This window comes from Topomyia yanbarensis, chromosome 2, assembly GCF_030247195.1.
Source record: "Topomyia yanbarensis strain Yona2022 chromosome 2, ASM3024719v1, whole genome shotgun sequence".
Lineage (NCBI taxonomy): Eukaryota > Metazoa > Arthropoda > Insecta > Diptera > Culicidae > Topomyia > Topomyia yanbarensis.
The window spans coordinates 422,749,233-423,236,819 of record NC_080671.1 but is presented as its reverse complement, the minus strand read 5'-3'; the positions used below and the strand labels follow the sequence as shown (position 1 = coordinate 423,236,819).

Below are 487,587 nucleotides of genomic sequence, written 5' to 3'. Positions count from 1 at the left end.
TTCTGAATGGATTCATTATGAGTTCCAGCTCAAAGGCAACAACCGATTCCGACTCAATCGTTTGTTGCATTTGAGCGAGAATCCATAAGGGATTCCAAACCTGTTCCGGAGTAGGTTTGCTTGGAATGAAATGAAATTTTATTACATGCAGCGCATACGATTCCAATCACCGTCCCTTTATGTAGTACCTTTGGCCGTGCGAGTGATTTATTCCAGATATGCGCTATAATGTAGTGCTTCAGAGTCTCGGCTTTTCCAAAAAGATTGCAGAAGGCGCACGAATACGCTGTGTCTTCCTGTTGGACCAGAGATGATGAAGTACAGGAAACTGCCCTCTCGAACGGGTATTATTTATCTCTGGTGCGGTGACGTGGTTTCAGTTCTGCGATTGTCGTTTTTAAGCCACACAGGGTGTTTTGTTGGTGAGTTCTGGAATAGAGGAAGGCACCATAAAACGCACCGTGTGCATTCGACTTAATTTATTCACTAACCTTTGTGCGACATCATGATTATTTTCAAGCTGCACTTGCGCCCTTCGAGTCCGGAAAATCTGAGCACTATAAGAATTTACCTAAATCTGATTTAAAAATAGCGAATTTCTCCAGCATTGACGCACGTGGAAAAAGTTTTCTTCTTCGTAGCAACTTTTATTTTTTATTTGTTTCAATTCAACAAGGACTGTTGATGTAATGCATTCAGTCCTTTTGAATCAATCAGCTGCATGCTTTTGTTAGAACCACTGATTTGTTTGGAACAAATAATAATTGTGTCGATCTTCGCAAAAGCACAGATAACAAAACTTGTAAGATTGATTCAAAATATATTTTGGTTGATCTAACCAAAAAAATAAATTTGGTTTAATAAATTCCTTGGTTCACAATAAAGAATTTTTATCGATTAAAAATGAAGAAATAATTTATAGAATCAAACATGCACAATTCTTTTGCGTGTATGCGGAAAATACCAACATTGTAAGATTCTTTACTTTTGCCAATCTTTTTGACAGCGTCGATAAAGTAGTTTTTGTACGCTTCTGCTAAATTGATCACTTTAACCTAAATTTGTTTTCACAATAAGTCGTTTTGTTGCATTATAGTAACGTATGGTGGACATGGCCAGTATAATAACAAAAAAACAAACTATAACTATTTCCAATGTTGTTCGTCAAAATCCTACCGTTGATTTATACGTTTTTTTATTTGTACAGTATTTCGCTAGAAAACTATGTTTGAACTATACGAGAAATAGTAGAAACTCGGAACTAAGCGACTATTTGTGATATTGTACACAGAGCCTAAAATTCTCATACCTATTCAATGAACGACGAAATTCAGAGAATTCATCTTCGTCCTTTCCTTGCCTCTTTCGTCGCTAAATGCATGAAAAAATAAAACAATAAAGGCGATGTCCCCTCCTCTCTCGATTCTACGAAAACGAGTAGCAGCAGCAGCGACTTTCGTTTTCCTTTGACAATCCGAAATTTCAATTTCGTTTTGATGCATGCTCAGTAATTTGCGATTCTTATTAATTAAATGAAATTAATGCAATGTGCATCTAATAATGCAACTAGAACATAGTTAAAATGAGAAATATGCACACCGATCAGGCTTCCACCTTACAATACCATCATTAGCTCGCAAATCTACAGAATCGAGCATCGACAAATAAATATCATTGCTAGTGTATTTTCGTTTCCCCACCAGTAAGGTCAATATTGAAGTTACCAATATCATTCTGAATCTCAAAGCGAAAACGAGCGTGCGGAGAGAATAATGAAAACGCTCTGCTACATGCTTGCTTTGTCCTAGCCCGTTGTCTCATTTTCGATTTCGCAAAGTGCTAGTGGTATGGATTGAAGCTTCGTTCTTTCGTCAATTTCGCCTGATTTTGGCAAATGAAAAAAAAACATTTTCCGACTCTGATTGTACATGTATAGTCCACGAAAAAAAAAATGTTCGAAAAAAATCGTCGTTTTTGTATTGTAACATAACCTAACGCCATATTCCCCAAATTGTTATCCGGCTGAAAACAATACCCCAAATGACGGAAACAATTTACGGTGTGGCGTGTTTATTGTCGAATCAATATGTCAAATTGTAAAAAAAAACTATAGTACAAATTATCCATTTATTTATCTCGTTTATGCGGGATGTTGTCAACTTTATTTGATACTTAGTTGCGTTTCGGCTTCGCCTCATCAGAAACCGACACTAACTTATTGTCGGAATAGATTAGTGAGAAATTTTGGTTTTTACCCTAGTGAGAAATTTTGGTTTTTACCAAATTTTCCTCCTTAGGGTGAAATATAGCGTAGAAATTTATTTGGTTTTTTTAGTATTACATTTCAGCACAAAATTAATTGGTGACACACCCCCCGACCCTACATTCGGCAACATATCGAATTCCTACCCCACACGAAAATAAATAACAAAACATTGAGGCGCAAATGTCAACGATTTATTTTGAACAGCGTTTACCATACGAGCCGCATGCTCTTGTTTTGGTGTGAATCGTACCAGAGGAATCCGTGATCATTGATTTATTACGATTGTGATCATTTTTTGCAGTGGCAAGTCAGTGTTCTCATTATAGTACAGGTCTGCAAAACAATACCATGGCCAAAACCAATAAAGAGAAACAGAACTCCGCTGGTCATGAATCAGCCAAGTCGCCCAGCACAAAACAGACGGTCGGTAGCGGGCAACCGTCACAGATCTGGAACGATGAACGATTTGTTCACTTGGTCAACGATCCTCGATTCAAGGGGATCCCACGGGAGGAGAAGAAGGTTAAAATCGACAAACGCTTCCAGTCTATGTTCGATGATGAACGCTTCAACGTGAAGCATACGGTGGATAAGTATGGTCGAAAAGTGAAGCAGAACGCAAGTGACGAACTGCGAAAATATTACGAGCTGGGATCATCCGGAAGTGAGGATGAAGGGGAAGTTTCCGAATCCTTAGTCAAGAAGCGGAAGTCTGTAAAGTTGAGCGCCAGTTTGATTTCAAAGGAAAATGCTAGTAGTGAATCGGAGGAAGGGCCAAGCGGTTCCGATTCAGATGCTCCCGAGCTGGACGAAGAAGAAAAGGCTATGGCCATGACGGACAAGGTAAAATCCCGATTGGAAGATTTGGAAATTGATTACGCAAGAGGAGAGGGAGCAATTACCTCAGATAGTTCTTCGGATGATGATTCTGACGGCGAGGAAATTGCAGATGATGAAGTTTTCATAGATCATGTTTGGGGTGAACTGGACGGAGATGCTGAGCGTACCGATGATTCTACAAAACGATTAGCGCTTTGTAATGTAGACTGGGATAGAATCCGAGCAGTGGACATAATGGTTATGTTGAGCTCGTTTCTTCCGCGTGGATCTACTATTTTAAGTGTTACCGTATGTAGCTCTCATCTATACAATAGCATGTTTGATTACTTTCGACTATAATTTCAGATTTACCCGTCCGAGTTTGGCAAGCAACGCATGAAGGAAGAAGAAGAACAGGGACCACAGGAATTAACCGGTGATAGAATTGCTGAGTCTGATGATTCGGACGAGGAAGAGTTAGATGAAGAAGAGAGGAAGGAAAAGGAAATTGAACGCCTGCGTGAGTATCAATTGAACCGGCTTAAGTACTACTATGCAGTTGTTGAGTGTGATAGTGTCGAATCGGCGGATAAGCTGTACAAAGAGTGCGATGGAGTCGAATACGAGAGTACTGCCAACAAAATCGATCTACGATTTATTCCGGACGAAATGGAATTTGACGATGAACCAAAAGATAGTTGTAGCGAACTTCCGGAAGTTGGCAAATATGAGCCGAGGGTTTTCACTACAACAGCTCTAAACCAGGCGAAGGTAGAGTTGACATGGGATGAAAATGATGTCGAACGAAAGGAGTTCAACGAGAAAGTTCGAAGCGGTAAGTTGAACGAACTATCCAATGCCGATTTGCAGAAGTATGTCGCCTGCAGCAGCAGTGAAGATGAAGATCAAGATGAAAACCAATCCGAAGAACAGTCGGATGAAAATGAGAATGAGAATTCCAAAAAATCGAAAAAACAAGATATGATTGCCAAATACAAAGCTCTGTTAGGTGATATTAAAGAACAGGACGAAATTGCGAGGAACGGAAAGGTAGAGATGGAATTCACTTGGAAAGTGAATGGAGATGTTGAGCAAGTAACCAATTCCGACGAAGAATCCGGATCTGAATCAGGAAAAAAGAAATCCGACAACGTAAATCCATTTGAAAAAATATTGGAGAAGTCGAAAGAGAAAAAGAAACGTCGAAAGGAATTGAAAAAGAAGAAAAAACGAGGCGAACTGAACAGCGATGGGGAAGCGAAAGATGAGAGTTCCGATGAAGATCTACCGTACGGTGTAGATCTAAATGACCCATTTTTTGCCAGCGCATTTGACGAGAAAGAGTTCGACTTGAAGAAACCGAGCAAGAAGGATAAGAAAAAGAACCACCAACAGGAGGAGCAAAGTGACGAGGAAGTTGTCCGCAAGCGAGCTGAATTGGAACTGATTCTGGATGACGCAGAAGATGATAAAAGCCATTTCAATCTTAAGCGGATTCAGGAGAATGAAATTGACCTAAAAACCATTTCGAAATCCAAGCGAAAACGCATCCTCAAAAAGACGAAGAAACAAATCGAAGAACAACGCCAGCATAGCTTGGCCGCTGATGATTTCGAATTGGATCTGGATGATGATCGTTTCAAGGCCGTTTATGAGAAGGCAGAGTACAACATTGATCCTACGAATCCTGCGTTCAAGAAAACAAAGGCGATGGAAAAACTGATACAGGAAAAACTGAAGAAGAGGCCGCTGAAGGATAACGATGTGCCGGATTCCGGTGATTCGAGGGAGTCGAAAAAGGCGAAAAAGGATGTGAGCACAAGTTTGCTGGTTAAAAGCATAAAACGAAAGATTGGGAAATAAGGGAGGCTTGTTATGTAAAAGAATTAAAATAAAGTTGTACATGCGTATTATTGTTTCATAATTCGTGAAAACGTCCATGGTGAATTTTTTTTCAATTCGTTCATTTTGATGTAGCCTTATGTGTGAGCTTAGCGGAGCCGCTAGTTGTTTGTATTTTACATCTAAATTGGTATACGTGTTCGCTTCTTTTTGCTTTGCGTCTTTTGAGAATCGACGACATCTCGTACTACGCAAGCGGGGATCGAACTGAACAATCTGCATACCATTACGAATGACAACGACCAACGTGTTATGTAACGCTTTCGATAAGGGCCATTCATAAATTACGTAACGCTTTTAGGGAGGGAGAGGTTACGACAAGTTGTGACATACACTGAGCGAAAAGCATCTGAGAATTTCATAAGTTTCGGCATATGAACCAGCCTTCTGACGATGTCATTGAACGCTTTCGAATGTCATAGACAGGCTTATGAATTCATTTATCCTGCACTCCATAGACGCACAAATAATGTATTTCATAAAACAGTCTTATGATTTCGCTCCAATATATGCGTTTAAGAATTTCATAAGTTTTTCTCATGAAACCCATATGAGATCTGTTATTGATTCTATAAAATTATATTTTGTTTTTCATAAACGTCTCTTTTGTGAAAAGTTCATAATTGTTTCTTATGAATTCAGTACTGGCTTGGACGGTCAACCAGGAGCTAATAGTTTCAGTCCAGCACTTTTCGGTTACCGCTGTTTGAAACCAAAGAAGTGAGATTTTTAGTCAAATTGCAACAAAATTTTAAATAATTGCTTTTTATGTTATTCAATAAATTACTGTGAACATTAAATCAGTTTACGTTGCTATGATTTTTACAGAAGATATCCGATTATTTGAAATGAAATAAGTTGTGCATATAATTAGTGTCTGGCGCGTATTTATCCTTCAGTTGTCTAAGCCCAGTTTCCCAGGAAATATTGACGAAGCGTTGCAAATTCACAAATTTTAATATTTCATGAGAGTTTTCTCTTCAATCTTCTGAAGGGATCTACACTTGGCGGTTCATTTGTTCCGAATTGAGTTCTACAAGATGAGCACACTAATGAACTCATGATGAATGACGTTCATGTTTGACAATTCTTGGTGGTTTGTTTACTTTGTCAGTTGCGTGAGTTCGAGTGCAACTAGTGGCCATCTGTTACATTCAAACTCACGTAACTCCCATGTAAGCAAACCACCGAGAATTGTCAAACGAAGTTCACCCGGCTCATTTTGTGGGGTTATGTCGGTTGGTGTAAAACCTAATATCCTCTCAAGGTTGTTTTTACTGTTGATTTTTTGTCTACTAAAAACGATCGAGAAATGTACTATTTTTTCTATGAAAATCATTATTTCTACTATATTTTCTGCTTATAAATGTCAGTAATTTTCATAAATGGGCACCTATGGCGTTCAACCGGACATTTTCATAAATTTCATAAGACTGTCTTATGAAAATAATAAGAGATGGATTTGGAAAATTTCCCCTCCAAATCATAAGACAGACTTATAAAATCCATTTAAAATCCTTATGTCTGAAACTCATAAGACGTTTTTATGGAAATTCAATGTAAATTTTGCTCGGTGTAGGGAAAGGGGGAGTTAGCTAGATCGTTACGTCACACATTTTTAACCGAAGAAAAAAAATTCTTGGAATTTGTTACGTAATAGGGGAGGGGGGATGGAAAAATTTGTTACATGGGGGAGGCAATTTTGGGCAATTTTTGCGTTACGTAATTTATGAATGGTTCCTAATTATATACCTCCAAGAGGTTAAGAGCATGTTCAGGAGTGTTTCAGTTTTAGATTCATAATGTTGACAGTTCTATTATATAAAACTGAAAGTTTTAAAACTAGAACTTGCTTCCCCAGCAGCAGTTTTAGCGGATGTTCTATTCAGTTTAAAATTCATATCTCGCCATTCGTTCAACGTTACTGCATTCAAATTTATTTTTCCCCAGTCTATCGGATCTAAGTGTCTGTGCTGAAAACTTTGCATGTATTTAAAACACAGTCCTAAACATGTTTTAAAATCAGCAACAAATAGAATATTATACACTAAATACTACGACATACATAGAGCAGGTCTTTTTTGACAGTTAACCATCGACAAGTGAAGTTGATTATCCGAAATCCAGTTAGGGACAAGTTTTTCCTTTTGTTGTGAGTAGGGAAGTATTTAAGATTGCCCAATAGTTCGTTCAGTGAGATAAAATACAACGATGCGTGAATTTCGCAGCTTTTTGAAAACTGGTAATCCTCACCCTAGTAACAATTCTGGTTTTATGATAGTGTTATAGCCACTCATAAAACTTAGCTTGCATTTTTAGCGTGCTATAAAACTTCAATTGTTACTTGGGAAGCGCCTTTCCCCATAACCTGATCAACAAACTGAGAACCAAATCGACCAAGTTCTAATCAACGCACAATTCTCCCAAATCACACATGTTCGCACCGACCGCAGTATGAAGATAGATTCGGACCATTACCTGGTAGCGGTCTGCATGCGCACAAAACTGTCGAAGGTGTACAACACTCGCCGAATACGGACGCCAAGGCTCAACATCGAGCACGATCGCGCTGTCGAGAGATGCACGCAGCAACTAGACAGCGCTACCAACGGATGAGCAGCTAGGTTCCGCTACTCGTGAGGATGGCAAGAGCAACATATGAACCACCTTAGGTAGCACAGTAGCACTGCCGAGGCTGTACTAGGTACTAGATGAATCGAGGACTGGTTTAGCGGTGAATGCCAGCAATTAGTTGATGAGAAGAATGCAGAAGAATGGTGAGGACGCACCGTAGGAGTAACGACACAAAAACACGTTGCGATAGACAAAACTCGCATAAGCGAAGATCGGGATAATGAGGCGATGGAGTGCCTGTTTCGCGGCAATTGTAACGATGTGTAAAATAGCAATACTGGCAACGCAAAGATTATAAAGAACTATCAGTCACAGGGAGGATAGCAGATGACAGTTATTCGGTAAACTGGTATTCAACGGGTTCGACAGCAGAACGACACGAAGCAAGGGGGATTCTTAGGTAGACCGTCGAGGAGAACGGCGGTATCACCCGAGCGAGAAACAACGTGGGAAGTAAACGATACAATGGCGATGAGGAATAAAATTGGTAAGTTGAGAAGTTACAGGTTTTCTCCGAAACACACAGATTCATTTGGCTTATTGGGAGTTCGGCAAACAAAGCAGGAAGCAGGGATTTGGCACAGTCCGAAAGGAGCGGAGCCGTAAATACGCTGTAGGGGAAAAGGTGTGTTTCAATATAATGGTGTTATGGACAGCCCCCTGTCAAGGACGACGTCTCTGTACAGCCAGCATCACTGCCATGAAAATCAAAACATAAATTTTGAATCGAATGTTTAAAAGCTGTAATTAGTTACTAAATGTTGATTTTCTGCATAAGATGATATTATATCATCCCACAAGATGCAAAACGTCGTGTGGAATGCTTGAATATCGTGTATAGTGCTGAACATAATTCTTTGTTTGGGGCTTTATAGCTATAACGCCCCATATATGTTGGTCGCTCTCAAACTCCATATGATGGTATAGGGTGCCAGGAGGCTGATTATGGACATTAGCGTTTTTTTCGTGGAAGGAGTATTTTGGGAGAGGTTGTTTTGTGCAGTGGGAGATCTCACAACTCATTTCGTTGAGTATTATAATAATGTTTCGATTTATTAATAGATAGGGTACAGCAAGGAGGTGACTCATGGCTAGAGATGCTGCGTGTAATGTCGATATTTCGTGCAAATGATGCTACGTACAATGTGTTTATGCTAAGTGCAAATGATGCTACGTGCAAGGTCAGGCTATGTGCCGAAGATACTAGTTGCAAAGTTAGTATCAGGTGAAGCGGCAAACGATGATTGGGCTCAAAGTTAGTGATGCTACGTGCAATTTTCAGGCACAGTGCCGAGATGCTACGTGCAATTATGGGCGTGATTATTTGTAAAAGTCCGAAAAGTAAACCATGAAGGCTCTGTGTTGTTTGTAATACTGAAGGGGTTTTTGCAAGATACACGTTAATTTATGAAAAAATTAAATTGTTCTCTGGAAACCAACGAATTGTTTTAGATACATCCGCGATGCCTCCATTTAAAATGGGAGCCGATCCGCGAAATGATTGGATGAAATGGCGGAAAGCTTTTGATCGATTCTTACGGGCGAGTAAGATTGAAAACGACGAAGAAAATTCGGAAGAAGTAATAGTTTTACAATATGAATCGGCTGTAACCTCACTAGAAAACTACTTCGCACCACAACTGAACAAAAGATTTGAGAGACATTTGTTTGCGATGAAACAGGAAGAAAATGAACATTTCCACGAGTTCGTTTTCAGATTGCAAGACTAGGCAAATCGCAGTGATTTTATTGATGTGGACTATATGGTGTTCGATCAAGTCGTCCATGGTTGCAAGGCAACCGAATTACGCAAGAAACTGTTGACGGAAGACTTGACATTAAATGATGTTATAATGCTCGGAAAGACGATCGAAGAAGTTCAAAAGCAATCTAAACAGTATGAAAAATCAGCTTCATCAAATTTTGAAAGATCCGTGATACAACGCATAGTAGAGACAAATACAAATTAAATACGCCAAGGTCCCATACAAAAGGCTCATCATTTTTTGGTTCACCGAAAACTAGATTTAAAGAACCCTATGTACGAATTTTGCTTGACAAGTAACAAATACTGCAAAATAATATGAAATGGCAACGCGATTAGATAGAACCGATCAAAGCATGTCGTGCATAGATCTGATGTTTGACATTTGTTTATGTTTTGCCGTTAATTTTTTTCCATTCGACGGAAACCGCCAGCATCCGGGATAGATCGTATTGTAGGCCTTGTATTACAAGGTAAGGTACTGTTTCTGCACTTGGGAACTTCAACCTCGCTTTCCGGAAATATATTTTATTTCATGGAATGAAAAATATTAAAAAACTTTTTCGTCCTTATTTCAGGAAATTCAACTAAAGTGCTTCGCATAGAATCAGTTGAAGGAGGTTCACCACGATAGCTGCTATCATGTCGTAGCATTTGCAACTAAGTACTGCCCAAAGTAATAGTTTCCATCACTTAACACAGTTTTTCTACCACTAGTAGTTTGTATTTATGATAGATAATATAATGATCTAGAAGATAATAATACGGTTCAGATACTGCAGGATCATCGCAGCTACGTACGTCAGCTGGGATCTAGAAGGTGAATACCTCGCATCTTGTGGGATGATCACATGTGAATCATGTCGAAATACAAGAAAAATTATTCGAAGGACTCAACTATTTTCTTCGGGTCGGCAGTAGTGTCCACCGAAAACGAAAAAATGCTCTTACTTGATATCAGGTGGTGTTTTTTTTACAAATGAAGAAATAATAATAAATAATTGAAGAGAGTTGAACTCATTAAATTTATTTATTCTAACCATATGTTTTCGACCAATGAGCGTTCTTCCATTTATCTCCAAAGTTCTAAAAAAATATTAACCGAATAATCCATTGTACGCAAATAATCAATCAAGGTACAGAAACGAATACGGTACTACAACAGCACCCGTAAAAGTCGTACGTATTTTAATAACAATCTCCTTACTACCGAGGTTCTGGTTACTTTTCTCTGGCGCTCAATAGCATTTAACATGGGAGACTCGGAATCAAACTGAGTGAAAGTTTTGGTTTCTCAAACTTAGAACGCTGTAAAGATAAATAATGTGAAATACTTTACGCTCGTCCAGGACATGCCGCAGACTCAGGGCCCAGATAAGCTGAAATTCCGTTCCGATTCCGTTCCGTTTTGACGTTGTGGATCGCAGTGGAACTTATGTTCAACCCTGTGCATATGTCTAAACCAGAGCAAAACAAATCGATCATCTCTTTTTCTCCTATCAATTTTTCTTTCGTGTGTCATCATGCGTTGCGTTACCAGTCAGAAAGAGATAAAAAACTTTGTTTACATATAGTATTAAAAGCAGCAAACGAAAATTTCAATCACATTTTAAATCTTTCTGCAATTAAAAATATATATTAGCAAAAGTTTTTCACTACAATCGGAGCATAAAAAAGTTCCGGAAGTGCTTGTGGAGTTTTGTTATTGTTTTTCCGAATAGTAAGCTAGCGAGAGTGGATATTTTTTTACACCATGTCAACAAAAATGACAAATTGTTGATGAGCGATGTACGGTTGAAATAATGCCTGATGATAAATTCTATTCTATTGCGAACAATAAATCACCTTTGTGTATTGGTATTATGATGTGTAATTATGATGTGTAATTCGATTAATCCAAATCAGATTAGAAACTAGTGTAGGAAGATCTTATGTAGTGTTTTAAGGAGCCAATAAGAAGATCATGTAGTGAGAAGACTTCACCCCGGAAGCTTAAACAAGGTTCCCACTGATAGTGATTCCATTGTACTGAAGATATAATACTTTTTCATTTGTAAACTCATTCATGTCGTTTTTCATTGAAAAACACCGAGGCGGTGGATTGCCTTGGTGTTTCACTTTCTAGCAGAAGTGGGAATGAAACACGTCCAGTGGCCTGCTCTTCTGCTAGAAAGTGCAACTCGAGAGCAATCCACCGCCCCGGGGTTTTTCAATAAATTCAGTTTGATATTTGTTTCTTTTCTGTACTCTTTCAGTTGAAGGCTCTTTTGTATGGCAATACAAATTACGAAATTACAACGAGTGAAACGTGTTAGCATCTTTGATACACAGCTGCTATTTGGACCAGCGATCATGCAGTTTTGAAGGCTACACGTGGAAATGGATACCCTCGATACGAGATTTCAACGTGCCATAATGCGATTTGGAGCTGGCTGATAACTATTCGACTAAAACTATATAAGGAATAGACAAACGAATGAAATATCACCACACGCTGTTTTTACTAAAGATTATGAATGAAAGAAAGCCAAATTCCTTTCTTTTCTCTATAGAATGTCATTACGATTCAGTTTATTCTTCGTATATCGCTTTTGGCTCCCAGAGTGTGCACGTCTAATTTTAAGAGAGTTTTAAACTGCTGAATTGTTCCAAAGCAAGAGGGCAAACTTTTATAACTTAACTGGATATTTTCTTTCGATACATAAAGCAATTTACTTTAGAAACATAATTTATTCATTCGCAATATATTTGTCCATGTTTCTGTAAGAGTTATAATTCACTTCGATCGGGTGAAGTTGCATAAATATTCTATCTTAGACTCTCGAGAATCGTGCCTCCCACTGAGAGGGTTACATCTCTTTATATCATCGTAGCCTATCTATTGTACCTAACCGAACACATCGTCTGCTGTTCAAATTATGGGATAAAAAATTGGTATCCCTACTTCGCACAAAATCTCTACCTCTTCCAGTATATTCATCGGAACATAGTGTAGCACCCTAATAGTTTGAGAAAAATTAAATCATCTACCCTATATGTTTAACTGTTTCAATCTGGAGCCCTTTTATTCGGTTTGCCTTCGAGTCACCAACATCGGCAGGAAGCACCACATTTCCACCAAGAATCCACTAAATAATGTTACGACGTTGCACCGATTATTTAAAGCGGCTGTCTGCCAATAGAAGATTGGGAACATGAGAAAAACTATACGCAGTGAATCATTCGATTAGTTATTTTGTCTCATTGACTATATTATTCTACATCGCATGGTGCAAACCCCAACGATTCATAGAACGGTGGTGTGTTGCTCTAAATCATAATGTCCCGCTGTTCTGTTTAGTCACCCAGTTGTTATGGTTGTCCTCAAGGCTCCTAATGGCACCTGTGAAATATCAAAGAAAATATTTATTGAAAGCTATTCAAATTGACTTGAAATAATCGTACATTGTACTTCCATCGCGTGGCGACACATACTTTTTCACGAAAATTCAGCCAACGGTTATAAAAAAACATCCACACCCCTAGGGGGAAATCGCTCTAAACGTTGGACTAAAATAAATTAGTGAACTTTTTTATTCCCAAAATAATCTCGACTAGTTTTAGCTAATCTTGAATAATCCTACCTATAGTTTTCAATAGTCTTGGTTTAGATAGCAGCTGTCACTTCGACCCATTACGCACTGCTGTTGTAAGGAATTCTCTTTCCGGAAGAAGCTGCCCTGGGGTTAATATTTTCTTCGGACCGAAGCAACATTGCTAACATCAATCTGATCAGTCTAATTCAAAATTGGAATCGATTTATCCTACACCAGATGCACTAAGAACTGTTGGAGGCTATGAAGAAGGAATGTTTTATCCCCCACGATACGGTTAGTGGTATACGAAGAATCTACTATCCGTTTCACCCCGACCGTTCGTTCCGGGGGGCGTAGATGCACATACAACACCCGGAAGAATGTCAGGAATGCTTGGACAGCGAAGTTCAACAGTATGACGCTAACTATGAAAAGTTTCAATTCTTAGTGGTAAGTTGGGTGGTTTCTTTAAGATAAAATTTTTTTGAATTTATAATCTCTTCTCGTTAGATTACCATCCGACGTTGGCAGCCGAAACTGATATCTATGCTGAGATGGTAAAAGAAGCATAACCTACTCGTAGTAACAAGAATGAAACGGAAATCAATCCCCTGTTCGGCACTCAACAAACGTTGCCGGAAAGTGAACGGCCGCTGAAATTCAACCAACGGTGATGGATAATAATAATTGAATATTGATCCAATTTTTCTCACCACCTCCAGGCGATCTCTACACCTTGGAAAAGCGTGGCGATGACGAGTTCGGTGATGGAACAGCGGAAAAACCCTTCAAAACAATCCTACAAGCCATGAAGCACGCCGGCAAGGAACCTTTCCCAAGAATTTATGTAAACGCTAAGGATGCAAAATCGGAATCACCCTGTAGCCAAATCTCAGCTCAAGAAAATTCTTGAAAAGCGTTCTCAGCGATACCTTGTGTCAGAGGTTCCAGAAGGTAAGTCCGCTCCCGGTGGACATGAGCTGCACGTTGATTATTGGTAGCTAATTGGATTAGCTCCGGCCGGTGGGGCAGATTCTATTTTGAACGAGGATGCTTATCCTGATGTCTAGCTCGATAACAGACACATTATGATTAGAGGCGAAAATACTTCTAAGATTCTCAAGATGAGAGATGTCATTATGATGGCATTTAGGGAGCATTATCATGAACGTGGTTACACGGAGGTAACGCCGCCGACGCTGGTGCAAACACAAGTTGAAGGAGGGTCGACTCTGTTCAAACTGGACTATTTTAGGTAAATAAAAAATGTTCGCATTAGAAGTATTTGCTCAAACAATAAATACATTTTAGGGCGGAAGCATTCCTGACGCAAAGCTCACAAAAATATATGGAAACCTGTTTGCCGGCATTGGGCGACTATTGCATTTCTCAAAGTTACCGTGCAGAGCAGAGTCTTGCTCGCCGTGATTTAGCAGAATACAGTTATATTGAGGGTGAATGTCCCGTTATTACTTTCAAAGAGCTACTTGATCGGCTGGAAGATTTGATAGTAGATGTTGTCGATCGAGTATTGAAATCTCCGTGGGGTCATCTTAACCCGAATTTTATGCCACCGAACTATGTCGATCCTATTGACTGGCTAAAAGAGAACAACGTCACCAAGAATGATGGAACTTTTTATGAGTTTGGCGATGATATTCCGGAGGGTCCGGAACGAAAAATGACGGAGCAAATAAACGAACCAATAATGCTGTGCCGGTTTCCCGCGAAAATTAAATCATTTTACATGTCTAGATGTGAAGACGATCGCCGATTAATTGTCGGAGGTCAATTTCTCTGAACAGTATTACTAAAAAGCTAGAAATTGACACTTTTACTTTAAGAAAATAAAATATTGTCATTCTATATCAATATATTTGTATTATATCTAATAAAGCAACATACAGAGAGATGAGGGAATTTTATTAGGCACCTAAAAGCCCGTTGACATGAACGCGTATTTTCAGTTGCAGGCAATACTCTTATCACATATCCTTCGGGGTCGTTCCCATTAACCAAAGTACGGCACTCTCTGATTGAATTTGAACTTCCTGGCTAGAGTGAGTGTTCGAAGTGCTTACCAAACAGCCCGGTTGTCGAGGTTCCAGTGCAATCCACTAGTGCTACATACGGCCCGTTGTCCAATAGGAACAAGCGAACACCAGATACGTTCGTGTACCAACCGAGGGGAAATTTGAATTAAGTGGGTTCCCGCCGGTAGCAGCCAACTGAGAGTTACTGGATCGCAAGAATACAAATGCATTCGGTAGAATGTCACGGGCCAGGGACAAAGTATTAATGTTGGCCATGATTTGGTACAACCGGCCAGAACTTTCACACAACACCAGAATTCGACTTATTTCGCTATCGTAACTGGTGCTCTAAATCGCTTTGAGAGATTTTGTAAAATCTGTAGCATTTGGGTGTTTTGATTATCTGTTAAATAGACATCAGTAACGAGTGAAATTTTTTTTTTTTAATTTGTAATGTTCTTACCTTGCAATTCAACCGCTTTCCTTAAGTCATAGATTAATCGGTGCAGGAATCGAAATTCCCCGTCACCGAACTGTTCTTCTGTGCCAATATTTTCCTTAAGAAAGTCAACCCATCGATTCGTACCCCCGTCGACGGCAATGCGGATTTTTGCTGGAATTTGACAAGCTCATCCCATATTCTATTATTCACACACCAATTAAACTAAAACAGTTGATAGTCTCTCCCAAAACAAGATATTAAATAAAAGATATTATCCAGTAGATCCAAAATCACGATAATGCATTTGACTTGATATATTGTTGTTGCCAACGAAAATTGTGTTTTTTGGCTTACACATTTTTCAAAAAAGCGCTCCAAAACAACATTCGCCCCCAGCGCACGCATACGAAAACTGAGAACCGCAAAATTTTGTGATATAAAACAGAGCTACATGACAGCCATGACAATGATATATACGCTTTTCATAATATTACCATAGCTGAGAAACAGCTGGGGGTCCGAATTGGCCAGCGGTCCGAATTGGGCCACTTCCCCCTAGATGTGCACACATGCACACACAGACATTGACCGATCTCGACGAACTGAATCGAATGGATTATGACATTCGGCCCCCGAGTCTCAGTTGAAAAGTTGATTTGTGGAGTGATTGCATAGTATTTCTTTATATGCAAAAAGCACAAAGGTTTAGATAATTTCATGTGCGATCGCACTTTCCAACTCATAACTCCAGAACCAGATCCAAATAAAATTCAATAGCAGCCTATGGCTATGTTGCACCTTTCATTTGAGTATAACATTGTTTAAATCGGTCCAACCATCTCTGAGAAAAGTGATATTATTTGATACTCACATACATACACAAACTCAGCTGAGAGCCATCGAGCGCGTCCACGGGTGGCGGATGCAGGAACGACCTGTATCCAGTGTAGGTTAGTTGCGAATAGCCAAAATAAGCAACTCTGGATGAGCAACGCGTTCAGAGAGCAAATCAGGTGACATTTCGGGCGGTCTGGGTCGCTTTTAAACGTAATATGGTGTTGAGCAAATTCACCTGCTACAAGCAGCTGCGGCCGTGGTGTATCCGGCGAGCTGAAATCTCATTGCCGCACACTGGAAGCAGATGGACATTGACTCTTACCGTTTCGGTACGATTAAAATTCCCATGCAAGCGTAGAACCGGTGTAGCATTTCGTTCCGGAGCACGATCAGCGCGGAGTATAGCGGTTCGTGGTAACACACAAACGATAGATTTCAGCGGAATTGGTGTCGCTTCCGGTAGCGACTCAGTATCCCGTTTGGTACTTGATCCAGCGAGTCCGGTCGACTTTTCAGACAGCAGGAACAATTACACGTTGGTCGGTAGCCCAGTGGGGACGATACTGCAATGAACGGAAGTCAGTAATGATTTTTCATATTTATTCGCCATCGAACTTACCCGCACCGTTTGATGCATCTTCCCCCTCATTCGGTTTCGGTATGTTACAATTTCCCGTGCAAGCGTAGATCCGGTATAGCATCTTGTGCCGGACCACGATCAGCCCGGAGTATAGCGATCGATCAGCAGAATTTGCGTTTGTTCCGGTAGCGATTCGCTATCCTCCGTTTGTTGCCTTTGAACGAGCGAATTGTTGGACAGCAGGAACAAATACACGTTGGTCACAAACTGTAAACAGAAATAAACAACATCAATTTTCTTCTTTAGTAGGTGAGGCAAAACAATGATTTTACTAAAGCACATGAGGCAACATGATATATTTACTAGCAGGTGATGCAAAACGATATATCGATATTTCAGCATGAGAAACAGATACAGATTAGAATATCGCGAATGTTTATATTGTTATATCCCTCAACTACTCACTGATACTATGCAGATCAAATTAACCAACAGAATGCACGATTGTTTGCTAGGAACGACTTTAATTTTACTATCTACAATTGGGAAAACTGCGACACAATAAGCCAATGATTAGAGTTTTAATATCTAATAAAAAGGTTTCAGATGAACTTGTCCATTGCAAGTTATTCACAATGGTAGCCAATGAATAAATTTTGATACACATAAAAGCAGTCTATAATGCAATGAAACTTGACCACCACAAGAACTAGGTCATAACTGGAACACTACGCACTCGTTTTCAAAACAACTTATTTTCGTCGTCATTTTAATTACACATATATGTTGTCTTCAAATTGCATGTCTGTCCTTATACCAACTGAATAAACTTTTTTTTTCCTAAGATTTGGAACAACAGTGGTACAAAAAAGATTTAACATTAACTTTTTGTTTGTAACTATTTGAAATCTATCTAATAGCAATAATATAATATCAAATGTTTATATTCAGAGTAACAACAGTCAAAACAATGTTGACAGCTCTATGTGGAAGCTGTGGAACGAAATGTCAAATATTTGTGGAACGGAAGATTTTCTTCGAGTTTAACACAACCCTGATCACGAAACGGAATAGTTTTCATTCCGTTTTAGAGAGAGATAAAAATAGAAAAAAGGGCAGCCGGAAAAGGGATGCAAGAAAACGGAATTCCGTTTCTGAGCTTATCTGCACCCTCAGGTGATTTCATTTCATTTTTTGGCATTTCAAATGTCAAAAAATCCTGACCCTTGAGGTAGAAGACAAAAGTTTAAAGTCGTCGGGAAACCCTCTGCTTGCTCATATGACCCTCTTCCACGCTTTTCTAAACTTTCTTTTTGTAAATTTATATATTTGGAGGAAATTGATTGGTTGATCAATGTGGATGGATGGATGGAAACACAAGCGATCATATTTTGCAAGTCTGGAGTGATACTGGCTCAGTCGTAGATCAGTTGTGTTGGTGAGGAGGGCCCAATAACCGAAAGAATGTTATATCTTGGCCTTCGAATGGACAACAATCTTACTTGAAGTAGTCATGTTAACGACGCCACTCGGAAAGTTTTTGCCACCCTACGCACTTTTCGTAGACTTTTAGTTTTAGTGACAACAGTTCATCAAACTGCTTGCCTTTATATATGCCCATGGTAATTCAAGAAAAGTAGGTAATTGGTATTATGTCAAAATATTGGAATCTAATGACACACAGTGATATTAACATGTTATTAGGCAGAGGTATATTTTGAGTTCTTGCGTCATAAAGTCCATATTTAAATTACCTACCCAAGTTTAAGATATTTTTATATTAAGTTTCAATCGGCCCATTCAAAATTACAAAAGTGATGTTAACCGTCTCGTTGAAACATCACTATTGAAGCATCGAGATTGGTAATTAGTAACATTACCCTTTCAACGGCTGTGATACGCACACGCTCATTTGCAATGATATCTGGAAGTGTAAATATTAATTTTAAATATTAATTTTGGAAGAGGAAGCAATGATTTCATACTTGAAATTTTTAATTTTTTAATCACATTTTCTGAAAACCATTGTGGACAATTGAAAGAAATAAGCTTGTTATAATTATTTCATCGCGTTTAAGTAACTGCGTCTTAAAACCTAGCCTTTTACCATTTTTAGTATCTCGTGATTGGAAAAATAAATTTCAAGAACTAGTCTTCTAATAGAATTGAAGCTAAAAATACTAGTTAATTATAATCCCAACTGCATAGTTAATTATTTGGTTATCGTGAAAACCAAACACAACTTATCATTTATCTTACCAAAATGACCACCATCAATGTGAAAAAGTTGCTACACTCCATGCAATTGGCCACGAAGACGAACCTCCTGCATCAACATCGTTTCAGGTGCATGGATTGAGACCACATATAGCAGCACTGGCATATCGTTGCATGTGATGTCGAATGCTGGAGTTATTGATGCGTTGGTTCCAAAATACTTGGTCAGGAGACTTGTTATAAATTTAAATCCTATTCATAGTAAAATGATTACTAGAATCCAATAGCCGCCCGTAGCATATTCGGAACTGTTCCGCTAAATCCTACCTAATCCGAGACGTCATTAATGTCTACAAAAACAGTTCCGGAGGATTGGAGCAAGTAACATGTTTAAAGGATTCCATTAAAAAAATAAATAAACTAGCTTCGCATTTCCACACAATTTTGGGATTAACGAAAAACATGAACATTCTGGTGAGTCTTGATGCCTGAAAATAATGTTATAATCAGTAAATTGAACAACACGTAAAAAGCAAAAAATTCTCTTATTCGTTTTCAAATTTCTTTAATAATAAACAGTAGCTATAGAAACGCGAATTTTTGATTTTTCGGTTTTCAGTGCTGCCATTTAAAATTTAAATTTGCCGATTTTAAAACCGAAAACAGCATAAGATAAGTTCATCAAGGTACACTTTCAGTTTGACACTGTACCTTTTTCAGGTACAGGGTAGCTTAAAACGTGTCCTCGAAAAGTCATCAGAGCATTCCGTATTAACATATTTGTATTTGGTAGAGAAGCGACCCGAGAAGTTTCACAATCCTGTATCTGGTAGACGATGCTACAATTGCAATCGCGCGGGACATCTAGTAAAGGAGACAGATAAGTGTGCAGCTAAGCATGCAATATGTCAGCTGTGGGAATAAAGGACACTAAAGCATGCTGCCGTCGACGGCAACGAGAAGACTCCGAGCAACGACTGATACGTGTCTCCGTGCATTGTATTCTCGAGGAAACAGCAACCACGAAGGAATCTTTACACTCTATGATAAGAGACAATTGAACGAAGTGTTGAAGTTGGAAATTGGTGGAGTGATCATGGACATATTGATGGACTCGGGATCCCCAGCCAACATTATCAATAGCAGAAGCAAAATACCTGGTGACGAGTCAGAAGTTTGGGCACACGTATTGGTAGCACCGGATGGGCAAACAAATATCCTGAGCAAAAGTACAGCATTCGCATTGGGAGTATTGAGAATTGGATACAAAATCCACCAAATATCACCATTCAAATAAACAAAACCATTCCCATTGTTCAAGTGGCCCGACACCTACCTGTGTCCATGGAAGCGGATGTCGAAGTAGCCATCCAAGATTTATTAAAGAAAAATATTATAGACAATTCTAAAGGACCGTTGACCTGGGTATCACCCTTGGTAGCTGTTCGAAAGGTGGATGTGGGTCGACATGCGTGCTGCAAACCAGGCGATCAAGCGCGAGAATTACCCTATGCCCAACAGCGACGCAGCTATGACATCCATTAGGAAGGTGTTTTATTGAAATTTTTGAAGATTGATCTAGAGGCAGCATACTATCACTTCGAATTAGAGGAAAACAGCCGAACTATAACCACTTTTGTTGCACGAAGCGGGGTCTATAAGTTCCGCAGGTTGATGATCGGCATCCTTACCGGAACTGTTCCAAAGAGAGATGGAGAATTTGTTCAGGAGGATTAAAGGTGTTATCATGCACATGGACGATATTTTAGTCCATGGCGCAACAGAAGAAGAGCACGACACTACACTAGAGCGTGTATCACAAATCTTGAAAGATAGAAATATGCGGATCAATGAATAGAAGTCCGTTTATTCTGCAACAGAGGTCGTGTTTTTGGGACATAATGTGACAAACGAGGAAATTCGTCCCACAGACGAAAGGGTAAACGCAATCCTTGGCTCCAATCCTTGACAATATCGTCGAAGAGTTGTGTCACGAAGAGCATATTTGGGATTCTGTCAACAGAGTGCTTACGAATATACTCTACGAGCGGTAGAGAAAGTAGCGAAGGGAACCACAAAGTAGCGCCGTATGCTAGGAAGCCGTCGAGTTTCGGAAAAAAATTTCGGCGCCGGGTAACTCTTCGCTGGTGTAGACTATTTCCACCGCCAGGGACCAGTAGAATAGTACGCGACGTAGCACCGGGCTCGGGTCGTCGGGACGTCAATGAACCGACGTCCGGTTCACCGGAATCGCCGAACCGACCTCGCACCCTATCGGGTAGCTCGTGAATAGGCTAAATACACCGCCGGGAGTAGAGCCAGTAGATCATGTCGAATAGCTAGCAGTGGGTCGTTGGGGCGCTAGTAAACCGGAACCTACGCTCTACCCGGAATCGCTGGACAGACCTTAGCACCTACTGGTTGTCTCGTTGAGAAGGCTAGGTTCACCGCCGGGGACTAGATCGAATAGATCGGAACGAAGCGTGGAGCTAAATGGCCTACGGAAACGAACATCGGTATCAGGGGAAATCTACGGCCGGGGTATTCACATAGGGTAGATTCACCACCGTGGACTATCCGACTATATCATGACAAAAATAGGAGTTAATTGGCTAACAAACCAAACATCGGTACCGAGAGAAATTCCGTTGCCGGGGAACTCTCAGTCAGAGTAGGGTAGTTCACCGCCGGATAATATCCGAGTAGATCTCGATAAAGCATGGATTAAATGGCTCAAGGAAGCAGGTATCGTTGTCGGGAGAAATTCCTCCGTCGGGGAACTCTCAGTCGGAGTTGAGTGAGTTAACCACCATATTCGAGTATGTCGGTATAAGGCTGGGAGCCGGAAGACTTACGGAAACAGGAGCTAAATGGCTCATGGAACCAGCATCTAAACGGCTCACGGAGACGAGAGCTTAAAAGGCGACGTAATAGATCATGACAAGAAGTAAGAGAAGAGTTAAATCAAAGCTCAAATGTCGAGCCATATCATGGGCCAAGTGAGTCTCCGAGATAGACCAGAATAAAGATGTGCGACGAAACTACAACGAGACCCTCACGAAGTGCGAAACCCTCACGAAGTGATACCTTGATATAGTTCCGTGGGAAAGAAGGGCGACAAAAAAGTAAAGAGTGTTTTAGTGGTCCAAAGCAAATGTTAGTTTCTGTCCATGAAATCCGTTGCAACAACTGCTTTATTGACCTTTGTCTCTTGGAGTGCCCAACTATGCATACATTGTGTCCCGCGACTAATTGTTTCAGATCGTCGATGTTCGTTAGCAGTCCATGCAAATTTCACCGCGGCGCAAAACATCAATCATTAGACAATATTTCCAAGGTCATGTCATCATAATCGTAATGAGTTTATCAATCTATTTTCCGACAAATTTATTCGACGCTCTCATCGTATTTACTGTATACATTCTATATATATTATCAATTTTCCATCCGTCCGTTTCATAATGAGGGTACAATCGATGGTTGGTTGGCATTTGTTTCTCACTTTCGAGAAACAACTCCAACCTCGAATCTTTACTCATTTGGTAATCAGTTCGCCTAACTCTTTCGTCTACGTTTAAAATGAACGATTAACAGATCTAACCTGTGTGAGTTTTGGATACCGTTAAGCAACATCTATATAGATTATTTTGCATTGAGTTGGGGGTCCGTTATCGTAAAAAAAATCCTTGATGTGCTCTTGAAAAGTGTTATGAATGTGTATGTCACATCGGATTTTATAAAAAAAACGAGCTCAAAATCTTGTGTCGCTTTTCTCAGGCCCTTGTTTATCTTGAGTAATAAAATTTGTGATTGATGTTATTTGTGAGATTCGCTAGTTGTGCAATCCATTATATCCTTTCGTCTTTTTCTTATCATGACTAAAATGGTTACGTGATATTATCGATCGACTTATTGCCATTTTTTGGGTCAGTAACAAAGAAAAGTTCGAAACAGGAGACAGCTACTTATACTTTGATTTTTAGTTTTAAAATCGGGGAAGCTGGTATGATTTTGGGTCACAGATTGATGCACGGTGCTTATATTGTGTTGGTTAAAACAATGATTTCGCTCGTACTCGTAAGTTTTAAACCGGGGAAAACATTACTATCATATTTGGAAAATTTCAACGGGTTTTTTATTCTTTTTTGTTGAGATTATTTTTATCGATTATCGATTACCAATTTCTAGATTATATACAGAGAATCCCTAGGTTAGGGAGCAACTGAGACCTTGCCAGTAAAGGAAGAGATATGCGTATATAAATGTCACTAGAAAGAATACTTGAGTTAAGGGTAAGGTTAAATAAATACATAAGAAATTCTTTTTTTAATTAAGACAACAATCGCCGGTTGCGAGTAGGGCGGCGGAACAGATGCAAGTGATACGTATTTTACACAGTCTCCTAGACGTAACTAATACCGTGGTTATAGGAAGCATTGCTTGCGCGAAGGATAAATCATTGGTAACTAAAACGATTGCTTCTGGCTGCTTGAAGGTTCGGTAAAACTGTACGATGCATTAAGTTTTCTACGAATGATGATTCTCTTAACTACATATATATGTCTATCGAGATGAGTTTCGCTTATGTTTACTGGTAGGCTATTTCCTTCTGCCGGGGGTGTATATAATGCGTCAGTTGCAAAGTGGCTGATCTGATCGTAAAACATGTTCAAAAATTTGTTGTATGCGTTTATATATTTTCTTCGGTGTGTTTAAAACAGTCTCTAATGGAATAACCAGAACATTTCGTATTATCTACGGTTTCTATTGTAGTTTCCTATTATTACAACGTTTTTGAGCTTCACTCACAATTTTTGGTCTCTTTCACTTTTACAAATTTACACAAAAAACACAAAGTTCCGAATAAAGACGAACCGAAATATGCTACACAAATCATGTTTCCTTCGAAACAAAAGTCCAAACAAAGTTACTACACATTCTAGATTATCTTTCATCTATTGTCGTCTGTTGACAACGCCCGTCCGTTCGCGGCTGTCTTCCCGCCCGGCGCTGTTCCGACTTCGTGGCGGTGATGTATTATTACTGCCATTGCTCGGCCCAAGACGAGTTTTGCGCGATCGCTTGAATTTGGCCATATCCTCGCCAAATACGTCCCCGGTTCGAAGAGCAGATATGAGGTCGTCAAACTCGCCCTTGTTATTCGGGTCGGCCACCGGACTGCCTCCGTTCGAGGCCCCGTTTGTGGATGGTTTCGATACTTTCAAACCGAGATTCTTTGCCACCGAGTTCAGCAGACCTTCCTTCGATTTACGCTCGATGGTGCGTTTTTTGAGCTGCGGAAAAAAATTAGTTTGAAAATTGTTTCACTCCGATTCATTGGAGTCGGTCGCAACAAAAATCACCATGTGTCTCCTTTCAAATATAGGCTACATAAGAGGCTTAGCTCCGCTCGATTAGACTCTACTTACCTCAGCTTCTTGTTTGGCTCGCTTTTCCTCTTCCTCCTGTCGCCTCCGGAAGTTTTCATTATCCTGTTTGGCTTCCATCAGCGCTGACAAAAATCCATCAAAGATACCGAAGAATTCATCCGGTTGAACAACTGAACCATCTTCCCCGAACAATCTAACCGCACGGTCAAATCTGCAAAAGCAACCAACGTTAATGACTAATTCTATCTCCAAAGCCCCACCGGAACCCATACATACCTCGTCTTCATATCCTGGAATTGATCCTCCAGTTCTGCAAATCGCACCGATGCCTGCGCATGGAATTCCCGCATTACCGGCAAAAACCGATCGCCAGACTGCGGAACACCACTGCTCCGATGGAATTCAATTTCCCGATTCACCTCAGCCAGTCCAGCTCGCAGCATCGATATGTCCTTGTCCATTTCACCGAGCGATACCTTCGAAGCTTCCTTAACGTGGGGCAGATCCTCCTCCAGCAGCAGAATATCCTTAAACTTCTTCTCAATGATCTGCACCAGATAGTGCAACAGAGTAGTACCCTTGGCTGCACTGCTCTTGGTGTCCGCCAGCCGGTTGAGTGAAGCTAATCGGAAACCGGAAGCATTGCCACGGGCACCCCGGTTCATGTAGTTACCCAGAGCGAGAACCAGTTCAAGCAGCTTGCGTAGCCGTCGCGAACGAGCTACCTCCCGTGATGCTTCCATTACGTTGGCGATTCGTGGCGAGAGGTCGCTCACCGTCAGCTGGAAGCGTTTCTTGTAGTGCAGACTACGCAGACGTTGCTCGTAGTGAGGTATTCTGAAACGGTTTTACAGTAGCTGAGTTAGTTGATATCATTGCGAAAAACTAGCATTCGAACGTACTTCGAAATTTCGTACAGGAATCGATCCGCTCGGGCGAGCGAGTCAATATCCTCGGAATGTTCGTCCAGCAGGGCGCGCTCCTCGGCCGACGGGGTGAACTTGAGCAGCTGTTCGACCATGTCGATCGGTAGCTGTTCGTTGGAGTCCATCGATAGAATGGCCCTGTTAAGAAAAGGTTATTTTATTATTGACTACATTTCTGCGACTATGCTGCATACTTTGAGATCTCCTCGTCGCTCATCTTCAGCTTGCTAAGCAGAATCGTGCAGTTCTGCGCCCGCCGTCCGTCGATAACCGAAAGAATTTTCGTCTTGTTCTTTCCAATCAGGCGCAGATCCTCGATGGAACCGTCGTTCTGGAATGGGAAATTATACTAGGGTTCTCGCCAGCTTTAGATTGAAATTGAACTCAAAATGTACGGACAAACTTAAGATTAAAAGAAAGCTTCGGTACGTTAAATGGTCGGTGTTAAGTCAGACCGGACTAAGTCGCAAAACATCAAAAAATGAAATAATTATAGCAATGGATACAGAATTTCGTCAGCTACATTCGACTCTTGCCAGATTTGAAATATGTAACAATAAACAAGAATTACGGCAAAAATTAATTTCCAATCATAATGTAAAGGATGCTGCGATTCAAACTTTAAACTCGTTTTTCTCGAAATCAATATTTTGTCATTTAGTCCGGTCTGACTTAACACCGACCAAATAATAATCTAATTCCTAATCAATGACCTATGGAACTGACATATTTTATTATATTGATTAGAATATTATTCTTTAGGCAGAAATCAATTTCCAAATCAAAAAAAGTAAGACAATTCGGTTTTACTCCAGTATCAAACAAATAACCTTTGCGCTTCCATCGGTTGGGATATTCGTCACAAAATAACGCAGCGAGCCTAAATATTATAACTAGAAAAAGCCGATATTTGTAGCATGCCAGGATTAGTGTGACATGTTGAAACGAACAGTTTAAACTTGACCATTGACTATGTTACGTCTGCGATTCCAAGCTTTTCTACATAAATTTTTGAGTCGAACAAATTCGGTATTCCACTAAGGAGTTCCTCTAGAAGCACGCATAACTCGAAGCGGACAAGCCTCTAGGCATGCTACTACTACTAGTGAGTTTATTTTTTCAACGACCTCATCCAAGTCCTTTGGAGCTTCAATCGTCGGAAGATACCAATGAAAGCTAGCCGCCCAAGATTACGGTTACATCGCCACACCTCTTCTCTGCCCGTTCGTGCATATGTTGGCCGATTTCCTACATGAAGTATGTGCAGATTTGTACTACTTAAGTATTCGGAGCCTCTCAAATTGATATCTGAACGGCCCCAAATTATGTGGTGGGCATTTGCATCACCGACGAGTATGAGGAGAAGCCCATTTCGGCCAGAGTGTGATACAACCCTTTTGAAATAGTCAGAAGGTGATGGTTCATTATGTGGCAAGTATTTCTTGTTTATTTTATTTTTATTTTATAATTAATATCAACAGACACAGTGTGGTCCTAATGATAATTTCTTAATCTATTTAAAAAGTCAAATTGTAATCTGCTACGTGGAATGTGAAGATCGAACTCGGATGAAACTCTGTTGAAAGTCCGCTGCAAACCAATGATGGCACCGTTCACTCCATAGTTAGTCCGGCGAAGAGGTAATCGGAGGAATAAATTATTGCGAAGGGCGCGAGGGCGAACGTTCATGTTTATCGCACTGAGAAGCTCGGGGCAGTCAATTCGATCTTGCAAAATATCCGAAATCGTCATAGCACGGAATAGATCCCGTCGCACTTGCAATGTATCGAGTCCAATAAGCAAACCCCGGCTTTCATAACTTGGCAGCTGGTGAGGGTTGCTCCAAGGCAATCGACGAAGGGCAAACCGAACAAATCTGCGCTGTACTGTCTCAATTCGATGGACACCGTTGAGATAATGAGGGTTCCACACAACTGAACAATATTCCAGAGTTGATCGAACGAGTGAGCAGTAGAGAGATTTCAAGCAGTAAATATCTGAAAAGTGCTTAGATATTCTCATTATGAACCCCAAACAGCGTGATGCCTTTGCGACAATATAGCTGATATGCTGTTTAAACGTCAGTTGTTCATCGAGAAAAACTCCGAGATCTTTGACGCAATTCGCTCTGTCAATTGTGGATTCAGCTAGACAGTAATCGAATCGAATTGGCGTTTTTTTCCTCGAGAACGTAATGACCGTACATTTCTTGGGGTTTAGGGTCATTCGGTTGATCTCGCACCATTCCGCAAAGGTTTCCAGTTGGCGTTGAAGGAAAGCTGCATCATGAGTATTCCGGATTCTATGGTATAACTTGAGGTCGTCGGCGAAAGACAACCGTGGTCCTTCTAAACAAAAGTTAACGTCGTTGAAATACAGAAGAAAAATCAATGGACCGAGATGGCTGCCTTGCGGAATACCAGATGAAGCACAGAACTCTTCGGATACACAATCACCTATCTTGACTGCTAGACGACGATCACTGAGATACGATTGCATCCAACGGAGAATATTAGTACCAAAGCCAAGTCTATCCAATTTTGCCACTGCAATAGCGTGATTTATCTTGTCAAAAGCAGCTGAAAGATCCGTGTAAATAACGTCAGTTTGAAGGCCGTCCGACATAGCATCTGTAACATATGTTGTGAACGACAGAAGATTCGTAGATGTTGAACGTTTCGGCATAAATCCATGCTGAGTCTCGGAGATATACTGTTTGCAGTGGCTGGAGATGGGTTCCAACACAGCCATTTCAAACAGCTTAGGAACTGCGCTTAGCGTTGTAATACCACGGTAGTTGTCAACTACCTTTTTATCACCTTTTTTGTGAACTGGAAACATGAAGGAGGATTTCCAGAGTTCGGGAAATACTCCGGTTGTTAGCGACAATTGAAACAGATGACAAAGAGGTTCAATTAGACCGGCAGAGCATTTTTTTAGAATAATAGTTGGTATACCATCTGGGCCTGCCGAGGTTGAAGCCTTCATTTTCCTAACCGCCAGTTGTACCATATTATTGTCGATATTGATAGAGTTCAAAGACTGGTATGATTGAGGTATATTGAGAGCCGCGCGTGAAGCCTGGGTCGGTGTCAACTTCTCGTTGGAGAAAACACTCGCGAACTTTTCAGAGAATAGTTGGCAGATCTCCTGTAAACTAGAGCTCATACGTCCTCCATAGCTCATCGTTGAAGGCAACCCGGATTCCTTTCTTTGCTCGTTTACATGCTTCCAGAATGTTTTAGGTTCGGACTTCAACTTACGTTGCACGTTTCCCAAGTAATCGGCATGGCAACGCTTCGATGTCTTTTTATAGACTTGGTTAACATGAACGTAGTGATGTCGCAGCACGTAGCCCCCAAACTTGGAGTACTTCTTCAGAGCGGCTCTTTTAGTCGCTTTTAACCGTCTCAGCTCGGCAGTGTGCCACGCTGGGTGCTTAGATTGAAGGCCACTTCTTTTGGGTACATAGCGATCGATAGCATAGCTCATAACATTGGAGAAGGTCTGCACTGCAACGTTGACATCATCATTGTCGAGAATTTCAGTCCAGTGGATATTCGACAGGAAGTCAATAATGCTATTATAGTTGGCTTTTCTAAAATTATAGCTGACGGTGTCAGAAGCATTGCAGTCATGCTTCACTCGAATGGCTTCAAGCAATATATGCAGGGGAGGGTGGTGTCTAACAGTCTTTACCAGGGGGAACGGTGCTGCGGTAACTTTTGGCGCGTAGTCAGATTTGCTCGAAAAACAGAGATCAAGGATTCTGTTGTTCTCGTTCACCACATTATTCGTTTGGCGCAGCAGATTTAGACTGTAGCAGTCAAGCAAACTGGTGATACCAGCATGAAAAGATGACATTTCGGGATCAGCGAACATAAATCCGTCAGAAGCAGAGCGCCATTTTAATCCGGAGAAATTGAAATCACCAACAATCAGGATCTCATCAACCGGGCTTGCTTGAGCGGAAATCCGTTCCAGTGACTCAGTATGTGAATCAATCAATGTCGAATCGCGAGTGCGATCCGGTGGAAGATAAACCACGCAAAGATAAAGTGCGTAGCCAGCCAGTTTGATTCGCACCCACACCTGCTCGACACAGACCCCCAAAGTATCGTCAATCAGTTGCGCTTTCAATCGACGATGGATAGCCACAAGTACCCCGCCGCCGGTAGCCTTGAGACTGTTGCGTGAGCTGCGATCAGTTCGGAAAACATCGTAGTTGGCACCAAATGCTTGCACTGACAGAGTGCTATCGCTAAGCCACGTCTCTGTGAGGGCGATTATGTCGAAGCATTCATCTGAACTTGCTACCAGATAATCTTCGATTACTGAATTCATACCACCGGCATTCTGGTAATATATTTGTAGGTTTGAATGCCGCGATTGATTGTCGTTGGTATCGATTTGGAAGACCCCTTCACCACTCCTGCACACAGGACCGTGACGACTGGTGAACGCTGGCTGCAATGGCTCGACTGTGGCAGGGGGATCAAGGGCTTCCATAGTGCTAGCTGCAGTGCGTCCCAGGGTGCGATGAGTCATACCAGCATAGCATAGAGTGCTTAGTCCTTCTGTGATCGTTGTAGAGCCGAGTGTGCTGTGAAGAGACGAGCTCGTTACGATGGGATTCAAATTTTGTTTTTGACATTGAAGATTCACAGCGGCGGTAGAGTTGTGTTCATCAGCAGACTGTAAGTGAAATTTACATTTATGTTATCAATGGTCATATCGACCGTGACAGCACAAATATCGCGTGTTGTGAGACCACAAGTATACAAGCACGAGGCATTTAACGTGGATTTGTCATGCTATTTTTGTTGAATGATACTAAGACGGCGTTAAGTAGCTTTCCAACGTAGAAGTTTCGCTGTAGTAGTTGTTGTACGTTTATGCTGAAGATTAATTTGTGCTACTCTAACCGCGATCGATCAGAGCATTGCACTTTTCATCACCAACACTTACAGTACAGCCACTAGAGTTTACCAAACACGTTGGGAAAAAAGTATCAAAAACGCGAGTTGATTCAATGGCGTGAAAGAACGCTAAATGTGGTTATTAGTGGTTCAATTTTTGCCTTCTAGCTCCACCAGGCTCTACTGATTCCTTATGTGGCCCTGAGTAATTGTGCAAATTTTGGTACCGATCGGTTGTGTCTACGGACCCTCCAAAAATTTCAAAGTTTATATGGAAAATCGGTTAACATTGAAAATAATTCTTAAAAAATCACCTCATCAATCAATTAATCAGAACTCTATTTATTTCTAAAGGTATTCTTCTACTGAGCTCATTCGGGGAACATTTTAGGTTTATGAAAATTCATTGGAAAAAGTTATTAACTAAAAAAGCAGCATGACTTCAAAACAAGTGGATTTTATTATGAATCACAGCAAATTGAATAGCTCCATCGTTATACAAGTGTAAACTAGACTTGCCATCTACCAGCTCACGTAAGGCAGATGCAGCTATTGAAACAGGGTTGCTATGATTAATAATAAAATCCACTTGTTTTGAAGTCATGCTGTTTCTTTAGTTAATAACTTTTCTCAGCGAATTTTTATAAACTTACAATGTTCCCCGAATGTGTTCAGTAGAAGAATACCTTTAGAAATAACTAGTGTTCTGAGTAATTGATTGATGAGGTGATTTTTTAAGAATTTATTTTCAATGTTAACGGATTTTCCATATAAACTTTGAAATTTTTGAGGGTCCGTAGACACAACCGATCGGTACCAAAATTTGCACAATGGCTAAGGGCCATAAAAGGAATCAGTAGAGCCTGGTGGAGCTAGAAGTCAAAAATTGAACCAGTCTAGTGGTTATTTAACATATGCACTCCGTATGTAAAAATGTCTCGGAAATCGATTGTATGTATTTAAAATGACCGCAAAGTATGCTATCATGCTTGTTTCGCCATAATTCCCCTTTTTGTTAATGTTTATTTTTTATTTTATTACTGGCTATTCAGCTTGGAATAAAACTGAATGCGAGTTACCATAGTTAGTGTTTCTTATGCAAAAAAGTTAAAAGAGATTCGAGTGTATATCTTCGTCGCGAGCGGTTGACTCTCGTAGTGCTCCCTTCGAGTCGGTTAATTTTCATCATTTTCGGCACAGTTTACTGCCTCCCGGTTATCAAAAGCGTGAATAACAGTGCAATTCAATGATTATACAAAGTGAAGTGGCTTATAAAAGCATTTTCGGCATATTTTCGACAGACGCGAGTGGTGACAGTTTGTGAAAATCGAATTCCGGCAAATGGAAAAAAATCTGTTCCTCGCATTACGGGCCGTCGATTCCCGATGCAAGGACAATAAAAGTGCACATAAAACATCTAGAAACACAGTGTACATTGTAAAAATAGTGCAAAATGGTTTTTTAGAGAAAAAAAATCGATCCGAAAAGTGAAAAAATATGGCAATAAGAAAAAATGACATTCAAATAATTGGCGTTTCACCAGCGACTAGCGACTACCAGGTGTCGCCCCAAAATTCTTCGTCCGAAAAATAGGTGGCAAACCAGCCGGTCGGTGCTCAGCTAATTTCGTCCGCCTCCATTGTCACCTATTTTTTTTTATTGGGTGTTTCATCGGCGGTGCTATCTTTGAAAATGAGCCGTCTTGGATATTCAACTGTTTTTTTTTACTTTCTTATTTTATTGCAAATGAGTAGAGGTTTTGATTCTTTTATATTCAGGATTACAGATATTTTGTCGCATGTAAATTTTGGGTGTTCGTTGATGTGATGGCGCTGTAAGGGAACACGTCTCTGCCGGTCGGCCAACTTTTCTTTGGACTGAGCAAGCTAATTTCTATGTTTGTTTAGGCTTTGCTTTACCAACGGGGGAACTGATCCACAGATCATTCAATGTGCTTAGGGAAAACACATGGCCTTATTTGAGTGACTTCAATCATATATGTATTGACAATTCGCGAGAGGGATCGGGGACCGGTTGGCAATTACCTTCAGTTATGTCAGCACGAAGAATAAGCGTTTTGCTGTCATTTTCGTTGGTTAGCTTTCAATTCTATCTCATGCCTCCACGCGAGTCTGTCTATTGATGACATTTGGTCCTTAGACCGGCGACGACTGGGAGCTATCAGCCTTCTACCGATAGTAGCCGAATGAGAGTGTGCGAACAGATCTAGCCGAGAAAACGATACCGTAAAAGTTCAAAAAGGAAATCAGCTCCATTAAGACTTTAATTTGACTAGTATCGATGATCGCGGGTCAATACGTACTGAAAATTCGCCGCGTCTGTTTTAATGAATCTAATTTCAAGTTCCGTTATTGGTAACAAACCCGTGCATCAGGTTAACGATCCTCTGTATTTTTCTTCAATGTTCGATATAATCGTACGTATACGTGTATTTCACAAACAATCCGATATTAGAAATAGGAAATACTTTCGTTGATTTATAACATCTAGAGCTATCATAACTCTTTGTATAACGTGTTATTACTCGGTAGTGTTCAACCCAATAAATATATCGTCGAGAAGGAATAGTGAAATTTGTCACAATACTGTCACAATAAATACTGATCCGGCCCATTATGCAGATAAGATTGGCTTTTCTAGGCAATATTCCCACGATCGGCTGTGTGGATGTGAAATTGCTTTTGTTTAGAAAACATAAGATACTCTCGGTAGCCGGCTACCCAGAGTTTAAAAAAAACCAAAAACTAAAGCGATTGTTTTCTCGAAAACTAAACTACTACCTAATAAACTATGCTTTACAGGTCGCATCATTTGCTTGGAGCGAATCCTAGACCTTATTCCCTTCCAAACCACCAACTCCGCGATACCTATGGATGAGTCTGATGAACATTCTGTATAAGATTCCTCATTTTATTCAAACGATCGCCGGGTAAAATCAGCACTGACACGAAAGAAACCACGAAAAATTCGTCGCGTGATTGAATATTATTAAAAAATATAAGCAGTGCTCCTTATAGCCGCTATCCGGAATTCAAGTTGCTTATTTTGCTAATCGTATTAATAAAACAAATGATAAATTTCCCGAATTCTCGGCAGCCGGCTGCCCAGAGCAATTATTACATGATAATGCTATTGGCACACTTACTAACAACTCTCCCCTTCCCGTGATACATGTGGAGATGCAGAGGATTCCTCGGTCTCTAGTAGCAACATGTATCGGACTAACATTCCTTCCTTTCCCAGAAGATCTGCATTCGGACGTGGCCGGCGTCGGTATTGATCAGCATGCAGGGATCAGAATAGATTGTACAATGTGGCTCATCATGTTATTCCCAAGCATGTTGTTCCAATGAACATTTTGCAACCTAATTTGGTTCTGGTCAATAACGGAGTAGCAACTACGGGCGATCTCTTATGCTTATGCTTATGCTTATGCTTATGCTTATGCAAAAAAGTTAAAAGATTGTATAGAAGATAGTAGAATTGTCTGCATAAAACATTTTAATCCGTTTTATCCCTATTCGCACCAAATGTTGGCTTTTTAGTTTAACTTCACTCAACATCTCAGAAGCATGTGCAATGTCGCTGATCAAAAGTAGTATTTTTTAAGCACAAAGTCCAAGAAAACGAGTAAAGATAGATAGAATGACAGCACGGAACGTGTGAGCCCGTTTTACCCTATTTTTTCCGAACTCAAGAGAAAAATTAAACAAGGCAATATATTTCGGAAGGAGTCTACATGCAGTTGATCAGTAGTTGTATTGCTTACGTAAAATGGTCCTGGGAATCTATTGCAGATAGTCAGAATGGCCGCATGAAATGTGTAAACCTGTTTTACCCCGTATTCTTCCTATAATTCAAGATTAAAGTTAAACCAGGTTTAACATTTAGGGAAGAGGACGAATGCGGCTCATTCAAAGTAGTTATTACTATTTTAACAAATCCGGGGAATAAATTGAAGATAGTGGAAAGGACTGCACGAAATTTGTGTAGCCGTTTTACCCCTTTTCTTCTCATAACTCAAGTGTGAAAGGGAAATCTGGCCATTTATTTTAGAAAGAGGCTACATGCGACTGATCCAATTGTGTTATTATATAAAATAGCCCGAGCTATCGCTGAAGATAAATAAAACGACCGCACGAAACATGTGTACCCGTTATACCCCAGTTCCCAGAAGTCAAGTTTGAAGTTAATCCTTATTCCAAAAGTAATATTAAAACCCGAGAAATTGCTTACAGATGGTTAGAATGACCGTACGATACGTGCAAACCCGTTTTACCCTACTCCTTCTCATATTTTGTGTTTTCAGTTAAACCTGACTACATTTCGGACACAAGCTGTTTGTGCATAAGAATTACTACTTTTCATCAGCTGCATTCAACCTCTTTCCGAGAAGCATAGCCTGGTTTAAGGGGTTACACCACTGTAGAATTTAAAAAAATCGAATGTTCAAATTTTCAATTCTGCCGCAACGCCTCTTATGTAATATTACAGTAGCGTATTGAAAACATCAACCGCGTTTTTCTGGAAACCACATTTTTAGAGCTGGCCGGAAACGTAACTCGAACAAATGATTTTTGATCATTTTGAAATTTTTACAGTATATTCAAAATTCTCCAACGACGTTCGTGGGATTTTACTTTTTTTTATTCGTTAATTTTTTTTTTTAATAAGCGATTTGGTGTTGATTTTTGTGACATTTTCAGCGTTTTTTTTTTCACTAAAAAGAGCGCCATTTCGCGAAAAAAACAAGATATCGAAAAAATCTTACGTACGTCGCTTGCTATTGTTATAAGTTATCGAAAAAACTTTAGTTTTAGGCTCAAGGTTAAAAATTGCGGGATATAGGTTTCCATTCATGGACTCTTTCCAAAAAGAGGCGTCTATGGGAAAAGGCTGTACGGCCGCCATCTTGTGACAAAATTATTCAAAAAATATTTTTTGTGCTTCATAAGTGTTATTATGAGTTTTCGGAGGAATGTAAGGTGAAACGGGTACACATGTTTTGTCCGGTCATTCCAACTATCTTCAATCGCCTCTTTCTCTGAAATTTCTGCATAAGAAATACTTCTTTTGATCAGCCGCATTCAGTTTATTTCTAAAATGTAGAACCAGATCCTACTTTATACTTGTGTTATGAGAGGAATTGAGGTAAAACGAGTACACACGTCTTGGGCGGTCAGCCTATATTCAAACTAGAGGTGTGCGCCGATGCATTTTTAATCGGCGGCGGCGTAAGCGACATATTTGGCCGGCGGCGGCGGCGGCGTCACGCCGTTGGACCCCGCGGGCGGCGGCGCGCCGGCGTGTGTCGGCGTGACGAATATTGACGCCTATGTAACTAAAAAAATTCTTGGCAGTACAATTTCTTTCCCAAATTTTCGGTTTCTATTGTATCAGGCACATACAAACAGACGTTACAGCTTGAAAAAAATTCTAAAAAAAAATCATCGCCCAGAATGTACTAGCGACATCTGTTGATCTGTTGTTGTTACACAAAATGTAATTCTCGCTACCACATCAATTTTTTTTTAACTGAAGGTCTAATAGTGCCTACCCTGCTTGCGAAATGCAAGATAATAAATGAAAGGTGGAACTATTTTTACAGTTGTGAAATTTGAAGAACGAAATAGAAAAATTGTCGATGTCGCATACTACGACTTCGCATAAAATAATGATTGCAATCGACAAATTTGAAGAATGCAGAGTAACGACTGTATTTCAATGACCCATAATAATTATTTATTGTTCTATATTTGGGAAATTAAGCAACGGTAAAACAGTTTTTGTTTTGTTTGAGGAAATTAATTCTTGTTTCATTATCTTTTGTTTCTATTTAGTCTTCTTTACTGTCGCTCTTTTAGAATCCCGCAGATATCAGGTGCCATAACCCGAGACGTTATTAATGGCATTACTGTGCAGAAATATCACCTTTAATGATCGTGTAAGGACACCTTTCAAGGTAGACACATCCCAGTTAAGCTCAGCCGGAAATGAGCCGGAATTCTGGCTGGTTCCAGTTCGTATTCCTACTCCCGTGTACGAACTGGAACCAGCCAGATTTCCAGTTCAATTCCGCCTGAACTTTACTGGGATTACTTCATTTTCCAGGCTGGCGTTTACTTTTACTTCTTGTAAGTACAAAATCGCCGCGATAATAAAGCATATACGATGCCATGGCACTACATTTTCTTTCAACGTAAGATTTTCTTCTATGTTGAATGCAAAGTATGCTAGATGTGCTGAAATCATACAGATCTACACTCTGACGAAACCTAAATATACAGAAACTATCATTCATAATAATTCCACGACTTGATGTTTTAGCTCCTGTTGGGTTGGAACTGATCACTAAACAAGTCTGATTGAAAATGGTCTGAGCGTATCTCTAATTTTCGTTGCACCTGCACACCGCCAATTTCTCCAGCAGTTCCGGGGATCAACAAATTCTAATCCATTGCATACATCTAGTTAGATTCGATACACCGAATCAATTAATTTACTAACATCCTATTATGCGCTTACTCACAGATCGGCATCGTGTTGTAACTTAAGAAATGGTTGTGAACAACTCCCGCCTTGGGCACTTCGACAAGAATGAGTTTAACATTTCCAGTCCATTTTGTTTGTTTTGGTTACGTCCTATTTGTCTGTGATACCGGGTAGATGCAACTGACACTGAAAATCTTTCCTGAGTGGGTCTAGTTCACACGATGAATAATTTATGAGACCAGAAATCTTACCCTCTGCATCGCCACATCAGTGCACCAACGTCGCGAAAAGTCAAGATCACTCTGCCCAACTATTCTTCAAGAAAAAATTTCAAAATAAGTCACGATTCAATTAATGATAAATAAACCTCGTATTGAAAATATTTTTTGTGTTTTTACAAAACTAGTTCACGCAAAAAAAAGATTCCATTCCACTCAAATGTTTAGTAGGTGGTTGTATCTGAATATGTTTAATATTTTTATGATTTTAGTTCATAACTTGATGATACATTGATTTATATTAACTTTATTGACTAAAAAAGTCAAGAATTGAACGATGTGCACTAGGGGCAGATCACTTGTGATGCATTTTTAAAAATCAGCTAAATTAAATACATTTATTTCCATCAAAATAGAAATTCGCAATGTATTTTGCGTTGCGTGTAAGACGTCAAAACCGTACAAAAAATTAGCCCTGCATTCAACAAAATGTCTAACAAAGTTAATCAGCGTAAGACGTTTGTTGAACAAACTTTTCTGCGAGGGAGTGCAAAGTTGATGCAAAAATGGAAATTAAATGCATATTTTCTAATTTGATGCAAATTTGTTATACATTTCTAGAGTGATCTGCCCCTAGGATGTGCAACGGTTTTCGTAACTTCTCGGCGTGTTATCGTGATATTTTAGTCTTGAGCTTCGGATTTTTTAGACAGAGTCACTTGTCTTATAGTTTTCTTAATTATTTCACGGACATGAATTGTGGCTAGGTAATGTATTTTTGGTGCTCAGCGCAGTTTCATTTAATTTCGAAAATTACACTGAATCTTAACAAAAGCATAACAGGGTTACAGGCCCTATTAATTTCCTTGTATCAAATGCTCGCACCTATGAGACTGGTTGCTACACAATAGCTCACATAGAAATTTCAAAACCAAAGAGTAGAGCGAATAATCCATGAATAATAGTCTGAGTTCTTTGTAATTGTTTACGTAAGTATATTAAGATTATGTGAAAGATTTATTACTTTATGAACTATATCATGAACAGTTTCACGAATTCGACTTGTGAATCGTTTCGAACATATTATGTATCAACTATATCTTGAAAGTGGAAGTGTTTTTTTGAATTTGTGGACTATTCCACGAATGGTCAATTGTAACTTATATGCTCGCAATCATAACCAGTTGACGAAGCAAGAATGGATCCATGAATTATATCCCGAGTGTCGTGTAATGATTTTCGAGAAAATATCAAGACTTTGTTAATTTTGTGATCTAATTCACAACCACTAATACCAAATAAAGATCAATATGTGATAAATCATGAATCAGTTAATGTCGTATATTCGGACCATAGACAATAGATTTGTTGATAAAATTATGAGCCAATGGTTTTCGAGTTCGCGAATTGTCGGCGTGAGAAAAAGGGTCGGCGGCGCGCCGCCGGTCTACCTTTCGGTGTCAGCGTTTGTTGAAATTTACCGGCGGCGGCGGCGTGGCGCGGCGGCGCACATGTCTAATTCAAACGATACCCTAGACTTTTATACATAAAAATCACACCTTTTGATTAGCCGCATATAGCCTTCTACCGAAGTATAAAACCAAGACTAACTTAAAACTTTATTTGTGCGAAGAGTTGAGGTAAAATGGGTATATTCGCTTTGTGAGATTATTCTTATTATCTTCAATCGATTCTCTGGGCTTTTTACACAGGAAATACTAATTTTGGTCAGCCGTTTTCATTATATATTCAATCTTGAACAAAAAAAACTCGAACGAAAGGGGGAATTGGGGCAAAAAGGGCATAATAGCATACCGTGCGGTCATAATAAATACTAGCATTTTATTTTTTCAGTCCATTTTACATAAAAACACATCTCCTGGTAAACGTCATCTAGCCATCTTGCATTTATCCATTGGAGAAGCACTTCAACTCGAGGACTCCTGCTTTTAGTCGCCTCTTACGACATGGGAGCAGGAGCCCAGCGTAGCAATTTTTGACAAATCCAATGAAGATACCAACTCTCTAACTGCAGCTGTTTCGGTGTTATAGGATGTTTTCGTTAGCACCATTTAAAAATCAGTTTTTTAAATAACTTTTGTCATATTCATTTCTTTACAACAATGTTCTCTGCAATGTTTCAGATATTATAAAAACCCAGTCAAATTTCTGAAAAAATATTGAAAAAATTCTTCGACTCCTACACTAAAAAAATCGATTTTAAAAATTTAAAGTCGATATACAAAAAAACCATCTTTGATTTGGATGAAATTTTGTTCCAAGATAAATACTTTCAAAGAAAAAAAGTTATTTGAAAAAAACTTTTCCTTGTCCAAACTGAATTTCTTTTTCAGTGTGTTTTTATTCAGAGTCCATAGCCCAGGGACCAGAACCCAGAATCCCGAGAAGAGAACCCAGACTCCAGATTCCATAGCCCAGAGCACCAAGGAGAGTGACCAGAATCCAGAGTCGCTAGTCCTTAACCCAAAATGCTGAGCCCAGAGTCCAAAGTCCAGAGCCCCTAACCTAAAATAGTGAGACCAGAGTTTAGAGTCCAGATTCTAGAGCTTAGAGTTTAGAATTCAGAGTTCAGATTCGATAATCCAGAGTTTAGATTCCATAGCCCAGCGACCAGAACCCAGAGACCCGAGGAGCGAACCCAGAGCCAGGAGTCCAGAATTCAGAGTACAGAGTGCATAGTCCAGAGTTTAGAGTCCAGAGTCCACAGTTCAGAGTCCAAAGTCCAGAATCAAGACCCAGAGCCCATAGCTCAGAGACCACAGTCTACAGTCCAGAGTCCATAGAACAAAATCTCGAAGCGATAGCTCAGAATCCAGAGTTAAGAATGCAGAGTCCAGAGTTCAGAGTACGGAGAACTAAGTTGTGAATCCTGGGTCCAGAGCCCTCAACCCAAATTACTGTGGCTAGAGTCCAGAGCTCTGAGACTAGAATCCAGAGCCCGCAGTACTTAACCCAAAATATTGGGGCAAGAGTTTAGACTCCGGAGCACAGAGCCCAGAGGCCGGAATCCAGAGTTATGTACTCTCACAGAATCTCGAGGCGAGAGTCCAAAGTCCAGAGCACAGTGTGAAGAGGGCAGCATCTAGAATTCAAAGTCCAGAATCTAGAGGTCAGAGTCCAGAGACGACAATCCTGAGACCAGAGTTCAGAGTCCAGGGACCAGAATCCTCAACCCAAAATACTGAGCTCAGTATCCCTCGATCACATCCCAGAGTCCAGAGCCCAGAGTGCAGAACCCAAAGGCCAGAATCCAGAGTCCAGAAACCAGAGTCCTCAACCCAAAAATACTGAGGCCTGAGTTCAGAGCCCACGGTGCAGAGCCTAGAGTCCAGAGCACAAAATCCATAGTATAGAGTCCCGAGGAGTGAGCCCACAGTCCAGAATCCAGAGACCCGAGTGCAGAGCCTAATGTTTAAAGTCCAGAGTCTAGAGTTCAGATTCCAGAGCCCATGGTTCAAAGTCCAGAGTGCATAGTACAGAAATTCGAGGCCAGCGCCAAGTATCCATCATCCAGCGATGAGACTGAAGTGCCCAGAATCTAAAGTTCAGCGTACATAGTCCAGAGACCATGTAACCCGTCAGGGTAACAATTTAGCACTAGGTGGAAATATACTCTTTTTTGTGTATACACTCCGTAGAGTGTATTTGTTTGCGTAATATTTTGCTCGTGCTATTCGGTACCGTTCACATTTATACGATTTTCGATTGTTTGACACCGGTGTAGTGGAGTGCACTGGAACTGCACCATTTTTGCACTTTCTAGCAGATGTCAGAAAACTGGGTAAGTTCCATTGGCACTTCTGCTAGAAAGTGCAAAACCAGTGCACTACACTACACCGGTGTCAATCAATCGAAAAGCCTATTAGAGTTTTTTTTAGTAAGTTGATAACGGACCACGGCAACGAGAAGACTTCGACGATAATTTTCGCGATAGTTTACCGCCACAAGAACAGTATTGAAGTGCGCGTGCCCGTGGTTCGGGTGCTCGTTTGTTTAGTGGTGCTGGATCGCCGTTGGGGGAAGCTAATTACCTAACCGCAAAGACGCACCAAACCGCCCTCGCTGAGAAGGATAAACCGAACGAGTCTTGCTCTCCTTCCCAGCTAATAACAAAGGAAGGCGAAGCCGGGTGTACAGCGGCTCCCCCTAGGCAGAACACTGCGGTGTCTTCCGGGGATTCTTTGCGGGCAGCAAAGAGTCCGGTAATTCGTCACCACTGTTTAACTTTGATTTATACAATTGTTCCATAATGATAATTTTACTAGAACTGTTCACTAGGGTCGGACAAAAAATAGATTCCAGCTCCGAGCAACTTTTTGGGTACCATTTGGGTCCTAGAACATCTGTGCAAATTCTTAGCTTGATCCCTGAAACTATATTTTTGCGCCCACTATTTAAAGTTTACATGGGATTTTATATGGGAAAATTAACTTTCACAAAATAATTCCTCCAGGAGTCGCCCATTGCTTCTTAAAAATAAACCGTTATATGGCTTTTGTAGGAAATTTAACACAGAAACAAAGTCTCATAAACTACGAAACGATCTGACGCTTGAGAAAAAAGTTATTAAGCTGAAACCAATTGATGCTCTGACGATTGATAAAATATTCATTTTTTCTAGCACCACTGGTTTGGTTGTCCAATTATACGCAATTTTGTTTTGATCTTCTCTTAATGTCTCCAAATCATTTTTCTATACTGTCTGGACACTTCGCAAGAGTTTTCAGGGATAAATTGAGTCTTCTTTTGTACATAATAAGAGAAAATTAAAGATTTTGTATATAATTCGACCGTCAGCAGCAGTGATGCTATGAAAAGTAAATTTTTCATCAATCTTCAAGGCATCAATCGGTTTTTGCTTAATAACTTTTTCCACAAGCATCAGATCGTTTCGTGGTCTTCTCGACTTTGTTTCCTTGACAAATTTCCTATAAAAATCTATTTATTTTTGGGAGGTAACGGGTGACTCTTGGAAGAATTAATTTGCAAAAGACGGTTTCCCCATACGAAATCCCATGTAAACTTTAAACAGTGGGCGCAAAAATATAGTTTGATCGAACTAAAAATTTGCAGAGTTGTTCTGGGAGCTAAATGGGACCCAAAAAGTTACTCGGAGCGAAATTTTATTTTTTTCATATAACCATGTCCCACTCTACTGTTCACACCTGTTGTTACTAGAGTGCTTTAAGGCCTTAGTTTTATAGTACTGCTATTTGGTAAAATGAGTATTGATGTAGGTAAGGTACAGGTAAACAGGGTAATATGCTAAACGAATACCAAATTCGTTACTGATACTTTTTTGCATGTATCAGGCAACTAGCAGGTGAGAAATTGGATTCTGAGCTGATTATGACTTTCATTGGTTTAGTTTTCGATAACAATACACTAACTAATTTTGTGAAAATCTACTACAACATTTTTGTAGGATTTGTTATTTTTAATTGTAATTCTTTATTTGGGGTTTTAACCTGACGGTCATTCACCCATTTGTCATTTTTATACTATAGCCATTTGAAAAAATGGTATAAAAAATTTGACCCTTTTCTAAAGACAGTCTAGATCATTTTTGGAAAACAAGGCATGTAAAGTGGCTTTTTGTGACAAAAACTATCGTGAAAGTATTATCAATCTACAGTGTGCGGCACCCGAAGTGTAACCAACGTCAGACCGTTCGCGCAGCTGTCGGACTGGCATCAACTGTCTATAAATTAGTTGAATGACAGTTTGGAGTATTGTTTAGAAACGTACAAAGGTGTTTTGCCAAAAGTGAACGCAACAACAAGTGATCAGCGTTAGAATTTAAAAGAAATAGTGTGAATGCATTATTTATATTAGCTGGAAAATCACAACCAGAGATTGTTCGTGAGCTAAAACACCTTAATATTACTAATGTTTTTGTTGATTGCACCATAACTCGCTATAATACTGGTGGCATCGCAAAACGCCATGGAGGTGGACATCAAAAGACTGCAACGTCACGTGAGATATTTCGTAAAGTGAAACAGCGACTTGAGCGAAATCCACGATGAATTGCTAATCAAATGGCTAAAGAACTGAAAATATCCTACCGCACCATTCGACGCATATTGAAAAATAGTCCCAAGGGCAAGAATTACAAGTTCTAAAAGGCCCATGACACCGAAACAGCAACAAATTAGACTTGAGAGAGTATAGCATTGGCTTCGCTTGATCGAAAGAGATCAAATTTCAAACATCAAATTTTTCAAATTGAACAATTCGCAAACACTCAGAACGATAGGACTATAGGAGTCATCGGTTGGCCACCAGGAGGCAGTACCCGCCACAAATGTGTTGGGTCTCTGTAACCGTGGATAGGCACTCTCCAATCGTTTTCATCGAGGCTGGCATCAAAGCAAATGCGACATATTAATGAAAAAGTGTTCTGAAGCCTACTTTGAAGCCGTGGACAAACATTGCGGTCGCAGACGTTTCAAATAAGACTCGGCACCGTCTTACAAAGCTTGAGTGAACCAGGAATGGGTGAGACCACACAATGCTTCTCGTATTTATCATACACGAATCCAATGAATTATTCTTTCTGGGCCGGTTCGGAGAGCTACCAGCCTCGAGACGCTAAAGAAGGTGATTGTCCGTGAATGGGCCAAAATATCAGTAGGGTAAAAGGGTATAATACGCCCCACCGGGGCTAAATGCCCCTCTTCGATTTCCAGGATTCCTGAATTATCTAAAAAGTAAAAATGACTGATAACAGTATCGTTTCATGAAATCAACGTACTAAGTTAGTTTGGTATTTTTAATATGTTGCAAAACAAAACATGTGTATATTACACAAAAGTTTCAAAAGAGCTACTTTTATGTAAGCTTCCACTTTTTCCAATAGCATTAAAACCAATTAGAAATAGTCGGATTCGATAAAACTATTTCAAGTAGCTTACTAGAATGTTATAGTTACTATCTTTGTTTATAGCTTGGCTTAAAACTATGTGTGTGTAGAATTATTCATGTATTCACAACAGCTCATCACCGGCCAAAACGCCCCACCCATTGTTTGTGGGGCATACTCACCGATTGCTGTGGGGCGTCCTCTTGTTGTGGGGCATATTACACTTTCACCGGGGGCATTTTGCCCTGGGTGAAAGAAAAAACTAGAATTTAGGCATTTTTGAAAAATGTTGAATTGTACTTGTATCAGGATGTTTTTAATAAAAAATGAAACAGGCACTAATTTATAACTAATATAACAATAAATTAGAGTAGCTAGTGAGAAGATCATAGTGTCGAATGGAGAAATGTAGCTATTTTTGCTTAAGGGGGGCGTATTAGACCTGTTTACCCTAAGTTGCATTCGGGCAGCTTGCGATTCTTGTTTTGACCATTGCAAGGCCATAGTCAAGGTAAAAGGTGGTCATATCGAAGAAAAGTGAATTGATTCTGATTTTTTGAAATGTGTTAAAATATTTTTAACTTTGAAGTAAATAAAAATAATATTCCAAACCGAATTTATGACTTTTTTAATTGGTTACACTTCGAGTGCTGTACCCTGTATTTTGCAATGAAATGTTGAGAAAGTATTGTTCAATGGTGGCATTATTATATGGAAATTAGATCAATATACTAACACTCTCTGTATCACCACAATGATTTCTACAAAATGGGTACCGAAGTAACCTTAACACAACCCCCTGCCCCCCTAACCACTTGTACAATGTACTTTTCGTGGTATCAGGGTAACTCAAAACATGTTTTCAAATAATCGTAAGAGTATCTATATTAACATATTTGCATTTAGTCTGACGACTGCTAGGAAACCAGGATCGAGAGGAAATCGATATCAAATTTTCGCAGAATGCGGAAAAAGTGGCCAACGCATTCAAACGTAATCCTATCCTTTTCATGTCGGAGATGTCGGTAATATAGTTGTGATATCCCACGCAACCGTTCAAAGAGCCAAGAAACGAGCCGGACAAGATTACAATGGTACTCAATCGAAATGACAAGTAAAATAGCATGGCTGAAGCAAGAGCGTGAAATTTGAACACAAAATTGTTGACCAAGATTAGTTGCGTCGCAATGGACGATGAAACATCCGTCAAGGCACATTTCAAGCAACTTTCAGGTCAAGAGTGTTACACGGCTACCGGAAAAGGAAAGGTCCAAGATAAGTTTAGGAAGAATTTTTTTTTTAGTTTCCGAAAAAATACTTGCTTTGGCAGACGATTTGCACATGTGTTTTGATTAGCTAAATTTTCGTGACAACTGGCACTGTCAGTAAAAGTATTTATGTCAAGGTATGCTGGGGTACAGCTATGAATATAGTTATTCCGTGATTGTTGGCTTCACGTAGCTTCCCATCACTACGGGAAATGGCTTAGGAATGGTACGCATCAAACAACAAAAGGACAAAAACCCTCCTAACTCGCTAGAGCTGTGGCTAATTAAAAAATATTAGGTTAAGCGGAGCTCCAAGAAAATTGAGAAACAATTCAAAGCAAACTGCAGTACAGAACCTTTTTAGCATTTTGGAGTTAATGTGCGTCGACTAAAAGACTCAACGCAAAGTAAAGCGACGAACCCACAACAGGTGATTATTGCATACAAATTCACTGCTAAAGTTTAACATCTAGGTATATAATACTAAAAAAATCGTCCGTTGATGTTTGTTTTTGTTCAATTTACACAAATAGATTACAAACATTGCCCAGAACATTAATCACCCTTTGTACATCAGTGTTTGATTAAGATCCAATATTTATCGTTTCTCAGTTAAAAACCAAAAATTAACATAGGGACATTAATAGCAATAGCGAAAAAGAAACAAAGTCTTCTGAAATAGTCGAATACATACCGCCACGCCATTCTTCTGATAAGCCGAAAACAGTTTATCGATAGACTCCAGTTCGATGCTGTTGTACCACTTGGTGTCGTCCAGCTCACTCCACACGGTGCCCTGCAGTTTACTGTCCGGCAGCTTGGACCAGTTAAAACTCTTCAGAGGATTGGCCGGCTGGGGAACATTCTTCTTCGGAGCTTCCATCTTGGGTGGTGCCGGCATGCTGGATAGGTTCTGGTTGGAGATCTTTGGCATGCCACCGGGTGCTGGGGGAGGCGGTGGTGCTGCCATCATTGGCGGAGGCGGAGGAGGAAGCTTGCATGGCGGTGGTGGTGGCGGAGGTGAAACCGGTCCGTTGCATCCCTGCAGACCGGCGACCTTCTGATCGTCCGGGATGCTTCCCTCAGTGACTAGTCGCTCCAGGCGAACTCGTTCCTGCTGCTCGCTGACGAATCGGTGCTGCAAATCTTCGACACGCATTTCTGCATTCAGCGCTCGCTGAACGGCCTGCGAGTGGTTAGAGCTTTCCTTTTCCAGGCGTTCGCGCATGCGTGCTAACGATGTTTCCAGGTCTTCCTTCTCCTGCGTTCGCAGATCTAGTTCTTGCTCTTTTTTGGCTAGTTTCCCATTGATTTCCGAGTTTTCCTTCTCAAGATCTTCGGCTCGACTTCTGGCGGCAACCAATTCTTCTTCTTTGACTAAAAGTTTGACTATTTTTCTCACATCGATATGAAGTGGTGCGATGTCAGGATCCTGAACCTTGAAAGAAGATTCGGAAAACTTGTCCTGATCTGGATCAATTTCACTAGAAGGTCGTTCCTCCTGCTGCAGTACGATTTGCTGAACCACTCGATCAAACATCAACCAGTGTTGTGCATTAGATCCTGCTTGCGGAAGCATCAGCATGTGCTGCAGAAGACTCAACAGATGAGGATAAGCAGTTGAATGACTAAGCTTCCGTCTCAGCAGGTCGAACATTGCGTTTGCACTTTTCGTATCTACATGTTCGTGGCCAAACTTTCTGGCCAGTTCCTTCTCGTCTTCGTTTCTAACCATCTCGAAGAAGTCCAAATGCCGATTCAATGTATCATTTTCGTGCTTTCGCAGCTTATCAATCACTGGTTGAATACCGAGCATCAGAAACTCGTACCTCAGGTGCAACCTGAACTCGAGATTCTCCTGTCCAGGACCGTAGTTCAGTACTGCGTTGATGAATGACATGATGGCTGTCTTGAGATTCACGTCGTCCCGGTAGGCACCGGTCGATCGGTCCAGATCGTTTACGATGCCCTGGAAGCGAGCCCGCTCGGCGGCATACTCCTGATAGTTGAGCATTGCCGTGAGCACTTTCTTGTGGCCACCTGGGACCAAACAGACGGCACCGAGAATTTCCAGTGCGGCGATTTTGGTCTTGATGTTATCTGCCGCCAGCGAACGAGCGATCGTGTCGATCCCGGTGGGATGGGCTAGCACGTGCGAACGACCGGTCTGTGAGGGGATTGTAATTAGAAAAAGAATGTGGATTATTTAAGTTTAAGTATATTCAGGGCATTTGGAACGATTGCTAGACAACCAATACCAACTTACCGAGTTGTTCATCAGCGCCTTGATGCACCCGATCAGACTAGTGTGTAGTGGACTGTTGGCCACTCGGATATCCAGCGCCTGGAGCAGTTCGAGTAGCGCCGGCAGTCCCTGAAGTTCGATGAACCGAATCACGAAACTATGCGCCGATGTGCGCAGAGCCGTCTTCAGCGCATCGAACAGGGCCGTGTGCGACTCGATCTTCGGGCTGTACTCGTGCAAGGGAGATTCGTCCGGTGAGGAGGTTTTTAGCTGCACCGCCATATCCTTCAGTCGTTCGATGTAGTGCTCGGGTGTGGGAGGGAGTGTGGCACCCGGCAGTGGGGCTCCGTTCGGACCGGTCGCGTCCAGCGGGCTCTTGCGAGAGCAGTAGATTTGCCACTTCTTCTGCGGTGGCAAACTGAGCATCGCGGCCTTGTTCGGTGCGGTGAGATCGAGTTCCTCGACAAGTTCGGCAAATTTGCTGTCCAGCTCGTCGATGGCCGGCATCGGCTGGGTGGGGGTGAGTGTTTGCAGGGAGAAAACACCCTCGACCACGCAGATTTCGGGTGGTTCGTCATCCTGGAAAATTGAAAAAGAGTGCGTTCATTATATTTGACGACTGAGGGATGAAATTTAAGAGCGTACATTGAAGAAATGGTTTTCCAATAGCGTTTTTATTGCTCTAAGCATTTCAAATTTTTCTAGAAACAAGCAATTTTGATTTGTTGATTGATTAACAGAACTGAGGTTGATGGACTACTTTGATATTACGGTAGGGTAATTTCGGGAGAGATGCCGCGTCGGATGAGATGCCGCATTTTCTATATCTCGTATATAGGGTCACTTTTATACGGTAATATGATGTTGTGAGATTGTCTTTCGAAGAATTACAATACTGGAGATGTAAAATAATCCTTATTATTAACTCACGACAATTTTATTAACGTTTGTGTGCGTCCAGTTGCATCACGAAGTGCCGAAAGTTTTTCAGTAGCACATTAAAATTTCGTTTTTTGAATTGTTTGACTTTTTTTGTAAATCATGTATCGGTTGAATAGCTGGGACCTTTTAGAAGGCATTCTGATTATGAGCACGGTCATCCATAATTTCAGAGGAAATTATCGTCGTGCGGCATCTCTCCCATACAATTGGGAGAGATGTCGCCACCAAATTTCGGGTGAGATGCCGCACTCGATGGCGGAGGATACCTTTTCAAACTCATCACCAAAAGAACGAGCGCTGTGGCAAGAAGAAGCAAATAATACGATAGACAGTGCTAGCTGCTACGAGACTGTAAAAATGAGTTGTAATAAGTGTGCCGGTTTGTTTGCTCCAGGAGAGATTATTGTCGTTTGCGAAGGTTTTTGTTTCGATCAGTACCATACAGAATGCGTTGCACTAACCGTTCCGGAGGCACTAAGCTGCAATAAACATCGAAACATTTTTTGGATTTGTACTCCATGCGCAAATATAATGAGTGATGCTAGGCAATTCAGAGCGTTTCGTGATAAAAGGCAGGCTTTATCCGATGCCGATTCTTTTCTCCCCATCCGTGCTCCTTCTGTCGCTGTTCACACGGAATCGCAAACAAATGAAAATAGTTTAAACTACCACGATGAGTTAGGCAAACTGAAGCAACAGATTGCAGTTATACAAGAGTCTGTCGCCGAGATTTCTCGAGTCCGTCACGATAGTACATCGGTACTAGAAAATTCACCAGATCTGTCATCGACAAGAATATTGCAAGACACTGGTACCACATCGTGATTTGCGCACTCTTCAATGAGAAGAAATTCTGCATCATCACTTTGCTGGCTGTTCTTTACAATAATAAAAAACACGGTGAGCGAGAACGAAATCGCCTCTATGGTAGCGGAGTCTTTAGGCAGTGATGCTGTCAACGTCAAAAAGTTGGTACCCGAATGGAAGGATGCTGCATCAATGCCGTTCATCTCGTTCAAGGTGGGCGTCGACTTGAAACTAAAACGTAGAGCATTGTCTCCAACCACTTGGCCTCGCGGAATTTGTTTTCGAGAGATCCATGATCACTTCAGCGTTTGGGAACCTTAAGGATTTGTTGGCATTGATTTTTTTTAATATTCCAGTTGGTTAATGTTGGCAGTGTTAAATTAAGCGTTTGTTTTGTTTATAATTGTATGATGTGTAATTAAATGTATGTATTGCTACTGTAACAATTTTAGGTTAAGGAATAGTCTGTGTGGTGCCTCGCACCAAAGATGGAACAACAATAAATATACGTAGCTAAAATGTATTTTTTTCACCTCGGAATGTCATTAAATGAGCATTTGCGTCAGGTATAGGTTGTTAATACGGTAACGAATTGATGCTTTCATGAATCTTTCAAGAACAAACTTAAGTTGTATAAATTCATTGTTGGGAGAAATAACCAAAAACAGCTTTTAAGGACCCCCTACCACACATAGATGTATATCGCTCGTACAAACACATAAATAAATAGCACCCCTAATAAAGGTACTCCAACTTAACCGTTGCACAAGGTTGCACAAGGTTGCAAAAGAAAAATATTTTTTAAATGCTGAATTAAAAAATGTTTCTAGAAATGGTATTGCCTCCTTAAGAAAAATGAAGGTGCTGGCCGATTTATAGGTGTAATCAAACTACATGAAACTCAACTGAAGATCCCTAATCACAAAAACATCAACGAGAGCTAAAAAATACTTTTTTTTCACCATTTTTCAGTTTGTGACCAGGGCGCGGCGTCTCACCCGCACATGTGGCATCTTTCCCGCAATGGCCTTTTTTTAAATGTTCAAGGACATTTGATGAATTTGAAAAAAACCATTTCACAGTATTTCAGAAACTTGTCGCAATAGATAAAAATGATTTCATCAAATATTGAATGGTTTGTTTTGATGCAGGATCGATTTTAAGGAATGTGCGGCATCTCTCCCAAAATTACCCTATTTCTTTTTTTATTTTGTATTTTGAATCTGAGTCAGATTGCAACCCCGACCAAGATGTCAATTTTAAGATCAATATATTCTTACAATGTTCCAAAAGTTCATCCCTGAGACCCCCTGGCTACACTACTGGCTATAAACAATAACTGAAAACTACACGGAAAATAAAACAACCCGCAGAATAAGTTCTTTTAACTTAAATTTAGGAAGTTTAAAGTCTTGCGTCGCTTTCGCACTTATTAGTGTTGTCAAAAACAAAGAGAGAGATTCGACTAAGTCGAGGCCTTCCATGGAATAAGGTACTTTTGAGTTGTTTGAGGTATACTCAAAATTAGGTAGATTCAACTTAAATTTAGGCATATTTAACTCAAGGTTGAGTATAAAAAAACCTGTCAATGAGTTGTGGTTTTTGCCGTGGTTAAAGGGAAACTACCTTCAACACGGTTTACTTAATTTTACCTTATTTCACGATACCCCGAGATTGAGTCAAAAGAGCTCAACTTTTGGTAGTTTTTCATATCCGTGTATCTAAATCAGTGTTTTTCAACCGGGGGTGAATTTCACCGCCAGGGGTACGTCAGATTATAAATTATTTCGGGTAAATTGCGACTTATTATCCTAATATTCTCATCGAATTATTGTCTCTATATTATAGAGTCAATAATTCGATGGAAATATTAGGATACCAAGTTTAAATTTACTTGGAATAATTCATAATCTGTCGTACCCCTGGGGGTGAATTTACCCCCGGTTGAATAACATGGATCTAAATGATAGTGAAGCCCCCCCGGTTTTGGGCCATCCGTCATTTTTGACGAACGCGTTTCGTTAGCGCTGTGAAATTTTGTACAACGTCGATTCTTAATATAAGCTAGTTTTTTAGTGCACTTTGATTGTGGACCACGTTTATAGCCACACGAATCGGTCGTGGTTTTTTTTCGCATTTTATTCGTTCACTACAGTTATTTGTTTCGGATTCGTATATGCCGCGCGTGTTTTGAGTAATAGCTGGCTGCTAGGCTGGGTCTGTGCGCTCTTGGTATCAGGATTCAGTAGCTTAGTACCGTTTTTTCATTCTCTTCTTCCTATATTCTGTAAATACACCAGTCAGTTATTGCCTCCTTTCTCTGAGTATCGTTTAATTCGTGAAAACCCCAGATTTAAACGATGCCTGGAGCTTTTAACCGGTCCATTGGTGGTCTTCTTTTGGCCCCAAAACTAAGCCTTTGAATTTATTACAAATCTCTAAAGCGTTGATGGAACACTTTCCGGTTGTGAACTAAATTTCAGAGGTCAGCTCGGCCAAGGTTAGCGTTGTGTTAGCAAGTTCTAAGCAGGTAAACGTTATTGCTTGCTGTGAACTCTTTACGAAGCACTATTATATTTATGTATACCTGCTCATGGAGTGAAAATAGATGGCGTGGTTGCAGGGCCGCCGAGAGGGGGGGGGGGTGTTTCCCCCCGGGCCCGGAGTTTTGAAGGGGGCCCGAATTTTTAACAGAAACTAAAATTTTGGCAAATACTTTTTCGACAAAAAATTATTTGAGAATACAATTAAAAAATCAATATCTTGTGTATGAGGTAACTACAATAGCGAAAATTTTAAACTACTGCATATTTGATATCAACTATGTTTATACCAACCTAATTCTCGCATCGAAACAAGATCAGGCTCGAGCGGGCATCGCGGGATTTGTACATTGAATGTCATGTACCGTAAACCGGAGTGACTTTGATCATCGGGGTGACTTTGATCACTCGAAACTTTTTTCGTAGATCGCTTATTAAACCAGAATAGTCTACCGAATCATTTTAATTTGAATTGATTTTTACTCTAAACTTATAAAATACTGATTTGTTATACTTTTTGAGAATATTGTTCGGTTTTTGGGTACAAAAACTACAAAAAACCGAAATTTGACTTTACCTGATTTTTACGAAGCTTCGTAAAGTGTCTATTTTTTATAAAACAAATAATTCTCAGATTTGAGCAAGAGTAATAAATTACAAGTTTTTATTTTCCTTTAGATTGGGATATGCTAAATTTAGTTTTAAGAGTTTGTTTATTTTTAATACATTTTTTGTGAAAGTAGGTGGAAATTTTTTAAAATCTTTTAAGCTAAAATTCTCAACATTTTCTTATTGTTCAATATTCCAACGTGTTAAAATGGATGAAACTTTTTGTGCATTGATAAAAGACTGAAGCAAAACAATTTTAGCAGTTCTAAAGATTTTCAGAATCTTTTATTCTAGTTGGGCACAAATTATACGAATTTTGGTTACTCGAATTTTAAAGTAGATCTGAGGAGGAATACCGAACGTCCTACTACGTGCTGTCTTCGCAGTCCGACGCTGTCGTTGATCTACAATTTTCCACAGTGGTGTTGCCGGAAATTTAATTTGGGGGGGGGGGGGTGTTGTTAAAAATCGTTGATTTTTCCAAAATGCTATTACTTCTGTTATAATATGTCAATCAAGTCAAAGTATGAAAATACAAAGTGCACTATTAAGTGGAACAAATGTTCGAAAACTTCAACTTTGGAGTTTTGATAACCTCGAGGAAGCTTTCCAAAATAAAAAGCGCCTCTTTCGATGTAACAATTTTGGTGATTAAATCTCCTATAAGAAATTATGGAAATTTAACTCTTCAAAAATATTAAGGGACTTGGTGTCATCAGCAAAGTTGTTCATATTGTCATTTTAAACAATTTGTTGAGAATATAAAGGCTACAGGAATGCACTGTATCGAGATACAAAACGATATTTAAGAAACTTTTTAAAGCCTGTTCTTTTCAATTTTTTTTATTATAAGATTCAGAGACTACCTTGAAAAGCATGTGATTTATATTGTTTATACACAACATATGTAATTTATCAATTACAGTAATATCAGAATAACTTTAAAAGTTTTCATTCACATACAGTCTAATATATTTCAATCAGGGTTGTTAATACGATACATTTTTCACGATAATTTATCAGCGTTACTCGTTAACGATAATGTATCGTCATCATCGGAAACTCCGTTAACGATAATGTATCGTCGTATTCATCGTCATCGTCGGTTCATCGGTTATCGCGACACGTTTTGCGTTACTTTCCCGTTTATTGGAGTTGAAGTTGATGCGGTTAACTTTCAATTGTTTAGAAGTAAATAGTTATTGAAGGACATGTTGCTGGCAGTTGAAAATCAATAGTTTTGGACATTTTCTATGCACAGTGGGGTCCGACGATGCGTCAAAATGAAACTTTTTCAACTTTTCGGGAAAGTGTATTATATTGAAGGGAAAGTTGTTGGTAGTTGAAAATCAATAATTTTGAACATTTTCAATACGCAGAAGGGTGCGACGATGTGTCAAAATGATTTTTTTTCAACTTTTCGAGTAAGTTGGTGCACAAAAGAGTCCTAGGTGCACAGTGTTTCCAAGCGGCAAAAAGGTGATCAAAATTGTTTTGACCATGAAGAAAACAAATTTTGAGCTATTGTGTAATTATTAATTTTTAGCACGCAAAAATTTATTTTGACAAAACTACTAAACCACTATTATTAGGCCATTCACAAATTACATTACACATTTAAGTGGTGATTAACAGGTTTTATTATAATTTTAATTTAAACTAGAAAATTTTGGATTTAAAAATGGACAATATACACATTTCTAATGTTTGATTTCCTTTTCTAGTTGGGAAGCTTTTAGCCCCCTCCTCCGTTTATTCTCTCCACTATGTAACAAGATACTTCATGCTTCCTTCTTTTACCCTTCTTTTAAATATATAGTGTAATTTACACGGCATCATAATAGAGTTTTAGTCGTTTTTTGAATACAGACCCATTTTTATCAGCCCCTTGGTGAATTTTAGGCTGATAAAACGATAACATTGACAAAATCGGCACATATTTTCAAACATATTTTTTTTCTTTCTTTTTAATAAACCGCAGCGGTTAAAATATTCTTCTGTAGTCCCTCGACAAAGCCTCATAACCCGTTCTGATTATTTAGTAAAAATTTTCCTTAAGGCGGTCTTACAGTACAGTATTTTTATTTTTGTATATTTTGCATCTCTAAGATAAGAAAAACATGCTAAAGAAGGAGTTTACTCGAATTTGACTTGAACGTAGAGGCTAGAGCCCACCAAACGGTTTTGATAGTATTTGTTTTACAGTTTCGTATTGGTATAGCTTCGTCTACGGAAATTTGCTGCTTCCATACAAAAATATTGCTTTTTGGACACTAACATTCGATAACTTCTAAGTTGTAAGAGATACAAATAAACTTACAATACAAAATTTCTGTAATTTCTTATGCAGAACAAAATCTTGGAAAATTTTGAAATTCTACAAAAATACCAGGAAAAGTATTTTGAAGAAAGAAATTTTCAGGGGTATATAAAAGAAATCTCCACATGTGTCTTTTAAAATCGACAGATAGACACATAGTCTCTTCAGCGAAGGTTATACTAAAGATATTCTCAACAACTTTGCTAAATTAAGATTTTTTCTTAAATGACCAAACAAAAACTTGCTTTTCAGCTTTAGAGGGATTAATCACACAACTAATACTTTTTAAATGCAAAAAATATAACTAAACTTTGCTGAAAACACTATAGCTAAAAATGTTTTTTCGTGGTTCAAAGAAACTTTGGAAACACTGTGCACTGGTAAATCCTCTTGTGAATTGAAAATGTCCAAAATCATCGATTTTCAACTGTCAACAACCTGCCCTTCAATATAAAAAGTTCACGAAAAGTTGAAAAAATTTCTATTTTGACGCACCGACGGTACATTGAAAATGCCCAAAACTATTGATTTTCACTTACCAATAGCTTCTTCAATATAATAAATTTTCCCCAAAAGTTGAACAAAATCCATTTTGACACATCATCGGATCCCATCTGTTCATAGAAAATGTCCAAAACTATTGATTTTCAACTGCCAACAACATGTCCGTCAATAGTTATTTATTTCTAAACAATTGAAAGTTGACCGCATCAACTTCAACTCCAATAAACGGAAAAGTAACGCACAATGTATCGCGATAACCACCGATGAATTATCGACGATGACGATGAATCCGACGATACATTATCGTTAACGGAGTTTCCGATGACGTTGACGGGTGGTTAACGTTATCGACGATGACGATTAATTATCGATTAACAACCCTGAATGTTCTAAATACATGAAGTATCCATGTCTTCGACAAAATTAGTTATGGAATGTCTTCAACAAAGTTTTTTTCCGTTTTGATTGTAGACCTTAGGGTCTTTCGGCTCTACGGGGGTTGGGAATCGAACCCAGATGAGCTCCGTACAAGCCAATCGACTGACCAATTACACAATGCCCGCTTCATTCAATAAAATGGTTCGAAATAGCATTTTCGAAAACTTTGCTGAAGACATTAAATCTCGAGATAAATTTGTTTGAAGAGTAATTTTTTCATAATTACTTCTAGGAAGATTGACCGCCAAAATTATTTTATTAGATGAGATGCTGCTTTACGTTGCAATATTCTTCAAAGATTCTAAACATCCAGAGTTGACTGTTTCGAAATAATGTGATCATGACAGCAAAAAATGTTTTTGAGCATTAATTTTACTTTCCTTTGTTATTAAAGCAACACTATTAATAGACACCAACTTGAAATATTGTGAAATTTATATTTTTCTAATCCTGCTTATAGGAAAACGTCATTTTGCATTATTTTCCTTCTACCTTCCAAAATATTATTGTCGTTGTTAATCGCACTGAGCTTTTGCCTCAGCCCTACACATTCTCAAAAAAAAAATTAGCAAATATTGGATTGTATGCAATTTTTCGGTGAGCAAGTTAATGTTTATAAACATCAAACTGCGCTTCCCATTCAAAGCATTGTTCATATTTCGGGGCATTCAAAAAAGAGCTCATGATAATTTGACAACTATGGAACCTCGGTTAACCTTCCGGCAGCCGCACTAGTGCACTGAGTGCACGCTACTCTGAAAAAGCTAGCGAAATCGTCTTAGAGCACCAGCGGCTGCTCGTTCAGCGGACCATATGCGCGACTTCCGGAGGGTTAAGAGTTACAAGATCTGTTGTGACCGATTCCATAGACGATTATATCCGATACGACCCTAAACTGTCTTCTGGCGATCCTAGCCTTTATTTAACGAGTTAGCTTCTTTTGAGAACACCTTTACCTCGACTGACCCTTTTTTCGACTAACTCCGAGCATGACAGCGAACGTACCAACTGGACCGTGTTGCCAGAGTGGCTGAGATAATTGGGCTATTTCTGCATACTAGCACCAACCACAATATGAAGCATCGCGTACGCTGCTTTGTACACTGTAACAATTCATCAAGATCCAATGCCTACAATTTTCCAAAAGTCTCCATGATACTAAAAATTATTCTCAATGTAGTGATGTGTCACTATACTTCAAAAATTATTAGTGTCCAATATTTACACTAAAGTTTTTTTTATGCGGGGATACGTACCGCATAACTTTGAAAATCCGTATAAAAACACATAAGTTTGAAAATCGACATAACAAAATCCACATAACAAATCCGCAAAAAACGCATAACTTTGGAAATCTACACAAAAAACACATAACTTTGCTTTGTAAATCCACATTAAAAGATAATCTTTAGAGAGGCAAAGTTACTTAGGAGATCAGAAACTAGCAGTAGATAATGTGAGGGACATATCCGTAGTATTGGTCGTTGGTATGACCATTAGAGTGGCTCGCGATTGTATGGGAAAACTTCAAAATGATTTAAACTAGCGGGTACAGCACTTTTTGAGTTCCTTTTGTGGTCCCAAATGCCTGTGCAAAATTTGGTAGCGATTGGTTGCTTCCAGGATTTGCGCATTGCGTTCAAATTTTGCATGGGATTTTATATGGGGAAATTAATTATTTTGCATTTACGTTAATAAAGATCGCTATTTCACTGAATATGAAAAACAAGCTTTATAAACCGATAATTCAAACCTTGATTAACAACTTTGTCGAAGACGGTAACTAGCAACGAGTTTTCAAACAATAGTTATAACGATTTTAAAACTGATGGTTCAAATCGTTATAATTATTTGCAATCCTATTAAAAACAGTATTATGTCGAGTTCACCCATATATGTGCTGCAACATAACATTTACCGATGGCGAATCTACTTTTTCTTAAAACCTTGGAAAACAAACCTGAAAACTGGAATTTCCATAAGACATAATGTGGGATCAGCCCCTTTTGGACGCCATCTAGTGCTGGGCTTACCTCCACGCTCAACTTTAACTGCTAGTAGCAAAAAATCCAAAAATTATTTTCAAATTTCTCAAATGACGGTCCACGTGGATTACTTAGAACTCCTAAAAATGCAAAAATGTTAATTTCGGAAAGAATTTTGGACGCCAGCCATTCATATAAAACAAAGAAATTGGCACCCTTAAGCTAACGCAAACGCGTCTTAGCAAATAAACTGATTGAATAAAAAATGATTAAATATTGACCACTTCATACTGGAAAGTAAGTGTCAAAGATGTTTGATTTTTTCCGCTATTAGGTTATTTAGTCGCGAGACAAATTAACTATACTGAACACGATCCAACCGTTGAACGATTTGAATAGCTCTAAACCAATTCATATAAAGCTTGCTGCATAATCTAAAGGCTCAAGAACCATAAAATCAAGGAAGTTCGTGCATCTACATATGCAAATGCCTCAAGCAGTATTTCAGAGAACGGTTCGTGAATAGTCACAGTTCTTTGTACACCACAGACCAAATAGACATACAACTCGTAATATCAAACCTGAAAATACATGAGAAGATAGAATTTCAGAAGAAAACATTAATCAATTAACTCGCTCGGTATATGTTTCTGTTGATCGACAACATGTCTGCTTGCCGGAAGCTATGCATTACTACCATAACTTCAAACTAATCGTTTTCCAACTATTGGCGTCATTGCGGGATGTTCTGCAGCGTCTGTTCATTCGCTGAGAGAACTGCATCATTAGCAGCTTTTGCATCGTAACACCACCATTCGCGAGCCAATGTCCAATTCTCACTGCCAGACGTGCGACAGTTGACAGCGAAGAAGTAGCTGCTTCTAGTCTAGGTAGTGGCGCATGAATAAAATTGATTCATCATTGGTTATGTCACACTGGTACCGGCATACCCCCGGGGCTCACAGTTTCGAACTAAAATATGATCGTAACTGACCCGTGCAGGCAAATTAGCAACGCATAAACGTTGAGCATTACCTTAAATTTGCATACCTACATGCCAGTTTGTTTTATTGAGTGACATGCCCGCGATCTACCTTGGGATCGGTGAAATGCGAAGGCTTTTGCGTCTTGTCTTAATGTTGTGGACAACGTTTGGCGTTAAGAGCTTCATTCCTTATTGGTACAACCGAAGGACTGATTGGCCGGCGATGCATTACACAATCAGGCGGGATTATGGGCTAAGTCTGGTGTTCGTTTGGTTCATACTCGAAGAGGAGACGATCTTTTGTCCTGCACCGTGATGTCAGAGGGTTGCAAATCTTGAACTTGAAAGTTTTTCAGCACAGTAGGCCATACGATCGCCGCATGCTGTATCTGCATGGAAGTGCTACATGTTTCCCTTGCCCATAAAGGTATTTAATGCGACGGTCATAATTTACGGTCATTATTCATTATATTGGATGAATTTAAGAGCACAGGGCTCCGACCAGAAGCATTCCTCACCTTGGCCATGGACAACCGCTGGTGGCAATTATCGGGTTGATTGTTCGTGCCTAATGTCCTCCGCAGGCCGTAAGAAGATTAAATCGTGTTGCAATCAACGTTTATGATATCGATAAGTGTTACTGTAATCCGTCAATTCGGATTGAATTTCTGCAGTGAAAAAATTCATTATATCGTTTCATTCGTGAATCATGCCTTTTTTGCATTATGGACCAAGTTTAGTTATTACATTACAAGATGGGAGTTTGGTGATTGCTGAGGCAAAATACCCTTGTCCATATTCCTACACACGAAATCTCCTGTCAATTCCGCAAAATGGATGACGGCCTAGCTTATAAGGATTCTTCAACTTAGATAAAAACGAGAAACCGGCGAATTACAAGGAGAATGGTGAGAGTTGGAACTGATGAACTAAAAATTTTCAATACCCCAGGTTATTCCATCCCTATAACAAGGATGATGACAAAGTTTTCTCTAAATTTAACCTTGCTCTTAGTGATATAAAAAAATAATTTGTAGAGACACTCACCTGCAAACACCCGCACCAGCCTCTCCGTCCCCGAAATGCCGGCATCTTTTTGTGCGCCTTGTAGAACTTGTGCAAACTGGTCTGGTGCTGCTGCTGCTGCTGTGCAAGCTGATGAAAGTGCTGTTGCGGAAGTGGCTGCTGGGTTGTCGCTGTCCCCAGGGCTGATCCACAACTGGTGACGGTCGTCGATGCCGTCACGGTGGATAGAGCCCCCAGCGACTGGGGCTGATAGAAGGCGTCCGACGCCGCCGTCGTAAGGTTGGTACTGTAGTTTCCGGTGGTTCCTCCTTCAAGGCCGCTTCCAGCTGTTGTGTCGTTGTTGTTATTGTTGTTATTATTATTATTACTGGTTACAGCTTCCTTACATACGTGGGGTAATCGCCAGCTGCCAATATCTGGCAACCGAGTGCGTAACGTGTCCAAATTGATCGGACACGTTGGTATACCCTGTAATGGAGAAATTGAAAAAAACATGGTTAGGGAATGCTTGATGTAGATACTAATCGTAGGTAGCTACGCTTAAAAACTCAGGTTTTAATGTTCTGAAAACCATGGTTATTACAGTAAGGCTTACGACTGTCAAAATATTATTAATCTCGTTCAATTTGTTCTGCTTTCTATGTGGTCTCGCATTGGTTATTACTGGTATCAGAATAAGTCAAGAAATCGCTCCAGTAAAGGATTTATCCGACAAGGAAGCTTTCCTAGCTAGCGAATCATTGCTAGCCATTATTTTGGGATGTGTCGTTTTTACGGTAGCCTCCATCGGATTTTGTGGGACAATTAAACAATCCTATGTAATAATGCTAATTTACGCTATTCTGATGGTAGCCCTGATTGCCGCTCATGTCGCAACAGCATTACAACTTTTCACAAACGATGCGCGTACATCCCGGAACGTCGAAGAGTGGTTCTCGAAACAATTCGACAGTCGTATGTGGCAGTCCCGACGCTCCAGTAGGTTTGATCCTGATATGGAGCGGTTGCAGCGTTCCTTCAAATGTTGCGGTAATACATCGTTTCGTGATTGGGGTTCACTCGAGCAACTGCCGCGGTCTTGTTGTTCCGACGGACCGGTTCCGTCCACTTGCCGGATAATTGACGAAGGTTGCCAGATAATACTTGAGCGGTATATCAAGAAGGTTAAGAAAACACTGGCCTGGGCACTGCTGGGAATGGCTATATTTGAGTTTGTGGCGTTCTCGCTGAATTGCTGCTTGGCCAAAGGGTTCCAAAACCAATCGGATGTGTTACATTTAACCTAGCTAAGAGGGAAATCAATACATTCTATCATTCTATCCAGCAAACTTCGAAGGAGAAAATTACATAGAAAGGCATAACATATTTCGTTTGCTATTGAATTCTTTAAATTCCGAACTCCTCACATCCCCGTTCCCATATGATACTCTAGACTAAATATTTCAACAAAGCGCGGATTCCGACGAAATAATTTAAATTCACAAATAGCATATGATTGCATTGACAGCATAATAACAGGTAAGTTTACACCAAAACTGACCTTCTTTTTTTAGATCCTTACCGAAAAACACAAACATGAAGGACTGCTATTTTGGTCTTTCAACTGTACAAGAAGAAATCAAACCGTAAAATGCGGTGAATCTACTACAAAATATCTTGACGAAAGCTTACTAGTTTTTTGAAGACTTTGCATAAAATACAATGTACTTTCTTCATTCTTTTACTATTAATTTTGGTGGTAAACCTGCATAAATTTTGGCATTTGGGATGGCATTTATATTCCCGGTTCTGTACGTACTGTCCGGACAATTAAATAACAATGCAATGTTGAATAAAATGCATATAGACTCGACAAACATACGATTACGGCGTAAAAATCAACTGTCAAAATCCACTTTGCAGGGAAATTCCGGACAAACCGTTACTCGACAATCACAGATGTTGGAAGTAAGCAAAAGCGAAAAGTTTTCTCTTTTATAAAGTGCTGTGAATTGTGTTCGGCCAATAACGGTTTGTCTGGAATTATCCTTCAAAAAAAAAAAAATTTGACAGTTGTCTTTCACGCCGCAATCATATGTTTGCCGAGAAGTATTCACCCCATGAGCTCTTGGCATTCCTCACGAAGTTTCGGTCTTATATAATTATCCAATTACAAAATAGAGCTAGAAGTTTGCAAATTTGTATTGCTTTTACAAAAAGAACCTTGTGGTCAATTATAATTATCAGCTATTTTACCATAGTTTATATACAACGAGATACGTCCATTATCTGTGATAAGACTACTAAATGATAAGTCAACATGAATTTTCAATGAAGATTTCTTTTACAGTAATGTTCAACAGTACTTGAAAACATATCATATTCGCCACCTTTTACGATAAGTTTATTTCTGGCCTGCACTGGCCGATTATGCGGTACGCCCAATCCATCCTTAAATTGCGGATATGATATGTGATGTAATGCTTTCACGATGAAGGTTGAAAGGTTTGCGCTAATGCGCGTCTGGAGAATGAGCTAATCGCTCCGAAGCTTTTAAGGCGTAGAAAAGTGCCTGTCACAGGTCATTAGTTGGAATTTTTTGTTTGCCACCCTCCCCCTGTTCATACATATAATTCGCAATCGAAAAGTTTGAATGACCACGCTAAATGACGCCGCCCTTTCAAAATTTTTTTTTGAGTCTGTTCGCTGAATGGTTTTTATGCATATCATAAAGGGAATTATGTCATTCAATGCTCTGATTGAATCGTCCTAGCAGGGATTTTATATGTCTAACGTTCCGATGGACGTGGTGCTGTTTTACCACTAAACCAATTTTTACTATAGATATTATATATGTACAATTGTACGACTTAGAAATCGTTCATATACCACGTGGAAAGCATAAATCGGTTATTGTAACCATATTTTTTCTGATCTTATTTTCAGTTGCACAACTCTACATCAGCTTAGTTGGAAGATTGCCTATTCGTCTAGCTTTATGTTTCAATTTAAGCCTTTGCGATCTATAATAGAAAAATGATCCGGTTATTTGGGAATATTAGGTCAAAAAGATGGCTCCGTACGCCGAATGACATTGTTCCTTGGGGATCTTGATTACTGTTAATCCTTCTTGTCGACATAATCATCAGGTTACGCTGTTGCTTCACTCAACATATTAAATGGATCCCTTGCTTAACCATAATCCATCGATTTGGCCGTCGACATCAAAGCGGCACAACACAACTTAAAATGTATCTATTGAATGTAGATGGTTTTATACATGCGCATTTTAAATTAAAATAGTACTGAAGTATGTTGTTGGTGTCATAAAGTCAGTTCCAGTCAAAATTCGGAAACTTTTAGTTTTGTTTTGACAATTAATCTTGCACACCGACATCGTAAAATCCGACGCGATCCTTCCTGAAAATAACAACAAAATTTTGTCGAAGCTACTGTGTACAGCAGAAGGGCGGGAACGGGTATTTTACCTGATTCCAAACCCAAACCCGTACCCGTGGGAATCGGGTTTTTTTTTATATCACCGATTACGGGTTGGATCTAGGGTTCGCAGTACCGACCCTTTTTGGCGAGAACTGGTACTACGGTACTGAAGCCCTCAGCGGTACTCGAATATTTAAAAAAAATCGAAAAAAGCTTCAAAGTGAAATTGAATGCTCAAACTGATGACCTTATTCTCAGATGATTGATTTGTGCTGATCAAATAAACATGTTAATTGTTTTCAATTGCTTCGGCATGGCATTACTCATTTCAGCAGAAGATATTTTTCTTTTATTTCGAAATCTAGGCCACTTTGAAATCAATAATTGCTAAGCGGTGCGATTTTCTTCGATTTCACAGATTGTAAATGTAAGAAACCCTATTAACAACAGTAAACCAAAGCGATCTCCGAGCAGGCTGCTCGCATTTCCCCTCTTGCTTTTCTGTAAATTAGTTTCGACCTTTATGTCGTTTGCCTACTATTCTCTAATGTATACCAACGCTCCTTGCTTTCCTGTAAACTATGGAGTTTTGCTGAATTTTCCTATCATCAATAATTACAAATCGCCCCTTTCGAAGCAGTTCACCAAGTCTAAAATTGTTAGCTACTAAATCGCTGTTCGTTCTTTTATAGATAAAGGTTTAAAAGCAAACCAAATACAGACATGACTTAGACCATAGTCTTATTACGCGCCACCCAGTGAATAATGGAAACCAATTACAATGTCGCTGATAAAAAAATCATAGCAAATTTTATGGCTATGTGTGAATATTTGAAGATTTAGTACAAGATCGTTAAAATTTAATTTCTCAGCGTATTCGCGAATAGTTTTTTTCTTCTTGTGTTGCCTTTCTTGTCGCTGAGAACTGATGTGTCCACTATCAGGGGGCTCTCTGTGCGAGCCTTTTGGTGTGGGGGTGAGAAACGGGCCTATTTAAAAAAAGATCGTTAGAATTTAATTTCGACAAAATAGTGCCGGAATTTAAACATTCCGTTCAGTACAACAAGAGCTAGTAATGTTTAACTTCTAGAATTATTATGATGATGACCTCACCTCATTTCCCCACAAAGGTGTTAGCTCAACGATTTATCTAGAATGTAATTAATATAATTAAAAGTCATCTTGAAGACCAATATTTTGGCTTTTGTTCAGTACCGGTATTACGGTACCAAAAATGGGTCGGTATTCCCGGTACCACAGCCCTAGTTGGATCGGGTAATATAAATTTCGAGTACGGGTCGGATAGGGTTCGTTTGAAACATTTCTTGCCCATAAAAATGTTTTTAGTGTTGGGATATCCCCTTTCAGTAAATATTAGAATGGGGATAGGTTATCCTTGTAGAAAAATATTAAAACAAGCATAATTTTCCGATTTTTACATTTCTTACAAAAGAATTGTATAGGATTCGCTCAAACATTGAAAACTTTTTCCGAGGCCCGGAAGGCCGAGTCTCATATACCAATCTACTCAACGCGACAAATTGGAACAATGTGTGTGTTTTTTTTATAGTACGGTTAAAAAAGCTTCAAAAGTCTGACCTATAGTGTATTGGCACTGTGTGGGACTCACGACTCACGTTCGTGCCTAACCACTAAAAACATTCCTGACTTTTTACGCCCTTCTTCCCCACGGAACTACGTCATCGTATTACTTCGTGGGGGGGCTTCGTTGTACTTTCGTCGCACCTTTTTCTTCTGCTCTATCTCGGAGCCTCGCTCAACCTATAAGCTTTGAATTAACTCTCGACTCTTCTCTTGCTTCTTGTCTTCATCTATTACATCGCCGTTTAGCTCTTATCCCCGTGAGCAGTTTAGGTGCTGATTCATTGAGCCATTTAGCTCATGTTTCCGTGAGTCATTCAGCTCCCGGCCTTATCACGATCTACCTTTATAGTCCCCAACGATGAACTCACCCTCCTCCGACCGATAGTTTCCCGACGGAGAAATTTCCCCCGACACCGACACCCGATTCCTTGAGCCATTTAGCTCCCAGCTTTATCGAGATCAACTTGGATATTATCCTATTCCGACTTAGAGGTCCCCGGCAACGGAATTTCTCTCTGTACCGGTGTTTGTCTCGTGAGCCCATTAGCTCCCCTTTTCGTCACGGACTTCCTCGAATCTAGGGAATTTGAATACCACATGTTCCGGTGTCTCTTGCACGTTCACACAATCCGGGCAAAGGGGTGACCAAACCGATGCAGGTACTTCTGGAAGCATCCGTGCCCTGACAGAAACTGCGTCAAATGGAAGTTCACCTCTCCATGTTTCCTATGTACCCAAGCACCCACATTTGGGATGACTCGATGGGTCCACCTTCCTTTCTCCACGTTGTCCCACTCTTGCTGCCATTTAGCCAACGAGTCCGCTCGGACCAGTCTCCTTGCATTACGTTCATTTCTCCGCTGGTAGCATTCCATGTCCTCAGCCAGCGTGATGCAAATGGGAAACATCCCGGCAATTACACATACCGCCTCCGACGATATCGTTCTGTACGCACTCGCGACACGAACAGCCATTAGGCGAAACGTGCTTGTCAACTTCGTCCGGTTCCGCTTTGAGTTCAGCGCAGCAGCCCAGGCCGGTACTCTATACCTCAGTATTAAAGGATGAGACACCCTCCAGGAGACGTCTCGGGCTGCTTCTTGCTCCTCCGTGATTCGGCATGATCCTTGCTAATGCGTTAGTTGTCCTCGAAGCCTTCTCACGTACATAGTCGACATGGGTGTTGTAATTTAACCGATCGTCGAGCATCACACCCAGGTGCTTCAGCGCACGCATCGATGGGATGGATGTCCCCCGACGCTGATCTAGGCACGCTGGATTTTTTACAGTTCTGACCAGCACTACCTCAGTCTTATGGTCAGCCAGCAGTGAGCAAATTTTCTGGCAGAGACCGCTCTGCAAGATTGCTGTAAGTCTTGGTTTGGCAGCCCTGTAAAATTTCTTCGCGTATTCTGTCGGGTTAGTTGAGCTAGGGCGAACTCGGTTTCGCTCGCGTTTTCTGGCAAATTTTTACAGGAACCGAGCAAAACCCTGGCATAACTCGGACATACACTGTGCAAAGATCCTGGCAATCCCTACCTGGTAGAATTTAGCGCGAATCGAGCAAAACATCTGACAAAGATGTGGCAGGAAGCGTGCAGAGATCTTGGCCGTACATTTCTGACTGCATTCTGAATAAAAGTAAGCAGCATTGGTTGGTTTAACCGCTTCTGCCAGAAACGGTTGTTGCATTTGAGCGAATTCGTTGCCAGAATTCTCGCACAAATCGCGCAAAATGCTCGCAGAAACTCTGCCAGCATCAATTTCGCTTTGCTCAACTTTTGCTAACTTTATGCTTGCCACGCTGACCGGGAACTTGTCTCTGCCTATTGTCTCTGTCGTCAATATCTCCACTTCCTCAAGGGTCTCGCCGGTTATCGTCAGGACAACATCATTTGCAAAGCCGACGATCTCGACTCCTCTGGGCAGTTCCAGTGTTAACACTCCGTTGTACATTATATTCCAGAGCGTTGGGCCGGGTACCTCGGGGCTCCTCCCGCCGTTACCCTAATCGATCTCTTCCCGATGTTCGTTTCGTAGACCAGTACTCGGTGCTGGAAGAAACTTTTCAGAACCTTGCACAGATAGTCCGGAATCCGCATTCTGTGTAGCGCTGCGGCGATGGCCCCCCAGCTAGCACTGTTGAACACGTCGATCGTAACCACGGCGCAGTAGCGGTTTCCCCTTCTCTTTTGCTTCGACACTTTCGCCGCGCTCTCAATGACTGTGCGGATGGCGTCCACCGTCGATATCCCTTTCCGGAACCCGAACTGCCTCTGCGATAGTCCGTTCTCTCTTTCAGCGTAGGTCGTTAGCCTGTTGAGAATGACCCTTTCCAGAAGTCTATCAAGAGTATCCAGCAGGCATATAGGCCGCTACGCTGCTGGTTCTCCTGGTGGTTTCCCTGGTTTTGGCAGCAACACCAGCTTCTGGACCTTCCATCTATCAGGGAAGAAGCCTTCATCCAGGCATTTCTGTAGGACTATCCTGAATATGTCCGGAAACGCCAGGATCGCAGTCTTCAGTGCCGCGTTGGGGATACCATCAGGTCTGAGAGCTTTTTTCGCTTTCAGCCCTTTTGTCACGATAAGGAGCTCATCGTTGGAAACTTGATTGTCACCAGCATTTCCACCGTCTGCATCAACGTACGGTGTAGGCGGCCATGCGGTTGGGTCGTGCTTCGGGAAAAGACCCTCCACGATAATTTTCAGTTTGTCAGCGCACATTTCGACTGGCGTCATTGGACCCTTGATCCTGGCTATAACGACACGGTAAGTTTTGCCCCAGGTGTTAGCGTCTACTTTTCTGCACAGCTCCTTAGCACTATCTCACGTTTAAAAGCAGCCCTGGCCGCCCGAAATGTTACTCTCTTCTCTGACTGTTTCTTAGATCTTGCTCTTTGAACACGTCTTCTGGCTTTTAGGCAAGAAGGAGGATGCTGAGCCTTTCGTTCCACCAGTAGAACTGACGACGGTAGTTCCTCGGCTCCATTTTCCTCGGCATTGTTACATCGCATACCCTCGCTACTGTTTCCGACAGCTCATCGGCGCTCGAAATTAGAGTGACGCTGTCAGCACGAAGTGCTTCCACAAAAAGGTCCTTGTCGAAGTCCTTTATTTTCCATTTCTGTTCGCCAGTCCTCACTCTCCGCGTTACAGTACAAATCCGCCGACCAATGGTGTAGTGGATCGCCTGGTGGTTGCTATGTGTATACAGCTCGCCAATTCATGTGTTCTTCAGCGACGCGCTGCAGAATGTTACGTCTATGGTGGATTCCCGGCTGTCTTTGCGGAATGTGCTAGCGGAACCTTCGTTGCACAGCCTTACGTCCAGCTTTGCCAGTGATTCCAATAGGCTGTAACCTCTTGCGTTGGTCAGCCTGCTACCCCAATCTACGGCCCAAGCGTTAAAGTCTCCTCCTATAGCAATCGGAGTTCGTCCGACTAACGATTCACTTAGTGCGTCCAGCATCCGATTGTACTGCTCTGATGTCCACCTTGGGGGAGCGTAGCAGCTACAGACGAATACGCCGTTGATCTTGGCGATCACGAAGCGAAGGCGAAGTGTGCGTTATCCACCACCTCTTGGACGGGGAAACCGCCCATCACTTACATTGCAGCCTTCCCTGCACTATCCACCACCCAGTTACCGTTATCGGGAGGAACACGATACGGCTCTGCAATAATTGCAACGTCGCACTTCGTTTCTGTTGTCGACTGCCACAACAGTTGCTGTGCAATGTCGCAATGATTGAGATTAAGCTGGGTTATCTCCATCATCATCATTGGCCTGCCTTCGCCTTTATGTACGCATGGCATTTGAAGCCTCCCGTCATGTGGTTGTTTCCGTCTTCCGGTTTGCAGATCAAGCACCTTGGATGCTTCGTGCAGACTCTAGCAACGTGCCCCTTTTCTTCGCACTTTCTGCACAACGCAGACCTGCCCGGGCCCTTGCAGTTCCTCGCCAGGTGTTCGAGGTCAAAGCATCTGAAGCATCGCTCCATCTGCTTGGAAACTCGCGGAGTGACTGACATCGAACATACCGACCAACCTTGCACTCGACTACGGCTTCTCACTTTCGCTTCGCTTCCCAAGGATTTAGCAACGAGCTCGCGGTAAGTCGAGCTCTTGACGGAAGGATCCTTCTTCAGCTCGAAGATCATCTCGCCCTACTGAGTGCGGCTCGTTCTAACGACGTTCTCTCCCAACTCCTTCAGCTCTTGGTCCTCTCTCACTTTCTTGAGAAGAGCGGCGCCGGACTTCGTATCGTTCGCTTCGACGATCAGTGCATCTCCTTTTGAAGCCTTCTGATGGGCCGAAGGTTTTCCCTCCTTCTCCCTTTTTTGCTCTTCCTTCTTCTTCTGCTGTTTCCCGTGCTTCTCCTTCCGACCTACAACGGTACTCCAGCTTTCTCCCTGTTGGGTGTCGTCTTCTTCTTCGGTTACAGCCACAGTATCCTCAAGCGTCTGCTTTTTGGGCCCGCCTGGTCTTCCGTCTCCTGGCGAGGATCTTGTCCTCTTTGGAGTCACAGAAACTGGTGTGTTTCTCCTTACCCTGCTTCGGAGGGGATAGGAAGATAGTAGCATTAGCCGATGCCAATGCTCGCTCAGCTACATCAGCCCTCCGCGTTGCCGTGTCGTACTCATTTACGGCAGACAGTAGCACCTTTCGGATTCTGATGACCGTTTCTTTAATGTCCTTATGGACATTGTTTTTCGCATCCGCAAACTTGTGGAGCTTCTCCACCAAGTGCTTTGCTGCCACTACTTTTGGCTTCTGTGGGGTGTAGTTCATCCCGCTCTGCCCTGGCTGTTGTTGCTGCTGCTTCTCCACCTTCTGATCTTGCTGAATAAGTTCAGTTGATGCTGGTGGTGGTGACCACACTAACCCACGTCTGGCAAACGGATTCGCCGTGCCTGCTCCGTTTATGTTAGTTTATTATTTATTCTCCATTTTATTGGGTCCCCACTCCGGGTCGCTATCTTCACTCGCTGCACAAAGTCGCCTCTCGTGATCCCATGATTATCTATACTGCCAAAAGGCAGCAGGGAGGTCATGCAAGGGTTGACACTATCCTTCATGGGGAGTAATGTTCAGAGCCGGATCGGCGTAAAATCGGGAATTCAAACCCCACCATATCCTAGCAAAACTCCGCAACTCGCAGTAGGGCCGTGTGTGTATGTGTGTATTGTGTGTGTGTGAAGAACCACATTCTACATGTTGATACAGAATAAGTAGAGGGTTTTGTAGTCAACGACTGCTGCAAAACAACGCTCCAACGTCAACTTATGGAACAAAACGCACTGAGTCAATTGAGTTCTACAAAATGAGGACACGAATGAACTCATGATGAATGAAGTTCAAGTTTGACAATTCTCGGTGGTTTGTTTACTTTGGCAATTGCGTGAGTGCAAGTGCAACGGGTGCCCATCTGTTACATTCAAACTCACGTAACTCCCTTGTAAACAAACCACCGAGAATTGTCAAACGAAGTTCATCGTCAAACGAAGTTCATTCATTTTGTGGGGTTATGCCAATTGGTGTAAAACCTAATGTTTATTTTTCAACTTTTGTATCTGTTTGCTTCGAATCCCTTCGATATTTCATCGGTGACTGGAAGCAAACAAATTTTGGTCACTTACAATGAAAACCTACAAGTTTCTCATCGATGGTTACTCGTGTGTTACTCGAAGTGACTGAGAGTCGTTAGGATGCAAGTGAGAGGCTGCAAAAGTGGATCGATGAGCCCCAATATAGTCAGTAAAAATTTGACAGGCTTCAAGCTCCAACCAAGCATGTCAATCTAAGATGTTGCTAGAACATCCAAGATATCTGTTATATCAGGATACCACGAAATATTGTGGACTACATTTTTACAAGTTGCAGAAGGCACTAAATTGGAATGAGAAGCAAAATATCGCATAAACCAGTGCCCAATAACTTTACATGTTCCCAAAACGTGTTGCATTACGATGTAAGATGAAACTTTTGACAAGGTTATTGTCCATCAAGATCCTTGGACAGAGTTTCTTTTTCTTAAAGTCCAAGTTTGCCGTTTCAGAGAATGTTTGAACGAAAAATTTGTGTCCATGTTTAAAGTTACGATCGCTACATTACTTCTGAAACAATAAATGTGTGGGAATGGTAGGATGGCAACAACGTGAATTTTGTTCCCAACTAGGTAAACCCACCGAACTCATCAGATATTCGTCCAAACATATCAAAAATAAGCTGGAGTTGAAAAGAATGAATACGATAATAAATAAAGAAATCCATTAAACAAAATATATGTGAAAAGTAACCACTTACGTGTACATATTTTCACGGTAATAAAAATAAAATCGGAAAACCACGTGAAAACACAGCCAATATTTTTGTAAATTTTACGTCGTCAACTGATAAGTATCTATTACAAAGAACTGAGTTCCCCCAAAATTTATGGCTGATTTCCTTATCGACGAGATTTATTAGTTGTCTTTTGAACAAGAAGGACAAATAATTTTCAATGTCTATATTGTAAGCCCTAAGAAGGCGTCTGCATTGGAGTTCACAGACAGTCCATCCGGTTCACCCCACTTAAATACTTAAACACTTAAATACATAACCTCGATGCTACAATTAGTAAGGTAGTTGGCCGCTTCAATATATGTATGGGCGTGCAACCTCCACATGGTATCCGAACAGAAGTAAAAGTGACCCAGAAACCAACCTTTTCTAACCGCCGCCGGTCACGTGGACGACAGTCGGTCTGCCTGGGCAAAACCGTTCCGCCGATGTCCGTGGTGCCTTTTGGTGCAGAGAGCAAACAACACGAGACTGAACGATCGTGTAAAATGATAATGACATAGAAGCTCGTGGTGCCCATAATAATCACTGTTTACCAAGCTCGGCGCTCGTCAGCGCGCGTTTACTAGAGTAAACAAAAAAAAACGAAATACAGACAGGTGGTAACTTTCGACGGCAATGACGACGCTGGCGATGCGTCTGCTTGACTTTCCACAGTTTGGTATGCAAAGTAAACCTTCTGCCGTTTATGCTGCACTACTCGAAGGAGTGAAACGGAATTATTCCGGTAGTGTAATGTGCTAACCACTGTCAAGTACAACGGCGTGGAGCCCTTGAGGTGAATAGTCGTTCGCATTGCATTTGTAATCCGTGCTTTCCCCTTGTTAGTTAGTGCTGGAAGTTTGATTCGAATGAGGCCTTACATATATTCTTGGGCCGTGTTCAATAGAAGCAGGAGAGGCGATAAAAACTGATTCTCGGATCCCGGCAACGGTTTTTATATTAGAAGACTTCGTGTCGAACACACAATTTAATTGAATACGAATACGATACGCCTAACATGCAGAATTCATCCAACGCTGACAAAGGTAGTTTACATACGCCAACGTGTGCTCGATACATTTTATTCGTTATTACCAACTAAGTGAACTACTACTAGGAGTGCTATGCGTTGAACTACTTTGTTGCTACTCGCATCACAAAATGAGGATCCAACCTCTGCTGGCAAGCAGCAGTACAACGAGACGAATGGAATTCGCTAATGAGCTGTCGTCCCCATGTGCGCCGATCTCTTTTTCCAGTCGATTGTGCACTGTTGCAGATGACCTCATGAGCTCTTACGCTTTGGGTGAGAGTCTGCTGTGAAGCAAGTCGACACTATAATCAGTTCACCGCTCACCGCACTTTGCATCGGCACGATGATTAATTAGTAACTTTTAGCGCACGGTATGTGTAATGTATGTAAGTGTCATGCTTGACTGCACTACCGTGGCGGGCCCAGTTGGTACAATAAGGACGGAGAGGTACACTTGATTGCTGCTGGCAATCGGCGGAATTTCAAATTGAAGGTGCCAGCCGAGAAATGTACAGACTGTCACTCACCTTCACCGCGCATCATATGAACTGTGAACCTTCTAATGGACTTGTTGTGTATATTTTAATGTGTGGTTTCATGATGAAAATGGAAGGTAGCAAACATGGCAAAGACAAGTCGTTTTAAATTTTGCAAGTCGTCGACCTCGAAATGGTATCCCAAGTTCAGGCAAGGCCCAGAATGCATGGAATATTAGAAAAGGAATGCAAGGTTGGTGTTCTTCCGGTGTATTTAAAATGTGATCTTCTTATTTATTTAGGTTGAGACTGTTTAAATTTTTCATTTTTTATGTGTTTAGTCATAAATGTTGATTTTTCAATACAATTATTTATTTCTGAGTAATTTTGCATTGAAGTTAAAAAGGACTACAAAGTTGTGGTAAAAAGTGAGCTAAGTTCGTAATTTTTCAAAGTGTTTTAAGCAAATTTTATTTGAAAAAACAGAAGGTGGCACTATCGATGATAGAAAAAACAAGTTGAATTAAAAAAAATATTCAAGGTTGTCGGAGTTATGGCCCATCCCCTAAAGCGTGATTTTTGGCAGAGGTTTGCGGTGAACGCTCTCCAAGCCGAACCGCTCAGCTGAAATCCAAAAACTTAAAAGATTATTGAAGAAAAATATATTGTGGTGTACTTGAACGGATCGGTTTCCCTATAATTTTTTTTCTTACGAAGAAACATGTTGACCAAAAAACTGAGTTTTGTGGTGTTCAAAATTTTAAGCAAAAATCAAATCTGTCTATGCCAAAACACATGTTGGTGAACTCGGGTGATTCGTAGTTATGCTGCCTAAGCTCGACCCTCATCAGCAGAAGACAAAAGTTAAGCCCGTGCGATATTAAGCCTGTTCTAATGACCCTGCCACTTCTAGTTTTCCGATCTGTTTACTTCATCTCCTTGCTCTCACTTGAGTACTATGGCTCTACTTTCCCTACTCAATAATCTCTAGCTAATTGAATGTCGTTAAAATATAAAAAAGAAAATGTGACAAACATAGTCGAAATAAAAACAAGAAAAAATGTGTAAATACCCGCTACTGAAATTCCAACAAAAACTCGTTTGGCAAACGTTTGTAGGTGGCGCAGTGATAGATGTATTTGAAATTTGTAATTTTAAAGTTCGCACAGGTTTTTAAGGAATTTTTTTCCTAGCCTAAATGTCTATTATCTGGGGTAGTATTTTAGATGGGAGTGTAATTTGAACATTCTTAGCAGAACTTATTGATTTATTATTTCAAACACTTGTTTCGTACTGCATAAAAATGAAAATTTTAAAACAAGAACTTACTCTCCCAACAGCAGTTTAAGCGGGTGTTCTTTTTAGATTAAAATTCATGCCATGTTTTAAGCGTTTCTGGACTTAAAATCGTTTTCCCCGTTTATCCAGTCAAGTATCTGCCCTGCCCTGTATATTTAAAACAGTTCTAAACGCGTTTTAAATTAAACAACAAATAGAACGGTTGTGTATACCAATTTAAATTTTAAAATACATCTGTTTTAAATTATGAAACAAACCACTGTACTGGAGATGTAATTGTGTCAGTTCTAGTTCCACATATTAAAATACTTAACATAAAACGCTGCAGAACCGAATTAATAATACTACGTTTAGACTACAGACTTATAACACATTATAATAATTAGCAACAAAAGAAATGTCACCAAGATAGCGTCAAAATCCGTTTTAACTGGTAGTGCAAACGATGTATAACAATGTAATTTATCAAATAATTTTATTTGTTGGGCTATTAATCGATCAAGATATACTTAACCGAAAGATTGTTTACCTAAGCTCATTAGCACATTATTGAAATTTTTAATGGAAAATGAAATTTCCTCTTTTGTGGAGAAACTGTACATTTCTGGGCGTGGGCTTACTCATCACAGTTCTAAATATGGAGCTTTTCTATTGAATATATTTTCTGGACAGACCAGCCGATTTTTACTAGATGCATCAGCTAAATAATGCCAATCAACTAGTGCCATACTTGATTAATTGAAGTAATAGGCTACCGTTAAATGACCTTCAATAAATTATGTTTTAATGGGGAGGGTGTATAGCAAATTGTAACAACTGAAGTGAACTAGAGCGTGAGTCGATAGTTGAAATAGATACAATTTATTACCAGGCTCTTGAAATTTTTTTTATTCAGTTTTCTGTGGTTCATCGATAGGCTGTACATATTGTGCATTCTCATAAAAAAATCAAATCAATTCGTTGATTAGTTTTTGAGTTATCGTGTTCGCCAATTTCAAAAACGCGGTTTCGAGAAAAAACGCTTTTAAAGGGTGTCTCACATCAAATTGCATCACGGAAAAACGCTGTAGAAAATATCCCATTGGGTATTTTCTCTTGAAAATTTGGGTAGAAGCAGTTTAGAGTGTATTGTTTACATTGTATTTTTATCGCTGTCAGTTTTTTGAAAATTGTTGCCGATAGATTGAAATCTGCGTGTGTTACAGCAGATACGCGCGAGGATTGCATGGCTGTTTAAAACAAAAGAAGTTTAATGGCCACCGATATTGCGAGAGATTATTCTAGAGGTTCAATACTAACATTTAAGTGGATAAAAAGCAATCGATTTTTTCACCACTACACCAGACGCCCTCTTTAAGCAAGCTTGTCCATCATATCATCATCATAATATTCGAAATGTATCTGGTTACGTTCTTTTGAAGGAAAGGCTAGATCTGTAATTTGAAACAGTTCGTTTTTTTTGTTAACTGGTTTTGTCATGAGTTGAAACATTAATTATCTTCTAGGTAAATCGTTCAGCTCACACCTTTGTGGGGGTATGAGGTTGGCATGATTATCATCAACTGTCTTGACGCATGATAATCAATAAATCACGAACTACTAAACTGTCATGGATTATCAGAGTGTGTGCAACGCAAATGACAACTGTCATACACGGAACTATACCTAACAATACAAAGATTAGAGAGATCATTCGTTAGTTTAGAATAACACTGACGGATACCTATTGTTTCTGATTTCATAGTTGTCGTCACTCTCCTTACTCTGTGAATTATGTAAACAAAGAAATGAGCCTGCTCTGACTTGAATGCTAGAAAAAACAGCACCGTATCAGTAACCACATTCCCCTTGGAAACCTGTTATAACTATGAAAAATAATCAGTGTCAGATGGCATACTCTTTGGGTTGAATACCAAGAATAGCCTACAGATAAGCTTCACAACTTTTTGAAACAAAATGAAACCGCTTTAACATTGCTCAATCTCCTCGCCAAGCAAAATCTCTAACCAGCATCAGTAGGCACAAATCCAGTCCACCCACAGAAGCATGTTGTCAGACGCATCAGTGATAAAAAAGCATCACGCATATTCGAAATATGAAACGTGTGTGTCAATAAACTGATCACCGTACGCTGAAAATATGTTGGCGTGAGCATTTCACGCACACACAAGCAGAAACATAAATTTATTTATCCCAACGAATCTCGCAAGCAGCACACACGTCGCACCGTGCAGTGTTGAACTCGATTCACAGAATCATCGCGTTTACACGACCCGAACCTATCGAATTTCTATACTTCGTGTACAAAGCCACTATTTTTCAAGCAAATCTGGCAGTACACTGAAGTCTTTTTTTATGCGGTTTTTTTTTATGCGGATTTTTTTTATGCGACTTTTTTTATGCGGATTTTCAAAGTTATGCGGTTTTTTTTATGCGGATTTTCAAAGTTATGCGGTTTTTTTTATGCGGATTTTCAAAGTTATGTGGTTTTTTTAATGCGGATTTTCAAAGTTATGCGGTTTTTTGTGCGAATTTTCAAAGTTATGCGATTCTTTTTATGCAGCTTCCTTTTAATTTCTAGGGCATCACCTGAAGCGACTTTTATCGAAAGATAGATCCTCGTGAATGCACATGCTTAAACAAAAGACATAAAATATTCATATTTTTATTTTAGGTTATAAATTACTAGTCTTTGGGTTAAGGATATGAGAAGTATTCTTGATGCAGTGAAAATAAAAACAGAAAATGACTGAATACCTTTTTACCTTTCTCATAATAAAACTTATGCAATCGGTCGGAATTTACACTTTTTAACCGAGGCCCGCAGAGCCGAATCTCTTATACCATTCGACTCAGTTCGGCGAGATCGGAAAAAAAGTCTCTGAGCGTGTATCTTTTTTTTACTTGGTGATAAAGCTTTTACGCCGACCCGGCACACGTTCAGTAGTTAGACCATACGACCGATTTCGTCCATCATGTGCCAGAGTGAGGGACTCTGAACAGAGAAGATAACTCTCTATTCCTCTAAACTCCACCAAGAAGTCCGACATTTGCCTGATCCCCCGGATTCCATTTGAAATGACTACTTTGGGGGGAGGCGTGTTAATGCACTTCACTTGATTCCAGGTCTAGCTGGTCGTGCTAGATTTCCCTTGTCTCGTAACCGCCATATCAGTCCTGCACGGCATGATATTCTACATGCCTTCCTCTCTACGTTGACCAGTTGGATGCCGTGGTCGATCTGGCGATTCCGGTTGGAGGGTGGCTTCCGGTTCACTGGTGCCCCAACGACCAGGGTCTGTCGCGTTCGGTGCTACTCGGCGTAGCTCCCGACGGTGGAGCTAGCCTACCTCGGCGGAGAGTTCCCCGACGAAAGAATGTCTCCTGCAACCGTTGATGGACACGTTATTCTTCCTTAGATGCAGTCCGGCAGAATGCCGAGGTTAGTCCAGCGATTCCCGGTGGAGGATTGCGTCCGGTTCACTGGCGCCCCGATGATTCAAGCCGGCGATTCGCTACGGACTACTCGGAATAGTCCCCGACGGTGGATCTTTCCTACTCCGACGAAAAGTTCCCCGGCAGTGGAAGATCTTCCGAAACCGATACGAACTGCGATTCGGGGTGGAGTGACTTCCAGTTGTCAGGCGCCTCGACGAGCATCTGCCGGCGCTACTTCCCGATCTATTCGAATTAGTCCCCGGCGGGGGCCTAGTCTACTCCGACGGAGAAATTTCCCGACGTTGAAATTTCTCTCGAAATCGTTATCTCGATGCTGGTCGGTTAGGTGCCGAGGTCAGTCTTGCGATTCCAAGAAGTCAAGGTTCCGACAGCATAAGTCATTAAGTGACTTTACGCTTGTCTGGACATGCCGCAGACTCAGGTGATTCGCATTTAATGCTGACTCCTGCGTTGCAGAAGAAAAAGAGCTAAGTAGCCGGAAAACTCTAAGCTTGCTCATATGACCCTACTCCGCGCTTTTTTCTAAACTTTTTTACTTCAAATCCTTGCTTTTCCTTGAGTACTATGGCTCTTAATATTGAAAAATATTTCACACCTTATGTGTTTTTTTTATGCGGATTTTCAAAGTTATGCGGTTTTATTTTATGCGGATTTTCAAAGTTACGCGGTTTTTTTTTATGCGGATTCTCAAAGTTATGCGGTTTTTTTTATGCGGATTTTCAAAGTTATGCGGTTTTTTTTTATGCGGATTTTTTTTATGCGGTACGTATCCCCCGCATAAAAAAAAACTTCAGTGTATGTTTTTTTGTGTTTCGGATTCTCCTCGTCAGTAACTAACACCAACTTAATGCTAGTTAGATAAGTTCAAACCACTAAAATCCAAAAAGTCTCACGTCTTGCGTGAACACTAAATAACTGGCTTATACCGAGTGATGTCTCGATAGTAAGCATAGAGATTCTGTTTGCTGACGAGGAATGTGAACCGAAACTGTTTTTGGTATAAGAACCAAACGCCTGCTATTATGCAAATTTTCCAAATGGGAAAAATTTTGGATAAGACCAAATTTTTGTGCATAAGGACACAAGATCTAACATAAAGTATAGACATCACTCGGTATAAGCCAGTTGTTAACACGCAAGACGTGTTACTTTTTGAATTTTAGTGTCCAACTAGTGCCAATTTGGTGCTGGTTTGAACTTATATAACTAGCATTAAGTTGGTGTTAGTAACTGACGAGGAGAATCTGAAACACTAAAAAAACAAGCTTTGGTCTTATCTTAATTTTTTCCCATTTTGGAAATTTTGCAAAACTGCAATATAGGCAAATCCCCTTCTTCTTTCGATTCTACGGCAACGAAAAGCAGCCGTAGCGACTTTCGTTCTCCTATGACAATACGAATATTCATATTCGTTTTCATTTATCATCAGTAATTTTCAATTCCCACTTAAATTTTCATAAAATTTTGCATTTTTGCAGCAATGTTCATCACAAATTGCTACTACTACGCAGAAAGCACGGAAAATATGCACTTTTGTCTTTCAATATCATCGCTTGCTTGTAAATCCACGGAATCGAACAACGACAAGTAAATATCGTTACTAGTGTATTTTCGTACCCCCAGCACGATGTTCAATATCGAAGGTAATAATAACGTTGCAAATATCAAAGCGAGTGTGGAGTGTGTGGAAGAAAATAATGAAATTGAATTAACACGCATGCTTTATCGTAGACCGTTGTCTTATTTTCGTTTTCGCAAAGTTCTGGTGGTTTAAAAAGTAGCGTTGCTCCTTCGTCATTTTCGCCCTAGTTTTATAAAAAGAAAAAGACGGTTTTGACTCCTGTATAAATAACTTTCCCGTATGTGATGAAACGCTTAGACGCTCTCGTTTGACGGCTCTGCTTGAATCAATTGTTAATTTCGCATTTTCCTCGTCGTTTTCGAAAGATTTTCGCTTTTGCTTTATTTATAGTAGTCTTACATATTTCCGATCAGATAGTGCAAAAATACTGCGATTTCATTCAGTACAATGGAAGTTATACGCATTTAAAAACTGCGAAAATGTCTCAGCAGACATTTTTGAACGGGCCCCAGTATTGAAACGTTAGAAGTATTCTACTTCAAAATAGGCCTATTTTGGAAAACTTTTCTTGACGCGATGAAGACATGAATCGAGATCCTGTGAAATGATACTGATTGTGAGAATAATTAACGAATGGGGCCTGGAGACCGTGTATACCTCTGCATCTCCACGTCACGGGAAGAAGTTTTTGTTAATAGGATGGGATAAAGAAATACACAAATCTGGATTCACCTTGATAAGTGATACGATCTATGCAACTCTCAGAAGTCTTATTATGTGATGATTGCTCTGCGCAGCTGGCTGCTGAGAACTTGTGATAGATTTATCGTTGGTTTAATTAATTTGAAAACGCTCGGTTTGTAAAATAAGCAAGTTTAGCTCCGGACAGGAAAACAGTCGAGAGTGTTGCTTGTGTTTAGTTGAATTAACCGGTATGTGAACGATTTTACTATGTCTTGTTTCTTGATTCCTGTAAAACACGACATTTCAAGAACAATATTATAAAACGGGGTATCTTTGATCACCGGGGTAAGTTTGATCAAATGAGACTTTTTTCAGTAACGTGCGATAAGTTGATTCCCTCTAACAAAGTCATCGAAACAAAATACAAAACATATTCTAAACATGTTCAGTATCTATCGGCTACCATTATTTTGTCATATAATGTACCTTTTATGAACATAAATTCAAATTGAAAATGATACAACATTCATGCATCGTTTCAATCTGTTCAAGCAATTCCTTGTATATTAATGAAATCAATCAACTTCAACTGAACTAATCACTTTTTTAGAAACCGTAAATATTTTTGTCCAATAATTTATCTAAAAAATCCGAGATTTTTACTGCTAACCATTTAATTTCGACTATTTTCCCGAAAAAGTTCGATAAAAGTCGGCCGTATCCTTCCAGGCCATTTTGTTTTCTTACGAGACGACACAATATTGGGCCATAAAATCGCCTGCAGATATGCAATTTATACAACATTTGGAGTGTTATTCCTTATTTTGATACACATATTTTGCCGATCAAAGTTACCCCGAAAACAACGATTGAAAATTTACAACAAAATTATTTTATTTTTATAGTATAACCAAATAAATTACCAAACAATTTGGACATTTTTAATTTATGGGTACCAGTAATTGTTTTGAAAATGCAGTTATGTTTACCTGTTTTGAAGAAAGTGATTCGAAAAACTGTAAAAAAATTGATCAATGTTCTCTGTTTTACGGTACCTATGTAATTGAAGAGTTCGTAATACAAGTATTATTCATTTAAACTTTGGTACTATTAAAAGAAATGATGTGACATTTATGTATTGGTTTCTTTCTCCGCAAACAATTCAATAAAATGCCGATTCTTATGTTATCATTATTCGCGTGCGTTGTCATGCTAATTGAAGTGCATATCAACGGTATAAATTAAGCAATACCAAAGCATTACTAGAACAAGATTGAAGGCAATATGAACGAAAAGATACTAATTTAATTTGTGCCCAGAAAATACAGAAGATGCAAAAAATGAAGAAGGGACTTCTGGTTTTGTCAGCTTTTACGTCAAAAATCAAGCTATAATATTTTATATTAATTAAGTAATATGGCTAGCATAGTGCACATACTCTTCCAAAATATATCCAAGTACTCAATACAATGAAAACAATTAATATAATTGATTGATGATTTCATGGACTAAAAGGTGAAAATGACAACAAAACATTTGTTCTTTGTGCTGATAGAACTGCCGCAAATTAGTAACTAGTTTTCGATTCTTCTCGTGACTTATTTTCTCAATCCTCAGATGTAATTCAAGTCACCATTCCACTTGGATAAGACCATGCATAATCCGCACACACATTAAATTAGTTTAATGAAATGCGTACAAATTGACTTCAACAGCTTTGCTTCATTGTTAAGAATCAAGATAATAACACAAATGCCCTGAAAACAGTGAAATGCTCGTGTTTAATCGCAATGAAAACTCGAATCGGAGAGCCGCTACCATTTGACGCAATGCATTGAACAAAGATGGCAGACGCTGCTCTAACCAAGGGCTTCAAATGGTGATAATAGAAACACGTCGACAACAGGCTCATCACCTTATTATTCGGAGTTAAGCTTTGATACTTTGCGATAATAGGGGGATGATTATTAAATACATAAGAAAAATAGATATTTTTGGAAAGATTTGGATTGTTTTGTCCCCTTAATCGAAAAAGGTAATTTGGATTAACTAGTTATCTTGGGAATATTTAAATTTGTTCTCGAAAAGTGAATTGGTACTAATCGATTTGAGCAATCGTAGCAAAAAACCAATGTGAACAGCCGTATTGATCGATGTTTGTTTTTGTCTTTGATATTTGGAAAGTTTGAAATAAATCTGAACGCCTCACGTTAAATTTTTGTTTGAACATTTAAATGTGTTTTTCTAATTTTCAATTTTTTTTTCGAGAGTTGTCCTACTGGAGCTGTAGAGCTAGGTTCTCGAAAGGGCTCCCCGTCAGAATCACATACTACAATTTGCAAACGAGACAGGCAATGTCGCCCACTAAAACACTGCTTTAGGCCAATTGTAGCGGGCCGTGATTCTGAATGTGATATTCATTGTACAGTTCAGGTATGTGCGGGCGTAGGGACTCGCGATCGCGTGTATCATCGCGAAGAGCTCGAGCATTTGTACGTTAACGTGTTCGATCGCGTGTGCCTTTGTATGTCGCGTGTGCTAATGTGTATGTAACTTCGCGTGTATAAATTCTATATAAATGCCGTTTGCTTTCGCATATTCGCGTATATTCTAGAATGATCGCGCGCGGACCGTGAATCTGATACTTAATTTTTCGTGTGCGGTTCAGATTCTAGAAAAAAGTGGGTTCTTACATATCACTAGAGTTCTCAGTCATGTCGCCAAGGAACGCGTTACCTTGTGGATATGAGCTTTATTTTTCGATTGGTATAACTGAATGTATGGACCTAAGTTACTAGAATGGAGGATAAAGATTTCCGGACGTGACCGATTCACGATCGCGCGCGTTTGCGGGTTCACGTTTGAGACCGCGTTTGAAACTTCGTAAGTACTAAAACGTTCACGTTTTTACCGGAGTGTTGCGATCGCGCATGTAGGTGTGCGTAGATGATCGCGAAGAGCTGAAGTATCGTTTGTTGACGTGTTTGTCGCATGTGCTCGTGTGTATATGCCACGCGGACCGTCATTCTGATATTTAGTTTTCGGTGTACGGATCACATTCTGACAGGGAGTGAGTTACTCCATATATTAGATTTCCCGGTCATGTCGCCATGGACCGTGTTGTCCAGTGTATATAAGAGCTTTCTTTTTAATTGATTCAATTGACTTCTGGAATCGAGGATAGAGACTTCCGGACGTGAACGACTCATGAATGCGCGAGTACGGGGGACTGTAGGTTCACGCTTGAGACTGCGTTTGAGTGATTACAAGTGCTGAGACGTTCATATTATCACCGGGATGTTATAATGTCTGAAAGAGCGCGAGTATAGGTTGCGTGGATGGTCGCGAAGGGCTCAAGCATTTTTATATTTGTTTGTCGCGTGTATGTGACTTTGTGTGTATACATTCGATTTTTATGTAGTTTAGTGGATATGAGCATTATATTTTTGATTGGTCCACCTGAAGGCATTGGATTTATGCTACTAGGGCCGAGAATAGGGGATTCCGGACGAAACCGATTCATGATCGCGCGAACACGGGCATTTGGAGGTTCACTCTCGAGGCCGGGATTGTTAATTTATAAGTGCTAAACCATTCACTTAGTCACCGGGGTGTTATACTTTTTACGAGATCATGGGTGTGGTCGTGCGTGGATGATCGCGAAGGACTCGAGCTTTTGTATGTGGACGTTTTTGTCGCGTGTGCTAGTATGTATGTAACTTCGCGTGGACACATTATTTTTATAAGCGTGTGGCTATTCGCATGTTCGCGTATTCTTCAATGATCGCGCGTGGACGTCTTGTCTAGTTTTTATTTCTATTGGTCCAACTAAAGGCTTGAATTTGGGCTGCTAGGATCAAGAGCGGAGACTTCCGGACGTGACCGATTCATGATTGCGCGAGCTTAGGTTCTTAGGTTCCAACGCTCACCTAATCAATCGGGGTGTTTGAATATTGGCGAGATCGCGGGCGTTCGTATTTGTGACCAGGTCTGTGTTATCGCGTAGGCCACGTTTGTACGTTTGGAATGAGGGATTGTTAGTGTATATGAGAGAATAAGCAATTTGTGTTAGTGAGTGTTAGCATGGATCTAATTGAAAGTATAACAACATAAGAAGGGTGCCTGCAGAGAGAATTGGGCCCTAAACCCACATTGTATATTATTTGACCATGGCAGTGGATAATAAAGGTCGCCAAGTTAAGTACTAAAATTGATCACAATGTAGCTTAACTAGAAAATAGTCGTATCCCAAGTTTCTGTGATATAATCCCTGTAATACTGCTTTGGTGGAAAAGCCCCCGGACCACATCAAGGTACAGTATCATACCGAAGGCTTTTTCTAATTTTCAATTTCCACAAATAAAAAAAAATCGAAAAGTCTACGTAGACTTTGGAGGAGGTTTGTTAAAAGTCTACTTATGTCTTATGTCTATGGGGGAGGGGGAATCTAAATAGGGTGCCCTCCCCTATTACGTAACAAATTCTTCGAATTTTTTTTTGTTCAGTAACGATCTAGCCTATTCTCCTCCCCAATATGTCACAGTATGTCACAACTTGTCGTACCCCCCCCTAAACGCGTTACGTAATTTATGAATGGTCGCTTATGGCTGGTCTATGTTCTCATGGCAAAGTGCAAGATTTCATTATAAGCATAGACATACGATTAATAATACAGGATAGGATGCACAGTCCGTGATATTCCAGCTTACCTGAAAATAAACGAAAATAGAAAAGGAAAATTAGAATATTTTGCCTTCATTATTTTTCAAAAGAAAAGAAATGGATGTACTAATTTGCGCTTAAGGGCACAAAACCTATCTTGGAGAAGTAGGGTTAGAATGTTTCGTGTTCCAATCGTCAGCAACTACCAGTTAGACTATATATCTCAACTTACACTAAATTGGCGCCAGTTAGACATTAAATCAAAACAGTTCACACAACGTGTGTGAACGCCAACTGGGTGGTCGGTTAGCCAAGCACGTAAGCTCTGGGTCGCTAACGAGTACAGGATACCGAACTCTTGTCTTTTGGCATTAGAGCCAAACGCCTGTGAGTCTGCAACCTTTATTTTTTCCCAAAGGACAAAAAAAATGGTTGTACTAATTTGCGCTTAAGGGTACAAAACCTAACTTAGAGAAGTTGGATTTGAATGTTTTGTGTCCACTCGTCAGCGCAAAGTGTGAAGTAATATTCTAGCAAGAATCGAGTGAACGCCATCACCGATCAATATCGCGACCTATTCATATGTCTGGCACTGCCCGGAACGGGAGTGTCAGTATGATTTCTAATTCGTACAATATTTTCATAACACACACCTTACTCAAATTTTCGCTGCGGGTTAACCGGTAAATTGATACCGATTGGATAATAACGAATAAATGCCGGTGACGCGTCCGATAACGTGCACTTTCATCCGACCGGCGCAGTCATATAACACCAATCTATCCAACAGTCAAATGCACTCAAGTGGAAAATTGAAATTACTCGACTACGCACCGCTTGCCGGTAACTGCATCAGATCCCGGTATATCTTCGCCGCTTGGCGAACTAACTGTATAGCAAAAGCCACCCTTTTTCTCACCACACTAACTGGTAAAATTTAAAACGGACACCATAAAAAGGGGGCTGATGCGTGAAATTTTTTCCCATCGATCCGAATTTCTCACCTCCTAGAATTATGTAAGTAATGTAATAGACACATTGGGCTAAGCATAACTGACATCAGCGGAGCCACGTTGATCGTAAAAGTATAAAAAAGATCATCTATTAACCCCCCATAACCATCATCTTCATCACTTTCGTCCAGTAAAAAGCTCTGTCAAATTAAGGTAGGAAATTCGTGGATAACAACGCGCTCGTGTGCGTGCGTATCCAATTTGCTCATCGAACGATGAAATCGATTTGCTCGGGAGCTTTGGCCACTGGAGCCGGCGTGAAATTGGACACACTTTTGCTGGTGCCTGCTGATCGCGAACTAGCCATCGTCGGTAATTGTAGGGCAACCACTTCTAATTGCCAAATTGAAGAGAAAGATCAATAACAAAAAATTGACCGACATAAATCGTTTTGATATGGATTTTGAAAAGCGTGCGAAATTTCGATTCGTTGTTTGTTTGTTTTTTTTTGCCCCAACATTAGTTTCAGGTTACTGTAAACAGTAAGTATACCCAGTTAGTGCGAGTACTGTTGCTTTTTTTGACGCCGTTTAACCCGTAAGTGCAAATGCCAACTGTCATAGTACCTGTCCATAGCTTTGCTTATTGTCAGTTTATGTAAGGCTATCGCCGATCAGCACAAAATCAGCTACGAGACTAGACACCATTTTCGGAATAGCCCTAAAACTTAATGAGCATCTCCAAAAACAAACAAAAGTTCCCCGCACAATAGGATGCTTTATTCGCTGATTGGTCGATTGGCTTTGGTTGCGTTATTTCGTCATCGAGATGCACTTTTGTCCGTGGACCACGGACACCCGCCAGTAAGCTAACAAAACTGAACGAAAGCACAATCGGGCCCAAGACCGAACGGTGGTAAAATTTATTGAATGTACCCATAGGTCAGCGATGGCGGCTAGCGGCCTTGCGAGCACGAGTAACCGCCGATCTACCTGAAATAGAGGAACTATAAATTTTAATCTAGGTGTGAATTGCAGGATAGATTTAGGCTTTGGGACGGAAAATTGGATTATCTAAACATTCCTTTTAATTTCTGTTTGCGGCATTACGTTATAAATTATGTATTCAGAGCAGGTTCCTCAATGCAGAGGTGTTGTTATGTAGATGGTTACCCGTTTTATATTATAAAATAATTTAATTTACTGTTTTACAGGTATAAGGTATAAAATCTATCAAATCGAGCCCTAACTTTATTTACTATTTAATGCTTAGTTATCGAGTAGTGTGTGGACAGAAGAGTGACAAAAATACCCCTGCCGGTCTACCTTAGAGTTGATTCTGTAACCCGTCATTTAGCACTGGGTGCAGATCTATGCGGTAACAGGTGGAACAAATATTTTCTAACGTCTATAAATTTATAAATGCCAAAATATTCACTTTATCACCGGTGTGTTTTTATGTTTGCGAGTTTAGGTGTGCGAGGATGACCGCGAGCGCTTGTATGTTAACGTGTTTCATCGCACGGGCGTTTGTATATAGTGTGTGCTAGTGTGTATGTAACTTCGCGTCTATAAATTCGATTGCATTTGCGCATTCGCGTTAATTCTTGAATATTCGTGCAGACCGCGGGTCTGCTTTTGAGTGAACGGTTCAGATGGTAGAACTGAAGGCATGGGGTGCTAGAGCCATTGGTAGGGGATTCCGGACGTGACCGATTCATGATCACGTGGAAACGCGCGTTTATATAATTGCAGCTGAGACCGCGTTTATAAATTGTAGCTCTTAAAACGCTCACTTGAACATGATGGCGTTTACATATTTGCCAGGTCGTTGCAGTTTGTGGCCAGCGCTGTATTGTCGCGAAAGCCTCGAGCGTTTGTATGTCAACGGGTTTGACCACTTGGGCATATGTGTCGCATGTTTAACTTTGAACCGCAAATTTGAGGGTACGCTTCAGATCTAGAAATAAATAAATGAGTACGTGCATATCACTAGAGTATTCGGCCTTGGAGCCCTAAGACTTCTAGTGTACATGAGTTTGTTTTTTTCTGAGATCAAGATTGAATGCATGCAGGTTGCCAGTACCAAAAGTTTTGGTACAATCGTACTTTAGACGTTGTTTATAAATTCGTGAGCGTTAACATATTAACGAGATCACGTTTCCATGTATGCGAGATCATATGGGTAAGTTAACGTAGATGGCCGTGATTACAGGATCGCATGCGTGATCTGACTTGTATTATCGCGAGGGATACGAACGTTTCTATGTTAATGTGTTTGATCACGTAGGCGTTTTTATGTTACGTATGCTAGCGTGCTTATGTGTGGTCTTTCAAGTGTTCGCGCGAGTCGCCACTCTAATATTTAATTTTGAGTGCACGGTAGGGCATTGCAATTTTTTTTTTAATTCTCAAAGGCCCCCCTCATATTGTGACAAATGTCAAAGTAAGGTCAGATGCCAAATTTCACATCATTTGGACAATTTTAGACCCCCGCCCACCTCGCTTGAAATTTTTGAAATTGGTACTATGGGAAAATATGGAGGAAAAATATATTAGATGCTATAACTTTTGAAGTAGCAATCAGAAAATTACAATTTATACCTCTTTTGGAAGGAAATAATCTTAGTATTTCAATGGAGATATTTTTGTTTCTAGGAAAATACGGGAAAGTGGGGTACTGGGTCATTTTGGCCCCAAAATCTCCCATTTTTAATGATTTTTCTGCTCCGTGATGCAAATCATGCATATTTTGTAGTTTTTCTAATGTGAAAAAATCTCAGAAATCGATCGGACCCTTTTGACCTTAGTCCGAATACGAGAAGTTGGGATTAAGGGCTTTTTGTCATTCATATTAAATTTTATCATTTTCTCATGCATATATCTCTATTATTCTTCAATCAATTTTCATAAAATGTAACTTGTTGAACGTGTATAATTCTGAGGAATAAAACAAAAATAAAAACGTTAAAGGTAAAGTTTAGAAACATCAAACTTTTTGATATTTACTCTACAAATCTAATTTTTTTCATTATTTGTCCTAATACCTCAACTTCTCCTATTTTTCCAGGAATGAAACTTTTCTCATGTGATCCCTAAGCATATTTTACACTAAAAGTAGTAAATTTAATAAGAATTTTGTTGTTAAATGGAGTTAATATGTGCGATTTTATGATAAAAATGTGAAATCGACACTATATGTCAGATAATTTGATGTTGATGAATTTTACCGGTAACGAATCTATTTTTGTTATAATGTTCAACAAGGTATAGTTTATGAAAATTGAGTGAAGAATAATAGAGATATATTCACGAGAAAATGATGAAGTTTAATATGAATGACAAAAGGCCATGTAACCCCAACTTCTCGTATTCGGACAAAGGTCAAAAAGGTCCGATCGATTTTTGAGATTTTTTCACATTAGAAAAACTACAAAATATGTATGATTTGCATCACGGAGCAGAAAAATCATTAAAAATAGGAGATTTTGGGGCCAAAATGACCCAGTACCCATCTTTCCCGTATTTTCCTAGAAACAAAAATATCTCCATTGAAATACTAAGATTATTTCCTTCCAAAAGAGGTATAAATTGTAATCTTCTGATTGCTACTTCAAAAGTTATAGCATTTATTGTATTTTTCCTCCATATTTTCCCATAGTACCAATTTCAAAAAATTTCAAGCGAAGTGGGCGGGGGTCTAAAATTGTCCAAATGATGTGAAATTTGGCATCTGAGCTTACTTTGACATTTGTCACAAAATGAGAGGGGGGGCCTTCGAGAATTCAAAAAAAATTTTTTTTTGCGATGCCCTAGTGCACGGTTTAAATAAAGGAAGAAAGGCGCCCTGACACTTGTTGCCTAGTGTATATAATAGACTGCCCAGAAAAATAATGAAATTTTGAAAACTCAATCGGCCCACCCTGATTCGATTCCTAGTCCCACCAGGAGTTCTAGCACCAAATTTGAAGCAAATCGGACAAGTCTTGCTACCGGACCAACGTGCCTGAAGTTTGTATGAGATTTTTCGACAATTTACATGGAGAAAACCCACTAACTAGCATTTTTGCCGCTAGATGGCACTGTGTGCATCGTATTATCACTGTAAGTGAAAATAAGAAAGATAATTTAATTGTCTACAACTTTGTCGAAGACTACTAGTCAATCCGGCTTTGTTTAAAGAAGTTATTAAAATTCTAACGAAGTGATGTCTGCGTCAGTTTTCCATGGGGCCTAGCAATGCATGGTTGTGTATCAGTACTCGATTCCCACGAACTATACATGTTTGTGAAATAACCGTTAGATTTAGCTCAATAGTATGTTCAAGAGAATTATACCACATAATACGAGTTATGTTTTGGTTGGAAAATTTTAGTTCCACATGTGACCGCATAGAGGGCGCCAACACTAACTTTTCATAGAAAAGAGATAGAATATCGAGATGTTCGGAAGAATTATTGCAAAATGCCTGCTCTACAACTTTGTGGAAGACACCTAATTTTTCTCTCTCCGTTGAAAAGTTAGTGTTGGCGCCCTCTATGCGGTACAATGCGGAACCAAATTTTTTTAACCGAAACATGACTCCTATTACTTACTACAATTCTTCTGAACATACTATTGAGCTAAATCTAACGGTTATTTCACAAAAATATTTAGTTCGTGCGAATCGAGTACTGATACACAACCATGCACTGCTAGGCCCCATGTAAAACTGACTCAGACATCACTTCGCTAAAAATTTAATAACTTCTTTTAACAAATCCGGATTCACTAGCAGCTTTCGACAAAGTTGTAGACAATTAAATTATCTTTCTTATTTTCACTTACAGTGATAATACGATGCATACAGTGCCACCTAGCGGCAAAAATGCGAGTTAGTGGGTTTTCTCCATGTAAATTGTCGAAAAATCTCATACAAACTTCAGGCACGTTGGTCCGGTAGCTAGACTTATCCGATTTGCTTCAAATTTGGTGCAAGAACTCCTGGTGGGACTAGGAATCGAATCAGGGGTGGGTCGATAGGGGTCATTTTTTTCCTGTCACTCTAGTATATAAGTTCCGTATTTTAGTGTAGTATAGTGTATAGTATAGTATAGTGGGAGCTCCCAGACGAGTATATTTCATGATCGCGAGAGAGCGAACGGTTGTATGTTGGCACATGAGACCGCGTTTATAAATTCGTAAGTGCTACCACGTCGTCTTAATCACCAAAACGATGATATGATTGCGAGATCGCGGGCGTAGGCATGCGTGAGAGATTGCGTTTGCAATCAGGTTTATCGCGAAAAGTTCGAGCGTTTGTATGGTATTGTGTGTGTTCTTTTAATCGCGTGAGCATTTGTATTATATACCGTTTGCATATTCCCGTGTTCTATTGAGTATCGCCGAGAAAGAAACAACAAAAGATTCTTTTGATTAGACAATCATTTAATAAAAGTTAGACAGGCTTACGACTCGCATTAGAGGCGGATCCAGAAAAAAAATTGCGGGAGGGAAAAAATTTCGATTTTAAAATAAGCATTGTACAATTTGTAATACATAACCTTATTTAATGATTACAGTCTTCCCAAGTGAACATCGAACGCCATGTTCGCTCTAGTTCTGTGCTCATCCTACACCATCATTTCGTGTGCAAAATCGAACGCGCTAATGCGTACCAAAACACGAGCACATGTTCGTCTGCACAACCGAACCTCATGTACGTACGCGGTGTTCGCACACATAGGTTCTTGATACTAGTTTTCTCTTTCTCTCACCCATCATCACTAGCATTGACTCATTCTGTTTTGTGTGTGCCATTCTTATGTACGCACACGGTTTACGTACACGGTGTTTAAACCTAAGTTTGCACATCGTTCGCTTGGGTTCGGTGTTCGATGCGAACCTGTACACAAAGGCAAAGCATGTTTGAGGTTGAACGCGTGCACGAAATTTTGTACACGGGTGCAAACTTGTTGATGTTCATGGGAAGACTGAATGATTATATGTTTTGTTGGTCAAATTTCGCTTGGAATGATTTTGAGTTTGGAGCAAATATAAAATATTAACTAATTGAAAATTTAAATCTAAAAGTAAAAAAAAATCGGAGGGGTTCCAGACCCCCAGGATCCTCCCCCTGGATCCGCCACTGACTCGTAACCTGAAATATATCAGAAAGAGACATAAGATATTGTGACAATCGTGTACAGAACAGTAAAAAACCAATCGAAATGCTATGCGAGAAAGGCCAAAACATATAACATAAAAAGAAACGGACATTAGTACTTCGAACACCTCATATATATAGTAGAAATATTAACTAATGTCTGAACTTTGGTTTGGACAGATGACAGTAGGAAAAAGCACACAACATAAAAAAGGTATAACTATCGAGGCGTATTACAATCAACGTCTGGAAGCAACTTTCTGCTAGAGGTCAATACGAAAAGCTACAATTAAGTTCAATGTAATAAGAAGGTTATTTTCCTAGGTGACATTTTAATCTGAGATTTGGGAATAAACTAGTATTAATTATTGATAATTGATGCACTAAGTTTATTCAAAGTTAAACATGCGATATTGCTTGAAGATGTTTGCAATACCGCCAATACAATCAGCTTAAAGGAGCTTTTAGGAAAATTGCGGAAATTATATGAATGTTGATCATGCCACTGTCAAACAGAATACCTGAAAACACTCAACTAGGAACAAATCCCGAAACCAGATACTAATTACAATAATCGAACTTCCAGATGTTTTGAGCTCACTTTTGAAAGATTATCTTGCTGAATTTCGACAAGAGAAAATGCTCTTATAAAACAAAAAGCTACTCCGCAGAAAAATAGATTTTTTGTAACGTGCAAAGTTCTAATTTCAAAATGCGTCGAATTGAGAACAAAACAGTAATTTACAGAATGGGCGCGTGGCATACTGATTTACATAAGTACAAATCGTGGTTTTACCATAGGCATTGACAAAGGTCTGGGTTATGAAAGATGGTATAGTTCGGGAAATCCAGCTTTTCACACACGAACTCTGTTGTCCATATACTGGAAGTATCAGTATTACAAATTAACGTTGCAATAGAATCTTCGGCAGCAATCAATGATAGATCGTGTTGTCTTACCTCAATTGTGTTATTGATCAAATAAATAGGGATTTTGATTTGAACAACTTCGTGCTCCTTGTAATGTTATGACAAATGAAGAAATCTGCGATAATGCGGATCCTGAATCGCATTTCATACATGATGAAACCGAATACTGATTCAGGAACACTGTTGAAAAATGTTTTTTTCATATACCAAAATTCAGGCGAAAATGACGAGAGAGCGACGCTACTTTTTAAACCACCGAAAACGAAAATGTTTCAACGGTCTACGACTGTTGCGTGTAGACTCGCTAAACGCGCACCTACCGTCCATCTACCTTGGGCGACAGACATTCTTGGCAGCTGTGACGAGTGACAGTCGGAAGCACAGAAAGATAGAAGTAAATGAGTAGTGAGTGGATGACGCAGCAGGTTTTTTGACATCTTAAAATATAAATTTATTATTTGCCTAACTTAGTTTAAACTTACTGCTAACTTATCTAAGGAAAGTATAGATATCTAAAATTATCAAATTATCTTAAATTACATTAACCTAATTATATATACAGTGGATTGAACCTTAGTCTAAATCTAAACCGAGTGTTAACACGGCATGAGCACATGCTCAATTAATTTGCTTATAGTTACATTTGGTAAGATGTTTGATGCTCTAAAATGCTACCTAAATACGTTAATACTAAATATTATAGACAACACTGGGACCGATTGACCGATAAGCTACTGGAAACTATTAACGGTTAACAAGGGATGCAAAACGTGAGTTCCTAACCTCAATTATCACTTATTGCGCTATATTATTAGAATTAGTTATTAGATGGTTAAAATATTGTATTTCTTCATTTCTTTCCTTATGCAGGAGAATTATAATCTCTCTTCGTTAAACCCAACAACACGATCCGACTTTCACTTGATTGGGAAACAAGCCGGAGATTATAATCGCGGACGAACCCTTTACGACCTGTTGGCTAATTTCCAACAATTTATAATTCTCGTTCTTACGAGCAACTAGCAACTCGGCCATGCCAAATCGAAATTTACGGTCAAAACGGTCGGGCAAATCTGGTACAGTGGCCAGTAAACAAAAAACAAATAAGGGTGTGCGAAAGATGGTCACGGAAGATCCGGAGGAGTCCCATCCCGGACGAACATGTCAGGTGTGTCGCGAGGAAGATACTGACGAGATGGTGAGGTGTGACGATTGTTTGAAATGGCATCATTTCCAATGCGTCGGTGTCACGCAGGAGGTCGAGAATTTTCCCTGGAGTTGTACCAAATGCGAAACAGCAAAAGGAGTCCAGGATACAAGTTCGATTAACAGCGTTCATCTTCACATAAACGACTCGTCAAAGCAATCATTCGTGCCCATGATAAAAGGGTGCCCTCAAGCAATACTTCCCGAGCAGCAGCAGCAGCACCCTTCGGAGGAAGGTAAATTAATAAAAGCTGCATCAGTTCGTCCAGCCGCGACAGTCGAACAGGACCATAAGAACAACATGAACTCAGCTGCGTCCGTAACAACTGTTCAGTGGGTGGTGTCCAGGAATAATGCCCGTTGTAAAAACACAGCAAAGGCGCCATCCACCGCGTCCAACAGTTCATCACAAGCTCTTGCAAGACTGCAGTTACAAAGATTGGAGGATTTAAGAAAAGTTGAACGACGTGAGGCTGAGCAGCAACGAGCGATCGCAGCGGAAGAAGCGAGGAAGGAAAGGGCATTTCTGGAACAAAAATATCAACTGCTTGAGCAAGCCATAAGCGAAAGCGGTTCAGTCGAAAGTGTTTCGGAAAACAGGGTGAAGAATTGGTTGGCAAATCCGAGCGAGTATCAAGCGTACTCTTTAGATCCGGAAGTTGATGTTCGATCCGATGCTAACAGACGTTCTACCAGTGTACAACAGAGAGGTTCACTAAGTGCGCAGATTGACAGCAACCATTCGACACTGTCAGAACCTAATCCTCCGGAACCGTTCCCAGAGCCAGGTTCCTTATCAACGTTGTCTGTAGACCAAGATGGTGCGTCAAATCAGACATTCAAAGTAAATCGCGGTCTGATTCCAAATGATACACAAAGGAATTCTAGCTTAGGACCTCCACGCAGGGTTTCTATTACACAACTTCCACGATCGTATGCAAATACAAAATCTTTACCACCTGCTCAGGGGTTGAACTCAACGCAACCGAGATTGAGTCTACGGTGCGACCAGCCTACATTAGATTTTGTACCACGGCATTCCGTACCTATTCCAGATCGTCGGTCACGATTCGCTCCCAACCAGGAGTATTTAAGTGGATTAAATTATCCGCAAGCTAAGCAACGAAACCAACCACATTCTTCAACTATGCGGGCCAGTGGCATTTACGATCACGAGCAAGATGATTGGGATCCATTTTCGATTTCCCGAAATCACCTAGCCGCTCGTCAAGCTATTTCGAAGGATCTGCCAACGTTCTCTGGGAACCCCGAAGAATGGCCTCTCTTTTTGTCAACCTTTAACAGTACGACAGCAATGTGTGGTTTCACTAATGAAGAAAACATCGTCCGTTTGCAACGGAGTCTGAAGGGCCGTGCTTTTGAGGCAGTCAAGTGCAGACTAATGCACCCGTCCAACGTAAACGGGGTGCTCTCAACACTCAAGATGTTGTTTGGACAACCGGAAGTGATTGTAAATTCGATGATATCAAAGATTGCCACTCTACCTGCGTTGAAAGAGGATAAATTAGAAACTCTTGTGGACTTCGCCGTCAGTGTAGAAAATTTTTGTGCGACAGTGGATGCGTGCGGGCTTGAAGAATACTTTTATAACGTAACTTTTCTTCATCAACTCGTCAGTAAGCTGCCATCGTCAATAAAGCTCAACTGGGCACAATACAGGCAATCACTTCCGACGGTCAATCTGCCATCCTTCAGCAACTGGCTGTACTCTTTGGCAGAAGCCGCTAGCGCTGTCACCTTCCCAAGCATCGCTTTCGAAGACAAGCCAGCTCGAAGTGAGTCACGTACTACTAGGAAAGGGAATTCATACGTTAACGCACATTCTCAGGAACCCCCTGTGTATCATCGGTCGACAGGGCCATCCAACGCGAAGGTGGTAGCCGACTGCTGCCCAGTATGCAAGGGAAACTGCAAATCGATCGCCAAATGTAAGCGTTTCTTAGAGTTTTCTCGTGATTCACGCTGGGCAACCGTTCGAGACTTAGGGCTTTGTCGCAGATGTCTACGTCAACACAAAGGAGGATGTCAAGCCAAGTTATGCGGAAGAAATGGTTGCCAGCTCAAACACCACGAAATGCTGCACAATGACCAGAAGTGTGCACCATCGACTTCGACCGCCACTGCGAGTGTCATAAACACAACTTTATCAACTCCACGCAACGATTCTTCTCCACCAAAATCTAGTTCATCTGAGCACGGATGCCATGCACATCAGGTCCCCTCTAGTAAGGTTTTGTTCCGATACATACCAGTCGTGCTTCATGGGAAGCATAGGTCGATTCAGACGTTCGCCTTCCTGGATGACGGATCGGAACTCACATTACTCGACAGCGAATTGGCAGATGAGTTGCAGCTTGAAGGGGAAACAATGCCGTTATGCTTACTTTGGACGAGCGGAACGAAACGTCGTGAAGAATGTTCGAGGAACGTTAGGCTAGAAGTGGCCGCAGAACGCAACCGTTCTAGGAAGTACAGTCTGAATGGGGTACGTACTGTGAAGGAGCTGCTTCTTCCACCACAAACACTAAACATGGAAGAACTATGTGAACAGTATCCACATCTCAGGGATCTGCCGATCACATCATATCAAAATGTTCGCCCAAGGATTATGATCGGAATCAAGGATCAACACCTGAGTTTAGTTCAGAAGAGTCGCGAAGGAGCCCTACACCAGCCCGTCGCTGTGAAAACTCGTCTGGGATGGACAGTGTGCGGAGGAAATCTAGAAAATACTGCAGACCTCGTTCACCCAGTTTTCCACGTATGCGATCACGAATCTTCGTCAGAATTGGACCTACACAAAGCAATGAAGGAGTATTTTACAATAGAAAGCTTTGGCGCATCACAGCCAAAGAAAATGCTTCTCTCCACTGAAGAAGAGCGCGCTCAGTCCCTGCTTCAAACCCACACGGTTTTCAAGGGAAACCGATACGAAACCGGCCTCTTGTGGCGCTACGAGAATGTTCGTCTGCCAGATAGCCACTTCATGGCTTTGCGACGTCTGCAGTGCCTCAAAAAGCGAATGGACAAGGACCCAAGACTTGCTGAAGCTCTGAACCAGAAAATCACAGATCTTGCTACAAAGGGATACGCTAGGAAGCTCACAAATGAAGAGCTGAATCAATCGTTTTCACGTGTTTGGTATTTGCCGATATTTCCGGTTACAAATATCAACAAACCTGGAAAAATTCGGATGGTATGGGATGCGGCCGCATTTGCCCACGGAGTATCCCTTAATTCAGTCTTGTTGAAGGGCCCTGATCAACTTTGTGATCTGTTCAACATACTGGTTCGATTCCGTGAAGGCCGGATCGCCCTCACTGGTGACGTTCGGGATATGTTCCTGCAAATACGCATGCGATCCGAAGATCAACAATGCCAACGTTTCCTCTGGTACGATGAAAGTGGAAACATCGTCGTCTACGTTCTTCAGGTGATGACGTTTGGAGCTTGCTGCTCTCCTAGCAGTGCTCAGTTTGTGAAAAATCTCAATGCTGAACGCTTCAAAGCAGAATACCCAGCGGCAGTCGAAGTGATCCAGAAGCGCCACTACGTCGACGATATGTTGGTCAGCGTTGCGACACCACAAGAGGCGATCAAGCTTGCGCGTCAAGTGAAACAAGTACATGCTGAGGGCGGATTCGAGATCCGCAATTGGATAAGCAACTCAAAACAGGTCATGCAGGCATTGAAAGAGGAACGAACAGAGGAAAAGAACCTTGATCTGTCGCCAGAACTATCTACAGAAAAAGTGCTTGGGATGTGGTGGTGCACTAGCTCGGACACATTCACCTACAAAGTCGGATGGAATCGCTACGGTCGAGCGTTGTTAGGAGGTCAACTGCGTCCGACGAAAAGACAAATGCTGCGCGTTCTGATGTCCATGTTTGATCCGCTTGGATTGATAGCCCATTTTCTCATGTACCTGAAAGTTCTTCTTCAAGATGTTTGGCGCTCAGGGATCGACTGGGACGACCAAATAAATGATGCTCTCTTCGAGAAATGGCAAACGTGGCTTCAAGTTCTCCCAGAAGTCGAACGAATCAGCATTCCGCGGTGCTTTTTAAGCCAGACCACTTCTGCTGGTTATGATGTCCAGCTGCAAACGTTCGTAGACGCAGGAGATAACGGAATTGCTGCAGCCTGCTACCTACGTTTTGCTCAACACGGCTTCGTTGAATGCAGATTAGTTGCCGCAAAGACTAGAGTTGCACCATTGAAATACCTTTCAACTCCTAAACTAGAGCTTCAAGCAGCATTAGTAGGTGCTCGACTCGCCCGGACGGTTGCCGAAACCCTCGCGTTCAAAATCTCTCGAAAAGTTTTCTGGTCAGATTCACAGGACGTGCTTTGCTGGATCCAATCAGACCATCGCCGTTATTCGCCGTTTGTTGCAGTTCGAGTAAGCGAGATCCTTGAAACGACTGAGATGAGTGAATGGAGGTACGTCCCCACTGAATTGAACGTGGCAGATGATGGGACAAAATGGAACGGAGTTCCGGATCTGACGGATCAATCAAGGTGGTTCAACAGTCCAAAATTTGTGTATCTGTCGGAGGAATACTGGCCACATCCATTTAAGAGGCTGAAAACTACAGAGCTAGAACTGCGCCCGAGCGTGTTAGCACATTTCGTCGCAGGTGAGCCACCGATACAAGTGAAAGATTTCTCTACCTGGAATCGGTTAGTTAAGGTCGTCGCTTTGGTTAAACGATTTCCGAATAACTGCAAACTGAAGCACCAGAAGAAACCGATCGTCAGTGGACCTCTCTCTAATAAAGAATTATTATCTGCCACATCTTACATAATTCGCCAAGCACAACAGGAATCATATCCTGATGAAATGGCGTTGCTTCAACATACGCAGAAGAATCCGGAACAATTTCCAACACCGATTCCTAAGACAAGTCCAATTCATCAAAAATCACCATGGCTGGACCAGTACGCGATATTGAGGATGCGCGGGCGCATCGCTGCCTGTGACTACGCTACCGAAGATGCAAAGCACCCGATAATACTTTCCCGTGACCACCATACCACCAAATTGATTATTGCACACTACCACCAAAAGTACCACCATCAGAATCATGAGACCGTAATCAACGAAATTCGACAGAAATACAGCATTCCAAAACTTCGCATGGCCTACGCCAAGGTAAGAAAAGAATGCCAGCACTGTATGAATGACCGAATCGCTCCACGAGTGCCAATCATGGCCGATCTGCCAGCCGCACGACTGGATGCCTTCACACGCCCCTTTACGCACGTCGGCGTTGATTATTTCGGGCCGTACGAGATTGTTATTGGTCGACGGACAGAGAAGCGTTGGGGAATGCTCGCCACCTGCCTCACAGTTCGTGCGATCCACATCGAGGTTGTCAGCTCGCTCAACACAGATTCGTGCATCATGGCTCTCCAAAATTTTGTCTCACGGAGGGGTAAGCCAAGAGTTTTCTACAGCGACCGCGGGACCAATTTTATCGGCGCAAGGCGTGTTATCAAGGAAGCAGAGGATATTATTAACCAAGAAGACCTGATGAAAGAGTTTTGCGATGTCGAAACCAGTTGGGTGTTCTTGCCACCCTCTGCACCGCATATGGGTGGTAGCTGGGAGCGCTTGATCGGATGCGTCAAGAAAAACTTGATGATGACCTTACATGCACGCAAGTTGACGGACGAGGTTCTACGAAACCTATTGACAGAGGTCGAAAACACTGTCAACTCTCGACCTTTGACTCATGTTCCAGTTGACGATGATTCAGCTCCTGCCTTAACGCCGAACCACTTCCTGCTCGGGTCATCTAATGGGGTGAAACCATTGAGCGCTATGGACGATACCGGCAGTGTACTTCGCCAGAGCTGGCGACTATCCCAGGTCCAAGCCAATCGATTCTGGAACCGCTGGGTTACTGACTACCTGCCCGAGATTACCCGCCGCACAAAGTGGTTTAGCCATACGAAACCGATCGAGATCGACGATGTGGTGGTGATTGTGGACCCAAAATCACCAAGGAATTGCTGGCCGAGAGGCAGAATAATTGGTACGCAACCAGGACGAGACGGCCGACCGAGATCAGCGACTGTGAAAACTACGACTAGTATTTACGAGCGACCGGTAGCCAAGTTAGCCGTGCTAGACGTGCGGTGCGGTGACGGGTAAGCTGACCGGAAGCCAGCGTACCTGGGGGGAGTGTTGCGTGTAGACTCGCTAAACGCGCACCTACCGTCCATCTACCTTGGGCGACAGACATTCTTGGCAGCTGTGACGAGTGACAGTCGGAAGCACAGAAAGATAGAAGTAAATGAGTAGTGAGTGGATGACGCAGCAGGTTTTTTGACATCTTAAAATATAAATTTATTATTTGCCTAACTTAGTTTAAACTTACTGCTAACTTATCTAAGGAAAGTATAGATATCTAAAATTATCAAATTATCTTAAATTACATTAACCTAATTATATATACAGTGGATTGAACCTTAGTCTAAATCTAAACCGAGTGTTAACACGGCATGAGCACATGCTCAATTAATTTGCTTATAGTTACATTTGGTAAGATGTTTGATGCTCTAAAATGCTACCTAAATACGTTAATACTAAATATTATAGACAACACTGGGACCGATTGACCGATAAGCTACTGGAAACTATTAACGGTTAACAAGGGATGCAAAACGTGAGTTCCTAACCTCAATTATCACTTATTGCGCTATATTATTAGAATTAGTTATTAGATGGTTAAAATATTGTATTTCTTCATTTCTTTCCTTATGCAGGAGAATTATAATCTCTCTTCGTTAAACCCAACAACACGATCCGACTTTCACTTGATTGGGAAACAAGCCGGAGATTATAATCGCGGACGAACCCTTTACGACCTGTTGGCTAATTTCCAACAACGACAAAGCATTTATGCGCAAATTAAATTTTCTTGTTGTCACCGCACACTCGTTTTCGCTTCGAGATTGAAAACGACATTAGTCCCTTCGATATTAAATATTGTGCTGGGCAAACAAAAATACACTGGTAACGATATTTACTTGTCGTTGTTGGATTTCGTGGGCTGCGACTGATGCACTATTGGTGTGAATATTTCCTATAATTGCTCTAAGTTCATTTAAGGAAAATCAATATGAGAATCAAAATTACTAATTTTAAATCAAAATGAGTTTGAATGTTCGTATTGCCATAGGAAAACGAAAGTCGTTACTCCTGCTACTCGCTTCCATAAAATCGAAGGAAGAAGGGGATTTGTCTTTAATTTTTTTTATTTCGATTATAGAGGTTGTAACCTTAAGGACATTCGCCTCTTCGGGTTAGATAAATCTCTTATGAAAAATTTCTAACCCTATGTGCGGAGTCGGGACTCGAACCCAGGCGCGCTGCGTACAAGGCAATCGATTTACCAACTACGCTACGCCCATTCCTATTTGTCTTTATAGTTTTCCTTTGTATTAGTAACAAAGGCGATGTCGCGAAAGAACGAAGGTGAAATCAGCGGGATTCATCGTTTCATCATGAGAATTTCAGGCCCTGTTTAGGATAAAATAATCCACGTCTTTTCTTCTAATGAATATGGACTATTCATATTGGCCGTAAACAATATCGTGACGAATTATTTTGTCTGATTATAGAAATCGCACGGAACAACAATAAAAACCCGTTTCTGGAATTGTAATGATTCTTCCACTTCACGAAAAGGCTACTGTGTTTTGTCGACGGTAACGCCGGTTCAAGTTACATACGAACCAACGAAGGAGTCTCTAACAAAACATGTTATCAAATAATTGAAAAAAATAGCAGAACGTATTCAAAATGGAACCTTTCGTACTATTGCTAGCCCGCGAAGGAAAAGTTTCGTGAATAACGATAAATTACGAACATTAAGCTGATTTTTTAAATTTTGATACAAGAATGATTTTTTTTTAATTTTGAATATAGAGGCTTTAAACTTAGGATCATTCGCCTCTTTGTAGGATTAGAGAAATCTCTTCAGAAAAATCTCTAACCCTATGTGCGGGGTTGGGAATCGAACCCAGGTGAGCTGCGTACAAGGCAACTGATTTACCAACTACGCAATGCTCGCCCCTGTAAGAATGTTTTTGTGCATACTAAATACAAATTTCTATTTGGATTGAAACGGATTTGAAATATATTTTGATTGGATTTGGATTGGATTTGGATTGGATTTGGATTGGATTTGGATTGGATTTGGATTGGATTTGGATTGGATTTGGATTGGATTTGGATTGGATTTGGATTGGATTTGGATTGGATTTGGATTGGATTTGGATTGGATTTGGATTGGATTTGGATTGGATTTGGATTGGATTTGGATTGGATTTGGATTGGATTTGGATTGGATTTGGATTGGATTTGGATTGGATTTGGATTGGATTTGGATTGGATTTGGATTGGATTTGGATTGGATTTGGATTGGATTTGGATTGGATTTGGATTGGATTTGGATTGGATTTGGATTGGATTTGGATTGGATTTGGATTGGATTTGGATTGGATTTGGATTGGATTTGGATTGGATTTGGATTGGATTTGGATTGGATTTGGATTGGATTTGGATTGGATTTGGATTGGATTTGGATTGGATTTGGATTGGATTTGGATTGGATTTGGATTGGATTTGGATTGGATTTGGATTGGATTTGGATTGGATTTGGATTGGATTTGGATTGGATTTGGATTGGATTTGGATTGGATTTGGATTGGATTTGGATTGGATTTGGATTGGATTTGGATTGGATTTGGATTGGATTTGGATTGGATTTGGATTGGATTTGGATTGGATTTGGATTGGATTTGGATTGGATTTGGATTGGATTTGGATTGGATTTGGATTGGATTTGGATTGGATTTGGATTGGATTTGGATTGGATTTGGATTGGATTTGGATTGGATTTGGATTGGATTTGGATTGGATTTGGATTGGATTTGGATTGGATTTGGATTGGATTTGGATTGGATTTGGATTGGATTTGGATTGGATTTGGATTGGATTTGGATTGGATTTGGATTGGATTTGGATTGGATTTGGATTGGATTTGGATTGGATTTGGATTGGATTTGGATTGGATTTGGATTGGATTTGGATTGGATTTGGATTGGATTTGGATTGGATTTGGATTGGATTTGGATTGGATTTGGATTGGATTTGGATTGGATTTGGATTGGATTTGGATTGGATTTGGATTGGATTTGGATTGGATTTGGATTGGATTTGGATTGCATTTGGATTGCATTTGGATTGGATTTGGATTGGATTTGGATTGGATTTGGATTGGATTTGGATTGGATTTGGATTGGATTTGGATTGGATTTGGATTGGATTTGGATTGGATTTGGATTGGATTTGGATTGGATTTGGATTGGATTTGGATTGGATTTGGATTGGATTTGGATTGGATTTGGATTGGATTTGGATTGGATTTGGATTGGATTTGGATTGGATTTGGATTGAATTTGGATTGGATTTGGATTGGATTTGGATTGGATTTGGATTGGATTTGGATTGGATTTGGATTAGATTTGGATTGGATTTGGATTGGATTTGGATTGGATTTGGATTGGATTTGGATTGGATTTGGATTGGATTTGGATTGGATTTGGATTGGATTTGGATAGGATTTGGATTGGATTTAAATTGGATTTGGCCACTAAACCTCTGCTTAACTGATCCTAGTGTAGAAAATTGTAAATAACTTCACAAATATGGTAATGCATACCACAGCCCCTCTAACAATCTCTTAGCTCCTACGCGCATCGATTACAACATGACCTTCGGTGAGATCCATTAGTTCGGGTGTGAAAGAATGTAGAGTATTTGGACGTATAGGCGGGAAACCTCACCGATACCCACTCAATAAGTCCGGCAGTGGATACTTTTACTTTCATACATGTAGGTATGTACACCAGCAACTAGAATCTCTAATTACTAGCAACGCAGCGGCGCCGCGCTGCATCGCTGTCCATTAGGGTGATAGTGAAAGATGCTTGACTTGAACTACGACATTGTTCTTCGGTAATATGTATTCTCATTTTTGACATTTGAGGCAATAATACATAAACATTTAGGGAATACCATGGAACATAGGACAACTAAGCTTATAACGGCAGTACTTTTTCGGTCAATTTATGATGCTTCAAAATGAGCCACCCTACCGTGCATGCCACAACCTACACTGCAATACTTACTCTATGAGTCTGGTCCTACGTTCGCTCTGACCGTGGCTGCTAATGAAAACATTAACTGGTCCTGTTTGATGTTATTTTTTTCATTATTTTGCTCTCCAGTGATCACTACCCAGCTACGATATTACCATCCACACTTGTTGATTGTTAATGAATTATTATAATTAGACCGCATATATCGATAGAATCGGATAGGTTAGATCGCTAGAATGGCTCGGTAGACGGAAGAAAGGGGCGAAATCAAGTCGCGTGGCGAGTCTAGTGAAAACAGGTCCGTCCGTCCGCACTGCGCGAATGTGAGTTTGAAGGTGGTTCACTACCGGTCAGATGATGATAATGCGAGAGCTTTGCCTTGTAGATATGCCATAACTTGCAACAGGGAAATTGAATCGAAGAAATAATTTTGACTACCGCGTTAGATAAATTACACGTTTTTATGTATCATCAAAGCCATTTCTGGCAAATCGATTAATATTTTAATGAAGATAGATATCTAACTCGTAAACAGTAGCTTAGATCATATCTTCCAAGATTTACAACTTATCAACGTATTGGTGTGTCAATGTTATCAATGCATTGAGAGATATTATTAAAAAGAGATTGGAATCGAAATCACTTGTATTAATTTCTCTGGGCAATCGGCTGCCGGGAGAATTTTGATCGAGGGAATAATTTTACTGTTCTTGTATCTTTTATCCAGCAACAAACGACTGGTTGGGTAGTAGAATAGACTGTACAGCGCGACGGTTATCTTAACCAACTTAGAATTTTCATCATAGTAGATAATTTGATACCAAAATTCAAAAAGTTGATAAATTTATCAATGAAAAGCCGTCCGCGTCCGATTTTTTTAAAATATTGATATTATAAATATTGTATTAATATGTGCAAGGTTACATTAAATAATGCCTTCTCATACTAATTCGAAATAAAGTAAACTTCAAGGGGAAAAGATATGGTAGCAGGAACAGCAGTGATTGCAATTTTTACATCAATCACTTGATGTTATATACGATGTTTGGGTTGGTTTAATCCGGAAAATAAAAAAACGTTATTAACTTCCTAGTGGCCTTACCTATACTAACGAGGCAGTAAAAATGAGAAGATAATGTTTGGATAACTAAAATATGCATATGAGTAAGCTAAATGTTTTCCAGATCAACTTTAGCTCCACAACTTTTTTTCCAGCATAAGCACTATCTACTTAAACTTATAAAAATTAATAAATATATGACCACCATCAAATAAAAAATAGCCGATATCTGACTTTTGTCGCGCTCTTTTCGATTGCCATTTGAAAGGCGAAACTTTCTTTCGCTCCGCGTAGACTGTCTAATGCACGTGACACGTGACAAATATGACAGCGTTTGTAAAAACCTGTCAAGCAGTTAATCACACCAAACACTTCAACGAAGAGGGGCGAGGGGTTTGTGAGGTGAGCAATTCCAAACATTTTGAAGTGTTTTATTTTGCTGCTTTTCAATTCGTTGACGGGTTCGAGCAGTGATATAGTTGCACAGATAACGATGCCGCCCAATAAGATTGGCAACTGGAGCGCAATCGTTCCAAACTTCGGCTGTCAAATGTGACGGTTTGCTGCAAAACATTAGTCCAGATTGTGTGTAGCTGACCGCGGTAATCCATCAGTGTAATCCTTTCACCATGCAAAATGATGTGTGTAGGTTGGCAGGTTGCGTGAAATGGGGACACTCGTATATTTTCATAAGCCGATTGATATCACCTGTCAGGATGGTAAAGTAAGCTGTGCATTAATCGAAATGAATAGCATATTTTAGGCCATTTCAATTATGGTTTATACCAACCTAACATAACCTCACAAAATAAGTCGTGTAAACTTCGTTTGATAAGTCTCGATGGTTTGTTTACATGGGAGTTGCGTGAGTTTGAATATAACAGATGAATACCCGTTGCATTCAAACTTATGTAACTGACATAGTAAACAAACCGTTGAGAATTGTCAAAGATGAACTTCATTCATCATTGGTTTATTCGTATTCTTATCTTGTAAAATTTAATTGAGATTTGTAGCATGCCGTCCCCAATAAACCCTCGATGAATGAAGTTCATCTTTGAAGGTCTCGATGATTAGTTTATTTTGTCAATTATGTGGATTTTAGTGCAACGATTGAACTTCTTACATGTAAACAAACCCCCGCGAGGAGTCAATTGAAATTCATTTGTTAGGTTTGATTGAGTAAATCGGAATTAAAATTATGTAAACAAACAAGAGTGAAAAAAATGCAAACCAGCTTCGCTCCATCCGGAGTCAAAAGAAGCCAAGTTCATTACCATAATTTTGTTGCGAAGCGCAGTATTCATTATATACAACGTCGAATAGCGTCTGTCGCGAAGTTTTACTTGTTTGCTACGTTACTACCAATTAGTGACCATCGGTATGCAAAATATGCTTATGGAGAAGGAAAATATTGTCACTTAGTTTCGCTCTTTCTTCTGCGCAGGCGGGTAGCTGTATTAATTCAGACGGCTAAAAACCCAAACTGAATGCTCCGTAACTGACGGAGTGTTAAAGCTCGGTTTGTTTTTTTGCATTTAGCAGAATTGTTATATTTATCCAGCGTCTGATTTTGTCCGGATTTGGTCGGCATTTAAGTTCGTTCGGCATCCGAAAATGCCCAACGTTTATCATTTGTTCAATATCACACGCACCCAACTGCTGTTCACCAAACTCGATGGCAGTGATTACTATTAGTTCAAATCTATTAGATTTTATTCTAAGTTAATACTAAGTTTATTACAGCTATTCGTAGCCCGCTCTTTCAGGAACACTCGAAGGAGGCGGTCGACGTTCCAAATGTGGGATCATCTTCTCGCTGAAACGCCTGTATCATGATTTTATTTTATTCAAAACACCTTTCGTGGCGACCACCGGATCACAGGAACCATTTCACCAATTCAACTGCATTTTGAATAGTTGCTTCTAATTGAAATGAATTGAATTATTCGTGAAAGAAAACGTTTTGCCTTTATCCTACAGAAAGGCTATGCAATCGCTCTTAAAATCGACTATGGGACCATTCATAAATTACGTAACGCTTTTAGGGGGGGGGGGGGGGGGGGTACGACAAGTTGTGACATAGGGGGGAGGGGGTGTTAACTAGATCGTTACGTAACATGTTTTCATCGAAGAAAACAATTTTTTTTCTTGGAATTTGTTACGTAACAGGGGAGGGGGGATGGAAAAATTTGTGACAATTTGTTACATAGGGGGAGGGGGGGGGGTCAATTTTGGGCAATTTTGCGTTACGTAATTTATGAATGGTCCCTATCTGGAGACTAGAGATATCGACCCATCAACTCATGGAGCGGGAACCACCGGCTTTACTTTCCTTATGAAGAAACACGTGACTACAGATTTTTTCATCTCATAAAAATCTCAACGACCTCGAGACTGGGATTGAACTCAAACTAACAGGGATAGGTGGCAGTCTCGCTTGCCACCCAACCACCGGCGCCGTCTTCAAAATTGTCCCAGTGAGCCGTTTAAATAGATGCCGATTCCATGAGCCATTCAGCTCCTGTATCTACTGCCCATAAAAGCATGGATTTTTGTCGAAAATGAGTTATCTGTTGGATTGTATTCTGAATCACATTACACGTATAAGATTCCCCGATTTGTTTAGTAAATATAAAAACGCTTTTAATCCACCTAACAGTGTGATGAGACATTTCTTATAACTCTTATCACTCTCTTCGGATATTATATCGTTTGAGAACATTTAGAGCTTGATGCTTCGTGATGTTTTTGATAACACATACTACATGGGATAGTGGCAGGGACTCAGAGAATCGCTAAAATCAGCATAGGACAACATCAGTGCTAGAAATCTCAAATCAAAGCAATGGGAAAGCGAAAAAATGGGCCATAAAATAGACATACAAACGAATTATTGCTAATGCTCTGTTAATAAAATATCTAAATTCCTCAATCAATGCATTGTGGTGGGAAAACTGAATTTTCCTAAAGGGGTTATATATTGTACTGAGCCAAAAAATCGATTTTTTTATTGTTTTGAAGTTTATACTTTACTCAAATTTCCAACGCGACTGAGAACTAAGAAATCTACGCTTTTTCTTGAAAAGGGCGATACTAGCAGTGATACCATTCAAAGAAAATTAACAGTGAATATTTCCAGACTTGGTTTTATTTCCTATTTAGGAGCTATTGTGTTTTTTTTACATTCTTGATTGCATGATTCAGTGATCGAAACCCAAAACTTTATAAAGTATTTGAAATTATTAAATTAAAATTTGTTTTTGCTATTCAAATTGACAAAATGATAGTATCGCCCCTTTGGCGATTGTTTACCTTTTCAGTCCCACCTATCAGCATTGAAGTATCGCCCTTACGTTTTTTTACAATAACTAACGTTTTACACCACCGATTTCGTCCGGGTTTTTTCAATAGCGATCATTGTTACTATTTACAGCCGGTATCAGCTTAATATTCCTAAAAATACGAAAAAAACAGTTTCGCCTCAAAACTGCTAGCAAAAAAAGTATCGCCCTGTTTGTTTGCATGGAGCGTGGAGGGCGAAACTTTAAATAAACAAACAAAATACAGTTTCGCCCGTTGTATTTTTTGCTGTAGTTTAAGAAAGCAATATCGTAGAATCCAAATTTTTAGGTTAATTTGTTGCGTTTCAAAGCCCCCATTCGCATGTATGAAAAAAGCCTTATGTTTACAATTGTAAGTATAGCCCTTTTCACAAAAAAGCGTTGAAATGAAATCGCAGCTTCTGATATCACGCTATCTCTGAAGTGCATGCGTGCATAGTTCCAAATTTTAATTCGACATCGACTTTTTCTAAAGGTGACTTCCTTGATTTGGTCATTATTTATTAAAAAATCGCGGTTAAATAAAAAAATAAAACTATTAAAAAATTTCAAATAGTTTATAATTTTCACAAACTTATTAGGTAAAATTGCTTTCGTAATATTGTGTAGGAAAAAAGCTGAAAATTTCAGTTTTTTCTCTATCTGCAACATATAAACCCTTAAGTATACCAATTAATTGGTATACGAATTGGAATAGGTTCGCCAAATTTTGGAAGAAGTCTATAGTCCCTTGAAAACTACCTAAAAATTGTTGTAGTTCGAAACAATAAAAAATCCCCAAAAATTAAATGTATCTATTAATGTGAAACACAGTGAATAATACATACAATAAAGACCCATTTTCATCAGTCTCGTGGTGCATTTTAGGCTGACAAAATAGTGACATTGACTAAATCGGGCAATTTTTTTCTTTATAATAAACTGAAACTGTTAAAATATTCTTCCCGTCCCTTGATGTGGTCTGATAACTATTTCTGATTATGATGAACTTTTTATTTTTGCATATTTCCATCTTCATGATAAGGAAACATGCTCAAGAAAGGATTTACTCGAATTCAGTCTTGTTCGTCTGCTAGAGCCCATCAAACATGTATTCATATTTGGCTGATAAAATCGGGGTTTCAATTTATTACAACAAAAATGAAATGCTCATCAAAATAGATCAGGACCTGCTAGAGTCGCATGGAAATCGTCATTTTTCATAAATTTCTCTCTACATTCGGAAAGTGTTATCCTCGTTATTAATCATATTACGTTTTCGTCTCAACTCGACGCATTCCCAAAATAAAAACCTGTTTTAATCCACCTAGTGGTGCAATTGTGCTTTTCTCATTTGTCCAGACTACGATTCCATGGCTGGTTATGTTCAATACAATGGTGGAAATGACTAGTACATGTTCAGTACGATTTGCACATACATACAATGGATCAACAGCCACGATCTTGAGATACTATGTGATACTGAAACATCGCTTGAAACCAGCGGCGGATCATGGAGAAAGATCCGGGAGGTCCGGGTCCTGCCGAAAAATTTTAACATGTTAAGAAATTTTAAACTAGTTTTAATTTTAAAGTAGCAACCCCTCACTGCATACTCCCTCCGGGCCGGTATGATTGTCGATTTTTAGAGTGATTGCATAACCTTTCTATATGAGAAAAGCAAAAATGTGCAAAAGTCCAAAAAAGTCAATTTTTGTCAAACATTATTTTTTTCGAGTTTACATCAAATCTCAATGTTTCATGCATTTTAAAGTCATTTGGCATCAAAAATACAAATTTGATTTTGCAAATGTTTCATTTCAGTTTATATGGGAATTTGATGTGTGATTGCACTCTTCAACTCGTAACTCTGGAACCGGAAGTCCAATCAATAAAAAAATCAATTGCAGCCGATGGGAAGGTTGTACCTTTCATTTGAGACTAACTTTGTGCAAATCGGTCCAGCCATCTCTGAGAAATTTTCCGATCTCGACGAACTGAGTCGATTGGCATATAACACTTGGCCCTCCAGGTCGGGATTAGATTGACGAATTTTAGAGTGTATGAGAAAGGCAAAAACATTTTTAGCAAATGTTGAAAGTTATGCATTTTTTAAATCAATTTTAACTTCGCTTCCTATTAAATAAAGACCTTTATTACAGTACATCTCTACAAAAGCGAGCTCAATTTGAAAAGAAATCTGAGGATTATGATTGATTACAGAACTCTGGAATTTTCTATTGGAATGTTTTTAGGCAGGAATTTGATATTGATGCTATTAGACAACTGTGAAATCAAGACCAATAGATCAGTTACATATCAGGACCCCATTCCGACAATTTATCAAAAGTCCTCATGATGTTTAAAACAACAGGTTATCAATCTACGGATCAGATAATTGTTATTGTAATATTGAATTAAATCAGTCTGCATCAATAAATTTTCAACTTCAATCCAATATTTTTTTTTGGTTGTGGTGGAGGTGGGGGGGTTGTATGGTGTTAAACCTCAAAACCTTCTCTTGGATACGCCGTTGCTTGGAGTTATTTATTTCGCTTCTCATTTTCCGATATGTTTCAGATCGATTTGATGGTCATAAGTTAGAGAAATTGCAGTCAGAAGGTTCGCACAAATGAACATTTTTGCACTGATAAGTTATCAAGTTCCTTCCAGACAAGTGTTCGGTGATTATTTCTAGCGGTTGTAGATAGAAAAATGAAACACAAAATTCGTTTTATCGATATAATGTTTGGCTTATTTCAATGGATTATTACTATATTGAACAATAAATAGGCGACAAAAGGTAATCCACAAACAACAAGCCATAACTTTTAAAGTATTCAAAATAGATAATTGAAGTCTTCAGTAAAGTTATTCGCAAAAGTAAGAGCTACAAATTTGCTGAAGGCATCATTTCGATATAATCACTTACAAGAAAATTTATGAAAATATCTCACTCATAGGGAGATTAATCAGCAAAAGCACTATACCAAAAGAAAGGGCATATTACCTCCATTAAATTCTCCGAAGATACTATTGACCTAAAATAAGCCGTTTTGGCGTTAATAATAGATTACATGTTTTTGGTCATATTTCTGGCAATGGGAAATGATAAAAATCTTTCGTCCGCATTTAATGTTAAATATCTCTTTTTATAATAGTCCGATTTCAACAATCTATAGCTTGTTCGAAAGGTATTCGTTAAAGCTGTCTAAAAACATATAAATTGTTAATCTTTATTGTCAATTTCGGCAGATAATTCAAAAAAACTGCAAAAAACGCCGTTTTTACGCATTCAAACATTCATATCTTGGAAACTAAACATCAGAATCAAAAACAAATTAATAGCGTTCATACTGTTTTTTAGTTCTTTCATTTAAAATTGGTTTGGATAAGATCGGTTCAGCCATTGCTGAGAAACACGAATGAGAATTTGTCCGTTACATACACACACACAGACACACACACACACACACAGACATTGTCCCAAATCGTCGAGCTGAGTCGATTGGTATATAAGACTCAGCCCTCCGGGCCTCGGAAAAAATCTTGAAAGTTTGAGCGAATTCTATACATTTCTTTTATAAGAAATGTAAAAATACCCAAACATGGTTGTCCCATCCATTAGGCTCAATGAAAATGTAAATCTTGAACAGCGTTTTTCTCGGATTGCTGTTTTTCAATATGGGACTTTTATGCTTTTATGTCCCCTTCTTATGTCTTTTATGTCTTATGGATAGTCCCCGGTGGTGAGCTTACTCTATTTCGACTGAGAGCTCCCCGACCGGAGGAATTTCTGCGACACCGATACCTCCTTCCTTAAGGCTTTTGGCTTCCAGCTTAATCGATATCTGCTCGGATCAGAGTTAAAAATAATCGAAGCTCTTTGCTGACGGCTGAAAATGAACCTGTTGCGTCTCGCGGTGAATAGAAAAAAATATTCATTCAACTATCCATTTAATTCATTCAGTTGAATATCGAACAATATATTCATTAAACTAATTATCTAGGAAAATGTTTTCAAATGTCGATAAAGCATATGAAACAACAATCATCATCGCTTACATTGTGCCAGGGCCTACTTTGATGCGTTTGATTCGTTCCTGTACGGTCGCTTCGTATAATAATCGGAGCAGAATGAAAATCTGCATGGATGAATGGGCGGTTTGTTCGTTTGACATTTTCAGCTGCGTCACTGAATATTGAAAATGAAAATGCAGCTGAATATGATCAATTTTCATTCAATGAATTTGAATATTTTTAACTCTGGCTCGGATATTATCCAGCGGTGAACTACTCTACTCCGTCTAAGAGTTCTTTGGCAGCGAAATCTTCTCTTGCATATGTGTGTATGTGTGTCTGTGTGTATAGATGTGTGTATATGATCAACAATTGCATATCGGTTACTCGGAGATGGCCGAACCGATATTATCAAATTTAGTCTCAAATGGTCGGTGTTAAGTCAGACCGGACTAAGTCACAAAATATTGATATCGAGAAAAATGGGTTTAAAGTTTTAATCGCATCATCCTTTACGTTGCAATTGAAAATATTTTTTTGCCATAATTCTTGTTTATGGTTACATATTTAAAATTTGGCAAAAGTCGAATATAGCTGAAGAAATTCTCTATTCAGTTTTATCATTATCTCATTTTTTGATGTTTTGCGACTTAGTCCGGTCTGACTTAACACCGACCAAATGAAAAGTACAACCTTTCCACAGGCTGATATTGAATTTTATAAAATTCTGACTTCTGGTTCCGGAGTTATTGGTTGAAGTATGTGATCACGCACGGGATTCTCATATAAATCGAATTCAGCAGTAGTATTTAAAAGATGCAAAACTTCATAATATGTGTCCTAAATTGCTTCATATAGTTTCAGCTCGCTGATGCCCAATCAAACCCATATTGATCACTTTGGACACCTTCGGCGGATCCAGAAGCATCGGGAAAGTGGCTATGTTCCTGAATTGAATTCACATCTGCTTTTTAGAAATGTCTGACTCGACACTCTCAAATTTAGTCTTAAATGAAAGCTAGAGCATTCCTATTGACCGCGATTTAATTCTATTGGAATCGGAGTTCTGGTTTATTTATTTCTTATTTATTTATTTCTTATCTTCGGTATACACCGTACAGACACATTTTAAAACTATATATTTCTTATTAATAACTTATATCTATGCTTGGAAATGTTGAAATCAAACACTGAAGAAGCTTCGTTAAATCTGCGGCAGCATCTTTCCAGTGGATTATTTTGTCCATATGAAGAACGGTGTCTAGAGATCCACAACAGAGCAAGGTTACGAAGAGCACGAGGAGGCGCATACAGATTAACGCCCGAGAGAAGATTGGGACTATAGATATTACCTGACAGCAAGTCGAAAACAAAAACTCTTTGCAGAAAGATACGGCGAGTCACCAGAGTCTGCAGACCGAGTAGCATACATCTATCGGCATAAGGAGTCAACACAACTGGATCATTTCATGGAGGTTTCCTGACGGCGAATCGCACAAAACATTTTTGTATACGTTCTAGTCGGTCGCTTCGAACGGCATGGTACGGTGCCCACACTTGCACAGCATACTCCAGAACACTTCTGATCAGGGTTCAGTAAAATGCTTTTAGTGCGTAGAAATCATCGAAGTTCGCCGTGTTCCACTTTAAGAAGCCCAGTATTCCGAAAGCCTTAGCAGTTGTCGCGGTGATATGGTCAGAAAAGCTTATCTTCCTATCGAAGAGCACTCCCAAGTCACGGATCGCGTCGACACTTTCAATTGTTCTTCCTTTTAGGCTGTATTCACAACATCCTGGAGTAAGCAAGCGTCCGAAACTAATTACTTTGCATTTATTAGCGTTGACTTCCATTTTGTTCTTGCTGTACCCCCTCCCCCCCCCCCCCCCCCCCTAAACGCGTTACGTAATTTATGAATGGTCCCTAAGCGTACACCATTCTTGAATAGTACAGATATCTTCTTGAAGCACTAGCACGGAAGATTTTGAGATAATTCGCGTATAGCAATTTCCCAGACTTGATCCGATTACAGATATCGTTGATAAACAAAATAAAAATAAGCGGGCCCAGATGACTGCCTTGCGGGACACCTGTGGGTGTCTGAATGTGCTTGAGCGCGTGTTTTTTATACACACGAATGCCGAGCGATCGGAAAGATACGACTGCGACCAGTTAGTCAGCCAGATGAGAAATCCCAAACGCTTTAATTTCAGGATTGCGATGTTGTGCGGTACTTTGTCGAAAGCTTTTGAAAAGTCGATATAAATTGCGTCCACCTACTAACGTTTCTGGACAGCGGGAAACAACTTAGAAGTGTAAACTATCAGGTTAGCAATTGTTTCGCGAAAAACCCGTGTTGATACTCCGAGATAATGTGGGATGCATCTGCATACGTGACATTGTAGGCCAGCTTTTCGAGAACTTTGGAGAGACAGTTTAACAATGAGATACCTCTGTAATTTTCGACGTTGTGAATATTTCCAGCCTTATGGATGGAAATGATTGCAGCTTCTTTGCAGGCGATAGGAAAAATGCCTTCAATCGATAGGAAAAATGCCTTCAATCGCTCGAAAATGATGCACAATGGAAGAGACAGCACGTGGGCGTATCTTTTTGGAAATTGGAGCGAGAGATGGTCGGGGCCAGGCCCTTTCGACGAATCAACAGCAGTCAGAGCCTTCAAGACGTCAGCTCGACTTATAGTGGGACGGGGGAGATTTATGTTGTACGATGGTAATGTTTCCAAAAACTCTTCCGAAGGGACGGTATAGTCGCTTCTAAATACTCCGCGAAAGAAATCAGCAAACAAATTTACGGCATCAGCTGGAAATTGCGCGCTTGCGTTTCCAAGGAAAACGTCAATAGGAGTACTAACGGATCGTTTTCTGCTGGTAACGAATTTCGAAAATGTTACTGATCACGGAGGCTTTTTTTCACATGATTCAAATACTCACGAAAAGCGGAATTCCGGGCAGTTTCGTAATGCAGTTCTATCCGTCGAACAGTAACTTTGTTTTCGTCTGATTTATGGCGGAAATAACGCTTGGTGAGGATCGACTTTGATAATAGCGGAGGTTCAAGCAGCTCTGCGATATCCGTGTTGTTTACACATGTAAGATCGGGGATCCTCCCGTTCACATTCGTCAGTGAGCAGATCTGGTACAGACCGTCTGCAAGCTTTGACTCCATTATAGCTATTTCTTGTTCCGAAGAGATATTAGTAGGTAGGTAACATTTTAGATCGCGACCATTGAAGGCTTGGAAGATTGTAGTCTCCAAAGACGAGAACAATGTCGGTGCTGCCAGCACACAGTGGTCGGAAACGACAAAAACGTGAACTTAATTCAATATAGGCCAAACCATCGAATATATTCACAGGGTGTCTTTGGAGGAATTGTTCGTATGAATATTCCCTACAATCTGATAACAATTGAAATTAGGCAAGGCTTACTATAATCGAACTAAAAAAATTAACTTTTTATGCTGACGAGGTAGAAAGTTGGTGTCTTCGACAAAGTTTTAGGAATGCTCATAGTGAAGAATTTTGTTGAAGAACTTGGCTTGTAGGACTAAAGGTTATCGATTTATAAGGCGTTTCCTATGGCAATCCTCTTAAATCTATTTTTTCATATAACTTTTTTCATTGTGACTTTTCGTGCAAGCTATGTTCAAGACAAATGTGTAGGTATCAAAACTACGCAATATTGTCGAAGACTGCATGTAAAAATACTTATTCGTTTCAAAGTTATTGAAGATTTTTACATTGTTTCACACCAACTTCAACTACGTATAAGAAAGAAGGATACAAACCAAAATGCACGAACAGGCACTTTATTCACTGTCTAAAGTATGCACAATAAAGGTTCCCCCACACTGACGCGATTATGTCGCAGCGACTGCGAAAATTTCGCTTAGCGATTTCGTCGCGCTTCCTGCGACAGTGCGATTCGCATGTGCGCCCACACCGGCGCGAATTTCGCATTACAAGTGACACAAAGTGACATTTGCAAACTATAGTAGCTAGATGGGACAACCTCAATTTTAATCTCATGGTAATACGACGTATGTTGTCCTAAAATTAAAAAAAAATATTTTTCGATTGTTTTATCAGCCATTCAGTGAGAATAGTGTATTTGTCCGCGTGTCTTTATATTGTGCCTTGCAGGATAATCGCTCGATATGCGATTATATGAAAGCTCAATTGAGATAGGCGCGTGACAGCCGCCTATATAAATTTATAGGCAGCTTTTTCCTTGAAGCTTTCGAAAAGCACACAGCTGGCAGAAAAATAAAGCTCCACTGAAATCTATTTGCGGAGCAACTGCGGCTATATTTGATGCGCCTTTCAGACGCCCGCAATGTGAGATTTTATTATAAGCGCGACAATATTTAAAACATCTTTGCGTGAAGCAGGTCGTTTGCTCGACACAGTCTAGACACAGTAAGAAAACAAACAAGAAGAGAGGATAGTAAATCAGTTGACTATAAATATTGCATTATTCAACAATCTGTTTTCAACTATAGCGCAGTGCTAGTTCAGCAACACAGAAATATACCTCAGATGAATCAACTTTCACCGCTGACCAGGTTCGTGTTCTTGTCTGCGAATGTGACATTCGAGATCGTAAACTACTGTTTGATTCCAGTGCGGTCGAGAAAATTTCCGGCGAATCCAATGCAGCAACAACGTCCACTTGCAGTACCGCAATACAAAGCCACAAAGCGGGAAATTTTATCATCGCAAAATTTTATATCAGCACAACAGCTATACCAAAAGCGATACCACGTCGATGGCCGAAATGATTTTTGGTTCTGCACCTATAGTCTTCCAGGACAGCAGTTTGAAGGTACATTGATTAAAAACTCGAAAAACCATTAAGTATGCTTACGTGTTTCAGTAGCCAACAGTAGCAGCATCAGCAGTAAAAAAGTATCCACTTCCACCTACTTGGGCTATGAACTGCCAAGTATCGGTCAGAATGCACTATACAACGGCCGACATACGTCGGAAAGTGATCGTAGCTCCATAGGTACAACGTCACTACGGTCGTTTACTGTTACTTCGTCCACTTTGACGTAATATGATACTTCGTACAACCACAGACAAAGGCCACCACCGCCAATCGAGTTTGCGCATTTGGAGCATCTGGCAGATCCGAGACTTTCAACCAAAAGTGGCCTTAACTCAGGGTATGGTGGAACGGAACCTTGGGCGTTTTCATCAAGTCAACCACGCCATCGCACCGAAACAGTCTAGCATCAATTTCTAGTGATTTCGAGTGTTTTCGAAGACTTAGTTTAGATACCAGTATTGATATTCCACAGCCTCTGAATTGCACAAGTTTAGACGACTATAGTCAGTATGGCAGCTTTCATCGAGGTCAATACGACCGGTTCGGTGAACATTAGCAGTCAAGTGACAGCGAGCGATGGTTGCGCCGGTGGTAAAAATCGACGGAATAGTGAAACCATAGTACTGACTAGACAAAAATCGTTTAGCGGGGAAGTTCTTTCCACTGCAACCAATTATCACGGGAGACCTTTGCACAAAAAGGCACGTCTAGGAATTGTGCTGTGCGTTCAACTAAACGATGACATGCTGCAGGAAATTGAAGCATTCAGCTCGGAACACATGAGTATATTTGAATCAATGCTGTGTGGTTTAAGAATGGCGGCGGAAAACGCAAGCTACAGGTAGCCGCAGTTACTCCAGGTAGGCTTGATAGAAACCCTTCATTTACCTGTTCAAACAGTTGTGTTAATTTATTGCTACAGATAATGCTGGCTGCCGGCATAACGCAGCAGTGCCCAGTGGATTTTTTTACTGTACCCAAACTGGTAAATCCCATGTGGCTAACGCTAAGCAGTGGTGCGTGCACTCTTGGAACTCAAAGCAGTACATGTTCTAATCGGGCTGCGCTTAAAATTGATAATAATTTTATGAACGATCTTTGTTACCTGCTATTGCTGGCCGACATTAAGGATACACATTTTTTCATCAGCGCACTACTAACGGCGATATTAAAGTACTACCTGGGCTGGGTGAGTACCATTGCCCCTGTGAGTGGTTCCGTTTACGAAGCAGATACAGATTGTGCTACAATACAGCGATAGAAGGAGAAGCGGTGCAAACTAACTACCAATCACCCGTACATCGTACTGTGGGTCCAATGTAGCTATTTGTATGGAACCGTCGGACACCCGGTGAAACTGTCGAGAACAATGATCTGCAGAAGCCCCCAATTGAGCAATACCATGGATAAAATTCTAAATGAGCTATCTTACTTCGTAAGATGTAGCGAGATCAAGCGGATTGTCCTCGTAGAGGCTTTCGACGAGTATAAAGCTGAGCAGGCATTCGCAGCGCAAAAGATTATAAATAATTATTCGCTCCTTATGTTAATTGTTAACTTTAACCAAAAATGCTTTTCCTTGACCTGATGTACAGTGTAAACTAACAGATTTTCGTACGTAATAAAACTGCAAAATTACGAAAAATACAAATTATAGCAACAGTGTCATAAGGTTTGGTGGAAATAACTGTGAAGAAAATAGAGGATTACACAAATCCCCCAGATTCTTGCGATCCGGATCTGCGATGGTTCGTTCGGCAACCACGACCAAAGACTAAACTTCGATGGCTGGTAATGAATAAGTCTTGCTGAGAGCGAACTGGTCGGAGTTACGTCAAACCGGGCTAAGTGACAATATATTGATTTCGAGAAAAGCAAGTTTAAATTGTAGCATACTTTATATTGTATATACTATTGAAGAAAGGATAACAGTTGACTGAACAGTTCCAGATTGCCATTCGTATTAGTTTCCAGACTAGTGTCCGACTGAAAGTTGGGAAGGGCGTATGCAAGTTGGTTACTTATATGGCTGAAACTAGAATATAGTTATTGCGTTTTTTGCTATAGCATACCATCCGAGAATACACAATTGATAGCTTCATAAACTAACCGGTTCCATGTAATTTTACGGTGCGTTCTCCAAATTGCAATCTTCTTAACAATCTTTTTTTCAATAGTTTTTTACAAATCTCGTACATTCAGTGCATTTTTGTACAAGTAAATTCCATCGTGAATACAACCGGTGGGAGCTTCATGAGATCGATTGAATAGCGGTCTTCAGTAGGCTGATTTGTTCACATCTAGCTGCGTCAGGAACACCCGGTTCTCTTTTTGAATATTTCCCTAGGCGTTGTCCTGATTGACAAAGTAGTAAATTCTACTTAAAGGACAGTACGTATCGGAGCTGGAGTATTTTTTACCGCTGGTTGGATCTACAAAGTAGAAATCGTTGTTCTCTCGTATAATGACAAAAGTACTATCGCCTGTTAGGAGACTTTGTCCTCAGATAAGATACACATCGTACTCCAAAAAGATGTAAAACAAGGTAATAAAACACCTTAATCCTTCGGCGAAGCTTGGCTTCATAAATATTGTCTATCTTTGGAACCGAAAATTACTCGGTTATTGGACCGAATTCCGCCAATTTGTGAACATGCGTCCATGTTGTAGTGAATAGGAATTGGCGAAACATATCGCCTATATATCATTAGCTCCACGTTTTCATCGATCACAAAGGGAACGTTGATCGGACCAAGCAGCCTTGTAACGCAGACCCTTTCGCCACTGATCAACATTGCTAGCGGTAGCATCCCCTCCTGGGAAACTCGCTGCGGTACTCCTCTCCTCACAGATAAATACGCACCAGTCTGCTGCAACACCACACACTCCAGCCCGTTGGTGCCGAACTTGGGAGTCTCCACATTCGGTACCAGTATTATAAACAAGGAGATGTAAGTTAACTCTCGCATATACGGCAGATTAGATCCGGTTAGCATAGAGGCGAAGACTACATATTAAGAAGACTGATATCTCTTTCCTTCCCCCATACAAACGAGAAGCGACAGAGGTTACAGCACCTCTATTGTCTGAAGGTAGGAAGCTTAATGTAAAAGTGTATATGTGTGTGTGCATCACTATGGGAAGTACCCGCAAGTGGCGTTGCTGTTACTGTCTCCAGATTCTGGACAGTTAGCAGTCTTCTTGATATGCAGTCTTCGATAGAGGTGTATTCAGATGATTCGTCGTTGCTGCGCGTATATCCGACCAGAAGCAGTGGGGTTTTGATTTCGAATGTTCTCTTACTCTAGGCGGACAGATACATGTACATATACTCGTGAGAAATTGAGCAGCTATCAGTAGGTCTGTTCCAGGAGAAACTGGAAGTACTCCGGAGAAAATCGTTCCTTTACTCTCTTCTTCTGGTAGCAAACCGGAGTAAAAAGGAGCAAGAATTTTTTGCTCCTGTTTACTCCGGAGTGATTTCCTTGTACTGGAACAAATCTAGTGTGAGTATATTTTGATTTGATGTGCACTTGCTCTATTGGGTTATACCGTTAACCAACATACAGAACTTGCTCGACGAGAGGTTGCTATTTATTCGTCCAGCTGAAGAAACATGATTATCATCTGATCGCATGGGAATTCCGATCGAGCCCGTACCCAAGATTTCATCGATTATCTTTATGTTGTGGGGAACTTCAATCTCCCGCTCGATTTGCGGTATGAACTTTATATTCTTATATTTCAGATTGTTATGGAATCTTTGGCATAACATGTTCAACCGTTCATTGGCGTTAATTTCTTCCCTCAAACAAAATGCTAAAACATCTTCGTTGAACAAGAAATGATCGTCCTTTTCCGGGAGGCCTTTCTCATGATCCGTATTATTACCGACGTTTCGTTTTTCCAATGCTTTCACTAATTCTTCCACGTCGGAATCGTTAGGTTCGTCGAACTATTTTTCGATCAGCTCTTTGGAAAGATGAGTCCGCTTTGGAATATTTTTTATTCTCGAAGGACTTGAAGCACTGGATTATAGTAAATAGCTCCAACCACCCTACTTTCAATTCAATTTTACCGCTCCAGTATTTATTCGATTTACCTGGCTTTCATACGGTATGTAATCTTCGTTTTCAAATAGTTTTGTTGGACTTGGTAGTGGTATAGAAGCGTCCATCAGTTTGGTTTTGAAATTTAGGCGATTTTTTTCGTATAACTATTTTCATTTTTTTCGGAGTTCTGGTCAACTTATGTAAAGTTGAGATGCGCCAAATGACAATAGTTGATTAGTCTGCGCCATCTTGAATATCTGGCGAACACCCAGCGACTGCGACGCAATCCTCGCACGCAGCGATTGTTAAAAAATCGCTGCAATTTCGCAACAGCCGACGCGAAAAGTTCGCGTCAGTATGGGAGCGCACATCTGTCGCCATGAGCAGAGTTGCTAGCGACAAGTCGCTTCGCGAAATTTTCGCAATCGCTGCGACAAAATCGCGTCAGTGTGGGGGAACCTTAAAGCTAAGAAGGTTTGGTGCGTGGCACTCTAGAACCCTATGAATAGGGTAAGCTTACTTTATCATGTTTTTTGACTTTTTCCATACCAAAATCAGCAAAAAAGATGTTTTCGATTTTTTTCTGAAAAATTTAGTAATTAACGGTATGACATCCTTTTGTGAGCTTTAAATTCATTATGTCATGTCTATTTAATATATTTAGTTTGGGATCTCAAATGATATTAAAAACTTCAAGTAACTAACTTTTTACTCCCACGTTTATAAAATCTGAAATATTCAGGCATAAGTGAAAATAATACTTGTAATTGAATATCAAACCAAGAATTCCAAAAATTGGGATAAAAAAACTTAAAAAACATTTTTTGCTGATTTTTGTATGAAAAAAGTCAAAAAACTTGATAAAGTAAGCTTACCCTATACATAGGGTTCCAGAGTGCCACGCACCAGACCTTCTTAGCTTTATTACGCATAGTTTAGACAGTGCAAAAAGTGCCTGTTCGTGCATTTTGGTTTGCACCTTTCTTTCTTATACGTAGTTGAAGTTGGTGTAAAAAAATGTAAAATTCTTCAATAACTTCGAAACGAATAAGTATTTTACATACAGTCTTCGACAATATTGTGTAATTTTGATACCTACACATTTGTCTTGAACATACTTTGCACGAAAAGTCACAATGGAAAAAGTTACATCAAAACATTTTTTTTAGAGGGGTTGCCATAGAAAACGCCTTATAAATCGATAACCTTTAGCCCTACAAGCTCAATTTCTTCAACAAAATTCTTCACTATGAGCATTCCTAAAACTTTGTCGAAGACACCAATTATCTACCTTAGCAGTATAAAAAGTTAATTTTTTTAGTTCGATTATAGTAAGCAATGCCGTTTCAAATTGTTTTCAATTGTTATCAGATTGTGGGGAACATTCATACGAACAATTCCTCCAAAGACTGTGAATATATTCGATGGTTTGGCCTCTACACCCAAAACGAATCATTGAGAGCGGAAAGGCGTCTGTTTTTTCGCTCTCGAACTGTGAGCAAAAAGCTCCCAAACGATGCGTTAGTGTTCAATTAACCTCATACTTGTGCAATACAATATCGTTCCCCATAGCTACACGCTGTTGGCTCATGCAGTGCAGAGATAACTTGAATAACACATAACATCGTGTCCATGCTGTCCCATTTGTGATCGCTGCAGCAATGATGAAAAGTTTATATAGCTCATGTGAATGACTACTTATTGTGTTTCGTTATGGCCTAAGGTGTAAAGTAGGCGTTCTAGCGAGTAGATGGTTGTCGGTTCCAGTCCTGATGCTACCCGTTAATATTTTTTTCTAGTAAGGGTTTGTTCTCAACGCATACATATTAACGAAATATTAGTAACAGCGGGGAAATGGTACAAAGCAAAATGCGCCAATGACGATGCTGAAATACCGATGCGGCGGTGGGGAAGCAAACGATATTATCTCACTCATCATTAGTGTGAAGCTTATATATGCCATTATACTACTCCACCAGTGTGTCGTCATGGTACGGGTAGTAAATAGGTGTTTTTACCGATTAGAAGTTTGTCGGCTCTAATCTTGAATCTGAGGTCAGAATTTTTTTACTAGAAGTTTCAGGTCACCAGCTATTTATAGCAGCGAAGAAAAGAATGAAACAAAACAAAATGCAATGCAGCAGCAATGGTGATGAGATTGCTTGTGCTGGTTGGGTGGGGGGGAATGTAAGGTGTAGAAGAAAGATACGAAACCAAATATTAACCAAGTTTCCTTGTGTGCGTGTGTCACCGTTTTTTTCGTGAGCGTTGCGCTCATCTCGAATTGTGCGCGAACAGCTCAATGTTCAAAAAAGAGTGCTTTTGGGAATAAGATTGTGAGCCCAAAAACAGAAAATCTGAGCGCGCCGTTTTGGGTGTAGTGAATTAAGTTCACGTTTTTGGCCTGATGACTATTTGGCTTTAGATAAACACAGCTAATATATACAGATGTCTTTCGTTATTAGCAAAGCAAAGCCTTGGTACTACATTTTATTGCATAATTTATCAACTATATCAACAAACCGATTCTTAGTCTACAGCATAATTAGCTGGGCTAGTGCTACTGATTACTTAGAATTCTTCCTGGATGAAATTAAACAAAAGATATCCTTCCTAAAATGATTAACTCTACAGACAATAAAACCGTAACAGATTTGTCCAATCGAACTACACAAATTTATCTCAAGCCGAGAAATTCTGGAATCTCCGCACGATTAGCTTTAGTTTCTTTATTAAATATTCGGCTTTTGCCTAATGTTCATTCAGCCTACTGTCCCAGTCACCTTGGACTGGACGTTTTTCTGGCTTCGCTACCGCTTCTTAGGAATCTATATGTGATAATCCGGGCACATGCACCAACAATCACAGTTCTGTGAAAATTTGAAGAAGGGAAAAATATAATTGATTTTTCCAGACTATCAATAAACACATCAATCATATGCTAAACTTTAACATTCATTCATCAAGTCCCGATATGGTTTCATCTGATGCTTCTAACTGCTACTGGCCGCTATATTAGAGGCCGTAAGTTAGGTTAAATGAAGGCAAAAGATTGCTTTTGTCTCAGTGTCAAACTAGCTTAGATGTTTTATATCTCATGGCACTCGGCCTAATAAGCATTTGGCCGGATGATCCATTCGGTCTAATTACCCTTTCGGCCTAATGACGTATTCGATCTAATGGCGTCCAGTTAACGGCTTTCGAACTAAGGGCCCGATACCGCTCAATACCCCGCTTCAATTCACGACAATACTACAAACCGCAAAACTGAACCTATTCATTCGATTGTCTTGAAAATGAAAATCACAATCCACTCAGCGAAACATACTTCACCTAATTGACTTGTCGGCAGTCGTAGGCACTGTAGTGTCTAGTGCAACTCGAGAGCCCCTAGCACTTGAATGTTTCGTGTTGTGGTTTGCATTGTTTGCACTTTCCCAACCAAATCACTTCGCGAAAGCAAGTTTATGTGGGTACGATACTTGTGCCCGAAAAAAAGCGTGTCATCTGTCATCTTCAGTGGAAGGAGAGTGCCTGTTGCACAGGGCATATGACCGAATAGCGAACCAAGGCAGCTTCGATTCATTCGCACAATTAATTTGAAGAACTCCCCGGCACGGTTTTATAGTGATTATTCGCGAAAAGCTCAACACCGCGTCTGTCAGCTGACGGGTGTCAAGTTTCGACTGAGTGTAGTAAATAGCAAACATTGTTGCGCCCTGAGTAGATTTGCAACGACGTGCTATGCCTATTTTTGTTCGATGCGTAGTGCCAAGCTTCATTTATTGGGTACTTGTACTAGTAAAACTAATTATATTTTAATACACGCTCAACTTTTGTAACTAAGAAGCTATCATTAAACTACGAAGTAGCGAGAGTTACGTGATGGTAACTTGCTAAGATACCACGGTGGCTAACATTGTTGCAACAGGGGGCTCGTGTTGTTCTATGTTTAACACTACTTGATTACAACCGCATTAGTGTTTCAATTTGAACCTCAATAAATGACTCGCTGGTGTAAGCTGCTGTAAAATTAATCAAGAAAAGCGTGGCTATCGAACATTGAAAACGAAATTAAGCAGTAATAAACAACGGTCAAACACACACACACCGTGGAAGAAATTGAAGAACTTTCACTCTCGGTGGATCAATTTCACACCCAGCTTTGAACTGACTTAGGAGCGACGGAGTACGTGCTTTGCATCTGGAATATTGATTTGTTGTAGCCGGAGCTACTATGCATTGGAAATCGATATCCTCTACGGGCAATCACGTCTTCAAAGCTATTCAGGGCGTCACCGTTTGTGTGTTGAACCGGAAGTCAAGGCTTTCAACTATTGCAAATTCAACAATTTTAATTTTAATAGTTTCTATGGAAGGTTCATGTCCAGATTTTGCAATCAACGAAATAGGCAGTGAGATGATTTAGCAAATTTGAAAAAAGTGCTAAGTAATGTGCAATTTCAAATAGTCGAAAAATTCAGAATAAATCACCTATCGAACGTCTCAGACATCCAAATTCTGTTGTTCAAATTCAAAATTCCATGTGTGTTTGATTCGCTCATATTTCTTCTACTCGATTACAAGATCCGATTCGGTGCCATAGCTGAACTGAGAAGTGGGTACTGTTGTTACCCTCGTAATTTGTTACACCAAACAATCTAGAAAGGTACGTCAAGGTTTTGAAGTACTTGAATCAAACTGGGCAAATATATCTCCAATTGGTTTGAATCGATTACTGAGAATTTCTTTTCTCGTACATGATCTTTTGTACGCATACGGCAATAAAAATTTAAGCTAAAAAACCTTAATCTCACCATATAGTTCATCCTCAGCTACAATTTTGATGACCTCTAATGCTCAGGCAACGTTGGTTACATATGAGTGACAGATTGCAAAATGCCAATAGATTAAATATGCACCCGTTTAGGGAATAAAATTACAGAGATTTTCATTAACTGTACACCAAAAATTAATATTACCAACGCGCTTAGTGGACGGAGCACACTTTAACGAAAAAATATATTATTTACTACGCTATATTTCTCTTTGATGGAGGAAACTTTAGGTAAAAACTTTTTTCCCCACTAAGGAGAAAACTATTTTAAACCACTTATGCGCGTTAAGGGCACAAAACCTATAACTAAGTTAGTTATGGAATTTACATTTCGATTTCGTCTCATCAGAATCCAACACTAACTTAGTGACAGGACTGGGACAGAATTTTGCGCTAGCTTATTCCTGTTACTAAATTAATGTCGGATTCTGATGAGATGAAGTCGATACGCAAATTCCATAGCTAACTTATATTATTTATTTTTTGAATTTTTAATCAATATTTCCTGCATAAAATTCAAATCAATAAATCTGAAATGTATCAAAAGATTAAAATGACGCTTTGTGATTTTAAAATAATTTCAATTGAAGTGGTATACATAACTTGAAAAATTTCATTGCAGGTCACATTTGTACTGTACACTTAATTTAATGACCACTCAATAATCTCGCTGATGGCATTCCTTAAGCCGGAATCAACTGCTGTCATCGTCATTCAAGGAAGTTTTATGCATTTTCGTAATCCGACTGCGTACAGCTAGCAACCACGCTACACACGCTTTCCGCTTTTAATTGCACTGCCCAAACGCACAACATTGCAATCGTTCTCGTTAACTATCCTGTAGTTCAATGCCAAACATCCTACCGGTAGTAGGCAGTAAAAGACAGTAAACACACGCCCAGCCAGTTTGAAATAAAACTAGTTCAGCTTTGGCGTGTAATTCAATTAGACATACTACCACCGTCGTTGGCAATAAAACGAACGCCATGCATGAAGCGACAGTAGCTTTCACGTGCATAAAACTTACCTACCTATGGGACTATCGATAATTGAACAGTCTGTCACAGCCTCTTAAAAACGCCAACAGCGACTACGCGGTGACCGCCCATTCATCGTGATTAGCTGAGCAAGCGTGCTGTCAAGTATTTATTGGTGGTACGTCGGGTAGGGGAGAGAGGGTAACGGTGGATCAGCAGGAACTATGAAACAATCGCAATAAAATCATAATGCATGAACATAATCGTCTCATTCCCTCATATTTCATGGTTTCTAATTCTGTACACGTGTTACTATATTTTGGAAGATTTCTGATAACTCTATCTCTTTTAATGGATATTTGTTTGTTTTATAACAGTCAGAGTAAATTTGCCATAAAAATCATTATTTCATTTTTATGAGTTACCGTTCACCAGAAAAATATTTATTCTACTGTTATTTGTAGCAAATTTTGTGCTCAACATTTGCCGCGAACAAAGTTTTTTGGTAACTTGTCATGGTTCTGTGCAATTTGACAATCTTCATAAATAGACCCATTGGGTAGCTGTGAAACGATGATATATGGGGAACAGTGAAAATTTCTTGTCTTTGTGATCTATATTAAAATGTGAATGGGTTCCGATTTTCCACGATAAATACATTTCATTAAATGGAAAGTTTGTCAATTTGGGCAAGTTTTGTAGAAATTATCGCCTCTTTCAGGATTGCATCTTATATGCATATACGGTGGTCCGATGTTACGCGATGATATAGTGATATCTTGCGGAAACAAACAATTTGCGTCTCAAAATAACTTTAATAGGAAGCTTTAGGATCTTTATTCGTCAAAACAAAAGAATGAAATTCGCAAGTAGAATATTTCACTGTAGACGACGTCGTGTTTCATAGTTCCTACCCATGGGGCTCACTGGTACATTTTACCACCGACTGTTGATTACCCAAAAAAAGTTATTTCCCGTGAATTTTACCAGCTGGAAAAAATATATGCATTAGTTAACAACAGAGTGAAACTATGTATCACTTTTAGCTACACAAATAACATGTATTATCATCAAAATGAAATCGTATAAAAAATGTGTTTCATTGTTACCCCCTCTCCCCTACTTGTATAACTGTCCATGTTCAAAGCATGGGAGGTTTGTGACTTTGAGGTTGTTTTATTGGTGCCTTTCTATTTTGAAGAGCGATGGAGAAATGTTATTACTTATAGTCAAACCATCTGATGTAATAACTAGCATATCGAAAAGATACAATAAAATGTTTGATAGATGTATTAACTTTTGACCCGGAAAGGTTCAGCAGGTGGACAATATAAATTCCTACCGGATCTGCTGGGTTATCTAATTGAAGTCGTTGTACTCATTGACAACATTGATATCACGATCGACAGATATCCGTTATGAGCAATGATTGAAGTTTAATGATACACTAAATACACTTAATGTCATGAAAAACATTTGTTGTCACAAAACACTTAAAAATACTTACTCGATTGTCAGGTTTCTCCTGTATTACGAAATAAATTACACGGAAAAAAATCCGTTCATAAATTCATAAACAAGAAATCACGATTTCATGAACTGAACGATTGACGAAAAACGTGACCAAGTTCATGTAGTTATGAAAAATAAACCTCGTTTTCATGAAACTATTTATGTTATCAAAAACCAGTTCGCGTTAAAAATACGCTTAGCGTTACATTACACCTTTTGATGGGGTTATTGTGGTTGTTTTCTGGACACGTTTAGTTTCTGTTATGACTTTTGTTATTAATTTGGGGATACCTAGAGGAAGATCACTTGTGATGTATTTTTAAAAATCAGCAAAATTCAATGCATTTCTTGCCATCAAAATAGAAATTTACAATGTATTTTGCGTTGCGTGTAAGACGTCAAAACGCTACAAAAAACTAGCCCTACATTCAACAAAACTTAGAACAAAGTGCTTCAGCGTAGGACGTTTGTTGAACAAACTTTTCTGCGAGGGAGTACAAAGTTGAAACTAAAATAAAAATTAAATGTATTTTACTTAATTTGATGCAAACTTGTTATACATTATTCCTAGAGCGATCTGCCCCTAGGGGGATACACTCTGGTTTGTATAAAGTCTAGCAACGAAAAGAACCGACATTTTAACGATGTTCACGATTTCAGGAGCTTTGTCGTAATTTTCGTAATTTTTCATCACGTTACTGAGATATTTTATTCATAAGTTTACTATCGAATTTTTAGGCAGTGTAGCGCGATTTATATACATGTTTTCAGGATCTTAGTCATGATTCTCGTAATTTATATTCACGCTATTGTGATATTTTATTCAAGAGTTTGTATCGGATTTTTCTGGCAGAATAGTGTGATTTATGTTGACGATTTCAGCATCAGTCACGATTTCTGTAAATTCTTTTCACGTTATCGTGATATTTTAGTCACATGTAGAGTGATTTGTGTTGAGGATTTCAGTCAGAATTTTTAATATTTTGGTCACTAGTAGTGTGATTTATGTTAATGCTTTCAGGGCCTTAGTCACGATTTTTCTAATTTATATTCACGTTATCATGATATTTTATTCATGATTTTTGCATCGAATTTTTCTTGCACAGTAGCGTGATTTATGTTCATGATTTAAAGATCTTAGTCATGATTTTCGTAATTTCTATTTCTATGTTCTAATTCACGTCATCGCGATATTTTAGCCACAAGTAAAGTGATTGGTGTTCATGATTTCATGATTTTTTAATATTTTAGTCACGAGTAGTGTGATTTATATTCATGATTTCCGGATCTTAGTCACGATTTTCGTAATTTATATGCACTTTATCGTGATATTTTATTTTTGAGCTCACTTCCGTATTTGACTCATGTTCATGCTTAATAACTATAAAATTTTTTACTCGGAGTAACGTGACAATATGAACTGGATCATTCACGGTAGCTCGTTTTGTGAACTGTATCACGAACACGATTTGCGGCTTTTCTGTCCGGACATCACATTGAACCTTATCATATGAATAACGATGTTCGAGGTTTCAATAGCTTTTTTATATCTGCTGCTCACACTTATTACTAGTCTAGGACACAACTATATGATGTTTCATGAAAAACCTGTGAAATAGCTCACGTGAAAATTTAATGACCATATGCAGTGGCATAAAATTGAAAATGACTAGGGATATCTTTTTTTCTGTGAACCAGTTTACAAATACATTAACATTTTATGATTTTGTGAACTATTTCACGAGCACGTGTGGTTTATATTCACGTGATTATTATACTATGAATCATGAACCAGTTCACATTTCCATGAATATGATTTCATGATTTTGTGAACTATTTTATGAGCACGAATTGTCAGTCGTGACTAATTCGCTAGGAATCATGAATCAGTTCACGTATACATGAATATTTTCCGATATTGTGAACTATTTCACAAGTTGTAAATATTATGCTACGAATAATGAACCATTTCACAAATACATGAATAATATTTTATGAAATTGTCAACTATTTCGCGAGCACGGATATTTTTTCGTGACTAATATATTAGGAATCATAAACTAGTTTTTGAAAGGATTCATGAATAATGCTCCGGATTTTGTGAAATAATTCACGAGAAAACATCTTTTGATCTTGTGAAATATTTCACAATACGAAAACCAGATCACGTTCAAGATGTAATAAAGCATGAGTCAATCCACGTCATATAGTCGGACTCTGAATAATGTTCCTAAATCTATTAATAAAATCGTGAGTCAACCATTGTGCATAAAGTTGTGAACTAGTTGACGTACAGAAAATCGATTTTGTAATGACATGGCGGAAACCATGACAGAAGTTCAAAAACAAAAACAAATATCTTCACTAGTAAAAGCGTTATGTAGACGTTACTGAAGGGAAATTGAACACAATTATAAATTACATGATTTTTGTTCATGGTCCTGTTTTCGTAACGTAAAAACGTGATTGTTCCAAAATTCATGGCACTTTATTCATGATTATGGGATTCGATATTTTCATTCATTCTTAAGCGAGTTTATGATTTAATAATAGTGCTTCGTTCAGCTCAGTAACACTTTCCAGAACATGTTCCGTTATTGTATGCTTTAAAATTTGGAGATTTGAACGATGTTCATGTTTTTAGAAGTTTTGATACGATATTTATAATTCAAAGAGCTGATATTCGATTTTTGTAATTTCTCTTTCAATTACCGTGATATTTTATTCTATGAAAATTTTTATTATGATGCATTATGTTCATCATACCCAGAGCTTAGTCATTTTCGTACAGTGGTAACTTAATTTCAAACTCGAATATCTCGAAATGTTGTTTTTCCAAACCTTGTTCGTAATAAATTTTTATCGTACCTTAACGATTCCTTTTTTGTGTTTATATGTTTTGCAGATAAGAATTTTTAATGCAATTTTTAAAACTCAAAGCGTCGATTTTTTGGGAAAAACCTTTCCAGATGCAGGAAAAAATATTATTTATTCGACTAATCGTTAAGGTACGAGAAATACTCCTTAATCTTCCGGCAGTCGCGCTTGTGATATGAGTGCACGATGCTTTGAAAATCAGCGAAATCGTCTTAGAGCACTAGCGGGTGCTCGTTCAGCGAGCCATTTGCGCGACTTCCGGAGGGGAGTAAAGCCATGTCAAGTGATCCTCGAATTTTTCGCAAAATCACCGATCTTCATGAGGTATATTTTATTGTATAGGGATTATGGTGAATAGCTTTTGGTATAAATATTTCGTTAAAATTCCTTTTTTTCTTTAAGATATTAACCCTTAAACTTTATTGCATGATAAAATTGAAAATTTTATATCTCAAAAACTACTGAAGATAATTCAATGAATTTTTGCACACTTGTAGTATGATATTTGCACTATCTTATAAAAATATTTTTATTTTATAATTGCGTGAATAACGGTACTTTGCATCTATTTAAAATTTTCAATTGTATTTTTTCTTATGTTCTTCACGCTAATTTTTTTCGAAACGTATGTTAAGTTATGCGGCAATCTTTCACCTTCAATAATCTGTATTGATAATTTTTCATTTTTGTTCCTATCGAGAGTTATGGAGGATTTTGTAACAGTGCGCTGTTTCAACGCACGGCCCACTTTGATGCAGCCCGCGAGAACGTTCATATTGGCAACGTCGCACGTAGCTACATCAGAAAGCGCATCGTGTGGGAAGTGCGCATCGCATGACTAAAAGAAACCATATCTCTCGATTAGCGCAAAAGGGCAAACTTTTCAATACGAATTATCGAAGGTGATTTTTTTCCGGATATTTTGAGATGCGTTAAATTTTTTTGACTGAAGAGCACAACAAAAATTATAGTTGTTTCATATATTTTTTTATTATTATAATTTGACGCTACTAACAATTAACATCTTTAAAAACACTTTTGTTAGTCAAAATACATCTACGTTATATCCAAATTCTTTTTTAGTCTACAACATACTATATGAAAGTGGAAAATCTTATGCCAACAGCATTTTATTTCACGTTTTTATTTTCACCGAGTGATATTACCTTTAAACAACGATGTGTCTTTTGAAAAAATTTACATAAAATCTGTTGTTCGATCGCATCGTTGTTGGGGTTGTTTATCAATATTGCTTCTGTTAATTCTGTTGATTGGTGGTTCTCCAAGTTCTGGTACGATATTATTTATTTTTGTCGAATTTCAATTAATCATCAACGATCTTTATTTCAAAATCATCGTTACAGTTTTCCGCATGTACCTGTTGAGTCATCGAATATTCCAGTTCCATTACTTTGGCAAACAATATAAGAAGAAAAATAAAACGTGTACATTTTCCTATATTTTAAACGCGTTATAGAGGAACCCATTACTATAAACACGGGATGTAAATTTGAAAATTTAAGGAAAATTATGTTTTGTTCATGTCCATATTTATTTTCGTTGTATTTTTTGCGCCCATTACGACATATGCTACACATGTGTTTATCACTCCACATGGATGCAATAAAAACAAGATACGACGAACATATTTATGATTTTTTTTAACGGAATACATCATTCGTGTGATCGACCCATATTTAAAACATAAATCAATCGAATGTTTTTTTGAGCAAATATTGTATATCTTGAGATAATATAGCATTTCGTCGAGTTCTCTCTATATGGGGGACTTGGGTGTTGTGCGATCGAAACAAAAACAAACGTCAAAACGTTTTCTCACTCGCACTGATGCAAATTAAATGAGCGCGTAATTTAACGCACGACCAGATGACGCGTGGCTGAAAAGTCGCTATGTGGATTTAAGAAAAAATTCACAATATACCGTGCTACCTCTTAGACAGAACCAACTGAAAATAAAACGTGGTGAAGTATGTCAATTTGCGAAAAATATGCCAACGCAGATTAAAACATGCCCACTGCTCAACTGTGCTCATCGACTGGTAACAACCGAGCGCACTTGTCCGAGGTATTGAGTGACAGTAAATTAAATAACTCTTGAACAATATAATAACGCTAAAGAGCATGCAAAGTTACTCAGAAAACATCACTTTCAATTATCCATAAAGAAAAGCTTGTCTTTTTGCTTTAATCGCAGAGATGCCAATTTTGAACATGAGATACGCTCCTTCAAAGCGATGCGCATTAGGACGTTGCGACGTGCGGCGTTGCCAATATGTACGTTCTCGCGGGTTGCATCGAAGTGGGCCGTGCGTTGAAACAGCGCACTGTTACAAAATCCTCTATAACTCTCGATAGGAACAAAAATGAAAAATTATCAATACAGATTATTGAAGGTGAAAGATTTTCGCATAATTTGATATAAGTTTTGAAATTTTTTAGCGTGAAGAACATAAGAAAAAATACAATTGAAAATTTTAAATAGATGCAAAGTACCGTTATTCACGCAATTATAAAGTAAAGATATTTTTATAAGATAGTGCAAATATCATTCCATAAGTGTGCAAAAATTCATTGAATTATCTTAAGTAGTTTTTGAGATATAAAATTTTCAATTTTATCATGCAATAAAGTTTAAGGGTTAATATCTTAAAGAAAAAAAGGAATTTTAACGAAATATTTATACCACAAGCTAATCACCATAATCCCTATACAATAAATTATACCTCATGAAGATCGGTGATTTTGCGAAAAAATCGAGGATCACTTGACATGGCTTTACTCAGGGTAAAATTAAAAAGGGTTACGGGAAACACCATAACTCCACCAATTATCAACATTTTTTTTAAAGCTAATTCTTGTTGTTTTCACCGCAACATGTGCTACCAAAAAAAACAAATTAATGGCGTTCTGTTTGGGTATTGGGCCTTGCATTTGAAATTGGTTTAGATAAGATCGGTTTAGTCGTTGCTGAGAAACGCGAATGGGAATTTGTCCGTTATATATACACACACATTGTCCCAAATCGTCGAGCTCAGTCGATTGGTATATAAGACTTTGCCCTCCGGTCCTCAGAAAAAATCTTGAAATTTTGAGCGAATTCTATACATTTCTTTAATAAGAAACTAGCTAATACCCATCGCGCGTTGCTGCGACTTTCAACGAAAAAGGAGGAAAACACTTGTTTGATCCGAAACGCTATCTCAAATGCACACTATGTATGAATTTTTACGACAATCGGTTAAGCCGGATTCATAATTTGTTCTTCAGCATCATATTTCTATCTCTTCTCGTTTCTTTGTAATTTCATTACTAAACTTTTTCTATAATCGACTTATAAGTGCTTGAAAGTCTCTAAACTAAAAATATACTTTATATCGTTATTTCCAAGATTTTATTGGAAAGCTGAGTAAATTTCCTTTCGATGTATGTACAAATATCTCTTAGTTAAGTGTACTAAATAACTTTTTACTAGTAAAACAACTCAAAATTAGCGTTTTTTGGAGAGTTTTGTAATTACTCTAATTATTAATCAACTAAATTCATCGTAATTATTGTTCGTTTAGTGCCCCTGAACATTATCTATAACTTGTTATTTGAAAGTTTATCCCTATGGCTTTTTATTTCGCTGCAATTTAATAGTTAACACAGCATGACTTTACCACAAATGTAATGAGTTCGAAATCGTTGTTTTTGCATATGAAACGATGTGATAAAAGTGATTTTGCGTCGAAACAAAAAGAAATAAATGAATAGAGTTAAAGAATGAATTGTAAAACTTGCTGAGATGCATCAATTCCATGATAATAATGGTGATGTTTATTATTAGGAAAATAAAAAAATGCTAATAATAACACTAACTTTAAACTAATTTACTTCCAACAGAATGCTAAAGTTACTTAACTGAAAGGTACTAATACATTTTTCTCTGCAAAATGTTCCTGGCTTTCGAATGGAAAGAAGAAAAGGTACAATAAGTGCCATGCTTTTTCAATTAGAGCTAGTATGAGATAATAATATCCAACTTCAATAACACAAACACATAAAAACAACAAAAGATAAATGTAAAGTAAGTGTCAAAGAACGAATTATGCAACTCTTCAAGACTAACAATCTGAATTATTAAAATGATGATGATAACTATTGAGATTTTAAAATAAATAATAAATATAATAAATAATAATAAATAAATTATAAAAATTAGGTTTTGTTAGTAGTTAAAATAACAGAAGTTTAAAACAAATAACAATGCGAGATATTATTTTGAAATATTTCTGTTATGTGTTTCTGTAAATGTATAGAATGTATAGATAGATGTAAAACTATAACTTTAATATAAAAAAATCAAAATGCTTGCTTTTAAAAATTTAAACTTTCCTCATTTTTTTCTCACAAAAAGGTGTGTAACCCATCAAGAACAATCGTTTATTTAGAAGCCGAAAGCATCTCTCCTGCTAAATGCACAAGAACAATTCTCTTTCTTCATATGTAGAGTTATTAACCGGTACAAATAAACTCTAAGCACTTATACGACGAAGTGAATGTTTTAGAAAAGCGACACTATAGAAAATGAACAACGCAAAAAATAACTAAGATATGTAAAATCCAATCCTGTGTTTGTTTTCGATATTCGATCTAGCCAAAAGATAGGCTACGATTTATCTTTTTAAGAGAAGGCCTCCAGTAAAAAATTTTACTTGTCTACCGGTCGGGATGATGTCCCCGGTATGTACATATTTGCTTGTTGTAATCACTAAAAATTTATGATACGGCAAAAGATCCTCAGCTGTGGAATTCAATTTAGGGCTAGCATGACATTATCTATTGACATTGAAAATCTACATACATGTTTTGGCCCGTTATAACATATTATCACTACTTGAAACCTGTGCCAGAGATGTATATAGTTGATTTCATGCGTCTTCTTTTACTGACGTTAGGTGAGTCAGACAATGTTTATATGGTGCAAAAACATGAGATTAGCAATGAACTGGTAGATATGAAACGTTTTATTATAAATAATCGTAGTACTACAGGTAGAGTAAAGGAGCGATGAAAAATGTACACGTAAGCATGGAATAGGGTCATATAAGTAAACTTTGAGTTCTTCGATGACTTAATTCTTTGTCTTTTACCGCAGGAGTCTGGATGTTTTGGCGTTTTTATCAAATGCGAATCACCAGAGTCTGCGGCTTGTCAGGAAAGTTTGAAACAACGCCACCGGAACAAATTTTATCCTGAAAGAGTTCAATCCTCTGATTCACATATGAGAAAATCGGAGTTTTTCCCTTTAAAACGGTATATCTCAGGATGCGCGCATATTATATTGGGATGATAAGTGTTTTTTATGTAAAAATGTCTGAGGAACGCGATGGCATTAAAATTTTCAAAATTAAAATATATGTATTGAGAGAAAAAAATTAACTTTTAATATTTAACTGAAAAAATCGCATAGTTGGCAGCACTTCCGGCAAAAAATATTTTCTCTAGATTCCTTGAATAATGCTCTTCAAAAGCCATCTTGTGGTTTGATTCTAGAGTAAATAGAACCGGAGATATGATCAAAAGAAAATCAAGGGTTTTGGCAAATTGCCAAAACGGGGGGTGCTCCCATGACCCGAGGGGTGGTTCAATTGACACAAAAATTTGGGTTTTTATATATTGGCCCTAGATGAACAATTCCTCCAAATTTGGTTCAAATCCGTGAAGGTCGATTTCAAGTTTGCATCTTTTTTTGATCACTTCGTGACCCATATCAGATAAGTTAATGGGAGTTGACTGATTCGATTCTCAAAATTTTTGCTTCACGCCGTTCATAAAAACTTTTACAGTCATACCTGAACTATTTTCTCATTATTATGTCATTTTTATCTTTTTCTTGCTCCCTGATTTTCCTAAGCTCCAAATTCATCATGGCCGAATAGATTACAATTCGAAGTAATTCAAAGTAGTTCAGTGACCTCATGTCGGTGGGGAAAAATGCATTTAGTAGCCTCATACCATTCCAGCACGAGCTCAGAATAGTCACAAAATCCAACCAAAATGGTGCTTTTTCATTGTGCTTCTCTAAGAAAAACGATTCTGAAAGTATTCAGTGTTGCAAATATGACCGCTGACGAAAAATGCGCTTCATTTCCCACAGGTACAGATTGCGTGCCAAATAAGATGTTTCGATATCATGATGGAATGTCAATCTAACCTTAGATCTATTTAGTACTTTTGAGACGGTCGAATTTGGGATTTGCAGCATTTTTATCTAAATGCGTTGTGGGAGGTTCCGAATTTTCCATGCGAGTGAACTTTTTTTTCAATACGGCTCTTATTGATTTGCTCCCATCTTTGCCGTAACAAAGCATAGAGTAACGGTGATCGCAGACTATGAATAATAAAGTTCCAAGAAAAAATATGATATACTTGATTTATTCCTTTTTAGCGGTAAAAAAGTTACAGTCGATTGTAAATGTAGTAATAACTTCGTGTTCGTCCTTTACCTCAAATTAGTTAATTTGTTAGTAAATAGAGACTGGACAGTTTCACAGGGTCCAAATTTGTGGGAGGACAATGCAATTATTACGGCAAAATTCTTACTCTTTCAGTGTCAGCGTGGTCGTGCCTTGTATATAATCGCTTTATGTTTGTAGTAGTTAATGACATATGAGTGTTTGCAAATCAAATTAGTTAACGAAAATGCATTGATCTCGACATTATTCATATATGTTGGCTAATTTTCCAACGAGAAACTTTTCATCATATCCTGCGCTTAATGTTGAGATACACCATGGATACATTGTTGAGCGTTTCTTCGCCGTCAATCTTAAGCTTAGTAAAGAAGGCACTTAATAATCGTAAACACTAATTAGCCCCACTATGAGAACTTCTTTCGTAGCCACCTCCGCAGCCATAAAGTGGCTTACCACACAATTAACCCAAACAAAACTCATCAACCTTCATAGAGACGTCATTTCACAACTCCAAACGAGTGTTAGATTTCAGTCTTTTTTATAAAAAGATAAAATATAAATTGCACCTACTTCTTACCGGTAACAATTACAGTTTGTCGTGAAGTTTAAGCCGACCTTTTGAATCTATAAAATAATAGACAACGCCCGGCATTGATCGATAGTTTAGGAAGTCAAAAACAAATAGTTTGTAATAGTAGAGAACGTAAGCGTGGAAAAACCAATGGTGTGGAAAAAGTTCTAACATCAGAGAACCATCTCGGACCACCAATTTTTAAATTTACCATCAAAGATTGTTAATCTTTTAATCAACTCAACCATTTCAGCAGATTCGACAGAATGATACTAGTCTGATTATATCGCAACAGAAATTCCGTCAATTCGGGGCCTGTTCACGTCGATTTTCCAACCAGTAGATATCCACCTAGTGGCTGCATACTTTGACTATCTTGACCCACACTGCTGCATCCGAACTAGACAATCTTAACGAATTGCGAAATCGGCTCTGACTAATTACTTAACCCGATCGGTACGCATTCCAAACTTTCCAAGTAGCCACCTCCAAGTGCAGCCTCAATCACAAAAGCAATACCGCTGATGAGCTACCCAAGCTACCGCAATTGATACCGACATGCTGCTGGCGCTGGCAAACTATCTGACCGCTCTGAGATCAGAAGAAAAGCGGGTGGAACTGGTTGGGTGGCATTTTTTTTCGCATGATTGCACCAGCTATTATTGCAAAAATGGGCGAAATACAGCGATTGAAGGCCGCGACGGCGTCGTCGGCTGTGCTTTCATTCGATAGTGCATTTCATAGTGCGAACTGGATCAAACGTAATAGGCATCGTAAAAGATTACCGCACATTGGTTTCAAGGTTGGTTTGATATTGGCCTGATTCAGGTTATTTGAATTTTATTGACGATAATTTGTGCTGTGTTTTAATACCGCAACAATATCCGCCTTATCATTCAACGATCGATCAGTGGGAACCGGTTGGCTGCTTGACTGCATTTTGTGTTGCTTTTTCTAACGAACACAAAATGATTTGCCGCAACACAAACCCTCCCGTCAATGTTTTGAAAATGATGTCAAGCGATAGTGTAAATCATGTAACGTCTATTTTATTCCCAGGTTTAAAATCATAGCTATAAAATAGATACATAATGATTACAATGGATGTTGCAGCTAAAATTATATATTTAATCCCGTATTAGACCGACCTTTACTAATATAAGAACCAGGCTCTAAACCTAGGATAGAAAGACAACTTTTCGAGTGAACCGTCTCCTCACACGATTTTGTGAATTGACAGCTTTTCTACTATTAAAGGGGGACTTTCACTTTGCGGTATGAAAAAATTGATTTTCTTTAATTTTAATCTTTTAATCTTAGATTGTTAAATTCAATAAGAGAACAATAGAATACAAAAAGTTTCGTTCCAATATTTTTTTCATCTTCTCAGAGTAAATTTTCGTTTGTGTGTTTGTTTGTTTATTTTGGACTTTAACCTTAAAGCTTATTCGCTCACAAATTTTTAAAAATGCTGTCAAAAAAGCATACAACATATACCACATATTTCAAAGAACAATTCAAAGTATTTTCGAAAAAGTGGAAGAGAATGCAACTCGCCTATCCACTCTTATAACACAGAGCTTCTGTACTTGCGCGAGATGTCACTCGTGACCAGTGATAGGGTTAGAAATAGAACTAGCATTTTCATTTTTGGATATAGGGTTGAGCCTATCTCGCGGCCAAGTTGGTTTGCTATGATACTGATGAGATGAAGTCCGGACGCAAATCTCTCGTTTTACCAAACCAATACAACCCAATCTAGAATAATCATTATGTAGGTCATTTTGAATTGTCCCTCTGATCAACTGCCCATTCGGTCGAACACAGTAGCGCACCTATTGACAAGTGCTGAAGAGTACATGTATCTAAAGCATTAATTTTTATACAAATCAAACACTTAAAAATGACGCCTGTACCTTTAAGGAGGTGTTCTCTTTTTTTTAGACGAAAATAAAACATGTTGCCTTTTGTGAAATAATGAAAGGTGTAAGAACTTCCGGTGTTGATCGTTTATTATTTAAGGTTTCGTAAAATTAGGTATCTGGGTAAAACTCAAAATAGCGGCTTCAAAAAGGCGATTTTCGTCTGCTGCCTCTGCGGTGCGAAACATGCTCCAAAAACTACGAGCCTGCTGCCTCTTGTAGTCAAGCCCGTAGCCAGGATTTTGTTTCGCGAGGGGCTTAAAACTTGTTGCATAAATGTGTTAAGGCACTTGAAACTAAATGTAATTTTGAGAATTTCTTAGTGAAAACAGTTCCAAAACTAAGGCAATAGACAATGTTGTCTGAGACAAGAAATGGTATAGTCATCGACGAATCCTTTCTTTTGAATTTGGTTTTTAATATTAATTTATAAGCTACCATTTTCACCGTTGGAATTTGAATTTGTGGTCTGTTGGGTACCCCCATCATAAAAATTGAAGCCAACGAAGTGAGGCTGTCCAGCGCAGATGTATACGATATGCGTTACGTCAATTGCCTTGGAACGATCCGCTGAATCTGAACCGTACGAAGATCGTTGTCGATTATTAGGATTACACACTTTAGAAGATCGTAGACCCGCGTCGTAAACTACCTTCGTGTCTAAGCTTCTTATGGCTGAATATGATGTTCCCGATCTTCTATCACAAATTAACCTCTACGCACCAACCCGTGTCATTTGTAATCGAACACTGCTGCACTCTGAAATGCTCAACACTAACAACGCTGCCAACAACCGATATTAGATATGACCCGTCGCTTCAACGATTATAACGACATCTTCGATTTCGTCATTAGTTCCGCGCATGCCACTTTAGGTCATTTCTTTTTAGTATAATACATTACGACTCAATTATTTAAATACAAATACAAATACAAATACAAATACAAATACAAATACAAATACAAATACAAATACAAATACAAATACAAATACAAATACAAATACAAATACAAATACAAATACAAATACAAATACAAATACAAATACAAATACAAATACAAATACAAATACAAATACAAATACAAATACAAATACAAATACAAATACAAATACAAATACAAATACAAATACAAATACAAATACAAATACAAATACAAATACAAATACAAATACAAATACAAATACAAATACAAATACAAATACAAATACAAATACAAATACAAATACAAATACAAATACAAATACAAATACAAATACAAATACAAATACAAATACAAATACAAATACAAATACAAATACAAATACAAATACAAATACAAATACAAATACAAATACAAATACAAATACAAATACAAATACAAATACAAATACAAATACAAATACAAATACAAATACAAATACAAATACAAATACAAATACAAATACAAATACAAATACAAATACAAATACAAATACAAATACAAATACAAATACAAATACAAATACAAATACAAATACAAATACAAATACAAATACAAATACAAATACAAATACAAATACAAATACAAATACAAATACAAATACAAATACAAATACAAATACAAATACAAATACAAATACAAATACAAATACAAATACAAATACAAATACAAATACAAATACAAATACAAATACAAATACAAATACAAATACAAATACAAATACAAATACAAATACAAATACAAATACAAATACAAATACAAATACAAATACAAATACAAATACAAATACAAATACAAATACAAATACAAATACAAATACAAATACAAATACAAATACAAATACAAATACAAATACAAATACAAATACAAATACAAATACAAATACAAATACAAATACAAATACAAATACAAATACAAATACAAATACAAATACAAATACAAATACAAATACAAATACAAATACAAATACAAATACAAATACAAATACAAATACAAATACAAATACAAATACAAATACAAATACAAATACAAATACAAATACAAATACAAATACAAATACAAATACAAATACAAATACAAATACAAATACAAATACAAATACAAATACAAATACAAATACAAATACAAATACAAATACAAATACAAATACAAATACAAATACAAATACAAATACAAATACAAATACAAATACAAATACAAATACAAATACAAATACAAATACAAATACAAATACAAATACAAATACAAATACAAATACAAATACAAATACAAATACAAATACAAATACAAATACAAATACAAATACAAATACAAATACAAATACAAATACAAATACAAATACAAATACAAATACAAATACAAATACAAATACAAATACAAATACAAATACAAATACAAATACAAATACAAATACAAATACAAATACAAATACAAATACAAATACAAATACAAATACAAATACAAATACAAATACAAATACAAATACAAATACAAATACAAATACAAATACAAATACAAATACAAATACAAATACAAATACAAATACAAATACAAATACAAATACAAATACAAATACAAATACAAATACAAATACAAATACAAATACAAATACAAATACAAATACAAATACAAATACAAATACAAATACAAATACAAATACAAATACAAATACAAATACAAATACAAATACAAATACAAATACAAATACAAATACAAATACAAATACAAATACAAATACAAATACAAATACAAATACAAATACAAATACAAATACAAATACAAATACAAATACAAATACAAATACAAATACAAATACAAATACAAATACAAATACAAATACAAATACAAATACAAATACAAATACAAATACAAATACAAATACAAATACAAATACAAATACAAATACAAATACAAATACAAATACAAATACAAATACAAATACAAATACAAATACAAATACAAATACAAATACAAATACAAATACAAATACAAATACAAATACAAATACAAATACAAATACAAATACAAATACAAATACAAATACAAATACAAATACAAATACAAATACAAATACAAATACAAATACAAATACAAATACAAATACAAATACAAATACAAATACAAATACAAATACAAATACAAATACAAATACAAATACAAATACAAATACAAATACAAATACAAATACAAATACAAATACAAATACAAATACAAATACAAATACAAATACAAATACAAATACAAATACAAATACAAATACAAATACAAATACAAATACAAATACAAATACAAATACAAATACAAATACAAATACAAATACAAATACAAATACAAATACAAATACAAATACAAATACAAATACAAATACAAATACAAATACAAATACAAATACAAATACAAATACAAATACAAATACAAATACAAATACAAATACAAATACAAATACAAATACAAATACAAATACAAATACAAATACAAATACAAATACAAATACAAATACAAATACAAATACAAATACAAATACAAATACAAATACAAATACAAATACAAATACAAATACAAATACAAATACAAATACAAATACAAATACAAATACAAATACAAATACAAATACAAATACAAATACAAATACAAATACAAATACAAATACAAATACAAATACAAATACAAATACAAATACAAATACAAATACAAATACAAATACAAATACAAATACAAATACAAATACAAATACAAATACAAATACAAATACAAATACAAATACAAATACAAATACAAATACAAATACAAATACAAATACAAATACAAATACAAATACAAATACAAATACAAATACAAATACAAATACAAATACAAATACAAATACAAATACAAATACAAATACAAATACAAATACAAATACAAATACAAATACAAATACAAATACAAATACAAATACAAATACAAATACAAATACAAATACAAATACAAATACAAATACAAATACAAATACAAATACAAATACAAATACAAATACAAATACAAATACAAATACAAATACAAATACAAATACAAATACAAATACAAATACAAATACAAATACAAATACAAATACAAATACAAATACAAATACAAATACAAATACAAATACAAATACAAATACAAATACAAATACAAATACAAATACAAATACAAATACAAATACAAATACAAATACAAATACAAATACAAATACAAATACAAATACAAATACAAATACAAATACAAATACAAATACAAATACAAATACAAATACAAATACAAATACAAATACAAATACAAATACAAATACAAATACAAATACAAATACAAATACAAATACAAATACAAATACAAATACAAATACAAATACAAATACAAATACAAATACAAATACAAATACAAATACAAATACAAATACAAATACAAATACAAATACAAATACAAATACAAATACAAATACAAATACAAATACAAATACAAATACAAATACAAATACAAATACAAATACAAATACAAATACAAATACAAATACAAATACAAATACAAATACAAATACAAATACAAATACAAATACAAATACAAATACAAATACAAATACAAATACAAATACAAATACAAATACAAATACAAATACAAATACAAATACAAATACAAATACAAATACAAATACAAATACAAATACAAATACAAATACAAATACAAATACAAATACAAATACAAATACAAATACAAATACAAATACAAATACAAATACAAATACAAATACAAATACAAATACAAATACAAATACAAATACAAATACAAATACAAATACAAATACAAATACAAATACAAATACAAATACAAATACAAATACAAATACAAATACAAATACAAATACAAATACAAATACAAATACAAATACAAATACAAATACAAATACAAATACAAATACAAATACAAATACAAATACAAATACAAATACAAATACAAATACAAATACAAATACAAATACAAATACAAATACAAATACAAATACAAATACAAATACAAATACAAATACAAATACAAATACAAATACAAATACAAATACAAATACAAATACAAATACAAATACAAATACAAATACAAATACAAATACAAATACAAATACAAATACAAATACAAATACAAATACAAATACAAATACAAATACAAATACAAATACAAATACAAATACAAATACAAATACAAATACAAATACAAATACAAATACAAATACAAATACAAATACAAATACAAATACAAATACAAATACAAATACAAATACAAATACAAATACAAATACAAATACAAATACAAATACAAATACAAATACAAATACAAATACAAATACAAATACAAATACAAATACAAATACAAATACAAATACAAATACAAATACAAATACAAATACAAATACAAATACAAATACAAATACAAATACAAATACAAATACAAATACAAATACAAATACAAATACAAATACAAATACAAATACAAATACAAATACAAATACAAATACAAATACAAATACAAATACAAATACAAATACAAATACAAATACAAATACAAATACAAATACAAATACAAATACAAATACAAATACAAATACAAATACAAATACAAATACAAATACAAATACAAATACAAATACAAATACAAATACAAATACAAATACAAATACAAATACAAATACAAATACAAATACAAATACAAATACAAATACAAATACAAATACAAATACAAATACAAATACAAATACAAGAGAATGTCGAAATTCGCTCCAAATCTTCTGATTAGGCTGGCGATTTGTAGATGCGCAGAAACGCTTCAACTCATATTCAACTCAAATTTATAATTTTCAATTTAAATGATGATACATTAAAGACTATTTTCAGACAAGTGAGAACAACTAATTATATATCTATTTAAGTATTCAGATTTTTCACAGATCATATTCTTTTATGAAATTGATACTTTTTATATTATTAGACAGGCTTATTTTTCTACACAATTAATCTACTAGATCCTTGAAACTATGGCAAAGGACAGATCAGTAATTTTGTTTGTTGACAGGTAAGGGTGTACAAAAAATACTACTGATTTCTCTACAAAGCATAAATAAGAACTATAGCTATATTTACCTAGAATAAGCAACTATTATATTTGAGCACACGAAGCATACAGGTTTCATTTCGGAATTCATGGATTTTTGGACAATACAAAAGAGCAATGAATTAATTTACTAAGCTAGCCGGAATTTTATCTACTATAGGACTGTTCACTAATCGAAAAGAAATCCCCTGATTACTCCTATTTTGCAATTAACGTAAATTTTGTTAAATGTAACTAGAGCTTAAAAATTGACATCCCTGCGTGAACTTGAAAGAGAACCGAAATTCAATTCCTGCCCCCCCGCGATGAATGAAATGTTTGGTTCATTTCCCTCGTCATTCATTCTCCTGACAGCGCATTCGGATTCGCATATGTTCGGTTCCAGAAGCAAACTGAATGTTGTTTCTATGCTGGCTCTGAGAGGGATTATTGAGCGAAAATGCACTAGATATAGATTACGCAGCTCACCAATGCTCGAACTGTCCACATAATAACAAATGAATGCTTTGGTTGGTGAAGGAATTTATATTTCCTCTGCACTCAAACATTCGATTCTGCATGAAATTTCAGTCAGTTTGTAAAGTTAATGAATTTCGAAGCACTGAATGTAACATTGATGACACCACTAGAATTACTCGAAGATATAAATATGGCTGAGCTAAATAATTTTAGCATCACACTTGCTTCCGACAAATCAAAGAAAACACATCGCACTTGCTTCTCCTGTGCCGAAGAGACTTTCTTTCAGATTTCTATTTTTAAATTATTGTAATTTATCCGATTTCTGTGAATCTTTTGCAAAATTTTTTGTCAGCGGCTGTATTCGTGATGCGAAGATGCTTTCAGTTACACTTTCTAAGTCAATTCAAACAATCTGCTCAGTAATTGGTTCGTTTTTAATTAGCTCAAGTTTTTTTTACAATCATCAAGATTGGAAAACATACATGACTTCTCGAAGAAAGATGTAATGCTTTTTGATTACAGGTTTGCTTTACCAAAAGTTAGGAAAAAATTTCAATCAACGTTGTTCCACCTACCGTTGAATGTTGTGCGGATAAGGAAGACGTAATGTGTTTTCGAAAATGCCGTTTTATTCAAACCGAATTGAGAGGATCAGAGCGAAATTCCGAAAGCACTTGTTCTGAGTGCATAGAAAAGATAGAAGAAGTGCTTTTGAGGCTTCTTAGATTAGCTGATTTCTGATCATCTTTCATTTTAGTCCAAAACTAATAAAAAATCTGTTTTAATCCACCTAGAGGTGCAATTGTGCCTTTCTCATTTATCCAAACTATGATTTAATAGCTGGTTCGTACAAGATAACATTATGGAAATGTCTATTACATTCTTATTACACTTGGTAAGCATATATAAGAGTACCTTTTTGCATTCATCGCGGTATCGGTTTGAATCGGAGTTTTCTATGTGATCGCACTCCACAACCCGTAACTCCGGAGCCGGAAGTCGGATGGAGATGGAATTTAATATCAGTTTCCGAGGACGCAACACCTTTCATTTGAGACTAAGTTGATCAAATCGGTCTAGCCATTTTTGAGAAACCGACATAACCGTTATTCTGAATTTGGATGCTTCCGCCGGGGCTTCCGGAACCGTCGATGGTGGCCAGTGTGGCCAAAGAGACTTTGAATGACTGTTTGTGACCTAGATCTACAAATTCAAGCAGTTATGGTTACATTATGGAAAAAATTTCACCTTTTGACATTCATCGCAGAATTCGTTAGAATCGGGATTTGCTGCGTGATCGTACGTATCACCCTGTAATCAAGGAACCAGAACTCGGATCCACACAAAATCCATTAGCAGCTGATGGAAACGTTGTACCTTTCATTTAAAATCAAGTTTGTCAAAATCGGTTCAGAAAATTCCGAGAAACCGATGTGGACAATACATAACAATTTTTTTTGTAACCATACTCTTCAACTCGTAATCCGGAACGAGATGTCGGATCAAAATGAAATTCAATAGCAACCCATGGGAATATTATACCTTTCATTTGAATCTTAGTTTGTAAAAATCGGTTCAGCCATCTTCGAGAAACCGATGTGGACATTTTGTTAATAAATCCGCACATACATACATACATACATACACACATACATACACATATACATACACACATACATACACACAGACATTTTGCGATCTCGGCGAACTGAGTCGAATGTTATATGAGACTCGGCCCTCCGGGCCTCGGTTAGAAAGTCGGTTTTTGGAGCAATTGCATAACCTTTCTGTATGAGAAAGGCAAAAGAATAATATTTAATTAGCTTAATCAGCATGAGTTCAATGTTATCTTCATGTGATTATATTTTGAAATGTTGGTGGAATGGGTTTGAAAGTGGAAGGAATGGGGGGTTAGTAGAGTGGGAGTGGAGGATGCGTCAGAAATCCTTCATCTTATTTCGGTATACGTGGTGGATGAAGGAAATGCGGGCGTGAGGGTGGTCCAAGGGGAGGGGAGTGATGAAGGAGGGAGGTGTAAGGGCAAGGCGGGGGGGGGGGGTCTAGGGGCAGCGACGCAATACTCAACTGCATATTTTGCCTTCCATTTGAGACTTGGTTTGAGAAAATCGGTTCAGTCATCACCGAAGAACCGATATGACTTTAATTGTGGAATATGCCCGGAATTCCGGACTTCCGGAATCGTCGATAGTGGACAATATATTCAAAGAATGTTTGATTGGCAATCAGTGATCTAGATCTGCGATTAGAAGTAATTTGGTGATCATTTCATTAGTTTTTAGCCTCTGAGGTATTACGATTGTACCGATTTATATGGGAAATTCCAGTGTATCCTTACTAACACCCCTGTAACTCCGGAAGCAAGAGTCCGAACCGAATGAAATTCAGCAGCAGTCAATGGTATTACTGTATCTTTCATTTGAAATCAAGTTTGTAAAAATCGGTAGAGAATTCGTTGGGGAATGGGTGTGATATTAGCTTAGGAACTTGGCGGGTTCCCCGGGGGCGTCATGAGCCGTCATAGGTGGCCAATGTGGTCAAAGCTGCTTTGATTGATCATTAGTGATCCAGACCCGCAAACTAGAGTAATGTTACATCTATTTTAATATGTTTTACATCATTTGAACATCATGGTGGTACCAGTTTATATGGGAATTTGCTGTGTGACCGCACTCTTCAACCCGTAACTCTGGAACCGGAAATCGGATCAACTAAAAATTCAATAGCAGCTTATGGGAGCGTTATACCTTTCAGATGAAACTAAGTTTGCGAAAATCGGTTCAGCCATCTCTGAGAAAATTGTGTGAGTTTAAATGACACACACATACACACACGCACACACACACATACATACACACACAGACATTTGCCGATCTCGACGAACTGAATCGAATGGTGTATGACACTCGGCCCTCCGGGCCTCGGTTAAAAAGTCGATTTTTACAGTGATTGCATAGCCTTTCTTTATATGAGAAAGGCAAAACAGATCGTGCGACTGCTAATACTGAAGCCATAAAATCGAAATTATTGGACTAATAGATTCAACCAGTCACAACATTTTAGTGGCAACAGTGTTGCAAACTCGCATGAACGGAACGAATTCCTCGCATGAAAGTGAAATTAGGTGCCAATGAAAACGATGATGCGTTAAAATGACACGAAAGCGAAAACTGTCACCTCAGCTAAATCGTTCTCAGTAAATTGAAATATTTTTTTGCCTAGTACGCTTGAATGTGATGTCTAGTATTTATACTAAGAGCACAGAGTGCACAGACCTAATACAGTAATTCAAATTGTGTACAATTCAAAAACCTGTCATTTAAATTTACCAATATCGAGTATTACATCTGAGTTTTGTTAAACGGGACAATCACTTGCGATGATGCGTTCACTTTTGGGGAGTTTTAGTACTCAGTCGTACATTAAACTTCTTCTACTATTTTTTTTAAATAATTCATAAGTGAACTCGGTTCAATGCTTTAGCCAATCGAAACAGTGATTCTGTTATCTAGTTATATCTATTTCCAACAATAAAAATAATAAAATGAGTTTTACTGGTTGCCCAACAGATCTCACGCAAGCTCTTAACCATTGCACGTAGATACCTGTTTACGAAGAAGGGAAATATTTTTTCTTCACCAACTGCGTATGGGTCGTTCATATCTATCTCGCTATTGAACACTTCCGTGTCATAATCATGGTTGCTGCCTTTATGTTCGCAAACATGCTTGCTTGTTGCCTTTATGATTGTGAATTTCCTCAATGATTGTGCTGGCTGTAGATTTTGAGATATTGACGCAGCTTTTGCCGTTGTCAATATTACCTGAATATGTGCCACATATTTGGTAATTGTTTGTGTTCAGCGGGAAATAAATCGTAATGTGACGTTTTTTCACAGACCTGGAACGTACTAGTTTGCCTTTGATATGTGCAAAGAATATTATGTGTAATAGTACTATCGCATTATGTTTTATACTGCATTTCTCCCATATGTGATATGTATCTGCAAGTAAGCTGTATCCGATCTTGTAACCGAACATTGATTCTCTCACCGTCCATTTATATGAAGATCTTAACTATAGCATTGTCACACAGAACTATTAAAATTTAATGGCTTTAAATCATCCAAAATCAATGATTTCGCCTGATCCAATTTGTTGAACGCTATAAACGCAGACTACCTGAGCGGGTAGAACTCAGTAAAGGTGGATATCGAAAGTATTGCCTCCATTTTCACCTTCAGAAAATGTTCCTCATCACAAATATTCGGTCTTATGCGAATCACCACTAATCACAGTATTTGGCCGGTGCACCAGTTCTTGCTTCTGCGACTCACTCATCTCGACAGATTACTAGGACATAGTATAGTAGAAGTTTCCTTTGTTCTTCAGACAAGGAACACAATATAAAAGTATCTTTATTTGTCGTTCGCTTCACACCGGCTGGGACAGAAGCATAAACCACATTTAATTTCGTGACCATTGATGTTGGTTGTTGGAAACAGCAATCTTTTAACTTTATCTCAAACCAAACCACAAGTTTGCTACAAGCTAAAGTCGCTGATAATAATGTTTTTGAAATTCATTTACAAAAAGTTTTCGGGGGGGGGGGGGGGGCTTTAGCCCCCTAGCCCCCCTCTAGCTACGTGCCTGCTTGTAGTAAACTAAAATAAAAAATCATTATAATTTCTTAAAGGTAATGAAATTCTGTATGTTCTGTACAGGTACTAAGTCTCCTTCTGATACAAGAGACTTCGCAACCGGTTGTTAAAGTACAGGATATTGATTCGCAGTGGAATGAGCACTACGAGATAACACAATTTCGATGAACTTTATGAAAACTCGCCTTAAACCTTCTGGAGGTGGAATAGCTAGTAAAAATGTCTCAAGAAGAGTCCTACATACAGCTACATTACGTGAGAAACTGTGTTTTGATAAGATTTCGAAGTTTAGTCCAAGCAAAAAACTTCGTTGTGGACAGTAACATGTAAGTTACAATGACTGACATCTAATGACACTTTGATAATGATCTGGTATTCGTGGTTGTGAATTAGTTGACAAAATCAAAACGCAAATAATGTTCATGGATCCATTTCTGCCTCGTGAACTGGTTCAATGTTCATTCATGCACTTGAAATATTTACCCAAACCATGAGATAGATTTCCACTTTCATGATATGCTACATTTTGGACATGGTTAAATTATTTTCATTTTAATACTACATTTATCACGTATTTCACGACCATGGTGTTGCCAATTTCACGTGTACTATTGAAAAAATGCGAAATAATATTGATGGATCAAATTTTGCTGCGGGACCTGGTTCACGATTCATAGTATATTTTATTCGTTCCCGAGAAATAGTTCTTAAAACCATGGTACCGCTAATCAATTCCACCTTCCTGATCTAGATCATATATTTTGTACTTTTGTACATGTTAGTTGTACTGGCATTCAAACTAATTACAGAATATAATTTATGCAACCATTCATGTTTCGTGAAATTATTGTTGATTCCTTGTAAATAAGTCACGATTCATCATTCGTACTTGTTTATAAGTTCACAAAATTAAAAGATATCTTGTTCATTTTAATTTCGAAACAACTCTTCTCATAGTCTTGAAACTTTTGCATGAATTATTTAATTAAATGCGGAACATGATCCATGGATTCTTAAGCTGGTTCAAGAAGTACAGAATAGTAGTGCCAAACTGTTAGCGATTAGTCACAGGTTCGATCAGCAGACATTTAAGTTCTAGAGAAAATTTTCAATAGGACGTAAGTAACATTGAGAGCCTTTCTTTGTTTACTTTCTCTTTCGTTTATTACGACGTCATTACAACACTTTGTACTGATTTTCCAGTACATATCGAAAGCCGACGGTTTTTACTACAATATTATGCAAAGAGTGGAGTAGTAAATGTTGAAATGGCCGAGTAATGAACAGAAGAGAAAGACCTCAAAGAGAATCTCTCATTGTTACTTACGTCCTATTGCAAATTTTCTCTAGAGTTATTCTTTTTATAAGGCTCAGTGTGATGTCCGGAAAGACAACGAAAATTGCGTTGAGTGCCAAAAGACATTACGGAGTCTCAATTCGCCAGAAGATACCGCCGATTGGTTACACTTTCACGAGCCAGTCCATATTAGCAAGTTATCTGCATAGAAAATCCATTAGTAAACTTAAGAATAACAAACCACGGTAACGCGAAGGAAAAATAACGGAAACCATGATAAAGTTATGGATATCATAAACATGATACATAGTGTTAAATTTGATAGTCACCTCATATAATATAAATATATAAATAAAAAATATAAGAAACTACGAAAATCGTGATTAAACTCTTGAAATCATAAACATGAATACATTACTCCGCGTCATCCGTGAACTTTGAAATGAGCTTATGAGTGAAATATCTTGATAACTCAACGAAAAATTACGAGAACAGTGAAGAAGATCCCAAAATCATAAACATGAAACACATAACATTGCCAGAAAAATCCGATAGTAAACTTAATTTTATGACAATCGTCCGACCGGAGCTGTAGAATTTAGTTCTCGGAAGGCCTCTCTGCCAGCATCACTCACTACACTACAGACTAGACGGGAAATATCACCCACTAAAATACTGCTCAAAGCCACATGCAACGAGCCGTGACTGATTGTGTTATTGAGTGTACGGTATAGATGTGTGAGCGTGAAAGCTTCATGATCACGTGGGTACAAGCGTTTGTATTTTCGCGTGAGAGACCACGTCTAATAAAGTTGTAAGTGCTAAAACGATCACTTAATCACCGAACAGTGTTTCAAAACGCCGTTTTTCACGATTAAAATTCAATAACTCCTGAACCATTGGTTTGGGAGATTAGACTTCTACGAAGAAGTTTCTGGATATATCCGCATCTTTTGATATAATGAGTTGAGTTATTAATTCACCTAAAAGTGAGATAGAAAATTTATTTCCCCAAATCATTTAGCTAGAAGCTTGCTATCTTCAGTAAAGTTCTAGGAAATGTTGTCGTGAAGAGCTTTGCTGAAGATACTAAAGCTCTATATAGCAAGGGTAGCGAGATATGGAGAATTACTTGCGATAGACCCCTTAAAAACAGTTTTTCTAATATAACTTCTTACGATTATTTTTTATATTAAAAGGGCCTTCTACAAAGTTGTTCAAGGCGATAAAATACACATTTTTGGTGAAGACGATGAATCTGTAGCTCTTGAAACAAAATAGTTACTGTCAATTTTTGATTATTTTTTGTCAACTTACACACACCTTAATCAACTTCCTTAATCGTAAAAAAATCGCAATGTGCACCGGGGGGTTTTCATGTTTGCGAGATCGCAGGCGTGTGTATGCGTTTGTATGTTACCGAATTGATCGCGTGGGCGTTTGCATGTCTCTTATGCTAGCTCATGTGGAACTTCGCGTTTATAAATACGATTTTAAAACCGTGTTTTCATTTTCAGATTAAAATGGGTTCATTTGTGTTCGCATGGACGATGTTCAATTTTGAGTGCACAGTTTAGATGCTACAAGAGAGTGAGTTCCCTCAAATTACGGGGGTTTCCGACAAATGTCGCTCAGAAACTCGCTTTCTAGTGTATATGAGCATATTTTTTGAGAATGATCCAAATTAAAACATAGACCTAGGCTACAGGTTCTCGAGTTTGTATAATTACATTTGAGACAACGTTTTTAAATCCGTATGTGTTGAAAAGTTCACTTAATCACATGGGCGTTTTAATTTTTAATCGCGGGCGTATGTTTGTATGGTTGAACGTTTTTGTAATCAAAGTTGTATTATGGCGCAGAAGCAAAAAAACAGATTTATGCTAAAAATGAATAATAATAATAATAATATAAATAATAATTTTGTGAAAGCTCCCGTATTTCAGGACGATTGGTCCAGCAAGTACCTCCTGAAGATTCACTGTCGTTCACCCAATTTCCAAGATTTCGCAATGAAAATTTAGGAAAACGTTATTCAAATGTTGCTTTATTGGAAATGGAAATTAGCTGAATAAACAAACACTTTCTGCATTTTTTTCGTTAACGATATTTTTCACCAAAAATACCTTACCACCCCTTATTGCCACCACGTCGAGTTGAACGCCGCGACGTTTATATGAATGCGAGATCGTGGGCGTAGAGATGCGTGAATGAACGCGTTTGCAATCAGGATTGTATTGTTGCGAAAAGCTCAAGCGTTTTTTTATGTTATTGTGCGCATTCTTTTCATCACGCGTTTGTTTCATGAAATGAAACGACTACCGTGTGCTGCTTGAGCGTTTTTGACCCAAAAGTGGTGAAATGAATAATAACACGATCCTACAAAATAAAAAAAAAATGAATGTAGTTTTAAAGTGGTCTAGTAAAGGTGGTAGATCTCGTCAAATACAACGCAAAACCACGTTTGATCAATTCAATATACCCTCAAAATCTTGATTTATAGCAAAAAACCATTTTCGAGAGCTTCCAGCTCGAAATTTTTTTCTGCGTGGTCGTTTTTCAACATACTTGAAATTTTCCAAATGTTTTGCAAAGAAGAAGAAATGACCTTTCCAACGGTATGCTATGTTATGTACTTTTGTCAAAAGTACTATGCGGTTTTGGAATAACAATATGAAAGTACCCATTTTTTCATTAAATTAGGAAATTTGTTGTACATTTTTATTAGGAAACGTTTTTGTTCAAATAGAAATTTAGGAAAAACATTTAATTCCGCATCCAACGACCCATTTATGAACAAAAACGTTTGAAAAATGGAAGAGTTATTATTTTTCTTAAAAAATTAAAACTTGCTCGCATGAACTTTTAAGGGCACAGTATCATGTAAAATTTTCAAAAAATAGATTTTTATTGCTGGATTACGTCTAGATTCAAAAGTATGTGCATGAAATTTGAGCTTGAAATTGGAAAAAAAATAACGCAAGCAATCTTATACTGCGAGACAATACCTAACTAACCACTTAAGATTTCATGCGAACAAGTTCCTAAATTTGGAAAGAAAATAATAATTCTACCATTTTTCATCCGATTTTGGTGATAAATAGGTCATTGGATACGCAATTGAATGCTCTCTCTAATATTTTGTTAAAAAAACAAAAACACTTCTTTAGAAGAATGTTGAGAACTTTTCAATATTTTCATGGAAAAATCGTTAAAAATATGGTTGATTTCATATTGTTGACCCAAAACCGCAAAGTATCTTTGACAAAAGAACATAACATAGCATACCGTTGGAAAAGTTCTTTGTTCTTCTTTCCACTCAAAAAACTAAAAATCGGTTGAAAAATGACAGCGCAGAAGTTTTTGAGGGTATACAACATTTTTCAAACATTGTCTTGTGTTGTATTTGGCAAGATCTACAACCTATATTAGGTCACCTGAAAAGTACAAAATCACTGTAGCACCGTGCAATTTAATATTAAATGTAGTTCATATGTGCCATTTCATAAACAAATGTGGTTTTTCGACCAAATTTAAAAAAATAGCTGTGGAATTTTTGTTTCGACTTTGTCTTATCAGAGTCCGACAGTAACTTAGTGTCAGAACTGAGCTAGTATCAGATTGTCGCTAACACCGAATACACGATTTGTGTTCCTGAGTGAACACCTAAATGCTTCTGAATGTAACCGATGATGAATCTACTTCCATTTTGTTACTGAGGATTTCCCATATACAACAAGGTACATTTAATAAAAAATGATTGAAGGAGAATAGAGATATATGCAAGAAAAAATGCGAAAAATTGATATGGATGTTAAAATGCTCTAAAACCCCAACTCGTATTCATAACAGATAAACTACAAAAAGTGTATTATATAAAGTATAGAGCAGAAATGTTATTAGCAATCGAGGATTTTGGGGGAAAATGTCCCAAAACCTTAACTTTACCTTGACTTTCCCTATTTTTCAGAAAATGTATATACTTCCAATCAAGTACTAAGATTAGTTCCTTAAACAAGATATACACTTAATTTTCCAATAGCTGCCTTAATAGTTATTGCATTTAATGTGTTTTCTTTATATTTTCCAGTAGTGCCGATGGCAAGAACTTCAATCGAAGTGGGTGGGAGTCAACAATTGTCTAAATAATGTGAAATTGGGCATCTGAGCTCAATTTGAGAATTTATGAAGAAGGCTTTAAGGACAATATGAAGGCGGCTTTAAGATGGATTTCAAAGGACAAAAGTTGTATCTGACCACTCTGCATGGGGCGATGCTGCCAGAGAATTCAAGTTTGTTTTCGCCGGGGATTCTCCTTTGAAACTGATGATCTGGCAAGTAATTTGCAGCTGCGGAGTCAAACTTCAAACTTTTTATCACAAACATAATGAGAGACTCGAAGCTGTATGAGCAAGAGTGTCTGGATTTTCTTTCGGTGGATCACTTAAAATATTTCAGGTGAAAAGATCAGGTCCATTGCGTTTCTACCTCATTAAGGGGAGCGTCCGGTGTAAAGTGCTCAAACCGAAAGTTATTTTGTTTTACGATTTTGAAGGCAATGCAACAATGGTTCTTTTTTGTAATAGGAAGATCTATTTATACATTCATAGTGTATGAAAAAGAATATTTTCAGTCGCGCAGAGTCACCCATACGAGCGTTCCAAGAGTAGACGTCCAAACGATGAGTGCCGCGGCGAACACGATAGCTTTTGATAAAAATGTCCGACACAAGAAATTCAATAAGATTTGTAAAGCTTAGACTTGTAGTTAGTCGATGAACCAAAAAAAAAATGGAAAAAAAATCGAGTTTCCGAAAATGGTATCATGAAAACCGAAAAATCTCATACACATTGTGCATTATCGTAAAAAATCAAGTCAATTCGTTGATTAGTTTTTGAGTTATCGTGTTCGCTAGTTTGAAAACGCGGTTAAAAAACGCTATTAAAGGGTGTCCCACTTCAAATTGCATCTCGGAAAAAGGCTGTAGAAAATTACCCATTGGGTATTTTCTCTAGAAAATGGGGGTAGAATTAGTTTAGAGTGTATTGTTTACACTGTATTTTTATCGCTGTCAGTTTTTCGAAAATTATTGCCGATCGATTTAAATCTGCGTGTGATATAGTAAATAAGCGCGATGAATGTATGGCTGTTTAAAACAAAAGAAGTTCAGCGTGGCCACCGAAATTACGGGAGATTATTCTAGAAGTTCAATACTAACAATTAAGCGGCTAAAAAAGAAGTAATTTTTTTTTGCTCACTACACCAGACGCCCCCCTTAATAGTGCCAAAGCACTATGAACTGTTTGTCATTAAGTTCGAGCTTTGGCTTGACCAGTTTCGTGATGGCCCTTGAATGGGTACCATTAGCCCAAAATTGGTTCAATTCAACATTAAAAATGAGTTCAAATGCACGGCAAGGGCCCTTCGTTATAGTACATTTTCGTAACCGAGTTTATAGGCTAAAAACCAAGTACCAGGATGAAATGGATCAATAATAGGTGATATGAATAAACCGAGAAAATGCTCATGCTATTTCTTGTTTGAGCAAAGTAAACTTGTTGAGCATTTGTTCAAATCGGTACGCTAAATCGTTTACTTTGATCAAAGTAGGTTCGAATTTCGAACATAGCATTTACTCGATCATATTTCTGTCAAACAAGTTGCTGCTCAACAAGCACGTTACTAACCATGTATTTTGTTTACGTTGAAGTCAACTTTGATGATGCATACGAGCTTAGCTTTCGTGAAAGACGAGCCGTTAACCGTTGTGTCCAACAAAAAAACACCTTTAACCTTTGCGCCCTCGTGATACTTTTCAGTCATCAATTTAAGTGCTTAATTCGCTCTAGTTTTAACAATTGTCAACCGATTTTAACCAAACTTGCAAATAATCGGGAATTCATTCAAGTTTCTTAGGCTGTATATGTTGGTCAGGTCAGATAACCGGTTCCGGATTTATATGAAAATTCCATTGGGTTTGTCCGAGGGTCATTTATGCTATTTTCATTAATTTTTCAACGTCTAGCTTTAAGTCTGCTATTAGGTGATATGAATAAAAATCAAACTCGAGCTTACTTTGCTAAAACTAACATGTTGACGTTGTTTTTGAGCATTTACTTAAATTGGTATGATAAAAAAATCTCACGAGTAAAAACTTTTCGAACATCAAACATCTATCAAATTGGTATGAATAAAAGTTCAAAATTTGAGCATATGCTCAAAACATGTTGAGCATGGCATTCAGCGTGCTCAGGTAGCATTTACTTTTTAAATGTGAATTGTGACTGTAATCAAAATGTATTCGTTAAATTTTCTGCCACTTCCACTTCCATTAATTGCTGGAATAAACAATTGGGAATGTGATCCCATCCGTGCTGTGAAAATTTACACATCTCGACGTTTCGGGGATGACAGAAATTTTAAAGATTTGTATAGATTTTCTCGACAAAACGTGGACCGTTTGGTAGAACTTTTTTTGGCCGATTATGATGAAACGCGAGGAGGTGCTTTAAGCAATACACACAAAATGAAGTGTTTTTTGAGATACGTTGGTGACCCAGGTTTTCAGGGAAGTAGAAATATTAAATAAATAGCGCATATTTTATTAAATATTGCAACAACAAAATTAAATTTTTGATAGTTTAACTAGTGATATTCACCTGATGATTCGATTTGTGATAATTCTCTATAAAACGATTGCATGTTACATGTAACCCAATTGATTGTTTAATCGACAGATTTGATGTTTTTAGCATCACACTTCAAAATGGTGTTTGAGATTAGCTTGCTTCCAAATTTCAGGTTGGAGTTGGCGAGGACCTCGGTGTTCACCAAACAACAGTTTGTAAAACTGTATGGAATGTATGTCAAGCAATCGTAGGCAAGGCTCACGAATGGATAAAGTTCCCTTTAAACATTGCTGATTTAGAACAGGATAAGAAAATTTGGCAATCAAAATATTCGTTTCCTAGCGCAATAGGAGCAATTGATTGTACTCATATATTGATCAAAAGTCCACATTCCTTTAAAGATGAATTCATCAACCGCAAAGGTTTATATTCCTTCAACGTGCAAGCAACATGCAATGCGAGCGAATTATTTACCAGTGTTGATTGTAGATGGGCTGGATCGGTACATGATGCACGCATATGGCGCAACTCAGATATTTACAATACAATCCATGAAAACGAAAGTGGAGCAATTTTATTAGGCGACGAGGCGTACCCATTAACCCCATGGCTTATGACACCATACAGAAACCCAGTTTCTGATCCGCATAAGAAATACAACATACTTCACACGAAGGAGCGAGTTATAATTGAGCGCTTATTTGGTCAAGTTAAACAAAGATTTCCTATTCTTCAATCCAAGATTCGAATTAAAACAGATCGAGTTCCATCAATGATTATTGCATGCTTCGTACTACACAACGTAGCTAAAATCCTAAATGATGGTGACTTCGAAGTGCCAGAAGGATCTACAACAAGCATTCCTGTTCCAGTTCTTCTAGACAGAAATGTAACTGTGACTATGCGAGGTAAAAATCGTCGAGATGCTATAGCGGCCTTCGTTGACAACAACAATCTATTGCGAATAAGATGAATCATGTATAATAACTGAAAAAAATATATTCCAGTTCAAAATTTTATTAAGAATCGTTTTTCAATATTTGAAGCTTATGTTCTGCAATCTCCTTTTTAATTGCAATCAGTTGCATTTCTTCCATATGCCTCTCCCTCTGCATCTGAAGCATTTGGCTTTGTTGTTCTTGAATGAATTTATCCTGTGATTGAATAAGCTTGAGTTGTTCCTCAAGAACCATTCTTTGCAGTTGTTTGATATTTGGTTTACGTTTCACAGCTTCCCCCTATAAAAATAATATCCATGAAGAAGATACAATAACATTGCTAGTAGCACTATTTCATAGAAAAAAGAATAAGTTAAAATAAAATGGAAACATGCGCGAGAAACTTATATGAACGAATCCATTACTTCGATGTAATTCAAGCAAATATAAGCCAACAAGCGTGTTCTTTTGACTATGTTAACGGAAAAAAATTTAGGTGTTGAAAATAAATACCACGTTTACAGTTCGCGATATGTCGGGATACGACGAAACTGTGGAAACGATATCAACATCTTGCTGATCAACAACATTTAGATCGCCCTCTTCTCTGGGGTGCAAAGCCTCATCCGACATTAAGCTGTGTAAGTTCAAACTTTCTAGAACAGATGTTGGGTCGTTTCTTGTTTTCCCGATTGACAAGCCATCTTAAATAATTGGGCAACATGTTATTACATTGGAAACGTATCGATTATACTAAACCTACAATTCCGTGCTGTTACACTCGGATTGTCGACGCCCCCTAAAAGCTCGAACAACTTTTTCTCAGCAGCATTCAATACCATTTTCCGGTTACCTGTTTGTTTTAAATCAGTTTTGCTTTTCAATCTGGCTTTCATGTTGTCTATCTTAAAATCTTTAGTCATCGATATTCCGTATCTGATCATCATTTCGTTGCACATATTTTGCGCTGCTGTGGCTTTTTGGCTCTTTACTACAGGCGACTGAGATTTCTCCAATAAAATAAAACCCATCTGTTCCAGCACTGCAACGAAATGAAAATCATCTTCACATTTATTTCCACGCTTGCGTTTTTTTGATTCAGCGGTGCTGGTATTCGGTACAACGTTTTCATCGTAATCTGCTAAAAATACACAAATACCGTACATTTTTTGCAGATAAATCAAGAAAAAAATGGTACTTACCATCAGCATCGCTGTTCAAAAATTCCTCCTCGTATAACATTACTGGAATCGGATAAGCAAAAAATTCGCAATGCGGAAAAATCTAAAAAAATGTAAACAAGTTACACGACCAACCGGTGGCATATGTTTGTTTGACAGAGCAAATGCTTTGTTCGAAATACGAGCCTACTTTGATCAAAGTAAATGCTTCATCATACCGATTTGAGCAAATGCTTAATAAGTTTACTTTGCTAAAACAAGAATTAGCATAAGCGTTTTCTCGTTTTATTCATATCATTCATAGCCCGTACATGATTAAAACTTATATGCAGCCCCTTCGAAGTCAGGGCCACCGTCGTATAAAAACAGCAAGTAATCGAAGAGGAACTGGTAGAAAATTAAACGAATGCGGTTTCATTACAGGAATCAGGTCACACTTAAAAAGTGGATGCTATCTGAGCATGCTCAACATTTTTTAAACATATGCTCCAATTGTTAATTTTTATTCATACTAATTTGATAGATGTTTGATGTTCGAAAAGTATTTGCTCATCTTATTTTTTTATCATATCGATCTGAGTAAATGCTCGGCAAACAGCATCATCGTGTCAATTTTAGCAAAGTAAGCTGGATTCTTGTTTTTATTCATATCACCTAATAGCTCCACTTAACGTGAGTAGCCACTTTACATCCCATCAAGTTTAAGTCATTTTACGTAATACCGACTCGGACCGATTAGCGAAATTCCATTTAACTCCAGTGAGAGAAATTGGTGCTCCGCCACCAACATGGTAAACCTGGTAAACTTTTACCCTACTCTGCCCAATTCAGCAAGGGGCTAAACATAAACTGAGATTTTGCTTTGTCGAAATGAACAATCAATTCCTATTATATCGACGATACATTTAGGACCTTTGCTTTTCTGATGCCAGCCGGGCGCTGGTTGCTCCTCGGAAGAGATGAAAACCGCTTCAAGTTTGCGAATGACCGTGGTCGGTGCTTCTTTCGATTTGGTTTGATGCGCATTTTTTGCAGAGTGTGTTGTGTTGGTTTGAATAGAGCTGTGCGCTCTCCCTCTTGTCATACCAACCGTAGCTTGTTTTTCGATGACGACCGATGTTATGTGTGACCCGGAACTGGATGGATCAGTAGTCGCATTCGTCAGTAAGGGGGAAAGATTTATGGAGTTTTGTTGCCAATTTCCAATTCAAGATGAACAGTTTGGGGATGTCTTTCCGATGCTTACCTGTAAGGGTTAGAGAAAAAGAAAAAAACAAACAATATTAGATGAAGGAATTAATAAGTTCTCCAGATTTTATCCGAACGAGTATAGTTAAATGATCTTAGTTCAAGTTTCGACAAACTGACAATGAATCAATACTTCAAGGCAAATACCTTTCCCAAAAGCACCCGCTGATTTCGTTCCGGGTCATTAGCCGACCTGACCGCAATAACATATCGACTACTTGGCGAAACTAGACACGATTATAAATAGCATATTTAGTTCCTCCTTACTCACGTCACCTGCACTGAAAGCAAATTATATTGAATAAATAATTTATCGGCCTTAGGGTGACCGTTCCGTTCCGAACCTTTTCCCCCGCTCGACTGCACTGTGCGATAGACTAGCTAAACGTCTGACTTCGCTCGCGGAGCAACGGAGGCTTTTGTGCGAAACCGCTAGACTGTCAAGATAGCTAAGATTACGGTGCAGCTCCACTATTTTAGGTTACCTCTATGTGTATGTAAGTAGACAGATACAAATCTAGCAAAGGGGTTGATTTGCACGAGTTTCGCTTGTACCGTGACGTGACTCGACAAACGAGACCAGAAAAGGTGATTAATTAAAAATCGATTACGGTATCCCATTGCGAACGGGACCCCGTACGAGCCCGATGGTGCACGGGCGCCAAAAGAGCATAATTTCCGGAGAATGGATAGAGATAAAATAACAGAGAAGCCTTCAGTGTGAAAGTGCGCACACTGGGGCTCTAGGGGTTGAGTTGAGGAGTTCACTAGTTCCCTACTCACGCTCTGTGGTCATGTCGCCGGATCGTTTGAGGTGTGATAATGACATTGTTGATGGCTCTATTTGACGTTGAGATTGCTGGCTGGTGGCTAATTGAAAGAGTGAAGTGCCCGTAGAAAAATCATAGGGAAAGTACTGATGGTAGCTAGGGATGGTTGGTTTGAGGTTAGGGATCGAATAACAGAATAAATAAAAGTTTGTTTTATTTTGACTAGAAATCGATTGAGTTTTTCCACGATTTTTTTACAAAAAATGGCACTAAAAATAACCCAAAACTTATTTCCGTCGTTTAATCGATAATTTAAAAAACCCTGGCTCCGAGATTGGCAGAAGATTAAATAACCCTCGACTAAAAATAAAGAATTTAATGTCAATTCACGATTCTAGAAGTACGATTTCCAGTTCTGCTGTCGTGAAATGATGTTAGGACTAGATTTAGGCTTGACCGAGTTGAAGTTCCCTAACTCAAATCGCCGCTATTAACCGAGGTGCCCGCTGTGATTGAAATAAAAAGTGTTGAAAAAATCCAATTCAACGTAAGATGCTCACGATTGAAATTTCAAATGTCAGTACTAGGTTCAAGACCTACCAAGTAGTGCTCAAGTACCTTCCCCCTCCCATCAGCGAACCGAAACCAGGGTACAATGTGATCAAATTAGCACTACAAGTCGCTAGAATCGCCGAACAACGTCGCAAATTTGAATAAATTATCAACCACTGCAATTTGTGACAGCCGTTGCCGCACTGAGTGCAAGCACAAGCGGTGTGTGGCCGGCCAGCTATAGCTAGCTAGCTGGTAAGCAAATCGAACGTTTGCGCGGAAAAAGTCAATCACCGGAACGGCCGACGGCGGTGGACGAAATCGATCGACATCGAAATCGTGATCGACGGTGGACACCTTACTGCGCAGACTGACCATAATTTCTCAGCATCAACGCGCAATTAATTGGTTGCAGATCCAAGGCACGGTATCGAAAATGATGGTTTGTTTGTTTTCAGCTTTGTCGAACAAGGCGTTGTGGAATGTTCGCTGCTTGTAGGTACATATTTTTTTATTGTTTCTTGAAAAGATTTGCTAATTGTTACAATTGGGATGTTGAAATTTGCTGGAATGTATAGCTAGATGTTGGTCGAAATTAGTTCATTTTACTCGATGTTGGTTTCAATGTTGCAACAACTTCTAATCCGATGCAATTTATTTTGATCAAAAGTAGGTAACGTCCAATTTAGACCATTTTTCTTACCCTGTCAGTACCCAGAGCCGGATTTTATAAAACCTGCCCCCGAACACCACTGACATAATCCAAAAGTTATTTTCCACTTTTGTTACCAGTACTTTCACTTTCAAAATCGCTCCTGAAACCTCTGGCACCCACCATACTCTGCTGGCTGGTGTGGAATTCCTTAACCATATATAATATCGGACAGGGCAGCTTCAGTGGGTGCCGTTGTTTGCGCGGTAATTGCGTTAACATTCTTTTCCTCCGCGGTAAATCCAACAAACCGCGCACCGGACGCGTATGACTATAAATCAACCGATTATTGAACGATTTATTCGAGCAACGGTCACCGGTGATCTAGGACAAAATGCCCGGAAGCTTTTCATTGCACGCGATTTTCATGCAAGGAAATTAGTGCTGAACATTATTGGTGCGGATCTGGGATGTAGGGAAGTCACGAAAAATTGCTTGATTGTGTACGGGTGTTTTTCGACTCGAACATGTGCATGAATCTTGCTCACACTAATGGGACTCGATGGAAACTTACCTGTAATTAGGTACTTCGGTACATAACGAATGACGGAGCTGTTGTGGCTGTACAGTTTAGCTTAAAACCGAGTTCTCTTTTGTTGAATCGGCTCACAAATTACTCTTTTAATAACTGTTCGTCGCCAGCCTATCAGGAACGATGACTTCTTGGATTTTCTCCGAAGTATCCAGTTTAGATGTTTTAAAACTTAGATCGGCGTGTAAGGGAACGATTCAGATATCTCGAGCGCAGATTGTACACGGGACATGGTAATAGATCATGTGAGCTCTCCAACTTTTTAGCATTCCAAATGCAAGAGTCAACTTTATGATTCTCTGCGCAACTGTCACACCGAGCCTTATTGTTATATTTGTTTGTAATTAGTGCAATGCTGGACCATTCATGACGCGCGGTACAAACAGTCGAACAGGGAAACAATCCTTGTCGAAGAAGACTCACTTAAACGCATCCCACCAAATGTCATGCGACACGAGGTTCAAGGGGCACATAATTTTGTTCCGTCCAGTGAGAATGCCGTTCGCTCACTGGAGCAAGGTGTACTTGAAACGGCTCCGTGCTTTAGTAGACCCCCCACACATAACAAGCTCGAATTGATGACTACATCATCGATTTGGCTGTTCGGCCATCTATGGGAGCTGTCCATAAATATCAGCTTCTTTCTCCGAGCAGCCTAGATAAGCCGTGTAGTGTCGGTAGTGGTTGTTTCAACCGGCTAAGAATTACACTACGGACTACCTGTTCCGGTGGTAACACCAAACAGGGAACCCCAATTCCATAGTGTCACGCGACCCGTGCTATGGGTAAAATTGTTGAGGGGGTTTAAAATATTCTCAATGGCGAACGGAGCCTGGGAAGAGCCGGGCGAACTCCCCAGTAACTGGCTGTGGTCCACTAGGAGGTTGATAACTCTATTATCTTTTTCCGAAAAAAACCAGCCTACACAGTAAACTGGATGTACCTAGAGAATTGGTACTAGCGCTGTACCCAAACAGAAGGTACGATTTACCCACTAATAGGTGGAAATCTCTATAATATTTATTCTTTTTCATGTACAAGGTATTTATAATTGATTCGAAATCACGTAGTTTAGGTAGAGTGAATATACCCACTTCTAAGTTCGTGCACTTTTCTGGATGCCTAAGTAAATAGTACCTAAATTCCACAAAACTGCACATACTCACCAGTAGGTAACTTGAAACCACCTAAAATTAGGTAATTGGTAATCAAATCTGAGCGGATATTACCTAGAAATGGGTAAATATTATAGGGATTGGAACCTATTAGCAGGTAATTTGTACCCCTTTTTTGGGTACTACGCCTCTACTAATTTTCTAGGTATATCCAGTTTACCGTGTAGAGGCCGCGTGGCATCCGGCGGGTTTGAAGTATGTCAGTTATGGAAATAACTGTCAAATTCATTCGCAAAGGTGGCCGCGTCACTTATGAGGAGGCAAAGAGCTTTAGACCGATCAGTCTGACCTCCTTCCTTCTCAAATCAGTGGAACGTTTAATTGACCACTACATTCGGGATGGTAGCTTGGGCGAGCACCCGCTGCATGCAATGCAACATGCATATCAGCGGGAGAAGTCTACTACCACCCTGTTACACAATGTTGTCTACAACATTGAAAAAGCTTTTTCACAATAGCAATCAAGTTTAGGAGTTTTTCTCGATATTGAAGGTGCTTTTGACAAGGTGTCTTTCGAATCCATTTTGGAAGTAGCACGAGATCATGGAGTACCTTCATATATTACGAACTGGATACACGCAATGCTTAGCAACCGACATCTGTGCTCATCGTTAAGACAAGTAGAGATGAGGCAACTGAGTGTCTGCGGATGTCCTCAAGGTGGTGTGCTGTCACCACTTCTATGGAACCTTGTCGCCGATAGCTTGTTGAGAAAACTAAATGAGCTTGGGTTTCCGACGTATGGTTTCGCCGATGATTATCATATAATGATCACCGGTATTTGCATTAACACACTTTTTGATTTGATGCAACAAGCCTTATGTGTTGTTGAGCGGTGGTGTCTTCATGTTGGACTATCAGTTAATCCAAATAAAACCTCAATGGTGCTTTTCACGCAACGAAGGATTACAACCGGAGCTCGTCCATTGCAATTTTTTGACTCTGAAATTATTGTCGAAGATCAAGTTAAGTACGTTGGGGTAATTCTCGACTCAAAACTTAATTGGACAGCTCACATCGATTTCAGGATCAAGAAATCTTGCATGGCCTTTGGCCAATGTAGACGGGCTTTCGGCAAATCTTGGAGACACAAACCCAAGTACATTCAGTGGATCTACACAATAATTGTTAGACCAATACTGGCATACGGGTGCCTTGTTTGGTGGCAGAAGGGAGAAGTCATGACAATCCAATCAAAGTTAAACCATCTTCAGAGGATGGTCTTGATGGTGATGACTGGTGCGTTCTCGACAACACCTACTGCTGCTCTCGAGGCACTCTTGAACATAAAACCACTACATGTGTTTCTGAAACAAGAAGCACTTTCTTGTGCATACCGTCTTAAGGTTACTGGGGTCTGGAACAGTAACCCAATAGATCGTGTAACTAGCCACACAAGACTGTGGCCCCAAATGGTTACTTGGGATGAATATACACTTGCTCCCAGTGACCTTACACTCACATGTAGTTTTCCTTCTAAAACTTTCAATGTGAGAATTCCTCTTCGTGAGGAATGGCTGTCTGGCTGGATGGAGCGACAACTTGAAGAATACGTAGTTTGTTATACGGAAGGTTCTTTGTTGGAGGGCCGAGCCGGTGCTGGTGTCTATTGTCATGAGATGAGATTAAACCAATCTCATTCGCTTGGTAGATACTGTACCGTATTCCAAGCAGAAATCTTTGCGATTCTGTGTGGCGTACAATCCGCACTTCAACAGGGAATTTGCGGTAAAAGACTCTTTGCTCTGACAGTCAGGCTGCCCTGAAAGCACTTAGTTCGGCAGATTCGAGATCGAAATTAGTAATCGCATGTCGAACTCAAATCGAAGAACTTAGCATTTCAAATGCTATCTACCTTCTATGGGTGCCCGGTCATTCCGGTATTACTGGAAATGAATGGGCGGACGAATTGGCTAGAGCTGGCGCTGCGACTGATTTCGTTGGTCCAGAACCAGTTCTACCACTGTCAATAAGTTGGATAAAGCACAAGATTCGCTCTTGGGCTGCATTCGAACATGCCAACCATTGGCGTAGCTTGCAAACTTGCGTTCAAACAAAGGCTTTTCTGCCGGATGTGAGTCCGAAAATGTCAAGAAATTTGTTGCATTTTTCCAAGCACAACTGCAGTATTCTGGTCAGGGCACTGACTGGACATTGCAAACTCAATTATCACATGGCTACTATTCAGCGCGCTGAGTATTATTCATGTGATCTTTGTGAATCCGATCACGGAACATCATATCATTTGATATGCAATTGCCCTGTATTAATGCAATTGCGCATCCGGTTTTTTTGGTTCTCCATACATAGATAAACCTATGTACAGAGAGCTGAAATTTAAGGATATGCTTTTGTTCCTACCCCAGTGTGGTAAAGAGCTATAGTTTTTTAACCGTATTTGAATGACAATATCTCTTCGGGGGTGTTGTCGTTCTGTTATCTCAATATCCCCTCGGGGGTGTTGATATATCCGCTCACTGTTTGAGTATAGGTTCTAAATCCCTCCGGGGGTTGGAAGTTTTATTCCTGCTGTTGTAGCACCTGCAGATTGTTCAGCATCGCTCCGGGGGTGCAGAATGCTCTGTTTTAATTGTTCTGTGTCGTTGTTTTCCTTACCCCTAACCTTACCACTTCCCCAATCCTTCCCATCAGGAAAATGATGAAAAGACGATTCTTGGCAAGGCACAAATCTCCGATCAACATGGGGAACGTGCCATTTGAGCCAGACGCTACTGATTCCTGAGAATGCCGTTCGCTCACTGGAGCAAGGTGTACTTGAAACGGCTCCGTGCTTTAGTAGACCCCCCACACATAACAAGCTCGAATTGATGACTACACCATCGATCTTAACTTTGTGGGCAGGCATGTAGACACGGTAGTTCTTCATTAAAAGTTTGTCGCCAGTAACATCGCTTTAGACCGAATATCACAATTCTGAGCTGATCTGGGCGAAATTTCGAGATATCTGTCTCAGCTGAATATTTCTGCGTCAACTCTTTAGAAATGTACAGAATACTCGTGTACTCGAAGGTCGGATTTAAAATCGAGAAGTCGGAGTCTTTGATGACGCATCTTTGACATCCATTTTAGCATCACTTCGTTTTGTATAGGAGACTTTATTTATGCCTTTAATTTGAAAATTAGGGAAAAATATTATAATACATTGAAAGACAGGAGAGGAATTCCACGAAGGTCCGTCCGAAAATCTATAAAACCCTGGCCGACCATCTTCGATTCCGATGAAACTTTACACGTTTCACCGGAAAGGACGGCTAAACATTTTCTACTGTCAGTGAGATTATTTTGAGCAAGAGCAGTTTTTTAAAAGGGCATCGAAGTTTTTACATGTAGCTCTATCGAAAAAAAAGTTCGGTTACCGTACTTTATATAGCAAAACTATCTGAGAACGAGGTACAGGAAATGAATACTTCTGCTTGAAAAATATACATACTGAAAAAATTTTGGTTGTTAAAAATTTAAATTGCCAAAACCCATTTCTCTTATTTTTTATATTTTGAGCTTAAGCTTGTGCGGCCACCCCTGGCTGCTACTCCGCTATCGATCTGGACTAGCTGAAGTTACACAGGGAATCTGTAGATAATTATGCTTAGAAGTAGCGAAACATCTTTCAATGTGCAACTCCTGGTAATCGTAAAGTGTTTATTAATCAATACCGGCGCTAGGCCCGAACGAAGATCGCCGAAGGAAAGGGAAGGAATGTTAGTATGATACTTCATACGACCACTAGCAAACTACTGAGCACTCCAGAAGTATCACGGGAGGAGGATATTTGTTAGTTATTATAGCACCGACTCGACCCATGAACCAGAGACCAACGGCTTTACTTCTGAAGGCAGACGTGACCACAGAGTTTTTCAGCTCACAAAAATCTTAACAACCTCGGCTGAGATTGAATCCAGCCCAACTGGGATGAATGGCGGTCGCGCTTACCACTCAACCACCGGCGCCATTTTTGCAAATTTTTATATTTTGTCAACAAAAACCTAACGAGAAAAGAAATATTTTGAACTAATAATTCATTTTCTTTTTGGTTTTTGACTTAAGTGCGAATACCTTATTTAGGACTGGTGGTATCCAACGGGGAAAACCGAACGCAAATGGTGAGTGAAGCTAAGCAATCATGTGAAAAAATTCCCCAAAAGCGAGATTCGAACTCGCAACCTTTGCGACTCCGGCCAAATGCACTAACCCTTATGCTGGGTATGATGACATCCCAGAAAGAACATATGATAATCGCACTGGCGACGATGATCGTACCCTGCCTGCAGTGCGATAATCGTATGTTCTTTCTGGGATGTCATCATACCCAAGGATAGCATGAGGGTTAGTGCATTGGGCCGGAATCTCAAAGGTTGCGAGTTCGAATTTCGCCTCTGGGGGATTTTTTTTTCACATAATTGCTTAGCTTCACTCACCATTTGCGATCGTTTTCCCTCGTTGGATACCCCCAGTCCTAAATATTTTAAATGTGATTGCATGATGGAGAACTTCTCAACTTTTAGGTTAGGTGTATGGCTTTGCAGCCTAATTTTTAAGCAAAAACAAACTATTTTGTCTTCATCCGACGTTTCGGTCCGTTTGGGACCTTTTTCAAGGATTCTAAAAGTTTATTAATGTGAACATTACTGTATAATATTGTGGTATAAATTTTACCGATAATTGTTGTTTTGTTGTCAGATCTGTTGTTGTACAACAATGGATTGTCATATGGTTTTTCAGCTGTTCAAATAAAAGATAATCACCATATAATTCTTATTTTCGCCAGAACGAATTTTCTCCGTGTACTTACGATCATCTGTTCCGATCGTGTAATGTTTTATCAGGATCGAAATGCTCGTCTTTTTCCTCTGAATTCGGTTCAGTCAATATCTTTCGACTAACTGCTAACTTTTGCTAATGTCAATTTTTTTTGAGTGTGTTGTGTTTTGCTACATGATGGTGTGTGTGTGATGATACCCTGTGTGTGATTACCTTAGGTTATTACTCTCAATCCCTCTCTCTCTCTCGGCAGCAAGACTAGTGTTTGTGTCCAAAACAAACCAGACACACAAACACTAGTCTTGCTGCCGAGAGAGAGAGAGAGAGAGAGAGAGAGAGAAAGAGAGAGGGATTGAGAGAAATAACCTAAGGTAATCACACACAGGGTATCATCAGGGGTAGTTTGTTTTTGCTTAAAAATTAGACTGCAAAGCCATACACCTAACCTAAAAATTGGAAACAGTCGACTCCAGTTCAAAGAACTTCTCAACAAAAAAGTTTTGTTTTATAGATAACTTTATACATGCTTTTAAATTTCATACTAATTGACATACAAAATTTTAGTACAGAAGTGTCATTTCAAGTGAATCAAATTTCAATTAAAAAAATGTTCCAAAATGCGATAGCTGTCGAGATATTTGAAAGTTTTCTCCAACAAAAACAATTAATTCGTCTAATTATGCCCTTTTTAATGACACAACATTTTTTTCAGTGTATCGTTTTCCGTGCAGAATTATTCATTCGCTGTACCTCCCTTCTCAAATAGTTTTGCTGTATAAAATATGGTAATCTAACAATTGCTAACAGGACTACTGACCGGATACTGTCCGAGTAAATATCATCTTAAAAAAAATGGTTGGTTACAGACGAAGCCACGTCTGCGGATCTGAAAGTGAAACATCAGAGCATCTGCTCTGAGAATGCAGTGCCTTGATGCAACGCAGACTAAAAGTCCTCGGTAAAGGAACATTGGAGCCTTTTGATATTTGGACTGCAAATCCCAAGCAGGTAATAAACTTCATACGAAGTGGAGTGCCTAACTGGGAAGACTGTGTGTCTCTATAACGACAATCACTCATCAATAATGATATGTCATAGTAGATAGTACACTTAGATTAAAGAAGGGCCATACCACAATAGATCTAAATACTGGTCGCAGTGATTCGTCTCCAACAAAAAATTAAAAAAATATCATTTTTTTAATATAATGCACGCAAAAACGTCTACCCCCTTTGGAAAAATTGCTATTGTATCAAAATGTTGCAAATTGCCAGAGAAAATCGTGATAATTTTTCATATGCCGAACACAACTGCAAAGTTTTGTACAATTCGACGATGGTCATATCAGTCATGGTCGGCCGGTTTCTCATGGAATCCCTCAAGACAAGACAAGAGATAATGTGATCATCTATAAATAAATAAAAAAAATAAATAAATAAATAAATCTATCTTCACTCGATGTAAGACTGGGTGCAAGCGATTTTATTACTGGCACAAAAAATGTACAAAAACTTTAATCAGCAGTAGATCATAATAGCATCAAAAAGATAGCGGAGTAATTGTTGGGACATAACCGAAATGACGTGTCGTGAGGGTTATTTGAACGGTAATTCAAATCTAATGATATGTATCGAATTCAACAATCCACCAACCAGCTTTTATTTTTGTTTGTTTGCCAAATACCATAATGGTTGGTAAAGGGTCAAACGAAACATATTGTCGTGCGAAAAACCGCCAAAACGATGTGAAGAGGACATAAAGAACGCAATAACCTCTGTTCAAGAAGATGCCAGTATTCGATCAGCCTCCAAATAATTCAAGGTTCTTTTCTTTCACATTACGTGCTCATGTGAAAGAAAAGCGCTCGTTTTCAATGAAAGCGCGTCAGATATTTTGCGTGAGTTAACAATATAATAATTTAAGATGTTGTTGAAGTGGATAAACGAAAAAAAACATGATCGAAAAAGAGAAGGAAAAGGAATCCATTAAAATGCTACGAAGTGCAAACGTAATCGTTGCATAGCTAAGCAACCACGTTAGCCGGAATGCACAACTTCAATTCCACACTCTGGCGACGACGAGGACACCGAAAAAGTCATTTGCAAGTACAAAACCAGACAAGCTGCTTAAAAAACATGTTGGAGCGAACATTAGGAGGGGTGCAAAAGGTTGTTCGTAACTATTTCCCTCGAAGACAGCGGAAAATGGAAGGTTCAAACGGCTCTCATGTCTGTATCCCACCGGGAAGTGAGGGAATCAATACTGCTATGAGAATTGCTTACCGGATCCAGTGAAACCCTTACTCCAATCGGATACCCAAACGCATCAACATTTCAGCTATCCGCTTCGTACTATCTCTAGGAGCAGATACAACCCACACTGATCTGGTCTTTTAAAAGGAACAAACGCTTTTACCACTGTTCTGCGATCGACTCATATGAAGTCGAAGTTGTTATCTAACGTCACAAATGAGTCGTAAATTTCTCCGGCTTTTCTGATGCTTGGTTTTGACCCATCCAGCGTAACGCGAATTAGTTTAATTAGTCTTGTCGGAAAGCTTTGTTCAAAATATGATCTGGCACAGTTTGTTTAGTATTACTGGATCGTACGTTGCATTGAAATCCACAAACATGTGGTGAATTCGCAAGTTGTATTCTTGGAATTTGTCTAGGGTTTGTCACAGTGTAAAAGTCTATCTGTGTATCAACGCCGATAGAGAATTCAGTCAAAAAGCGCAGAATATAGGAGAGAAACATCTAGACGGTTTTGAGGATCATTATGGCATGAGTTCGTCGCTGTTGTGCTCTCTTATGACAAGCGCCATTTAGCATATTTCGAGAAATACGATTTTTACAGTTTGCGATCGAATATCTTGAAACTTAAGAGCACAACGATGCTCATACGGTGGTAGTTCAAATCGATTTCGCCAGGGAAGCCGTCGAAGGGCATACTGGACGAAGCTCTTTTGCACCCGTTCTATGCGATTAATGTGTACGGTGTGATACGGGGCCCAAACGATAATTCAAAATGGTATGAACAAGAAAAAGAAGACAATTGATGCGTCTTTCTATTCTGCATTAATCTCTCAAATATTATGTAGATCGGTTGACTATGTTGCGAGTTTTTACTATACATGTAAACAAAAGTCGCACTCACACTTGTCATAGGTTGATGACAAAATTTGAATGGCGTGTCATAATCATGCATGGAAAATTTTCCATAGAAAAAAATCATCAATTATTAACTTTTATTCATATCTTTGGCTTCATTTGGTCTATTAACTATTAATCGGTGAGATGCATTTTGAAGGAAATGAATGAATCTAAAAAATAGTTATTTTTGGTTACAGTGTTGCCAAATATGCTATATTTCCAGTTTAAAACTAAAACTGAATTTTTCTCACAATTCGTGTATTTTTGTTTTGATAATGATTATGCTATTGTGTTTCTCAGATAGTTTTACATATAAACATTTTATGCATCAAAACAACTTGAGCCAATCCCCAGACACAGTCATTTGAAGCAAAAAATTAAAAAAAATCAGTGCGTTTCTCGCTATATCTGAGTAACCAAGCAGAATATCAAAATTCAGAAAAACCCCTCTTTGTAGAGATTTTTTAGAAAAGGTATGTGGCATATCTAACTCAGTTTACCCCAAAATAGCGTTTGTCATAAGATAGCACAACAGCGACGAGTTACTACACTCGAGTTTGTTGCCCTTCTTGTTATTTGGGGTATATGAAGCCATACAACCAATCAGAAGGCATTCCTTTTTCTCGATCACGCTGTGAATTGCTTCGTACAGCTGGTCACTCCCAAGGTACACAACAAAGCTCGTAAGAAGATTGTCGAGTATCTAGTTAAGGGATACTCTCATAAAGCTACGTCGGTGGAATTGGCTGCGTTGAACAGCAGTAATGTGGGGTGCGGGTCGTTGAATATTGTATAAAATTCGAGGAAATAGAAGCGCTTCGTCTAGTATGGGACGTCACAGCAAAAGTTAAAGGAGCATCGCTCGAAGCTGTTGAAGGTCCGGATGTGTTAACCGCACTACCGACTTTGTTCTGTAGATTCCGTGAATGAGTTATTAGAGTCTGTGCAAATATAAAAGAGATGTATCAGATGACGATCCGTGAGGCGTAGAAATGCGTATCGACTACTGAGTTTCTTTTACTTTTTTTTGTTGGAGACGGACCACTGCGACCAATATTTAGATCTATTGTGGTATGCCCCTTCCTAAATCTAAGTGTACTATCAACTATGACATATCACTATTGATGAATGATTGTCTTTATTGAAATACACACTCTTCCCAACTAGGCACTACACTTCGGATGAAGTTTATTATCTGTTTGGGATTTGCAGTCCAAATATCAAAAGGCTCCAGTGTTCCTTTACCGAGGACTCCAAGTCTGCGTTGCATCAGTGCACTGCATTCGCAGAGCAAATGCTGTGATGTTTCACTTTCTGATCCGCAGATGCGGCATGTATCGTTTGTAAGTTTACCAATCTTCATAAGATGATATTTACTCGGACAGTGTCCTGTAAGTAGTCCTGTCATGATGCATAGTTCTTTTTTATTTAATCTAAGCCACTCCAGGCTTTTTTATCGTTAGGTGAAATAAATTTCTTTGATTGTCGCAGTCCAGTTATGGTACTCCAATTGTTGTTTATAGCTGTGATCTCCCACTTTTTCTGCTCCATTTTGAGGGCACACGATGAGACTCCACAGAATGGTTCTGGTCCGATAAAATTAGTGGAAGACCCTCTTCTTGCTAAATCATCGGCTTTTTCATTCCCTGAAACTCCACAATGTCCTGGAACCCAGTACAAATTGACCTGATTTTTCTCCGCCAATTGTCGGAGTGCAAGGATGCACTCCCACACTGATAGAAAATATTCGTAAATCGCCAGGAATTTGTTTCGTACAGACAATTTTCATAAAATATACGAATTTTTTCGTACATATGATGAATCGTTCGTAGTTCTATTGAAACATTTTTATTTTTTATTACGAATTTTTCGTGAATACCACGAAACGACTTTCGTTGGCTTATTACGAAACAGCTTCATTCGGCAAACGAATTTTTCGCTGCTATATACGAACATCTTTGTAATATTTACGAATACTACTCGTCAAACCGTCAACGCCAAAAAAGCTTCAATAGAGGTAGAATACGTCAACAATTCATCACAACGGTCTCAGTCTGACTATTTAGTAGCCGTAACAGTGTCCGCCGGTTTCAGGAAGATTTCCTGAACCACTTTCGTTACCAGTTGATCCAGAATCCAGAGCTGTACGGATTCAGCTGAGCCATCGCGAACTGCTCGTTTGTTTTGTATGAATAAGATTGAGTTTTTCTCTGCCGGAGCAATATCAAAATAATATGCCATTTTTTCCTGCGCATTATTTTATTGAACAATTTAAAAAAAGAACAAGTTAACGCGCATCACTATCTTTAACCTTTTAAATATACGATCAAACATATTCGTCACCGCACCTATCCACCGCCTTCAAACCATCCTTCTCCCGGCGGCTCAAACAATCTAGTGGCTTTCACCCTTCTTCCCAGCCACCCGCTGGAAGTCATCCATCTTAGTGTTGATTCGGCAATATCGAAATCGATGGTGCTTGGTTGATTGATAAAGATTCTCACCTTTTTTCGGTCCGTGAGAGGGCGGTGCTTTGAACATGATGGCACTGATTTTAACCAGCTGATTGAAGGTAATCGAAATGATCAGCTGTTCGTCACAATCGGACAACAGATGACCACCGCTGGAACTGAGCGCATTCACCATCGGGTGGTCATTCGATTCGTTCAAACATTCGCACTGGTTCTTCTGGATGAAGGTGTTCAAGCCCAACATTCCATGACCGTAATCTTCTCCAGATTCATCCACACTGGCGACGTAATGTTTCTGTATTTTGGCTTCAAATCCATTAATGTCTGCATCCTGCATCCTGTCAATCTTTGTTCTGGCTCGGTAGAAAATAAACATTGGCATGGTTGACATGCCCTGGGACGGCGCCGTTTCGATACATCTGTCGACAGCCACCTTGAGAAGCACAGTCTTTGGTTATTTCGCCGGAAGCTGATCGAACAAATGCGATATGTTTCGGCACGGTCCACACCAAGCTGCGGTAAAATCCACAACGACCAATTTTCCTCCTGCTGCGGCTACTTCGGTTTGGAAGTGAGCTTCATCAGTGATTGCTTGAACAGCCATTCTGTATGATGTCTTGCGCTGCTATCGGTTAGATGAAGATTCTAGTTACAGGGCCACTATTTTACCCGGAGAAATTAACTACTTAATTAACTTTTAACGTTATGCACTTTACTCCTCACAAAATTTAACTAATCGAGAATGACGAGAGATGAACGATGAAAGATGATTACGAAAACTTCTCTTAGATGAACGAAATGAATTCGTGCGACCAACGAGATTGTTCGTAATATACACAAATGTTCATTAATATAAGCAAAACATTTCGTTTCATTCACGAAAGATAAAATTAAAAAAAATCGATGTTGACAAACATCGATCCCAAAAGATCGACTGAAAACAATAAGATGCTAACAAATACGAAAGCTTTTCTAAAATAAACGAAATGAATTCGTGCGACCAACGAAGTTGTTCGTAATATACGCAAACATTTATTGAAACAAACGAATCATTTCGTTTCATTCGTGCCATGTACACTAGATAAGTAAAATTCACTAAAACTTGTGTTCATCACGCGTCCATTTCATCACACCACAATCTTTGTAGTCCTCAATACAGGTAAGCAGGTTGAAATAAAATCGATTTTGCCAGATCGATTCTTTTAGTTAGTTAAAAAAATCGTTGTCGTCAAACATCGATCCTAAAATATCGATGGCAAAAATGATGAATACGTAAACTTTCCTAAGATGAACGAAATAAATTCGTGTGAGTAATGAAATCGTTCGTATTATACACAAACGTTTATTAAAATAAACGAAACATTTCGTTTCATTCACGAAAATTAGTATCGTTATCAACGATTACATTCGTGCAGTGTACAATAAACGTGTAAAATTTACGAAAGCCTTCGTTCACCAAGTGGTTATTCTTTTTCATGAAATGAACGAAACCTACTAGTTACAATGCACGAAAGTACTTCGTTGCAGAAAACAACGAATGAATTCGTGCATTGCATGATCGATTTCATTATATTTACGAAGTTATATTATCAGTGCATACTACTTTTGAGCGACATGTAGGAGCCCTTAGGGCATTTAGTGCTGCTTGACTGTCTGAGAAAATGCAGAAATTTGCATACCGGTATCTTCTCTTCAGGCATACATAGGTACATTCTAGAATGGCATATATTTCTGCTTGAAAAACTGTCGGCCAGTATCCCATGGGAATACTAGTGTTTATTCCTGGTCCTGTAACACCAGATTTCGTCAAATGGTTCATTTTAGACCCATCTGTGTAGAAAATTACTGAGCCTGGACGGAGAATAGGGCCACCTTGTTCCCAGGTTGACCGTTCAGACTCATTAATTTTGTAGGGAGTTTCAAAGTACGGAATTACCTGTAGCCAATCTTCGTTTGTAATGACAAGGTTATTTATAGGGAAATCTTTCAGAACCGCAAGGTGTCCTGTTAAGTCTCCAGATAATAATTGTTTGTGACGAGTTATTTTCAATGCGCTTTTTACTGCTTCTAATTTTATCGTCTGATGAAGCGGAAGGAGGTGCAGCATTGCATCTAGTGCCTTCGATGGAGTACTTCGCATGGCACCGGTTATCGCTCCACAAGCAGGCCTTTGAAGTTTACCTAGCTTTTTTGAGTTGATGTCTCTTTTGTTTTAGGCCACCAAACTAGCGAGGCATATGTTATTCTTGGTTTGACAATTGTGGAGTATAACCAGTAAACCATACTAGGTCTGAGACCCCATTTTTTACCGAATGTTCTACTGCACACCCAAAGAGCACTAGTTGCCTTGCTTATAACCTGCTCAATGTGTGCATTCCAGTTTAGTTTTTTATCTAATATCAATCCCAGATACTTTGCCTCAGAGGACAATTCAATTACTGTTCTGTTGAGCAAAAGTGTTGATAAAGAATATTTCCTTTTTCGAGTAAATGGGATTATGATTGTTTTGGAGGGATTTATGTTCAGGCCCTCCTTTTTACACCACTTCAAAGTGAAGTTTAATGCAGATTGCATTCTATTTGAGATAACAGTGTCAAATTTTCCCCTCACGAGGATTACAACATCATCTGCAAATCCAATCACTTCGTATCCTATTTCAGTTAATGATTTCAATAGTTCGTCTACAATCAATGACCACAATAAGGGCGATAGAACTCCGCCTTGAGGGCATCCCTTATTTGTTTTCATAGTCAGTGTCGTGTTTCCAAGCGTGCTAGTTACTTCACGTTTTATAAGCATCGAGTTGATCCAATTTATTGTGCAGATATCGAACCCATGTTTCCTCATAGCATTCCGCATTGAGCTATGAGATGCATTGTCGAAAGCTCCCTCTATGTCGAGAAAGGCAGCCAGGGAAATTTCTTTTGTTACGATAGAATTCTCCAGTTTTCCGACCAGCATGTGTAACGCATCTACTATTGATTTGTTATTTCGATATGCGAATTGAAACTTGCTCAGTGGAGATTGTTTCAAATATTCTGATTTAATGTGTAGGTCCATCATTTTCTCCATTATTTTTAGAAATGTGGAGGTCAAGCTGATTGGTATAAAAGATTTTGGAAGTGATTTATCGCGCTTCCCAGTTTTTGGTATAAATATTACCCTTGTTTGTCTCCAGCTCGTAGGTATATAATTTAGTACTAGACTTAGCCTAAAGATTTACTAAGTTACCTGTTCCGTAATGCCAAACGAAACGACATTCGACTCTACCAGCTCAACTAAAAATCAACTACGTCGACGACTAATTCAACTACGTCGATCAAAAAATCAACTACGTCGACGACTAATTTGACAGTGCAAATATCATCTATGAAGCAGTCAAACGAGTGAATGAAGCTTGCTATGTTAGTTCCAAAGGGGGATTCAAACTGCGAAGTTTGGTGTCTTTTCAGTAAAGACAAGGAAACGGATCTTGAGTGAGTAGTACAAAAACATCTGAAGCCCTACCAGCAACAAGTTCTCGTTTTCCATAGAACTGAGAAACGATCTTTCACCGTATATGTCAGGCAAGTGGCTGCCAGCCAGACCGACATTCTTAACATTTTTTTTTATTTTTTACTTATTGCAAAAAAAAATTAAAAGACCCACGGCTCAGTTGTGCTAAAGCATTGAGCCGTTTCAAATAAATGTTTAGATTAAAAAAAGTGGCTGTCAGCGAAAAAGATTGTTATGAGTTGCGTTAAGACTTGTTTCGAACCGCTAGCTAATTCAACTTTTTACGGGAAACTTGTAATCCAAAAGCTGTGGCAGGGTAAACGCGATTGGGTCCACCAAATCTCTGGAAAGGGTGCTTAGAAGTAGATTCAGCGGATTGCGAAGGTTGAAAATGTTCACATCTTCGTCGATGCAAGCGACAGTGCATACGGGGCTGCAGTTTTGAATTAAATCTGTTGACACTCGTATGTGTTCGCTGATGGAAAGATCGAAGGTCACACCACTGAAACATCACTCGATTCATCGTGTGGAGCTGTAAGTAGCAATGCTGGGAGCCAGGCATACAAGTTTTGCCGCCGAACTGCTGTCTTTTGAATTGCAGCGGTGCTTCTGGAGTAATTCGAATTCAATCGGATCACTTACGATACAAGCAATTCGTTGCATTCTGGATTAGAGAAATCCTCAGTCTTGCAAAGCTAAGAAAGTGGCAAAACGTTCTAACCAAGCACAACGTAACTGATGCGAAGAGAAAGTGGACCAAAAAGTACACCATGTGCTCTGATGGACCATGATGTCGTCGTTGACTCGAAATGAGAACCGGTTAGCGGAGGTGTATGTCTGGAGATCAGCACAAGTATACGGATTTCCTGAAGATATGAAGCTATCGTGTGAAGCTAGGTAGGTTAGGATCTATTTCTCTACAGCATATCCTGGACGAACAGTATTTGCTCAAGATGGAAGAAAGAACCGCGCGAGGATTGTTATTGCCTTTAGAATTTCACCATCACCATCGTGACAGACCAATTCTGGTACAGCGAATCATGACCAGGTTACTCGATCTTTGGTCGCCATTCTACAGTCTCGTTGTACGCCCGCCGTACGCACATTTTCCGTAATTGCATACAGCCAGCGAGAGTGGGGTCTACCCTCAAGTCGATTAACTCTTCCAGATTCTCTACTGAGCATAAATTCAGCAATCGAGCTACATGTCCAGTCCATTGTAGTCTACGATTTTTTATAAACCATTCGATGTTACTTGCCTATTTGGTACAGCTCATGGTCCATGCGTCTGCGCCGTTCTTCATTTTGTACTTCACCGCCGAAAATTCAGGTTGACACAATTGAAGTGCGCACAGATTCCAGAACCCGGTGGAACTTCAATCCACCCAGCGCACCTCACATAAGTGCGGCTTGGGAGAGATTGGTATTTCAAGACAGCGCTATCTGTTTCCGACAAAGTACTGACTGTACTCGCAGAGGCGGATCAATTCGCGAATCTGAAGCTTCACGCGACCGTTTTCGCTGGTCCCAATTGTTAGTGGACAGATTGAGGACTCGGTAGGCTTCCGAATACTTGCCGTCGATCAACCAATGGACGAAGTGACATACATTGCCATTTCCACTTGCGAATGAAGATCTGGTGTCGTAACGACGCAGAAGAGCTGGATCCATGATATCGTCCTGTGTATCGGTGGCTTTTTTTGTTGGAGACGAACCACTGCGACCAGTATTTAGATCTATTGTGGTAGCGGTGGATAGAATTAGGCAAGGCTCATGAGAAGTTTTGTCCCAAGTGCCGTGCGGATTTTCTACGAGGTGCTCAGGTAAGTTTCGGTGATTCAACAAGACAAGCCTATTCCAAACTAAGAACCGTTCGTCGTGTCAATCACAGTAACAGTGAAGATTTCTAAAAACAACTGAACGAAAACTTGCTGAGGTGTCCTAGATATTTAAATATTGAGCACGTGATTTGGTTTCAAAACAGCCCGTGCCATTAGAAATATAAGAAATATATCTTCCTCTCTAGCTTCTGGCAAGATACTTTTAACATTATTCGAAATTCCTTAATGTTCGCTTCCAACTCAACATAAGAAAAGCTACACAAAATCAAAACAAAATGTCGAATCCAGTATACTGTTACCAGGATCTTGTAATTGATCACATGTTCTTTCTCAAAGAGAAAACTTTGCTGCATTCACTTTGAACGAATCTTAGTAAAAACGAATTTTCTGTCTAGGGAGAAATAAAGCATATAAACGAACATAAATAAAAAACATACGAAACTGCGACAAGATTGTAAACTTCGACCACCGACCAGAGTGCAAATCAAAAGGAAGCCAAAAAATGAAGTTTGTCCCAAGTTCTCTCCCGCTTTACTTCTATATTTTTCGAGGTGTCCTGGTTGGTTTTCTCGATCAAACAAATGATGCCGAGTACAAATAAGAAACCGTTCATTGTGTCAAGCAGAATCAAGAAATGTGAAGAGTTATAGAAAAAATCTGAACAAAATCTTGTCGAGGTGTTCAAGAATTTCATATACTAAAATACGTGTTTGGAAAACTTAAAATAGATTAAAAAATTACGAAATAATGTAAAATTTAATTAATAAATTTTCCCCACAACATCTTACATTGCCAGGTCCCCATTGATGATTGAATGAAACGTATCAATGATAAAACCTCGCTGAAACCACATCGAACTTGCAAACGAACCTTGCTAAATCATTTAAGAGTTCAGTCCTCTTGGCCGGTCTTTTCGTAACAGCGACAAATTTGTAAGCTCCAATCTCCGACTGGATTGCAATACCAAATGAGTTTACATTACACCCAATTAGCCCCTATTAATTACTTCGAACAGAAACCTGGTACTTGAAACGAATACCTCCGGTCCGGTGGAAATGAGAAGATTTATAACATTACACAATCGACAACGTTTCGGAAACTCAAGTGCCCACCTGATCATCTCTCAGGCTGGACCTTGCCGGCATCGTAACACATGCAACGACCCTCCCCAAAAATGGACAGTGCAAAGCGAAGAAAAAAACAAGCAATTTTAAGTCTAAAACGCAACTGCAACACGGCCGCAACTCAATGCCCCACAACCAGCCCACCTCATTTATGCATTTAACTGATCGTAAGCGGCGATTGATGACATCGTTTATTCGGTTGGCTCATTTGACGGTATTCCGCCACCTGAAATTAGGAGAAAATTGGATCTCGAAAAGCCTCACACTCCAATTCTTACGGTCATCCGTCATCGTCAAAGTCCTGCACATCGCTGTGTTGACGCTGAGGTAGCCGCCATCACCGTCGCAATAATCGCAGTAGGCTATTGTAAACACGATCTCATCTTAAGTGGCTAACTTTCGCATGCAATCAACCCGCATTGATCGGTGCCACAGCCACCTATAAACAACCGAACTTACCACCGAAATGTAGCAGACGGAAAAGGTAATGCGCCGCGGTTCGGTTTCAATCTTGATTGCCACATGTACACCTGGACGTATTACGGACCGGCTATGGCTAGGTCTTATTGATGGCTAGTTAGATAATCGTGCGTGGAAAATCGATTCTCCTGATCGCAACCACTCACCGACTGCACTGGGTGAAAGAAAGATGACGAGAGAGAGAGACTCAAGTTGTGGCGACACCTCGACGAATGATCTGCAATCTGGATCACATGGCGCCTGGCTGCCGCCAGGTTGCGTAGTTGGTGTTCAACACATTTTGCGGAAATATCGGTTGGGCTTCTGGGTGCGATGTGTTTTGCGGGGGTTCGTTGAATGGCTTTTTTATTGAATCAGGAAATGGGTAGATCGAAGGATTGAACAGTTGGGAATTCAATTAATGCGATTTAGCTCGAGGTTCCCTGGACAACTCGCACGTAATGCCTCGAGGTGTCCTAGCTGATTCCGCAATGTATATATTTTAATTGAATGCAAATATTTATCGTATCTTTCAATCTAAACAAACGATTTCAGAAGGTATTTTTATGATACTTTTAAGTCGATTGTTGACATTTAGCTACAATGTTCTAGTTACAATAGATTATTAATGTGAGTAGCAATTTTCCACTCGTCTTTTCCCACCTAAACCAACCTTTATAGTGACCTTCTTTTGTGAAACAGTTTTCCTCAAGCGAGCTACGAAAAAACACATTATTCAACTCCATAACCAAATCGCATTCGCTCCACCAAGCTCGAATCTAATATGCCTTTGCTAATGAAACAACGATTACTACACCCCGCTGCACCGACCGGTTACCAATGGAGCGAACGACGATCGTGATGCATATCGAAACAGAGAGAAGAAGCCATTGGGCTATGCAGCGAAAGGTGCCTGATCGGATTCGACGCGGCCGCTTACTCTTGTGTGGCAGGTTGTCGCTGTCGCGACTCGGGAGGTTGGTAATCGATTTTGACTTTAGATACTATTTGTCAGCGCTTTCGACACAATTGATATTATCGCTGTTGTGACAGGATTCGAATGCGGTTTGATTGTAAGTTAATTTCACTGTTTGCTACCGAATCTTCGCTTGTTCATGCCTTGGAAACGGGTTCCTTGGCATAGTTATGGAATGGGTAATCTATTCAAATTTCCTCTTTAGCCCTTTATTTCAGATTCGAATCATTGTTAGTTCAGGTTCCCTGATGCATAACGTGCACTAACGTCGAAGTGTCCAATAACTGAATAAATGAATAAACGAACAATCATGTTCACGTGTCGAGGTCAATCTGCCGCTTTGCAATCGCGTCATGATTAAGCCGCATGGGACAATATTGTTGATTGTACAGACAGAACTGGAGGAACGTGTTCCGAAATACTATATAATTCAGTCCTATTAGTCCGTCAGTCTGCTCAGCACAGTTCTTCTCAACAGCTTAAAATCACGTTCTATCCAAGTTCCCTTGCTTAATTCTACAGTAGACGACGAGATGCCCGACGAGGTCGCACCTAAACGGTGGTCGATCATTTTTCGTGTGCTCATGCCCAAATCGCTCAACTAATGGGCATAATTATTACGCTTACCAGCTACAGGCAGATCATTTTCAGCTAATTAACCAATTTTCTACTCAAAACTTTGGCCCTGCGCCTGAGAACGATAGGTATCTTGATCGGCAACTTCCCGATGAAAACAGATACATTATGTGAAAAAAAAAACATTTCGGCGCTTCTCTATCGGTCAGGATCCCAAACCTTGCTAGGCGAGATCGATCACTCACTCGAACGATCGCTTTAAATGCATGATGAGCCATATTTTACGGCGAACGTCCTTGCAAACGAGAAAAAAACGGCAAATTGATCGCGTTGAGTACGACCCACAAAAAAACTTGCCGACAGCTGAAAGGCAATTAACGTGTCCATTTAGTGTATTTAGCGTTCTAGATGTCGTGTCACAATCTCTGCCCGTAGGCTCGGAAAGGACGACCGCTGATCGGTTACGATGTAATGCAACGTACGTCTGCGCCGTTTCGAAGAGCCATGAAGCGTCTCAAAGTAAAACAAGAATACCGCGGACGGCTCGGTGATTACAATTCATTCCGCGTTCAAACATGTCGAGCAGAACGCTTCTGGGGAGAATGAAGCGCAATCTAGAACCACTCTAGAGTTCCGTATGTGTGAGTTTGTGTGAATGTAGTCGACCTTGAGAATTCTGGGTGCGTTCTAGTGCCTCTGTTGTTCTGGGCCGATCGGTTGACTAGTTTTTCCTCGTGTCGGGAAAGGTGATCTAGATCGTGAGAGAATGATGATATACTAAGGTTGGGTCATTTCGATGGAAAAATATTTGAAGTTCCTCGCTTCTTTATTTCGAAATTTACCGAGGTGTCTGATCAACCAGATTATCGATATGAGAACATTGATGCAGTGATATTAAGCGAGAGATTCATGGCTAAAAAATGGTAAGTTCCCCGGGTAAGAATTGCAAAAGAATGCCGAGGTGCCCAAGAAGTCGAAGCATTAAAACGCACCATCAAACATTTTGTAAGCGTTCAATCCGTAATGTCACAACGACGACCTCAAATGCACATCAACTCCCCCGGTATTGTGCATCAATCACATCAATTAGCATTTTTCATAATCATCCTCATTCTCGTCATTGATTTGTGGTGACCGTTTGTGTAAAGTCATCAAACTATGAGCCGACCTCGACGCCTCTCAGCACTGGTGCAACGTTTACTTTGCCACCCATGCCAAAACCAGTTCTTCGACGGTTTTGACGGCTCCGGATAACACGGCGTGTCGTTGCCGTCGTCGTCGCCGTCTAATAACGATGATGGGAAATTGTAGCAAGATGCCTAGGCTGAAGCCGGCTCGTTTGGTTTGTTTTGTTGATTTGTTTGATCTTTAGATTACTGAACGTTTTGCAATGTCGTCCATCTCAATGTGGCTTCGGGGAGTCGTTTGTAGTTCAGCGCCATCAGAGCGCGTGAGCGACTAAATGCAAGAATGCTGTTTATTCTTGGAATTTATGGCATTCGACTTTTGTTTGAGTCGATTACGGAACGCGTAAAAAATTGAGTTTTTGTTGGTACTGATAGTCATTAAATGAGCCGACTAGCAAAAGAAGGTCTCGTTTGTCTGTTTAGGTAACTTCGCGAAATGTTCATTTCGAAATTGGTTTAACTGTTCAAATATTATAACTAGAACAATTGAGGTTTCCTGACAAATAACCTTCCCAGATGCTCACAGATTCGCTCATTTTGAAAGCCATCTCTGAGAACAAGATCAATCCTTAAATAAGAGTCTGAAACTTATAATATCTGATATTCAAGGTATCTCAAAATTGTTTAATCAACATAATAATGCTCTGTTAAATTTAAACTAATTCTAGGCGACATCAATAATCCAATTTGACACAAGTTTTTCAATCGACGAATCGTAACAATAACTAACCGCTAAAATAGACAACGATGTCACTTGCTTCGGAACCCAATGTATTAAAATAATAAATTTCCCGAGCTCCTAAACATATTGTATCATTCAAAACTATCTTTGTGATCACGCCGAGGCGAATTAATCACGAGGTTCCCTGACGTAATTGCTGTATACCAGTCGAGGTGTCCGGTGACATGTGTTGCCATCAAACGAACTCCTCAACGTTTAGGTTCAAATCACTTAATCAGCCTATCGGAATCTCGATGTATGACAAATGCCTTGACAAATAACTCAAATTACAAAATAATTCCAAAAACCCTCGCTGCGAGCTACTGTGCATCAATCAAAATCGTTTAATCGCCATGACAATATGTTAAAATTAAACTATTTCTAGGCGACATCAATAATCAAATTTGACACAAGTTTTCGACTCACGAGTTTCTAAAAAAACTTCCCGTTAAAGCAGATAACGAGGTCAGCTTCGAAGGGGTCCGTTGCAGAGTGAATCAAGATTCAATGGCTTTGACACCTGATGCATTAAAATAATAAAATTTCCCGAGCTCCTAAACATATTGTATCCTTCAAAACTATCTTTGTGATCACACCGAGGCGAATTGATCATGAGGTTCCCTGACGTAATTGCTGTATAACAGCCGAGGTGTCCGGTGACATGTGTTACCATCGAACGAACTCTCAACGTTTAAGTTCAAATCACTTAATCAGCCGGTCCAAAATCTCAATGTATGACAAATGTCTTGACAAATAACCCAAATTACTAAACAATTCCAAAATCCATCGCAGCGAGCTACTGTGCATCTATGATTTATCTACTATCAACACGAAACGAAACTAACCAAACCAGCATTCCTCTTCTCTCTTACACTTCATTTCCATCAGTCCCAAGCAAGTTAATCCAAACTGTTAGATAACTACTAGGTAGCAGGTAGGCACAAAACGTCAACCCCTAACAACGCCTTCGGAAAAAAAATATCAATTTAAAACCCAATATTCACAACCTGCAGCTTGCACCCCAATGCAAAAATGCGTGGTGTTCCGAAACCAGCTGACCCTGCTCTGGAAACCGCATCTATGCATCGCGATGTCGCAAGTAGCCGATCCCTGCTCCGGCTTAGACTGCCACCACTGATTTGGAGCCTTATAAATTATAACAAGCCAGCGGAAAACACTCCACCAAATTTGATCGAAACTACCGGGAAATTCTTTCCCATGCGGGCAACGGCAACCTCGTGCTGCTTGCGGAGGAGACCGATGGTGATTTATGAGGGTACATTCCCTTCGGGTTTCGTAAAATGAGGGTGATAATTGGGCACAGTGTTGAATGCGACCTTTTGAAAAGTAGACCCCTTTCGCCGAGCCGTCTTCGTGGAGTCACGGAACTGATGGCGATGCATTTTCGGTCCGACAGGCGTTAATGATGCTATGCTAATTTTTCCGAACAGCAACGCGTGACTGATGTGTGCTAAGTGCGCGCCCGAAAGGGTCGGTCACCTCACGGAGAATGTTGAGGTGTTTGGGCGACAATAAAATTAGCATAATATTTTTATTGCCCTTTTTACTGAACGAGAGATTTTGATGGGCGATCGATTATTTTTTTTTCGGCGGAGGGTCATTGTGCAATGCGATTCGGAGATGGGGACACGGTCAAAACGAATGATAAACCCTTGACCTGGATCGGGCCGTGATGAACCAAGGGTCGATGGAATGTAGGGCGGTCTGATAAGATGCATCAAAAGTTTTTTTTTGAGTTGATGGCAGTTTGAAATCCTCTGTAGAAATCCTATCGGATAGTATATCATATTGTCACCATAAAATGTGCCTGTGAGGCGTTATTGCCTTCGTTATGTCAGCAAGTTCAAAAATTGTAAACCGACGTACTAACGAAATACCTTGGAAAATTACTTATGGATGACAAGAAATACTTGAACATGGGTTTTAGGTAGCTTCCTGCACAAAAGAAGGTCTAGCTTGAGAAAATATGCCAAAAAAATTTCAAGTTCATTGGCGATGGAAAATTTGAAAAAAAAATCTTAATTTGGCAAGGGATTTGCAGCTTCTGATTAAAGTACAGGTTTTTGATACAAACAAGACTATGACTACGGGAAGCACAAGGAAGAGTATCTAAAAATTTATTAATCCCTTTATTAAGTCACACAAAATTGTGCGATCTATTAAATCGTTAAATTTTGGTTTTTGACGTCTTCGGAGGAATTTTTAGACATTACAAGCCTTTTCATATGGTGTTGTTATTTTAATGATTAATCCCTCTAAAAGTGAGATATATTTACCATCTTTCTTGCAAGTGCATATATTCAAATTAGTGGCAGTGTTGTAGAGCAAGCTTTTGCGAACAACTTTGCTGAAGACACAAAGGTTTTATCTTTAATATCTTCAACATTAATGCTGGTTGTTTGTGGATAATCCCTTTAAATCCAATTCATTACTATAAATTTTAAATACAATTATGACAAGTTCGGTATGTTCCGTAAAATGGCTTGAATTTCCAAAATGGACAACTTTCTATATCACAACAATGGTTTATCTCGTAATAAAGTAATTTGGCAATTTTTGAAAAATAAATTGTTTCAAATGGTGATTAGATATTAACGTGTAAACGGCTGAGTTTACATTAATGCTGTTTTCGGACTACTTATAAACAATAGCAAGATTTGTCATTTTCTGCTATGATTTTCGTGATTGATCTATTTTTTTAAAATATTTTTTTCAATTATCATTCCTACGGATTTCATATATTCTACGAAGTTATTTCAATCGTTATTTCAATCGTAGACCGATGGATAGGATAGGATAGCTTTAATTGAGGGATACTTTAACTCTGTGGTCATTCGTCCCTGATGCTTACAGTAAATACATTAAATATGAATGTTCAATTTTGTACATTTAAAAAAAAAATCATTAATTTATCTTCGCGGTTCTGGTCGTTATTCAAAGCTTCTTCGATGCTGTTAAAAATGTTGGAATCTCGTCGTTCTTGGGCGTATTTCCGGCACTCAATAAACAAATGTTCTACAGTCAATTGAACCCCGCAGGTTTCACATTGCAGTTACTGAATAAATGCGAATGTATCAATATTGAATGATTGATGCGTAGTTTCAATAGCGTTCTCCGTTCCGTTGGGTTAGCTCTGTCTTTCGATGAGGTCGTGGAAGATTTGATTTGGTGGAGGAAAGTGCAAAGTTCCTTAAACCAAATGTTTTCCCAGCTCTATCTAATTTCCTGTTTAACCCATGTGACGATGTCGCTGGCCGGTACTAGACGGGTTGCGAACTCTTCTGTTCTACCTTTGCCTGTAAATTGGTCTGTTTTCTCGTTTCCGGGGATTTTGCAATGTCCTGGTACCCAGCATAGTGGGGTACAGTATTTGAGCATTTCTTTTTCTCTTTGCTGAATCCAAGATTGGTTGGATTTTCCCGTTACTTCCAATATCCGCGCACTGGTCACTTCCGGTATTGTTTCTTGGTTGATTCTCACTCTTGGAACTTGTCTGTGTTTATGTGCAAAATGCACGACTTTGCTGCTAATGAGAAGCTAATATTAGTAGCCCAATCGGGTACTAGTTTAACTGCATTTTGTATTTTTTTTTTCCTAGTGCTGACAGGTGATCCCATAGCTAGTAATAAGATGTCATCCGCATAAAGAAAGATCATGATGTTTTCCGATATGACCTTGAAAATTGAGTTGATCGCAACTAGGAACAAGTTTACAGAGAGCACTGACCCTTGTGGGACGCCAACTGCCTGAATTTTCGAGTCCGCCAAACTATCGCCAACTGCTACTTTGAAGTTTCGGTTATCCAGGAAGTGAAATTTAGCATTCGTCCTTTGATGCGACATTTTGTAAGGGCAAGTAGTATCGGTTCTTTCCTTACTGTGTCATAGACCTTCGAAATGTTCAGAAGAGCAGCTTCGCAGTGTTTATTTGATGTGAATGCTTGATCAATTTGGTGTTCTAGGTCAATTAAATAACGTTCCAGTATCCCTCCGCGGCGGAAACCATATTGACGGCAATCCAAAAGCTAACGGTTCTCCAACAATTCTATCAAACGACGGTTATTTCTTTAGGTTAGGAATCGGCGTTTCAGTCTGTTGTTTAATAAAGAACTCCTGTATGTTCTCTTCTTCAGAACATACAGGAGTTCTTTATTATCTTCAGAGAAAATACAGGAGTTCTTTATTAAACAACAGACTGAAACGCCGATTCCTAACCTAAAGAAATAAAACATGTTTAAAAAAACACAGCAAACGACGGTTAACCATTCGCTATAGGTAGAGCTTCTATTTCCCGACGGTTTTCAGTTTCCCGGGATTCGGGAAAAAAATAATAAATTTCTCGGAAAATCCCGGGATCTCGGGAGTACAGAATAAAAATAAAACGGTGAATGATTTTCTTGAAAACAGAAGAATAAATTGAAAAAAATTCAAACCTGTTTGATTGCATGTCCTAAAAGCAGTTGTTAGAAGATGGCGATTTGGTGGCCTACACATCATTCAATCATTTGATAACTCGTCAATAAGTTTACTCAACATCAACTGCTTTTCATGATTTTTCTTAGCTATATGCATAACCTAAATTTTGGCAATTACGATTACGATTGGGACGATATACTAAACGTAGCTGCTGGAGTTACTGTTCAAAATTGGAAGTCGTATCAGAACGTTTCGATGGAATGTGATCAATTTAATGCAAAGCACCTTCATTGGTAATCTTCAATGACTGCTTCAGGGTAGTGTGCAGTTATTTCCGATCAAATGAGAAAATGTGATATATGGAATCCATTTCCGTCACAGTAGGATCAGAATCATTTCGAATCGATGTGAATCAAAATCAAGCAGATAATGGACGAGCTGTGCAGCGATGGATGAAGCCTACCATCGATTTCTTATTACCGGCGAGTATCTGGATTACTTGATCTTATCCCTTCAAAAATCCTGCCTGCATCCTTGAAAGCGACATTCAAAGAGTTTGGATGCGCATGATGTTGGACAGATACAGCGTTATGTATTTCTTTTCATACATCCAAAAATTTACAAATATTACAGTTACGGTATAACAAATTAGACGAAATATACATCCCAAGTTTTGAAACATACGCTCATTGATTTTTTAAGAAAGTATGTACCGCCATTTCTATCATTAATTTGATTGCAAGCCCTTTCATTAACGATCTAACTATTAAACTATTAAAAGAACTGTTAGAATATCTTATCAATGGGCTCATCGGTTGCAGAGATATCGTGCGCATCACTAACGCTACAATCTGCATTCACTACTCACTCTAAATGTTTGCCGGTAAAGATATTTTCTACAGAATTTCTTTCGCTGAACCTAAGCCTTTTAGAATAAATTAAAAGTCTTTTTTCCCGGGATTCACGAAAACACAATTTCCCGGGAATCCAAAAATCCTGGGATTCCAGGGAAATAAATTCCCGGGATGGAAGCTCTAGTTCTAGGGTGTTACTAGGGTTGTGGTACCGGTAATACCGGTACCGAAAATCCCGGGAATACCGACCCATTTTTGGTACCGTAATACCGGTACTGACCAAAGGCCAATACCGGTATTTTCGGTACTATACAATTTTTTATGACAAATATGTTAACTCTGCAGGGGGATCTGTTTCAAAATATCGGTCTGCAAAATAACGTTTAATTATATTAATTTGCCTTCTAGATAAATCGTTGAGATAACACCTTTGTGTGGAAATGAGGTGGGGCCATCATCATAATAATTCTAGAAGTTAAAGTTTTATTAGCGACATTCTGATTGGTTTCCATTACTCACTGGGTGGCGCGTAATAAGACTATGGTCTAAGTCATGTCTGTATTTGGTTTTCTCTTAAACCTTTATCTATAAAACAACGAACACCGATTTAGTAGCTAACAGTTTTAGACTTGGTGAACTGCTTCAAATGGGGCGATTTGTAATTATTGGTGATCGGAAAATTCAGCAAAACTCCATAGTTTACAGGAAAGCAAGGAGCCTTGATATGCATTAGAGAATAGTAGGCAAACGACATAAAGGTCGGAACCAATTTTCAGAAAAGCAAGAGAGGAAATGCGAATTACCTGCTCGGATTTACCGCCATTCTCGCTTTGATTTACTGTTGTTAATACGGTTTCATACATTTACCATCTGTTCAAATCGACGAAAGTCGCACCACTTAGCAGTTAAGTGGCCTAGATTTCGAAATAAAAGAAGGTGTCCTATATGAAAAATATCTTCTGTGAAATAAGTCTTACCATTCCGAAGCAATTATAAACAATAAACATGTTTTTTGATCAGCACAAATCAATCATCTGAGAATAAGATCATCAGTTTGAGCATTGAATTTCAGTTTGAAGCTTTTTTCGATTTTTTTAAAAAATATTCGAGTACCGGTACTTTACCGGTACTACCGGTGCTGAGGGCTCCAGTACCGTAGTACCGGTTCTCGCCAAAAAGGGTAGGTACTTCGAACCCTAGGTGTTATCGACGCAACTCAAAAGACTGATTGGTCTTTGGTTGCCCAGCTCTTTGGGGTCTTTTCCTGTTTTTGGAATAGGTATAGTCACACCTCTCCACAAACCCGTTTTCCAAACTGAGTTTAGCAGGTTCAAAAGCACCAATTTAGCATGAAATGGTAGATGTTTAAGCATCGCGGAACCTATTTCATCGATGCCGACTGATTTACCTCTGCTTCTGTCTATCGCCCATTGCAATTCTTGGAATTGGAAGTCCTAATTGAAGTCATCCTTATCATTTGGTTGTCGCTGTAGATGTTGTTTGCTGCGAAGTTTCATGCACGCCTTCCTTGTAGGCTGCTTGCTGTTATTCTCTGACATATTTTGAAAATAGTCCCCTAATATATTTGCAATTTCGCTAGGGTTTTCGATTATTGTATCAATCATTCTGAGAGCTGGTGTTGAGAGTGAGCTACACCATGGTACTGCTTTCTGGCTTGCGTTCCCGGTAGTACGAGGGATGCTTACTGTTGCTGATTTTCTCTTCGTACTTGCTCCAATCAGTTTGTTCTTCAAACCATCGTCCGCGGCTTCGTATAGAGATTGGCTGTTGTGTGGAGGCCAATATGACGGGGAAGTGGTCACTGCCTCGAATTTATGAGCTATTTTCCTGGAAGTCATCGTCAGGTCTATAGCTGTTGTTCTCCCTGTTCTGCCGTCGATTCTAGTGTCACGGTGTTCCTAAAACCGTTATTAACAAAAAATTACCATAAATTTGTCATACGACATTCGAAAGATACAGTATCCAAGCATCTTCTCAGTGAATTTCAAAATGATCCATCGAGAGATTCGAGAGAAATTGCGATTTGAAGTTTCATGACACGTTTCATAAGGCTACCAGCAAACACCCACCGGTTTGGTCCTATCATTATAAACAAAAAATATTTGTCTACTTATTTGGTACTTAGCATTCGAAAGATATAGTAATCAAGTATATCCGCTACAAGTTTGAAAATATTTCAATGACGGAATCGAAAGTTATAACGATTTGAATGTGGTATGCGATCATAGATGGGTTTTCTACCAGATTTCAAGCATGAAGCCATGTTTGTCCATTGACCATTTAAATCGTTTATACGTGTAGCTATTTTAAAGAAAACCCATTCCATTTAATTATACAAATATAATGCCCAAAAGGTGTTATTTATATGCTGCGCCGAAAAAATGTGAAAATAGGGTTGTCTACCAAACGTTAAATATAATGTGTAAATTAAAAAAATGGATAAAAGTCGGAATGTTTACTTCAAAAGGCCATATCTCAATGGTTTGTTGACCGATTCCAATTATTTTTTCATTATTGAACAAGTAGACGTTTCATCGTTAAGAGAAATGATTCTTGGGTTGAACGTGTTGACTAGCAGTTGAAGTTCAGTCAGTCGTGATCGCATTCCGTATACATTCCATTGAATAGCAATAATGTCGTTTTGGTTGTTTGGTCTGATGGAGTTGGTGTCACTGTCAGGGGAGGCTTATGGGAGATTTCCGGTGCGTCCGTTTGGTGACCATGTTGAAGCCCATGGATTCAGAGTTTTGTTCATTGTGTTGATGTTGTCGTCTGTAATGGTATTAGAATTTTCTGGAGCAGAAGCATACTCAAAATTCCATCGGGTACTTGCCTGAGAAGGCATGGCCCCCGTGTCAACCAGTGGAGCGTCAGGTTTGCCCGGAACATCAATGGTCGGGGTCGACACGGTGAAGTGCCTTGCTCTACACGAGCCGTCGTTCAAGCTGTTAGCTGGTTGTATATGCCCTTCGTTGTTTTTTTATTCAGTTCGTTTATTTAATAGGCACAAATGCGTTAGCTTGGCGGTGCCAAATTGCTTTTTTTAGCCTTTTAAGTAATGGTACCTTCCAGGCGTGTGTGACGTCACCCGATTATCAAAGCTTCGTCGCTTCATCGAATCCGTTTGGTCTTCAAGCATTTGCAGCAGTATATGTCCTGCTGAAGCTTCGACTGGTACTGCTCGCCTTTTAAGTAGTGACAACTTCCAGGCGTGCGTGACGTCATCCGATCATCAAAGCTTCGTCGATTCATCGAATCCGTTTGGTCTTCAAGCATGTAGCGTTATTCCGTCAGTGTGCAGCGTTACTCCGTCAGGTAACATTTGCAGCAGTATATCTCGACAAACATATGATTACGGCCTAAAAGCCAACTGACAAAATCCACTTTGAATGGAAATTCCAGACAAACAGTTACTAGTCGAACACAGTTCACAACAGTTTATGAAAGAGAAAACTTTTCTCTTTCGTTTACTACCAACATCTGTGATTGGCGTGTAACGGTTTGTCCGGAATTTCCATTCAAAGTGGATTGTGACAGTTGGCTTTTAGGCCGTAATCATATGTTTGTCGAGATATGTCCTGCTGAAGCTTTGACTGGTGCTGCTCGCCTTTTAAGTAGTGATAACTTCCAGGCGTGCGTGACGTCATCCGATCATCAAAGCTTTGTCGCTTCATCAGATCTGCTTGGTCTTCAAGCCTGCAGCGTTACACCGTTAGGTGATCGTCTTTGGAGTGATGTGGGGGAATTTGAGGAATTGACACTCGACGCAGACTTGAATGGTAAACTGACGGTTTATTACCAGAACGTCCGAGGCCTACGCACAAAAATCGACGAAGTTTTCATGGCAATCTCTTCCTTCCATTACGATGTAATTGTTCTCACCGAGGCTTGGTTAGATGATAGAATTCATTCTCGTCAGCTTTTTGGTGATTCATATGCTGTTTATAGAAACGATCGCAGTTTTGTGAACAGCCGTAAATCACGCGGAGGGGGCGTACTCATAGCCGTATCTACTGCATTGAATAGTTTCGTTGATCCAACACCTGTTGATGTTTCGCTTGAACAGCTGTTCGTTAAACTGAAGTTACATGATCGTTTTGTCAGCATAGGTGTAATTTACTTACCACCAGATCGTAAGAGTGATCTAGTCAGTGCAAACAACCATGTGCGATCAATTGATGCTGTTTTTTCTTGCCTTGGAAGTAATGACTGCGCATTATTGTTTGGTGACTACAATCAGTCTGGTCTGATTTGGGACATACATGACAATGTCGCACCAGTAGTCAATGATCCTTACATTTCTACCGCTTGCGCTGCGCTATTAGGTGAATTCAGCTTCAACTGTCTCACACAAATTAATAGCATGAAAAACCGTTATGGTCGTATCCTGGACTTTGTCTTATTGAATGAGACTGCACTTGCCGACTGTCAGATCCGCGAACCTGCCGAATCCATCTCAGTGATTGATGCAAATCATCCACCAGTAGAAGTTATTATCAGTCTGCCGAAACCTGTTATTTTTGAGGATATCCCGAATGATCTAGGATTTGACTTTCACCGAGCTGATTTCTTGGGACTTGCATCAGCACTCCTTCATACTGATTGGCATTCACTTGAGCATACGGAATATATTGACTGCGCCGTTGAACATTTCACTGCCGTGATTAATGCTCTCATGGCTGATTATGTTCCTTTGCGTAGGCCAGCTCGTAAACCACCGTGGAGTAATGCACATCTACGATATCTTAAACGGCTCAGATCTAAGGCACTTCGATTGTATTGCCGTACACGCTGTCGTTTCGCCAAATATCATTTTGCGCAAGCGAGTAATAATTATCGATCTTATAACCTTCTCTTGTACAAACGCTCGATTCGAACACAAGCAAACCTGCCCAGTAATCCCTGACAGTTTTGGAAATTTGTGAACTCCAAGCGGAAGGAGAACGGCTTACCTACTGATATGTTTTTGAAGAAGCAGACTGACAATCTGGCTTCGGAGAAGTGTGACCTATTCGCTACTCACTTTAAAAGCGCATTCAATGAAACAATTTCATCTGCTGATCAAATTGCGCACGCTTGTAGAGACACTCCATTAAATATTTGTCCTTTGAGAAGTTTCACTGTTGCAGATCGGCAGGTTATTGCAGCAGTCAACAAGCTAAAATATTCAGTCACTCCTGGTCTTGACGGCATACCTTCATGTGTTCTCAAGAAAACCGCGGATGTACTAATTTTACCGCTGATAACTCTATTCAACAGTTCCTTCAGGCAGTGTCGTTATCCTTCCAGCTGGAAAATATCAATTATGTTTCCTGTATTCAAAAAAGGAGATCGGCGAAATGTTGAAAATTACAGAGGAATTTTATCGTTGTGTGCCTGCTCCAAAGCTTTTGAGATCATAATGAACGATGTGCTCTCTGCATCCTGCCAAAGCTACATGATCAACACGGATTCATCCCAAAAAGATCAACTTCCACGAATCTCGCTCAATTCGTGTCATTCTGCTTACGTAACATGGACGCTGGTGCTCAGGTTGACACTGTATATACCGACTTGAAATCAGCATTTGACAGAGTTGATCACGCAATACTTTTGGAACGGCTGAAGTTATTAGGAGTGTCTATTGACCTGATCCGTTGGCTCGAATCATATCTGAGAGATCGAAAACTTGTAGTAAAAATTGGATGTGTGTTCTCTGCCCCTTTTACGAACAACTCAAGGAAGTAACTTGGGCCCACTCTTATTCACACTCTTTATCAATGATCTGGCCACGGTATTACCTCCGGGTTGTCGTATATTCTACGCTGATGACGTTAAATTATACGTGATCGTCAAGTGCATCAGGGATTGCTTAGTTTTACAACAGCTCTTGGACACTTTCAATGACTGGTGCTCCTTAAACTCGCTTACAATTGGTATTCACAAGTGCAGTGTAATATCGTATCATCGCAAGCACAAGCCAATTTCGTACGACTACTGTATTGGAGATCAACATCTTGAGCGTGTACGACAAGTGTGTGACCTTGGAGTCACTTTGGATTCTGCACTCACTTTCCGACCTCACTTCGACTATATCATTAACAAGGCAAACCGCCAGATGGGATTCATGTTTAAATTTTCGAATGAATTTAACGACCCTCTTTGTCTTCGCTCACTGTACTGCGCATCGGTACGGTCAATATTGGAATCTAACTCCATAATATGGTGTCCGTATCAAGCAACATGGATAGCAAGAATTGAAGCCATTCAAAGAAAATTCGTTCGTTACGCATTAAGACGCCTTCCGTGGCAGAACCCTATTAATCTTCCGCCGTACGAAGATCGCTGTAGATTATTAGGTCTACACACGCTTGAAACGAGAAGGAGAGTAGCCCAAGCTGTTTTCGCCGCTAAGATTCTTCTAGGTGAGTTAGATACGCCGGAATTATTAGATTAACTCCACATCTATGCACCAGAACGTGTGCTCCGTCAACGAAGCTTTTTGCTGTTGGAACATAGGAACTCCCTATATGGTGGTCATGATCCGATTCGTTTCATGTCTGCCATATTCAACGATGTGTTTGCGGATTTCGATTTCAACGTGTCATTCACCACCTTCAAGAACCGGCTGCTAAGGAGTCTCTGACTTGACAGTTATTTACCGACGACTTTTTAATCTGTAGTTTTATTTGCTGCTTTTCTTTTATATTTTTATTACTTTTTCTTTACTTTTTTGTATTAGCCTGTTACATTTGTTTTCTTTTATTTTTATTGTTAAGTTATTATTGTTATTGTTAAGTTATGTATTGTGTATTCAATTGAAAATATATGGGGTTTTTATTCCAATTTGAGAAGAGTTAATGTTTCACTCAAATTGGCTTTTCCCTATCCCCATATTCATTAAGACCAACTAGGTCAGATGATAAATAAAATAAAATAAATAAATAAATAAATAAAACTTTTTTTTATTACTATCTTAATACTAAAAATACGATTCGATAACCCTTCGTTGTTTAGGCATATGTCGCTGTCTAAAACGTTTTGGGGTGTGTTCATGGTAGTTGGTGATCGGTTCTGGTCAGTCGTTCTTATTAGTTCGTATATTTAAGCTCCATTGGTGTCAGGTTGCGTTGTGATGCTACTTTGTTCATTGTCGTCATCGTTTTCTGATGAAATAACCATATCCTCCTTTACAATGTCGAATGTCGTCGTGGGTTTTCCTATTAGAGTTAGACATAGCTGTTCGTTTCGGAGGCTGTGATATGCCGTTAGGAGATGTGTCGATCGGTTTTATGCTGTGTGCTGCATCGTTGGGCGTTTTGAATTTTTGTTTTCTTCTGGGATTCTCAGGTTCTTTGCTTCGTTTTGAATGGTTGCTTTTGTTAGTGTTGCACAGGGTTTGATCGGTGGTAGACAGATCGCTGGATTTAACTGCTGAAGTTGGATTCTGATCGACGAATTTTTTCATTATGTATCCTGTCAACTGGCTGATTTGGAATCAAATTGTGACTAAGATCCTGAAATCATAAACACAAGTCACACTACTTTTTTTTCGAGAGTTGTCCTACTGGAGCTGTAGAGTTCTCGGAAGGGCTCCCCGTCAGAATCACATACTACAATTTGCAGACGAGACAGGCAATGTCGCCTACTAAAACACTGCATTAGGCCAATTGTAGCGGGCCGTGATTCTGAATGTGATATTCATTGTACGGTTCACGCGTGTTCGATCGCGTGTGCGTTTGTATGTCGCGTGTGCCAACGTGTATGTAACTTCGCGTATATAAATTCTATTTTATAACCGTGTGCCTTTCGCATATTCGCGTGTGTTCTTGGATAATCGCGCGCGGACCGTGAATCTAATACTTTATTTTTGGTGTACGGCTAAGATGCTGAAATAGAGTGAGATCTTCCATATCACTAGAGTGCCCGGTGATGTCGCCATTGAACGTATTGTCTGGTGGATATGCGCTTTATTTTTTTATTGGTCCTACTGAAGTTATTAGGACAGAGAGTAATGGTTTCCGGACGTGACCCATGAGCGCGTGAAAACGGACGTTTGTAGGTTCGTGTTTGAGACAGCGTTTGAAACTTCGTGAGTGCTAAAACGTTCTCCCTACTACCGAGGTGTTAATAAGTTTGCGCGATCGCGGACGTAGTTATGCGTTAATCGCGAAGGGCTTAAGCGTTCGTACGTTAACGTGTTTGTCACGTGTGCTTGCGTTCATGTGACTTCGCGTGTACAAGACTGGATTTTGTAACCGTGGCATTTCCTATATACGCGTGCGTTCTTGGATGGTCACGCGGACCTTCATTCTGATAGTTAGTTTTTGGTATACAATTCACATTCTGACAGGGAGTAAGTTACCTCATATCACTAGAGTCCTCGGTCATGTCGCCATGTAACGTGGTATCCAGTGGATATGAGAGCTTTCTTTTTTTAATTGATCCCATTGAAGGTATGGACCTAGTCTGCTGATATCAAGGATAGAAACATCCGGAAATGACCGATTCATGATTGTGCGAGTACGGGAGTTTTTAGGTTCACGCTTGAGACTGCGTTTGAAAATGTTAGGAGCTGAGACATTCACTTTATCACCGGGATGTTATCATGTTTACGAGATCGCGGGTGTAGGTGCCGGGGATGGTCGCGAAGGGCTCAAGCATTTTTATATTAACGTGTTTGTCACGTGTATGTGGCTTCACGTGTATAATTTTGATTTTAAAATGATGTAGCGTGTATTTCTGTTTGATCGTGCGCGTACCGTGAATCTGAAGCTTAATTTTAAGTGTATGTTACAGATGGTAGTCCGTTTCACTATGGAGAAACTTGTGTTCCAGGTCATGTCACCATAGAACGTGTTGTTTGTTGAATATGAGCGTCACTTTTTTGATTGGTTCAATTGAAGGCACTAGTCTAGACTGGTAAAACTTTCGGACGTGACCGTTTCATGATCGCGCGAGTGGTGGGTTAATGTTTGAGACCGCGTTTGAAAGTTTAAAGATTCCACGTTTACTTAACTACCGGGGAGTTTTCATAGCGAAATCGCGGGCGTAAGTATATGTGGATTATTGCAATTGCATGGTCGCGTTTGTGGCCAGCTTTATTAGAAGTGTATAAATTGAACAATACTATTTTGGTATGCATAAATAATGGAAAAGCAAACTAATAGATGTACAAAAAAACAGACTAGTGAAGTAGAATAGAAAAACACATGTAACATGCAATCAAACTCGTCTAAATGCAGCAAATGTTGTATATTTATCATTGACGACAATTGCATGCTGTTAGACTTTCATCATGCTATGCTGGCCGGGAATGGATGACTCACGTGCGTCGGTAAATTTATTTTACCCTAATTTATCCAACCCGACTTTCCCAAATGAATAGAAATGCTCAGATTGATCACCAGAAGTATTAGCCACAATTCTATCATATACGTCAGTTCTGCATCCATTCCCTGACCCAACTGTCACAAATACTCAGATGAATACATACATAGATAGACATACGACTAGCACATAACAGTTGTACACTAGTACGAAAAACTACGATTATCACAAAGCTACAACTAATAGGTTTCTACTTATTCTACTTTATTAAATTAATTTAATTATTAAATTAATTTAATTGTTATATGCACGATGCCGAAGTCGACCGATAAATGGACACACAATGACTCCCTCCGTGACCCCCGTCCACGAATACCACCAATAGAACAATATTTGCAAACATGCCACACAGCAAAAGTCCATCTACGTCGATCCGCCAGTCGGCCATGACACCGCGCATAGACTAGTGGTTTAGCGTTGGTATGCGCAGATGCAGAGTATGAAAAAACATATAACATAAAAAAGGCGCATAAGCCCTCTCGGTCTCCTCGATGCACCACCATCGAGGCGTAATGCAATACCCATCTTAAAGCAATTGATGCTTGTTGATGTTTGCAATACCGTCAAACCCCTAAACCTTGGGGAGGGCCTAAACCTTGGGGAGGGCATAAACACAAGTCATACTACTTGTGACTAAAATATCACGATAACGTGAATAGAAATTACGGAAATCGTGATTAAGATCCTGAAATCATAAACATCATAAACTCTGCCAGTAAAAAATGATATGAAACTCGTGAATAAAATATCGCGATAACGTGAATATAAATTACTAAAATCATGACTAAAGTCCCAAAATCATGAACATAAATTGCGATACTCTGCCAAAAAAGTTCGATAGTAAGCTCGCGAATAAAATATCACGGTAATGTAATGAGAAATTGCAAAAATCGCTCCAACAAATCATGAAATTCGTTTAAATATCGGTTATTTTGGGTGATATTCTTTATACAAACCAACGTAGAGTAAAGTGCCTATTTTCACCCTATTAGAGAGAGTGCCGCACTAATTCATTAATTATAATCGATGGAATGCGTACAAATTTGCATCAACAGCTTTGCTTCGTTGTTAAGAACCAAGATAATAACACAAATGCCCTCAAAACTGTGAAATGCTCGTGCTTGAGCGCAACTAAAACTCGAAACAGAGTGCCTCTATTGTTGCCCTACCATTTGACTCAATGCGTTTAACAAAGATGGCAGACTCTGCTCTAGTCAACGTATTCAAATGGGTAGGGTGACAATAGAAACATGGTGAAAATAGGCTCATTACCCTATCTGAAAATTATGAACAAAAATCATAAAAAAACATGCCACAGTAACCCAGCGAAACATTGGAATGCAATGCCATATAGGTTTTTAGGGCGTGCTACATTTTTGAAAGCACAAATAGTTTTATGAACACGAAATTTATTATTCATCATTTCAGGAAATTGACCACGACTTTCGTAATTCGTTTACGAAATCGTGCTTTTTTGTTCATGAATTAATTGTTTTTTCCGTGAACGAGTTTATATTTAATATTGTGTTTTGCGAAACTAACTGCTTCAAATATTTAGGACTTCACTTAGACCCCACACTCTCCTGGATTGAGCATATAACATCTATAGAGAGAAAAGTTGCATCGTTATGTGGAGCTATGCGTAAAGTATGCTCTTTTGTTCCCCAGCATGTACTTCTAAAATTTTATTATGCGCACATCCACTCATTGCTGAACTACCTTGTTTCTGTGTGGGGCCGTGCCAGTATTTCGAATCTGAAAAAGCTACAAACGCTTCAAAACAGATGTCTTAAAATTATTTATAAAAAAAACAATTATGTACCCTACTATTTTGTTATACAATAATAATGCCCATAACATTTTACCTTTGCTTGGGTTGACTAACTACCAAACAATAATATACATCCACAATGCTTTGCATAATACTATTGCTCATAATAATCTAGAATTTACAACAGGCATTCGAGCTCACAGACAAGCCAATCATTTATTACTAGACAAGCCAATCATTTATTATACTCCAGAGTATCCACGAACCTTGGTCAAAGACGCATTTCTTTCATCGGACCTAAGATATTCAACCAGCTTCCTACTGATTTAAAGCAAATAACATGTTGCACTCGTTTCCAAGCAAAATTGAAACTAATTTTAAAAAATAAAATAGGAGAATTTTTAATATAAACTTCGTTCATCACCAATCGACTTTATTCCTTTAGTTACAATTGGTTAACATTTTACATTTCTTATAAAAGAAATGTATAGAATTCGCTCAAACTTTCAAGATTTTTTCCGAGGCCCGGAGGGCCGAGTCTTATATACCAATCGACTCAGCTCGACGATTTGGGACAATATCTGTGTGTGTGTGTGTGTGTGTGTCTGTGTGTGTGTGTGTGTATGTAACGGACAATTTCTCATTCGTGTTTCTCAGCAATGGCTGAACCGATCTTATCCAAACCAATTTTGAATGAAAGAACTAAAAAACAGTATGAACGCTATTAATTTGTTTTTGATTCTGATGTTTAGTTTCCAAGATATGAATGTTTAAATGCGTAAAAAGGGCGTTTTTTGCAGTTTTTTGAAATTATCTGCCAAAATTGACAATATAGATTACCAAATCATATGTTTTTAGACAGCTTTAACGAATACCTTTCGAACAAGCTATAGATTGTAGAAATCGGACTATTACCAAAAGAGATATTTAACATTAAATGCGGACGAAAGATTTTTATCATTTCCCATTGCCAGAAATATGACCAAAAATATGTAATCTATTATTAACGCCAAAACGGCTTATTTTAGGTCAATAGTATCTTCGGAGAATTTAATGGAGGTAATATGCCCTTTCTTTTGGAATTGTGCTTTTGCTGATTAATCCCCCTATGAGTGAGATATTTTTACAAATTTTCTTGGAAGTGATTATATCGAAATGATGTCTTCAGCAAATTTGTAGCTCTTACTTTTGCGAATAACTTTACTAAAGGCTTTAAATATCTATTTTGAATACTTTAAAAGTTATGGCTTGTTGTTTGTTGATTACTCTTTGTCGCCTATTTATTGTTCAATATAGTAATAATCCATTGAAATAAGCTAAACATTATTTCGATAAAACGACTTTTGTATTTCATTTTATTATCTACAACCGCTAGAAATAATCACCGAACACTTCCAAGTTGTCTGGAAGGAACTTGATACCTTATCAGTACAAAAATGTTCATTTGTGCGAACCTTCTGACTGCAATTTTTCTAACTTATAACCATCGGATCGATCTGAAACATATCGAAAAATGAAAAGCGAATTTAATAACTCCAAGCAACGGCGTAGCCAAAAGAAGGTTTCGGGGTTTAAGACAATACAACCCCCCCCCCCCCCAACATACCCAAAAAAAAAATATTGGATTGAAGTTGAAAATTTATGGATGCTGACTGATTTAATTCAATATTACAATAACAATTATCTGATCCGTGGATTGATAACCTGTTGTTGTTAACATCATTAGGACTTTTGATAAATTGTCGGAATGGGGTCCTGATATGTAACTGATCTATTGGTCTTGATTTCACAGTTGTCTAATTGCATCAATATCAAATTCCTGCCTGAAAACATTCCAATAGAAAATTCGACTGAGTTCGTCGAGATCGGAAAATGTCTGTGTGTGTATGTATGTGTGTGTATGTGTGTATGTGGAAAAAAATGTGACCTCTGTTTCTCAGAGATGGCTGGACCAATTTACACAAAGTTAGTCTCAAATGAAAGGTACAACCTTCCCATCGGCTGCTATTGAATTTTTTATTGATTGGACTTCCGGTTCCGGAGTTACGAGTTGAAGAGTGCAATCACACAGCAAATTCTCATATAAACTGAAATGAAAAATTTTCAAAAACAAATTTGTATTTTTGATGCCAAATGACTTTAAAATGCATGAAACATTGAGATGTTTGACAAAAATTGACTTCTTTGGACTTTGGTACATTTTTGCCTTTCTCATATAGAAAGGTTATGCAATCACTCTAAAAATCGTCAATCATACCGGCCCGGAGGGAATATGCAGTGAGGGGTTGCTACTTTAAAATTAAAACTAATTTAAAATTTCTTAACAAGTTGAAAATTTTCGGCAGGACCTGGACCTCCCGGATCTTTCTCCATGATCCGCCGCTGGTTTCAAGCGATGTTTCAGTATCACATAGTATCTCAAGATCGTGGCTGTCGATCCATTATATGTATGTGCAAATCGTACTGAACATGTAATATTCATTTCCACCATTGTATTGAACATAACCAGCCATGGAATCGTAGTCTGGACAAATGAGAAAGCACAATTGCACCACTAGATGGATTAAAACAGGTTTTTATTTTGGGAATGCGTCGAGTTGAGACGAAAACGTAATATGATTAATAACGAGGATAACACTTTCCGAATGTAGAGAGAAATTTATGAAAAATGACGATTTCCATTCGACTCTAGCAGGTTCTGATCGATTTTGATGAGCATTTGATTTTTGTTGTACGATCAATTGTATGTATAGGCCAAATGTTTAAAAACAGTAATTTAAGGTCAAGATAACATCATTTTGAAACCGCCAATTTCGGAGGTTTAGTATCTTCGATGACTTTTACAAACGTTAAACAGCGCATCATTTGATAAAATAATTTTGACGGTATATCGTCCAAGAAGTATTTATGGTGAATTTTCTCAGGTTAATATTCATGACTACAATAAAGTCTCAACAAATTCGCTAAAGACACGAACTCTGTTACTATTTTCTGAAAAATTAATTCTGCATAATTTTAAAACTTCAAAAATTGCGGTTTCGGAATTATGCCGTTTGGACAGTATGATCTATTTTCACCAAACCCCCACCAAACCGAATTTCTGGCTACGCCGCTGACTTCAAGTAAGTAGAAACAAAGTCGTTCTACACTCGTTCACAAGAAACTTCTTCGAATGCTGAATATCTATTATAATACATTGACACCCCAATTGTATCAGCCAAATATGAATTGCCAAATATGATTTTTTATTGCATCGAACTACAACAATTTTTAGGTAGCTTTCAAGAGGTTATTTTATAGACTTCTTTCAAAATTTGGCGAACCTATTCCAATTCGTATACCAATTAATTGGTATACTTAAGGGTTTATATGTTGCAGATAGAGAAAATTCTGAAATTTTCAGCTTTTTTCCTACACAATATTACGAAAGCTTATTAAACAATTTTATCTAATAAGTTTGTGAAAATTATAAACTATTTGAAATTTTTTAATAGTTTAATTTTTTATTTAACCGCGATTTTTTAATAAATAGTGACCATCGCTTCACAACGTAGTCTATTTTTCATGGCTTGCGGTGAGTACGATCTCTCGAATTGCTGAACTGAAAATTATGGAATAGAAAATAATTTTTAGTGTTTAACTCGCCGCGCAGATAGCTCTGAATTAGACCCGCTGGTGCCCTAAGACGATTTCGCTAGATTTTCGGAGCACTGTGCACCCGGTGCATTAACGCAAGTGACGGAAGGTTATCGAAAAGTTTCGTGAAAATGAAAATTCCAGTAATGATGATGATTTTCCCAAACGGTTAGTTTTCGAGAGATTTTTATTTGTTCTTTGGCATTAGGATTAGCGATAATAATTCAAATCAAGGATACTACTGGGAAGTCACCTTTAGAAAAAGTCGATATCGAAGTAAAATTTGAAACTATGCACGCATGCACTTCAGAGTTAATGTGATATCAGGATCTGCGATTTCATTTCAACGCTTTTTTGTGAAAAGGGCGATACTCACAAATGTAAACATAAGGCTTTTTTCATACATGCGAATGATAAATAAATAACCCCTTTAGGAAAATTCAGTTTTCCCACCACAATTTAGATATTTTATTAACAGAGTATTAACAATAATTCGTTGGAATGTCTATTTTATGGGCCATTTTTTCGCTTTCCCATTGATTTGGTTTGAGATTTCTAGCACTGATGTTGTCCTATGCTGATTTGAGCGATTCTCTGAGTCCTGCCACTATCCCATGTAGTATGTGTTATCAAAAACATCGCGAAACATCAAGTTCTAAATGTTCTCAAACGATATAATATCCGAAGAGAGTGATAAGAGTTATAAGAAATGTCTCATCACACTGTTAGGTGGATTAAAAGCGTTTTTTTTAATAAAAACAATTGATAAATGCATTTTTTCTATTCTATAAATAAATTTAAATTATTATAAGCTTCCTGCAAAGCTACGATGGGGCCCTTAAAAGGATTCTTTTCCGCTGGGTACTCGCCGTAGCTTCTTGTCAAATTTTGTGTTTTGTCGGTCTCGTATTGTTTTTTTTTTGGCGTTTCCGCGATTCGTAACTTTGTTTTGTTGTGCTGACCTTTTCTTTGTACGCTGAGAACTAATGTGTCCACTACCAGGGGGCTCCGTTTGTGAGCTTTTTGGTGTGAACTGAAAATTAGTTTCCGAATTTTTTATATAAAAGTCATACTTAGTGATACTTTTTATAAAACAGATACGTAGTGCGGTATTGCCAAGGTTGGTCACCGCTAGCCTTATGCGAGCATTGAAATCTTTATCTACTTTTCAACCTAAGTGAGAATAAATCAGGATAAGTGTGCCATTTCCATGTATACATAATATACTTTGAAAATCGAACTGAAAAAAGCCACTAAAGTGGCGCAAAACTGAGACAAAGGAGCCAGAAGAACGTGCTACGATCCTTACGGTGCTCGTAAAATTTTTAGAAAGAAAACAAAATATTTCACATTTAAAGGTTGCTATCCACATTCGCAAAAAAATCTGGATAACCCAACATATTGCTGTTTCTAACTTTCAAACTATTTCCACTGGAGCTTCAGGAACTGTCTATGGTGTCCAAAAATTTCATCCGCCTTTAGTGACCTGTACCTACCTACAAATCCAAGCATGATAGTACCGATTTTTTTGAGAATTTCCTGCGACACATCACAGATCTACCCGTAACTCCGGAACCGGAACTTTGACTATGAAAAAAAACGCTGTCAGCCTATAGGAGTGCTCTCTTTCGTGTGAAGCTAGATTGATTCAGTTCCGTCGTCATTGAGAACCTTTCAAAAACCCATACGCACAATGGCATTTTCCCCTCTCGACTAACTGAGTCAAATACTATATCAGACTTAGAAACTCGAGTGTCACAGTGCTGTCATAGTGTATGTTTATATGGGGAAGATAAACAGATTTGAAATCTAAGCTGGGAAATGGCCAGATGAAGTGTAAATCGAGTCAAAAACTGCGTAAAAGCGGTGAAATTAAAGGCAGGATATGAACGTGTCAGGTAACGAGGTAACTCAACTAGCATACATTTCTTGTACCTGAAACCACTTCACTATCAAGTGCCGAAAATCCCACGGCCTGGTGTGGTCATTGACAAGCATAAAGACGATGGAGGTAATAGCTGAAGATATGATCACATTTGATGCTCAGCAATGATGCTCCATTACCGGATTGTTGACTACTACCATGACTTGAAGACTCACCTGAAATTGAGAAAAAAGAGAAAGGAAAAAAGATTAGATAAAATAGCTCAGAACAGTAAAAATATTTGCAGAAGCAACATCATCCAAAATTAACAATGCAACACAATCAAACAACTATATTCCGAGAGCTGCTGAAGAATCTTGTTTTCCGATAAGGCGCCCGAACGGACGGAAGCTAAGATTGTTTCGCGAGATTGCTGCTTATTCGGCGGCTATATGGCTCAAGGTGAAGTCGGCCGAAAAAAACCAAACTGGCTACGAGCAGCTGTGGCATTTTGAACAAGGTTATCCAGCCGGTGGTGCTGCTAGGCAGAAGTTGATTCTGATAAAAGCTGGTTTTCCTAATTTGTTTTTAAATCAAATCCAAAGTATCTTTCATATTTGTTTGGGTGATTAAGCTGATGGTCACTACAACTAGTTTGAATAGCCAGATTCGCCGCCGGAACAGGTTTCCGGAATTTGCCTAATTTATATGACTATAATTTAGAATTCAGTGGAACCATTGAATTTTATTGAAACCGAAACCGGCTTTCTGAGGCATTTTTTACCGATCTGTTTTCGGATCTTCGAAACATTTGCATATCGCGACGAAACTGGACGAAAAGGATTGCGAAAAAAAAAATCATCACAGGGTGATCGTAAAAGTCCGATTTTGGAAATCGAAAAGGTAACACGTAACATAATCTTTGAATGCTTTTCACGTGAAAGGCGCTTTTCATTCGAATACTAATGGTAAGCTTGTCCCATGACCTCCGATATCGGGAGAAGAAGATTCATTTTGGGCGGATTAAAGCTTAACTACTTTAGTGGACAATCGCTAAGCCGATGACCGAACGGAGCATGGGACGACGAAACGATGAGCTGCTTTGATACTCGGATCAGAAGAATGTTTATGCAATCGTCACGTTTTTATTGGAGACAGCTTTCAGCCAGTTCGCTTCCCCGATTATAAGCTGCACTACAAAACGCAAAGCCGACTCGTCTGGTTTGCTATACGTTGAAACAGTTTGAACATGTTGCATGATTTCGAAACTAGGCTTCCGAATAGCTGAAGTCATGTTCTTCAATCACCCATTTATGGCACTCCGGTGCATTCAAACCGAACCGAACATCGTTTCCGATCGAATTTTCCACTCAACTCCTACCGGGGCTGAGCGACAAGCGGCCAGGTGGCAAGCCGCAGCGAACCAAACTAAGCCCCAAAGTTGCGCAATTCGGATATGCAAAAATGCGCGATGTTGCAGCGTAACGCTTTCCATTTACGTGTAGGAGGTCCCTCCCGTATAACTTCCTCGGAGCCAAGTGGCGTCGCCGCGCCGGTCGTACGAACACTTGTCGGTTCGGTTGGGTTGGTCTGAAAAATGGTTTTCCGATGCGCCCACCAGCAGCACCACACACACAGACAGCCCATGGTGCCATGCTCGAACGGTCGTCAAATGTCGTAAGAAAGTGTTTCGCGCGCATATTGAAGAATTGCAGCTACTTTTTGCGTCAGCAGTTGCATCCATTACATGGTACTATGTAATGGATCCAACTATTCTTCCCAGCGAACCGTAACCTCTTAAAATAATAGGCCCTAGAGGTAAATTATAGGCCTGAATGTGTTGTACGCACGAACTGGCGAAAAACTACCGGCTTGGGTTTCGATGTTTTCATCAGTCAATGTAGATTCGATCTACTTAACACAAGTATCCGAGTATTGTGTTCGATAGACATATCCCACACATTCGGATGGATCTTGCTTGCCCGGCAACAGAACATAACAACAATAATGGCTATTCTTACTGCAGCGCACGAATGGTTATTTCATAACGCCAATTGTCAAATCTTTATAGCATTAAGCTGCAATCTCACATGCATTTATTTAGAATTTATGAGAGGTACGGTGTCCATTGTCGAAAGAGTGTCGCAGAACTCACGTTGGTGACCTAATATGAACGGGCTACAGTGTAGGTGACAACTGGAAGCTGCTTCAGGGACAGAACAGTTCAGAGAAGCTCGTACCTGTTTTATATAATGCTTTGCTTTACACAAACAGCTGTTGTCCACCAAATGTGGTACTGGATAAACAAATCCACTTGCGTCAACACGGCGCTTATCAGTTGTTTTTGAGTTGTTGTTATTAGATACATGACGAGAGTTGTTCTTGACCGGGGTATTGGATAGCAGATGCATGGCAATGGCAATAGACAGTGAGATTTATCCACGTGTTTTCGTATAGAGATTTGTTTTAGCATTGTGGCGATGGTCAGCTATTTTCGCCGCATCCCTTATCATCTATGCAAAGGAACACGTATCCTCCGGGTGATTCCAATCGGGCTGACAATTCTTTGAACTCAGTGAACTAATTTTTTTGTGTGTTTAGTGCTTATTTGACCAACTAAGGAATTAAATGTGCGTGGGGAATACGCATGGTCTTGTCTGAGTGGAATGATGACTGTTGAATCATGTATGAGAGTTGTGAATTGACAATTCGCGAGAAGGTTCGAAAACCAATTTTCAGCATGGTAAACCATGTTCATTATGATAATTTTCCTCATTGCATTGAGTATTTTCATATATTTTTCTAGCTGTACATGCACTATATTATTATTCTTTTTTTTCGAGACTTGTCCTACTAGAGCCTCTCTCCCCGTTAGAATCACATACTACAATTGTAAACGAGACAGGCAATGCCGCCCACTAAAACACTGCTTAAGGGCAATTGTAGCGGGCCGTGATTCTGAATATGATATTCACTGTACGCTTCAGATATGTGAGGGCGTGGGGACTTCGCGAGTGCATGTATCATCGCGAAGGGCTCGAGCGTTTGTACGTTAATGTATTCGATTGCATGTGCGTTTGTATGTCGCCTGTGCTAATGTGTGACTTCGCGTGTATAAATTCGATTTTATAACCGTGTGCCGTTCGCATATTCGCGTGTGTTCATGGATTACCGCGCGCGGACCGTGGATCGGATACTTAATTTTCGGTGTACGGTTCAGATGCTAGAAAAAAGTGAGATTTCCATATCACTAGAGCTCCCGATCATGTCGCCATGGAAGGTGTTGTCTAGTGGATATGAGCTTTATTTTTTATTGGTCCAACTGAATGTATTGACCTAAGTTGCAAGAATGTAGGATAATGATTTCCGAACGTGACCGATTCATCATCGCGCGAACACTGACGTTTGTAGATTCGTGTTTGAGACCGCGTTTGTAACTTTGATTGTACTAAAACGTACACCTTATTACCGGGGTATTTTAAAGTTTGCGCGATGGAGGGCGTCAGTATGCATCGATGATCGCGAAGGGCTTAACCCAAGTAACATTTGAAATTTTATAGCACACTACAAGTGTAATCTAAGTTTTAAGAGCGACTTCAAGAAAGCCATAAAACCTGGATTGTAACTTGGGAAGCGTTCGTATGTTAACCTGTTTGTCGCATGTGCTCGCATGCATGTAACCGTGAGGCCATTCATATATTCGCGTGTGTTCTACGATGGTAACGCGGACAGTCATTCTGATATTTAGTTTTCGATGTAAGATGCACATTCTGACAGGGAGTGAGTTACCCCCTATCACTAGAGTTCCCGATCATGTCATGGAACGTGTTGTCCAGTGGATATGAGAGCTTTCTTTTTTTAATTGGTCCAATCGTAGGCTGGACCTAGACTTCTGGTGTCGAGGATAGAGACTTTCGGAAGTGACCGAGACTTTGTAGGTTCACGTTTGAGACCGCGTTTGCAAATTTATAAGTGCTGAGACGTTCACCTTATCACCGGAGTGTTATCATGTTTGCGAGATCGCGGGTATAAGTTGCAGGGATGATCGCGAAGGGCTCAAGCATTTGTATGCTACCGTGTTTATCTCGTGTATCTGACTTCTGGCGAATAAATTCAATTTTTTCGTCGTCATGGAATGGAACGCGTTGTTTAGTGGATATTAGAGTGGGACATGGTTATATGAAAAAAATAAAATTTCGCTCCGAGTAACTTTTTGGGTCCCATTTAGCTCCCAGAACAACTCTGCAAATTTTTAGTTCGATCGGTGAAACTATATTTTTGCGCCCACGGTTTAAAGTTTACATGGGATTTCGTATGGGGAAAACGTCTTTTGCAAATTAATTCTTCCATGAGTCGCCCGTTACCTTCCAAAAATAAATAGATGTCTGATTTTTATAGGAAATTTGTCAAGGAAACAAAGTCTAGAAGACCACGAAACGATCTGATGCTTGTGGAAAAAGTTATTAAGCAAAAACCGATTGATGCCGTGAAGATTGATGAAAATTTCACTTTTCATAGCATCACTGCTGCTGACGGTCGAATTATATACAAAATCTTTAACTTTCTCTTATTATGTACAAAAGAAGCCTCAATTTATCCCTCAAAACTCTTGCGAAGTGGCCAAACATTATAGATAAATGATTTAGACACATTAAGAGAAGATCATCACAAAATTGCATATAATTGGACAACCAACAACAGTGGTGCTAGAAAAAATGAATATTTTATCAATCGTCAGAGCATCAATTGGTTTCAGCTTAATAACTTTTTTCTCAAGCGTCAGATCGTTTCGTAGTTTTCGAGACTTTGTTTCTTTGTTAAATTTCCTACAAAAGCCACATAACGGTTTATTTTTAGGAAGCAATGGGCGACTCCTGGAGGAATTATTTTGTGAAAGTTAAATTTCCCATATAAAATCCCATGTAAACTTTAAACAGTGGGCGCGAAAATATAGTTTCAGGGATCAAGCTAAGAATTTGCACAGATGTTCTAGGACCCAAATGGTACCCAAAAAGTTGCTCGGAGCTGGAATCTATTTTTTGTCCCACCCTAATATACACTCTTACATTAAGCTTCCTACCTTCCTCCAATAGAGGCGCTGTAACCTCTGTCGCTTCTCGTTTGTATGGGGGAAGGAAAAAGATATCAGTCTTCTTAATATGTAGTCTTCGCTCCAAGGCAAGGTAATTCATAACTTTTATCATTACGGTGCCTATACTAAAAGTTGCTTCAACCATTGCAGCTATCCGTAATGTTGTAATTTTCTGGTAAACCACAGAACCGAACCCATTCCGCACGAAGGTCATAGTTTACCGGGAAGCGAAAAAAACCAATATTTTTAAAACCAGCGGTAGTTTTATTGGTACAAAACATCACACAGCACTTCATGATGAAAAAATTATCATATCCACTGGATATGAGTCTCATTTTTTGTTTGGTCCACCTGAATGCATTGGGCCTATGCTACTAGCACCGAGGATAAGGACTTCCGTACTTAACCGATTTATGATCGCGCGAACACAGGCGTTTGTAGGTGCACTCCTGAGACTGCGTTTGTTTCTTTTATAATCGCTAAAACGTCCGCTTAGTAACAGGGAATCGATCCTGTTCTGGTGTGCGTGAATGATTGCGAACGGCTCGAACGTTTGTATGCTAAAGCTTTTGTCGCGTGTGTTAGCGTGTATGTAAATTCTCGTGTATAAATTATTTTTTCATAACCATGTGGCTATTCGCATGTTCTTGAATGATCGCGCGCGGGCCGTGAATCAGATACTTAATTTACAGTGGATGGTTTAGATGCTAGAAGAGAGGGAGTTCTTCCATTTCATTAGAGTACCTGGTTATGTCCCCATGGAACGTGTTGTCTAGTGAATATGAGCGTCCTTTTTATTGGACCAACTGAGGGTAGATACTTCCCAATGTGGCCGTTTCATGATAGCGCGAACGGTGGCTTAGTAATGCTTGAGACCGCGTTTGTAAATTCTTAGGTGATAAAACGTTTACTTAATTACCGGGCTGTTTTATTATTAGCGACAAGGCGGACGTAAGTATGTGTGGATGATTGCAATTGCATGTTCGCGTGTGGAACCAGGTTTGTATTATCGCGAAGGCCACGAGCAAGCAATAAGCAATTGATTGTGTTAGTGAGTGTTAGTATGAATCTAATTTAAGATATAGAAAAAAATGAAAAATAACATGCTGAATAAAGATAAAAAAGATGCAAAGAGATTAAGTAAAAGCGAATAAATTGGCCAATATTATTTTGGATACATATGAGTAGAGGAAAAGTAATCTAATAGAAGTTCAACAAAACAGACTAATGAAGTCGACAACAGCACTTTATTAGATTTTGTCATATATTGCTAACCGCGAATGGATGAGTGACGTGCGTCGGTAAATTAATCGTACCTCTATTTATCCGATCCAATCTTACCGAATGAATCGAGTCGGATGCCCGAATTGAACACCAGAAAATGTGGCCAACAAACCCTAGGAAAAATAAAATTGCACGCGAGACAATAAATTACGCACTATTCTATCATATACGCCAGTTCTGCATTCATTTCGAGATCCAGTTGTTAAACATACTAAGACGAACACATATACATATAGATATACGACTAGCACATAACCACTGGTGGATCCAAAAGCTGTTTTTAAAAAGGTATTTGTATTTCCTTCTGGTGCATAGCTTGGTTTAATCATTTGGGCTTATAATTCTAATGCATGGAGTCAGGTTGGTCAGCCATGTCGCAAACTCATCACTCAAACATCGTTAAGAACATCTAAGTAGCAGTTCTGTCAAATCTCGAATGAAATCGGTCCCATCTCTCTTTGGCGTGCCATATCTGTCACCGTCCTTGTACCTAGAAATGATCGTCACGAAAAGACGAATAGGTACGACAATACTTAACATCAACTGCCACGGTGTGACTTCATGCAGCAAGTAATGAAAATAGGTCGAACATTTTTACTAGATGACGTCTCGAGATTATTTGTTTTTTTTACATTATAAGCTCAAAAATTCTTAAATGCGCTCAATTGATAGACGCAGACTTTTTAAGTACCGTAAATTAAATTTATATTTTATATTATAGGTTCTGAAACTTCCAATATCATAATCTTTTCTGATGCAGTGCGAAATTAAAAGGATAAAATTAACATTCTATGACATTAACTTTGGCTTTTCTGTTGAAAGTACTCATAAACGAGCAATATTGACCTTTTCTTCAGTCGATAAATTTTCTAACAAAGGTAATAACATCTTATTTCATGAAACTGTGTTATTTCAAAGAAATTGGCCAACTTTTCTGTTGAGGCCATCTGATTTCATCAAACAATGCTCGCCCTTTTCTGTTAATGTTAGCTGATTTCATCGATTATTCATCCGTCCAAAGTCGTTGTTAAACGTTCTCTTTATCTTTAGTTTTCGCTTCATGACCACCCAAGATTTCTTTTTTAGATGGAACTGGTAACAATTTTGCGGTCTCAGCTATTTTGCGATGAACTAACTCCACTGTACCATTGTACGTCTTCCTTGCTATTATGGCAGCTGGTTTAATATGCCTAAAGCATAACTGAACCGTCATAGGACTTAATTATGGGAAAATCTTTTTTTTATTTCAATTATAGAGGTTTTAACCTTAAGCTCATTTGCCTCTTCGGGTTAGAAAAATCAATTATGAAAAATTTCTAGCCCTATGTGCGGGGTTGGGACTTGAACCCAGGTGCGCTGCGTACAAGGCAATCGATTTACCAACTACGCTACGCCCACCCCTAAGGGAAAAATCTGTTTATTGAGGCATTTCCTTTTAAATGTTTCCGAGTCCATGGTCTTATCCGTCACAAAAACTCGTTTGCATAGCAATAGATCTCTTGCCAAATCATAATTTTTTCGTGAACTTATGCACGAAAACAAACTCGAATCTTCGAAAAACCTTTTCGTGAGTTCGTGAGAAGCCTTGTAGAATTTGAGCCCAAGGAATTGCTTACAATTCTCATATATTTCATCGTCGATCATGTATTCATCGAGTTTAATTAGCACGTGATCGCACAGCCTACGGACCCGTGTTCTGACCGCTATTTGTTATTTGAGGCTGGGTTGTTTACTTACTTGGTTAACTTGTGTACAGAACAGCATACAGTTTTTTCGTCAAATCATAATCTGAGATACTGGGATCAGCCTTGATTTTTCGAATGATCTTCGACCGCAATTGACGGTTGCACTTCGACACTTGGATTGCACTTAGCGGGCAGATAATTTGAGAATTTCCTCGTACTTTTAAATAACTCGAAGAACTTTGCTAGCGGCCGGGTAGAGATGGTCGGGTTTCAATTTTTTCGAACCCGAACCCGACCCGAACCCGAACGCATGAAAATTTAAAAACCCGAACCCGACCCGAGCCCGAAATTATAAAATTTGAAAAACCCGAACCCGACCCGAGCCCGAACATTTTAAAACTTAAAAACCCGAACCCGACCCGTACCCGAGAATGAAAATTTTGTAAAACCCGAACCCGACCCGACCCGAGAATTTTAAAATTTGAAAACCCGAACCCGACCCGAACCCGAAAATTTAAAATTTGAGAAGCCCGATCCGAATCCAACTTGCTAATACGGAGAATCAACCGAAGATCTCGAAGATTTTTAATTCTAGGCACCCGAGCTGGACCCTTGACTCATCTAAGAATAGTAGAATCACTCGAATCTGAAGTAGCACCATACGCATTGAGTTATATCTGCATTTGGAAAAACAAATCACTACCGAGTAGAATCCGCATTTATATTTACTATTATTGAACGTCAAATTTGTAACGTGCTGAGAAACTTGATAAATCATTGGCAGGCAGGCAAGTTTCGTATAATTTATTACATGTATTAAATTAAGCTATGGCAATTCGTATTCGACAGTTTACATGACGTCACCCACGTTGGAACCGGTTGGAACGGTCAAACCTGTATCGAAGGGTATCAATCATTTTCTGACGTTATTTTATGCTTCATATTATACGGTATGCGCGCCAATAGAGATGCTTCGACATCTCCAATGGAGCTCTCGGAACGACTCCAAACTTAAAAATCCGTTAATGGCTTCAACAGAACACACAAAATTTTTGCGATCATTTCGTTAAGTTCGTGGAAATTCATGTATTTTCATGAAGGAATCCGGATCATGCAACAGCTCAGCCCGGAAACAATCTGACAGGAAGTGCTTGTTTCGTATATGTACCACTGATTTGATAATGGTGCTATTATCCCATCACCATATGAGTGTCATGAACAACAAAACCTGGCGGAAGTGAAGCTAGGTTTAGGTCTGATGGAACAAAGACAGTTTCTAGAAAATAAATTTGGCCTAAGCTATCTGCTTAAAATGCGCCCTTTTTAAATTTCAGCCGCCATAATGACACCAAAGTACCACCAAATTTATGAGTCCAAATCCTTATTTTTCCGTTACAGTTTATTGCACGAATTGCAAGAAATCTTTATCATAAATCAATTTGATTATTAAACTTCCGTGAAGGCAGGTACAACCTATTTGTTTCATTTGACCAATTTAACAGTGCTTGCTTAAAGTTTGTTTGGGGTACAAATGTACCCCACAAGACCGTTAGCGTTAGTGTTTTGTCATGTGTACAGAATTCAAAAAAAAATTATATATATTTTTAAAAGCAAAATATCGATACATAGTAAGCGAGAAACTTGTATAAAATTGTATAAGTATAAACTCTGCTGAATAATAGTATCTGTTATTTGGTATAACAAAGCACTATAACAAAGCAACTAGAAAATGCGTTTGGATCGGTATCGTAATTTTTGCTTTTGCGGATGAAAAACACATTCGTGAATATGATTTGTATATACTATGCAAGACGCATCATTCGAATCGTTATCTTCTGCAGCCCAGGCTCTGGAACATACTTACTTTATATACACGTACAATGCACCGGCTCTACGTATTCCTTCGACGCCTTCCTGTTTCATCTCTGTTACTGCATATTGCTGTATTTTTAACGTTTGTATTGGCGTTTGGTTTTAAAAAAGCATCGGAATAAATATACTTTTTGACCGGTTTTTGAAAAAAATTGTTCAAAAAGAAATTTAATAAGCTTTACAACGTCGTATAAATGGTCAAAATCGATTTGAAACTACCGGAGTTATAGCAATATGACGAAAAAAAGAGAATTTTGACGTATTTTAAAGACTTGTTCTATACAAAATGAAATATTACCTAATTAAATAGCCAAAACACGAATATTTTCAAACAGGTTACTTTACGAATGATTTTAATTATAAATTTAATAAAAATTAGACATACTAGAGCGATTTTCGTTCTGGGGTACGAATGTACCCCACAAAACCGTTTACGTAGAGAAAAAGTCGCCGCGGCCTAAGTATCAGTTTTAAAGTACTTGTCGAAATTTATATTCCATTATAGAAAGTTGAACCGATATTTTCCGATAAATTCCTGTTGACTTGGTTTATTACTAATTATCATGAAAAATAATACGCAAAGAGATTTTAGATGTGAAACACGTATTGTTGAACGGTCTTCCATGAATGTTCGTTTAAAAAATTAAATAATTCAGGCAGTTTGCGAATCTGAAGAGACGGAATTTATTTATTTCAAGTCGTCAATCAGATGTAGACCGGTTTCTTACAATAATTATTAAACTAACTTAACACTAGTTGAAATTTTGGTTTACTTTAAACTGCTGCTTAAGTTTTGTTTTCGACATAGTGAAGTCAATGCTTTCGCAATGTTTGTTGTAAATATTCATCATTTGGTTTAAAGGGCCAAACTTGGCATAATTAGTGCGATGGCGAATTGTACAAAAGATGCTGCGGTTACGTAGTTGTCGAGAAGGAGCATAAAAATTTAGTTTCGATAAAAGTTCGATTGAATCAATACGATGTGATACAATGTCGTTTACAAATGATACCATAGAAAATTCACGACGATCTTTCAAGGTTTGAATGTCAATTAGCATGCACCGTGCTTCATAAGATGGCAAATGTAGTCCAGTCCAACCTAGTTTACGAAGAGCGAACATCAAAAACTGCTTTTGTACTGATTCTATCCGGTTTGCATGCGTTGCTGAAAAAGGCGACCAAACTATACTACAATATTCTAGTGTTGAACGCACATAGGCTACATATAATGTCTTTATTGTGTAGGGATCTTGGAAATTATAGCTGAAGCGTTTAATAAAACCTAGTGTGCTGTTTGCTTTGTTAATTATTGTGTTATAATGATCTATGAATGTTATTTTGGAATCTATAATAACTCCTAGATCTCTTATTCTGTCACACTTTTCTACTTGTTGATTTCCCAATAAGATTCTATTGTTCTGTATATTATTCTTTCTACTCAATGTTATGGAATTACATTTTTTTACATTCAATTTCAGCAGGCTTTTATTACACCATGTATAAAATATATTTACTTCGTTTTGAAATGTCTGAAAGTCTTCACCATTTCTTATTTCTAGAAATAGTTTCATATCATCAGCATATATAAGAACTTTTACATTTTTTAGAATGAAGGAAATGTCGTTAACAAATAAAATAAAGAATAGCGGGCCCAAATGAGACCCTTGAGGGACTCCTGATGTAACTTGAATTGGGATTGATTTTATCCCTTTAAATCTAACAGCTTGTTCATGCAAGAATGAAAAAATACAATTTTTGAGCACCAGAAAATACGACGAATTTTAGCGATTCAGAGGTGCTAACATTTGGTACGGTTATATGTGTCATCCATTCGTATTACGAAGTATAATTCACTACTACAAAAAAGACTGTGTTTTGTGTAAAGACGCAAACAGTGTCATGAAATGGATGGGTTGTTTTGTTCAAAACCCGAACCCGACCCGACCCCGATAATTCCTAATTTGAAAAAGCCGAACCCGACCCGAGCCCGAAAGTCCAACATTTCATAAACCCGGACCCGACCCGAACCCGAGAATTTCAAATTTGAAAACCCGGAACCCGACCCGAACCCGAGAAGCTTAAATTTACAGAACCCGAACCCGACCCGAAACCCGTCGGGTTCGGGTCGGGTCCGGGTTTCGGGTCCAAAAACCCGAACCCGACCATCTCTACTGCCGGGTTGACGCTGATGTATTTTTGAGTAACTGTGCATTATTTTCCTTTTCTATTTCTGCATTACAAATATTTCGGAACTACGTTGCGAACTACTGTTAAATGAATAGGCCGAGCGGAACTGTTTACAAATAACACAATACTTTAAAAAGCTTTCATATTCGACCATTGAGAGTGCTGCTATCACCAAGTTTAAGTTTCCCATTTCTAAATGATCTAACTTTTAGAACTAAATATTTGCAGGTCATAAGGAAGACACAATTTCACAAACATATAGAATGCACCAAAGATCAACTGTCCTAGGTGACTTCCTTGTGTGAAACCAATAGACATTTCATCTGACATTGAGCCAACCCTATATTGTAAAATATCGGATTTCAACCAACTGGCCAACGCCGACTGGTAAATACATCATGTTGTCGCATATCACCAAGCTGGCCTTCAATGTCAACAACTACCTGGATTTGTGCTAGTTAGTTTTTCCTCTGAATTTCTCTTTTGGATTTTTAATGAAAATACCGACTCCAACAGGGAAGCTGAAAGTTTCTTAATCTCATAATGTGCATTTCATGAAACGAGGGATTTACCATAATCAGTGAAAGGCAACGGATATTAATTTAAAGGTGGCCTCGGTCTAGTAGACATCCGAAAATCTTAATCAAAAGTCTACTAATTGACGATATTTGTTTGGACAAACAATTTTGCTACAAATCAGCAGGCACATTTTTGTTCACACTGTTTTTCGGAGATTCATTATGTTGTGGTGTTAAGCGTAAACCAGTGTATGTTAATGAATTGAAGCTGAACCGTGTTGTCCACTTAGGGCCGATTTCTTCCCCCTCGCTTAACGCTTAAGCAAGGTTTAAACGTACTGGTGAACCTGGTTTAAAAGTTAAGCGAGGGTGAAGGAATCGGCCCTTAAACGACGATTGCACCCGCCTCAACTTCCGCTATTATAATGCGAATGCAAATCATGCAGCATTAAAAGCTCAACTTAATACTGACGCTGATAATGAGGATAATGATAGTGACAACTAAGGTTGTTATCTATTTTGTCATTCTAAAAGTTTAAAATTCAAAATCGAAACCAGAAAAATTGCCACTGACATGAAACAGAAAACTATTTCTGCAATCGGTGAAAGCAAATTGAAAACTCATCGAGACCGTGATATCTCATGTAGTGTATTTAGTTTGTTGTTTTGCCAATTAAATTTAAACAATAAAATAAAATGAAAATTTAAATCAAAATCTTACATCGTTTTTCTGTAATTCTGATGTTTGATTTTGATCGGGAAGCAGCCCGATTATATATTAACACTCCTGAAAATACTTCCTGGTATTGTAGCAGTAACAGACCTGCTATATCGAAATCCTTCAGATCACCCATTGTATTCTGATCGGTTTCGTCAAATTGGTCCGCAGTCATTGACTTCATATTTGTTTCTATACGAATGAATCTTCATGAGTTGGGATGTTTTCTCACGATAAAAATGGAGCTTAGGCTAATGGAAGTCGGCTATCTTCAGTATCATCGCCTACGCAATGCAGGACTGATATTTCACAGGTTATATCAAGCCGAAAGATTTGTTTTGTAGAAACCTAAAACACGAGGTTGAAAGTGATAGCGTTACATGCAAAACTCTCGTGTATATGGAAAATGACAATATGTAGGTAAAGCTACATGATCTATCACCACGTATACATCGTGAGCCAATTGAAAACTCCATACCGCAATACGGAGAAGTGGAATCCGTTACATCTTCCCGCGTATGCTTTTTAGTTAGGAAGCGGCACGAAAGATCTATTCCCGCCAGGATTTTGTTTCGGAAGGGGCTTCAAAAAAATATTGCATAAAGCTTTTAATTCTGATCACTAGAAACTGAATGAAATTTTGAAAAGTTCTTAATGAAAACAATTATAAATCAAAGACAGTCCAAAAACATGTTCTTCGTCACAGAAAAGGCTATAGTACATCAAAGAATTATTGATCTTGAATTTGACTCCAAATATTTATTTTTGTTACAATTTACTCTCGTTACAACAATGGATGTTCTGGAGTTCACAGTATCTATGCGCTAACCGAATATGACAATCCTTGGCGGTGCTGGAAACGCAACGTATTCTAAGCTACACGTTTAAAACGTGTAGAAGATGTTAAACCGAAATGAGTAGGAAAATATCCATCAGAAGTGAATGTCGAAAATCGCGCAAAATCTTCTTCTTTAGCAAGCGATTTGTAGATGCGCAAAAACGGTTCAACTTCTATTTTCTTGATCTGACGTCTTGTGACTATCACCAGGCATTATGCTAACACAATTTTTGATATATTTTATTTAAATGAAACTATTTTCAAGACTGGCCTTGGTCTTGCAGATCAGAGCCCCATCTACATAAAGCAGCCCAGAATTTAATCTATTAAAGAAAATTGTCCACAAATCGAATGAAAATCGCTTAACACTGATTACTAATAGCTTCTAATTTACGTAAAATTTGTTAAATGTATCATTGATGTCATCACAAATATAATTAGAAAATATAAATTTGAACAACTCAATAATTTCAGCATCTCTTGATTCCGACACATAGAAGCGAATACAATGCACTTACTTCCCCTTTGCCGAAGAGTAACGTTGGTGTAAGGCCAATATTCTATGATGATTTCGGTTGCACTTTCTAAGTCAATTCGTCATTTCGTTAATCAAATATATTAACACTAATCTGCTCAATAATTGGTTTGTTTTTTTAATTAAAATATTTTGATCATTTTTTCCACAATTACGATTAAGATTGGAAGATGTTCGACTACTTGAACAAAGCTATAGTGTCTATTTTATTTCAGGTTCATTTTACCACAATTTTAGAAATAGTTTCAATTGAAGGTTACACTTAACGCATCACAGCTCTACAGATAGCGAAGACGTAAAAGTCTTTCGAAGATGAGATGATCCAATTTCAAATTCACTTCAGCACTTCACTTGAGTTGAGTATATAGAAAATATAGAAGACCTGCTCTTGAGTCGATTTCAATTTATTGATTAATTTTTCCCTCTTTTTCTCTGTGGTCTCTGCTCATCTCTCTCATTTTATTCCATAGCGAACAAAAATGAAACGAAAGACTGTTATATTGAGCGACCGAAAATAAAAGTCGCAAGGACAGAACATGCTTCGTAAAACCCGTTTCAAGTATATTAGAATATAAAAACCGGCTATAAACTTCAAGCATAAAAATTGGACTGGGACATTGCTTTGTAAGAGTCGGGTAAAAATACCTACAGTAAAAAAACCGGAAAAAAATACATCCGATACTTACAAAGTAGTTTTTGTTAGCCGACTTTTAATCTTGAACATCAATATATGCGGATACTCCTACGAGGGATTTATTTATTTTTAAACGATTTTTATACTGGAGGTTCATCCTTGCCGAGTTTTATGGGTGAGAACTTTCTAAGCGATTCTTATGCTGAAGGATTTCTGTCCGATTTTTATGCTTGAAGTTTATTTCCGATTTTTATATTTTAATATGTTTGAAACGGGTTTTGGGAATCATGTTCTATCCTTGCGACTTTTATTTTCGGTCGCTCATATATTGAAAACATGAAATCGAACCAATAATCTCAACTTATTGACTTATAGACTCATAGCATTCCCTGCATTGAATGAAATTGAGTGTCAATAGAAATACTATTGCATTAAAATGACTGTCTTCTCGACTATATTGTCAACATCTAATAGAAATGTTTTTATCTATTACGCTTGAGTGAGATTCCGGATGTTTATACTAAGCGTACAGTGCACTATTCTGGCCAATATCTAGCATAATATCTATAAAACTTCTACATTTTTATTATATATTTCGTTGATTCGATTCAGTTCAATGCATTAGCTAAATGAAGCATTGGGTATTTAATACCTATCCATGATGTAAACAATGAAAATAATAAAACGTTAAAGGTTGTTCTACAGATCTCATGCGAAGGACTAGCGGTTGCGCGTGGAGACCTTGGAAATATTTTTCCTAACTAACAGCGCCTTGGTTGTCGTTCATTTCTATCTCGTACGCTTCCGTGTCATCATCATCGTTACTACCATATCCATATTCGAGAATATCTATTTTCATCCTTGCTTCATACCTTTGCGGGTCACGAATGTCGCCTTCCTCAATGGTGGAGATGACTGTTGATTTTGAGATGCTAGACGCAGCTTTTGCCGTCAATATTTTCTGAACAGCAGCCACAAATTTGGCAAATGTTTGTTTTTCAGGTATTGGAGACTACGGATGTGCAAAGATGTAATGTGTGAAGTGATACTATCGCATTATGTTTTGAACGAACAGTGTCAGGTAGGAGGAAATGGGTCGGTTCATCTAGATTCTCTCCACAAAAACACCATTTAATATATGGAGAATTACTTCCTAGATGTGTCCTTTATACTGAATTGCATTTCTTCCAAATGTGACAGAAATCTTTTAATGGCAACGGGGCAAATAAGAGAACATTGATTTTCTCATCGTCCATGTATATGAGGATCAACCACCTGTTACAAGTTGTTATGCAAAATGACTGTTTTCGCTGCGCTAATTTGTTAAATGGCATTTGTCCAATGCCTGACATGGTAGCATTCTTTAACAGCGATGTTCGTAAGCATAACCTCCATTTTCACCTTCATCAAATATTTCACATCACGAATTATGCGGAAAGAGCGGAAGTCAATAGCCTCCGTATTTGGATGGTGCACCACTTCTTGCTTCTGCGACTCATTCAACCGACAGATCACAACAGCAAGAATTAAAGTAACAGTTTCTTTTGTTCTTCCGACGAGTCACACAATATGAAAGGAACTGTTTTATCACACTCAGCATACTGAGTACATATCGTGACCACTGTCTTCGGTGGTTCGAAATAGCAATCTTCCTCAAAATTCTCGCATTAGCTTGTTGAAAACAAACAAGATAAAAAATTTTAAAGAGTCATCGAAAAACATTTTGTTTCTTAAATTTATTTTTGAAAAATTTCGGGGCGGAGGGGGTGCTTGAAAAATATCCCACGAAAAAAGAAATTTAGAATGTATTTTAGATTGCATGTTTCCCATTTCAGTTATGAGAAAAACTACATCCAACAAAACGTCAAACGGAATGGATGTTTCGTGGATGAACCTTACTTTAAGGAAGTCTCTTAAAATCAAAGTATCTTTCATCACCCTGGCCCAGAGAAATTAATGTAAAACCCGGAAGTCCGGAGATCGCCCCGAAAAACTAGATTCTCCGGGCCAAACCCGGAGGGGTGGCTACACAAACCTCACGGAACTACTATTAAACAAACTACGTCATGCACTCAAAAGAGCAGAATCCCATTCGCGAGGAGAATGGATCACGACCGATTGCCCACTCATCCGCCGCATCAAGCATCCCAACTCCAACAGCCACCACTATTAATGAGTAGGCGAGTAAACAAATGTTTTCCTATTTTCATTTTTTTTTCCTTTCTACTTTTGTAGTCACACTTTCTTTTTTTACTTTCTAACGACATTCAATTAGCTCGAGATTACTAAGTAGGGAAAGTTAAGAAAATTAGAGCCTTAGTACTCAAGTGAGACCAAGGATGTGAAATATACAGATCGGAAAACTAGAAGTGGCAGGGTCATTAGAAACATTTTTAGAATCCTACAGACTAATCTTTTGTCTTCTGTTGGCAGGAGTCGAGCTTGTGCAGCATAATTACGGATCACTCAAGTCTAACTACCAACATGTCTCCTGGTAAAGACAGACATGTCCCTCTTTACCGTGAGAATCGACAAAAGAGAAGTCACGTAGGATCACCACTGAAAACCTGTCGACGATAAACAACATCAATGAAAATGCTGCTGTTATCTCTGAATGCCTTCCAATTCAATGAAAATATAACAAGGAATTGATGGGAATCCCTCGGCAGCGGTGAGTAGCCGCTGTGGGCACTGGCAGCACTTTACATATAGTAGTATGTCCGCTACCACTGTGGGAGCAATGGCAATAGCCTAATAAAAATCTACTCTGGTATTTGAAAGGCACACAGAGATAACATTTTCATTAATGTTGTTAATCGTCGACGGGTTTTCAATAGTGATCCTACGTGACTTCTCCTTTGTTGGTTGTCACGGTAAGGAGGGACAAGTCTGTCTTTACCAGGAGACATGTTGGTAGACTCGAGTGATTCGTAGTTATGCTGCCTAAGCTCGACTCCTGCCTACAGAAGACAAAAGATTAGTCTGTAGGATTCTAGGCTTGATTCTAATGACCCTGCCACTTCTAGTTTTACGATCTGTATATTTCACACCTTTGCTCTAACTTAAGTACCAAGGCTCTAATTTTCATAACTTTCCCTACTTGGCAATCTCGAGCTAATTGAATATCGTTAAAAAGTAAAAAACAAATGTTTTCCTTCCGCGAAAGAGGCCTATTCGAAAGCTGCGTATTCGAGATCCGACGGATATAACATTTGTGTTTAGGGTGGATGTACCAATAGTCGCATACTTAAGGAAAACTTTTGATAAAAATCGATGAATAGACCTATGGGCAATGTTAATACATTAAACGAAAGCTTTCAGTCCCTACTTCATAGGAAAAATATAAAGATGGTTTAATAACCAATTTATATATTCGAAACCGCTTGTGCCACTATAGGAACACATGTACCAATAGCGGTGCAATCGCTTATTTCGGTTCCTATTGTTGCATTGCTTTCTTATGGGACTTGCAACCAGGGATGCCAAAGGTACTGGTAAACTACATTTTTTTCGGTATATTTACATTTGCACAAGCCGTACAGCCCGCTACAGCGACGCATCACTACAGCTCATGTCAGAACGGTAGCCATACCGAGTACATTTTCCTGTAGAGCAGTAGAATACATTTTTGTTTTGCTGCTGTACTCCGACTGCTCGGTGAGAGTGTGGCGTAGTAAAATTTGTTCTCTCGCTTTGTACATTTTTCTCTGCATAGTCAAAGGGAGAGGCCCACACACGAAAGCGATGATGCCGGTCGTGGCGTAAACGAACCGCATTTATTATAGTCGTTTTTGATTGAAAATATTAAATAGTTTAAAAATATTAAAAAGTGTAAAATAAGGAAAGAGAAGCTGTACCGCCCGCGTTTGTCATGTTACTGCTTTGCTTACAGACTGCCGTACAGCGCTGGGCGTCCTGCAATAGCGAACGACAGCAGCAGCAAAAGAGAAATGAGAATGTAGGCAGAAAAAATACAGCCGCAGAAAAGGTAGGCATTTTGCATCCTTGCTTGCAACTATAGGTACATTATAGGTTTGTTCCAGTACCAGGAGAAACTGGAAGTACTCCGGAGCAAACAGGGAGAAAATCGTTCCTGTACTATCTTCTTCTCTTATTTCTTCTTCTGGTGGCAAACCGGAGTGAAAAGGAGCAAGAATTTTTTGCTCCGGAGAAACAGGGAGTAACTTCCATGTACTGGAACAAACCTTATATCAACTATAGGTGCAAGGTAGCTCAAAATTCTAAGAAAATCATTTTTTCAATAGTTATTTGAGCAAATTTCAAGGATAACAGTTTTATTGTAGCATAATTTTAGTGCGATGAATCGATAAAAAATATTTGTTGATGGTTGGTACCTTAGTTAGGCGTATAACCCACTACTGCAACTGGTACACGCCAACTATAGGAGCACCAACCCTACTTATTTTTAGTTACATATTGTAAATATTTGGGGATCCGTTGATTCAGCGCAATGAATGCTAAATGAACGAATTATAAAGAAATTATATCATTATCTTTCTTATTTTTACTTGTAGTAATGATTTGATGCATACAGTGCCACCTAGCGGGGAATGCGAGTATAGTGTAATGTAACTCCATGTAAATTATCGAACAATCCTGAACAAACTTCGAACAGGTTGGCCCGATAGCTAGACTTGTCCGATTTGGCTCAAATTTGGAGCAGACACTCCTGGTGGGACTAGAAATCGACTCAAGGGTGGCAGTCATTTTTTTCTTGTCACTCAAGTGCGCATACATACAGACAGTGTTCAAAACACGTTGAATTGAGTCAGTTGGTATATGAGACCGCGGAAAAAAATGTCACAGTTTGAGGGAATCCCATACATTTCTTTTATAAGATATGAAAAACCTTAACTATTTGAACATTCTAAAAATTCAACAAATTAAACTAAAACTCCACATAAATCAACATTCAAGCTTCATGACGGAAAACAGGTAATCAATCAGAGAAAAGAAACCACCCCCGCAAAACAATCCTTTCCTTCCATGGGCGCGAAAGTTTCGTTTGCCAATCACCGAAACAAACGAATGAGAAAAAAAACCTTAATTAGGGTAATAAAATCCAGCCTCCGGCAAATAGTGACGTTTAACCGGTCGAATACCTTCTTATGATGGTGATTGACCGACTGTCCGTCCATTGTGCAGCATAAGATTGTCGGCGGGTCGCAGGTGCGCGCTTTCAACGATCTTTGATCTTTCCATCCAGCCAGCGCGCGACGCCACCCGGACGCTTACAGAAACTGACGCTTGTGACCCTCAGGGTGAAAACAGTACTCGTTAGCTGCTTCGTTGCTCCTTGCTGGCCGAGTGACAAGTGCGCGGGAAATTATCAACAAAAGGGGGTCTCGGCATTATCCAGCTCGTTAGAAAGTTAGACAATGCTGCAAGATGGCAGCACCGAATCCCACTAGCAGTGGGAACGTATTTTGAAGGTGATTATTGTATTGGTAGCTGAAAATTCGCTTCTCAAATGATTTTGAAGTCTGCATTACGCATTCTCAGAAAAAATATAAGAAGCCCACAAGTTAACAGAGAAGACTTGCCAAATAAACAAAATGCCAGGATAACTACGTTATAAGTTTGACCCAGCATTCCCATTTTTTAAACGAAATTTGTCGTTCCGTTTACGTACCCTGCCAGCGACGGAAGATTGGCGAATCGTGCAAATCGTAATTTTATGTTACTAGCGATGGTTGGTTACAGTCTTCTAATATAAAGAAACAAAAAAAAACTAATTGGATTGGGTAGATTGTTTACGATGACTTGAAATGAAATTTAACTCCTTCGAACGATAGTAATTTTAGTCACTTTCGTACATTATTTGCTCAGTGAAAGAAAGATAAAATGATTTTCACCCCGACTACTGTGGGCTTGCATGCACCGATGGTAAAGGTTTATTTACCATCAGTGCATGCAAGCGTCAAGTTGAAGGTTATAAAATACGCCTAGCGATTAGGAGATAACCAGTCACGAAAAGTGAGCTGAGAAGAGCATGAGAAGTTTAAGTATTTTCGAAAAAAAAAGAAATTGCCTGTCATCAGTATTTAACTCGCCCGTACGAGTGATCCGTGTTGCGTACGAAGTTCGTTGATTTGCTCCATACATCAACATCACTGTCAAGTTGTTATTGTGTTCGATATAATAATCGTTACAATTATAAAATTAAAATTCCTTTTCCGGGTGTTTTCTCCAAACAAGTTACTCATCATCGTTTTCGAGGCAATAATATATATTCGAACGATGAGGTATGCACAAACTATACGTGCTGCTTCGTCATTAAATTCGCCGGTCGTGTTCACCGTCCGTACATATTTTGAACTACATTGACGTAAAGTGCTTTGACGTTTGCTGTTTGGTGAGCGCACTTTGCGCCTCGTCGATTGATTGACCATGAACCGCACCTCGCTCCGCGGTTGGTTGGTTGGTAACCATCGCCATCCACCATTTCAGAGGATATGCGCAGCAGTTGAATGTGCCAAATGTCTTGACGGAAGTGATTTCAAATTTTCCTGTGTTACCGATCGGTTCGTGACCGGATTGCGGAAGATCTGTTAGTGGGCCAGTAGGGAGGAGCCGCGGTTTTGCATACACGGTGGCTCCCTCGTTTCGTGAACGCCCGTAGAATTGAAACCATGTGAACTGCCTTTCAAAAATCATTGTTGACGAATGGAAAGTTGTTTGCGGAAGATGAGGATTTTTTTAACTTTTCAGCGAATAATACGACCAAGTCAATTGTGGAAGCTCTAAAAATCGATCAGAACGACGATGATTGGGAGTAACTTCAAATATTAACGCGGAACTTTACGTCCTGTCTTGCTAGACTGTCCAGCTGCTATTTTTCCCCCTTAAAAAAACTGCATTCCACTGTGAAAGTTCCGTGAACCTGTCGGTTATCCAACACCTGGACTTGTGTAACTGGGCGGAATTGCAATTGAATTCCGTAGCAAAAGTCATATTGTTTAATCGCGCGTCTCTCCGTTACCTTTTCCTACCCGGCCAAATGATACAATTTCGCCTGTTTTCTAATGCGCGCAAAAACATTGACTTCGGTACCGTGAGCGAGTTTTCCTGTCCTGTGCCCCAGCCCGCCCCGTTGAATTGCACAGGAGGAAATTTATACGATCGTTATGCACCGTATCATGTCAAACACTTAGCGTCTAATTTATGTTTCCTCCCCCGACGCTTTTCGTTTTTTTTTTGTCGCCGAAGCGCCACCAGATGTCAGCACGAGGCAAACTGGTGAACATTTTCCTGTCCGGTTAAGGATTCGCCTGCATCCAGCAGCGGCAGATGAAGGTCAATAGACAGTGTGCGCTGCAAAGGGAAATGGACAAGGGGTCCACGAGTAACGGGTTGATAATTTTCGAATGATATTTATTTTAATAATGAGCACTCTAACCTTACGACGCAATAAAAGTGATCGTAAATTTGTGTGATATTTTGCACCTGAATTCATTAGTCTATCCCCTCGACGCAAGTGATAATTTTCTTTAAGTGCATTAATCTTGCAGACATTGAAAAAACCAACGTGCCTGGTACCGTCACTAGCCTAATGGAATACGTACAAATAATGGTAAAGCTTTCGAGGGGAGGGGGGCGGGGGTTCTCCAAGAAGTAACAGAAACAACGGAAGAAAACTCATAAAAAGCAATTCTCTTTCTATTCAATGATGGTAGGCAAACCTGCATAGGTACTCACTCACCTTAGTGGTGGACTTGAAAATTGGCGTCTTTTTGTGCACATTCTACGATTTCCCTAGCTAGGTGAGATTTAGCTAGCTAGGTGAGAAAACCTTCATACATTTGATAAGTTGTTGAACGTCAAAACTCTCACTTTGTTCTGAGAGCCGTAGAAAAAGGTTTGATTTATTCGCTCTGTGTTAAACTTATTTTACTAACCGAACTATGGTGTGACCTCCAATCATAGGCGACCCGCTGGCAAAAGAGGACGGGGGAAGGAGGTGCACAGCATTCTTGTGAATATTTTTTTTTTAACGATTCAGATAACTAAATTTTGTATTTCCTTTCCTGCTTTCCTGGCAGAATTCATGGTTCCTATTCTCACAGTCACGTCACTTGGTGACTAGAAGAAAATTTTCTTCTAGTCACTAGGTGACGTGACTGTGAGAATAAGGCCTCATATATAGAGAGTTTACAAATCCGCCGTAAATCAGTGGTCATTAAATTTCCCTGTAGAATTCTTCGAAAAGCGGCCATCTTTAAAAACTGAAAAAGCACATTTCTCGACAAACATATGATTAGAGCTTAAAATCCAACTGTCAAAATTCTTTTTGGGGGAAAATTCCGGACGAACCGTTAGTCGCCCAGCACAGCCGTTTATAGCAAACAAATGAGAAGAGTTTTCTCGTTCGTTGACTGCTATGCACCGTGCTTGGGTTAAAACGATTTCTCAAAAATTTCTCCACAAAGCGCATTTTGACATTTGGCTTCAGATCTCCAATTATATGTTCGTCGAGATTTGTTCCGTTGCCTACAATCTTCATGAAAATCAATAAATGTGTTCGGAATATTGGTAGAGTACCACTGAATGATTTTCAAGAAAATTTTGCCATCGATGTGTAAAAAACTGCTTTTCACGTTTCCAAAGATGGCCGTTTTCGAGGCTATCTCATTAAGTGCGTAATTCTCGTTTCACGAAATGCAGTTTGTCGTGACATTGTGATCATTTGAGGTTATACATCGAGAGAATCTCAGCTTTGGTTCTGGAGTATATATTTCCAGGAAAATCGAATAATTTTTTGGTAGTAGTGAATGGTGCATTGGCATTTTGTAAGCTCGCAAGTTATTAATAGGCATTAAAAAATCTATTTATAAACTTCTTGTTAGTAAATAGCATTTTGAATGCACAATAGCTGTAAAAGTAGTTTAATGGTAAGGCAGTAATGCAGTCGTAAATTTCACCAAAAGCGGCTTTTAAATAACATATGAAACTATTTTGTGATCCCGCCATCGATCTCTACGTTGTGGGTGGGAATGTAGACATAGTAGTCCATTATAAAATACGTTATACATCGACAGGACCTCAGCTTTGGTGCTGGAGTATATATTTCCAAAAAAATCGCGTATGATTTTTTTTTGGCAACTATCGACGCGAGTTCAAAGTCAAAACAAAGGTCAAAATAAACTTTTTCACCGCAAGTTCAATGACTACCCATAAGATTATCGTTGGGACTGCTACCACCAGGCCCGTAACATACGATTGGTCGAGTTGGCCCACGCAAAGGGCGCCAACCCTAGGAGGTGGTGGGGGGCGCAAGAATCTTAAACAACTTTATAAAATAACTTGAATATGTCATAAAATAAGTAAAAATTGGTGTACCACTTCTACCTACACACAACTTATTATTCGTAAGTCGAACTGAAACCGGAAGCCAATGTATACACCAAAGGGGCGCAAAATTGGGATTTTTCAAAGGCTTCAGAAGATTACGCTACAGCGCTATCAGTCCCATCCTATATTATTTGCAATAAATGGTGTTGTTCTCGAATGTGAAGCGTATTCAAAAATAAATAACGTACATGTTTGAGTTGTAGGCCCAAAAATTTCAAATGTTAAGATTTCAAATTTGAAAAATAGCGAAAATTATTGCGAACTTTATGGCTAGTTTCCTCAATTTCATAGAAACATCAACGGGACAGATCAGCTATAGCAAAGATCGTGGAGTGATGGATTATCATCCAGAAAAGACAGAAGGCGGCCATAGTGTAGTTGGTAAATCGATTGCATTGTACGCAGGAGAGGTGGGAGGCGAATGACCCTTAAGTTCAAACATCTATACTCGAAATGAAAAAAAAATCGAGAAGATAACTCCATGTCATACAATGATAACCCCACCTAAACCCTCCCAGTCGTACACTAAGTTGAATATTTGGTTGAAATATTGAGCCACTTACGATTTTTGGTATTCCTGGAAGCGCTAAAAACTCCTCGTTTGATCTCGAATAACTAAGATCAGAGGCGATTTGCTTAGGCTTTGCATCATCGCTTTCTCGAGCTGTTATATTTGATCCTTCAAGAGAAAAACAAAGGGATGCCATAGTCGCACTCTTCCTGAACCAAGAGATGCTTTATGGTTTAGCTCTCTTTATGTTTGTTGCAAAAGAGTGCATTAGCATTTTGTGATCTCGCCAGTTGTTAATAAGCATTGAAAAATCTATTTAACCCTCAAAAAGTCAAGCTAAAATTGTGACTTCAAGAAGAATCGCTCATAAGACCCAATGAAACCAAAAGCCTTTTTTGTCGTTTTATCAGTGAGAGAATCGAAAGACCAAAACCGCTAGATGATTTGTATTTCAATTTACAAGTTTATTGAAACTAGGAAACTGTAACTAGCCAGGCCCCTGAGATGCTTTGCCTTTTTGAGGGTTAAAAACTTCTTGTTAGTAAACAGCATATTGAATGTACAATAGCTGTAAAAGTAGTTTAATGATAGGGCAGTAAAGCAGTCTTATATTTTACCAAAAGCGATTTTTAAATAGCATATAAAACTATTCGGTGATCGCACCATCGATCTCTACTTTGTGGGTGGGAATGTAGACAAAGCAGTCCCTTATAAAATTCGTAAGTTGTTCGTTAGTAATGTCATTTGCTGGCTTTAGATAGGAAATCACAATGCTGAGTTTAGCCGAGTAGCACTTTCATGATATCCGTTGCGACTGAAAATTTCTGTTCCAGTTCTTTAGACGACAGAAATAACGAGAGATATAAGAAATTGAAAGACGAGTCAGGCGATAGCATAGCAAAAATGTGGTCGCTTATCTTTTTTCAATGTATGTCTGGATGCTACCTATACCAAATGACAAAACGAATGTGTAAGAAGTTTGGACAGCAGCAGATTATGCCATCATCTTTGTTTTACTCACTTGTACAAAAATCATGTCGTAGATGCTTTTGGACCGGTTTATCAAGTCTAATGTTATGCACCGTAAACAATGCACCAACCAGCTCACAACTCCTAAAAATAGTGTCCTCAGTAAACTGATGTTGACAAGAATTCAACTGAATATATGCTCCATACGTCTAGCTTTTAGCGTCAACTGATTTCACAGTCAAACAGTCTTTTGGAAACCGGGGTTTTCAAGTTTTTTAACCATCGGAAATAATTACATTTTTGGTGACGGAACAAATATTCAAAAAAAAATTCTAAGTATTTTCTGTTTACGATAGAGGCGGGTTGAATTTCTTAATAAATCGTCTGCTCAGTCAACCGATCTGCATGCCTGCAAACAACTTGCGTCAATTGATTTCATAAAGTCTTCCGAGAAAATGCTCCAGTCGTCTTCAATCACCGCAATGATGATATTACAGACAAATCGGCAGTGCTCTATATTGATGGCTTAGCTCAAAATAAGGCAGGACCCGAGCAGAAGAAAATAACTGCGGAATGTTAAATTCAGATATTCTATACCAACGACTGAATGCCACATTATGGTGTCAATAAGCTTTAAATAAGAGGTAAAATACCAAAAATAATAACAGAGACATGTTCCATGAATAACTAATGGATAATTAAACGAGGTATTATAATACCTGAATAATAATAAAACATTTTTCAACCTTCCAATCACAAATATCACTGTATGGAGGTAATCAATAAGGTATTGATTTGGTGTTTGTAGGAATCACTGGAATATATAAATAATACTAAAATAAAGTATTACACCTCATCGAGGTATTATGCAAGTATTGAAGAATGCTTCTTCAATACCTGCTTAAGGGGTTATATATGCTGAGATGCGGAAAAAAAGGAAAAAGTTTGAATTTTTATAAAGGTATGCAGCCATATTTTCATGTAATACTTGTTAAATGTTTAGCGTAGGACAATGTCCAATTTGCAAAATCCACTTGAGAAAAATAAAAAAAATATGAATAATTGTCGGAGCTATAGCAATTTCCGAAAAACGCGTTTTTTTCAAAGAGGTTTGCCGTGACTACGATTCCAGTCCAACAGCTCAACAGAAACCATCAAACTAAAAAAAATTATTAGTATATGTACCTGTGGTGTCCTTGAACGATCGATTAAAAGATGGGTGGGTAATGTCAGAGACATAACCGGAGTGAAGTAGAATACACTTTAGACCGGTAAATTCTGCTCTGGAATTAGCAATTTCTATGCGATTTTGTCGTCTTTTGCACATTCATAGTTTATTTGGAGTATTTTTGGAATTATCAAGTTGACAATTTGCAACATTCTTTGAAAATATTGTTGAACTTTTATGAATGAAGGCACGCAAACGAGCGTTTAACCGTCGTCCTACTACCAGCATCAGAGAAGTAGCAGATCAGCATTTTTCGCTACATGGCCTGTACCAAACAGACCGCTCGTAAGTCCACCGGAGGAAAGGCTCCCCGCAAGCAGTTGGCAACAGCCCCCTGGCAACCCTATACTATCATATGGAGTTTGACAGCGACCGACATATATGGGGCGTTATAGCTATAAAGCCCCAAACAAAGAATTATGTTCGGCAGTATGCTCGATATTCAAGCATTCCACACGACGTGTTGCATCTTGTGGGATGATTTAATATCATATCATTCAGAAAATCGACATTTTGTAACTAAATACAGCTTCTAATCATTCGGTTTAAAATCAATGTTTTGCTTTCATGGCAGTGATGGTGGCTGTACAGAGACGTCGTCCTTGACAGGGAGCTGGTTGGCAACGAAGGCCGTGTAAAAGTGCCCCAGTCACGGTTGGCGTTAAGAAGCCTCATCGCTACCGAACAGAAACTGTCGCCCTGCGAAAAATTCACAGCTATCAGAAATCGAGCGGGCCTAAATTGTGACCCAAAATAAACCACAAACCAACAAGTTGTTTTCAGAACCAGTATTAAAGTATTATTATTATACATGAAATTTTCCATTGCCTTACAACCTCCCTCCCCCTTTCCTCCCGGCTTGAATTACTATCAATCTTGATGATGCTGTGCGGTAGGGGCACTAATTTTGATTATAATGGAAAATTTAGGTTTGCGCGTTTTTTCCAAAAGTTTTTTAGCTGTGCTGTTTTCAAGGAAGTTGTAGTTGAATTCAAAATAAAATAGTTTATTTCTATTGTCAGAGATGGACCTTCCAACGAAAACTAGTCTGGCTCGCTTGGAATCGAATTGTATGGACCAACCACTGCTTTCACAAAATCTGTTATTTTCAGTAATTGAACATTCTACACAACTAGTCACAACTATTTCCAATCAGCGCAAAAATCGAAGGTTTTCATTCAGTACAATAGCAGATTTTCACTTTTAGAAAAACAGGCAACATTCTGGCCGAAAATTTTGAAACGGAGCACCTATATCGAAACGTTAGAAAACGTTCGATATTTGTAAATTGAATCATTACACTAACCTGTCTACAAATCACAAATAACTTTTGATTTTGTGCCATTCCACGTGAAAGCGACGGTATTGTTCACAAGTGGCTCACTTACCATCCAACGCTCTTGGCAAGCCACTTTCGGATGCTTGTAATAACAAAACTTCAATTCAATTCTTTGTCGATAAATTGATGGCCCTGAAAAGGGCCTTTTGTTTGGACAGTGTTCGGAATTTACTTGGAGCTGGTGTATATGGTAACAGTTTTGGTGCCATGGAAGACGGCGTGCTTGGCCAACTCTTCTAACAGCAGCAAACGGACGGCGGTTTGAATTTTGCGGGAGATGCTGCAAACGAACTGCTGTATGCTGATGCTGGAAACGAACTGAGCGTGAGCAACAGCATGCTGAGTTTTTATACCTGACTACAGCACAATGTAAGCTCCTAAGTCCTTTTTTGTGTTGTCCTCAATATGTGTTCTTCGTAACTCCACCCTTTCGTTGGTCGACCACATATTTTTGATAAAGAACAAAATTGAAATTGTGTTTCCAATACGGAGATTATCGAACACTCAGGGTAAAGAGAGTAATGTAATACGGCACTTTGGTAAAATGTTTGAGAATTGAAACCTTTTTTGAATGCGCCTAGTAAAAATGTTTTCCACTTCACTCCAGTTTCTTTCTGACCATATTTGCAATTTGCGTACTGAAATAAATCATAATTTAGGGTTTAACCCAAATTGCTCTCCAGGGAGAAACAGTCCATGAAACAGAAAATGCAAACTTATTCTTTGAAATGATTCTGGTGGCCCTGAAAAGGGCCTTTTTTATAATGATACAAGTGAGTTCTACCTTTTCAACTTCCAAATCCATACAAAGTGCGTCCCTGCCGCTTCAGAGTATAGACGACATTCATTGCGGTTTTGCGAGTGGCGTGTTCAGTGTAGGTCACGGCATCTCGGGTGACATTTTCCTGCACACCCTCAGCATTCGTAGATTAAATCGGAGATGCATTTTACACCACCACGACGAGCCAGACGCCGAATGGCAGATTTGGTGATTCCCTGGATTTTATCACGAAGAACCTTGCGATGACGCTTGGTACGGGAACACAAACATGATACCGCTCATTGTACCGTCCGGACGAGCATGTTGCTCGTGTGGTAAGCGAGCACCCACTGATACAAAACAAGCTCGCGTGACCTATACATATAACATTCCCGTATGTAATGAAACGCTTACATGCTCCTTTTTGACGACTCTGCGTGGGATATGCTGGCAAATTGCGCATTTTCCTCGCTGTTTTCGAAGGATTTTCTGAAAATCCTTGTTTTGGTTTATTTATAGTAGTCGCAGTAATTCCAAAATTTAATACGAATTACGTGCACAAATTTCCGATCAGATAGTGCAAAAATATTGCGATTTCGTCCAGTAGAACGGAAGATATTCGCATTTCAAATCTGGGAAAATTTCTCAACTGAAATTTTTGAAACGGCACCCCATATTGAAACGTTAGAAGTATTCTACTTCAAAAACAAAATTTCTTCCTTTTGGAAACGATTTTTCTAAAAAAAAAATCACTATTTCACCTGAAAAAAATTATTAAAAAATTCATAACAATAATATGAAAATTTTGACGAAAAAAATGGAATCGTTCAAGGACACGGCAGTTAAATTACGAACAAATCAAAAAAAAGCTTTGAGATCGGTTGAAAACTTTTCCGGCAATCGTAGTCACCGCAAAGACACTTTTGGGAAACATGATTTCGAGATAATCGCATTTAAAGTTTCAAGTATAAGCAACACCTCCATAAGGGAGCAAGATGAAAAACGCTATAACTTTGCGTCCACTGCTCCAATCTCTATAAAAATTTGAGGTAACATTCTTAAGAACCTTAAGAACGATAGAAGAATAAAAAAAATCGATTTTTTGGCCGACATCAACATATATAACCCCTTAATACCTCAATGAGGTATAATAGGAATGGGCGATGTCGATGCGATTTTTTCAAAATCGATTTTTTCAGCTTGAAAAATCGATTTTTTTGTATCCGATCTTTTCGGTTCGATGTTTGACAACATCGATTTTATTGATTTAATAAAATCGATTTGGTGAAATCGATTATTCTTACAAAATTCCCTTTGAAAAAACGCGATTTTTTCCACAATCGTTTTTTTACCTCGAAAAATCCATTTTTCCCGGCTCGATGTTTGACAAGATCGATGTTCTTGCATTAAAAAGATCGATGTAGCAAAATCGATTTTATTTTTCAAAATGCCCATCACTAAGGTATAATAATCAGTTAATACCAAGTTTTGGTATGGATACCAGAAAATAGAATGCTCGGGTTATTGGTTAGTTATTTTCTCCTAGTCGGGGAGTTTCGGTTTTCTGTGTCGTTTTCGAAGGATGATTTGGGATTTTTGTTCCACATGCTTGTTCCGAGGATTTGTGAAGAATTTTTCTGCCGGCGTCGGCGGAAAGAGCTATATTCTACTAACGACCGTGCGGTAGACTTGGGTGGAACGCTCAAACTCCTACCAGCAGAAGGCAAACGATTCTTCACATTGCCTTTCGATCATGTCCATATGAGCCTGCCTGGTCCTATTTTTCCGTTCTAAGTTTATAACTGATTCGCTCTAGAATGCCTATCCGTCTTACAATTTCATTGCTTTCGTTTCTCTTAGTCTCAAATTTGCCAAAAATAATCAACAAAATCGATGCAGCTACAAAAACTGATTTAAACTTCATATTTTTATTTTTTGAAAGTGATGCAAATGGAGCTGTATAGCTTAGTTCTAGTAAAGGCTCTCTGCTAGAATCACTCACTACAATTGCAGACGAGACGGGAAATGTCTGAAACACTGCTTAAGATCAATACAGTGGATCGCGATTCTTAAGGTGGCTTCATGATCGCGTAGGAACGAGCGTTTGTATGTTTGCGTTTGAAAACGCTTTCATAAATTCATAAGTGCTAAAACGTTCACTCAATCACTGGGGCGTTTTCATAATGGCGAGATTGCGAGCGTGTGTATGCGTGGATGATCGCGAAGAGTTCGAGTGTTTGTATGTTGCCGTGTTTGATCGCGTGTATGTGTGTATGTCGCTTATGCTAGCGTATATCAAACTTCGTGTGTATAAATACGATTGTACAACCGTGTGGCCAAGTAGATTCTTGAATGTTCGCGCGGACCGCGAATCTGATGTTTAATTTTGAGTGTATGAGTTAGATGCTAGAAGAGAGTGAGTTCCCTCATATCAGTAGAGAATCTTGCTCTGTAACTTGTTGTCTAGTGAATATGAGCGATTTTTTTTAGAATGATCCAACTGAAGATATGTACCTAGAATGCTAAGGCAAAGGGCAGGAGCTTATGCAAGCGACCGATTCAGGTTCGCGTGGTAACTCGTGTTTGTGTAATCACACTTGAGATCGCGTTTATTAATTCGCAAGTATTAAAAAGTTCATTTAATCACAGAAGCGTTTTTCATCGCAATTGCATATTCACGTTTGTAATTGGTGTTGTTTTTGGGGAAGGACTCGAGCGTCTGTATGTCAACGCGTTGGATCGCGTGTACGTGCGTGTGTTGCGTGTATATAACTTCGCGTGCATTAATTTGATTGTATAACCGTGTAACCGTTTGCATATTCTCGTGGGCTTTTGAATGTTTGCACGATCCGCGATTTTGAGTGTATGGTTCAGATCTAGATGGGAGTGAGTATCCCCATATCATTAGAGTGTCCGGTCATGGCGGCCTGAACCTTCCAGTGTGTAGGAGTTTGTATTTGTCTGAAACGAGACTGAAGGCACGTGGGAACGGGCGTTAGTATAATCGCACTGGAAACCGCGTTTATAAATTCGTAAGTTAATGTATATTGACTCGATTACCGGAGCGTTTTATAAATGCGTATCGCTGGCATAAGTGTTCGTGAATGATCGCGACTGCATGTTTGCCTATGCGACCAGTTTTGTAGTATCGCGAAGGGCACAAGCGGTTTTAGTTTATGTGTGTGATTGCGGGAGCGTTTCTATGCCGCAGATGCAAGCGTGTGAATAACTTCCCCTGTTTGCTTTAGTTTATATAGCCGTGTAGTCATTTGCATATCTCGGGTCGTCATTCTGGTGTTTAATTTTTAATTCAATTTCGTGAGATTGGCGATTGTATGTTGGCGCTTGAGACTGCTTTTATAAATTTGTAAGTGCTAACACATTAATTTAAGTAGACTTAGGACGGGAGGATTGCACGATTGCGAGATCATGGGCATAGGAAAACGTGAATGATCGCGTTTGCGACCGCATTGGTCTTATGGCGGAAGACGCTAGCGTTTTTATGTTATTGTGCGTGTTTTATTTGCCGCGTGGGTGCGTTTGTCATGTGTATATGGACATAGGTACGCGATATTGATCACGTTTATGACCAGATTTACATTATTGCGAAACACTCGAGCGGTTGTCTGTTACCGTGCGTGTTCTTTTTGTCGCGTTGGCGTTTGTATATGTCGTGTATGTAAAAATAAAAGGATATTACAAAGTTACTGCGGACTAAAGGGTCTTGTGGATGCAGTTTGCTGCTGCGTGTTGAGAACCTTTTTCTTGGCGGTACTTGGTTCACCACAACTTAAGGTCCCTTTGCCTTCTCTCGCGTTATCGTTCACGTTCATGTCTTGACCGGTACAGCTTTCATGCCGTCCGAAGTCAGAAGTTCTTATCTGTTTCTTGCTCTTACAGGGTCGCTGTTTTTTTTTGTTTATTTGACACGGTTCAATGCGTTAGCATAATTGAGCTGGTTTTTTTTATTTTTACAATATGTAACAAAAAAAGTTAATTTTCGCTATGCCTGCCTATGTCCATCGGGTCTTGTTGACGCAGTTTACTGCTGCGTGTTGAGATCCTCTTCTTTGGCGGTTTCTGCCGAAACTTGAGGATCTGTTCGCTTTCTCTATCGCGTTTTCGTTCACGTCCATGTCGTCATCGGTACTACAGTCATGTTGCGCACGGTTCGATGTTCTTATTGGTTCTTTTCGTGCTTACGGGTCGCTGTTGTAGATCGGTCCTCATCGGCATCTGACTCATTTTTGGCTGTGTTATTTGTTGGTTGGGAAGCATTCTGTGTAATCGTTGTAATTTCGCTGTTCGTAACGGTAGTTGGTTTAGTGGTACTGAACCTGATCATTGTTGAGTTAGTGTTTGTATGGAGTCCCTTGTGATTTACATTGAATGGTCATATATGAGGGGATAGGTTATGTCGGCCACAATCTCACCACACGAACTCCTTTGCGGAGACCTGGGAAGAAGTTTCTCCTATTATCTTCCGTTACGGTTTCCACTTCATCGTACTTTGATATAAGATATTTGATAACAGCGGGATTAGTACGCGGTGCCAAGTCATGTAGCTTAACTTCAATAGTGTCACGGTCTATGTATGTTGGGATGCTGTACACAATGTCATTACATTCGACATCGTGTTTCAAGTTGTTCTATGTAGCGAATGTTATTTGATAATATTTTTGTGGTGTAACTGTATGTACATCACCTTCTTGAGATTCAGATCCGTTTTAACTTTTAGTAATAGTTCAACAATACATGACTGAAGGTCAAAGAGGATTTTGTTATATTGTCTCGCTTTACTGCACTTTTATTTTTATGTGTCTGGATCATTTCACTGCGCAACCGGAGGCGACGATATAATACTGTTTGTGAGAATCGATTTTATTTGCTTCCTAGTGACGGAAAAATTTCTTGACTGTGAATAGGGCCCCATATGTTGCGTGACAAAGCAGGTCCTCACGTAACTCGTCAACTTTACATAAAGCGAAGCAACCATATTAGAAACGAAATTAGTGTTTCGAAGTAGTCTTCCTCATTCCTCGTCTAATCTGCAAACTAATCTAAAAATATGTGCGTCATCTGAAGCTGTTCATGTATCGAGACGCATCAAGATGAAGATTATGTTTGTAAAATAATATCACCTCAGGCGTTCGAACACTGCAGTCCCCTTACAAAGGTCAGAAAATTTCATACGTTTATATGAGTCATTAGCCAACCATTGTTTACTGCCTGTCATATTTTGGCCGCAAGATCGATCGATAAACCCTTGAACCCCTAACGAAAAAAAACGGATCTCCGATCGCAATTACCATCCATCCAAAACCAGCAACAACAAAAAACTACTACCCTACTACTTCTGGTTCTCCGCACTTCAGGGTCAACCCACGTGACCACCTCTGTGCGATGCTCACCGGGTACGGTACGGTCATTACATTCGATCGATCGATCAATCGATGGACGCCGAACGGAAAATTATTGGGTATGGAACAGTACGAGCACCTTAAAAATCACCCTGCATGGGCACTCATCCACTTAGCAGCCTCACAGCGCACATCGTCGATGAACGTTGCAAAATATGGCCCCATACAGAGGGCTCAGCGTGAAGCATGCACAAGGAGAGGTCCTCTACATGTTCCGCATTCGTTTTGAAATATGGAAAATTTCCTCTACCTTGGCATTGTTTTTGGTACACATGAAGACCCACCAGTGAAGACTTTCCGGACCACGCGGTTTCACTGATGGCGGCCAGCGATGACACGGATTGGTGCCTGATTTGAATGCCAGTCACAGTCGTTGAACGGTTCCCCGATACGGCGGGAAAGAAAATCATATAAATTATTTACGCGTATGCAAGTTTCTCCTAAAGATCGGGGTAGGTTCGATAAACCTCGACCGGTCGCAGCCCGCCCGAGTGGAGTTCAGGGGGAAGATCCGAACCGAAATCAATTGTTAGCATGATTATGATTATTATCGACCGCCGACTAGCTGGCGGTAAGTGGCTTGTATTGTTGTGTTCGCACTTGCTGAGCTGAGTTTTGCATTTTCGCAGAGCACAGATCAGCAAAATCGGCAAGGTTGCTGACTGGATCGGGTCTCGAACAGTTCGTTAAATGGTGGCAAGTGGGTAAATGTTTATTATGCACGTAATGAGGTACGATCGAATCGGCGGCGATTATTGACGTTGGCGAAGTTGGCGCGATGTTTTGATTCAGTAGGAGGAGTGTTTTCAGTTTTCGGCAGTAGGTTTCGAGGTCACTGGGGAAAACAGTCGGTCGGGTGTGTGTGAGTGTGGTTCCCACATTGAGCGATTTCTATTTAAGTATCCGAATATTTTTATGATTCATTCTTCGAATCTTCGTTACAATTTCCCACCACGCTGTGCTCTAATGAATGTTTATTTGGCAATTTATGAGCTATTGAAGAATAGATCGTAGACCGGTAAACGGTTGTGTAAGCTATTGTCGAAGAACAAAGCTTCATAAATCGAGCAACACCGCACCACAGTTTGATTTTAGCATGTTTCAAATGATTTATGTGATTAAATCGAAAAAAAGATACGCAGCCTTGGTTTTAGAAGTTCTTTGTGGGGACTAAAATAATCAAATAAGTTGCCATGCACCGACCGTCAGCTGGTAGAGGGAACTTGATCCAATTGTGACCCTCGGATCATTAAGGCTTCTACCTGTTACTCAGCCTACTGCAAAAATGCCATTGTCATTTCCCTAGCAGTCATATAGTACTTACATAACTCACCACACAAAATTGGACGTTTCTCAATCCTTGCGTGTGTTTGTAGCTTTCATAAAATATCTGATGAATTCTGTGGTAGTTTGGTCGATAAAAATCGACGTCAAAATTATCCAGTTGTGATCGGCTTATTGTTACAATCTCCACAAGCATTCTCACAATTTAGGCTCTAGAGAATTTTTTAAAAAGGGCGTATATATTTCTGCATGCATACTATACTTGAACTTGTTCGACCACCTCTTGTTGCTACTCTGTTATTGATCGGGACTAGCTGAAATTGCACAGAGAATCAATGAATGATAATGTCTAGAAGCAACGAATCATTCTTCAAAGTACAACTCCTGGTAAGATCAAGTTGATTATTGATCAATACCAGCGCTGACCAGGCCCGAACGAAGATTGCAGCAGGAAAAGGAAGGAATGTTAGTCCGACACTTGTTTTTGCTGTTGGCCATATATACTAATGCGCACTCCACAAATGTCACGGAAGTAACGAGCTTGTTAATAGTGATAGGCATTCAAGTCAAAATTCTGCTGGAGTTCACGCGCGATTCACGCTTTTAGGAGTCTCTGGGCGTCCGGCCACCAGGAGACTGACTAGATTATTAAAATCCGTTTTAAGAATTCCGTAACAACTCGCCGAAAAAGGGTCCAGAAACATATTTAATTTGATAGTTACTAGCAAAACTATCAATTTAAATATGAACAGAAAACAAACTAGCAAAAAAAGTTCAAAAGTAATTTTAAAAGAGTGTCTGGTAAACAAATTGAGGCTACAACTAAAAAAAAAATATTGTTTTTGAGACGAGAATATGAAATAATTTTGAGCGGCGGCTCAAAATAAGCATTACCTGTATTGAAAATACTGTGCATAACAAACTAGTAATTTCAAGCGCGCCTGCTTTATTATTATTCTAACTACTAGAAAGAGACGCAAGCAGGTTTATCGAGAAATAGATAAGAAGGATGATTAGAATTAATTTGTCTAAAAGATACAGGGAATGAAGAAGAGTCCTGTTATGTCACTTGACATGGGACCAGGAATACAGTGGATCACTTCTAGGCTTCCACTGCAAGATGCCACACGGCCGCTAGGCTGGGTTCATCCGGAGCAAGATAATAGTGATATCAATCTCCTATTGGACACCCCCCGTTTACGTTTATGCAAGCACTATGTTCCAAAAAATTTGTACAGCAAAAAACAATAAATTAATACTTCTTAGAGAAAATAAACTAAAAAGTTGAAAAATAATATGGCCAAAGCATCTATTTTTAGAAGGAAAATCTAACGTTTCAAATGATTTTTTTCCGTGAGAGCTAGGTGCTCTGAAGGGATCCTCGTCAGAATCACAATTGCTGACGAGACGAGAAATGTCACCCACTAAAACACTGTTTAAGGCCAATTGCAGCGGCCCGTAGTTCAGAATGTGATATTCATTGTACGGTTCAGATATGTGCGGGGCTATACTTTACGACCGCTTGTATCATCGCGAAGGTCTCGAGCGTTGCCGTGTTCGATCGCGTGGGCGTTTGTATGCCGCTTGTGCTAGCGTGTATCGTCGATGTTGTGCTATCTTATAACAAACGCCATTTTGGGGTAAACTGAGTTAAATATGCCACATTACTTTATCAAAATATCTCTACAAAGTGGCATTTTCAGAATTTTGACATTTTGCTTGGTTACTGAGATATAGCGAGAAACGCGCAGATTTTGTTTTAATTTTTGCTTCAAATGACTGTTTCTGGGGTTTGCTTCAAGTTATTTTGATGTATAAGATAGTTTTATGTGTAAAGTTTTATCTGAGGAACATAATGGCATAATTATTTTCAAAATAAGAAATACTCGAATTGTGTGAAAAATGCAGTTTAAGTTTTAAGCTGGAAATATAGCATATTTGGCAACACTGTAGCCAAAAATAACTATTTTTTCGAGATTCCCTGTCCCATTTCCTTCAAAATGCATTTCACCGATTGTTTATTGACCAAATGAAACCAAGGATATAAAGAAAAGTTAGCAATTGATGATTTTTTTTCCATGGAAAATTTTCCATGCAGCATTATGACACGCCATACAAATTTTGTCATCAATACACAGCTATGACACATGTGAGTGCGACTTTTGTTTACATGTTTAGTAAAAACTCGCAACATAGTCAACCGATCTTCGTAATATTTGAGAGATTAATACAGAATAGATGGAAGCATCAATTGTCTTCTTTGAATTGTTTATAAAGTTTATAAGTTTCAAGATATTAAATCTCAAACTTTAAAAATCGTTTTTCTCGTTTTTGTACTAAATGGCGCTTGTCATAAGATAGCACAACAGCGACGGTATTTAACTTCGCGTGAATAAATTCTAAATCTAAAACCGTGTGTCCATTCGCATATTCGCGTATGTCCTTGGATGATCGCGCGTGTACCGTGAGTCTGATGCTTGTAATTTCGGTGTACGGTTCAGATGCTAAAATATAGTGAGGTCTTACATATCACCGGAGTTCCTGGTCATATCACCATGCAACGTGTTGTGTAGTGTGATATGAGCAACATTTTTTATTGGTCAAACTGAAGGCATGGGCCTAGGCTGCTAGAGCCAATAATAGGGACTTCCGTACATAACCGATATATGATCGCGCAAACACGGGCGTTTGCATGTTCATTGTTTCATTACAAACAATTTATAAGTGCTAAAACGTTCACTTAGTCATCGGTGCGTTCTCTTGTTTGCGAGATCGCGGGCGCAGGTGTGCGTGGATGATCGCGAAGGGCTCGAGCGGTTGTATGTTAACGTGGTTGTCGCGCGTGCTAACGTGTGTGTAACTTTGCGTGCATGAATTAGATTTGATAACGATGTGACTATTCGCATATTCACGTGTATTCTTTAAGGATTGCGCGCGGCCTGTGAATCTGATACTTAATTTTTAGTGTATAGTTCAGATGCTAGTGATATGAGTAGTTCTCCTCATATCACTAGAGCTCCGGGTCATGTCGCCATGAAACATGTTGTCTAAAGGATGTCCAACATCAAACTGCATCACGAAAAAAACGCTGTAGAAAATTACCTTGTGGGCCGATCCTTTCAAATCTTTCAGACAATAAAATATAACCCATTAGTAACCTTATGGCATATTTCATTCAACTATATTTAACTCAATTCATTCGGTTCTATACAACATTTCTCTGCAGCTTCTTCTGTACGGAAACCCACTTTTCTTCATTCCTTTCTCAGATTTGACCTCCTTGGGATGCTTCTCTAGTGCCTGCTTCATAATTGCCTCCTTAAGGTAGATCTCCCCGTTTACAGTCCCGGTAGTCACAAAAGGGACCATTCATAAATTACGTAACGCTTTTAGGGGGGGGGGGGGGGTACGACAAGCTGTGACAAGTTGTGACATAGGGGGAGGGGGTGTTAACTAGATCGTTACGTAACATGTTTTCATCGAAGAAAAAAAATTTTTTCTTGGAATTTGTTACGTAACAGGGGAGGGGGGATGTAAAAATTTGTGACAATTTGTTACATAGGGGGAGGGGGGGGTCAATTTTGGGCAATTTTTGCGTTACGTAATTTATGAATGGTCCCAAAGGCACACTCCGCTTGCTACATGAGCAGATCGCTTTCCAAATTATGTACTTATTGACAAACTTTCGGCTTTCTTTCTTCCTCCGGAACATCAAACTTTTGATGGGAGGTGAAGAACAGTAACCCCGGAAGCTACCGGAAGTCCACCTTGACGTAAGTCTCATCATCCATGATGAGAAAATGAGGCTTCATCATTAACTGTGCGAACAGTTTCCGGGTCCGTGACTTTCCCAGCGTAGTTTGCCGTTCGTCCGATTTATAGAGTTGAGGATTTTCCAGGTGCTTGCTCAAAATCAATTCGCGATGTAGCTTTTCGGGTAACTGACAGCGATAAAAATTCAGTGTTAACACACTCTAAACTACTTCTACCCAAATTTTCAAGAGAAAATACTTAATGGACTATTTTGTACAGTGTTTTTGTGGGTTCTCGCTTGAGACCACGTTTATAAGCTTATTAGTGCTAAAACATTCACTAAACCATCGGGGTGTTTTCCTGTGAACGAGACTGCGGGCATTGGTGTGCGTGGATGATCGCGAAGGTCTAAAGCGTTTGTATGTTAACGTGCTGAATGTTAGAAGAGAGTGAGATTCCCCAAATCGTTAGTTCCCGATCATGTAAGTGTAGGCTGCTAGAACCGAGGGTAGAGACTTCCGGATGTGACTGATTCATGATCGCGCGAGCGGTGGGTTAATACTTGAGACCGCGATTGTAATTTAATAGGTGCTAAACGGTCCTTTAATGAACGGGATGCTTTAATGTTGATGATATCGTTGACGCCCACAATCTCGTCCACATGTGTGTATGATTGCATTGCATGTTTGCCTTTGTGACTAGATTGTGTTATCGCGAAGGTCAGGAGCGTGTGTACATTGGAAATGAGAGAAACTGTGAGTGTATATGAGGGGATATGCAATTGATTCTGCTAGTGAGTGTTAGTATGAATCTAATTTATATAATGGTAATATAAAAGGAAAAATGGCATGCCGAATAAATAAAAAAGATGCCAAGAGATTAAGTAAAAGCGTATGAATTGACTGATATTATTTTTAATATACATGAACAATGGAAAAGCAAACTAATAGAAGTATAACAAAAGCAGACTAATGAAGCAGAAGAAAAGAACATAGAGAAACCCGGGGTTATTAGGACCTACCTGAGCAAATCACCCTTTTAGGTGAATAGATGTGAAAGAATTTATTGGTCAAAAGTCCTAATTGTAAGTTTGAAACCTCAGCTACATTTTGGTGCCATAAAAGTTCACTTGCACCACTCCTGGCAGCGCTAGGCGACGATTTGCAAAACTCTACATTTTTCCATCCTTTTACAATGTAGGAATAATTCTGACCTCCCTGCAGGGCAATTCAGACCATCAATTTTTAATTTTTTTTTCTACAGTGGAATTATGTTTACCTATGAAATATTTATTGAAGAAACTCCTTAAGAAGCAAAAAAAAATTGCGTTAAAAAAACTTAATCTAGTTAGTCACCGCTGTCGATTGGCACATCATATATTTTCCTTGCAGCGCATGTGCAGTCGCAAGCCGCTGAACGGTGTTTGATGGAATAGGGGGTCTTGAAAATATTTCTGTTTTCGCCCAAACAAAAATCATTATATAAAATAGGAGCCTCAAGCTTTCCAAAACGCTTACCTATTATTTTTTCACCTTTGTTTGTTTCTTCAATCACGGATTTATCATTATATTTGTTATTATTATTTTCGTATTATTAGCGATTCCACGAGTAGGTATGGAAGTCAGAAGTGAGAAATCGAGGGAGCCCGAACTCACATGGTCTTAATATCCCCGGGCTCCCCTAAGTAACATTCAAACAAACTTCTTGAACTCGCCTAAAAGCTAGCAAATGATACTTATTTACCATTAACGGCAATTGCTTTCTGTTAGATTTTTTTCATGCTATGCTGACCGGGAATGGATGATTCACGTACGTTGGTAAATTAATCGTACCTTAATTTATCCAATCCGATCTTCCCGAATGAGTCGAACCGAATGCACGAATTTAACATCGGAAAAAAGTGACCAACGAATCCTAAGAAGGATTACCCATTATTCTATCATATAAGCCAGTTCTGCATCCATTCCCTGACACAGCTTTCACACGTACTCAGCGGAACACAAACACAAATAGACATCCGGCTAGCACATAACTGTATACTAGTACTAAACAATACAGTTATTACTACATTAACACTAACAGGCTTCTACTTTATTATTTCTTTAAATAGCCTGTGCACGATGACGAAGTCGACCGATAAATTGACACACAATAACGCCGACCATGTCCACAAACACTACCTTTAAGCGGTTGAACAATAGAGTGGGACATGGTTATATGAAAAAAAAAAATAAAATTTCGCTCCGAGTAACTTTTTGGGTCCCATGTAGCTCCCAGAACAACCCTGCAAATTTTTAGTTCGATCGGTGAAACTATATTTTTGCGCCCACGGTTTAAAGTTTACATGGGATTTCGTATGGGGAAAATGTCTTTTACAAATTAATTCTTCCAAGAGTCGCTCGTTACCTCCTAAAAATAAATAGATATCTGTTTTTTATAGGAAATTTGTCAAGGAAACAAAGTCTAGAAGACCACGAAACGATCTGATGCTTGTGGAAAAAGTTATTAAGCGAAAACCGATTGATGCCCTGAAGATTAATAAAAATTTTATTTTTCATAGCATCACTGCTGCTGACGGTCGAATTATAAAAAGAAATCTTTAACTTTCTCTTATTATGTACAAAAGAAGACTCAATTTATCTCTCAAAACTCTTGCGAAGTGGCCAAACAGTATAGATAAATTATTTAGACACATTAAGAGAAGATCAAAACAAAATTTCATATAATTGGACAACCAACAGCAGTGGTGCTAGAAAGAATGAATATTTTATCAATCGTCAGAGCATCAATTGGTTTCAGCTTAATAACTTTTTTCTCAAGCGGCAGATCATTTCGTAGTTTTCGAGACTTTGTTTCTTTGTTAAATTTCCTACAAAAGCCACATAACGGTTTATTTTTAGGAAATAATGGGCGACTCCTGGAGGAATTATTTTGTAAAAGTTTATTTTCCCATATAAAATCCCATGTAAACTTTAAACAGTGGACGCAAAAATATAGTTTCATGGATCGAGCTAAGAATTTGCACAGATGTTCTAGGACCCAAATGGTGCCCAAAAAGTTGCTTGGAGCTGGAATCTATTTTTTGTCCCACCCTATTGAACAATGTTTGCAATCACATCCCACAGGAAAAGGAAATTCAAATATTCAAATTCATTGAATGAAAATTTATCATGTTCAGCCGCATTCATTTTCAATATTCAGTGACGCAGCTGAAAACGTCAAACGAACAAACCGCCCATTCATCCATGCTGATTTTCATTCATCTCCGATTATTACACGAAGCGACCGTGCAGCAACGAATCAAACGCATCAAAGTAGGCCCTGGCACAATCTAATCGATGATGATTGTTGTTTCATATGTTTTACCGGCATTTGAAAACATTTTCCTAGATAATTAATGAAATTAATATATTGTACGATATTCAACTGAATGCATAGCATGGATATTTGAATGAATATTTTTTCTATTCACCGCGAATCGCATCAGGTTCATGTTCAGCCGTCAAAAAAGAGCTTCAATTATTTTTAACTCTGGCTGGTGCAGAGTATGAAAAAATACAACACATAATAAAGGCCCATAAGCCCTCTCGGTCTCATCGATGCACCACTATCGAGTCGTAACGCAATAACCATCTTAAAGCAGTTGTCTGTCGGATGTTCTTTGAAGCTGATGCACAAATATGCTTGCTAAAGCTTGCAATACCGTCAAATGCGTTAACCTAGAGGAAGGATAAATGCAACAATCTACTAAGTTACTCAAAAAGTTTTGTTTTTTTTTTAATTTGTAGATTTCGAAAATTTCATGGAACCCCTTAAACACTAAAAATACATTTTACATGATTGTATATCAAACTGTTGAAACCTAATTTTATTTTTGTTAATTAAAGTAAATTTTAAAAAAGCAGATTGTGGATCAAGATGTGACTATGCAACACTACGATTTCTGGCAACTATTGCATCTAGTTGCGTGTTTAATTGGTCGGTGTTAAGTCAGACCGGACTAAGTGACAAAATATTGATGTCGAGAAAAGCGAGTTTAAAGTATTGGCCTAATTGGTCAACCAGAAGTTGAAGTATGCTCAAAAAGCTGTTGAACAACTCAAAAAAAATAATATTATCCATAAAAACGAACAAATTTAAGCTGTGGGTTTGTGATCCTAAATCGGTAGCAAAATCATATGTATATACATATGGAAATAATAAGTTTTTTTGTGAACTAGTGTTATCTAAAAATTAAATGAACAAAAAGACTTTCTCATCGAATGTCATTTCTGCACTAAATAATACGACAGATCTCAGGTTTTGGTTTAAGGAACTGCTTTGATTGGAAACGCCAAACGAATAATATTTGAAAAAAAAAACACTTACAATGCTGTAGTACCTTTCCAATATCTCTAGCTTAACCCGCTTCGCACAAAACCCAAACAAATTGTTAGCTTCCAAAGCTGACGCAAATCCATCTAGCTGCGTACCAAATGACTTTTCCATTACACCAGCAAACTAGAAACTTTTAGCCCACCGAGGAAAGTAGAGAGACAGAGAGATAGAAAGCTTTCCAATATATCGCCAATATCGCCAGATCGTTCGTGTCAGATGGAACGAAGCAACCAAATGACTCATTATATACCACACAAGACTTTCCGCCAATCATCCCATCATATCTGTTGGTTTTTAGGTAACACCTTTCAAGCTCACTTCCTGCGCTCACCCTATCGATCTTTAACCCGACGCGATGGGCTGACAACGCCAGCGCGACGCGACGCACAGTGGGGCAGAATGCTACTTTCGACGCTCAAAACCTCTAGCGCCCTGGGTATGTATCTTGGATAATTGGTGTGTTCAGCAAAATATCGTGGATAAAAATAAGCATTATTTTGATAACTTTGGTTTTGATCTAGATAAGTGGAAACTGATCTAGATCAGTTCTATATTTTGACACAGGCGTCCAATCAGAAAGTTTTCTTCGGTAAAGTTGTTTGTTTTGATATGTTAAACATATGTTTCAAGGACACTTATACTCTATAACCTATGTAGATGGCGCTACATGACATTAAAAAAAAATATTCGAAGAAATTATTTTTTGCATTTTTTATGAAAAAATCTCTGGAAAAATTTGATTATTCCTAAATCTTTGAAAATATCCAATAATGAAAACGTTTTTTGCATGTTTTCGAAGATTTAGTAATAACTAAAATTTTCCAGACATGTTTTCATAAAATAAAATGTAAAAATTATTTTTTTCGAATATTTTTTTTTAAATGTTATGTAGCGCCATCTACATAGGTAATAGAATATAAGTGTCTTTTAAACATATGTTTAGCATATCAAAACAAACAAGTTTACCGAAGAAAACTTTTTGATAGGACGCCTGTATCAAAAGTTAGAACTGATCTAGATCTTTTTCTACTTATCTAGATCAAAACCAAAGTTGTCAAAATAATGCTTATTTTTATCCACTATACTTTGCTGAACACACCAATCATCCAAGATACTTACCCAGGGCGCTAGAGGCTTTGAGCGTCAAAAGTAGCATTCTGCCTCACTGTGCGAGTATCGCAATAGCTCGTTTCACTCGTCACGAACCCCCCCCCCCCCCCCCCCACACGAGTTCGATCGTTTTCGCTGAATTTGTTTTGTTTTTATATCCAACCTGTACCCCAACTGTGTGTGTAATTAAGTGTCCCAAAGTATACGACTGATGAATATGTTGGGATTTGGTATCGCGTCTTGTCCGCGAAGCGAAGCGCCTAACTTGGCATTTTTTGGACTTACGGCATCCGTCCGTTGCCATTGCCATGGCACCGCGCGTAATCTAGATGAAAGTGAAAGGGTGCCCTTGTTCGGCCTAATCGGAGATCATGGGTACACTTTGTGGTTGATGCACTGTTTAAACATTTTAGTCTAATAATTGTAATTCAAATTGGTAGGTTTTTAAACTGAATTAAGGTTTCTACTTATGCCGGTGCGAGCATTTCCGAAGTTAGTATTGCATTCATTTTACAGTGTAACGTAATCTCCCCTGTCAGAGGATCAATGATTTGTTGAGCTAGGTTAGGATAGGCCAGGTAAACGTACCTAGGGAAAAGGCGAGTCGTTCGCATAATCTTGCGTGTAAAAAGCAAGTGGCAGCAGCCTGGTACGATTCCTCGATGCGGTTTCGTTAGGATCAACGGAATTACACGTGACTAGGCATATTTGTTTGATTGCATGAATGCGCGGGAAAGGGGGTAATTTAATTACCGTTGTTTCAGAGGATGGTTAATCTCGAACTTAGCTACGGACGGAGGTGGAGCTTTTCTTGATAGTAGGCGGTATTTTACGTTGGAAAGTACCGATGCATGTACCCGGAAAAACGCTTAACATGAATCGGCGTTGTTCCGGAATTGCTTTGGATGTCGGAAGATTGGATGCCTAGACCCGGATGTCAATTCAACAGTTTGTGAAAAGTCATAGTTATGCGACGTCATATATTCAATGCACAATCTGCTACGTTAAAATTTATTTTGGTTTACAAAAACTAAAACATTTTATGTTTCAACGCCGCGAATCTGCCATGCTTTATTTTATCGACGACATTATTTCTCAACTTGTACATTCCACATAATTACTTACTTAGTTAACGGACTAAGCTAGGGCGTCAGTCCGGCCCTAGCTTAGTCCATTAACTAAGTTAGTGTCAGATTCTGATGAGACGAAGTCGAAACGCAAATTCCATTACTAATTTAATTCTATATATAATTTTGTTAAATAAATTTTTTGTTGCACTATAATATACAGAGAAAAAGAAAATTCTAAATATATTATAAACTATTTTGCTAGGCTTAAATGAACCACGACTAATCTACAAACGACCGTGGCGTGACAGTGTTTCACAATAATATACACGGAAAAAATCCGTTCATAAATTCATGAACAAAAGATCATGATTTCGTGAACTGAACGATTTACGAAAATCGTGACCAAATTCCTGAAATTGTGAATAATAAACCTCGTATTCATGAAACTATTTGCGTTTCTAAAAAACTAGTTCACCCCAAATATATACATGGCGTTACAATCGAATGTTTGGTTGGGTTACTGTTGTTATTCCTAAGGCATGTTTAGTTTTTGCTATGATTCTTGTTCATAATTTGGGAATACACAGCCGACAGTCAAACGATGTTCATGATTTCAGGAGTTTATTCGCGATTTTTGTGATTTCTTATCACATTATCGTGCTATTTTATTCATGAGCTTGCTATCGGATATTTCTGCCAGACTGGCGGAATTTACGTTCATGATTTCAGGATCATAGTCGCGCATTTCGTAATTTCTATTCACGTTATCGTATTATTTTAGTCATGAGTAGAGTGGTTCATGTTAATGATCTCAGGATCTTAGTCACGATTTTTGATATTTTTATTACGAGTAATGTGATTTATGTTCATGATTTCAGGAGCTTTGCTATGATTTTCGTGATTTCTATTTACGTTGTCGTGATATTTTAGTCACGAGTTGAGATTTATGTTTATTTATTTTCTTGATTTCAGGATCTTAGTTACGATTTTTGACATTTTTGTCACGAATAGTGTGGTTTATGTTCATGTTTAGTCACGATTTTCGTAATTTCTGTTCACGTTATCCTGATATTTTATTATAGAGCTTACTTTTCACTTTGACAGGTGACAAGATATCACACTGAACCTTATCAAATGAATAAGGTTGTTCGAGGCCTTAATAGTTTTCTTATATCTACTGCTCGTACTTATTACTGGCAGCTAGCATCTGAACATTTCATGAAAAAGTGCATGGAACAAAAATGATTCCACGAATATTACCCCAAATTTATCATTCATTTCATTACCATGTTGCATGAAATTGAAAATGATAAGGAATATATTTTAAATATTACGAGCACACAAAATATATCGTAAATCATGTACTATGAATCATGAACTAGTTAAGGAATCCATGAATAATATTTCATAATTTTGTGAACTATTTGATGAGTACGAATTGTCAAACGTATACTAGAAATCATGAACCAATTCACGAATACATGAATATTTTATAATTTCGTGAACTATTTCACGATCACGAATGGTAAGTAGTCACTGTTATGTTAGGTATCATGAAACAGCTCACGAATACATGAGCGATATTTGATGATTATGTGAACTATTTCACGGGCACGCATGGTCCTTCGTGACTATTATACTAGGAATCATGAATTAGTTCACGAATACATAAAAATATTGCATGATTTTGTGAACTATTTCACGAGCACGGATACAAGATCGTGACTAATATATTAGGAATTATGAATTAGTTCACAAGGATTGAAAGGATTAATGAATAAAATTCCGAGTTTCGTGAACTAGTTCACGAGAAAATATCCAGAATGTTTTGATTTTGTGGACTAATGTTCCTCAATCTATGAACAACATCACGAGCTAACCTTTGGTTTTATGAATAATATTCAAAAAGTTGTGAACTAGTTCACGTACAGAAAATCGATTTGGTAGAGACATGGCGGAAACCGCGACTAAAGTTTTCAAAACCAAGACAAATATTTTGTCTACACGTTGTTGGCTACACAGTACAGAGAAAACTTGAAGAACCCATACCAACGTCTCCATGCTGTCCCGCATATGATCGCCGCTACAGTGATGAGAAGTTTATATAGCTCATTTGAACAGCTACCCATCACGTGTCGCTAGGGCCTATGGTGTAAGAAGGCGTTTTAACGAGTAAATGTTTGTCAATTCGGGTTCAGATGAGCAATACAGCAGCACCGACGAGATTGCATATGATGGATGGGTGGGTGGTGGTCATGTAAGGTGTAAGGTGGAGAAGAACGGAATCTTTTGTGAGATTCGTAAGCAGCAATTTGATACGAAACCAAATACTAACAAAGGCTCGTTGTGTAAGTGTGTGTTATCGATTTTTTTCGTAAGCGTTGCGTTCATCTCGAACTAATTCACGAATCCATGAATAATATTTCATAATTTTGTGAAATAGGTATACTAGGGATCATGAACCAATTCACGAATACATGAACAATATTTTATGATTCCATAACAGTTTTAGCCTTCGCCTTGAAAGGTTGTGTTTGCTGATTGGTTGTAGCAACCAAGGCTGTGCAAGCCGTGAATATGCTAGAAGTTTGTGTACCGTGTCGGTATTTGATGCCGTGTTGGTGCGGAGACAGGCAGGATTGTTGGCTGCGAGAGCGGTCGTTTGGTGGTGGTACCACGCGATAAGCGAGTGTTGGTGCGAAGGCAACGAAGTCTCAGGTAAGCGGCGCCCCACCTTGGTGGTAGTAGTGGTTGCGCTGCATACAACCGGCGCTTGCGACGGAGTGAGACAGAGCTGCATCTGGTTGGTGAAGCGGCTCGCTTCATCATCATTCATCCGTATTAGTGCAGATACGGGATTTTGAGTATTTGTGTACCTAGCCACGCTGCGTAGTAGGGGAATACCTCTGGACCCACAGGTAAGCGGCGACCCCACCTTGGTGGTGGTAGTGGTTACGCTGCAAACAGTCGGCGCTATGTGAGACAGAGCTGCATCTTGTTGGTAAAGCGTCTAGCTTCATCATCACTTATTCATCTGTGCTAGTGCAGAAACGGGCTTTTGTGTATTTGTGTACCTAGCCACGCTGCGTAGTAAGGAAATACCCCTGGACCCACAGGTAAACAGCGGCTCCATCTTGGTAGTGGTGGTTGCGCTGTGTTCAACCCGAGCGTGACAGAGGGAGACAGCGTGAATCTTCGAAGGACAGGTAGATTTTAATATAATTTTGCTAGTGTTAGTATTTAATTTACTTACTGTGTATGGTAGGCGAGATGGAGGATAGTGAGATGGAATCCTCCATTTCACAAGAGCAAAATTCTTCTGATCCCCCTCCCTCAACTCCCCTTAGAATAAAATTATACCCCCAAGGGTCTTCTGGACCTTGGCAGGTTTTCTTCAGGCGGAAAGGAAAGCCATTAAACCTTGTGCAAATTGCACGGGATCTGACTTCACGATTTTCTGCTGTAACAGAGATCGTGAAAGTAAATAAAGATAAACTTCGAGTTAGCATTGCTTACATTAGATAAGCTAACGAGATAGTAGCCTGCGAACTCTTCACGCGTGAATATAAAGTTTATATTCTTTCGCGCGATATAGAATACGATGGAGTCATCTCCGAACCCAGCCTCACTGCCGAGGATATACTTAAGCATGGTGTTGGTTGTTTCAAGAACGCCCTGCTTAATAAGGTAAAAATACTCGATTGTAAGCAATTGTACTCAGTATCACATGAAGAAGAGAAAAAAGTTTACCGACCATCCTATTCATTTCGTGTAACTTTAGCTGGGTCTGCTTTGCCTAGCCATATTCTTATTAATAAAATTCGTCTCCCCGTTCGCCTTTTCATCCCTCGTGTGATGAATTGCCTCAATTGTAAACAGCTTGGCCACACAGCCACTTACTGTTCCAATAAGGTACGGTGTGGCAAATGTGGGGGGCCTCATCAAGAGGATACATGCAATAAAAACTTAGAAAAATGTTTACATTGCGGAGAAACTTCACACGAGCTCCTTGCATGTCCCATATATAAATTGCGGGAGGAGAAAATTAAACGATCCTTGAAGGAGAGATCTAAGCGCTCTTATGCAGAAATACTGAAAAATGCTACTCCTGAACCCACGGTCCCAGAAAACAGATACGCTATTCTATTGCCGAAAGAGTCTGACTCTGACGAAGCGTCCGAAGGTACATCATTTGTTTTACCTAGAGGATCCAGGAAAAGAAAACAATCCTCTTTTCCCAAACTGCCAAGCAAGGGCCTTAAAATTTCTCTTCCAACAAATAAATTGCGGCCAAAGCTAAAGAATTCCGATGCAATACCGAAGCCAGTCCCTCCCGGTTTTGGTAATGTGCAATCCAAACAGAACACCATTACTGGAAATAATAAAACTTCAACTTCCTCCGAGCCTCAACCGGGGATAGGTTTATTGAAATTTTCTGAAATTGTTGATTGGATTTTCAAAGCATTCAATATTTCTGAACCACTAAAAAGTATACTTTCAGCGTTTCTCCCAACAATTAGAACATTTTTAGAGCAGCTGATTGCTCAATGGCCCATCCTTGCAGCGATTGTATCTTTCAATGGGTAATTCACCTCCTCCAATGAAAGATTCCATCACTGTTTTACAGTGGAATTGCAGAAGTATCATACCTAAAATTGACTCCTTAAAAATTTTGCTGCATAATTTGAAATGCGATGCTTTTGCTTTATGTGAAACATGGCTTACCTCAAACATTAATTTCAACTTGAATGATTTCAACATTATTCGCCTAGACCGAGACGCCCCGTATGGAGGAGTGCTTCTAGGAATTAAAAAGTGTTTGCGGGCATTGAGGCTGTAGCTGTCCAAACGAATATTGAAGGCAAAGACATGTCTATCGCTTCTATATATATATATATATATACCTCCCAAAGCTCAAATTGGACAACGTCAGATTTTTGAGGTAGTGGAATCCGCGGCTGATACTGGGAGACTTCAACTCGGACGGAGTATTGTGGGGTTCCCTCTTCAATGATAATCGATCCTCTTTGATATACAATGTTTGTGACGAGCTCAATATGACAGTTTTAAATACAGGCGAAGCAACACGCATTCCCAGACCACCCGCACGACCAAGTGCATTAGATCTATCTCTATGCTCGACATCACTTCGGTTAGATTGCACGTGGAAGGTTGTACCTGATCCTCACGGTAGCGATCATTTGCCAGTCGTTATTTCAATTAACAGTGAATTAGGCCTCACGAATTCAATCAATGTCCCTTATGACTTGACACGAAATATTGATTGGAAAAAATACCAATCTTTAATTTCCACTTCTCTTGTTTCGACGGAAGAGCTACAACCTACCGAAGAATATGAATTTCTAGCGAGTTTGACTATTGAAGCAGCAGAACAAACCCAAACGAAATGCAATCCTGGCATGACAATAAATAGCCGGCCTCCTAATCCCTGGTGGGACAAAGAGTGCTCGGATGCATATGAAGCTAAACAATTTGCTTACAAAGAAATTATGAAACGGAAAGGGTGTACACGTGCGAACTTTGAAAATTATTCGATTTTGCAAAACAAATTGACAGTCTCCGTCGTGCCGAAAAAGTCTAATTATTGGAGACGCTTCGTTGATGGCTTGTCAAGAGAAACATCAATGAGTACTCTTTGGAACACAGCCAGAAGAATGAGGAATCGAAACGTAACTAATGAAAGCGAAGATTTTTCGAATCGCTGGATGCTTAATTTTGCCAAGAAAGTTTGTCCAGATTCTGCTCCTGCGCAGAAAATCATTCGCGATGCTCCCACAAGTAACGATTCCATAGATTCGCCTTTGACAATGATGGAATTTTCAATTGCATTCCTCTCATGCAACAATAATGCTCCGGGTCCAGACAGAATTAAATTCAATTTGGTGAAAAATCTGCCTGACCTAGCAAAAAGACGCTTGTTGAATTTATTCAATAAGCTTCTTGAGCAGAACATAGTCCCGCACGACTGAAGACAAGTGAGAGTTATCGCCATTCCAAAACCGGGAAAACCAGCCTCCGACCATAACTCGTATCGACCGATTGCAATGCTATCCTGCATCAGGAAATTGTTGGAAAAAATTATCCTACGACGTCTCGACAATTGGGTTGAGGCGAACGGTTTGCTATCAGATACCCAGTTTGGTTTTCGGAGGGGAAAGGGAACGAATGATTGTCTGGCGCTACTTTCGTCAGAAATCCAACTAGCTTACGCAAAAAAAGAACAAATGGCGTCTGTGTTCTTAGACATAAAAGGAGCATTCGACTCTGTTTCCATTGATGTTCTCTCAGAGAAACTACATCAATGTGGTTTTTCACCAATATTAAATAATTATTTATACAATTTATTGTCAGAAAAGCACATGCATTTTTCATATGGCGATTTGGCAACATTCAAAATAAGTTACATGGGCCTCCCACAAGGTTCTTGTTTAAGCCCCCTTCTCTGCAATTTTTACGTGAATGACATTGATAATTGTATTGTCAGCCCATGCACTCTAAGGCAACTTGCAGATGATGGCGTGGTTTCTGTTACAGGACCAAAAGCCATAAATTTACAACAACCACTGCAAGATAGTTTGGATAATTTATCAAGTTGGGTTTTGAAGCTAGGCATCGATTTCTCTACGGAGAAAACAGAGTTGGTTGTTTTTTCAAGGAAGCGTGATCCAGCTCAACTTCAGCTTCAGTTGGTTGGTAGAACGATAGCCCAAGTCATGACCTTTAAATATCTCGGAATTTGGTTCGATTCTAAAGGTACATGGGGAGGCCACATTAGGTATCTGATAAAGAAGTGCCAACAAAGAATAAATTTTCTCCGAACAATAACCGGATCTTGGTGGGGTCCTCATCCAAGTGACGTGAAAAGATCGTATCAAACAACGATACTTTCAGTAATGGAATATGGGTGCTTCTGTTTTCGTTCAGCTGCAAACACTCACATTATTAAATTGGAACGAATACAGTATCGTTGTTTACGAATCGCCTTAGGTTCCATGCAATCGACACATACGATGAGTCTTGAAGTACTAGCGGGAGTTCTTCCCTTAAAAGATCGATTCTGGGATCTCTCCTCTCGTTTACTTATACGATGTGAGGTTATGAATCCACTTGTAATTGAAAATTTCGAAAGACTTGTCGAGCTTCAATCCCAAACCAGATTCATGACAGTGTACTTCAATCACATGTCACAAGAAATAACGCCTTCTAGTTAAGTTCTGACATGTGTTAATATACTAGATACTCCCGATTCCACTTTATTTTTCGACACGTCCATGCAAGAGGAAATTCGTGGAATCCCGGATCACCAGCGCTCTCTGGAGATCCCTAAAATATTCATAAGTAAATACCAACACATTGACTGCCATAAAATGTTCTACACTGATGGGTCACGAATCAATGAGGCCACTGGCTTCGGTATTTTCAACAATAACACCTCGATCTCTTTCAAGCTTGCAGAACCTGCCTCCGTTTATACAGCCGAACTAGCAGCAGTTCACTATAGTCTGGAAATCATTGATACTTTACTTCCGAGCCATTATTTCATCCTCGCAGATAGCCTCAGCACAATTAAGGCATTACGCTCATTACCGCTTGATAATCACGCTCCGTTCTTGTTGAAGAAGATACTAGAATACTTAACTAAATTAACAAACAAATCTTATCAAATTATCTTAGTGTGGATTCCCGCTCATTGCTCCATACCGGGTAATGAGAGAGCGGATAATTTAGCCAAAATAGGGGCGCTGGACGGTGACATCTATGAAAGACCTATTGCCTTCAATGAATTTTATAGCGCTTCTCGTCAGAGGACGCTTACTAGTTGGCAAACATCATGGGACAATGGAGATCTGGGACCGTGGTTGCACTCAATTATCCCTAAAGTATCAACGAAGGCATGGTTCAAAGGGTTGGATGTAAGTCGAAACTTCATTCGTGTGATGTCTAGACTCATGTCCAACCATTATACGTTGAATGCGCATCTCCGCCGTATTGGGATCGCAGAAGATAATCAATGTGCTTGCGGAGAGGGTTACGAAGACATTGAACATGTTGTTTGGTCTTGCACTGAATATCGTGAAGCCAGATCCCAATTAATAGACTCCTTACGAGCCAGAAGAAAACCACCCTATGTACCTGTTCGTGATTTTCTCGCTTCACGAGATCTTACATACATGAGCCATATTTATCATTTCTTGAAAACAATAAATATTCAAATATAATTATCCCCACAATGTTTCTAGTTTTTTCCCTTGCTACCCACTAACAATTTAGATTTCATCGCAGTTAGTTAAGTTAGATAAAACGATATAAATAAAGAAAAAAAATAAACAAAGATTATAGAAAAACTATCAATAGATTTACAATGAAATTCAAGAAAATAGAGTATAATTAAAAACATTCAAAATGATAATTATCCTCAGTGTTAGCATTAGAAAGTGAATTTTTTTTATAACGTGATAGTCTTAAGAACCTTTGTAACATGTTATGTAAAAAAAACCCGGCGTAAAAAAGCTTTTGCAAATGCCGTGTCAAATAAACGGTTTATGAAAAAAAAAATTTATGATTTCGTGAACTATTTCACGATCACGAATAGTAAGTCGTGGCTATTATGTTAGGTATCATGAACCAGTTCACGAATACATGAACAATATTTGATGATTTTGTGAACTATTTCACGAGCATGAATGGTAAGTCGTGACTTTTGTACTAGGATTCATGAACCAGGTCACGTATACATGAAAAATATGTCATAATTTTGTGAACTATTTCACGAGCACGGATACAAGATCGTGACTAATATATTAGGAATCATGAATTAGTTCACGAGGATTGAAGGGATTCATGAATAAAATTCCGAGTTTGGTGAACTAGTTCACGAGAAAATATTCAGAATGTTTTGATTTTGTGAACTAATGTTCCTAAATCTATGAACAACATCATGAGTTAACCTTTGGTTTTATGAATAATATTCATAAAGTTGTGAACTAGTTCACGTACGGCAAATCGATTTGGTAGTGATATGGCGACAACCGTGACTGAAGTTCACAAAACAAAAACAAATGTTTCCACTAATAAAAGCGTTATGCGACAAACGTTATGCGTTACTGAAGGGAAATTGAACATAATTATAAAACACATGATTTTTGTTCATGGTCCTGTTTTCGTAGCGTAAAAACGTGTTTGTTCCAGAATTCATGGCACTTTATTCACGATTTTTTTCCGTGAAACTGCTGCTCAATCGATGACTTTCGTCGCAAGAATTTCGTCAAACCGAAGTCAATATTGATACATTGATACATCGAGGGCTCCCGATCAATAACCAAATAGCAAGTATAAGGCGATAGCTGACACTCACTTTGCATGCCTCTTTGTTCAGATCTTACAAATCTACAAACATTCAGAAGAGAGTTGTCCATGTACAAACGTGGACAGATGTCATTTCTTAGGTCATCTACCTCAAAAGGGGTCAATCGCATATTGGCAAGCGGCTAGCAGCTTGAAGATCGAGCGACAGCTAACAAACTGTCGACACACAGCAACAGATAAAATACAACCCACGAGACGGAAACACGCTTTTTCCCGAGAGTGTCCACTCGTACGGATCAGCATCAACATTGCAGCCAAAGAGTCATAAATAAAGACATTTATCATAATCCAGGCAGACGCACATCCCACGCGTCATTTGTTAAACAGCACTTCTCTTCTCGAGCGACTAAGTAGTGATCTCGTCGTGACAAACTGACAGAGTGTGGTCGAAACCTGCTCCAGAAATGTTTACCCTCTAACAGTTGATATATTTTTCCAGTTTCGACTCATTGGCACTTGGTACCGGTTTTTAGCTATAGAAGCATAACTCACAAACCTGTCGAAGAGCTACACATGTCGGTATCACAAATCAATTGCCGAAAAAATACAAATTGACCATCTTAAATGATGTTTTTGTTTACCAACCCCAGGAATGTTGTTTGGGTCTACCGAAAACCGTGCCTGTGCGGTGTTTATGCTTGATCTCAACCAAATGTGACTGGTTATTCATTAGTTCCATCGAAATCGAAAATGGCAAAATTATGGAATCTAAGGTGGATCCATCCAGACCATCTTGGAAAACCTAATGAATTCAACGTGAGTAACAAGCCAAGCAAAAATCGATCGTTCGCGATCGAATCCCTAGGCGTACCTATTCATATGACTAAACACATATACATCGAATTCAATCCGTTCATTGTAATTAATTGCTTCTCGCCACATCAGCAGCGACCCGAAAAAAAGTGAACGTAAAAAATTCCAACTCGCTATTCGCGCCGAGGTGAAGGTTTCGCACGGCGGAGAGCCGAGTGGCACTTTCTGAAGTGCCATTTTTGTTGTTGTTGTTGCTCTTTCTTGCCGAAACAGAGATTCAAACCGTGCACCAATTATCGTCCAATTAGTGCCGAAAGCGTGTTGGCACTGTCATTCTGAGGTTGAAGAACCGGGCCGAAGAAGACGGACGCGCTAGCGAAATGTGAGAGACAGTGTAATTGATTAATTTTCGCTTTCTGCGCTGAAATCGATTCCAATTGGATTGCGCTTAACAAGGGTGGAGATTTTCGGCAGAGCCGGATTCAGTACCTGTTGGCTGTTGGTATGAAACTGACCGGAGACTGATAACGTTAACACATCCTATCAAAGTGCGGAAGTATGCGGAATTATAAGACGATTTCAACCCACTCAGACACGACAATGCGTATTATACACGCCTGTACATCAATTTAGCATGTCTATGTCATCAGATGGTAAGATTATCACCGACAAAAAAAAAACAGTTCGGTCGTTTGACGTAAACCAAACAAAAAGTTTTTCAGCAGAGTTCCACCCTTCTCAATCCTCGCAACTCGGCACTAAAATCAGATCAGCTTTTCGATTGTCGCAAAAAAACAGCAATTATTTCGCGTCGCTCCTCTGCAGTTTCGTCACTCTAGTGACCGAAGTGCCCGCAACTTCTTTTCCGACAATCTTTTGCAGCAATAACTTTGACTTGGTTGATGTGGTGAGGATGAGTGCCTCAGGCTGTCTTTGCCCTGCCACATGCTCAAGCAAGGTACACTACGTACGAGTTAATTGGTTATCTATCCGAAGCGCGTATCGTACTGCTGGGCGGGTTGGGTGTGGACTGAGCGGTGAAGTGAACGGAAGACATTGAAATTTCGCTTTCAAAAATCTATATGATTTATATGTGGCATATGTGCGGTCGTTTGTAGAGCAATTCATCACACAGAGGAAAAAAATGATAAACTTTTGTTTGGTTTCGATGGAAACTTTTCAGATATTTTAAAGTTCAATTTGTGGTTAAATAGTTGTGTCAGTTATGAAAGGTGTAACATTTTTGAATGTCCCGTCGCTATAGTAGGAATTTTGAATCACCCTAACCTAACGCCTTGATCAAACCAATGCATCTTGGACGTTTTTGGTTTTGTTAGCCTAGCGTCTCCATCGTCAACGTTTTCCCTTTTGTTTTGTAACCGTTTTGAATGCCGGTCTAGTAATGGGTGTTTGGGTCGCACGCGGTGATGTTTGTTAATTAATGAGTGTGATTTTCCAATTTCGATATCGGTTCGATTTATGCTGATTTCGGTTTTAGATCAGAGTCGCCCTAGGTTCGCTCTAATATTTACAAAACCCATATAAAAGTGACAGCTCAGGGCGAACCTAGAGCGACTCGATTCTAAAAACAAAATCAGCATTAGATTGGCTGAACTCGTGATGCGAGGTGGAAATCGGTGGGGTGCGGTACGAGTTTGTTACCGAATTCATATATCTCGGAGCACTAGTGGCATGGGAAAGCGATGTTAGCCGCGAGATTTGGCATAATCTTAACCGTCAGTTATAGCAGGCCTTTTGCTTAGTTATAGATACTTATAACACTTACGCAGTACTTCATATAGTAAGCAAAATTTACTCCCTAAAACAAACACAACCGAAACCGGATTCGTGCATAAGTGCACACCCAACTTAGAAATCTAGGATTCGATATTTCGAATTCATCTCGTCAGTAACTAGTGTCAACTTGGGGCTAGTTAGACGTCAAATACAAACCAGTTACAAACTAGCACCAGAGAGACACTAAATCTAAACAGTTACACAATTCAAGTAACTAGCTGATCCCCTGTGACGTCTTGGAAAGCAATCACAAAAGTTCGCATTGGCTGTGTTTGGATTTAGTGTCTAACTCGCCTCAAGTTGGTACTGGATACTGACGAGATGAATTCGAAACACCAAATCCATTTTTAATAAGTTACATGTTGCGCCGTGTTACATAAATTGGTTCATTCAAATATTTCCCCTTTGGAAAATTTTGCTTAGTGCCAGGCGTTTGGCTCTCAAGCCAAAAGACATAAGTTCATTTTTGCTTTCTCGTCGGTAAACCTGTGGGCTTCTGTGCTTGTTCCCTGAGTCATCAATCGGGATTACCCAACTGCTTTAAGCGTTTACACAAGTTGTGTAACTGTTCGGATTTAGTGTCTAAATGGTAGAGATGGGCAAAACAGTTTACTTTGTAGAACCATTCCTGACTGAACAGTTCTGGAAAGAGAACTAGTTCACATGAACCGTTCTTCCGCTCAGCGGATGTTTTACTTGCATCTAGCGAATTGTCCTCAAACATTCGAATTTGGGAGAGGCACCAAACAGATGCAATACAATTTCTGAACGAGAGCTCTCACAGAACGTTTGCTGCCTAAACTGTTTTATCTCTATTTGCTGAATAGGTTCACCAAGGGTGGCGAGCTCTTTATGATGTACAATGAGAGAAACAGAGAACGAGATGAATATTTTTATTTTTTTGTGTCTCGTTCTTCGCCCGGTTCCGTACTGGGAGAGCACCGAGAGCGGTTTGTGAAACCGAAAGTCAGTTTATTTTCATTCATGCGCCTAAAATTCGGCCCGAAAAATTTGACACGCGGCATTACTGCCCGTAATCGCAAATCAGTCCCATGTTCTATAGGAATCCCTATCTACATGGGACTGTCTTCCGATTATAGGCAAATAAGGTGATGTTCAGTTCATTCGCTTTGATGAAAATTGAGAACCACCGTTCTTTTAAAAACAACTACTGTCCGTTCATTCTATTCAAAGAACTAGTTCACTTGAACCGTTCGCGAACGAAAGGCCCATCTCTAACGCAAAGTTACTGTTAACAGGAGGGTCTTGCTGCCACGTGTTGAGAACCTTATTTTTGGCGGTGACGCATTAGCTGTGTTATCCACCACAACTTGCGAGTCAGCGCATTTACCTTTTTTCGTGTTGGAGACACTGAACCAATCGTTGTTATTTCGTTGTTGGTACAGGAAGTTAATTTCGATATACAAAGCGCATCAGTCATTGGTTGGCGAATTGATTGTGTTTCATCGACATCAGTTGAAAACTGTTTTTTGGTATTGGTTATCGTAGGTTGATTTTTTCGTAATGCACCTTCTGGTTACAAACCTGGTACGTAGAAATCTCTAACCAGGGTAGGTGCACAGCGTTTTTTGCCAAACCCATTTTAATAATACGAACGCCATTGTGAAAGCCACTGAAAAGTTTTCTTCAAGTAACATTTGTAACTGATGTCACTTCTCCGTATTTTGACAAAAATCTTTTAATGTGTTCTGATCTAATGCCCGGCGCTATGTAGATGCATTTTAATTTTATCCATATATTCAGCATCTTTGTTTTAACATTGTCATATTCGACGCCGTGTTGCATGTTGTGCTTTGCAATGAAGTTTCATGCCTGGACAAAACTTTTAAACGTTATCCATACACAGTTTCTCACGTGGTGTAACTGTATGTATGTCACATTCTTGAGATTAAGATTCGTTTTTATTTTCAATAGCAGTTCAACGTCATGTACTATAGGTCAAAGAGAATTTGGGCTAAAGACAATCAAAATGATATTTTCCCGCTTTACAGGCACTTTTATTTTCTGTGGCTGATTCATTTCACTTCACAATCTTATTTTATATTCAATGTGAAAAAGCTTTAAATTCCCATATCCAACTAAAAAGAATATTTATCTTCGTAGACCCTCAGAAACCTTTTCATGACCCGCTAGGGGTGCGTGGACCCTAGATTTAGAATCACTGCGCTATATTAATCGTCGACAGGGCATTCTTTCAACGGACCCAGACTATAAAACAGAACACAGATTAGCTGGAGTGGTATTAAGAAACATCCAGCTAATCCGATTTCAAGTTTTCTCTAGCCATCATCAAGATTTTGCGCAGTCGGTGTCAGCTTTCGAATAGTCTTTTCGCCTCGGATAGCATGGGTTCATCCATTAGATTCACTTGTCCATCATCGTAAAGCCTTATTTTGTTTGTATCTTTGTTGATACATTGTCCGTTCAACAATTCACAGTGCTCTCTTCATCTGGTGATAACTCCGTGCGCTTTTCTTACACCTTGTAAAACTTATGTGCGTCGTTTCTGGCAAAGTTTGTCTTTGTCTCCGCTAGACTTTTCTCGGTTACGTTCAGCTCACTATATTGTTCCCTGTTGCGACATGTAGCTGCTGCGGGCAGTCGGCTCCTAGACTGATTTTATTTTGTGATCTGTCGCTTCTTAGAATTCCATATTGAAATTCCCTTGCGTGATACCCAACATTTCTGTGGCTGTTGTACTAACCGCTTCGTGAACCTGCTACCACGCTGCTTTTAAGTACTGCTTAGTTGGTCGTTATTGGATCGCTTCATTGAGTCTTTGAGCATAGTCCTTGGCAGTACTCTGAGCTAGCATTTGTTGTATGTTCATTCGCTTGATTCTCTTTAGATGTGAGCAAATTGATACTGTTTTACAAGTGTATCGTGCCTGATTTACCCACAAAATTGAAAATTTATAAAATAGCTGTTTGATGTAATTTTCCATAACTTGTTCCGCTTGTATATTTTCAAGTAACTTGTTACTATGGTAAGCAGTACATCCATTTCGCTCTGTTTTTTTGTATCTAGTTAAGATCATAATGAGCAGCCACTTCAGTGAATCGTAACATTTTCGTTTCTTTTGAATGATTTGTGAGTTAGCCCCCTCATCTCCAGTTCCCTCCCGCCATGATTCTATTTTGCAATGGCTGTAATCTCAATATTGGTGTATCATTAGCAAGAAACAAAACACAAAATGGCAAAGCCTGCCTCATGCCATTTATATACATAATAAATGAAATTGGACCCAAAACACTAGCTTGCCGTACGCCAAGTGGATTGCCGAAAAAATTGCCCGTGTAACCAATAAGCATTATAGCGTAGTCTAACATCTGCATTAGATCTGTATATAGGGCAGTCTTAAAGGGCCGTTTAGCACTATATTCTGACATAAAGCTGATAGAATGCTAGAAAAAGCGAAATATTGTGCTATTACTATGCAGGAATTGATAGCTCGTTTTCTACATTACTAATGCTATTACATAGTACCAATATGTAAATGTCTTGTATGAAAACCTAATATCAGAACTACTTATGCTAATATAAAGCTTAAATTGGCTTACATTTTCCGCAACGCTTCCTTATTTTTTATTTTCGGTGTGATGAACAAAATGAAGGAATAATAAAATTCTTTTTAGAACTTCAATTGACACCCTTCCAATGCATTGTATTAAATATTCTAACCCTAACAATATGAATAATGTTTTACGACAATTACCTGTAGTAAGTCTCGAACAGAGGTACCGTCCATCACGATAAGTACACAGCTTTTGTTACGTAGGCTATATTACTCATGTTCGAAAGCAATGAAATGTACCGAATATAATTCTCAAGAGGAGGCGCAGAATGAATACATTTTCAGTATTGCATTAGCATCATATCGACTTTATATGAGCTCTATAAAAGCACTAAAGGTATATGTACATCATACATTTCTTGAAGCATGTATGCATTATATCAGCTTTAAATACGTATATAGAGCTACATGTCGGCTGTTCCTGTAAGCAATTACGTTGCTAATATAGAGCTTGATTGTATTATAAATACTAAAATAGGGTTTTAGTGCAACATTCGTGTAAATATAAAGCCAATATTAAGCAATGGTTTTATGCTTGTGGGGATACAAAATCGTTTAAACAGTTTTCTGAGCTCTACACACAAATGATTTTCAAATAACTTATGTGTTATTCTTTGGATACCATATCGCTCTAAAGTTTGCAAAAGTAAACTGTTTCCAAAGTGCGCTTCCAATCCCAAAATACAGCAAAAAGTGTCTCTGTAATCTCGTTTTACTTTTACCATTTTGTACAAGATTCAAAGCGGTTTCGCACGAGTGTCCATTAGACTGGCTCGAGGTTGTATGGGAAAAATTAAAATTGATTCTAATTAAAGAGCTCAATACACCCAAAACTCGGCCGTAATACCTTTACGGTAATAAGAAAAAAATACTCTAATAGCAAGACGTCTCATGCTAAAACGGTTACAACAAAAAATTCCTCAAACGGCAATACCAACACATTCAAATCTTCTCTGCATCGCACTCATGTTTTATCAATTCTTATTCAATAAATATTATCGCGTCGGATTGTCTGGAAGTGTGTAGCACTTCGCTTGTCATTGTATTGCGCATCAAGTGAAGTGAACACTATGTGGACAAAGACGAGATTCGATTTTCTCTACACGACTCATTCCGTATTTGTAGATCGGCTCTCACTCGGCTAGCTTCAAAGCACAGTCAGAGAAAAACGACTCGGAATAGTGGTGGGGTATTTCGGCTGGTGTTAAATTGAAATTTCTTTTCTATCACGGACGTTAACAGCAAGGTAGTGACTGCACAAAACATGAACAGTCCTTCCCGTCATGTACGGGAAGCAAGACCTATGGTTTGGATCCACGTATCCGAACCGAGGGTCCGGATCCAGACACTTGTCTGGATCTAAGCACCAGGTCTGGGTCTGGTTCAGGTCCGGACTTGGTAAGGGGAAAAGGGGATGGACTAGATCCGGGTATTGGTCCGGATCTGGGTACTGGTCTGGATCCGGATACTGGTCCAGATCCGGGAACTGGTTCTGATCTGGGCACTGGTCTGGATCCGGGAGGTCCGGATTTGGCGACTGGTACGAATCTGGCAGCTAGGCCGGATCCGGAAACCGCCTAAACTTTTTATTCCACTATCCAACCTACCCAGTAAAAAATCCGTAATTCTGGCTGGTTTCTGCCAATATTGGGGCAGATCCCAGCCTGAATTTGGTCAGAGAACCGCCAGGATTCCGGTTGGTTTGACTCGGTACTAATACTATCATAGCAATCGACCGAATTATCCTACATCCGAACAGAGCCGAGATTGACACATACTGAAAAAGTGTTTGATTGTGTGATGCGCATACACGAACAGCAACCGAAATTCGTCATTCCACCGTTTACTACCTTTTCGGGAATATGAGTTTAATACCGCAATGCGCAATTGCGTGGTCTGTTACCGAAAAGACAATGGAATCTTACCCAATAGTAATAGAAACATACCCGTCGGATTTATATAAGTATATATAAGTTAATCGAACGCGAACATGGGCATCGGTATCAGGAGAAATACCGCCGCCGAGAAGCTCTCAGCACCAACAAGCAGATTAATAGAAATGAGTCGCACCAAGAAGGATATAAAACCCTGCGAAGGTGGTAAATGATTATGGTCGACACCTCCGGATCGGTTCGTGTTCCAACAGGTGACGACATTTGTAGCAGACCTGAGCAGGATATACCGCGAAGTCTGTACAACAAGCAAGAAAAAGCACCAATTGAAAAACATCAACGATCAACACAAAATATCGTATAATATATAAAAAAATATCACGGCACCATCGGTGGTCATTCTACACCCCCCCCCCCCCATTTTTCTCTTCTTTCTATATTCCTCTCTCTACGTGTTCGTGGCAACTATCACGACTTACATCTATTTTGCTATTACTCTATCCATTTCTAAGTTATGTCATAAGAACTTCTAGTAATCTGAAACATTTGTGGCAGTCCAAGCAAACTTGACGTGTGCGAAGTAATTGTGTAGGTTTCAGAAGACTACTACTAGAAAACTACTACATACTAAAGTTTCTTATCCAATGTGGTAAAGAGCTTTAGGCTTATTCGCAGGCAAGTTGAACTACTTGTGAGTGTAACTTACCTGTTGTTTATTTTTGTTTTTGTGCTGTTATTTTCCCACCTTTCCAATTATACTTCCCCACACCTCCTTGTCCTTTCCTTCCGCTAAGGAAATGATAAAAACACACGGCAAGGCACAAATCCTCGACTACATACGGGGAACGTGCCATTTAAGCCAATATATTCTGATTCCTGAAGATATGTCCCATCTCACTGCTAGGTGGATTAAATCAGCTTTTACAGATTCTTTTTGATATTTACTAAGAGTATGTGTAGAATCTAATCATACATTGAGTTAAAATAGGTGAACACATATTTGCTTTACTATTCCATGACTCGTTTTCGTCTTCCTTTGTATTCCTTAACTTTTTCTATTTTCGTCTAGGGCGGTGCATGAACGATCTCTCCAGAAAAGAGATCTAGCTAGTGGTAAAATAAATGTTTTTGAAGTTTCGTCATCGACGATTCCGGAATTGGAACCCAGTCGGAGCATAACTAACGTTATTTCGGATCAAAGATCGTCCACTCTCTACTGAGTAGCAGATATCTCAAAAGTTCGCCAAGATCTGCTTAGAATTGTGATATCTTGTCAAAAACAGGCAAATAACATGCGACAAGTTTTTTAAGAACTATCGCTTCTACATACCCGCCCATAAAGTTGAAATCGACGGTGTGATGACCGATTCGACCGTTTGCTCGAGTTAGCTAAGATTTTAAACGATGATCGCACAGGGCGGGTAAAATTGTATGTTCCTACAAACCTTTAATGAGACTGCTTTGCCCATTTACGTCTGTCTATTCGATTCACAGAAAGCTCTCTTGGATGATGAAGATTTGTGACGACACCCTTGTGGTGACATCTTTAAAGGAAAATATTTCGAATAAAATCTAGCGTAATAAAGCTAACGCAAAACAATCTTTTCAATAAATTCATTTAAAAAAAAATTACGAGAAAAATATCAGGTAATTACTTGGGTGCGTTTCAACTTCGTCTCGTCAGACACCAACATTAACTTTTTGTCGGAAAAGATTAGCACCGACTTGACGCAAATCCCTAAAACTAAAACACACTTTGTGTTTCAATTGAACGACTGGTCAAACGTGATGTCCCGTCCGAGCAGAAGTTCTGTTTATGCCGATAAGACGCAGTGAAGCAGAAACTTGTCTTGGCTAGCAGGACTATGCGAAAGCACTATGCTATATTTCACCCTAAGGAGAAAAATTGGGTAAACACCAAAATTTCTCACAAGGACGAATTTTTTTGGTAAAACCAGTCTTTGCACTTGATGGGCACAAATCCTTACTTATTACTTCGTCCTAGTGAGAAATGTCGGTGTTTGCCCAATTTTTCTATATAGCATAATATCAGATAATTCCATAGCACAGAAGACAATCGAGACAACACCAGAAGTCGAATGAGAATCCGTTTGCTATGCTTTTATATGACCAAAAGGCAATAGGCTAGATATGATCTCATTTTGTTAATCGTGTCCATTATTGGCTACTTCGCAGAATCCATCGCCTGTAAATCGAATACCAGTGCACCTGGAGCACAGAAGCTCAACCACCATGTGCTCTTCCCGTTGCAAGCACATTCCGAATATGTGCTAAAGCCACATAAATACGCCGGCTACGCACGGGACAGCTTTGCCTGCGCATATGATACCTACTGATGAAATGACCGAAGCTCTTGAAAGTTCCGAAAAATGAAGTCATTTACCTGTAAAGAGATAGAAAAACATTTAATTAGTGAGATTGCAACGAAATCGAAAAAAACATGATCAAACAAAACAAACGTCAATCACAACATGCTTTACCCACCCAGAAGCCTGAGGAACGCTTCCAGCTGGCCCGTTTAGGCGCACTTGGAACGGTATCTCGCAAGAGCATATTTGTTCCCGAAAACGTTTCCAAAACAAACCGAGTGCCAGGTTAAATCGCAACCGTGGCTGGGAACGCACACAGTGCGTTTTCGTAATTATTCAACCAAGCCGACAGCTGTTAGCAGCACTTAAATCCAGCCCGACGTATGCCCCAGAGTCAATGTTTGAATGAAATGAGTGAATTAAAAAGCATAAAAGCACTATTTTGGTAGCTTATGAGGAACACTGTGCCTCTCCCGTCTCTTCTTCTCTTTCTTGGTTCCATGTGATGCCAGTCAGCTAGCCAGCTAGCGAACCGTTAGAAGGCTTCGCCCTGTGCAAGGGGAATGTTGGCCGCGGCTGACGTTGACCAGCCTGGTTCCATCCGGTAAAGTTTATACCGGGGAAACCGTTTTCAATTTGGGAACCGAAGAGCCGAAGCGCGTGGCGCGTCAGTCGATGAGTTGCCAAAAAATGGAAGTTGAAAGCAAAAATAAAACAATAATTCACTTTGTGCTCTGCTAATTTGGCCCATTTCGGTCTAAGACGGTATGAGAAGATGAAAGAAGGCCAGAGTGGGGTAAACCGCAATTATAGGCCACACTCCGGGGTCGATTAGGAATAGGAACGGTATTAGTTTTAAAAATTAACTGACGTTGAGTGCTTTAATGCAGAGCACCGCTTATTATTATGACAACGTACTGAAGTATTTAATTCAAAGTAAAAATATATCGGTTCTGGGAATCAGAAACTAATCCAGAGCCCGGCAAAACACAAGGCGTAAAATTTAAAACAACTTTGTCGGAACCGCTACCCAGCTCATAAAGATAATCGCATTAATGCACAGTACAACGCTGCTTTAGGCCAACTTTTTCACTACTGTTTCAACTGTGGCTCACCTCGGAACTCAATTTGCGTGGTCAGTTCAACTACCGAAGTACAGCTATTACACATCAAAGAAAAGGCCGTAGTTTCCGAAAATTAATCGCTCGCGGTGTGTGGAACTAAACTAAAATTGACCTTTTTCAAAAGTGTGACAATTTGTGACTAAACCCCAACCATGATCAGTAATGGTAATGTCTTTTGCATAATCGCTGACTACAAAGATTACAGATCAATCCAACCAAGCCACGAGGTGCGAGTAATCAAAAAGTCATTGACTTCCCAAATTACCCCAGTAGCCAAAGTATCTTCCATCTCAACTGCACTTGCAATTTTGCCAAGGCTATCGAAAATAGCACATTCACATTTGCACATTTGTAGACCGCACTGTCCGAAGCAGTCAGTCGAAAAGGAAATACCTCATCACGCCATTTTCCTCTTCCGAAAAATAAAAATCGGAATAAAAAACATGGTACAGCAAATTCATGTTCAGTCCAACCTCGCACACCTATAAACTTTGGGGGGGTAATAAAGGCCCAATCGAATTTTTCGATTGCACCATGAAGATTGCGATCCATACCGACTTCGCAGGCCTTGGTCGTGCCGGAAAACGGAGGAAGGGTTCCATGATCTGATGTCTCGTTGCGATGCGAGTGATAGACTAATTTATGTTTCCCATGCCTGTGAGATGCTGGTTCCGCATCCGGTGACGGACTTGGATTGAGAGTCAAGCTGTCTGAACGAAAGTTATTGGGTGTTAGTCGCAAATTGGTTAGTATGCGGATGTAGCTTTCGGTTGAACCGGCCTGGGGGTTCACCGGATTCGTGTTTGTTTTAAATTATCACCAGTCAGCTGCTTTAGAGGTTGGCAATCATATGTTTGTCGCATATTGCCCATCTATTCAGTGTTGCAAGCTGAGGGAAATAATCAAAACACTTCCAAACTATAAGCGTCAATTATCTGCTAATCATCTTCGTATTTTCCACTTATCTTAAATCCTGAATTTCCCATTAAATTTTCTTGATTTTTCGCTTACCAGACTTCATAATTTTTAAATTTTAATTTCCGAATTCTGTTCCATTTTCTGCATTTAAGGACTTTTGATCAACCGATTTCTCGATTTATCAATCTTCCAATTCTTTGATATTGTTCAATTTCCTAACATTTATATTTATACATTCTTTGGCATTAATTTTTTTTGACGGTGCCGGTGGTTGAGTAGTAGGAGTGACCGCCACTCATTCCAGTTAGTATGGGTTCAACCACAGCCGAGATCGTTGAGATTTTTCTGAGGCAAAAAAAATCTGTGGTCACGTCTTCCTTCGGAAGAGAGGTAAAGCCGTTGGTCCCCGGTCCATTAGCTGATGGATCGATATCTAGTCCAGATATAGTGGAGTCACCTGTCTGGTCTTTGGCTATGAAGAAGTAGAATCGAACTTATATACTTACTAACAAATATCCTCCTCCCGTGATACATGTGGACTTCGCCTCTAGCAAAAGCAAGTATCGGACTAACATTCTTTCCCTTTCCTTCCGCGATCTACGCTCAGGACCTGGCTCAAGCTCTTTGTTATTATATTTCATTTTATTAGTTGATTTTCTGATTTATCAATTTTCAAACTGTCTGAGCCGTTTTTCCAGTTCTCGTTTCAAATATATTTCAAATTTTTGGTAATGGTTAACTTTATGAATCCATTTTTTCAATTCCATGTCTCATTTTATTGGAATTTTTACTTGTTTAATTATCTTGTTATACAATTTGAACCTTTTAGTTTTTCAACTATCCATTTATTCAATATTCTATCCAATTTATTAATTTTCGAATTTTTTAAGCATCAAAATTCTCAATTTTTCAATGACCTTATATCCTAATTTTTAAAGCTTCAATTTTCAAATTTTCCAAAATTTAATTTGTCTCAGGTTTCAAATGTTTAATTATTCAATTGTTGGAATTTAAAACTAAAACTAGATTCAAAATTTTCGGATTTGCCAAATATTCAATTGTTGAATTTCTGGTACTCTGATTTACAGATATTCCGTTTTTTGTTACACAAATGTTCCATTTTGTTTATTTCCCACTATTCCGTTTGTTTTATTATGTGATGTTTCTACTTTTTGTTTCCCCATTTATTTAATTTTCAGATTTGTTATTCCTATTTACGTATTCTGGATGCTGACTTCACGAATCAATGGTTCCAGTTTTCAACACTTTAGAAATGCTTTTTTAACTTTTTATATTACCCAATTTGTTGATTTTCAATTATTTCACTATTCTAATATACCAGTTTTAAACATTCTCAACTTCTACATTTTTCAATTCCACAATTTTCATAATCTATAATTTTGAAATTTTACTTTTTTCAAAATTCCCTATTTTCTACACTCCAAATATAGAAGCTTGAAATATTCTTATTTTGCCTTAATTTACCTAATTTAAATTTTTCCAATTTTCCTATTTCTGAATTTTCTAATGTTCCAATCTTACAATTGTCCAATTTCCGAATATTTCAATTCAAATTTCTTATTTGTCACTTGAACATGATTTTAATGTTACCACTTTCTAATATTTCAATTCGTTGATTTTCTAATTTCGCTGCATTCTACTTTTCAATTTTTAATGTTTCCAAATGTTCAATTTATGAATTTTTGGCAAGTTCGATTTTCAAATTAAAACTTTCAAGCTTTTCAATTATCCAATTGTCCAGATATGAAATTCTCCCATTTCTTTTATTTTTTAAGTTTTCAAAATTGTAATGAAAATTTCTTCGATTTTTCATTTATGAAATATTCGAATATTTAACATTCTCGAATATCTATTCTAAATCACTAAAATTGTCTGAATGTCTCAATTTTTAGTTTTAGTTTACAAGTTCATAATTTTCACTTTTTCTAGTTCTAATTTTTCTAGCATGTCAATATCCAAAATTTCGGTCCCAAATTTTCCCATGTTTTTAATTTGTCAAATTAAATTAAAATTAAAAAATTAAATCTTGAAAAAATTGAAAATTGAATAGAAATATTAGGAAATCATAAAAATTTGGAAACAAAAAATCACTGAAATTTGGAAAATTTGAAAAATCGAACAAATTGCAATAAAAAACTTGAAAAATTTAGTAATTAGGAAATTGAAATGTAAATTAGGAAAATTAGAGAAAAAAATATCAAAAAAATTTAAAAATATGCTTTTTTATATATTCAAATCTCCTAATTATAAATTTTCCTGTTTTTCAATGTTCTGAATTCTCCAAATCCAATAGTTCAATTTTTCAATATTTATTTCTTACAGTGTTCCAACTTTTCTGTTTTCACGAAGCGAATAATTGTCTAATTTTCTTAATTAAGTGAATTTTCCACATATTTGCAATCTGTAGATATCAAATAGGGTATTTTTTATTTTTCCAATTTTTGAATTTCCTGAAATTCTAGTTTTAGATCTATACATGTTTTAAATTACAAATTCAAAACATTCCAATTAAACAATTCTCTAATTTTCAAATGTTAAATTTTTATTTTTATTTCAGACTTTATTTTATAGCAATTATTCCAATTATTTCCAAATTTTTATTTTTTTAAATTTTTGATATATTTCATTCTTTGGTTGAATTTTTCAATTTTTCCAAAATAACCGAAATTTTTAAATATTGCGAATTTTCCAAAATACAGTTGTAGCCTTATTACATTTTTTAATTTCACATTTTATTGAATTTTTATTATCTGAAATATTTCTTTTTTTTAATTAAAACTTTCCAAATTTTTCAAATACACTAAACTTTTCAAGTTTTAAATTCTTTGGCTTTTTTAAATTTTTTAATATTCTAAAATTCCTAAAATTAAAAAAAAATGTTGATTCGAAATTCAAAAATTAAGTTTCAAAAAAAGTTTTCAAAATTCTTTCATTATTTTATAAAATGCCAAATCTGTGAAACTTCCAAACTCCAATTTTTTTTAGATTTTTCTTTTTTGTCCGTTTTTGAAAATTGTCCATATATTTGAAATTTTACGAAATCTTTAGTTTTTGCAAAAGTTGCATTTTTCCGAATTACCCGATATTCCAAAATATTTCAATTATCCAAATTTTGAAGATTTCTCGAATGGTCAAATTTTTCTAAAACTGTATTTTTAAATTTCTCTAAATTTTTCGAAGTTCAATTATGAAAAAATTTCAAATTAAAAGTTACAAGGTCAAAGTTTTAAATGTAAAATGTAAAATTTTAAACTTGCATATTTTCGGATTTTTCTTAATTTTTTTTCAAATTTCCCCATTTTTTTTAATTTCTAAAAAAACACATGGTTAAAAAATCTTTCCTATTTCCTCTACTTTTCAAATTTTTAATTTCCAATTGTTTCAAATTTTTGATTCTTCATTTTTTTCAAAATTTTTGATATTTCTATTTTTTAATTATCCAAATATCTCAATTTTTTTTAATAAATTTAAAAAATGTGGTTCGAAAAATTTGAACAAAATAAAAGATTATTTAATGTGGAAAATGAAAAAAATATTTATAAATATCAAATTTAAAAAAAAAGTTGTAAAATTTTAAGGAAAAGTATGAAAAAATACGGAGAAGTGGATACCGCTAAGGAAGGCACTTGGAAGAATTTCTCTCCAGGTCTTCGCAACGGCGATCGTGTGGTTAGAATGCGTTCGACTAAACATGTTCCCTCCTACCTGACCATCCAATGCAAAGTGCTACATATACTCCACGAACATTGATCACTCACCCAGATCTGATTCCTACGTGCCAATTCTGTGATCAGCCGCTAAAGCACGAAAACCTTGCGCACAGCCTGTTAAGGAAATCCTATCTGCTACGACCAAGACTGGTACACACACAAACAGTCGTCGTACCGATTGCTAAACAATTCACTGCGGAAACACTAACTCAACAATGTTCGTACTTAGTACCCACTAACCCAATTGCTATTACCAATAGTGAAGTAGCAACGATTATACCAAATGCCTCCAAACCAACAACCAACACCACCAATAAAGAATCAAATGCCGATGAAGACGAATTTAAAAGAGCGATCCGTAAGTGTCGGAGACCATCCCAGCGTTCCTCGGTAGCTCCATTGCTGTTGCTAGCCTACCGACATCGATTAGGGTTTGATGAGTGCCAACTGGGAGGAATCGCATGCTTTTTGTGACAACTTTATGTTGCTCCATCATTGGCCGGGTTCGACGCTAGGTATTAAAAGGTATTTTGCTCTTCGGAAAAACAAACACATACGATATACACAATACATAACGAAACAAATTACATACAACTGTATATATTTTAACTAAATTTAATTTGATAGATTTGATTATTAAAAAACTACACACCTAGAAAAAATAGTGTAAATTTACGTCTCCTGACCCTGACATATACGAGCATCAAAAATGACTTAGTTTTACGTTTCATTTTAATTTTACATGCCAATTAATTTCATAAATCATGTAATTTTACTCCACATACAGCGTTTGTTCTGAATGGTAGGAAGTGTAATTTTATGTCATTGCGCATGTAAAGTATATGTTTCATGTAAAATTAAACGCACCACGGTAATGTTCCGTCATTTCGTAAATTACGGTTTGTTGAATTGTGTCATGTTTGCAATTTCCTCAACGATAAAATTCAGATTTTTTTGGTGTGTATAATGCACATTTCAGCATGTTGACCGTCCTCTGTAGTGAGAAACTTACCGGACTGGATAGCCACTTTAACCTCTCGGACTAGTAAGTCGATGAGAACTCTCGCTCTCTCAGTAAGTGAAAGCTTATTTTTATTTTTAATTGACAAATAAACAAGAAGGAGAAAAACATGCTTCACACAAGAAGGAGAAAAACATGCTTCTCCAAATTTTTGAACATTCCATTCTTTACATTTTTCTTTGAAAATCTTAAAGTTTTCCAAATATTGCACAATTTAATTATTTAAGATTTTCAAATCATTAAAATTTTCAAATTCGTCAAATTTTGGATGTTTCAAAAATTTTAATTTACTCTATCTCGCAAATTTTTCAAATTTCCAAAAAAATTCATGTCTTTTATAACTTCTAAACTTTCTACATTCTTCAGATGAATTAAAAATTTATAAATGATTCATTTTTTTCAAATTTTTATATCTTTGCAAATTTGATATTTCAATTTTTTTTAAGTTTTAATATTTTTTAAATCTTTTAAATTTTTCAAATTCTTGCAATTTTCTAATCTTTAAATGTATTAATTTTTCAATCTTTCAAATCTATCAAAAGTTTCGAAGCGATCAAATATTGCAAATGTTCCAAATCTTAAAATATTCTAGACTTTTAAAATTTTCTTTATTTTTCCATGTTTCAAATTGGTTAATTTCAAATATTAAAACTATTAAATTTCATTTATTTCAAATTAAACAATTTTTTTAAGATTCCAAAGTGCTATTTTTTTAAATTTCCAAATTTTGTTAAATATTCCTTTTTCCAAAATTCGAAATCAATTAAATTTTCCAAGATTTGCGTGTTTTTAGTTCAGTTTTCAAATGCTGCAATTTTTAAATTTTTCCAGCTTCGAATGTTTCAGATAGAGCATAGCGTAGTTGTTAAATCAATTGCCTCGGACACAGCTCACCTGCGTTCGATCCACGCACCTACTGTTAGAGATTTTTCTAACCCGAAAAAAGCTATTGACCTTAAGGTCTATAATCGAAATGAAAAAAAAAACAATATTTTACAAGGATGCTTAGAAACGTGTCCACTGGAAAATAGACAGAGAAAAAGTGACCAGAACGGTTGGAATGAAGAATCAGTGAAAATACACCTTTTTATTGGAAGCACTGAGAAAAGATATGTCCTCAGCCCCTCCATAGCTCTACCCACTGCCAAAGTCTGGCGGCGATTGAACTAGCTAAGGGGGCAAATAGTGATAATAAATATCTCAAGCCTGAGCGCAGCCCACTGGACCTTAAAATAGATAACGAGAGAGATTTGGCCCGATCGAGGAGAGGGAGAGTTGATGATCTTATTATAGGAGACATTGAGGGTCGATATGTCAATTAGTGGGTATTGGAGGCTGTGGCGGTGATCACGATATTGCTGGGAATATGTGATAGCATCATCACATTTCCTCGATGGCGGAGTGATTAACGCACCCAATTAGAGACTGGGATATCGCAGGTTCGATTCCTGCTTGAGGACATATCTTTTCTCAGTGCTTCTAATAAAAAGGTGAACTTTCACCGTTTCTTCATTCTCACCGTTTCGATCATTCTTTCTCTGTCTGTTTTCTGTTTTTCTCTAAAATTTCTGATTTCAGGTCAATTCACCCTTTTTTTAAATTTTCAATTCGATAACCGGTTCAGCTTAATAGTAGCACGTACTATCGTTAGTACCAGGTATGTAATTCTCACTCTCCCACGGGATCGTAGTTTTCACTCACTCGCACGAAAATAGATAAGAATGTGTGGCGTCTCCACAAATAGCATCAACAGATTTTCATTCTTCTGTGACTCTCAACTTTCGCGGATAAAAAAATCAAGTGTCAAAATGTTCATTCATAATTTAGAAAACCGAAAATAACGTGTTTTGTGATGTAAACGTTTGTATTGTCGAAAAATCATCCGAACTTTTCCACTGATATGAGTGGAAATTCCGATACCTGAAGAACTCTGGTTTATACAATTTTGTCTCGATAGTACGTACTAACAAAAAACTGCAGTATACTGAGACGAATTTTAGAGAAGTTCTAAGGGTTTATGCAATTTTTAGAAGTATTATGAAACCCCATTTCTATGAAATTGTGGGAATATTTTTGAACTTCAGAGAGACCTTAAAATCTTTGGAAAAAGTAATCTAAATAGTTGAAGCAGATCGTACGCTATCCTTCACACTTCACAAAATGTAGTACTGAAAATTTCAGAAATGTTTATTGAGTTTCAAGAAAATCCTACGACTTGAAGAAAATTTTAAGAATCTACGGTAAATTTTGGAAATTTCAAGAATGTTCTATGGAAACCTGCGTGACCATAGAAACGTCAGGTTTAGATTTGCAAAATTCTTACGAACTTCAAGAACATTGTATGAGGCTCGCAATTGTTCTACGATAGTCTTACGAATATCAGAAAAGTTCAGCAAGCTCGAGAGAAGTCAACTTTAAGAAAATCTGTAAACTTTAGAAAAGTTTTCCGAACTCAACAAATGAAAGATTTTAATGATAGATTAGCAATCTAGAGCGATAATAGAACGATTAAATTAAAAGGCACAAGATTTAGGATGGAGGTTTGCAGATTGAGGCAGAAAAATTAAGATTGAACATTGAGATTGAAATTTACAATGGCGATAACCTCAGTTAAGAAAAAAATAATACATAATTGATACGAAAAAGTTTACAGAAAATTTTTACTCAGGCCGCAATAATTCCAACTGTGCATAACGTTTCGATCGATACCCTGAATGGCCAAACTACCTCATTAAATTACCAAATATACAAATGTATTTGAGCTACATTTCCTTATGTCAGATTAGCTCGTTGATTAGTTGCGCGAAACGTATGGAACCCCAACCATCTAACGAAAGCAATTCCAAATTCTTCGAAGAAATTGTTTCATTGAAACAACTCTGGCTTAGATTAAGGCACGGTTTCTTGAATCGCTCCAATTATCCCGCTACTCAAACAAAAAAAAACAAACATTCCCAAACTATAGCGATTAATTTCATTAGGCTGTGTTTTCAGCTATAGAAAACGGTATCGGACTTAGCCTCGGGGTGGCCTAGCTTTGGTAGAGACCTTTCCACTACGGGTCGGGTTTTTCGCCTAGTTTATCGTAATCGAAATCGCAAACAACAAACACAACAACGGTGGCGGCGGCGGCGTCAGCAGCAGCCACCGTAGCAATCGAACAGGCTTTTTGCTTTTCTTTTCGCTCCTTACCCAATCGAGATGGTATAGGAAAACATAGACCTAAGCTTGGTATTTTAAGGCAACAGGTTTGGGTTTTTTTCTGAAAAGTTATGTCAGGGGTGGGCTTTCTCAACGCTAATATCGCGCTACTGGCAATCAGTTACTCGGCAGAACACTGCCCAGCCGCCGCGACTATCAACACAAAACTGAGGAAAATTTAGGAAAAGATAGAAAAAATAGATAAAGAAACGTGTCAGTCAATATCTCAACATTTCTGCTAACGGGTGAGGTATGGCATTTTCTTATCGGGTCGAATTGGGTTCCCGGGCTCGCCGACGAAAGCAACAGCTGCTGTTCGGTACGAGCGGTTGGGACTCGAAAACGGTTCGCTTGGCTTGGGTAGAGCTAGCTTCAATCTTAATCCCGCTAATCGTTACCTACTTTGAGCCGGTTTCGTGATCTAATCAATTCAACCTGTCTGCCTGATTGCCTGGTTTGGTTGAAGAAAATAGCTTCTTTGGACGTGTCTTCCAGAAAACGCTTGAAACTTCTCGATACCTATGAAAGTGAACAGCACATTGGTAACTCGAATGTTAGGCTCAAGGTACTGCACTGGTTCTCTCGTACGTAAAAATATAAATGTTACCTAAATTTGGCATAATTTCTGTTTATAATAAGCCGTGTTGAAAGGAACGAAGGTAAACAAAAATAGTAACACCAACAGATTAGACCATAATTCAAAACCATCAAATGCTATAAATTTCGAGGTGTGCCTTTCAGATCACGGTGCAACTTAACACTGTATGTGATTCGGGTTTTGCAAGAAAATTGCTGCACGTTGCACTTGTTGCATTTTTTTTAGCAGCGCGCACCTAAATCACGCCAGTTAGCCGATGATGGTGAAAATATCGACCAAGCTTTTTGCGGGTTCACCAAGTTGCAAACGGTTCGGTGTTGAAGTTGCAACCTCTGCTGCTGCTGCTGTTGCTACTGACTGGGAGCGGCTTGGAAATATCTTTCACCTATCCATTGCATCGCAGCGTGAGTGGTTCATAATTTGCAGATAAGCGTGGTAAAAACGAATTGTTGTAGCGCCAACAATTACCGGACAACATTGCCGTTCGTAGGTTTTGGGAATGATGAAAATGTTGCGCGTTGATTAACTTAACTTTCAAAAATAAAATTTCTCTGCGGTAGAATTAGTTATTAGTCTCCTGCGTATCTTTTGGTAAACTTTTTAATTATATAAAAATTCTTTATAATTCAAAAGTTTTCTAAATCATATGATTAACAAATAAATGAACTCTCACGTGGGATCCAAAAATCAATCCAGATCACAAATAAACTGTATGAGTCAATGGAAATATTTTTCTAAACGATGTCCTAGCAGCCCAAACTTTACAGAAAAAATGAAAAAGGAACAGTTCAACACGTAAAACTTTTCAAGCATTTTTATCCATTACATGAGAAGAAAAACCAAGCTGGATACATCAGCTTACCATTTCGTTCCATCTTCTAATACAACAGATAAATGATTCAATTTGGCAACCCTTACATCTGTCAAAATGGAAATATCTAAACATTTAATTCCAGTTTCCAAAGTATACAGTGAAATTTTTCGTTCCATGCAGCTTCCACATAGCCAAAATTGAATTAAAGGTTCCATAGAATTGGTAAATGCTACAGTTTCTGCAGCTAGTTCTGTATGCATATTTTCGTGCTGCACTTTGCAACGGTTCAAGTTGTTTTTATTTCCACTACAGGTGCAGTTGAACCGCAGTGGCGATATCGTGAACTCTGAAAAAAGGTGGAATGGAACCAGTTACGGTTCTTCGTTTATTTGCGGTTTCACTCACTTTTCATGGGAGAGGTCGTCGTCGCCGAATAGGGTTGGACGAGATTCGGGTCGCAGGGAAACTTAACCCACTTAGCACGTTGTATTTGCAGGTTGCAGGAATGTGTTACTTCAAATAGAGCCATTCCAGTAAAAATCTAACATAGATACCTGTTCCAACAAATGATAAACTTTCTTCGAACAAACAATAACTGGATCTTGGTGGGGTGCTCATGAAAGTGACCGGATAAGATTGTATCCCTAGTAACAATTGAGGTTTTTTTTGGTAGTTTTATAACCACTGATCACTAACACAACGATACTTTCAGTAAGGGAATATGGATGCTTCTGTTTCCGTTCGGCTAAGAACACATTATTAAATTATTAAATTAGGACGAATACAATATCGCTGTTTACGTATCGCCTTAGGCTGCATATAGCCCATACGATGGGTCTTGAAGAACCAGCGGGAGTTCTTCCTTTCACAAATCCGTTCAGGGCTCTTTCCTCTCGCTTACTTATTCGATGTAAGGTTATGGATCACCTGATAATTGACAATTTTGAAAGACTTGACGAGATTCAATCCAAGTCAACGTCATGACAGTGTATTTCAATCCAGTCTATCTGCTCCTCTCGTTCAGAACAGAAGCTAAAGCGATCTGCTGTGACCAACCAGTCAAACAAATTTCCTACCCGTGTGTGGCTTTGTCTACTTTGAAAGCAAAAATCGTCCAATATCGTGCCCTACCTACTGTGTGATAGTGATGAGTATCGGTGCCCAGCAAAAAGTAGCCCGCTGCGATCGAACTGTGTTGCTGTAGACCTTTCAAAATGTGCCGTAAGAAAGAAAAAGTGCAAATGGAACTCATTCTGGCAGAAGTGAAAACCCTACAAGTGCATCATGTCAAACTTTACATGCTGATTATGATCATGAACACTAACCAAGCTGAGTCATTCGTTTCGAGGAATAACATGCAGCACACCGCCAAATGCGGCAATGTTAAATATAGCATCCCCGTATACATAGAAAATGACACTGTAGAAGTTCGCGTCCATGATTTGGCTCGGCGTACCCCTGACAGAGTGATTAAAAGATAAATTTCGAACATGAAAGAACTTTTTCCCAGGCATTCCTATCGGTGTTCCTGCAGCGAGGATGCGTGTGACCAAGCCAATTCCCTCGTACATAACCATCACAGTATTATCAAATGAAGATGTTCCCATTCATCAGACAACACTGGTCACGCGCCAAGGGCAAATTCCTACGTACCAATTCTGCAAGAAGACGCTACACCACGGAAAATTCTGCGCAGAAACTGTTGAGGAAAAATCAATCAATCCAATTAAAATTAGCACACAACCATCTTACGCTAAACCACAAGCAGCTGCAAAACCAACATCTCCGGATCAAGCAGTAAAAAATATCAATTCAAAATCCATCGCGTTTAATGTCTCTAAGCCAACAACCAGCAACAACAACAAAAAAACCTGTTTTAATCCACCTAGTGTTGCAATTGTGCCATTCTCATTTATTCAAACTATGGTTTAATGCTATGTTACGTTCAATAAAACATTGTGAAAATATCTATTACATTCTTATTACACTTGAACATGTAAGTGCACAACTGCCACGAACCTGATAAGCAACATATCGAAACTGACACACTTCAAACAAACAAAAATATAATATTTATATAGCTTAATCAGCGTGACTTTAATGTTGTCTTCATTTTCACTTCATGGTTGAAAAGGGAAGGAATATAATTAATGGGACGGGAAGAATGCGTCAGAAATCATCTAACTAATTTTAGTATACGAGGTGGATGAAGGGAATGCAGGTGGGAGGTTGGTCTGAGAGGGTGGGGGAGAGGGGTAAGAGAGAAGGAGGGGTTCAAAGGTAGGAGGTGGAGTGGGAGATGGAGGGTTCGACACCGAACTTCATATTATACCATCCATTTGGGACTGGGTTAGTTAAAATTGGTTCAGTCATCACCGAAGTGGCTTTAGATCTGGAATATACCCGGAACCCGGGATTTCCGGAATTATCGATAGTGGACAATATATTCCAATAATTTTTTATTCGCCATCAGTGATCTAGGTCTGTGAATCGAAGTAATTTGATGTTTATTTCAATATATTTTAAACCTATGAGGTATCACGATTGTATCGGTTTATATGAGAAATTCCTTTGTGACCCCAATAACCAACCTGTAACTCCGGAACCAAAAGTCAGAACTGAATGAAATTCAATAACAGTCAATGGGAGTATTATATCTTATCTTTCACTTGAAATCATGATTGTAAAAATTGGTTAAGAGTTTGCTGGAAAATGGGCAAGTTCCCAGGGGGCCTCAAGATCCGTCATAGGTGACCAAAGTGGTCAAAACTACTTTGATTAGTCATTAGTGATCTAGATCCGCAAATCCAAGTAGTGTTGAACGTATTTGAATATGTATTACATCATTCGGACATCATAGGGTTATCAGTTTATACGGGAATTTGCTGTGTGACCACACTCTTCAACCCGTAACTCCGGAACCGGAAGTCCGATCAACTAAAAATTCAATAGCGTCTTATGGGAGCCTTATACCGCTCATTTGGTGGTTGTTGAAATCGGTTCAGCCCTCTCTGAGAAAATTTAGTGACTTAATTTGACACAAACACACATACACAAACAGACATTTTGCGATCTCGACGAACTGAATCGAATGGGATACGACCAGAGTTAAAAATAATCGATGCTCTTTTTTGACGGCTGAAAATGAACCTGACACGACTCGCGGTGAATAGAAAAAATATTCATTCAAATATCCCTTCTTATTCATTCAGTTGAATATCGTACAATATATTCATTTCACTAATTATCTAGGAAAATGTTTTCAAATGCCGGTAAAGCGTATAAAACAACAATCATCATCGCTTACATTGTGCCAGGGCCTACTTTGATACGTTTGATTCGTTGCTGCACGGTAGCTTCGTGTAATAATCGGAGACGAATGAAAATCTGCATGGATGAATGGGCGGTTTGTTCGTTTGACATTTTCAGCTGCGTCACTGAACATTGAAAATGAATGCGGCTGAATATGATCAATTTTCATTCAATGAATTTGAATATTTTTAACTCTGGATACGACAGTCGGCCCCCGGGTATCGGTTGGAAAATCGATTTTCGGAGTGATTGCATAGCCTTTGTTTATATGAGAAAGGTAAAACGAATGGCGAGCACAGATGATGATATGAACGAATAAGACAATGTGGAAGAAGGTAGATCAAATGACCCCCAAGATGCGGCGAACAACGCAGTTAACGCTTCACCGCCAAGGAAAAGAATCTCAACACGCTGCAGCAAGCTGCGTCAGCAACATGATACAAATAAAAAATAAATTATATTAAATTCTTTATTTTTACATATTGAAAAATATTAAAACAGGTCCGGCTTAATTATGCTAACGTGTTGAGCCGTGTTAAATAAACAGAGAGAGAGAGGGTGATTTCAATCCCCATGTCACTAGAAATAACGCCTTCTAGGTATGTTTCCGCATGCACCAATATCTAAATACTCCCGAATCCACTTTATTTTTCGCACGTCCATGCAAGAGGAGACTCGTGGAATCACGGATTATCTATTCTCAAGTAAATACCAAGACGACTGCCATAAAATGTTCTACACCAACGGGTTACGTATCGATAAGTCCATTGGCTTTTCAACAGTAATGTTTCAATTTCTCTCAAACTTGTAGAACCCGCCTCTGTCTATATAGCGGAACTAGCAGAAGTTCGCTACAGTTTACAAATAATTAATACATTACCCCCGAGCTATTATTTAATCCGCCCTTGCGTAATTGACGAGTTGGAGCATACGAATTCAATTTTGACAACAGGTAAGATGAGTCAGTACGCTGCATGACAATATCGGTTAGGAATGAAATCATAGCATAGTCCCGACGATTATTCAATGTTTGAATGTACATACAACGTGCTTCATAAGATGGAAGAGGGAATGCTGGCCATTTTAGCTTGTGTAGTGCAAATAATAGAAACTGCTTTTGAATTGACTCAATTCCTATTTCTTGTTTTTTATCTAAGGTGACCAAACAATTCTACAATATTTTAAAATAAACCGATCATAAGCTATGCAACGAGTTTTAATTGTGTAAGGATCTTGAAAGTGATATCCGAAACGTTTCAGAAAATTAAGCCTATCGTTAGCTCAATGAGCAACTGTGTTGTATTGTTCCGCAAATTTTAATTTTTACTCTAAGATAACTACTAGATCTCTTACTTTACGACATTTCTGAACGATTGGGTTACCTTATGTAATTGACATGGAAGTCGTTATTTGTTTTCTGCTAAAAGTTATTAGATTACATTTATTACATTTAATCCCAGTAAACATGTCCAACACCATGTATAAAAGATTTGTGTTTTGTGAAAAATATTAATATGAATTTTTGTTTCTAATTTCTAAAAATAGCTTCACATTAACCGCATATATGAGAATGTTAATGTTTTTGAAAATAAGAGACATGTAAAAGGAAAAGAAGAGATCCTAAGTGTGAACCTTGAGGATCCCCCCATGTATCTTTAATTATATCAGATTTCATCTCATGGCATTTAACGAGTAATCAACAAATCCTACAAGGTTTGTACTTGTTGAAAGGCCTTTAAAAAGCTTATGTTGTGCATTTGTTATTTTATGTTTGATTTGGTTGAAAATGTTTTATTTATAATGTGTTCGAATAGTTTAAGAAAGCAAGACTAATCCCACGATAATTTCGAATATCGGATTTTTTAACCGATTTATAAATAGGTATTAAAAGAGATTTTTTCCAGTCATTAGGGAAATTAGCAGACTGTAGTGACTTATTGCACAGCCAGAATAAAGGTGGGGTGAGCTCAGTTGCTAATTTCTTTATGAATGCAGAATTAATTCCATCAGGTCCTGAATTTCAAGCGGTATCTAGATTTTTTAACCCAGACACAATATTTTGAACATTAATGTGTCTCTTGTATAATCAGGAAAATAATAAAAACATCCAAAGTCACGATCATTATCCGAATAGTAAGAATAAATTTCTTGAAAAAAATGCTGCGAAGAGATTGCAAATATCTTTTGAAGTTTCATCCCCCTTACCATTCAAAGACATTTGTAATGAAAAATTGTATGAGTTCAACTTTGATGTAATTAAAAAAGTTTTTTGGGCATAATTTAATTTCGTTTTAGATTTTTACATTATACTCAGTTATTGCCGAAGAAACAGCCAAAATTAGTTGGTCACGAATGCTGAGATATTTTTTCCAAATTATCTTGACTATTGCGTTTCTTGTAAATTTTATGATCCTTTTGCTTCCGATTTTTAAAATTAATGATTTACTTGTTGAACCAAACTGGATTTTTGGATGCATGATTTCGTCATTTTTTCGCGAGTGGAACTTCCTCCTTTATTATTTGCCATAAAAGATTATAAAAGATCTCTTCAACCCTTTTAATTCAATTAAAAAGGTTATAATTGTTACTTTTCACAAAATCACTCAAAAAGATTTGTTTTTAAAAATTGTAGTTAATGATAGTTTTTCTTAATTTTTCCAAAAAATAATAAATTTTGATATTTGTTTTTTGAGAAAATTAATAAAAACTATCAAAACGACTTGTTATTTTACTTCAAAAATGATACTTAATTACATTATTTGAAAAACATCGAGGTTTTTTCAGAAAGAAATTTTATTTGTTTCCCAATGGAACGAAATAAAAATAAAATATTTTTCGAGTTCAAACATTTTAATCACTTAGATTTAGTCATATTCCAATTCAGTTGTTAGAAAAACCCAGTTGAAAAAACACCCTTTTGAAAAGGCATCGATCCAATAGCAACCCTATTATCAACAAAATTCAGCTGGATACAGCATATTTGAATTAATAGTTTTAAGGGGCCAATCTCGTGTATATGTCCGCCCCTATCATCTTTGTATGGATTAAAAAGAATCTATACATCGCAATAACTTGAATTATTAAGTTTGGAACGCTCAAAGTGGACCGTGCAGTTTTGTGAGGTGCAAGTGGGTTACAGAAGAGTGGTTATCCTGAGTTTGAAAAGGGGTAGTGTACTCCTGGAAAAAATTCCTTTGAAATTTTTGAGATCAATCGGGCATAAGGGGTGCTGGAAAGCGGATAAAGTTCAAAAAATAATTTTAACCGCTTTGAGACACGCTTTAATCATGGCCGAATAATCTTAAATTTGGTATATAGACAAGACATTTTTACGTCCTCCAATGAGTGATGTTGAGATTTTTGTAAATTTAATTTTTTTGTGGATTTTGCTTGAAAAACATCGAAATTTTTTTTTTTCGAATTCGCCTTCGTAACTCACTTGATTATTCACCAAAATTGCATCTAAATCTCGTCGCACGTCACAAATAGCATGAATATGCTCCGCGCCAAATTTCACAACCGTCAAAACACCATAAAATGGTTTCCGGACCATGGTGATGGAGTTTTCATTGGTTGAACCCTTTTCAAACACTATCAAAATACCATGCCGTGAAGGTGAATTTGAACAATGACCATGGGAGAATGATGGGATTTTCCGTTTGCTCGGGTGCAGCGCATAGGCCAATCAGTTCGATGGTGGCTAGGGCATTGCAAAAAAATTTTTTTTTTGAATTCTCGAAGGCCCCCCTCTCATATTGTGACAAATGTCAAAGTAAGCTCAGATGCCAAATTTCACATCATTTGGGCAATTTTAGACCCCCGCCCACTTCGCTTGAAATTTTTTGAAATTGGTGCTATGGGAAAATATGGAGGAAAAATACATTAAATGGAATAACTTTTGAAGTAGCAATCAGAAAATTATAATTTATACCTCCTTTGAAAGGAAATAATTTAAGTATTTGAATAAAGATATACTTGTTTCTAGAAAAATACGGGAAAGTGGGGTACTGGGTCATTTTGGCCCCAAAATCTCCTATTTTTAATGATTTTTCTGCTCCGTGATGCAAATCATACATATTTTGTAGTTTTTCTAATGTGAAAAAATCTCAGAAATCGAACGGAACCCTTTTGACTTTAGTCCGAATACGAGAAGTTGGGGTTAAATGGCCTTTTGTCATTCATATTAAACTTCATCATTTTCTCGTAAATATATCTCTATTATTCTTTACTCATTTTTCATAAACTATACCTTGTTGAACGTGGAAAATCCTTAGGATTATAACAAAAATAGATTCGTTACCGGTAAAATTCAGGAACATCAAATTATCTGACATATAGTGTCGATTTCACATTTTTATCATAAAATCGCACATATTAACTCCATTTAACAACAAAATTCTTATTTAATTTACTACTTTTAGTGTAAAATATGCTTAGGGATCACATGAGAAAAGTTTCATTCCTGGAAAAATAAGGGAAGTTGAGATATTAGGACAAATAATGAAAAAAATGAGATTTGTAGAGTAAATATCAAAAATTTTGATGTTTCTGAATTTTACCTTTAAAGTTTTTATTTTTGTTTTATTCCTCAGAATTTTACACGTTCAATAAGTTACATTTTATGAAAATTGATTGAAGAATAATAGAGATATATGCATGAGAAAATGATAAAATTTAATATGACTGACAAAAAGCCCTATAACCCCAACTTCTCGTATTCGGACTAAGATCAAAAGGGTTTCGTTCGATATCTAAGATTTTTTCACATTAGAAAAACTACAAAATATGTATGATTTGCATCACGGAGCAGAAAAATCATTAAAAATAGGGGATTTTGGGGCCAAAATGACCCAGTACCCCACTTTCCCGTATTTTTCTAGAAACAAATATATCTTTATTCAAATACTAAAATTGTTTCGTTTCAAAAGAGGTATAAATTGTAATTTTCTGATTGCTACTTCCAAAGTTATTGCATTTAATGTGTTTTTCCTCCATATTTTCACATGGCACCAATTTCAAAAAATTTCAAGCGAAGTGGGCGGGGGTCTAAAATTGTCCAAATGATGTGAAATTTGGCATCTGAGCTTACTTTGACATTTGTCACAATATGAGAGGGGGGGCCTTTGAGAATTCAAAAAAAAATTTTTTTTGCAATGCCCTAATGGTGGCCTACTAAGAATTTAAATTCTTATTGTGTTAGTAAGAAGGACACTGAAAGCTACAAAACTAGCGTTAGACTCGTACAATAAGAATTCAAATTCTCAGTAGATAACCAATGAATCATAAACAATTTGTAAATTATTCTGGAAAATCAGTGGTTGCGGTATCCTCTTGAAAAAGTTACTTAATAAATAATGATACTTCCGTTTAACATTACCATGCCTTTAACCGTTACCAAGGGTTGCCTTCGAATCGTTTCGGTGAGCGATTGAATCAAGCAGTCTACTGCCAAAAGAATACCTAAAAAGCTGTGCTGTCGGACTGCGACTGCGTCGTTGGAAGATGAGACCTTGGCCACGAGAAGCACTAGAGACTGCCCTCAAAGAGGAACGCCGTCACCACTTCTGTAGTTCCTGTAAGTGGACGGACATATTAACGAACTGGATGGTCTGGGAAGTAAAGCCAAACATGTGAACTTAACTCACTAAATGCCAAACCATCGATTATACTTGCAGAGAATTTTTGAAAAAAAAATCGTATGAATATTAATTCCTCACAATCTGATAAACAAGGTTACAATGATCAATTTCAAAAATATATCTCATTTTTGAAGAGATAAAAAGTTTGTTCTTTCAACAAAGTTTTGAAGCTACTCATAGTAACCATGTCGGCGGTAAAAACATGATGATTAGTTATGTTCTATCAACGACCATGCGGTAGACTTCGGTGCCCTACTCCTACCAGCAGAAGGCAAAGGATTCTTCACATTTCCTTTCGATCAAGGCCATATGAGCCTGCCTTGTCCTAGTTTTTCGTTCTAAGTTTATAACTGATTCGCTCTAGAATACCTATCAGTCTTTCAATTTCATTACTTTCGATTTTCTTAGTCTTAACTCTGCCGAAAATAGCTAACAAAATCGATACAGTAGAACATTGCGGCAATTAAAACATAGTAACAATAATGTAACTATTTGCCTGAAAATATTTCTAAATTCTGAAGAAAAACAAAATCATATCTGTAAATCCTCATCGTCGGAAACTTACTCATCTCCAAGCATATTTCAATCTCAGATAGATATGACATGAAACATGCAGAGTAAATATTAAGTATTGGTTTTAAACAAAAGTCTCTCTAGAGTACCAACCGTGCAATGAAGCGATTCACAACTTGGCATTAGAAACACATAATTTCGACGATGACTTGTCTTTTAATAGTTTAACCCGATTATTAGATATTTTTTCAGGATTAAAATCTATGTAGTCATTGCCACACAAGGAATAGTAAATTTAAAAAATTCATCGACGTAATACAAAACAGATGAGCTATGTTACTTCCCTGCGGCGAAGTGGTTCATTCAACAACTATACAAGACATTTCTTGTTCAAACATCATAACTCTTTTAAAAACCCTTAGTCGTTTTTTGCTGACAAAAATGGCTACAATATATAAATATTTCACCTCGTCTTAAAATACAGTTTCAATAATCAGTTCATTAGCCAAATTGATACAATACCACCCCGCGCCATACGCAGCACTAATTCTGTACCAACTACTTTCGCACATACCGTATTGATTTTCTCCATCAAGACCTCGAAGTTGTTTTTGCTGCACATGATGACGGTCGTTGCTGTGCTGGCGAACTCTTTTGAACTTTCCGACGTCAAACTAGGCAGTCAGTACCACATCAACGGCAGCACACAAACTAATCAAGCAACGATCGACAAAACGCTGTCAATTCCCAAAAGCTCTTGTTCGTTCAGTTTCACCAATTTATCACACTGCACAACAGCAGATCCAGTGACATTTTCTAACCACCAATTAGATGGATGTTTAATCCGGGTAAAATTACTTTTTCTTCGTCTTCTTCACTGGTAAATGTCAGAAGGTTGCATCAACGGGTCGTCGTTGAACTCTAGTCGCAATATTAGCATAAACTTTTTCTCTCGCTCTCATACGTCACACGTCAAGTTGAGCAAGACCCGCGGTATCGCCAGGTTAAATTTTCACATTTTTCCTTTATCTCGCACATGCACACCCGGAGACTACTCCTCTTCCTCTCGACGGAAATACGAACAACCTAAACAGCTCTTAATCACTTTTACTTTCAAGGAGGGGTATCGAGATATCTACGAAATCTTGGCAGCTAATATTTTTCAAACACACTCACATACGCACTTTCCATTCGGTTCGCCTCCGGTGCGAAGATCGATTTCGTTATTCATCACCATCCGGCGCGCGCGAGCATCCGAAGTATGTATTATCACTGATGTTAATCTGCATCCGAAACTACTCACGCATACGCACACGCGATCGGTTACGCTTAATAAAGGGGGCTGTGTGTTGTCCTAAAGTTGAAAAGCACAGTCCGAATAACTCACAAATCATCACGAGTAGCACGCAAAGTTATGATTGAAGGTAGGCTGGCTGAGAGATAGAAATTAAAAACAAACAAACGAACGCGACAAAGTTTTAAAAAGCGATGGTAACACTACCGCTGACCACAGACGAATGAGGATCGCGATTCACGGCAAGGCGCTTGCTGCTGCTGCTGCTGCTGCCTGCAAAGGTGGGCACCGACCCGAGAAAAAAGGTGGGCTCCAAACTGCAGGTGTTTCAGTCGCGAGAGACACTCACTGCGTAGCGAATTCCACACTGCTAGCTAGCTGGGAGGGATGGTGAGCGCTCTCTGTTGACAGAAATGAACATTCTCTCTCTCTCGTTCGAAGAGAGGTGAGTGACTCCCCCACGTGGGTTAGCAGGCAGAACGGTATAGTTGGAATTGCATTGGATCGTTGAACTCTTTTGGGTACGCCACAGATTTACTGGGACGTTGTTATTGGTTATCTGTAGTTATCCTAATATGGTAAGATATGCAGAGGTAAACTAAGAACGTGCATTCCATTATGAAAACTCTAGAAGTGCTTCCAAAGAAAGATTGGTTAGCCCGGTTGGGATCAAAATTTTTGACAGTTTCGCTGCCTCAATAGGTGTTTTTGGCATATCTCTCCTTATGCGGATAACTGCTTGTTATTTGAAAGATTCCATACTGGCATCGACGATATAGTGCAAGTGATGTTAAAAAGGTTGCATGTAATATACTGTCAAACTGTCAATTAAGTCAAATCTTCGAGTGATCATTCCCCAGCAGTTCCATCTGTATCAGTCCTGTCCAGTTCAAACCTGATTCCCACGCCCGGTGGGAAAAATTAGTTAATCAAATAATACGTAAACTAAACACCATTAGCTTCAAAAGGCTCTTCACAATCGTTCAAAAACCTGATTGGGATCTCGTTCGTTCGTTGCCGCGTACTCAAGCCCTGGTCAATTGCAAAGCAAACGAGCAGCAGCAGGTTTTCACTTTCGTTGAGTGACGCTTCTGACATGCGCGCGTGAGAGATGGGAGGAGAGTGAGTGACAAATGAACCTCCATCGCCACGCCAGTTGGAATGTGGCAGCAATAGTGAAGGAATTTCTCAACCGGCAAATTGTTGGCACGATGTAAGTTTCCTGGTTTGCTGCACTGCCAAATACGTCCATTGTGAGTGACCCTCGCTGGGTCGCTGATTAGGTGGGCGTTAATTGTAAGCAGTTTAGATGCTTCGGATAGCGGTAGATGAGCAAAAAAATGTTTATTTTTGTTAGCATGTTCAGTAAATTGGCACAGAAAACAACAAATCAATAATTGAAACATACATTGTCTCATCAATACTGGGTACTGACACCTTGGGTAGAAAAGTCGCATTTACCCAAATTTCTCTTTACAAAGATCCATATTTTAACTTCGCCAGTCTCATCAGCAAATCAAAACTTTTTTTCTTTTCTTGTTATGTAACGCATAACCGGGTGTTTGCTTCCGTTTTGGATCTAAATAGCGTCAATATGATGCTAGGTCGGTGCCTGATTCTGATGAGACAAAGTGGAAAAGCAATCCATGACTTTTTAATGTATGGCCCACTTACAATCCGAACACTTTATTACTATTGTAGCGCTTTTGTTGGATTTGAAATGTTTTGTTTTGAAAGCACACGTGTTTGAGTGATGAAAGTTTCGTCAGCATAATATATCGGACGTAGTCAATACGAAATAAGAATATAAGAATATGAGATCGCCCGTAGTTGCTACTCCGTTATTGACCAGAACCAAATTACCATGTTGCTACTAGAGACCGAAGAATCCTCTGCATCTCCACATGTATCACAGGAAAGGGAGAGTTGTTAGTAAGTGTGACAATAGCGTTATCATGTAATAATTGCTCTGGGCGGCCGGCTGCCGAGAATTTGGGAAATTTATCATTTGTTGTATTAATACGATTAGCAAAATTCAGCAGCTTGAACTCCGGATAGCCGGCTATCAGGAGCACTGCTTATATTTTTTAATAATATTCAATCACACGACGATTTTTTTTCGTGGCTTCTATCATGTCGGTGCTGATTTTACCCGTCGATCGTTTGAATAAAATGAGATCTTATACAGAAGGTTCATCGGACTCTTCCATAGGTGTCGCGGAGTTGGTGGTTTGGAAGGGAATAGGGTCTAGGATTCGCTCCAAGCAAGCGATGCGACCTGTAAAGCATATTTTATTAGGTAGTAGTTTAGTTGTTTTCGAGAACACGATCGCTCGAAAAAGAAGATCTTGTTTAGTTTTTGGTTTTTTTAAACTCTGGGTAGCCGGCTACCGAGAGAATCCTATGTTTTCTAAACAAAAGCAATTTCCTATCGGACGTAGTCAATACGAAATATTGCAAAAAGTTGATATATGCCGTGTCTATCCCGGGAGATATTCGCAAGTGGTTCAGCGATTGTAGGACAGTTGCCCGAAAGATTCAAAGCAAACTTCATGCTGGATGTTTAGATCGGCAGCTGTTCTAGAAGGTGTTTAAGTCGATCAAGGGAAACTAGGACTCTCGGATTATGACGTCTCCAATAAAATAAGATGCCAGCCGTAACAACGTCCGGAGGATCCGTAACCGAGCAGTTACATTTCCTTTCGTGCATCCATGCAATCGAGCAGCACGGTGAAGCAGACTCTGAAGACAAAAATACGCGCCCACAATATGTACGATGGGGTTCTGAAGAAATACAGGGGATAGCATGTCATGGACGACGAAATCTACGTCAAGATAGAGTTATGGCAGGTTCCTGGACAAAAATTTTATTTGGTCGCAGCGCGGGATTGTGTCCTCAATAAATTTAAGATTGTTTTTGCCCATAAATTCACCCGGAAACTGATGATCTTGCAAGGAATTTGCAGCTGGTAATACCAAACCAAGATTCCATCTCCAATAAAACTATGGACTATATCTCCAACTTAACGATGGACTACAAATCAAGAGTACCTAGAGTACACAACCTGTCTCAAAGGTTCAGGGAGGTTCTGTTCAAATTTAGCAAGTTAGCATAACAGCCGGCAGATGCTACAGTGATACCGCAACAATAAGCTGAATTTCGACATATCGAAGGATATTAACCCATCCAATGGCCCACAATTCTGCTCCATCGAAAACTGCTGGTATGAAGAAAATTATTAGGACGACTCAGGGCGCTATACTGATAGCACGAATTTAAAATTCCTAGTACCTACCCTTTCTGGCGAGTGCTGGTTCCGCGGTACTGAAACCCTCAGTACTGGTAGACCAGTGGTAGTATCGAAAAATACCGATACTCGAATTTTTTATTTCTAAAAACACTTCAGAGTGAAATTAAACGTTCAAAATCATGATTTTCTTAATCAAGTTATCAAACCTAATAAGTATTCAGATGAATAAAACAACTTTGATTCCGAGATTGCTTTTGAAAAAAAATACTTTTCAGCAGCGCTGTTTTCGTCAGATCGATGCTAGAAACAAGGATTCTTTCTTCTACCACCTCTCGAGCACAATACAGTGCACACTGTCCTAATGCAACAGTTTGGTATTCCTGCTCCTCACCTTTCAACACCGTGGCACCTTCCTCTTATGTACATCTGCTTGAATTACCAGTTACTTCCTTTTCCGCCCGTCAGCAAATCACAAATCACACCATTCGAAACGATTCATGCGTCTTTCAAATCCAAAGCTTATAGATACTAAGTCGGTGTTCGTTCTTTTATAGATAAAAATTAAACAGCAATACAGACGTGACTAAGGAGAGCTAATCTGAACATCATTTATTTTGGTAACATGAAATAGTTGGAATCGGTTAGATCATGGTAGAAATTTATTGCCATCAAAAAGTAGAACTGTGCTATAATGATAGCTTCCAGTTCGCAAGTTGTAAGCTGACATCTATACGCTAAAAAGGAATGTACCGCATAGCGCAAATTTCGCATGACGAAGCAATCATTACATTTGCCGTATGTGAGTTTTCTATCGTTTCAAATTGGTGCTCCTGTCACAATATATCCCATTCCAGCTACATGTCGCTCCTGAGTTCCCTGTCTACATACAATTTTGAGTGTCAAGTGTGGATTGGAGAACTCTACTGTTGTGATTTGTATTCATTTATATTGCGTTATTCTAATAATTAGTCTGTTGTTTGACTCCCATGCTTACCGATTAGATTTCTAGAGATGATGACAATTTGATTCTCATCAATTTTCATTCCTAGGTCAGATATATTCTTTATACAAAGTTTTGCATGGTACCGAAAATACCAGTACTTATTTGTATTCAGTATCGGTATTTCGGTATCTAACATGGGTCGTTATTCCGGGAATTTTCGGTACCGGTACTAGCGGTATCTCAACCCTGGGCACGATGTTGGCGGTCTTTAGAGAATGACCAATAATTCTAGTATGCGGAAGATGATGGTGTGAATTCTAAAGAATATTCGTGAGTTCATCCGAAAGCTGTCGGATTGATAATGCAATTTTTATTGAAGTACGATAAAATACCGTCATATTGACTAAATTACATTTTTCATTTCATTCCCTATGTAAACATTCTAGAACTTCATACAAGAATATACAACTACAACGAAGAGCCAAAGGCCTTTTCTTCAACCGCAGTATCATCAACGTGTGTTGTCCACACGAGACAGGACACGAGGATGAGAAGGAGGCCACTTGCGAGCAGCTTGAGCATGCCTGTAACGGCTTCATTCAATGGGATGTTAAGCTTGTTATCAGCGACATGAACGCCCAAAGAAGCCTGGAGACAATGTATAGATGGGTGATCGCACCGGATAGTCTGCGACAATGGCCAACGATGCGTGAACTTCATAAACTCCTGAATCTCAATTCGAAATGCGACAAATTATTTAGCCCACCATCGCGAATGTCGATTGGAGCCCACTGCCATTGACACCAACAGAGGATTTCAGAGGCGTATTTTGGCGTATCGTACTTACTTAGCAGTTCTAAAAACTCCATTCTAACAAAGTATGTCAAAGTATAGCTTCGGTGGTCGGAGCATCTCGTCATAATGCCGAATGATAACCCTGGACTATTGAAACTCATCGAGCGAGTACAAGAAGATGGGCACCGCGGACCAGAGTTGAAGGAGATTTGAGGAGTTTTCTTGTTCTGACTGGTCACTGATGACGAGCAGCCATGAATCTGGAGACGATTTCTAGACGACTCATAGAGTACTGATCATAACAATAACAGGTCGAATGCATAAAACGTGAACAATTTGGTAAGAAAGTTGCTCCAGAGGTAGACAGTTTACTGCTCCAACTCCTATGCCATCTCTGGGTTATGAAGATAACTGAAGAACGCATTGGCGATAATGATACTCCAATTCTCCACTCAAGAGATATCACATCTTCAGGAGGCGATATTTAACGACATCGCTGAACCACAATATACAATTAATTTTTTTTAACAAGAATAATCATTTGATTAAAAATTTAAACAAGGAGAAACACTAATGGGCTTTTTAAAAGGAAGACAAAAGACATACATAAGTGGGATTGATTCCAATATCAGTAGCAGAGAACGTACAAGGGATAGTGAAGAGAGGGTGGACAATAGAGTGACAGGAAAAAATTACCCCTATCGGCCCATGCCTGAGTCGATTCCTAGTCCCACCAGGAGTACTTGCTCCAAATTTGAAGCAAATCGGATAAGCCTAGCTATCGGACCAACGTGCCTGAAGTTTGTATGGGATTTTTCGACAATTTGCACGGAGAAAACCCACTAACTCGCATTTTCGCCGCTAGGTGGCACTGTGTGCATCGTATTATCACTGCAAGTGAAAATAAGAAAGATAATGTAATTGTCTACAACTTTGTCGAAGACTGCTAGTGAATCCGGCTTTGTTAAAAGAAGTTATTAAAACTTCAACGAAGTTATGTCTGAGTCAGTTTTGCATGAGGCGTAGCAGCGCGCATGGTTGTGTATCAGTACTTGATTCGCACGAACTAAATATTTTTGGGAAATAACGGTTAGGTTTAGGTCAATAGTATTTTCAGAAGATTTATAGTAAGTAATACGAGTCATGTTTTGGTTAGAAAATTTTAGTTCTACATTTTACCGCATAGAGGGCACCAACACTAACTTTTCATCGGAAAGAGAAAGAGATTAGGTGTCTTCCACAAAGTTGTAGAGCAAGCATTTCTAAATAATTCTTCCGAACATCTCGATATTCTATCTCACTTCTATAAAAAGTTAGTGTTGGCGCCCTCTATGCGGTCACAGGTGGAACTAAACTTTTCTAACCAAAACGTAACTCGTAATATGTACTACAATTCTTCTGAACATACTATTCAGCAAAATCTAACCATTAACTCACAAAAATGTATAGTTGGTGGGAATCGGGTACCGATACACAATCATGCACTGCTAGGCCCCATGCAAAACTGACTCAGACAACACATCGTTAAAAGTTTAATAACTTCTTTTAGCAAAGCCGGATTCACTAGCAATCTTCGGTAAAGTTGTAGGCAATTAAATGATCTTTCTTATTTTCACTTACAGTGATAATACGATGCATACAGTGCCACCTAGCGGTGAAAATGCGAGTTAGTGGGTTTTCTCCATGTAAATTGTCGAAAAATCCCATACAAACTTCAGGCACGTTGGACCGGTAGCTAGGCTTGTCCGATTTGCTTCAAATTTGGAGCAAGTACTCCTAGTGGGACAAGAAATCGACTCAGGGGTGGGCCGATAGAGTTTTCAAAAATTAATCATTTTTCTGGGCACTCTAGTGGACAATAATGATAGGGAAAAAATAAATTAAACATGCAGTTTTTTGGCAAGCGGAAGACTGTCAGGACATCATGAACAGGATCGCCAACTGGCCTCGTTGGATCCACTAGGAACTCTTGGGATCAGATTTCCAGGTAGCTGTGCATGTCAACCAAAAAAGGAGAGATAACTAGGAAAATAATAGAACTAGCGCACTTACGTCGGTTTTGTAACAACACCCGTCAAGGGACACTCTCACGCCTTTACGAGGAAGCTTCGGAGAGGAAATGATTCTCCTGTTCCAAAATTTATAGGCACATTAGAAGATGGGATTGTCAGAATCTCGCTCTTTAGTGAACAAGAAACCGTAGAAATTAGTCATGGCCGGTGGCGTAGCCCTCTTTAGCATTTCTTCTCGGAGGGTTCCTCAAAAGATGCTTCAGTTTTTCCCCGTATAATTTGTATGCGGGATATGTCCACTTTACATACGGAGTCTCTCCACAGAAGCAAAACTTTTCATGATTTTCTTCGCATTTTGCACACCGTGCCATGTTTCTACAATGGCTAACTCTATGGCTCTATTCTTTGCAACGAAGGCAGTTCAAACCCCGCGACACAAAAAGGCGACCCGCTACGTTATTAAAAACAAAGTTTGGAAGAACAGATCCGGCGAAAGGCTCCAAATAAGGCTAACGGAAAATAAGTTGTTTTCTTATACTCCTCGAGTTTTGCTGAAGGCAATTGCTTGCATACCAGAATTTTCACTGACTGAATCAAAGGGTTCCGGAAGGAGTCAACCACATATTTCGCAATTGAGGCCCCTCTCGTAGACTACACCATCAATCTGTACTTCTCTGGAGGGTACGTAGACAAAATAGTTCGTCGTACATGCCCAAGTGTTGTTTGGTTATATCACGATGATGCCAAATGGTTTATCTTTGGTCCGTAAGTAGACCATCCAAGGGACGGTTGTATTAAATAGATATGGTTTGTATTGAAAAGGAGACTTATCGGAGTTATTATTGCCATCGGTATTTAAATCGACCTCCATTAACCCTGAAAGGATGTTGGCCATCGGAGATACCTTCCCATTAGTTAACACTATCACTTCAGTACCCACCAAAGAAGGTTCTATCGCAGGGAATGCAAAATTAATGCAACGAAATTTAAAAGGAAGGATTAATTGGGACTTAGCTGTAAAAATGCTCCATCTTGTATAAGTAATCAACAAACACACCCAGAATCTCTGGCGCATCGTTTTCAATAGAGTTCAGAATTTTGGAACATTCCTGAAGGGCTGTACAAAAAAAGTAGTTACGAATAAGATGTTAAGGGGTCATATTGACCCCGATTTCGAACTCAGTCTATATGAACTTGTACCCAAATTGTATGTCAGTTTCAATTTTCAGTTTCTGGTAAATATTGCCGTTTATGACCTGGTTGGGCAGTGGGAATCGGTGCCGAATGGAGTCATGTTTGGCATACATAGATGTATGCAGAACCGTCATCATAAACCACAGGTTTATTGACAGCATACTAATAATAAACATAAAAAAAAACAAAAACGAGAATGTATATATAAAATTTTTACGATCTTGGATGTTCTGGATTGAGCTTCCGAAGCCGATTCCTGCAGTATAATAGTATTTTTTTATAATATTATCGTTACAAAAAGTTAACACCTTAAGAAGGAGAACGGGGCGGGAATGGGACCTCGTCGGGCTACTTTGTTGAGCTCTCTGCTGAACCTCTTCTGATGGACTACGCAACACAGGCGGTGAGCTGTGTACCAAAACAGACAACCATTGCAGACCATTCCAGCAAACCTCAAGGTTCACGATATCGGTCAGACTGACACCTCGGAAAGTATTATCTGCCAGCTTGGTCTTTCTGGGAACGTCCTGCTAACTGCAGGATCCGTTAGTAAATTTGATTGCAGGTACTCGCATTGCAACGCACATTTTCAAACGGGACGGACACGATGGTAACCAGATGACTTCATCACCTTCTCGTATAGGCTTGCCGACAACTCGGCGGTACACAGCTCTCGGCGTACAATCGTTTAACTGGTGGCTAGCGGAGCGACCTTGAATTTCAACGTTAGCAGCTGCCACGGTGTCTTTTTTCACTTTATGCGAAAAAAATCTGCATCTCTGAAACTTCAGAATATGAAAGAATGGTCTTTCCCCTTTCATTTGCGACAAACATCAAAATCCGTGGGGGGGGGGGGGGGGGGGGGGGTTCTAAAGCATCTTTTTTTTAGAAGTTTTTTTGTGCGATATTGATAAATTTGTCGAAGATGCTGAGCAATTCATCACGCAGAAATCACGTATGTCTTCTTTTTGACGTAGGACTACGTCTTTATTTTCGATATGGGGGTGCAGTTTGCAAATTCTAAAATGTAATGGCATGTAACGAAACGTGGTTTAATTTTAAACGCATATAATTCAGCCATCTCACGATAAATTTTCAATTTTTTTGCGCATATCTCCCCGAAATACTTCTAAGAATAAATTCCAATAGATAAACCCAAAGATTTTTGATATCATGGCATTCAAAATTTAAATAATGTTCAACCTAGTCAAAATATCGCGCATTTACACACAGAAGATAGCGCTTCCCAAGCCCTGTACGACGGATTGGTGTACCTAGCGCGCAACGCTTCTATGAATGACGTCATCATCGACTATTTAAAGAACGGACTTGGACAGACACGCTCAGTTCCCTGTTGAACGGCTGGCGAAGCAGATCACTGCGCTGTGTTTTTTACAGCCAGTGTAGCTGAGCTAGAAGTCTAGTGTGGAGGGACGCTACCCTGTGTCGTCCAACAGGCGACCGCTCCAACTGCTTCCTAAATGCCGCTGTAATGTTGCCAGTAAATTTTTGGTTTAACTAGCACATGTATTTACTATTTACGCTTGAAATTAAGTAATGTAGTGGTAGTAATAAGCTTCCTATTTCAATTTAAACGCAAGGACAGTTTTTAAAACAGGATTTGATTAATTAGTTTAGCTCATCTAAGCAATTTTATCAATTCTGTAATTTAAAAGGTATTTGACGGAACTTGGTGAATTTGGCCCCACTTGCAACTGGTATAATTAACCTGCACAAAGTGTTGCATAACGCAGGGCTGTTTTTTGGAACAAAATCATTCAGCCCTTCGCTATGCAAAATCACGATATTATGACAGATGGGCTAAGCGCGGCCGTTCCTTTCAATCGCGAAAGGCCGCGTGGAATTTTGGTGAAACGCGCTAATAGTGTCGTGGTGGTACTAGTTGTCTCTACCCATCATCATCAGCGTTGACTCATTTTGCATTGTACGCTTGGGTTCAACGTTTGGTGCGAATGTGTTGGTAGGTAGGGGAACTGGCGGTAAAATGAACACGTTAAGCAGTCATTATTTTCTAACTAATAAGTGAATGAGATATTACAATCACCTTATATGTTTCTTGTTAGACATGTTTTGTACATATCTGGTAAAAATACTTCGTCATTAACACATTTTTTCAAACATGATTCTTGATTTCTAACCATGTCCAAAAATGAGATGTTTATAGCGAGTGGGTAAATTGAACATGTGGCGGTGGTAAAATGAACAGCTTCTGGTGACTTGCAAAATGTCCTGTATGTATGCAATGCGCAGCGTTGGAAAGCATTTTTCCGATCAATGCTAATATCCCAATAAATCATGAGCTTTGCATACACACAGGGCATTTCGCAGACAAAAAAATGTCACGGAAGAATTGAATTTTCATGACGTAATATTAACCATTTTACAATCCTGTGGCATCGAAACACATCTACAAACTTAGGGTTATCCAAGGGTGTTTGAACTTTTAGGATCTGTTTGAGAGCAACTAGAAAGCTTGGTCTATACATGAGATGTGATAATATTGTCTAAAATTTGATTTTTCTTCTCCGGTCCGGGTGTTTTTCCCACACACTAAGTACTAAGAAAATAAATATTTTACAGTAAGTAGTATAGTCCTACGTCTACAGTTCGTGCAACCCCCTTAGGGGTGCCCCTTGTAGTTTTTTTTATAATATTATCGTTACAAAAAGTTAACACCTTAAGAAGGATACCGAGGCGGGAATGGGACCACGTCGGGCTACTTTGTTGAGCTCCCTGCTGAACCTCTTCTGATGGACTACGCAACACAGGCGGTGAGCTGTGTACCAAAACAGACAACCATTGCAGACCATTCCAGCAAACCTCAAGGTTCACGATATCGGTCAGACTGACACCTCGGAAAGTATGATCTGCCAGCTTGGTCTTTCTGGGAACGTGCTGCTAACTGCAGGATCCATTAGTAAATTTGATTGCAGGTACTCGCATTGCAACGCACATTTTCAAACGGGACGGACACGACGGTAACCAGATGACTTCATCACCTTCTCGGCGCACCATCGTACAGATCTCGGCGCACCATCGTTTAACTGGTGGCTAACGGAGTGACCTTGAATTTCAACGTTAGTAGCTGCCACGGTGTCTTTTTTCACTTTATACAAAAAAAAATCTGCATCTCTGAAACTTCAGAATATGAAAAAATGGTCTTTCCCCTTTCATTTGTGACAAACATCAAAATCCGTCGGGGGGTCTAAAGCATCTCTTTTTTAGAAGTTTTTTTGCGCGATATTGATGAATTTGTCGAAGATGCTGAGCAATTCATCACACAGAAATCATGTATGTCTTCTTTTTGACGTAGGACTACGTCTTTATTTTCGATATGGGGGTGCACTTTGCAAATTCTACAAAAATGGCATGTAACATATAATTATGCTATCTCACGATAAATTTTCAAATTTTTTGCGCATATCGCCCCGAAATACTTCTAAGAATAAATTCCAATAGATAAACCCAAGGATTTTTGATATCATGGCATTAAAAATTTAAATAATGTACAACCTAGTCAAAATATCACGCATTTACACACATAACATAGCGCTTCCCAAGTCCGGCACGACATATTTGTGTACCTAGCGCGCTACGCTTCTAAGAATGACGTCATCACCGACTATTTAAAGAACGGATTTGGCCGGACAAGCTCAGTTGCCTGTTGAACGGCAGGCGGAGCAGATCACTGCGCTGTATGTTTTCACAGCCAGTGTAGCTGAGTTAGAAGTCCGTTACACTGGCTGTGGAGGTACGATACCCAGTGTCGTCCAACACGCGACTGAGCTTGTCCGTTCAAACACTATGCTCTCTTTTGTATTGTGCTCGTTTCCAGCACACAAAATGGCCTGTACATTCGAGCTCCATTTGTAAACACGGTTAACATATGACGTTTTCGCTTGAAGCAGAAATTAACTCAGTTTCGGACCTATCTGCTGTCAAACCATTTGTTTAAATCCAGTTTCGAACCTAGGCTAGGCGCCACTGAACTAAAAACCGAGTTTGGTTCTAACCTGAAATATATTTCGGGTTCGCTCACATCTCCGCTGTTTTGCAAGAACCCAACTCAGTTCCATTAAAAACGTTTATTTGAGGCAACTAAGTTGGTTTAGTTTCTAGGTTCTCAATCGGAAACGGCAATAGTATCGTGGTACCAGTTGTCTCTTTCGCTCTACCTATCATCATCAGCGTTGACTCATTTTGCTTTGGGCGCTTGGGTTCAATGTTTGAGGCGAATGTGGGTATATCTAAAGGACGATTCAGACGATGCATCGGCTTCCGTCAACGTCAATGGAAAGTCACTGTTCCGTCAGGATAAGTTAAATGCGTTTCTCTTGTGCCCGTTCACACGTACCGTACGTCAAAGCGTTCCGTATCGCTGATGATGTGTGTGAATACCTCCATTTGACTGCAAAAAAAAATGTGACTAATCTTGACGTTCCGTACCGGTGACGGAAGCCTGATGAATCGTGTAAATCGTACTTGATTTGTTAGCAGGGTTACCATATTCACAGCTATTTTTACAATTTTTAATCAGATTTTTTTTCACAGATGGCAGATTTTTGGCGTTTTGATGAAAATTTCCCAGATTTCTGGAAATATTGTGATTTTTTACAGATTATTCGGAAATTTTTCACAGTTTTTTTTTCTTGTTTCAGTTATCACAGATGGTAAAAAGATATTTTTGACCGAAACACAGATTTCAATGTGACATTCCTATTTGTTGCCGGTTGCATGCGTAACCTGTATGATAGCAATCTGCGCAAAGACGAAAACTTTCTTAGCAACAAATTTACGCGGATCGATGGAAAGCACAACGAAAGTTTATTATTTACGTTCGACCAATTCAATGATTCATTTCCACTTCACGTGATTCATTTTCACTCAGCCTATCCTATTTTGATTCTGCTAATAGGTACATACTATAAAGCCTATTTATGAATAAATACACTGCCACTCGAAAAACCGTTGCAAAAACTAAGTCCATATATAAAATTGTTTCCGATTCTTGTATATTTATAGTTTCGATATATGATTAAGACCACTGCATTCGCTGCATTTGTATGCGTACTTTAAGAAAGTTACAATAATGGCAAAATATAGCTGGAAAGCTTGGCCTATACATGAAATGTGATTATTGCCTAAAATTTGATTTTTCTTCACCAGTCCGGGTTTTTCTACCACACACAATCGAAAAGCTTTTACAATTTTTAAAAGCTGATCTTGTGCTATATAGATTTAGTTCCACATATTAGTTCGGTCGCGGTTTTCTGTCTACTTTCTTCAGAAATTCTCAAATAAGTTTAATAGTATTCGATCACCTACTACACATGAATGACCTGATAACCAAGAAGGTTTGGTTCAATATGTAACATTCCCTGTTGATTAGTTGTGCTTAAACTATACGTAAGAAATATATTAGATTTATTATTGCTCTAAATGTACAAAGAAAATAATTATTTTACATTAAGTAGTATAGTCCTACGACTACAGTTCGTGGAACCTCATAGGGCTGCCCCTTGTAGTTTTTTAACTATTTTTGAATGAACCTCCTGTACTTTATTAGCTTCTTTGTATAGAATTCACTTGTCGTGAACGACAACCTTTCTATTTGAACAAACTCGATGAAACTTTTAACTTCATTGCAATATTTGATGGATTTCATTGCAACACTTTGTTAAGAACCCTGATTATCCATTTCAAAATTAATCCAATATTAGTGACAATGAACAAAACATATTTGAGTTTTTGGATCAACATTTTTTGGGATATATTCGAAGAGGGTATAGGTGCTGGGTTTTTCTTGTACTCAAATCAGATTTTGTTCACAAAAGGAATACATTTCGCATAATCTAGGGTCTGTTAAGTGACTTAAGTGATTTCTCGCATAATCTATATGGAAGTTTGTATGTTCCCAGGCTCTTTTAAGTAAATTTAGTTACCATGCAATGCAATTCGATCATCGAAGCTGTACAATCCAATTTGGTTCTGAGAACCGTTGATTAGGCATACCACAAGAGAGATCTTCATCAGTATCAATTCAATTTTATTTTGTAGTATTTCAGGGTTAATTTACCCGAAGTTTTTTCTCGCATTATGTTTCAGAGATTGAGGTGACCACTCATTACATCGATTTTATACTGCCATTCTAGGGGATCCCATTTACCATCGTAGCATTTTTCCCGGTTTAACTGTATCATTCTCTTGCCATTTCTTAGACTTTTTCAACACAGCACACGAAAGCACCTCAACAAGAATGGAATATTGTGGTTTTCTCCCAAGATTAGCATGATGTAAATAAACATATACGTAATACACTTCTTCATCAGACGAGCCGCTTTGAAATACTTCCACCGCGAACCAATTTGTAAGACACGGAACGGTGGTGACCCTTTAGCACAGAGGTGATACCACATCAATTAATCCTGACCAGATCCCCAACCGTATAACAAGCACATGATAGAAGCCAGAGATTGTGTAAGCCACATTCGCCGCCTCCCTTCAAACCCACTTCACAAATGCGAGACCCTAAAATCCACGGATCCGGTGAACGAGATACCGATGAGATATATTTAGACCTCTACACGATCGAATTGGCGAACCTTCGCCGGCCGCCCTGTGCAACGTGTAGCGATCCGATTGAAAGCGAGCGAAATTATGATAAATGACCGGTGAACAGTGGAATTCTGTCCTGCGGAGGACCCCCGTTGATTGCCGCAGATCGCTTCGTTTTGGACGGGTCCGGTACACAACGGTTGTCATCTTTCTTTCTTTCGGGTCTCTGTCTGGCAGGCAGGTAAATGTTCCTTTCCATTCCCTACCTTCGTGCGTTTTGCTCATTTTTGGTGAGAAGGTCTCGGTGGCACGCCAACGCGCGCTGTTGGGTGGTTGGTTGATGATATTGGACCAGTCGTCCTATGTTGCGGTGGTATGTAAACGACAAAAGGCGGGTGGGACAAGCCACCAATCCGGCCCGGGCCGGGCGGGGTGCACACAGGTACTTTCTCTCATTTGATAAGCAGCTGCGAAAAAAAGTCGTCCGAAGTAACATCGTTACGTAAGTGCGGTGCGGTGCGGCCGGCGACCTGGTGGCGCGTGAGAGCAGTGAATGCAAGCGAATCCTCGCCAACAACCAAAAACTCGTTTCGATTGATAGTGGAAGGAGGGTGGGAAATGGATGGGGCACGATCGCGACGAATTTGGCCAATGAGTCATTTTTTCGAGATTTCCTTTTCCGAATTGTTTGCATGCATGATTGAACTCGGTCCGCATGGCATTGGGTGAAAGGTCGGAGGGGTGCGAAGTCTATCCAAGATAACCTTTCTATATGAGAAAGGTAAAACATTCGAAAGGATCGAACGGTATGGAGCCGGTGGGGTGATATGATATGTTAAAATATTAAAATGTTGTCACACAACAATATTTTGCCTGTTGTGCATAAAAAAAGAAATATTTAAGTGAATTAAAAAAAAGAAGAGATTTTGTAGCTTCGAAAAAAAACTCGTGCTTAGTATTTTTCTTGCCGCATTATCAACGCAATTTAGGAGATTTTAATGACACAATTGAAATTTAACAACTTCTATGGAAAGGGCGATTTGTTAGGGCACTATTAGAAAACTACTGTTATTGAGTCAATTTGGCTAATAGGGGTGCGTGTATTTACCACTTCAACTCCCACTCTGGTTTGCAGCGGTTTACAGAAAAAAGAAAACTTAATGCAAAAAAACAGCATCTCTGAAACTTCGAAATATAAAAGAATGGACAACAAGAGATTCACAATCCGCTCGCGATCATTCTAGAACACACGCGAATATGCGAACAGCACACGGTTATAAAATAGAATTTATACACGCGAAGTTACATACACGTTAGCACACGCGACATACAAACGCACATGCGATCGAGCACGTTAACGTACAAATGTTCGATCCTTTCGCGATGATACACGCGATCGCGAGTCCCTACGCCCGCACATACCTGAACCATACAATGAATTTCACATTCAGAATCACGGCCCGCTACAATTGGCCTAAAGCAATGTTTTATTAGACGCCATTGTCTGTCTCGTCTGCAAATTGTAGTATGTCATTCTGACGGGGAGCCCTTCCGAGAACCTAGCTCTACAGCTCCAGTAGGACAACTCTCGAAAAAAAATACAAATTAAACATTCTTCGTAATCGGTCCATTCTACAGAATATTGTTTTCAGTATTAACAAAAATGAATTGTTTAATATATTTTATGTCCTCAACCGTTACGCTTGATAATGTTCTAGGATTCATCTCTCGCTTAAAAATGAACCTTGAAACTTCATCGAAAGAAATTTGGAATAGTATTCTGGTACCGGTTAGCAGTCTCTTTCATCCTCTCGTACAGATCAGAAGGCAAAAACCAAGATAGACACAGCAAAGTTCCGTTGAACCTAACAGCGAGTGAAAGAAGTCAACCGCAAAATAAATTTTGCCCATCACGGGAGAACACAATCGCGATTGACTTTTCGCAGACCCGTTTTAGACCTACAGTGCGCGAGGTGGAACAGTTGATCAAGGTGAACGTGGAATATGATCTTACAGAAGTTTCACATATCCAGCTACACCATACGAGACAATTACGCAACAGAAAATAAAATACCGGACAAACAATATTCCACGGTATTTCCAAGCCTATAGTTAACATACCTAGGGAAGAAATAAACCAGAGATAAGACGGTTATACCAAAGTCACTCGAAAGCACAAAAAGCATCTAACAGCGACAACCAAAGCTCCAGCGACGAAGACATGGATGCAAACACGAGCGAGGGAGAGGGCAGACGGAATGATCAGCAAGCGACAGAAGGTAAACCTAACCATAGCTCACCACAAAGAAAGAAAATCAATACGAGAAGCGGAAAGCAGAAAGCCCAGAAAAGCAGCAATAATATATGATTTTTTTCTATTACTTTTTTATGAATTGTAATGAACTATGTTCTGAATTTAGCTTAGCTTAGCTTAATTGACCGCCCGTGAGTTTTGCCGTGATTGATCAAAGCCTGTTTAAATTGCACATTGAACCAATTGTATGATACTTGGGAGTAGTACATCATACTCAACGTGTAACCTAAAGAGACTAAGACTATAGTATGATCAATAACGTAGATGGCCACGCCCATGCTGGTAAAGTTTGAGATAGAAAGGAATGTTAGTTCAACAGTTGTGGCTATTATGACCGAGAAAGTCTCTGCAACATCCGCAATCAGGATATGTCTTGGAAGGTATTGTGATTTAGCTAAGTACTCGTGCGCTTTGTTTTTTCAAAGATCAAAATTTTCAGGTGAGCGACTTGTAGTAGAAATATGAATGCAGTTCGAATGGACATTTTAATGATAATTCTTCTGCGGGGCGTTACATAAAAGGATAATGCCGCGTGTAATATAACAGAGATATCTATTCATCTATAGACAAACTATAGAAATATGTACGAAAGTCGCTCGCGATCAATTTCCGATAATTCGAAAGGAGCAATTTGAACTCCCAACAGCCGGCCATCGGGAGTATTACTTCTTATTAACACTTCAATGATTATTTCCAAAGTTTGCAGTATAAAAGATATCTCAAATGAATTTGAAAAAATTCACTGCGAAATGTTAATGACAAGTTGGCATCTCCACTCTCCTGATCAGATACGTTTCCATAATTGGGTTAAATACCAAATTGCAAACGACATATTTATTATGTGTAATAAATATAACAAACACAACGACAAGAGTTTTTGATCCATCGGCGGCCCAGAAGAAGAATGGATGGGAGAAGAGCAATACTGGAAAAGACCGACTACCATATGAGCGGTTCAAACTCGAAAGAGTACTGCACTGGATGATTTTGAGGAAAGGACCGGGAATGCAATTTTACGAAGTTTTAGCTTCCGATGGCCCTATATTTTCTAACAGGGTGAAATTCTGAAGTGTTCAAATGTTTGCCACTGTTTAGAAAAGAAAAATTAGTACAAAGCTAGTGTCAGACCTTCACGAGACCTGAAAAAGTCACTTTTGGAGGTATTCGTCAATGTAGATTTGCCGGTACACGGTTTAATAAAAAAAAACTGGCTTATTTTGACACATGTACAGATCGCTTGCCACACTAAAAACTTTTTGTGTAATTCGACAGCTTCATCTTGGGCCAATTCAAAAAAATTTCTACTTGAATGTGTGCTTTTTGCCTTTCTCAATAGAAAGGTATTGCAATTGCTCTGAAAACCGACTTTTTAACGGAGGCCCGGAGGGCCGAGTGACATATACCATTCGATTCAGTTCGTCGAGTTCGGCAAATGTCTGTGTGTATGTATGTGTGTGTATGTATGTGTGTGTGCATGTGCGTCTGTGTGTGTGTACGCGAACACAATCTCACTCACTTTTCTCAGAGATGGATGAACCGATTTTTACAAACTTAGTCCCAAATGAAAGGTGCAACGTTCCCATAGGCTGCTATTGAATTTCTAATGGATCCGACTTCCGGTTCCGGAATTACAGGGTGATGAGTACGATCACGCAGAAAATGTCGATTTTAAGAAATTCTGCAATGAATGTATAATGGTGAAAAATTTTCCAAAATGTGACCACAACTGCTTCGATTTGTAGTACTAGGTCATTAACAGCCATTCAAAGTCTCTTTGGTCACATTGGCCACCATCATCGGTTCCGGAAGACCCGGCGGAAGTATCCAAATTCAGACTAACAGTTTCTCGGAGGTGGCTAGACCGAATCAACCAAACTTAGTCTCAAATGAAAGATGTTGCGTCCCCGTAAATGGCTATTAAATTTTATCCCCAACCGACTTCCGGTTCCGGAGTTACGGGTTGTGGCGTGCGATCACATAGCAAATTGTGATTCAAACCGATACTCCGATAGAAGCAAAAAAGGTAAAAATTTCGCTAAAATGTCTCTCAAATAACTTAACTTTGCAGTTCTAGGTCACCGACGGCCAAACAAACTTTCGTTGACTACATTGACCACCATAGACGGTTCCGGAAGTGCCCGGGAAAAGCGGCCATCTTTCAAAATTTACGAACTCACATCAGTTTCCCGAAATGGTTGGGCCGATTTTCACAAACTTAGTCCCAAATGATAGCTATAACATCCCCATAGATGTATATAAAATTTCGTACGGATCGCTTATATGGGTCCGGAAATATAGACTAAATCGTTCGGTCACATATGAAATGCCCATATAAGTCGGAACTCTAATTTTTTTCAAAAAATTTCAGAAATCGAATTCGTATTTTTGATGCCAAACATCTTTAAAATGCATGAAACGTCGAGATTTTATGTTACATCGAAAAAATTTTGTTTATGAAAATCGACTTTTTGGGACTTTGCCGATTTCGCACCTTTTTGCCTTTCTCATATAAAGAAAGGCTATGCAATCACTGTAAAAATCGACTTTTTAACCGAGGCCCGGAGGGCCGAGTGTCATACACCATTCGATTCAGTTCGTCGAGATCGGCAAATGTCTGTGTGTGTATGTATGTGTGTGTGTCATTTAAACTCACACAATTTTCTCAGAGATGGCTGAACCGAATTTTGCAAACTTAGTTTCATCTGAAAGGTATAACGCTCCCATAAGCTGCTATTGAATTTTTAGTTGATCCGACTTCCGGTTCCGGAGTTACGGGTTGAAGAGTGCGGTCACACAGCAAATTCCCATATAAACTGGTACCACCATGATGTTCAAATGATGTAAAACATATTAAAATTGATGTAACATTACTCTAGTTTGCGGGTCTGGATCACTAATGATCAATCAAGCAGCTTTGACCACATTGGCCACCTATGACGGTTCATGACGCCCCCGGGGAACCCGCCAAGTTCCTAAGCTAATATCACACCCATTCCACAACGAATTCTCTACCGATTTTTACAAACTTGATTTCAAATGAAAGATACAGTAATGTCATTGCCTGCTGCTGAATTTCATTCGGTTCTGACTCTTGCTTCCGGAGTTACAGGGGTGTTAGTAAGGATACACTGGAATTTCCCATATAAATCGGTACAATCGTAATACCTCAGAGGCTAAAAACTATTGAAATGGTCACCAAATTACTTCTAATCGCAGATCTAGATCACTGATTGCCAATCAAACATTCTTTGAATATATTGTCCACTATCGACGATTCCGGAAGTCCGGAATTTCGGGCATATTCCACAATTAAAGTCACATCGGTTCATCGGTGATGACTGAACCTATTTTCTCAAACCAAGTCTCAAATGGAAGGCAAAATATGCAGTTGAGTATTGCGTCGCCGCCCCCCCCCCCCGCCTTGCCCTTACACCTCCCTCCTTCATCACTCCTCTCCTCTTGGACCACCCTCACGCCCGCATTTCCTTCATCCACCCTTTATACCGAAATAAGATGAAAGATTTCTGACGCATCCTCCACTCCCACTCTACTAACCCCACATTCCCTTTCAAACCCATTCCACCAACATTTCAAAATATAATCACATGAAGATAACATTGAACTCATGCTGATTAAGCTAATTAAATATTATTCTTTTGCCTTTCTCATATAGAAAGGTTATGCAATTGCTCCAAAAACCGACTTTCTAACCGAGGCCCGGAGGGCCGAGTCTCATATAACATTCGACTCAGTTCGCCGAGATCGCAAAATATCTGTGTGTATGTATGTGTGTATGTATGTATGTATGTATGTATGTATGTATGTATGTATGTATGTATGTATGTATGTGTGTATGTGCGGATTTGTTAACAAAATGTCCACATCGGTTACTTGGAGATGGCTGAACCGATTTTTACAAACTAAGATTCAAATGAAAGGTATAATATTCCCATAGGTTGCTATTGAATTTCATTTTCAACCGACATCTTGTTCCGGATTACGAGTTGAACAGTATGGTTATAAAACTAAATTTGTTGATTTGTCCACATCGGTTTCTCGGAATTTTCTGATATGATTTTGACAAACTTGATTTTAAATGAAAGGTCCATCAGCTGCTGTTGAATTTTGTGTGGATCCGAGTTCTGGTTCCTGAATTACAGGGTGATACGTACGATCACGCAGCAAATCCCGATTCTAACGAATTTTGCGATGAATGTAAAAAGGTGAATTTTTTTCCAAAATGTAAATACAACTGTTAAATTTGTAGATCTAGGTCCCCAACAATCATTCAAAGTCTCTTTGGCCACACTGGCCACCATCGACGGGTACGGAAGCATCCAAATTCAGAATAACGGTTATATTGGTTTCTCGAAAATGGCTAGACCGATTTGAAGAACTTAGTCTCAAATGAAAGGTGTTGCGTCCCCGGAAACTGATATTAAATTCCATCTCCATCCGACTTCCGGCTCCGGAGCTACGGGTTGTGGAGTGCGATCACATAGAAAACTCCGATTCAAACCGATACCGCGATGAATGCAAAAAGGTGCTCTCTACATACTTACCAAGTGTAATAAGAATTAAAGACATTTCCATAATGTTATATTGTACGAACCAGCGATTAAATCATAGTTTGGAGAAATGAGAAAGGCACAATTGCACCTCTAGGTGGATTAAAACAGGTTTTTAAAATCGGTTTTAAAACTAAAGCTTTTATAGTTATACCTTGACGTGGAAGAGCCGGTATACTAGTATATGCTGTTACTTAGAGCAAAATTAGAATTCATCCTTTACGGCTATATTGCAACCGCCAGATTCTAAATCGTTGGTACACAATCGGGAATAGCGAATCAGAAAAGGTGAATATTTGTCAGTGATTCACTCAATATAGAATGGATAAAGGCTATGATGCAAAACTTTAAGGTCCGTCCAGGTTAAGTCTTCCGTGCGGATTAATACCTTGACCTAGGTTCCCAGTAGTTCTATTCTTGGCTGAAATAGCGCAAAAAAAATTAGCCCGCCGAACACCACACGGTTTTGTAATTTATTATGTTCTGAATTGCATATTGAATCCAAAAAAGGCGAATGACCCTTGGGGTTAAAACCTTAATAAATAAACATAAAAAACATAACGGTTTAAAAACTTCGATTATAATACACAGCGAAAAATATGACGTTTGTTAAAATTATATTTCTAAATTTGAGTGATATTCTCAAAAAACAAATTGAACCTTCTCTGATATCGGTCCATTTTATAGATTCTTGTTTGCAGTGTCCACAAAAACTGTTTAAGCACAATATTCCACAATTCAGATGAAAAACTCGGTCTAGGCAGTCGCCTAAATGTAGATAATAGCGTGACTGCTGAAGGATTATCATTATATATATATATATATATATATATATATATATATATATATATATATATATATATATATATATATATATATATATATATATATATATATATATATATATATATATATATATATATATATATATATATATATATATATATATATATATATATATATATATATATATATATATATATATATATATATATATATATATATATATATATATATATATATATATATATATATATATATATATATATATATATATATATATATATATATATATATATATATATATATATATATATATATATATATATATATATATATACCTCGGATTCTGTTTTTGCACGCACTTTTTTGCACGGTTTTGCAAAATAATACGATTTTTATGTATAAAATACCTATTTCGATATACAAGTTTAATGATTTGATCATCCCGTGAAAAAAAAACCGTGCAAAAAAAATCCGTGCTATTTCGAGAAACCGTGTAAAAAAAATCCGTGTTATTTTAAGAAACCGTGCAAAAAAATCCGTGTTATTTCGAGAAACCGTGCAAAAAAATCCGTGTTATTTCGAGAAACCGGGCAAAAAAAAATTAATAGGCATTTAGTAACGGTAGCTGAAAATAAATGGCATTGGATATTTGCAATGCAAATGGGGATGATCTGCCAATGTGTAAAAATCGCGTATTTTTCAATTTTAGGAAATGAGTTGTTATTCAAAATTCATGTTATGGTAGTTGAAAATCAATAATGTTGGGCAATGGTTTTTATAGGATTGTATGCTTTTTAGATATCATCAAATAATATTCCGATTCATATATCACATCGCATTGGCAATGAAGCAATTGGTATATGGCCAAGTTTCCCCGGGTAGTGCCACTACACAAAGTATATTAATTTTGCTTGTTCAGTTTGATAAGCTAGAAACTGATAGCGGAGATTTTAATATGCAGGGATACGCAATACGTATTGTTTGGTCTGAGTAGATAACGACTGATGTTTCTTTTTACCAACCAATTAGTGATCTCTGATTAAATAGAGCTTTCAAAGACTTAGGGACAGGCACAGGTCTATTTTTTTACTGAGATGGGACAAGTTGGTGCTGGACCTGTGGCCTTCGTCTGGTATGATCCATTCTCGTTGGTACGGATGTGTTCATGACTGGTTTGTGGATGAGTGGTCCTACTTACAAGTGAATTGATCACTTCGCTTGGGTGGAGATATATGTGAATTCTGCTAGCTGTCGAGCTTGGATATGTTAGCTGGTTCCAAGAAGATGTGCAGGACTGGCACCTACGAGAATGTTGATTGTTTCACTCGAGCTTTGGTTCTTGGAAATTACAAATCGCTTCCTCGGTGTGATATGTTCGAGTTCAACAGTTTTTGCAACCGACCGAGACGGTTGTGCCTCCAGGTGGAAGGTTTTGTTCTTGAGAGAGTGACGGAGTGCGAGACGCTGTATGCGTTATTGTGGGAGAGAGAGAGAGAGACGAGTTTGTTAAGTGTGAGTCGACAGTTGATACGTCGGAGGCGTGGTCAACGGCATCCTCGACAAGTGGTGTTTTGACAGCAAACCACGGGTAGACGAATTTGCCTACCGCGGTGGCAGAAATCGACAGTGATCGTGCCTGTACACACAGAAAAAAAATATAGTGTATTGGTGTCGTCGGGCAATTCTAATCGACGAGAGGGAAGCGTCACAGGTAGACCCATTTGCTCTATTTGTCTACCGCAGAAGTGGTACGACGAATAAGGAAAACAAGTGGCACCGAAAAGTGCCGCATCGACAGTGGGATTTTCGCAGCAGGCCACAGGTAGCCACATTTGTCTACCGAGGTGGTGGAAACGGAGAGAGCGCGCTTGTGGTGGTGATACCGACGAGCAGCTTAATCGGAGAGAGTTTTGAAGTGTTGCAGGTAGGACTATTTCTCTACTGAAGAAGCAACGCGACGAAGAAGGACAGCAAGTGTCACATTGTCAAACAACGGGCACCGAGTTTACAACGTAACACATGAGGTGTGTTCTACCGGTGTCTTCGTCACCTAATAGATAGTAGATAACAGGTATATTTTTCATTCCTTTTTGTGATAGTTTTTCTTACTAGGTAAAATGGATGAAGAGATGGGAGAACGAGTAACAGACCCTCCCCCTAAGCCTTATGCTGAAAATGTAAATCCGACTAGAATTAAAATTTACCCAGAGTCGTCAACCGGACCATGGATTGTATTTATTAGGCGTAAAGCAAAGGCGCTAAATATTATTCAAATTTCTAAAGATTTGACTTCGCGATTCTCGGATGTAAAAGAGATCGTCAAAGTTAATAAAGATAAAATACGCATTGTCGTTGGTAGTCTCAAACAAGCCAATGCAATTGCTTCTTGCGAGCTTTTTACGCGTGAATATAGAGCGTATATTCCTTCAAAGGAAATTGAAATTGATGGGGTCATCACAGAATCGAGTTTGACTGTTGATGACTTAGTTAAGCATGGGGTTGGTCGTTTCAAAGACACCATACTTAAAGACGTAAAAATACTTGAATGCAAGCAATTGCATTCAGTATCACACGAAGGAGATAAAAAAGTTTATCGACTGTCTGACTCATTTCGAGTGACTTTCGCTGGATCTGCGCTGCCCAACTATGTCATTATCGATAAGATTCGTCTCCCTGTTCGCCTTTTTATCCCTCGTGTAATGAATTGCCTTAATTGCAAACAGCTTGGCCACACAGCCACTTACTGTTCCAATAAGGCACGGTGTGGCAAATGTGGGGGTTCTCATCAAGAGGATACATGCAATGAAAATTCAGAAAAATGTTTAATGTGCGGAGAAAACTCACATGAGCTCCCTGCATGCCCCATTTATAAATTGCGTGAGGATAAAATTAAACGATCCTTGAAGGAGAGGTCTAAGCGCTCCTATGCAGAAATGTTGAAAAATGCTACCCCTAAACCCATCTTCTTAGAAAACACTTACGCATCTCTATTCTCGGAACAGTCTGACTCTGACGGAGCGTGCGAAGGTACATCATTTGTTTTACCCGGAAATTCCAGAAAAAGAAAACAGTCTTCTTTTCCCAAGCTGCCAAGAAAAGGACTTAAAATTTCTCCACCAATAGATAAACTGCGCCCAAAACCGAAAAATTCCGATTCAAAACCGAAATCAATTCCGCCCGGTTTTGGGAACGTACAATCCAAACAGAACACCATTACTGGAAATAATAAAATTTCGACTTCCTCTGAGCCTCAGCCGGGGGTAGGATTATTGAAATTTTCTGAAATTGTTGATTGGATTTTTAAAGTATTCAATATTTCTGAACCACTAAAGAGTATACTTTCAGCTTTCCTCCCAACAATTAGAACATTTTTAGAGCAGCTGATTGCTCAATGGCCCATCCTTGCAGCGATTGTATCTTTCAATGGGTAATTCACCTCCTCCAATGAAAGATTCCATCACAGTTTTACAGTGGAATTGCAGAAGTATCATACCTAAAATTGATTCCTTAAAAATTTTACTGCATAATTTAAAATGCGATGCTTTTGCTCTATGTGAAACATGGCTTACCTCAAACATTAATTTCAACTTAAATGATTTCAACATTATTCGCCTAGACCGAGACACCCCGTATGGAGGAGTGCTTCTAGGAATTAAAAAGTGCTATTCTTTCTATAGAATTAACATCCCCTTGTTTGCGGGCATTGAGGCTGTAGCTGTCCAAACGAACATTAAAGGCAAAGACATGTCTATCGCTTCTATATATATACCTCCCAAAGTTCAAATTGGACAACGTCAAATTTTTGAGGTAGTGGAATCCATGGCTGCTCCGCGTCTGATACTGGGAGACTTCAACTCGCACGGAGTATTGTGGGGTTCCCTCTACAATGATAATCGATCCTCTTTGATATACAATGTTTGTGACGAATTTAATATGACAGTTTTAAATACTGGCGAAACAACACGCATTCCCAGACCTCCTGCACGTCCAAGTGCATTAGATCTATCTCTGTGCTCGACATCACTTCGGTTAGATTGCACGTGGAAGGTTGTACCTGATCCTCACGGTAGCAATCATTTGCCAATCGTTGTTTCAATTAACAGTGAATTAGGCCTTACGAATTCAATCAATGTTCCTTATGACTTAACACGAAATATTGATTGGAAAACATACGAAACATTAATTTCCACTTCTCTTGCTTCGACAGAAGAGCTACCCCCTACCGAAGAATATGAATTCTTAGCGGGTTTAATTATTGAAGCAGCAGAACAAGCCCAAACGAAATGCAATCCTGGAATGACAATAAATAGACGACCCCCTAATCCTTGGTGGGACAAAGAGTGCTCTGATGCATATGAAGCTAAACAAGTTGCCTACAAAGAAATTATGAAACAGAAAGGGGGTATACGTGAGAACTTTGAAAATTATTTCATTTTGCAAAACAAATTTGACAGTATACGTCGTGCCAAAAAATCTAGTTATTGGAGACACTTCGTTAATGGCTTGTCAAGAGAAACATCAATGAGTACTCTTTGGAACACAGCCAGAAGAATGAGGAATCGAAACGTGACTAATGAAAGCGAAGATTTTTCGAATCGTTGGATATTTAATTTTGCCAAGAAAATTTGTCCAGATTCTGCTCCTGCGCAGAAAATCACTCGCGATGCTCCCACAAGTAACGATTTCATAGATTCGCCTTTGACAATGATGGAATTTTCAATTGCACTCCTCTCATGCAACAATAATGCTCCGGGACTAGACAGAATTAAATTCAACTTGGTGAAGAATCTGCCTGACCTAGCAAAAAGACGCTTGTTGAATTTATTCAATAAGCTTCTTGAGCAGAACATTGTCCCGCACGACTGGAGACAAGTGAGAGTTATCGCAATTCCAAAACCGGGAAAACCAGCCTCCGATCATAACTCGTATCGACCGATTGCAATGCTATCCTGCATCAGGAAATTGTTGGAAAAAATTATCCTACGACGTCTCGACAATTGGGTTGAGGCGAACGGCTTGCTATCAGATACCCAGTTTGGTTTTCGGAGGGGAAAGGGAACGAATGATTGTCTGGCGCTACTTTCGTCAGAAATCCAACTCGCTTACGCAAAAAAAGAACAAATGGCGTCTGTGTTCTTAGACATAAAAGGAGCATTCGACTCAGTCTCCATTGATGTTCTCTCGGAGAAGCTACATCAATGTGGTCTTTCACCGATATTAAATAATTATTTATACAATTTATTGTCAGAAAAGCACATACATTTTTCATATGGCGATTTGGCGACACTCAGAATAAGTTACATGGGCCTCCCACAAGGCTCTTGTCTAAGCCCCCTTCTCTATAATTTTTACGTGAATGACATTGATAATTGTATTGTCAGCCCATGCACTTTAAGACAACTTGCAGATGATGGCGTGGTTTCTGTTACAGGACCAAAAGCTATAAATTTACAACAACCATTGCAAGATAGCTTGGATAATTTATCAATTTGGGCTTTAAAGCTGGGCATCGATTTCTCTACGGAGAAAACAGAGTTGGTCGTTTTCTCAAGGAAGCGTGATCCAGCTCAGCTTCAGCTTCAGTTGGTTGGTAGAACGATAGCCCAAGTCATGACCTTTAAATATCTCGGAATTTGGTTCGATTCTAAAGGTACATGGGGAGGCCACATTAGGTATCTGATAAAGAAGTGCCAACAAAGGATAAATTTTCTGCGAACAATAACTGGATCATGGTGGGGTTCTCATCCAAGTGACATGATAAGATTGTATCAAACAACAATACTTTCAGTAATGGAATATGGGTGCATCTGTTTCCGTTCAGCTGCGAACACTCACATTATTAAACTGGAACGGATACAGTATCGTTGTTTACGAATCGCCTTAGGTTGCATGCAGTCGACCCATACGATGAGTCTTGAAGTACTAGCGGGAGTTCTTCCTTTAAAAGACCGATTCTGGGATCTCTCCTCTCGTTTACTTATTCGATGTGAGGTTATGAACCCACTGGTAATTGAAAATTTTGAAAGACTTGTCGAGCTTCAACCCCAAACCAGATTCATGACAGTGTATTTCAATCACATGTCACAAGAAATAACGCCTGCTAGGTATGTTCCCACATACGTCAATATACTAGATATTCCTGAATCCACTTTATTCTTCGACACGTCCATGCAAGCAGAGATTCGTGGAATTCCGGATCATCTACGCTCGCGGGAGATCCCTAAAATATTCACAAGTAAATATCAACACATAGACTGCCTTAAAATGTTTTACACTGATGGGTCACGAATCAGTGAGGCCACTGGTTTCGGTATTTTCAACAATAATTTTTCAATTTCTCTCAAACTTGCAGAACCCGCCTCTGTTTATATAGCGGAACTAGCAGCAGTTCACTATAGTTTTCAAATAATTAATACTTTACCCCCGAACCATTACTTTATCCTCACTGATAGTCTCAGCACAATTGCAGCTCTACGCTCAAAGAGGATTGATAACCACGATCCATTCTTTTTGGGGAAGATACGAGAATCTCTGAGTAACCTGACAAGAAAATGTTATAAATTTACCCTAGTGTGGCTCCCCGCCCATTGCTCTATTGCGGGCAATGAGAAAGCTGATAATTTAGCCAAGATTGGTGCACTAGATGGTGAAATATATGAAAGACCCATCGCTTACAATGAATTTTATAGCGCTTCTCGACAGAGGACACTTGCTAGTTGGCAAACATCTTGGGACAATGGAGATATGGGACGATGGCTACACTCAATTATCCCTAAAGTATCAACGAAGGCATGGTTCAAAGGATTGGATGTAAGTCGGGACTTCATCCGTGTGATGTCTAGGCTCATGTCCAATCATTATACTTTAGATGCGCATCTCCGTCGTATTGGGCTCGCTGAGGGTAATCATTGTGCTTGTGGAGAAGGTTACCATGACATTGAGCATGTTGTTTGGTCCTGCACTGAATATCGTGAAGCCAGATCACAATTAGTAGATTCTTTACAAGTCCGAGGAAGACCAATCCATGTTCCTGTTAGAGACATACTGGCGTATCGCGATCCTCTATACATGGAACTTATCTATCATTTTCTAAAAACAGCATCTGTCAAAATTTAATTAAATTCATCTCCTCATACTCTCATCCAAGGCTAATCATTCACCAATTAAAGTGTTCTAGAATATTTAGTTTTTAAATTTAGACAATAACAGAAAAAAAGTAAATAAATACACCCGAAAATACTAGATCATTATGAAATACAACAATGTAAGGAAAAAAGCAAACAATAAAGTGATTTCAGTGTTAGTTTTAGACAAAGTACTAGTATAGTTAAAATTAGTCTTAAGGATTTTTGTAACGTGCTATGTAAAAAAAAAGAAACTGGCGTAAAAAGCTTTTGCAAATGCCGTGTCAAATAAACGTATGGAAAAAAAAATATGTTCGAGTTGAATGCTCAGTGGTATAAATGTGTATTCGGTTCGAGCAGATTGAGTCGTTTGGAGGATTGGTGGTCTCCGAGAGCAGATGCGAATAACTCTGAAGTATCCAATAAAGGGAGATCGTATCTGTGGAACTGAAAAATATTCTCACTACTCTAGCTTATTGGTACATCATAACAATTACCAATATCGACTATTTAGAACAGCAATTTTCAAATTCTGTTATAAGATCGAGAAGAAATATAGCACAGTTGTAGTGAATAAAGTATTTGCGAATAAGGGCCAATACTGCTGGCATCTTTTATCATATTTATTAATAGTCGATTGATCCGCTTCAGACCTAGGAGACGAAAGAAAAGAATAGGAACAAGACAAAAGGCGGTTCCAATTCTAAATTGGTTTAATATAGATACAGACGACTCAAACACACTGACAGGAGAAACATTTTCAGAATTAGACAAATTAGAGGACATCACACTTTTTGAGACACACATGCACAAAACTTTATCGTCCTCCTAAAGATCGGTGTTTAATTGGCAGATAGTCGCCATTTCGTACGATTTTGCAAAGTTTGCCTCGCGGGACGGACCGATATCCACCCGGGCACAGGTTGCAGTCGTTAAAAAAATTAGATTCGCTAAGTGTAAAGAAAAAGAATTTTTCATCAAGGTGCAGTTTTGGAAATTTTAATTGCAAAGAAACATTGCAAAATGACAATTGCTGCCTCTTATCAGGAAAGAGTATTTAATTAAGTAAAAGCCAAGCAATAGGCCGTTGAAAATTGACAATTTCTGACATTTCAATTGCGCAAGAGAGTCTTTGTATCAAAATGATTTTTTTTACTTTTCATGAAAATTCTTTTAATGAGAAGATAACCATTTACATGAAAAAATCGCAAAAAATGACAATTTTAATATTGTTGTCCCAGAATCGAACAATGTTTCTTACCAAACTGTATATGACCGCATACTGTTCGAAAGATCTAGTTTTCTTCGTTCAAAAAATGTTACAAAACCGCAAATCGGCTGAAAATGACAACGTAGCTAATTTTGTTGTGGCAAAGGTCCCAAAAAAATGTTTTTTGCTTCAAAATTTCGTGTGTACATTACTTTGTATCGCATTTGCTATACTAGTTCATTTTAAAAATTTAAAATCGCTGTAGCACAGTGTAATCTACAAAAAGTTAACAAACTCTAAATAGTTGAAACATTTTACCATTTTAACTATTGCTTTTCAACGGACAATAACTTCTTTTAACGAATAAAAAAATTTACATTTTTCTTAAAAAACCTCCTCGAAAATTAAAAAACTTGTACTGGGCACATTGACAGCCCCCTTGTGCATTTAAAATATCCAACAGTATTCATTGTTAAATACGATAACCAAATAGCTGTTAATAAAAAAATTCAGATTTTTTTTTGCACGGTTTCTCAAAATAACACGGATTTTTTTTGCACGGTTTCTCAAAATAACACGGATTTTTTTTACACGGTTTCTCGAAATAACACGGATTTTTTTACACGGTTTTTTTTGCACGGAACGCATCCCCCGTGCAAAAAAAGAATTTGGTATATATATATATATATATATATATATATATATATATATATATATATATATATATATATATATATATATGTATATATATATATATATATATATATATATATATATATATATATATATATATATATATATATATATATATATATATATATATATATATATATATATATATATATATATATATATATATATATATATATATATATATATATATATATATATATATATATATATATATATATATATATATATATATATATATATATATGTATATATAAATGTAAATTAAGTTTGATTTTTGTGTTTCGAATTCATCTCGTCAGTAACTAGCACCAACTGGGTGTCCAGTTAGACGATGTATCTAAACTAGTACCAAAATTATTACTAGTTAGACACAAAAAAAATTCCCAACAGTTCACACGACATATGCGAACGCCTGAAGCAACTAACTTATCTTGAGTGATGTCCCGAAGAGCAAACGCAGAGGCTCTGGCTTGCTGACGAGAAAGCGAAAACGCACTCTTGTCTTTTTGCAAGGGAACCAAACGCCTGGCATTATGCAATATTAATTCCCAGACAAGCCAGTTGCTTTAGGCGTTAATATGTGTGAGCTGTTTGGAAATTTTTGGAGTCTAGCTAGTGCTAATTTGGGTACTAGTTTAGATACATCGTCTAACTAGACACCCAGTTGGAGCTAGTTACTGACGAGATGTATTCGAAACACAAAAATCAAACTTAATTTAAGTTAGGTCTTATGCTCTTAATGCGCAAATTGGTTTAATCCAATTTTTTCTTCCGGGAATGAATATTACTTTATATATATATGTTTTTTTTTAAACGTAGAAAAGTTAAAATTTTGGTTTCGATCTTTAGTTCAATCGACCATCTGCTCTTTCTACCTTTAGATATTGTCTGTCCTGTTGACCATTTGTCCTTTCGACAAATTGTCCCTCTCGACATTTTGTCCATTCGTCTTTTTGTATTTTCAACCTTCTCCCTTTCAACCCTTTGTCATAGACAGATTCTTTTGGTTGGATACCAGTTTTGAGGCTAAATTGAAAAATTCGTCGCTTTCGTGTAATTTACGGTTCGGTTGCCTAGTAAGCAGCACATAAATAATCAGTTCTCATCTTACGCAGTTAAGTAGAGATTTTCCTAACCCGAAACAGAGACGAAAGTCCTGAATGCTACAATTTTTATGATCAACCAAACCACGGATGATGAATTCACTAATACACCCACGTCATGAATGCATCCAAACCAACCAAACGACCGTGCCAATCGAAGGCCACTGACCCGGCATCAATCCGTACCGTCAACTATTGGAAATATATCGATTTAAGAAGTTCGTGGTCCAGTCCTTAACTCTATGTATTTAACTCATTTAATCAATATTACTCATTAGTTCATAACATGAAATATAAGCCATCATTTTGCTCAGACCAAACCATGCGTATTTCCACTGCATGTTAAACTAATTACATCAAAACTAATTATATCAAAACTGAACAAACAAAGTGAACTATAGTTTGTTTAATAGCTTATCAGTTTAGTATAACCAGAGAGAACTTGGCCCTATATCCACTGCTCTATAGTCGGATCGTCACGGTATATTGTTTTATGACTTCTATAGAGCCTACGAAAAAGGAGATTGTCAGGTAATTAGTCTAGGTATCACATCGCATTCACAGTTATATGTGCTAAATCAACCAATTTTATGATGTAATGGGTCGGAAAGGTGTCTTCGTGTTATTTTTAAAAAGAAAAACAATTAACAAAAGAAAAAATTTAAAACGACGAACCTTGCATTTGTATAAAGAAGTCTTATCTATTCACTAATTAATGTTAGCCCCTCAATTCATTGTTCCCATTTGAAAACGTATTGTATCGGCATCTGCTATTTCTGTTCATAAGTTTTCCTTAAATGGTAAAACGAAAAGGGGTCCCCCTCGATTCCTATCTTCTCCTCGCATGTACACGAGGCAAATGCCTAATCGAAACTTTTTCGGTATTTCATACTAAGAGGTTACATCTTCCAACTTACCCAACATCACTATGGTACAAAAACAACCACCTAGTTCGTCCGAGATTGGCGTGTGTCTTACAAAAGACTTTCGTTTGACCGACTGATGGATGGCCACCGGTGGTACTTACCTTTCAAATGCGATAGCCACCCAATAATTATACGATCGACACCGGTTACTTCTCTACGCAGATACATTTTGGCAGGTCCATTAGCGGTCATTTTCGCAAATAACATTCCGAATGCCAGTCGCATCGTTAGAGCAGAAAGAAAAATAGGCCTCCAGAGTACCATCGGCAGTACGTTGAATAGCTGCCGGCAAGAATGCGGCTTGCGTGCAAACTTGCTGTGCTACATTTCGCGAGATTTGTCGTGAAACTTTCCGACGTTTTGCTGTCGACATACACAGCATTCGAAGCTTCAGGAAATAGGGAAAGACCTAATTTACGGATGTGATCGAATTCTCACCAATCGAAATATCCGGTCCCATTCAGAAGCATCAATTTATTCAGGACATAATAGCCGATACTTAGCCAAACCCAAAACCCAAAGGATGTCAATTATTAAAAGTAATTGTTTTCTCCGCCTGTGCCCAGATCAACTGGTGCCACAGCCGACGAACGATGCGTCCGTGGCGATGCAGCACCATCCGAAAACCGATTCCCAGCAGCTACGTAATCTCTGTACAACATAAAGAGCGAAACAATTATCAATAAAACAAATTCGACTTATTTGTTTCTATCTCTTTCTTGCACTACCGGTCAGTCGCAATCGTAAATATTTCCTTTGTATTGGACTCCCTTTCTTAAAAAGCAGCCGACAGGTTTCGTAACTACTCGAGAAATGCATTTTTATGTTTTTGTCCCTACGAAAAAAAAACTTCATCCAGTGCACCTTTCCGATAAAGCCTCTCTTTTAACTTTTTCAATTTTCGACGATTGCCTCGCCGATCCCATTCAGTGCCATCGTCGTACTGCACTTTTCGCTGTTGTCGCGTCATTTCGGAAAGGAATGACATGGCTCGTGGGTTGCCGAAATAATATTTAAAAACGAAACGAATGTCCACCAACATATTTTTTTCCTCCTGCTTTCCACGCGTACATATCATGCCGTGTCTGGTTTCGAAGAAGGAAGAGAAATGCTTTTAAATTGCGCCATCCGTCAGCAGCCTCCAGAACGAATGGCGGAAAAGGGCGACCCGCCGAAACTTGTATTGGGCAATTGAATATCATGTATGAGAAATGTCATCATTAAAATGAATTGAATCGGGGGTTCGGTTGCTTCCTACGCGTCACCGTTTGAGACAAGGGTCATCGAAGGCCATTTCATACCGCAGCTTATAACGGACCGCACACGGATACTGTTCCGTTGTTTCCGTTTGGACAGAACTGACAATCAACTTTGATCACAGTCTTCTTCTATCGCGACAACCAGTTTGAAAATGTGATCACGGAAGAAATGTTCGAAGGCCAAAACTCTTCTCTTGCAAGTATCTGCTGGAAGCAAAAGCCGAAAGCAAGTCTGCCATCGTTGTCCCCGTTGCCTTGTGGTGAGCGGAGACTCTGCTTTCACACGCCAATTTCGAAATTTTCTGCGTAAACGAACTTCAAATATAATAAAAAAGCAAATTCAAAAGCCCAAGAGAAATTATTTATGAGCACTGAGTAGAAGTTGTGGCAGGCTTTCAAGTACTCTTTTAATTTTGAATTATAGCTACATATAACCACGGATGGAGATGGCCTGCCCAGCATCAGGGGTCGCCGCATGTCACACAGCTTCGGTGTTTTGGTGGCCGTTTATTCATATCTGTCGGCTAATCATGGTGGGAAAATCCTTTCGCTCTGATGCTGTTTCGGTGAGAAAGATGTTGCTTTGGTAGCATCAAAGCACTGTTTTTTTGGTATCTATAGTAATTCGCGTAAGAACTTGTTGACCTTCTGTTTTAGCATACTTCGCTGCCGATTAATAGTGTACAGGATAACTTCTACGCAATTCTTTACCATTTTCATCGCGTTAGACAGAAATAAGCAATGGGAATCACAAATTCACAAGTTAGGGAACAACCTTCGTTTTCTGCATGGTACACAATTTTATTCATTCTTCAGGAATCAGGATTCAGCAGCGACTGGCTCGGATGGCACGTTCCCCATGTTGATCGTAGATTTGAACATAGACAAGTATTCTTCATTCCCACGAAAATAAAAGACACTTCTCGATTAATGGAAATATCAACACCCCTGAGGAGATATCGTAGGTATGGGAAACCAAAAAAAGTCAGATACCTAATTGCATTACTGCAGGGCAGTTACATATCAAATGATATGAAGTTCGGTAATCACATTCACAAAGATCACACGAATAATACTCAGCACGCTGGATAGAAGTCATATAATAATTGAGTTTTCAATATGCAGTCTGTCCTGACTAGCATACTACAATTATACATGGAAAAATGCAGCCAATTCTTTGATATTTTTGGACTCACATCCGACAGAAAAGTCTTTGTTTGAACATTCGTTTGCGAGCTACGCCAATTGTTGGCATATTCGGATGCAGCCCAAGAGCGAATCTTGTTCTTTATCCAACTTATCGACAGTGGTAGAACTGATTCCGGATCAACGAAGTCAGTCGCAGTGCCAGTTCTAGCCGATTCATCCGCCCATTCATTTCCAGGAATATCCATAGAAGGTAGATGGCATTTGAAATGCTAAGTTCTTCAATTTGAGTTCGACATTCGCTTACCAATTTCGATCTCAAATCTGCCGAACTAAGCGCTTTCAGGACAGACTGTCAGAGCAGACATAGATTGTTTTACCCTGTTGAAGTGCCGATTGTACACCATACAGAATCGCAAAGATTTCTGCTTGGAATACGGTACGGTATATACCAAGCGAATTAAATTGGTTAAACCTTATTTCACGACAATAGACACCACCACCAGCTCGACCGAAGGCCATGCAATCTTTCACGATTCTGAAATCGTTGTGAGCTCTCCAATTGAGTTAAGAGTCAATAATTACCCCAACGTATTTAACCCGATCTGCGACAATAATTTCAGAGTCGAAGAACTACAACGAACGAACTCCGATTATAATCCTTCGTTGTGTTAAAAGCACCATTGATGTTTTATTTGGATTAATTAATAGTCCAACATGAAGGCACTATTGCTCAACAACGCTTAAAGCTTGTTGCATTTAATCAAAAGGTATGTTAATATGTGTTAATATGTGATAATCATAGGCGAAACCATCGGAAACGCAAGCTCATTAAATTTCTTCAAGACATCATCGGCGACAAAGTTCCATAGAAGTGGTGACAGCACACCACCTTGAGGACATTCCCAGACGCTCAGTTATCTTATCTCTTCTTGTCTTAACGATGCGCACAGATGTCTTTTGCTAAGCATTGCGTGTATCAAGTTCGTGATATATTTTAACATGGCAGGGTAACAATTTGGCAATGATTGAAAATATACCAATTTTTGACTGCATAGTCCGTAGAGTATATTTCTGTACGCAACATTATGCTTACCGCTGTTTTGTACTGTTCACATTTAGTTGTAAATTTTTGTTTATTTTCGCGTTTGTGAACGGTTTTGTTCGTGCAGATGGGTTAGATAATTATTGTTGCATGAATTTGTATAATTAACATAGGGTTTAGTTACCACTCTCTTCTGGCTGTATAGGGTGCTGATGGAGCTGCGCATCGGCGATGACAGCTATGCGGCGATGCAGTTGGTGGTTTGTTTTGGACGAGTTGGAAGGCGGCCATCGAGTTTAAAAAGTGACGGATCACAGCCGCAACCAGACGTTTGATTTTTTTTTTCGGGACAGTTTTTCGCAACTATTCCAGCGAAGTGAAGTGCGCGTGAGACGGCCAGTTAACTCCGTGAAAGAGTGCCGCGGCTCGGGCACACGTAATAGCGGTGTCGATTAGCCATTAAGGGGTAAACTTAACGTTAAAGAATCGAATCACCGATCGTTTCCGCTGTAGAGGAAAAGTCAAACGATCCAAGCCCACCTGTACAGCTAATCATCAAGGAGAACGAAGCAGGGCGGATAAAGGTTCCCCTTGGGAAAATCACTGGGGGGACTTCCGGGATCAGTTACTTCCAGCAAGTCGATCCGGCGATAGTTCGCCAACGTCGCTAGGGAGGTTCCAACAAAGCAACCTAACTTACCTACCTAATTGAACACCAAGGACCGCTGTGATACCAGAACACGATCGTTGGAGTCCGGCCCGGTCGGAAAACTCCGCCATCCTCAGCAGCAGTGGACCATAAGAAACGACCAGCAGTGGAGAGTTGTGCGAGAATAAACGGAGAAAGTAATATATGGGTCATTCCACGCGAAGTGATCAAGGCACGTGTAATTGACCTTGACGGATTTGAACCAAATTTGGTGGAATTGTTCATCTAGGCCCAATATATAAAAACCTAAATTTTGGTGTCAATTGAACCACCCCTCGGGTCATGAGAGCACCCCCCGTTTTGACAAATTGCCAAAACTCTTGATTTTCTTTTGATCATATCTCCGTTTCTATTTACTTTAGAATCAAACCGCAAGATGGCTTTTGAAGAAAATTATTCAAGGAGTCTAGAAAAAATATAAATTTTTGGCGACAGTGCTGCCAACCATGCGATTTTTTCAGTTAAATATTAAAAATTAATTTTTCTTTCAATACATATATTTTAATTTTGAAAATGCCATCGTGTTCCTCGGACATTTTTACATAAGAAACACTTATAACCTCAATATAATTTAAGCGGATCCTGAGATACACCGTTTTGAAGGGAAAAAATCGCAATTTCCCATATAAAATCGCAAGCGCACAACACCAAAAAACCAACTTGAGTATTTTAAGTTCAAACATGATTTTTCGTGAAGTTGACGAGAAATGATGAAAACTACGTCTTTGGTTTGCTTCTATCAAATCAGGGTTGATTTTTATGACCGTTTGAAGATTTTCTCAATTTCGGCCAATAAAAATGATTTTTTATATGTGAGAAATGCGAGTTTTTCCCTTCAAAACTGTGTATCTCAGGATGCGTACAGATTATATTGAGATTATAAGTGTTTCTATGTAAAAATGTCTGAGGAATACGATGGCATTAGAATTTTCAAAATAATTTTTAATATTTAACTGAAAAAATCGCATAGTTGGCAGAACTGCCGCCAAAAACTTATATATTTTTTAGACTCCTTGAATAATTTTCTTCAAAAGCCATCTAGCGGTTTGATTCTAGAGTCAATAGAACCGGAGATAGAAAGAAAATCAAGGGTTTAGTCAATCTGTCAAAACGGGGGGTGCTCCCATGACCCGAGGGGTGGTTCAATTGACACAAAAATTTGGGTTTTTATATATTGGCCCTAGATGAACAATTCTTCCAAATTTGGTTCAAATCCATCCATTCTTCCAAGTTTGGTTCAAATGCATCTTTTTTTATCACTTCGCGTGGAATGACCCACATTTGTTTGTTTACTTATTGTTTGCTACGAAAATCCGAAATTCTGGTAGGTGCACCTAGGCCGCCCTGACAAGAAGGGTTGACCGAGCAAACAAGAACCCAAGTAGAAGGGCAACCCTCTGCTTCAATATGAAGGTATTAACCTCCAAAACTCTTTGCGATTGAGAATGAATTTTAGTTATTTCCAGCCACGCTTATGGATGTGTTGTGTAGCAAGCTGCAAGTAAGAACTTTTCTCAAAATAAAGTGTTCATTTCCTCTTTGAAATAGAACTGGAATGATTCCATCCCTCCCCGGAGACTTATACGGAGTAAAACTTTCAATCGCCCATTTGATCGATTTGGTTGTCACAATTCTACGAGCAAATGCCCAAGAATCAGAACTATCCGAAAAAGAACTCAGAAGCAGTCGTCGGTGATGACTTCGTACAGCCTGGAAAGTGTGTGTCAAAATGACAGTTGAGTACTACATCTTCGTTAGATGAGTAATCCACATTAGCAATTCCAATCGAACTCACGTGGAAGATTTCGATTGGGACTTATTCTACAGGTAAACTTCGATATAACTTACATCTCGGTTTAAAAATTGTACGTTATATCGAATTGTACGTTATATCGAAGCATGCAAAATGTTCCAAGAATTGTTGCTCGTGGTACTTTGTTTTGTAGAATTTTGATAACGCGTAACTAATTTTGAAAATCTTACCTACCTATCAGTGCGAAACAACTTTTCTAATAAGAAAATTATAGTAGATCCATAAAAAAGATGCCATAATCATTTTTTTTGCTTATATGAATTAAATTTATTGAAATTTTTTTTTTATTTTGATTTTAGAGGTTTTAAACTTAGGGTCATTCACCTCTTTGTTGGGTTAGAGAAATCTCTTTAGAAAAATCTCTAACACTATGTGCGGGGTTGGGAATTGAACCCAGGTGAGCGTACAAGGCAATCGAGTTACCAACTACGCTATCTCTACCTCCGAAAATATTCTCTATTCTGACTCCTTTCCTAATTATTAAATCATTAATTATTATTTTGTCTGGGCTTGTAAAGTGATTTTAATATTCCCACCGTCTGCGTCTCATACAATAAAAGCAATTTATGAACTTTAATCATTAGAATAGAGTATAAAGATCCACTTATATCCACGATTCAAAAATTTCTGAAGATATATTTCAGTCCGCTAACCGATTTCCTAAATACCCCAAACCGGTCGTGAAGCGTGCACAGTTGTCCATGTAACTACAAATATGACCTCTCATTCTTTTTGTGGCATAGCATGCCGTGGAACTTAAACGTTGTCATTCGGCCCAGAGAATCAGATTCCGCAGTCCCGAAACTAACCAACAATGGTCAAATTTTTTGCATCGTAAATAGTACCGCAAACTTGCCCCGCGAGCAGGACCGCCATCACCCTAAATAACACAGTGTTTAAAATTTAGGAAATTTACTAGGTATGCTCGAAAACACAATATCACCCAGAACTTCCACAATACAAAATGTTTTGCAACCAAAACACATTGGATAATGGGTTTCACATAACTTGAGGTACATAACGAGAGGCAGTGCTATATGTCTAATAGAAACGGAGAAAAAGGGATTCCGCCAACTTACCCCAACCGCCAACTAGCCTCGGGCTCCCCTACTGATATTGGGTTATTTATTGAGATAAATGGTTGGTTTTAATAAATCACAATCATACGCAAATGAAATTTAAAAAAATCGCTCTCGTAACCTTCAATGAAGTAGCCAATTCCTAACGTGCTCATTAGATGCCCAATTAGTACGCTTTAAGATTGTGTATAACATACTGAAATCTTAAAATATGGAATACATGCGTAATTGAAGATAAATTTGGACCTGAAAAATAAATTAAAAAATATGTACGTTATATCGAGGAAAAATGTACGTTATATCGAATGACGCTATATCGAGGATACGTTATATCGAGGGTACGTTGTATCGAAGATTACCTGTATTGGTCTCCTTGATACTTGAGACTTTTATGCAGAGGTTTTCTCAACCCAGTTTGTAAGCTCTGCGAGCCAACTTAAATGCCTCCAATCCGTCTCTGTGTCTGCTATTCCAAGCTCTTCTACATGACTTCTTGAGCCTAGCAAGTTCGGCATTCCAGCAAGGGGAACTCCAAGTTTCTTTAAGATGCACTTGTTGGAAAATGTCCATGAAACTTAATCGTTAAGCCATCTTCATAGGGGTCCCAGTGCGTAGATTTGTAATTACATTGTGATTATGTGACGAAAACTAGCGAGACGTTTGAATAATCAAATACAATGCCCTATTATCAGATAACGAAGGTTCGAGCTCATTGGGTACGATTCAGTTTGCCAATTTGTGCGTAATATCGTCAGAGCAGAAAGTTACAACTAACACCTCTTATCTGCTAGATCGTGCAAATATTGGACGATTTCCTAAAATGAATATTTCGGTACTGCTTAAGTATTCCAACAATTCAGTGCCTCTCAAATTGATATCCGATCTGCTCCAAAACCCATTTTTGCCACAGTATAACACAACCCTTTTGAAATCATCAGAAGGTGATGATTCATTAAGCGGCAAAAATGCTGAACAATAGACTTGTGTTTGTGTTGTCAATAGTCATATTGACTCATAACATACATCGCAAGTTGTGCTGTCGGCCAATAGCACTATTCGAAATGTTTACATGCACGAGGAATTTCAAGTGGATTTGTCATGCCAATTTTGTTGAAAGCTACGAAGACGGGGTTAAATAGCTACATAGAAGTTTCATTTACGAAAATAAGGTTTGTGAATCAAAGCTATGGAAACTTTTCCTTCTTGCACAAAGTGGGATAGATTCATAGTTGCCGTACGTTTATACTGATAATTAATTGATACTAATCTAATAATGGTGGATCAGAGCACTGGACATTTCAACACTTGCAATTATTGTAATGAGCGTAATCTTAGTAAAAAAATCTGTTTGCACCGTTTCTCTCCAGATTTCCAATAAGGCTTGTTCGCGACAAAATCTGAACACTAAAAAACACATTTATCTCTTGAAATATTCTACCAAAAAACAAAATACCTCTCACAGCTATGTACATATATATGTTCTACCTTCAATATTAATATTTGAAAAGCGCTTTCAAAAATATCCTTAAAATAAATGCGTGTTAGAAATGTTATTTTGTGCAGTCCAAAAAAAATCAGGGAAATCTAATTAATTAGAATACTTCTATAAAAGCTTGGCTAATCCGCAAGCTCTGTTCACAGTGCTTCAAAATCATCTAATACTCGATTGCCAATTGCTACAAATAAAAGAAATGTAAAAACCCATCTTAATAAACGACCAAATGGATTCGATAGTGAGACAAGCATTCAAAAATAGGTCAGACCATTCGGATCGCACTTTTGCTAGGAAAATAGAAATGTCAAAAGTATTGTTGCGTAATTCGAAGCATCATTAAGGAATGAAGTCATTCAATGCAATAATGGCTCCGTACTCTAGTGATAAGCAGAATATGAGGGCTACTTGTTCGAAAAAAAAATTCGTGGATATTTGATCAAATTTTCCTGGGTGATAATGGACCCATTACTCGTACCTGATCATACAGTACAAAACATTATGAGATAGTACCATTACACAGAGAAATTTTTGCGCATATGAAGCACAAACTAATACGCGCCAGTTCTGTGAAAAGACGGCAACATAATGGACTAACCTGCTCGAAAATTGCTGAAGAAAGCATATGCACGGAAATAAATCCCAATTCACCGTCCCAAATTCCATTACCAGAACCACAAACCAAATTTCCAAATTTATGGCAGCGGTTCAGGTAATATTGAAAACTGCAAGTGCTTTATCCAGTATCTTAAAATCAACAGCCAGTACCATCAGTTACACTCGTGATTTTATGCAAGAAGCAAGCAAGAACATTTGTTCGCAAATAGAAATGCAGTAACCACGATGACGACACGGAAGTGTACAATAGCGAAATAAAAATAAACGGCTCCAAAAACACAGTTGATGTGGCAAAATATAAATGCAAACAGGACTCCCGAACAATGCACAGTGGGACGAGCCCGGACTTAAGTTCACATATGAAGATCATGCGATATTCGCGCTAGTATTTTCCTCGTATCAGCTAAGCCATCAGAGACATTTTAAGTGATTTGAACGTAAAAGGAATTTTTACCGCTTTTTTGAAGGGCACAACTCAAGTGTTTTTTGCATAACTTGATCATAGAAACTACACCCGGTTATTTTCGTTTTTCAAAGAAATGATTGATTTTATTGCATTGCATTACTTGACCAAAATTATCCGTGTGATGAAATTACATCGTAAAATCGCCAAAAATAAGTCATTAGTTGGTTTAGTTGGTGTTTAGATAACTGTTTGTGATGAATTTTTATTGAATTCGAACTTCTTATGCGATAATAACAACAACGGCATCCGTGAATGTCCGCGAGAAAAAGTTGAGAGCTTTCGAATGTACTCATTCAAAAGCTTTTAATTTTCTTTTTGATATAAGTCTATGCTAGTTTTGCGAAAACTTGCGATAAGCAGTCAAAATTTACAAACCTGTGACGGATGGATATTACTGATATTGAATTTGAATAATCACTTTATAGCTAGAATAATGACATGAATACGTGCACAACTTTTAAATAGCATTGAGAGTATGATCTACAAGGGCTTTACTAGTGATCAAGAGTAAGGAGACGAGTGGGAACTATGGTTTTTTTTATGATAAAGATATTCAGAATGTTTAAAAATATGTAAATAGTTTCAACCAATTGATATATTCTGAAATATTGATTTGATATATTATGAAATATTTATAATTTTTTTCTTGCTAACTTACGCAGTAACTGTCGAATTGAGTGAACACAATTGAGTTCTAGTCATTTGTTAAGACTATTTTGGCCAAAATTTGTATAGCACTGATAGATCCTAAGGGAAAGCGATATTATCCATATAAAATAAGACCATTTTTAATGAATCACATACGCGCAAAAGGGGTTTTTGATTTATTTTTATTAAAGATATGAAATAAGATATCTCAGTAACTTAAATCACACATGCGAAAAAAATCATTAACGATCTTCTTGATTAGTGAATGTAATTAAACATTCCACTAAGACGCAATGTTTGGTTTGAAAATGAAAGAAAATGTAGTTTTCATATCAAGTAACCCACTAATGAATTAAACGTTCCACATTACCCACTAATGAATCCAACGTTCGTTTCAACACGGAAAATAAATTCAGCTTATCATAATTACTATTAAAAAAAATCATTATAAAAGACTTACTTACTTTTGAGCTACTCTAATAAGTAGTACAGTTGATTTCTATTTTTATAACCGAAAAAGGAATACAGCGCACAAAAATTTCTTTGAATTTTTTTTTGAACTTTCGCAACAAAATAATTATTTTTGAGCCACCCTAATGTATAATGAAGATTTTTTACAATTGTTAATAGCAAAAACTATTTGGCACACAAAAATTAATATACAAAAATTTTAAGAACAATTCCGATAAAATATATATTTTTGAGACACCCTAATGAATAGTAAATGTTTATTTTTAATATGTTTAATATCAAAAAGGAATTCAATGTACCAACGATATATAAAACCGTCCTATTTGAACCGATACGGCAAAGTTTTGACTTTAGTCCACCTTTTGTTTTATGTCGTGCCACTGTGGTTAGTCGCTCGCACGAGATCTACCGGAAACCATTGAAACTCGTATTATTGTTTCCATTATTTAAATTATGTAAATACATAAAAGACCCACGGCTTCGTTCAGCCAAAGTAGGAAATTGCTGCTAAATCACATATTAGCTAATCATTCGTGTAAATATCTATCAATATTTTCTACAAATTTTCTCTATTAGGTTAAGTTTATTAGACGAACTTAATGTTGCAACCAGTAACAGCATTTCAGCCCCTTCCTATGATTTCCAATTAAGGTCCATGTAAGTTTGGCGGGACGATACAGCGAATAAACATCAATAAGTAATGACGGAGAGCGACTAAAATGTTGCAACTGGTTGAATCTATAAATCAATAAGTTAGGATTAACATACCAATTTCATGTCTTCAGTATGTGATAAATTCTGGTTTGTTCTTTACGTCGTCGCAATCTGTACTTAGATGCGCTAGATTCGTCAACTCTAATTGATAAATAAGCAATTTCTCTCACTTGCCACACAATATTGTTGAACACAATATTACAGTAGTAAAGTATCATTTAAATTTAAAATATAATAAAATTGAGTTACTGCCAAGTTCACATGATGCCACAGAACTAGTAATAGTGGCTAGATGCCATACAAAGAAAATAAACATTGAACCGTTTCTCCACATCTACAAATCGCCTGCCAGATCAGAAATCAAAGAACAAACTTCGACCTTTTCCTCTCTCGAGCATTATTTGGAACGGTAAACTTAACGCTGATATATTTCTATCCATGGAGATAGCCTTGACGGAAGTTTCAACCTCTATCGCGATTGAACACGATTTGATGTAAGTCTGTAAGGTTTCGAGAAACGGGCTTTTCGGATGAGATTTTTCTACTCATAACGATTTAGCTTCTTCTGCCCCATGCAAATGTGTACTCTAGAATACCATGCATTTTCTACTGCTAATTTTCTGCAACCTCATGTCTCGATAAAGTCATCATTTAAGATTTTCCATAATTTTTAATGGATTGGTAAACAACGGTTGAATCTGTTTTTACGATGACAGTATATGACACGATTGCTTACAATTATTACCAACATCATCGGGGCATTGGAATGCCTGTTGATGTACACAAGGAAAATAAAAAAAACTTACCTTTACTAAACACCGCTCTCAGCGTCTCAGGAGAACAATCTCTTTCCGGCAACGTTTAGTAACGTTTCATAATCTCCAGGAAGATATAAATCAATCCTTCATTGTGTTACACTCACACACACACGAACCGTTCATTTGAATCGAACATCAACACAAAAACAATAAGTACATTAGAACAATTTTCTTCCATTCAAACCACCGAACCACAACACAATTTTCTTCTGTGTCTTCACTCAAAAACTGCAACTTGCGTGCCGTGGTACACGCCGACTGCCACCAGGCGGCAACGTGACGGTGGGATGTACAATAAATTCTGCACCGGCAATCTGCACCGGATAGGAACTGCGGTGGTGCATCAAATGCAGTTATTGTGATGATGAAAATCGTGATGCAATTTTTTTTGACACGCGTTTCGTTGTTATTTCTTGTTGTTAGCAGTTTTTGCTAACCAGCATGAGGTAACCTGTCTTGATGATCTGTAATCAGAGGAGAAAAGATGATCATTATTAAAGGTTCCGATTGCATAACGGATACTTTGGGAATTGGACTGTTACTCGAAGGTTTTTAGAACGGAATACGTAATAAAAATAAGAATGTTACACGACTGACACATCCACAAAGAGGAATTGCAATTCACGATTCACAAAGCAACAATACCGGTTTGTTTAGGATCTAGGTACCTAGCTAAAATAATTCCTCCATTGTAAGTTCCACCAACAGCAGCGCAATAATATAGGGCACGGTTTGACATTTTATTAGCTTGTCTTTCCCTTCTTCATGGATGAACAGCATTTTGTGTCGGTTGCAATTGAACTCATTCATTTCGGGGCAAAGCAATTGTGGATGCATTTTTCAGTTACTTGGACGTAGTTTGCTAGGATAGCGTCGGTACCAACTTCGCGTTGAAAATTTGAGAAGCTGCACGTGGGTGGAACAAGCTGCAATGAGCTCTCGGTGGAATAGTGACACACTTTTATTCGAAACGGAATAAGTTCTATGATATTTTATTATTGTAAGAATCTGCGGCAATTTCTTGGTAACTTGAGTTTTGTTTTAAATGCAAACATATTTCTTAGATATTCAATGTCAAGTGTCAGACAATAGACTCGTTTTGTAAAAAACATTTTAACTGTGAAACTTTTAAAATAAAATAAATCACCCAGGTCCAGATTGTCAAGTGGTACCAAGTTTTGGAATCGAAGTTGCATATTTCCACTACAAGAAATAATACGGACGACCCAAACCAACGGCTGAAAGCAACTGTCACGTGAATCATAAACTTTTATAAAATTACCCTCAGATAAGAGCACACCAATTCCTATTGCACAATAACTTATCGCAATGGCGCTCAAGCGAAAAATTTGTCAAGATCTATTTGCACTGCAACTGATGGCGCTAAAGGGCATACATAAATGCCTGCAACTAGCTACTAGTCGCTTGCGTCGAGGACGGAAAATGCATCCACCGTTAGGCTGGAGCAGCTGTGCTCTTTTCCTGCACCCTAGGGTAATAACAGAAAATAAACCAATTCAAGCTCTATCGACCTATTTGCCGTTTTTTCCACGCTTCTTTTCATGTTCTAAATATGCTACGATGATCCAGTTGGTCGTCCGTTCCGCAATGAAGAGGTTGACATTTTAAATCAAAGGTACAAATAATAGATAAAGCTCGCAAAAAGTTGAAAATAACGGAGTTGAAATGTCACGGTCATGCGGATGTGTCAGGTTTACGATGCATGCAAATTATGTAAGGACTAGTATTGGTACCTCGATATCTATAAGAGCATGAAACTGGCGATTATTAATAAACGGTTGTTGCATTGTAGCATTATCAGAATTGAATTAGTTTTTGAAAAGTTTGATATTAATGTTTCGTGTTCCACTCGTCAGTAACTAACACTAACTTGCTGTCAGTTAGACGATGTATCAAAACTAACACCAAATTGGCGCCAGTTAGACACTAAATTCAAACAGTTCACACAACGTGTGTGAACGCCTAAAGTAAATGACTGGTACCGAGTGATGTCTCGGTTAGACACGCAAAGATACTCTGTGTCGTTGACGAGTATAAGAAAACGAACTGTCTTTTGACATGAGAGCATGACGCCTGCGAGTATCCAACTTGTCTTTTTCACGAAGGAAAAAAAATGGATTAACCAATTTGCGCATGTGTGAACTGTTTGGATTTAGTGTCTAACTGGTGCCAATTTAGGGTTACTTTTGATACATCGTCTAACTGACAGCAAGTTGGTGTTAGTTACTGACGAGTGGAACACGAAACATTGAAATCAAACTTTTCAAAGTTAGGCCTTGTGCCTTTATGCGCAAATTGTTTAATCCGCCAGGTTGCATGTTTTTGAATCTATCGAAGACTACCTTCAATCATAGAGTATGTTCGAAGATCCCAAAGCTCGTTCTTGCCAGTATTATATCCTTAAAAGAAATTGCAATAAATAGATATGTGCGCCCAAGGGAGGATCACGATGTTATCCCTTGAGCTCTTATGAGACAATTTTCCATTCCTTCTGAATGATTTTTATAATTATTTTATATGAGAAGGCTCAATGCGTTTACTTTACTGAGTCGCGAGTTTTTTTTACAACATGTGCAACATAAAAAATCAAATTGTTTTTGTCAGTTTAATTCTGTGGATGTAGTTTGCTGCTGCGCGTTGTTATTATTTTTCTTGGAGGCGTACAAGTTTCAGTCCCGCTCACTGCAACTTGCGATTTGTTAAATCTGTTTTAGTACACGTCCATGTCGTTATTGCACTGCTTTCTAGCTATTCACGGTCGAATGATTTTGTTTCTCTTATTGTTATTCCGGGTTCGCTATTGTATATCCTTCTTCATCGGCGTTTGCTTCTGAATTGTCTTGCTGGTTGTTGATTTGGAGGCACTAGGCGCAATCGTTGATACTGGTTGTTGCTACTGGTAGTTGGTTTCGAGATACAAAACGCATCAATTATTGATTGGTCGTTTGATTGTGTTCTACCATCGTTTATCGAAACGTTTTTGTGGATGTGGATTGTTGTGGGATGATTTTTCTTAGTGGTTTCGGCGCATGATTTCCCAAGTGAGTCGTCCGGTTTTTTTTTATCTAAAGATTTATTTGAAACGGCTCAATGCGTTAGCACAACTGAGCCGTGGGTCTTTCAATTTTTTACAATTAGTAAAAATTAAAAAATAAAATGCTAAGAATGTCGGTCTTCCAGATCTTGTTGACGCAGTTTGCTGCTGCGTGTTGAGATCATTTTCTTTGGCGGTGAAGCCGCTTGGGGGTCATTCAGTCTGCCTTCTCTCGCGTTCTCGTTCCCGTCCATGTCACCATCGGTACTGCTTTCTTGCTGTTCACGATCAGAGGTTCTTATTTGTTTCTTGTTTTTACGGGTCGCTGTTGTAAATTCGTCTTCATCGGTATTTTCTTCTTTATTGGTGATGCTAGTCGTTGGTTTGGGAGCGGTTGTCGTGGTCGTTGTACCTGCATTATTGGTTAATTGGATCGTTGTTTTTGGTTTCTGAAGGTGTCGGTGGCTGCTTGTTAGAGTTGGCTGTAGTAGACGACTTTTGACTAGTTGCTTCGGCGCATGTTTTCCGTAGTGGGCTGTATGGTTACAGAATTGGAATGTTGGTGTCTGCCCGGGATATGTGATTAACGTTGTTTGCTTATAGAGAGGAGATTTGCATTCGATAGTCATGTAAGAAGGTATTGGTTTAGTCACTCGCATCCTCACAATACGAACGCCGTGGGGAATGCCGGTGAAAAAATTTCTCCAGGTGTCATTTGTAATAGATTCTACTTCTCCATATTGCGACATGATTTGTTTGATGTAATCTTTTAGTGCGCGGGGCCAAATCATGGATACGCACGTCCACCATGTCGTTTTCCATATACACCGGGATCTTGATTCTGGTGTTATTAAACTCGACCTCGTGTTGCATGTTGTTCTTTTCAATGAAGTTTTCTGCCTGTGCTAAACTTCTAAACGTGATCAAAACACAGTTTTTAACGTGATGTAGCTGAATGTACGTAACTTGAGCGAGATTAGGCTCCATTTTAACTTTAACTAATTGCTCCACTTCCTGAACTGTGGGTCTAACACGAGTTTTATTAAAGTTGATCGAAATCGTGTTATCCCGTAGCACGGGCACTTTTGTTTCATTTGGCAAACTCATTTCACTCCGCAAAATGCCACCGATCTGCTTGTAGGTAGAATTGACTGCTTCACTTGTGCGGGACGATTTTTAGCTTCTGCTCAGGGCGAGATGTGAAGACAAAACTGAGTCGTCAGGTTACAGAACTGGTGTTGAGCATTAATTCCTCATAAATAATGTGTTTCGTTTCTTTAGCTTCGAATGCAAAGTAGGTTCATTTTCATCACACAAACGCCGTTGGGAATGCACTGAAAAAGTTTCTCCAAGCATCGCTGATAACTTCATAGAACCGTTCCTACCTAAGCTATAATGTATCTGCATATATTGCACGAAGTTGGCTAAGGATGGCAAGTTGGGTATGATATAACGACAGAAATAGAGAGTGAAAGCAACACTGTTTCCATACTGAGAGAGCAATGAGAACGGTTTGTGGGACGGTAGTCGGTTTATTTTCATTCGTAGGTATAAAAATTCGATTTGATGAATTTACCGAACGGCCATGTTTCACATTTTGTTGATTCGTTTAGAAGGTAACCGAGAAATACTTTTCTTTGGAAAAGAACTACTATTCACTCATTCTCTTTGAACAATAATTTCGTATGAACCGTTCGCGAACGAATCGCTCAACTCTGAACCGTTCAACCTCTTGGACTGTAGATCAATGCGGGTTTGCTCAAAATCAATCTAAATTGTCTTTTCCCGTAGTACCTACCCTTTTATTTTCTGTGGCTCACTAATTTTATTGCAACAATGCTATACTGTTTGTGCAGTGGACAGGCAACAACGCGGTAGGTATAATTGATTGCTTACTTCACTGATACATTTTGTTTCTACACTTTGCAAGGTTAGTAGGTAAAAAGTCAGAATCAGTCTTTTGAAATACGAAGAAATCTAAAGTTTTATTTGGCAAGTGATTTTTTACGCTGAAATAACTTTTTTGACATAAGACTAGCACGTCAGAACAATTATTATATTTTTTCGAAAACCAACACTCTAATAATAATAACAATTTTAAGCTTTTTAATTTGTTCTAAAAAAATTTAATTTTATTTTAACTTGAAGAGAGTTTTTGTAAGAGGAAAAAGTTCTGACATTTTCTAAAACATCAAACATGAATGTTTAAAAGTGAATTTTATTTATTGGTTAGTGAACAAAACAAACAAATTTAAACATTTTTAGAAAATGTCCGCCATAAAAATAGATTGAGAAAGAATAACCGCAGCGGTGAGAATGTGGTGAAAATTTACCTGTTTTATTGACTACACTGTGAAAGATATGAAAGATATGCCATCGAGGAACTGTGATTACGTAATCACAAATCCCTAATAGTTCCATAATCACTGCATCAGCCCCACTACCTACTCAATATGGATTTTTTAGTTTTGAAATCGGTATTTTTAGAACAATTTACTTTGGATTCCATGGTTCAGGGGGGGAATGGGAATTTTAACGAAGTCCCGAGTGAAGATACCATAAATTCTAAAACCTGACCAAGGCCGGAAATATATGTCCGGTATGAGGAAATGTTTTACACATTTCAAATTTATCGACATTTCTGTACGAATAAACATAGTTTTTGTTTTGTTTTCGAGAGATGTCCTACTGGAGCTGTCGAGCTTGGTTCTTGGAAGTGCTCCCCGACAGATTCACACACTACAATTGAAGACGAGATGGGAAAAGTCACCCGCTAAAAAATTACTTAAGGCCAATTGCAGCAGACCGTGATTCTGAATGTGACATTCATTGTACGTCTCAGATATATTCGGACGTATGGACTTCGCGATCGTGTGTATCATCGCGAAGGCCTCGAGCGTTTGTACGTTAACGTGTTCGACGGGCGTGTGCGACGATTGCGCGGACCGTGAATCTGATACTTAATTTTCAGTGTACGGTTCAAATGCTAGAAGAGAGTGAGTTCTCCCATATCATCAAAGTTCCCGGTCATGTCGCCATGAGACGTGTTAAGTTGATATCAGCGTCATTTTTTGTTTGGTCCACCTGAAGGCATTGGACCTGTGCTAGTAGGGCCGAGGATGGGAACTTCCGGACGTAACCGATTTATGATCGCGCGAACACGGGCGTTTGTATGTTCACTCCTGAGACCGCGTTTGTAAATTTGTAAGTGCTAAACGTTCATAGTCATCGGGGTGTTGTCCTGTTTGAGAGATCGTGGGCGTAGGGGTCCGTGGATGATGGCGAAGGACTTGAGCGGTTGTCGCGTTTGTGAGCATCTATGTAACTTCGCGTGCATAAATTCTTTGCTATATGCGTGTGGTCCTTCGCCTGTTCTTGAACGATCACGCACGAACCGTGAATCTGATACATAATTTTTAGTGTATGGTTCAGATGCGTGAAGAAAGTGTAATTCCCCATGTCACTAGAGCTCCCGGTCATGTCACCATGGAACGTGTTGTCTAGTGGACATAAGCGACATTTTTTATTGGTTCAACTGAAGGCATGTGTCTAGGCTGCTAGGACCGAGGCTAGGGACTTCCGAACGTGGCCGATTCATGATCGCGCGAACGGTGGGTTAATGATTGAGACCGCGTTTGTAGATTTGTAAGTGCTTTTGACTGCGTTGACTTCATTACCGCGATGTTTTCATGTTGGCGAGATCGTGGGCGTAAGTATGTGTGGATGACTGCAATTGCATGTTCGCATTTGTGACCTGGTTTGTGTTATCGCGAAGGCCACAAGCGTTTGGAAGGTTGGAATAAAAGAGATTGTGACTGTATATAAGAGATCATGAAATTGATTTTGTTAGTATGAATCTAATTTAAGATATAGTAATAAAAGGTAAAATAGTATGCCGAATAAGGAAGAAAAAGAAACTAGAAAATTGTATTACAACACTAACCAATATAGTTCGACTTTTATATTTTTTAATTAGACCAAGTCGACTGAAAAATCGACACACAATGACCCCCACTTCAAGTCGTGTTCACCAGCACTGCCAAAAACGTGTTTGCAAACACGGCTCACAACAAAGTCAAAGCAGGTCAAACCTCCAATCGGCCACACCAGCGCACGCAGGCTAATGGTTGATCGTTAGTTTAGGCTGGTGCAGAGAATGAAAAAAACACAAAACATAAAAAGGGCCCTCTCGGTCTCCTCGATGCACCGCTATCAGGGCATAATGCAACAACCATCTTAAAGCAATGGTCTGTTAGAGGTTCCTTAAAACTGATGCTCGAAATATACTTGATCATGTTAGCATTATTGTTTACGCTGTTGGAATCTGCAAGCTTCTGTTTTTTTTACTGGAGTCTAATATTTGCATTTGCAATGAAAGTTCGATGTATTACACTTTCCAAATCGATTAAGTCGATCGAAATCAAATATTTCAGCACGCAGTATTGGTGGCCGAAAGAATAAATGGCGAAATATACTTCCTGCAGATCAGAAGAGAACTGACTACTTGACTGCTACTTTGTCCTTGGCAAAATTGTAGAGCAAGCTTTTGCCAACAACTTTGCTGAAGACATAAAGTCTTCATCTTTAATATCTTTAACATTATTGCTTGCTGTTTCAAGTAGTAATTGGTTGTTTACGTTGATATGACTGTGTCTACGTTAATAATGTTTTCAGGATACTTATCAAAAATAGCAATTTGGTGCTATGATTTTAGTGATTAATCCTCCTAAAAGTGAGATTTTTCAATTATTTTTTTTAATTTCGTAGTCGAAATGATCTTACGTCTTGGGAAAAGTCGTTGAGATTGTTTTTGCGAATATTTTTACTGAATACACTAAGTATCTGCTTGGCGGGCTGTACAAGTTATAGCTCGTCATATTTGGATGGCATCAAAAAATATTTTTTATAAATATCTAATCAATCATCATTCCTACAAGTTTCTATGTTCTATGAAGTTCTTCCAATCGTCAAAATATACAATTTTCATTGACGCATAATTTTTCTTATCTCGAGTATTTTCGAAGATATTGGAATTTTTTTGAAAAGCGATCATTTTTTCGAATCATGTACAACTCTAACTGGTCGGTGTTAGGTCAGACCGGACTAAGTGACAGTGCATTGATTTCGAGAAAAACGCATTTAAAGCTTGAATCGCAGCATCCTTTACATTATAATTGAAAAATAATTTTTGCCATAATTCTTGTTTATTGTTTCATATTTCACATCCGGTAAAAGTGGAATGTAGATGAAGAAATTCTTTATCCAGTGCTATCATTAACTCATTTGTTGATGTTTTGCGACTTAGTCCGGTCTGACTTAACACCGACCAACTGGAGATAACGAGGGATAAGTGAAATCCATTGAATTTTATAGAGTTGATTGTAAATAGGCTGCTCGTTTTCCCCATTCAAAAGTTATCAGTTTTAAAAATTTTGCTAATTTTATTAAAAATTCCCCAAAAACTTCTAAGTCGTAAGAGATAGAATCATGGTCTCTCCTGAATGATACGTATCTAGAAAAAAATAACTTTCTGGAACATTCTGAAGCTTTATCTACGATATTAAACAAGTTATGTTAAAAATGTCTTTAAGGGGTTATTCTCAAATAACGCTCTTCACTTTCGAGTATACTATGATTAGAGATTTCTGGTCTCCAGTAAATATGTTCACAAACACAAATTCTTTAGCATTCCTGAAGACTTCATCTTGTTTTCATACTTAAAAAAGGTAACAAATCTATCACTTTAAAGGGTATTAATCACTATAACTCTATTACAAAAATTCAGAAGAAGAGATCATTGCTGTACGTTTTACCATTTTCGTCTGCATAATTCTTGGCACGTTTTTGCAAAAAATAACCATTTTGAAACGATGTAATTTGCCCAATTATTCGCCACATTACAGATATACACCTTACTAGGAAAGCGATTATACGAAATGCAAAATTTAGTTTTCTAAATCATGAATAAATGGAAAACAAATTGTTCCCAAAATCGCGAATAAAGTGCCATGAATTCTGGAACGATCACATTTTTACATTACGAAAATAGGACTGTGAACAAAAATCATGTGTTTTTAATTATGTTCAATTTCCCTTTAGTAACACATGCATGACGCTTTTATTAGTGGAGAAATGTGTTTTTGTTTAGCGAACTTCAGTCACGGTTTCTGCCATGTTATTACCAAATCAATTTTCTTTACATGAACTTGTTCACAACTTAATAAACTTTATTCATAAAACCAACGGTTGGCTGATGATTTTATTCATAGATTTAGGAAAATTAGTTCACAAAATCAAAACAGTCTGGATATTTCCTCGTAAACTATTTCAAGAAGCTCGAATTTTTTTAGGAATTCAATCAGTCCTCGTGAAATTATTCATGATTCCTAACATATTAGTCACGATGAAATATCCATAATAGTAAAATAATTCACAAAATTTGCAAATATTGTTCATATATACGTGAACTTGATTCCTAGTACAATAGTCACGACTTTCAATTCGTGCTCGAGAAATAGCTTCGTGGGCGTAAAATATTCAGAAATACATGAACTGATACATGATACCTAGTACAATAATCACGACTTCCCATTCATGCTCGTGAAATAGTTCACGAAATCGTAAAATATTATTCATGTATTCGTGAGCTGGTTCATGATACCTAGTACATGATTTACGATTTATCTCGAGTTCTTGTGATATTTAGAAGATATCCACAATCATTTTCAATTTCTTTTGTCAGATTTGTATAATTCATACTATTTGCAGTAAAAAGTACAATTTTATTTTTGAATATGATTCTAAACGCCATTTTAAATCAAAATGCTATTAACAAAAATTTTCTGAAATGTCGTAGTTCTCGAGATATTTTAAATTTTGTTTTAACAGCACATTTATTTTGTTTTATTTCCACCTTTTTAGAAGTTATTCGCGTTTCTCCATCAACAACAATTAGTTTTTCGTAAAGCCCATAACATTTCCTATAACTTTCCCATTGACATCAAGGCGATATTGTAATCCATTTGAAAGCTATATGAAAACAACCAAAATATAATTCAACTATATAGTTAAATCATCAGATCCTATGGTTGAATCATCTCGAAAATTATCGCATTTTGGAAAGATATTTGTTAAATGCATTTTGATTTAAAATGATACTTAGAATTATATTCTGTAATAAAATTACAGTTTTATATAATGTAATAAAATTACAGTTTTATATGAAATTTAAAAACATGTATAAAGTTATTGTTAGAAATTTTTTTTGCTGATAATTTCTCCATCATGAAATTACATTAAAAATGTTTATTTTCTCTTTAGATTTTTGTTGACAAAATATAAAAAATTAGAAAAACGGGTTTTTTTGCAATTTCAATTATTATCATAAATTTTTGTTTTTGTGAAAAATGACAACATTTTTTTTTCAGTGTATATTTTTTCTTGCAGAAGTATTCATTACCTGTATTTCGTTCTCAGATAGTTGAACTGTATAAAATAGTGTAATCGAACAAAAAAAAATAAAATTATTGCACGTAGAAACGTCTACGCCCTTTTGAAAAACTGCCCTTGTATCAGAATATTGAAATCACCAGAACAAATCATGGAGATAAACCGAACACAACTTCAAAGTTTCGTTCGAATCGACGATGGTCATATTTTGCGGTCGGCCGGTTTCTCATGGAATCCCTCACTTGTCAAATTCGAAAGTAAGCTAAAATCCTAAAATCATGAACATAAATCACACTACTCGTGACAAAAACATAACAAATCGTGACTAAGATCCTGAAATCATGAAAATAACTTATTCTACTCGTGACTTAGATATCACAATAACGTGAATAGAAACGACGAAAATTGTGAATAGGGTCCTGAAATCATGAACATAAATCAAATTAAAATCTTGAAATCGTGTACATGAATTACTCTATTCATGACTAAAATATCACGATGACTTGAATAGAAATTACGAAAATTGCGACTAAGATCCTGAAATCATGAACCCAAAACATGCTATTCTGACAGAAAAATCCCACAGCAAACTCATGACGGTTACGTAATGAGAAATTACGAAAATCGCGAATAAGCTTCTGGAATCATGAACATCGTTTAACTGTCGGCTATGTATCCCCAAATTATGATACAGAATCGCAAAAAACAAGCGTGCCAAGGAAACAACCACAGTAACTCTGGGTTTTTTGGAAACACAAATAGTTTCATGAATACGAGGCTTATTATTCATCATTTAAGGAACTTGATCACGGTTTTCGATTTGTCCGCAAAAGTTTTGCGAAATCCAACAATAGCTCAAAACGTCTGGATGATAGAGCAATACGTTTGTTTAGAAGCACCGTCCAACAGAATTGCTTTGTATGCATTTATTCGTGTTGACTCAAGACTGAAATTGTAGTACCAATGTAATGGAAAATAATAACATCTCAAGGTGACGTGTTGGCTGTATTATTCGTGCCGAAAAAAAATCCATTATTTTTATTTCGCCAAAACAGCATAAAAACGATTACAAACAGCACATTTCAATATGCTAAATTTTTACAAAAAGAGCTCAATAGTAGAATTTGAAAGAATTGTTGCTTGAGTCGAAGAGCTATATACCGTCTCTGTACGGTATATTACACTTTTTTTTTGTATCGACCCGATCATACGACATTGTCCAACCTAAACTAAGGATTTCATAGCCCAAACACAATGCGGATATTGTACAAACACTGTTAGCACCTTTTTGTGACGAAACCCGTCACGTTCTCCCACGGAAGGATGTCAGTTCGCTACGTGAGGTTTGTCGACACCTTGTTGTTCAGCTGATAGCGTCTGGCTGTGGCAGACGGAACCGATTTCTTGGCATTTCCATCTGGAAATGGTGGAAGAGGCGATGAAGGAGGGCAAAAAATACGATACGTGATGCCAGAAGCATTCCTTCTATTTACTTCCTGATAGGTTTTTTATGCGTTGCAAAACCCAATAGAACGAATATCTCGTTGGTAGAAGTGAAATAGGGGCTTAATTGCACAAACGTGCGAACCAGTCAACGACCTTCTGGAAAACGATTTCGCAAGCCAGCTGATATATATATATATATATATATACACACGCACACATTCGGGCAATTACTTTTAGGAACGATCGATGCGATTCCGAACGTACCAATCCCGAAACAGCAATCACTCAACTTTCGCTAGCAGCACTGAGTTTCCCCATTAGTCCAAGAATCTGTCAAACAGGGTAAACGAAAGTGACACTAAAACCTACAGCGCTTTGGCCATTTTAATTACCCGCAAGCGCCCTGAATTCCTAATCAACTTTCTGCCCAAACCTATCCTTCCTTTTCGGTTCGATATTGCCTACCGGTGTCGCTCCTAGCCAAGTTCGAAAACCTATTATTACCCATAAGTCTTTCTAAGTGTGCCTTCGCTTGGGGACAAACGTCAAATTAGTATGACATTCACGGTCAACATTTGAATCACCATCGAACCGATATAGGCGATGCTTGATGGATGGGAATAAATCAAAAGCACATTCACTTCTTCGATTTCGCTTTGGCTCTATGGTTTGCATTCCAGCTAGATATACAGTCCACAGTCACAGGTTGCCGTGTTGGAATGATCGTCGGATTGATCAGATCGGACATTGGCAAGTATCACAATTTTGGCACGGGCCTCCATTTGACGTGGAGTAATGTTTTCTAAAACTGGCACACTGCCGTTCGGTTCAATCGTCGCGTCGATTTGAGTTATTATTTAGTGTAAGCGAATGGAATGGACCTCCCGGAATTGGTTGCTGATGCAAAGGAGAAAATTTCAATAAATCACTTTGCAATATGCATTAGGAGCAATTTGTTTGTCTCGAGAGGTCCACTAATGGGAAGCGTTGTCGCACCAGGCCGGATCGCATCTGTGAGTGTATTGGGACGAAAGCAAGCTTCTGAATGGCTTTCATTGCGAAGTAGACGCTGAAAGAGAAAGATATATGTTTAGCAACAATTGGCTAATTTATGCGTTACTAAGTGGAACCTGCAGAAGTGCTGTCAAATTAATTATGTTTTAAAACCAGCAAAACGTGGAAGTACACACACTTAGGAAAGTAGTAGTAGTATTATATTATATTATATTATCATTTTCGAAATCAAATCTTTTAAAATCTTTTTCATAAAAAAAAATTATCGATGTTAAGAGGTTCTACTGTACCGATCTCTAACACATGGCACGCGCTTTGTACAATACCGAATAAGGGCACACCATTGTGATTGAGAAAGTTTCAACACTGACTATAATCCAAACTATATCAGATAAAGTAAGCCCTTCGCTAATGTCATCATTGTTTACATTGTTTCGCCTCATTTCATTGGTCACAAATTTCATCACTGCATTGTTGCGGCCCGGCCCTTACTTATTTATACCTAGTATGGTTTATGAATGAGGAATACAAAGTGTTCAAGATTACAACACGGCACCCGCGTTTCGGCTGAATTACGACAGATCAAAACATGCCGATTTATTGTTTGTTTATGTTTTTGTTTACTTTACTCATCCGACCAGTTGGCTTTTCTTTCACCTTGCGTGTGCTAAGACTATTTAAGCATTGCCCACGCATACGCTGAACTTTCGCCCACGCAGTGGGTCGTTTTGTTCACTGATTAACACTATTTGCGGAAGAAAAAAAAGTTTCGAGTCAGAGCTAATACGTGATGATTATACATATCGAGTTACATAGCGACAAATGGTTGTTTGAAACGTGGAGTTATCATTGAATCCATCAACTTGTTGTTCGGAAGGTTTTCGACAAAATTTTATGCTGCTTAGGAATATAGGATCTTGACTAACAGTAGACACTTTTCTGTTACTGTTGTACGTATATTGAATCGCATTTGAGTGCCACAAGGTTGTCACCTAGATGCACTGACATTTACTTTGATCCAAAAGTCGCGTAGTGCACTGAGTAAATATTGGAATGAAAAAAAAATTGTGCGAAAATGTCCCAAACGGATTTTTCAAATTTTAGCTGAAATACAATATTTAAGCGTTTTTTAATTAAAATTCCAACCTGAATCAATCACATATTTGTTGCATTGAATATTATATATTTCAACTGTTTTCGTGCAATTATAAAAGGATTCCATGAGAAACTGGCCGACCACAAAATATGACCATCGTCGATTCGAACGAAACTTTGAAGTTGAGTTCGGTTTATGAATCTTCTTGATTTTCTCTGACAATTGCAATGTTTTGATACAAGAGCAATTTTTTAAAAGGGCGTAAACATCTCTACGTGCATTAATTTCAAAATTGTTTGTTCGCGAAATTTTGTGGGAAAGAGTTACAGGGAATGAATATTTCTACACAAAAATAAACACTGAAAAAAATGTCATTTTAATAAAAACAAAAATTTGTGTTAAAAATTTAAATTACGGAAAAAACCCATTTTTTCTAATTGTTTATACTTTTGTGACTTACCTAGCGGCCCAATCAGCTGTTAGGTACTGACGAGGAGAATCCGAAACACAAAACATCAGACTTAACTTAAACTTAGATTGTGCACCAATTGCATAAATTAGGGGGGTTTACACCAATTTAGCTCCTTTAGGGAGTAAAGTGGAGACCCGATTTTATGAGCCCCCGATTTTAACTGCTTATTGACCCAATTTTATCAGCTTCATATGAAAATTGATAGTTGGTAGTTTGATGGGCTCTTGCAGACGAACCGAGTTGAATTCGAGTAAATCCTTTCTTGGGCATATATTTCTTATCTTAGAGATCCGAAGAATGCAAAAATAAAAATATTATTTTTTTTTTAAATTTTGCGCTGTCAGACCCCCCCTTAAGGAAAACTTAAAATAAATAATCAGTAAAGGTTGCGAGGCTATATCTAAGGACCAAAGAAGAATATTTTAAGAACTTCGGTTTATTAAAAAGACAGAAAAATATATGTCCCGATTTTTTCAATGGCTCTGTTTTATCAGCTAAAATTCACCAAGGGGCTGATAAAAACGGGTCTTCACTGTATAAGCATGTCAAAAGTTGTTGTTAGGAAAACTTTTTTATTGAAAGCTTCTCCAAGATCCAAATACACTGAAAAAGTTTCTTTTACGTCTATAAAACGATAAACATTAGATTATTGACATATTATAATGGAGTAATACGAATAACTTTTAAAAAGGGCATAATCACTCGAATTAACTGTTTATGTTGGAACAAAATTCCAAATATCTCGAAAACTATCGCATTTTGGAAGATTTTTGTTAAATGCAATTTGATTTAGAATGATACTTAGAATTATATTCTGTAATAAAATTACAGTTTTATATGTCAATTAGTATGAAATTTAAAAACATGTATAAAATTATTGATAGAAAACTTTTTTACCGATAAGTTCTCCATCATACAATTATATTCAAAATGTTCCTTTTCTCTTTAGGTTTTTGTTGACGAAATATAAAAAATTAGAAAAAATTGTTTTTTTCACAATTCAAATTTTTAACACAAATTTTTAAGACATTTGACATGATGACACAACATTTTTTTCAGTGTATATTTTTTTGTGCAGAAATATTCATTCCCTGTAACTCGTTCTCACAAAGTTTTGCTGTATAAAATACAGTAATCGAACAAAAACATTTTGAAGTTAATGTACGTAGAAATATCTACGCCCTTTTGAAAAATTGCTCTTGAGTCAAAATAATCTTACTGATTGTGGAAAATGTTCAGTCTTCCATGCCGATGAAATGTGTAAAGTTTCATTGGAATCTTAGTTGGTCGGTTACGATTTTAAAAATTTTCGGACGGATCTTCGTGGAATTCCTCTATAGTTTGCCATAATCAGCCCAATAGTCAAAAAGACTACACCATGGCATTTTTCATAGAACTTGGAAAAAATTTCCGCATTAACATTGTTTTTATTGTAAAAATATATTATTTTATTAATAGTTCATTGACCCATGTTGTCTAGAAAAAATAAGATCATTTTCGTAATTCGGGGGGCTAACCCCGGGGGTACCTGACTCCCAAAAGGGGCTAACCCACAATTCACACATCTTTTCCTTATCTTTCGTTTTAGAATTATGGTGTCTTTGGCAAAGTTGTTATGTGACATCTTGCGCTTTATTTGATCATTTCATGTTAATTCGGAATTCAGCCGCTAGGGCGGCACTGTATTCAATCTTTTAATGGAATGAGATAAAAATATGGTATCTACGGCAAATGTATGTCAGGTAATTATATCTTCTGAAGACACCAACTTTGTAGGCCCTACAGGTTTTGAAATTTTTTTGAAAACATAATCTGTAAGAAAATGTTTTAACTAAAACTTTCTATATCTTCAAACAGGACCTACAAAGTTTGCATCTTCAGAAGATATGTTTAAAATGATAGGACATTTCTATCGAGCTTCAATAAAAAGTTGATAACAGCGTCGCCCAAGCGACTGAATTCCGAACTAGTGTGATTCAACCAAATAAAGCACTAAGCGCCATACAGCAATTGTTCCGAAGACACCATAACTCTATAACGAAAAATAATAATTGATTCCACGTTTTTTAACTTTCCGACCACAATGTACCGATTTTCTCTTAAGCCCTTATTGCTCGGTCAACATTCAATGTAGAGACATGACACTTTCACTGCAATTTTCAAAAAATGCGCTCAATAATATACATTTGTACAAGAAATATATATTAGATAGAAAATAGCCATACATAGCAAGTGTATGAGCGGCCCTTACCTTCAGGAACGACTGTTTGGGCCGAAACGTCAACATACAATGCAATTCAACTAAAAACAGTGTTATATCGAGTTCACCGATATGTGAACTACAACACAAAATTTACTGATTGCGAATCGATTGACTACTTTTGCTTAAAACCTCGGAAAAAGAACGAGAAATCTTGAATTTACATAAGACTCAATGTGGGGTTAGCCTCTTTTTGACGCCAGCTAGTACTGGGGTTACCTCCATGGTCAACAGTTATTTTCACAATTCTTAAATGGCAGTTCTCGTACATTACATAGAACTATCAATAAAATGCAAAAATGTCAAAAAAATTATTGGGAAACTGATCCGTTCAAGTACACCACAATACATTTTTCTTCAATAATCTTTTTACTTTTTTGATTTCTGTTGAGCGGTTTGGCTTGGAGAGCGTTCACCGCAAACCTCTGCCAAAAAACACGCTTGGGGGAATAGGCCATAACTCCACCAACCTTGAATATTTTTACTCCAACCTGTTTTTTCGAACTTCGATAAACAGTACTACTAATGAACTGTTTTCCGTTTTTTTAAATAAAATCTGCAAAAAACACTTTTAAAAAATCACGAACTTAGTTCACTTTTTCGCCACAACTTTCTATATAACCCCTTAATGCCATTCATTGTGTATCGATTTAGTAGTCGACTTCGTCATCGTGCACAGGCTAATTAATTAAAAAAATGTAAAAATAGTTGTCTATTAGTGTTAGTGTAGTAATAATTGTAGTAAGGTTCTTTACACGGTTTTTTTGCACGGCTTTTTGTACACGGTTTTCGCAATTAAGTGTAGTTAACTGTTCGGAAAACGTGTCACGGGATTTGGGTCCCTGTGTACTTTAAATGGAGCTCGGGATTTCAAATCCCGTGACGGGAAATGAGTCTACACAAAAATGACATTTTTTATGAATTGTAAACCCAACCGCGGGAAACATCACTGGATTTTAAAACTTTCCACAAAGAAATCCGGCCGAGAACCATCCAACACAAATTATTTTCGACGGGAAAAATTGTATTTTTATTAGGTTTAAAATTCGGTGCTATTTTGATACTGTTGGTGTTTTTAGAAGCAGCAGAACTTTTCTATTGACTGTTTGAAGAGATCTCGGCGGAAATTTTTTCCCTGATCAAATCCCAACAAAAATCCCGTACCAAATCCCGTGACACATTTCCCGAGCTGTAAACTAGCCTTTAGCACGGTTTTTCGCAAAAATTAAACAGTGGAGGCCCGATTTTATTAGCCCCCGATTTTTCCTAACCCCCATTTGATTAGCTTTTTGACCCGATTTTGTTAGCCTTATATGAAAATTGATAGTTGGTAGTTTGATGGACTCTAGCAGACGAACCTAGTGGAATTCGAGTAACTCCCTTCTTGAGCATATTTTTCTTATCTTAGAGAGCCGAAACATGCAAAAAAAATGTTTAATTTGAATTTTTAATATAAAATAAATTTTAAATTTTACACTGTCAGACCACCTTAAGGGAAATTTAAACTAAATAATCAGAAAAGGCTACAATCTAGGGACTAAAGAATATTTTAAAAGCTTCGGTTTCTTAAAAAGAAGCAAATCTAGTTTTATCAGCTCAATATTCCCCAGGGGGTTGATAAAAACGGGCTTCACTGTATTTGAAAGTCCTTGAAAAGGTAAAAGAACTAGACGATTTCTCAACAATTTTTTTGCACGGATTTCGAAATTAACACGGTTTCTGCCTTCATTCCAAGACCTTTTGAATGCAAAGAATTTAGAAGATTTTTGAAAACGGGGAAAAGGCGGATCTTGAAGATTCTCTCTGCTCTACACTTCAACAATCTCGTTGCTTTTGAAACAGTATTACACAGTAAACACCAAATGTCCATGTCTGAGACCATTTCGCAAACAAAGATGCAGTACTTCTAGAAGTTTGCTTTTCCTCTACTCATGTATACCAAAAATAATATCGACTAATTTATACGCTTGTATTTAATCTCTTTGCATCTTTTTATTTTTTCTTTATTCGGAATGTTACTTTTCCTTTTATTACTATATCTTAAGAGATTATGTTTATTGAGTGGGTCGAAAAATTAACAAAAAAAATATTTTTGTGTTTTCTTAATGTACTTTTCCTCAAGAATGTTTCCACAAAATTTAAAAAAAAATCTGACTTTTAGAACTAGTTTTGGAAAGTCACAGAACTAAATAGTCGAAGGTGACCTGAGTGATTGTTCAATTTTCACGCAAGCAGGGTTTTCCACAAAAGACAAACTGCGCATATCTTTGGAATCCAACTCATTCCAGAATTTACGTTCGTCAGAATGTACATTGGTGTTAATTCATTTAAATGTGTTTACGGGTTGACGAAAAACAATATAATAAAAGTTATAATCAACTCATCTTGAAAATTGATCCAAAACTTCTTCCTGTAAGTGTTTTTTAAGCATTGTGATTATCTTGTGGTCCTACCTACTAGACCCCTAAGCAACGCGCTGTTATGTTAACATACAAACGCTCGAGCCCTTCGCGATCATCCACAGACACCTGCATCCACGATCTCACAAACGGCATAAAGTCCCGATGACTAAATGAACGTTTTAACACATAGAAATTTACAAACGCGGTTTCAGGAGTAAAGCTACAAACGCCTGTATTCGCGCGATCATGCATCGGTTACGTCCGGAAGTTCCTAATCTCGGCTCCAGTAGCCTAGATCGCAGTGGGACCAATAAAAACGGACGTTTATATCTACTAGACAACACGGTCCATGGTGACATAACCGGGTACCCCAGTGATATGGAAGAGTTCACTCTCCTCTAGCATCTGAACCGTACGCTGAAAATTAAGTATCACGGTTATAAAATCGAACTTATTCACGCGAAGTTACATACACGCTGATACACGCGACATACAAACGCCCGCGTGATCGAACACATTAACGTAGAAACGCTCGATCCCTTCGCGATGATACACGCGATCGTGAAGTCACTTCGCCCGCACATATCTGAATCGCACAATGAATATCGCATTCGGAATCACGGCCCGCTGCAACACTGCCTTAAGCAGTGTTTTAATGGACGACATTTCCCGTCTCGTCTGCAACTATAGTGAGTGATTCTGACGGGGAGCCCTTCGCTAGGGTCACTACAGCTCCAGTAGGACAACTCTCAAAAAAAAGTATTTCGATTTTCACCAAAACTGTCGTCAAACGGTGAGATGACATACTTCTCACAAGTCTTATATATCATGTCTCCACGCGAGTCTAAGTTTATTGATGACATTAGCTCCTTAGACCGGCGACGACTGGGTGCTATCTGTCTTCTGCCGGTAGAAGAAAAGGACTGGGAGTCTGCGAACGGTTTTATTAGTGAAAACACTACCATAAATGTACACAGCTCATCGGAGATCATTTCTGTATTTTAGTGATAGTGTTGTCACTTGTTCAAAAACAATGTCCTAGTATCTTTTTTCCACAACTTTTATGGATCATTAAAAATAATTATTTTTTCTTCACTTTTTAGCCAGAACATCAAATCTCGACGATTCATGCATTTTTAAATCATTTGGCATTACAATGAAATTTTTAACTTCCGATATGTCCTTAACGGGATTTTTTTGCCATTTTCTTTTACGTTTCTCAATTGTTTTAGCACTAGGTGTTTTCGTTTCATGCTATTTTTGAACATTGTTCGTCAAATATTTTGTCGATTTGCAACACTTCGTGTAATCGTTCCCTTTTATTTTCTTCAGATTTTAAAAATAAAAATTCGAACAACGCCCCTTAATTTCAGCTAAAAAATTACGTCAATTCCTTTTTTCGAAGCAATAAACTTGTTCTACGCAGTTCGATGGAATATTAAAATAATGATCATTTTCATTGGTACCTTTCCTATTGAATATTGCTAGTTCTCCATGCAAACTTTGGTTTTAAACTGTGAAGCCCCGGTCCCATTTTTTTCAAAAATTTCTGCGCCATGAGTTTACGGGTAGTTTTCGTTTTTTCTGCTCCAATTTTTTTTTAAATTTTGTTTCACAATGTAATTTATGATTAATAAAATCATAATTAATTAATTGCAAAGTATTTTTTATCGCATATTTCGAAAATTCGACGCTATCGGAAACTTTTGGAGTCCCGCCATTGTCCATGGGAAAAACACACAACAAGCCTAAAAACCGAAAAAAATCAAATTTCCTTTACGCGCTTTGATGCTAGACCTCCGATATTGCTCACATAGAAGACGTTCCATCAGGTTCCAAAAACCAAAACGATTAGTTTTCAGTTACGCGCTTCGAGAATTCGAAGGGAATGAACTTAACAGCGGAAGTTACCTCAGAAATGCCCCTTTGGAATCCAAGATAATGACTTCCGGTTTAGCGATTTTTTTATAACATTAATAATATGAGAATTTTTGATGTGGGACTGACGAGTAAATGATGGAAAACAATGGCTGACGCCTCTCAATCAAATTCTGATGTTTGGTGCTGTTTAAAAGTCTGTTAACAGAAGACAAACTAGCAAAAGGAAAATCAGCAAAAAATTTCGAAAAAGTAACAAATTGAGGCTATCGAGAATATTAAATAATTTTAAGCGGCCCAAAATAAACATTAACTGTACTGAAAACTATACTTTGTATGACGGACATACTAACAATGTCACGTGCGCGAACTTTAACTACTAGAAAGAGAAGCAAGTAGGTTTATCACGAATAGATATGAAAAATGACAAGAATTAATTTACAACTGCTTTTGTCGATTCCTGCGACATGGGAGCAGAAACCTAATGACTTCGCATCTGCAGTCAAATGTCACGCGGCCTTTGGGCTTGGTGTGGCCAGGGCAAGATATTAGTGATATCAACCGCCTACTGGATACCAGCCCCTTCCACCAGACGCGCCATTGCGAGCGAAAACCTTTTTACGCGACGGGGAACCATTTGTTTCTTCACCAACTGCATCCTGGGTGTCGTTCATTTCTCTAATACTACTGTACACGTTCATGTCATCATCGTGGTGGCTGGCTTCGCGATCAGATGTTCTCCCTTGCCCCTACGGGTTACGAGTTTGAACCCTTGGTCCTTGGTAGTAGCTTCCTCATTGATGGTACTGGCCAGAGGTTAAAATATTCGCTCATTCTCACGACAAGCAGTCTATCGCACAGCGTTTTCATCCTTAGTAGGCACGGACTCAACTTTTCACCTTTCAAGAAATTGCGAGAATTTGCTAACAATGCAGTATGGAAGAGTGATAATTTCGCAGCTTCGAACCTCGTGATAAATTAAGTTCAAGAAAAACCATTAATATATTGCATTATAGTTTTTATTTCCTCACATTATTGCAGTATTTTCATTCTAAGGATCTGTATCTATTCACTTTTGTGAAGTTTTGCGAAATCATTAGTTATTCGGCAGTTTTACATTAAGCGCGAAAATATCATCGCATATTATACCGCGAAAGACGAGATCCAATGCTGCCTTGTCGAGATATGTTGGAGAGCAAACAATGTTACATCGTATGTTTGCGTTTTTAATGCTGGTCGAAGTAGGTGAAATATCGCCTTATTCTGTTCACGAATGCGAAAATTGTAAACGCTGGTACTGGCTGTTGATTTGGGAGTACTTGACGCAGCCTTTTCAGTTATCATTATGGCCTGAACGGTACCCACAAATTTGGCAACCGTTTGTGGTTCAGGTGGTGGTAGACTGTATGTTGGAATTTTGTTTAGCGGCGTATGAGCAGTGTCGTCATTTAGTGTCATGTATGCACTGAAACTGGCTGACCTTAGAATACAACAACTATTGCTCGATGAAAGTTTGTTTTTATTCTTTCATCGTTTGTTTTTATTACACAATCAATTGTTCTTTTTCACTCTTTTTGTAACGCTTCAGGATAACAATTTAGCACTGGGTGGAGAATCATCCAACTTCAAGAAACTTTTCTCAGACATAGACAACCAAAAAATTGGTCCCAACCAAAGCTCAAATTTTGGATTCAAGCTGGAAGCTAGTTATAGATAGTTATATAAATACCGACCACCCTTTAATTCTTGAAAACCAAAGACCCTGCTGCCGCGCGGCAGTGAATCACCTGTGAAACATTTCCGATTCGTCTTTACGTCCGACCCCAAATTTATTGACCGCATAAATATTTCGATCTTTAACGCAGCATTTAGTGTTCTCTTTCTGCGCACATTAAATCGACTGCTAATAAAAGCATTTCCCACTGATGCTATGCTGTGGAATTGTATTGATCTGGTGAAGATCTGGCTCGAATGGAGGCTTGTTTTAATTGAACCATGCAATAAAAATAAATTGGCGGATTTATTTACACTTTAGCACAACTGTATTTTTATTATGTTAAACGGTTCTGTTCTGCTTGATTCTGTTTTTGCCTCCAGTTCTTTGTACATCTGATACCGGGTGGAGGCCGCGAGTAAGAGGGGTGGTGTAATGGGAGTCGGTAATAATTTTGCAGAGGACCCGTTTGCCGCTATTACAAAAAAGAATTTAGAAATACGGTTTGTTTGTTTTGATTGGTGATTGGTTCGAGAAATAGTTTTTATTCCGACGATGCAGAGTTTTGCTAGAACAATTTCTATATCGAACTACAGAATTTAAAACTCCAACGAGAGACGAAAACGAGAAAAAAAATGGACCACCCGCGGATCGTTTGGGCTTGACTCATTTTGTAGTTGTTCTTCGATGACATAAAACCGATTAACTAACCGACTGTCGGATTCGGACTGATAAATGGAAACAAACCAGACTTTTCGAGTTTCAAATAAATTATCCTCATTGCGAACAACTTTTGAACTCAAATCCGGCCATCCATCGATAACTAGGCATGGCTTTTTTACGATCGATGGTAGTATGGGGACTAATCTTTGGAAGCGACTGACTTCAAGTATAAGTGCATCCAGTTCACAATGAACGGTTCAAAAATGGCACCATCATCATCGTCGTCGTCGTCGTCATCGTCAGCGATTATGGTAGTAAACGTAAAACCTCACAATCAGCAGCACAGCCTATATATGTGACCGAACGTGCCAGAAGCAAATTGCCCACGCTCTGTGGTTATAAGGTCTCCGGCAGCGGGGCGTATCGCCACAAATTTGCATTTTTATTTCCATTTGTGTGTGAATAAGCATAGGTTTTATTTTTATTGACATTTTTGCTCGACTGCAGTCTGCGACTGGCCGTATGAATCAATTGCTTTTTTTATAAATGTTCATGCCCTGCTCCTGAAGCTCGTCTGTGACATCGATTTGGGCGAGCATATCTGAGCGCCTAACCTAAAAACATTTAGGGCCATTGTTTTATGCATATGAGAGTTAGGTTTAATGTTGCAACTGGAGAGAGTCAATTGGTGGTACAACCTGGTAGCATAATATTCCGACCTATGTGAGGAGAATAAGTTATTTGAACTGACGGATCGGGTTGAGCGAAGGAGGATGTCGGTTAGTAGTAAAGTTCAGTGATGCTTCGATAGAGCAGTAGGGTAATAAATCTTAATCATGCTCATCAGGATGCAGAAAACTGCTCCGTAGGTGATAATTGGTAGAACGGTAAAATGTATTAGTGGGAGCTGAATATTATCAGGGGGTGGGCGTAGCGCAGTTGGTAAATCGATTGCCTTGTACGCAGCACACCGGGGTTAGAGTCCCGACCCCGCACATAGGGTTAGAGATATCTCATAAGAGATTTTTCTAACCCGAAGAGGCGCACGACCTTAAGGTTAAAACCTCTATAATCGAAACAAAAAAAATATTATCGATTGAGATTCATAATAGCGACAAGACAAAAGTGGCAGCATAATAAAGAGTTTACAGTTATTTTAGAGAGTATCTAGTAGTAGGAACAAAATCATAATCGGAAGGACCTAAAAAATTAAAAAAGTTGTACAACGAGTTGCAATAACGTCACAAGCAGTTACACCAATAGTTTTATTAACATAAACGTCGGTTCTCACGGTAAAGAGGGACAAGTCTGTCTTTGCCAGGAGACATGTTGGTAGACTCGAGCGAGTCATAGTTATGCTGCCTAAGCTCGACTCCTGCCAACAAAAGGCAAAAGATTAGCCCCTAAGATTTTAAGCCTGTTTCTAATGATCCTGCCACTTCTAGTTTTCCAATCTGTATATTTCACATCCTTGCTCTCACTTGAGTACTATGGCTCTAAATTTTGATAAATTTCCCTACCCAGTAATGTCTAGCCAATTGAATATCGTTAAAAAAGAAAAAGAAAATGGGACTACATAGTAGTCAATATAAGAAAAAAGAAAAAAAATAAACTGGAAAAAAAATAAACTGGAACTGTATTCACAAACGTGAAGATAAAAATGTTTCTTCAATTTTATATACGTATATCTTTCAGGGTAGGAGTTTACGTTTCAGTCTTTTTGTAAATAAAATCTTCTTTGTGCTCTGTTCTCCCAACGTTTCGGTCCTTTTTGTACCTTTCCTAAGGAATCGAATCGAAATTATAAGTCCAATAAGGACCAAAACGTTGGAAGAAGAGAGCATATGCAATATGCATAGCTATTTAAATTTCTGCTGACTCAGCACTCTATGAACTATCAACTCTTGTGGAAATATGAAAACATGCAGCAAAAAACTGTTACAGAAACATAATAAGCCTTTCTACTCCCGTTAAAAAAGAAACGGTGCCGGATTAGTAGCGACACGTTTTGCGCTCAGACTACAGTGTGTATGTTTGAAGGTGAGACGGATGCGTATCGATTCTGTCAACAGACCACAGTTCCTCTAGATCGAAATTTAATAATCAAAACCAAAAAGTTATTAGCAATACGATAAAAAAAATTCTATTAAAGTATGATTTTTAGTGTTTTGGATTCTTCTCGTCAGTAACTAACACCAACTTAATGCTAGTTACTTAAGTCTAAACCGGCACCAAATTGGCGCTAGATAGACCAAATATCCAAAAAGTGATATTGGCGTGAACGCTAAACAACTGGTTGATACCGAGTGATTTCTCGATAGTAACCATAGAAGTTCTGTTTGCCAACGAGAAATGTGAACCGAAACCGTCTTTTGGTACTATGCCAAAAAATACAATGCCAAATTCCCAAATGCGAAAAAAATGAACAAGACCAAATTTTTTGTGCATAAGGACACAAGATCTACCAAAAAGTATGGTTTTTCTAGTTTTTTTGGATTCTCCTCATCAGTAACTAACATTAAGTTAGTCACTAACGAAGAGAATCCGAAATTTTTCCGTTTTGGAATGTGGCATAAGAATTGCATTGCTATGATAACATGAATGAATAAATATTGGTATGAATAAAATAAATATTACTATTACTTGATGCTAGTTTGCACGTTTTATTTATTCCAGGGAAAAAAGATTTATAAGCTTTAGAACAAAGTGAAGAGAACTCAAAAAATCTATCGAAAATATAATCAAGAAACTGTCAAAAGTCGATTAAGAAGTGTTGTATTTTAATGATGACCTTCTAAAATAGTAATATTTATCTAAATGTTAAAGTTTGATAGCTACTGACATTGAATATCCTCAGTGTTAAGAAATTCAGATATTACATGTGAAACCTACATGAAGTATTCCAGTAATAAGCAAGAGCAATAAACTTCGTTTAGGGTTACATATAATTATTGAGTATCTACGAAGAAGTCGTCTGGATAACGTTCAAATAGTGAACGTTTAACCCGCCCTATCCAGCATTCTTGATGTTGGCACTCTTCGTCCTCAAACAACGTTCTACAACTGTGAAGGGTAGATTACACCGTCCAAAGTTGGTAAGTCTATTGCACCGTGCTCAGCTCACTAGTCACTAGTAACTTTTTGGGACCCGCTAAAATCAGCTTTAGTTTTTCGACGGTGCTGAAATATTTACAACGACACCTAGTGATAGAAGTCTGATATCGTGTGGTTTCTCCATATATTTCTATTTCCGCATAATTTTTTAAATAATTTTAATATGGTTTGGCTAAAATTTGAAAAAAAATGTGAGAGTTGCATGGAGTAGAAATGGCCCGTGATGCAAGGGATTATTTGTTATTATCCTACTCTACAGCTGTTAATACTTGTTTAGTCATGGGAGTTCCTTAGCTCCGCAGTGCTTAGGGACCCTGAGTGGTCTTAAGACGGCTCTGGGTTCGGGCAGCAAATGATTAATCGCTGGGACGTAATATCGAATGCGCGAATGATTGAAATTGAAACCAGGTTTTTATTGTCGTGAAACGCTCGAGCGTTTGCATGTTATTGTGAGCGCTCTTTTCATCGCGTAGACGTTTGGAATCCGCGGATGTTAACGCGTTAGTAATTTGCTTGTGTGCTTTTGATTGTCGCTGAGAAAGAAACAACAAAAACAAGAGGCGACACTTTAATTAGACATTAATTCAGTCGGTTAGATCAGTGGTTTTCAACCGGGGGTAAATTCACCCCCAGGGGTAAATTGGACGATTGTATGGGGGTGAATTATGCGGGACAAATTTTAACTTGTTATCCAAATTTTTTTTTATATTGTAACGACATATAATTAGCAAGGGACTGGAAGGTGAAGTATTTTTCAACTATTAAGAGCCATAGTACTCAAGGGAGAGCAAGGATTTGAAGTAAGAAAGTTTAGAAAAGCGTGGAGTAGGGTCAATGAACAAGCTTAGAGTTTCCCGGTTACTTAGCTTTTTGTCTTCTGCAGCGCAGCAGTCAGGATCTTTTGGCATTAAATGCGAATCACCTGAGTCTGCGGCATGTCCGGACAAGCGTAAAGTCAATTTAATGACCTATGCTGTCGGAGCCGACTTGTTATCCAAACATTCCCGTCGGGTATTTATCTTTATATATTGTATCAGTATGTCAAGAATTGAGATAATTACTGTGAGTGCCCTGGAACAGGTTTCTTATTGTAAAATTGTGGCTTTCATCCAATTGAAAATCTTTTTTTTACAGAGTAATAGGATTACCACCTTTGGTAAGGTTTTCACCCGGAATTTTTTGCTGATCTGGGATAGGTTTTTATAGAATCACTTTGAACCTATCTGACCTATCTGCTGAGTTTAAATTAGACAAGTATAAACTTTTTCATTCTTTTTGTAACTCGTCGAAGTATCAATCATAAATATTGACCCACAATGACCGTTTGTTGTTTTGTTTCGGCAAAGCATGATGCAAACCACTACTTTGAGCTTTTCCTATTAGCTGTAAATTTATCGCGTTTGTAAACCGTATTGTCCACTTAGATAGGTGTGAAATTTCACTTCCCTGGCTAACGACAAAAATTCAAAAGCACCGGCCACTCACGTGGTGGAGGAGCAGCCGAACAACCATTGTTCTCTGCCACAGCTAAGTACCGTGAAGCAGGCAGGAAAGCGGTAGCATCTGTGAAGTACCGCAGTCTTCCAAAATTTTTGCTGGGCACAAAATATTCAGTTATTCGTCACCAAAGTCACTAGGAAGGTTCCAACAAAGTAGCAGATCTTTTCTACCTGGCCAGCAGTTAAGGTCCGCTTCTAGAGCAGTCAACATTAACACCGGAGGAACTCATTTGAACATATTAAGTTAAAATTATTCATCGTATCACTATACTCGGAGAAATAGATGCAAAACCCAGAGGCCATGAGATCCTTTCCAAAAACTGGAGTCTCCGGGTCAAACCCGGAGGAGTAGCAACCCTACAGGGTAATGATACTAAACAATTTTCAGAAAGGGGTACATCATGGGGATCAATATTCGGAAAAGGGTACATGGAACGAAAAAGGTTAAAAACCACTGGGTTAGATGGACGTACGCCTCGTGTATCATAATATAGTAGAGAAAGACTTCAGATATCGTGAGCATCACTCGCAGAACGCAAAAAGTAATTTAAATGAGAGGTGGAAAAGAAAAACATACAACAAATGACATACATACATATACATCAGAGCTCCGAACAGCACAAACACTAACTACTGGCTTGAACTTTGATGTGGGCAAGTGAGAGTTTGAAAAACATGCAACATGTAGAAGGTCCGAAAAACCATCCCAGACTCCTCGATTCCATTTAACCTATTATAACTATGATGAAATTTTAAGAAAATAAATTGAATTCAATCGGTACGCTGAAGTACGGTGAATCTGTGCAGTAAAAATTCGGTTTGCCAGCTGCCAAACCAATTGCAATCTGCCAGCATTTTATCCCGAGTGGACATCAAATCAATCGATTCTAATTCGGTGCTTACGTACTGAGGAATTCCATGAAGATACGCCCGAAAATCTCTAAAATCGTGACCGACCAGCTTAGATTCCGATGAAACTTCACAGGTTTCACCGGCATGCAATACAAAACATTTTTCACAGTCAATAAGATTATTTTGGCTTTAGTTTGTCTTCACATCTCGCCCTGAGCAGAAGCAAAAAATCGTCCCGCGCAAGTGAAACACTCAATTCTACCTAAAAATCAATCGGTGCCTATCACACAAGCAGTTCATATAACAATAGCCTATACCTACTGTGCGATTTAGTGATGAGTGACGGTGCCCAGCAAAAAGCAACCCAGATGCGGCCGAACTGTGTTGCTGTTGATTTTTCAAAATGCCCCGTAAGACCAGCCATTCGGGAAGTGGAACAGTTATTAAAAGTGCAGATGGAACTCAATCTGGCTGAAGTGAAAACCCTACAAATGCATCATATCAAACATTGCGTGCTGATTTCGTTCTACAACATTAACCAAGCTGAGTCATTCGCCTCGCGAAACAACATGCAGCACACCGCCGCGGCAATGTTAAATATAGCATTCCCGTTTACATCGAGAACGGCGCACAGTGGCTGAAGGCTGGCCAAAACCTCATAAATTTATTTTTGAAATATTAATATTTTATATTTTTACCAAATTTCTCATGTATTGAATGATGTATATTCAAAATTTTATGATCATTGGACAAGAACACGATTTTTAACATCAGTTTAAACGTAGCAAAGTCCGGATTTTTTAATGATTTTCATATCCGAAACCACTGTTGCTCTGTTCACTTCAAATGCATGTTGTTCTTTTGATTTTGGTCAGATTTTAGCACAACTAGTTTCATTGTGTAGTGGAACGAAAGAACTTGGTTAGTGAATAAAATACATTTGGTAAATTTGCTGGGAACTATAACTTTTTAGTTTAAATATGTTTGAGGTGGTCAGATCAAAAATACTTTTTTCACTAATGTAATCTGTACAAATTTCGGAATCATTTCGGAACGGTCACATAGTATACATTCTATGCGAAATAACCTCTACTTTTCGAATATCATGGTCTCGTTCTGCGCCTAGGTGCGCAAAATTTTTAAGGAGATTTTGAAGCTTTGTTGCTGATATGGAGGCGCATGGTGTTTTGTGTAAAATAGTTAGACAATCTACAGTAAACCAACACGTTATACAATGGATTTAAAGTAGTGTTCTTCATTTTTTATGATATTGCTGACATTGGTGAACAGTAACGGAAAATCTATCATGAAAACGGGATCATAGTTATAAGAAAGGTCCAATGACACTGTATGGAAAAAATGCATTTAATATTTCACGACTTTTGACTTTAAAAATGAGCTCAGCACCTCAAAATTAGCTTAAATTGTGATTTTCAGCCAAATTAGGTAACATTTGAGGTTTAGTCCGACTTTTGTTTGAAGACCCGCCACTGTGCGGCGCTGTAAAAGTTCGGGTCCATGATTTGGCTACGCGTACCCCTGACGGCGCGAATAAAAAATGCTTGCAAAAATACGGAGAAGTAGACTCCGTTGCACATGATACATGGAGGAATTTTTTCCCGGGTATCCCTAACGGTGTTCGTGTGGTGAAAATCCGTGTGACCAAGCCAATTCCCTCTTACATAAGCTTCACAGTGTTAGGAAGGGACGATGCTCTCAATCAACAGACATCACTAGTCACGTACCCAGGGCAAATTCCTACGTGCCAGTTCTGCACGAAGAAGCTGCACCTCGGAAAACCTTGCGTAGAAACTTTTAAGGAAAACTCAAATCCAACTGAAATCAGCACACAACCATCTTACGCTAAACCACTAACAGCTGCAAAATCAACATCTATGGATCAAGCACCAACAACCAGCAACAACAACAACGAAACGAATGCCGATAACGAATATACTAAAACGACCCTTAAGAGTAAAACACAAACTGGAACATCCGACTGCGAGCAGCAGGAAATGAACATCAACTTGCAGTGGACAACACTGGCAATATTTCGCCCCCTAGAAAAAGGATCTCAACACGCAGCAGAAAACTGCGCCTGAACGAGACCAAAAATTTAACATAGCTGTATTTTTTTTTATTTATTGTAAAAAAACAAACAATCGGCCTCGTCGAGCTACCGCATTTGGACCTAAATAAATTTATTAATTATAAAAAAAAGATTATTTTGGCTTAAGAGCAATTTTTTGAAAGGGCGTAGATGTTTCCACGTGCTTTCTTTTCAAAATTGTTTTGCTCGTTTACAGCTAAACAATCTGAGAACAAGTTACAGAGAATGAATACTTCTTCACGAAAAAATATACACTGAAAAAAATGTGTCATGCTTCACAAAAACGAAAGTTTAAGTTAAAAATTTATATTGCATTTTGTCAACAAAAACCTAAAGAGAAAAGAAGCATTTTTAATATGATTGCATGATGGAGAACTTATCGATAAAAGTTTTTTGACGTCTTTAAAACCATATACATTAGATTGTTGACATTTTATGATGGGGTAACGCGAATTACTTTTAAAAAAGGCATAATTATACGAAGAAATCGTTTTTGTTGAAGCAAAATTCGGAATATCTCGAAAACTATCGCATTTTGGAAGATTTTTGTGAAATGCATTTCGATTTAAAATGATGCTTAGAATTATATTCTGTAATAAAATTACAGTTTTGTATGACAATTAGTATGAAATTCAAAAACATCAGTTTTTGTTAAAAAAAAACTTTATTACCGACAAGTTCTCCATTATGCAATCACATTCAAAATGTTTGTTTTCTGCTTAAATTTTTGTTGACAAAATAAAAAAAAATAAAAAATATGGTTTTTTGTAATCTAACTTTTTAACATTTTTTTTTGTTTTTGTAAAAAATGACACAACATTTTTTCAGTGTATATTTTTATCGTATAGAAATATTCATTCCCTGTAACGCTGTAACTGTAACACACTCTTCTCAGATAGTTTTGCTGTATAAAATGGAGTAATCGACCGAAAATTTTTGGAAATGAATGCATGTAGAAATGTCTACGTCCTTTTGAAAAATTACTATTGTATCAAAATATGGTAATCGCCAGAAACAAATCAGGGAGATTCATAAACCGAACACAACTGCATCATTTCGTTCGAATCGACATATCTTGCGGTCGGCCGGTTTCTCATGGAATCCCTCTACTCCGTATTGATGGCTTTGCCAGAGAATAGCTGATATAGTTTAACTTTTCCCCGGCAGAATTGAAGAATTTCGCGCCAACTCGAACAAATGTTGGCCGTTCGTTTAACGAAGATCTGGCACTAGAACACTTAGCGCACGACCAGACAACATGTTTAATATCACGATAACCGTCACCACAAGTGCAGAGACCGCTCTTCATGACCCCAACACGCCGGAGATGGGTATTCTACCTATACTGATTGTACATGACCCGAGATATCATCCGAATGAAGTCATGACCCTCATCCATTCTCTTGGACCAAGGTTTGTTGATATCTTTGGGATTCCTAAACTTACATCATTCCACGAAATTTGTCAATTTTCGAGCGTCCTCTGAGAAGAAATATTTAAAAACTCGTTGAAGCTACGTGATCTTTCATAAATATCACTTTCTAATGCCTAAATGTTCACTGCGAAAGCACCAAATCTAAGGTAATCTTCTATGATTTTTCAGATAAAGTGCTCAGTGTTTCCAATGTTTTCTACAGGAAATACAAAGAGTGCTTTCCATGTTCCGTCAAACGGAGAGCATGCTGCAACTTTACGATGTGGGCATGGTCGTTGATAGTAAATAAAAACCATCAGTTTTGGAGGGAGAATGTTGGCAGCACAGCCTCTTTTATGATTGCACTCACCACTACTGTCATAATAATTAGCATAAAAGCGATGCATAGCTGTCATCATATGACGAACGTTCCGTGTATTCCAATCACAGGATGAATCGAGTACACAACGTAGGCCCTAACCACCTGACGAAACATTGTTTCTCTGACGATCCATCCGTTAATCAGTCGACGGACCGGTGCCAATATTCGCGTTTTACAGCTTTCATCATGTTTTTCATTTGCATTTGTAGCGTCGCGTATATTGGTAAAAATTCGGACGATCCGACCTTCAAAAGTTGCAAGTGATCTCAGCCCACCACGAGGTAGGAGACGGTTCTTCGCGTCGGGTACTCGTTTCGTCTAACCTTGAATCGTAGTGCAAACGCATTCTGTTAAATCTGGGGGAAATGTAGGGACTGAAATATAGGGACACTAGGGGTTTTTATTGTCCCATGTGGAAATTCCTGATGGTTGCTAAGATTACCGAGACCAGGAACCACCTACTTCGGATTTGAAACATCACCCTTCAAGGGACACTCTCAGGCCTTTAAGAGGAAGCTTAAGAGATAAAACTGATTTTTCTCTTTCGAAAATTTATAGGCACATGATGATGTTCCCACCAGGGATGTTATGCACCTCAGAGCAAATAAAGAGAAGAATAACAAAAGCTCTTTGCACTTTTCATGCGCACCACCGCTCTTCTCTTTCACAATAAATCTCTTCACTCCGAAGTGTGTTTCTCCCACACGTATATTCTACTCCTTGGCTACACACCACAAAGAGTAGAAATAAAGAGGCTCTTTAGTGTGCATCTTGGTCCCACGCGCACGTAGACGTAGACAAGGCAACAAAAAAACATTTTTAAAACGTTCTTCCGATCAAACTTTATCTGAATTGTAGTTTGATTCGGCTTCCTACCTGCTTTCCAGTGAGGGGAGGCACAAAAAAGTGGCTCTTCAAGGTGACTCTTTAAACGAAATTGTGCAGCTCTTGGTGCACAGATATTACTCTTTTTCGTTTTCAAGTTTCTCTTTGTGCGGTCGTTCTGCACATCGCAGTGTTTTTGCGCTGCTCTATTTTTGATCGGTGTATATCGCTCTTTGTGGCACATTGTGTGAGCAAATAACAAGCCTGGTTCCCACAATAAGATAGTCAGATTTTCGCTGTTTAGTGTACGTAGAAATTAGTTGTTGTCGATGGCGTAGCGCTTCTTATCAGAGCGTTCCTTAAAAGAATGTTTCATTTTGTCCCCACATAATTTATATGCGGGATATGTCGAAAGATCACGCGGAGTCTCTCCACAGTAGGAAAACTTTTCATGATTCTCTCCGCATTTTTCACAGTGTCCCTTGTTTCTACAATAAGTCGTTGTAGGCCCAATTGTTTGGAACAACGGCAGCTCATGCCTCGCGGCACAAAAAGGCGAACAGGTAGACTAGCCCCGTCCAAAATATCAAAGTTTAGAAGAGCAGATTCGAAGAAAGGTTCAAAATGAGACTGATGGAAAACAAGTTGTTTTCATATACTTCTTGATTTTTATTGAACACAATTGCTTGCCAACCAGAATTTTCACTGGCCGAAGAAAAGGGGTTCTTGAAGGAGCGAACCCTATACTTCGCAATTAAGGCCCCTGTTGGAGACTACACCATCAATCTCTACTTTTCGGGCGGGTACAAAGACAAGATACTTCTTCGTACAAGGCCAAGTGGTATTTAGTTAAGTCTCGCATATATCGATGATATTAATTGGCTTATCTTTGCCCTCATTCAAGATTGTTATGAATATATATCAAAAGCGTTTCTGATACTTTTTGCATGTATCAGGCAACTAGAAGTTAGGAAATTGGATGATGAGATGATTATAACTTTCATTGGTTTACTTTTCAATACAAATAAAGTGGAAAAAAATTAGTTTGGGCTAGGAAGTTTTTTTCAAAGAACTATTTTCCTTGAAAGTGCCCAACTTGAATTTTTGACGGTAGGTAGGGAAAATAATTATCTATCTTGGAACAAAATTTCATCCAAATCAAAGATGTTTTTTTGTAAATCGACTTAAAATTTTAAAAATCGATTTTTTTCAGTGCGAGTCGATGTAGAATTTTTTCAATAATTTAATGAAAATCACTCCTACAACATTTTTTGTAGGATTTGTCATTTTTAGGCAATAGCCATGTGAAAAAACCTGTTTTAATCCACCTAGAGGTGCAATTGTGCCTTTCTCATTTCCCCAAACTATGATTTAATAGCTGGTTCGTACAATATAACATTATGGAAATGTCTTTCATTCTTTTAAATTTGGTAAGTGTATATAAGTATATATACCTTTTTGCATTCATCGCGGTATCGGTTTGAATCGGAGTTTTCTATGTGATCGCACTCCACAACCCGTAACTCTGGAGCCGGAAGTCGGATGGAGATGAAATTTAATATCAGTTTCCGGGGACGCAACACCCTTCATTTGAGACTAAGTTGATTAAATCGGTCTAGCCATTTTAGAGAAACCAATATAACCGTTATTCTGAATTTGGATGCTTTCGGATCTGTCGATGGTGTCCAGTGTGGCCAAAGAAACTTAGAATGACTATTGGTGACCTAGATCTACAAATTCAACAGTTGCGTTTACATTTTGGAAAAAAATCACCTTTTTACATTCATCGCAGAATTCGTTGGAATCGGAATTTGCTGCGTGATCGTACGTATCACCCTGTAATTCAGGAACCAGAACTCGGATCCACACAAAATTCAACAGCAGCTGATGGACCTTTCATTTAAAATCAAGTTTGTTAAAATCAGTTCAGAAAATTCCGAGAAACCGATGTGGCCAAATCAACAAATTTTGTTTTGTAACCATACTCTTCAACTCGTAATCCGGAACAAGATGTCGGTTGAAAATGAAATTCAATAGCAACCTATGGGAATATTTTATACCTTTCATTTGAATCTTAGTTTGTAAAAATCGATTCAGCCATCTCCGAGAAACCGATGTGGACATTTTGTTAACAAATCCGCACATACACACACATACATACATACATACATACATACACACATACATACACACAGATATTTTGCGATCTCGGCGAAGTCGATTTTTACAGTGATTGCATAGCCTTTCTTTATATGAGAAAGGCAAAAATTGATAAAAAAGTTTGACCCTTTTCAAAAGACAGTCTAGATCATTTTTGGAAAAAGAAAGTATGCAAGGTGGTTTTTTGTGACAAAGTCTTCATGTACAGAAAGTTTCATTAAAATCTGAGAGGGTGCTACCAACTCTGAATACGATTTAACGCGAAATTCTTTGAACTACCAAACCACAAGGACCACCCTAACGCCAAGAATACCAAGAAGGCAAAAAATAAATATGAAGAAACTTTCCCGAAGGCATAGTAGATCTGAAACTAGTTGGGCGTGAACTACTTTGTCTCGCTCTGAATACGGCTTTGGAACCATCATTGACAGTGCAGTGAATGTACCGATATTAAAACTAACCTTGAAATAGAAGACAGACAACCAAAAAGGCACATTATTCGTTCCACTCAATTACGCGATTTCAGCTGCTCACAAGTTCCAACAAATTTCTACGCTATACACAGCTCGTTATTGTTTCGTCCAAACCCTAATTCATGCCAATCCTCTAAACGGCTCTAAACACAATTCTTGCAACTCGTAAAACAAAACTCACCAGAAACATTACCACATCGAGAGAATGAGCAAATTGCAATTCATGTACAACTCAAAAACCGTCGGTCCCTTAGCTATGTACTATTAATACAGGAATTTGACATTTCCAGATTTGGTTCTCCTCAATCGAGACGTCGCTAGCGGAATCCCTTCTGCATTACACTCGCGTAGCATCATCATCAGCGGTTCTGGCTTGACATATCGCTGCTCACGATTTCAATTCATTGCACCCCGACTATGGTGAGTGATGAACTTCAAATTCTTATTCGACACTGATTTCGTCCCACAGAACACGATATTCTTCCCAACACTTCGAAACTAATGTTTACGACAGACAATTACAGTAAACTTTATGGCGTGTGTTTTTATAGCACTTTTTTAATTAGCAACTTACTTTCGTTCGAAATAACGCGACACTGCTCAAATTACCATTTGAACATCGACCGGTAGAACGAACCGCTTCCAGACCCGGCACCAGACTGAAAACTGAATCATCTTCGCCAAACTGGCGAGATTTTTTTGTTGTTTTTCTTTCGGGGGAGAAACCACGGGCACTCCGGCCGGATCATCGAACGGAGCAGAGGACTGTTGGGTGGCTGGCTGGTGGAGCAGCAAGTGAGAATAAGAGCGCTCACGCCCCAGCATTTATTTTACGACCGGCATGGCCAAACCGAACCCAATATGTATATTACGGGAGTACCTACATATAAGCAAAGTGTCTAGTTCACAGAAAGCATACATGTGACCGGTCGGTCCGATTGTCGTCCCCATCGTCGTCGTCGTTTTATCGATGCGATACTACCATGGATGGTGACGGTGTCCGTCCACCTACGAGAGTGAACCTCCCGGCAAGAGTCAACTAGCCTACCCGCGATTCGATTCAGCTCAGGCCCTGTGGTGGAATGCGAGTGGCGAAAGCCGAAATAATAATAAAACATACGACGGATTCTACCGGTTGGTGTGTCGTTTGTCTTGCTTCGATGTGAACCGGCAGCGACAGCGAATCTGTAATGCTCCAGAACCGGCTGGAGAACTGGACCAGGGAAAATAAACATAATTCAATTCTCATTCTGATGGGCGTGCGCAGGTCCCGAACGATAGAGTGTACCAAATGTTTATGGAAAACATCAATGCGGGTAATGTGTAACGATTGATTGTCGATAAGTAAACGCATGTTTGTTATTCTTTAATTGTTACACAAATTGATTTTTGAAATTTGTGATGAAAAATATGATTTTCATCCATTTGCGTTCGAGACACGGGACCACCGTTCCGCGCAGACTATCTTCGCCGACGGAAAGAATATCAAAAACAAACATATAAGAAAAATCATGCCGGCCCGACCCGTCACGACATCGTGTCGCATCGCGCGCGCTTTCAGACTGATATACAACACATGATAGTGGATGTTTGGGTGGTGCGAACTCGATAAGGTTTTATTTTCAAGCCAATTTTGAATAATCTTGGGAAGTTTTTACTAGTGTTAAATTTTATTGTTTCTGTCTACTTTGCAAAATATTATTTTCTTTTTGAGAACGGTGAGCTGACGAATCTAGTAGCACTCTAATTTTTTGCACATATTTTTATCAAACCTTGCCGTTTTTTGCTTTGTATATCATGAACAAAATGTTTGACACCCGCCTGTCAGCTCATTTGATTCTTATTTGACAATCATATCTAAAGTGCTCGCACCACCCAGAGGAAGAGCAGCAATCTTGGTTGCTTTGCCCAGAAATGAACGCGGATCAGGATTGAGGGGGCCGTCTGTGTGTTAACCCTTTCAAGAGCACAGGCCTTTAGATGCATACGGTCTTGTATGTATATATAATGTTGAGTTTCAACAGTGACAGAGTGCAATCAGAATAAATTGAGTGAAGCAGGACCTTTCTTATCATTTTTCGGCGCCTTTATATCTCTGACTCTCATCAGAAATACACTGCGGATTTCTTCTTTCAGCCGTATTTCACAAATTCATATTATACAGGGTGCGTTCGGAATATTTACACATAATAGATACACCATAAAAAGCATGATTTTTATTATCTTTGTAATGAAACTGCTTTTAAGACGTCGAATGGTGAGATAACATAATGCTCAGGTGCCTTCTATGGTACATAGTTGGGCAGGATGCCACTTTCGACGAACAAAACTTCTAGCGCTCTGGATAAGTAATACTCCCAAAGACTTCAAACCGTTTGAAGTCTTTGGGAAAGAATATTGGCTATAATTGAGCAATATTTAGACAACTCTCAGCGAAGGTCTTTGTTTTGATTTTTTTTTTATACTTTGAAACCTTTTGTAGATGGCGTTGTATGACATTTTACGCAGCATGCATCGAATAATATGATTTGACAATATTTTCATGCAAACTTTTTTGGGAAATAATATTTCATCATAGAATCTTCAAGAATAAATTATAATAAAGTCAGTCGTAAAGAGTTATCCACACTAATAGGAAACTTTACTGGACATTTTATCAAAAACCTGTTTTAATCCATCTAGTGGTGCAACTGTGCCTTTCTCATTTACCCAAACTATCCATAGGCTTTTTTCTTTTTTTAATTAACGACTTAGAGTGAGTCAATCTTTTCCTTTTTATATTGTAACCGTATTTAATTAGCAAGGGACTGGAAGGTGTGAAATATTTTTCAATATTAAGGTTCAAAGAACTTTCGGTGAGCGTCTGCAGTGCACGAATTGAGCGCTTGATAGTATGCGTTGGAAAAAATTCGTTCAACTTTGTCACCGGTTTATCCATATAAAGCATTTATTAAACTCTAAAAGAAGAAAATCAGTCGATTTATTAGATTATGACGATTCAAATCATGTAAAATAGTTGGTGGAAAAACAATTGACCGGGCGGAATGGCGCTTTTGAAAAAGTGGCAGTGATTTTTCGTTACACCACCACACTGTCCCGGGGCACGTAACACAACTGCGTAGTGAAAGAAACACAGCCACTTTTTCAAAAGCACCATCCCGCCCGGTCAATTGTTTTTCCACCAACTATTTTGTATGATGCATGCGTGATAATTAAATAAATCGACTGATATTCTTCTTTGAGAGTTTAATGACTGCTTTATAAGGATAAATCAGCGACAAAGCTGTACACAATTTATCCTACGCATACTACCAAGCGTTCAATTCTTACACATGCTCAAAGAAAGTAACTTGAGCCTTAAGAACCATAGCACTCAAGGAAGAGCGAGGAGTTGAAGGAAGAAAGTTTGGAAATGCGTGTGGAATTGGGTCATATGAGCAAGTTTAGTTTCCCGGTTCCGGCAGCATAAGTCATTAAGTGACTTAACGCTTGTCCGGGCATGCCGCAGGCTCTGGTGATTCGCATTTAATGCCAAAATATCCTGACCCCTGCGTTGCAGAAGACAAAAGGTTAAATCGCCGCGAAACTAAGCTTGCTCATACGACCCTATTCCACGCACTTCTAAACTTTATTCCTTCAAATCTTTGCTCTTCCTTGAGTACTATAGCTCTTAATATAGAAAAATAGTTCACACTTTCCAGTCCCTTGCTAATTAGCTGGGATCGTTCAATATAAATGTGAAAATGTCTATTACATTATTATACGTAGCATGTATCCCACCACTACCACGAAAGTTGACGCCGAATCACTTTAAACAAAAAAGCATAATATTTAATTGACTTTTTTATATTATTTTCTATTTGATTATATTGTTTTGTTTGCATTTCTAATTTAGTATATTGGGTGTTCATCCACAAGTGATGACTTTTCATTCCTATTGTTTACATGATTCAGTTAATTATTATTAAGTTATAATATGCTTTCGCAGTTAAGTATTTTTTTCAGTAGGATGTTTTAAACCTACTTGTCTTGTGAATAAGGAGCTAAACAAATCTTATAAACTATCTTATAAACTATAAAGAGAGATAATCGTTGCAATTGAAGATTGCAACGCTTTTGTCGGAAGTTTCTTATAATACTGTTCGTCATAATTTCTAATGTTTCTATGCTTGCGAGTCTGTGCAACTCATTTGTGCTAAACAAGGGAGGACGCTTCAAGATCATTTTCAGAATTTTATTCTGAATCCTTTGAAGCGTTTTCTACCTAGTAGCACAACAACTTGTCAAGATTGGCACTGCATATAGCATTGCCGGTCTAAATATTTGTTTATAAATTAATAGTTTGTTCTGTAGGCAGAGCCTAGAATTCCTATTTATAAGAGGGTATAAACATTTTATATATTTGTTGCATTTTGTTTGGATTCCTTCAATGTGATCGTTAAAAGTGAGTTTTTTATCGTAAATCAAACCCAAGTATTTAACTTTATCTGACCACATTAAATTCAAACCATTAAATTTAATAATATGGTTATTATTCGGTTTAAGAGAAGAAGCTCTTGGCTTATGCGGAAACACAATCAATTGTGTTTTTGCCGCATTGGTGGAAATTTTCCATTTTTTCAGGTATACATTGAAAACATTTGAGCTTCGTTGCAGTCGACTGCAGATAATACGAAGACTCCTCCCAGTGGCTGAGATGCTAGTATCATCACAGAAGTGACTTTTTACAGCCTGTAGGTAGATTTGGAAGATCAGAGGTAAAAATATTGTATAGTATTGGTGCGACGCTTGATCCTTGAGGGACGCCTGCTTTAACGGGTAGCTTATTAGATTTACAATTCTGATAAGAAACCTGTAGGGTACGGTTAGTAAGATAATTTTTAATTATCTTTATTATGTAAATTGGAAAATTGAAATCCCACATTTTGGCAATTAAACCTTTGTGCCAAACACTGTCGAAAGCTTTTTCGATGTCCAGAAGAGCAACTCCAGTGGAATAGCCCTCTGAGATATTTGCCTTTATCATGTTAGTTACTCTCACAAGTTGATGAGTAGTTGAATGTCCAATACGAAATCCAAACTGCTAAGGAAGAAAAATAGAATTCTCATTGATATGTGACATCATTCTAGTTAGGATGATTTTTTCAAATAATTTACTAATAGAAGAGAGTAAGCTAATTGCTTCTGCTGGGTTTTTATCTGGCTTCAAAATAGGAATAATCTTGGCATTTTTCCATCTTTCAGGGAAGTATGCTAATTCAAAACATTTGTTGAATATTTTGACCAAGTATCTCATGGTGATTTCGGGAAGGTTTTTAAGAAAAATGTTGAAAATTCCATCATAACCTGGAGCATTCATATTTTTTAACTTTTTCATGATGGATTTGATCTCATCATAGTTTGTTTCAAAAATATCGTCTAGAGACAATACTTGATTTGAAACGTTTTCATATTTTTGTAAGACTTCGGTTTCAATAGGACTCACAACGTTAAGATTAAAATTATGGACGCTTTCAAACTGCTGAGCAAGTTTTTGAGCTTTTTCTTCGTTTGTAAGAAGTATGTGGTCACCTTCCTTCAAAGCTGGAATTGGTTTCTGAGGTTTCTTAAGAACCTTAGAAAGTTTCCAGAAAGGTTTAGAACTTGGCTTGATTTGTTCAACCTCTTTCGCGAAATTTTCATTTCTTAAGAGTGTGAATCTATGCTTAATTTCTTTTTGTAGATGCTGATAGATACATTTCATTGCAGGATCACGAGAACGTTGATATTGACGTCTTCGAACATTCTTCAAGCGCATCAGAAGTTGAAGATCGTCATCAATAATAGGAGTATTATTTTTTTCTGTGTTGTTGGTACTGATAAATTTCTAGCATGAACTATGGAATCACTTAAATTTTGTGATGCCGTATCAATGTCAGCTTTATTTTGTAAATCAAGGTCATGATTAAAATTATTCTCAATATAAGTTTTGTACCTTTCCCAATTAGCTTTGTGATAATTGAACACTGAGCTAATGGGATTGGAAACAGCTTCTTGAGAAAATTAAAAAGTTACTGGAAGACGATCAGAATCAAAGTCAGCATGTGTAATCAATTCGCTACAAATGTGACTTTGATCTGTCAAAACCAAATCAATTGTTGATGGATTCCTTACAGACGAATAGCACGTAGGACCATTCGGGAACAAAATTGAATAATAACCAGCAGAGCAATCATTAAAAAGTAGTTTTCCGTTGGAATTGCTTTGAGCATTATTCCAGGCTCGGTGTTTGGCATTAAAATCATCGATTATGAAGAATTTCGACCGATTTCTTGTAAGTTTCAAGAAATTAATTTGCTCGCCAGTGCACTGAAAAGGCAAATAGGCTGCAACAATAAAAATGAAAACAAGATCAGTTTCAACTTCGATACCCAAACTCTCGATCACCTTGGTGTCAAGAGACGGCGTAACGGAATGTTTGATCCTGCGATTAACCGCTATTGCGATTCCTCCGCCGAATCCAACAATTCGATCAAATCGATGAATAACAAAATTAGAGTTACTCTTCAATTTAATATTTGGTTTTAAAAAAGTTTCGGTCACAACGGCTATATGCACATTATGTATCCTCAAGAAGTTGAAAAATTCGTCTTCGCACCTTTTTAGTGAACGAGCATTCCAATTTAATAAATTTAATTGATTATTTAAAGTCATTGTTAAACTTTAATTTCATTACAATTTTGTTAGCAAATTCCCAACCCGCTTGAAAAGCTTCAATCATGGAGGTAGAATTTAACATGGCAATCATCATAGGTAACATTGAGTCCTGCAGGTATTTTAATTTTTCTTCCGTTACGCTACCTAGATCCATTGGACTAAAGGAAGCGTTGGGTGCAAACGAGTTTGTGGGCGTGGTAACTGTAGCCGATATTTTGGCCTTGTTACCTGCCACTGAAGCATAAGATGACACACCATTGTAGGATGGTGTGACGGAGGTAGAAGAAGTTGTTAATCTATTTTGAATCGGATTAACACGTTTGGACGTGTTTTCTTGAAGTGTACCTGAAGAATCGATCTAAAATCACCCGAGAAATTTATTCAAACTATGTAAAAGTTATATATTTGCACGGGGCCCATTGGTTAATAAACCGATTTCAAAAAACATTTTCTTTTGTGAAAAATGGTTTGCTTTTATTGAACAGTGACTCTCGCGAGCGTCCTCCCAATCCATGGTAGGACATAGAGTGCTCAGACGCGGAGAAGGCCGCTGCGTATAAGACCTTCCGGGACGACGGGCTACCAGCTAGCTACCGACAGCACGCGATGGCGGAAATGAGCATGAAGAGTTTGATGAAAGCCAAAAAACGTAGCTACCGGCGCCGGTTCGTCGACGGGCTAACGAGAGAAACATCGATCAGCACTCTTTGGGGCATGGCCCGGCGCTCACGAAACCGAAACAGTACTAACGAGAGTGTGAAATATTCAAACCGTTTTGACAAAAAGGTTTGTCCGGATTCCGCCCCGGCACAGAAGATCTACCGCGTCGCGTCCCCTCACGATAACGCGAACGAAACACCGCTTTCGATGGTGGAGTTCTCACTTGCGCTCTTGTCATTTGCATCGTATTTGTATTTGTTTATTTAACTGACTAGTACAATCTTATTGAAAACTTAAAACTAATTTACAGCATTCAATTTTTGCAATCAACATAAAGACAACAGTAAAACATAATTACAATTCACAAGAAATTAAAACAAAAACAATCAACAAGAAAACTTTCTAAACAGTGAAACAATCTCGGTAACATTAAATTGATATCGACTTAAGATCTAACTGTACGGTCGGCAGTGATCTGGTTAGACAGAGAACAAGAATCCATTCGACTGGTTGGCATCCATGGTCGGTCTTTGTGAAGATCCCGAAATTCTCTAAATCACACTCCGTATGGCCAGTAGGGTAATACCGGTACCGAAAAACACCTGGAATACCGACCCATTATTGGTACCATAATAACGGTACTGAACAAAAGCCAGTGCCGGTATTTTTGGTACCATACAATTTTTTTATGAAAAATATGTAGACTATAGCGGGACCCGTTTTCAAATATTGGTCTGCAAGGTGGCTTTTTATTATAATCAATTATCTTCTAAATGAATCGTTTTGCTTACGCCTTTATGGGGAAATGTGGTGGGACCATCATCATAAAAATTGTAGAAAAAATTAAAAATTAATAACTCCCGTTGTACTGAACGATATGTTTAAATTCCTGCACTATGTGGTCGAAATAAAATTTCAACTATCTTCTACTAAATTTCAAAGTATTCCCATATAGCGTAAGAGTAAAAATTTATTTGCGCTTAAGTCTTTATAAAAGAACGAAAAACGATTCAGTAACTTAGAATTTTAGGTTTGGTGGACTGCTTCGAATGGTATGGCGATTCGTATTTTTTTGTGATCGGAAAGGTCAGCTAAACTCCATAGTTTACAGGAAATTAGGAGCCTTGGTATGCATATAAGTCGAACAAAATTACAGCAAAGCGATAATCTCGAGAGGAAATACGAGAAACGTACACGTATTTACATTATCGCTTCGATTAACTGTTGATAATAGGGATTCTTACATTTGCCATCTCTTGAAATCGACGAAAGTCGTACCGCTTAGCAGTTATTGAATTCAGAGTGGCTTAGATCTCGGAATAAAAGAAGATGAGGCATTCTAAAAATACCTTCTGCTACAATGAGACATCAATTTGGGCATTCAACTTCACTTTGAAGCGTTTCTCGAATCTTTTGAAAAAAATATTCGAGCACCGGTACATTACCGGTACTAGACGCATAGGCGGAGAAAAAAGCAGTTATGTCGGAAAACACGGATTTGCAACGCGTCGGTACGAATCAACAACAACAAAAAACATGTCATGTAACAATAACAAGCCCCAGAGCCAGACAGAATCGAATTCAACTTGTTGAAGAATCTGTCAGACTCTGCCAAGAGACGCTTGTTGAATTTATTTAAAAGGTTTCTAGAGGGTAATATTGTCCCGCATGACTGGAGGAAAGCGAAGGACATCTCCATCCAAAAACCAAGAAACCTCCGACCACAACTCGTATCAACCGATTTCAATGCTGTCCTGTATCCGAAAGTTGTTCGAGAAAATGATCTTGTTTCGCCTCGACAATTGAGTTGAAGCAAATGGCTTACTGTCAGATACAAAATTTGGTTTCCGCAAAGGCAACGGAACGAATGATTGTCTTGCGTTAAGGAGGTTTTTGATTCAGTTTCTATCAAAATTATTTTTGAGAAGCTGCACCAGCATGGTTTTTCACACGAACTCTAAACAACTTTTTGCTGAACTTGCTGTCTGAAAACATATGCATTTTTCGCATGTTGATTTCTCGATATCACGAATTAGCTACATGGGTCTTCCCCAGGGCTCATGTCTAAGCCCCCTTCTCTACGACATTTACGTGAATGACATTGACGAATGTCTTGTCAATTCCTGCACGCTAAGGCAGCTTGCAGATGACGGTGTGGTCTCTATTACAGGACCCAAAGCCGTCGACCATTGCAAGATACCTTGTCTGCTTGGGCCCTCCATACCCAGATCGAGTTCTCTACGGAGAAGACTGGGTTAAACTATTGCTCAGGTTTCAACTTTCAAATATTTCGGGGTCTGGTTCGACTCTAAAGGAACCTGGGGATGGTATCTGAAACAGAAGTGCCAACAAAGGATCAACTTTCTCCGTACAATAATCGGAACATAATGGAGTACCCACCCAGGAGACCTGATCAGGCTGTACCAAACAACGATATTGTCGACGATAGAGTATGGGAGTTTCTGTTTCCGCTCCGTTGCAAACATACATTTCATCAAACTAGAGCGAATCCAATATTGTTGTTTGCATATTGCTTTGGGTTGCATGCACTCGACTCATACGATGCTGGCGTCCTTCCGCTGAAAAATCGATTTTGGGACCTCTCATATCGATTGCTCATCCGATGTAATATCTTGAAGCCGTTAGAAATCGTAAATTTCGAGAGGCTTGTCGAGCTCAATTCTCAAACCCGATTTATTTACTTATAGTTCGATGACATGGCGCAAAATATCAATCTTTCTTCATATTATCCCAACCTTGTAAATCCCCCTCATGCTTCCGATTGAACTGTATGCACGTTACTACCTACTGGCCCGTTGAATAACCGGTCAACACTGAGAAGCAGTTGGAAGTTTGCACAGCTCATCGCCGATGGATTCTGGCACAGATGGCCTCCAGGTGGCGCGCAGATAAAGGAGGTTCCAGGAGGTCAACGATCTTGTCGGCGGGTTGGTCTTGGTGATTGGCAATGCAGCAAGGAGTTAGTGGACTCGGTGACGTATTGAAAAACTGTTGGCTGGACAAGACGGTAGAGTGCGACAGGCGCTGGTGCGAACCGCAGCGGGTCTACTTCGAAGACCAGCCGCTAAGCTGGTTGTTTAGGACGTCGAACCGAAGAGTAATCTCGGTTCAGGTATCCTAGAAGTTCCCTAGAGTTTTACAGACTAGCGTATGTACCGATGAGACTCCACCGTGCGGCGATGCAATCGAGCGCAGCACTTCATCATTATCGTGAAAATATAGTTGTTGCGATAGTAATTAGAGTTCTAAAGCTAGTACGTGAGTAGTGCGAAGATGTTACCTTAAAATTAAAACCTACTAACTTATGGACTATATGTACAACTAACAACTGATGAGCGAAAAAAATACGCTACCTGAGCAGCAAAGAAACAAAACCTTCCGTTTAATTTGAAATTAGTCAACCAAAATTGCTAGTCTAATCATTTAAACTCTAGTTTTTTTTCGAGTGTTGTCCTACTGGAGCTAGGTTCTCGGAAGGGCTCCCCGTCAGAATCACACACTACAATTACAGACGAGACAAGCAACGTCGCCCACTAAAACACTGCTTAAGGCCAATTGCAGTGGGTTGTGATTCTGAATGTGATATTCATTGTACGGTTCAGTTCTGTGCGGGCGTGGGGGCTTCGCGATAGCGTGTATCATCGCGAAGGGCTCGAGCGTTAACGTATTCAATCGAGTGTGCCTTTGGGTGTCGCGTGTAGTAATGTGTATGTAACTTCGCGCGTATAAATTCTATTGTTTGACCGTGTGCCTTTCGCATATTCAAGTGTGTTCTTGGATTATCGCGCGCGGACCGTGAATCTGATACTGAATTTTCGATGTACGATTCAGATGGTAGATGGAAGTGAGTTCATCCATATCACTACAGTTCCCGGTCATGTCGCCATGAAACGTGTTGTCTAGTGGATATAAGTGATATTTTCTGATTGGTCCAACTGAATGTATGGAGCAAAGTTGCTAGGGACGAGTGTTATGATTTCCGGACGTGACCGATTCATGATCGCGCGAACACGAACATTTGAAAGTTCGCGTTTGAAACTTCGTAATTGCTAAAACGTTCACCTTAATACAGGATGTTGCGACAGAGCGCAATTTCTAGTTGTCCCCTCGCCACTCATTTATACTTTTCTGCTATTGTAATTGAGCCTGTGAAATAGAGCAATAAAATCAGTTCAGTCTAAGTCAGCCACCGCCGGCGGCGGTCGCTTGATCGTAGTTCTTTGTCTCCTTTCCGTTTCTATCACAGTCCGTCTTTGTGCTATTTTTCCATACATTGGAGTTTTGTGCGTCGACAGTTGGATAGTAGGAAATGGGTCCTACCGCTGAGAACGAACACAGGGTGTTATCCAGTTTACGCGATCGCGGGTGTGTGTGTGGTAGATTGCGAAGGGCTTAAGCGTTCGAATATTAACGTGTTTTCGCATGTTCTCGTATGACTTCGCGTGTATAAATTCGATTTGTAACCGTGTGGCCATTCGCATATTCACGTACGTTCTTGGATGTTCACGCGGACCGTTATTCTAATATTTAGTTTTCGGCGTACAGTTCACATTCTGACAGGGAGTGATTTACCCCATATCACTACAGTTTCCGGTCATGTCTCCATGGAACGTGTTGTATGAGGGCTTTCTTTTTTTTATTGGTCCAATTGAAGGCATGGACCTAGACTGCTGGTACCGAGAATAGCCTTCCGGAAGTGTCCGATTCATGATCGCGCGAGCGCAGCAGCTTGTAGGTTCAGGCCTGAGACCGCGTTTAAAAATTTATAAGTGCTGAGACACCTTATCACCGGAATGTTATCATGTTTGCGAGATCGCGGGCGTAGGTGACGTGGATGATCGTGAAGAGCTCAAGCATTTGTATGTTCGTGTTTGTCGCGTGTATATGACTTCGCGTGTATAAATTCGATTTTCATGTCGCCACGGAACGTGTTGTTTAGTGGATATGAATGTCATCCTTTTGTTTTTCGTCCACCTGAAGGCATTGAACCTATACTACTAGGGCCGAGGATAGAGACTTCCGGACGTAACCGATTCATGATCATGGACACGGGCATTTGGAGGTTCGCTCCTGAGACCGCGTTTGTGAATTTATAAGTTATAAAACGTTCACTTAGTCACCAGGGTTTTATCCTCTGCGAAATCGCGAGCGTAGGTGTGCTGGGATGATTGCGAAGGGCTCGAGCGTTTGTATGTGAAAGTGTTGGTCGTGCATAAATTCGATTTTATACCAGAGTGTCCATTCGCATATTCACGTGTATTCTTGAATTATCGCGCGCGGAACGTCAATCTGATGCTTAATTTTTAGTGAATGGTTCAGATGCTGTGGGTTAATGCTTCAGAACGGATTTGTAAATTTGTAAGTGCTAAGACATTCACATAATTACCGGGGTGTTTTAATGTTAGCAAGATCGCGGGCATAAGTATGTGTGAGTAATTGCATTTGTATGTTCGCATTTGTGACCAGGTTTGTGTTATCGCGAACGTCAGGAACGTTTGTACGTTTGGAATGGGAGAGATAGTGAGTGTATATGAGAGAATATACAATTTATTGTGTTAGTCTGTGTTAGTATGAATCTGATTTAGAATATAGTATTAAAAGGAAAAATAAGTCAAGGAAAGATATATGGAGGTAGAACACAAATATAGATTATTTTTAGTATGCGTGGATAATGTTAAGGTAAAGTAAATGGATCTATAAAGAAGGGAATATAGATTATCCATACTATTGAGTAGAGAAAATATATTAGCTACAGAAAGAAATAGATATTATATGCAACTAAACTACATTTAGGTATTTGGTGATATGTTTCGCGTGGATTGAATTTCTTCAAAAACTACGTGTTTCAGTTTATTATGTTGAGCTAGTTGAGCATTAATTAGCGACCGAACAGTATGTTTAAGAAAAAGGTTCCTTCCATGAGAGACTGTCGTCTCTGTTTCTGAAAACAGCGAATCCGGTTCGTTATAGACGAGTGTTACTCACCATCTCCATGAGCCAGAGCGACAGTTCGAGCGAGTTAAGAGATAAAAAACACCCACCTTCAGTCTGGTCATCTCTTATAGATGACAGTCCATTGATCTGAATCGAATGAATCGATCACTATGCCCAAGATAAAATGAGTCTTCGAGCAGCTGAACCAATATTCCCATTTGAAAGTAGAAATATCCACATCAGCTGTTCGCCAAAACACTCGATCTAATGATGACTCATAGTCATGAGATTCAGGGATCAAAGAACCATCTCCCACTAGTACCCCCACCCGAGAGTACGTGCCCTTAGGCTCATCACCGAATCCCAGGGAGGGTACCTCCAGAGAGAACTTGGCCCTAAACCCACATTGTACATTATTTTGACCATGGCATAAGTGGGTAATAAAGGTCACCAAGTTAAGTACTAAATTTGATCACAATGTAGCTTAACTAAAAAGAAAATAATCGTATCCCAAGTTTCTATCTGATATAACACTGTAATAATGCTTTGGTGAAAAAGCTCCCGGACCACATCAAGATACAGTATCATGCCGAGGAAATTGATTTTCAACATTTACACAAAAATCAGGACCTTTTAAAAACGTTGTTTTTTAATAAAAAAATCGATTATTTTTGAGTCAAAAAAGGTAAAAATAAATTTTTATATCTCTGCGGTTCACATAGAACAATTTTTCATGCCCTTCAAAATAAATGCTATGCGAAAATTGATTCACTAGTTTTCGGTCAAGAAAAAAGATACTTACTGTAGATACAATTCCGAAAATAGGCTTTTGAAACTGTGAAAAAATATTCTCAAGGCTTATATCTATCGATTAAAACAAAACCAAAAATAAATCGATTTTTTAATGTCTTGACGGAGGGCACCCTTAACGGGCGTACTGCTAAAAAAGGCCGAGTTTCTACTTTATTTAAAAAATTACTAATGTGTCGAAAATTTCAACTTTCAATCACCATAACAGTCTGTGCTGTGTAAAAAAGCTTTCCGAATAAGGAAATATTCCATTTTCAGAGTAAAATTACGGGTTGAATTGTGCACGGAGTTTGAGTTGTCCGCGGCGAGCTGCTGCACGAGACTGTTTATAAATCCGCCATCTTTATTTATTTTGACATTCAAAAAACTTTTTTTTGCTGAGTAAATATATGTTCAAAAATACCCAAAAATTATTTCGTTTCTCTTGTTGTTTCCGTGTTCAAAAAATCCTAAAAAGCCACCTTTTGAATGAGCCACTGATGAGGAGGTTCCCTTAAAAGAACTCTTAGTTCGGCCTGCTTCGGCTCATCAGAATCCGACACTAACTTAGTAACAGATCTAAGCTAGCTCTAGTTCCAAATATTGTTCCTGAGCAAACACCTAGGCAAGCATTATGACCCGCAAGGCAAGATGTTCTGTTTAAGTTGATGTGAAATCGAAACATGGTTTGGTTTAGCAAACTCCCTAAGCAGAAATTTTGGGTTGGAAACCAAGTTGACGCATTGGCTTGAGCTGACGCTATGACTGACTTCATTAGTCCAGAGCCAGTTTTACCACTGTCGACAAGTTGGATAAAGCACAAGATTCGCTCCTGGGGTGCATCCCAACATGCCAACCACTGGCGCAGCTTGCAAACTTGCGTTAAAACAAAAACTGTTCTGCCGGAATTAAGCCCAAAAATTTCAAAGGGTTTTCTTGCATTTTAGAAGCACAAATGAAGCATGTTTGGAAAGGCATTGATTGAACATTGAAAACTCAATTGTCATCATTTTGCATTTGACTACCTTTCACTCCCTTCAATCAGTAAAGTGATGAGACGACATGGCAGGGAAAAAATCTTTCAACAATATGGGGAACGTGGCAACCGAGTCAATATGTATTAATTCCTGATTACAGATTTGCATACTTGTTTTATCTTTTTTGCATGCATGCTAAATCCAAATTCTTCGAAAACCACGAAAGGGTTAAGAACAAACGGCGGAGACAACAATGTACAAGCGGCAAGACCCCGGCAGGCACGTTCTGCGGCGCCCTTGATGGCCTCCGAGCGAAAATTCAGATCAGCACACGATGTCATCTTCAAACCGGGTAAGCACATCATCCGTCGGTCGCGGCATCGTGACAAAGTATGTGCGAGATTGGATTGCAATATCATTCTCTTTCTTAACTGGATTACAGAGGAACTGCAAAATTGACACGAAAAAAATATTCGGAAAGTAATTCACAATCGTTTAACTTGTACGTTTCCAGTATAGAATTTTTGGTTTCAATCTAATAAAGCATTTTTTCCGTCCCATATTCTACGGCAGCTGAAATAACACGTTTGGCTATAAATACTCAATGTTTACTACTGCGCGTAACCCGCTCGTAGGATTTATGAATAATGAATGAATCACGTGCCTTACTGTTCCGGACCACGGCGTGAATGGAAAATCGCATAAACTAATTTTAAACGCAGATGAAGAGTTATCTGATAATTTTCGAGCTCGAGTTATAGTGATGAAGAACAGTGTGATTTTCGTCTTTTAGAAGCTATATGCAACTAATAAAATTCTGTCGAATGTTACCCATCGTTTGAAAAGTAAACCAACAAATTAATCAAACCAACTCGAATGAAAAATCCCACAAATGGAACAATACCATAGCAACGAATTGTTTACCCTAAACAGATTGCCGGTACAATTCCCCATTCAACTCGTCATCGAATACGATTCTCGAAGAAAAGTTGCACGTAGGTACCGACCGACACCAGCAACACCACAAGACGGAAAAACGAAACCAGATGTTTATGCTCGGTTCGATGTTTCCAGCCAAGAGTGCAGACTGTTGTACCAAATGGGAAAAATCCAAATTTTGAGTTTCCCCTCTGCTGACGAAAATGCACACGTATTCCCGCAGCCTCACACCGTGACTGGTACTACGATTTACAGGTTCGTCTGCTGGCTTTGAACGCGCATCTCCCAGCCAGAGAGACGTTTGACCCCTCCGCGATGATGTCTGCGAGAAAACCCGGGGGAATGTGACGCGTGCCATCATTCGAATGCGCATTCATGTGTGAGTTTGCGTACAGTGTGTGTGTGGTAGCAGCTGTTTTGTGTTTCTGTTTTTTTCGAATGGAAATTTCGATTGAACCTCAAAAGAATTTAATTCCAAAGGGGGCCATAATTACCTTGTGTTATTAGGAACGTTTAATCGGTTCACGGCTAGTAGCTTTATTCTACAATATAATGGAGATATCGGATTACCTGTCATAAAAATGGCACGGGAGACGTGCGAAGACAGCTGACGCACTCACCCTCGACGGCGGCAGATGAGCCAGAGGGCAGGGAAGTTGTGTCGGAAACGCCCCGTGTAAATATGATGTTCCGAAAATTGGTCCCACCCTGATGTCAACATGTTAACGTCACGCGTATTGCGTTTGGATATATTTATCATTTGGTGAGAAGACTAGGAGTTTGGTTACTTAGGTAAACAGACTGACTCATCGGTGGTTGGTTCGAGAGTTGATACAGTTTGTGTATCTCGCTGTTTAGGGAAGACAATATCGCCAGCTGGATCAAGATAATTCCACATACATTCCCAAACCTATAGGGTACATTATTTTTCTCTTTTAGGGGAACTCCGTGTATAATTTGCTACCCTAGATTACGTTTCAATAATATAATAACTATTTTAAAAACTTAGCTGTCAAAAGGATGTATTTTTTATTTTTTTTTTCTTTTAGCATAGTTTTTCATAACCAAAATAAACATCGTTGGTCAGTCTATCGATTTTGAGTTCAACATACAGTTTATAAAACACACAATGTTTTGAAACATTATATTTGTAAAAAGAGCAAAACTAAAAAACTAACTCATTCAGTCTCAAAAGTAAATTCGTGTCTCTGTTTCAATGAAATGAGATAACTTCTTACTGAGCATGTTGCATTTTGTCGGCTGCACTTTAATAAAAGACTTAGAACCAAATCGAGGATAAGTGTCATCCCATCCAGACAGCCGACGATTGTCCTGGACAATATTATTACTATTGTTCCTATCTTGCATCTTCTCGCCATAAAAGAAATTGTCGAAATTAAAAAAAAAGGAGGAACCCACTCACCACACGATGTTTTCCTTCCGTCTATCTGTCATTCTTTCATCACTTACTTTGATGAGCAGCTCGTGCTCAAACTAGGGTAATCATCAAACTGATGCCGACCAGCATGTATTGTATAGTTTCCCTCTACTACGGAAAGACCGAAAACGAACAGGGTGCGCGTTAAAAGTCAACGACCGACCGACCAACCGTTGCTGAACAATTCGTTTGTTTGCCTATGTAAATTGTACATACTATCTTTCTCCCCTTTTAAATTATCCTTTATCCTGCCACTATAAACTAAGGGTAGGAAGACGCGTTGATTGGATGGCGTGAAAAACGTGCCTATGAAAAGCGGATAAATCAAATGTGAACTATTCATTCGTTGTTATTGGTTTGGCAAACGTATATCAAAAATCAATTGAAAAATCATTCGATTAATTCACAAACAAAAATAAGTGTCTATTTTTCTCGGAAATATCAGAACTCTAACATTCTATGGTTCAGTTAATTGAGAACTTGTTGAAACTGCATTTAAAATTGGATGATACATTATTTATGTACAAGGTGCAAATAAGATGACGTATAGTGTTCGAAAAAAATACAAACCGTTTTCAAACGTCGTAACAATGAATTCGAACAGTAAACACGAAAAAGGAAAACAATTCAAATCTGTGTAAAAAGATGCGAAAAACTAGGTCACAAACGATCGACTTTTATCAATTCCATTCTGCATAAAAATAAAACATTTTTATTCCTCAGCTACCCAACCCTCCAACGAAGTACATTAACCTGGTGCTGTTTCAATAAAAAAAAATCACAGATCTGTTAGCCTGAATAGGCAGCGCAATATTGTTCTATATGTATAGTAACACATAAAAATAGGGAAAACAACAAAACCGTGCGAATGAACCGCGAATCCTCAGCAGCATCGACACGATGCGAGGCTTCAACGGTTGCATACCTGTCTGGCGCATTCAAGTTGTTTTTTTTTCTGCAAAAAGCTTCTGTTTCCTGAGAAAGTTACGCGAAACGCCAGCACGTGCGCGGGTTCATTGTTCACCTACTTTTTTCAGGCGGAGTAGCGGCGCTCTTGTTGAATGTTGACTGAAGTATTTTTTGAAGTTCGTTGACTGCACGTTTGTTTATAACGCTCTAGACGTTTGAAAATACGAAACAAAAATAATTTTATGACAAGAGTTTGTAAAATGAAAGATGGAACAATATGTATGCTGGTGTAGATCGCCTACAATGGTGAATTAGACTTGTTTTGAGATAAAAAACTTTCATAAAAATACTTGTCTCATCGTCACATCACTAGGGTGAGGTGGCTGAAAATAGGACCCAAGGTGGCCGAAAAAAGGATTGGGTCATAAAATGAAGAATAAAAATCCTCATTTATTGCATAAACCGATAGAGATCATCTTTCTAAATATAACAATGTTAAACCCTTAAAACTTCACTGTAATTTTTAATTGATTTTCTACGTAACAGTGAACATATCCTCTTTTGACACTATCGGTCTTCCTTGACAGTGAATTTTGCCAGATGGGTTAACATTTTTGACAGTTATCCCAGCAAAATCAAGGTAGTTCAATAGAAGGTGTGAATATAATCGGAATATAAATATGTTATTCCGATATCATGGCAGTTTTGCAAACAGCTGCATTAATTATTATGATTATACTTCAACCAACGTTGCTCCGAAACTTTGCGGTAAGGTCTGCTGTTATTTTGCCCTGGTGGTCATTCTTGTGGCAATACGAATAAATTATCTGTGAAAGCTGATTAGTACACATCATATCGGTTCATATCGATTTTTTAATCTGGATGATTTTAGAAAAAAAAAATGCGTTTGGCTAGCTCACGGCAAAAGCTCAAATGGATAAAGCGGCAGTACCATTATGTCATCTTCACTTCTTCTCGAGCAGACGATGTTCAATCAAATTAAACGGATTCTGTAAATCGATAGAATTGAAAACATTCTTCTATGAGTAGGTATTATACAAATGCGGATGACATTTATATAGTCCAGCATCTCTCATTTTGAAAGATACACACATTGTAAAAAATTGATTAACCAATAATCATTTCTAGTACGATTCAGTAATGGTTTTTGGGATAATTACGAGGCTTGATCAATATAATTTGAGTGTGTATAAAAACCTACTTCATCGTCACAGAATTCGACTATGTCGGTACAACAGATTTATACACACACTCAAATTATATTCAACAAGTAATTATCTCGAAAACCATAACTGAATAATAGCTGAAATGATCATTGATTAATCAATTCTTTACAATGTATTTTTGAATACTAGGGATGATTCCTATTGTCGTAAGGCCACTGAATGTTTTAAATCAGACAAACCGATATGTAAACCGCTTAATTTATCAGTTTAACTTGCATTTGATTATAGACTCATCCATTGTGCAAAAAAAAACTAACGCTTCCTTAAATCATTGCTCGAAAAACATGTTCGAGATAAAATACATTTTTCAATGTTAATGATACTTAACCACCTAGTATCATCAGAACTCCGAATATTATAAATACTATCATCCATACTAGGGTTGGGAGTACCGGTTTTACCGTTACCGAAAACCGGTAAAACCGTCCAATTATCTAATAACGAAATACCGGTTTTAAGCATCAAAAACCGGTATTTTCGGTATTAGTGTTAGGAGGAAATAGTTGAAACTTTAAAGCTTTCGGAAGACTTAAAATCCTTTCTTTTGGTTATGTTCCAAAAAAGGTTCCATTTACAGTAAGCTCGTCTGTTTTGGGACACTTTATAAGCGGTGGAATAGAGTTCGATATAACAACCCAACCATCATGTGAAACGGTGCATATCAAATTATGCTAGAATAAGTAAATCTGCAAGACAAAATTTGTCAACTCCACCCTCGACTTTTTTGTCCTCTACTGTAGAAACCTTAAAAACTCGATACTATCATAGAACTCTGTTAATAGATTCTGCAGTTTTAATAAAGAAAAGGCGCTAGACTGAATATTTTTTCAAAGGATTTCCATCAATGCTGCAACAGGTTACGTTAAAAATAAAATGAAAAGGGTAGCAAATAAAGGTTGATTTTAAGACGAGGTGGAATTGATGTTCAAGCGGTTTCATAAACTAAGTATGACTGTTCAAATGACTGGGGATCGGTGACAAATTTGACCTGGATAAACCAGACCAATAGCGATGCGTCTTTGATGAGCGAGAATCTGTTTAAACTTCTGTTGAACATCACCATAAGTCCATATTGCAGCGTTTGGATATGGTGTAAACCGAAAATTCACGTTCGAAGTAATTGTTTGTCAAATCTCGGAACGCTGATTGCATGCCTTTTATCAATAAGCAAGTTAGAAAACATGCCGATGTTCCCACTTTTCAGGCTGCGATGCAAAAACAAGCTACTTACCTGATCCTCACGGTAGCGATCATTTGCCAGTCGTTATTTCAATTAACAGTGAATTAGGCCTCACGAATTCAATCAATGTCCCTTATGACTTGACACGAAATATTGATTGGAAAAAATACCAATCTTTAATTTCTGATTATTGAAGCAGCAGAACAAACCCAAACGAAATGCAATCCTGGCATGATAATGAACAGCCGGCCTCCTAATCCCTGGTGGGACAAAGAGTGCTCGGATGCATATGAAGCTAAACAAGTTGCCTACAAAGAAATTATGAAACGGAAAGGGTGTACACGTGCGAACTTTGAAAATTATTCGATTTTGCAAAACAAATTTGACAGTCTCCGTCGTGCCAAAAAGTCTAGTTATTGGAGACGCTTCGTTGATGGCTTGTCAAGAGAAACATCAATGAGTACTCTTTGGAACACAGCCAGAAGAATGAGGAATCGAAACGTAACTAATGAAAGCGAAGATTTTTCGAATCGCTGGATATTTAATTTTGCCAAGAAAGTTTGTCCAGATTCTGCTCCTGCGCAGAAAATCATTCGCGATGCTCCCACAAGTAACGATTCCATAGATTCGCCTTTGACAATGATGGAATTTTCAATTGCACTCCTCTTATGCAACAATAATGCTCCGGGTCCAGACAGAATTAAATTCAACTTGGTGAAGAATCTACCTGACCTAGCAAAAAGACGCTTGTTGAATTTATTCAATAAGCTTCTTGAGCAGAACATTGTACCGCACGACTGGAGACAAGTGAGAGTTATCGTTATTCCAAAACCGGGAAAACCAGCCTCCGACCATAACTCGTATCGACCGATTGCAATGCTATCCTGCATCAGGAAATTGTTGGAAAAAATTATCCTACGACGTCTCGACAATTGGGTTGAGGCGAGCGGCTTGCTATCAGATACCCAGTTTGGTTTTCGGAGGGGAAAGGGAACGAATGATTGTCTGGCGCTACTTTCGTCAGAAATCCAACTAGCTTACGCAAAAAAAGAACAAATGGCGTCTGTGTTCTTAGACATAAAAGGAGCATTCGACTCTGTTTCCATTGATGTTCTCTCAGAGAAACTACATCAATGTGGTCTTTCACCAATGTTAAATAATTATTTATACAACTTATTGTCAGAAAAGCACATGCATTTTTCATATGGCGATTTGGCAACATTCAGAATAAGTTACATGGGTCTCCCACAAGGTTCTTGTTTAAGCCCCCTTCTCTACAATTTTTACGTGAATGACATTGATAATTGTATTGTCAGCCCATGCACTCTAAGGCAACTTGCAGATGATAGCGTGGTTTCTGTTACAGGACCAAAAGCCATAAATTTACAACAACCACTGCAAGATAGTTTGGATAATTTATCAAGTTGGGCATTGAAGCTAGGCATCGATTTCTCTACGGAGAAAACAGAGTTGGTTGTTTTTTCAAGGAAGCGTGATCCAGCTTAGCTTCAGCTTCAGTTGGTTGGTAGAACGATAGCCCAAGTCATGACCTTTAAATATATCGAAATTTGGTTCGATTCTAAAGGTACATGGGGAGGTCACATTAGGTATCTGATAAAGAAGTGCCAACAAAGGATACATTTTCTCCGAACAATAACCGGATCTTTGTGGGGTGCTCATCCAAGTGACGTGATAAGATTGTATCAAACAACGATACTTTCAGTAATGGAATATGGGTGCTTCTGTTTCCGTGCAAACACTCACATTACTCTTTACAAAATGTACACAGTTATGTTTTCTATCAAATATCCACTGTTTGCCAACATTTTTTGGGAGAAAAGTGACGTCTGATAACCGAGACTCGGAAAATACCTCACTGAAAATTATTGACAATTTGCTGAGATGCGCGCTTATAAATTGCCAAGCTTTGTGTAGAGCTCGATTTACCGGAAAACTCGAATCATCGAATGCGGTAAAATGGATTAAGATTACGACCTGGGACGTGATGACACAGTTTTTATGCGTCATCATGTCCGAAACTATGAGTGCGTCATTGAATATTGGACTTTATGTCGCAGAGTCTCTGCGTCATAATGTCCCAATATTGTGATTTGTGTGCGCCATATAATCCAGAATATTACGACGCTGTACAGATCTCGGACATTCTGACACTACGATGATTGCAGATTTTGATATGTGCATTTATTTTCGGATCTTATGACGCACAAGGGTGTCCTGGACGTCATGACGTACACAATTTTGGGATGATATGACCTGGGGCATTATGACGCAGTTCTTAGGGGTGTCGGTTCTCACGGTAAAGAGGGACAAGTCTGTCTTTGCCAGGAGACATGGTGGTAGACTTGAGTGATTCGTAGTTATGCTGCCTATGCTCGACCCCCATCAGCAGAAGACAAAAGTTAAGCCCGTAAGGGACCATTCATATATTACGTAACGCAAAAATTGTCCAAAATTACCTCCCTCTCCCCCTTCTGTATTTGTATTTGTCATATATACACCAACAGGCAATTCAAAGCCCCAATAATGTCTTAATGCTAAACTTATTGCTAACAGCCAAATCGTTACAAACTTTGTTAAAAACAATAACAATGAAAAAAAACAACAATGAAGGAATCAGCCGAAATTAACGGGTCCGTTGAAAGTTCTGTAAAATCGTAGAGTTGGGCGAGACAAATTAAAGTCGGAAGCTGATGCGACTTTGTAGGCCAGTAATGGCCCCGTTTATGCTATGATTGGTGCGTCGAAATGGCAATCGGTGCATGCGGTTGTTACGCGTTGTTCGAGGTGCGATATTCATGTTAATTCGCTCCAAGATGGCCGGGCAATCCAGATGACCTCGCAAAGTATCAGCAACGAACAAAGCCCTTGCTGTATTCCTTCGATCAAGCAGGGGTTCCAAACTAATCAGCTGGCACCGGCTTTCGTAACTTGGATCTCTCCGCGGCAACCTACGAAGCGCAAAACGTAAAAAGCGTCGTTGACCGGACTCAATTCTCTCAACACCGTTGTTATAGTTTGGGCTCCAAACTTCGCAGCAGTATTCCAGGATTGACCGCGACAAAGAGCAGTATAGCGCTTTTTTTCCGAGAGTTGTCCTACTGGAGGTTCTCGGAAGGGCTCCCCGTCAGAATCACATACTACAATTTGCAGACGAGACAGGCAATGTCGCCCAATAAAACACTGCATTAGGCCAATTGTAGCGGGCCGTGATTCTGAATGTGATATTCATTGTACGGTTCAGGTATGTGCGGACGTAGGGACTCGCGATCGCATGTATCATCGCGAAGGGTTCGAGCATTTGTACGTTAACGTGTTCGATCGCGTGTGCGTTTGTATGTCGCGTGTGCTAACGTGTATGTAACCTCGCGTATATAAAATCTATTTTATAACCGTGTGCATTTCGCATATTCGCGTGTGTTCTTTGGATAATCGTGCGCGGAACGTGAATCTAATACTTTATATTTGGTGTACGGCTCAGATGCTAAATGAAAGTGAGATCTTCCATATCACGAGTTCCCGGCGATGTCGCCGTAGAGCGTGTGGTCTAGTGGATATGAGCTTTATTTTTTTGATTGGTCCAACTGAATGTATGGACCTAAATTACTAGAATGAAGGCTAAAGATTTCCGGACGTGACCGATTCATGATCGCGCGCGTTTGCAGATTCGCGTTCGTAACTTCGTAAGTACTAAAACGTTCACATAATTACCGGAGTGTTATCAAGTTTGCGCGATAGCGGGCATAGGTGTGCGTAGATGATCGCGAAGGGCTTAAGCGTTCGTATGTTGACGTGTTTGTCGCGTGTGCTCGCGTGTATGTGACTTCGCGTGTATAAATTCGATTTTGAAACCCTGCGGCCATTCATATATTCGCGGACCGTCATTCTGATATTTAGTTTGGTGTACGGATCACATTCTGACACTCACTCATCACTAGAGTTCTCGGTCATGTCACCATGGAACGTTTTGTCTAGTGGATATGGGAGCAATTTTTTTTAATTCTTCAATTTTATTTATTTTTTTTAAATTAACATGGACCTAGACTGTTGGTACCGAGGATAGAGACTTCCGGACGATTCCGATTCATGATGGCGCGAACGCGGGAGTTTGTAGATTAACGCTTGAGATCGCGTTGGTAAGTTTATGAGCGCTGAGACGTTAACCTTATCACCGGGATACAATCATGCTTGCGAGTTGGTGGGCGTAGGTTGTTTAGAAAATCGCGAGGGGTTCTAACGTTTGTACGCTAACGTGATTTTCTAACATATTTGCGTGTGTTGTGTGTTCTTGAATGGTCGCGCGAACCGTGAGTCTGATATTAAATTTTCGGTGTGCGGCCAGAATTCTGGCAGAGAATGGGATCCCTTATATCGATAAACTTCCCGGTTATGTCGCCATGAGACGTGCCGCCGAATAGGTATGAGCGTATTTGCCCAATTGGTCCAGCTGAAGGCATGGACCCAGGCTTCTGGGATCAAGGTTAGACCTCCGGACGTGACCGATTCGTAATCGCGCGCGCGAGGACATTTTTGTAGGTTCCCGCTTGAGACCGCGTTTGAGAATGTGTGAGTGTTAAGATGTTGGCTATCACCATCTTTGCTGGCCCAACTGAAGGCGAGAGTAGAATGGCAGTATAGGATTCGAAAAGAAGAGATAAAAGACAATATATGAGAGACGCAATAGATAAAACAGGTACAAGATACAGCTAAAGTTATGATCATAACATGAAAGACATACATTAGTACTTCAAATACTACTAATACTTGAATACCCAACCACCACACATAGCACATCCTTTCTCAATTATCTATTTGTTACTAGTTGATTGTTGTTTATGAGCGGGTGATAGAAGAAATATAAAGAACAAAAAAAAAGTTCCTATCAGCCCTCCCGGCCTACTCGATACACCACTATCGAGGCGTATTGTAATCAACATCTTGAAGCGGGCTTCTTATATAAATAAAATCTTGCGTCATAATGATTGGTGGATTATTGACATAAGAACTAATTAACGTCTAGTAGTAGCACTTGGTGCAAATAGAAACCAAAAAGAGCGAAGGGTCCTTATATTTAGATAATTCTATTTAGTCTATTGTGGCCTGATGATGTTTACAATACCGTCAATCCTCCTGCGAGAGGGATAAAGAAATAGATATTAATAGATAATAGAATAGATAAGATAATAGATAACACAGAAATAGATATTACATGCATCTAAACTACTTTTAGGTGTTTGGTGATGTGGTTCACGTGGATTGGATTTCTTCAAAAACTACGTGTTTCAGTTTATTAAGTTGATCTAGTTGAGCATTAACTAGTGGCTGAACAGTATGTTTAAGAGAAGGTTCCATCCATAAGAGATTGTCATGTCTGTTTCTGAAAACAGCGAATCCGATTCGTTATAAACGAGTGTTACTCGCCATCTTCACGAGCCAGAGCGACAGAGCGATTTAAGAGATAAAAACACCCACCTTCAGTCTGATCATCTCTTATAGATGACAGTCCATCGATCCGAATCGAATGACTCGATCACTATGCTCAAGTGCAAATGAGTCCCCGAACAACCGAACCAGCATGTTCCCCCATTTGAAAGTAGAAACATCCATATCAGCCGCCCGCCAAAACACTCGATCGAATGATTATTGGTCATGATTCAGAGGTCAATGAACCAGCACTCGCTCGGATCTCCCACTCTTATCGACCAAGCAAGAGTACGCGCCCATTAGGCTCATCACCCAAGCCCAGGGGATAAAGAGCAGTATAGCGCCTTGAGACAATAAATGTCAGTAATAATTTTCGCTATCCTGAAGATACATCTCAGCATTCGAGATGCTTTGCTAACTGTATAGGAGACGTGCTGTCTAAACGTAAGTTGCGAGTCTAATATCACTCCTAGATCCTGCACCTGACTAACGCGTTCAATTTCAGTATCCAGTAGACGGTAGTTAAAACAAACCGGGTCTTTTTTCGTGAGAACGATATTACCGAGCACTTCTTTGGATTTAACACATACGGTTCGTGTTACACCAGTCAGCGAAGGTTTCAAACTGTCGTTGGAGTAATCTACAATCTTCAGTAGAGCGGATGAGACGAAACATCTTGAGATCGTTTGCGAAGGACAGGCATGGAATCTTCAGAACTAGATGAACGTGGTTTAAGTAAAGCAGAAACATCAGCGGTCCCAAGTGACTTCCCTGGGGTACTCCTGACATAGAAGTAAATGTGGGTGCCTGACAATCTTCAATGACAACCACTATTTCTCGACCTGAAAGGTAGGATCGCAACAACTGCAACAGACGACCATTAGTTCCAAATTTCTCCATTTTAGCGATTGTTATATCATGGTTCACTTTGTCAAAAGCGGCAGATAGGTCTGAGTAGATAACATCGGTTTGAGCGCGACGTTCCATACTCTCTGTTATGTAGGATGTTAGGCAAAGCAGATTAGTCGTTAGCGAACGCCCAGACGTGCAGCCATGTTGATCGTCACTTAGGTACTGCTTGCAGTGAGCTTGAAGAGGTTCCATAATCACCAGCTCGAACAACTTCGAGACAGCACTCAATGAAGTAATTCCCCGGTAATTATTGACGTCTCGCTTATTACCTTTTTTATGGACTGAAAACATGTTCGCGGACTTCCAGCAGGATGGAAAGATGCCACTGGCAATAGATGCTCTAAAGATGCGAAGAAGTGAAGTCGCTAAAACGTCAATGCTTTTTCAAAAGTACTGAAGGGAAGCCATCGGGTCCCGGATTGAAAGACGATTTTAACCGAGAACAAGCTCTGGTAATCATCGTTTCATTGACATCAATAGCGCTTAGAGTTTGGTTCACAACTGGAACTTGACTAACAGCGACTTCAATTTGATCAACTGTTAAGGACTCATCTGTGAACGCATTCGCGAATTTTCCCAAAAAAAAGTCTGCACATATCTTGGGATGTGGTAGCTGTGCGGCCGTTGAAAGTCATAGATGACGGTAGTCCGGATTCCTAGCGCTGCTCATTCACATATTTACAGAAACGTTTTGGGTGCGACTTGAGATTACGCTGAATGTTTTGCTGCTATCGAAAGAAACAATCCTGACTAGCTCGTTTATAAGCATGGTTGAGACTGACGTAATAGCTTCTAAGATTCGAAGATCCCCTGGATGCACAGGATTCTGTGCGTGGTCTTGATGAAAGAACAATCTGCGGCCGTCGTGCTCGTGTCGAACTGTCTACCGGCGAGGGCGGCAGTGGTAGTGGTGGTGACAGACCGCATGTCAAAGGAAGTCGTGGAAACTTCCATCCGGACGACAGATGCTACGAGTGTGGAGGGCGAGATCATTATGCCCGGGATTATACTAAAGGACACAAGAGATCTCGGAACCGCAGTCCACGTTCGCGTTCTCATGAGTTCCGAAATCGTTCCACGAGCTACAACCGAAGCGATGAACGCGACCGCTGTACCAGATCCAAGACACCGAGGAAGACAACCCACGATCGTTAGATTACTCGTGATTATACTAAATCGCTACGGCGTGCCAAGACCCAGTCCTGGAACCGCTCGTGAACACCCTGTGGCAACCAGGACACGGTTCAGATCGCATTGTCGCAATGGCGGAAACTAACATCACGAATAAACGATTCGTCTTCAGTGTCGAACGCCGTGCTGCCACTAGCATTCTGTCCACGGAAGTACGTGATTGTTAGACCACCGGAAGCGATTACAGAAAGTAAGATTTCAAATGTTGTTACGGCATTTAATTAGCAAGGGACTGGAAGGTGAAGTATATTTTTCAAAATTAAGAGCCATAGTACTCAAGGGAGAGCAGTCGGTTCCGACAGCATGAAGTAACAAGTTACTTTACGCTTGTCCGGAAATGCCGTAGACTCAGGTGATTCGCATTTCTTATGCCAAAAGATCTTGACCCCTACGGTAGCAGACAAAGGGTTAAGTCGCCGGTAAACGCTAAGCTTGCTCAAATGACCCTTCCACGCCTTTCTAAACTTTCTCCCTTCCACCCCTTGCTCTCCCTTGAGTACTATGGCTCTTAATATTGAAAAATATACTTCACCTTCCAGTCCCTTGCTAATTAAATGCTGTAATGACAGTTGACAAATTGACTCAATAGGTTAGGTTAACAAAAAAATGGTTAGTAAAAAATGGTAAAAATAAGATTTCAAACTGCATACAAAAACTTCAGAAGCCAGAAATTATATCGAGCTGTCTAGTTGGTGAAATTACTGTATCGATTTTGTTGGCTATTTTCGGCAAACTTGAGACTAAGAGAAACGAAAGCAATGAAATTGAAAGACGGATAGGTATTCTAGAGCGAATCAGTTATAAACTTAGAACGGAAAACTAGAACTAGGCAGGCTCATATGGGCATGATCGAAAGGAAATGTGAAGAATTCTTTGCCTTGGCGTCGGCAGTAAAACATGATGATGAGTTATGTTCTGCCATAGACCATGCGGTAGATTTGGGTGCAACGCCCAACTCCTACTCTGCAGAAGGCAAAGAATTCTTCACATTTCCTTTCGATCATGCCCATATGAGCCTGCCTATTTCTAGTTTTTCGTTCTAAGGTTATTACTGATTCGCTCTAGAATACCTATCCGTCTTTCAATTTCATTGCTTTCGTTTCTCTTAGTCTCAAGTTTGCCGAAAATAGCCAACAAAATCGATACAGTAGAACCTTGCGGCAATTAAAACATAGTAACAGTTGGTGAAATTGTAAACGTCTCATCGGAAATCGTTGGCGAAGTTTTTTAAACTTAAATGAATTTCTTTCTACTATGTACAACACTTTCGATTTCAGGGCAATATGAAAAATAATACAGTCGTCCGAAAATTATGACCAGCATCAAAGATGATAAAGTACAAGATATCCAACTGCCAAATTCCACGAACTAGCCTTCCGCCAAATCATTTTGGTGATTCCAACACCATCTTTCGAGTTCTCATTGAACCAGCCGGGAACTTGCTTTTTACGATTTTCGTAAGTCTCAAAATGTGTCAGTTCACGTCAGTTGTTACACATACCGCACTTGATGTAATATGATTGGTGAATAGATTGTATTATATTCTTAAGGCGAATGAAAGGGGGAGGTGTAAAAGTAAGGGGGATGCAATGCCAAACTGCATATTATATCTTTTATTTGAGACTTGGTTTGAAAAATCGGTTCAGTCATCACCGAATAATCGATGTGACTTTAATTGTGGAATATTGCCGGAAATCAAGACTTCCGGAATTGTCGATAGTAGAAAATATATTCAAAGAACGCTTGATTGGCAACCAGTGATCTAGACCTGCGAATCGATGTTAAGCCGAATTTACACCTATCCGATCCGTTTCAGTGCCGGTTCAGTTCCGTGCACGGATGCCAATATTCTTTCATACAAATCAAATGCAAGCGTTCACACTTGTCCGGCACGGCACCATCCCGGACAAGTGTGAATGCTTGCATTTGAAGTGCATGAAAGAATTTTTGCGTCCGTGCACGGAACTGAACCGGCACTGAAACGGATCGGATAGGTGTAAATTCTGCTTTATTTGGTGACCATTCTAATAGATTTCTAGCCTCTGAGGTATTACGATTGTGACGTTAATATGGGAAATTACAGTGTGACCTTACTAACGAACCTATAACTACGGAACCAAAAGTCCGCATGAAATTCAATAGCAAATAATGGAATTATTTTATCTTTAATTTCAGATTGCAAAAATCGGTCCAGAATTTGATGAGAAGTAGGTGTGATATTGGCTTAGGAACTTGGCGAGTTCCTCGTCAAGAACCGTCATAGGTAGCCAATGTGGTCAAAGCTACGTTGATTGATCATTAGTGACCTAGACCCGCAAATCCAGGTCATGTTGTACCCATTTCAATATGTTTTACATCATTCGGACATCATGGTGTTACCAGTTTATATGGGAATTTGCTGTGACTGCACTCTTCAACCCGTAATTCCGAAACCGGTATTCCGATCAACTGAAAATTCAATAGCAGCCGATAATAAGGTTGTACCTTTAATTTGAAATTGTGCAAATCGGCCCAGGCATTTCTGGGAGAAAATGATTGACATTATTTGACTCATACACACACATATCTGGGGTAGGAAGCATGGAGCGATAAACTTCAATTTGATGCAGTTTTTGTCCGGGCACGGATACTTTCGGATGTAACTGCATGGGTTTGGACATGCTTCGTCACCCCTTTGCCCGGAGTGTGTGAACATACAAGAGACACCTGAACACGTGGTACCATAACTCTTGGTAATCCCAGGTTGTTTATTATATGTAAACAATCCAGAAGTACAACGGATCGACGTCATAGCTTTCGCATGATTCAATTGGAGCGGAACGAACGGTATGACGAAAGCAAGTCGATTTATTCTGTGATCACTCACAACACTCATGTAAGATTCATCTTACGAATACCCAAGTGTCATCTTCGCAATACCTGTATATACTACATTGCAACAGGCCCCCCACGAACTAATACCTTGATGTAGTTCCGCGGGTAATAAGAGCGAGTGTAAGGAGTGTTTTAGTGGAGTAAGGAGTGTTTTTAGTGGTTGGGCACGAAAGCGAGTCGTGACTCAAACACAGGACCAATGCACATTTGAAGTATTTCAAATCTTACTATAAAACACACACTAAGACATTTTCCGAACTCGACGAACTGAGTCGAATGGTACAGCACAAATTTTGAAATCAACAACCACAGTCACTAGAAAGAATACGACCAACGGCTTATTTGTTCTTCAAACAATGCACACTAGATCGAACGACTTTTAGTTGTCGTTTGCTTTACTCTCTGGCAGCTCTGGTTCGTTTTGAGCAAAAGCAGAGGGCAAAATAATAAACATTTGACATTTGGTAATTTTTGGTATAGAAACAATAACTTTGTACAGTTGTTAAAAAGTAGTAAGACTTACTACCTTTTAAAAACCGTACAAAATCGTCGTTGTTGTGCTGTCTTATGACAAACGCCATTTTGGAGTAAACGGAGTTAGATATACAATATTAATTCTTTAAAAATCTCTACAAAGTGGCGTTTTCAGAATTTTGACATTCTGCTTGATTACTGAGATATGGCGAGAAATATGCTGAAAAATTGTGAGATTTTGCGCAGAGCTGTAGCGTGACCTTCTGGCGCCCTTGGCGAACTCTCAGTTTTGCGCCCCTTTGATGTTAACTTTGTCATTCTTCTTAGTTCGACCTTAGAACAATAATTTCGTGTGTACATGGAGATGGCTCCGTTTTCCTAAGGCGGTTTGCCAATGCTAGCCGTATCGTCAGCGAATATGGCGCGGTGAACATGAATCGCCCCCGAAGAAATACTTCAGATGTAAAGGTTTAAAGAATTCCACGTAGACGTGTGAATACAACATACGTTGTATAACATTCCACTGACACAAACTCGAGGAACAGGTGTTTCAGTTTGATAGCACCAAGTTCTTTCGTGAATTGTGGGAGGTCAAAGTAATATTACAATGCAGTCGGATATTTCCTCATTTATAGGTAATCACATAAAAAGTTTAGCTGACTTCCAAAACAGTTTCGGGTAAAAACCGTTGGGAATATCATCTCTGGCGCTATCCTTTGGCTTGTCTTTCAATTTATTATATCTCCCGTAATTTCTGTCTCCGCCCTCATATTCTTAGTTTTCACTTTGCGCTGGGCTTTAGGTCTGGGCATAAATAAACTCTCCTGAAAAGACTCGGATTCCGCTTAAAAACATTGATTGAACTCGGTTAGACCATATTTGAGCTTTTTTCGGATCAGAGATAATCTGCTACGTATTGTAAAGATTTTAAAAGAACTAACGCAGACATAGTGACAGATATCCCGAAAGGTCGTCCAGATATGTTCAGAATTGTGATATATTGTCTACAGCAAGCAAATAACGTTAGTGGCGACAAGGCTTGTATGAAGGACTACCGCGTCTAAATGTCCGCATACAAAGTTGAGATCAACGGTGGGGCCACCAATTCGAAATTGTGCGTGGAGCTACTGAAGCACGGGATTGTTTTCCTTTGCTTCATTGAGCGAAGGTTTTTGAATGAAAATCGCACTGGAGGGGACGAAATTTCCAAGTAATATTTGCGGTTTCAAGGTACTCTTGAAGAGCCACTTGAAACTTAGATTGCAGTTGTAGCGTGCTATAAAACTTTAAATCCTGCTTAGGTTGTATGTCCCTTTAAACTCGTACCGGGTAAACTTTCGTGTTTAATTACGTCTTCTTCGACAGGAATCGTCTGCCTGTTCGGCTGTTGTACCAGGAATCGTGAGGATGACTCTTGCATTGAGAATGTTGAAAATAGGTATGCCTATTATGAGAGAGTCTATGTGTTCTAGGGTCCTAGGAATCTAAAGCATTCTCTTTATAGACGATCTAGACACTTGCAGAAAAACTGAAACGAGCTATGCCACGCATCACGGCAAATCATTATGATCTTTTGGAAGAGTATCACTCTGATGATCCCCATGCACAGTTATGCAAAGCTGGCCACAACCAAAAATATTTTCAGTGGAGTTAGAAATTCAATTTTCAGTGGAGTTAGAACCTGACTCAGTTTCTCCTCGAACAAAAACTGCATTAGTTTTACAACCGTTTTGTGTTTGCATTTCCTTCTTTTTTCAGTGTTCAGTTCACTTAGAAATGACACATTATCTTGACTTATTGCGTGATTTATCCTCACAACAATTAACAAGCCGGTCATGGTTTAAGCGCCCCTCTGAGGCTGGCGCCCTTGGTGGGGGCCAACCTAGTCAACCGCATGCTACGGCTCTGATTTTGCTTCAAATGACTGTGTCCGGAGATTGGCTCAACTTATTTTGATGTATTAGATGCTTTTCTGTGTAAAACTATCTGAAAAACACAATGGCATAATCATTTTCAAAATAAAAATGCACGAATTGTGAGAAAAATGCAAAGTATAGCATATTTGGCAACACTGCAAACAAAAACTACTATTTTTCTAGATTTCCTGACTCAATTTAAATTGATACACACAGGATACATTTACATTGTATGCATTATTTGTATCGCACAACACGACCCGACGAAAGACAAAAAAACGAACTGCAGTCATTTTCCAAACCGCTCCTATGGCTCCACATTGGCATTTTCTGGAACTCTACGCAGTAGTTGTATGGATGGGGATTTTAATTCTGACTGCAAATAAATAAACGCCAATATTTTTCTGCCGTACCATGTCGGTAAACTGGCAGGTGGCCAGTACGTTTCCCTCGGGGGATTACTCGAAATGGTTTCTCCAGGGGAAATATTGCGACTTTTGGCAAAGCCAGCGGTGAGTCATTCCGATTGTGCTTTCGTAATTAAGGCGAGCGGACGCGACCGTGAGGGTTTGTGCATGACACGGAAGGATAATGTTAATTTATTGAATGTTTGCGGATTATTTAGTGGGAGTACATTGTTGATGAAGTTTTCGAACTGTATTTATGCTGTGTTAGCTGGACGTAATATGTGTGTTAAGATGAAACTCATCTAAAGACCTGACATATCCTTACACCTAACTATTTCATTTAATAGTTTTGCGTCGATTTGGAAAATAAAAGAAAAAATTGCTAACAGTTTGAACCTCCTTACAAATTTCCACATCCCCATCCGCGAGCACGACTCAATGTCTAGGGTACTCCCCAAGGAGATAGTATTACACGCAGTCTTACATAAACATTCGAGTGGCCTTCAGGCAAGTTCATGCATTTTCTTACCTGTAAGTTTGTCTGCCGTTCCGGTAGCCCGTACCTGGGCACAAGCATCAACCGTACACTGCTCGTAAGTTGACACCTCACTTCAACTAGTTTGAACCCTCGCTTCCCGGGTGTTCCACAAGGCTTTTGAATCCACAACAACAACAAAAGAAAAACGACGATCGTTCCGCTACTTCGCGGGCACTCTCAGATTACAACACTATTCACCGTGCTTTGGCCAAATGACACCATCAACTGGGTAGAATTTACAACCCTCGTCCAACACTGAGCGATCACTTCCACACGCGTTCTCGGTAAACTGTTTCAAACGACGCTGAATCACGCTAATTAATTTACCATTTTAATGCAATCATCGATTCCGAATAGGCAGCACTACACACGGACATTCCCTGAGTCTCCTTCTTCTCGCAGGCGACCCGCTCGTACTCAACGCGTTGTTCTCCAGTTATTTAGCATAGTGAAAGATGAAACCTGCAACAAACAAAACGAAGAACCAGAATGTAACTGAGATTTATCATCGTTTCAAACAAGACGAAGAGTGATGCAGAATGATTACAGCTAATATGGTCACGAGCCCTATCAGAACTGCCCCGGAATCAATCCAACCGTCCGACGAGCAATTGGTTCAAATTCGAAGTGAGAGATCACTTTGAACGGTTTGTTGCCCGTTACCCATCGTTATGCAGTAGGTTCACAGATGATGTCGTCCGAGTTTTCAATTGCTTTCAATTGAACGTAATGATGATTGCAAGACCACCAGCCGGTGTGTGGCACGAGATATGGAAATGTATCGAGCTGGAAATCACGTACGGCACTACGCCCGATGATGGTGTATGGTAAGATTCACACTCTGCTCAACTCGTTTCGTGGAACATGTTGTGCGATTACGGCCGCTCTCCTTCAGAACGGGGACTCCAGGTTTATTGGTTGTGTCATGCGAAAACAGAAGACTGTCGTAAATCTTTTGTTTTCGAATTTCTATATCGTTGTGTTTGAACAAATGTTTTCAATATACCACTGTCTCAGGGTTTCTCGAAAGGCCAATTTCGCATTCTACTCGATTAACAGTACTACCGCGTTTATTCTATTCCAATCAATTACAGAGTTCGTTTATTAGCTAGCTATTAACCCGAAGGTGCATGCAGGACACTTCGTTAATGATCGATAAACATGCTAATTATGCCTACTACTTGTAATTCTAAACGCCTTCTGCTAGATTGAACAACGACCTCTGTTGAGGCATAAACGGAATGAAATTATATAGAAAAGTCGTTTCTTTCGGTTTTGTGTTTTATCAATGAATACTGCTGTGATTTTCAAAAGTACCCTAACTATAGCACTGTTTGACAAATAAAATCAACTTGAAAAGGAAAAAGATGAAAATTGCGTTTTCCGTTCATTTCTAGTTGGTTAAAATTGATTTTTATGAGCATCTGAAGATTTTCTGTTTCATTAATTATGAAAATAGTCACCAACTGGCATTGATGACACTAGTTTACACCATTTCTGAGCTCAGTAAGCTGGTGGTCATTTTCAATGTAAAATCGTGTGCTGAATCCGAAAATGAAGTCCAAAAAATTTACACTAGAACAGTTTTCGAGTTAGGCTAAAAAAATGAATTTCGCCTATAAAATAAAAAGTACGTTTAGTAAAATCCATATATCTTCGGTTATTGAGCATCGATACGAAATATAAATATGTTAAATCAGAGGTAAATGCATGTACTTTTGATCGTCAGAACATTTTGTTTTAGTGTAACTAATGGTTCTGAAATTGGTTACGAGTTTGTTGCTCTTTTTCCATATTTTGAAATTTAAATGCTTGGTCGAGATTTTGGACAAAATAAAGCAATTGTTAAAATCCTATTTTTAGTGGAACTTAAAGCCTGCTAAAAGCCAACCAAAATAAGCCCTTATCAGCTTCAATCGGATAAAAATTGTGAAAGTTTTACAATTTTTTGTGGAATAGAAATTTCTGAGTTTCTCGGGGTCAACCTATTAAACCGTCTCGATCCCAATATTTTCTAGAGTTTGTTGCATAATATATGAGGGATTCTCTGTTCCAACTCTGTAAAATAAATAAAAATGAACAATTTTGAGAGAATTTATTCTGGGGTAATATTCGACCTCGTTTATCCAATTGATTCAAGTCTTCTGATAATACTAATTTCAGGATCAGTAAAGTGTCAAAGTCAACAAAAAATTGATGATGATGTAGTGAACCCACCATCCGTGCAAGGGCTACGCCCGTGGTTGCAGTTGCTTTTAACAGCAAAGCCAAATAATGCAAGCAAACGACTCTCAAGTTATTGCTGTATAAAGGGCAAAAATGGGTTGGATCCATAAGCAGAAGTTCTTATGCGCACTCCACAGGGGCAAAGAAACTCCTTCCAACAATAGCATCCAGATGTTTGAATAGCTGCATTTGCAATACTCGTTAAGACACTGCCTGGTGATTTGTGTGAGAAGAGCGCGTCAAACTTACCGTGCCGTGACAGATAAAAATACCAACAGCAACTGCATGATTCAAAAGAATTAGAATCAGAAAGGCAGTAAGACAGTAATATCTTCTGACTAGGGATAGGCGGTCCATGAAATCTAATCAATAACACCGTTCGTATGATGATCTGATGCACCCTACCTTCCCAATAAATTCATTTATGAAAATTATGTAAATGCGAAATATGAAAAATAATTATATATGAAATTCTTGCTGTTAGTGAGTGCTAATTTATTTAATTATTGATTATGTCTTAATGGTGCCTTTAATGGTGTTGCGATTGTCGCATCTCATTGTAAAATCAACATACTGCTCCACATTACCCGTAATCGCTCCTTTTCAACCTTAATAAACTTAATTACATAAATATAACGATTCAAAATATCAGTTGAATTATCGGGTAAAATTTTTATTATGTGAAATTTGTATAAATTTACAATCTGAGATATGTGAAAAGGTCTATAATTTTAAACATGTATGAAATGAAACGAATAAAAAATGCTAGAAATGTAAATTAATACAAATTGTGCAAAATATAACGAATCTTAGAAATGTAAATAAATGTATACAAGCTTTTAAGCGCAAAAAAATATAAAATATATAAAGATAAGGAATGTATTTAATGTAAGTAAGTAATGTAAAAAGGCAAAAAACAGCCCTGGATAAAATAAGTTCCACTAAAAGTATAATTTTCAAAATTGCTTCAGTTTGCTCAAAATCTTAATCAAACGCTCAATTTTCTTTAAAAAATGAGAAAAAATTAAGAAAAAAATTCAACAAACTCGTAAACGTAAACGTCACTTGTTGAAGTTCAGATTTTTAATTTTATTTTGTAAACTAATGTAATTGAGACAAGTCACAAGTCAATTTAGGTCGACATTTGAGTGCTGAAGTGAGCGACGTAACTAGAATTTGTGAAGGGTGTCCACATCAAATTGAATCACGGAAAAGCGCTGTAGAAAATAACCCATTGGGTACTTTCTATTGAAAATTTGGATATAAGTAGTTTAGAGTGTATTGTTCACACTGTATTTTTATCGGAAATGCGGTGTTACCCGAAAAGCAACGTCACGAATTGATTTTACGCAAATACCTGGAAAATCCTGAACTCTCTCATCGGGACATTAGAAAATAGCTCGGAATCATGCAGTCAACGGTGAAGTAAAAGTAGTGAAAGCGTTTAAGCAGAATCCCAATACTTCGGTCAGGGATGTAGTGAAAAAGTTGAGTCTTTCGTTCAGAGAGCCAAGAACCAGGAGGGACGAACGGCAAAATACGGTGGGAAAATCAAGGGCCCGGAAACTGTTCACCCAGATGCTGAGGAAGCCTCATTGCACAGTGGTCCAGAATGCAAATTTAGCAGGAATTTTGAGATTTTACTAAAATTAAACAACTTAGCCTTATTAAGTCTTTGGAGAAGTTTTCGTAGTTTATGAGCCCCCTATTTTTGTTAAAACAACGGTTAGGGTGGTTCTAATATTACCAAGATCAAAAAATTAACTTTTTAATTATTCTAGCTAGAGCCAAACGACTTTCAGCGAATTTGTAGAACGACAAATTTTGGAAAAGTTTTCTGAAGACATGTAAGCTCTATCTGTCATACTTTTTATTTTACAACAAATTTAAAGTCGGAGCTTAGGGTGTTTCTTCGAGATACAGTTTTACTCCAATAACTTTTGCTGTATTCATTTAAAACTGAAGTAGTCTTCAGACAACTTTAAGATTGTTTCAAGGGGAATAATTTGTTTCATGTCACCATATATCTAGCTATTTCCGTTGAAAACTTATGAGCACATTTTCGCCAAAAATGGGGTTGTTTGAAATAACAATATCACTCATTTGGGACAAATAAAAGATAATTCTTTTTGAACTATAAATAAGGTCATGATTAGAGTTATAATTGAGCAAAAAAATGGCGAATACGATTTTTTTTTTAAATTTCATAAAATTGATTTAAAAAAATCTATTTTTGAAATATTAGGTGCTAATATCTTTTGAACAATAAAAGCTAGAGTTTTGATGTATTAAAAGAAAATGTTCGTCTTCAAAAACTCTGAAATTTGAAACATTTGAAGGATAGGCTGGAACAAACGAAAACTGAAAAAGTTATATTAAAAATTTGGTTTTTCATTAATTGACTCTTTGTAATATGTTTAAATTACTTTCACGGTGAACAATATAAAAATATAGTCTCGTTTTCATGATAAAATATTGCACTTTACAATACTTTTCTATTATTTTAAATAGTGGGTAGGGTAGTTCTAAATTTTTTAAAATCAGAAAATTAACTTTTTAATGGTTCGAGATAGTTTCGCTGATTTCCATAAAATTGAAGAAAATGAAATTTTAAAAAACTTTGTCTAAGACACTGAAACTGTATGTCGTGTAAATTTTACAAGAAATTTGCCAAAAAAATTTAGGGTGTTTCTTAAAAAAATGGTTTTCTTTGTATAACTTGTGCAGTTTTTATTTTTCATTAAGATCACTTCAGAAATACTTTCAGATATTTCGAAGGAGAACAATTTGTCTTAATATATTGAACCTCTAGCTTCGCTCGTTAGAAAGTTATATATACCTTTTACTAAAAATAAACTGTTTTTTGAGTAAATATTGCAAGATATAAAAAAGTATCGTATTTGCTATTTTTTGATGATCTATACTACAAAGCATGCTATTTCATATGGCAGCAAAAGTATTTAATGTACAGTGCCCGAATCGAAGATAATTCTATTTGAAAAAGTTATATTTCTTATATAAAAAATTCTTATAACTTTAAAACGAAAAAAGTTAAGTAGTTGGTGTTTTAAAGCAAATTATGCGCCCTAAAATAATCTTCAAGTTGTCCAAAGGGTATAAAATAAAAATTTCAAAAGTTATAGAAATAAAACCGTTTTTTAAGAAACACCCTAAAGCTTACATTTGAATTTCTCGTGCAATGGAAAATATAAAGGCTAGAGCTTGCATGCTTTCTGCAAATTTGTCTAAAATTTTTTGCCCTACAACTTCGAAGACAATAAAGCTCCATCTCAAACCGTTAAAAAGCTCTATTTTTAATATTGCTAAATTTAGAACCACCCTAGCATCGGTTTGAACAAAAAGAAGGGCCTTGCAAAGTACAACAACTTTGCCAAACTTGTTGTAAGGCTAAGTCATTTAATTTTAGCAAATAGTTAAAATTTCTGCTAAATTCGCATTCTGGACCACTGTGCATTGTCTCAGCATGGATGATGAGACTTACGCCAAGGCTGGCTTCCGGCAACTGGCAAAAGCGAATGTATTGCTATGTAGTTTAAATTATTTTAGGTTAAGCGGTTATCTGTATGGAGTTTCGCGTCAAAGACTATACAAAAAAAATAAATAAAATATTGCTTACAAAGAGCCACTAAACTGGTTTGTGAGTCTTGAGCCGACTTGCCGTGACATCCTTTGTACGTTAGGGTTGGGAGAGCTACAAACGTCCAAATTTTCTGGATCCAAAGCCATGAACGACTCAAAATTTCGCATTTGGACGTGCAGGTTTTATCATCATTTGCTTCTAGCAGGCAAAAGTACTGAGTTCTTTTAAAACTTAAACCTATGATTTAATGTATTGATTCCTCGTTTTCTTATACTTTGAATTTCTGAAATAATTGATGAGGAATTGATAAAGGTTGGCAAAGCTTTGTTATGACATGAGGTCACACTATGTCGCCGTTCACCTCTGATGCAGAACTCTTATCCCTTACAAACCCGCGGTGCCAACCGGGGTACGAGCCACCTTGTGCTGTTTTTGCTTGAACCCGGACTGGGTCGGGTTCTGGCCCAAACCGCTGTCAGTTCATGTATTTTAGCAGCGGTTGGGGTTGTAGCCTGGCTTAGTTCTGCTTTGGGCAGAAGCGACATTAGTGAATATCTGTGGGTTGTATGCTAACAGTGAAGGGAAACGAGGGACGTGCGCGTGAAGCTGTTAGTGTATCCGCCATACAAATTAAAGCTTTCGGTACAGTTAATCCTTATTTCAGGCCACTCAAAACTATTTCATATTCTTTCCACAAATAAAATCGAGTTTTCTGTCGTGGCTTTGGTTTGTTTACTACGCTCGTTCATTTTTTTCGAAACTTAATTCTTTTCCTTTGCTAGCTATTCTTCTGTCAAAAATATTTGTAAAAAATCCAATTGCGTATGTTTCAAGACATTTTCTCGCTATTTGACGTAAAGTTCAAGTTCAAGCTTAAAGAAAACAAAAAAAAAATCTGGAGATGATCATTGAAGTATAAATAAGAAGCAACACACCCGATGGCCGGCTGTCCGGAATTTAAATTGCACGATTCAAATTTTTAGAAATCTATCGCGAACGACTTTCGTGCAGAAAGCTAAGATCATATTGTCTACCAAGACAATCCTCCTACGAAGTGCAACTACGGACAGTCTACCTAAGCTAAGCTGATGATTGGAATCGATAAAGTTTCTTGGATATATGTAAGTTTTAAATCACAATTCCTCTATTCCAGGATTCATTTATTAATTTTGGAAAAACTAGCCTTTAAGCATCTGAGTTTATATAATAGTGAAACATTGTTTTATGATATTTTCGATTCCTGAAATTCTGATTTTTCATAGGATGATTTTCTGGAACACAACACATTAGTTTACTAAATAATCGATTTGCAAAGTTCTTTGAATGGCATCATTTGGGAAAGTTACTTAGGAGTCTTCTAGTTCAGATTCTGGTACATCTAAGGCACGACACGCTCTTGTTATATTATTCCCACGGAAATGCATTTAACAAATCAAAAACGATTCACGGATGAGTCCCGACCATGGTATAGTGGGAATAGTGTTTCGCGGAACCGTCTTCAGATGTTTTGTGTTTTGCATTAACTCTTACGTCAGCAAACGAGTGTGGGTTTTCCCCTATTTAAAAATCTCTGGAAAAAAGTTTGCCGCTTTTTAAAAACTTTCAGAATGAGCAACAAACAGCCAAAAACTGTTCCGATTGTTCCATCCATCAACCACAGATCGAGCGGTAGAGGGTGTAACCGTACACATCGGATGCTTTATACATACTAACAGTCGATTTCCCCTTAGCGGTGCACCGCAGGCCGGTCGATGGGTCAAACATAACCCAAGCATAAACTTCCTCACCATGTATTACGAACGCAATATAACTCCTAGATGAATTTTGACCAGATGTGCGTAAACAGCTCACCAGATAAATACCTGACCCGATCGATGAATGTACAAAAGCAACATTATTGAGTAATTATAAAGCAATTTGGCTGTGGCTATCTTTTCTGATTCTATCGCAAAATTGCTTCGTCCGAAATAAACATACAATTTTTGCGCCTTGTCGTTCATTGATTTCGTTCTAACTTTTGAACTTTTTTAATAGTGCTGAAATGCTTGTTGAAAGATTGCTTCTTTACTCGCTGTCTCGAAATCATCCAGAGTTCAGTTTTCTCCGAAACAGGAGCAATAACCTTCGGTTCGATTTTCGACCGGCATTAGCAAAGGCTAGTAAATCACGGAAAACCGTTGCGTTGCTTTACACGCGTGGAGAATGAATCCATCATGTTTTTTTGCTGTTCGGATGCTATAAAAAATCGCTGGTGATCGTTCCGCGTTATTGGGTTAGGGAGAACGAGTTTCATATTGGCACTGGATGTTTGATCTTTCTACTGTACTGGAAATCCAAAAAATAGACATGTCTTGAATCTTCGGTAATTGTAAAACTATCACTTGTGACGAAGTTACATAGATGTAAACAATACAAGTTGACACGTTTATAAATGTTCGCCTTTTTATTAATTGACAAGACAAAAAATTAAAAACTTTTTTGTCCAATTTTTATTATTTTGTTTTTATCGTATCAAATACAAATTAAATACGCCAAACGGGTCATTACGTTTTGGTTTACCGAATAATCAAATTATTCTACCCTATTCATCTGTTTCGTGATAACAGCCTAGAATTACCTGAAAAGAATTAAACTGGCAACGCTATCAGATCAAAGCATGCTGTGGGTTGCTACAACAAAATGCCTAACTCCTACGTTGAGTTTTTGGGATAATTTTCCAATTAAGGGAAATTTTTACTAATAAAATGGCGGAATCGCTGTTTTTAAAGAAAAATTTTGCCATTTTATGAGTAAAAAGCCCCCCTAATTGAAAAATTATCTCAAAAACTCATCGTAGGGGTTAGGTATTTTTTTCCATAGAATGAACATGCAAAGTTTGAAAGAAATCGGTTAAGTTGTTTTTGAATGGCAGGTAACACCGCAAATCATATTTTTTCCAGAGACGTTGTACAAAAAGCTTCGTCACCGAGTCGCTAGTTGATATTTTTGCATGAAAAAGTTACAGAATGTTATTGAAATGATGTAGTATAATGTACAAAAGTTTCGATCAATTCGCTTCACCCATCTTTATAAAATAATTTGACAAAAAACTGATTTTTTTTACGCTAGAACCCTTAACCACCCCCCCCCCCCCCCCGCCCCCCTTAATTAAAATTAATCGCTTCTTCGCAAATCGTGGGATTCAAATGATGGTGATGTCTCTAATACCGATCGAGGGGTTTTATGTAGGCGACTATAAGCCAAGGTGTTTGGTATCTTCTAGTTGCTTTACAATAAGTACATCATCAGCAATGTGTAGTGCTGTGATCGAGTATAGTCAGTTGCACAAATCAATCATCAGCATAAAACATACAGCAACTATGAATCTATCCTACCTTGTACAGGAAGAAAAAGCTTCCTTAGTTTACGTTCAAGAACTGTATTCCCATAAAGGAAACTTATATGTTGGAAAGTTACTTAACCACGCCTTCGTGGCTTTCAAGAAAAATGGCATGACAAATCCTCGTGAAATGCCTCGTGCATGTATACTTGCGAATAGTGCTATTGACACATGTCTTACATCCGACCTCAGAGCTCGTGATATTTGTGATGTTACAGTGAATATGACTGTTGATAACATAAACAGGAAATACATCTATTCAATATGAATTCTTCAAAAGGGCTAATGAGATTTTTTCAAAAAAACATATTTCGCACATTATTCCGCTGCCGAGTTGAATTTCATGAAAAATACACATGAATCAACATCTTTACCCTTGGTAGAATCAGTTTCAAATGCTTTCTGTGTTAAAATTATAACAAATTAAGAGAAATCTGCAAAACAAAACTTCATTTTTAAATCTTATTAGCCCTATTAAAAAGTTGATATGGTTTGGCATTTTTTCCTTATAATGAATCATTACCTTCTGATGATTTCCAAAAGGTAGTATCATACTGTGGAAGAAATAGGTTTCCTCTCATAATCGGCAGTGATGCAAATGCTCACCACATACTTGGGGCAGTTCAGATATTGATGGAATACTTAAGCAGTACAAATCTACATATACTTAATGTAGGAAATCGCCTAATATTTGCCCGATCTGGCAGCGGTGTTGGATGTAACTCTCTGCTCTAACGGAATTACGCATGAGTTGGCAAACTAGCTCATTCCCAAGGACCTCGAACCATGGCTATCTGATCATAAGTACATAGTCGTTGATCATTTAAACGCCTATATGTAACAACTTCGACTTGATGCGTGCAGATCATTTCGTCTCCTTTTCGAATTTTCGGTGAATTGGTTTAAGCCGAATTTGAATGACAATATCTCCGGGGCGTTGTCCTTTTGTTATCGCAATATCCCCTCTGGGGTGTTGCTATATCCGCTCATCGAGAAGTTTCCTTTATTCTCTTGGGAGTGAAAAATACTTCCATATTGTCCATGTTCTCTGTATCGTTATTTTCTATATCCCTAACCTTTCCAATCCTTACCATCAGAAATATGATGAAAAGATAAATCACGGCCAAGCACAAATCTCCGATCAACATGGGGAACGTGCTGTTTGAGCGAGTCGTTAATGATTCTTGATTCCAACTACTTGCGTTTTTTGCACATTGTTAGAGAACTTGCAGGGGTCAATATGTTACTAGTAGTGTTTCGTTCCTGGTTGATTTTGGGTGCACTGAACCTACATCCAGGAACGACAAGAGAGGGAAGACGGGTTCAGTAGGCGCAACCGCCCCCGGCCGGAGTCTTTTAAGAGAACCCACAATTCCCGGCATTCAAACAAGAGCAATAAAAATACTATGCTATATTTCACCCTAAGGAGGAAAATTTGGTAAAAACCAAAATTTCTCACGAGGGTGAAAATTTGTTGGTAAAACCACTCTTTGTACAGGAGGGCCCAAATCCTTATTTCATACTTAGTTGCGCTTAGTTTTTGTAATATCTTTGTATTCATTTTCCTTGTTAAATTATTATACAATGAAAGCGAGGATTAATAAATAAGTATTTATGAACATTTTAATTTACGAACTGGAGAATTTGAACTCATTATGTGGGCACCATTTTTTATTTTGATGTTTCGCAAATTTTAATGTAGAATACATTTAAGCTTTCAATATGGGGGTCCCTTTCCAAAATATCGGCTGCGGCAGGCGCGTCAGATTTTGAACGTTAATAACTTCCATTATACTTAACAGAATGATTTGATGTTTAGGCCATTTTGCCAAAACTTTGTTCAGCAATGTTGTATTAAAATTTGGAGTGTATATAACATGCATTAATAATGGAAAAAACTGTTCTGAAGAATCTTTCGAAAACTACTTGGAAATGTTGAAAATTTTCAGCTCATCTCGGTCAGAGCCGTCAATATGGTGCACCAACCAAACACATAAATGATGGAAAGTTTTAAATATAGGTCCGCTACACGTTTGTTTCTATTATCATTCGTATTTGGCAGCTTGGGCCGAACAAACAGCTGTACAATACCGAGAAGGAAATATTTGTTAACTGTACAAGTCTGGTGGAAGTCAGTTTGGTTCGTTACGTGGTACTTGTAGAGGCTATCATTTTCATTTCCGATGGGTGGAAGATAGCATACACACACGAAAAAAAAACAAACTTAAATCATCTGACCGAGGTCTGTTCGTGATTGGTTCCCGCAACATCGGGAGAAAAAGTGATTATTATGATTCAGCCGGCTCCGTGAACTGACTGTAACAATTAGTTTGTGCTACTAACGAGGTCCCATTGGAACAATAATCTCCCACCCAGAGAACCCTTTCTTTGGAAAACTAATTAGCCCTTATCAGCGCTATCAAACAGTTAACCAAGAATTAAATTTGAACATCATTTCCTTCACCAACTATTATTTTTATTTCCGACAGGTCTAAATTAGTACGAAAAAAACCCAATTTTTAATCATCTGACTGAAGCCAGTCCGTATTGGTTACCGCTAACTACATGCACCGAGCTACAAATCTTTAACAGTTTTTGTTCGAAGCTCCTCCTCTTTCTCGATGTAAGTGAACTTATTTCATTCGATGGCCTGCCCATTTGGCTTCAAACTTAAACTGAACCGAGTATAAACCGGGGGTTGTATGCGAGTGCGGCATCATTCGTGTATTACTCCGGTTTCCGAGAAAGGGTCACACGCCGAGCGTGTCGATGTCGGAGCTTTACCGAGCGAGCGTCTACCGTGCAGCAGTGAATATCTTGCCATCGTATTGGAGCTGGCAGGAAATGCTTCCCGTGATAACAAATAGATCAAAAGAAGGCTTGCGCAACTTAAAAAGCAAACTTTCTTTCCGAAACATCAAAAAACTGCCCTCGGGGCGACTATTTTCCTCGCATAAAGAATTAAATTGTTTTCACTACGGGCCATGGCAGCAATAATTCTTCGTTTCTGTTGCTGGTGATGGCTGCTAATACGACAGTCAAATGTGAATGGCGAGAAACCGATTCGCATGAACACTAGGGTGTCCCAAAATGATACCATGTTAAAAAAGTCATCGGGCTCACTTCTTAAATAATTAAGGTATTAGGAGCACTTTCTTCTTCAAAATGAATTTGCTAAAATGCTCCCTACTGGTGGCGAATTTTGATTTTTTGAAATATGGTCCGATTTTGGATAAAATAACTTAAATAACTCATACCCCATTGGCCGTAGCTATACACTTTGTTCAGCAAAATTACGCCCCTGTTTTCGGCTCAACTATATAATGTGTTTTCTATACTTTTAAAATTTTGTAGATACCCAGTTTTGAAGAAAAAATACTGAAAAACACCAAAAATTTCACTTTTTACTAAGTTTTAATGGCTCTGCCGCTCTTTTAATACAAAATTTGTACAAACTAACTATCCAAACTTCTCCATTTAGATCAGCAGAAAAATAAAAAAATGCTGAAAAAAATCTAAGACAGTTCAGGACCACTTCAACAGGTATAAATTGGAAATTTTATCCAAAATCGGTCCATTATTCAAAAATCAAAATTCGCCACCTGTAGGAAGCGTTTTAGCAAATTCACTCCGAAGAAGAAAGTGGTCCTAATACCCTAACCTTTCATTTAAGAAGTGAGCCCGATGACTTTTTTAACATGATGTCATTTTGGGACACCCTAATGGACACGCACTACTATCACTCTCTCGTTCGTTTTCTTACCATGTGCCTTTTCATTCCTTTTTCCTACTAATACTAGCAAAACCAAAACAAATATGCATCTTTCCGCTACCGTCAATTTAGTGGCCACTGTTGCCACACGCATTTTCAGCTTTTCATCAATAACATTCCAACAATGTTTTCAAAGATTGTTGCATATTGTAACAGAAGGAAAATAGTTGGCGAAGGAAAAAGATTTTCAAATTTTCATTTTTGACCAGATTTATTCTAATTATTTTTATTAAAAAATTCTTATTTAGACCGGATAGTAGATTTGATTTAATGCTCTGAAGTGTAGTTACGGCACTCCCTTTATATCCTAGACAGCATCCACCCATATTTTTAATCTAGGAATTTGAAATTTTCGAGAATTTGTGACTTTTTATTCCTTTCTGATACTAATAACTAGCATAACCAAATGCGTCTTCCCCATCCATTTAGTGGCAAGTGTTGCCAAACGCATTTTCAGCTTTTCATCAATAACATACCAACAATATTTTCTATTATTATAAATTGAACGTTTGTTTGATTTTATATTTTTAAACAAGAACGCTAAACTAGCTGAGAAAGAAACTAACTCACAATAGAAGCTATAAAAATTGCGTCTCCGCGATTAAATCTATCCATATGTCGCTTTGTCCACACTTCAGAAGCAAAATATCGTGCTCCAATCTGTGTCGAACGCGGATAGACATGAAAAACGATTTCAAGCATAGAATGGCCCTATTACGAATAAAGTGTATTGCTGTTGGCTTGTCAATATGTCACCTAAAATCAACTATTCGGGAAGTTGCGAATGTAGCTTAGGATGGAACATATTTACACCCTACAGTTGCGCCATGTTCGCAATAGCGTACTGATAGACTATTACCCAAGCGGATTCGCTCGTTTCGTGGAAAAATGGACCTCCTCGCCGAATTAAGGAAAACAGAAAATTTTTGGCGTCCGTTTCGGTGTGTAGTTTTTATCTAATATTTACTATTTTTTTGTTATTATGATTACATTTTACCTATCAGCATATTTGCTGATGCTCAAGCTCGCTTAAGTTTGGACGGACAGGTAGGCCAATGAAATCGATCACTGATGTGTTATTGTTTCACAGCCACAGGCTTTTGTTCCGTGAATTCGCTCATTTCTATAATAGAACTATATACTAGTACAATAAGAAGCTGATCAGTATTTCAAAGGGTCCGTCACTAATATTAAGTCTGGAGCCCAATGTGGCTCTCGACGGCCCTACCTACTTCAATCAAGATGTCTAAAACACGAATCTGCCGCATAACATGAAGAATGGGCCAAGCGATCCAATTTATACTGATTGCAGCAACGCTTCGTAGAAGGGGTAAATTTATTCATTTTGGAGATAATTGTATATTCAAATTTGGAATGAACTTGTGCGGTGCTATCTCCGGTACTTTGCTGCAGTATTTTATACCATGGGCCGCACGTAATTTTGTTTATTTGCTTATTTTGTCCACTCCAATGTTATTAAAACATATTAAAAGCAGAGCTATAAGTATTCAAAATTTCGTATTACTTTGAAAATATACGATTTTGACTTCAATACCTCGATTCTTTATCTTAGAATACGTATATTCTGGTTCGATTTTTGGAAGCTTGTAAATGTCCTCTAAATAAATGTGTGGCATTTCTGAAAGCTTGTAAATGTCTTCTTTATCGAATTTCATTGTTGTAGATAATTGCATTTGATTTGCAGGATACAATATATACGCGAACGGAGGTCTTAGTGGAATGTACGTAATGTTTCAAAGGTTTTCTTCCATTTAATTCCGCTACGTTTTTATAGTTAAATGCACTTGCACTTCACTATTTAACAGATACCGGTATTTCGATTACTACTTGTAATCTTCTTCAGTGTTTGTATCAGTCTATAGGAAATTACGGGATTGTAAAGTCATTTTATCTAGGGAACCTGTTAGGCTGTGGTCGGTGGGTACCTAGATGCATGAAGCTGACCGTTTTTTGCATGTAGGTAAAATTTCGAAGAGCCATGAATATCCGTTACCTTAGTCTCGATTTAATAAGGAAGGAGACGATTGTTTGAAAATTTCCAGGCTTTCAGCTACGTCTAATTTCCAAGGATTAGAGACTTGACGCTGAATTTTAATATCTTCTATAGTTGTTTTTTTTTCTGAAAAAGCGTGTTCCGCTACCTTGGATTTGAAGTGGAATGGTAAATCTTTATCAGATTCTCTAGAAGCTTTTGCTATTTCCGCAATATGCTCTTTGAATCGAGTTTCTGATGTTCTCCTGGTTTGTCCAATATAAAATTTATCACAATGTGAACATGATATTTTGTATATCCCCGATTTGCTCAGTGTTTCTATCGGATCCTTTGTGGATCCTAGTATTGATTTTAGCTGGTAATTTTTACTACTGAAAACTAGATCTACACCAAACTTTTTTAATTTTTTCCTATGTGGAAATCTACTGCTATCCTTTTTAAATTTTCAATTGTTGGAGTTAAGGTTGTGAGGTTTTGCTTATGAAGCATTCTAGATTTTTTATTAATTATTGATTGGATGGTTTGCTCTGGATACCCGTTGAGCTTACCTGTTTCGAAACTGAATTCAGTTTCTTTAGTTTTTGCTTCTTCCCCTAATGGCAGGGTAACCATTCTATGGACCATGTGGTGAAAAGTGGCCATTTTATGCTGATCCTGATATGAATGGTTTGAAGTATTTGGTATAATTCTCTCAGGATTTGTAGGTTTCCTATATATTTCGAAAGTCAAAGACCCCCCTCTCTTTTTACAAGCATATCCAAGAAGGGCTAATTGTTATCTTTCTCTTCTTCATGTGTAAAATTGATATTTTTATGAATGTTGTCAATGGTTTCCAACATCAGGGATAAATTTTAACGTTTTATAGTACAGAAGATATCGTCACCAGCGTTCTGATAGCTCACCTTTTTCTTTTAAACATTCTTCTAAGTTTGCCGTAAAAAGTTCACAAAGAAATGGAGAGAGTGGGTTACCCATCGGAGCACCCGTGGTTTGTTTATAGAAGACACCCCGGAATGTGAAATAATTTTCTTCCATGCAAAGGCGAGTAAGTTGGATATAAGATCTTACTTTGCTTTTCCATAGACTGTTGTTATTTTGTTGTAATAACCAATCCTCTAGTAGGTTAATTGAATCTTTTACAAGGACTCGGGAATAGTGCGGTTACGTCAAAGGAGACCATAATCTCATCGTCTTTGATTTCAGCTGAGTTTTGAAGTTTGAGAGTGAATTCTTCGGGTTGAAAGGCAATGACTAATACAATATGTGGAATTGGACGATTGGAAAAACATCTGGCTTTTTCAAAATTGCCCAGCATGAACCAGTGCAGCAGGAAACAGCTATTAGTCGATAGTTGGATGCTTGACCGCTACCCTATGCACAGTCCCTTGATCCCGCATACATCTCATCGCACAAGCAAAACAATTCCGGAGGGTAGTTCCGCTACAGAACCTTTTCTCTTCGCTTGCATGCCATCTGTTTTAAATAGGTTTACGCATTACGCTATGCCTTCTTTGTTGCGCCTTCACACTTGCACCCGTAAAGCACCGACTTTTTGATGACAGTTTTTCCATTTTCGGCTTCCGTGTATGTGTGAGCAAATAGATCGAAGAGCGAAGGGTGATCTGTCGCATGCGTACTGTTGTTTCCCTTTTCATAATTGCGTGAAAGGATGCCGGATTACAGTCATTGCTATTCGAAAAGGGTATTCAGAAAATCCCATATCATACTCAGCAAATTCGGTGTTTAACGCCTCAACAAATACAATTCGGTTTTATGGAAATCTATAAACATCATATATAATTTAAGGCATTGCCACCACTTACCTCCTCACGCATACACTCACAGGTTTCAATTTGTCAGGGATGAGAAAGACTCAGTTTCCGATGAAAAATCCTGCTGATTCTGCAAGCTGTAGCAAAGTGGGTTGGGTGTGGATTTCCCTTATGCGATGAGTCAAAATCGCTTTTTAATTGATTTTCATATCGGTTTCCAAAAACAAAAACATAACCATTGAAAAACCTTCCTTCCACTCTTCTTCTGCGAAAGCCTAATCTTCAACGAACACTTGAGATGAGCAGCCACTAAATTTCACACCAAATTATCTCGAGCATTGCTTTTCACTTCATCCACTTGATTGCATTGCCAATTCGGTGGCCGAATTTGGATCACCAAACCGATTACGACGTGCGACCGCAGTTGGTTAATAAACATGCATTACCTGAATGTAATTTCACAGTGATTCGCACTCCTGAAGCGGCCACTTTAAACGCGGGTGGGTCCACTGAACAGCATCACTTTCACTCGGGGTGTGTGTATGTAACTGTTATCACATATCTGGAAATGTTTTATCATAAAACAATGATAACCCCGTCGGCAGCGCAAGATAACCCAATCCCTATCGATCGGAACAAAAAAACGAACTGACTGGGGTAACAATGGTTGGCAGATGTAGCCAATATTGCACACTGATCCACGAGCCGGGGAAAATTTTCTCCCGGGTGGGTGAGAGCGAGCGAGAAAAAGTGTTGAGTAGGAATTGAGAGGATTATAGTGCATACTCCGAAAATATACGGTGAACACACGCGTTTCTGCCGGGAGGGAGAGAGAACTTGAAACTCGTTCTTCCGTAAGAACCAGCACCTTTGCTGCTTTTCATGATTACATAGTGTAATGTATTTGGATGTATCTAGCATAGGCCTGAGTCTGTAATCAGAAAGCTTGAAGGAAGGGAAAATCGTAAAAATTAGCAGTTAGTCAGTTGTTTTGGATATATTAAAGAAATTCGTATTTTGCCATTTCTACCGACACCCCCTAATTGAATACATTAATAAATCAAATCAAGACAGTAGTAGCAAAGACAAATAATATAATAGAATTTCTTCGAAATATACTAGAATGACAATGTCAATTTTCTAAATAAATGTATAACGTCTTTCTTTGGGGAAAGCCAAACAGTAAATCACCCATTGTTTACAAAGTATCGTACAACAATTATAGACTATGAGCATCAATGCACTAGCCATGGTTTTAAACTTTGTACAATGTCGGAAATTTAAATTGTTGAAGAGCTATATATATGTAAATTCGTCATGCATATTAAAAAAAATCAGAACTTTTCTCAAATCCAGAAATCTGTTAGCGAGAGCTATATAATCACAGCAAACAGGTAGATCAAAGAAATGAAATTCTATTGCTGTCTACAAAGTATGTACACATGCGCACTTCTTCCAAATCCGACATCCAAACCAATCGGTAGAACAGAGAAAATATGGGGAAATCCCGCTTCATCCGCTTATAAAAATGCATTGAATCTCGACTTTTCCTTCAACATAATACTTCGTGGACACAAGGAAGTGAACCCCCTCGAAATACGATCTATATAGCTCCATACACAACACAAAGTAATACAAAACTTCTACTCAGCTTGTGCTGATCTCCACCAAGAATGGAAGATGGCCCATCAACGGGAAATAAGCCCCCCCGACTTTTAAAAAACAGCTCCCTTGCAATTTGTACTCAGCACGCAGTCAACCAACAACGGTGGGCCTATGCAGAGTAGAATTTCAAGGAGAAACACTTGAAAACCCTTCCTTCTCATGTCGGCGCACAAGTGACGAAGAGTGACGGAATGGGCGAAAAAAATATTGATCGGATTCTGTCTGGCTCCTCGGGGGAAAGCAAAACAAAGTAAGTACCCTTGTGGCGACAAGGGATCTCTTACGTCCTACAGTGAAAGTTGGCATCGGCGGGAAAATGTCCTTATCCGTAGGAGGTAAACTTGAGGTGGCCATTTGAGGTCATGGAACGGAGTTAGTCTGTTGAACACGTAAAAACAAAAACGATTCTAAAGTACTCACCGCCAAGTACAATAGTTTTGCGTGCAATAACCGCAATGCGTTCCTGAAAATGTTTAATCACTTCACGTTTACTAAATTATTCATTCAAATTAAACTATATTCATTATTAACGCGCCTATTTCACCAGATTTTATTTACATCTTCTCAGGCAAAAGGCGTTCATAAACAAAACACGACCGAAATATATCATCCACGAGAGAGAACTGTCACCTTCGCAAAGGATTGCGTGCGGTGTGGCGGTGTATGTACATCAAGAATTTTCTCTCGTAACTTTTGTCGTTGTTTTGATAAACGCGCCGATTCGTTTACTCTCTCGCTCTCTTTCTCAGCGCGATGGTAAATTTCAATCACCAAAAGGAGCTTTTCAACATGAGGGTACGTTTTCTCCGGAAAGCTTTGCAGGAATATTTGAGATGTGAGTCGTTGTTGAAAATAATGGGGTTGAAACCAGGGTTGCACATTCACAGTTTTTTAATCTAATATCACAAATAGATTTAATAATTCTTGGTCAGCTTTTTTCGCATAGCACAGATTTTTAGGATATTTTTTGTGAAAATTTTGCAATTTTTTTCGGAAATTTCACATCGATTTTTTTCTGTTCTAGGCATCATAAAGCGTAAACATATATTTACTGAAACACAGATTTCAATGTATACACCGAGGAAAGAGAACTTAAGAATTTCATAAGTTTCATTCCATTAGATGCTTGTGCATTGCATAAGCATGTATATGAATTTCATAAGCTCGCCGTATAAAATTCATACATGTGTCCTAAGATTATTATAAAAATATTATTGTGAAAATGCCATAAGTCAAGAAAACATTTTTGGATTTAGTTTTGATATGGTGCTCTGTTTTAAAAAAAAATGTAAGTATTTTTTTGTTAAATGATTATTGCCTCAATTTTTTTTGTTAATATTTTACAGTATCTCTTCAATGTTGTGCAATAACAGAAGTTTCTACCGTAGCTTATTGGCCAATTCTGAGCCCACCTGGAAACATCTAGTTTCCTAATACGTAATCTTTTTCCAATTGGAGACTTTTCAATATAAGGGTAATTATAGTTATTTTTAAAAATTAATAAAAAGACATGAAAAAATGAATAAAAAATGCTTTCTTATTTATTATATCAGGCGCATAACATTCATGAACTTCACAAGAAATCTCTTTTATAATTCATATTTGAACACGATGATTAATATAAGCATACTTGTATGAAGATCATAAGAACGTCCTAGGAATTTCATAAGTATATCTTATGAAATCCGTAAGTGGCTAGATAGCCATTTTCTTCGCCAAATCATAAGACAAACTTATGATTTTCGTATGAGATACTTGTGGCGCAAAGTCATAAGTGATTCTTATGGATTTCAATAGTTATTTTACGTCGGTGTACCCATACTAGTTTCACAGTAAACGGCAAGTTACGGCGGTTAGCCTAGAACAGCCTGTCCTAATAAAAAAAAATATACACGTTCAACGTTTAACCATAATAGTGTAACGATTCCACATATTATTTGGATGATACCTTGAACAGGTCGTTAAACTGTTAAATCATACGATGTTTATTAGGGTACCGATCGCTAGCATCTAGTTTAACCCGCCTAGCCGCCTCTTCGTTCACAGGGCGGCATCTGAAAGTAGCAGCCTCTAGCCTCAGAGTTACAGCATGGTCTTCTGGTGCGGAGTCTGAATTTTGCACCACTTGCGACATTTGTTAATAAAATTTTTAGTTTCGAAAGTTTGTCTGCCTATTTTAGACAACGCCTTCAATATGGAGCATAACCCAAGTAACGAAAAGCATTAAGCCATTAGGACAATAATGGCAATACATTTGCACTAATTTGCATCTAAACTCCATTGTAGCATTTACAATGCAATCAAGCTCTATATTAGCATCATAAATGCATATCGCCACAGCCGAAATATAGCTTTATCGCTTGCTCTATATACGTATAAGAAGCTGACATAACGCATACATGCTTCAAGAATCTTTGAATCATATATGCTTTACATATGCATTTAGTGCTATTATATAGTGAATATAAAGCCGATATGATGCTATTATAATGCTGCGGGTTTATTCGTCGAGCAGCTTTTCTTGCAAGTTATATTCGGCATATTTCATTGTCTTCGAACATACGCAATATAGCCTAGGCAGCAAAACCAGCGTACTTGCTGTGAAGGACGAGGCAAGGTACCTCTATTCCAGACTTACTAAAGCTAATTTTCGTAAAACATTGTTCATATCGTTTGAGAACAAAATTCCGTTAAGGATAGTCGTTGATTAGAAGAGAGTCAATTACAAAAACATTATGGAAAATGACAGCCAATTTATGCTTTCTAATATAATGAGTAGTGCCTATATCAGGCTTTCAAATGTGCCACTTATTGAGCAGTGCTATATAATAGCACTAGTAATGCAAAAAACGGGTAGTCCATATCTGCACAGTACTAGCACAATATCTCACCTTTTGTAACGGAGGATAATTTTTATCGAATACTCGATTTTTTTATAAGCCTTGATTTCCACTGCGACCCCTTCATAATTGAGCTTGCCCTTCATAATTGAGATACGAAGGGCCTTGTCTGATTTTGCATATTATCCCAGTTAGGATCAACTCGTTTAATGAATCTGATTACCTTACTAGGATTTGATTGCCAAATCTCAGAGGGCTATAGGAACCCTTTTCCAAGAATTGAATATCTGTAACTAACAAGAGCGCTACAATCACAAAGTAGATGCTCCGCTGTCTCATTCTTAAATTGACAGAAACGACAACTCGGACTTTGATTTTTTTCCATTTTATGTAGGTGATATCTACTAGGGCAGTGGCCGGTAAACAAACCATTATTCCCTGACAGTTGCTTAAGTCAGGTAATGCATTCCCATACTAACTTCGACTGACAAGTTGAGGCGAATACTCGGTTGAATGAACCACTTCGCTTAAGCGCCAAGCAAGCAAAAGGATTGCTGGCATGCGAAGAGACAAGATTTTATACCCGGCGAGACTTTTCAAGGCGAGTCATTCAAAATGCAATGATATAGGATGGTTGTTCTATTTTAATTGTCTTAAGATAAACATACATAATTTCACAAAAAGTTTAATTACAGGTTATAAGACAACACTCGTTTTTTCGTTTGACACAAAAACATTCAATCGAACTCGATATTTTATTGCGAATTATTGAGATCCGGAATTATTTTTGTACTGTTGAGGTTAGGTTGGTTGTTTTAGATACGGAAAATGTTTGCCTAGAAATTGGATTTATTCGTGGATAACCTCGACTGTCAACACCTGCACTGCAGATTAAATCTAGTGATTTTCGCCCACTATCGTGTTTTCTATCGAGATTTCAATCCCGAAATTTCATTTTAGTATAAACTGAAACCGGAAGAGCGAATTCTTAGTGATGTAACAAGAAATTTATCATCTAGATATTTTTCAGAGGTAGGAAAAATATTTTCTTCATCAATACTACCACACAGAACAGAATGCATGATCGAACAAATATATTAATAAAATGTGTGTAAACATTTGAATTAATATACGATAAAACACTAGTGCTGCCACGCTAACTTATCCCAATTGTCCGCAAATCCATTCCGGAACCGGGTCGAAAAGCTGAATGGATTCAGTGTAGAATTTGGATCAAAGGAAATAACCGATTCCGACTCAATCGGTTGATGCATTTGAGCTGGAATCCATACTGAATTCACTCAGAAGTCCGAACCGGTGCCAGAATGGGTTGACTGGGTAGAGGTATAACCGCTCTCAATTCAGTCGAACTCAGATACTAAAAAACCTGTTTTAATCCACCTAGAGGTGCAATTGTGCCTTTCTCATTTCTCCAAACTATGATATAATAGCTGATTCGTACAATATAACATTATGGAAATCCCTTTCAATCTTATTACACTTGGCAAGTACATATATAAGAGCATCTTTTTGCATTCATCGCGGTATCGGTTTGAATCGGAGTTTTCTATGTGATCGCACTCCACAACCCGTAACTCCGGAGCCGGAAGTCGGATGGAGATGGAATTTGATATCAGTTTCCGGGGACGCGACACCTTTCATTTGAGACTAAGTTGATCAAATCGGTCTAGCCATTTTCGAGAAACCAATATAACCGTTATTCTGAATTTGGATACTTCAGGATCCGTCGATGGTGGCCAGTGTGACCAAAGAGCCTTTGAATGACTGTTGGGGACCTAGATCTACAAATTCAACAGTTGTGTACATTTTGGAAAAAAAATTTCACCTTTTTACATTCATCGCAAAATTCGTTAGAATTAGGATTAGGATTTGCTGCGTGATCGTACGTATCACCCTATAATTCAGGAACCAGAACTCGGATCCACACAAAATTCAACAGCAGCTGATGGACCTTTCATTTAAAATCAAGTTTGTCAAAATCGGTTCAGAAAATTCCGAGAAACCGATGTGGACAAATCAACAAATTTTGTTTTGTAACTAGGGGCGGCGACGCAATACTCAACTGCATATTTTGCCTTCCATTTGAGACTTGGTTTGAGAAAATAGGTTCAGTCATCACCGATGAACCGATGTGACTTTAATTGTGGAATATGCCCGAAATTCCGGACTTCCGGAATCGTCGATAGTGGACAATATATTCAAAGAATGTTTGATTGGCAATCAGTGATCTAGATCTGCGATTAGAAGTAATTTGGTGACCATTTCAATAGTTTTTAGCCTCTGAGGTATTACGATTGTACCGATTTATATGGAAAATTCCAGTGTATCCTTACCAACACCCCTGTAACTCCGGAAGCAAGAGTCAGAACCGAATGAAATTCAGCAGCAGTCAATGGTATTACTGTATCTTTCATTTGAAATTTGTAAAAATTGGTAGAGAATTCGTTGTGGAATGGGTGTGATATTAGCTTAGGAACTTGGCGGGTTCCCCGGAGGCGTTATGAACCGTCATAGGTGGCCAATGTGATCAAATCTGCTTTGATTGATCATTAGTGATCCAGACCCGCAAACTAGAGTAATGTTACATCAATTTTAATATGTTTTACATCATTTGAACATCATGGTGGTACCAGTTTATATAGGAATTTGCTGTGTGACCGCACTCTTCAACCCGTAACTCCGGAACCGGAAGTCGGATCAACTAAAAATTCAATAGCCGTTTATGGGAGCGTTATACCTTTCAGATGAAACTAAGTTTGCGAAAATCGGTTCAGCCATCTCTGAGAAAATTGTGTGAGTTTAAATGACACACACACACACATACACACACACAGACATTTGTCGATCTCGACGAACTGAATCGAATGGTGTATGACACTCGGCCCTCCGGGCCTTGGTTAAAAAGTCGATTTTTACAGTGATTGCATAGCCTTTCTTTATATGAGAAAGGCAAAACATGACGACAGTAGCGCACCTGGTGGAGGCATCCCAACTACCTTCGAAACCGTTAGGGATTTTTACACAAATTGAATGCAATGAAAACCATGCTTTATTGTTTACATTTTGCGACTTACGTCCATTTGAAAAAGTACGTACGTTTTTTGTAATTTTTGCAACAACCCAGTAATAACCAAAAGGCGACTAGGCATGAAGATGGACATCTGTTCTCTGTGATACTACTTTTTATTAGAAGAAATAACATTTAATTATAATATTGATTGAGTTCATAAAATTAAAAATTTACTTTTAGATGCATTTTGACAGATGAAAATAAAAACATCATCATTGCACTTTCGTGCCATCTTGCGGTCTACATCCAGCTTTAGATTGCGAATTTATTTCGAATGAATATTTTGGCACTACTCGAAAAAAGAGGGTTTTCATATCACCTGATGTGATTCAAATTTTTATAAAACTATGTAATGTTTATCCAAAAATAATCAAAGAGGAAAAGAATCCTGTACCATCAACGCCTGTTCTAAATCTGACTCAAAAAATAGCACGGAATCTCAGCATTGTGATCGATCTGTTTTAGTCAGTGATGTAAAATAGAATAGGCCCCACCAAATATCAGCCTTGCGAACATCCTTCCCACACGCAACCATAAAATAACCTACAGAATAAGTTCTTTTAACTTAAATTTAGGTACTTTTGAGCTGTGCGTCGCTTTCGCACTTATTAGTGTTGTCAAAAGCAAAACGAGAGATTCGACTCAGTCGAGGTCTTCCGTGCAGTAAGGTACTTGTGAGTTATTTGGGGTGTACTCAAAATTAGGTAAATTCATCTTAAATTTAAGTAAATTAAACTCAAGTTTGAGTTATTATTTTTGCCGTAGTTAAATGGAAACTACACGGTTTACCTAATTTTACCTTCCTGCACGATACCACGAGATTGAGTCAAAAGTACTGAATTTTAGGTAGTTTTTCGGTGGCGTGTAGCATTTCGTCGAGTTCTTGCTAACACACGAGTGCGATCGAAACAAAAACAAACGTCAAAACATTTTCTCACTCGCACTGATGCAAACTAGATGGGCATGTAACTCAACGCACGGCCCGGTGGCGCATGGCTGAAAAGTCGCAATGTGCACAGTTTATAAAGAACAGTTGCGCAAAGACTGAAGCAAATCTACCTATTGAACACTCAAAACGTCTACCTATCGGACACGAAGAATAACAATGCTGGAATGCGTGGGGAGTATTGTTATTATGTGATTATAATTATGAGAAAAAATTCAATGTAATATTAACATTATTTAAAACCAGGAATATTTAGCTTAATGACAATTATTAAAAAATATATGTTCACTGATATTCAAATTTGGCACTATTTCAAACACCGGAACAGCTCTGGGTAGTGTTAATAATCTTCCACCGACAGTGGAAATATGAAGGTATTTCTCATAGTTAAAGTGCAGCTAAAATTTTGACAAATTTGTGTATGCATTCCACTTATACATATGTACTTATTAAAAATTTATCTTACGCTGCAAATTCGACTGTTTTTTGTCACACCCCAATCAGACGGCAAGCGGCAAAAATCAATGCATTTCGTTCTTAGCTGCGGATCAGTTGAGAACCGGAAAAAGATTAAATTCTTTATACGACGTTATTTATCGTACTGATTTTTACAAAATAAAACTAAACACTTAATTTTAAATTTTTAAATGCACAAAGTTAACTTCTAACTGAAGCGTTCGGGTGAAGTCACTTGAAATTTAACTAAAAAAAAGGTTGCCAACATTTAAAAAAGACCAATGATTGGTCCAATGTTGCCAATCCTCTTTACGCAACTCTACTATTAAAAACTCTGGCAATGTGGATATAAGAAAAGATTCGCAATAAGTAAGAACTTTACATGCACGAATAGAAAAAAAACAATTCAAAGATCGGATGATATGATTTCATACTTGTACGAATATCTCTTCATGTTACATAAAAAAATTGATTCTTTTCGTTTCTCTACACGTGATAACACAAGGTAAGAGTTTAATAGTTATGACCATAATCACAATACCTTTCCCATATACATCCAAAGAGAACATGTTATGTGACGTCATGCTCGATTGGCTCCGGTATTTGACATGTTCAATTGGCTCCGCTCAGTGTCTCCGCCTAATTATGAATATAGTAACTATAAGTTTTCGGCTTTTGTGTCCGCCTAACTCTAATGTGATTTTTGTTTGAAGCGAAACTGAGTCAGTTCCTAACCCCAACTGCTGTCAAAATGTATGAACTGACAGCGGTTGGGGTTAGAACCTGACTCAGTTTCAGGTTCAATCGAAATCGCCATAAATATTGAATACTTTACGCTGACGTCACAAATGAACTGAGTGTTCATTTTTGACAGTTCGCTTGTACTGTTTACATGGACTTAGAAAAACTCTTTACGATTTTCTTCGAGCGAATCTAGTCGTCTACAAATTTTTCTAAGTCCATGTAAACAGTACAAGCGAACTGTCAAGAAAAGTGAGGTTAACTGTGCCAGTAAAGAACCTAATAGTAACTCTACACCGAGCAAAATTTACATTGAATGTCCATAAAAATGTCATAACTTTCAGACATAAGGATTTTAAATGGATTTTATAAGTCTGTCTTATGATTTGGAGGGGAAATTTTCCAAATCCATCTCTTATTATTTTCATAAGACCAGTCTTATGAAATTTATGAAAATGTCCGATTGAACGCCATAGGTGCCCATTTATGAAAATTGCTCACATTTATAAGCAGAAAATATAGTAGAAATAATGATTTTCATAGAACAGTCTTATGAAATTCATCACAATGTTCGAATGAATGCCATAAGTTTTTTATTTATGGATATCATTGTGCATTTACATAAAAAATAGAACATGGCTGACATTTCTCGATCGTTTTTAGTAGACAAAAAATCAACAGTAAGAACAATCTTGAGAGGATATTAGGTTTTCCATCAACCGACATAACCCCACAAAATGAGCCGGGTGAACTTTGTTTGACAATTCTCGGTGGTTTGTTTACAAGGGGAGTTACGTGAGTTTGAATGTAACAAATGGTCACCAGTTGCACTCGAACTCACGCACCTGACAAAGTAAACAAACCACCGAGAATTGTCAAACATGAACGTCATTCATCATGAGTTCATTAGTGTGCTCATCTTGTAGAACTCCATTCGGGACAAATGAACCGCCAAGTGTAGATCCCTTCAGAAGATTGAAGAGAAAACTCTCATTAAATATTAAAATTTGTAAATTTGCAACGCTTCGTAAATATTTCCTGGCAAACTGGGCTTAGACAACTGGGAAACTGGACTTGACAACTGAAGGATAATGAATGTTACTTCTCAAATGATTTTGGTAATTATAAAATACGCGCCAGACACTAATTATATGCAAAACTTATTTCATTTCAAATAATCGGATATCTTCTGTAAAAATCGTAGCCACGTAAACTGATTTAATGCTCACAGTAATTTATTGAATAACATAAAAAACAATTATTAAAAATTTTGTTGCAATTTGACTAAAAATCTCACTTCTTGTGTTTCAAACAGCGGTGACCGAAAAGTGCTGGACTGAAACTATTAGCTCCTGGTTGACCGTCCAAGCCAGTACTGAATTCATAAGAAACAATTATGAACTTTTCACAAAAGAGACGTTTATAACAAAATATAATTTTATAGAATCAATAACAGATCTCATATAGGTTTCATGAGAATAACTTATGAAATTCTTAAACGCATATATTGGAGCGAAATCATAAGACTGTTTTATGAAATACATTATTTGTGCGTCTATGGAGTGCATGAATAAAGATAAATGAATAATTCATAAGCCTGTCTGTGACATTCGAAAGCGTTCAATGGCATCGTCCTAAGGCTGGTTCATATGCCGAGACTTATGAAATTCTCAGATGCTTTTTGCTCAGTGTAGTTATGATCTCTTTTGATGGCGATACACAACGTAAACAAGTGATGAGCAGCTGGATCTGAATCTTGTAATCTCTGCGGCATTTGTGTTCTGGTAAGATTCGATTAATAAGCATTATGATACAAACTTTTAACTTGAAAGTCTCACTATTAATTTCTAATACTGGCTGTTAGGAATGGAAGTCCATATTAAACGCGATTATGACGAGGAACGACAGCCACAGGGAGACGAACAACAATCATCTATCAACGATGTCTGTGGCAAAGAATTGAACACGCCAGAGGAACTGATTAGGTCTAAGGTTGACCAAACGCAAACATGTAGCGTTTGTGGGGAAGCATTCACCTCGAACCGTGCTCTTGTTCAACATACGAAAGATCACCTCGAACATGAGAGATTTCAGTGTAATATTTGTGGGGAAAACCTGTTAAATCAAAGATACCTTCGGAACCACCAATTTATTCACACCGGCCGGCCGTACAAATGTGATATATGCGGTAAAGAGTTTAAGGTTAAGAGCATCTTTAGTCAACACCAACGAATTCATTCCGGCGAACGACCGTACAAATGTGAAATTTGTGACAAACGATTCACCATTAAAGAAGGTCTGACACGACACGAGCGAATTCACACGGGTGACAAACGATTCAAATGCAACGTTTGCGGCAATGCTTACTGCGATAGGAGTGCTTTGATTCAACACCGGCGTATTCATACCGGCGAGCGACCTCACAAATGTGACATTTGTGGCAAAGGGTTCGTCACTTCGAGTCAACTTTTACGCCACAAACGAACGCATACCCGTGAACGGCCTTTCGAGTGTAACCTTTGTGGTGAAAGATTACCGGAAAAGCAAAAACTCGCACAACATATGTACTCTCACAGTGGCATTTGGCCGAACCATTGCGAAATCTGTGGCAAAGGATTCGTGTACCTTCGAACGCTCACCATTCACAGGCGACTTCATACCGGCGAGCGGCCGTTCAAGTGTGACATTTGCGGTAAAGGCTTTGCGAGGAACGATACCATTAAGCAGCACATGCGGGTTCACACGGTTCGGCATGAGTGCGACAGGTGTGACAAACAGTTTACTACTCTTACATCTCTCGAAAAACATCTGCGGAAGCACGGTGTTGGGGAAAAGTCTGCTTTGTGAGCCCGTTTTCCTTCGATGCTTGATGGGTGTACGTCCTCATGATGTGCCTGTCTTCAACCGCCCGACAGTCATGGTATTATCTACATTTAGGCGAATCTCACAATGTGCACTCAGTGCACTGCCTTGAACTGTGTTGCATAATACAACTTAACTATAACGTCGACGTCAATTAATACTTGTTTGGAGTACTAGTATCTTCTATTTCATTTTCATGTCGATATTAAATTTTCGATTTGGTTTAGTGGAATAATATTGAGTGTGGAAACCATTCAAGATCTCGCTGTACCTGTGTGGTCTACCAAAGGTTTGACCGTGTAGATCTGTCATCGCATTCTAAGCAGTGTTTTATTTGAAAGTTAATTAAGGAGTATTTTTGGACAATTGAGGTAACTAATAAATACACGTTCTATACCTGAAAAAGCGAAGTTTCTGCCTCGAGAAAAAAAAGTTGGAATAATTAGTGATATTTTTAGACACAGTTTCATTTGATTTGCTTGGATAAATAATGTTTTTGGCTAATAAATATTGCACAAAAATATAAGGCATATCTTTTAGCAAGCTTCCTTACGCGGTGAATGTTCCTGAACATGGATTCGTCGATGTCGCGTCAGATTGTCTTTTCTGGAAAAATCTTTGCTACAAATTTCACACCTGTATGGTCGTTCGCCCGTATGCACCCGCATGTGAACACTGAGATCAGTTTTGCACATGAACCCTTTATCGCAGACCTCACACGGATGGGATCTTTGGCCGGTATGGATGCGCATATGACTGAAAAGTCGATACTTCTGGATAAAACCCTCATCGCAGATAACACATTTGTACGGTCGCTCGTCGGTGTGGTTCCTGCGCATGTGATATGTTAACTTGCCCTGCTGAATGAACGACTCATCGCAAACATCACAGCGATAGGGTCGCTCTCCGGTATGTATTCGTTTGTGAAGAACCAACTGGCTGACTTTTGTGAATCCTTTGTCGCAAACATCACATCGATGTGGCTGACCGCCGGTGTGAAGGAACCGGTGTTCTTTAAGGGCCCATGATGTAAGGAATTCCTTCCCACACTCAACACATTTGTTTGGTCGATCCACGATATGAATACGCTTATGTACGGACAATGCGCTGCTGTAGGTGAATGCTTTACCGCAAATGTCACATTTGAAAGGCCGTTCGCCTGTGTGAACAAACTGATGCTCTGTGAGGGTAGCGAGTTTACTGAATTCTTTACTACAGGTGTTGCATTTGTACGGTCGCTCTCCGGTGTGGCTGCGCATGTGATCCGCTAGACTGTTACTGTCGAAAAATCCTTTTCCACATACCTCACACTTGAAGGGCCGCTCCTCGGTGTGAATACGTTTGTGTCGTATTAGACATTTCCGTGTGTTGAATTCCTTGCCGCAAATATCGCATCGATACAGCTGGATGGTGTTATGCGTTAGGTGTTGCTCTGCGAAATGTTCATTTATATCGAGGGCATAGCCGAAGCAGGTGCTTTGAATAGGCAGGATGTTTAGTTCGGTGTGGGGATGTACTGCAAAGTGCAGTTCTTGCTTTACGGCAGTATTGGGAAAGTGGCATTCATTATTGTCAATCATTTCTTTGAATTCGAGAAGAAATTAGGTTTTTAATGCCTGGAATGAAATAGGAATATTGTATCATTAAATTGGGATGCTCTATGTGCTTACCAGCGCTTTTTTAATCCATGAGACGTTTCTGATCAGCTGATTAGTAACTAGAACTGTTCTTGTTTATTTCTTCAGGCGTTACTCGGTTGAGGGCAACGTCCGACAAAGTTGTCGATTCGATCCAACATCAAACGCAGCATTATATGTACCACACCGAGCAAAATCTACTTTGAAATTTCATAAGAAAGACCGAGAGGAACGTCACTTCAAAATAATTTAATATTCCGTTCAATTTTGCATGAATTCGTTTTTTTGATAATTTTATGGCGATTTCGCTTGAAGCTGAAACAGGTGGTTTTTGTTTGAGGCGAAACTGAGTCAGTTCCTAACCCCAACTGCTGTCAAAATGTATGAACTGACAGCGGTTCTGGTTAGAACCTGACTCAGTTTCAGGTTCAAGCGAAATCGCCATGAGTCAGGTTCTAACCCAAACCGCTGTCAGTTCATACATTTTGACAGCAATTGGGGTTAGGAACTGACTCAGTTTCGCCTCAAACAAAAACCACATGAGAAAATTTTCTATCAAAACAAGTATTGACGAATTTCGCGCCAACTCGAGCAAATGTTTCCCAGGCAAAAAATGGGGACGAACATGGTCAGGCGATTTAAACAGTTCGACTCAACTCGCCTGCGTGCTAATTGGGTCATTAAATTAGAAAAAAAATCTTTTTTATTATATACATCGATAAAGCTGATTTTCGTGATTGCAATAATGTTTTTTTTCCAACTCAGGAAACGTGAAAATAATATTAAAATTTAAAATAGAGAAATATGTTGACAGTCTGGATTTGACACTATCAGAAGCATTTGACATATCGAATTTCACGACAAATGATGCGCTGTCAGAAAAAATTAAAACATGTTTTCCCGCAGGGTTATTTTAATTTGACATAAACATTCATTTTGGGTGTTGTCTTGATAGGCCAGATGTAAACAACCGCAGTTTTGCTATTTATGGTTGCCAAGTTTACATAAGATTTATTTTAAAAAACAAAAAATCGTTTTTACGTATTACAACGATTTTTTTTAAATGATGTTATATTATGTATATTGGACCTAAAATTTATCGAATGGAACGGAAAACTATATATAGCTTAATAACCCAATTGCCCCTAGGAACAAATGCAATTTGTGAGGCGATTTAAAGGCAATTTAAATACTTGGAACAATTTTCTGGCGGCTGAAATGGACTTGAGTTCTTGTCGCCCGATCTCACGAACAATTCTACAGCTTCCTGGTTGAAAATAATCACATTTGCTTTTGCCGTCTTTGTTCGACGAGAACATTTCAAATGGGCCGATAAACAAAACGTAAACAATTCCGGTTAATACTTCAAATGGACACTAACAAAGCTTTATACATACCTTAAACACAGAGAACAGACATCCATGATCGAACAAAAATATTTAAAAAACGTGTGTAAACATTTGAATTAATATACGCTAAATACTAGCGCCGCCACACCAACCTATCCCAACTATCCGTCAAATCCATTCCGGAGCCGGTTAGAAATCTTGAATGGATTCAGTACGGTATCTTGCTCAAAGAAAACAACCGATTCCGACTCTATCGGTTGATGCATTTGAGCTGAAATTCATGCTGGAAGTCCGAACCGGTTCCGGACTAGTTTGACTGGGTAGAGGAATAACCGCTGTCAATTCTGTCGAACTCAGCCACAAAAAAACATAACGACAGTAGCGCACCTGGTTTGGATATCCCAACTACCTTCGAAACCGTTAGAGATTTTACACAAGTTGAATACTGAAGATGGACGTCTGTTCTCTGTGCCTTAAATAAGCCGACTCTGAAGCCTGACTGTTGGCAAAATAATGGATTATCGAAAAGGCACATAAGCAAAATAACTTGTTTTGCTTATGTTCTCTTTCACTTCCCCTCAAAAATTAACGGTTCATATACACCAAACAACAAAACGGAAAAATTTGTTTATGGACACTTCCTAATGAAAAAGACTATACTTGAAAAGGGAACAAAAACATCGCAACACCAAGAAAGGGATCAAAATAAACGTCACATAATCATTTGCTGTAAACAAAAGGGCTCACCCGCACACACTATAAGCTACACGGTTAAATAAAACAACTTACAGAATAAGTTCTTTTAACTTACTTTTGAGTTGTGCGTCGCTTTCGCACTTATTAGTGTTGTCAAAAACAAAACGAGAGATTCGACTCAGTCGAGGTCTTCCGTGGAGGAACGTACTTTTGAGTTGTTTGGGGTATACTCAAAATTAGGTAAATTCAACTTAAATTTGAGTATAAAAAACCTATCAATGAGTTGTAATTTTTGCCGTGGTTAAATGGAAACTACCTTCAACACGGTTTACCTAATTTTAAGTTCCCCCACGATACCACGAGATTGAGTCAAAGGAACTCAATTTTAGGTAGTTTTTCGTTTCCGTGTAACGTATCGCCGAAAAGGGATTATGGGAGAGGGCACAAAACAAGTGCGATGTTTCAAAAGGGACCAAAACATTTATCTGCAAAAATCGTTCAAAATACATTTTTTTTAATAAATCTGGTATATTCTTCGGCAAAAATGGTTAGTTTAGCACGGCATTGAGTTGTTTGGTTCTTCAATCAAGCTCCTGTTCATAAATGGGAATATAAAGTACGAGGTAATTTTTCAGACTCAGTTTTCTCAACATGAGCATATTGTATATAATGCCTTATGAAATGTTGACGTCGTGTTTATTATTACCAGCTAGTGATGTAGTATTTGTGTCAAGTGACGTGTACGTACATGAGCCGTAGAAAAGTCTCTTGGTTATTTTTTGCGTTTTTTAAGCATGGCGGTTAATGTTTGACTTAAACTTAAAATTGTTTTTTTGAACAATAGGCGTGTTTTCGCTTGTATTTTATTTGTCTAGTGCACTTCATTTAGCCAACGAATGTGGGAAATTGTGCAATCGTGTGGAAGTGTAGTGGAACAGGATCTCTGACCTAAAGTCTTATGGCGATTTCGCTTGAACCTGAAACTGATGGCGATTTCGCTTGAACCTGAAACTGAGTCAGGTTCTAACCCCAACCGCTGTCAGTTCATACATTTTGACAGCAGTTGGGGTTAGGAACTGACTCAGTTTCGCCTCAAACGAAAACCACATGAGTCAGGTTCTAACCCCAACCGCTGTCAGTTCATACATTTTGACAGCAGTTGGGGTTAGGAACTGACTCAGTTTCGCCTCAAACGAAAACCACATTAATGAAAGTCAGATTGTGGTAAGTTTTGGTGTGCAATACCAATTTCACCATTGATTCTTCCTATAGTCTGGTGGTGATTACCTAGTATACTGATAAGTTTATGTGAGCAGATATTGAATCCGAAAATAAGTATTATTTGTAATTTTCATATTAGGCAATTAAGGGCGATTAAATGGCGCGTTCCGTGCAGGGGGACGCTGTCTAGCAATTATTTCGTACCCAACATCAGCTGGACCAGACCTGATTATCACGGTTAAACAGCAATAAATAATACCTTTTACAAATATGTCAACGATTAGTACACGAGACATGTGAGACCGCTTACCCTATATTATCTTTTTGGGGTAAAGTAACCAAAATACGGGGTCCAAAGTGCTGAACCGAAGCGAGATGTTGGGTACGCGCAAAATATATGTGATTTGCAGGGATTGCAATTCTTTCTCACTAACGCGAGAAGTAGCTTATCCGAAGTCCAACTTTTCCGAGATAAGATGAGTCGCAAAATTCTCCGTCTCCACAAATAGCGTGAGAATGATTTTCCGGATAAAATTTATTTGACTTTTTCCTTCTCACCGGAGAAGGTGATAAAATTTTAATTTCGTGAAAATCAATAAAAACTTAAAAAAATGCACTTAATTACAAAAAAAGCGGCAGAGAAGTATGATAGACTTTTTTATCGTATTTTGGAATAACGACAGCAAAGCAGGGAATGCAAAAAGGATACCGTGATAAACTCATTCACTCATTCTCCGGCTGTTTTATTTATCCGGAGAAATAACACGTTGTATTTATCCGGAGAAGCTGTGTGAGTGCCAATAACTTTTCGTGTGAAAATGTGAGTTTTTATTGTCACAGTAGCCAACTATCCGGGCGCATTTACTCATATGACCGATAAATGCAATGCCTGGTGATTTGACAACCACAGCCTACCCCTGGTTCCGTGGGCGATTTAAAGGTGGATAGAGCGGCAAAAAAATGACGGCGGCAAATCGCTCAAATGTTGCATTTAAAATAGCCCCCTAATTGCCAGCAATTTGCTTTTTGGCTGGGAAAAGTGTCTGTAGCCAAAATTATGCAAATTATTGGTCGCACAAAATGAGGATTGTCGAAAATCCAAACTGTGGTTTATGTGATGAAAACGAAATGCAGAGCACTTAATACTAAACTGCGCTAAATATGAATATGAATTCGACGGATGTTATGGAAACATGACGGAAATGTTTAAACATGTGATGAGTGAGAAAAATACCAAAGCTCTGGAAGAAAATTTCTATTCAATAGTAGATTTTTGTAAAAGAGCTGTGCTCAATTTGTAATGCTAAAAGCAAAAGTACTGCAGGGCATATAGTCGACGCAACTGGCCCTTACGAGCTATATGACAGCTTATGGCGATCACGGCTCACAGAAAAGAGGCTTGCTATTCCGCGAATTGACAGTTTTCGGTGACGTCAGAGAAATCGTTGAGATAAACAAACGGATTTCTCGAAAGTTGTTAATTGACAATATTTGAGCTCTTACGGTGGAAAAAATAGTGTGCAATGGATTTTTGACGTAAATTACGCGATAATTACACTAGACACAGTGGATAATCAGTGCATCTATGGGATTATTAGCGTAAATCGAGAAATTGGATGCATGCCATAGAAAACATATCCCACCGTAATTTTCTGATCATTGCAAAGGTTTTGGACATCCGCATAGCTTCCTTCTGATTTACCAGGTGCGGATCATTCGTTAGCAGCAAACAATATATGAATTTCATGTAATTGTTTTCGCCGACGATTTCTATGACGCGCTCTCGTCAAATGTTTACACTTTAACGAGCTAGCCTAGTATATGTAAGCCGTGATGGCGATTTCGCTTGAACCTGAAACTGAGTCAGGTTCTAACCCCAACTGCTGTCAGTTCATACATTTTGACAGCAGTTGGGGTTAGGAACTGACTCAGTTTCGCCTCAAACAAAAACCACATTAATCAAAAAGAAGAAGAACCAGAGATGCCAGATATGCAGACATGTCTGCAAATTCGCACTTTTGATTTCAGTTTCAGATTTTTTCGATGACGCAGATATTCGCAGATTTTTTTAATTTGGTTGCAGATATTTGCAGTTTTTTTAGTTTGGTTGCAGATATTTACAGATTTTTGAAAATAAAGGCTTTTGGTTACACTAGTTTCAAATTACAGCTTTATCTATTTTAGACATTTTTGGTACTTCCCAGACTTTAAAAATTATTATTTGCAGACACTTGAAAAAAGTATCTGGCATCTCTGAGAAGAACCCAGAAAACATTTTGAAATTGTTTCTACCAAGAGTAAAGGTGTTCATGTGTATTTTTGTTTACAAAGATCTCTTTAGCCCTTTTGAAGAATTTATATTGGATTTTAACATTCGTCCATGACCTGACATAAGGTTTACAAATGTAACCAAAAAAGTATCGTAAGCTAATAAATTACAATTACAGATTTACATTCTTACACATAACATGGAAATCGTCGAAACAAAAAGTACAACAGCGTGTGTGGTTGAACAACAACAAAATCGCCTACCAGAAGTCAAACTCACACACAAGTGCGACATCTGTGGCAAGGGATACCCAACAAATTACCTCCTTCAACAGCACTTGCGGAACCACACGGGCGAACGACCGTACCGGTGTGACATCTGTGGCAAAGAATTCTTCCTCAAGCAAATTCTGAAGCGACATTCACGTGTGCACACTGGTGAACGACCCTACAGATGCAGCATTTGTGGCAAAGAATTCCCAGACAGTGGCGAATTGATACCTCATCACATGCGTATCCATGCTAACAACCGTCCATTCAAGTGCACTACCTGCGGCAAAGGGTTCGTTAATACCACCTGCCTTCGGCAGCACATGTTCGTCCACAGCCAAGACCAACCATACAAATGCGAAATCTGCGGTAAGGGATGTTTAAAGGCAAACCAGTTGGTTCGGCATCAACTAATACACACTGGCGAACGGCCACACAAGTGCGATATCTGTGACAAATCGTTTAACCAGAAAATCCACATGGTGGTACACCGGGCCATCCACACTGGCGAGCAAGCGTACCGGTGTGAGATTTGTGGTCAGGGTTTCCCTGCCGCTAGTCATCTAACACGACATGAACGCATTCATACCGGAGAGCGACCCTTCCGGTGTGATGTTTGCGGTAAAGATTACATTCGAAATAGCCATCTCATGCGGCACAAACTTACACACACGGACGAGCGACCGTACGAATGTAGTATCTGTGGAAAAGCGTTCCGGGATAAAGCTCCTCTTCGCCAGCACCAGCTGAACAATCATTCCGATGCAGCGGAACGTGTTGGAAACGACAGTTCTATTCCGATTGACTAATCTCTTGTATTCTATTTAATAAACTGTAAACTAACAACATGTATCTGATATTATTTATTATTATTTCTCGGCGCACATTAAACTTAATTCAAAATCATTTCCGAGATCAGCACTTTCTCAAACGCAATTCGAGAATTTTATAGGTGCAAAGTCGAACCGACGACTTCCCAATCCCCTCATTAGTTACACTAATCCAAACATAACAACACTAAGCAGTTACTTACTTATGATGCGTCAGTATGTGCTGCGACAAGTGATTGCTTCGAATGAACCCCTTGCCACACAGATCGCACTTGTGAGGTCGCTCACCAGTATGGATACGCCTGTGCTGTATGAGGTTACTGTTCTCGTTGAATCCTTTACCGCAAACCTCGCACGTGTGTGGCTTATCCACCGAATGAATACGCTTGTGTTTCGTTAAATCGTTGGTTTTCAGAAAATCTTTCCCGCAGACATCGCACCGGTGTGACCTGTCCCCGAAATGCACCAACTTGTGCTGCGTCAAGTGGCTACTGGTAAGAAAATCCTTGGCACAGATTTCACACTTGTGCGGTCGCTCGTGCGTGTGAACCCGCATATGCTGCGTTAGGTGACTATTCGCGACGTAACCCTTACCACATACATGGCACCGGTAAGGTCGGTCTCCGAAGTGGCGTTGACGGTGTTGTGATAGATGATTACCTTCAATAAACATTTTACCGCAAACGTCACATTCGTGACGCCGTTCTCTGGTATGCGAACGCTTGTGCCGTTTGAGATGAACATTCTCAATAAATCCTTTGCCACATATTTCGCAAATATGCGGCCGCTCGCCAGTGTGAATGCGCTTGTGCTGCGTAAGATTGTTCGACTTTTGGAAACCTTTACCACATACATCACATTTATGCGGACGGTCGGCACTGACGTCCACCGGTTCTTCCTCCTCTTCTATCGTCACTGCGAGAGGCAGTACTTCTTGATTTTGAATAATCGTAACAGGAACTTGATGAACTATTGCAGCTGGATCGCTGTTGAAAATTACACAAAGTAACCAACAATTACTTTCGATAGAAAAATAGTTCCTACCTCTTTGATGAAGACAAATCTGTCGATGCCTGATCGTCTGGTACACTTTCAGTCTTTATCCTATTCAGATCAACCGTATCCATGTTCTTTAATTCCTCCCGTTCATGTAAACATTGTATGGCCATTTCCTGTTTAACACGACTGTGATCGCAAGGCACATGGTCGATCGGGATAATTTTCTGTTGATCGAATGCATGTCCGTTCGGATCTTTCTGCGCCTCGGATTTTATTATACGATTGTGAGAGGCACTCTCGGTTAACACATGTCCCACAGAGCCTTCAAGCTTAGTATTTTTTAGAATAGTTTCCGTTTGGAGACAGCGATTCCGGAAACGAACAGCACTGGTTAAATCGTTAAGACACTGACCACAAATGTTCTTTGAGAAGAAATCATTCTCGGCAATCTACGCAAAAAAGTTTGCAATCATTAGATTATTTGAACGATCAGTTGTACGTAATAAACATAATAGATTTGTTCCGATTAGTAAATTACAAATTAAAAAGTACTGCTTGCCTCCCGTTTGCTCCGAAGCAATTTCATTCTGCGGAATAGACCTAACACTTACCGCTATCCCACTGCAGCTTGCAATTAACTCGGATATGGTCCGGTCAAATCCGTGCAAGATCTCAAACACATAGAACATGTCGCTTTCTTCCAACAAACAGCACCGACAGCGTTTGAGCATAGCCATAACAGATGTCATCTCCATCCCGGTAAATAAATTTTGAACAAACGGACAAATCCTTGACCTGATGTGATGTCTAATTTACAAGCCGTCGTATAATTAATAAATTACAATAATTGTTATAATATATAATAATTATTACAAAATCTAGAATAAGTGAACCGGAATATTGTTTTTTTTCGGCTTGACTGGTCGAAAGTAAACAAAGCTCATTCTGAAGCATCAATCTAGTGCCCAGGTGGCGAAATCTGTAAAGAGCTTTGCCAGAAAACTCGATCGTTAACCGACCAAAGGGCTTAAGCCGCACTGACATCGAATCGAGAAAAACCGCTTTGAAAATTCGAGTTTGTAACGTCCACTTTCTTTACTTGGATGAAGACCGGTTCTCGTTGAAAACCGGTTTTCGGCTAATTGGTCACCAGCAACCTGAAAACTGGTTTTCAGCGAAAACCGGTTTTCATCCAGTGAAGAAATTGGCCGTAAATGTATTTAAACATTCCTCGATAAACATATGATTACGGCGTAAAAGCCAAATGTCAAAATTCAGATTGAATGAAAATTTCGGACAAACTGTCACAGATGTTGCGTTGCGTTGTGACGATGATTTTGGCGCCGGACAAACGGTCACAGATGTTGGTAGTAAACAAAAAAGAAGTTTTTTCTTGCAATTAGTGCTGTGAATTGTGTTCGGCCTGTAACGGTTTGATCGGAATTTTGCTTCAAAGAGAATTTTGACAGTTCCCTTTTACGCCGTAATCATATGTTTATCGAGAAATGTTTAAATACAACCCCGAAATTTGAAAGCTGTTTTTCTCGCATCATTGTACGAATACACTACTTCCAACGTGATTTCATTATTTAGAACCAGAGAAAATGCGATTATCGCTGGTTGGATTTTCCAGTTTTCAAATGCAACCAGAATAATCAACGTAGGCCTAGATGCCGGGAACAAATGGGATTATCGATTGATTGACACCGGTGTAGAGCAATGCACTGGTATTGCACTTTCTAGCAGAAGTGTCAATGGAACATACCCAGTTTTCTGCACTTCTGCTAGAAAGTGCAAAAATGGTGTAGTTCCAGTGCACTCCACTACACCGGTGTCAATCAATCGAAAATCGTAAAAGTGTCTACAGTGAAATATGGAAGATAGATGGGCCAGAAAAACACCTATGGTGTCCTATATATTATAATATAGGTATATAATTAAAGCTCTCGGCAACTTCAGAGCCAAGTTCGTGGTGAATCAACATGCGTGCTGTCCTGTGATGTCTTTTCTGCAGTGCCTTACATTGACGAATCTACTGCGGTACATGGAAGATTGACCAGCAGAGTTTAACGCCTCTTTTAGTAATAGCCTACCATAGTTTGCAGATAAAACATGAGAATGCAAGCTGCTAGCGGATTGCAAAAGTACCAGATCATGATGGCTGCTGTCCCGGTTAACAATGTCTGTTGAACCAAAATGAAAAGGCCAAGTTGAGCAATATATTCCAATACAAATTAATATAAGCGAACATTATCTCTACGATGTGTTATGTCTTAATTATAATAAGAATTGCATCAAATCCAGGGCATATACAGTATAGGGCACAGCACGTCTAGTTTTTTGAACAGCAATCCCTAATAAAAAAAATATACGCGAACTGTAACCCACATAGTGCAACGACTCCACATATTGTTTGGATGATACCCTGAACAGGTCGTTAGGATTTAAAAAATCGAGTGGGGAATAAAAAGCACCCCAATGGATGGGATATCAATGAATGAAATGGGTACCAAAATAGTAACAAATACTTTCCAATTTTCCCACCGCAGGTAGTGAAGCTGTGAATATGACCGTCTAATTCCTGAATAACAGGCCCTATATTTTGCCTGATATTTGTTCCAAATTTTGCGGATTCAGTTCAAATGGTATATTTTCAATTCTTTTACTATTTTGAATCGATTCCGTTGCGTGGTAATCTGCGGTGAAAAGCATAATACACCATTGTAGAATTTTTAAGATTTGGAAATTTTGTTATTGAAATAAAATGATATAACAGAAAATGGAAGGCGAACAGAATACCTCATTGTATATATTATCAATTCTGTCCTATCGTTTTTAGGTAAACTCCAAATGTACTAAAAACTTCAATGGCCTTTTTTCAAATCCACTTCAAACCACGAACTTCACAGCATATTCTAAATTATTTTCTCCAGCGACGTACGAAGGATTTTAGTTAATAAATGATGTCTGTATCGATTTTCTTGGCTATGGCTAATTTAAGACCAAGAGAAACGAATGCAATGAAATTGAAAGACGGATAGATATTCTATAAATGGATGGATTTTAATGGATATTTTCAGTGTTTTGTGCAAAATTTAAATATCGAAAAAAATCCAATGTAAGCCACTTGCTATCGTTCAAAGGAATCGAAAAAACTTTAGCTTTGACACAATATTTGTCTTTGTATTTGGTCAAACATTACAGGAGATAGATTTCGGGCCCGGATTAAAAAACGTACTAGCGGGAAAATGCTGAACAAATTGCTTAAAATTAATATTTTTGTGCTACATAAGTCGTACTATGAATCCCATTTTTGGGATCTTGATTCATCTCCTTATTACACAAAGAAAAATATGCTTATACCGTACTCTAGAATAATGTAAATTCGTAACGATCAATTTAGAACGCCTCGAAATGCGACCATCTTTGAAATTGAAAAGGCAGTGTTTTCCACAACGTTGGCAACGATTTTATTGTGATTTTCGATTGATTGACACCGGTGTAGTGGTTTGCACTGGTTTTGCACTTTCTAGCAGAAGTGCCAATGGAACATACCCAGTTTTCTGCACCTCTGCTAGAAAGTGCAAAGACGGTGCAGTTTCAGTGCACTCCACTACGCCGGTGTCAATCAATCGAAAACCCCATATGATAATCAATCACTAGTACTCTAAAAATGCCCTGAATACGTTGATTGATTTTCACGAAGATTAGGTAACGAAAAAATATAAACATTTCCTAAAATTTTAGTCAATAATATTCCTGAAACCTTTGAAATTGTATAGATTGTGAATGTATCTGTCTGAAATGCTGCCTTCTTATAAATATGCATTCTTCTTTGAAATTTTTTGTAGAATGTTATTTTAATCTATATGAAGTTTCTCTGAAAATACTCTTGGAATTTTTTTGATTTTATTCTCACTAATATTTGTTTACAGTAACAGTTCCACAGAAATACCTGCCGGTCGAAGTTAACAAACCAAGTGCTTACCTTCCTGAAGGAAGTCTCCTTCGTGACCCACGGTATGTCTGTTTAACATTCTAGAAGAGTGAAAAATAGTAAATAGTTGGAGAATTAGAATTAATGCTGGCCTACCCTTACCTGTTTGCTCGAAAGGTAGTACTTATACGGTCTAGGTGATAAAATTGGTACCGGATTCCATTGTGGCACAAGTTGAGGTTTTGTGCAGCGAAAATTATGTTTTAGATTTTTATTTTTCGCCTAATGTCAACAATAAAAAATGACAACTAATAAATTCACCGCACACTGAGAATAATTTGGAAAACCAGTTCGAAAATTCTGAACGCATATTTGCTTATAAAGTGTATAAAATTATAATGTTGCTTATAATTCTACCAAAACATTATAATTGTATAATACTTTATAATTTATTGGAAGTGTCACTGGTAACAGTGCATTGAAAACGCCTTCAGTTATTTTAAATTTCACTTCGTATTGAAAATTTCTACGTGAATTAGCCTTCTTTGGAACAAGAGCAAATCAATGGAAATAATTTTAGAATTTCATTGATTCAAATACAATGAAATGGATTTGTCTTCTTTAAAATTTTCGTAGTATATTTTTGAAATACTATTAATTTTAAATTAAATTACGACCTTCTTTGATATCGCCTTCTTTTTAGCATAAGCTATTTTCTGGACCTTCGATTGATTGATAATGATATCAAATAAACTTACATATGCATGAGAATTAGTTTTTTTTTAAATTCACTAACATGATCAACGAACAAAGACAAGCTTTGAAGGGAACCGGGAAATGGGACATTCCGGGAAATGATATTCCGGGAAATGGTTTTCCGGGAAATGGCATTCCGGGAAATGGTAATCCATATTTTTATAGAAATTACAAATATTTTTTCTGCGTGCGGAAGTTTTCTAAAACAATACCCGAATAGAATTTTACAATAGCATTTACCCTACAAACAACCATAATACAGTAAATATTATAGTTATTACTGTTTCAACATTGTTCGTCGCAGTGTTCTCGCAGTAGACTTACAATATAATTTCATGCAACAATCAATTTTACTGTTCAGCAAAAAACTGACACAGTAAATTCACATTAAATTTTACTGTTTTCTAGAAAAAAATGCATGGAGAAAAATCAATTTTTTTTAATGTTAAGATGCTTAACCACCCCCCTTTTTCACTGTACAAGTCGTTTTTACATTGCAATTTACCGTAAATACGTTAAAGTTTATTATTTTTTCATTGTCACATAACATTAGAACTTACTGTAAATTATTGTAAAATTATTGTACTGTCACAGTGAAAATCGTTTTGTTACAGTACATTTCTATTCGGGTATACAAAAGACATTTTAATTTCAGTGGATCTGTGAAATAATGATTTTCTGGCAACGTTTCTCCTGCTCAACCCCGTAACGATTCGCCGCCTGGGCGTCAGTTTGACACTACAGAATTAAATTTGTTTACATTCGACTAGTTTTGATTCCAGTCCGGTCGCCCAGGAAGTTCAGTCTAAGCACGAAACAGCGAACCAAAATTGTTGTCTTTTCGCCTGGTTTGTAGTTTTAAGTCTCTTTTAATTTTATGATACTTAGTACCTACAGATTTGAATAGAATATTTATTTCTGTTTAAAACATGTCCATTCGGCTATTGATGCCGGACTGCTGTCGGTGTTGTCTTGGTGAAGATAACGAAATGTTCTTCGTATTTACTGTTCTTCATGAATTCGATAGCAAGATTTCCGACTTGATAGCGAGCTGTGCTGGCGTTGCGGTGAGTACCACCATTCCAAAAAATTTTATTTTATGTAATTTAATTTTAAATTTTAATTTATTTAATATTTAGCTTCTTTTGTTAATAATATTGAAGGATTAGTACACTTAATGAAATTTATTTAAGAAACTTATAGATAGTATGTAATGGAATAAACAAGTTACAATTAAATCTATTACAGATAAGAGCAGAGGACGTTTTTTCAAAAAATGTCTGCCGGAAATGTTTACAAGATTTGTCCGAAGCAGTTCGGTTTAGGGAACGCTGTCTTAAAGCAGACTTTTTTCTGCAAAACGTGAAAAGTGAGCAAGATTCTCGGGAAACAAAGTCTGTTGTGCTACCAAGTGCCAATGAACGAGAAAAAAATACTGTCGTAACGGAAGTAAAAGAAGAACGCTCAAATGTGGACAATCTTCCAACAGAATCTATCCCCGATGATTTAAATCTGGACCCTCCCATGGTTTACCAACATTTATTTGCTGGTGACGAACCGAGTAAAACAATCGTCCCTGCCACAGTTTTGGCTTCCGAGCAAAAGCGCACCTGTGACATTTGTGGCAAAACATACACCAGGAGCAGTCATCTAAAAATTCATAAACGATGTCACACTGGCGAACGGCCCTTCAAATGTAACATGTGCGGAAAGGGTTTTATCAGCAATAGTCATTTTACTTATCACATGCGCATTCATACCGGTGAGCGGCCTCACTCGTGTGATATCTGTGGCAAAGAGTTTGTTACCAAGAGTGATCTGACACGGCATGTTCGCGTACATACTGACAAACGACCGCACAAGTGCGAGTTTTGTGATAAAACTTTTTCCGGAATTAGTAACATGTTGAAACACAAGCGTACTCACACCGGCGAGCGACCGTACAACTGTACAGTGTGTGACAAAGGATTCACTCAGAGCAGTCATCTGACGAAACATAGACGCATTCACACCGGTGAACGTCCGCACAAGTGCGATATCTGCGGCAAAGATTTCATCGAAAGCGGTCACCTAAATGAACACAGATTAATTCACACTGGCGAGCTAAAACCCAAGTGTAACATTTGCGGCAGACGGTTCAGTGAAATCGAAGACATGGAACAGCACAGGTTGTCACATACCGATGAACGAACGTACCGGTGTGAAGTTTGCGGCAAGTGTTTTCTTAGAATAGGAGAGTTGTCTCAGCATAAACGTAGCCATCCGGCACAACGACCCTACAAGTGTGACATTTGTGGTAAGACCTTCATACGAAGCAGCTCGCTATCGCAGCATTGCAAACGACACCATCAGCGAAGGGGTAAAAAGAATGTCATGGTAAGCAAGGGAAGGGGATTGATTGAAAATTGCAGAAATTACTGTTTGATATAATCCTCGTTTTGTAGGGAAATCCTGTTGAGGGATGTGACAAGTTGGTGAATGTAACAGCTGCCGTGGCGAACCAATCCGAATCAATAAAATCTACAATTGTTCCTTGATTGTGCATTAGTGTTCTATTAGTAAACGATAATGAATCGAACTTCGCTTGGCTTTTTCTAAGAACGTGGTAGTCTAAGGCGAAAATACGTATATGTTCATTTCGATAAATACCACCTGGTGGAATTAAAGGGAAACTATCCTTTTTTATTTAACAGGTCTTAACCCATTTTTCATAAATGTACGCTAAAAGCTACGCCAAAATAAGTCAACCAACGCTAGTTTACTGTTGGGAGTCAGGGTTTAGTGCCAGAAATCCCTCCAAACTGTCAAACCAAATGTTGTACTTCTAAAGGCGGTAATTGTTTACTTTAGCTACTTTTCCCCCTGTAAGTGGAAAACATGTTTTTCTTTCGTGAATATGCTAGTTTAGTGTTGTAGATTCATAAAAAATAGGTGGAAAGCGAAAATTTTTAATAATTCATTAAGGTTGCACAGAGAATGCGCAAAATTCGCAAACGAAAAAAGCAGTTTTTTTTTCCACACCGTATGTCAGATCTTCATAAAAATCAATCAGCGTATGTAGAATGTTGTTACAGTACTGCTGATTGATTTTTATGAAGATCTGACATACGGTGTGGAAAAAACTGCTTTTTTCGTTTGCGAATTTTGCGCATTCTCTGTGCAACCTTAATGAGACTAAAATAAGTTTTACCTACTAACCTTGCACATAGGGTTATTGTGCTCCCGAAAGTAAAGTTTTTGGCGAAGCTAGTTTAATGCGGCTAGGCCGCATAGCAGAGTCCAAGGATCCGAAGCGGCGCAAAGCCGCTGTGGATCCGCTGGGCGAACCTTCCTTGTACTTGTCATCAGAAACGCAAGCGAACCTGTGATCCACTTGTTTGCCCGGTATACTCATACATAGGGGCTATCCCTAGTTTAAGTCCGACTAAGCGGCAGCGAAGTCGGACAGCACCCAATTGAAACGATGTGGCGTAGCCACATTAGGCAGTGACAATAATTTAATTTTTGTCGATAAATACAATCCTATTGTTACTAAATAAAACATTGTTAATGCCTAATGTGGCTACGCCACATCGATTTTTTCTCATGCTGTCCGACTTCACTACCGCTCAGTCGGATTTAAACTAGGGATAGCCCCTATGTTTGAGTATACCGGGCAAACTAGTTGATCACAGGTTCGCTTACGTTTCCGATGACGAGTACGAGGACTATGGCTATGCGGCATAGCCGCATTAAACTAGCTTCGCCAAAACCCTTGCTTTCGGAAGCACAATAACCCTATGAACAAATTTATTAGGTACAACGTACTTTAAAGCTAATTAATGAATTATGAAAAATTTTCGTTTTCCGCCTCTTTTTTATGAATCTACAACACTAAACTAGCATATTCACGAAAGAAAAACATGTTTTCCACTTACAGGGGAAAAAGTAGCTAAAGTAAACAATTACCCCTTATAAAACTACTATTTTCCCGTCGGAAACAATTTATGTTGAACTGTTCCCGGCTAGATTTTTTTGTAGTTTTAAAATCCCGTGTCAAACTGTAATTTTTGTGTGGACTCATTTCCTGCCACGGAATTTGAAATCCAGAGCTCCATTTAAAATACACAGGGGTCCAAATCCCGCGACACGTTCCCGAGCTGCAAAACTACAGTCACAAACTAACAGACATAACACTCGAAAATTACTCGCCGTCCGCTTTAGCACCAGCTCATTTCAAATGTATTTTTAGTTGAGACTGTGGACGCAAATGCAATGATGGCGCCACTGCAATACGCGTAAGTATACGGGGGATAGATCACTAGCGAAAATATTGCGAATCTTTTCTAAAATCCACATCGTGACATTTCTGCCGTGCGCCGAATTACGCGCAGGTTCACTTTGTATTAGTGCAAGCGAAAAAACGGTTTGACGTTTATTTATTTATGACGAAACGCTAGTTTATCTCAGGATAGACAATATATATTCTATATATTCTTTGGCGCATTGTTGGGCGTCAGGGTGGCCAGATATAATTCCTTAATATTGGTAGGGTCACTAAAAGTTTATCGGTAGGCTGGGTTATTGTCCCAAAAACGTAGTGTTGACATATGTAGAATTGTAAAATACTGAAAACACAGATCTCAGAACAAATCCAACCCAAAAATGAATGTTGAGTATGAGGCGCGTAAAAAACCAGGACAGTTGAAACGGGACAACCTCTCCCCGTTACCTCGTAATCGACTGTGTCTTATCCAAAGGTTTTCGGCAGTTACAAAGTTCTTGGGTCTGGCAGGCAAAGCTTCGGCAGTAAAAAAGTTCTGTGGGTCTGGGAGGAAGAGTTCTATCAGAAAATTTTTCGTGTGAATTCTATCACCGTGCTTTTTCGGATTTACACACACAAACGCAGTTCTTGCTACACCACTACCGGCGAAAGTTTCATGCTGTTGTCGGAGAAATGGGATACCCTGAATAGAGCAAATGAGACGAAATATTATGAGATCGTTTGTGCAGGAACCGGCGAGGAGTTTTCAGCACTAAATACATGTCATTGAAGTAAAACCGAAACATCAACGGTCCCTAGTAGCTTCCCTGCGCTATATCTATATCCAATGAAAACCATTTTCTCTCGATCTGAGAGCTAGGATCGAAACAGTTGCAAAACCTACCGATGATTTCAAATTTCTCCATTTTATCGATTGCTATATTAAAACCGGCGGATAGTTTGGTGTTGCTAGTATCAGTTTAAGCGCGACTTTCACACATGGTTTGGCACATAGGTATCTGGCCTTCATATGTGCACAGCGTGATTTGCGATTTGCTTACACGAAATACGCATTGAAGGATCAGGTATGAAGGAATAAGTTTCGTAACTCGCATTCTCACGATACGAACACCATTGGATATACCTGGAAAAAAGTTTCTCCAGGTTTCCAACTTTCACCGTTACGTACTCCGACATGATGGTTGTAGTGAATTTATTGGTAGTACGCGGGGATAGATCGTCCAGACGCACATCAGTCTTATCATCGTCGATCTAAACGGGTATCTTGATTCTAACATTGTCATGCGCAACGACGTGTTGCATGTTGTTTCCGATAGCCAAACTTTAGACATTTTTAAATGCTATCAGTACTGCATTACGAGTATGCGCCTATATTAATTGTTCCACTTCGCGAACACAAAGATGAATTGGACAAACGATCACTGTATTGTACCGAAGATCGTTCAAATTGTGCTGCTGAGTTTCACGCATTTTTAAATAAACGATCGATACCGCATCGATGAAAGTGACGGTGCTTTATTGTTCACACTGGATTGGGACAACTGTTATTTTTCGATTGCTCTGCTGGCGCGGTACATGTAGATAGCAGACAGTATGTAGAAACATTCGTTTGATTCACTGCACAGTTAACAAGCACACCGATTTAGCTTTCGATTCGATTGAGATGGAAAAATAGAGTTATTAGGAACTGGTATTGATTTTAAAGGGGCTCCATAATTACCAGCTCGAGAGAGCGTTCAACGAGGTTATTCCACGATAGTTATTGATGTTGCGCCATTTTACTTTTTATGAAATGGATTTCCAGTAAAACGAAAAACTACCACTAGCAAGAGAACTCTAGGAGAAGAAGAGTCACCAAAACTTCAATGTATTTAGGTTTTATTGGTCACCGCAAAATTGTTATGTATTTGGTTTATTGATTTTCTCAGTGAAATTAAAAAACGAAACCTTCTTTCTTCGTTGTTACGTTACGTTTTGGCCTACTACGCTTCAGCCATCGTCGGACGCCTACAAACATTGAATAATTATTCGAAATAAATGTTTGTAGACGTCCGACGATAGCTGAAGCGTAGTAGGACGAAACGTAACGTAACAATGAAGAAAGACGGTTTCGTTTTTTTAATTTCACCGAGAAAAATTAGTGAACCAAATACATAAAAACTTCAATGTGTCTTCTCAGATCTACCAAAGGAAATTTTTCGGATCCCGGATTGAAAGACGATTTAAACCAAGAAGAAACTCTGGTAATCATTGTTTCATCGACATTGATTTGTTCGGTTGCCAAAGTTTCTTGCAAACAGACTAAAGCTCATTCATATGCTACATACATACGAACACCTCTTTCTCTTTTCAATTTCCATGTAAAAAAGTTGAAAAATGAAATAACGTGGTACTATCGAGAGAATTAAAAAGGTATCGGATGGCACAATTGGGAGATTCGAGTGTATTAAGTTTTGTTTGTCGAACTCTGGAGCAGAGTGAATAAAGCGAAAACTCAATTAGAAATATAACAGGTGTTCAATAAAAAATGATAATGATTTCAATACCTTTCTGTCATTAAAGTAAAGAGTTTTTTCTCTCCAAGAGAATTGCTCTCTGGACTCCCTAGAAATGGACGGCATGTTTCTTTTCGACGGGTGCTACCAGATTAATCGTAGATGGCGTCGAAACAGCAAGCACTCCGCGAGCGTGTTGTACGGTTTTACAAAACGCATGGCCATCGTGAAAAAATGTTTACGGTAAACCACTTTCGAGACGAAAACATGCCCGTGAGTACAGTTTACCGGATCCTGGCATCCCTGAACGTGGAGTGGAAGGCCTGTAGCGGCCGTCTGGCGAAGATAATGACGAAGAAGAAGGAATCGTTGAAAGAGCTGTTCGAAAACAAGGACGGAACGAGTTTGCGTGACGCCTGTCGAAAATATCACTGCTCCTATATCTTGATTCACCGAACCCCTTAAGATGGTGGACATCATCTATCGGAAGAAGATTTGTTCCCCCGAGTACACGGAAGAGCAGATAGCGATCGTGAAATCGCAGTGCCGGTGGATGACGAAGAACTATCGCGAGATGTCGTTCGTGCTGGACGACGAAACTTACTTTCCGCTCTCGAAGACCCACATTCCAGGAAATGACAACTAAGACAAGTCGGCCCCACCCCTGGAATAAAAGTGACTTGAAAAAATTCCTCTGCGATTCTTGAAAGAATATCACGCGGATCGGAAGTACGTCTTCTGGCTGGACAAGGCGTCTTCCCATTACGCCCAGAAGACGCTGGAGTATCTTGAGCAGAAAAAGATACCGTACGTGCCGAAAGAAAGGAACTCGACCAACTTGCCCCAGTGCCGTCCCATTGGGGATTTTATTGGCTCCCTCAGTGCCCTAGTGTACAAAAATACGAAGCAGTTGACCAGTTCCGGAATTGCATCCGGAAGATAGAAGTGTCGTCCAGCGCTCTTGTCAGAGCATCGCGACTAAGTTTCGTCGTACGGGTGACAAGGGCCCTTTCTCCAATATTCATTGACGTTTTTTGGAGAATAAGCATTTCGTTTTTAATCAAAAATACATAATTCGTTGAATTTTTTTTATGACTGAAAAATTCTCATTTTATTATTTTGAACACCCTTTATTAGGCTTACAGGAGAAAAAACCAGGACAAATCAAGCTTTTTCCTCGACTTCCCAGGACACCAGGACAGCCAGTGCAAAACCAGGACATGTCCTGGGAAACCAGGACGTATGGTCACCCTAAGTAGGATGTGTCCAAAATCAATAAAAATCGGTAGTTTTCGGTAGGGATAAGAAAATATCGGTAGTTTTACCTTGGTCGTCTGTGAATCGGTAGGGAACAGGTATCTGCTACGCCGCCATGATTTCTATGCCAACATCTAAAACGTCGCGTTAGGGTCGATCCACAATAAACAGAATCAACTTCATTCGACACAAATTTGTGATAGTCGAGTTCGTTTCATTTGTTGGTGCACCATGGTGTAAAGTTTTTGTTATTCACCGACATGTCCTAAACAACACATTTCTTCAATTAGCTATTCAATATTTTATTTTTAACAAATGTCTAAAAATTGCGTCATGCCGTACGGTATCTGACTAGTGAAAATCGAGCTTCGCTCAAAACAAGCAGAACAATTTGAACTGTCAGTGGGGCCCATAATTTGTATGCCCGCTGAGATGTTGACTTATGTCAGATCAATACAAATGGGATAGGGGTGCCATATACGTGGTAGGGAAGACCAAAATCGGTAGGACTACCGATAAATCGGTATGTCTGGCCATCCTGGTAGCCGTCCCGCGTCCGCAAGCATCACATGCACTAAAGGCCCTAGTATAAAGGTACGCAAAGAGTGTGCAGAAAGTGAAGCCCAAAAAAGTCTACCTATCGAGCAAAATTAGAATCCAACTTTGCTGCAGAGGTATCAGAGATGTATTCCAATTGTGCTCGATAGGTATGCTTTTTTTGACTTCACTCTTTGCGCAACTGTTCTCTATAGACTGTGACATGCACAGGCGTTCAAATATCACATCGCACTTCTAATATAGGCGTTTTGTTCCACTTGGAGTTTCTTTAAATTACCCTTTGCCGCATTTCCGTAGGTGGATGCCCCATGCCCTAAATGACTCCTAATCAAAGCGTTGCCTATTTTGATTAGGGTTTGCGGGTTTGCATTTCCTGATCTCTTTCCAAGCATTTTGATGAGACCCAGTTTCTCGCCAGCTTTCTGGCGAGCTGCCTCTATGTGCTTACGGTGTCGCAACGATCTATCTAATGTATAGCCCCGATGCTGATGAGTGTTTTTTTTTCCTTTCGCAATAACTGCAAAATCATTTCGCTTCGTAGATTGAATTTACAGCATAATATAGGCAAGTACTTGCCGAAACATGTTTTCTAAAACCGAAGGACAAACTGGAAATCCAACTTTTTATATCGGCTATTTCCGACAGACGATTTTTGATCACTGCGTTAATAGGGATCTTTAGGGGTGTGCGGGTTAAGGCATATTCTGATGCAGATTAGTACCGTGAGTTAATATCTCAGTCCTTTTTCAATTTTTTGGCCCGAAACTATTGAAAAAAACATTTTTTAGTTTGTTTCCTTTTAGGACAATAACACATCCAAACCCATGAGACTTGCACGACTCTATAGGTTGCCTTATCAGATCTACCATAGTTTGCAGATTAAACTTGGGATGGCAGGCTGCTAGCGGATTGACAAAGTACCAGATCATGCTGTGTGGGGTGCTGTCCCGGTTAACAATGAGGCGAACGAGATATTTGCAGATACGTCATTTAGTAGGACAACTGTCAGTTTGCTGGTTGAGTTTAATTTGGTTTTTTTTAATTTAAAAATCATAAAAGAATAATTAAGGTTTAAGAATGATATGAGTGTACTCATAAGGACACCCGCTATCAATACATATGAAAAACTGGCACAATTGTTCCAAATTAAAGATCCCTATTAGCTTAATTTTTATATTCAGTAGTGCAATTGGTCTCCTAGAATTTAGCCGATCCATATTGGCCCGGTTTTTGGTCTCGGACGTACCTCCGTTAAGCACCAACGCTCAGGCATTTTTACCGAAACGAAGACAAGCATGTCGTAGTTTATTTGTAAAAGATCCTGTTTTGCGTAAGAGATCCTCTTTCCTCCTGGCTCCGAGTATTTTTTTTCCTTATTCCGTAGCACCTAAAGCAATTCTTCGTCCTTATTTGCCATTTCATACCCTTCCAATTCGGGATCGGTGAATAAAGATACATGACCTGGCACCACGTATACGGAGAGGTGAATAGTGTTACGGAAGATACTTGGAGGAACTTCTTCCCAGGACTCTAAAACGGTGTTCGTGTGGTGAGAATGCGTCCGACAAAACCCATTCCCTCTTATTTGACTTTCACATGCACATCACCTCAAGGTGTTGAATATTTTCAACGAACACTAATCACGTACCCAGGGCAGATTCCTACATGTCAATATTGTGATCAGCCGCTGCACCACGGGAAACCTCGCGCAGAGACTGCTTAAGCACTATTTAGACTCTCGGTGAAAATGAACGTGAACATGTGTTGAATACCTTCCATTGTTCACGGTGGACGACGTCGTGAACAGTTTCATAAAAATAAAAATAGTAGAAGAAGAATAACATAAGGGCATGTTTAGGAGTGTTTCAGTTCTAGATTTAAAATTTTCACAGCTCTATAATATAAAACTAAAAATTTTAGAACTAGAACTTGCTTTCCCCAGCAGCAGTTTTAGGGGGTGCTCTCTTCGTTTGAAATTCATGTCTCGCCATACCTTCAGCGTTACTGCATTCAAATTTATTTTTCCCCAGTCTATCGGATCTAAATGTCTGTACTGAAAACGTTTTTTTAAAATCAGCAACAAATAGAACGACGTCGTATAACAGTTTTAAATTTTGAAACGAAACTGTTCGAAATTATAAAACAAAACGCTCTGCAGCGGATGTGAATGTTTCAGTTCCAGTTCTACTTTGAAACTCCTATATAAAATAAAACGCTCCTGAACATGCCCTAAGCTTGCTCTATCGCTAGCCACTTTTTTAAAAGCACCATTCAGACAAGCCGATAATTTTTCCAGCTGCTATTTAGCATGATTTGAATCGTGATGATCTAATAAATCGACTGATTTTCTTCTTTTAGAGTTTTGAAAGTTTTATATGGATAATCCGGTGGCTAAGCTGAACACATTTCTTCCAACACATACTATCAAGCGTTCAATTCTCATAGACATTTACCGAAAGTTCTTTGAACCTTAAATGACACTGACAGAAAAATCATCAGAGATGCCAGATTTGCAGACATGTCTGCAAATTCGCAGACTTAATTTTAGCTGCAGATTTTTTCGATGACGCAGATATGTGCAGATTTTTTAGTTTGGTTGCAGATATTTGTAGATTTTTTAGTTTGGTTGCAGATATTTACAGTTTTTTTTTAAATAAAGGCTTTTGGTTACACTTGCTTTCCTGACATTTTTTGTTCTTCCTAGACTCTTAAAATTATTATTGCAGACATTTGAAAAAAGTATCTGGCATCACTGGAAAAATGGTAAACAAACGTGAGAGGTGGAGTCTTTACCCAGAGGGATTCAGCGTCGTTATCTTTTTTGTAAACAAATTGATAATAACAATCGATTCGGAGATTGATACCTAGACGCAACACACGCTTTAGTGAAGAGCTAATTAGGAGAATTTCTGGCTAAATTTCGGATTGTGATCAATACCACGAGAAAGTGAAATATAACGTTTGAGGATATCCCTTCGTGAAAGTTTTTTTTAAAAAAAAAAATAACCTGTGAAAAAAATAAACTCGTAAAAATATTAGTAAAGTGCGAAAAGACGCTAACCTTAGTGCTAAATCAAAGGAGGCTTCCCTCCGTAAAACAAAATGGCGGATAAAATAGTGAAGAAATAAAAATAAAAATGGCGAATATGGTACAAAAGGGAACTTTTATAAAATCTAGCACATCTATGGATACCAACGGAGAAAATAAAATCGATAAGATAATGCAAACAAATGGAAATACCGGCCAAGACAAGCAAAAGGTCAATTATCAGTATGAGCATGGCGACCACGGACCGTTTCGAGTCATGGTTGAGCTGATCGAAACGCAGAACGGAAACCTGAAGATCAATAAATTATCCTTAGCTTGTGCATTGCGGAGGATGGCATTATACAAGACTCACGTTACGGAAATGAAGCAAATTGGGCGAAATAAACTCATGGTATATTTCAATAATTATCAAATAGCGAATAGACTTACGACAGACACAGAACTGAAGGCGAAAAATTATCGAGCGTATATCCCACGACACTTAGTGTCCGTCACTGGTGTAATCGCAGGGGTACCACTCGATATTACCGAGGAGGAAATTTTGGAAGAGATGGAGTGCGAATACCCAATAATGACAGTCTACCGTATGAATCGACACGTAAACGATAAAAAGGAACCAACCATGCGAGTGAGCGTAACCTTTAGAGCACCCAAACTCCCTGAGAAAGTCAGAATTTTCTGCTGCTCGGTTGGTGTAAGAGCGTTCTATAGGAAAACAGTGCTGTGTCAGAATTGTCTTCGATACAACCATCTGACAGCAAACTGTAAAAGCAAGCGGAGGTGTAACAATTGCTCGAAGACACACGACGAAGAAGAAGATTACAACGAGTGTAAACAACCCAAGAGATGCTTGTACTGTCGAGTGGCACACAAGACTACGGACGTCAGCTGCCCTGAACGCACTAGACAAAACAACGTACAAGCGATTATGGCACGTACGAACCTCACGGAAATTGAAGCCGTAGAACAATTCCCCATCCAAACACGAAATTACTACGAAGCAATAGTAGAGTGCGTACAGGAACCGACACCCGCCGAATCCTTCGCAACCATGGCTGCAGGGAAATACAAGATGCGCCCACCGCCGCCAAACAGGCCACGAAAACGCACAGGGGATGACGAAAAATCGAATATCATCGCAGAACAAGTGGTGTTAATGCAGGAAAAGAAGAAGAAAACAGACGGACGTAGCCAAAAAAATGGAGTGGCCCTATTCAATAAGTTTAAGGTATCGGAGACGGAAAAATGGAAAAGTCATCTACGAAATGCAACGAAACAACAAGAAAATGATGAAGGACCGGATGGCCAACAACCCATCCCACCAGCAGGTATGGCAAGCACATCGAACCAGGAAGATTTTGGAAAGTTTGTTTCTAACATGATCGGTGAAGGCAAGGTACATCCCCTTAGTTTAGAGCTAAGGTAGTAAAGTGATGTGAAAGATAAATAAAAACAAAAGATTCAAGCAAAAATATTAAAATGCGAATAATAAAAGCAAATGTTCAGAGTCTAAAAAAAAATAAAGACGAAATTTTACGAGTGTTAAACGAGGAAAATTACGATATTGGAGTGTTCTCAGAAACTTGGACGAAAGCAGGAGAAGAGACAAGCCGAGCGTACAGAATTAGCGGATACAACCAGTTACTGGCAACAAGAGCAGACAATTACGGCGGAGTTGGAGTATATGTCCAACAAAAATACAACTACCAACAGATAGACATCGCGGTGACATCAGACCAGATTCAGATAATCGCTGCCAAAATACTAAGACTAGACGTCGTTATTGCTGGAATCTACGTGGCACCCTCAATAACAGTCAATGCCTTCGAAACAGAAATTAACTCTCTTTTGTCAACACTAGAGCAATACAACAGAGTCATCATTGCTGGTGACTTCAACTGCCATCACTACTCCTGGGGAAATAGCTACTGCGATCGGAAAGGATCAATACTTATGGACGCCATCAATACCTCGAACCTCATTTTGATGAACGATGGATCAAAAACATTCGTTCCTACTGACACAACAAAACGAGCTACTGCAATTGATTTAACAATATGTTCGGCAAGACTCTATTCACAAATAGAATGGGTAGTCCTTCCAAAAACTATCGGAAGAAGCGAACATTTACTGATAAAAGTAAATTGGATTACACCGGACAGAAACTTCAAACCCATTTTCGTAAATCATCGAAAAATAGGCGAAGAGGTTGCAAGTTGGAATAAAGAGGACGTTCAAAGCCTAGACGGTCTTAGAAACAAAATTAAACAATGCGTAGACAAGAACAGCAAAATTAGCAGACATACACCAAAAGCATGGTGGAGTGATAAGGTGGAAAAAGCCTGGAGAGATAAAATGGGAGCGGTAAAAAAGTTTCACGAACGTAGCACGATAGAAAATGCAATAAATGTAAAAAAATATTCGGCGATATTCACCAGACTAAAAAACGAAGGTATCAAAAAACAAATAGAAATGCTTGCGAAAACGGTCGACCCACAAACAAGCTCAAAGATACTCTGGAGTAAAATCGCAAGGATATCAGGAAAAACCAGCAAAAGAAGAGCTAAAAATCCAATACAGGAAGACATACAACTGGGCGAAGAATTTTTGGATATACACGTTGGGAAAAATGATGTAGACATAGAAGCACCATTAACCTATGGACCAGTTTGTCAATACAACCTGATGGATGCAGAGAAGTGGAACAAGATTCTGTCAACTAAAAACTCAAAGTCTGCGCCTTCCGGAGACATGATCACATACGGCATGCTCAAACAGATAAAACCAGAGGTAAGAGATGTTATATTAAGATTGTCGCGATCCCTAAGCCAGGGCGCGATCAATGCTCAGTGCATGGGAAAAGGCCAATAGCCCTGATCCCAACTATTACCAAGATCATCAACACAGCCGTGCTAGAGCTGATTCAGTCGCACTTAAGCGAACGGAAAATCTTACCGAAGCTTTCATTCGGTTTCAGACGAAACGTCTCTACGTCGACCTGTTTGAATTACGTGGTGAATGCTATCAAGCAAAACAAAAGAGAAGGTTATATCACAGCAGTGACATTTCTGGATCTAGCAAATGCATACAATGCTGTAAAAACAGATGTTTTGGAAGAGATTCTACAAGAAATGTTATTCCCATCTGAAGTGATCATCTGGATCACGTCATTTTTAAAAAACAGGAAAGTAGAAATGAAGGTTGGAGAAAACAAATTGTCGAGGATAATCAGTAATGGGCTCCCACAAGGTGATGTGATGTCCCCAACTCTCTTTAATGTCTACACGACTAAATTGCATCAAATCGATGATACAGATGTAATTTTGGTTCAGTTCGCGGATGATTTCGCACTAATGGTAAGATCGAGATCTACAGAAACGATAAATCAGAAGATGCAACACCAACTTGCGAACTTCACACGCAAGGCAAAAAACCTAAACCTAACCATTAATCCAAGCAAGACTAAAGCAATTTTATTTCACGGAGGAAACACAACACTAAATATCAATGTTAATAACACAGCGATAGAGATGGTGAACAATCATAGGTATCTTGGACTACACATAGACAGATTTCTGAGATTTGGAGGACACATACGGAGTGTAAAGGATAAAATACATGAACGTCTTAAAATGTTGAAAGTTATCAGTAACATCCGCAGCGGGGGTCACCCACAAACGATGAACTTGATTTACAACGCCCTGGTGAGAAGCTGTGTTGATTATGGATCGTCTGTAGCCAACAATGCATCTGCAACGAACACGAAGGTCATACAAACAGCACTAAACGGATGTTTACGGAAAGTTACCGGATGCAGCAAAACGACACCACTGAACTCGCTGTTAGCAATGGCGGGACAAGAACCTTGGGACATTCGATGTGAATACATTACATGCAAAGAGATAGCCAAAAGCGTAGCATATAGAAACCCGATTTATGAACAACTCCGCGATATCGAAAATTATGAGGGAGACGAAGAAAAATTAACATACCTGGAGAAACAGTACTTGAAACATCAAAACATTTTCAAAAACATCAGTCCCATCCTTACGATAAAAGAACATTCAAGTCTGGAAGAGTTTGAGATCAACATGAATATTGGGGTCGTATTCAAGAAACAGAATGCGAATCCTAAAATGATGAAACAAATGGTATTAGGATTACTCAATGGAAAGTACACAAACCAAACTAAAATCTACACGGATGCTTCGATGTTCGATGGAACTTGCGGGATAGGAGTTTTCGTGGAATCGCGGAACAAAAAGATTACGCTTAGGCTGGAGCATCAAACGTCGATTATGACAGCTGAACTGATAGCAATAAAAGTTGCAATAGACGAGATCAGAAGAAGCCAACTTAGGAATGCAGTGATTCTCACAGATTCATTATCATCTTGTACTCTTTTGGATCACAGTCTGAAACATCTGGAAAGAAACGAAATAGCGGACGAGATCATTCGGGTTTGCCGGGAGCGGAAAATCGACATCCAGTGGATTCCGAGCCATATCAATATCAGAGGCAACGATCTGGCCGACTCGTTGGCCAAGCATGGAGCACAGCACGGAGAACTGCTAGAACATCCAATATTGTTGAAAGATGCATATTTACAATTGCTGAAAATAAAACAAGAAAAGGCAAACACATGGTACAAGGATTATGCAAACGAAAAAGGAAAATTCTTTTACAAAATTCAATCGGAATTCAAAGTAAGGCCATGGTACTACAACTTACCATTGAACAACGTCGAAACAAGAACTCTAAACAGACTGCTAACAGGACACGATTATAGCAAATATTGGCTCAACAAAATGAAGCTGATAGACAGTGCACATTGCGATTTTTGCAACGAAACTGAAACGGCTGAACACGTTGTGCTACATTGCAAACGATACTCGAAAAATCGAATGAATTACGACTTCAATGGTAGATTTCAAACAATTAAACAGTTATACGAAGCCAAGGATATTGCGATCCTTCGAGAAATTGTGGATTTTCTAAAGAAAAGTCACCTAAAAATATAATGCATAAAAACAAATAATCTCAAACGTTAATCCCGATCAAAACAAAAAACACCACAAGGCACGGGCTGATGAACTAACCGGCTATCCCGCCTGCTGAGATTGACCCGCTGCAAATGCAATCGTAGGGGTGGACTGTCAAATTGACGTTAAAGAAGCAGATGGATTTATGGTTATTGTCACCTATCCAACCAAAACAGAGGAGAAGAAGAAGAAGATAATAACAATCATACAGTATAGTCAATCACAATATTCTCAATCAAGCATACTCAGTAACAAGAATGGATATCGCGAGGTAAGAGCGATTTGACCTGAGAAAATGTTTCGACTCATTTTTCACTATTTATGAACAATGTCTTATTTTCCCAGCATCAAACAACCACCGATATGCCCTCCAACGTTGGAATGCTGCCGATGCTGTCTGGTAGAGTTGGGTGAAATGTGCTCCGTGTTCTTGATTGTGGATGATTTTGAGGACAAAATAAGTGATATGCTGAGAAAATGCACCGGTATTTCAGTGAGTGAATTTACACCGATACAGTTTAGAAACCAAGAATTACATATTTCTTTACATTAGGTCACACCTGGTGATGCCTTCTCGAAGAACATCTGCAGAAATTGTTTGGATGATCTGATTTGCGCTGAATATTTTAGAAAGCGTTGTCGGAATTCCGATGAGTTTTTAAGCAGTCAGCTGGAAGTCGTAGCTTCGGAGAAAGCTATCACATTTCAACAGATTTGTCCTGAACAGCAACTAAATGATAATCTTGGCGATGTGCAGGAAACTGAGAATCAGTTGGAATATTCGGATCATGACCAAAAGATAGCTTTTCTCGAGAGGTAGGTATGGTTCGCTACATGTAAAATAATAGCAAAGACAGTTTTAAATCATTTACCAGCGATCCACTCAACTTACGGAAAACATCTGAGCATAAGAGCGATGCTGCCGTGTTCAATCGGAACGATGAACAAAAGTACAAAGATGAAATTGACGATGGTGAACTTCCAAGGGTTGAGGCGTGCAACGTTAGTATCAACACTGGCGAGGCACTTTACATATGTGACATCTGCGGCAAAACATATATCCGGGAACGTAATCTAAAGGATCACAAACGCATACACACCGAGGATCGGCCGTACAAGTGTGAAATATGTGGACAAGGTTTTTCCAGCTCTTCGCATCTCTACCAACACAGGAAAACCCACAACGGTTCGAAACTCGCTTGGACATGCGAAATCTGTGGTAAGCAATTTTTCAACTGGGATAGCGTGGCATCGCATAGAAAAAGCCATAACAGGAAAAAACGCATAGCTTCGGTTGAATGTGACATATGTGGCAAAAAATGCTTTGATAACTATGATCTCAAGTGTCACGTGCGCACCCACACGGGTGAACGACCGTTCAAGTGTGACCTATGTGGCAAAGGATTCTCCAGATCCTACATTCTGGCGGAGCACATCCGTACCCATACGGGAGAAAAGCCATTCGGATGTGACCTATGTGATAAGCGGTTCGCGCGAAGTGGCGCTCTGAATATGCACAAACGTGTTCATGAACTGGTACTGGCTACCGAAACATGTGAAAGATTGGTAAATGCGTATCATGCTGATACCCAAACATGAAGCTTTTTAATGAGAATGTTTGCATTTATAGGAAAACAATGATGAACCCGGGGAAAAGGAATCGATTCGTGCGACTGAATATCAATCCCTAACCGGACATGATGATATGGAAATGATTGCTTTTAAGGAAGAAATATGCGTCTCTGATAGTGAACTCGTAGAGTGACTCGGTTTGGGTTTGCATCGTGTGGCTCTTCGTATGGACGAAGCTATAATCGGTTTCGTGATGATGTCCACGATTTTGAGCAGCCAAATTTCGGATTGCTCAGTAAATAAAATGCTGAAAGATCTACTTCAAACAGATGTCGAGAGAAGCTTAACTGCTTTGAAGAAACCCGCTTGCTTGCGAGGGACCGCACCTTTAATGTCTGTTGATTCGGGTAGACCGATTCCAACTTATTCCTACAATCAATTATTAATTTTGTATACTTTTTCGGAATAGCTAGCGTCAATATAAAAGGTCTGGCAGAAAAATTGGACTGAGAGTGCCGCATTCCCCATTTTCAAACCTGAGAAATCATTATATTTAGCGTCACAACCGGGTTGCGATAACTCAGACTAAATAGATTCCCTTCATAAAAAACGTTCCGATTCTTACGTGATATACCCCGTGTGGACTACAGGATTTGTTCACTCAAACAGACAGACTAATTAAAACGAATGAGTGATTCTTTTGTTCATGATAGGGACAATTTGACAAACTTTCACCCGACAAGATGAATTCGCTTATGTTGCACTAGATGCCCGCCCTGAATGAACCCTTTGCCGCATATCTCACAAATGTGCGGCCGCTCGCTCGTGTGAATACGTACATGTTGTGTCAGCTGGCTCTTCTCGATAAACGCTTTGCCGCATACCTTGCAAACGTGGGGTTTCTCTCCGGTATGGATACGCCTATGCAACATCAGATAGCTATTGCTGCGGAATTGCTTACCGCAGAAATCACATTTGTGTGGCCGTTCGTCCGTGTGGTTACGCTTATGTCGCATCAATGCAGTGTTGTCCGAAAAGCCTCTTCCGCAGAGCTCACATTTGTGCTGCTGACCGTCGGTATGTTTTCGCCGATGCTGTGTGAGATGACTACTTCGAAGGAACTGTTTACTGCAGAGATCACATTTATATGGGCGTTCACCGGTATGTGTTCGCTTATGGTACTCGAGGTGACTGTTCTCCAAGAATCCTTTGCCACACACGTTGCATATGTGTGGGCGATCATCGAAGTGGGTTCGCTTGTGCTTGGTCATATGGTGAACCGTGTAAAATTCTCGTTCGCAAATATCACATTTGAACAATCGTACTCGGTCATGGTTTTGTTTTTGATGCTTCGTGAGATTGGCAACGGTAGAGAACTGTTTTTCGCACAAATCACATTTGTGCATAGCATCGGTCTGTTGGTGGTTGCTCGTGGTCGCTGTACTGTCGTGAGTATCGCTGTTCTCGAATCTTTCCTCTGGCGATCTTGAAGTATGTTGATCAGATTGTTGAAATTCCTGAACTGAGGTATTATCAACGGTGATTGTAACGATCTTACTGCACGTGCGTTTCAAACCAAGACTTTGCAGTACTGCAGGCGGTTTTCTGGTCAGGGTGGGTAATGGAGTTATATCGGCTACCGAGTGCATCAGAGATGGAATGTTCGTTGGGCGTTCTGCAACAGAGCTAATTAGAAGAGCCGGGTTACTCTTGGATTCCTCTAAACGCTGAACGACCTCAGCCGTTTCCTGTTTAATCAGAGTGGGTTGGGTGATTGGATTGTCCGGAAAAGAGAGTTCCTCAGCGTCGCAAGGTTCCTCGAGTTTCACTATTGGTTCCTGAATGTCGTGAATTTGCTGAATATTTTCAAACGCGAGCTCCGTTTCAAGGCAACGTTTGCGGAATCGTGTGGCGACGTGCAGATCTTTAAGGCATCGGCCACAAATAAGTTTGGAGTAGCAATCGGTTTCAGTAATCTGTAAATAAAGAGAGGCCTTGAAATTAGCACAAATAACTGTTTGTAATATGTTGCGTTTAAACATTATTGTAGAAAAAAAATGATGCGCAATGAGTTAAGTGACTTACGATCTAATAAAAATTTTCTCCAGAAATATTAAATTTTCATGATTTTTATGGTAATTTTATGTAAGCGTGTACGGCACACCCTATACAGGAGAAGGTATGCCAAAAATACGCTTGCTTGAAAAGAAAAGCACACACACAGTGCATGGGGCTCACTCATTTTCTCGGTGGAAGACGGATGCAAGATGGAAGAAAGGTGGGCACGTTTGACATTAGTTTAATACCTGCAAAATTAAGCATGGCGGCCGGGGCCCTTGAAGTGAACGAATAAGCATCCTGATTCTTTGGCGCACGATGAAAAGTAAGAAAAGGCCGAGCTTTACATCGGATCTACCTATTAGAACACTTAAGGACACTTTTTACTTCGAAAAAAAAACCGATTAAATTAACTATGACCGAACCGAAAGAAAACTTATGGCAACAGAAAGGCCCACTACGTCATTTGTTTGTGCTTTTCTTCTTCATATTCTCTTGTATTTTCAGCTTCATCAAAGAAAAATGATAACCGCACTCACACAGAAAAAAATGTGCACACCTGTATCCGTCTTGAGACGGATGTATTTCAAATTTTTTTTATCCCGGCAACTGCAGCAGAAAAGCTCCGTTCGAAACGTAAAACGGTAATAGTGCTGGGACAAAATTTAATTACGATGTGGTTGGTCGCAGAACGTGCTTATCCAGTAGGACATATTGCATGCAGCATAGCCGAGCTGTCAGGTCAAATGATGACAAATGCAGCAGCAACGTCAGTCAAGGTGAGAGCGCCATTTATGGTTAAGATATGTGGCCACGTTGCTAGGCACCGACTCGCTTGTTTACATTAGCAAAAACTGAAATCTGAAGTGAAAATTCAAACGCACAAATGAGAGTTTCCGAACATTTTCCTTTGGTCATCTGCACATTGGCAGAAAATTTGAAGTTTTGTTAGTAAACGATTAAAGTTTCGCGAGTGTTTTTGCAGTGGTTTGTGAAAAAAGTGCATTTGAAAAAGTGCAATGAAAACGAGAAGAGTGTTTCGAAAGGAAGAGGGGTGATATTTTCGCACAAAATAGGAGCTACAGATGGCATTCCGTCAAAAACTCGGATTGATTGCATAGGAAAATATTCTAGCTTCCTCAAGTAGCAGTTTCGTGGCAGCAAGGTTAGTGTGTTGAAAAACGTATTTTAATATTTGCTCATGACAGATACATGGTTAGGCAGGGGAGAGGGGTGTGTGTGGCGTAGGAGCTATGTTGTGGCTCGCATGTATAGTCCTTATGTTCCCCTCATAAAATTTATATTTAATAACCGTTTAATTGACCTTTCTATTCCCGTTAAAAAAAGGAATTGTCGGTGCCGAATACACACAAACACTTTACACACAGACTAGCGAAGCGTCAAAAAATGGCAAAACGCGATCTGAACAGCCCGTCACGTTGGAAAGCTTGCTTATTACGAAGCAAGCATGTGAATCACACCGATACCCATCTGGAGTCGGAAGTGAACATCCAAATAACAGACTTCCAACTTTTGAAACTGGAGCGATTCAGTGCTGCAGCAGTTGGGTGTTTCTGTGAGGCTTATTGTGCCGTCTCGCACCGTGTCTGAAACCCGGGCAGCAAAATCAGGTGAGTAACTATCTCCAAATTGACATTATAAAGACAATGTATCCGTATCTGGAACGTTCATCGGAGATAATATTCGAAAACTGAAAAGTCCAATTTTCTATACATATATGGAGCTTGTAATAGGAATTTTCAGAAAAAATACACTGTCGAGTCCCTCTTATCTTAAAATAATCCGATGTTATTGTTAAAACTTCGATCAATCATTTAGATTCGTTTTTCTGTCTGGTTTTAGCATATACTTAGCTATTTCCTTGTCCTGATACTAGGTGTAAACCAACAGATTATCGTATTCAATAAAATTACAATTACTTATGTTTCTCTTGAGGTCTACCGCCAGATCAGTAAAAATCTCCGGGTCAATACCTAGTCAGAGGTGTCAAGCCTAGACATTAGTCATTGACAGCGAAAGACGATGTATACTCTCAATGCAGGATGTGGTCTGGCGTCTGGGACTCTGAAAAGCAGAGGAACCGCCATAATAACTTCCAGTATGTGTTTTTCCTGAGACTTGATCCAATAGATAAAATATCAGCCAACCAAGGGCCAAGTAGTGGACATGATACGGGTTTGATAATTTGGGTTAGGATCTTATAAGTTATAATGAGTGTTTATAAGGATCTTATAAACACTCATTATTACCTACATCTTGGGCGTAACACGACCTTCGTTTCGGTAGTTTTTGCTAACGATTCCTAACGTACTATATTAGTATTATCGCTAGTGGTACCGTATGTTCTGTCTTCTTAGCTTCCGTAGAGTGGTTACTAGTTTGAGACTTGTATATCCGGTGTTCCGGACAGTGACGATAGCGACAATCCTAGCCTAGTATATTGAGCCTACTTAGTGGATAATTACACTCAGAACCCTTCCTGGGCGTGTAACATACGTACATCGCCTGGCTACAAGACCAACGCTTCATCATGCTAGGACAACTGAAATAGTTAAACAAAAAGCACTTACCACAACTCCGGCACAGTTTGCAATCAACTCGGCAATCTGACCACCAAACTCGCTCGCCACTTCGAACACGTAAAACATTTCATCATCCGCAACCAGACAGCAGCGGCAGTTTTTCAGCATTACCAGGCTGGAAGTCATCATGGGAGATTGGATTGCTTTCTACGGATCCAGAAAATAGTATCACCTTTGTTTTGTTTATTATTTATTTATAAAGATGATTGGATATCAGCTGTGCAGTCGTGTTAAAAATCCCACACTGGGGAAAAAGTGCCTAAGAATGTCGTATGTCACAACTGTGCAATTTAGATTTATTTCAACTTTTATGCATTCCATTAGTTATTTCTATAAGCATTTCATAGGTCCGCCTAATGGAATCTGTTAATGTTATTTACGATTTTCATTACCGTATTATTGTGAAAATTTACCAAATGGATTTGTGTAAAAGTGTCAGCAGGGAGGAAAAGATAACTGCTTTCTACTCCTGTTTGTTATTGTGGTTATCACTGAAAATTAGCAAAAATAGCGAAAAAACAAGATTGCGAAACCGCAATTTTTAAGATTTAACCTTTTCAATTCCGCAATGTTACAAAAATGTAATTTGAATTGATTTTTATATGAAGTGTTTGAGCGACTATTGCTCTTGAACTCTAAGAGAAGAGACGACAACAGGCTTCTTGCTCTTCTTAATTTTGTCTACCAGGCCCTGTTGTAATTCCAAAGACAACAAGCATCCATCGTTGCCAGATTCAATTTGCATGTTTTTCACAATTGCTGAAAATAATTGTACATCAAAAATCGACCATCAAATTCACAATACTAGTTGCAATTAAAAAATTGAATTTATGTTTATTTGTGTCTCTCAACAATACACGTAGTTATATCGTCATTCAGGGTATTTATTCAATTTGCATGAAATGTTCATGTGTATGAAAAGTAGCCAAAGTAAATTCAGCAGCACTGTTTTTCATCCCGTTTGAAAATATTATGAACGCTTTTGACTGGCAAAACGACCAATTAGAAGCTGGTTCAATATTGAGGTTAGGACTGGATCAAATTGGCTACGCGATTGTCTTCTCTTCTCTTAGTCTTGAACTAAGGAAAAACTTAAGAGGATGCAAAAGAATCGAGTTAGGCATCAAAAAGACATACACGGTAAAAAATCCTCACGTTGATGGAAAGTGATTTGCAGTTGATTTCGCGCTACTTGCCCAACATTTCAATGCGATGTGTCAATCCGTTGAAATGGATCATTTCAAAGCACTACGAAATCAACAGCAAATCACTTCCATTTGAAATGTGTTGCACATTGCTTCTAATAGATCTTGCATTTAACTATATACGTATTCCTTACCGTATATCCCATTATAGATTACCTGAGAACAAATAATTACATAATAAATTAACCACAAGCAAAATATACATTACTCACGTTCTACATTACTTTGGAAATGCAAATTTTCCATTTTTGCTCCTATTTCCGAGCATACGTTTGTAGTCGATTAAAGACTTTAGTGTTTTGACACTTGTAATTAATAATGGAACCACTCAAATTCAATAGATTAGTAAAGTGGTGCGAATTCAACGGATATTCATTTCAATTTAAAGATAATTTCTATTAAATAGCTTTCAAAGACCAGGTCATTCTGATACGAGTTATAAATCCTTAGAAAATCAATGCTAAATCACTTCAATTGTTAGTGATACATGATAAACTGATTCAAGTGCAACATCATTTGAATTAGACGTGCCATTTTTTTACCGTGTACTTAACAATAAATTAAATGGGTACCAAAAAATAGTAACAAATAATTTCCGATTTTCGTTCAACAGGTAGTGAAGGGGTGAATAAATCCATGAACTGTTAATTCATGACCGTCCGATACCTGACCAACAGGGCCTATATATTGCTAGATGTTTGTTTTAAACTGGGCAGATGGAGCTAACAGGGTATATTTTCAATTCTTTCGCTATTTTGAATTGATTCCGTCGTATGCTAATCTTCGGTGAAAAGCACAATACATGGTGCCAGGTCATGTAGCTTTATTTAAATACTGTCATTATCTATAGAGTTCTATGCAAATGATTTCACTCACACTACTTGGGGGTTTGTTTTCCTCCAGCTGTCATATATAAAACTGTCAGCCAATTTAAACATTTGAATTAGCTCTCGTAAAGTATTTATAATGGTGTTGAAATGCTCTATGTCGCTGTAAAACTTATTAGGGGACGTACAATTCTATGTCGCTGTAAAACTTATTAGGGGACGTACAATTCCAATTGCTCCCATTCCATCATGAAAATAATCCGACCGTTATCGTTTTGTTTTCCTCCATCTCTGACAGGTGGAGGAAAACAAACCGTTGAACACACTAATACAGTTACAGATTGTCAAGTACTCTATATATTTTGGGATGCAGTATAAAATGACATTTGACAACGTATTTTAAGTTGTTCTGTGAAGCATATAATTCTGCTAGTGTTTTTGAACATACAACCGCTCGACCTAGATAGAACATAGTGGAATTGTCCTGCATGAGCCCAGCAATATTCAGTAGGAAATAAGCTGGAATTCTGGCTGGTTCCAATCAGTTTTCCGGCTCCAGTGACACAACCGATTCTACATAGAATCCGGAATACGAGTTAGAACCAGCCAGCATTCCGTCTCTTGGTTTTTGGTTGAACTTTACTGGGAACTTCTGCTACGTTGAGCTTCATATTCACCTTCAACAATTGTTCCACTACACGAATCGATTGTCTTACCGGACATTTCGAGAAGTTTGCCCGCAACGGGGTATAAATTTTCTTTGCATTCCGTAATAAATATCTTTCATTCAAGAGCCTAACGACCTGTTCAGGGACGCTGATTTCTACTAGCATATTATGCTAAGAGTTAATTAACAAACGTATAAACGGACGAGTTATTAGCGAAAGAGAAAGTAAACAAAGAGAAACTGTCATTTTCACTTAGGACCATTTGACATGTTTGGCTAGAATTTGTCATTCCAATCGAGCATGAAACCTGTCAATAGGTTTGTTCCAGTACCAGGAGAAACTGAAAGTACTCCGGAGCAAACAGGGAGAAAATCGTTCCTGTATTATCTTCTTTTCTTTTTCTTCTTCTGGTAGCAAATCGGAGTGAAATGGAGCAAGAATTTTTTGCTCCGGAGCGAGCAACAGCCCAGTTAAACTCATTCCGGAACCGGTTCGGATTTTTGAATGGAGTCATTATGGATTCCAAATCAAATGCAACAACCGATTCCGACTCAGAATCGGTTGTTGCATTTGATTTGGAATCCATACTGACTCCATTCAGGATTCCGAATCAAATTCTGAATGGTTTGACCGGGAGGGAGTGACTTCCGTGTACTGGAACAAACCTAATGGACCTCGTCCTCGTTCTAGAAGGATTCGAAGACATTCTTCGGATTGAGTGCTTTTGACAGATCTCGCACTCAATTGTATGGACTCTGACAGTTGAAATGTAAACAAAGGATAGAGAAGGCGAGTTTTTATCCAGATTCAGCGTCCTTTAATAATTTGTAATTTATTTATCAGCAGAACGAAAACTTGTCAGTTACATAAACTTTGTATCAAGTCAAGGAAAAAAAAAATAAAAAGTCAAATAAATAAAAAAATTTAACGAAAAAAAACAAGGAAAGGATCTAATTTAAGGATAGGATCATTAAAGTATTCTTGCTAGTTTTCTCTCATCCACAGAGCAATAATCAATTACTAACATCATCTTTTCGAGGTATTTATAAATACTAATTGTAATTTATTAAGCATACGATAGATTGCCAGTTTTAATCCGCACATTAGGTCAAGGAAAATGATTCCAACGTCCCAGATTTAAACTATTAAAGTATGCGATAAAAGGATTGGTTATCCCACTCATCCTAGTAGAGCATAAAATCATAGCTATGGAAACATTGCTTGATGTCAAAGATGAAAACAGCAGGAGTGAGTCCTTTCGTGAGCAACACCGGCCCGATTTACCGGACTTTGTGTCACACGGACACTTTCTCGACCGTTTCTCATGCGATGCTTGTATCAACGGGTTGAACTGGTTCGTATTTAACATGTTCTTCAACCCTTTTCCCCAATACATTTGTAACAATCTTCAGTAAGGACCATCCAGTCGGAGAGGAACATGATACCGAAGTATACGATACGAGCAAATGTCCAAAGGAACCCCTCGTTCAAAGAAAGAAAAAAAAGTTCAGCTGTGATTTGTGCGACAAAAAGTTTACAGAAAACCGCTCTCTAATAATTCATATGCGCAATCACACCGGAGAACGACCATTTTCCTGTGATGTTTGTGGCAAAGCGTATACCAATGGCAAGGGCCTCAAGCGACACCGTGTAACCCACACCGAAGAACGATCACAGAGATGTGAAATAAAACAATCGTTCACCTGCGAATTGTGTGACAAAGAGTTCACAGAAAACCGCTCTTTAGTTGATCACCTACGTATCCACAACGGCGAACGACCTTTTACGTGCGACGTTTGTGGTAAAGCGTTTACTAATGGCAAAGGCCTTCGACGGCATCGATTAATACACACCGACCAACGTCCCTATAAATGTGAGCTTTGTGGCAAAGGATTCATCGAAAAAAATCCATTTCGCAGTCACATGCGTGTTCACGCCGGTGAAAAGTCGCATCAGTGTACGGTTTGCAGCAAGGAATACTTTTCCATAGCTGGCTTAAAGCAACACATGGGTATCCATACTGGTGAGCGGGAACTCAAATGTGATGCTTGTGGAAAACAGTTTGTCGAAGTATGTGACCTCCGAAAACACAAACGTAGCCACGCTGGCGAACTGCTATATAAATGCGAAATATGTGACAAAAAATTTTCACTCAAAGTTCACCTCGTTCAGCATAGTACCTCACATGGTCAAGATGTTAATAAGACAAAACCGGAAGTGAAACGAGCATATGTTTGCAGCACTTGCGGAATGTGTTTTCTTACTAACAGCAATCTTCGACAGCACAAGCTCATCCACACCGGGGTGAAACCGCACCGTTGTGAAATATGCGGTAAGGGATTTACTCTCGGGCACCACCTCACGTATCATATGCGTATCCACACAGGCGAACGACCGATCAAGTGCAGTCTTTGCTCAAAAACGTTTCTTAACGACAGCCAACTTACGCAACATCTGCGAAGCCATACCGACGAGCGACCATTCGTTTGCGACGTGTGTGGCAAAGAGTTCAAATTTAAGGATCATCTCAAGCACCACAGTAGGATTCATACCGGTGAACGGCCGTACAAGTGCGACATATGTGGGTACGATTCATCCAGAAGCTCGGATTTGAAAAGGCACTTGATGAAGCACAAACTAAAAGAAAACGATTCCACGGAGGAACAGCAGGTCAGTGTGAATTGATTTCTACAGAAATAAACTTGGTAATTAGGCAGCAGTGTGTTAAAATGAGCAAATTGCTTTCACATTGCGAGAGGTTAAATACATTTCTTCGAAATCATTGGTAAATTTTTGGAAAGTTTGCTGATACGTTGAAATATGATTACTGGCAAAAATATCCTATCTTAGTATCTATAGGTATACGTCGCGAACTATATATTAGATTTTTCATCAGTAAAACATGTTACGTCTCTCGAGTCTCGAAGCTTGTTAGTATAGACACCAACAGACCCGCTGGCCCCTAAAGTTGTATTTGGACATCACGATCACGTTATAGCTTACTCTTTCTCTCCCCCCATATGTCACAATTTGCCGTTCCGCACCTTCTACACTAACCGCGTAAAATAATTTATGAGCGGTACATCGTCACGGCGAGCTTCCGAAGCGCTAGATTAAAATTCCAGAAGCGGGTGCGGTTGTTGCATTCCTTCTTCATATTTTGTGCTCCAAGCTAACATGTTCTTCGTATTTGTGAAAAATTTGCTTGAAAGAAGGCTTTTAGATTTCCTAAAGCTAATAGAATTAATATAGAAATTTAATTTATTTTCCTGTAAAAATAAAACTAAAGCTTTTGTTCTCTATTGCAAATCGACGCGATGTGCAAGTGGCTCGTCTTTGATAGCAACCGAACGATCATCGTCTGTTTTTATTAAATAGCCGCCATCCTGCCCCTCTGTTGGTAGCTGGACCACCTGATCATTGGTAAATTTATCGTCGGTAATCTACAAAAAAAAATTCAAATAAATGCACTTAAAACATTTAACTTCGGATATTGCCGAACAACCCTTGCTCACCGATGTTTCCATCGCTTCGTGCATCCTTGAATGCCGATTCAGGTCCGCTCTGCGAGGGTATGCCTTCCCACATCTGTCACATTTGTACGGTCGCTCGCCGGTATGCCTGCGGAGATGATGATCAAGCTCTGATTTGTACCCAAAGCGAACACCACACAAGTTGCACTCGATCGGTTGTTCACCTTTATGCACGATTCGCTTGTGGTTGGCGAGTTCTTCCGGTATGTTAAATTTTTCACCACAAATGTAACACCGATGGTTGAAATGAATAATTCTGTGGGCCGCCCTATGATTGCTGGAGTGATAGCCTTTGCCACAGATGTCGCACTTGTAGGGTCGCTTGCCTGTGTGCACGTTCATGTGGTCCCGAAGTCGAGCTGGTCGCTGAAATATTTTTCCACAGATTTCGCACTCATGATACGGATCACCCGTGTGACCATACAAGTGCTTAGCGAGTAAATTGCGATGGGTGAATTTTAGATCACATATACTACATTCGTAGTTCTGATTGCCAGTGTGGGTAGCCTGGTGGAAATTGAGCTGCACTTTTTCGCTGAATCTTTTGCCACATATATCACACCCGTGCGGTTGATCACCGGTATGAGTGTGCATGTGCTTTGTCAAATGACCTCTTTCGATGAAATCTCGGCCACACACACTGCATTTGAAAGGTCGTTCACCAGTATGTCTTCGGTTGTGCTTTTCCAGGTCAGTCCTTCTTACAAAACCTTTGCCACAAACATCACAACTGTACGTACTTCGACCCTGATGGAAGGCCAAGTGTACCATAAAATCAGCATTTAGGCTAAACACTTTGTCACAGACCTCACACTTGTGCAACTGCTCGTTGGTATGACGGCGAGCATGATACTTCAATGCGGTACCTTCGGCGAATGTTTTACCGCAAACATCACATTTGAACGGCAGGTCGTCAGAGTGTAGAATCGCATGGCGTTGCAAATTTCCCTTGCGATTAAAAGCTTTGCCACACTGATCGCATTTATAAGGTCGTTCGCCGGAATGAACGAAAGCATGATTTTTAAG

At 38.6% G+C, this 487,587-nt stretch overlaps 10 protein-coding genes, 1 long non-coding RNA gene and 2 pseudogenes across 15 annotated transcripts in view; 7 read left to right on the top strand and 6 right to left on the bottom strand.

The window, feature by feature from the left end:
• The first annotated feature begins 2,473 nt into the window (after positions 1-2,473).
• Positions 2,474-4,987, top strand: LOC131685269 (ESF1 homolog). Its single transcript, XM_058968871.1, has 2 exons — positions 2,474-3,394; positions 3,452-4,987. Exons 1-2 carry the CDS (start codon positions 2,615-2,617, stop codon positions 4,946-4,948), a joined length of 2,277 nt encoding a protein of 758 aa, XP_058824854.1. The 5' UTR covers positions 2,474-2,614; the 3' UTR covers positions 4,949-4,987.
• Positions 4,988-11,254: 6,267 nt separating this feature from the next.
• On the top strand, positions 11,255-11,873 carry LOC131685268 (uncharacterized). Its single transcript, XR_009304765.1, has 2 exons — positions 11,255-11,387; positions 11,642-11,873. It is a non-coding gene; the product is annotated as an uncharacterized LOC131685268 (long non-coding RNA).
• A 972-nt stretch (positions 11,874-12,845) lies between these two features.
• LOC131685265 (asparagine--tRNA ligase, cytoplasmic-like) lies at positions 12,846-15,379 on the top strand. Its single transcript, XM_058968869.1, has 3 exons — positions 12,846-13,411; positions 13,472-14,216; positions 14,273-15,379. Exons 2-3 carry the CDS (start codon positions 14,050-14,052, stop codon positions 14,760-14,762), a joined length of 657 nt encoding a protein of 218 aa, XP_058824852.1. The 5' UTR covers positions 12,846-13,411; positions 13,472-14,049; the 3' UTR covers positions 14,763-15,379.
• On the bottom strand, positions 14,947-16,585 carry LOC131680947 (uncharacterized; annotated as a pseudogene).
• Positions 16,586-22,442: 5,857 nt separating this feature from the next.
• Positions 22,443-296,943, bottom strand: LOC131685255 (disheveled-associated activator of morphogenesis 1). Of its 2 annotated transcripts, none has more exons than XM_058968849.1 (9): positions 296,788-296,943; positions 59,616-60,062; positions 47,457-48,014; positions 45,885-47,357; positions 25,581-25,735; positions 25,363-25,524; positions 24,737-25,297; positions 24,500-24,671; positions 22,443-24,364 (listed from the first exon to the last, which is right to left on the bottom strand). In XM_058968849.1, exons 1-9 carry the CDS (start codon positions 296,833-296,835, stop codon positions 24,026-24,028), a joined length of 3,915 nt encoding a protein of 1,304 aa, XP_058824832.1. In that variant the 5' UTR covers positions 296,836-296,943; the 3' UTR covers positions 22,443-24,025. The 2 variants fall into 2 exon arrangements, with proteins under 2 accessions (XP_058824832.1, XP_058824833.1); XM_058968850.1 differs by having other exon boundaries at positions 25,581-25,717.
• LOC131685267 (putative nuclease HARBI1) lies at positions 158,205-160,167 on the top strand. Its single transcript, XM_058968870.1, has 2 exons — positions 158,205-159,135; positions 159,372-160,167. Exons 1-2 carry the CDS (start codon positions 158,859-158,861, stop codon positions 160,163-160,165), a joined length of 1,071 nt encoding a protein of 356 aa, XP_058824853.1. The 5' UTR covers positions 158,205-158,858; the 3' UTR covers positions 160,166-160,167.
• On the bottom strand, positions 160,623-161,627 carry LOC131685264 (uncharacterized). 2 transcript variants are annotated; one of them, XM_058968868.1, is made up of 3 exons: positions 161,333-161,627; positions 160,894-161,271; positions 160,623-160,834 (listed from the first exon to the last, which is right to left on the bottom strand). In XM_058968868.1, exons 1-3 carry the CDS (start codon positions 161,370-161,372, stop codon positions 160,623-160,625), a joined length of 630 nt encoding a protein of 209 aa, XP_058824851.1. In that variant the 5' UTR covers positions 161,373-161,627. The 2 variants fall into 2 exon arrangements, with proteins under 2 accessions (XP_058824851.1, XP_058824850.1); XM_058968867.1 differs by having other exon boundaries at positions 160,894-161,349.
• Positions 296,944-403,199: 106,256 nt separating the features above from the next.
• On the top strand, positions 403,200-407,978 carry LOC131680946 (serine/arginine-rich splicing factor 7-like; annotated as a pseudogene).
• Positions 407,979-442,305: 34,327 nt separating this feature from the next.
• Positions 442,306-460,176, top strand: LOC131680945 (zinc finger protein 62-like). The gene is made up of 8 exons (XM_058961661.1): positions 442,306-442,389; positions 442,470-443,450; positions 450,798-451,715; positions 456,673-456,757; positions 458,175-458,278; positions 458,412-458,497; positions 458,679-459,806; positions 459,875-460,176. The coding sequence occupies exons 2-8, from the start codon at positions 442,472-442,474 to the stop codon at positions 459,965-459,967; spliced, it is 3,393 nt and encodes a 1,130-aa protein (XP_058817644.1). The 5' UTR covers positions 442,306-442,389; positions 442,470-442,471; the 3' UTR covers positions 459,968-460,176.
• Positions 451,757-453,682, bottom strand: LOC131685259 (zinc finger protein 391-like). 2 transcript variants are annotated; one of them, XM_058968857.1, is made up of 4 exons: positions 453,611-453,682; positions 453,349-453,544; positions 452,783-453,186; positions 451,757-452,724 (listed from the first exon to the last, which is right to left on the bottom strand). In XM_058968857.1, exons 2-4 carry the CDS (start codon positions 453,490-453,492, stop codon positions 451,938-451,940), a joined length of 1,335 nt encoding a protein of 444 aa, XP_058824840.1. In that variant the 5' UTR covers positions 453,493-453,544; positions 453,611-453,682; the 3' UTR covers positions 451,757-451,937. The 2 variants fall into 2 exon arrangements, with proteins under 2 accessions (XP_058824840.1, XP_058824839.1); XM_058968856.1 differs by having other exon boundaries at positions 453,349-453,652.
• A 13,904-nt stretch (positions 460,177-474,080) lies between the features above and the next one.
• The window catches only part of LOC131680944 (zinc finger protein 91-like), a 17,936-nt gene continuing 4,429 nt past the window's right edge, over positions 474,081-487,587 (top strand). Inside the window, exons 1-8 of the mRNA XM_058961660.1 lie at positions 474,081-474,366; positions 474,441-474,588; positions 474,649-474,911; positions 474,971-475,661; positions 475,726-475,851; positions 476,435-476,828; positions 484,157-484,382; positions 484,441-485,712. Coding sequence (XP_058817643.1) covers positions 474,353-474,366; positions 474,441-474,588; positions 474,649-474,911; positions 474,971-475,661; positions 475,726-475,851; positions 476,435-476,828; positions 484,157-484,382; positions 484,441-485,712 — 3,134 coding nt within the window. The 5' untranslated portion in view covers positions 474,081-474,352. The remainder of the gene's footprint in view (positions 474,367-474,440; positions 474,589-474,648; positions 474,912-474,970; positions 475,662-475,725; positions 475,852-476,434; positions 476,829-484,156; positions 484,383-484,440; positions 485,713-487,587) is intronic.
• On the bottom strand, positions 476,386-480,506 carry LOC131685258 (zinc finger protein 677-like). The gene is made up of 2 exons (XM_058968855.1): positions 480,317-480,506; positions 476,386-477,643 (listed from the first exon to the last, which is right to left on the bottom strand). The coding sequence occupies exons 1-2, from the start codon at positions 480,455-480,457 to the stop codon at positions 476,399-476,401; spliced, it is 1,386 nt and encodes a 461-aa protein (XP_058824838.1). The 5' UTR covers positions 480,458-480,506; the 3' UTR covers positions 476,386-476,398.
• LOC131685257 (zinc finger protein 501-like) overlaps positions 486,272-487,587 on the bottom strand; it is a 1,920-nt gene continuing 604 nt past the window's right edge. The window contains exons 1-2 of one of the 2 annotated variants that reach the window (XM_058968854.1): positions 486,534-487,587; positions 486,272-486,471 (exon numbers count right to left, since the gene is read on the bottom strand). The exon at positions 486,534-487,587 is cut by the window's right edge and continues 604 nt beyond it. In XM_058968854.1, coding sequence (XP_058824837.1) covers positions 486,458-486,471; positions 486,534-487,587 — 1,068 coding nt within the window. In that variant the 3' untranslated portion in view covers positions 486,272-486,457. The remainder of the gene's footprint in view (positions 486,472-486,533) is intronic. The other variant, XM_058968853.1, reaches the window with a different exon arrangement.

Coding starts and splice junctions, on each gene's coding strand:
- LOC131685269 (XM_058968871.1), top strand. CDS start 2,615: ATGGCCAAAACCAATAAAGAGAAACAGAACTCCGCTGGTCATGAATCA. Junction 3,395..3,451: donor CTACTATTTTAAGTGTTACC/GTATGTAGCTCT, acceptor CTATAATTTCAG/ATTTACCCGTCCGAGTTTGG.
- LOC131685265 (XM_058968869.1), top strand. CDS start 14,050: ATGATTAGAGGCGAAAATACTTCTAAGATTCTCAAGATGAGAGATGTC. Junction 14,217..14,272: donor TTCAAACTGGACTATTTTAG/GTAAATAAAAAA, acceptor AATACATTTTAG/GGCGGAAGCATTCCTGACGC.
- LOC131685267 (XM_058968870.1), top strand. CDS start 158,859: ATGTATTCGTTAAATTTTCTGCCACTTCCACTTCCATTAATTGCTGGA. Junction 159,136..159,371: donor TGACCCAGGTTTTCAGGGAA/GTAGAAATATTA, acceptor TTCAGGTTGGAG/TTGGCGAGGACCTCGGTGTT.
- LOC131685264 (XM_058968867.1), bottom strand. CDS start 161,341: ATGCTGATGGTAAGTACCATTTTTTTCTTGATTTATCTGCAAAAAATG. Junction 160,835..160,893: donor GAGTGTAACAGCACGGAATT/GTAGGTTTAGTA, acceptor CAATTATTTAAG/ATGGCTTGTCAATCGGGAAA.
- LOC131685255 (XM_058968849.1), bottom strand. CDS start 296,835: ATGTGCAGCAAAAACAACTTCGAGGTCTTGATGGAGAAAATCAATACG. Junction 25,736..45,884: donor ATCAGAAGAATGGCGTGGCG/GTATGTATTCGA, acceptor CGAGAACCCTAG/TATAATTTCCCATTCCAGAA. Junction 25,525..25,580: donor AGCGACGAGGAGATCTCAAA/GTATGCAGCATA, acceptor TTTTCTTAACAG/GGCCATTCTATCGATGGACT.
- LOC131680945 (XM_058961661.1), top strand. CDS start 442,472: ATGGAAGTCCATATTAAACGCGATTATGACGAGGAACGACAGCCACAG. Junction 456,758..458,174: donor AGTCTCCTTCGTGACCCACG/GTATGTCTGTTT, acceptor TTGACACTACAG/AATTAAATTTGTTTACATTC. Junction 458,279..458,411: donor AATTGTTGTCTTTTCGCCTG/GTTTGTAGTTTT, acceptor GTCTTGGTGAAG/ATAACGAAATGTTCTTCGTA.
- LOC131685259 (XM_058968857.1), bottom strand. CDS start 453,492: ATGGAGATGACATCTGTTATGGCTATGCTCAAACGCTGTCGGTGCTGT. Junction 453,187..453,348: donor CAAGCTGCAGTGGGATAGCG/GTAAGTGTTAGG, acceptor TTTTTTGCGTAG/ATTGCCGAGAATGATTTCTT. Junction 452,725..452,782: donor GATTTGTCTTCATCAAAGAG/GTAGGAACTATT, acceptor AATTTTCAACAG/CGATCCAGCTGCAATAGTTC.
- LOC131685258 (XM_058968855.1), bottom strand. CDS start 480,457: ATGATGACTTCCAGCCTGGTAATGCTGAAAAACTGCCGCTGCTGTCTG. Junction 477,644..480,316: donor CAAACTGTGCCGGAGTTGTG/GTAAGTGCTTTT, acceptor CTTTATTTACAG/ATTACTGAAACCGATTGCTA.